The sequence below is a fragment of the Meles meles genome, chromosome 10, assembly GCF_922984935.1.
Source record: "Meles meles chromosome 10, mMelMel3.1 paternal haplotype, whole genome shotgun sequence".
In the NCBI taxonomy this organism is placed as follows: Eukaryota; Metazoa; Chordata; class Mammalia; order Carnivora; family Mustelidae; genus Meles; species Meles meles.
In genome coordinates this window covers 48,210,287-48,787,002 of record NC_060075.1, presented here as the reverse complement: position 1 = coordinate 48,787,002, position 576,716 = coordinate 48,210,287, and the positions used below count along the sequence as shown (strand labels likewise).

The 576,716-nt window shown below is 41.7% G+C and overlaps 1 protein-coding gene across 4 annotated transcripts; it reads left to right on the top strand.

Moving 5' to 3' along the window:
* The first annotated feature begins 205,029 nt into the window (after positions 1–205,029).
* On the top strand, positions 205,030–548,716 carry CREB5 (cAMP responsive element binding protein 5). 4 transcript variants are annotated; one of them, XM_046021501.1, is made up of 11 exons: positions 205,030–205,095; positions 209,926–210,019; positions 222,122–222,243; positions 285,607–285,779; positions 438,867–438,993; positions 444,058–444,168; positions 521,441–521,764; positions 525,833–526,063; positions 533,758–533,866; positions 534,725–534,813; positions 548,636–548,716. In XM_046021501.1, exons 1-11 carry the CDS (start codon positions 205,042–205,044, stop codon positions 548,639–548,641), a joined length of 1,440 nt encoding a protein of 479 aa, XP_045877457.1. In that variant the 5' UTR covers positions 205,030–205,041; the 3' UTR covers positions 548,642–548,716. The 4 variants fall into 4 exon arrangements, with proteins under 4 accessions (XP_045877457.1, XP_045877455.1, XP_045877454.1 ...); XM_046021499.1 differs by lacking the exon at positions 548,636–548,716 and having other exon boundaries at positions 525,836–526,063; positions 534,725–541,251; XM_046021498.1 differs by lacking the exon at positions 548,636–548,716 and having other exon boundaries at positions 534,725–541,251.
* Positions 548,717–576,716: the final 28,000 nt, after the last annotated feature.

The following is a 576,716-nucleotide window of genomic DNA, read 5'->3' as shown; positions in this document are numbered from 1 at the left end:
CATGGTACCTACAAAAATTGTCTGCTGAATGCAGCAAATTCCTTTTCAGGGCTAATAAAAAGTCAAAATAGGTTGGATGCTGATATGAAGGGGGGCCCAATATAATCACATTTTGTTTTGGGGCCTCTCTTTAAGTGATGTCTTTTTTTTTTAAGTCACAGGGGACAAGGATCATTCACAGAGTGTCACTGACATCTCTTACTTCTACCTGTGTGGGCCTGCCACAGCTGTTGGTGACCAGAAAGTCATGAAAAGAAAAGACTTGCTTTGAAATTCTATAAATACTGTTACCCATGAAAGACTGGCTAGGATCTTCATGTCTTTGAAGAACTAAATCGAAGAAGAATCTTTGTGTTTATCTCTGCAATTTAGCTAATACATCAAAGCTAAACATTATTATTAAAAAAAAATTGATGGGATAAAGAAGGCTTCTCCCTTTTCAGTTTGGTTGGTTGGTTTGTCTCTGGGTGTTTCTAGGTAAACTCCTTTATTAGTCCCTTATTTCTGTGTGCGACAAATTAGATTCTCCCCAGTTCTGTAGGGATAAGCCCGTTTCATTTGTAGCACAGTGCACCTGAGGCCACAACCCAGGTTCATCCTAATAACTGACACCAGTGAATGAATGGGTACTTGAAAATAACAAGGTCACAGAAAAGCTCCAGAAGGATCAATGGCTACCAGGGGATTAAATTTGTTGTTTTGTGGGGTTTTTTTCTCCTGTTATTTTTTTCTTTTTTCTTTTTTTTTTTTTTAAGTAACCTCTACCCCCAGTGTGGGACTTGAACTCATAGACCCCAAGAATGAGAGTTGTATACTCTACCCATTGAGCCAGCCAGGTGCCCCTCTGTCTGTTTTTTAACTGCTTAAAATTTCAGATGTTAATGACTAATGTTTCTTAGAAATTGTTACAATACATAATTTTGTTAATTATTACATTAATTAAGAGGCCTCTGGGTGGCTCAGTCAGTTAAGGATTTGACTCTTGATTTTGGCTCGGGTCATGATCTCAGGGTTTTGAGATGGAGCCCAGCATTGGACTCCAAGCTCAGAAGGGAGTCTGCTTGGGATTCTCTTCCTTTGCCCCTCCCCCCTCAAAAATAAATAAATAAAATCTAAAAAAAAAAAAAAATTATTCTCTCTCTCTCTCTTTCCCTCTGCTCCTCCCCTCACTGTCTCTCCCTCTCTGGGAAAAAAAAAATACTATTACATTAGTTGAATTGGAGAAATATATATAATCCCCCACACAAAATAAAATATTTTGCATAAGTCATTTATGTATCCCAACTCTTTTTAGAATTGAGGATTCTAAAGAAAGAAAGTTTAACAAGTACCAATTGTCTTGCATTTCACTAAAAGCCCTGCAGATGCATTTTAAAATTATTAAATACATATACTGCGATAAGGTAATATATAGCAAATACAGATTCTTTTAACTCACATTTAAAAATATTCCTTGATCTAATAATTACACTATTACACAGCTAGGGATTTTTTTAAGGATGTAATTTAAAAGAAGAAAAAGCAATGTGCACTTAGATTTTCACGGCTGGGTTACTTATAGTAGGAAAAAAAAAAAAGAGAGATGTCTCATGAAAGGTAAGTGCTTAAATTAATTTTTTAAAACCTGATGGATTATTACATGCTTGCTACAATGACATTTATTATTTCTATATATAGATATATCAATTCCATGTGATTCAATATTAACCGAAAAGCAAAAGTACATGTACCGTATGACTGAAACTGAATTAAGAGATATATGCACGGGAGCAAAGAATGGAATGTATTTTAAAAAACTGTAGATGTGTAAAATATTGAATTATTTTTATCAACTTTTTCTAGCAGTAAGAATTTTTAAACTATGGAGCCACAAAAACGATATCAAATTTATATAATCTTAACCTATTCTTCTTCCATATTCTTTATATATTTCAGCAAAACCAGAAAGAGAATGTGTTCCATAAGAGATAAGGGAAACTGTTTAAGAGATAAGTGCACTGTTTTGTTCAACTTCTTTTTCTTTCTGGAGGGGAGAGGGGTTTGCAAATCTTTCTTGATAAAGAAGTACTTTGATTTACATGCTGGCATAAATTCCTCACCTCATCACAACCAACACCCTGAGCATACACTCACCTGCTGCTTCTCAAGTATGACCATCTTCTTTCTATCTCACACTTAACGGTTTCTTCTACCTGGAATGTCCTTGCCATTCCCAAGTCTTTTGCAACACTTAGGTCTCAAATGCTATCATCTGAGAACGGCCACTTATCTATTTATTATGTTCCTTGTCTAGGCCAAAATGTAACAAATGGAGTAGAATTTGATCTACTGGTGCTATATGGTTTCTGGTGTAGTTCTTTGTTGTGCTCAGGGATAAATGCACTGGTACAGGATGGAGATGATAGTGTCATTTGGAGAAAGAAGAAGAGAAAGAAACTGCTTCAGAAATAGCCTCATTGAGGGGGGTGGGGGGGATGGGTGATCCTGGTGGTGGGTATTAGGGAGGGCACGTATTGCATGGAGCACTGGGTGTGGTGCATAAACAATGAATTCTAGAACACTGAAAAGAAATTTTAAAAATAAATAAAATTAAAAAAGAAAGAAATAACCTCATTGAATCTTAAAATCAGTAGATCCAAAAAAAAAAAAAAAAATCACCTAACATCTCTTCCAAATATTCCAAGGAATTGATGTAAGTTTCAGAAGGCTCTGTCAAAATAATATATTTGGTAGGATTCTGATATCTGCCTCTTCTAGATTCACTGATTTAACAGAAAAAATTAACATTCTTCAATAGTCAGGGCACCTGGGTGGTTTGGTCCGTGGAGCACGTGCATGACTCTTAATCTCAGGGTTGTCAGTTCACGCCCCAGGCTGGGTGTAGAGATTACTTAAAAACAAAATCTTAAAAAAAAAAAAATTCTTCAATATACAAATTTCTTGGATTAGAAAAAATTACATGCGTGTATGTTTTGTTTGTTTGTTTTGGCCAAGAAATCTTTAAATAGATTTTTTAAGCAGAGTAGCACAGTGGAAGCGTGCTGGGCCCATAAACAGATTTTTTCTTTTTTTTTTTTTTTTAACATTTTATTTATTTGACAGAGAGAAATCACAACTAGGCAGAGAGAGAGAGAGGAGGAAGCAGGCTCCCTGCAGAGCAGAGAGCCCAATGCGGGGCTGGATCCCAGGACCCCGGGATCATGCCCTGAGCCGAAGGCAGAGGCTTTAACCCACTGAGCCACTAACCCAGGCGCCCCCCCCATAAACAGATTTTTTAAAAAATATATGTAAGTTTTTGCCCCATGTGATGTCTGGGTGGCTCAGTCTGTTAAACCTCTGCCTTCAACTCAGGTCATCTCAGGGTTCTGGGATCAAGCCCTCAGTGGGGCTCCCTGCTCAGTGGGGAGCCTGCTTCTCCCTCTGCCCCTTACCTGGGTCACAGGCGTGCTCTCATTCTCTCACAAATAAATGAATAAAATCTTAAAAAAAAAAAAAAAAGAAAAGAAAAAGCATCTGACTTCAGCTCAGGTCATGATGTCAGTTCTGGGATCAAGCCCCAGTCAGGGTCCCTGCTCAGCAGGGAGCCTGCTTCTTCCTCTTTCTCTGCCCCTTCCCCCACTTGATGTAGTCTCTCTCTCTCTCTTTCTCAAATAAATGAATACAATCTTTAAAAAATATAAAAAGTACCTTTTCGGCCCCAAGGTAGTCTAGCAGCTAGGAACAGGGATTCTGGACCCATGTAATCTGGGTTCAAATCTCGACGGTTGCATACGGTTACATACTCGACGACTGTTGAGAGAGTTTACTGAACTCTCTCAGCCTCAGTGCCTTCACAGATGAAAAGAGGACAGGAATAGCACCCATCTTACAGTTTGTTATGAGACTAAATTAGTTAATCAACATAAACCACTTAGAACAACACCTGGCACATCGTTAAGTCCTTACAATGTGTCTGCTATTGTTATTTTGAATCTGGTAGACCAAGCATTCAGTGGTAAAACTCCTTGGGCATTGGATGAATATTCCTAAATTTCTTCGTTGTAATGCATCCTGTAGGCAGATCCAAAATTTAAATATGCAAATTGTGTTTGTAATAAGTTGTGTTCATCAAGATTCCTAGTAGTTCACAAAATGAATTCTAAAGCAGTGGTTCTGAAGTTTGCATGAATCATCTGGAGGGCTTGTCTCAACACAGGTTGTGGGGCCTCTCTGCAGCTTGTAATTCACCAGTTCTGGTGGGGGGCCTTAGCGGTTCCTGCTAGCAAGCTCACAGGGGGTGCTGGAGCTGTTGTTCCCTGGACTACACTTTGAAAACTACTTCTTCAGTGGCTCCTGCAGTTCATGGTGATTACATGGAGGAGAAATCCTCCCCTTCTCCTTTCTTTTTCTGCAAGGAACATGGCCTTCCTGTGGTTTCCTGGGAACAACACTGTTCTTGACAAACAACCTGATCTCTTTAATTGAATTGAAGTCTCCATTTACTCCTTTTCTTCATCTCTGCGAGAACTTCCCAGACAACTCTCTAGACAACTCTCTAGTCGGAGGCAGTGGTGTTTTGTTACGCTTTTACTTTTACAATTTACTTTTTACAATTTGGTAAGGAACGTTAGCTGTGCATAAGACAGATCATCTTTTGCTTCCCAATCGTGGTTACATCAGTTACTGGTGTGATCTTGGGCAAGTGTCCTAATCTCTCTTTGGGTCCCTGACCTGCAAGGAGGGCATCACCTCCCAGTGCACAAGGGCACCAGGAGAGTGGAATGAAACCGTGTAAGCCAGTCCTCGGTGCAGAGCTTGGCCCAGAGGCATGGCCCAATGAACGTGTGCTATTAGCGATCAATAAACAAAACAGGAAGTCAAGACCCTGTACTAAAGAGCAAAGAGTAATTGAAAGGTAATAGACAAGAAAATAATGTCATTTTTGAAGAAGAAGGATGGGAGCCATAAGGATTTGAATTTTGATCAGATTAAGGAAGCTAAGTCACCGATTACTTTACTTCAGCACCTAATAACATCACGCATGAGTTAAGGCCAATTTACTGGAGTATTTTGACTTGTTTCAACTTGAGAGACGAGAAAAATTTTGCTGGGATTTACTGTCATGCTGTTGGAGGTGTTTTACTTCCTTTCTCTTCTGCATCAGTGCTCTTTATATGTAACCTCTGGGTAAAGGAGACGCTGTAATTTGTCTTACAGCTTTTCATAGTATGAATGCAATGCTTTCTCTTTAAATTAATTCATTTCCTTGGAGCACACATTTTCCAAACATTTCAGAAAATCACAACTTAACATTATTTGGCAGGACTTACCACAACAAGATAACTCACTTTTGCAAATGTTTAGGATTCTTTGGATGAAATTTCTAGTCTCACTTTTGCCTGATTTTATTAAGTTTATTCTTTTCATACATACATATTTATCTTTCTGGCAGCATCAGACATTGTAAGGTTATGTCTACAAAAGTGGATCTTTGCGGTGGATCTGTTACAATCCTAAACAAGTCTCCAAAAACTTCCCCTTAGTGTAAAACAAAAGAAGCTATTATTGTTGACATTAGTATTTTTGCAAAATAATTTCTAAATTTATTTTGTGTGGGAGGCCCCATAGGAAGAAGGGAACTTTGAGAAATATAATCTTCTGTGGAGTAAATTTTATATAAGAAACTCTCTTTTACAGGGAGGCAATCCAAAGCATGCATTTTCAATAAAGTAAATGAAACAATAACTTTTGACTTGCTGTAAAATATGAGAGCTCAAGGGTTTTCTTTCTCCTTTTTAGCTTAAACATTTAAAATGTGCATATAGTTCCCAATGTGTAAACATCTACAAATGACTCACCAAACAGGTAACTTTGTCCGGTTCCTCATACTTTCATCACCAGAGCCCCATTCCTGTGAGTTTTTTTTTTTTTTTTTTCAGGGGAAAACTCTAAAAAGGAAGCAAGCAAAAAAGTCCAAATGGAACTTTTAGAGCAAAGGGCTTCCCAGACTTAAGCTGCATCAGAACGATCTGCAAGGCTTGTCAAAACACAAATGTCCATCATGGGTGAATGGATAAACAAATCTGGAGTATACATATACACACACAATGGAATATCATTGGAAGGAATATCAAGGAAGGAAATTATGTTATATGCAATGACATGGATGAATCTCGGGACATTATGCTAAGTGAAATAAGCCACTTACGAAAGGGCAAATCTTGCATGATTCCACTTACATGAGGTATGAAGAGTAGCCCAAGTCATGGAGACAGCAAGGATGGTGGTTGCCAGGGGCTGGGGAGAGGAGGAATGGGGAATTGTTTCATGAGTTTCAGTTTGGGATGATGAAAAGGTTCTAGAGATTGACAGCACGGTAGTGTGAATGTACCTAACACTACTGGACTGTATACTTATTTTTTTAAAGATGTTATTTATTCAGGGGCGTCTGGACAGCTCAGTGGGTTACGCCTTTGCCTCAGCTCAGGTCATGGTCTCAGGGTCCTGGGATCGAGCTCCATGTCGGGCTCTCTGTCAAATGAATGAAATATTTTTTTAAAAAAGATGTTATTTATTCATTTTGAGAGAGCGAGAGCACACAAACCAGGGGGAGGAGCAGAGGGTGAGGGAGAAGTAGACTCTCCCACCGAGCAGGGAGCAGGACACAGGTAGGCAGTCCTGCTTTAGGCAGTCGCTTAACCGACTGAGCCCCCCAGGCGTCCCTGGGCTGTATACTTTAAAAAATGTTGGGCTGATAGGGGTGCCTGGCTGGCTCAGTTGGAAGAGCATGTGACTCTTCATCTCCAGGTCATGAGTTCAAGCCCCACAGTGGGTGTGGGGATTACCTAAATAAGTGAAACTTAAAAAAAAAAATGGTTAGGATAGTAAATGTTGTGTGCACTTATCCAATTAAAAAAAAGAGAGAGAACAGGGAAGAGAAATTGGAGACAGCAAGTATAGAAAGTGTCCAAGAGTTTTTCTGTGATGGAAAGCTGAAAATGGGGCACAGCTGGAGGTAAAAGGGAGGTCAAGTGTTTTGTTCAGACATTGTGATCCTAATTGTCTGTTCGTATTTATGAAGAAGAATTATGTTCATTAACATAAGAAAGCTTATATAAAACTTCCTCTTTTTCAGTGGGAAGCTTGCAGAGAGCAGTGTGTGTTGGCAAGCAGGGCTGAGTTGAAGAATGTCCAGGTGAGAAATAATTAGGCAGATGATATTTTGTGTTTATTAAAAAGGGACTCATAGAATTATTCACAGCCAAGTGCATGGTGATTATTAAATATGTGAAAAGAACTTGGCATAATATGTGGCATATGGTGCTGAACAAATGTTAGATGTACTTACCATTGCCTACCGTTTACCAGTTGCTCTTTCAGAGGCGAAACTTAAATTTTTGTGTCTCGTTCAAATTTGTCAATTACTTAGTATTTTAGAAAAATTTAAGTTTTCCACCTGTGGTTTCCTTTACTTCTTACATAGAACCGTTCACTTTCGGTCACCAAATGTGTGGCAGTTTCTCCTCACAGCAAGCGATTCTCCCCGACACCCGCTGGGTACCCTAGAATTCAACTCAGAGCAGACACCCTCCGGAGATTGCGTTGGGTCCCATGGGTTAAAGGCTCAATCCTACAAGACTGCCCCGCCCCCTACTCCAGAAGTCAATCACAAGCCCAAGGTGGGATCACCTGTGCTTTTCACTGACTCCTGATGAGAAGTCCCAGGACCCTTTCCTTGCGTTCTATTAACCCGCTAGGGCAGCTCACAGAACTCAGAGAAACAGTTTACTTACTAGGTCACTGGTTTATTCCAAAAGGATATAACTCAGGAACAGCCAGATGGAAGAGCTGTACAGGGCAGGATATGAGGTAAGGCCCCCTGGAGATTCCATTCCCTCTCCAGGTAGGCCACTCTTCCAGATTCCCACACATTCGCCAATCCGGAAGCTCTCCCAACACCGGCCTCTTTCTTTTTTTTAGGGAGGCTTCATTACAGAGACATGATTGGTGGAATCATTGGCCATTGGTGATTGAGTCAACCTCCAGCCCCTTTTCCCCCTCACCGGAAGTCGGTGGGTGGGACCGAAATTTCCCACCCCCACGTGACCTGGTTGATTCTCTGCGCAATCAGCCCCCATCCTCAGGGGAGCTCCAACATTCACCTAATAAACGTAATAAAAGACACCCCATTGCTCTTTTCACTTAGGAGATTCCCAGGGTTTTAGGAGCTCTGTGCCAGCAATGGGGACCAAGACCAAATATATATATATAATATCTATCATATGTAATATATTCTTTTTTTAAAGATTTTTTAAAAAGATTTTATTTATTTATTTGACACAGAGAAAGAGATCTCAAGTAGGCAGAGAGGCAGGCAGAGAGAGAAAGAGGGAAGTAGGCTCCCCGCTGAGCAGAGAGCCCAATCTGGGGCTCTATTCCAGGACCCTGAGATCATGACCTGAGCCTAAGACAAAAGGCTTAACCCACTGAGCCTCCTGGGCGCCGCTATATAATATATTCTTAATTTAGTTGTGGTTCTTTTGTCTGTATCCCTTGTACTTTTCCATTTGGTTTTTGGGTGTTTTTTTTTTTTTTTTTTAAATAGGGGTAGCTGTAATAAATGGAAATGTTCCCCCTTAAATTTGACTTGGTTATTTTTGCTTCCTATGAAAACATGAAGACTATTTTTTTGTAGAGCAATGGTGAGCTAGAACAAATCTCACCGTTCGGGAAGGAAAATGTGTAAAATTTCCAGAACCTTTACCTTGGACCATAAGAAAAAAAAATTTGCCTTAGCCTTTTTGAAAGATCCTAGTTATGTAGGCTCCAAGAAAAAGGCACACTCAATTTTGTGAATTACCATTTCATGTGAACAAAACCAAGTCTTTATGCTATTCTTAATTTGGTTTCTGAAAGGGATTTAGATAATTGGGGCAATTTACAAAAGAGTATGTTCTCCCTGGGGCCAACCGGGCTTTTTCTGTGGATTGCGGGTTCTCTGCCCCCTTGTGGCCTTCTGCAGGTTTTTAATTTTGTTTTGTTTTTGTTTTTAACTGTGTTTCACATTTCCAGCCTTGTAGCGACTGCCTGGTTCCCCGAACACCAGATGCAATTGCTAATCACATTTGCCTAGATCAGGGAGGAGGCCCCCTTTATAGTCTACAAGTCTTAATTTCAGAAATTCGCTTTCATAGTGAAGAGAGAGAGAGAGGATTGCCTTCCAAATTGAAGGGAATTATGTTACAGGCATTTGATTGTATGAGGAGGCAGAATCCCAGAACAGGAAGGAAATCTTAAGAAGTGTTTTAATTCGACGTGGACTCCAGAAGACATTCAGGACAGATGGGCAGGAGCCTAATCTTCATGTTATATCTTCCTGTCTCTCTTCTCGAGACAGTGAAATTAATGTTTTAAAAACAATATTTACTAGAAATGTATTTATTGCTAAAAATTTGGAAAATGCTGAATAAAATGAAGAAAATAAAAATCACCTAAACCCTATCACCCAGATATAGTCATTATTCACACTTTGATTTAACCCTTCCTAGTATTCTTTGTTAGAGAGAAGTTATGTATACACTTCTGGGTTGTATAGGTAACAAAATAAGGGCTTTCAGGTAGTACAGAGTAGGGGTTGGCAAGATATGGCCTGGGGGCCCAATCCAGCCCACAGCCTATGGATTTTGTACAGCCTATGGATTAAGATGGTTTTATGGGGCGCCTAGGTGGCTCAGTGGGTTAAACCTCTGCCTTTGGCTCAGGTCATGATTTCAGGGTCCTGGGATAGAGTCCTGCATTGGACTCTCTGCTCAGCAGGGAGCCTGCTTCCTTCCTCTCTCTCTCTCTGCCTGCCTCTCTGCCTACTTATGATCTCTCTCTGTCAAATAAATAAATAAAAATCTTTAATAAAAAAAAAAAGAATGGTTTTACATTTTAAAATGGTTGAAAAGAATAACATTTTGTCACATGTGAAAATTATATGCAATTCAAATTCCAGTGTCCATAATAAAGTTTTGGGGTTTTTTTATATTTTATTTATTTGACAGACAGAGATCACAAGTAGGCAGAGAGGCAGGTAGAGAGAGAGAAAGGGAAGCAGGCTCCACACTGAGCAGAGAGCCCGATGTGGGGCTCAATCCCAGGACTCTGGGATCATGACCTGATCCGAAGGCAGAGGCTTACCCACTGAGCCACCCAGGTGCCCCACTAATAAAGTTTTATTGGAACACAGATGCGTGTATTCATTTATCTATTGTGTATGGCTCTGTGAAGACTAAAATATTTACTGTCGAGTCATTTACAGAAATGTTTTGCCCATCTCTGATACAAAGTCAGTATTTCTGGGGTGACTGGGTGGCTCAGTCGGTTAAGTGTCTGGCTTGGGCTCAGGTCAGGATCCTGGTACTGGGATCCAGCCCTGCATCAGGCTTTCTGCTCAGCAGTGAGTTTGCTTCTCCCTCTGCCTTTCACTCTGCTTGTACTCTCTCTCAAGTAAATAAATAAAATCTTAAAAATGAAACACACACACACACAAAATGAAGTCAGCATTTCCAACATCTTTAAATATTTTTCAAAAACTGAACAGCAAAGTTATTGTCCGTTAGTTTGGCGGGGATGGGTGCTACTTTTTTTCCCCTCATTCTCCTGCTATTAAGAATATTTTTTCCAGGTGCCTGGTTGGCTCAGTTGGTGGAGCATGTAACTCTTGATCTTGGGGTTGTAAGTTCAAGCTCCACATTCAGCATAGAGAACCCTGAAATAAAAAACTTAAAAATATGTTTCTGTATAATTTTTTCAGTGATCTTTTAAATGATATTTATTATAAAAATGTAAATATACACAAAAGTAGAGAGTACAGTACTGCCAAATGCCCACCACTTGGAGTCTATAATTATCAAGATTTTGCCACATATCCTTATATTTTCCTTTATTCTTTACTAAACTATTTTAGAGCAAATTATTCAGATTATGTAATTTCATCCCAGAAACTTAAGCAGTGTCTTTTAACTATAAAAGTAGTACCTGCTCACGATGAATACTAAAGTAAATTAAAACAATATAGATTTATATAAATACATGAAATAAAATTGGAAATTCCTTTTTTGCCTCTCTGCACTCCCTCCCCTGCCAGTTTAGTGGGTATCTTTTCACCCATTTTTTGTGTGTAGATAGAAATAAAATGTTTTATCACATAGATTATCCACTTAAAGATAATTCTGGACTAAAAGAATGAGAGAAGAAACCCAAATGAAAGCATACATAACAGCCCTCCAAACTCGTACCTTGACCAGCCAAGAGTGAGAAGCAGGACCTTTTTAAGTTATTGGTTGGGGCTAGGTATGTTTTTTTTCTTCGCATGTCACCCATCGTCCAGAAGCCCATGTCATAAACCAAGTGTGTGGAAGTGGCATGATGGGGACACGCTCTTTACTGCCCTTTGCTACCACCACATCCAATTTTTCAGATAACGGGTGAATGCCCATAGCAAATTTGATGGACCTTGTGCAAGTCTCCCAAAATGTGAGTTACTTAATTTAATTTACCTTATTATTTTTAAACTTTTTATTTTGAAAACAAAACTCAAATTGAGAGAAAAATTCCACCAACTATGTAATGAACTGGTCGCTATATACCCTTAACCGAGGCTCACCAGTTATGAAAGAACGATGGTTGCTTTCTTTCTATATATTGATACTTGTTATTATTGTTGTTGTTGTTGTTTAAAGATTTTATTGGGTGCCTGGGTGGCTCAGTGGGTTAAAGCCTCTGCCTTCGTCTCAGGTCATGATCCCAGGGTCCTGGGATAGAGCCTCACATCCAGCTCTCTGCTCCACAGGAGCCTGCTTCTTCCTCTCTCTCTGCCTGCCTCTCTGCCTACTTGTGATCTCTGCCTGTCAAATAAATAAATTAAATCTTTAAAAAATAATAAAATAAAGATTTTATTTATTTATTTGACAGAGAGAGACACAGTGAGAGAGGGAAAACAAGCAGGGGGAGTGGGAGAGGGAGAAGCAGGTTTCCCACTGGGCAGGGAACCAGATGAGAGGCTCGATCGATGACTGAGTCACCCAGGCGCCCCATTGTTGTTGTTATTGCTGAAAATTTTGAGAAAAGATGGTAGATATCGTGATTCTTTATCCCTTAGTCTTTCAGTGTATAAGTATACTTTTTTGGAAGATTCATTTAGAGTGTGTAATGAAGCTTCATGCCAGAGTCTTCGAGGCCTGCCAAACACTATGTCTTCCCACTTCGAATTCACTTGAGTAACTTGTGTGTGGAGTTAGCTGATCACTTTTGAATCATAAATTGACAAATTTTACATTCTCTTCACTTTTTTTTTTCATTTTTCTGAAAGAAAAACATTCACAGTGTGATTTTTGAGCATTGGGATTTGGGGCAAATTTTTTCCATCCTATTCTTTCTTTTCCTGAAATGGACATACAGTGTTTAAAAAAATAATAGCTTTACTGAGATATTCACAGAACATAAAATTCATCCCTTTACAGCATGCAATTCAGTGGTTTTTTAGTCTATTCACATACTCATGCAATTATCACCCCTATCTAATTACGAACATTTTATCATCCCAAAAAGAACTTATACCCATTAGCACTTTTTCACATCCCCCTCTCTAGCCTCTGGCAACCATTAAATCTATTTTCTGTTTCTATAGACTTGCCAGTTCTGGACATTTCATAGGAATAGAATCATACAATATATGGGTTTTTTTTTTTTTAGGTGGGCTTTTCACCCAACGTGGGGCTCGAATTCATGACCCTGACATCAAGTCACATCCTCTACCAACTGAGCCAGACAGGGACCCCTAATATGTGATTTTTTTGTGTCTAGCTTCTTGCACCTAACATGTTTACCAGGTTCATCCATGATAATATGTGGTAGCATGTATCAATTCTTCATTCATTTCTGTGGTTATGTTTTGTGTCTCAGCTTACCAGTTGATGGCTATGTAGTTGTTTGCATTTTCTTGGCTATTATGAACAACGCTGCTATAAACATTTGTGTACAAGGTTTGCATGGAAATATATTTCAGTTTTCTTAGGTATATACCTAGGAGCGAAATGGGTCATATGGTAACTCTACGTTTAACCTTTTTGAGGAATTACCAGACTGTTTTTTCAAGTTGTTATGCCATTTTACAATCCACTAGCATTATAAGAGGGTATCAATATTTTCACATCCTTATCAAGGACACTTGTCATTAGCCATCTTGTTTATTATAATCTTAGTGCATATCAAGTGGTATCTCATTGTAGTTTTGATTTGCATTTCTCTAATGATTAATGACACTAAGCATCTCCTCATGCACTTAGGGGACATTTGTAGATATTCCTTGGACAAATGTCTATTTAAAGTCTTTGCCCATTTTTTTAGTTGGGTTGTTTTTTGTTTTTTGTTTAAGTAGGCTCCAGGCCCAGGGTGGAGCCCAGGTTAGGTCTTGAACTCAAGACCCTGAGATTAAGACTTGAGCTGAGATCAAGAGTTGGATGCTTAACCAACTGAGTCACCCAGGCCCCCTGGGTTATTTGTCTTGTTATTGAGTTGTAAGAGTTCTTTATATATTCTGGACACAAGTCCCTTATCAGATACATGATTTGAAATATTTTCTTCATTCTGTAGGTTGTCTTTTTATTTCCTTCTGGCACTTTTCACTCTCCTCTGAAGTATAACAATTTTTAGTTTTAGTGAAGTTCAATTAATTTTTCCTTTTTTACTTCTGTCTTGGGATCATCTCTAAGAAACCATTGCCTAATCTAAGGTCATCAAGATTTATATCTATGTTTTCTTCTAGGAAAGTTTTATAGTTTTTACTCTTACTTTTAGGTCTATGATCCACATGGAGTTAATTTTTGTACATGGTATGTGATAAGAGCATATGTTATTTATTCATTTTTTTAAGTAATCTCTATACCCAACACAGGGCTCAAACTCACCACCCCAAGATCAAGGGTTGCATGCTTCTCAGAGTGGACCAGCCAGGGTGCCCCAGGGCATATGTTATTTTTAAGGAAAAAAAAAAAAAAAGAAAAGAAAAAGTATTTTTCTTTATTTTTTAAGTATTTTAAAAATAAGTTTATACTCACAATGAACAAACAGCTTTCAAACTCCTAAAACCTGTTGATTCAAGATTTGTATGCCCATAGCTAGACATTTAAATTGATCTTTATTAGACTGCATTAAGAAAAGAAATATGAAAACAAAGTGAGCTTTTCTCTTTATGAAAAGATCTGTGAGCTGTCAGATGGTTGCTGCCTGTGACATTCTGCATGGCAAAGCATTCCATATCCCCATTGTTCCATTAACTCTGTTTTGTTTTGTTTTTGCGGGGGGGGGGGGTTGGCCTAAAATAGAAATCTCATTTAATAACAAGAAAGCTAGAAATAGCCATAAAGGTCTAGGTTATACATTTTCAACAGAGGCAGCTAAAAAAATAACAGAATTTTGAAATATCCAACTAAAAGCATACTGGCCCATCAACCCCAGAAGAATCTGCACATTATATGAAGATGAATGCATTTTCAGGTTTCTAGTTCCCATTTCCATAGTCTTAAAACATTTGAGGGTTTCCCCTAGGTGTATTCTCCCAGATGCTTATTTATATACTACATTTTCAGTTCTAGAATATAGGCACCTTGTCTTCCTCACCTTTATCCCCGTCCCAGGCTCCAAGGCCGCTGTGTACGCTGGTATGGGTTGTTATAGTGCGCAACTCTCAAGAGTGTCTGCAGTTGAGCAGTGCCCATCTGTCCAACTGTCCATGGAGGTCCTGACCCACACCATACATTCTGGGCAGCGAATCTCCATATTTATTTGTTGAGCTGAAATGAATTCCCCTAAGTTCTCTCTAAAATCAGGGACAGGCTCCTGGTCAGCAGGACGCTTCTGAGGCAGGCAGTAAAACGTAGTCCCGATTATTGTTGGCATTGAATGCTTCTGTTACATCTTTCAGGGTATATTAAGATGGACTCTAGTCTTTGTTCTCCTAAAACCCAGGACTGAGTTAAGTAAAGAAGAGCTGGTGTAGGCAGCGGTGCCCGCCCTGCAGAACGCCAGCAGGCTGACTTCAGGCACGCCACACGCTTTCCTAGGAACGTTTTCTATCTGGAGGCTGTGATATCTGACACTCCTGTCCAGCTCAGCCACCTTGCGTTCCTTCCTTTTCATCACGGAATTGAACTTGGCTTCCAAGTGAACAATGCTGGGTTTTGAGTGACCCAGCAGCTGCTACGCTTTGGCGAGAGTGTTCTCTCCCCGCACTTTTTCTCTCGCTTTGCTCTCTCATCCCTTTCTCCTCTACCCCCACATCCTCCTGTGTCTCCTACCTCATTACCACACCAGAAACTGCTTCTGTCTCTCTCCTTTCCCAAAGAGACACTTCCTTTATTCAACTGCTTAAACAAATAAAACAAAGTTTCCCTTCCCACCCCCCACCCCCCCAACCACCTGCTCAAAATACAAGCGGGAGACCAATTATAACCAGGGAGACAAATCCCCTTGGAACAGCTGATCCAGGGCATGGATTTGGAGCCTTATCTTCGGTCTGAATCACAGGGTCATGCCAGGGTCATCCCTAGAGCAAATCGTCCCCTTGGCTTCCACTGAGCTTACCCTGAAATGTGCAAACCGGGTCTCTTTTCCCATGGATTACGGAGCTATTTGGTGAAGGCTGCTCATTTGATGTACTAATCAGCATCTTGACATGACACATGGGAAGAGTTTAAAAGTTTGCCTTTGTATGGCAAGGCTTCTAGGGTAGTTTTTAATTATGTCCTTACAATTGCAGATAGGCGCCCGTGACTGCAAACCGGAAAAATAACTTCCAAAGAATAGGGCAGTGCTTCCCCAGCTTTCAAGTGTATACAGTTCACTGGGGAATGTCATTCAAATGCAGATTGTGATTCAGTAAGCCTGGGAGATGCCTGAGAGTCTGCATTTTTAACAAGCTTCCAGGTGATGTGGACGCTGAGGTCCTCAAGGCACACTTCCAGTAGCCTACTTTATGTACTGCTGGCTAGGAACCTTTCCGTTTGAGGCATAATTAGTGAGATTCCGTGTTCCTTAACTACCACCAAGGACCTCCTCTGTGCAGCTTCTCCCATCTGCCTGGCCTCAGCGGATGTTTCCTCATTTTTACCACTCTCTGCTTAGTTTCAATCTCTATAACCGCAGGTGAACATAATGAATTATATTTGTTTACACACCTACCTCCTAGATCATGAGCACGTAGGAATGAGAGAAACCTTCTCATACATCTTTGAATCAAAGCCATCTAGAACTGCATCAGATAAACAGTAGGCATTCAACAGACATTTAATGAATAAAAGACAATTGATAGATTAAATTCATAACACTTAAACCACCTATAGCTGTCCCAAACATCATAAATAAGATAAAAAAGGCAAATGACAAACTGAGACAAATATTTGCAACATATGGACATCTCTTACGAGTTGTTATGGGTTGAATTGTTTCCCCCAGAAAGATATATGCAAAACCTAACCTCCCCCTGCAACTTGGAATGTGATCGTTATTTGGAAATAGGGCCATTGCAGATGTAACTAGTTAAGATGAGGTTCTATTGGAGTAAGGTGAGCCCTAAATTCACTGTAACTCGTGTCCTCATAGGGGGAGGAGATACAGACACACACCCCAACAGAACCTTATGAGAAGAGAGGCAGACACTGAAGTGACAGCATCTACAAGCCAAGGAGCACCTGGGCCACCAGAAGCTGGAAGAAGCAAGGAAGGATCTCCTCCTAGAGGCTTTAGAAGGAATATAATCCTCCCAACACCTTGATTTTTGGATCATGATAGAATAAATTTCTGTTGTTTCATTAACAGAGTTTGTAGTATTTTGTTAAGGTGGCCCTAGGGAACTAATACACATTCGACAAGAAAAAACAATTTAGTGGCAAAAAACACAAAAAACAAAAACAAAAACCACGCACACAAAAACCAGCCCTTTAGGCAGGGCTCAAAAGAACCCATGCAAACTGCCAAAACCAAGTAAAAATTGTTTAAGGGCTAAAAATCAACATGGAAGCAACATTAAAATCGTATTTGGGTCACCTGAGTAGCTCAGTCGTTAAGCCATCTGCCTTTGGCTCAGGTCATGGTCCCAGGGTCCTGGGATCGAGCCCCACATCAGGCTCCCTGCTCCCTCTCCCGCTCTGCTTGTGTTCTCTCTCTCGCTGTGCTTCTGTCAAATAAATAAATTTTTTTTTTAAGATTTTATTTATTTATTTGACGGAGAGAAATCACAAGAGAGGCAGGCAGAGAGAGAGGAAGGGAAGCAGGCTCTCCGCTGAGCAGAGAGCCAGATGCGGGACTCGATCCCAGGACCCTGAGAACATGACCTGAGCTGAAGGCAGCGGCTTAACCCACTGAGCCACCCAGGCGCCCCTGTTTTTTTTTTTTTTTTAATGTTTTTATTTAAGAAAGAGATAGCGAGCATGGAGGGAGAGTGAGAAGGAGAAGCAGACTCCCTGCTGAGCAGAGGGCCTGAAGTGGGGCTCTGTCCCAGGATCCTGAGATCATGACTCAAACCAAAGGCAGATGGCCAACAGACTGAGCCACCCAGGTGCCCCTAAATAAACAAAATCTTAAAAAATAAAATAAAATCGTGTTTTATCTATTATTCTTATTGTTTATTACTTTAATTATTTTATTTATTATTATTGTATTGATTCATTATTTTAATTATTTTCAACAAAAATAATATTATGGGGTTCAGGAACTGTCCCTCTTTAGCGATTGAGCAAGCGCTCAATTGCCTGTTGATTTGACCTCCAAATATATCTCAAGTCCTTCTGTGTCTTCTGCCACTGCCTCCTTCCAAGATAACATCATTGATATCTGGGCAACTAAATTGATCTCCTATATGGTCCTGTTGTTTAGGTTGCTTGTAGCAGCTAGACGGAATCATTTATTTATTTATTTTAAATCGTTTTTGGAGGAAATCTTTTAAAACCACATACATCAAACCACGTGACTCATCTGCTTAAAACCCTGTGATGATAGCTTTCTTTGCAATTAATGTGGCTCTGCCTGAACTCCCTTCCTGCCCGTCACCATCCTCCAGCCCTTTGGCTTCTTCCAGCTTCTTCTTCGAGTTCTCTTGGACCTGCACGTTTTGTTAGCCCCTTTCTCAGAATGCTTGTCCCTCTACTCTTTACCTTCTGGTCTCAGCTGCAATGTCTCCGAGTTACTTCCTTGGTGTGCCTCCACCTAGGTTAGGTCTTGTGGTGCTGCTGTTCTTCTTCTTTATTTTTAATTTAAATTGCATAATTAACATATAGTATATTATTAGTTTCAGAGGTAGACTTCAGTGTTCATCAGTTGCATATAACCCAGTGCTCTTTACATCATGTGCCCTCCTTAATGTCCATTACCCACTTACCCCATCCCCCTTCCTATCTCCCCTCCAGTAACCCTCATTTCCAATAGTTAAGAGCCTATGGTTTGTCTCTCTCTCTGATTTCATCTTATTTTATTTTTCCCTCCCTTTTCCTATGATCCTCTGTTTTGTTTCTTAAACTCCACATATGAATGAAATCATATGATAATTGTCTTTCTCTGATTGACTTATTTCACTTAGCATAATACCCTCTAGTTCCATCCACGTCGGTGCAAATGGCAAGATTTCATTTTTTTTTTTAATGTTTTTGTTTTTTTTTTTTTATTTTACTTATTTATTTGACAGAGAGAGAGACAGATCACAGGTAGGCAGGGAGAGGAGGAAGCAGGATCTCCGAGGAGCAGAGAGCCCGATGTGGGGCTCGATCCCAGGACCCTGGGATCATGACCTGAGCCGAAGGCAGAGGCTTTAACCCACTGAGCCACCCAGGCGCCCCAAGATTTCATTTTTGATGGCTGAGTAATATGTGCTATCATGGTGCTTTTCTTATCCTGAGTGATTTATTATAGGTGGTTGTTTGTTTAATGTCTCTGTGTCTAAATTATAAATTCTGTAAAGGTAGGTACTATATCTGTTTTACTGCCCCCTATAACCCAGACTTTGGTACGGAACACAGAGGAGGCAATGTGTTTTTGCTGACTGAATGAAGATAAATTTGAGAAAATAAGACCACAGTTCTTAGAAATATGTAGATCCTTTCCATCAGCAATACTACTGACAGCAATATGTATAACTGAATATAAATGATACATATATAATTGAATGTATAATGTATAATAAATATAGGATATGTCATATATAATAAAACATATATAATTGAATACATATACATAATTGAAGTAGAGTTGACACGCAATGTTATATTAGTTTCAGGTGTACAATGTAGTGATTGGACAACTAAATATTATGCTATGCTCACCACAAGTGTAGTTTCCATATGTCACCTTATAGTGCTATCATAATATCATTGACTATGTTCCCTATGCTGTACCTTTTATGACAGGAATATATTTTAAGAAAATAATTAGGAATCTGTTCTAAGACTAGTTGCATTGCAACTTAAATAATAGCAAAATAAATAACAGCACTAAAGTGAGAAAAAAATGCATGTCAAAATGACCAATTTCATAAATTATGGTTTGTACATTAAAATAATATTATGCAGATACTCAACTTGCTGTTGCAGAAATGTATGAACTGATATAATTTCTGTGATCACATCTTTGTATAAAATGGATGTGATTTATTTTTATTTTTAAAAAATATTTATTTATTTGTCAGAGAGAGAGAGCACAAGCAGGGGGAGTGGGAGAGGGAGACACAAACTCCCCACTGAGCAGGAAGCCCAAAGTGGGACTCGATCCTAAGACCCCAGGATCATGACCTGAGCAGAAGGCAGACACTTAACCAAGCAAGCCACCCAGGCTTCCCTTATCTACATATTTTTAAAGTTTTTATTTATTTAAGTAATCTCTACACCTAACACGCGGCTCGAACTCACAACCCCAAGATCAAGGGTCACATGCTCTCCCAACTGAGCCAGCCAGGCACCCCTGTATGTTTTTTTATATCGTTCTCTAATGTACAGAAGAACATTTGGAAAGCTACATACTAAAGTGTTAATCACAGTTCCTTTTTCGATTTGTCTTATTTTTTAAATTCCTTATATGTATGTTTAAACGTTGTTTTATAATCATGTCTTATAAAATTAAAATTAAAGCAATTAAAATTTTCAATGAGTGAGTGAATGAGTGAGACTTATCTGCTTTGAGTTTTTCTACAAAAAATGAAATAATTTGTATAAGCAGAAACGGTATTCTAAAATTCCATTTAGATCTCAGACGTGGTTGCCCACCTCCACACAAGCTTGCACTGTGAAGGGAAGATGTCCCATCTGGGATTCTGTCCCAGACCATCCACTGTTTTTATTTTTTATCTTTTTATTTTTTCCTCCACTGTTTTTAATGGTTGAATGGTTATTCTGAAGCCTTTGTTGACTGAACTCCTTTCTATATGGGAGCTTCCTTCTGTCTTTGACTGTAGGTAAGAATTGAGAATGCAGGAATCTGCAACTTCTCCCGTCAAAGGATTTCTAATACTTGGGTTGGATTCAAAACCAAATTCTACTATGTAGACCAAAGATGGTGTAGAAAAAAATGGGATCTGGATCAAAATCATAAAAACATATGAATGAGTTTTATCATTGAAAATTTTTCACAGATAAAATTACACGGCATCTAAGAACTGCATTTCCTGAACTATCTTTCCATCAGGAGCTCAATGACCTCTTTGGATTCTCTGGAGACTCTTGTTCTAACCCAGCAGAGGTGAGGTGTGTTACTTCCCGATTTTTCCCGTTAGCATGGCTCCTCGGTTAGATTCAGAAGGAGCCTCTTTCATGTTCACATATAAGCACAATATTGGTGTGTTCTCAGTTTTATGTCACTTAGAATCTCTAAAGTTGACTGCATAACACTGTTTTCACCAGAAAGAACAGGTTAAAGAAACACGTTATTTTGCATATTTAGGTGTGTGTGTATAACATATATTAAAAAAAAACATACAAAGTTACATATCAATAATGAACTGATAACAATACAAAATTGGGACAATGTTTAATCAATGTCCTGATGATAAGGAAACTGTAAAGAAAATAACAAATAAAAGGTGTTTAGAAATCAAATATAGACCTGTTTTGTTCCCAGATTTACAAATCTCAAGTCTGGAAAGTTATTGTTTTGGATGGAGAAGGAAATGGTGGGGGGTGGGGAGCTATTTTAGGGGAAATGAAGAGCATGGGAGTGAGTGCATGAGGAGAAAAAAATTTTTTTTAAGTTTTCATTTGTTTATTTGATAGGGAGGGAGAGCACAAGCAGGGGGAGCAGCAGGCAGAGGGAGACTCCTCGCTGAGCAGGGAGCCCAATGCGGGACTCCATCCCAGAACCCTGGGATCATGACCTGAACAGAAGACATGCTTACCTCACTGAGCCACCCAGGTGCCCCAAGGAGAAAATTTTTATATATACTCCCAAGTTCAAATGAACCAACCAAATTAATAAAATAATTACCCCTCCCCCTACGGGCATGGCTTCTTCTCTATTCCAAGAGCACTCACCCCTGTTGGTAGTTAGGGGCATTTCTTGCCTTGTTGCTGGGATGAACGCCACCTTCAATACTACTACCTATGTGTCTTATAAGCCTCGATGGTCTCACTGAAGTTTGTGTGAGTTAAATGAGATAAAGCGGAAGCTAACATGGTAACTAACAGGCATTAGTGACTGATACTAGTTGTGCTCTGTGTCCATTTTCATCAGGATTTTTTTCTCTTCCTTTGCATCCTCTTGGATACCTAGAAGAGTCATCCGATCATTGAAGATGCTCAATGAGTGTACCATTGAAAAGAAATGCATCAAGCTCTCTTTTCACTTAGACTTATTCTAATTCAGGCTAACTCTATAGGAAGCTCAACCATTTCTTAATTACCATGTAACGTTTTTTGGGGATGTGGGTAGATGTAAAAAAAAAAAAAAGACACAAAAAACCCAATACCCCTTGTCTTTTTTGATGGGATTCCTTTCAACATTTTCTTTCCATTTAAATAAAGGAAAGCATTTTAATTTTTGTGCATTTTGATTTCAATCTTTCACTGTTCATGTATCTCCTTAGCTATGAGTCCCAGATTCCACTTACTTTGGTAATGCTGATTATATCACAAATTTTCTGATATAAATATTTAGTTCCTTTTCATCTACTTTTCTTTTCTTTCTTTCTTTCTTTTTTTTTTTTTTTTAAATAAAGACATGGCTAGCCTCAGACATTCCTGGAAGGAATACCTTACAAGAGTGAGGTAACTGGGATTATACCTAGGGAAGGGACCCAATTCTGGGGGTAGGGAATAGGGTGGGAAGGAGATATACCTTTCTCTGTATACCCCTTTGTGTCTTTTGAAGTTTGTACATTATGTGTGTATTACGTTCAAAGATAACAATAAAGAAACAGTTAGTTGGGGGTGCCTGGGTGGCTCAGTTGGTTAAGGGTCTGTGTTGGCTCAGGTCATGATTTTAGGGTCCTGGGATCAAGCCACATATTGGGCTTCCTGCTCAGGGGAGAGAGTGCTTCCCCTTTTCTCTCTCCCCCTCTGCCTCTCCACCTACTCATATTCTCTCTCTCTCTCTCAAATAAATAAGTAAAATCTTAAAAAAGAAAAGAAAAGAAACAGCTAGTTTATTTGGACTTCTTAGCATCTACTCATTTTTACAAGAAGAATTTGTACCTAGTTTCTTCAATCAGTTAACAAATACCTTCTAAAAATTCCTTTTCAACAAATGACTGGCTTCCTCTGACTTTTTTCTTGAAACGCTGGTCTCAGTCATAATCACTTTCTATGAGAGCAGCTTTCGCCTTTAGTCAAATATATAACTTTCTCATGTCCAATCGCAATGGGGCATCTTCAAACACACATACACAGAACTGTGCAATGACTATGGGAAGGAAAACATTGCTTATTGCCTCGGCCCCCCAGTGGTTGGCCAGTTTTTAAAAAGCCCTCCCCATTGCTAAATTTTTCCTACATTTAACAGTCTGGACAAAATGTTCTTCGAAGGCCCTTCTATTCCGTCCTCTTCAGTCCTTAGTGAGACTCTAAATTTAACCTGGAGAGGCTGTCTGATTGCTGTCTTCTGGACTATTATGTGCCCTTACCCATGGCCGAATAGAGATTAGCCTCTGGGAGGGGAAAGCCAATATCATATCAGTGAATTAGAGTTCAGATTTTTGGAAAAGGCAAAGCTTTGTAAGCTTAATTTTTTCTCACACTCTTGGAGAAATTCAAACACATCCAAAGAGTGCTGATGACAGATAAAAAAGCAAAACCATTCGGTTTTTACAAACTCCCAAGTAGGGCACCTTGGAGGCTCAATTAAGTGTCTGCCTTTCAGCTCAGGTCATGATCCCAGGGTCCTCGAACCAAGCCCCAAATTGGGCTCCCTGCTTGGTGGGGAGCCTGTTTCTCCCTCTCCTCTCCTCTCATGCTCTCTCTCCATATTTCTCTCTCTCTCAAATAAATAAATAATAATTTTTTAAAAGTACTGTGAACAATGCCTGGCATTAGTATGTGCTCAAAATGTTAGCTCTGGGGGCGCCTGGGTGGCTCAGTGGGTTAAGCCTCTGTCTTCAGCTCAGGTCATGATCTCGGGGTCCTGGGATGGAGTCCCGCATTGGGCTCTCTGCTCAGTAGGGAGCCTGCTTCCTCCCTCTCTCTGCCTGCCTCTCTGCCTACTTGTGATCTCTCTCTCTCTGTCAAATAAATAAATAAAATCTTTTAAAAAAAAAAAAGCTCTGAACACCCCTACCCTACCACACACAAACACACAATATTGTCCTATAGTGTCCTCTTGCCTAGAGAGTTAGCATCGCATCTCTCAAATTCAAGGCTACACCATTTTTTCTTTTCCCTTCCATATATTGAAATGATGTCTCTGTGTCCATCACAGTTTTGGTTGAGGTTTTCTGCTCTTTTTTTAATCCAAAGAATTTCAAATGCTGATAGAATCTTCTTAATTTGCAACCCCGAATAAAATTCAGAAATTTTAATTTACCTGCCTCCCGCAGGTAGAACACAGCACATGCTAACACCAATGGAATGGGGTCAGCTTGGCTTCTTTGTCTTGCTCCGTTACCGGTCAGTGTGGCCTCAGAGAAAGTACTGCTCTATGCTCTCTGCACAGATGATGCTATTAGTGGAGAGTAAAGCCAAAAGAAAATATTTCTACACTGTGCTCCAGTTTGATATTCTATTTATTTAGTTATAGGGGCCATAAAACCCACAGCCAGATCAAAGCAGTAACCATGTCTCCAAACATGGGGCCAGTGGTACAAGAGGAATTCTGGCCAACTTCCAAATTGAATTCCTCTTGGGAAGCATTTTCCTGGAGGGAGAAAGGTCTCAGGCACACCGGAAGTGAGCCCAGGCCTACTGCCTGGAGCATCAGCTTGTGATGCCAAGACCAGAGCTTGGAGAGGAGCCTGAGCTGGAGTGGAACAGGTACCACTTTGCAGTTCCTTGACCAAGTCCCATCCCTGGACATTTTCTCGTCTTCTAGGATGTGAGGACACTATTCTCTACCTCACCGGGTTATTGTAGGGATTGAGAAGACATAAGGGAATGTTCTGTAAATATCTGTGTATCTCTTCCTCTCTGCCACAATTCCAGAGACGAGCTGAGGAATATCCATCTGAATGGTGCTACTTCTTCCTTCTGTAGTTCTAGAGTCTAGAAATTTGCATATAAAGAAAAGGTCTGTTCCATGATGAAGAATAATTTATTCAAAGAAACAAAAGCTTGTCCCAGCCTGGCCACTCACTAACTGGGTGACTTTGTGTAAATTGCACAAAACCTCTGAGCCTCAGTTTTCTCCCTTGTAAAATGAGACTAAAGGCAATGCAGTAGATGGTCCTAAGGTTGTTATTTTACAATTAAATGAGATAATGCAAAGCAAGGCTCTTGGTGGTACACCACTGCTGTTTAAGGATCACATTTTGAGTAGAAGGCACCAACTTAGAGTGGCAGAGGCAAGTTCCATTCTTCACACACTGCCCAGGAAGCACTTTGCCAGGAATAATTAGAAAGGATCCTGTCGCCTTGTGGAACACTTGCTTTGGCTCAAAGAATCAAAGACAATTGTCCAACTTTATTCCCTCCCCCCAAAAATCAAAATCAGTAGCCACTGATCATTTCCAAGGAGGCCTTTAAACACGTTTGGAAAAAGTGCTCTGGTTGGCATGGGTTTAGGCAGCTCTATGCAAGTTCTATCTGCACTATAACCTATAAAAACCCATTTAGGGGCACCTGGGTGGCTCAGTGGGTTAAGCCTCTGCCTTCAGCTCAGGTCATGATCCTGGGGTCCTGGGATCAAGTCCCGCATCGAGCTCTCTGCTCAGCGGGGGGCCTGCTTTCCTCTCTCTCTGTCTGCCTCTCTGCCTACTTGTGATCTCTCTCTCTCTGTCAAATAAATAAAAATAAAATCTTTAAAAAAAACCCATTTAGGAATCTATGAAAGCTGCATTCAAGTTAGAAACATTTCAAAAATGATTGGAGGGGCGCCTGGGTGGCTCAGTGGGTTAAGCCTCTGCCATCGGCTCAGGTCATGATCTCAGGGTTCTGGGATCCAGCCCTGCATCGGGCTCTCTGCTCAGCATGAAGTCTGCTTCCTCCTCTCTCTCTCTGCCAGCCTCTCTGCCTACTTGTGATCTCTCTCTCTCTGTCAAATAAATAAATAAAATATTAAAAAAAAATGATTGGAGTCAGAAGTAGTTCTTCTAATTTTCTAAGACGTAACTATAGCGCTGGATTATGAAAAAAACGTTGTGGCTGTGAAACCAGGAATGTCAAGCAGTTTATTTATTTATTTATTTCAAGATTTTATTTATTTATGAGAGAGAGAGAGTGAGGGGAGGAACAGAGGGAGAGGGACAAGCAAGTAGACTCCATACTGAGTGTGGCCCCTGACACAGGACTCCACCTTAGCACCTGGAGATCATGACATGACCCAAAACCAAGAGTTGGACTCTTAACTGAGCCACTAGGTGCCCTATTTTTTATTTATTTTAATTTTTTTTATTTTTTATTTATTTTTTATTTTTTATTTATTTTAATTTTAATTTTTTTCAATAGGCTCCATATCCAGCATGGAGCCCAACATGGGGCTTGAACTCATAACCCTGAGATCAAGACCTGAGCTGAGAACAAGAGTTGGACACTTAAATCAACGGAACCACCCAGGTGCCCCAAGGAGTTTATTCTAAAGACAACCAAGCTCAGTCTTCATGACCAGGGCCTTGAAGCTATTCATGTTCATCTCTTCTGGTGGCTGGTACTGTGATAGTCCCCTTCAGGACTGGGAGCTCCTGCTCAGGATGCTAGGCACACAGCTTATGACTGGGGTCTCTCGGTGTACCACCCTCTAGAGAAGGGAGCCTTGACAAGGTCATACCCTATGCAGTGACCAGGACAAGAGAGGACTTGTTATAGAACCTGGATTGGCTCCTGGTGGAAAAACCAAGTGGCACTCGGAGACTTTGGAGGATCAGAGGTTTATGTAACACCAGCGGGCTCAGAGGAGACCATTCTCCAAGGGTCTGAGCCCTGAGCACAAGCAGGGAGGGTCATTTATACCCTTCTACTTCCACATACTTTGTACTTTTGGCACGCATGGGAAATGGGATAGGGAAGAAGAACTTGGAAGGGCTTTGAGACAAAGACTAGAATTCCCTTGCTGGTTTGGTCAGCCATCTTAGAGTACAGTTTTTCCCTTATCAGACTCAGCCCTTTTCCTAGATCTGGGACAACCCCGAAGGGCTCCAGAGCTCCGCAAGGGCTCTCTTGATATCTATGTTGCAACTGCATCACCATTCAACATTTCCCCAAGTTGATAGGACCATGGCTTTGCTCTGCCTGTGTTCACAGTCCCCTGAGATGCCTCTTTTCTGCATTATGCCCTCATGAGCAGAGCTGCTAGAAAGGCAGAGGGACAGAGCATTGACGTGGAGTCACTTCACATCTTTGAGCCTCAGTTTATGTTAAGTGAGAGCTTTGGACCAGAGGGTCTGGAATGCATCTTCAGACTCCAGTGTCGAATAGATCTGGAGTGGTTCCATTTCATTTACTGGTGGTGAAAAGCAGCCTGCCAACCAGTTGTGCCGTCCACGTAGTCAAAGCGACACATTTCTTCCACTTGAATTTGCCTTAAACAGAGGGGGAAAGTGTAGGCTGCATTATTCGCAGCATGTGGAAGCTTGGTCTGAGATTCTTAGTATTGCAAGGTACATTTATTTCTTGCTAATGATCCCTGAAGCTGATTTTGGTTTTAATCGTGTGAGACTAGCAAAGCATAGACATTCAGGTTTGTAATAACGACACTGTGAAATCAATACAGAGAAACCTTGGGTTATATGAGACTGTTACCACTCGGTGAATCATACTATGCAATATTTCCTAAAAGAGCATGGGTTTCAAAACCAAAGATAAATCTTCAGTGACATGTTGGCTATTTGTCATGTTTCCTGGTGGTGGAATTATAGCAGCTTCAATAAAATCCACTTGGTGGTTGGGTGGTAGATTAATATCTGATACAATCATGGTCTTAGGACCCCAAGAAGTAAAGTGGGGGAGAGGAAGCAGCGAAGGACAGCAAGTTTGTAATTATTGTAGGATTTTAATAACCCTAATGCCCAACCTTGGCCCAGAAATTGCTCAAAAATGGCAAAAAAGCAATATAATGTGGGCTTTTGAATATTAAGCGCTGTAAAGTGATACTGTATTCTTGAAATAGTAAACATGACTTCCATATGTGGCTAAGTATGCTCAACACTGCCAACTGTAATGCAAAGCAAATTGATTTGCATCTGTTTTGTTCACACCATTTTAACTCCTGGCTTCCCATTTGAATCCTTGACACGATATAATCACCCCTGCGTATTTCTCAACTTAGCAGAAATATTTTCCCTATGACCAGGAAAATGAAATTGATTTTCTGATTAAATGACTCCAGTTAGCCCTTTGGAGTTAATAATGCTTCTCTGCAACAGATGACTCAGCAACATTTACCGAGCCCCCAGTGGGCAAGGAGTATTTACAAGGTGTTACATGAGTCTGTAAGAGCAATAACTTTGCAGCCTTCCTAACCCATCCATGCTTGGAATTAAGCAGCTATTTCTGTCCAGATGCCAGGTTAACACCTAATTCTCTCAATGTTGTGGAGAAAGGGGAGGTTGTCTTGACAACAGTTTGGAAAAAGTCAACTAGAAGAATTTATTTAAACTAAAACTGCTGTCTTTGCAATTTAATAGAATGTGGATGCAAATTTAATAGAATGTGGATTCAAATTCTTTTTGTAATTGAAGTCAGTATCTCAGCAGATCTTCTTTAAAAAAGTTAATTAAAAAGCAGACAATACTCGGGGCTTCTGGCTGGCTCAGTTGGTGGAGTGTGCGACTCTTGATCTTGGGGTTGTGAGTTCGAGCCCCGTGTTGGGTGTGGAGATTACTTAAAATAAAATCTTTAAGAAAATAGATAATGGATAAGTAGATAAAAATAGATAATGCAGTCATATGTTGCAAAAGCTATGAAGGTAAGAAGGATACACAGTAAAGTGTCTCCCTCAGTCTTTGGTCTATTGGGTACCACATCCAGCCCCAGAGGTCTCCGTGGTCTTGTTTCTTATGTCCTTCCAGAGATAATAAAGGCATAGAAAAGCAAAAACATATGTGTCATTTATTTTCTCTCTCTCTTTTAAAATATAAATGGAGGTCCATTTCTTTTTTCTGAATGCCTTTTTCAACTGATGTGGTTTTGGAATATCAGTGAAGTTCAGTAGGGAGCCAACGACCTAGAAAGAATTCTTGAGATGTCTTTGGTGCAAAATGGTGGTTTATTAAAACATGGGGACAGGACCTGTGGGCAGAAAGAGCTGCTACCCCAGGGTTGTGAAGGATGACTGATTATATACTATGGGAATGGGGGAGGTAAAGAAAAAGGGAGATTTCAAAAGAATTTTCATATGTTAAAAAAGGATACCAGAGGCCTTGCCATTGTCAAGTTAATGTTGTTTTTCCCTCTAGTAAGGCATTAATATGAAGATAGTTGGGAACTTCCTGGGGGAATTTATACTCCGTGGGCTTCAAGTATCTGTCAATGTTTATAAGGACGCTTAATTTTATCTACATTTCCTTCTGGAAGCTAGATTATTGATAGAAATGATTTGTTCTTGTAAATTACTAAGACATTTGTAAACTGAGGGAGACTCAAGTCTTGCAGGACTGTGATCTCTGTATAAGTTTAGCTATTTGTTTTTCCTTACCTTAGTCTTAGGGCAGCCAGAAATGCTAGAGAAATGTCACATATATCCCATGGCGGGGGGGGGTAGGGGGGGGTTGTGGGGTGTCAGCTTCTGCTTTGTCCTCAGCTTGCCTTCTGTTCCCTCATCACAACTATGTTTCTGGAAGATTCTTGCATATTAGCACAAAGAGAGATGCTTCCCCTTATTCCTTCTTTTTTTAAAGTGAGATATAACAATATATTAGTCCAAGGTATACAACATAGGATTTGATATATGTAACTATTGTTAAATGATTATAACTAGAACTTTGTACCTTTTGGCCCCCTTCACCCACTTCCCCCTTCACCCACTTCCCCCTTCTCCCCACCTCTGGTGACCACCAGTCTGTTCTCTGTACCTATGAGTTCAGATTTTAAAAGATTCCATATATAAACAAGACCATCCCCTTTTTAAAAAAGATTTTATTTTATTTATTTGACAGAGAGAGACAGCAAGAGAGGAAACACAAGCAAGGGGAATGGGAGGAAGAAACAGGATTCCAGCCCAATGGAGAGCCAGATGTGGGGCTTGATCTCAGGACCCTGGGATCATGACCTGAGCCAAAGGCAGACACTTAATGACTGAGCCACCCAGGTACCCTGAGACTATCCCAATTTTTTTCTAATGAATCCCTTGTATTCCATTGTGTAGATATATGGTAATTTAATTAAGTTTTCTATTGATAGATTTATTTCCTGTTTATATTACTACAAACAATGTGTAATAGATAGCTTTGCATAAATGTCCCCCTACTTCTGGTCTAGTATACTGATAAACTATTGGAATTGGAATCGCTGAGTCCAAAATTTGGGTAATTTAAAAATTTTGATAAACATTGTCAAACTGCCCTCCACATGGGCTGTATTAATGTTTGAGAATGCCTATTTTGCCACATCCACTCTGGCATAGTATATTATCAAAGTCAGGTTTTTAATATTTTTTCATTTTATTTATTTATTTTTTAAGTAAATTCTAGCCTCAATGTGGGGCCTGAACTCACGAGCCTAGATCAGAGTCACATGCACCACCGACGGAGACAGCCTGCTGCCCCTATCATATCAAACTTTTTGATTTTTACCAACCCAAGAGGGGAAAATCATATCCTAGTGGTTTCTTTGAGGTGGGGGTGGGGGCAGGCAGGAGATCAAGAGCTGGATCTAGATAGAATCCAGGTCTGTCTTCCCATCCAGAGCTCTTTCCTCCAGAGCTTCCCATAGGATGCACAAACAACACATAGCTGGCTACAAACATATGTTTGCTGCTTATATGGAGTGACGGACAGGTCAGGGCAACTTAATGTGGATAGAAGGTTAGTCTTGTTTTAATTTACATCCCTCTTATTATGATTGTCCTTGAACATGATTTTGTGCTTCATTTCTTCATGTTTCATGTATTTCTTTCCTTTTGTATAATGTGCAATTATATTTTCCAGTTGGTGATTGTTTGTGCCTGTGAAAGTTATTGACAGCTGTCCCAGCTAACTTATTGAATTCTCTTATTGTCGATGATAGTTCTTCAATTGATTCTCTTGGGTTTTCCAGGCACATATTTCATATCATCTGCAAATAATGATAATCTGATCTCCTTCTTTTCAATGTTCACAAGTCTTTTTCCTTTGTTTTGTTGAATTGTATTGGCTAGCAGCTCTAAAACAATATTGCATGACAATAGTGATAGTGGCCATCTTTGTCTTGGTCCGGGGGTTGATGTAAATACTTTTACTTTCCTCATTAAGCATAATACTGGCTTCTGAGTTAAGATGGAATATTTTGTCATATTAAGGAAGTATTCACCTATTCTATTTCCCTTAAAAGAGTTTAAAATAAGATGAACAAGTGGGGGCACCTACGTGGCTCGGCGAGTTAAGTGTCTGCCTTTGGCTTGGGTACTGATCTCAGGGTCCTGGAACTGAGCCCCACATGGGGCTCTCTGCTTGGTGGGGAGTCTGCTTCTTCCTCTCCCTCTGTGTGTGCTGCCTCTTACTCTCTCTCTCAAATAAACAAACAAAATCTTAAAGAAAAAGATGAACAGTGAATATTGATTCTTTAAAAAATTAAACAGAATTACCACATAGTCCAGCAACTCGACTTCAGTGTATACACTTCAAAGAACTGAAAGCAAGAACCCAAACAGATGCTTGTAAACCATGTTCAGAGCAGCATTATTTGCAACAGCTAAAAGGCAGAAGCAACCCAAGTGCTCACTGACAGATGAATGGATGAGCAAAATGTGCTGTATATATGTCTTTTATTCAGTCTTACAAAGGAAGGGAATACTGACATGAGCTACAACATGGATGGGCCTTGAAGACATTATGCTAGGGGTGCCTGGATGGCTCAGTGGGTTAAGCCTCTACCTTCAGCTCAGGTCATGATCTCAGGGTCCTGGGATCGAGCCCCGCATCGGGCTCTCTGCTCATCAGGAGTCTGCTTCCCCCTCTCTCTCTGCCTGCCTCTCTGCCTACTTGTGATCTCTCTCTCTCTGTCAAATAAATAAATAAAATCTTAAAAAAAAAAGGCATTATGCTAGTTGAAATAAGCCAGTCACAAAAAAGATAAATGCTGTATGATTCCACTTATATGAGACACCTAGAGTAGTTAAATTCATGGAGCTAGAAGGTAGAAGGGTGATTCCCAGGGGCTGGAAGGAGGGGGAAATGGAGAACTACTATGTAAAGATGTAAAAGTTCTGGAAATGGATGATGGTGATGGTTATACAACTCTGTGAATGTTCTTTTTTTTTTTTAAGAGTTTATGTATTTATTTGACAGAGAGACAGAGACATCGAGAGAGGGAACACAAGTAGGGGGAGTGGGAGAAGGAGAAGTGGGCTTCCTGCTGAGCAGGGAGCCCGATGCCGGACTCGATCCCAGGACCCTGGCATCATGACCCGAGCCGAAGGCAGACGCTTAATGACTAAGCCACCCAGGCACCCCATGTGAATATTCTTGATGCCACTGAACTGTACACTGAAAAATGGATAAGTTGGTAAATTTTATGTAATGCATATTTTCCCACAGTGAGAAAGAATGGATATTAAGATTTATCAAGCACTTTGTCACCATCTATAATAAGGATCCTATACATTTTCCCTTATGGTCCAAAAGTAGGATGATTTAGGTTAATAGATCATCTAATAGGAGCTCATTTTTGCATTTCTCAAATTAACCCCTCCTAGATTATGGTGTAATTCTTCCAAAATGCCGTTGGATTCTTTTTTGAGACTATTGATTGTAGTAAATTGTACAAAACATAAAAATGACCATCTTAACCCTTGTCAAGTACACAGTTCCATGGTATTGGATACCTCCGTAATGTGTAATCATCACCATCACCCAGCTCCAGAACTCTTTTCATCTTGTGAAACTGAAACTCTACACCCATTAAACAATAAGTCCCCACTCCCCGCCTACCACCTCAGCCCCTGCGAACCACTTTTCTGTCTCTATGTTTTTACTCTTCTAAATGTCTCATGTAAATGGAATCACACAGTATTTGTCTTCTTGGGACTGGCTTATTTTCCTTAGTGTAATAACGTCTTCAAAATTTACCCATATTGTAGCATGTGTCAGAATTTCCTTCCTTTTTAAGAAGGAATGACATTTTATTTACCCATTTACCCCACTGATGAACATTGAGTTGTTTCCACCTTTTGGCTATCGTGAATAATGATGCTATGAACATGGTTGCACAAATACCTTTTTGAGACCCTGATTTCAATTCTATTGAGTATATACCCAGAAGTGGAATTGCTGGATCATATGGTAATTCTCTTTTTAATTTTTTGAGGAACCACCATACTGTTTTCCCTAGTGGTTGTACCATTTTACATTCCCAATAGTGCACAAGGGTTCCAATTACCCTGCATCTTAGACAACACTGTTATTTTCTGTTTTTTGGATAGTGGCCATCTTACTGGATATAAGATAGTCTCTCATTGCAGTTTTGATATTTGGTGATGCCGAGCATCTTTTTATGTGCTTATTGGTCATTTGTACTCTTTTTGGAGAAATGTCTATTCTGGTTCTTTGCCCATTTTTCAACTTTTAAAGAAGTTTGTTGTTGTGATGTTTGTTTAAGGGCTTCTCTATGAATTCTGGATTTAATATTTTATCAGATATATAATTTACAAATATATTCTCACATTCTGTGAGCTGCCTTTGTATTCTATTAATAGTGTCATTTTGACACACAAAATGTTTAAGTTTTTGTGGTTTGGTTTGTCTATTTTTCCTTTCTATTGCCTGTATCTTTGGTGTCATATCCAAGAAGTCATTGTCAAATTCAATGTCATGAAGTCTTTGCCCTGTTTTCTTCTAAGAATTTTATAGTGTTAAGTCTTGCATTTAGGCCTTTGATCTGCTTTGAGTTAATTTTTGTAATGGTGTTAGGTAAGGTTCAACTTCATTCTTTTGCAGGTGGGTATCCAGTTTTCCCAGCACTATTTGTCAAAAAGACTGTAAATTCCTCATTGAATGGTCTTGGAAACTTGTCAAAAACTCTTTGACCATCTACGTGAAGGCTTCTTTCTTTCTTTCTTTCTTTCTTTCTTTCTTTTTTTTTTTAAAGATTTTATTTATTTATTTGACAGACAGAGATTACAAGTAGACAGAGAGGGAGGCAGAGAGAGAGGAAGGGAAGCAGGCTCCCCGCTAAGCAGAAAGCCCGATGTGGGGCTCGATCCCAGGATCCTAGGATCATGACCTGAGCTGAAGGTAGAGGCTTTAACCCACTGAGCCACCCAGGCACCCCATGAAGGTTTATTTCTGGGTTCTGTATTCTACTCCATTTATTTACTTACTTATTTATTTTATTTTTTAAAGTAATCTCTAGGCCAAACATGGGGCTTAAACTCACGGCCTCAAGATCAAGAATCACATGCTCTATCTACTGAGCCAGCCAGGCACCCCTATTCCATTGATTTATAGGTCTGTCTTTTGGACCAGTACCACACTATTTGGATTATTGTAGCTTTGAAGTAAATTCTGAAGTCAGGAAGTAGGAGTCATTCAGCTTTGTTCTCAAAAGTGCTGCCAGAGTCTATTTACTAATATTATATTTAAGATTTAAGAAATTGAGGGGCGCCTGGGTGGCTCAGTGGGTTAAAGCCTCTGCCTTCGGCTCAGGTCATGATCCCAGGGTCCTGGGATCGAGCCCCACATCGGGCTCTCTGCTCCACGGGGAGCCTGCTTCCCTTCTCTCTCTGCCTGCCTCTCTGCCTACTTGTGATCTCCATCTGTCAAATAAATAAAATCTTTAAAAAAAAAAGATTTAAGAAATTGAAATCCATAAATGAAATTGTTCTGCTTTTCTCCCCTTCCTCCTCCCTCTTTTCTTTCCTCCCGTCCCCTTTCCCTCTTTTCTTCCTTCTTTCCTTTGGTGCTGGGTCTTGTATGTTTTTCTCATGGATTCTCCTTAAGAGCTGCCTTGTTTTTCTCTAACTTAGCTAAATCAACAACAGCAGAGAATTCCAGCTGTATTTCTACTTGTTCACACAATTCTGAATATTTTATACTGTTTACAAATTTCTCTTAATGTATTCTGAATAAAACATATATCCTCAAGGAAGATAGTGAGCTTTTCAAAGGATGCTGCCATTTGAGAGTCCGGATGAGAGGGCTTCATGTAATATTAATGCATTTAACAAACATTTGTTCATCACCTATGCATCAGGGACTATCTTAGACCCAGGGAATAAAAATATTATTGAGATAACACTTTTGTTTGGTGGAGACTGGGGAGTAAGTCAGCAATCACTAGACTGTAAGATGGTGCTTTGAAAAAAATTGGCCCAAAGTGTTGAGTGAGGGACACCTGGGGAGTCTCAGGGAAGCCTTCACCACTGACTTCCCTCATCATTCTTGTTTATTGTAACATATGCCTCTCTACACCTAAACTCAAATTGGCATGTAGCCTCATATTTGGCAAAATTTCCTTTTTTGGCTTAAGGGTTGTCCCAGGACCCAAAGAACCTCATGTGATAGTTTACACCTTCGTTGGAGTCATGAAGTACTCACATAATGTGGTGAAAGCTTCAGATCAGCTTAGACTATAAGTGACTTGCTCAAAGCTACACAGATGCTAAGTGACGGAGGCATCTAAGGATTGAATCCTAGTGTCAAGAAACAAAGTTGCTGAGGACCCGCTGTGTGAGAACAGGTACTGGGGGCCTCTGGAGAATCTGAAGCAGAGTCCTTGTGAGGAGGACTCAGAAATCCTCAGGAGGAAGCAAGTGCCTTTGCCTTAATTATGTAGTGCAAGTCTGAGTATGTTCTGTGGCTCTTTCTTCTCTGTACTGAAAGTCTTAAGATTTCCTATGTTCAGCCGGTCTTTATCTTTCTCCTAAAAACTGCCAACACGAGTGTCAATTCATACCAACTGGGCCAATTTAAATGCGTGTTATTTTCTGTTTATGCTCACTTTTGTTTTGCATTTGTTCCACGGAAAGATTTGCAAGATTCTGTCACTTTAAAATGTCTCTTGGAGGGGCTTGGGTGGCTCAGTGGGTTAAGCCTCTACCCCAGGGTCCTGACCTCAGGGTCCTGAGATCGAGCCCCGCATTAGGCTCTCTGCTCAGTGGAGAGCCTGCTTCCTCCTCTCTCTCTGCTTGCCTCTCTGCCTACTTGTGATCTCTCGCTCTGTGTCAAATAAATAAATAAAATCTTTTAAAAAAAGTCTCCTGGAGTTATATTTTGTAGGATCTTGGGCTCCAGCAAGTTTGGTTTTCTGCCAAACTTGGTGCAGACTTGAGGCCTCTTGAGTCATGGAGACCGGTGGCATGTTGTCCGCTTACCTTACAAAGACAATAATGGTGTAGGGTGCTTATTCTTTTCACTTACTTTAACTTTTTGCTCTTTAGAGATTTGCTTCTTGGAATCTGCATCTCTAAGGAATTTACCTGTATTTCATATTGCACATTTTTTTTTTTTTGTATTCAGAGGAATCCTAAAAAAAAAACCAAAAAACCCACTAATCCTACACACAATTCTGTAACAGTGTATTCTAGGTAAAATGCAACACTAGAATACCGTTCAAATTCTTCACCAGAGGATTAGCTACAATAGCCAGAGACTAATGTGGCTTTTGGAATACTTAAGTTTAGTGTAATTATAAATGTACATAAGCTGATGATTCATGAACTCTCAAATTATACATCTGCGTTTAATTTTATGTTGAAGTGTTTTTAAACCCTCAGAAAAAGATGTTACCAAATGTTTCTGGCTCACTGAGCTTTCTATTTTTAAAAATTCCTAATTAAAGGCAAAAACCGTCCAATGCCTTCATATAATATTTGGCGAGTGGGAAATAAATTTCTCATAATGTAAATACTTTGGGCTGAAGAAATTTGAGAAAATCTTGAATGTTTAACACAATGATTATTGCTATTTTGCAATTCTTCTTAAGAAGGGCTACAAAACAAAGCATTGATTGAATTAAGATAGAAATAAACATGACAAAATCCCTGGGGCGAATGGATATAGGGTAGATTACCTACGCCATTGTTGTCTCTCCAACTCATGACACTGACCAGGTAGGATTCTTCCCTGCCAGAGGATCCTGCCAGAGTCAGAAATTCAACCAAACATACGTATTGCCACTGGGTGGCACAATTGGAAGTCTGTAAACAGACCCGGGCTTTAAAAAAGCCGTTTCCCTCCCTCCTAAGGACTGAGATTTATAAACACAAAAGCTGTTGCCCACTGTGATTGCTTCTTTTTGGGGACTGTTTATAAAAGTGAGGAAGTCTGTGGCCTTTCAAAGAGTGTGGATTTCATGTTGAAAGTCTTGGTGTTTTTATTCGCTATGAAATTAACTGGAGTGTTTTTTTAGGTTTGTCTTCTTTTTGATCTGGTTGATGCAAGGAGTGGAACAAGAGGCAGATTTTGGACAAGGTTACAGGCTTGTTTGCAGAGAAAAGTGGTTATTGTTTTTATGCCCCAGCGTTATTCTCTATAGCTAGATGTCTAGTGTGATAATTTTGATTGTGTGTAGCTATTTAAATTTAAATTCAAATTCATTAAAATGGAATAAATGAAAATTTCAGTCCCTGAGTCACGCTGGCCACATTTCACTCAGTAGCCTCATGGGGCTGGTAATGAACATTTTCTACATTTCTATCATCCTAGAAAGTTCTATTTTCTGCTAATATCCTTCTCTTACTGTCCTTAAAAGAATACAGAAATAATGGATGTTTTCTGTTCATGCTACTCCAAATCCTTGGGAAGTGTTACTCACTAGCATTGACTATGTGATTTGAACCAATACATATTTGCTTAACATTTACTCACTGTTAGATATATTTTGTAATCCTGCAACTTAGTCTTACCAAAGTTTAGGAGTTAGGTGAGATTAATATAAGCACTGGCTGGAATGTTTGATTGACTCAAAGTTATCTTTCTTTTTCTTAAGCACTATCCCCCAAGGTGGAGGTTGAATTCATGACCCTGAGATCAAGAGTCACATGCTCTACCAACAGAGCCAACTGGTTGCCCCCCCAAAGTTATTTTAAAATTGAATTTGCGTTGTGTATATTATAAGAATCAGTTCAGGAATGCCTGAGGGGCTCAGTCAGGTAAGCATCTGCCTTCGGCTCAGGTCATGATCCCAGGGTCCTGGGACTGAGTCCTGCGTTGTCGGACTCTGCTCAGCAGAGAGCCTGCTTCTTCCTCTCCTGCCCGCTTATGCTCTTTCTCACTATCTGTCGTTCTCTCTCAAATAAATGAATAACAATTTTAAAAAGATAAGAAAGAGTTCAGAATCTGTATCACTAAGATTTTAATAGTTAAATTATTCAGTGATTCTTAATCTTTCCGTATCCATTTTTATGTAATGTGTTGTGTTTTTTGGTGTTGTCTCTCTTATTTCTGTCATGTCTACTGTCCGTCTTGCTGCTAATGCTGCTGCTTCTTCTCTTCTTTTTAACCCGAGGTGTTTCATTTCAGTCATGCGGGGAGGGCTGCTCACCTCGCTCGGCCTTTGACTCTCCATTACCTGCCAGGGAGCTGTTTGAACGATGCTCCCACCTTCCCCACAGGACACTGGTTCTCAAGCTCTGGCTCCCACTGAGGATATCACATGTACATGCTGGCCAAGTGGAGAGTTTGCTTTTTGAAAGTTTGTGGCAATGTTCAGAAGTTTTGATTACTTTTATATGCTGTCGAGGCAGCTTGCTGGAAAATGAAAATCTCAGGCCATTGTAACTTTTTCTTTTCTTTCTTTCCTTTTTTAAAAAATATTTTATTTATTTATTTGACAAAGAGAGAGACAGCGAGAGACGGAACAAAGCAGGGGGATAGGGAGTGGGAGAGGAAGAAGCAGGTTCCTGGGTCCCAGGCTCTTCAGCAGGAAGCCTGATTCAGGGCTTGATCCCAGCACCCTGAGATCATGATCCGATTCAAAGGCAGGTGCTTAACTGACTGAGCCACCCAGGTGCCCCAAGAAACAATTTCTTAAAAAAAAAGTTAACTATGGGAGGTGATAAATGTGCTAATTATTTTGATTTTAAAAAAGATTTTATTTATTTGGCAGAGAGAGATATAGCAAGAGCAAGAAGACAAGCAGGGGGAGTGGGAGAGGGAGAAGCAGGCTTCCTGAAGAGCAGGGAGCCAGGTGTGGGGCTCGATCCCAAGACCCTGGGATCATGACCTGAGCCAAAAGCAGATGCTTAACTGCCATCCAGGCACCCTAATTATCTTGATCTTGATAATCATTCTACAATGTGTTTGTATATCGAATCATCCCTATGACCCAGCAATTGCACTACTAGGTATTTACCCAAAGGATACAGAGATACAGATTTGAAGGGTTCAAGTACCCTGATTGTTATAATAGCACTATCAACAATACCCAAACCATGGAAAGGGCCCAAATGTCTATCCATGAATGGATAAATCCAAATACAATGGAATATTACTCAATCATTAAAAAGAATGAAGTCTTGCCATTTGCAACACATGGATAAGCTATAATGTGGTAAGCTGTATGAAATAAGTCAGAGAAAGTCAAATACCATATGATTTCATTCATATGTGGGCATTAAGAAACAAAACAGATGAACATATGGGAAGGGGGAAAGACAAAAGAAGAAAAAGAGAGGGAAACAAACCATAAAAGACGTTTATTTTTTCATTTCTTTTTTTTTAAAGATTTTATTTATTTATTTGACAGAGAGAAATCACAAGAGAGGCAGGCAGAGAGAGAGGAAGGGAAGCAGGCTCTCCGTTGAGCAGAGAGCCCGATGCAGGACTCGATCCCAGGACCCTGAGATCATGACCTGAGCCAAAGGCAGCGGCTTAACCCACTGAGCCACCCAGGCGCCCTCATTTCATTTTTAAAAATTTTCTTTTCTCTTATTATTATTTTTAAAGATTTTATTTATTCATTCATGAGAGAGGCAGAGAGAGAAGCAGGCTCCCCACTAAGCATGGAGCCCGATGCGGGACTCAATCCCAGGACCCTGTGATTAGCTGAGCTGAAAGCAGACACTTAACCATCTGAGTCACCCAGGTGCCCCGTAAGAGACAATTAATGATAGAAAACAACCTGAGGGTTGATGGAGGGAGGTGGATGGGGATGGGATAGATGGGTGATAGGTTTTAAAAAGTGCACTTGTCATGATGAGTACTGGGTGTTGTATATAAGTGATGAATCACTGAATTCTACTCCTGAAATATTGCACTGCATTTTAACTAACTAGAATTTAAATAAAAATTTGAACAGAAAAAAAAACCCAAGAAATCATCATTTTTACCCTTTAAAGATATACAATTCTATTTGCTGATGACTCCTCAATAAAGTTAAAAAAATATTTTTTGTATCTGTTTATTCTTAAAAAATTTCACCTTGAGACAAAAATCCCTTGGAGGCTTGCTAAATAGGAAAAAATAACTAAATCAAGTTAGATCCTTGCTCCAACTTTTTAAAAAATCATTTCAGAAAATAATGTTTCAAATTAGGTAGGAAATTTTATTAAATAGATAAATGCAGAGGCTATTTGAATGAATTAAAAAATTTAATTTCTTTTATAGTAAACGTGGTATATAATTTAAGCTAAAGTGTGGTATATTAAGATGAAAATTATTTAAGATAAATGAAGTGAGAAATTTCAGTATTCCTATACACTACATTAAAATATTAATACTCCAGTTTTGAAGCAGCAAATTAAAAAAGTGGCTCATTTCATGTTACATTAAACTTTTCATTAATAATTGGAGGGTTTTTTTGGATTGATTCCTGCTAGCTTCTACTGAGAAGAAATACTAATGTCAAATTATTTTAGAAACAAATATATTATATATGGTTCTCTTTAGTGAATATAACAGGTTAAAAATCTGTTTTACTCTGAGTGATTCATATATATTAAGGCTAAAACGTACAATGGACTTAATGCATTTTTGTTAATGTTTACTTAAAAAATCCAACTATAATTATTGAAACCATGGGATTTTAATATAACAACTTTACAGTATTTCGAGCTGGCAGAGATCTTAGATGTTGAATCCAATCCCCTCATTTTATAGATGAAGAAACTGAGAGCCAGAAAGTTTTCGTACATCTTCCAAAGTCCCAGAGAGCTGGGATTTGAGTAGAGTGGGCTAAGGCCAAGGAGGCAGAAAGGGCCTTGAATGTCCTTCTAAAGTGTCTCTGGGCCTCTAGGGCACGACCTTTCACTTCAATGGAGAGCCAGCCTTCTCTCCAGCATAGAAATCAGACTCTAAAGCATCACCTTTAAAGACCAATGTGGAAAATCACCTTAAGAGAACAGAAAGCCACATCTGTTTGGCTTTAGACCCACAAGAATTCTAGAAATCACCTTTTCTTTGCCCACCAATTATGGTGACTAAATTACTACAAAAAAATCAAACTTGAAAGAGAGGGAATGTTATGCTCTTTCATAGGATGATGGCAGAATATAGAGGTGCTCTCCACCTTCCCTCATTCCAAATGTTTGTATACTATATGTTTATTAAGCAGACTTATGTGAACCTTATTTATTTGGGTAAGTGCTGTTGACCCTTGAAAATGTAATGGTTGATCTGTCCAATTCGTAGGCACAAGTTTTGAGGTCAGTTGAAAATTTGGGCCCTCACTTACATCTTGGCACAGTTACCTAAAACCCAATAGAAAAACAAAGTAAGGTACGATTACAGTTTCATTTTACTACATGAAAGAAGCAATAAAACATTCTTTAAAAAATACTATAACAATAAATCAGGAGGAGAAATGATTCAGCCTTTATCTAGTTAATGTGCAAGCTTTTTAATGTAGAGGGACTGTTCTCTTTGGTTTCCTAACCTTGCTGTATGTAAAAATATACGAACACCTAATAAATGTATATGTGCCTTCTGATTAGGCTGTTTAGCACAAATATTTGCATCGTTGTTGAGGATGAATAGGAATTGTATATTGTGTTGGAACTTCTATGAGTCAGTAAAAGAATAGGATTGATATAAATAACCAGTTTTGCCTCCCTGTGGCCAATTTCTTGCTTTCTAAAACCTTATGGAAACAATCCAAAATATACACATATACATACATATTTAAGTTAATGCTTTTGCAAATAAGAATTTGAGAAATGTGGACCTGATTAATGCTAACTGGATTTTATAATATTTTATGCACATGTGTTCAAAAATACAGTTTGAATGAATGCAAAGAAAAATACCCATTTAATTTACATTGGCAATAAAAGTGAAATAAAATAAATATAGTTTTAATATAAAATCAGGCAATATTGTTAATAAGAGAGTAAATAGCTCAAAAGAACAGCTGCTTTTTTATGAGTCCAATACTGGTATTCAAAATGTTATAATTCAGTTCAAATGTACAAATTAAACATTGTTATTATAGTATCTAATGATAGCAAGAACAAACAGGGCTTCATCCTTTTTTAATCTAAAAGTCTTCTATTAAAGATACGATCCCACCGTCAACCTAAATAAAGAGGTAAACTGAGGAAAGTTTGCATTACCAGAAAATGAGTTTATTTATTTTTTAAGATTTTATTTATTTATTTGACAGAGATCACAAGTAGGCAGAGAGGCAGGCAGAGAGAGAGGAAGGGAAGCAGGCTCCCCGCTGAGCAGAGAGCCAGATGTGGGGCTCAATCCCAGGACCCTGGGATCATGACCTGAGCCGAAGGCAGAGGCCTTAACCCACTGAGCCACCCAAATGAGTTTATTCTTGAATAGCAGAGGAAATGCAATTCAGAAAATGCAAACTGGAGCAAGATACAGGCGACTGCCGAGGGACTGGGGTAGCTATATTTATTGAACAAGGAGTTGCAAACAGGGAAGACATGTTCAGGCCGACCCAAAGCAGTAAGTTCATTAGCTTGAGGACTTGAAGAGGTTCTTGGTAGACGTTCTTTGGTTTGGAGGTAAATTCTGATTTTCTATAATTTAGGCATTTATGAAAAATCAGTCTCTTCAATTTTTTTAAATAAAGATTTTATATATTCATTTGACAGAGAGAGACATAGTGAGAGAGGGAACACGAACAGGGGAAGTGGGAGAGGGAGAAGCCGGCTTCCCGATGAGCGGGAAGCCTGATGCGGGCTTGATCCCAGGACGCTGGGATCATGACCTGAGCCACCCAGATGCCCAGTGTCTTCATTTCTTAAATGGTGATTACCCTAGAGTGCATGCGTGGGATTCTCGATTTCATATCCCCCCCCCCCCCCCACTTTAGATTGAAACTCTTTCATACCAGTCTTAGGGAAGGAAAAAAAGGGCGAGGGGGTTTAAAAATTTTGTTTTGTGACCAAAGCACGGAAGATTATCTCTTAACCATTGCCAACATAAATCGATAGTGAGGCAAGCCTGAATGACCAGAAATTACGTTTTTTCGGGAATAGCATATGAACTGCCACATGGGAAACATACGCTGAAGCAACAGTGTGGCCATGCCGGAAGCGTGGCGTGGCCTTACTAATGGGCAAGGAACACCAAGACGGGCAAGTCTAGCCAGAGTCCAAGCCGGAAGTTCCTTGGTGAATGGACCAGGAGAGATTCTTGGCGGATGTTCATTGGTCAGGAGATAAGTCCAGTCTCCTGCAAGTCGCGCGATTGGAGGAAAGCAATCTCTGCGTCTAGTTCATTCCCCCGGAGGACGCATGCGCGGGATTCTCGGCTTCGTATACTCTGGTTGCGTTTCCCCGGGAAGCCTTTTTACACTAGGCGTCAAACTTTCTGCCCTAGTGATAGACTCGTAAGACTGGAGGATTTGTGTGGAACCATCTATAACAAGCATGTGGAAAACGCTCAACTTAACAAGTAAGCAAAGATATTACCGTTTAAGCAAGTTGTCTTTTCTCCCTGTTAAATTACTCATCTCCTCCCTCCCATCTGCCTGTCCTTCCTGCAACAAATGCTAATACCCAGTTATGGTGAGTGTGGAAAGATGGAAGGAAAACCGCTTTCCTACTCTGCTGGTGGAAGTGTGTGTTTGCTGTTTTCTCAAGTACAGTCCTGCAGTGGTTTGGAAAACTGCGGATTGTTCATATCTCTTTCACGTAGGAAATCTGTAAGAAAGTGAGAGCCATGTGCAAATATTAGTGTTATTTATAAGTAAAAAAGAAAAGAAACAACATAAATATCCAATCATTGAGGGGTTAGTAGATAAAGAGTTATTAAAACTCACATTTTGGAAGCTTCATTTGAATGGAAACATTTTCATGATATATTACTATGTGCAGAAAAAACAGGCTGTAAGACAGCAAATACTATATATATTTTTTAAGGCTTTTTTTTTGTATTCTTTTTTTTTCTATTTTTTAAGGCTTTTTTAAAAAAAGATTTTATTTATTTATTTGACAGACAAGAGATCACAAGTACGCAGAGAGGCAGGCAGAGAGAGAGAGAGAGAGAGAGGAGAAAGCAGGCTCCCTGCTGAGCAGAGAGCCTGATGCAGGGCTCGATCCCAGGACCCTGAGATCATGACTTGAGCTGAAGGCAGAGGCTTTAACCCACTGAGCCACCCAGGCGCCCCGATTCTGTTTTTGATAAAAACATGTAATATTTGTAGAAACAAAAGGCTGGAAGTATATGCATCCAGGTGTGTATAGTAATTATCTCTGAGCAGTATATTTATGCATGATTTTCCTCACTGATTTCCCAAAATTGTAATATGCTAGTCAGATTACATAATTAGGAAAAAAATGTAGCTTTTTAAAGAGTTTATCTTTGCCAGTCCCCTGTTCTAACTTACAGACCTATGAGTTGCCAATCTCTCCTAAAACACAACCTGGAATATTTAACATTACTCTTGCAGTAAAGTTCTAGTCGACTTCTTTTTACAGTTCACTTTCATAGTCTCTCCTGTTCTTCATGCCAGAAGACAATTCTGAGTCCACACCTTGGCTTTCTCATCTCCATGCTTTTTGGCAACTCTTCTCCAGACTTTCGCTCTTTCTTTCTTCTTCTCTGAGCCTTCTCAGACAACATCCCAGGAAGCCCTGCTTTCTACTACTGAACAAGGCCTAGAGGACAATTTCTTCTTTCCTTCAACATCAGGGAGATGTCAGAGTTATCCATTTCTCCCTGGGGACTTTCTCTGTAGCGCAGTCCCACCAGTTGTGAGGAGTTCGTACTTAACCCAAAGCTGTTGTCTTCCCTTTGGGCTTTCCTAGTGTGACACACTGACGAGTATGCCCATGGGAAGAAATTTGCTGACACTTTGAGGACTCCTGAGGTGACTTCATTGAATTGAATGGATGGTCACTCATCTATTTACATTTCCCTGTAGCAATGCTTTCTTGGCCTCTCTTGGCTTTCCTTTGCATTGGACTTTATGGGGAATATCACCGATCTACTTGACTGAATTTTAAAACTCTGTTATTCTATTTTAACTGACTTTTTCATGTGCTGTCGCTATTTATAATAATACATATTTGGTCTTCGTCCTTCTTCTGGCACAGATCTCCTATAACTTTTAGAATTTCCTAAATGATGAAAGTGATACACATATCTTGTTATATTAGGTGACTTTGGGAGAGTCCTGAGTTCACCTAAGGATGGGGTCTGGTTGCCCCGAGGTGGGCAATAGTTAAAGGTTTAGGTTGAGTTCAAGCACCAGTGGCCAATGGTTTAATCAACACCTATCTAAGTAATAAAGCCTCCATACAACCCAAATGGTTGGGGTTCAGGGAGGTTCCGGGTTGATGAGCTCATGGAGATTTGGGGAACATAGCCTGCTGGGTGAGAGATGGAAGCTGTGCCTTTTCCCCATATCTTGCTCTATGCATCTCTTCTGTCTGGCTCTTCCTGTGTTCTATCCTCTTACAATAAACTGGTAATCTAGTAAGCAAATGTTTAAGTTCTGTGGGCCACTTGAGGACATTAATGAAGCTCAAAGAGAGAGATTGTTGGAACCTTCAGTCTGTAGCCAGTGGGTTAGAAGTATCTGTAGCAACCTGGACTTGGAATTGGCATGTGAAAGGGGAAGGGCAGTCTTGCCGGACTGAGTCCTTCACCTGTGGGATCTGTTATCATCCTCAGTAGATAGTGGTGGACTTGAGCTGAGTGGTAGGACACCCAGCTGGTGTCAGAGAATTTCTTGGTGATGTGGGAAAACCACCCCACACACTGGAACTGGGGGTAGAACCATTGTTCATACATTCAATTATGTACTTCTTGGGTGATTGATTGATGCGATATTACATGCCCTTGTCAATTAATTCAAATGATACGGAAGTATATGATGCTTCCCCAAGTTATACTATATGGGGATCCATCTAGGTGTTTGTCTATACATCCAGAATGTTGTGTGTGTGCACGTGTGTGTGCAAATGGACGTGGCACGCCCAGATTTTATTTTTCAAAAAGCGGGATTCTTCTTTTCTGCGGGCTTGCTTTTATTTAGCATTCTGGTGCTCATAGCAGTTTCGAGAATTGTAGTCTTCATTATTGCAACCAGCAACTCACAACTCGGCAGTGAGTATCCCAGATGGTATCTTTGTGCCACCTGTGTTAGAAAGCCGGACTCTTTCCTGGCTCTAGCTGCCGCCAGTCAAAGTGTCATTAATTGTTATAGTTGCTATTTATATTCACAGCCAGCAGAAACCCAACTGTCAAATTGAATATGAGCTATAATAGTTACCACTGAGTGCTTTCCATGTGCCTGCTGTGTTTTTCTTTCATAGGTCCCCCTTTTGCCGAGGATGTTGAGGCTTGGAAGGGATATGGGCCACCCCGCATAGCCATCCTACAGGCCATCACAGCACTCTGACGTTCTGACAACGCTGCCAGCTTTCTACTCCACGACCTTGGCTCCCTTCTGAGGTTGCAGCTTATTCCTAGGTGCGTTGGTGTCCCCCAGGGCAAACACCCAAACCATAAGTCTTTCTTGTTCACAAATAGCATGTGATTCTAAAAGGGAGGTGGAAAACAATCTGTACATAGCAGGACATACAAGTACAATTTTATAGTCATAAAAAGGGATTTATGAATACTACGAGATGCGAGAGTGATGACTGAAATTGACATCTGACAGATGGCAGTATTTTGGCTTCCTTGCTCTTGTACTGTATGGAGTCCTGCCTGTTCAGATTCGAGCCCCCCTGTACTTTTTCTTTACATTTTGTTGTTTGCTGTTAAACTTAGAACAGTGTTACATGCGGTATTAACTCTGCGGATAAAAAGATGGCTGTCAGATGCCCTTGATTCTCCCCTAGGGCCAATCAGCCATGGAAGAGGGTTCACAACCATGCATGACATAACTTCAGGGTCCTTCTCAACCAGGCATTTCAGGGCTACCACAAATCAGGTGGACTTGGCCAAAAGCTGAAATCTGTTATCTCCAGATTTATTAAAATCTGTCGGTAGATTTGTTGAGCACTCTGTGCCTGGAACTGTGCTGGGTTCCAAGGCTTTAGCTGTGAATGATACAAACTTGGTCCCTGATCTCCTGGAGGAAGATAGTGATTGAGCATATGGTTCCAGACACTAACTAGTACCAAAGAAAAACAGGGGCTACAGAAGCACATGATGGAGGCAGCTAACTTGGTCTTGCGGGTACTTTTCCTTAAACTGAGTCCCAAGTGATGGCTAGGGGTTGGCAGATAAGAAGAAGAGGGCCCAAGGGTGGCTGCTCCAGGCATAGGGAAGAGCCCTGCAGTGGTGCTGAAGGCAATCCAGGAAATATAGAGAAAGCTGGTATGACTGGAACCTGGGAATCCTGGAGAACAGGTGTAGGAGGTGAGTATATGAAAGATACCCAGGGCAAATCAGGCAGGCCTTAGTGGCCTCAGAAGAGATTTGGGTTTGTTTCCTAAAGCAATAGAAAATCTTAGAAGGGTTCTAATTGTGTAACTTAAATAGAATTGTCTTTTTTTTTTTAAGATTTTATTTATTTATTTGACAGAAAACTAGAGCGCACAAGCAGGGGGAGGGACAGAGGGAGGATCAGACTACTGATGAGCACGGGGCCTCATGTGGGGCTTGATCCCAGGACCCTAGGATCATTACCTGAGCCAAAGTCAAATGCTTAACAGACTAAGCCACCCAGACACCCCTAGATTTGTCTTTTTAAAAACATGGGACTAAAGTGTAAGACAGTATCTTTACATGGTCTAGTTCCTTCTTTTTAAAATTGTTACATTAAAAATTTTTTTTATTTATTCTTTTAGAGAGAGAAAGCATGTGTGAGTGGTGGGGTGGGGGGCACTGGGAGAGGGAGAGAATGAATCTTTAGCAGACTCCCTGCTTAAGGCAGAGTTCAACATGAGGCTCCATCCCATGATCCCAAGATCATGACCAGAGCTAAAGTCAAGAGTCAAATGCTTAACAGACTGATCCACTGAGGTGCTCCTGATCTTTTTATTTTATTATTATTTTTAAATTTTTAAGTGAGCTATGCCCAACATGGAGCTTGAACTCATGACTCTTGAGATCAGCAGTCACGTGCTTTACCGACAGAGCCAGCCAGATGCCACTTGTTCCTTCTTAGTTTGTACTATATGAAGAAAAGAATTTCAATTTGAAACTTTCTAAGTTCCTGTTAGGAGGCTCCCAATATATAAGCTGCGGTAGTGCATGTGAATATTACTAGTAAGCAGCTCTATAATAATTACATAGTGCCAGGCTTTTCACCTGTTTTTGTGCTTTACAAATATTTAACTCATTGAATTTAGGTATTATTTGTTTTAGGTAGTCCTGCTCTCCCCATTTTACGGAGGAGAAGGCTGAGGTACAGAGAGGCAAAGTAACTTGTCTAAGGCGGTTAGTAGTGGAGCTGGCAGGCGGCACCACTGTTGGACCCTTCCCTCAAAGAGCTTACAGTCTGTTCCTTGCCAGGTACCAGCAGAGCCCCTTCCGGTCCAGCCCTGTCAACTTCTGGCCCAGTTCTCTCCTGACCGTTGTGGGACTGTCAGGACTTGCATCATCATCCAGGTGTGAGGCCTCTTGTTAGTCTTCTAGCTCCTGCAGTGTGTTGAGACGTTTTCTGTTCGTCGCTTGTGATGGTTAATTTAATGTGTCAGCTTGGGTGGGCCACCAGATACTTGGTCAAACATTACAAACTGGGTGTTCCTTTGAGCGTCTTTTTAGGTGAGGTTAACATTTATTTATTTATTTCAATTAAAAATTTTTTTTAAAAAAGAATTTATTTATTTGATAGACAAAGATCACAAGTAGGCAGAGAGACAGGCAGAGAGATAGGGGGAAGCAGGCTCCCCACTGAGCAGAGAGCCCAATGTGGGCCTCCATCCCAGGACTCTGGGATCATGATCTGAGTTGAAGGCAGAGGCTTTAACCCACTGAGCCACCCAGGTGCCCCGAGGTTAGCATTTAAATCAGTGGACTCTAAGTAAAACAGATTGCTTTCCCTAGTTGGATGAGTGGGCCTCGTCCAATCAGTTGAAGGCCCGCGTATACAACAACAACAAAAACAACAGCAAAATAGAACTCTGAGCCCGAGAGAGCTCCACACAGACTGCCTTTATACTCAGGATGGAACATCACTTCTCCCAGGTTTCCAGCCTGCTGGCCCCACCCTAGAGATTTTGGATTTGTCAGGCTTCATAATTGTGTGAGCCAATTCCTGATAACAGATCTTTTTCTCTGTATATGCACATCCTGTAGGTTCTGTTTCTCTGGACAACACTGACGAATATCCCTTGTGTCTCCAAGATTTGGCTCAGAGGATGTGTTCAATAAATATAAGCAACATAAACAAGCCTGGGCACCTGCCCATAGAGCCTTAGCCTCCAGGCACCCTCTTTTTCCTGGTCTCACCACACATGTCTAGCTGGTTTGCCTGGTTTTTTAGCTTATGCCTCTGGTTCATGCCTGCTTCCCTTTGCTGGGGGACAGGCTTGACCTCCACTCAGGGCCTTGGCTGACATCTTGCTTACCCTTCACCAGCTCCCTAGTCCGAGGGCTGTGGTACTGCTACTGAACTGTCTAATTGATTTTGCCAATATCAGGAGAGCCCCCAGCCTCTTCCCTGAGGTTGGCTTCTCTTAGATTCCACTTCTCCCAGCTAGGAAAAGTGTAGGCTTCCTTTCTACCCACTGGCAATAGCATTGGGATTCTGGCTTAAAGCTTTACCTCCTTTTGTCATCATTTTCAGAGCCAGCCACATCTCCAGGTAGCTTCTGCTTTTACATGGGGCCTCTTTGGTCCTGGCTCCCTATTTTCCCTCCTAATTTCTGCCATTGCATCATAGTATGCAGACCATTGAAAGAGCAGAACATATGTGTGCCTCATCATAAAGAAGGAAGGTGACAAAGACTCTAACAGAGGCTGAGACTGAGGGCTGGGATTGTCTGGAGGTGGGAGAGCGAGACTTCATGGAGACAGCTGAATTGCTCTGGGCTTTGAAACGAAGCCAGACTTCAGCAGGAGGAGCTAACATTGGAGGATGGACACAGATGTCTCAATGTGCGGCATGAACTCAAAAGCAGTGAAGGATGCAGAAAGTCTGGATGATGAAAGGGGTGGCTGGGGGATGGGGAAAGAATGGAAGGGAGAGCGGTGGGGGCCAAGCTGGAGAGAATAGAGGAAGATCATTCAGTGCAGCAATATACTCAGAATGAGCAAAGGAGATGTTCCTTTGTCCTTTGACTACTTTCCCTCCTGCAAAATAATCACAGTGAGGTACCTTGTCTGAGAGTTTATAACACAAGGATTAGAAAGCAATGTGTTTACACACTTTTCGATGGTTGTTGAGCTTAAGAGTTCTGGCCTGAGAGTCTGGAGAACCAGAGTCTTGTCTTGACTGAACCAAGAGTTGGAAGAGCTTTGGTGGGGGGGGTCTCGTCTCAGATGCCTCATCTGAGAAACAGGGATTATGGAATGAACTGGTTAAGATCTAACATTCTTTTCAGATCTGAAACTTTAAAAGTTTGACATAAATTTTGCTCTCGGGTAATTGCAAGAGCATATATATATATATATATATATATATATATACACATATATACATACCCACACACACTACATATATATGTATATATGTATGTTTGCATAAGGATTTTTTTTAAAGATTTTATTTATTTATTTGACCGAGAGAGAGAGATCACAAGTAGGCAGAGAGGCAGGCAGAGAGAGAGGGAAGCAGGCTCCCCGCTGAGCAGAGAGCCCGATATGGGGCTCGATCCCAGGACCCCGGGACCACAACCCGAGCTGAAGGCAGAGGCTTCAACCCACTGAGCCACCCAGGCGCCCAAGGATTTTTTAATTATAAAATTTCAAACCTACACAAAAGTATGTTTACCCAATTGTTAAAATCTTACCACATTTTCTTCATCTACTCCTCTCCCTTGCCTCTCTTGTCGTCATGTTGTTTTACCTCCGCATACTTCAGTGTTCTAAAATATATGAACAGTTAAAAAAAATTACAATGCTATTAATACATTCAACAAAAAGAGCTTTATGTCATCTAAAATTCAGATCATAGGGGAACCCTGGGTGGCTCAGTCAATTAAATGTCTGACTCTTGATTTCTGCTCAGGTCATGATCTCAGAGTCCTGAGACAGCTCCACATCGGGCTCTGTGCTCAGCTTAGAGTCTGCCTGAGATCATTTTCCTCAGCCCCTCTCCCCGTGTGCACATGTGTGCATGCTGTCTCTTGCTCAAATAAATAAAATAAATCATTAAAATTCAGACCGTAGGGGTGCCTGGGTGGCTCAGTGGGTTAAAGCCTCTGCCTTCGGCTCTGGTCATGGTCCTGGGGTCCTGGGATCGAGTTCCACTTTGGGCTCTCTGCTCGGCGGGGAGCCTGCTTCCTCCTCTCTCTCTGCCTGCCTCTCTGCCTACTTGTGATCTCTGTCTGTCAAATAAATAAAAAAAATTTTTTAAAAAATTCAGACCATAATACAATTTTCTCAGACATCTCAAAGCTATCTGTTCACTGTCATTTTGTTTCAGCCAGTATCTGCATGTTAATTTTGGTTGTTGTCTCTTTAATCTCTTTTAAAGAATAGATATTAAGTTAATTAATGTATTTATTTTATTTTTATTTCTTTATTTTCTTAAACATTTATTAAGAGAGAGAGCATGTGCGCCCACAGGTGGAGGGACTCCGATGAGCAGGGAGCATGACCTGGGGCTCAGTCCCAGGACCCTAAGAGCATGACCTGAGCCAAAATCAAGTGATGCTTAACTGACAGAGCCACCCAGGCGCCCCATATTTATTTTTAAATTTTTATTTATTTAAGTAATCTATACACCTAGCGTGGGGCTCGAACTCATGACTCCAAGATCAAGAGTTGCATGTGCTTCCAGTTGAGCCAGGCAGGCAACCCAAGAACAGATATTTTAAGATTTATTTATGAGAGAGGGAGCGCCCTCATGAATGGGGGAAGGGACCGAGGGAGAGGGAGAAGCAGACTCCCCACTGAGCAAGGAGCACAACACAGGGCTCAATCCCACGACCCCAAGATCAAGACCAGAGCTGAAACCAGGAGTCAGATGCTTAGTTGACTGTGCCACTCAGGCACCCAGGAACAGATATTTTAAATGCAGACAAAAGGTATTCTTTTGAGACCAAAGAGGTTGGGCCTAGGCAGCATTTAAGAAGACAGTGCAAATAGCATTGTGACCAGGCCCCCCTCAGTTGGCTTCCCACCGAAGGAAGGCAGGTACTGTTTCTCTCTCTAAGGTCCTTTCTCATGGACTCTTGGGGGCCTTTAGGGTATACTTTCAGAGAAATGTGCAGTTTTAGTTGTGGCCATATCATTAAAACCAAAGGGAGCTGAGCAGTTAAAATTTTGTGCAATGCTTTGAAAACATGTCCCCATAGTCCCTTGGTCACCTGTTTTGTGGAACAGTGATCAGAAACAGGCCCTTGGAGCTCTCTTCCTTTTATATTTAAAAAAAAACAAACAAACATGGTCACATAGAACATACTTAATATTCTACTCCAGCAAATTAGTGTGGCCACTGATGTAATTGGTCTCTTTCTTTAATTTTGCTTCTTACTTCCTTCCTTCCAGTTAAGTTTCTTATTGACTGACTTTGCTTTGGTCTCCTGTTAAGGTCCATTCCTTTAGAAAAAAAGGAAGTCAGGAGCCCTGGGAGCTGGTTCTGGTTCTGCCAGTGCCTGGCCAGTGTGATCCTGGGCAAGTTACATTACGTCTCTGGACTTCCGTTGCTTGTAATTAAAGGCTCTGATTCGGACAACCAGAGCATGGCATGATAGACCAGGACCTCCCCCTCCACAAAATCCTTGGGTGGCGGGTATGGTCTCTGCTGTCCTCATCTTGCCCATTTCAGTGACAATTTCCCCACCCTGAGGTTCCATCTCTCAGGCCCTTCGTACTTCCCATGGTGCTCTTGGCTGTTACCTCTTTCCTTCACCTCCTTCACAGTCGTCCTTGGAAAGGTCCTGTGCTCTGTCCCCCTTTGTTCCTCTGCCTCACAGAGAGACCCTCTTTAGAGCTGGAAAAGATCTACTTGGTGAATTCAGACTCTCAGATATAATTGGCTGTTACCAACTTAAAGTGCTCCTCCTTCAAGATTATTTCATTTTGTTGAATGAAAATACTTAGCTCATTGGTAGACAAGTAGAATTTTAGTGGCCAGTTCCCAGCTGGCTTCTGGTTGCCCTCATATCACAACTCAAAGGTAGCTTCTTAGTTTGCTCAGGGAGGGTGGATTTGAGGGCAGAGAGCTGCGAAAGAGCTTTGTGAGAGAATAAAACACCCACGGCCAACATTTCGCAGGGGGGAGGGTATAGTGACAAGAGCTGGAGGTCTGTGACCAGACCTGCCACGGGGTGGTGGTGGTGGTGGTGGTCGTGGTAAGAAGGGGAAGAAGACGGTGGCTTGGAGGACCGCATGTACCCAGGATGTCACTGACATGGAAAGAAGAAGGAAAGTGGAGGAAAGAACATAGTCTTGAGACTTGGGCTTGAATCCCACTTCAGGCATTTCCTGGCTGTGTGAACTTGGACAAGTCATTCAACCCCTTTAAGCTTCAGTTTCCATCTGTCGAAATGGAGATGGCAGTAATACCTGGCCTCCAAGATTACTGGGGAGATAAGATTATTCTGGAGACCAAATGAGTTAATTGACGTGAAAGTACCTGGCAAAAAGTAGGCCTGGGACCCCATCTCCAGAGATTCTGGGTGACCAGGTATTGGTATTTTTTTTTTTTTTAAAGTTCAGGAGATTTGAATGTCAGGATTTACAACAGCTGTGATAATATATTTTAGTTCTTTTATATAATTTGGAGTGTTACCCAGGGGTCAAGCATAAGTGTTGGTAGGCCGTTGGTTCCTCATTTCCAGAAAGGAAGTAATGCAGGCCAAAGAACCTTATTAAACTCATAGGAACTGCAAGGTTGAATGGTCGTCCAGTCCAATTACTCATCTGTTGGTTGAATCTTCTTTGCATTATTCTTGCCAAGTGGTTTTCACTGGTGTTTCTCCAATTTTAGCAGGCATCAGTATCAACTGGAGGGCTTATTAAAACCCAGAGTGTTGAGCCTTAGCCCTTGGGTTTCTGAATCTGTGGGTCTAGGGTAGAGCCTGAGAACTTTCATATCTAATGAAAGTTAGATATGAAACTGTACCCCTGTGATGGTGATGCTGCTGGTCTGAGGACCACACTTTGAGAACCACTGATCTGGATATTCTTGGATACTTCCAGAAACTGAGAACTTCCTACCTCATGATCTTACTCACCCATATTCTCATAGTTTGTAGCACTGGCACAGTCTGCTGGAAAGATCTTTCTGATGTTAATCTGAACCCTGTCTTCCTACCCCTTTTACCCATAGGCTCTTTGTCTCCTCTTTGATGGTAGAGTTAAAAATTATTCATCTTAGCCTTAACAGAAAGTATTTTTATTAGCTTTGGCTTGTGATTCACTATTCTAAGGGTAAAAGAGAACCTGACTCTATTGGTACTCTGGACATACGTAAAAACCTTAAATCATTCTAAGGGGAAACAAATCTGATCTTCTGTTCCTGGGATAACAACTTCAGTTGAACAAACGTTATTTTGAGTGCCCAACGTGTTTGAGGGGTAGGACATACCCAGGTGAACAGTCACTTTAGGAATTCCTTTGGAAAGCTGGAATGGCCACTTCCAGCTCAGTGGATATGAATTTTTAGTAATGGACAACTCAGTGCTCCTCTGTGGTTCTACCACAGCTTTGTGGACTTATGACCATTCTAGCAATGAAATGCATATTTTGGCACACACACAACTTGCTCAAGAAATAAAAATTTAATAGACATATATCTGAAAGTTTCTAGCACTTCAGGGAGATTTTGAGATTTATTCTAGCATGCCATACAATGAGTTTTATTGGGAACTGCAAAAATATATAATTTTAATAGGAATAGGTAAGCACAAAACCTTGACACCACTGAAAAAATACCGGCTATGCCAAAGCAGCCCCCATAAAACTTTGCAGAATGTTTCAGAAAAGAATTATTAGGGGCTGATTTTTAGTGGAGCTTTAGCTAGGGCCTCATTTTTAAGGAAACATATCTATGTTTCCAAGGAAATGGCAGATATTTGCTGCCTTTGAAGAGAGGTTAGCCTGCTCATCTCGTAGCTGTGTAAGGAAAGCTCACACATGTTTTGTGCATATTTGGTGAAAAATCCTAATAATCAGAGGTACAACAGCCTTATTAAGTCAGACATATTGTAGGAAAAACACTTTAAGGTGATACTATAGTGCTTTTTGCGTTCAAAAGATGGAAGTTTAAGTCTTAGGCGACTGGGTGTTTTCCCCGTAGAGATGGCACTGTCATCATTACAGGTCTTCACCACTTTGCCCAGGTGAAGAAGGTAGATTTCTTACTGTTGATTGTAGGGTACAAGTCTTGGTACCTTGTAAGAATGGTAGGTACTTTCTAGGTATGGAGCTTGGAGCTTGCTTTTCTTCTCTTTCTTCTTTCCTTTTCTAGTTTTTATTTAAAATTCTGTTCACATACAGTGTAATATTAGTTTCAGCTAGAATTTAGTGATTCATAATTTCCCTAAAACACTCAGTTGTATGCTCACCACAACAAACGCCCTCCTTAATCCCCATCACCCTCTTAATCCATCCCTGGGTATGGAGCTTTAAAGCACCACTCCTTTGTGACCTTAACCCCTCTCTCTGATTTTCATTGCCCTTCAAAAGGGAAGAGTAATACCTGCCCCATTGGTTGTTGTGAGATATAATGGGATGTTATCTCTGAACCACTCAGCATGCCCAGCCTGGGGACCAATAGATGCCTCTGTAACAGTTCATACACTTGAAGTACAGGTCAGTGAGTAGTGACATACCCACCCAAGGAAAAGAATACTAACTAGAAGGTCACCTCACGAAGAGGAATTTTGTCCTAGGTTCCTATCATCTCTTGATTGAGAGTGATGGCAGTTCTTCCCAAACTCTGTGCCCTGGATCACTGGTGTCCAGCTAGATCTTAAGAAGTCTGTTGTATTAGCTGAAGGTTTGTTGGAGGAATGTGGGTGGGGGATGGGCATTAAGGAGGCACTTGTGATGAGCATTGGGTTTTATATGTAACTGATCAATCACTAAATTCTACTCTTGAAACCAATATTGCACTGCACGTTAACTAACTAGAATTTAAAAATCTTAACGGGGGGGGGGGGAGTTTGTTGTGTTTGTTAAAAGGGCTTTATGGTCAATACATTTGGCAAATCTCATTTAGGGCTGTGGAGAGCCCAACAGCAATGAATCGTGTTCAGCTTTGTTTAAGGAAGCATTTTCTAAGCTTATTCCAGTGATAGGAACTTATTTTCATAACAAGACTATTAACACCCTGTGAGACACTGGGGCCCCTCAGGGCAGTTTGAGAGCTGCTGAGAGAAGGCCTTTAAATCAGTGGGAAAGTCTTTGTCCTTGGTGCTTAGTGCATGTAAGTCAGTGTCCTGAAGATTCCTGCCAAAACAGTGACTTCCTGGGGGCATGATTTGTTTGCATTTGTCACCATGAGTGGGAAATCTGGCCCCAATCTTTGTCCCATAAGTCTCCATTCCTACTACCAGCTTAAAGAACTCCAGCGAACAGACTTTGGAGCACCCAAGGTCTTGGTTAGACCAGTCTTTCTGGAGAAGTCATGGCGAGGGCTGCTTGCCCCACAAAGCCGAGGGAACTACCTTCTGTAAATCACTCTCTGAGGTCAGACCTGAGCCATGGCCAGGTGCCAGAGAACCCTGAGGACGATGCTTCCAGCAGGGCTGGGCTGAGAACTTGTTCGCCAAAGACAGGCAGGAGACATGGAATAAAGGGTTCTGTTCTGCAACAACAGATTTCATCATTGTGAGGTTCCCATGGACTGTGTGTCTATTTTGTTTCTCCCTGCAGTTTCAATCCTCTTTCCCCTCAGAAAGGAATCTTTTGTGTTTGGCCTCATCCCTGGGCTTCGGTAAACTTCCTGCCTGCGCCAGCTCCTGACTCCCCTTCGTGTGCGGACTTGCTGTGGGGAGGGCACCCTCGCGCGGCTCCCTCCCCAGGCTCCACACTCCGTCTGCCCTGCTGTGCACCTTCAAGTGCCTTCCCTTGGGTGCAGAAATGAGCTGTTGCCTGTTGTCTGTTGCCGGAGACGGGCTCTGTGACACGGAGGACTGGCTAATTGGCCGACTGCCCCAAGTGATAATCTGGAAGCGATCAGTGGAGGAAAAAGATAACACAGCTGTGATTTTCAAGGAGACAGGTCCCGGTTTTTCTACCTGCCAACCATGTTTCCTCTGTGGAGTTTTTCTGCAAGAGCTGTAAAAGAGGCCTTTTAATCTCGTTTCAAAAGCCTGGAGGCCTGGGTCTTTCCAGATCTTGGGAAGAAAGCAGGCCAGGGAAACGTGCACTGCTGAGGAACCCTGGGTTTATAAGGAAATGCAGGCAGGCGGGATGCCATTGCAATTCCGTGTCTCAGCCTTGCATGTACTTGAGAGGGCCTGGTGCACTTGGCCTCCGAGTGCCTTCACCCACACGTATAATATGATTTGGGAGTGGGGGCGGAGAGTGTTTCAGAGATTGATGAACATAAATCTGTCAGTGGGTGATTTTCAGACATCTGCCTGCAGCAATTGCAGACAAACACGGGAGTGGTTGGAGCTCCAGAGATGCCTGACAAGGCCTGGGAAAAATGGAGCCAGAGATCTCCTGAGAGACTGCTGGGCCAGGGGAAAAGGTTGTGTCAGTAATAAATAGTTTATCATTTAACTTCGAATCTCAAAGGACAGAAAAAAAAGAAGAGAGAGAGAGAGAAGAATGAGCCCAGACTGGGGGCGTGGGTGTTAGGTGTTGTTTTTGTTAGGTGCCAGTGAATGCTATAGAAACCCGCCAATCTTGGCTGTGTCTGTGTGCAGTGGGCATCTTGGGTCATGGCTGCCACCAGGCTGGCTTTAGTTGAGTGACATGGCCTGGGAAGTCCCCAGGTTGTGGTTTCAGAGATTTACTCAACTGGGTTATTTCATCTTTCTTAGTATATAACTGGCAGAGCTATTCACTGTTTTATAGTAGACGTTTCTGCTGCTTTGTACAGTATTGGATTCAACAGTTGTTACTGTGGTTACGTTTAAAAATACTCGAGGGGCACCTGGGTTGCTCTGTCGTTAAGCGTCTGCCTTCAGCTCAGGTCACGATCCCGGGGTCCTGGGATTGAGCCCCATATTGGGCTCCCTGCTCGGCAGGAAGCCTTTCTTCTCCCTCTCCTACTCACCCTGCTTGTGTTCCCTCTCTCCCTGTTTCCCTCTCTGTCAAATAAATAAATAAAATCTTTTAAAAATAATAAAAAAATAAAAATACTTGAAAAACTGTTGATTCGTCAGGTAGAATGCATGTGGTAGAAGGCACTTGGGCACCTGGCACATCTCCAAGCCTCAATATCCTAATCTTTAAAATGGGGATAATAATACTTGTCTTGGCAAGTTTTTAGAAGAGCTGGCCGCTGGTTGGGCCAGTAATCGATACGAACTTGCCTTTCACAAAATGCCAACTTTTCACTCCGACGATGTCATGATTTAAGAGGCTGGCATACTTAAGGAAATGACATCCATGTAGATATTTGGCAGAAACAAAAGGAGACCCCGCATTTTGTAAGATCCATTCCATTTCTTCCCCCAACAGTATTTTTCTGCTGATTTTCTGCTTTCTGTGGCCTGGGCCTTTGCTTCAGTTTCTCCGCACACTGCTAACCCGGCATCTCGCAGGAAAAGGTTGAGAAATGCTAAGGACAGGGCTCCCATCACCCCGTGAGAGGGTAACACAGAGAGCTCCCCGCCATCGTGAAACCAGAGTCGCCATGCCACGGGCAGCCTTTGAATCAGAGGGACGACTTGTGGCTGCTGTTTCCTGTGTGTCAAAGAGCAAACAGCTAGTTTCTTTCTTATTCCACCTGGGGCATCCCATAAACTGCAAATTTCAGAGCACAAAACTCCAAACTCCTTTGGTGGGCAAGGGGAAGAGGTATCTTCCTAAGACCTTTGACTTCCTGCATCTCTGAGTTCCTGGAGCACGGATAGCTGACGCTGTGCTTCGTGCACTTGAGGGCAGGAGATGCCACGAAAAGTCACAGCCTTGAACTTACTCAGACAGGCAGGGTTTGAAGGCCCGCTTCACGATCCACAGTCAATTTTAGTATATGTGCTGCCGAAGCGAGCACACGATCCACAGTCAAATGATATGGGCCATCCTGGTTTACTTTCTTCCTCCTTCATTGTCTTATTGCAGGGGTTACCCTAGATGATGTATGTTGAGTATTTTGCACAGTGCCCTGCACATCGGTAAGTCTTCAGTATATGTTTATTGATAATAACGTACAGTATGTTTTAGATTATCATTCCATGTATGTTACACCGGTCTTTATTTCAGTTTTAAGTACTGTAAGGGGGCCTGGGGCTCCTATTTCTTGAGTCCCATGTGGGGTCACCACAGCACTGACTGAACACACAGTGTGGATGATCACTGGACCTTCGAAACATTGGTCTCTAATGACAAGGCCAAGCCAACCATTAGCAGAGGATGGTTGGTCCCAGATCTGCTTAAGACTCTGTAAGCCTTTTTCTAAATGTTTCAAATGAATTTCTGGAATTTGCCAGTTACACCATAACAGTGGCTTTCTCTAATAAATTCTTACTATTTCTAGACAACTGTTTCCAGATAAATGAAGTTATCTGTTTTTAAAACCTGCCAAACATTCCTAGTATTTATCCCTAGGATTTTTTTTTTTTAAGAGTTTGGAATGGTTCCAAGGTACCACAGTCTATGTTTCTTTTCTATAAATTCTCTGATATTAAGCTCCTTCCCTCAGTTGAGATTACCACAGAGGGATTCAATATGATACATGAATGTTGTATTATTGATATACTCAATCTGCAATGTATTGGTTTCAAGAACAGGTGGCAATAATGGTGCCTTAGCAAACAAGATGCAGATGTTCTGGAAATACCCATTCCAGTAAAAAGTGTGTTGCAAAACGAGTAGATGCTATTTTTAAGAGTATGTGAAATTCTTTTCGAAGTTTCAAAAGATGTTCACTGCACACCTTGAGGTATTAGTGGGTTAAATTGAATGTATTATTTTTTTTTCCAAAAAATATATGATTAAATGGTGCCTGGGTGGCTGGGTTGGTTAAGTGTCTGCCTTCAACTCAGGTCATAATCCCAGGGTCCCAGGATCAAGTCTAGCATCAGGCTCTCTGCTCAGTGGGGAGACTGCTTCTCCCTCTTCCTCCCACCCCCCCCCCCCGCCAGCTTGTGAGCTTTCTCTCCTTCTGTCAAATAAATAAATAAAATCTTTAAAAAATGTATAATTAACAGTACAGATATTTTTAACGTCACTGAGTCTCTGTAGGGCCTTACATCACCCCACAATGCCTCCTTCTCAGACTTGCCCGGGAGAAGACTGGACTGCTTGGCTTGACCCAGGGGGTAGGTTCAGGCTGGGAGAGGCTGAGAGTTGGGGCCAGTTCCTAGTCCAGGGATTGTGCTAAAAATGTCCTGTTTTTAATAGCACAGAGTTAAATACTGAGCTCTTAGAAGGGGCACATGATACCATTCTAAATTCTAAGCTGCTATTATTGGAGAGGGAAAAACTTCACAGTTCATGAAAACCTAATTGCTTTGGCTTTTGCAGATTGATAATATAATACCCTGAAATGATTATGTTGAGAAGAAGAATGAAAGGTGTCATATGAGTCCTCTCAAACACTGTTATTCAATGGATTCTAAATCTGGACTGATATTCATATCTGTGGTATTTTAATCAATTCAACTAGAGGAAGCTAGCTTATCTGTGTATAAAATGTTCTAATTCAGTTGGTGGGTTGGCACATGAGGTCATTCCTATCCTCTTTTCTAATTTCTTTGAGGCTGGGGCTGGAACTTAAACACCTGGGCTCTAGCTTGGGAAGGGCAAGGACTGGAGCCATAGGGTAAAACTTCAGAGGAGGATAAGGAAGAAAATGGCATCCCCTGTTAGGTCTTCTCTATTGCCTGGTCCATGGAAGGTCTGTGGGTCACAGGACAACTGGACAACCCATTGGTGAGGCCAGAAAGGGCTGTGTGCTTACAGATTCATCCCTGCATGCCTTATTTATTCTTCACTTGTGCCACTCATTTACAGAGGACATCTTTACCCATAACTTGAAGTATTTTCACTCCTCAATGCTGGTATGTTGTAGGACAGTGTTGGGTAATAAAGTAGTAAAGGTATATTGTTCTGTGATTCTTAAGATTCCCAGTCGAAGGTTAAATATTTTCTTCGTTACTCTCTGAACAAAAAATAAGGAGGAAGCTGGATCTTCAGGCCTTCATGAAAATGTTACTTCTAGTTCTTGGTCTGTGAAGAAGCTCCTGGGTGTACAGTGTTTTTGTTTTGTTTTGTTTTTTAAGATTTTATTCTAAGTAATCTGCACACCCAATATGGGGCTTGAACTCACAGCTCTGAGATCAAGAGTCACATGCTCTACTGACTGAGCCAGCCACATGTCCCCTGGGTGTCCATTTTTGAATAAAGCAGATGGATGTAGTTGGACTCTTCATCTCATCCCACCTTCACTATCGCCCAACCCGCCTTATGTAGGGAGGCTTCATGATTTTCCCATCAACTGCAGGATTCACACTGTAATGGTAGGAATGATCACCTCTGGTGTTTGCTTCTTCATAGACTATTTACATAGTCTGTTTTAAGCATTCTCCCATGTGTTTAAAGGCAGCGTTCACTGATCACCATTGTTGGGTGGCAGGGGTTTGGCAACGTAGCTGCACTTTTTAATATTTATTCTAATGGAGATAGTTCCCATTTGTAAGCCTTTTTACTGCAAGTTGGTTTTTTTTCATAATATAATCTCAGTGTAACATCAACCCCATGTATCCAGCATGGATGCTAAAGGGTGTAGATGTCTGATGGGGAAAAGGAGAAAATTCCATACCAGGGAATCCAGGGACTTAAACACTCAGAGGAGCCCGTCCAGGGAAACTGGTGATTGCAGAAATAAAAGCTCAGAGTTTGGAATGAAACTTACGCAAGAACATTGGCCATGTAGGAGTGTAGCTCCCTGGACATCCTCGTCAACCTTCCCTTCCCCTCTGCTGAATTACAGCCCTGGGTCCTGCCAGAGTCCGAATGGCCTCTTTTGCAATAATGCCTAGTTCCAGAATTCAGGAAATATGGTGAAGACTGTTCTATATTAAGGTGTCAGGCCAAGTGTAGGTCCATACCCTCAGCCGAGATAATTATTGGTGAGTGCCTAAATTATGCTTGCCTGCGCTTGTTGTCTCCTTAGGCAAAGATAACATTTTAAATATCAGAACTCTCACTTGACCCCACCAAATCAAGCTTATTCAACCCTTCCATTAGGAAGACAATCCTTAAATTAAGCAAGCAATAATTAAAGAAATAAAGTGTTAACGAGCAGGAGGGCAAACACAAGGAAACTGAATTCATATTCTGCAAGTTCTTTATAAAAATAACATCTTTCTGGGGTGCCTGGGTGGCTCAGTTGGTTAAGCAACTGCCTTCAGCTCAGGTCATGATCCTGGAGTCCCAGGATTGAGTCCCACATCAGGCTCCCTGCTGAGCAGGGAGTCTGCTTCTCCTGCTGACCTCTCTCCTCTCATGCTCTCTCTCTCATTCTCTCTCTCTCAAATAAATAAATAAATAAATAAATAAAATCTTTAAAAATAACATCTTTCAAAATTAGTAAAGAGGCAGGTACAAGGATACATCATTGCCGTAAAATGCGGAGAGGTGGAATGGGAATGTCGTGGAGAATTGTAGACTCTGAAGTGAGACAAGCTGGGTATGAATCCTGGCACGGCCACCTACCACCTGGGCGACCCCAGGCCAGTTACTTGCTCTCTGGACCTCGTATTCGCCCCTCAGCTGTAAAATGGAGCCGTCCTAGTACTTACCACAAAGGATTGCTGAGAGGATTAAGTAAGTTAAAATATAAAAAATGCTTGGAACACTTCCTGAATTCAGTAAGGGCTATAAAAGTATTAACTTTTCGATAAAGGTGTTCTTTTTTGTCTTCCTTCTCTTTTTTCTTTTTCTTTTCGTCTCCCCATTCACTATCATCAGTATCCTCCACACTAAATGGCCGGGGCTGGCTACTTAACATTTGCAGGCACAGTACAAAATGAAATTGCGGGGCCTCTTGTCCAAAAATCAGGGGCCAGGGTGGTGGTGGGATGAGGGAACATGAGCAGAGGCTCCAAACCCTGGCTGTGCTTCACTGTTTCATTGAACTTCATGTATACATTCAAAGATAAAATTACTGAGAATTTTCAAGATGTAGATCACAGAGTGTTAAAGCCCCAAATGTGGGTCCCTTTCTGAGCACAGGCCCATGTGTCACAGGTCTGTGAAGCCAGTCCTGAAAAATGCTGAATAGATATGACAGCCAAATCCTTAGTGGTCGATTAAAACCATTCTTTATTGTTGTTATTTTGTTTTTAAAGGTTTATTTTGGAGAGAGGCGTGCTCCCACAGGGGGAGGGGGAGAGGGGAAGCGGACTCCCCACTGAGTGTGGAGCCCCATGTGAGGCTGATCTCCTGACTGGGAGATCATGATCTGAGCTGAAACCAAAAGGTGGATGCTTAACTGACTGAGCCACCCAGCTGCCCCCAAATCCTGTTTTGATTATCAAGTGACTCTGGTTTCAGATGTAGAAAATGGATTTTGTTTTCAGTTCAGAGGCCAACACAAACTGGGTGAATCGTTTTTAACTATTTGTGAAGCTCAGGGAACAAAAAATAATAGGTCTGTTTTAACCAACTAGACAATCCAAGAGATATAAAATAACTTCTATGAAGGTCTTTGTGCTTTCCTAACCCAAAGCATTAGATCAGCATTTTCCAAAGCGTGTTACTTGAGAAGAGGGTTCTGTAGGGAAATATTGGGTTACTGGGTAAAACAAAATTAATGGATCTTAAAAATTCAGGACTCCTTAATAGGACTAAATTTTTTTCTGGTGATTTACTGTATGTTTTACTCTTTTCTAATTATTCATTTTAGACTTTGGAAGGATCCAGAAAACATGGAAAAGGAGAGTCCATTCAGCAAACTGAAATATTACCAAATTTCAAAATGAATTTATCTTATAACTAAAGTTGGCCTATAGTTCTTTAACTGTCTCACCCCCATGGTCTGTCCTTTTCCTTCTATAGCTGTCTACTCCCAGGACCACGTTCTTGACCCCTCCTTCAGTCCTTTAGCTCACGTATTCTACCACTCACTAGAAGTTTGTTGACTTTCTTCCGTTCTCCCAACCACTGACCATCGCTTACAGTCACCCTTTCTGGCGCCCTCACTTCCCTCCATCTGTAGCTTAACTGCCATATTTCATCATCGTGGGCATTTTAAATTGTCTTCTTAATTCTTAATTCTTGCACACTCATCCCCACTCAGCGTGGCTGGCCGAGGCCCAATCCTGGTTAAAACCACAACTACCTACTCCGTGCTGACACTTGACTGGAGAAAAACATCTGTGCTGACTGTTCTAACTTTAAATTCTTGGTCTCAGATCTCAAAATGGACATTCAGAGAGCAGCAACTGCATTTCTTCACTTTCCTGCTCTTTAGAATTACTGCACTGTGCCTTTTCACCCACATCCCTTCCCTACTCTTGTCTTGGGACCCTGTCTTAGTCTTCATTAGGGAAATAGAAGCAGCTGGGTAGTAATTCTCTTACTGCTTTTTCATGAGTTATTCTACCCCTACTCCTTCCCATTCCTTCTTCTATGATAATAAAATGTCTTTGCTCTCTCTATATAACCTATCAGATATATTTGTACTCTGTATCTGTCCCTTTATTTTTCAATTCATTAACTCTTGCAGCTGTCCCCTCTCCCGCATCACTGCTTCACAAATGTCCCTAGTCTGTCTAGAGGGATACATATTTAGAGCAGAAGACGTGTTCTAATTTCTCCTGCCTGAAAGACAAAATAAAAAAACAAGGCTTCCTTGACTCTGCCTATCCTTCTAGCTTCCACTCCATTTTTCTGCATACCTGAAAACCTTGCATGCAACTGCAGAATCCATTTCCTTGTCTTATATCCTCTGCTAACTCGTTCCGGTTGGGTTTTTGTCTCCTCTGCTACTGAGACAGCCCTTGTCAGGGGCACCATTTCCTCCACGTTACTAAACCTGACTCTTCCTCATTTTTGAAATCCTTTAGAAAAAATAAATCTTGACTTTCACGATGCCACACGTTTTGCTGCTATCTCACTAGCTATTCCTTCTCTTGTCTTCTTTGCTGGTCCCGCCTGCCTCTAGATCCCTAAATGCCAGGCATTTCTGGAGAACCTTCTTGAGCTCTCTCCTAATCAAGGAGGATTTTTTCCCTCTGCGTGATCTCATCTAACTTTAAGGTCTAAAGTGTAACCAACATACCAGTGACTCCCAAATCTGTGTCTCTAGCTCTGACCTTTACTTGGAACTTCAGATATTCTAGAGTCAAGTGTTTACCTGCATCATCATGCAGGTGTTTGTAGGAAGGTCAGATTGATCATGGCTGTTGGAGCAGAGCTGTTGGTATTTGCCTTACCCTCCAAATCTGCTTCTTTTCCTACCATCCATCCTCAGTAGACAGCTCCATCATCCACTTAACTGCTGAAGCCAAAAATCTAGGAATTATTTGGGTTTTCTCCTTACTGTTCTATATCATCTCTATCATCAAGACCTGTCAGTGCTTCCTTCAGAATACATCCCTAATCTGCGCACTTCTCCATCCTCTAGTACCACACTCTGGTGTGTTTCATCACTCTCTCTAGCCTGAACAACTGCAGTAACTTCCCCATAAATGTCTTTGCCTACAGTCTTGCACTATTTTAATATTTTCTCTATATAGCAGCCAGAGAAATATTTCAGACATGTGAATCCTAGCATGCTTACAACATTCCAAAGGCTTCCTGTGACACAGAATAGAATCCAACTTCCTGTGCCGGTTGTAAACTCTACCTGGTCTAGGTGCTGTCAGCTCCACTTTTCTTCTGTGACTCTGTGTGCCTATCATGCATGCTTCAGCCACACTGCCCTTCTCTATTCGTCAGACAGGCCAACAGCATCTTAACCAAGGAATCCTTGCACTAGTTGTCCACACTCCTGGACCTCTCATGATTCTTCTCATTCAGTGGTTTCTTCTACTTCTTCCTATATAGGCTAAAAGGTCACCCTTGTTATTTATACCACCATGGAATCATGAATTCCTATTTGATTCATTGTGTTATAACCAAGTACTAGCATAATTCATTTTGCTGCTCAGACTATTCCGGACTTGGCCACCAGGAGTCCCTTCATGCTGGCTCTTGTGTCCTTTTGAGCTGTCTCTGTCATTCTTTGAGATTTTGCTACGTTCTGGCACACACAGATGTTTTAGGCTCATTTTATACTTTATTTGGAATCAGCCATTTCTTCCAGGAGCTTTGATTTCTTTTAATGGAGAATGGTATTTAGTAACCAAGTTATGGGCTCTGGATGTGCTCATTGTTACTGGAGTGTCATTGTTTTTAGGCTTTCTTGGCAGGCAGAATGAGGAGACACACACACACACACACACACACACATGCACGCACACACACAGTCCTATCTATCCATCTATCTAAAAAACCATGCGTTCACACTGATTCCCACAATTCCCATCTAACAACTACACACTTTATTGTACCCAGTTCTTTTTCTATATTTGTAGTTCTTTCTTCCAACAGTGAGAGACCTGGCTCCCACTATCCTCAGTCCCTCCGTTTGTAGCCAGTCTCCTGGCCACATGGACTCTTTCCTTTGCTATAGCACTACTGATTCACATAAGCCCATCCCAGTTGACAATCCATGCTCCCAGCCCTAATGTTGTTCTAAATTAGTCACTTGTAATTTTCTGGTAGGCATTCTTTCATTCATTCATTCTTTCATTTGTTCACCCAGCAGGTGTTCACTAAGCATGTAGGCTTTGTCAGGCACAATATGGAATGCTGTGGTCATACACATCAGTGGCCATGGCAGCCAGAACACTTGACCTCATGGCTATTACTCTGTACCATGTGTCTCTGTTGTGAGCATATTTGTCTTATTAAAGTTTAAAATTGTTAGTCATAAGTATACTTATATATTTTTGTTATGTATAATGCTTATTACAGAATTAGGTCTCAGTCATTTTTTACATGCTCCTTCACCGCCTACATGCAGTCCTAAGTTGTAGAATGTGCTAGGTAGACAAAGGTGGATAAACATACCGACATCTTACTTGGTAGACTTTATCTGACATAACCGAGTAAGAAGTGCTTATTATGTATGTGTATGTGTTAACCATACCCAAGAGTTATAAATTTTGGTTCCAAGAAATGCTTCAAATCTGTGACTCTGCATTTTGTCATGTATCTTAGATACTTTGTCATGTATCTTAGAGTGAATTACATTGTAATAAAACACAATGGGCTCTTCTGATAAAGAGAATGAAATTTAAGTATACAGCCCTAATATATATCTACAAGTCAGCAGTATTCCTTGTACATAGTACGTGTCTGATAAAAATTGGTGATTTGAACTGAAATTTATGTATATATAATTTAGATGCTGCTGTAATATGTGTTGATTAAGACATTTATTAATAGTATTTCTCCTTTGTCTCTGCCTTCTCCACTTATTCCACAGTTTGGCATTTCTGTTGCCTTTGTAATCTAACCCTCTGAGAGCTTTTATTTTTTATTATTTTTTTAATTTTTAATTTACTGTAGCCACATGTCCTTCTGAAGAGTCTTGGCCAAAACATTCTTCAAATTCTTTTTTTTTTTTTTCAAAGATTTCATTTATGTATTTTCTTTTAGAGCCAGAGAGTGAGCCTGGGGAGGAGCAGATGGAGAGGGACAGATTCTCAAGCAGACTCCCTGATGAGTGCAGAGCCTGGTGTGGGCTTGATCTCATGATCCTGAGATCATGACCTGAGCTGAAGCCAAGAGTCAGGTGCTCAGCTCACTGAGCCACCCAGATTCCCCCCTTCCAATTTTTAATATCTACAAATACAGATTTTCAGAACTTCTCTGGCATAGATTTTACACTCCCCTCCAGAGAGAAAATGCTAACACAGATATTAGCAATTGTTTATGAGGCTTGATTTGTGCAGATAAGATGGCTTCTTGGAGACTTGATTTAGGGATAAATGAGTTACTTTATATTCCGTTTCCTTTTTCAAAAAAACAAGTCTGGTTTTGTTCAGACTCCTTATTACATTTAGCTTCTGTTCTCATAATCCATCAAAATTTCTAGCTGAAAGATAAAAAAAATAAGCATTCCTGTTTTGAAGCATACAGTTTAAGTCCCTGCAACAGCCCTCAAGCCTGTGGGCCTATCTCCTATTTGCTTCTGAGGTTTTCTACAAACCAGAGCCAGTTGTCTGCACCCCTCTGTGAACTCTGAAGAGTGGATGAGAACATGGCACTCTTCCTGGATGGCAGCTTTCTGTAACTGTACTGAGGCTAAGCCTGGAGTCCTCATTCGGTGTCAGCGTCCCTTTTTAGTAAAGTTCACTTTATAAACTTTATCTTCATTAAATGTCACGCCTATGGTTGGCCACAAGAAAGGAACTAAAAAACATAGAGCAACTGAGACAGGCAGAAGTTTTGACTGTCTATATTGTCATTTTGGGTGAGGTACAGACCTCATGTTCAAATAGATTTGCCTATTTTTGGCAAGAGAATAGCCTTCAGACAAGGGTTTTGAGTGCCAAAGTGCTGTGTATTTTTAAGGTGTGGCAGGGTTTCTACCTGGCTTTTCTTCTCTCCCATTCGGATGCCCTAACTGCCAAAGGCTCTCTCTTTTTTTTTTTTAAATTGTTTTTAATTTTTTTTTTTTTTTAATCATCTCTGCACCCAGCATGGGGTTCCAACTCATGACTCCAAGGTCAGGGGTTGCTTGCTCCATGGACTGAGCCAGCCAGGCGCCCCTGCCACAAGGCCCTTTAAAGGCTCATTCTGAATGATGGCAACAGTAAGAATCTGATTTGCTGGGTACTTACTGTCTGCACAGATTTTTTTCCCAGTCCACCTGAGTGTATCACTGTATACTGCTAGTAGGTGCTCTGCTTCCGGGAAGGAATTCTCAAACTTTATCAAAATTCATCACTTGGGAGAGCATGTTTGAAAATGCAGATCCGGGCCACCTTCAGAGACTTGATTTGCATGGATGGGGCCCCAGAATTTGAATTGTCCCAAGTGGCTGGTATCTTTCAGCTGTGATGGATCGTGCTTAGAAAAACATTGTTTAGAGTATGGAAGGGGACTCTTGGCTGTCCTCATATCCATCTTTAAGGGGTGGATAATATTCCTGGAAAGTCGCACACAAATATATTTTTGGTGAAGCCAGTCGAATTTTGTCTGGGATTGACAGCATCCTTTCCAAGAGGCATTTCTGATTTGGTATCTGTAAACAGCACTTGAATGTTACCAGGGAAGGTCTCCATTGAATGGACTACCTTAGCGGTTCATTCTGTAAAGCCAAGAGTTCATTCCTTGTGTGAAGAATCTTCTGATAGATTAATGTGGGTTAATATACAGGAAGATTTCCTGCAGAAAGGGAGCAACCATTCTCAAATCACAGAACAATGACAATTGTTTAGTTTACTAGTTGAAACCATTTATGTCCCCTTTTCCTGCATTATTTTTTCTTCTTCATTATGGATATGGTTATAGTTGTGCTGCTCATGGGTCATAGGCTGGAGTGGAGGCTGTGTTTAGGATTGTGTTTCCAGGAGCCTCCGTCTACAGGGAGTTCACCCTTACATTGGCCTTTCAGCTACAGAATGGGGTGACACTGGGGAGAAGAGTCTTTGAATTGGGGCCATTGCTTCTCAGGCTGGCTCTGGGCCCAAGGCTCCTGCGCTCAGAAAACAAACCCAGATTCAAATTTTAAACATTCATAAAAATCAGAACGGTGATATTTTTGAACTGCTGCCAACTTGTTTAACCTCCTCTCTTTCTTTCCTTCTTTTTTTAAAAATCAAATTGCCAGAATATGGTGTGTGAGATTTTGAAGCGAACACCCCCCCCACCATGGCCCCCCATCCCCCACCCTTAGCCCCATTGGAAAGAAGTTCCCCAGAGTGAGAAATTTTGTGTCAGCTTTTAGCCAAGAAAGGGTACAGTTCTTTGTCAATGATAAAACCGCAATTTTCCTCACATAATGAGACGATTTATGCCCTTGGCATCTCACAGGGTTAACAGGGCTGAGGGGCATAAATTCTCTTCATGTTGAGACAGGAGGAGACCTCACAACTATGGCCGTGCCATCCCATGTGGCTCTGGTCGGAGAAGCAAGACCAAACCAAACACATTCAGTAAGAGCAGATGCTTAAGTGCTTTTTAAACCAATGGCTTCGTGGAGCTGTTTTCGCTTAAGGGAGGAATAATTTGAAACACCTTTCCCACCAGTTCATCTGCTCGGGCAGCAGCTAAGCAGCTCCGTGGGGCCCCTCCTGCTCGGTGCCTGCAAGGTTAGGTCCAGCAAAGGGCAAGCGTGGCCCAAGCCGCCCTCACTTGGCCACAGGTTTCAGGAGACATCTGCAAATCATTGTGCAAACCCGAAAAGTACAAATTCACCACAGCTCCACTCTCTGGAGTTGAGTCTGATATTTCCTGTTTTGAAGGTTTCCTTGGTATCCCACACATCGGCTGTGAAACACCAGCTGCTCGAAGTGACTCAGTTTTATCGACTCTTTGATCAATTAGCTTACCCGATTTCTGGATAATTGAGAGGAGGGTTAAACCATCCCCTTATGTAAATAGGAGCCTTCATTTTTCAAAATCCAGCCTCGCCTTTGTTTTGCATACTTAATTTGCATTAGTGGTGGGGTCCTTTCTCCTTAATGTCATTGAATCATCTGGTGCTTTGCAGGGAAGCCAAATGGGAAATCCCATCAAGGACAGATTGAAAGTACCAGTGCGCCTTATCTCCCATTCTTATTCCTTGCTAATTCATTCAATTTGTTGTATCCTTAGGGTCTCTGCAAACTAGCATAGCAGAAATGAATTACCAAAAAAAAAAAAAAAAAAAAAGAGAGAGAGAGAGAGAAACAACCACAGAGGATGGGCTGAGTCTCCTAGTTGAAGGGCAGGTTGAAAGCAACAGGACCAATTTTCATTAGGGTGTTTTTCCTTCTTGGTAGACATTCTAAAGTCATGGTTGGGGCTTACGTATGGTCCTAGACATTCAGACTTGCAATAAATGGACTTGGTTTGTCTAAAAGCCAAAGCAGCTGAACAAATACCCACCGGGGTTCATGGTATTGTGACGCTGGTGTGTCATGGACTGATGGAGTTTAACAGATATTTCTGTACTAGCTCTGACATTTGTGAAATGGACATCCTCATTTAGTCTCCTCTTGAAAACTTCCAACAACGGTGTGTTTACTACCTGTGGGCCATCCCTCTTAGCTGCATTTGTAGAACTCCCGGTTAGTGTGGCCAAATTTGTCTCCCTGAAGCTTCATCCATTTATGCAACCAATGAATTAACAGTTACCGAGCACTTTGCTTATACCTGGATGACTATGAGGTGGTCTTTGGTTCTGTGGAGGTTCTGGCCTAGTTCATCGATCTTCAACCTTATTTTCAATATTATTCCCTTAAGGGGACTTTTTAGGCATTTTTTTTCTCAAATGCCCCCACTTCATGAAATTTTAATACCACAGATATACCATTTATCTGTTTATATACTGTATGTGTATCTGTGCTTTTACAATAAAAAGTAAGGTTGTTGTTGTTTCATTTTTCTTTTCCTTTTTCCCTCCCCCCTCCCTCCACCCCTTCCTTCTTTTCTTTTCCTTCCTTTCTTTCTCTCTCTCCTCCTTCCATCCCTCTTTCTCTTTCTTTCTCTCCTTCCTTCTTTCTTTTCCCCCTCCCTCCCTTCCTTTCTCCCTTTCCCTCCCCTTTTCCCTCCCTTCCTCCCTCCCTTGCTTCCTTCCTTCCTTCTTTCCTTTATTCTCTCCCTCCTTCCCTCCCCCTTCCTTCCATCCTTCTTTCTTCTTTTCGAGAACCAGTCTCTGCTCCTTGAGGGAATATCACGCCTACAGACAATTTGGTCTAGTGGGAATGACAGACTCATGAGCAAATAGCTAAATCCTGACAGTGTACCACAGTGCCCTCTCTTTAGTCTTATTCTCTGTCTTCTTTGGCTTCCAGCCATTTGTAGTGGATTGGAGGATAACCCCACACCCTAAGATATGTCTGCCAGGAATCTAGAAATGTAACCTTGTTTGGAAAAAAGGGTCTGTGCTGATGTAATAAAGAGATCATCCTGGATTATTCAGAGGGGCCCTAAGTCCAATGACAGGTGTCCTTCCATGAGGAACGTCGGGGGTTTGATGCAGACACAGCCGAGAAGGCCACAGTGAGATGGAGATGGGGATTTCTGTAATGCAGCTGGAAGCCAAGGAATAATTGCAGCCACCAGAAGCTGAAGGGGATCCTCCCCGAGAGCCCCTGTGAGGAGTGTGGCCTGGCTGAAACCTCGCTTTCCGACTTCAGGCCTTGAGAACTGTGAGGGAGTAAATTTCTGTTAACTGAATCTCCCCAATTTGCTATGGCAGCCACAGGAAACAGACACCCCATCTCTTCTCCACCTTCCTGTGGTCTCCTGAAGGCACAGTGTCTTGCTCCTCTATGTATTCCTAGAGTGAAGTGTGGTGAGGGACATCCAGCAGGTGCTCAGTTTACGTCAGCCCTGGAGGAGCAGTGCGTGGGAAGCGCCATTGTTTATGGCCTCCTCTGCTAGACAGACTTACCTATGGGGTTTGACCCTCTACACTTGCCCTTCTCTCTGCTCTCCCAACAGTGTTCTCCAGTGCAGGATAAACAGTTCCTATCTTATACTTTCATGTCTAGAAACACGCACTCTAAAAATGTAAAAACGTGAGACAATAAAGACAAAGGTAACTTTATATAAACTGGTGTTAATATTACATAGGCTCTTTTGTAACTTGCTTTCTCCCCCTCCCCACATCAAAAAACATGCCATGGGCATCTCTCCTTGTCAATAAAAGTAGCTGCACACTATTGTTTTAATAGCTACGTGGTTTCCATTGTGTGGATGATCATTTGATGGATCTCCTATTAATGGATGCTCATGTCCCTTTTAAATGGAACAGCCATTTCAACATAAGGTCCTGTTAATCTGGCCACACCAATCTAGTGGAGCTCTTGTTGCTTCTGACTTGAACACCCCACATATGTTCACGTGTGGCAGACCACTTCATCAGCTGTGTGAAATTGTTGCTACCTTCTTTCGATGGCAGACAGCTCTCTCTTTTTTGACCTTGTGATAACTGACATTTGTTATTTAAACCTGGATGGTGAGTAAGTAGGGTGTTTCCACAGAATTATGTCTGAGCAGCTGATTACAGACATTTTAAAGTAATTCATGTGGGATTTTTACACAACCATCGTCATAGCTTATGCATGGTCTTGTTTTTGCTTTTAAGTTGAACTCTATGTTATAAACATTTTTTTCTTACACTATTGATTTTTTTTGGTTCAATTTTTTTTTTAAGATTTTTATTTATTTGACACAGAGAGAGAAAGAGAGACAGCAAGAGAGGGAAAACAAGCAGGGGGAGTGGGAGAGGGAGAAGCAGGGTTCCTGCTGAGCAGGGAGCCCAGCACAGGGCTCCATCCCAGGACCCTGGGATTATGACCTGAGCCAAAGGCAGAGGCTTAACAGCTGAGCCACCCAGGTGCCCCTGGTTTAACTTTTAAGATTTTTACATTTGCCCCTGTTTAATCCTGGAGAAAATGAATTTTGTCCTCTCTTTTCAATCCACTGAAGTAATTTTGGAACTTTGCTTTGTGCTCCGTCATACCAGTCATTTATACCAAATAAGCAGGTGTATTATTTTTTCTTCTGTGTTAAGGATTGCAGTGTTGACTAGTACAAGCTGAGAAATGAAACTTTCTCACCTCAAAATGCTTCCCTCCTGGGTGATATTAAACTCCTAATGGACATCTTCCATTATTACTTCCAATACAATGCCTCTATCAGATTGTGCCGGCTTTTGTCTAGGCCCATTCAGGACAGGACTGGCACCTCACTTTGTCTTATATTCCCTGTCACACTTGGTACTGTCCATGATATGCACCCTACGAGGCACCCAGCTACAGTGTGGGACGGTAGGCGGGGGTGAGTGGGAAGACCACAGTGGTACAGAAACCCCTTTTTGCCATGAGCCGGGAATGGCTAAGAAAGTAACTGTGTAAGCTCTGAACCTCACTGATTCAGACTAATTAGTAGTGATGTAAGAAGAAATGCACAATCTGAATTTCTGAAGACTTAGGAAAAGAAAGGAGATTTGTAGGTGTTCAGGAACTCAAACTAAACAAACACTTGCATCTGCAAGTTCCTTTTCCCACAGCATTGTGGTTGCTGAGTTCAAATGGCAAGGTCACCAAATTTGAAATTGATTGAGTCTGAAACTTCTGTAAAGTTACAAGGGCCCCCAGAAGAGCTTTTTCTTAACTGTCGGTGTCACCTCATCTGGATCTGCATTTCCTCCCTCTGGCCTGTGAGGCCCGGAAAGTCAGAGGTTACAGGAGGAACAAAACAAGATCTGAATTTCAGTTGTCACTTTTGAGATCCCACTGAGCTGTTTCACTTACTGCATGAGAGTTTGCTGGGATGGGGGCCAGGGGACAGTGGACGGAGGTAGGTTTGGTCCCAATGTACCCTTAGGGCAGGGTGGGCCCTATGCACAGGTTGGTGCTGGGGGCCATCCGGTTAGTTGCCGAGACTTAGCCTGGTGGGTGAACCACGCACACTGTTGAAGAGGGTACGGAGTAACAATATGTGGTCTTGGCCTGGTGGATGCTTATTAGTAAGGGGCCAGTGGGAGGGTGAAGGGGTGGCCTGCTGGGAAGTGTGGGCCCTCAGCTGTCAGCCAGGGTCTCGTGCATGGTGCTGCAAGCAGAACCCAGCCCTCCAACTGCAGGGAGGGGATGGAATGGGTGGGGTCTCTGTTCAAGCCCAGCATCCAGGTACAGATACCACATTACCGGAAGGGGGACAGTGTAGCAGTGGGTAACAGGCACAGGTTGCGCTCCCCAGGAAGTAGGTTCTGAGATGCAAATCAGCATGCAGGAGATTGATTTGGGAATGCTTTTGGGATCAGCATCTGTGGAAGGAAGAGATGGCAAGTGGGATTGAGCAGAAAGAGAAGTTCGTTGAGGTTCTTAGCTTTCCCGGCAAAGGCCTTAGCTTTCCCCATAGGGAACTTGAAAGAACCCTTCAGAATTGTCTTGAGTTGGAGGGGGAGGCTTGTATGTGTGGGGGGTCAGGCGTCTATACTCCCCACAGTAAGTAGTCATTGGATCAGGTTGTATTGAAGCAAGGTGTGGCTTTAGGTCTTTAAGAGGCAGTTCTCAAAGATGGCTAACAGCTGAGGGCCATCTTCTGGCTGTGCTCCCAGCAGCTGGGGGAATAAGTCCTTTCTTCCTGAAAGGGGATCTGGGGAGCACATCACAATATCTACCACAGGGTTATGACTTGGGGAACATGAGTACCCACTGGCCATGAATGATAGGGCTGGGACATTAGAACTTTGATCAAAATAAAAGGCAAGACATGGTATTTTATAAAATCCCACTGGATTGACCTTGATGGGAGGGGAAGCCAGAGTGAGGGAGAGAGTAGGAAAGACTATTTTGCATAGTTCTCTCTGAGCCCAACTGCTTTGGACCCTTGGTGGGAAGGGCTGGTGGGGGGCCCAATGGTGTCTGAGTCTAATTAGATTAGGGCATCAGTGGACCTGGCTACAAGAAGCCGAGGGGAACAGAGATGAGGAAATAAAAAGACGTCTGTGGAGATCTGTGGGGCATTTATCCTGTTCATTCTAGCAAATCTTATACATCCTGACCCTGAGGCTTTTGATGCCTTAGAAATGCTCAAACAGTCAAATCTACCCATCATGAGCAAACATGCAATATTAATTTTAAGAAATGTTTTTCAAGGCATCGATGGGATTTTGTTCCTTAGGCCTAAGCTAGTATTTTTTTCGTGAGATTTCCAGGGTGTTGTTCCAGCCATGTTGTGTTTTAACACCAGGGCAAAAGATATATATATATATATATATTTTTTTTTTTTTAATTCATTAATGGTTTTTTTTTTTTTTTTTTTTTGGAATTGTCTCCTCTCTGCACAGCTCAAAGTCGTCTTTGATTTAATCCCTCTTGGAGGACAGGAAGGAGGGAAAAATTGTCTTGCCTGAGTCCAAGGACAGAAAACTCTTATACCTCCAAAACTTTCCCCTTGTAAAATGAAGTGAGTCAGCAATGGGGAACTCATCATATTAGAGCGTGTTTTGATGTCAGCATTTAACGTGTCACAGCATTTGGCTCATCTTGGCGAATTGTGAGATTTTTCTAATTCCTGAAGCATCATTAAGCAGCTGTTGTTTCTTTTCTAAATAACATGAACTCTGGCCCTATCCCCAACCCGGACCATCTTCGGTTTCGATAGCTTGACTTTTCGATGGAATGGCATCCCTTTCCTCCAGGATCCTCTCACAGACTGTGGATGTCCACTTCTCATGGGGCAGTGTGTGTGTGTGTGTGTGTCTCCACATGAAACTGGTCAGGAGTCTGCTGTTCATGAACAGGCACTGCTGTAGAGGCATATGGACAACACACTTTTGAAACAGGGTTATTTCATAATTGCACTGACTCTGTCCAAGAAGAGAGAACACATTCCCATTCCCTGTAATTCAAGTCATTTGTTCAAGGAACCCTGCATCCTGAGCTGGGGGGAGGACCGGTGTCCTTGACAGATTCTCGTGCTCCAGACCTTCCACATTCACCTGGCGTAAGCATCTCGTTCTGGCCTGGGTGCTCTGAGTGGGGAATGTAGGAAGAAAGCCTTTTCAGGTGGTGGTGTTGGGGGGGTGGGGGCGATGAGATGCTGCCCTGGGCTGGGCACAGGCTGTGTCCGCGTGCTGAGAGTCCTGTGTTACTCACCCAGACACCCCTACTGATCATTTTGGAGGTGTGGGGTACCTCAGATCACCGTTCGTTTGTTTGGCTCCTTATTGTGCATGAGTGGAAACAGGGCCTGGCGGGAGACAGTGTGATTCAGGGAGGAAAGTGAGGGCTTGAGAGCCCAAGAAAACTAGGTCTGCAGTTCACTTGTGGGACACGGCTAGCCTTAAGCCAGTCACTTAACGTCTCTGAACATCAGCTTCCTTGTTTATAGCATGATCACGCATGAGCACATGCGAGCACACGCACACATGCAGACTCTCGTCCTGCGTGGTCGTGGTCAGAATCAGAGCTACTACATCTAAAATGCTCAGCATGTGACCTGGCCCACAGTAGACACTCAATACATGGATGTTATTATTATTGTTAGCTATTACTTAATAAAGCCTACAGAAAGGGTTTTTCTGTAAAATCCAAATCCCCATATGCTTATCTTATGCCCAACCTGGCTTGCTGACAGCATCCATCTTTCCATTCACAAGTCACAGGAAATATATGGCCTTTTTCCTAATGGGTTCCCAAAGGTCTGCTGGGTTTCCTGGCAACGAGACAGCAATTCAGGCTGGTCCAGGTACAGAGAACAAAGTTGGGCCAATAGCCACATTCCATGCGCAAAACACTCTCCAACTGGGCCATACCTGCGGCGGCTGTGTGTGCCAGCCTCTCGGGCCTGGCTTACCAGGCGGCTGCATAGATTGCTTCAAACATGAGGTTATTTATGGCGTAACCAAGCCTGATTTTGGCCTAGCTCTTGTACTCGTTTCTTAAGTGATAGCATTAGTGCTGGGGAGAGACATGTGATGTAGGAGACTGAATGCCACAGACAAACGTTGCCAGGTGCAGGCTCGCCAGTGCAGCGGCCCTGGACCTTGTCGGTTTGTTGTCAACTCTGGAATTCCAGGCTCCGGGTGGTGGTAACTGCCCTAAATGAAGACAGTCCACAGAGAACAGCAGTTTGATTTTTCAGTAATTTTCAATTTGTGAAAGCTCTCAGCAGAGTATTCTGACAGTGGTTGTAACCTTAGAGGTGAAGCTAAAAGAAATACATATAAAAGAGTACCTATGAGTTATTTCCAATTTTTGCCCCTTTGCCCTTCATCTGAAGGAGTCTAGAGAAGGGGAATGGGCTTTTATTCTTAGCTTTCCTTAATTTTCAAGTCAGATAACAACATGTTGGAACCACACTTAAAATGCAATGGATTTTGCAGATTTTTTTCTGATCTAAATTCTTCCCATCTCTAGTTGATCCAGTATCCTTCTGTGGTGGGAAAACGGAAAGAGGGGTGTAAGTTTTGGCATTGACTTTAGGAGAAAGGGCCAGTAGGAGAGGTGTGAACTTTTATAATTCTCTTTTTGCTCCAAGTTCTTATACCCTATGAACTGGCTGAGAAAGGAGGCCCACGATGGGCCCAAGTGTGACTTAAATATTTTTGAAAGCCATGTCCATGTGAATGGTCATCTGCTTAATCACGGACCTTAATTCCAGAGATGGAGGGATGCCAGGAGATGTGGTAGGAGTTGTGATTGTGTCCCTTTTTATTTTGATGCCTATGTTTGTATCTTATTCCTTTCTTCATTCAATCAAAGGAATATTTATTCCTTTCAACTCTGTGATCCACACTGTGTTAAATGCTGGAGAATAGCTGTGCATTTTGTTTCCTTGGTGGTAGCTTTGGGGACAGGGTACTGTGATGTCGACTAAAAAATCATCAATTCATATTTTATTTGTAGCTGAATTATTTAATGAGATTATTGATGTCTGTTCTAGTCAAGGCCTTTTAAGTAATAGACTGGGTGTCATACCAAGGCAATTAGAAAGGAGACTTAACCCACTGGATTTCCCCTGTGGATACAGGCATTCAACCATCATTAGTGGGACATAGGACCAGGTGCTAACTTTCAGAGTCACAAAGGGAAAGGTTAACTTAAGAAGTATCCTAAGGAAATATATCTATATCCAAACCCATTTCCATATGTATATCTACGTCTATTTGAAGATATTTCATTGTTTCTCATCTGACCCCCTCCAGAGTGTTCCATTTTATGGCACGTCTGAGATGGAGGAGAATGGCCACTTGGGGAGGGTAACCTCTATGAGTAAAGGCAGTGTTATTATTTGCTGCTCAGCACATGTAACTTCTCTTATTTACAGTCCTTCAAATTTCTTTTGAGACAGCTCCCTTCCTCCATTTTTGTCATGTGGTGTGAGTGGGATTTAACTCCCTTGAAATTTCATAGGGGAGTCATAATTGGCTTAAGCTGATACTATTATCTGTTTCCTCTGGCTACCTACTGGTTCAGGGAGAGGCTATTAATCCAATAATATTTACTGAGATAGAAGAAAACATTTGCTAGGGTTTCTGGAAAAGAGAGATTTTTGTTTTGTTTTGTTTTTTTGTATTCTCTCTCTTCCATGGAATCTACTAGATTGTATGGGGTGAAGGTCTCAGAGTGGACACAGACATTTATTTTGTGATCCCAGAAAAAATTCTCAGCTTCACCATTGAGACGGAGAAGAGAGCATTGTGGGGGAGCTTGAGGATAAAGCCAAACTACAGAAGGAAGAGCAGAGATCTGGAGAGAAGCCAGGTTATTGGTGATACAGTTTGGGCTGCTAGATCAAACCTTACCTGAAGTCAGCCATGTATCTGGGCTTTCCAGTCGTGTGAATCAGTACATTCTTCTTTTTCGCTTGAATCAATTTGAGTTGGGTTTTGCGTCAGTTATGACATAAAGAGTCCCAGTGGGTACCATGCATTTTGAGCTCTTCCTCCATTTCCATCAGATAACTTTATGTACTGAGAGAAGTAAATTTCATTCCAGAGGTACTCATAAATGTAATCCAAAGGTGGATTATATACATCCCTGATCAAATAAATTAAGAGCTAACTGTGATAAGTGGTTGGAGTGGCAGGGAGAAATGGGAATTGAATCTATGCATGAATGCAAAAGGCATTTGAGATTTTTTGGGATAATATATGATTTTCTGGGATAGCTTCTACTCTCCCTGAATATTTTCATGAAACACGTCTCCAAGAACAACACTCTTAGACCATGCAGTTACTAATACTAGGTATTCCAATGTGCTCCATGTCTTGTTTTTTTGTTTTTTGTTTTCTCCACTCGGGCTATTTCCTATTCAGGACACACATCGAATGGTTGCAGGTCCACACTGCTGGGCTACATGAAAGAGCAAGAAAGATATTTGGGAAGGAGCCAGGAAGAAGGCAGGTTGCCTGCGCCAAAATAGAGTGTCTTTTATGTTCTTTGATAACTGTGAGATTTCCCTTTCCTATTCCTTTCTCCTCATCTATTAATGAGCACGAACTACATCCTGGCCTTTAATCATTGATATCATTTCATATACACTTTTTCATTATCCTCATCTCTCTTTTGCTCCTCCGAACATCTGCTTCCCAGACCCACTCTTTAGAATGGAGTGTATACATGGCAGCTCTCCCCATCTCTGAGCCACAGAGCTAAATTTCCCATGCACCTTCAAGCATTAAATTGAAAATTAAGCTAAATGTACCATATTTTGTTATAATTGCAGTTTAGGAAAAAAAATCCTTGTTAATTGGGTATCCAAGAAAGTTATGTGGTCCATATGCTATGGAGGAATTTATAGTCCACAGTAATAAAGTTGGGTAATAAAAGGATAGTGATGAGTGAAAAGGACAAATGTAAATTAACATCCCCCAAATAAATCAAAGTTAAGAAAACTGGGCCATTCATGGCAACCACATGCAACTAGTTATGATTATGTTTTAAAGTGTCTGATTTTAGTTTCTTTAAAATTAAAAAAAAACATATAGGCATGATGTGAGGCTTAATATTCTGGTATCATTTGATAGTCCTGGAGCTGCTGAGACGGCCAGATTATAATCAGAGATGATTCAAACTAGTCTTCATAGAGTCCTGGGCATGGGTCTGGATGATGATGGAAATTAGTGAGTTTAACCTAGACAGGGTCCGTTCCTTTGAGGAATTCACCCTCTGCAGCTATCTCCACTGGCCTGAGCTGCACTGGGAACAGTTGCTCTTCACTGACCAGGACAGTCTCCCGATGATTGACGTTGTGTTCCAAGGGCTTTCTCCCGCCAGGTCGAGCACTGAGCTCTCCATATGTATTACTGCTTTTCATCCTCGCAGTCTTCAGGGGAAATGTATTACCTAAGACTTTTTTCAGTTGTAGGTATGGAAAATACCAACTAGAAGTGACTTAAGCGATGAGTGAATTGTCTCTAGGAATAAAAGATCTAAAGGCAGGACAGCTTCAAGATGGGCAAATTTATCACTGGGCACTGTTAGGAACCTGGATTCTCTCCTTTTGCTTGACTGTTGGACTTTGTCTTTGGGTTGGCTCCCTTCAGGCTCCCAAGATGACTGCCTCAATTTTGGGGGTTGCATTCTCTGTGTCAGCTCCCTGAGGAAGTAGAGGGAACTTGCTTTTCTTTGTTTCTCATTTTATTTAGAGCTAGCTTCTTCTGTCTTTTGTAGAAGACTATCGGTAGGTGGGGAATAGATGTTGAGTAGGCAGCCAATCACACCCACTAGAGGTTGATGCTATCTTTATTCCCATTTTACAGATTTTATAGATAAGGAAACGGAAATTGAGAAAGATTGACTATCCCACCCCAGCATCTCTCTGCTAGTAAGTGGTAAGGCTAGGGTTTGAACTGAGACGGTTTGTTTTTATAGTACATGTTCTTATCCACTGTACTAAACTGCTTGGCCATTTTGTTACTTAGGGGCTAACTCTGAACAGGGACTTGGAATCAGTTTAGATGAAAGACATAAAAATTGTTTTTATTTTTCTCATCTTCATTCTTTCCTTTAGAAGTGCTTTTTTTTTTTTCTCTCTCTCCCCAGTGTCCTGTCCTGGATCCCACACACTGATAGGGAATTACAGAATTCCAGGAGAGTTCATGGGAGGGGCAGTGAACTTGGCCTGAGAGTGAGGGGTAGCTTCCCAGAGGAAGTGAGCTATATTACCTCTACTGAGATCTGAAGAACAAGAAAGATGAGCTATATAAAATAAGTCATGCGGTTGTAATGCACAGCATGGTGACTATAGTTAATAATATTGTGTTATATATTTAAAAGTTGCTAAGAGAGTAGATTTTTAAAAGTTCTCATCACAAGACAAAAAACTGTGTAAATGTGTGGTGGTGAATGTTTGCTAGGCTTAATTTGGTAATCATTTCACAATCTATACACATATCAAATCATTATGTTGTGTATCTGAAACTAATATAATGTCAATTAAATGTCAATTATATCTCAATTGAAAAGGAAAAGAAAGATTAGCCAGGTGGAAAAGTGTGTGTGGGTAGGATAGTGTTGTAAGTAGATGAAGCACCATAAAAAAATGGGAGAATGGGGTGTAACTGAAAAACTGAAAGTAGTTCGGAATAATCTGGATGGAGTGTAAAGTGGTGTAGTTGAGAGAGAAGTTTCTAGAGGTAAGAAGAAGTGAATAATTAAAGACAATTAAGCACATTAAGGAGTTTGAACTATATCCTGTAATTGGTGGGGAGTGATTAAGACATTTTGGGAGAAAAGGGGCTTGATGAGAATAAAATGTTATTATTTATTTATTTGTTTTTAAAGATTTTATTTATTTATTTGAGACAGCGCCCATGAGTTGACAGGGAGGGGCAGAGGTAGGTAGAGAGGGAGAGGGAGAAGCAGACTCCCTGCTGAGTAGGGAGTCCGACACAGGACTTGATCCCAGAAACCTGAGGTCATGACGTGAGCTGAAGGCGGACTCCTAACAGACTGAGGCACCTAGGTGTCCCCAGAATAAAATTTTAGCAAGATCTTTCTGACTATAGGGTAGAGAGTAGATACCTATAGTATTTGTTGTGCTTATAAGTTCAAATTAAGTGGAAAAGGAAGGCCACTATCTGGGTGTTCAGGAATTCACCCTGTGTGCCTCCCTGTAGCTGACTTAGCGGACTCATCAGCCATTTCTGGTTCTTTTTCCTTTGTCCGTCTCCTACTTCTGAGACTGAAAAATCCAGATAGTTGCTTTCCCAGCTGTTCATATAGGGGTAGTCATGTAACCCAGTTTGGCTCTGGGTTTCTGGGAAAGAATTTAACTTTTTAAAAAAAAGTTTTATTTATTTATTTATTAAAGATTTTATTTATTTATTTGAGAGAGAGCATGAGAGGGGTGAGGTTTAGAGGGAGAAGCAGACTCCCTGCTGAGCAGGGAGCCTGATGTGGAGTCCCAGGACTCCAGGATCATGACCTGAGTTGAAGGCAGTTGCTTAACCAATGGAGCCACCCAGGCACCCCTAGTTTTATTTATTTAAGTAAACTCTATACCACATGTGGGTCTCAAACTCATGATCCCCAGATCAAGAGTTTCACGTTCTTGAGGGACTGAGGCATCCACCTGCCCTTAACTTCTAGCTAATAGGAGAGATGTACTGAGTCGTCTTTGACCCTGAAGTGACATATATACATGAGAATGAATGCCTCCAAGGACCAGAAGGGGCCTGCATCCCTGATGACATCCCAAATTCTCCAAACCAATGGTACCTAGCTACCTTCAGATATTTTGTTCAGCAAGCAGTAAATGTGCCTCTTACGGTTTCAGTTGGATTGAGTTCAGTTGGAATGAGTTTCTTTTTTTTTTTTTTTTTAAGATTTTATTTATTTATTTGACAGACAGAGATCACAAGTAGGCAGAGAGGCAGGCAGAGAGAGAGAGAGAGAGGAGGAAGCAGGCTTCCTGCTGAGCAGAGAGCCGGATGTGGGGCTCGATCTCAGGACCCTGCAAGCCAAAGGCAGAGGCTTAACCCACCGAGCCACCCAGGTGCCCCTGGAATGAGTTTCTGTTACCCACAATAGAAAGCATCCCTAGGAAAGTGGCATACATTCATCCAATACAAGAAATGTTCAGTTCTCAGTTTCATCTTGACTGAATCCTTCAAGCAAGAGAAGAAGTTCCTATAGTGCGCTTATTACACAGGCAGTTTGGAGGACAGACCACTGTGGAGCTTCTCCATTTGGGATAAAATGCGCATGTGCAATGCAGCACCTACCCTGTCCAGAACGGAGAAGTCCTGGTGAATTCCTTCAGCTGTAGCTCCTTTTCTCACTGTCCACTCTTTTTTTTTTTTTCTTTTTTAAAGATTTTATTTATTAATTTGACAGGCAGAGATCACGAGTAGGCAGAGAGGCAGGCAGAGAGAGAGTGGGGGAATCAGGTTCCCCGCTGAGCAGAGAGCCCCATTTGAGGCTCGATCCCAGGACCCTGAGATCCTGTCCTGAGCCGAAGGCAGAGGCTTTAACCCACTGAACCACCCACTCTTGATATGACATTGGAATAAGTCTGTTTGGCCCGTGACTGGATTGGAGTCACCAAAACCAGTAGTAGGGCACATCACGACAATGTTTTTAAAAGGGGCCTTGAAGTCGTGATAAGGCTTCACGTTTAAAGAAAAATATTACTTACAACATGCTTTTCCTTCAAGCAATTTATGTTAATAGAAAAGTGTCCTAAGGAAAAATTAAACACAGCAATGGGGCATGTTATATTTTTCTCAAACAGACATGGCACTTTTATTAGAATTCTAATGAAATATATACCCATAAAAATGCTCTCCTCGCCTCCTGCCCCCACCACTTCAACATGGCCGCCAGTAGTCACATGTATAGACTACCCAAGCCAACATCCAACAATTAATGTGTCATCTGAGGTCTGCTGTCACCTGACAGGATAAAGCTAATCCGAATTGACTACATGCCACGTTTTTATGACATGGAGCTATTGAAAAGTACAGGAATAATTAACTGGGAATGTAATAGAGGAAGCTCTTTCCGAACTTGGGCTCTCCCAGAGTATAACACCTGATATGGCTTCCCCGAGCACCAGGCCAACTGCAATAACACTTTTTATGCTACTTTCTGAAGAAACAAGTGACTCAAGTCGTCCGTCAGTGCAATTCGTTCTGAAGAGAGCATGACAGCTGTGGCAGGTACAAAACAGAGGTGCCTTGTTCCACTGAGTGACACTAATTATAGGTAAGGGCTTTGTAAACACGCCTCTCTGTTCAAGGGAAGTGAACAACATACAGTAAAGCACCAGCATAACCAAAATGACGTCTATAAATAAATAGAAAATAACGGCACTTTTCTAATTGAATGCAGATAGGTAAATAAATCAGGGGGCACTTAAACCTGTTTCAGATACAATGAGTCATTTTCTACACCTTGACAAAGAGAAAGGCAGTTAGCTGCTGGAGTTTACCCAGATGTGGCATGCTCGAAAGGAGGCTTTCCACCTATATGGCTGCTGTCTCAATGTAAAGTGTACATAGAGTCCAACCCACATGTGTGCAGACACACATAGCTTTGCGTGCAAGGCTCTCTGAACTTAGAGGTTTTATTTTACGACATCATTTGATGTAGTAGTTGGGCACTCTGGCATTTAACTAGAGAAGAAGTTAAACATGTTGACTACTTACCCTGGCTAGCCCACCAAGTGTGAGCTGAACTAGAGCCCAGGGAGACCCACGGGCCATCAGTAGACTCGCAGGGTTAACCTAAGAACCTACTCTCGTATGTTGTACTGCCATAGGCTTGCATTCAGCAGTAAGTGGGAGAAACCCCCAAATAACAGCTTGGACAATAGTACAAGTAGTTGGTTTGGGGCAGCCCTGATGCTCACAGGGTCAGGGGAGGCAGGCTCTCTCTATTGTGCTCTTCACCTTGGACGGGCCATGCTTCAGGCTCACCGGGGTGAGTGTTGTGTTTTAGCCATAGGTTGAAGAAGACAGGAGAAGGGCCCTCCAGCACTGCTGCTTTGCTAGGTTCTGGAAGCTTCCATGTGACACATCTCATTGGTTAGAGCTAAGTCACGTGGCTGTAGCTCACCACCAGGGGGCTGATGATGGGTCTCTATTCCTGGAGGTGAAGAATTTTGTTCCTACAGAGAGAGGGAGCGTGGATGCTGAGAGGACTACCACAGAGCTCTTCATTCTTGTTCCTGTTGAGGAAAAGAACTATTTTGCAGCATTTAATAAGACAAAACCCCCCTCTGGCCCTGGACCAGTCCCATTCCTCATTCTTTTGGCCCTGAATCCCTCACTAAAACCACAGAAAGAGATACTTGATGTAGGCCAAGAAGCAAATCCTAAATGGAAGAGTATTTCTTACTCTCCAGGGAGGGTTCCTTCTTCTTAAATCTCACTGCCCATGTCCAAATTCCACAGCACATCTTTATTCAGCATGAGACTAGATTCTTGTTCGAAAGCCACTTCTGCTAGAAATCACTTTCAAATGTCTCTCCCGTTTTTTCACTTTAATTTGAATGTGTTTCTGAGTTTTCAGCTTTACTTGAGAGCAGAAGTCTTTACTAGGAGACAGTGAGGTTGGGACTGGCCCTCTAATTTGTTGGAGTTGAAGGAAAGTATAATAAATTAGGTATTTCAATGTTTGTAGGACTTAGGATTTTGCCATCTGCAGCCATTAGTTATGAATCTATTAGCCTGGATTAAAAAAAAATGTGGTTCCCCACCTTCTTGGTGTCTTTTTTTCCAATCTAAGCAGTTAAAAAAAATCTAAAAAAAACAAAACAAAACTACCCCATATCCTTCATTTCCTGCTATGTCTTTATCTCTCTGGTTTAGAGATGTTATGACTTCATATGCATGAAAGTATATCAGCTAGAAAATGCTCTTGGAGGGCATGGAGTGTATGTACTGGAATTACTCTGTGTAGGAAAAGAAGTAAGTAAATACGAGCCTTGTGCCAGGAGCTCATTGTGGAAGCAATTGCTTGGAATAGCATTTAGTGCCACTCTCTCCAAGTCAGAGCTTTCATTGAAGAATTCTCGGAAGTGGCTGTGGCCCACAGAAGGAAGGAAAGATCCCTAAAGGTAAAGGCAAGAGCTTTTGGAAGAGTTATGAGCTGAGCAGGGTGGGGGAGCAGAATTTACACTCCCATCACTGCATTCTGTATGTGCAAACTGATAGCGGAGGGTGAAGCCAGTGTGGAGGAAAGAGTCAGGGTGTTTGGGTTCGATAGTGAAGGGGTCAGTAGCCTTTACTGAGCGCCTATTGTATGTCACACATTCTCTGAGATATGTTATATAAACACCTTCATTTGGTCCTCACAACATCCCTTGGGCAACAAATGTAGTTACCCAGTCTTAGAGACGAAGACACTGAGACCAGAAGAAATGAAAGCCTGAAAATCGGTGCTGGGGCTTGAATACCACCTGTTAACTTCACAGACTGTCCACTCTGCCACACTGGGGGAAGATATGAGGAAGGCAGAAAGTAGGAGTCAGTCACCCGGCTTCCCCTGGGGCTTCTGTTCTCAAAACCCTCACATCTCGCACTCCCCACTCCCACGCTTGCGCTTCACCAGGGAGGAGAGCCGCTGCTGTGTCTCCAGGTCTTCACGTGGCCCCTGGGGGCCGGTTGGCCAGTGAGGAGGATGGTTAGTGGTTCTTGGATATCACTGCTGGTCACGCCTTCCAGCAGTTGGGACAAGGCCTGGGATCTCTAGTGGTTAACCAAGGCATGTTGTTTTCTTTTTAGGCATTGTCTTGGTTTCTAATTAGCCAGGAGTTTTGTTTTGCTTTTAAGTCACGAAGATCCCAGCTGTGAAACTCTTTCCTTCCCAAACATCTGCAGCCATTCTGCCTTGGGCCATGAACTCATCTGATCTCTTACTTCAAGCTGCCTCACATTTGACCTGGTCTTGGCCATGAGACCTTCAATGAAAGGCTAAGTGGTAAAGTGGTATTTGTGAGTCAGTCCTCCCTCTGAGTCAGAAATAAAACAATGCCTCAGCATGTTAGGGGGAGGATGGGGCCATTCTGTGGTGAAATGCAAAGGGCTCTTAGTTCTCAATGTAGGGCGACTGGTAACTTGTGAGGTATATGGGGGGAGGCGATTTGATGAGAGCAAGGATAAACCTCTGGGCAGCCAGATTAGTTCATTTTTCCTTTTTTCTTCCCTCCCCTGTCCTTTCTTTCCTTCCTTTATTCTTTTTGACTTTTAACTTCTTTCAAAATAGTGTGACTAATAAAACCTGATCATTCAAAGAGAATTTCTATTTCTCCTTGACTCTTTGATCAGGAAACTTATTCATGTCATTAATTCTATTGTTTAAGCAGAACTGGCAGAGTGGAAAAAATACTGGGTTGGAAGCAAAACCAAATAAAACTAAAAAACCCAAACAAACAAAAAGCTAAACCAAAAAGAGGTTTTTGAGTGGTGGCTTGACAAACTGAGAATTGAGAGATCTTAGGTAAGTCACAAACTCTGTGAAGTTCAGTTTCCTCAACAGAAACTGGAAGGCAACCATACTTGCCTTACCTCCCCCACAAGGATGTTAACAGACACTAGTGAAATAATCCGTGTGAAAGTGCTTTGTAGACTGGGATGTGGGTCACAAGCATGGCTGGTGGTTTGGATTCTAGTTTCAGAGAGGTCTGGAAGCAATCCTTATGTGGTGTGACTTTATCTCAGTGGTTCTCAACTGGGGGCAATTTTGTCCTGGCCCGGGGATATTTGGCAGTGTCTGGAGACATTTTTGATGGTCCTGACTAGAAGGTGGGGTGCCGTGAGCATGTAGTGAGTGGCCTCCCCACTCTTGGAGAGGCCAAGAATGCTGTTGGACATCCTGCAATACCTAGGACACCCCCCACTCCCCACCATGAGTAATTATCTGGCTTCAGTGTCAGTAGTGCTGAGGTAAAAAAAATCCTGCTTTATGTTCATCAATCTCAGTTTTTTTCATCTTAAGGTAAGATAGAAATACTAGCGATAGTATTGATTGCATGGAGTTGTCACGTAGGTAAAATCAAGTAATGCAACTAAATCATAGCCCGGCGTCTGACATATGTTGTGTTCACGGAAGCCTGTTCCATGCTTAGTGCTCCTGTAGCTGCTTTGCCCAGAATCCTTACTATGTGTTTGCAGTCCTTAATCATCAACCCTTCTTAAACTCACATGAACAAATATTCATACAATTTAGGCTGCCTACTATTCATTCCTCCTCTTCAAGAGTACGCTAGTTTCCTTTTTGAGAATTTCTTTTTCCCAGTTATGTGACCCCTTGGTGGGGACATAGATCCACACATCTCTCTTTATGGAGGTAAAGGGGCTATGTCCTTCCTTTCCCTGCCCCTGCATAGCTGGGGAGTGGTCGTGGGACCTGACCTTGGCCAATCCAACAGTCTCTTCCAGGACATTGACTCAGGAGTGATGAAAACATGCAACGGCATGTTCATCTTAGGGTTCCTGCTGCTCTGAGTGTATCCACTTTCCTGCTGCACAGAGCCCTTTGGTTCCTGTCTTTTCCATTGTCTGTTCTGCAGCCTTTGGTGGAGCCAGTAGGTTCCCACAGCCTTCCAGTACATTTCCAGAATTGTTTCTGTTGGTGGCAACTCAGACTCTTGACTGATCCCTTACTCATCTGTGACCCAATGAATAGAACCTGGGACTGTATGTACCCTGTCTGCTAGTGGAGGAGATGGGGATAGAGGCATGGATTTGTAGCATAGAGGGAAGGAAAACCAGGGAAGAGCTTTCCCAGTAGTACTGCAGCAATGTTCAGTTCCAGGTTCTACAGCTCACATGCTTTTTTTTTAAGAGCTCACATTCTTTTTCAAAGTAAAAGCTGAATCTGCCTTCTCTGGCCAAGTCTTCATCAATAAACATAAATTAGCAAAGTGTTTTAGCTCTGTCCTGCAGTGAACTCTTTACATTTGGTTAATAGAATTGGGCAACAATATAACTTAAAATATTGATTTAAGCAAATTCTCAGAAGTACATAGTATATTTATTGTAAGATACACATCTGAAGCTATCCTTTTTTCCCCTACTTCGTCTTTTGTGTTTGCCAGGCCCTGTTTTAATATCTGTATGGAATAGAAACTTACATTTTGTGTCCATTTGGGCATAGTCCAGTCAGGCAATGACTGGCCAGTGATAGGCAGCGCAAGGTAGAGCAACTGACACATTCACTAACTCTTCTCTTTAGATTTTAGTTTTCAGTCGTTTCTCTGGACCAGAAGAGTGACTGGAGAAAAAAAAACAACAACAATCAAAAACCTGATAAACTTCACTTTCTGTTTTGAAATCTTAGCTTAATAACAAATCACATTCGCTTGATGGTTTAAACTTTGCCAAGCATTTTTAAGTTTACAAAGAACATTGTGCACAATATTTTCTCGTTATAAATGTAAGCTATGAAATTCACATGTATGGAAAATTTCAGCAACTTTTATTTTCTAAGGGTGCAAAAGGACAATATTTGAAACAAATTCAGGGTGGCAATTCTTGAAGTTTTCAACTATCCTCCACAGACAGCACTTGTAATAATTATTCCCAGCTTCAGCTGGTTAGCATGAACAATAATTAATACAGATTTGTAAAGTCAAATTATGTATTTATACATGCCCATTGTAGCTATCACCTGCCAAATCATTGAGTAGAGGTATAAAAAAGAAAACTGAGTAAACAGGTGTTGCAAATGTTTTTTAAAAATAAAATCATTAAGTCTCTGATGTAGCCATGTTAAAATTTCAACACCTCTGAGGCTCAGTTTTCTCATCTCTAGGGTGGGGATAATTAAGAGTAATTATTTCAGCTGGTTTTCTAGATGATTAAGTGAGACCATGTGTATACAGAGATTAAAGTATTTTTATATGGTTTTTGTTATACACAAGGATTTTATAATTTCTAAATGCTAGGAGGAGAAAACATTTTGTCAGACTCTTTGTTAAGGATAAGCTTAGCTAAGCACTAGAAACAGCCATGGTATATCACTGCAGGTCGATTAAAAGAGGAAATGTGTCTGGAGTACCTGACTGACTTAGTTGGTGGGGTGTACAACTCTTGAACTCAGGATTGTAAGTTTGAGTCCCATGTTTGTAGTAGAGATTACTTAAAGAAAAATCTCAAAAAAAAAAAAAAAAAAGAAAATGTGTCATGAATGACATCTTGGGAGTAGTCACGTGTTTCAGAGGGGATTCTAGGACTGAAAAAACATGATCTTTTCCATTACTCTGACATTCTGAAGCATCTAAATCTAATACTCTCTCCCCAGTTTGGTAACAAAGCAGATGTTTTGGTCTTGGGACACACAGAAGGCAAACACATAATTTTCCTTTGATCAGCTTGGATTCAGTCAAAGAAAATTGGCTAGTGATCTGAGTTTGGTGTACTGACCTCGAAAGTACGTGAGGTGTCTGGGGACTGCGTCCCATGATTGTGAATGTGTTTTCTTCCTAATGAACTCCTGTTCATTCTTCGAAGCCCATCCCAAGTACTCTCGCTTCCAATGTCATCTTTTCTGATCCTTCAACTAGTTTTGATCTCACCTAGAAGAAAATGAGTTTGGACTTCGCTTATTGAATTTATGGTGGGTGTGACCCCCCCACAACGTTATAAGCACCTCGAGGTTCATATTTATTTTTGTATCCTCTCTCTTCTCCATAAGTTGGGTCCCATAGAGTAGCACTGTGGCATCAAAGAAGGAGCACAGACTTTGGAGGCCCATGGAGTAGGGTTCAATCCTGACTTCCTACTATCTACCTAGCCATGTAACCCCAGGATGCTGCTTAATCTCTGAAACTTCCTTTTCACATCTGTGAAGTGGAAGGATTTGAGGTCAGAATTATTGTGGGTCTCAGGTATCAGTTTTTTCTTTTATACTCCCATTCTTTCTTTCTTTTTTTTTTTAATTTAAAGATTTTATTTATTTATTTGAGAGAGAGAGCACAGAGGGAGAGTGAGATGGAGAAGCAGACTCCCCGATGAGCAGAGAGCCCAACATAGGGCTCGATCCTAGGACTGTGAGATGGTGATCTGAGTTGAAGACAAACTCTCAACTGACTGAGCCACCCAGGTGCCCGTATTCCCATATTTCTGACTTAATTGAATTAGCATGCACAAAAAGGTTTGACTCTGTATTTAGAGAAACAGGGCTTATAGTAAAGGCATACTCTAGTTAACACCCTTGAAGCAAATGAGGCTTAGAACTAAAGTTTAAGTTAGTTGAAACAGAAGTAAAAATCTATCTAATTGGTTATTTCTCTAAAATTTGCTCTCAGTGTTTTAATCTATGAATGGCTTAATGTTTGGTGTATTTTTAGTTTATCTCATAATTTATATGTCCTCAACTGGATGTTAAAACTTTTGTTGAAAAATGGAGAAGCTTGAAGCAGAAAGTCCTGGACTAAAAGAAAATAATGCCAGCCGTAAGATCCCATGAGCTCTGCTTTCTGGTGGTGGCATACCCAAACTGCAGGAACAGCAAGAAACAAACGCAGCCCTTTGAGGATGAGTTCTAGAGAGACATTGACCAATTCTCCCACACCTACCACTTTTCCAGTTAGTGAAAAATGAAGAGGCTGAATGTATACTTGCCCACAAGTCTTCTAGCTAAATCTTCTGGATTTGCGAATGCACTGATGGTGTATATTGCCCACAGGACAGATATTACCTCATAACTGGTATCAGCAACAGAAGCAGAAGTAGAAGCCTCCTGGGCTACCCATTATCATCTAGACTCCCTTCCATGTCTTTCCATCTTGCAAACTCCCTCGAAGCCTCAAGCTTTTCTCTGAACTGCTCTTGTTTCTCTTGTTCCCACCTGCACCTCCGTCTCCAACAGTTGTCTTACATAGTGGCTGGTTTTTGTCTCATGCTCCATATACCTCAAGACCCTGACATGGGATACTTGACTCCTGGCTACCCATTACCCACTAGAAACTATTTATCTTCCTCATCTTTCAGAAGGCCCAGTGCTTTAAAGCTCACAACATGTTACTGTTCCACCTAACCTTCTCTCATAGCCTTCTTCCCCTAGACCTCCCAGTTACGTCCCTTTATTTACGAGATTGGTACCTAGTTCACTGTCATCTTCATTCTACTCTTGTCCATGTTCTCGGTGACTTCAACATCCATGAGGGTGATCCATCCAAAAACCCTGGGCCCTCAACTCCTTAACTTCATCACCTCCAATTATTTTTTCCTTCATTCTACCTCATCACCAATTCCCTTGGTCAAGCCAATAATTGCATCTCCTCTAACATACTAGTTTGAACATCCTTCTCTCTGATACTTTCTCTACCTTCTGTCTCATTTATTCTGTTATCTTGACTCCAGTACTTTTTGGACCTTGTCAAGACCTCCAGTCCTTTGACCCTACATTTTTCACTGTCCATCACCTGCATTGTTTATAAGCATAGTAGTACTGACCTCTCTACACCCACCTATGCCTTCTTTTCTCTTTTCTTTGACAATGGAAGACAAGCCCGTGTTTCATTTGTGCTTTGGATTCCCCCCGCTACCTTTGCTTCTGAAAGGTACCTTCTCTCCTGCACCACTGGTGTCTCCTTCTCGACTCAACATGCAAACATGTAGTATCTTCTCTATTTACCTTCTCATGATCCCACCTGTCCCTCCAGCTACTGCTCCCTTTCTCTGCTCACCTTCACTGCAGCATTTATTAACAGTTGCCTTACTGGGGGCCTCTACATCTTTACCTTTCATCCTCTCTTCAGCTTATTTCAGCTAGGTTTCTAGCCCCTTCACTGTACTGAAACATCTCAAATCAAGGTGGTCATTGACCTGTCCATTACCCGTACAGTTGTATTCCCGTTTTACCTTTCAGCTGCGTTTGACTAGCTGACCATTTTTTTGTTTGAAACCTTTTTTCCCTGGCTTACACATGTTGTTTGCAAACATTTTTGCTCATATAACCCCAAAAGAATTTTGTAAAATTTTGTAGATGCTTGCATATTTTTAGAGATGAAATCTATATTTTTCATTATGCATTTAAACAGTTGCAAGGGATATAATTTTCAGGATGTTATAAATAGTGATATCTTAAAATAAAACTGTTATATCACTCTTTTTTAATATGCCCAGTGGAATCTAAAACCATAGCAATGTGATACTTAACCATCAACCATTTAGAAAATACACAGACTCCTTTAACAGTTTGAAATTTTACATTGTTTCTTCCCCCCTGAGTTTATATTTTCATTCAACTTTCTGCACAATTTTTTTTCCCAGCATGGTATATTTTAGTGCTCTACCATCTTCTCTGCATCTTTCAGATTCAGTTATTACTACAGTTAAATAATTTTTAATATACTTGATAAAAGTATAACATAGATACTGTATATTACAAATTTTGATGAAAAAGTATGAACCTAAAAAGAAAACTTTATTATAAACAACTTCCTCTCAGTTGGTTAAGGCTTATATTTTTTGCCAATTTTCTTCCTATGTCCGTGGATCCTACTACTTATTGTAATAACAAGACAGAATTTAGCATCAGTTCCCTGCCCGTTGTTTTCTTTTGAAAAGTTGTCCGCTCTGGGGCACCTGGGTGGCTCAGACAGGTAAGCGTCCAACTCTAGGTTTTGGCTCAGGTGATGATATCAGGGTCGTGGGATGGAGCCCTGAGTTGAGTGAGGAACCTTCCTGAGATTCTCTCCTTCTGTCACTCCCCCTGCTCATGCTTGCTCTCTCTCTCTTTCAAACAAATAAATAAATTTTTTAAAAAATTCAAAAAAATAAAAAGGTATAAGCTCTGAGAAAACCTATTTATATAAATAAGGTAGAAATTTTGTTTTGGAAGTGCTATTCAGTTCTTTGAACTCCTGTGTTACATGCCAAAAATCACAGAGTGACTTATCATCAAAAAGTGTTAATAATCCCCTAGCTCTCAACTCAGTTAAGCTCTCCTCCAATATTGTGGGAGGCAGAAATTTGGATATCATCTGATTTGAGCAAGGCTTTGTCAAGTAGACATTACAGTTCTGAATTTATCAAACTCACTTTCTAATTGTTTCTTTTTGTGCCCAGGACATTTTCACATTACTGGACACTGCCGTAGAGTAAGATCTGGCATGGAAGAAGGTGGGAGGACCGGTCTGTGTCCGTGTCTGTGAATGGCAGTTGGGATGGAGAACCTCTTACGTTCACTAGACTGACTGTCAGACAGTTAAGGTTTCAAACAGAGGGAATATGAAGTTGAGGATCTGGAAGTGACTTCCAGAACTATCTGTGCCTACATTCCCCTTGGAAAATCTTTGCTTACTCTGAAGACCTCTGCTTTTCTCCTCCCATCCAAGTACTAACCAGGCCAGACCTAGACCTCTGCTTTTCTCCTAACTAGAGAGTCTTTCCTTCTCAGTGCCTAAGCTAGCTATTCCTTCTCTGCTTACCTCTAGATGTTCAGTGCCCTGGGCAGAATTCCTGGCCCCCCTTCATTCCCTTTTTGGGTCATGTCTTCCCCTAAGCAATCTTAGTCCCATTGCTTCAAATCCTGTCAATAAGCTGAGGCTCCTGAGCTTCTGTCTCCCCCCATGACCTCTCCCCACAAGCTTAGGTTCATACGTGCGACTTCCAACTTGATTTCCCTGTGTGAATGCCTAACTGGCCTGTCACATGGCCATGTCTCAAGAAGAAATCATGATTCTCTCTTCCACTTCTAGCTCACCTGTTCCTGTCCAGCCCCATGAGAAAACGGCAATTCTTGTTCCTAAATCCAAACCCTTAGGAGTTGTTTTGATTTCTCTTGTCCAGCACTCTCTACAGCAAGCTCTGTCAGTGCTACCCATAAAACATGTTTATCTCAAATCCATTCACATCTCTCTGTCATCTTCACTGCTCCCTCCTTAGTCAAAGACCCTCATCAGGGTGTACCTGGAGGACTGTGATGGGACTTTGCTGGTCTCTCTGCTTTTCCTTTCTCACCCTCCATCCAAATGACCCATGCTCTACAATGCAGTCAAAGTGTCTTTCCGAAATGTCAGCCAGGGCATGTCACTCCATTGTCTATAACACTAGGTGAAAAATAATCCCAATTCCTTATCTGACTCTGCAAGGGCTAAGTGGTCTAGACCCTGCCAACCTTCTTGATTTCAGGTTCATGTCTGTGTTTCTTTTGCTCACTGAACTCCAGCCACATAGACTTTCTTGTTCCTAAACACGACAAGCTTCCTTCTCCCAACCCCCACCTTCAGGGCCTTGGACTTACTATGTTCTTAGCCTAGAATTCTCTTCCCGCAAACCATCTCATTGCTATCTAATTTATTTTCCTTCAGATTCCATCCATCTCCTTTTAAAGGCCCTCCCTGACTCATTTCCTCTCTATCTCATTATCCCATGTTTCAAAATAGCACATATCCTATTAGATGGATTATTTCTGTGGTTATGTATGTAAGGTCCCTGAAAGCAGAGATCTTTCCTGTCTCATTTATCTATTTCCAGTGTCAAAAGGGTACTAAACACATAGTAGGTGCTCAATATATATTTATTGAATATATGCAGAAATTTTCACTGCGTTTGATATGCATTTTGTTCCAGTTGTTTGCTTATTTTCAACTCCGGGAGCGTGTCCTAGTGGCATTTTCAGGGAAGAATAAGTTAGTAATGCAGGCCTAGGTAATTCCTGCCATTCAACCTCCTGTGGAGCATTGACCAAGAACTGGAGCTGGAATGACAGAATAATGAAAAGTCACGGGCTTTGGAGTCTAAAGATTTGGAAAAACTTACCCCCATACCTGCCATTGTCCAGCTCTATGCTGCAAACAATTTATATCACTCTTTACATGTCAGTTTCTTCATTAATAACTTGCAGAATTGCTCTAAGAATTGGAAGTATATAGGTCCCATGACTATCACACAGTAGGCATTCAACTAATGGTAGTTGTGGAATTATTGGTAATATTGTTAAATTATTATTGTTACTGCCCAATCCAGTTCCCTCAGAGTGTCTTCTCTTGGCCTGTCCCATGGCCAGTGACAGACTGGGGTGGGGGTTACCGAATCCTGCTCCCTTGCCTCAGGCCAGGGCATTCTGAAGACCCTTTGGGACAGTGGGGCAGGACTTCTGTACCTGCAAATCTGCCTGCACGTTGAGGCACCAGATGTCACCTTTTCCCTTTCCCTGTCCTGATTCCTTCCCTCCTTATCCGTTTCCCTTGTGACGAGTCCTCAATAAATGAGGGGTGTGTGAATCCCCATCTTCAGCCCTGCTTCTGCAGACCCTGACTCAGGCAGTGCTTATCGCCTTTTGTTCCACTAGAAAATGTTTATGGGGTGTATAACCCTGGTAGCTATTTTTTCCCCCTGGTAATGTCAAGTCTTTAGTTATATTTATTTGCTCATAGGAAGAGCTGTATTTAGAAGTAAGAATTAATACGATGTCTTGGCATTAATGATGATTGAAGGACCACCTATTACTAAAGAATGGAAAGGAGGAATTTCATTTCTCACTTGAGGAATATGGGATGAGGCCCTAGAGCTGAAACGCCTAAGGCCTTTCTATCTGGTCAAGACCTACAAAGTAGTGGTGGGCGTGCCCCAGTGATCCTGCGTTCAAGAGGCCACTGCCACTCTCAGCTGAGTCGGGAGGCTTGGGAAGAAAATACACAACAACTCTGCCTCATTTTGGTCAAGTGTCAAATAAGAAGAAATAATACATAGCTGTCCAGAGAAGTCGATTAAATCTTGTATGTGAAAGAGCACGGTAATTGTAAAACACATCATAAAGGTGAGCTGTTTGAGGGAAGAAAGTGAAATTCTGATTTGTTCAGGAATTGCACATGAAGACATTAAGATATTGCCCCAAGTGTGAGCCTCTTTACACAGGGACGGGGCAGATGGTGTTAGAGTCATATGCATTGTGTTTTAAAGAAATTGCTTTTGTGGAAAACATATTTTTCATACTTAAATAAAAGCAGAGGAAGGTAGAAGTACTTTGTAAATAATAAAATGTGCATATATATGTATATATTAATATATATATCTTAACTGTAGCTCCAATGACTTCTGAGAACTATTTAAGGAAGTTAGATTAACAGTATTTTATAGGATTTATTAGCCATAAAAAGTCCCCCAGAATTGCCTACATAAGGTTTTAATTATTCAAAGATTGTACTTTGGCACCTCAAACGTTGCCAAACCCAGAAATAGGAAAAAAGAACACTTTTCTGGTGGCAAAGAGAGACATTCTGTGCAGGCAGCAGCAATGAAAATGGGAACCCCAAAGTTTGAAGAACCCACAACTCGAAGGTAGCTTAGATGCCTGGGAATGAGTTACTTCCTAGAGGGAAGGAGAGATGTGCTTTGAAAGGAGTAGGACAAAGGCCTGAAACAAAACATAAATGACAGGGTACAAAAAAGATAAGACAGGATAGAGGAAAGCAGGAGTAGAAAGGTTAAGAAAGTGGCAGACTGATACCGGCCGCCAGAAGAGCCACAGGGCCCTTTGCAGCCGCAAACCATTCAAGCAGAACACAGTGGGCCTGGGAGGCCATGCCTGAAGCTGGAGCCGCACCCTCCCTGGCGCCCCCTGCAGGCAGGACCCAGCCTGGTGAAGGGTCCCTTGCACCCACTGTCTCCTGGTGCCACACCTGGACATGACCTTGTTTCTCTGTTTTCTCTAGAGAAAACGAGAGATTTATTGTCATTGCTTGTCCTTGGGGACTTACTGCACCCACCCAGGGCACCCCATCTCCAGCATTCATGACAAAGGCTGCTATTTCAAGTGCATGCTTTGGTTCTCTAGAGAAAATCCCGAGTCCCTCTTCTCTGTTTCTGCGCTTCTGTCCTTACGCTTGTCCTAAGACGCTACTAACATGTGCTGCTCCTGAGCACCCTCCATCTTTGCATGCTCTCTGAGGGCAGCCCCTCTTCGCAGCCTCAGTGCTTACGACTTGGTCTGGCACACACCATTCTCCCAAAAGGGGTGAGTTAAAACCTGCTTAGGAAGGTACAGAGAATCTACTTCTGAAACTCTACTCAATACTTCTATGGTTCAGCCACCAGATAGTCCAAGGGCACATGTTTCCACCTGTTTTGGAGTGCGCCAGACTCTGTTGTGGGCCGTGGCGTGCATTTGAAGGTGATTGATAACAATGGGTAACATGGAGTCACTCTTGCTCTCTGCCAGGAGCTGTGCTAAATGCCTTATATATACTACTAGTTAATAGTATATAAAATAGTATATAATATATGCTATTAGTCAATTCTTACAGCAAACTCTGCCCTCGAGGAAGGCAGATCAATTATTTAATGAGAGAGGCAGATAGATACATTACTAATAAATAACAAGTAATTTGTAATACAACACAGCAGGTCGTGTTAAAAGCGTGGGAACTAGGGACAGGAAGGGATGATTGACTTTGCTTCCCTGCATTTGGTGAGGAGCGACCGGGGAGTAATGGAGGTCACTCTGTCACGTCAAAGCTGTTTCTTTCTCAAGGAGACAGATAGTCCAAAGAGACCAGGGAAGTCCTTCCTTGAGTGTTAGACTTGCAAAAAAACCAAACAAAGCTCAGCAGTATATTTTATCCCATTGAAAGGCAAAAGCCCCGCCTTAGAGTCTTATTATTCGAGAAGGATATATGAGTTGCTTATAGGTGCGAATATTATTTATGATGCTTGTATTTAACTGGGAACGATAGTAAGTATTATTGCTCTTATTTCTCCTGTTTATTATAGATTGGTATTAAGGAATGACTTTAAAGCTTTTTGAATAAATCATTTTAATTGCCAGTAATGTGAGTGTTCATGTTAATTAAGTGGATATTTTGCACATGGCAAAGGGAATTCTTTTCAGCTTTTTCTTTGGAAAGACAGCCTTATGAAGTGCCCTTTGTGGAATAAATGACTTCTCTATTATCAAACTACCAGGCAACTATTTAAAAACTTACATTTAAGCATTTAATTTTGATCTCAAACTGTAGAGATGCCTAGCAGAAAGTGGGCTCCCAATTAGCTAGCATATGTGAGTCTGAATCGTGCTGTACAGCGGAGTTTGGTGAGGTAGGAGGGGGCTTATGTGGGATAAGGACACACCAGCGTTGAGCCTGCTGAGTGATCATGGGAAAGTCACCTTTGTTCTCTGAGCTTCCGTTTCTTCACTTGTTAAATGCCGGATTTGGACTCTTACTGTCTTTTATCTGCTACCAAGTCCTTGCCTAGGACCTTCCAGAGGGGACATCATGATAGCAGGAATATGTCCCTTTTCCAGTAGTCAGGACCCTCGGAGGAAAGGCATACTTCAGAAGTCAATATGAAAGTTGCTCTTTGTTGTCTTGGAAATTAGAAGTGTGTTAGAAGTTGATGTTTCAAAAGATGATGCACATTATATTAAAAAAGGTGGAGGGGCGCCTGGGTGGCTCAGTGGGTTAAAGCCACTGCCTTCGGCTCAGGTCGTGGTCCCAGGGTTCTGGGATCGAGCACCGCATTGAGCTCTCTGCTCAGTGGGGGGCCTGCTTCCTCCTCTCTGTCTCTGCCTGCCTCTCTGCCTGCTTGTGATCTCTGTCAAATAAATAAATAAAATCTTAAAAAAAAAATAAAAAAGGTGGAGAAGTGACAGTATATTGGACATTTACACAGGAAAGTGAGCATATGTTCAGGAAAAAATAAAAGCACTTTTAGGGAAAGAAGTGTCGATAATGTTTATATAGTGTCATCAATGAACCACACTCCACCCAACACTTGTATCTTACTCGTGTATGGCTCTTTGGTTTAATAAACACTGAAATAACTGGCAGGGACAGATCAGAATCTCAGGTGAAAAGCATGAAATAGAGATACCGTGGTCACTTGTCCAAGTCATGTAACTGGCGAGAGCCACAGGTAGGGCTTGAACTCAGGGAGTCTGCCTCCAGTACACATCTTCTTTCCCACCAGGCCTTTTCCAACTTCTCCAGACTTCAGTTGTCTGGATTACAAAAACCCTGGGGCTGGTTTCTTAAACACTGGTTGCTTATGCAATTTGGTTCAGACCTAGTGTACGCTCATGCCAGTCATCAGCTGCTGCAGCCCATGATGGCCGGGACTGTGCTGGTTAAACACAAGCAAGTGGCCTTCCTTATGGAGGCTTTCCTTTTGGAACAGCACTTTGGGATTCCCTCCAGAGAAGCACCTTTTTGTTCTTAACATAGCTAAACACTTAATTTTCTGTTAATGAACTTCCTGCAAAACTAGAACCAAGGGTGAGCTGGTTGGATGAGAGCAAGAATTAAATGTATATGTTAGACACATGTTTTGGGTGGGTTACTTCCAGACCGAGTTTAGCTCAGTGATGCGATAATAGTCCATCTCCAGCCTTGTCTCAGAGCTTGAGCCAAGCATATGGACTGTCTTCATGGATAACTTAGGTTAGGCTCTGCCACGGCAGGGGCTCCTGCCATGTATTTGCCTACCTAGACTGGCAAGATCTTCTAAGGAAAGGCTGGCTGGCCACTTGTCCCAGAATATCATGAAGTTGGTGGTTCAAACAACCTTGATTCCCAGACCTGACAGTCATAGAATTATAACCTCAGAATGAGAATGGATTTGAGGATTATCCATCCCAGTCCCAACCCTGTGGGGAAATGCTTTAATAATCCTTGACATGTGGTCACCCAGTCTAAATTAGAAACATAACCAATGATGGAGACCTCATCACCCTGTAAGGGGACTCGTTCCATTTTTGTGCAGTTCTGTTAGAAATTTCTCTCTCTCTAACAACTCTGATTTGGCTTACTTTTCCCTGGGAAGCTAAAGAGTTGTGCTGTCCAATATGGTAGCCACTAGCCACATGTGGCTAGGGAGGACTTAAAGTTCAGCTAGTTCGGATTGGAATGTGTCATAAATGTAAAATTTACATCAGATTTCAAAAACTCAGTATGAAAAAGTTTTACATTGATTACATGTTGAACTGATACTGGTTTTGGTCTGTTGGGTTAAATATAAAATATTATTACATTTAATTTCACCTGTTTCATTTTACCCTTAAATATGGTGGTTAGAAAGTTTTAAGTGACATGTGTGACTGGCATTATATTTCTCCTGGATAGAGCTACTATAGAGTATTATAAGTTTGCATGCTTTTACAAATGGTAACCTTTAGATTGTAGAACCCTGCTATTGTATTCCCCGTTTTTTTTTTTTTTTTAATATTTTATTTATTTAACAGAGAGAAATCACAACTAGGCAGAGAGGCAGGCAGAGAGAGAGGAGGAAGCAGGCTCCCCACGGAGCAGAGAGCCCGACGTGGGGCTCGATCCCAGGACCCTGAGACCATGACCCGAGCCGAAGGCAGTGGCTTAGTCCACTGAGCCACCCAGGCGCCCCCCCCCCCCCCGTTTTTTGTTTTTGTTTTTTTTAGAGTACATGTCTCAGATTCCTTCAGATGCTTTTTATTTGACATAACTTCTAGACCCTTCACCATTAAATGCATTTCAGTTTTTCAGTCTTACCTGAATATTGAAAACTGAAGACTGTAATTACGATGAGTCTTGCCCTTTGGGACTGTTATCTCCAGTGTTTTGATGTTACGCTTTTGTTAAAGCACATAGCTTGCTGTAGTATTTTTGGTGACTTAGATGTACTACTCTAGGGTTCTTAACTTGGGATTCGTGACCTCTGGTGGTCATAGATGGGCTCCAGCTGAAACTGTAAACACAATTTTATGACTATGGACATTTGTCTAGGAGATAATCATTAGCTTTCACAGATTTTCAAAGAAACCTGAGACCCACTAGATTGTATTGAGACGATACTCACTTAAAACTCCCGAGATTTTTTTTTCCTCATGAAACTATTTTTAATCTCAATCTTCCATACTCCCCTACTTTTACATTTGATTTCTCAAAATGGATGATTTTACATTTGTCCCTATTAAGTTCGTTCTTACTCTTGTCAGCCTGTTCTTTAGTTGATCAAAACTATTTGCCTGTCTTGGTTCATCTGACATTTAATGAATTAGGCTTCTCTCCCGGCTTTGTCACACCTACAGTTTTGATAAGCATGTCTTTTGTGTCCTCATCCATCATTAATTGAAATTTTGGACTGGATGAGCCATAGATAGCACTTGGGAGTCTGCCATTGTGACTGCCCTTTGGGTAGGCAGTGATTCATCAAGCCGTTGACATTCCTTGGGTAGAGTTGCTCAAACAGCTACAACTCCGTTCAGCTGTCATTTATGTCATTCTTGTCCACAGGGTGTCAAATTCTTTGCTGAAATCAAGATATATTTTTGTCTATCATGTCCCCCTGATCTCCCTGACCTGTAGGCCTGTCAAGAAGGGAAATGAGACTGGTTTGGTGAGAGACTGATCTTGGGAACAAATACTGGCTCTCAGCAATCACTGCTCGCTGATTTTTAAATAGTTTGTTTTAGAGTGTTACTAGAGGTTTGACATCGAACCCATGGGGCTGTTAACTTTTCTTTCTTTCTTTCTTTACTTTAGGAAATAGATTCCTTTTTAAAAAAAAATATTTTATTTATCTGAGAGAGAGCATGAGAAGGATGAGGGTCAGAGGGAGAAGCAGACTCCCTGCTGGGCCGGGAGCCCGATGCAGAACTCGATCCTGGGACTCCAGGATCATGACCTGAGCCAAAGGCAGTCACTCAACCAACTGAGCCACCAGGCACCCCACTATTAATTTTCAGAATCTACTTCCCGCTTCTCTAAGGTCTTTCTGAAAATTGGCACAAATGTCTTGGCAAAGGCTTGGTCAAAATGAAATGTCTGTTGGATGGATAGTGGGAAAAAGCAGTCTTTTAAGGTAGCTAAGCAACAGTGATAAAAGGTGATGATGAATAATGATGCATTAAGCTAAAGGATAAAGTTATGTGATGCCAGGGCTGTGGATAAAGACACTATCTACCATTCTAACATGATCTGTCCACCAGTTTAAGCCATTTGCTCCCCCACGGCTATTACGTTTGTTTGTCACAGTTTGTTCTCTGTTGATTTTTAATTTTTTTTTTTTTTTAAGGTCTGGAAGCTATTATTTTTGAGATATCTATAGTTTATTTTGTTTTGAAGTCAAGAACAGCTAAATATTTTTCCAATAAGAGTCATAAACACTTTCTCCTCTGTCAGGAAAAGTAGATGTGAGGATGCCCTCTTAGGAGTTATCAAGGGCAAGGCTTTGTTCTCAAAGATCGGGGCCATTGGTTTCCACACTGAAATCACCAGTTTTAAAATCTTGGTGTCCACATCATATCTGGAGAAGTTTGGATTATTGGCTTGGTTGTGGATGCCAGCACTTTTTTTTTTTTTTTAAAACTCTGTAAGGGATTCTTATATGGCCAAGGTTAAGAACGCTGATCTAGTGATTAGTTTCCAAAGTGGAGTTTCAGATCATCATCAGCAGCAGCATCACCAAGAACTTATTAGAAATGTAGATTTTCAAGTCTCCATCCTGATCTACTAAATCAGAAACTCTAGAGGAGGAGCTTAGGAATCTGTGCATGGTGTTTTTTGTTTGTTTGTTTGTTTGTTTTTTAATATGCTCCATGCCCAGTGTGGAGCCCAACGTAGGGCTTGAATTCATGACCTGGAGATCAAGACCTGAGTTGAGATCAAAAGTTGGACACTTAACCAACTGAGCCATCCAGGTGCTCCAAGAATCTGTGTTTTAACAAGCCCTCCAGGTGATGTTGGTACATACTAGGTTTTGAAAGCCACCCCATCCAGTCTTTCTCTCCTGGAAAAAAAAATGTTGCCTTGTTAAATGCTACTGATCCTGAAGATGTCTGGTCTGAGGCCAGTTAAAGTTCTCTAAGACTACAGGAGTTGGCAGGTAAGCTAAGCAGAAAGCTTTGAGCGCTCTCTTTCCCTCTTAGCCAGTGAGCTGGCCTGCAGGGTACAATGAATGCTTTCATCTAGTGTTCGCACACGATTGCCCCATCCTCAGCTGAGGATCCCCCATCCGAATCTTCTGGTCACTCTGCTATGTCTTTGATTTCCATTTCCAGTGAATACTTTGGAGCCCTAATGGCTGATACAAGTCTATTTGTGGCTGTGCTAGGTTGCTACAAAGAAAAGAGGAAGAAGACCACCTGTATGTTAAAACACACATTTTACAGCTGTTTCAGGCACTTTGAGGAAACAGAATGGAAATAGGCAATCAGGAATTGGTGGAAGATCTTTGGTGCCATGACTAGGGGATAGAAGGTTTGGAATAAGCTTTGCCCAGACTTGCACTATCTGGGACTGCAGGGCCACTTGGCTGAGTCAGGGATGGCTGTAGCCATGGAGGGACCTGTAGCCATTTTTGCTGGTTTTCTTTCTGGTAGCATGTCCTAGAGTGGCTCCGTTAATGTCTTTGAACACAACTTACCTTATGTGTAAAAACAAGGAATGATGATACCTACCTTGTGGGGTTGTTATGTGGGTTAATTGAGATGAAACTTGCAAAAAGGGACCAGCACAGGCTAGTATGTGGTGATTACTCAAGCAGCCTCCTATGCACTAGCCATCAAATTATAGTGTTGTCTTTAGTTAGTTTTCCAGAACTAGGGCTCAGTAAAACCACTGAGTAGAATGTTTATCCGTAGGGCCTCATCAGATGCTCGTTCCAGAAACTTCCTTTTCTCCTCTTGGTGTCCTTCTTCCTCGTCAAGATAGGACCTTGTTCTCTTTTTACGTATCTGACATTCGCTTCCACATACCAGGCAGCTGGAAAAGAGCTAATGTGCTAGTTAAGTAGTGTGTACCTGCTTTGGAACTACTGAATGTGTTTGGATTTGCAGAGTGAGATGAAGAGGAATGGTATTTAAACATCTTTTAGCCCTTAGGAGGGAAGTGCCTTCCTCAGAAGGTGCCATTTGCCTTTGTCTTAATGTGTACATCATCCTTAGGAATGGTGCTACTCTTATCTCCATTTTGAAGGTAAGGACACCCAATGATGGTAGAATATAAGAAACCCAATCAGTCTGTTAAAAATGAAATATTTTTTCCAGAGTCCCTCAAAATATCACATAGATTCCAAACTTTGATTCTCCTTAGAGTTGGCCTACAATATAGGCAAAAACAGAAAAAAAGTTTGTTTTCAAATCCATACTTTTTGCCTCATTGCAGGATACTACAAAACTATTGGGACCATTCTTTGACTCTCACAGTTGAATAAAACCAAGTATACTCTGGCAGAATGGGTTAAATTGGTCGCTGATGGGTCAATTCCTAAAAAATATGACATTTTCTTAACCCCCTCAAGGTAATAATTACTCCTAATATAAAATAGAACTGTATTGAAGGGGATATTTTCTTCCAGGGAGGGAATTGGTAGTGGCTGAGTTTTGCTCACCTCATTTTACATTCTCTGATGAGCATTAATAGAGTCTACTGTTCATTGCAGAATGTTCTGGAAACAGTCACTGCTCAAAAGGACAACTCATCTTTCTATCATCTCCTCCTCTCCAAAGCCTTTGCAACCCTGCCCTCATCTGAATAATCGATCCTTCAGTCCTTGTTGGTGCTCTCACTACACTCATGTACAACAGTGCCAAAAAAAGAGCTTGTTACCTTATTCGGCAGTCTTCCCCACCCCATCAAACTACCTACTTGTCAAAGAGAGGGCCCAGTGTCTTATTCAGCTTTGTCTCTTTCTCCTGAGTTACCAGGAGACAGAAAAGTAAATTCCTGAACCGAGGAAATTGCCTGGCTATCTGAAAGAGGGAAGGCATGTTGAGAGGAGTAGAGAATAAGATTGAGAAGGGTAGAGCTTGAAAACCAAGCAGAGGAAATGATACTTAAGGTTGAAGCAGCAGGGAGCCACTGTGGAGTATGGAGATGAAGGCAGAAAGAGGCATAAATTGTATAGACAAGCCCAAGAGCCAGAGACCAGAGAGCATGCGAGGAGGTAGGGATGTGGGACACTCAGGATTGTGTTAGATACAAGCATAGTAATGGGGAGAAAGAGGGAACCCAGAGACAGAGGACGAAGGGAGAACCTTTCAAAGGACTGAATCAGAGGGAGGAAAAAGATTATTCCAAAGCTTTCTAGATCAGAAAATTAGAAGAATGGAGAAGTTAGTTGGAAAGGGGTAACTAATTTTAGGAGTACAGAAGCTGGGGAAGGAAGTTAGGATAAATTTCATAAGTTGGATTTCTATGTTTTTGTTTGTTTGTTTGTTTTGAAGTGTCAGGTGGACATATAGCTCTCTAAGATTTAACTTTTGCTTTTTCCTAAAAGCATAACAAAAGAGGTAAATTCACCTCATCACTTTTTGTATTTTAAAGGGTCCTTATTTTATATGCTATCAATGTAGGCTTTAATTCTCTTTGGAAAATGAATACTTTTCTAGGTCCCCTGGGGGCTGTTCCTTGTGGCATTTGCACAGACGACCATCTGAGCTGAGTGCTTATTAGGTCGGATGAAATATCATTGAAGGTTAGCAGTGAGACATCACAGGCCACCCACTGGACACCCTGGGAATGAAAAAGAGGCCAAAGGTCTGGTGTCTTTAACTGGAAAAGTACAGTTGCAAGATTAACAGTGGCAACCCCAGTGTGCATTACTGCTAGTGGAAACAAGCATATGATATCATAACAGAGGAAGAAAAGGCAACAAATTTGCTCTCAAAGCCTACAGTGTGACAGCTTTACAATTGTCTTCTGATTTTATTTATTTTAGAGATTGGGGGGACAGTGGCGGGAAGGAACAGAGGGAGAGTGACAAGCAGACGCCATGCTGAGCGTGGAGCCTGATGGAGGGCTGGATCCCAGGACCCTGAGATCATGACCTGAGCCGAAACCAAGAGTCAGATGCTCAACTGATTGAAGCCCCCAGGCATCCCTACAATTGTCTTTTGAATGGTATCTATATTGGTTTCTTTTTGCTACTGTAACACACTACCACCAGTTTAGTGGCTTCAAATTATTCTGCTATCCCAGGACTATAGCGTTATGCTTCCAAGGAGAGGTCCGATTCCTCCCCCTTAGATAACTGGGCATGAACAAGCATTAGGATGTTCGAATTTGAAAACAGGTAATTTCACTTTAAAAAGAACCTTAACTGTTTAAGTAGTTACCTCCCTTAACCTAAAAAACAAAAGCTAGATTACTCATTTAATGAATGTCTTGGGAACATCCGAATGAACCTATGTTCTTTTTACTAGCTTCAGTCTGACGAGGAGATGCTTTTGGCACAGCGTAGTAATAATCAGAGCCCCAGAGTACCTGGGGCACGTAGAAAAGTGGGACATCAAAAGAGGGTCACAGAGGCAGTACTCTCCAGTTTTAATTTTTCCTACTGAAGTAAATCAAAAGGAGAGTCAATCTGAGATCCTGTGAAGCCCTTTGCCATTAAATGTTATAACCAATTTAAACTTGAATTGGTAAATTTTCCCTTATTGTTAAAGCTAAAATAATGATATGTGAGTCAAAGTGTTCCTCTCCTTATCTTAATCTAGAGATCTTTACTATTTCAAACTCACTGAAAAATACCAAATCAGGGCTTATATAATTAAGATTTCTCTCTTAGAAAAACAATGAAATTACAATATGTCAGTGATACTGTAATCGTGTTGTGTGGTGACAGGTGGCAGCTGCACTGGTGAACTTGGCAGAAAGTATAGACTTGTTGAATCACTGAAACGAATGTAACATTGTGTGTCAGCTGTGCTTAAAAAAAGAAGACAAATTAATAAGCCATTGCCAAGAACTGTTAAAAAAAGAGTATATGGCTTTTTATAATCATTTAAAATAAAAATATGAATGTTATAAAAAACAAAGTAATAGAGACAGAATGTTAACTCTTGTGAATTTCCCTAGATAACTGCAGTCTAGTGAGTTTCCAGCTTATTCCTTCGAGCCCTGTGACTTCATGGTCATAGATCCTGGATGAAACACAGCTGGTAGGAATCTCCTGCCGTTGCTGCTACCAGAATAGCTCCATTTTATCCAATTTATATATTTATGAGTCCATTTATATAACCGTATATACACTTACTCTGATTACTCCCCAGCATTGTATATAATACTGTTGTCTGCCGTTTGGGGCCACCTTCTTCTACTGTCTTGATATAGGTGTTAATGTTGTTGTTTTGTACTGTCAGTGTTTAGATTCCCTTGCTTATTTACATTTATTTTGTCTTCCTTTCTGGCATCTCATCTTCCTTCTCTGTTACTATTCTTTCTAAAGTATATTCTTCAAATTTTGAAGGTCTCCTGGCAGTAAATTGGATCACTTTTAGTTTGTGTGAAATGTCTTTGTTTATACAGATTTATATAAGCTTATAGGAATATATATTTATATAAAACTTATGCTTTTTTTATTTTTAAGGAGAGAGGGGCAGAGGGAGAGAGAGACTCTTAAGCAAGCTCCACATCAAGAGCAAAGCCCAAGGTGGGGTTCAGTCTCAGAACTCTGAGATCATGACCCGAGTTGAAATCAAGATCTGATGTGTTACCAACTGAGCTATCCAGGCGCCCTGCTCACCCTTATACTTTTGCTATATGTGAAATTCTGGGTTGACAATTTCTCTTAGCATTCTGTAGATTTTATTCCACTACCGTCTGGAATTTGTTGCTGCTTTTGAGAGGTCTGCTACTTGTTTAACTATCCTTTTATGGACAATCTATATTTTTCCCTTTAGATGCTTTCAGTATTGTCTTTATGCCTTTAGTACTTTGCAGCTTCACTGTGATGGGTCTTGGTGTGAGTTTATTATTTATCCTCCTTGAGATTTGGTTTTCTGAATCGAAACATTCTGATTTTTCGTATTTTCTCAAAAATTGTATGCCGGTGTTACTGGTATTTTCACTAAAGTCATCTTCTTGAACTCCAGTTAGACATTTATGAAATGTCTCATTCTTTGTCTCATAAATACTCTTTCACAGTTACCACTTCTTTGTTTCTCTTTCTGTGTTTTGGTTAATTTCTTGAGTGTTACCTTCCATTTTACCAATTCTTTCTTTGATTGTGACTGATCTATTAAGCTATCCATTGTGTTTTAAATTAATTTTTAGTTTTTGAAATATTTGTTCCTTTTCAAATCTGCTTGTGTTTTGAAAGTATTTTATTACTTTCTCTGATTTTTTTTTGTTCCATATTTGTTTTATTAACATTTTATGTCTGGTTATTTTATATTTTGTATGATCCATTCCAATATTCAAAATTCTTGGCAGTTTAATTCAGCTGTTATTGTTTCTGCCGGCTCTCACTCATGGGACCTCTTTCCTCATGTACTTCATAATTTTGAATTTTGAGTTACTGTTCAGCTTTATCTGTAGGAATCCTATAAGACTGAGTTGAGAGGCAGTCCCACAGAGAGAATCTGGATTTGCCTTTGCCAGGCCCTGCAGGTCACTGCCCATCTGGGTACACACCGGGTTCATTTCTTGGCTTGAGGTTTCCTAGATTGCACAGAAGTATCAATTTAACCACAAGACTTTATAGGACAGGTCCATGGTTATAAATTTTCAGGGAAGATGTAATATTCCAACCGAGAACCTCGGCTGAGACTTTCTTGTTATTCCCCCTCACCTCCTTACATGGTTTATGCGGAAGGCACGCCCCTTCATTATTTGGGCTTTATATAAAGTCTCAGTTCCAAGTCTTCATCTTGCTTAGTACCCAGTGTGGCCATTAAAATTCAAGCCTGTTGGTTACAAAGATTGGCAAATGCTTATAGGATAGCCACAGATTCAGCTATCACCTGCTTTCTAGCTCTTACAAGCTCAATGATTTGTTTATCCTTCCTTTCTTATATAGCTCAACTATTAAAAAAGATGTTGATATATCAAATTCAGCATTTTCAGTATCAGGTTCTAAATATTTCTCCAAACAGAACTTTTTCATTATTATTATTATTATTATTTTTTGATGAAGAAACTAAGACCCAGAACAGTTCATTGACTATCAAAAGGCACAGCAAAGTGGAAAGTAAAACAGCCTCTGAATTCCTTGTTCACACTACCGGTGTAGATCACACAAAATAGCTCTTAGAATTGGCATTTATTGTGTCATTTCTAGTAACTCTGGAGATTACCCTGAAGCCAGAAGTCAATGCTCCCCAAATTGTGATAACTTGCTAAAATAAGGTGAGATTAAATCACTGTCACAAGGTCATGCGATATATTCCAGTTGAGATAAGAAGTCTGCTTCTGACTTCCAAAGCTGTAGTGAAATGAGGAGAAAATCGAGTCCTAACAATTTCTTCGGGCAGATTCTGCCTTCTGTTATTGTTGTATGCATTTTTAGCTTGCGTACAACTTCATGTAAGAAACTGATTCTGCCTTCTGAATCTGAATCTGAAACCACCGATTATGGAGAGGAACTCTCTGTATTTATCAAACAGCCACATTTTTAAGGATTCATATAGACGTATCTTATCAGCATCAGGACTTTCTCACATGCAGAAGCCTCCAGTTAAAAATCTTTACTGCTGGGGTGCCTGGATGGCTCAGCGGGTTAAAGCCTCTGCCTTCAGCTCAGGTCATGATCCCAGGGTCCTGGGATTGAGCCCCGCATCGGGCTCTCTGCTTAGCTGGGAGCCTGCTTCCTTCTTTCTCTCTCTGCCTGCCTCTCTGCCTACTTATAATTTCTATCTGTCAAATAAATAAATCTTAAAAAAAAATCTTTACTGCTTATTAGAAAAATAAATATAATTGGAAAGGTGCGTACATTAGTTGTTAATGCATTCTCAAAAAAGTGAACTGTTAGCATCTTAAAAGGAATCTGATGAGTAACACTGTACAATATTGCAACTAGCAAATTTAGAAAAGGGAAAGCTAATATATTTTTGAGATTCCAGTATAAAGGAAAAAAGACACATTGTGGATTTCAGTGTCCTTTTTTTCAATGACTGAGTGTTAACAAACCATTACCACCACCACCAACAAAAATACCTATATGCACAACACAAACAGAGTAACATAGGGCCACCAGCTGTGGTTTTGTTTTGCTTTGTTCCAGATTCCTAAATTTGCATATGAAATGGAGATGTCATCAACATTTCAGATTTTTCTTCAATTTATTAATTTTATTTAGTTTTCATCTTGTGTCAGATGATGTTCCCCCCCTACTTTTAGCTTTTCTTAAAATGCAACAAAACTAAAGTTGTGGGCTTGAAACTTCCTGTAGAGGGCGCTATTGATATTGTCAAGTATACCAAACATTAAAAAAAAAAAAAAAAATACATGGTTCATAAACTGTAGTCGCTGCTGAGAAGTCATTAGGTTGCTATTTGGGAGAGCTGAATGAAACCAAAATCCTAAGCAGACTAATAACTCTTAAGCTGTTTAATACTTGTGAAACCAGCGTCCCTCCGCTGCTGGCTTCTTGAACGCTGAAGTCTGAGTGTTCCCTCCCCTCCCCCCTTTTATTACTTAATGAACAATTCCTCTTCTGGTCTGTATTAACAATGGTGCTTGGAACTCAGCATCGATAACACACTGTATGCCCTGTTGTGCTGCATGTTGAATGATTTGTGTGTCTTTGAGAAAGTCCAGCTTCTCCTCTTAATCTGGTATCCTGGAGGCTCTGTAATTTACTCCCACAGTTCCCTGCCATAACATATTTCATGTCAAGTGGAAGGGTTTAAAAAAAAAACCCTCTTAATAGAGATATTTTCAAACAAAGACAGAGGGCAAAGAGGATCTTCTTAGGATATTAAATAAGAACATAACCAAAGCTTATTTTTCTTTTGTATTATTATGAAGCAATTGATGATTGCCTGGGGCTTTGGGGATGAATCAGACTTTTAATAAGTTTCAGTAAGAACAGTGTTCACGGAGATAAGTTAATTAATTGCCGTGCTGTGTGAAAGCTCATGTAGATAGTGTTTTATTCTACTGTGTAGACTGTTCATAAAAAGGCACACCATTTTTTTTTTTACCACACTAATGCTTATCGACAAACCTTCACAGAACACATTCCTTTGCTCTTTTCTTTTAAAAAAGCAACTGTTAATAGCCTTATTAAACAAGAAATGAAATCCATCACTGATCATGCTCCAAAAGCGTCACCAAAAAGAAAATTGTCCTTTTGGAGCCTCTGATGTTTTGCCTCTATTGTTTGCAAAACTCTCCTGGATGCTGACAGACACCTCTCTCCTTATTACTTTTAAGCTTGGGGTTTTGGCAAAGTGCTTCTTTTTCCTCTGCATCATTTGATTGATTTTAAAATAGAAGAGTTCTGTGTCCCATCGTTTACCCTGTTGGTGTGGCAGCATTATAAAGGATGGTAAGAAAATAACTTTGAAAGCATCACTGGTAAGTGCAGTAGGTTTTTCTCCTGATGGCTACAATTTACATGCCACGGGCCTTATAAGCCTCCCAGCTTTTTCTTGATGCTACGAAGAAAAAAAAATCAAACGGTTTCTTAGAGTCTGGAATGCTTTCCCTGGCAATTGACAACAGAGTTCAAGTCAAGTTTATGATTTGGACTTAAATTTAGACTTTCCTTACACACTTTTAACTCTTTGAAAGATGGGTTGACTATAACATGCATTACATGCCTCTTGTTATATGTGTTTCATTGTTGACTAAATTTTTGAAAGTCTTGTTAATAACTTTCTCAGATTTTGTTTTTAAAATAGAGGAAAGAGAGGAACCCATTCAGAGTCTTATCTATTACCTTATGGCATTAGCTGTTAATTTTTTTCAGTTAAAAGTTACTCGTAGGATAATTATATTTGTTTGTATCATCACTGGGTTATCTGTTCTATTTCAGATGTTGCATTGTATCATAATTTTATCAAAAACATTTTTTCCCCGTATGTGTCAGTACGGTCTTCAGCCCTTGTGCAGATTTTGGGAATTTATATGTAATTCTTGGGAATTAGGAGTTGTCCTCATGTGTAAGAAGTATGAAATCATACCTCTCTTAAAGGGTGATGTGAGAATTAAATGAGCCCATCTGAGTCGCATGGCACCGTGCCTGGCACATAAGCACTCAACACATGTTTTTCATTTTTCTCCCTCTTCTTTCCCTGATCTTAATTGGATTTCATTTGTCATTACTAATAGGCTATTACATGCTGTAGAATGAATCTTTCTAGAAAACTATTATGTAAGCAAATAAAGCCTGTGTTTAAAATATTTTCATGCTTTCCAAAAAAACTATAACATGAAGTCAGATCAACTGACCATTGAGAAGAATTACTCCGTGAAGACTGAGCTACCATAAGTTTTGCTGAGGTATGAGATCTGCTCCAATTTCCATGGGCGGTCAGTGGGCCTCAGTGCCCCCTTTGGTGACAGGTGCCTAATCCTCTTTCAACTCACCCTGAATATCTCCGTGGTCTCCAGGAGAGATTGGCTGTGGTTTTTCTCATTAAATATCAGAACAAATGAGGCTTCCATCCCTGTCTCCTTTTTTCACTTCAGTTTCTCTACCCTGGTGTCCTTTGTTCTTCACCTGCTCTGTTCTAAGAAGAAATTTTATTTTCTATGTTTGGGGTCTGTTTTTCAGTAACTGTGGCATTTTTAAATAAAGATTTTATTTATTTATTTATTTGAGAGAGAAAGTGAGAGAGAGCGTAAGAGGGGAGACGGTCAGATGGAGAAGCAGGCTCCCCATGGAGCTGGGAGCCTGATGGGGAACTCGATCCCGGGACTCTGGGATCATGACCTGAGCTGAAGGCAGTTGCTTAACCAATTGAGCCACCCAGGCGCCCAACTTTGGCATTTTTAAAAAAAGATTTATTTATTTCAGAGAGAGAGAAAGAGAGAGTGCATGAGTGGGGGAGGGGCAGAGGGAGAGAATCTTCAAGCAGACTCCCCACTGAGCATGGAACCTGCTGCCAGACTTCATCCCATGAAGCCCTGAGATCATGACCTGAGCTGAAACCACAGTCGGATACCCAATCGACTGTGCCACTTGGTGCTCCAGTAACCTTTGCATTTCTAGGCAGAGTCCATCCAGAGGACATCCTTCTTTTCCAAATATGGCTGTTTTAGGAATGTCTAAATAGCTCTCCTAGTCGACAAAACCAAAAGACAATTGATAGAATGGGAGAAGATATTTGCAAATGTCTTATCAGATAAAGGGCTACTATCCAAAATCTATAAAGAACTTATCAAACTCAACACTCAAAGAACAAATAATCCAATTAAGAAATGGGCAGAAGACATGAACAGACATTTCTCCAAAGAAGATATAAAAATGGCCAATAGACACACGAAAAAGTGCTCAACATCACTCGGCGTCAGGGAAATATAAATCAAAACCACAATCAGATACCACCTCATACCGGTCAGAATGGCTAAAATTAACAAGTCAGGAAATGACAGATGTTGGAGAGGTTGCAGAGAAGGGGGAACCCTCCTAGACTGTTGGTGGGAATGCAAGCTGGTGCAGCCACTCTGAAAAACAGTATGGAGGTTTCTCAGAAAGTTGAAGAGAGAGCTGCCCTGCAGCTGAGCAATTGCAGTACTGGGTATTTACCTCAAAGGTACAAATGTAGTGATTTGAACGGGCACCCACACTCCGTTGTTTATAGCAGCAGTGTCCACAATAGCCAAACTATGGAAAGAGCCCAGATGTCCATTGACAGATGAATGGATAAAGAAGATGTGGTATAATAGAATACTATGCAGCCAGCAAAAAACCCCCAAAACTTAACCATTTGCAATGACCTGGATAGAACTAGAAGGTATTATGGTAAGCGAAATAAGTCAATCGGAGAAAGACAATTACCATATGATCTCACTCGGATGTGGAATTTAAGAAACAAAAGAAGATCATCAGGGAAGAGAGGAAAAAATAAAGCAAAACCAAATCGGAGAGGAAGACAAACCATAAAAGACTCTTAACTATGGGACCCAAACTGAGGGTTGCTGGAGGGGAGGGGAGTGAGGTATGGGGTAACTGGGTGATGGGCATTAAGGAGGGCATGGGATGTAATGAGCACGGGTTGTTATATGAGACTGATGAATCACTGACCTCTACATCTGAAACCAGTAATATATGTTAATTGAATTTAAATTTAAAAAAAAAGGAAAAAAAAGTAAAGAGCCCTCTTGTTCTCCCCATTGTCCATCAGATGAAGGCTGCTCTAGATTTCAGAAGATCCTGGCCTCTGGGACTCTGTGCTGTGGTTGCCTCTTCTTCAATTCTCCTTAAGTGCAAGTTCTATTCTACATCCCATGGCTTTGCTTCTAGCCGACCAGGATTATGTGAGACTACACTTTTGTGTTTTATAGTATTTCTCTTGTAGGCTTTCATCCTTGGGTCTTTCCAATTCACTCTTTCTCTCTTTTTTTTTTTTTAAAGATTTTATTCATTTATTTGAAAGACAGAAATTACAAGTAGGCAGAGAGAGAGAGGAGGAAGCAGGCTCCCTGCTGAGCAGAGAGCCCGATGCGACCTGAGCCGAAGGCAGAGGCTTTAACCCACTGAGCCACCCAGGCGCCCCCCAATTCACTCTTTCTCTTAACCAATGATAGATCAATATTTCTATTGCAAATATACCTGACATAGGGTCTTAGAAGTTCAGAACAGAGTGATCTTGTAGTTGATCTAGTCAAAGACTTGTTTTCAAAGGTGTGGAGAAGGAATCTGGGAGAATGAAGAGATTTTTCCAGGTACAAGTAACATCTCAGTCCCATAACTGAGACCTTGTCTGTCTTGTGACCAAATTTCATCATTAGTGAGTTCAGGTTTAGTGCTGCCTCTTTTGTTTACTCATTTGTCCTTTTTAAGTATAGCAGTCTTTTTCAGTCCATAAGGTAATGATGCTTTTTAGCAAAGAAACATTAAATATTTCTGTTAGGTCTGGCTCTGCTCTCAAAAACTTTGTTTCCACAGACTGCATTTCATAAAGAAATCAATAAGCTTAAAGCTTTAGGTTTTTCATATTTCTTTTTATTTCTTCTCTTTGCTATATTTCCACCCATCTCCCTACTTATTTCAGCTTTTTTGGTTACTTTGATATTCTGATGATTGATTATGGATTCTGGTTTCATTACTGTTTCTGCTAGATCGTAATTAGCCTTTCTCTGATCTCTTCTGGTCTCACTGTGATGTAAATTAAGGTTGACTTCTGGGTTCCAGTCCAATATGTAAAGAGCTTGGAAGTCATCAATTCCACTCTCACAGCTGAAAATCAACAACTATCTGACAGAAAACAGTTTGTTCAAATTAATAATAGCAACAAGGTTTTGGGCGATTATAGTTTATGAATAAGAGAAAAGAAAGTGAAGTTATAAGGGATGGGAGGAAGGAATTGGAGATTCTCTGTTAAAAGTACCTGGGGGGGTGGTGGCGCCTGGGTGGCTCAGTGGGTTAAAACCTCTGCATTCAGCTCAGGTCATGATCCCAGGGTCCTGGGATCGAGCCCCACATCAGGCTTTCTGCTCAGCAGGGAGCGTGCTCCCCCCCCCCACCCCTGCCTGCCTCTCTGCCTATTTGTGATCTCTTGTCTGTCAAATAAATAAAAAAATCTTAAAAAAAAAAAAAGTACCTGGGTTACGTCTGAGGGAGGATAGTGTTGAAGTGGACTTGGATTATGACGTAAATGTGTATTGCAAATTCTACGGAGATCACTGAAATATTTTTAAGAAGAAGTATAATTGATATCTTAAGAGAAATGAAGTCTCATAAAATGTCAATTAAAAACAGGGAAGTCAGAAAAAGAGTAGAAGACAGAAGAAAAAAACCCCAAAAGAATAAGGGCAACAAATATGAAATATTTGCTAATATGATAGATATAATTTCATTTACATCAATAATCACTCGAAATGTGAGTGGTCTAAATACACCAGTTAAAAGAGGGAGACTGTCAGGTGGATAAAAGAAACAAGATCGAACTATACTATATGTTGTCTACGAGAAATGTACCTTAAATGCAAAGACACATACAGATTAAGAGTAACAAGATGGGAAAAGATAAGCCACGCTAACGTAAATCAAAAGAAAGCCGAGTAGCTCTATTAATTTCAGATATATTAGTCCTTAACACAAGTAACATAGTTCTCTGGAGAGCCAAGTGTTTATCAGAAGCCTTTGCTTTCTTCTCATATAATTCATATAAAGAGAATCCCCCATATTTCAATATTTGGCACAAACTTCACCCACATTTGACTCTTTGCCCACCGTAATTCAGTGATATGCCTTGCCTGTTGAGTGTTGGAGCTGATTTGGTTTTACCTAAGATAGAACAGTGTTGCTGAAAACTTTGTCATGAAAAGAAGCCTATTTGCAAATTCATTTTCCAATCCTTGCATTTTTAGCTTTTTTTAAAGGAAGAGTAAAGGAATTATGTACTTTCCTGTTTTGCTTTAGCACACCTGTTGGTCTTGTGCCTTTGAATTAGAGTGACTTTTATGTATTTGGAAATGTTCATCAAAATTATCTTCCATCCTACTTTGAAAGAACACAGCTTATTTCTCTTCCTTGAAGGAGGAAAGGAACTGTAGTTACTTCCCTTAGGGGATTTAGGAGGAAACTCTTTGGAGGTTTTTAGATGAAATTCACAATGTACCTGAAAATGTTTTCAAAATTTTTGTTGGAAAAGGGCCTGTGTTAGTCTCTTCTCATGGAAGATGAGAGCTCTTTTATATTTAATTTTATTTATTTATTTACTTTTATTTTATTTTATATGTTATGATGTTATTTTATTTTATTGTTTTGATTTTGTTTATTTGACACAGAGAGAGACAGCCAGAGAGGGAACACAAGCAGGGGGAGAGGAAGAAGAAGGCTTGCCCCAGAGCAGGCAGCCCGATGCAGAGCTCGATCCCAGGCCCCTGGGATCATATAAGCAGACACCTAATGACTGAGCCACCGAGGCACCCCTATTTTATTTTAGAGAGAAGGAGAGAGAGCGCATGCATGTGTGCCAGTGGGGTGGGGAGGGGCAGAAGGAGAGGGAGAGAGAAAAGCTTAAACAGGCTCCCTGCTGAGTGCAGAGCTAGTAGTGGGTCTGGATCTCAGGACCCTGAGATCATGACCGGAGCTGAAACCAAGAGTCAGACACTTAACTGACCAACCCACCCAGACGCCCCATGAAAGTTTTGTTAAATGACATCTGCTAATTTCATCATAATCTTAGTTTCTAAGATTCAACTGGCTCGGGGTACTCACCTGCTCTTGAGGGGAACAAGCCCATTTCAACGCAGGATATAGCCATTTCCATTAGTGGTCAAGGGCAGTTTCTCTCTATGCTGGTTTTGCAATATGAACTTCCCTTTTACACAGGCTTTGTTCAAATGACATGATTTAGAGTGGATGAGGGTGAACATTGTTAGGAACAAAGTAAAGGAAGAAAGAAGGGCCCTGCTCTCTTACTGATCTTCCTGATGTTTCTGTTTTCAATTTTCCTTCATGCTATAGCCTTGGTGCGTGTCAGGACAAGGTTGGTGTTAACCCAGCTTCCCCCCCACCCTTTTCTTTTTCCAACTGGCTCCCCTGGGTAGCAAATATCTGACTTGCACTCTTCTCCAGGTTGCAACAGGTTGGTCCACATTGTGGATTACATGCAGGGGGGTGTGCTCCAATTACAGAGGACATCCTAAGCACGTCTTCATTTCAATAAAGGCACAAAATGCCTTTTCCCTAATGGGGCAAAGAATCTTAAGCCAAAGGAGGTATTCTATGAAATGGTCTGAAAGGAGAGTGAGGAGTACCCGCCATTTTTTTTTTTTTAAATTTTTCCTGTAGCAACTCTAGGCAAATTCCTCAGAAATCAGATTGGCAAGGGCAAAGAAGGGGTGGGCTGAAACTCTGGAATTTGGGCTTGCTGAATGCATGCCATTCCCTTGCCACGTAGCACAAATCAGTGCCAACTGTGGAAAATAAAGATCTAAGTCAGAAGTGTAATGCAGGCACAAGGCAATCATCAGCTCAATTAAACTGGTTATTCCACAAATAACCTAGAAACAGCAGGATTGCCAAACAATCTCCAGCCCCTGAAACATTTGCAAATGAGCATGACAACTGAGATTTTTCTTTCTTTGTAGCCATACACTGTCACATTTTAATGATGGATTATAGACATGGGCTTTTGGCAGCAGACTGTAGCAAACATGATTCTACACTTATTTTCTTTTAATCAGAAGATACAAAGGCTTATAGATATATGGCACTGTGCCCAAGAAAGAGTTAGATAAAGCTCTAGAAAGAAGAATGTGGGATAGTGAGAATACATACATGCAGACATACACACACACACTTTCCCTTCTCTTTGGATGTGAGACAGATATGCTTTTCTTGTCATAAGATATGCTTTTTATTTTTAGGTGGTATTTTTCTACTGTTGGGGATGTTTATAACAAAATGTAAAACTAGCTGATATAGCTTATGTATCTAATTCTGTAACATATACTAATCTGTATCAGTGCCATTTAAAAATTAAACATCTTTTTTCATAGGCTAGTGATCTCTTGATGTCATAAATATGAAAGTAACATGTTATTTCTACAGTCATGATGTCAGGAAGATATTATATAAGTATTTAATGGGATCAGAGGCTTAGTGCACAGGAAATATATTTTTTTCTATAGGTTTCCGTGTCTGTTTTACTTAGTTTAATCATTTTAATTGCAATTTCTTTTTATTTTAAGGCAGGACCATAACTCTTGGAAGCTATTATTTCTTTTTCTTTTTGGCAAGTTGAGGAATACCAGGTAACTCTAAGAACAAAGCTGTATCTTTTGTTTTCTTCTGCGTTGTTCCTGTCGTGGTCTATACCTGTCTCCTTTGGCTCCTTCCCCCTTGTCCTCTTTATATTTTGGATTATTTAGCCTTTATTCATTTCACTGGGCTGTGAGTATAAAACGAAGAAAAAATCTGGGGCTCCTTCTGGGAAGACAATTACTTTATAATACATTCTAAACGCCCTGAAAATATACAGACATTTTCTTGAGGTGTTTTCTTGTAGTGGCCTGGATTGGAGTGTTAAATGATATGTGGAAACCGATTTCTCAGAATTTGTTCAAAAACAGCAATGTAATAAGTTTAAAATACAGAGACAAAAAATCCAATATGTGGATTGGAAAAAAAAAAAATCTCTGCTTTAGGTCCCATATGTGTGGATGTGCGACATCCATCAGTGGGATAAACAGCACCTGGTGGCTGATTTACAGAGTGGTATTCCTCCAAAAAGGAAGCCATTCAGTTCTTGACAACTGAATGAGTGATGGCAGCTGTATTCCAGAAAGCTCTATTTGGGAAAGCAAAATTTAGGATAGGGTGGGATCAACATAAAAAGATAAGGAGACGTAAGGATCTCATCTGTCTGGGTCTCTTGGGTTGGAGCCAGCCCCTGGAGGACACAGAATCCCCCCCTTCTTCCAGACTGTGGGATATTGAGGATTTGCATTGAGGAGATCCCTACGTGCCACAGCTGCCCCTTGGTCAGGCTATTTGGATTAGTCAATCATGATAAAAATTGCTCTTCCTTTTGTTAAAAAATGGATTCATCAGCTTATCGTAAAACCTTGGCCTTCATGGTTAGCAGTTAGAACTACCACAGACAAGTTGAGGAATGGTCAATCAGCAGTGATAAGGCTTGACTTGGGTCCAGCAATCCTTCCTTTGCCACAAAGTCTCCCATGATTCTGGAAGTATTCTATGGCTGCTATTCCTTTACCATGCAAGGACCTACTCATTAAAACGGGAAAAACCTGTATTTAATTCAGATGGACAATGAAGGAGAAAATGGTGGAACCAATCAAAGCAATAGATCCTGGGCTAGTGTTGGCCTTTTTTTTTTTTTTTTAATATTTTATTTATTTGACAGAGAGAAATCACAACTAGGCAGAGAGACAGGCAGAGAGAGAGGAGGAAGCAGGCTCCCTGCAGAGCAGAAAGCCCCAGGTGGGGCTCGATCCCAGGACCCTGGGATCATGACCCGAGCTGAAGGCAGAGGCTTTAACCCACTGAACCACCCAGGTGCCCCAAGTGTTGGGCTTTAACCTCATGTTTCATGAGCTCAAATCTTAGTGCCAGGGGGAGAGGAAATGAGGAGTTACTGTTTAGTGGGTACAGGATTTCTGTTTGGGATGATGAAAGCATTCTGGAAATACATAGTGGTGATCTTTACACAGTAGTATGAATGTACTTCATGCCTTTAAATTGTTACTTAAAACTGGCTAAAGAGTTAAATTTCATATTATATATATTTACCACAATAAAAAAATGAAGATAAGAATTCCAGTTCCAGGCTCTCTGCTCCGCAGGGAGCCTGCTTCCCCCTCTCTCTCTGCCTGCCTCTCTGTCTACTTGTGATCTCTGTCTGTCAAATAAATAAATAAAATCTTAAAGAATTCCAGTTCTACCACTGTGTCTCTCTCCCATTATGTTCCTTCAGCTGTAGAATGTAAGAGGATGATAATAATGATACTTCCTTCACAGGGTTATCCTAATTGAATGAGATGTGTGGTGCAGACTTATAGTAATTCAAAATAATCAAGGTTAGCTGTTGTTCCAGTGATTTATGAGTGTGAATTCTGTGGCTAAAATCTCTCACATTTGTTGTGTAGTCCTCCCTTTGTAGAGTTCTCTGTAGAAACCACCAATTTCAGTTTTGCTTATAAGATAGACTTTTGTCTTTTTGATAATCTCACGTAAGACTTTAAGTCTTAAGACATGCACCCTGTTGGCAAGGGTGTGGGGACAGGAGGCACCCTTGCTCATTGCAGTTTGGACAATTGATGGGCTATCAAGCAGTATGTAACAACATTTAAGACAGGCATAGCCTGTGACCCTGCAATGCCATTTCTATGAAAAGTAGTCACATATGTATGTACAAGTTCATGGACAGGTATCCACTATAGTACCAATTATAATAGCAACAAACTGGAAACTACATGAATATCCATTCCAGTGAATTGATTAAACCCAAACAATGGAATCCTACATAACCATAAATAAGGATGATGGCAGACTATAGCATTCCCACAGACGGATGTCCACAATAAAATGTGCAGGGGGAAAGGGCAATTTAGGAACAGAATAGCTTGATCACATGCATGCATTTTATGTTTATATGTATAATATAATTTCTGGAAGAATATTCATCAAATTAATAGTTGTTATCTCTGGATGGGATCATAAGATGTTTACTTTCTATGTTAAACATTTTTGTTTTACTTGAGGTTTTTACAAGTGTGTATTACTTTTCTAATCTGCAGAAACAATAAAAATATTTCTATTAAAAAAAAGAAAGAGAGGGGTGCCTGGATGCCTCAATGAATTAAGTATCTAACTCTTGATTTTGGCTCAGGTCATGATCTCAAGGTCATGAGATTGAACCCCATTCCAGGCTCCATGCTCGGTGCACAGAGTCTGCTTGAGATTCTCCCTCTCCCCTGCCCCTCCCCCCCAACTCTCACACATGCTCTCTCTCTCTCTCTCTCTCTCTAAATAAATACATAGATAAAATCTTAAAAAAAAATGAAAGAGAGACCATCAGGGGAGAGAAATTTCTTGTACTTCTCAAGGTGTTATCCTAATTTAAACGTTTTATTTTTATGTAGCATCCTCCAGATCTGAGTCCATAAAAGTAAAATGGATGAGTGACTATTGCAATGAAATAACTAAATAGGATTCCAGCAAACCTTAAGTGTTTTTGCATCTGTCTTCTTCTGGCAAATTCAGTCAATGTTTTGAGTCTTCATCTAGCCTCCATATCAGTCACCTCTGCCTTGTCTGCTTTCACTGATTTGTCTTGTCAGTGGGGCTAAGGTCAAAACTATGTTCATAATACTCTCATGGTAAGTGCTGTGGGAAGCTGCTGGCTCCCTAGACCACAGTCCCCCAAACACAAGCAGGGTCATGATATACCTAGATTACTTGTCCTACCCAAGATGTTGCTATGCAGGGTCTTCTGCCCATCATCAAATAGGTCTACTGTTCTCCCTGCCCCCCACCCCCCGCCACCAAAAACAGGACTCAGTCTGTGAAGGGATTCAACTCCCAACAAAATGATCGCCGAGAGGCACAGCAGTTTTCAACCTTTGCTTATATATGTGTGTGTACACACACACACACACACACACACACACACACACACACACACACATTTATGGGTTGCTCAACAGAGTGGTAAAATGTTATGCAGGAGGGTTGAAAGGAGAGATGGAGTGTCTTGAAATAAAGGCTGCTGTAGCAGGATGGGATGGACAGAGGGGATTCTAGGGTCAGACTAGGTTTGAAACCCAGTTGCCTTATTTATTAGCTGTGTGACCTTGGTCAGATTACTTAGCCTCTCTGAGCTTCAGTAGTCCCATCAATAAAATAGGAGTAATAACCTCTTCCACTCAGAGTTGTCAAGATATTGAGAAAAAATATATAATGGGCTTGAACCGGAGGTGGTACCCACGAATAATGGGGTTCTTTCCTTCTAGTCAGACTTTGGCATAACATTAAGTAGCCACAGCGGTCCTGAAAAATAGATGGTTTTTCTAAACAGCACAATGTCCCAGTGTACTGTTTGTACTGCATTCTCTTTAAGTGTCAAGTAAGGGCACTGTTGTGAAAGCTATAGGCAGAATATTTTAAAATCAGGGTGGAGGAGGAGAACAGGGGGATAGGGAAGCTTTCCATTTTCTGACTTCTTCAGTGGATAATTTTCATGATTTGAATGAGGCCGAGAGTAACTTTCCAGGTTTTAAATATTCTATATCATGTAAGAATGAGTAGGAATTGCTGATCAATTAGGTTTAAAAGCTACTGAGATTCTCAAGAATCATTTAAATAAGGTCCTTAGGAACGCCCCTAAAGAGACGAGGGTAACCTTCCACGTCAGCGGTACATGAGTTAAACATGTGGTTAACGATGATATAAAAAGAGGTGGTATGTGAAATATCAGTTCATGTGAGGTGACGCTCGATACTAATTTATGGGATATCAATACTGTTTTAGTCTAAATGAACCTTCCCTATATATAAAACACTCTTAATTATTGTAAAACCGTTACTTTCCACTTACCATTGATCTTAAGGAAATGACTAAAAATTTTGGAGTGTGCTGACACAGCACTATTATTCTGGGTCATTATTCAGAGCAGGTGCCAATCTCTTTCACTTAATCTCAAGACAGGAAAAATAGTTTTTCATTTAATCAAGTCTCTCAAAAAAAGGAAAGGAACACATTAAGATAAGTATAACTTTTATAGGGATGTTAACACTAATACACTGGGATAGGTGAAGCTTTTGATTTTCAGCCAGGTTCAAAAGAAAACATTAAGTTTTATAAGGTGGTGAATACCATAATTCCCTATAGGGATAGGTCAAGCCATCAGCAACTGATAACCTTCTAGATGAGGTTCCCCAAGCTTGAGTCAAGTGGGTGGGCTGTCCCTTTGTTACACATTTCAGAGTAGCTACGCAGTCTCACCTCCAATGCAAAAGCATGGCATTTTCAAGCTATACCTGTTGGGATTTTAAGGAATTATTCTAGAAAATCTAAACCACGTAAGACTTGATATAATTACACAGCTGTGCGTATAAAATGTTTGCGTAGGTCAAGACAAGAAGGGGAAGTTGTGATCGCTTCAACTAGAATGTCAGCTTGTATAAAATTGCTCTATTGTCCGCAAGCTCAGGGCAGATTTGTGAATGTAAACTGTACCTTCTCCTGCGAATACAAGTGACTTATACTAAGACCCTTCATTTGAGGACTAATTGGATGGGTTCCTCCATTCTCATGCACAGAACTTTAGTATTATAGCTTCCATGCAATTTTATGTAACATTGACTGAACACATTCTAAATGCTAAATAGGGCTAAGCACTCGACATAGATTATTTTATTAAATTCTTCCCTAAACCTCATAACAGCGTCTGACTTTGTTTTCAGTTATTATTGTGCACCAGGCTTTGTTTTAAGCACTTTACATATATTAACTTACTCAGTCCTTGTAATATCCTGGCAGGTGTCTTAGCTCCATTTTACAGATAAAGAATCTGAACTTCAGAGTGGTTAAAAGACTGGCCGTGGTCACAACACTAAGTGACAAAGCTGAGGCTATTAGACCTTCTGCTCTGCTCGCCTGTACTTTCAGCATAGTGAGTGTGGATCTGGGGGCATGATGGATAGCACCAATTATTTGTCTGTACTTGGAGCTGGCTACACAATTCTTGGACCCAGTGCTAAAGAAAAACGCAAGGCCCCTTGTTCAAAAGACAGAGGGAAAGGGTCATTAAAGATATTAAATAGACGGGTGCCTGAGTGGCTCAGTCGGTTAAGTGTCTGACTCTTGATTTCAGCTCAGGTACGATCTTGGGGTCCTGAAATCGAGCTCTGCCTTGGGCTCTGCACAGAGCATCGAGTCTGCTTGATATTCTCTCTCTCCCTCCCCTTCTACCCCTCTCCCTGCTCAGACTCTCACTCTCTCTCTCTCTCAAAAAAAAAAGACATTAAATAGAAAAGGTTTTCCTTGCTTTCAGAGCTAATCTCTCAACCTGTCATCGTGTTTTTAATTTGCTATTTAATGTGTCATTCTAAGCAACACAAAATTTAAATATTAAATTATTAGCATTCATTTTACGATTATTCTATTGTGCAATGCAATGCCAGTGATAAATGTAAATATAAATTAACTTGTACGTGGAATCACGGAACTCACACAATTTGCATTTCATGGCTCCTCTGTGTGCATGTATTTTGTTCTTACCAGAGCAGTGAAAACAGAGCGCAAAATGAACTCCGCTGTCTTCATTTCAGTTCTTGATGTGCACGCATTCTGCCAAAACTCTGCATTCTGTTTACTCATGAGTAAGGAGAGACTGAAAGGAAAAGGAAGTGAGGGCTGCCCATGTTTCCCTTTTCTTTTATGTCATCATTTTCAGTGTATGTGATTTGTTGGTCAGCACAGTGATATCACATGAGTAAGACAGGGTTCCGTGTTTCTTCGAATGCCATGGCCTTTTCTTTCTGTGTTCGAGAAAGTTCTGGTTTGAAAGGAAAGCATGGCCTCTCAGGGCTGCCTGTGCCCACCTCTTTCTAGGCCACTCAACCATGGATGAAACAGATTTACTTCACACTCACTTTGGGTCTCATCTGATGTCCAGGCAGCATGAGTAGTACTGCATGCAAATGAGGTGGGAGGGAACAGTGGGCACACTATCCAATCTCAGCTTCTGCACATGCTTCATGTCCCATCAGGTTTTGGCAGATGCTGGTACTGGTATCAGTGTTCTGGTATCAGTGTTCTGGGTCCCTCTCCCATCTTGGCCACACCCCAGATGTGCCCTCCTGGGCAAGTTACTTGCTGCTCTAAAACTATCTTCTTTGTGGTATATATGTGTATATATATCCGACGGAATATTACTCAGCCATCAGAAAATGAAATCTGGCCATTTGCAATGACGTGGATCGAGCTAGAGTATATTATGCTAAATGAAATAAGCCAGTCACAGAAAGACAAATATCATATGATCTCACTCAGATGTGGAATTTAAGAAGGAAAACAGAGGGGCATATGGAAAGGGGGAAAAAAAGGGGAAAGGAAAACAAACCATAAGAGACTCAACGATAGAGAACAAACAGGGTTGATGAAGGGAGGTGGGTGGGGGATGGGCTAGATGGGTGATGGGCGTTAAGGAGGGCACTCGTTGTGATGAGCACTGGGTGTTGTGTGTAAGTGACGAATCACTGAATTTTACTCCAGAAACCAATATTGCCCTGTATGTTAACGAAAATTTAAATTAGAAAAATAAATAAAAATAAATAAATAATAAATAATAAATAAATATCTTTTCATCATAAAATGAGCATGGTTCCAACCACCTCATAGGGTTATTGCGAGAATAACCGAAAGAATACACATAAAGCGTAAATGCCTGTTAAGTGTTAGCTAGTCACGTTGTGGTTGTTGCTGCCTCTGGATACATTTTGCAGGTCCATTTGTTTGAAAATCTTTACCCCTTCAGATAAGATAATGAAGCCACTGCTGGGTGGCTCAGTCCGTTAAGCTCTTGATCTCAGCTGAGGTCTTGATCTCGGGGTTGTGAGTTCAAGCCCCACATTGGGCTCCCAAGCAGGGTGTGGAGCCTCCTCTAAAAAAGAAAAGATAATGAAGAAACCTGGTAAAGATTCGTCTTAGAAGAGAGAGAGAAACTTTCCAGTGGAACACGGCTAGGGATTTCATGACAAACTTGGCATCCTTTCCACTACCACTGCTAACTCAGTTAAAAAACAAAAAAACAAAACCCTTGAATAAAAAAATAAATGGGAAAATTCCCTCCGAGTGGGTGTGTGTAGAAGGGACGAAGTGAAGCCTTCTCTAGGAGTACGTGTGTCTTTATGGGAAGCAGCTACAGGATTGATCTCAAGTATATGAGCCCGGGGTCATATACCTATTTTTTTAGAATTGCAGGTGGCAGACTCTTCTGTTCCCTCCGCAACTTTCTCCTGGGTCACTGCCCATATCAATTCACTAAACCAGAATCCCGCAAAGTGGGGTCCCAAGGTGCTTGCGTCAGAATCACAAATGCAGAATCCTGAGCCCAATGCTAGAGCTTTGAACTGAAACTCCTGGGGAACCCTCACCCAAAGAGCAAGTTGTCCAAGTATTGCTTATGCTAGGAAGTTTGATAACTTCTTCGGGATTCTAGAAACTTGGAAGAAAGAGATCTTTTTCTTCTTTTAATCCCTAGCACTAGAAAGAATTTGGAGAAATGACTGAATCCAAAGCACAAAGCTAAAGGATTTGTTTTCTCATCTGAGGAATGGCTCTATTCAGGTGTGATATTCAAGAGGTAAGCACTTGGAAGGTTGCAAATTTATTAAAATATTAAAATTTCTCCATAGGGGTTCGTAGATAGCCACAGTTCTGGGCTCTGTAGTATCACACTGGCCGAGCTGTCCAGGCTTCTCCCTCTGATCCAGCAACTAAAGGATTAACCCTTTGTCTAGCGTGGGGTTCTCATCTATTCTCACTGGCCAATATGGGTGCCAGTCAGCCTTACAGGTCCAACCAAAATGGTGTTTTACCAGTGGACCTGTGCCTGTGCCCCTACCCTGGAGAGGAAGGTGGGATTGGGAAGGAGGACGGAGGGTGGGCAGTACCTAACCAGTTTCCCTTGACCCTGTTAACAGGATGCCCCTCTCCACATGTCTGTGAGGCCATAATTGATGGAATCCTACTGGGTGAAATGACATTCCTGGAGGTGGTGCCGGCATCCCAGCGGGCAAATGCCCCAGGTTATGGCCACTGCCAGTTGAATTACTACCCCTAAAGATGCTCTTCCTTGGCTGCTTCCGGGAACCGCAGCCTCCGAGGGTCTTCAACTCTGAGGAGTCCTGAAGAGACTGGGTGAGCAGAGCAGAGCCATGCAGGAATTTGAGTCTACATACATGAGGGTTCTGTAGGCATGACTTGACAGATGAAAGCCTGTTTGGTACAGATGGTACATGCACGGGTTAGTGTGGGGGGTGGGAGAAGTGTGGGGAAACGGGTTCTCTTTTCATTTATTTGGTCAATTTCACTAAAATCACTGAATGCCCAACTATCATGGCATTAGCCACGTTGCTTTCATTAATAAAAATGAGAGCAAATATTCACATAGCATTTGTCCTGTGCAAAGCACAATTCTTAATTTGTTTGAGTTACTATGATTATCACCATGTTACATAGATGAAGCAACTGAGACCCAGAGGTTAGCAGAGGCTCAAGTAGCAAAGCCATGATTCGAACTCCGGCAGTCAGACTTTAGAATCCAAGCTCATAAACACCACTTCTCTTCTTCAGTTTACATTCAGAAGGGTTTTTTGTGTGTGACTTCGTTGGTAACAGAGGTCTGTGTGTGTACACACACACACACACACCCTGTAATACAACGGATGAAAACATTTTGAATGAAATTGCTGTGAGTTCAGCAGATGCTGAGAGAGGGGTGTGCACATGAACAATATTGCTGATATTAAGAGAAATTCTTTACTGAGATTCCATGTAACCTCGTGATTATCAAGATAATGGGAAAGTCCCTGGAGAAGTTCCCTGTGTGTTTCTATGTGAGCCATGGCTCAGACAGGCATTGTTTACCAGGTGCAGCATGTCAAATAAAAGTTCAGCAATCATTTTTAAAGATCAACAAATGATTTGGATAGTATTAGAAATTGATGAGCTACTTGCATTAAAACTCATCTATATATGTATGCTTCTGTTTAGAGAATACTGGGAATTAAGTGTTTTAAATTTATATGTTGATTAACTACTTACATGGTTTTAAATATTTTATCACTTCATCTTTGCTTTTTCAATTCTTCATTTTATTCCTTTGGTCCACACTCGTCAACTGGGGGAAAAAAAGATTAGCTCTCTGACTTAGCTCTGAGATGTTAAGCTATATCTGTTTTCTTTCTCAAGTTTGTTCCCTGTTCGGCTCACATATCTTTGCCAGAGAAGGAAGTAGGCTACGTGCTTTAGGTGGAAAAGGCTATCCTCATTATTGAGTGGGAATGCAGACAAGAAGTCTGTTCCTTAGTCGGCTACTGCTTCCTTCTCTAAACCCAGCTAATTGAGCTGTCATATTTAAAGTTTTATTGGTTAAGATTTCAAGTTAGGGCTGGAGCCCTTCTTTTGCAGTTCCTTCAGGGCTAAGTGTGAAAAAGAACAAATGGAAAACTCAGTGATGAGCTCTGAAGAAGGCTGTAAGAAACAGAGTTACCAGTCCCTGTGGTCTCAAGGAACACTAAAGGGCAGGTGGTTGTTAAAACACTTAAAAACAGAAAGGAAATACAAAGCTCTTCTATTTAGTAGGTCAAAACCAGCTCAGAACCAGTATGTGACTATCCGGGCAAAGCATTACAATTCCTAGCCAGCCCAGTCATGATTCTCTGGCAAACTGCATAGTCATGGTTATGATGCATTGGGATAAGAGGTGCTATATAAATGTTAGATATTACATAAATGTCAGGAATGATCATTGTTTGTTAATGGGGGCTAAACTGTTCCTAAGCAAAACTCTGACTCCAGCCAACACAGCGGTAGTAGAGATTCTAAGCACCAAATAACGTACGTGAATGGAATGCTCACCCCTGGTTCTAGAAAGGAGACCAGTTGGGATCTGGGGTTTGAAAACAGGGAATGGGGTGGTCCCAGTGCCACTACCTGCCCAGGTGACTTCAGGCCAGCTCCCCAACCTCATGGAGAATGCCTTAGCTCACCTGTAAAATGGGGATAATAATAACACCTGCCCAACTTCTTCCTGTGCTCCGTGGTTATGAGAATCAAGGGCATTCCTGTGGGTACAAGTGGTTTGTTAAGGGTGAGACGCTGCAAGGATGACCATGGTCATCTTGGATCCTCTGGAATTTGGCCTATGCCTCCCTTTGAGTCCTGCTCACAAGGAGAAATCCTAATGGAAATTAAACGGCGCGGGGAGGGTGACTGGCCCATGCTGAAAACGCCAGGCTCAGGAAGACACTGCAGACCAGGCGCCCGATCCTGCATTTCGACTCTGGCTCTGCCACTTGCCAGCCTGTGAGCTTGGGCGAGTTACAGAGGAGGCTCTGAAAGTGATGGCCAAGGGCCCTTCCGGCTCTGACGCTGAGTCTAAATCAGGCTCATCACTTGGCTCTAGCTGTGATTCACCTTTCGCCTCCTGGAGAAACTCCCCTCCAGCTTCTCAGACGCATGAAGCAGGGGTCTTGGAAAAGGTGGGGGCTATGTATTACATGTAAGGGTGCACAGTAAATAAGTTATTCCTTTGGAGGTGAGGTGGGGTAGGGGACGGTGGAAAGGGGTGCTGAGTGAGTATTCTGGGAAGCCAGGATTCAGGGAACACTCTAATGAGGTCACGACTGTCGCAGGCGAACAGGAGCTGGACATCTGCTGCTGGGGGAAGGGCGGGGGGAGCATCTTGCATTTCGGTTTGCGGAAGTCTTCATCCCGCGCCCTTTAGCACCCCCGTAACCCCCTACCTCTGTCCCCATCCCCACACCTTTCAAAGGCTACCAGGCCTTGCTAGGAGGACAGCCCGTGTCCGTGCCTCCTCCGTGGTCCTGTCTGAAACCGCGAGGATTGTTTCCAAGCTGACTCACACCACTAATGTCAGGGATCCGTGTCACACGGCGCTGGGCTCTGCAAGCTGTTGCTTGCGCGGTCGCCGCAGCGGCCGCCGCTCCCGGGCGGGTGCGTCAGGGTCCGCTCCTGGGGCGGGGGCGGGGGCGGGGGCGGGGCGTGGCCGGGGCGGAGTCCGCCCCTTCGGCGCGGCGGCCCCGCCCCTCCTCTCCCTCCCCCGCGGACCGCAATGATTTAGAAGTTCAGGAATCCCACGTGACGTCACCGGGGGGGTGATGTAATGCACTCTAAATAGAATGTATTGTAATCTTTGCTCAGTCCAACGTGGTCCCTTCACCCGGGCTCCGCTCTTGCCTTCTCCACACTTGTTTGGTAAGTTCCTAAAAATACGGCTGGGCCACTTCTGGGGCTTTTGCATTTAGCTACTTTTGTTGCACTTGCCGCGGGAGCCATCTCGGGAGCGTACTTGGTTTGCAGGGGTTGGTTCTCGGCAGCAGCCGCGAGATTACTTGGTCCAGTGGGCAGGTCACAGGGCAAGGAGTAGGGAAGATGCGATGCATTTTTTTGGAGGGTGATCTGTGTTTGTAAACACTTTGGCGGACCAGAGGGAAGTCCGGCCCCAAATGCTGGTGGACTGTGGAATTCTGCTGTGTCCTGAGGCCACTCCAGAGACCCCACGCCGTGTCTGTACCGGAGCGCGTCTCGGTGGCCGCCGCGCCGTGTGACTGGAGGGATGCTAACGCGGAACGGGCGCCGTGTCCTCCCCGGCGTGATGCGTGTGTGGGAGCGCGCGTGTGTTTCCCTGACACGGGGAACAGTTATGAATCGGGGGTGTGTGTTTGCCTCCAGAGACCTGGCAAGGTGCGGAACCCTCCAGAAGTGCGGTCAAGCGGCGGTGGCAGCGGAGACGGCGAGCCAGGAGCCTCCCCCCGCGTCCCCAACTTCCCGGTGATGCGGCGGAACCCCCGGAGAAAGTTTGCAAACTTCCAGCGGGCGCGGCGAGGACGCCGGGTCACCTAGGGGGAGGGCGGGCGGGCGCGGGGGACTCGCTCCCTCCCGGTGCCGAGCCTGCCGCTGCCACCTCTCCCGCAGGGCTGCCCGCCGCAGCTGGTGGGCGCGCGCGCTCGGGGAGGGGACGTGGCCCTTGAAGGGCACTTGGCTTTCGCTCCAGGCTCAGAAAGCTCGAGAGTGGCACGGCTCTGTTCGCTTTCAGTCGTGCAGCCGTCTCCTGCTTCCGTCCCGTTCTCGCGGGCATCATTACCTCTTCCCCGCCACTGCCCCAAATGACAGCTCCCGATTTTGCCGCGGCAGCGCGGTGGCAGTTCCCAGGACCTGGCGGCGGAGCCTTCCTCTCCTGCAGATTCTCCACGCAACCGCTTAAACTTTTCACGAAGTTCTTAGAGGGGCAAGACGCGAGAAGGAACCAAGGACACGTTTTCTTCGGGCAACTGCATCCCACTTCTTCTTTGCCGTAGAATTATTTCGGGGGCCGGGGAGAGGGAGTATCCGGTAGATTAAGCCTCAGAGCTTGTCCACCCCCACCCCAACTTGGCCTGAACCGGTGCCACCCCCACTTGATGCTTGTTCAAGGCCAGGAACTGGAGTGGGTTGCTTGTATATTGCGTTGTCAGAGTCCTCAGAGTGTGTTTGATTTTTATTTTTCCCTCCCTCTCTGACATGTGTCAAGGAATAAAGGCTGGATACAGGTCCATTACGTCATTCTGCAGGCCAGTAAGTGTTTGATTAACAGCTTCAGATACTGAAGAGTTCGGGGTTTAGAGATGCTGACCAAGCAACTCTGCTTTCCATCCCACCCCCAACATACTCGTACAGTGGCCCGTTCCGTGGGCATCTTTATTGCCCTCTCCTCCCCGGACCCCTCCTTCTCTACCCCCTCTCCTGCCCACACCGTTATCACTCTGGCCCCGCCTCCCCCTTTTAGTGCTTTCCCTGGGGCGATCACTGTCCCCGGAGTGTGCCTAAGAGCTTCTGGTGTCTGAAGGGAGCACGGTACCTGATCAACACACACACAATCTGCCCTTTTCTATTATTTAAGAAAGGCACCAGCGAGCCCTCTTCTCCAGGGGGAAAATGCTCCGTCCTGACAGAAAAGGCATCTCAGGAAACAGAGTCCTTATGATAATACCGTGCCCCTTGGTGACTTAGGAAAGCAACACACCCACTGTGAACAAAGTACTTAATTTGACATAGCGCCTTTCTCCAGCCGAGTAGCGGAAGAGGGAAGAAGTGAGGATGCTGATTAAATCAGATGTAGCCGAAAGAATCAAGATTCTATGTTTCATTTACAAAGTGAGGGAATGTGAGTCATTGAACCCAAAACACCTTACAATAAATTGATGTATAGACTTCATTCTCTTAATCTGAAGTTTCTATATTTAAAGAGAAAGTTGAATACCTAAGGCATCGAATTGAGTCCGAATCTGCCTATCTGGCAGTGGAAGTGGAAACACTGTGTGTGACGTGTGTAAGGGATAAAAGTAAAAAGAACTCTTAGTGGGGGAGGGTGCGTGCGTGCAGCAGAAATTAAAAAAAAAATCTACTGACAGAGTTTTGGATTGAGTGGGGCAGAGGATTTGGGTGCTCTCTGATTTGAAGTTGGCGGAAGCTAAATTAAGGAACATTTATATTCTGAGTATGTGGGAATTTCGTGAAGAACACATGTTTTGTTATAATCAGATCTACTTTCTTCCAAGTGAAACAGCCTTGCTGTGGAGTAGGCATTTGTGAAACTCCTGTCTGGGGTCTAATTGACATCCTTCCCCAAGTTTGTGGCAGTATTTATTATTCATTCACATCTAGAGATGAAATAGTATAACCCCTGCAGAATGCATGTGCTTCTAAAATGTTAAACTTCTTGTTTGCGATGCATAGACCTGAAGGAAAAAATGGCCTGGGTCACCAGCACGGGAGAGCGTGATTAATGATCAGTGATTTAGTGATCAGTGATTAGTGGTTTTATTCAAACTGTTACCTCTGACCAGAAGCACACATCAGAGGATTAACAGGCTCTTTAGATAAATGCTCATTAGTGGAAGGGGAAAAGCAAAGATAATAGGCATGCACCCAGGGACAACTTTCGAAGAAAATCATTCCCCGTCTTCAGAATAATAAGCTCTATTAACAGAAAGCCCTTTTAATTTAAAACTTGCTTTTATCTTGTAAATCAAAGTTAGATGTAAAAGTTTGTAGTGCCATTATAACCTAAATTTTCCCATATCCACTCGATGTGGATTATCTCAGTAGCGATATTTTTTTTTTATTTAAATAAACAATTGGACCTTCAGAGCAGCTGAACCCTGACAAGTTCTTAACTCCCAGGGTTTGAAGGTGTCCCCCCTTCGAGAATGGAGAGTGCAACTTGCTAGCTAGATGGCGCACTGTTCTTTGGTGTTCTGTGCCGTTGAAATGCAGGCGTCTCAAGGAGCAAGTAGCTGCTTGCGAGGTGTTCTTCCTCACTTCCAACAAAGTTGATTCTGTGTAGGGTTGGAGGCTAGACAGTTCTACAAGTTTTTAGTCACATTTTCCATGTCAGTTAAATCTGGGGAGTTCAAGGCTACTGGAAAAATTAGTCTCATTACTAAAAGAAACTTAGCGAATGAGGGAGGAAAGGAGGTACCAGAGTCCAGGAGGTACCTCTGGATTGCAGAAGTGATTGTAAAATACCAGACCTGTTCTTCTTCTTCTTCTCTCCTCCTCCTTCTTCTTCTTCTTCTTTTTTTTTTCTTTGTAAATCAAGAGCTAGTTTCACAATCTTGTGGTCTGAAATTGTGAAGCAAATACTCAAAGATTTATTTTCTTCCTAATCTTGTTGGTGAAAAAGAAGTTACTAGAAAGAAAGGAAGAAAAAAAAACCTGATTTGGTGACTGCAAGAAGCAACACGTTGCTGATTTTATTCTACGAATAATGGTAAGATGATGTTTCTTACGCTTATGAAGCAGAAAGGAACTTTGCAGTTAGTTAAATGAGGCCGAGCTTATGTTTTCATAGATGGAATTCAGAAATGGAATTCTCATTTCACACTGAATTTTAATGTTGCCTTTGTTGGTTTCCTGGGACTTGGTAGCATTTTGTATAGAAGGTGTGTGTGTGTGTGTGTGTGTGTGTGTGTGTGTGTATGTGTGTGTGTGTGTGAATAAGACCATTATTTCCTGGGTAAAATAATGTTCATGGGCGTGTGAACTGCAGGGGGGAGCTATGAAGCATGTTAAATAATGTGTCAGGTAAGAATTCCTTTTTCCACAGGCCTTCATGAATCACTTTAATAAGTACTTAAGTTTTAATAAGGGAGGCACTTAAAAAAAAGAAAACTAAAAATGAAAATAAAACAAAAAAAACCATTCTCCACATCCAGACCTCAATAGGTATTCCCCTGAAGTAGGGTGCTGTTGATTGAATATCAGCTATTACTTGAGTTTTAAAACTCAAAAAGAAAACAATCGTAGAACTCACTGGTGCCTCCCTGTAAATGTCCTCATTTTCCTTTGCATTATTTTATATAGATCTGTTATTTTAAAATCCTGACTGAGGCGGAACGACTTATATTTTTCAACTTTACTAAGAGTAAATATGTTTGCTCAATTGATAATATCTTCAGGCTGTTTTTGAATGTAAATTGTTGATACCTGTAAACTGCCTGTCAATGAGAAGTCAGTTGTGACCTTAAGTAGTTTCTACATGAGTAGGTAGTTTATTAGAACATTCCCACAAAAACATGAGCCCATCTTTGTGACATTGCAGCTTTGATTTGAACAGGAGGTTAATTGAATGGTAGTTTGCCCGAGAGACTTTTCCTCTATAGCTCTTCAATTACTGTAGGCTGAAGATTATCATACAACTAATTGTCAGTTTCCCACACCTTCGGATTCCAAACCAGTCGATCATGGCTATTGGTACCACTGTCAAGTTCCTGGTCTCCTGATTTCTTACTGTAATTTGCCTTTTAGCAAGGATGCATTACTTTCTATAGTATTTCCTTAGCCTTGGAGTTTGTTTCTTACTAAGCTGAAAATTGTTTTGTGGGTTGGTGATGTTTGCTGTATCCTGAAGAGGTAAACTTTGTGTTTATAGTTGGTTTTCTTCTGATCGCGTTGTTAGACTAAAATTGGGGATTTGAGCAGACTTATTATGTTTGTCATCCTTTTTTTTCCCCCTCCTTCACTTCAAAGCAGTGCTGTTAGTCACAAAATTAATGTGATCATGGTTGGTGTTTCCCATCTATACACTTCTTTTGCTTCTTACAAATTGGATTTCTACAGCAATTTAAGATCTTTTTTTAGAGGCAGCTTTCTTGGATGAAGATGGAGCAATGATCTCAGTCAATTCATTATCTTGTCCAGTTTGACTACTAGCTGTATTATGGGAATCTACCAATGCTTTTTATGAATTAGTGCTTAGAAGTGTATATCCAGTACTATCTCTCTGAATGCTATTTAAGAAAATTATGCAACTGAGATAAGGTAATGAACTGGGGGGGCAATGGCCTCAAACATTTAAGTGTAAGAAGCACTTTCCGATATGCTAAACAGACTTAAAGAACCTTTTTGTATTGTTATTTGTAAACTAAATAAGCTATCTATTTTGTCGCTTTGCTTTAAATAGAAACTCTGACACTTTAAAAATGACATCATGTTAGAAGTTCTTATATTTTGTAATTAGGGAAAAAGTGGGCAATTAGTGATTTTGGGGATCTATTAATATTCCATTGTTGGAAATCGCAAATCATGGACTTAACATAAGAGAAAAAAGAACAAGAAGGCTTTTACAAATTTTCAGGTAGTGATAACAGTGTGTCAGAAACAAGAATAAAATTTTTGAAGCTCATATTGAGACTCTGGGACTTTCAAAATATCCATAGTTTGGATAAATTTCGGAATGTATAAGATGCCTCTTTGGCATTTCTGTATTTCTTTCTGTCAAGCTCACTCTATTATTCATTTATATTTTCTGAGAACTAGATCAGAATCAACTTAACACTTTAAAAACAGTTATTTTAGTTGCTTCCTTCTGTTTCTTCAAGGCTTACAGTTCTAATCTCTCTACCCGAAAATTAACAAGGATTGAAAACTACCATGATGGCATTTGGCTTGAATTCATCTTGGAGAGGAAGAATTCCTTTTGGACCAGGGATTCTGATGGCGAGCTAGAAAGGCTTGCTATCATGTATACAGAGTTGGAGCTGGGGAGGTCTTCTCATTGATAGACCAACCTTGTCACTTTGCAGAGAAGAACCGAAGGCCTGGTTGTGTCCCCTGGCTCACTGAGGCCCACAGCTATAGAGTGCCAAACTGAGCCGAAAAGCCATGAGCCAGGCTGCCATAAATGGTCATGAATGAGACATAACCCATGGCTTCGGATGCTTTGCTCTTTTCAAACCTTTTGATCACTAACCTTTCAAAGACAATTTTTATCAGATCTTTTGAATGAGTCCCCTGACCATAAAACTGTAGTTCTATTCTGTATATTCTGATATATTCATAATGCTAATTTTTTTGTGTGTGTTGACCTCGTTATTGGAAAGCCATTCTTCTTATTCTCCTCCATTACTATTAGACATGCCCCGTAAAACAGCACCCTCCAGATTTCATTTGAGACTAAAAATCAGACAGAGCTTAAAGATGTTCTAAAAGACCTCTGTAGGATAAGGCAGGAACTTTTGTTACTTCCTTTCTTTTCTTAATCACCTTTGAAGAAGGGATCTGAAAAATTATTTAAAGTTAAATCATCGAATAGAGCAACAAGTGTTACTTTCACTCTTACAGATGTACTTGTAAAGCCCAGAGTCTGTCTCCAGTGTTTTATCTTTCCAAGTCGGTGTATATGAGAGAGTTTGGAGGGGAATGTTACTGCATCAGAAGTGAGTTGAGTATAGAAGTACGCTATTTGAGGTTTGCCTGGCAAAGTTGACTAATCATAACTAATAGAAATCATGCATGCAACATAGGGGGCTCCTGAACACCACACATTTGATTTAAGATGACATCTTGGTTATGCTGTATTTAGGATGGGGAACAAGAATATCTCAATAGAAATCTTGAATTCATCTACTGTATGTGTTATTTGGCATGACCTGTCGTGTTCCTTTCCAACTCTTTGCGTGAACACTTTATATCAGAATTTAGGTCTCTTTCATTCTCCAATTACACTGAGGAGCCCCTGTGTTGCATGATTCCTCAACTGCAACACATTTCAGCCGATTTTATGCAGTTCTCTCTCTGCTGGCTTCCCAAGGGGGAAAACCACACGCAACAAAACACATCTTTGTTTTTGTTTGAATTAGCTGATTATAAGAAGAAATACATTTCATCTCACATTGCCAGATCTGGTAGGACCCTTTTATTTTATCAAAACAAGATCTTCTTCTCTAAGTAAGCGATGATGTTGTTTGGCCTCTGAATGACCAGGTCCTAATCCTTGCACCGGAGGGGAGAAGGCATTGAAGATGAGATCTGTTTCCATCAGGGTGGCTAGGTGTGATGTGGCAGGCCCTCATGAAGAGCCCGATCTGCCTTCCTGCAATGACAGCATTGTCCAGAAAAACACGGCCTTCTGGGAGGAAGGACAATATTTTCTCAGTTCTCGAACTTCTAAATTCTGAGCAGGGACTGTGTTGAAAATGGCTCTCAGGATGCAGGGGGTTGTCTGAGGTTATTTACTAAACTGCAACATGGTAAAACATAAGCCAGAACTTAAAAGCTTTGAGCGTCTTCTTCATTCATTCCTTGCATTTCCCTTATACTGATGTTTTTCTAGATTTATTTTAAGTATCTATTCTGGCTACTCTGCTTTCACGAGTGACTCTACAATACCCAATCACAAGTGTGTGCCTAACGGGGGAGGGGACATTTTTCCATGAAGGAAAACAGATTTTAATATCCAATCGTAGAAGAAATAAGTAGCAAGACAAAAGAGAGAAAGGTTTGAAATCGAATTGATGGCATCCCAGGCTCTGCTGTAGCTCTACAAAACCCTGTTGTTCATGGCCACAGGAAAAGACTAAGACTAGAAGAGTGAATCCTCAAAGTGCTGCCTTCAACTCCTAATGCTTCTCTGCCTCAATTTCTTCATGAGTGATAAAATAATGCACTGTCCAACAGTGGGAGCCATAAATGCAAGCCACCCATGTAATTATAAATGTTCTAGCAGCCACGTTAAGGAGGTAAAAAAAGGTTAATTTTAATAATGTATTTTATTTAACCCAGTGTATTTGAAATAGTATCATTTCAACATATAATCAATATAAAAATGTTGAAGAGATACTTTGTGGGGTGTTTTTTTTTTCTTTTTTATTGTTGTTGTTGTTGGTCCCAAGTCTTTGAAATCTGGTATGTAGTTTACAGTTAACGTGAGTTACAGGTCTCAGTTCCGGCCAGTCGCATTTCAAGTGCTCTTGTGGCCACATGTTGGCCACGTGACAGTGGTGTCAGTCAATGCAAATCTACACTCTGGTTCAGTGGTTCTTAATCCTGGCAGCCCAGTGGAACCAGCTGTGGGGTCTGTAAAAGTACGGATACTCCTCCCCACGCCCGATTCCGATCTGATCGGTTTGGGGTGGGGTCCTGGGCCTTTGTATTTGTAAAAAGCTCTGAAAGTGTCTCTAAAATATAGCCAGGCTTGAGAACTGCCGTTGTAACTGATCTCTACGGTATTTTCTGCTCTAACATTCTATGGTCTATTGACGGAAAGGGATTTCAGGAAAGCGTTCAGAGTTCAAGAGCGGCAAGTGGTTGTCCTAGGTTGTCCATAGTGCTGCACACTATGAAAAATATTTAAGGAAATACAATCAATAAGAAATAAAGCGCACAGATTGAATGATTTAGAACACAACTCTTTTTTTTTAAAGATTTTTTAAAATTTATTTATTTGACAGAGAGAGACCACAAATAGACAGAGAGGCAGGCAGAGAGAGGGAGAGGGAAGCAGGCTCGCCGCCGAGCAGAGAGCCCAATGCGGGACTTGATCCCAGGACCCTGAGATCATGACCTGAGCCGAAGGCAGCGGCTTAACCCACTGAGCCACCCAGGCGCCCCAGAACACAACTCTTTGTGCCACAGATGAACTCTGCTTTGCATGATTTTCAAATTTTTATTTATTTATTTATTTGACAGAGAGAGAGAGGTCACAGGTAGGCAGAGAGGCAGGCAGAGAGGCAGGCAGAGAGAGAGGGGGAAGCAGGTTCCCCGCCAAGCAGAGAGCCCGATGCGGGGCTCGATCCCAGGACCCTGAGATCATGACCTGAGCCGAAGGCAGAGGCTTAAACCACTGAGCCACCCAGGTGCCCCGATTTTCAAGTATTTTAAATGGTTTTAAATGGCTGACTTCCCCCCAAATCTTAACATTCGATTTGATTTGTATGCAGCCTCTCTAGAAACCCTCCCTGCTGGAAAAGGTCAAGATCACCCATTTTGGTTGTTTTGCTAGTTTACTTCTTTGCCCCAGGTACTACTTGACTTTAGCTCTTCTTGGAGGGAAAAATCTTACTGCATTTAAGACAGCTGGATCCCCTTGTGTTTCCCTCTAAGCTTTTAACAAGCTTTGTGTCACTGCAGAGAACAGACTTGCCCTTTGCTCACATCAAGATGTTAGTTATAGCTCCTTGACTTAGTTTATTCTCTTTGTCATCCTGTAAAATATTAGAAGAATCAGTATTTCTCAACGCCCATCAGAATGCGCTCCTTTAATACATTTTTAACAATATGCCAGTTTGTGCATTCAGTACAAGGATGCGAAGAACCAAAAATTAAAAACAATGATTTCTAAACTCCTCACCGTCTTCTTTCCAAGTCAACAAACAGTCTTGTTTATGGAGGGGAGGAGAGACCTCGAGGATGGTCCCTTGTGACTTTGTGCTGCTGAAAGCCTCTGCATTCCCGAATCTGTGAGTCATTCCACCCTGAATCTCTCTCCTTATCCCCTGCATAGCAGTCTGTTTCCAAGTACATGTCTATGTGGCCATGTGCTTTTTAAACATAACTTACAACCATCATTTTTAAGTATAGAATGGCACATTTCTGTACATTTTGTGGTGAATATGTTTGTATCTTCTGTTCTGTTAGTCACTGGAAAAATTTTAACCTCTGTTTAATAGAAGAAACTGAGGGGTTGACAAGGCAAGGCATCGTGTTCATTAATTAGAAGGGAGTGAGAGCAGGGCTCCCATTTATTAGTGCCTAAGGATAAGCACTACTCCGGTGGTTTCCAGGTAGGGATTTTCCAATTGTGTGTACAATTGCGTCTGTCTTTGAATTTACAAATAACATTTTTTTCTGATGCTTTTGCATGTATTATTTGCACTTAAATGATTTCTCTGCTAATAACTCTTGCTTCCCAGCTCCAGGCTACATGTACCTGGAGTGATGAACAAGTACATCTGGGTCTATCAGCCTCTTCACGTGGGAGCTATTTTAAAAGTTGCATGGAGACATCTGTTACAAACCTGTGTTTTTAGTGGTATCTAGGGAAACTTTCTCTAAGGCTACTTTGTGAGTGACTGTTGAAGACTTGGTGGAAGGACAATGAGATTAAATATGTAAAATTTTCAACTCTTTTAGGGATTGAGAGTAAATGGTTTGGGACATTCATTCACAGAGCAAGATAGAGAGCTTCTGAATCATCTTCAGGAAAACATTTTAGGTCTTGCTTTACCGATGTGCTGTCTTCACACTTGGCCTGGAGTTGTCATCTGCTTTTGAGCGTTTTGTCTTTGTTTTCTCCTAATCATGACTAGGGTTGAACTTAGCTACGCACAGTTTCTGTCTGCAACTCTGGGTCTTCCATGCACAAGCTGGAAGCTATGATTAATAATGCAGTCTGTGACCTGTGCCAGGGATGGGTTAGTTCGGGGCGTCTTCTAAGCTTTATACTAAAGTTAAAGCAATTTTAGTATCCACGCATATATGTGGTTATGGTGGTTAAGCTTGTATAGAAATAAAAACCTTGGCCAGGGAGGACCCGGATGTAACTAGCATATATATTTGCAAATGTGATTATCATCTTTTTAAGGATGCTCATGGATGAACTGTTCTTCGTTTGAGCAAGCGTCTATTTGTCACATTGATTTAGATGCACACGTTGTTGATTGAAAGATATTGCTAGATTAAAAAAAAAATTGAAACCATATTTAAGACACTCTTCTTTTCTAATATGGCCTGGTTAAGCACACATTGTTTACAATTTCATCTTCCAGCTTTGCAAAGCCAGATGACTAACAACCACCATTCCTAGTGCCGTGCTGGTGGACGTCATCAAAGATGATGGCGCACAGTGTTTTGGCACCGTGAAGCAGCGTGTAATTTGAAATTGTACTTTTTGTTAAGTACCCATGCTAATCTCCAAATCATTCAAAACATTAAAAAAAAAACAAAACAGTGATGTCTGCTCATTGGATGGAGGCAGCACTGGCAAAGATGAACATTTTTTTTTTCTTGTGCCTTAAGACCACTCGCAAAAATCAGGCATTAAAAAAAAAATTACATGTAATTATTTGACATGCCCTTTGGGAGGGACAGTCTTAAGACAGACAAGTTAACCCTTTAACCTGAGACTTTTTTTTTACCATTTCCAGGAAATGTGCTTTTTTCCCCCAAAGCACAAAAACTACAGTATCTTTATTTTTAAAAATTAAAAAAAAATATTTTCTTTTTTTTAAGTGATTTTATTTATTTATGTGTCAGAGAGAGAAAGAGAGAGTGAGCACAAATAGGGGAGCAACAAGCAAAGGGAGAAGCAAGAGGAGCCCAATGCAGGACTCAATGCCAGGACACTGGGATCATGACCTGAGCCAAAGGCAGACAGACAGACATTTAAGCAGCTGAGCCACCTACGTGTCCCAAACTATAGTATCTTTAAAAGGAAGGTTGTAAATGGGATGCTTATTTAACATTTAGCAGATATTTTAGGAGGTCTCCTTAGGAAGTCTTATACTCCTTTTTATAGTTTAGTTTTTTAGTGTTTAAAACTATAGGAGATTCTGGAGACTGGAGGCACAACAATGTACATATACTTCACGCTACTGAACCTACACTTAAAAATGGTTAACAGAGTTCATTTCATGTTTTGTGTATTTAAACACAATTTAAGAAAAAAGAGAGGGGCAAGGTTTGCCTGTACCCCTTTCCCCAGATGGCGTGACAGAATGCACAGACAGCTTATTCAGACTTAGGTGTAGCAGTTTTAGTAACTTAATGGCAGGAGCAAACATCTGAAGAGGACTTGTGCATTTCTGGTCGATGCAGAGAGATGACGGGTGTGTAATGGGATTCTGATCCATAGGATAATCAGGGAGGACAACAGATAGGCACATGGCACCAAATGGCTTCTTTTTCTGGAGACTGGCTTGGATCTGGATGGGCCCTGTGTATAGAAAGCTGTATCATTTAATTTGAAAAACACACCATGTGGCATTATTTGAACATGTCTATTTATATTGACTTGATTGCCTTAGTGCAAGGATATACTCAACTGGTATGTTCAAATGAGAAAGGATAGACCTGTAGTTTATGTAAGGAAATATATGGGCCCACACTTCCCTGCCTCCCTCCCTCCCTTGCTTCTTTCTTCTCTCCCTCTCTCTTCCCCTTTCTCCCTTCCTTTATTGGACATTTGCTGAGCACCTATTATGTGCCAGGTACTAGGGACACATGATCAAAGCAAGACATGGTCCCTTGCCTCCTAGAACTTACCTGTAGGGGAGACACCAAATAGTGAGTGCCACGGAATATTTTGGGGGTGCAAGTCTGGAGGCTGCCAGCGCCGGCAGGGGGCAAGTGTGGTTAGTTCAGGCTGGACATGATGGTGGCTTGGCTACAAAAGTGCCAGATTTTAAAAAAACAGATCGATGTGACTAGGGGATTGATTCCTGGAAGACGAGAGGAAGGAAGAGGGCCTTACTCATTCCAAGAGGAGAGGGAGCCAGGCAGGAAGAGTTTGACCCAGTACTGAAGCCTGGATTTTCCTTTGTGGTGGTAGAGGAATGGAGGATTTCCAACCCAGTGCCCATGGGCATGTGTCTGAGTCCTAGAACAAGAACAGAAAAGTGTGAGCAGAAACTCAGAGGGCAGCTATAACTAAAAACTGTGGGGCAGCCGTTGGGTTATAGGCAGCGCAGTCTGGCTAATTTCCATGGGAAAGTAGCCTCCAGGGACGGAGGCTCTCGCCTCCCAGAGCAAGCACAGCTGAGGCACTCAGTGGGGTCTAGTACATGGCTAGGTGCGTTCGTTTCTTGTAGCCGCTGTGAACGGCACACCATGAACTGCATGGCTGGCAGAAATTTATTTCCTCATGGTTTTGGAGGCTAGAATTCCAAAGTCAAGGTGGCAGCAGGGATGGTTCCTTTTGAGGGCTGAGAGGGGAAATCGCTCCGAGTCTGTGTTTGGCTCATAGGTGGAAGTCTTCTTTTTGCGTCTCTTTGCATTATCTTCCTTCTGGGTATGCCTGTCTCCTTGTGCATATTTCCCCTTTTTGTAAGGATATGAGTCATACTGGATTAGGACGCGCTCCAAGGACCTCGTTTTAACTTGACTACCTGCAAAGATTTTATCTCCGAATAAGGTCACATTTTAGGGTACTAGGGATTTGGGGACAGGGACACGATATAATCCATAGCAGTAGGTAAGCCTTTCAAGAAACACCAAGGGCATGAGGTAGTGGGATCCCACAGGAGCTGGCAGATTGGCAATGAAGTGGCTCATAACCAGACATTTTTTAACACACGTTAAAAATAAATTTCTGATGGACCCCAGCAAAACTTGGAACAAGTCTTCAGAGTTGGGGGTACACACATTACCAGGTATGGACAAAGCCAACAAATCAAGGCTGTGCCTTAAAATAGACATATACACATTGATTAATGAATTTGCTAACATGGACATTGTCCTTGGTTTGGCCTTGAATTTGTCTTCAGAGTATATGAATGAGCAGTGCTAAAAGAGCAGTACCAACTTTTAAAATTGAGAACAAAGAATTAAATACAATTAGTTTGTCACCCTGCCAGGCGTAACCATTGTTTTAATGTGATAATGCTTACTCGTAAGGACAATAGCCACCAGTTTCCATATACAACACACACACAGACACACAGACACATAGACACACACACAGACACACACACAGAGTTGAACATAGATATTTCAATGCAGGGGAAAAAACCCAGCTTTTCTAGGTGTGAATAATTTATGCTTATGTGCTATCTTTATTTTATACAATGAAAGCATAGAGGATAAAATTCTGTGTTTTAAAAACATATCCTAATAAATAACAAATAACCCAGTTAAAAATGGGCAAAGAATCTGAATAAGCAGTTCTACAGAGAAGATAATCAGGTGACCCATAAGCACATGAAAAGATGGTCAGTGTCACTAGTGATCAGGGAAATGCAAATCAAAACCATAGTGAGTTACCCCTTTTGTACCCTATAGGATGACTATAATAAAAAAGACAGACAATAGCAAGTTTTGATGAGGATGGGGAGAAATTGGAACCCACATACATTGCTGGTGGGATTGCCTAATGGCACAGCCACTTTGGACAATAGTTCAGTAGGTCTTTAAAAAGTTAAAACATAAGCCTCGTGACCCAACAGTTCCTCTCCTAGGTATACACTTAAGAGAAATTAAAATATATGTCGACACAAACACTTGTGCATGAATGTTCATAGCAGTGTTATTCACAACAGCCAAAATGTGGAAATATCCCAGGGCGCCTGGGTGGCTCAGTAGGTTAAGCCGCTGCCTTCGGCTCAGGTCATGATCTCAGGGTCCTGGGATCGAGTCCCGCATCGGGCTCTCTGCTCAGCAGCGAGCCTGCTTCCCTCTCTCTCTCTCTGCCTGCCTCTCTGTCTACTTGTGATCTCTCTCTGTCAAATAAATAAATAAAATCTTTAAAAAAAATGTGGAAATATCCCAAAGCCCATTAACTGGTGCATGAATAAACAAAAAGTGGTCTACCCATATATTGGAATATTACTTGGTCCTAAAAAGAAAAGAAGTACTGACACATGCTATAACATGCATGAAACTTGAAAACATTATGCTAAGAAAAAGTGTCATATACAAAGGATTGCATATTGTATGATTCCATTTATGTGAAAAGTCTAGAACAGGAAAATCCATGGAGAGAGAAGGTGAATTAGTGGTTGCTAGGACTGAGGGCAGGACTGGGAACTTGGGGATGACCACTAAGCCCTTTGTGATTTCTTCTTGAGATGCTGAAAATATTCCAAAATTATTGTGTTGCTATTTGCACAAATCTGTGAATATTCCTAGGCCATTGAATTGTACACTTGAAGTGGATGAATTGTATGGTATGTGAATTATATCTCAAGAAAGCTGTTAAAAAAAGATAATAAATCTTGGAGAAAAATACAGGATGTTAAACGTAGTTAGGTTATATGCAAATAGGGTATTTTGATCCAATAACTCCTCTACATGTTTGGGATGAATATATCAAGATGAGTGTGGAGAAATGTTGGTAGAAGCATTACAGATCTTGGAAATAGGAACGGCCAACTACTGAAAGTCTCAGAGCATATGCCATGTGTCTCCACCCTGTACATATATCCTGGGCCAGGAGCCTTGATTTCTAGGTTCACTCTGGACATTTCCTTCTAGACCGACTGCTGCTGTTCCCTAATTTTTAAAATGTCCCAATAGGAACTAATCTTTATACCATTTCTCCTTCTGACACACCCATTTGAGTAAGGGCCACCATCATCCTCTGGGTTCACAACTTGAACTTCAGTTGCTGACTTTGTCTTTCCCTTTGGCCATCATGAATGGGTCACCACCAAGTCTTCTAGTCTTTGCCCCATGGAGCAAAGTCCTGTGACTTTTGTCCTTCTGCCCTGTCTCCTTCTCAACCCCTTCCTTCTGAGAATGGAGAATTAAAGGGAATAGAATTATTTATCTAGTCTCCATTAACCTGCTCTCTCAATCTACTATGTCAACCTTCATGACCAACATACCTAGGAAATGGACTTACTCCTTTTTACAGATAAGGAAAGTAAGGCTCCGAGGGTAAGGGACAAACCAGTTAATGGGACAAAGAAAATGTAACCAGTAAACAGAGGAATTGGGGTTTAGAACTGTATTGTCTGGTCCCTGAGCTCAAATTTGTTCCATTATAACTATGAAATAAATCCTCCTCTGTGACTCTAATTGTCTCATTTCTCTGCTCAAGAGCCTTCATCAATGTCTGTTTTAAGTCCCCTAGGGCAGTCCCAACCAGCATCTCTGTAGGTATAGCCCATATTCAAGTCAGATCCATAATAAACTCTTGTTTGTGTGGGGTGCCTCTCTGCGAGGTTGAGATTCTCCTCTTCCCTGCAGTATTTGTCTTTGTCTAGCACACCCTTTCCTCCCATCCCTTCACCTTGTGCCCATGCAAACTCATCTCCTGATCTCTCAAAAATGAAATGCAGAATTAATTCCTTAATATTTTCTTAATTTTTTCTTATGATTAAAAATATCTTCTATTATAGTTATTTTTATATTTATCATAATTTCCTTCTCTTGGATTATAAGCTCTGTAACAGCAAGATTTGACTCTTGTTTGGTGCTGGTTTCCCTTATAGAAACTTAACATATAGTTTTTTATATGGAGTAGATAAATAATCTCCAGTGAATTGATGATAGGGGTACTTGGACATTGTTCTTTGTCATGAATTTCCTATTACCAGAGGGAGATGTTTGATGTTTGGCGAGGGCTCCTGGGAAGACCAGCCTAGGGAGAGTCTTTAGGTATCTTGATGGCTGTCCCTACAGCATAAAAAAATATTGTAATAATATTTCAGAACTTCAAAAATGGAGTGAGTTTAGGAAATCACAGAGAATTTCACTACCCCAAGGAATCATTGGTTTTACATTCCCTTCCATACCTGGTCCAGATAATAATTTTTAAATAGTTTTAATTAGAACATAGATTCCTTTTTAAAGGCTGCTTCCTTCACTTAAAACTATACCACAGGCATTCTTTCACGTTGCTATGTAGTTTTCAAAACTGTGCTTATGCATCGTATTCCATGGAATTGCTAGACCATAATTTCTTAACTGTCCGCTGTGTTTCACCTTTAAGTTTGTTGTGCATTCTTTTTTAGGATTATAAAAAAACACATGACCAATCTTTTGGCAGGGGAAATAGGTACTCTGAAGACCTTAACCTCCTTCTTCTCATGCTGGCTGAAAATACCTTCCTTGAGAGTTGAGCTTGGGCACAAATGTGACAGAGCTCCAGTTCGTCTTGGGCACCCTCACACTTTTTCCCCTTTTATTTCTGCCTCTCTTCCTCTGGACACATTCTGTTCCACTCCAGTGCCTGTCAAGGAGCTCAGGGATGCCCACCTCCCCTTGACACTGCTCTGTCTTCCACAGACCCTGGCCCTCATGCTCCTCCTCCTAGCCAGATACGCTCTTTTTCTCTTGCTTCTCAAATCTTGCCAAGATATTAAATAATCTATTTGCTGGGAGTTTGTGTTTTTGTTACAATAGGACTTCTGGAGGTGGCCATGTGGTAGGCCAACAAAGTGCACCATTAAAGGTGTACCTTCGCTCTCTTCAGATAGAACTCTTCCAGGTGCTAAGGATATGTCAGTGAACCAACATACAAAATCTCTATCCAGATAAGTGAATACATAATTCATCATATAGCAGTAAGTGCTAAAAAGAAAGATGAGACTGGGTAAATAGATACCGTGAGCTCTTTCCTCCTTCAGCTGGAGAGTCAGGGAAGGCCTTTCTGACATGTGAGTAGAGAGGCTGGAGGGAGGGGCCCTTCCTGCAGGGGTGTGGAGAACGAACTTGCAAACAAAGGATCTGCTGGCACAAAGGGCCTGGTATGTTCAAGGGGCTGCAAGGATGCGGGCATGGTGGTGGTGAGGAAGGAGTGGGAGGTGATGGGTGGACTCACAGACAATGCTGTGAGAGCTGGATGTTAATTTTAGCAACAAAGGAAGCCACTGGGTAGTTTTGAGAAGAGAATCCATCACTTCTAAGGACCTTCTTTGTGGTCAAAAAGTGGGCTTGTGTAGGCTAGCGTGGCAGCAGAGAGATGTGTAGGGAGGCTAGAAGACTGGCAGCTTGGACTGGGTGATCATGGGAGAGGTGGTGAGAAGGCATTTGGCTTAATTGGAAGGTAAAGCTGAAAGGACTTGCTGACAGGTTGGCTATTAGCGAGACCCTAGGGAGGAGGATGCTGAGGTTATTGACCCGAGACCCTGGAAGGCTGGAGTTGCATTAGCTGAGATGGGGAAGACAGTTTGGTGGGTGAGAAATGGAACTCAGCTGTGGGTGTGTTACGTGTGAGATGTCCAGTAGATGCGGGATGCTGAGTCTGGTATTCAGGGAGGGGGTTTGGACTACGGTAGAGAGTCAGAATCACAGTCTTGGCATCAGCTAGGCCAGGCTCATCTCACAACACACAGTTCTCCATGCAGGGGGCCCCAACCACATTGGAGTTTTAGGTCCTTGAAAGCACCAAGCCCTTCTCAGCTATAGGGCCTTTGTATATGCTCTCCTTTTGCCTTGACCATTCCTGCTGAGATTATGCCTGCTTTTCCCTGGCTTCCTAACCTAAAATAGGTTTCCCTGTTAAAAACTCCTGCTACCCTGAACTTTCGCTTCTTAGCATTTATCAGTTTTTTAGATTTATATTTCTTGAAGTGATTTTTAATTTTTTAAAATTTGAAATCCATATGTCCCACTAGAATCTGAATTCTGATCATGCATATTTAGCTTATCACCGTTTTCCCAACATCTAGTGCTGACACATAGCAGACAGTTCTTCAGTATTTGCTGAGTGAATGGATGCCTGTTATTAATTTATTACTTTACACATGATATATTGCAGTTCCTCTATTTGTAAGCATATGATTTCATGAGTAATCATGCCTAATGATTTTCTTATCTTCTTAAAACATAGACTAATTGATTACTTAATGGCTCCATGTGTTTTTTTGTGAACAAACACTTTCTTATTTGGTGACAGGAGGGTGTGGGCTGTGGTTAGAGTGAATGATCACTGGACTGTGAAACTTTGAAAAGAAGAGGAATTTAAGGCTTATATAAACTTCCTAATCAAAATACCCCACCTCCTGTTTCCTTGTCAGCCTTTTTGTTGCATTTCTCTGGACACCTCTATCTAACGTTGCCTGAGGTTATTTTATAGTGACCTTTGACAAGACCTATTACTTTCTCCTCACCATGTTTACCACCATGTTTATTGGGAAAAGAGGCCAGGCTGGCAGGGGAGGGGTGGGAGTGCGGTGGGGGATGAAGGGATCTGAGCTGGATGAGGACTTCCTTTGGTGACTCTTAGAAAGGTCTGCTGTCTCCAGCTTCATCAGGGACAGTATAGGAAATGATATCTGAGGGAAGAGATTTAATTTACCGAGAAAGGGTTGTTCGCTCATAAAAGAGCTCTAGGTCTCTGTCTCTAGCAGTGTAGAACTGTGTGAAAAACAGGATTAAATTAGAGAATGATCTTTGTACTGTGTTTAAAGCTAGAGTGAGATTTCAGAGGTGCCTATATTGTTTGAGAAACACATACACTGGGTTCATGAGTTACATGGGTCTCTGTAGAGATTGATTGATGGGTATGTCAGGTGGGGAACTTCAGGGTCACAACTTTATAGATATAAGGTCACCAACTTTATAGATAACATTGTGGTGAGAAGCATCTACTCAGCAAATATGTGTTGAGCATTTATAGTGCTAGACATAGAGTGAGACATAGAGTGGGGAAGCATGGGGAACAAGAGAGAGGTCTTTGCCCTCTGGAGCTCATAAAATCTGCTGAGTATGAGTCTCCTCATCTATAAGATGGAGAGCCCAATAATACCTACTTCATAGCATTTGTAAGAGGAGTAAATGGTCACTTATGTGAAAACACCAACTAGACTGAAAAATGGTATATAAATTATGAGTGTCTATTATGGTTGGTGTACCAAATATAGTTATTATTTCTTTTGGGAATAAATCCTGATTCATTATTTCTAGTTTTGAATATCCTTCATCCCTATATGACCTAAGATTTTATTCTTATAATTTAGGGAGCTTAAATTTTCTTTTACTACAGTCCTAACAAAAAAAGAAATGTGAGGTATGTAGCTTGAGTTATAAACAGTTGTGTTAGTTAGCCATTGCTGTTTAACAAATCAGGCCCCCCCGTCCCCAGCTTATACCTATTAAAAAAAATTTTTTTTTACTTCTTATTCTTTTTTTTTTTTTTTTTTTTCTTAGAGAGAGAGAGAGAGAATGTGTATGTGAGTGGGGGTGGGGTTGGAGGGGCATGGAGACAGAGAGGGAGAATCTTAAGCAGGCTCCACGCCCAGCACAGAGCCTGATGTGGGGCTTGATCTCACCACCCTGAGATCATGACCTGGGCAGAACTCAAGATTGGATGCTTAACTGACTGAGCCACCCAAGCACCCTTCTCCAACATGTATTTATTAACTCAGAGTTGCTGTGGGTCAGGAATCTGGTTATGGCTTAGCTGGGTCCCCTTGTTCAAGGTTTCTCTCAAGGCTGTAATCAAGAATCAAGACTTTGGCCAGAGCTGTAGTCTTCTTAAGCCTCATCTAGGGGAGGATCTACTTCTAAACTCACGTGGCCATTGCAGGTCTTAGAAGATGCACACCCAGCTCATTTATGTGGCTGTTGGCAAGCTACGCATAAAGCAAGGATTCCAAGAGGTAGAAAGTAAGAAGTAGAAATCACCGTCTTTTTTTCTAATCTAATCTCAGAAATGACATCCCGTCACATGTGCCGTATTCTGTTCATTTGAAGCAAGTCATTAAGCCCAGCTTGTATTCAGGAGAGGAGATTACACACGTGTGTATTGAAAGACTGGGGTCACTGGGGGACATCTCAGAGACTGCCTGCTACACAGTACTTGTAACTGATACTTGGAGTTAATGTTGTATCTATAGTATTAGTAATGGACACTATTTGAAATGAAAGACATAAGGGAAATAAGCGTAAGGGAAATAGCACTATTTCCCTGAGACACCATAGTTAGGGAAGACAATGGAAGCTGGTGTTAGAGCCTTCTAGATTTTGAGTTGTAACCAGTAAAGAATTCTTTCTGGTTCATTCTTATACTTTTGACATGGGCATGAGCTTGGATGTTTACAACCTTTCTGTTTTTCAAGAAAGCATTTGTAAGGCACTTTCAAACATTAGTGGTAAACCAAGGGCAGTCTCTCCTAAGAAGAGTATCAGAGTAAAAATGTTAATTTAAGTTTGTCATTTCACATGATTAATTTCTCATCTGTTCACTTGATCACTTTTAACCTATACTTGAAAACAAAGCTGGTTCAGTCATTTAGGGATTAAGAGAGAGAACATTCCAGGTATAGAGGAGACCTAGTGCTATGGGAATAAGCTTGCCATGGTCGAGAAAAAGGAAAAAGACCAGTATAGCCCAGGTGTAGTGGACAAGAGGGCAAATGCTATGGGATGACATTGGAGGTGAGGTGTGCTGAGCCATGTTCGGGGTTTCAATTTCAATCTAAATGCAGTGGAGAGCCATTGCAGGGTTTGGGTGACTGCAAACAGCTATGGGTTATTATGATGTTTCAGTGATTCTGATTGCATTAGTTATTGCATCTAGCTGTTTGTTTTTTTTAATACTCTGAAATCTATTAACTAAAAGCCATGCTTGGGCAATAATAAAACAAACATGGAAGCTTTGTAATAGGATGTTATAATTATACGTTATGTTAATAGAGTTGAAGAGTTGTGTGTTTCTACCAGCCAATGACAAAAGCAGTGGGGTGGGTGCACTTGGAATGAGGTCCTCATAGCATAGAGATTCCTAGTATTACATTAGTTTCATGTGACAGAACTTACAAGAAATTCATTCAGAAAAACATTCAGTGTAGGAGTCTTTTTGGCATATTCTGTGCATATTTTCTCAAACAAGAAGCCATCATTTTTCTGTTGTGTCATTCATGGCTGTTGCCTCTATGTTGTCCTGGGGCTTTTTTCTAAGCCGGCAGACACCCAGATTTGGCAGTGTCTTCTAGGATTTTGAAATTAGAACACACCATTTAAAATAGTGGTCTTGGTAACTTCTCCTTCCTCTAAATTCCCCCTGAAGCTGACCTTGTGAGAAAAATACCCCAAAGAGGAACAAAAGGGAATCAATTTTTTCCTGAAAGAGTTGCTAGGCAGGGTATATTCCAGAGCTTTAACATGGGAAATCAACCAGTCCTAATGCTCGAATCTACTTGTTGTTGTGTTCCTTTCTGAGTATAGATGAATTTTAGCTGGCTTGCACAAACATGGCAAAAAAAAAAAATGTTAAACTGTATCTCAAGTTTAAGGATTCCCTTACTTTTTAAAAATTTTAAAGAGAAATTTACTGTTTCCTTATTTTAAAAACTCATGGAAAATACAGAAACTTATAAAGAAAGAAATTCTAACTGAAGTAATCACTGTTGGTAATTTTGATGTATAGTCTCATATAATCTATGTCTTTATTCATCTATATCATCTAGTTATAATTCATAGGGTATTTGCAGATTTGTGTTTGGATTTTTTCCTACTTAGCATTCCTTTGTGAACATTTCCCAGAGGTCATGATTTAGTTCTTGAAAATACAGTTTTAATGATGGTATAATCTTCTGTTTGTCATAATGTCCTTAAGCTGTTCTATTATTGGACACATAGTCTCTTTTGAATTTTTCTCTGATAGTAAATAATGTTGTGGTAAACCTTCCTACACATAACCCTTCATCTGCTACATCTCTCATTTTTTCCAAAGGAATTATTCTAACAAGTGGATTTTGATACATTGCTTACAAACATCTTCTACCAATTGCCTCATCATCACCACATCTATGCAGAGTACCTGTCAAACTTGACCTTTAACCAGGATTTTGATAGTCCTTAAAAAGGAAATACTTGCCAATTTGTTAGTCAAAACTTATTTTAGTTTACTTTTATTTGATGAAAAGGAACATTGAACATTATTTCCATTTATTTGCTGACAATTTGTCAGTTGTCTGTTCACGTCTGTCTGTGCCTTTGGTCACTTTTCCTCCAGGGTATTAATATTTCAGATATTGAAATGTACACTTTTTAATATGCACCCTTTATCCTTAAAACTTAGAGACATAAATACAGCCATATACTTTCGGTGTAGAAGGTCAAAAACATTCGTGTGTGTAGTTTATATATGAGCCTTCAAATGTGTGAACACATGACATTTAGAGTCACATTACTCCTGCTTGTTATAGGTTCAGTTAGAGCAATCTTCCCTGTGTTTTTCTGTGCATCTCTCCCTTTTGCCTACCATAAAAAAATCTTAAAAGATCCAGACTTCTACTTTGGTCATTTTATTCAACTACTCTTTTGGGTGGCAGCCTGCCAACCAAGGAAACCACAGTCTGAGAAGAATCTCATGTGAGAACCGAAGGGATCCACAGCACTAGCGGAAAGGAGGAGTTGACAGAGGGAAAAAGACAGCTTCTTGTTGATGCCACGTGAAGACTGAGCTTCCTGGTGCCACCTCTGAGTGAGCGGGCTTAGTGAGTCAGGCTGCGGGGCTCAGGAATTCCAGGTATCTGACAGCGCGCTTTCTTTTCCTGCCTCTGGCCGGAGGCAATTTGCTCATCTCGGTTCCATCTCTGCTGCCTCATTTTATAATGGAGGTAATCATACCTCAAAGGTATGCTCTAATTAATTACTCTTAGAGACTCTGAAAATATAATTGCTAATTATTATAACTGTTAGATCATTAATTCTTCACTCCTTTTTATAGAATTGTACTCATCTCTCCAGATTCGTACCCGGTGTCGATCCAGGGATTTGTGGAGACCTCGTTGCCAATTTTTTTTCATAGCTTCTTCATGCTCATTGTAGCCCACTCGAAGTGAATTCCTTAAAATAGAGAAATCTGAAAGTTGGTTGGAAGTGTTTAGAAAGTTTGGAGTTCTGAGAAGTGGGAATCCAAAAAAATTAGAAAAGTTTAGATCCCCATAGATCATTGTAACTCAGTAGCGAAATAGCTAAAAATTGGAGACTGTGGGTTTTAAAACCACGTTAAACTTCTTTTTCCCTCAGTGTGAACCGTATTATCCAGTCACTGATAAATGTTTATACCTAAGACTAGGTATTACAGTTTACCTAGGTATTCAGCAGGAGGGTCATGTGGGCACAACTAATTTAGCAAATGATGTGTTCTGAACAGCAGCCCTGGCTTTCATTGTGCAGTCTTTGGTTTGCAATTGTGTGTTAACTTACTAGGAATCTTTTTGTCAGTTTGTAAATTCATAAAATTAATGTGGCTCTGAGCTGAAAATAGTGAAAAGAATATACACTGAGCATTGGTAATTTTTTCTCAGTGGCATTGTTTCATTTAACGTGTGAGCATCTTATTTTTCTAATTGGGTCATAAGCACTTTAGGAGTAGAAACCGTGTGTTGTGATTCCTCTAAAAACAGAGTTTCGATGAGTGCTGGCATTATCGCCTAGACCACCTGGTTCTTGACCCTGACTCAACTTATGACCGACTGTGAGTCTCTGGTTACTTGGGTAACTGCATGCTGCCTCAGTTTCCCAACCTATAAATGAGAAAAATACTATTTTCTCAAATGTGCAGAGCTGTCGTGAAGCTCAGATGAGGCGTCCTCTGTAGGAGGGAGTAGATGGTTAAAATCTTTGTGTGGGCTGGTAAAAATTCAGTTCATTCTGTAAGGTGGTTTTATTTCCGGATGTAAGATTGTCTGTGGAGATGTGCCTTTTGACCTCTCCCCCTCCATTCCTGCCAGGGAGATTTTGCATACTGATAAGAGCTGAGAGTTGACTTAAAAGGAGTTAATACCAGCTGTTTCTAGCTCCCGTGGCCTCTAGCTTCTCCTGGGCTGGCCTTACTATGAATGAGGGCCATAGGACCAGCCTCTTCAAGGTAACATCAGCTGCATCACCTTCATCAGGAGAAAAATTTCAAACATTTATTTTCTTTGCAAAAGGCAAGCTTTAGTGGTGGAGTCAATTTACTTCTGAAACTATCTCATTTACCTGAATGAGGAGCGCTTATTTATTTTCAGGGTAACTGGTGAGGTTGTATAATTCTCGTGTGACAGATGAACCAAACACTCCACTGTAAATTATATTTGTGGAGAAAGATGCTCTGGTATGAAACCACATTTCTGCCTTGCTTCCTTGCTCTTCCGGGGTTGGGACTGGGAGCTGGAGGATTGGTGACTCTTGGATTTACCTAGAAAATGAGAAGCGTTCTTTAGGGAAACCAGAAATTGGTGAGTAATAACATCTCTATGTATTTATATAAAAAAGGAGGATTTGGAGATGTGACCCGGGTCCGGCATCTCTCCAGCCTGGGCTAGAAGCATCACGGAACATGTCAGAGTGGCTTGTGGCATTACAGTTTGTTTTCAAAGGCCTTTTGATAATACAGTTAAGCATTTCTCTTGTTTTATCTGCAGGTTGCCCTTACCAGCTGCATTAATGTGTCGCAAAGTGGGATTTTTTGTTGTTGTTGTTGTTTCTGTGAGCTCTCTGTCTCATAAAAATTAAATGTGTGCATTCCTGTAACCTGATCTGTCCTCTCTAGTGAAAATCAATGCTTCTTGCCCTTGCTGTGTGAGCTGCAGAGGTCTCCCTCTGTAGTCTGTGTGCTTTATGTGCATTTGTGCATAGGGCCTTTCATCACCCGTGTTTTGGGATGTTTCTGCAACATATCTGAGCCCTCAGCGCTGCTACAAACAATCTGTTGGCTTGTGACTAGTCTCCTTGTGTGCTTGATAGAGAACAGGAGAGGGTGTGTTTTTCTCCCCAAAGTGTTTGCCTTGGGGAGTGGGCACAGAACGTGGCCAGATTATTACTTATCTATGTGTTATTTCTTTGGTTGGCGGTAACAAGAACTTCTGAAGATGAGTTTCTGGAGGGGTAGCAAAATGTTAAGCCATTGAGTTCCTTTCAGACTTGAATTATACTCTCTTAACTATGCTAAGTACAAAGAGTCTGACTCTCGATGGCCAAGTATTTGCCTGAGCTTAGAGGCAATGATTTTTCCTAACCAAGTGGAGTTTCCATCACAGTGATAAATGGGACCAGCCCAGTCTTTCACAGCAAATATTTATGAGATTTAAAAATGTGTGACCAATGGGGCGCCTGGGTAGCTCAGTGGGTTAAAGCCTCTGCCTTTGGCTCAGGTCATGATCCCAGGGTCCTGGGATCGAGCCCCACATCGGGCTCTCTGCTCAGCAGGGAACCTGCTTCCTTCTCTCTCTCTGCCTGCCTCTCTGCCTACTTGTGATCTCTGTCTGTCAAATAAATAAATAGAATCTTAAAAAAAAAAAATGTGTGACCAAGATGATGGGGTTTGTGGGAGCAGGTTGCCTCTATTCTGCCACATAAAATTCCAAAAATGGAATTGTGTACTGTGCCCTTGGGGCAACTCAAAGTTTGTGTTAAAGCAAATGATGAACTATTCCTAATTGTCCTTGCTCCGGTTGTAGAAGAGTAAGTATAGGAAAGTCTCCAGATTGGTGACGTCCAGTCATGATTTTATCTTCCCTGTGGCCTGATGTCACTGAGTCAGTAAGACAGTTTCCCTCGGCGAACTCAGATCTTATTCACAACGTTATGTGATCAGCAGAAAGGATTCTCCCTACCTGAATGACAGACAAGCACCTGCTAAGGGGTGTGGCTAAAGACTTCATATTACTGCCTGTTCACGCAGAGGAAATAGATTAATAAATTAATTTGATTAATGCCTCCCATATGCCAGGCATTATGTTAAATACTTTACTTTACACTGTTCTATTTAGCAGATGGTGTTGTCTTTAGTCTTACGGAGGAAACTGAAGTTTAGAGAGGCTGAAAAATTTACCCAAGATTATGTGGCTAATAAGTGGCAGAGCCAGACTTTCTCTCATGGGCCGCCCTTCCTTGTGTTCTCAGTTATTGTACTATACACATAATTTGAAAAACTTGCCAGGAGAAACCACCATGCCATCTTCTTCAATGAAGCTATCTGTATGGCAAAAATACCATGGAATGTTTGGCTCCATAGATCTTATGTCCATCACCTTTTGCTAATATGGGACTTCTTTTTTTTCTTTTAGTTTTATCTATCACCCCAAACCCTAATTTTAGTGGCCATGGATTTCAAAAAGTATGATAAAAACATAGGTCATTTCACCTAGCAATAGGACACTGAAGGTATAGTTGGTAATATCGTCCAACTAAATGGAATTGTAACTGCTTTTGTTATTAGTCATCATGTTATGAATAGTTCTATTTAGAGATCTAGGCCTGTCCACTGTAAACTATGTCATTTCGCCCTCCTTCTTCAGTGTAGTCACTCAAGGATGAACATGTTCTGTATTCTTTGTATGATTGTTTTTGGGCTTGCCGTCCTAAATCTGTTCCAGAACAGAAAAGAGAATAGACATTTGCAAGATCAGGCTCAGGGTGCATTTACAAACACTGGCATTCATCCCTGTGAGATATTTTCCAGTTATCCAAAAAGGCTTTTATTCAGGATCCATTTGTGGTTGGGATGCATTGTGATGCATCATTTATGCAGCGCCTTAAGTGTTTACTGGGTAGAGTGTACCAGAGACAGAACACAAGAATCCTTCCTAAAGGCCTTGCTGTCTAGAGACACATTGACTGTTATGTAATAGAATTTGACCAAAGAGTAGATAGTGCTTAACTCATCCATTTCTCAAGAGCTGATGTTCAGGCTTTCCTTTGACATTTAGATAACCCCAAACATGCTGAATTGTCTTCTCCCTTCCGATAGACATTCCCAGGAAAGAGTAGGTTTTACACTTTAAAAACTGGCAGGAGATGGGATGGGAATGAGGATATACTAGCAAGCTCTGAGGACAAACCAGCAAGTTACTGCTAAGGGAGGATTTGGGGACAGACCAGTGAGGATAGACTAGAGACCACTGATTCCCATCTTACTCTGTAAAGGACCTCTTCGTTTTCCTTTTTACATTTGACAGATTTTTTTACACTAAATAAATATTACTTAATTCATTTTCTTTTTAAATTAAAGCATTAGTAATTGTCAGTCAGAACTTGTGATAAACATGAAGTGACTGATGTTACCATCCTGAATCAAAAATTCTAGCTAACGTAAAGAAAGTTGACATTTTACTTGGCATGTGAAAGCATTTTTGTGAATGACTAAATGACTAAATGGTTAAATATATGGTAAGCTTTTAGAAATACTGGAAATAATATTTCTGATCTCTGTTACTACTTTCACAGACTGCCTAGGAATCCAGAGACCCCCAAGTGGGGACCAACTAGACCTAGAAATTGCCGTAAATTCCCTTCAACTTCTAACATTCTGTGCTTTGTGAACACCATTAAAGCTAATAAAATTGTTTACAAAGGTACATCCAACAGCGAGTTTTGAAATCCAGGTCCAACGTTTTGTGGGGATGGAGGAAGAACCAAACTTATGTACCTCCAAACCTGGAGAGCAATTTAAGGAAGTAGGAATAGTTGTCCTTCAGTTGTGTGCCACAGTTTTTGTTGGTAAGCAACTAAAAGTGGGAATGTCTACTTTGTCATCCTTGACCACAGATAGTTCTACTTGCGATAAAAACAAAAACAAAACCAGACCCTTTATGTGATATTTTGTCTCCACATCTGGCTTGGGACCTTACCCTACCCTCTAGCATAGGCCCCTGCATTAGAGGCAGAATGTTCTGGAAAACCAAAGCTGACTGTAACAGCTTTCTTTGTTGGCTGTCAACCGTACCTCTGCTAAAATCTCACCTCCTTGGCTTAATGTATATGGTCTCTGATAGTATGAACCTAATCTATATCTGATCCCTTTCCACCTATACATTATGAACCTGCTACCAACATTTTCATCGTAATTGCAACTATTGGACCTCTCATGAATCCCACTCTTTACACATGCTGTTCTGCTAACTGGTGTACTCTCTCTGCACGATCTCTGTTGGGTAAGTTCCTATAATATCTGGCTAAGATAGTAGCACTACATATGTATCAGGCACTCATTTAATCTTTACAATGGAAGTGGTTGCCATTATTAGTTGCATTTCGCAGAGGAGGAACCTGACCCAGAGAGGTTAAGTAAACTTCTCAGAATCACAAAGCCAGTAAATAGTGGAGTCAGAATTTGAACCTGTGCAGCCTGTTACTTCAGGATGGTCATTCTTAACCCCCTAGACTACCTTTCCCTTACAATGGCTCCGCCACAGGCAAAGGCTTTCCTGAATCCTTCAAGTGGTGTTTGCTCTTCCTCTCTTAGGATTCCCAAAGTGCTTCTTAAAGCATCCTTATAATAGCATTTAGCAACTTGCTTTATTATTTCTGTCCTTCTGTGCCTGCATGAGTAATTGTGAACATCGTTTGGCTTCATATACCTAGGACCTCGCAAAATGCCTGCCACCGGGTAAATATTTAGAAAATACTTTTTTCTTCCTTCCTTCCTTCCTTCCTTTCTTCTTCTTCTTCTTCTTCTTCTTCTTCTTCTTCGTCTTCGTCTTCGTCTTCGTCTTCTTCTTCTTCGTCTTCTTCTTCTTCTTCTTCGTCGTCTTCTTCTTCTTCTTCTTCTTCTTCTTCTTCTTCTTCTTCTTCTTCTTCTTCTTACTGGTAGACTTTACCTGTCTCAGGAGTGTGGAACATACCAACAGGAAAACTTAGAGCTCTCACTTACCACCGTCACGTGACAATAAATTGCTTCCAACTCTTGCAGAGATGCCCATGGATTGTGCTGAGTACCCATGTAGTACTCCAGTCCGACAAAGCTGATTTATTTAAGTATAGGTTTGGTGCCCTGTGAGATCTCACCATCTGCGTAAGTTGTGTTTACTTTAAGTACCAGTCAGCATTTTCCTGAGTATAGAAAAATGGTAGTTGAACTTAATTTTTAAGTGAATTCTGTTTAGGAATAATTTGTTAATTACCAGTTGGTTGATTCTGTTTCCTTAAATGAAGGGCTTTGGTTAATATCACATGCTTATTATTCCCGTTTGCAGGAAGCTGCTGCAGTGGGGCCCACGCTTTCATGACATATTGTAGTCTTCTTCGATGCCAGCCCCTGCCTGGGCTTCTAAATTCATCTTTAGCTAATTTTACAAGCCTGGAAAGTAATCTGATGGTTTACTAGCTTTAGGATTGCAAGTTGGAAGCTTAATTTAATAGCCACTTATAAAACCATTTAGGCAAAGATGGTTATTAGGCCTTCGATATGATGGGGTTCATGGAACCATTTGACTGAGGCTGATTCTTTGAAATACTGAGAATTGGAGTTAGGACCATTTGGGCTGAAGGTGGTCCCTCAACTACACATAAGACAGGATCCAAACCTGGCTGCGGGGTGGCTTGGAGTCCGGTAACTTTCTTCTGGCATGAAGGATATGTTTGGCAGCCTACCGGAGAGGTCCAAGGAGGCTGGCCATGGCCTTCAGAAAAGAACACATCAAGGTTGGGTGAATCTGGATGTGTAATGGTTTTGTAAATGTTTTGGTTTCAATAAAATCCCAAATGTATTTTATCAATGCATTTCCCCCCCTTAATTTTTAGACCCTTGTGTATTTTAAGGGAAATTCGGTCCATATGTTTTTGATTCATTTATACTTAACTCATCAAAATGTTGTTTTCTAAGAGTCATTTGGTGTCCAAGAAGACTTTAGAGCTTGATTTAAATACCTTCCAATGTTCTTTTTCCCTTCCTTTTTAAAAATAGAAAGCCATCTACTCTTGGCAAAGCCTAAATGCAAACACACCAAAAGTTTGCATTTGGTTGAGAGCTTCAAGCCCATAAGGTTGTTAAGCTGGGCCAGATGCATTCGCCAGCTCCTGGTAACATGTGAGCTCTGTTACCCAAAAGCACAGAGAGATCTTTACCTTTTGATAATCTCTCATGGCCGTGCACATAGAAAGAAATTCTAAAAAAATAAAATGTCTGCAATTTGCTAAATCTTTGCTCTTGAGAAAGCCATTTAACCTCCCTTAGCTTCAGTTTTCCTATCCTTAAAATTGGGTTCATACCTGTCTTGTCTACCTCCCAGAATTACGGAGAGGGTTAAGAGAGCTAATCTAAAAGTACTTTGGAAAATACAAATAGCTCTGCAAATAGAGTCACATCTCATTTCTTCATGTCGTTGTTCTTTTTTTTTTTTTTAAGATTTATTTATTTATTTGACAGAGAGAGAGAGATCACAAGTAGGCAGAGAGGCAGGCAGAGAGAGAGGAGGAAGCAGGCTCCCTGCAGAGCAGAGAGCCCGATGCGGGGCCCGATCCCAGGACCCCGAGATCATGACCTGAGCCGAAGGCAGTGGCTTAATCCACTGAGCCACCCAGGCGCCCCCATGTCGTTGTTCTTTGAATAAAATAACAGGTGGATGTTTGTTATGCGCCAAGCACTGTGTTAAATATTTCACAAGCTGCTATCTTTTTTTTTTTTTAAAGATTTTATTTATTTATTTGACAGAGAGAGATACAGTGAGAGAGGGAACACAAGCAGGGGCAGAGGGAGGGGGAGAAGCAGGCTTCCTGCTAAGCAGGGATCCTGACATGGGCTTAATCCTAGGAACCTGGGATCGTGACCTGAGCCGAAGGCAGATGCTTAACGATGGAGTCACCTAGGTGCCCCAACAAGCCACTATCTTGTTTAGTCATCGTAGTACCTGGCAAAGGGTATATACATTTAATTTGGGAAGATAAAACTCCTCTGCATAGTTTACCGAAGTTCTTATAGTTTGTGAGTAGAAGAACCAGAATATGAATCTGACTCTTTATGGATTTTAACCACGAAGTTGGCATAGTGTATGGTTGAAACCATATTCATCACTGTATGGTTGGGACCCAGTATCAAAGTTTATCTTGAGTCATAAAAAAGTGTCCTCATATTGTTATGACCACTTATTCATACTTTTGATTATATTCTCTTACTGAATAATTGGAGTACGTGCATGTATGAGGATATGCTCTTTGAATATGTATTATGTATTTGAATATATGTATTAAAAGATCATTCATTATATAGGATAGTAATAGAAGCTACTTTTAATTGAATATTTACTTTGGACCAGACACCGCAGAGCTTTGTACATGCTTATCTCATTTAAGGTGCACAACACTATGAGGTAGAGATTGCTATTGTCAAGAACTATGAAGATCTTGGATTTTACTATGCACGAAAACTAATCAATTAGCCTGCAACTTTCCTGGAGGCTGGAAGAAGGGATGAGGTTTCTGGGATGGAAACAAAGTTCTTTATTTCTTAAGGCAGGCAAGCGGCAGTGGCTTCATCTTGCCATCAGTCTCCCTGGTGCTAGGTCCTGCAAAGGTGACATGGAGTTGGCCCAGGTGGAAGCTGAGCATGCAGGGGGTTTAGAAATGCCGCTTGGAGTTTAGAAATGCCAATCCCTGTTGTGGTAAGCCTCCTTGCCTGACCTTTGCCCCCTTGGGAGAGAATATTTGAATATACTGGACAGTAAGCAAACCTGCTTTCTGCCTCAGAGGGACACACTAAGTCTACCTTCTGAGACTGTTCGCCGTACAAATGTTTTTGAAAAGATTCTGAAACGAAAGTTTCTGTTTCTCAGATGTATATAATAGTAAGAGATCCAAGGAGAATTTTTTCCCAACAGTTATTGTCTCCATCTTATGGACAAGGAATAATGTGGGCTTGGAGAAGTTAAGTCGTTTATTCACTCCAGAAATGTTTATTGAGCACGTGTGTATGTTAAGGTCACATAGCTAAGAGGTCAAGAAGAGGCGAGTCAACACAGGCTCCAAGCCATTAACTTGTATCCTTTGCCTCTTCCAAGCCACGGGCCATCTTGCTTCCCCACCTAATGACCAATGATAGAAAACAGAAATGAACTTAAGATGATAAAGACTTTTTGGAAGAAGTGCTTCTCCAGCCATCAGGTTCTCCCTCCACAGCTTTGACCCAGCCCGAGACACCCAAATGCAGTAGGGTTGCATGCGATGTGGGAGTGGTAATGATAGATTCCCAAAAGTCAGAATGGCATTTTGAGATCATTTTTAGCAGCACACAGAAGACCGTGGTGCTGGGTCATTGGAAGTTAGATTCAGTGTGAACAATTTTGTTCTGGACAATTCAATTTCGTAACTTGGAAATAATTTGGTTTCTGTACAAAATCCAGAAGGTTCTTTTTCCTGGTTGCCCCCTCTACCAGTCATTTATCCTTCTTTAATGTTTGTATAATGATACCATTAAATGGCTTGTGGAAGGTTTTGGTAACAACTATCCTAGCTTGTGAGATTCCTCTTGACGTGTGCCTGAATCTATGTAACAGGAAATAGTCAGTGAGTAAGAAGTTTGAATCCAGGGAGAAGAAAAAGTCTTGGCAACAGTATGACTAGAAGTATCCTTTCAAAACAAAGAGGTCTTCTCCACCCTCCAGAAAGGCCTCCCAGGCTGCAGATTCTCTTCTCTCTCAGTAGGAGCTCCTGAGGGAACTAGTTTGCCAGTTTTCTGAGGAAAATAAAAAAGATGGACATGGAGTGAAGAGGGTTGGTGGCTAGTTCTGAACAGTGGTGAGGAAACAGGTGAACCTTAGCTGGTTAACCACTGTCCCTTTTAACCAAGTATCTTCAGGGGAAACATTCTTCTACTGACATCTCTGTCAGAGGAGAAGCTATACCTTTAAAAAAAAAAAAAAATATATATATATATATATACATATATATATATATATATATATGAAGAAGAAGGAGAAGGAGAAGAAGAAGGAAAGAAGCCTGACTTCAACTCATTTAGCCCTGCTACCTTGTTCATGGATTAACCTAGAATGGTGAGAAATTCTCTCCTGTTGGCCTGCTCCTCAGCCCCTGAAGCAATTGGCCCTATTTCCTGAGCTTATTTCAACTCCCTTTGATGCCAGAGAAAATCTAATTAGTGAAGAATTTGAGAGAAAGAATTTTTGAGAGAACTCCGCCACCCCAAACCCACAGCAGAGTGGGGACATGACTTTTCCCTGTGAGGCTATCACTGTCAAGGTTTTTTATTTTTTGTTTTTTTTTCCAAACCCTAAATGTTAAACAAGAAGAAAAGGTGATACAGAAACTCTCTGTGATGGAGCCAGGCCTCTTTCACAACAGATGATTCTAGAGCCATCTATCTTACAAAGGAATTCTCTCTTCAGACAGGCTCTATCTGATTTTAGACCAGGCTGCAGAAAGAGGAAATTCCTTTGTGTACCTCAACAGCGAAGTCCTATAGAAGAAGAAAATGAGAATCTTTGGAGAAAGGGTTTATTTAAGAATGAAAGTAGGCTTCAGAAGCTGATATTCTCTCGGGGTACTTTTATGGTGAGGGAATGGTTGCTGGTTTGCCCCATCTGTCGGAGGCTTCTGCATGGCAGTGGCAAAACCACCTCAACAAACAAAACCAAACAAAATCCCACTAAAAACATGTGAAGCGTTACTTCCATAATTCCTCGGTTCTGCCGCTTTCCCCGCTACTGGAGCCCTTAGAACTGCCTGGGCGCCTTTCCTTGAGGGAACGATCAAAGATGCCCCAAGACACATGTGGCTCCAAAGGAACCTTCAGTGCCGATCCTCTGCCCCTCCCACTCAGTCCCTTCCGACGGTTCTGCCCACGGTTTCCTTGTTGTTTTTGGTTGATCTGTTTGTTTTGGGTTCCCCTTCCCCCCAGCTCAAGGAAGCCGTACACACACACTGGAGCATTTGGGGCTGACTTGGCAGGATGATGTGGCTGCCGACAGCTTCCAAAATATGACACCAGTGAAAATATGAACCAAATGTTCCTTGTATGCTAGGGTGTGAAGTCTTCATCGCGCCTCTCTCTCTGAGAGCCGAGAGCATGAAAGAACCAGACAGTTTTGGGTCTTGGTTTTTGCTCTGCCTCTTAAGAGCTGGGTGACATCTCTGAGCATAGTTCTTGATAAAATAGCAGTCATCTCCCCTGCTTCCGAAGGGTGCCTGTGGAGATAAACAAAGTCATTTATGGAGTGCCTGCTGCCACGTGCCAGGCAGTGTGAGCTGCGGTAACTTCCCCACTGAAGCATGAGCACCTCAGAGGCAAGGCCGTTCCTTATTCCCGCATGGGCGAGACAGTAGAGTCTGACTGGCTGGGCTTGGGTCTTGACTCTGTTTCTTGCCAGCTCTGTGACCTTGGGAATGTGTCTAACCTTTCACTTGGGAAAGTAGAGATCACCACACTACCTACCTCAAGGAGTTCTTCTGGAAGCAAATAAGGAAACACATGTAACCCAGGGCTTGGAAGGCCCTCTGTGAATGTCAGCAGTGGTTATCTCTGTACATATAAGCTCGGTGCCTGGCACATATATGGTTTTTTTAATGAAATATCATATGTAGTAAATGCTCAACAAATGCTAGTTCCATTTTCTGTAACCCTTCTTCGACAAGTCTTCCCATTCATGGATGACAGGTTATGATGGCTTGTTCCATGCGACTGCATGTTCCATTCCTAAGAAAGGAATATAGTGTTCTTCCAGAGGGAGCTTAACCCTGAATGGTCCTGTCATATGCGTTTATTCTTTTTATTGCTATAAACCTACAAAGGGGGAAATGTGGACCAACCAACTCAGTGCCTTAGGGCATTCATCCCCTTAATGTGGCCTTAATGTAGCTTCAGTTGAACCCTTCCTCAGTGATCCTTCACCATGTTTGTTGTGGAGAGAAAACAGTGCCTGAGAATGTTCACTTGGCCTGTCCCTGGAACACGGACCCCACACATGCCCCTGCTGGGGATGGTGAGTGGGAGGTGTATGTTTGTGTGTGTTTGCAGGACAGGGGCCTCAGAGCTGGGAGAGCAAGATAAAGAAGTTGATGACTCAAGGGTCTTTTATGTTCCCTGGCATTTCCAAAAGGTGGCTTCTTATTACCCAACTAGCTCACATTCCTAGCCGACCTCAGGCACACCTCAGGCCTTCTCTTCTTCCCATTGGCTCCTTCCTTTGACTTGGAGAAGATATTTATAAAGATTGGAATCTACTACAGAAAGAGACAAGAAGCAGCAAGAAGCCACTTCAGTGAGTGAACTTTTTTGGGGGGCGGTGTATGTGTCGTTTCATTTTTATTGCTTCCAACTGTTTTTCAGATCTGCTTAATTTATTGTTGGACACCTCAGAGTTCGTTTGGCTCTGACAAGCTCCCTGGCCCCCAGGCACTTCATTCCCCAGACGACACTTCCCATCTGGGCCCGGGAAGCTTGGTTGGTGATATGGAGCTGGTGGATTTAGCTGGAGATTTTGCCATCTCCTTCATGTGTCTTTGGAGGACTTTTCAGATATTGAAGTGGGCCCTTCACCTTGTAAATTTTTTGGATTGCCTGACTGGTTGCCAGTTATGACTTCTGACAACGTGAGAGCCCTGAATATTTTTGTTGATTGAGCCCCAGCAGGGCATGTGGGAGGGGGATTGATTAATGGTAGGGTTTATCCCTGGATTTGCTTTCAGATCCTGAAACAAAAACAAAAACCCAACAACCAACATGTGAAGTATTTCAAAATTACTTGGTTCTGTTTTCAGGATTTGAATGGGAACGCAGAAACATGGGCCCTGGGCCCTGGTGGCATTAGAGATGATCTAGGCTAGCCTTTTCATTTTACAAATGTGGAAACTGAGGCCCAAAGGGGTTAAGAGGTAGCATGCTCCTCGTCACACTGCTAGGAACAGAGTCATGGCTAGGACACAGGCCTTATGATCACTTCTTTGGGCTTCTTTCTGCTCTTCTCTTCTCACACACCTATCATTGGCTGTGGCAGAAATGAAACTTTGTTTTCTTAACCAATTTTTAACCATTCCCCAACCCCTCTTATTTTCTTTAAAATGGCATTTTTCTGCTCTTCATCTGGGCTGAATTTCTTCTTCTTCCCTCCTCCTCTTCCTTGTAATATGTGTATATGGAGGCAAAGTAGAAGAACTTAAGCTAAAAATGATTATTTCTGGACACTTGCCAGAGGTAATCTGTTGTAACTGGTCTTGTTTCTGTTTTTGTTTTTGGAAGTGACTGCCAGACTCTAAGTAACATGATTATATCCATGTTTCTTTCTTTATCATCTTTTTGTTACATCTATTGAGTCTCTGACTTCAAAATAAGACTTGAGCTCTATCCCCAGTCTTCTCTCAATGTTCCATTATTACATTTACTCCTTCTGTTGGTTGCCCCTGCCTTTAAACTATAACTTGTGTTGTGAATTATAACTTGTGTTGTGATGAGCACTGGGTGCTGCATGTAAGTGACGAGTCCCTGCTTCCTACACCTGAAACTAATAATACCCCATATGTTAACTAATTGGAATTTAAGTAAAAAATTGGAAGAAAAGGCACTGTAACTTGCATGTTCCCTTTGTGTCCCATCAACTTCCAATGAATTCTTCTTCTTTTTTTTTTGTTAAAGATGTTATTTATTTATTTGAGAGTGAGAGAGTGAATATGGGAGTGGGTGGGGGAAGAGGAAGAGCAGAGGGAGAGGGAGAAGCGGATGCTGCACTGAACGTGGAGCCCGACCGGGGGCTCAGTCCCACGACCCTGAGATCATGACCTCAGCCAAAATCAAGAGTTGGCCTCTTAACTGACTATGCCAACCAGGCACCCGCCCCCAATCAATTTCTTAAGTTGAAGTTCTGAGTTCCCTGAGGACCTCTTCCTTATCCTACTCCCTTCCACATTCAACCTTTTGTCAGTGCCATAGTTACTTTCGTGTTGTTTGGGTGATTTACCTTTTCATTCTCTCTTGCAAACACTGCTCTGTTTTCTGTGTTTTTGGTAATGTTAAAAGTTGAAAACCAATGAATAGCGTGTATATATTATGACTGTAGTTTTTGTTTATTGCTTGGTCATATTACATATTTGGTTCCTTCTCGTGGGGACTTAAATGTCATTCATTATTGGCTTGTCTGACAGGAATATTCCTAACATCAAGGTCATGATCACCTTTTTTTAAATGTTTCATCTGTTGCTTAAAATTATTTGACCAAGGTTAGTAACTGTCAGTTTCTCCTAAAAATGTTCCTGTCGGCCTTCCCTCTGTTTTTGTTTGTTTGTTTGTTTTTTGTTTTTTGTTTTTTTTGGTTCCCCTACTTCTAACACTTCACAGTGAAACAGAGCGAAATACTGCTGAGTTTTCTTAGACTTTGGAACTGTCAGAATTTAAAGACCCGGTCCTTGAAGTAAGTTCAGCCAGTGATGAGACTGCATGTTTGGTCTTCCTTCAGACCACTGGAATGAAATCATATGCGCCCCACAGTAATAAAAGAAGCTGCCATTTTGGAGAATCAGTTGGTTTTGCTGATGAGCTTCATTTTGTTTGTCTATTTATTTATTTTTGGTCTTTTCTTCCCAAAGGAGGATGCCAGTATAGTACATGATGTTTGTTTGATGGATCCCGTTGCGAGTGATAATAATGATTCTGATGCTTTCTCTTGGCCCAAGATAATAAAAAGCCCAAGGGCATTTGTAATGTGCCTAACTGGGTTTTAAATCAATTAGTGGGTATCTGAGGGCTTTATATAATACGTCACCAGAAACAGCTACTTAAGGAAGAGCCTGGAAAATCTCAAAAATTATCCTGGTTCAAAAGGGTGATGCCTGCTGTTCTAAACTACTGTTCTGATACTCGAATTGTATGTTATGTGAAATATTAAAAGAGATAATTTGCCAAGCTTACAATTTCTCATGCTGAAGAAAACACACCATTAGGAAATGCCTAACATGGATTAGAAAAGGGTATTTGCAACAACTCAAATGGTTGACGTTAAACCATAATTTCCCCCAGATAATGGATTGCCGCGGGAGCTGAATTTGCTCAGCCAGAGCCCCACCTCATCATAGCTTTCCTTCCCCTTCTCCCTGCCTGTCTGTGGACCTTGGATGAGGGACGAGAAACCTGGGGAGCAGGAGATGAAAACTGGCCCTCTGGATTTGTCTCAAGTCTTAGCGAACTGTTGAAAATGGGTTGTAACATCTATACTCTGCAATCAGTCTGTCCCTTTGAGACGGTAATTCTCTGTTTAATATGATGGGGGATTTGGAGTCATGGATGAGGAGGTAGGTGCAGATCCCTAAGGTAGTATAACCCTGGGAGCGGGGAGCCCCTGCTATGTGGTGAGTAGATACCACTTGTGACTACAGCGAATGCCAGATCTGTAAGGGAGAACCCAGCTCTTTCTTTGTGCCTCCAATCAGGATGATTTGGACAAAAACAGTAATCGATTCTCTTATTATGCTTCACAAGTACTAATACTAGCTGTGCTCTGGAGACCTTTATAGGGGTCCGTGGCACGGGTGTGGGATGCACAAAGGAAAGAGAGAAAAAAAAATACAGGTGGGAGGGTCCTTGTCTGGAAATCTCTGTCCTGAGGGAACGTCCCCTTAATTTGTGCATTTACTAAATAAATGTTTTTTGGAAAGTAACTAATCTGTATTGTGGCTGGTATCTAACATTCCTCAGACTTAAAGTTACAGCAGCTATGTTAGCCTTTCTGTAAGCCTTTCTGTGGTTTGGGCACAGACAAGTAGAACCCAGGCTGTTCTGGTCTTTTACAGTTGACCTGGATTCCAGCCACTTTTCTGGGGTGCCATTCTGGTACTTTGCCAAAATATGTGTGTGTGTGTGTGTGTGTGTGTGTGTGTGTGTGTGTCTGAAAAATTAGTACTAGGTGAAGTTGGTTGTGGGGCTACAGCTGAAAAATAGTGGGATCTGAATTTACCCAAAGGTTTCATGGTGTGTATGTGCATGCAGATACTGCGGCTGTACCTCGAGAGGGCGCAAGGGGGGAGGTCAAGGTTATGTGTGCACAGAGTATGGCATTCCCATAGGATCGTCCCTTTCGGGTACCATTCTCTAGAGAGTGTTGCTAACCTGGTCTTTCCATCCTGGGTCCTGGGAACTTGAATATAAATAAGGATTGGCTTTAGATACAATTCAGTTGCCTTACTTTAAAAAGAACTGATGGTTTTGGGAGGATCCCTGAGTTGACTTTCTTGACTCACCTTCATAGGTTTCCCAAACAGATCATGTATTTTGAGGTCTACACATATGTGACTACACACATCTGCAGCAATTCTGAGTTATATGTAAGTGTCGTTGCTGCATGTTCTGTTGTTAGCTGCCGGTTCCTCTCGACACGGAAATAGGTCTCTGCCCTCACCTTCTGCTTTTCTTGCATCATCTGTTGGTCTACCTCTGAGTCACTCCAACCCATTTTGGACCCGGGATTTCTTCCCGTCATGGGTGTTAGTGTATGTGGTCCCAGCTCTTTGCCTGCTGTTGCTCAGTCATGTTCTCTCATTCCATGTCTTCTTTATCTCTAGCTCCATCAGATCCAAATGATCCATCTTTAGAAAAATACTTTATAATAAACTGTTACAATCTTTTCTTTTCCAAGATTTTATGTATTTATTTGAGAGAAAGAGAGAGAGAGAGCATGAGAGGGGAGAAGGTCAGAGGGAGAAGCAGACTCCCCGCCGAGCAGGGAGCCCAATGTGGGACTTGATCCTGGGACTCCAGGATCATTACCCAAGCCAAAGGCAGTTGCTTAAACAACTGAGCTACCCAGGTGCCCCTAAACTCTTACAATCTCGAAGTGAATCTTGTAAATTATAAACCTACCTTAGGGGGGCCTGGATGGCTCAGTTGGTTAAGCATCCGACTCCTGATTTCGGCTCAGGTCGTGACTGCAGGGTTGTGAGATCCAGCCCCATGTTGGGCTCCACGCTGGGTATAGAGCCTGTTTAAGATTCCCTCTCTCCCTCTCCCTCTGTCCTTCCCCGCCCCCCCCCCATCCCTGCTCTCTCTCTCTCAAGAAAAAAGTAAAAATTTTGAAAAAACCCTATCTTAGACACATGATTTTAAAAAATGCCCTAAATATAAGGTAATACAGACATGAAATAAATGTAATTTTAATAAAATAATATGTATTTACAGCATTCAGGAGCCTAACAGGAAAGAGATGGCACGGTAGAGAGTTTAACTGAAAAGACTTGAAAGTGAGGACAGGGTTATGGGAACCAGCCAAAGATAGTGAGGGACCAGAGACTAGGGACAGCTAGAAGCTGTTTTCACCCCTAAGCCTGCAGATATTCTGTGAGCTGGAGCTGGAAGATGGGAGGAAACAATGTCCAGACCTTAGAGTGAGGAGGGAGGAGAGTGAAGAATGTATACTCTCCTCGAACCTCTGATCTCTTGCCACTGCCTCTCATTGGCTGAATGCTGGAAGCAGAGGGCAAAGGAGCCTGGGAGATGCAGTCCATCGAGTTCAGCCTCCTGGGGCAGGAAACAGAACAGAGAAAGGCAGACAGTGGATCACTGGGGCAAATGGAGAAAACAACACAGCATTTTGGTACTACTACTCTGGAAGACTTAGTTAACGGAGGGTCAAGTCCTTGCACCTTTGTGTAGGATTACCCTGTGCATATAGGAACGTGACAGATGTATGGCCTTGTGTTGGCAACTCTGATGTTCTTAGGTGATGAACAACTTACAGCAAAATTCCAAATGAAAACAATCTTCTCTTTCCAGGTTATATTTCTAAAAATGCCAGCATATATTAAAATCATACAAGGGGGGGGCGCCTGGATGGCTCAGTAGGTTAAGCCTCTGCCTTCGGCTCAGGTCATGATCTCAGGGTCCTGGGATTGAGCCCCGCATCAGGCTCTCTGCTCAGCAGGGAGTCTGCCTCCCCCACCCCTCCCTCCGCCCCCGCCTGCCTCTCTGCCTACTTGTGATCTCCATCTGTCAAATAAATAAATAAAATCTTTTAAAAAAAATCATACAAAGGGCACCTGGGTGGCTCAGTCGGTTAAGGGTCTGCCTTTGGCTCAGGTCCTGATCCCAGGGTTCTGGGATCAAGTCCCATATTGGGCTTCTTGCTCAGTGGGAAGCCTCCTTCTCCCTCTGCCTGCCACTCCCCCTGCTTGTGCTTGCTCTCTACTTCTCTCTGTCACAAATAAAATCTTTAAGAAAATTTAAAAAATCATGCAAAAATACATTTAGTTCATACTTATAAAATGGAGTTAGCTTCTCATATAATTTTCAGTGTCTTTTTTTTCTACATGAATGGCATTTGAGAGTTGGGTGTGTGGGTGCAGGGCGAGGAGAGTCTTGTCTATTACAGGACAGTTGGCTTCCCTGACCCTCACCCAGTAAATGCCCTCAGTTTTCCTCCAGTTATGGCAAAAAACAAAACGAAGCACCCAGCAATTTTCAGAACGCTCGAGGAGTGGGGCCTATTCTGCTATGAGCCATTGCTCTGGATACGTCTGGTGCCATTGACTAGGTCATCACCCATGAGAACCTTAGGGGTGCAGGTTTCCTCCAGTGCAATTGGAGTAAAACAAAAGAAAAACTCTGTAAATGAAAATGCCACCTTCTTCACCTTGCTGGGTGGGGTGAGTGGTGTTTTGTAAACCTTGCTGGGAGAGGATATGGGTCAGGCTAGTGGCTGAGATGCGCCTCCCCTTCCTGTTCCTGTAGAAACTTCCAGATCACGTCTCTCCTAACACGTCCCCATCCCACACCCTCTCCCCCTGTGGTGGTAGCTAAAGTGGCTCCACCCCTGCTTCTGAGGCATTCCCTTAGCCTGAAGGTAGGCTTCTGACACTTGTGATGACAGGCACCAGCACCGGAGTCCCGCTTCTCTGTCATCACCGAGCATTTCTCAGGCTTCTTCCACAACTGCTCTCTGATGTTCTCCCTCCTCATCTGTGTTGGCCGTGTTGCTCCCTGCTGCCACCTCACAACATCTGTAGCTAGCACACCTCCACCTGAGCCTGGGCAGAGGGGCCAGTCTGTCGTGACTGGTCATGGGCCATGACCCGTCTCCCTGGGGCTCTTCCCTCCCCTTATTACTATGACGCTCACTCGTCAGTGTTTGTGTCTCAGGGCCCCCCCATCCCACTGGGGTGAATCGTATTCCTGACAAATGCTGTTAAGCACGTGAAGTTCCTTTCTGGAGGACTGAGATGCCAATATGCCAGTACTGTTCTATAGTTTGAAAGAGCTGGAATGCCACCTCAACGGTATTTTCATCCCTGGGAGGATCTGGCCCATTATAGTGAAATGTGTTTGGACATAGAGTGGGTTGGCCACAGAGGACTGAGCATACTGGCTCCCACTTCCGCACTCCTTTCTTCATGGGTGCCAAAGAGATGCCCTTATAGTGGCTTTAGCACCCCACCTTGCTTATCTGCAAATGGGGTTCCCCTATAGTTGTGCGTGGCATCTGACCATCCCACTAATATGCATCCAGACATACTTTAGTTCTTTGATTTTTCAAAATTTTTTAAAGATTATTTATTTTAGAGAGAGTGAGAGAGAGTGTGTGTGTGCATGAGCAGAAGGAGGGCAGAGAGAGAGGGAGGGAATCCTCAAGCAGACTCCCCATGGAATGTGGAGCCTGATGCGGGGCTCGATCCTAGGACCCCAAGACCATGACCTGAGCCCAAACTAAGAGCCAGATGCCCAGCCAACTGAGCCACCCAGGTCCCCCCTCCCAACTTAGTTCTTTTAATCAGATAATGAACAGCAGCTTTAAGCATAGCATTTGATAGAGGAAGCAAGTGGGAGGTAAACCTGCCTCAAGTCATCAGTTATGTGTGTTGGCATTAAAATTGTTCGCTTACTAGTAGGCATCTGTCAATCCTTTGACGTATTTGGAAGTGCCTATTATGTGGGCTAAACTCCGTGGAGCCACAGAGATGGACAAGGATGAAAGTGCTTCCTATCTGATGGGGGAATCAGGTGAGCAGATGGAGTGAGTGTTTTATTATGATTTAGGAATGGACAATGGGGGGCATGGGGAGTCGAGGTTTTCTTATGGTGACATTTGAACCAAGCCTTGAAGGTAGAACAGGATTGTAATCAACATAGAGAGAGAAAGGGAGGGTACCGCTTACAAGCATGAGAAGAATGTCGTTTGTAAATTTATTGCTAAAAATATGTGGCAAGAGATTCAGGATTGCATAGATGTAGGATTGATGCAACTATGAGCCTTCAGGGGATGAAGATCAAGGCTGGACAGCAGGAGAGTGCCCTGACTGCCCTGCTAAAGAGCTCAGACTAGCTTTGGGGTTTCGATGCTTCAGGTGGACATGGAAGAGGGGGCAAAGCACTGTCAAGCCAGGGTTCTAGGACTATCATGCTGGGGGAGTGTGAAGGAGGGATCCAGGAGGTCAGCAGTCAGGAAGGAGATGGTTAGTAGGCTGTTGTAATAGCTCTGGCCACGGGGATACAGGCTGGTGGATACCAGTGGAGAACTGTGTGCATTTTATTTCTCTGTAATATTGGAGGGATGGCCGATGCCTATGTAAAGGGTATTAATGACCAGGTCAACTTTGAAACTCTGCAGTCTCAGTGAGTCCAGGCCACACAGAGGACCCCATTTCCTGTGCCCTCTCGCTGGTGTTGGGGAGGAGTATGGGCTATAATCCATAGAGTAAAACCATCGGTGGAATTCAGGTTGTTCTTAGGCAGTCTGCTGACTTAATGTTCTTTACCAATAGCTAGTTTACAGTCCCAGCTTGGGGGGGGAGGGATAATTTCCCCCCGAAGGGTGTACTAAAGAGAAAGGCTGAGAGGATTGATTTTTTTCCAAAGAATCCATAAATATTTACATAAGTGCAAGTTACAAATCTGTGGCTTTGAGATTATTGAATTTCACTGCTTTTACACCCACAGCATATAAATTTCCAGCAGGCATTTGCTAGTGGTGAATGCTCAGTCTTTGGAGAATTGTCTCCTAGTTTGTTTCCTTCGCTCTCGGAAAACAAATCTCCCCTGTGCTGTTTTAATGCTCTCACTTACGGTTATGGATTGGTCGCTGACAGCCGTGTGACAATGGTCCTCGGTGGAGGGAACGTCACTGTGATGGACTGCCCACTAATGGGGCACTACTCCCTGAGCCAAGAGGCTGCTTTTAAAGACCCTTTTGGTAACACAATAATTCTCCCCACCAGAGAGCCCTAGATGGTGGTATAGTTCCAACATCTTTGTGCGGTTCTTGGGGAAAGGGAAAAAACTCTAAAGATAGTGTTCCTTTAGCAGAAAGGCAGGTTAGCTGGTTTTTTGAAAATATGGATGTTGCGTCTACTCTCTTCCACATGGTCAAAACTCACTTATTTTATTCTCGGGCCTCTCTTAACAGAACTGTGCCTAGAACACACTCTCTTCTTGTTTGGCTACAGCCAGAACAATCCCTGCTGAGTAAAGCTCTCTGTTTTATGACCGCTAGATTTTGGACTGCTCTACTGATCTCAGGAATGCAAGTCTGTCTTTGCTGACTAGCTGATTGCTGAACGTGCAAGGGACAGGGTCCTCTTCTGTGTCCTGCATGTGGCAGACAGTCTGTACACCTTCGTGGAATTGGGGACTGGTTGACCCGAGAGTAATTTCTCTCTGTCTCGTGCCCCTCAGATTTGTTTTTCAATTTGAGAAGGTGCTGCACAAAAAGTAAACAAAATGAATGAAAACTATTCCTGGTAATGGATTATGCTAGGGACTGGATTTTATGTGCATATGCCTGGGTCTGTTAGATACATGCAGAAAGATTTGTTTGTAGAAGACTGGCTTTCAGCCAGAGAAACAAAGGGACCATTTCTTCTTGCCCTGGGACTCATCTGAGTACAACCTAGTCACCAGCAAAGGTGGGATCGGTGGCAAGTGGGCTTAGAACTGGGATCGCATCCTGCCAGCCCATTGAGTGAATGGGAAGCCTGGCACGTGGCAGTAACTGGTCCCCGTCCTCATGAGAGATTTGCAATGGGGACCCAACCTGTGGGGGCGGGGTTTCCCAACAAACAGGCACACTAGGACTGCGGAGTGGATGGTGGCTGTTGCATCAGATTTGGGGCCATTGGAGAGGACTCCAGGCCTGGAAAGGGGGCGTGAAAGGGCATGGCAAGACCCTGACCTTGAGAGGAAGCGGTGTTACTAATTAGGCCACTAGAACAGGGAGACAAGACTTAGAGAAGTCTAGAGTTGCAAGTCTTGCTTTCTGGGCATGTAGAAGCCCTAGTATTACACTGGGGTGGAAGATTAGGACACGGTAACAGTGAGATGAATGAGACATGCTTAGTTCAGGGGATAACTCCTTAAAGAACCGTTGTATCAGATCAGGCTTAGCTTTGGGTCTTGGGGGCAGGCTTGAGATCGTATCTTATTTATTTTGTATCCTCTAGCATCTATCAAGATGCCTGATCATATAGCATTCACTAAGTGAGTATTAGCATTGCAATGCGGGTGGCTTGGGTGGTGTTTTAAAAATTTAAAAAAAAAAACAATGTAAAGTTATGTAAAGCTGGATTCAAATTTACAGGAACATTATAAAAAAAGCCTTTCACTCCTGTTGAGATTGTATAATTCCGAACGTAGGCAGACAGGAAAGGACAGGAAAGAGTAGTGTCAAGAGAGAGGTCCTGAATTTATTTGGGAGGCTTGGTAGCCCGGTAGAAAAAAACACACGGGTTATGGTCTCAGAGTGACCTGGGTTTGAATCTCAACTTTGCAAGGACTGTGTAATCATGGACAATGACTTCACCTCTCTGAGTTCAACTCAGTCACCAGTAAAATATGGATGCTGTTGCATTCCTGGAAGGGATGTTGTGGGAATTCAGTGAGTTAACACGGGTTCAATACTTAGGTGGTGCCTGAGACCTAGTGGCCGCGGGAATAGCAATTCCCATAGAAAGGCCTCCAGGAACCGCGAAGGAGGGAGGCAAGAGGCTTTTAATGCCTTGCTGTGGGATGTGATGACCCCGGTGGGCCTGGTCCTTATGCTCCCTGAGTGATGCGATTCTTGCTGAGGTAATGGGCTGGGTCGATGTCATGCAGATCCGATGACAGGACACCCACACCCTGTCACCCTCTCTGCCAAGATGGGCTGTGCTCATTCGAGCCTCCACTCCCTTGCTGACTGCTCTGTGTGAACACCCCAATGGAATCCGGCTTTATTGGCGTCCTGAAAAAATGAGCATGGGTGTCTTGCCGTGGTCACGTTTCTAGAGAGGCAGCCCCTCTTTGGACCTGGCATTCAGCCGCCTCTGCAGTCCCCACCCCTCTCATCCCTCGTCCAGGCTTCCAGTTTTCCTGTTTCATCAGTCAGAATCTGAGCTTGCCTCTTGATGATACTTTCTTCTGTTCGGAAGAGGGAGAAATAAGAATGAGGAAAAGGGGCCTTTGTTTTTCCCTTGCCAGGGCCCTCAAGAAGTGAGATTCGTTGTTGGATTAGGTCATGTAGCACTGGCGTTCTCATCAGGTTGCCCATAAAGGCACGGATCATGGGCAATTTCAGGTCCTGAAATCTTATCATCATGGGTTGCATTAAATGCCCTCTTCTTTGCTCCTGTCCTTCCATTCCCCACCTCTCCCAGGCAAAGCAGAGTGCAGGCCCGGTACGCATTTTTGGAGGAGCTGACTGATGTGTTCTACTGAAAACAAGTCCAGGCAATGTTCAGGTGGGAGGGTGGGCTGTCATGGCGGGAAGTGTACAGTCCAGCTTGGGTTTGTGTTTGGCCTCCCCTTTGACCAGCTCAGTGACCTTGTCCTTGCGGGGTCCTGTTGTCATGAAATAATTTTTACTGGGTGTTCAGTAGGTTCCTGGCCCTGAGCAGATACTTTACATACGTTATTTTGTTTAAACCCGTTGCAGTCTTATAAAGTATATGTCATTATCCCCATTTTATGGTAAGGAAAATGACACTCAGAGAAGCAAAGTTAGTGGCTCAAAAAACACTCTGAAGGCGATGATTTTTCTACAGCTGTAGTCTCTGTCACCGATGCTGTGTCTTCTACTGCTATCGTGCTTGTGAAACCTCACTACCTGCCAATTACCATGGTCCCAGTACAGTCTTGTGACCTATAAAAGACATCTAACCTCTCTGTAAAGTAAGTAATCTGTTCTGCCTATTTCATGGACTGGCTTTGAGGACGAAGAATTTTGAAAAAGATTAAACATTTTAGAAATGTAGGGAAATCACACTAATATGAAATTTATACATAGAAAATGAAAGTTTGCAGGAATCATAGAGACAAATAAAAAAAAGGTTAAGAGGGGGTAATAAGGAAAAGTTTTACTTATTTTTTTTTAAAGATTTTATTTATTAATTTGACAGAGAGAGATCGCAAGTAGACAGAGAGGCAGGCAGAGAGGGGGAAGCAGGCTCCCCGCTGAGCAGAGAGCCCGATGCTGTGCTCTATCCCAGGACCCTGAGATTATGAGCCGAGCCGAAGGCAGAGGCTTAACCCACTGAGCCACGCAGGCACCCAAAGTTTTACTTATTAATGTGTATGCTTACCGTGTATAATTGCTTCACATGTAAACCTTATAGCAACTCAGTAAGGCGCATACTTGCGCTTTTATTACCCCGAATTTACAGATGAAGAAACTGAGGCACAAAGAGGTTAAGAATGTTGTACAAGGTCACCTCACTGATAAATGGCAGGACTGGAACTGAAGGTGAGCAGTCGGAGCCTGCAGTTTTAACTCTGACGATTCGATGTTCTGCCTTCTAAGGGTTTTCACAGGGCTAAGGGTGAGGGGCTAGGGAACCCATGAGAGGATTTCTTTTCTCCTTTTTTCAGGTGGAGTGTCTCCTGCGGAGGTGGTGACAGCTATGGGGGTTTCCAAAGCACTCATAGGAATTGGTAATAAATAAGATGCGGGGGTTATGGAAGAACATCATCAGGAAGAACATTATTAAAGGGCTCATACTTTACCCTAGAGTGCAGTGAAGGGTCGTATGCAGGAGAGTGCTGGTTTCAGCTTTAAGTATTAGAAGTGTTGCTGTGGCAGCCATGTTGGCCATGCAGCAGGGCTGGGGCAGGATGGCGAGATAGGCAGGACTGAAGGCCATGGAGTCTGACAGACTCAGCTGTCAGCTGGGAGGGGCGGGGGTTGGCAGCTTAGACTGTGTGAGTCTTGATTTTAAAACGGAGACTAGTGATAACCCTTACCCAGGAGAGTTACCCCGAGGATGAAATGAGAGCCGTTTGGCACAGTAGGCACCTCAGAAAGGTCAGCAATTCAGACTGTGAGCTGTTCCCAAAAAGCAAGTGAAGTCGATGATGGTTTTGTCTGAAATGGAGGCAGTCGGAGTGGAGAAAAGTGGCTGGATTTAAGAGAAGTGGAATTGAGAGGATTTGACCATGAATCAGATGGGGTTGGGGAGAGGAGAGAAAGAGAGAGCTGGAGAGGGAGGAGAATGTCAGAGAAAGGAGGAGAAGGCATGAAAGAAGTGGGAGGGAGGGGTATCAGGGAGATGCAGGTCCTATAAAAGCACTCAGTGTTAGCTGAGGTGTAATCACAGGAGAAGATGTACAAAGGAAAGACAAAAACAAGAAGGAAGACTTAGCATTTGATGAGGGGAAAAGCCATGTATTCATTCAGCCATTGCTTATGGAGCACATGTTATATTAGACACCAGTCAACAAAACAAGATGTTCTGGTTACTGCGTGTTTTGGATGGGTATTTACTCTAGACTTGGTGCTTGTTAAATGTTCATACTCTGAGTTTAGTGTAGAAAATAGTGATATTTATTTTCCTGCATAAACACCATTTGGTAGTCACAGTTTTCCATTAATTCATGATGGCTACAGTCTAGAAATTAGTGTGTTTTTTGAGTAGTGAAATATGTATATTTCATGTGCACTGATGCTTGACCTATGTGAGCCCCTACCTCTAGGATTTTCTGTGACAGCTCCAGTTTTGTGTCATTGTAACATATTCCCAACAGATTGATAAAATGGTTCACTGTGCTTGAATAGGTAGAGCTTTTCATTTAAATAAATATAAAAGCAAGCACCTCTCATGTTAGAATGTGTCCTGGTTTTGTTTCAGAAGGCATGGGCCTTAGAAAGCTTAACTAGTAAATCCACTGCCATTTTCTGAGCTGAAAAACTGGCATAAAATGGTGAACCCACTTGTAGACTTAAAGAATATGTAATAAGCTTTATTGTGATATAATTCACATACACTTAGTTGTACAGTTTTTGAAGTGTACAATTCAGAATTTTTTCTAATATATTCACAGAATTGCACAACCATTACCACTATCTAATTTTTGTATATTTTCATCACCTCCAGGAGAGACCCCGTATACAAGAGCAGTCACTACATCTCCCTTCACCCCAGCCCCTGGCCACCATGATTCTCTACTTTCTATCTACATGGATTTGCCTACTCTGGATATTTCATGTAAATGGAATCATGTAATACATGGGCTCTTGGGTCTTTGTTCTTTTACTTAGTATACTGTTTATAAGGTTAAACCACACTGTAGCATTTTTCAGTATGTCTTTCTTTTTCATGGCCAAATAATATTTCAACATAAGGATATACCGCATGTGGCTTATTTACTCATCAGCTGATAGGCATTTGGATTGTTTCCACTTTTTGGCAACTATGAATAATGCTGCTATGAACATTCATGTATGGGTGTACGGGTTTTTGTGTGGATGCATGTTTTCATTTCTCTTGGGTGTAGACCTAGGAATGGAATTGCTGGATCATTTGGTAACTCCTTGTTTCACATTTTAGGCACTGCCAACCTGTTATTCAGAGGGGCTGCTTCATTTTACATTCCCACCAGCAGTGTTTGAGAGGCTGTAATTTCTCCACCTTACCAATACCTGTGTGTCTTTTGGTTTTAGCCGTTCTAGAAGGTGTGATGTGATATCTCCCTGTGCTTTTGATTCAGATATCCCTAGTAACAAATAATACTGAACATTTTTCATGTGTTTTTTGGCCATCTGAATATCTTCTTTAGAAAAATGTGTATTCAGAACATTTGTCATCTTTCTGATCAGGTTACTTTTTTATTTTCATTATTGAGTCAAAGAGTTCTTTATTCTGGATACTAGATTTTTGTCGAAAATATGATTTGCAAATGTTTTCTCCCATTGTGTCATCATCTTCTCACTTTCTTGATGGTGTCCCTAGAAGGATAAAAGTTTTAAATTTTGATGAATCCAATTTATTTCTCTTTTGTTGCTCTACTTTTGGTTTTATATCTAAAAAAATCTATTGTTAAATCCAAGGTCACAAAGATTTATACGTATGTTTTCTTCCAAGAGTTTTATAGTCTTAACTTTTTTTTTTAGTTTTAACTCTTATATTTAGTTCTATGATCCATTTTGAGTTAAATTTTTTAAAAAGATTTGATTATTTATTTGAGAGAGGGAGAATGAGGAGAGAGCATGAGAAGGGGGAGGGTCGGAGGGAAAAGCAGACTCCCCGCCGAGCAGGGAGCCTGATGCAGGACTCGATCCCTGGACTCCAGGATCATGACCTGAGCTGAAGACAGTTGCTTAACCAACTGAGCCACCCAGGCACCCCTTGAGTTAATTTTTATATATGGTGTGAGGCAGAGGTTCAACTTCATTCTTTTGCATGTGGTTGTCCAGCTGTCTAAGCACTGTTTGTTGAAAAGACTACTTTTTTAAAAATATTTTATTTATTTATTTGACAGAGAGAGAGAGAGATCACAAGTAGGCAGAGAGGCAGGCAGAGAGAAAGGGGGAAGCAGGCTCCCCACTGAGCAGAGAGCTCGATGCAGGCCTTGATCCTAGGACCCTGAGATCATGACCCAAGCTGAAGGCAAAGACTTAACCCACTGAGCCACCCAGGCGCCCAAAAAGACAATTTTTTTGTACATTGGAAGGTTCTGGAATTTTTCTTGAAGATCAATGGACCATAGATGTAAGGGTTTATTTCTGACTCTTAACTCTATTACATTGATCTGTGTATCTTATTTACTACTGCTTTGTGGCAAGTTTTGAAAGTGGGGCATGTGATTCTTCCAACTCTGTTCTTTTTCTAAAAGATTGTTTTGGCTATTCTGGGAGCCTTGCATTTCCACATGAATTTTAGGATCAGCTTGTCAGTTTCTGCAAAAAAGGCATCTGGGATTATGGTTGGAATTGTATTGAATCTAAAGATCAACTCTGGTAGTGTAGTCTTTTAATAACATTAATCCTTGCAATTCATGAACTTGGAATGTCTTTCCATATATTTAGGTGTTCTTTAATTCTTTCACTGGACGGGGGATATTGCACAGAATGTTTTGCGGCTGGATCCAGGGCAGAATGTTCTGGAAAGGTACTTGATGCTGTTTCTTCAGGCTCCACGGTGAGAGGACAACTTACTCCCCATCTTTGGAAACACCCAGAGCTTAGGGCCTTCTAGTGCAATACTTGTGTATTGTGTCATTGGTGTATTTTTAGGACTTACTGGCACTTAGATTAATTCCCCCAGGTGTAGAAACATCCCAAAGCACTGGCAAATTGGTTGCTCTGCTCTGTTCTAAGAATATCTTAGTGTTTAGGAGTAGGGGGCCCGAATTCAAGTCCTAGCTCTGCTTTTCACAAGTGGTGTGACCTCAGGCATATTACTTTCCCTCTCTAAATCTCAGATTCGTCATCTGCAGAAATCAGGAAAAAAAAGTACATCCATCTCATAAATCATTCCAAGAACCAAATTAAATTAATGTATGGAAAATGGCTTTGTAAACTGTTAAACTCCACAAAAGTTAACAAACAGCTCTTTTTCTCCCCATTTGGAAAAAGCCACTGAATGAATAATCTCTTGCATGAGTGTCCATTTATGTCAGCCTGCTGAGGTCATATGGTGTGGCTTTGAAGTGGAGAAAGTGTGACTGTCAGGTTTTAAAAAGGAAGCGGAGAGACTGTGTTTCTCTTCCCCCTGCATGAGCAAGCACAGCTGTAAAGGTGATGATTTCACAGAACCTGCAGCACCTCACTGGGGCAGGAGCAGTCACAACAAGGACAACTGAGAAACCAGACTCGGGCAAGTTGAAGAAACGAAATAAAAACAGACCTGAAGGGCATCATAGCACCTTCATCTGTAACAAGCGTTAGTAAAATCAATAGGTTCTTATGTTTCTTTTGTGGTCTTCCTAATAAATTCCATCTAGTGATTCCCTCATCAGTTTTATCTTAAATAGATGACTGAAGGGAAAACAAAAACAAAAACAAAAACTCACGAAGTCTTTAGCTCGGTACCTCATGAAATTTGAGAACAATCACGTTTCTCAAGATGAAGTCAGATCTATCGTGGACTGTTAAGGAATTTTCACTGATTATTCTGGGAACCTTTCAATCCAAAAGAAAAAAGCAGCCAGCGTGTGGAAGACCTCAGGCAGTGGGGTTGGCAGATGCGTGTTTGGTTCTTGGCTCCCCTTTTTCTAGCTGGGTCCTTGGGAAGGCTGTTTTCCTCAGATTTTCTCGTCAGTAAACTAGGGGTCATAAAATACCTTTTTGATAGGGTTGTGATGAGGACTAAATAAACAGCAGTATATCTCTGTTGCCTTCCCTGGCTTCTTTTGGGTTTAGCTTTCCCATAGCATAAGTCCAAAGTCTCTTACTGAGGAAACATTTGCAAACAAGTTCTTCACCTCATTCTAAATATGTCCTGAATGGTCTGACATTTCTTGTCCAGGAACATCCGGATTCCGAATGCCATCTATCTGGCCCATTGACTCCCCTAGAGAATCCTGAAACCCTAGGTCAAAGCCTTGAAAATCTAGGCATAGGAACATGATGAAAGGTTTCCTCAAACTGAGACCGCTGTATCAGCCTGGGTCCCTGCAGATGGCGCCCTCCAAGGGATAAGGAAAGAAAATGCAACGAAGGAGCTACTTTTAGAGCTGTGGGTAGGCCAAGGGGAAAAACCCACTGGAGAGGACTTAATATGGGAGGGAGGCTGCCCGCCCTATGTGGAGACACCGCCACCAAACGCCAACAGAGAGGCTGTATAGGCAGTAGACACCTGACTTCTCCCCTCTTCCACCCTCCAGCCAAGGGAATCTGGAGGCAGCCTCCTAACACATGCCGGGGAGAGTAGATCTGGAGGGGCAGAGGAAGATCATCCAGGAGAATTGTTCTCAGTGAGGGAGGGTCATCAGGACAGGCTGTGGCATTATACAGACTAACTCCAGTCCTTGGGAACACAAGACAAGGGCACTACACATAAACCCAATTTTTATTCTACCCTTTCATTTTTTTTTTCCTGTCCTCTTATACATCTAGAAAGGAAAAAAAAATCTAATGTGTCCCAGACTTGGTTCTGAGAAGTTGTATTTACTGTTTGCTGTGCATTCTTGGGCATAACTCTGGCAATAGGGATATCAGAAGACGGCCTCCGTTCATGAGATCATGCTGACACTGAGGATTTATGAAAATGGATGAGTTACTACTCCCGGTAATGCTTGAAGTTCTTTCCTTTCCTTCTGTAGACAGACAAGTTGCTCTTGTGGGGGTGAAGCGAGGTGTGCAGAAGTCCCTGGAGCTCCCATCAGCCATCTGTCAGAGTTTCCCTGCATGGCTTTCTTCTTGGGGGCTACTCTGTTGAAACTGTTGTGCAGATGCAAACATCCCCTAGGATGGGTGACAGGGAAAAGCCATCGCCATCCTGACGTCCGTATCAAGTTGACATCCTAGGAAAGAGAGCACCCCACAAGAAGCAGCAGAACGACCTGGGGGTGTTTGGTCTGTTCAACAGGAGTGGGGTGTGGCAAGCAGCTCTGCGTGGCCTGCAGATAGGTGAAGCTCTGTCACTTTGTCCGGATGGCCCCTAGGATGGGAATGAACCCACTGGCTGCAAGTTACAGGGAGATGGGTTTAGTTCCCTGTGAAGAGGAAGTTTGTAAACAATGTACACAAATGAAGATGGGCCAGTGGCCTTAGAGGGTCATTCATTACTTGTGAGAAGGGCAGTTTAATTCAAGGGTCGGAATTCAAGAAGCTGTGGCAGAGAGTGGCTCTAGATCCAGAGCCTGGGAACAGAGCCTGGTGCCCTGAACAGAAGTCATGAGTTGCAGATTGGGAAAGCTTCCTTACAGAATTGAAATGAGACCCCAAACTGTGATGGCAGACAAATGGTGGGCATGAGGTGCTGGGCTCATTTTTGGGATTGGAAGCCCATTTCTGGACTCAGTTCTGCTCTAGAGGCCTGGGCCAGCGCCTGTCTGCTAATGCTGCCGGGCATCTTAAAGGGTGTGCCCAGTGGCTCAAAGGGCAAGTTCACCATTACTGCAGGTCCTCCTGCTGGATCGGGATGATGAGATCTTTGGGGTGTTGTTGAATAGACTCCAGCATCAGAAAAGATAACCATGACCACCTCATTCAGTGAAGACTGAGTAAGCTGTGATTAGGTCTGGGTCTAGAGACATAGAGTCAGGACCCTGCGACAGTAGCATATCTGCTCAACCGAGGATCATGGGCAGTGGGTTGGACAGACTCCAGAATGGGAAAGAGAAGGTGCTAAGAATACTAGCTTGATTCCATTTTCCTAAACTCTGACTCCTGCAGGTAAATTGAATCACTGTCTTTTCTTTGCTCTCAGAGTCTTCCTTGAAGCTTGATCTCACTTTCACGTAGACATGTAGTTACCAGCTTGTGCCTGTCCCCTTTGAGACCATATAGCAACAGTTCACTTTGTTGAGAATTTACCATGGGCTAAGTGATTTATAGGCAGCCTTTCTCATTTAATCTTCACAACAAACATATACGATAGTTATTATTACTTATTGCTTATTTTGGACGTGAAGGAACTGAAGTTCAGAGGAATTCCCAGTGTGTTCAAGGACATAGAGCTATTAGTGGTAAAGAGTAGAAGGACTGGGGGAGGACCAGACTCAGTGCTGTGTTACTCTGAACTCTGACCACTGCGTTATTGTCTGGGGACTGCTGCTTTTTCATCTAGGTCTGTCCAGTGCTTAGCATGGTTCCAGGCGAGACAGGCTTCCAGTAAAGATTGCCATACTCTTTGATTACACAGTCTAACCAGTATGCATGCAGACTTACTGAGTCCTGTTCTACACTGGACGAACAATATAAAGACAGAACGATGGCAAAGAAAATGCTCATTGGAGAAATTAGCTCAGGCAATTAAGAGTGTGCTGAGTAGTCCTGAAATTATAGCTTGTGTATGAATAGATAGAAACAAATAAGAAATTAGGACCTTGATTTTTTTGGACACATAAACATAACAAGTTCATACATGAATAAAAATTAGTGTCTCTGCCAATGAGTGATACTAAAATACCAAGCTATTCTTGCTTGTTATTTTTGTCACCATAAAATAAACCATATTTACATGATTGTGTAACCATATGCTTTTCAGAAGTTTTAGGTTCAGATTTCATAATAGTAATAAGAACTGGCAGTTACCACAGCAGTTACCACGTGCCAGGCACCGTTCTGAATTGTTTACATATGTTAACTCCTTTAATCCTCATAGACTCTTATACCCTTATGAGCTAAGTGCCATTATTGTATCGTATGAAGAAACTGAGGCACAGAGAGGTTAAGGGACTTACCTAAGGCCACACAGCTAATTAGTGAATGATCCAAAATCTGAACCCAGCTACTCTTAAAGTCTACATCGTGCCATGAGTTGTGATTTACCATATACCTCATGGTATCTTCACCATATACCTCATTCAATCTTTACCACAACCCTGAATAAAAAGGACTTCTTTTTTCATTTCATAAACTAGGAAACTAAAATCCAGAGAGGTGAAGAAATTTGCCCATGATGGAACAGGTAGCTGTAAAGGGCAAGGCAGGCTCGTGGACTTTTGACAGTATCTCTGCCATTCTTGCAGGCTTTTGGATATATTATCTTACACTGATTTTTTTGTTTTTGTTTTTGAAGATTTTATTTATTTATTTGAGAGTGAGGGAGAAGGAGCATGAACAGGGGGAGGAGCAGAGGGAGAAGCAGACTTCCTGCTGAGCAGGGAGCCCGACTTGAGGCGAAAGGAGAGGCTTAACCAACTGAGCCACCCAGGTGCCCCTTTCACTGAGTTTTTATTTATTTTGTTCACAACCGACGTTCATGATAGAAAATACATAGAGAAATACAAAACATGGAGGCACCTGGGTGGCTTAGTCGGTTAGGTGGCCGCCTCTTGATTTCTGCTCAGATCATGATCTCAGGGTGGTGAGATGGAGCCCTGTGTTGGGCTTTGCATTCAGTGCAAAGGCCGCTTGAGATTCTCTCTCTCCTCTCTCTCTGCCCCACTCCCTCCTCCCCTGTGCTCATGCTCTTTCTCTAAAGTAAATAATCTTTTAAAAAAATACAAGAAATACATAACCTCATCACCAAATGCAATCACTGTTAATCTGTTAATGTTTTACCATCTATCCTTCAAGGTATCCTTTATGTATAAAATCACAGCTTGAGATAAAACATGATTTGTCAATTGCCATAGTTTTCTTGGCCAACTTTCAATGGATAAACCGAGTTTGTTTTTTTTTAAAGATTTTATTTATTTATTTGACAGACAGAGATCACAAGTAGGCAGAGAGGCAGGCAGAGAGAAAAGGAAGCAGTCTTCCTGCTGAGTAGAGAGCCCGACATGGGGCTCGATCCCAGGACCCTGAGATCATGACCTGAGCTGAAGGCAGAGGCTTTAACCCACTGAGCCACCCAGGCGCCCCTAAACCGAGTTTTTACATTTAAAATAATTACTCAGCTCTGTAAAAACTGAACCCATAAAACAAATCTAACCTACTGAGAGATAAAAATTATATTTGATGCACTTTCTCCATGCCAGTGAAAATGTTCTTTTAACCAATAAATTTAAAATATGGTATTTAGTAGTCAAAGTGAAAAAGTAAATAAAGTAGTTGAGATTGTCCTAAATTTGGCTATATGGGACTGAAAAGGCCTCAATGTCTTTTTTGAAAGACAAATCAAAAAAAAAAAAATTAAAGGGGTACCTAGGTGGTTCAGTCATTAAGCATCTGCCTTTGGCTCAGGTCATGATCCCAGGGTCCTGGGATAGAGCCCTGTGTAGGGCTCCCTGCTCAGAGGGAAGCCTGCTTCTCCCTCTCCCTCTGCCCTTGCTTGTGTTCCCTCTCTTGTCTCTCTCTCTGTCGAATAAATAAATAAAATTTTTTAAAAAATTTTTTAAAAAGACAAATCAGAATCCCTTCTGATAGAAAAGAGTAATTATTATTATTATTATTATAATTACAGCTAATAATGTTTATTCAATAGATACCAGAAATTATTCTGTATTCCATATAGGATGATGAATGATTATACATTTATGTTGTATCTACATATAAATCTTTAGAACAAGTCTATGAAGTAGGTAATATCTCCACTTACAGGTGAGGAAACATGCACAGAGAAGTTAAGTTACTTCCTCAAGGTCACAGAGCCATGATTTGAAACCAGGCGGTGTGATCTCAGGCTGCAACTAAAATGGTGACTGAAAGAATTAATCCCAAGGTGGGCTCTTTATTTTTTTATTTTTTATTAATTTATTAATTTTAAAATTATTATTATTATTTTTAATAAACATATAATGTATTTTTATCGCCAGGGGTACAGGTCTGTGAATCGCCAGGTTTACACACCTCACAGCACTCACCATATGGGCTCTTTTTCGTGTGTTCTCTCTACCTCTCCCTTCTAGGACAATATTCTTACCTGGGGGTGGGGAGTCTAGTCTTCCTTGATGCAGGAGCGAGGCTGTGCTGTTTAGGTTATGAGAAGCTGAGCATCTACACTGTTTCGGCCTGTGTCTTGTCCTGGGATGCCTTTAACCCCTGCCACAGCCCCAGAGTAAGTTATTAGGGTCCTCATGTTTCACGTGAGGATTGAGGAGCAGAAAAGTTAACTGTTTAGAGTCCCTCTCTCTACAGCCTGGAATTCTTCAGCAGTTTTCTTTAACTCTTAGAATAAATCCTATAAATCCTACCCTTGGCTGATTTGAGGCCCGTCTGCTTGTCAGTGACTCTGGGTCCCTGTGTCCCTCACCCGTCACCCTGCAGCGTCACGGGCCTTCTTCCAGTCCCTCAGACTGGCCAAGCTCTTTGCTTTTGCAGTCCCCTCTACCTGGAACTCCCTTCTGCTTCTCTCCTCAGGCTGTTCTGTGACTTTCTTCAGCACCCAGGTGGTCTGGTTTGAGAGACAGACCTGAGAGTACCTCTCGGAAAGCTTTCTCTGTCCACCTTTCTGTATCAGATTGCTCTCTAGGTCTTTTTCAGCGGACTTCCCAAAATGTGCAGCTGTTTTGCTTGTTCACTTACTTGATATGTGTGCTTGTGGTTTTGCAGAGGGACCTCATCTGGCTCCGTTCCCACTCCTCCCCCACCCACACACCCAACGAGGTCCCCCAGAGGCATTTGTTGTAAGACTGACCAGTCTCCTGCAGGAAGACAGGGGAAATAAGGAAAGAGGGTGGCTCTTGCAGATGCCTTAAAACCCTAACCCTGCCCTGGGCTTGGGAGGATGAGGCTTGTGCTCCGTGGTCTGTGTGAAGCAGCCAGACCAGGGACAGGAACCTGGGGTCATCTGATGAGGGAAGACAGAGGCCGCTGTCCATTGTCTGGAAGGGCCCAGTGCTGGTTTAGTAGGCCAGATGTTCTTGGGAGTGCCTCATTGTCACCTTTGGGTCCATGACCCTGGCCCGTGGCAGGAGAGCCTGAAGATTCCTGATGATTGCTTTGGGGTGTGCTTTTTAAGTAGTTTGTGTGTACTGTGGGATTTGGCTCCCAACAGCCTCATTTTTAAAGGGCTATCTGGAGCTGGCTTTTGCCGTTTGTTTTTCTTTCCTTTCCCTGCCTTCGCTCACTGAACCGCTTGTTTCAGGGACACGTAGACATCCAGGTTGACTCACTGCCCTGTGCTGACATTGAGCAAATTCTTTCGTTCTGCAAAGTCCACATTGGCTGTTGGTCCTAGGGGTTAAGCCTCCCTGAAGAGCTTCCTCGCTTATGCTACTCCTCTCTGAGCTTTCTTTGGTATGTTATTAGCAGGAGAGGCCTTGCAGAGATGGCTTGGCTGTGAGTACCGGTTTGGGTAGGAAAGCTAGAGAATCAATGAGCTTGGACTTTGGGATGCATGCCGGCAAATCCTGACCTCAGTGTCCGTAGGCGTTGATGGGTAACTCTTGGTTTCCAGTGAGAGAGGAGAGCCTGAATCTCGTGATGTGTGGGATGTGCCCCGTGGGGCTGTGTTTTGCAGGCAGTGAAGTTAAGGCATGCCCAGAAAAATAACATGTTTTCCTTGCCTGGTGCTTGAGCTGTTTGCCTGGTGACTGGCTGATTGGTGGTTTACAGGAAGGAGGGAGACTTTGGTTAACTTGGGTGTCCGGGGAATTGTGTGTGTGTGTGTGTGTGTGTAAGTGGCTGTTTCTGTTTCTTTGGAAACAGTAGAGGACAGATAAATAATGATGATACTATTACTTTCAACTTGTGTTCACGGTCTTTGAGGCATCTTACAAATATTAGCTTGATGTCACTATTTAAATAATGCCTTCACTTAGGAAAGACCAGAATGTAGGCATGCAAAGGTGGATGGGAAAACTGAGGGTTTATTTTGCCATCCTGACGCCTATTTGAACTACTTTATCCGGCCATGTTTCCTACAGAAATACTCAGTGGAGAAGATAAAGCAAAGCTATATCTAATCAAGGCTTTCTTTCAACCTCAATGGAAAATGCCTTTTTGAGATTAAAAATGCCTGCCCCCCAAAAATTAAAAAAAAAATGCCTGACCCATTGTATGTAGTGGTACACAGGAGAGCGATTTTCATTAAATAAAATTTTGACTGTTCCCAAGCATTAAACAACTCAAAATTTGTTAGGGTTTCTACACATACTGACCTTTCCACATTGGGAGGTGACCACCTGCTTTCAGGGACAGAGGTCTCAGACTGCTCATATCGGACTCCCCAGCATCCCAAGGACAGGAAATGTTGCTGTTACTGAGATATCATGTGTGCACGTTTCCAACTGGATGAAATGACCAGATATCTTTTTCCACAGCTCCCTTGCACAGCCTATGCCTTAGTCAAAGAACTTCTATTAAATAATACATGGGGTACTTGGGGAAGGAAAAGGAGAGGAGAGAGAGAAAGTAAGGAAGAGAGGGACTAGGAATAAGCAGTAAGGTGATAAAAAAAAAAAGACGTGATCTGCGAGAGAAAATTTAATAACAAAAAGAAGATTAAGTTTCTTTTTTGATAGCCCAAGTGGAGAGGGGACGATACCATCATCTCTCCTGGTCTTATTTCTAACGACTCCGGCTAAGCCTATAAGCACCTACTGACAAGGAGGTGCTGAGTTTCCTGGCTTACCCCGGGCGCCTTCCAAACTCCACTCTTTCCTGTCTTCAGTGTGAATGGAGCCTGGACTGCAAGAACAGCATAACCAGGCACGGATGAAGGGGTGGACTTGCCCAGCGAAGGCCTTTACCTGCATTTCTGTGGTCAGGAGCAATGTTCCAGGGAGATAAACAAATTCATATGCAGTCTGGCTCTGGCTCCGTCAAGCCCAGGGCAAGGTGTCCAGTGATTTGCTCCGCCAGCAATACCCAAATTTATTCCAGAGTCAAGTGACCCATTGCCCAAGCTCATAGGTCAGCTGGTATGTCGCAGAGCTAGGGTCTGATCACAGACCGACTCCAAAGCGTTTCTCAGCATCTCTAACTTTGTCTCCAGTTAGAAGACAACGAAAATAATTCTACCTGGGAGCCTTCCTGTAAAAGGCTCTTAGGTAATGTTTTGCTTGATAATTACTAGATTATCAGAGAATTGTAGAAGGTCAGGCTGCCTTTAATCATCACCTTCAACACCCTTCAGAATCTTTAATCTCTTTACACATGCTGTCAAGTGTCAGTGTAACTTTGCACCGACTGGTAACCCAGCAGCTCCACGAGCTTCCTACAAGGTGACTGTGTGATAAAAACAGTAACTGTTTTTATTATACAGCGCTTTACAGTTTACCAACTGCTTCCCCAGATATCATCCTTTGGATCCTCCCAGCGTCCCATGAGGCAGATCATGCTGATACTATCTATCTGTTTTTCTAGTGAGAAAATAATGTTCAGATATCAGTACAATACTCAGAATAACATGAAATAACTTGGCTGGCTCTATAGCTCAGGGGTTAGAGTGCCGGCCTTGTACCATGCACTAAGTTGCTCAAGATCACACAGCTGGTGAGCAACAGAACTGAGATTTCATGATCAACTTTCTGATGTGAAATCTGGTCCCCTAGACACATTATTAGGTTTACCACAAATAATACAATATTACTCATCACTACTAAAAGCAAAAGAAAGCCTAAGTTTAAAAAAAAGCAATAAAAAATTTTATTCCTAGTTAAGAGATCACTCCATGGTGTGTGTGTGTAATGCACATACATGTTTAATTGGCATTCTATTATGAGAAATATTTAGCTGTGAAAGGAGATGATATGGTGTTTGATGTAATTAATGAAATAGCCTCGTGCTCTCACGGCCTCAGGACTCTCATTGAACTTTGCTAAAACGACTTTTTGGCCTTGAATTCTACCTTCCTCTGTAGACGTCCGGGCAGGTCTCACCTCCCTATGGGTGGTCAGGGCTCAGCAGACAGGTTATTTTGGCGGAGCCCTGATGCTCCTAGCTTGGGGCTTAACGTGTGGTAGGTTCTCAGCAGCCGTGCAAGGAAAGAATGAATGAATGAGACCAGTGTCCTCGGATTCTGATCCTACCCGCAATGCATATTAAGGTTGAATCATTTTTGAACAAGCTCTCCGTGACAGGTAATCAATCACTGTCCACAGGCCACTTTCCCTGAAGCAGCCTGTGAACAATGCTTTGTGAAGATGCCTGATCTCTGTCTGTCAAATAAATAAATAAAATCTTAAAAAAAAAAAAATCCCTGGATTCCTTCCTGAACCACTGTAGTTTACCCATGTGGATTTGGGGACTTGCCCCTCCTCTTTCCCCTTTCCCCAGGCTTTCAGTGCAAATATCCGATAGGCTGCCCTCCAAATCCCCTCTGGGTGCTGCCTGCACCCTTTCCCCCTTTTACTTTTTCTCTTGGCAGAGTCAGGTTCAGGGTATTTCCCAGGGCCTGACCTACACCTCCTGAGCAAAGAGACCATATTCATGCTTCGGGAGGGCCCCTTAGTTTTGGAGAGCAGGGGCATTCCCTTTCTGTGCTGATTTGGAGTGTTGACTGAAAAATGGTGCTGTTGTCTGGGGGCCGAGCCCTGGGGGAGAGAAGGAGAGAAGGAGTTGGCCCCTGTGTTTGTTTGTGAATGGCTCGGACCTTTTGATGAATTGGGAGTCTGGTACAGCGTAACCTCTCGTGGGTGGTGGTTCAAGGAAAAGGCCTTTTCTTTCCGTGTCCTTTTTTCGGGGGGAGGGTGGTTTAGTGGATTTGTAGGCTTTAGTGAGTGACTCTTTTGTTTAATAGGAAGTTGAGAAAGGCATTAAGGCCTTTTCTAGCCCATGGAAACGATTTAGTGATCCTCAAAAAATACAGCTTATTTCTGTACTTCTAAAATACAAATTTAGTGATCCTTAATTGTGGTGGCCTTTGTGCTGACAGGCAGACTCGGATTTTCTTATTCTGCCCCTTGCGAGCTCAGTATTCTCCTCTGGACAACATTAGGGACGAGGCATCGGTTTTGAGGGTTGAAGCAGTTTATGGGGATGAAATCATCTCTGTAATGTGTGTATGAATATATACATATAAACACACACACCCCAACTCCTCAGTAAGAAAATCGGCCAAGAGAAAAAAAAAACTAAGTGTGTGTGTGTGTGTGTGTGTGTATTAGGCTTATTAATTCATTTTCTTAATGGGAAGTTGGTTAGGAGACAGTGTGCTGTGAGCAGATGCTGATGGTACCAGCAACGTGAAAACAGAATCTAGAAGCTTGTGGTGTTCTGTCCTTAAATTTTAAAAAGAAAAGAAAAACATGCTCTTTAGGATGGGACTATCCTCAGCAATGATATAAAATCAACAGGCAATTATCAGGAGTGAAAAGGCATCTGAGCAAGAGCCCTGTTTCCACCTTGGGCCAATGCTTTATTTTGCTTCTGTTGAGTCAACACTGCTTAAAATGGTGTGGTAAGTTAACTGGAGAGTGGGGACTGTAGGGAGCCAAACCAGGTACTTTATTTAAAAAAACAAAACAAAACAAAACAAAAAACCCTAGGCTTTTTTTTTTTCTTCTACCAGCTTACTCATCTGACTGCTCTGTGGATTGAACCCGAAAGGGTGTGCTTATGCTTCGTTCAAATTTCAGCAACAGTCCCCACCCCTGCTTCACTCGGAGAGGGAATGAGAATTTCACACACTTTTTTGGATATTCATAACGTTTTCGTTGGCATTGAATTTAGCCCCATCCTAAGCATAGCTGTGTTTGAGTTCTTAGGAGCTCTTTGGAAAGTATAGAGAGGTGGATATGCATTTAGTCCCTTGTGCTCATTTCTTCTAGTGTGTGCTGGCTTTGTTTTTATCGTCACTCTTCACTATTCTCTTACCTGCTTTTTATCTGTGGATTGGGGGTGGCGTGGGCCAGGGGGCCGTGGTGCTCATAATATTGTTACTCTCGCAGAGCCTGCGCCGTCAATGTAGGGTCGGGAGACTTGAGTGCTTGCACTGTGCAATCAGATCTGCACGTTGCAGAATACTTCCGAGCCCTGCCCTCCACCCGTTGAATGCCAGTGGGGACCCCTAGGAACGGTGGCAACTAACAACTGGCCTCACATATTTCTGCATCCCCTTACCAGACCATGCAGCGACAAGATGCCTTCTCTGGGAACATGGATGAAAACACACCTTTTGCTAGTGTTCAGAAAGGGACCCCTGTTAGAGTGATGGCAGCATCGTCAGCTGACATTAGGGTTTTGCCTTCACATGGCCTTTAAGTGACCTGCTAGTACTGTCAAATGTTTACAGGCTTGACATTTGAAATACAGTGTGTTAGGAATCTGAAGCAAGTCTCTGAGTTTATTTTGATCTTGTATATGACACCGTGAGATGTGGCGGGCTCCGAGCACAACTGCCGATCGGGGGAACCCCCAGCTTTCTGTTGGAGTCAAGGGCAAAGGTACCCCGTTCCATATGGTCATTCATAAATGTCTTTTAACAGTAGGTCAGTAGTCGTAATTTTATGATGAAACAGCCTCTTGCCAGGCCCTGCAGAATGTGGAGAGGTCCGGCGTGACTACCACTGTGTTTTTACACAGTCTCACGTTTTGTAGTTCAGATTCATGCACAAGAGGGAAGCTCAAGGTTTCAAGTATTACTTCAGCTCAGACCTCAGGTGGACTAACCCTATAGTGTTGCTTGGAGATGCAAGGATACTTATATAGAACAGAGATACAAAGGAAACTGTTCTATCCCATAAAAATCACTTGAATGTGAACAAAGAAAACCAAGTAGAAATTTGTGATTTTCCAGGCTATTTAAAAATATTCATTGTTTATAAAAAGTTTAAAAACCAATGTACCCAGAATGTCTTAAAAACTATCCTGAGGCAGAGAAGAATAATTTGGGATGTGCTCTAATTTCAGAAAGGCAGATTTTACTATAGTAGAGCAAGAAAGGAGCAGAAAAAACTATACTGCTGACTTTCTCTTGATTTTCTACAGGCAAGCCACTTTTGAATTGTAGAAAAAAGAGATCCAGTTTTGCATTTGATCTCTTTGCTGTCAGCCTTTTTCCTTTCACGATTTCAGGGGGGCAACTGTTTTAACTTGTAGTGGCAGACTTTCTGGAAAGGTGAAGATGACAATGTCAACTAAACCCCAGATCACCTCGTATTCCAATTTAACTTTTTTCCTTTTAGTGCATTCATTGTGGGAGCAGGTAAAAAGGAGGAGTTTGCTGCCTTCAGCATGTCTTCTGAGGTTGTCCTCAGTTAGAAACAAATCAAGTGATTTGGTTACATTTAATATTTCCTGAGAATCTCTATCCTAGTGTTTTGTTAACCACACACATGCCAAATAACTTTTTTTTTTTTTTTTGGGAGATGGAGTTTGTCCTGCAAAAACAAACAAAAAAACAAAAAAAGGAAAAACAACAAAACATGAGGAAAAAACCACACACGCATAAAATCTGTGCTTCATAGGAGCAGGAGGAATAGGACCTAAACTCCCACTCTCAGGGACAGACACCCGCACCGCAGTGGCTTATTCAGCTCTGCACGTCTAATGCCCAACACTGATGCTTAGCAAATACATTCTGAACTATTGAACCTGTAGATAGGAAAGCTGTAAGACAGGATTGTGCAAAACATAAGTAGAAATTAGCCAGCAACTATGAAAAGAGGCCTCATATCCAACGAAACATATGGAAGACTTGAAAAAAAAAAAAAAGAAAGAAAGAGGAATCTAACATATGAAAACCCAATCCCACTGGAATGTTTTTTCATACACAGTATAAGCGCCACATAAATAAAACCACAAACCTCTTCAGAAGTACATGAGAGGACGTGAGCCCCCAACACTCTCCTCCTAGGGCCTCCTTTGGGAAGTAAAGCCTGGGTGAGTTTCCAGAGACAAAAGCTGTGTGGAAAACTTCCTCCCGGGAACTGTGGACCTAATTCAAAGGGGACTTTGGATAACCCCTTAGCATAGCGTGAGTCCGTTGTATGAAATAATCCTAACGAAGTTTCTGATTCAGGTTGTAAGATCTGAACTTTGGGAGAACCAGTGGATGGTGAACGTCTTTTAAGGGCGGTGACTTGCTGGTTTGAGTGGAAGGCTGATATGTAACCGGGGCAGTATGTGTCAAGTTTAGGACTTCCGGGGAAGAGTTCTAGCTGTAGACCGCCCAGCAACACATCCAAGTCTTGCCAAGTTCTGTTGAAATTTTCACATAGAAGGTATGGTCTCACTGTCACTCTTGTTCCCGGTGTAAATCTGGTTTGAAAACTGCAGCATTCAAGGCGTTTCAAGCTTGAGGGCTGAAATGTCACTTTAAAAGCGGGGGTGGGGGGGGTGGTGTGGGTGTGAAAAAGGTCACACAGCTGCAAATAATAATAGCCCAATGAAATTCAGATTCTAGCTGCAGCCCACTTCAAGAATAACACTGAGACAGGAAACAAGCGTACTAGATCTTTTTACCAGTGAGGCTATGTAAGAACACATCTGATAAAATGTGTGCGCGCGCATGTTCACGTGTGTATGAGACAGACACACAAAGAGACAGCGAAAGATGTACATAACAAGACAAATAGAGACACAGAGCAATAGGCACAAAAAGAGAGTTCTGGAGAACAAAGATATACACAGAAGAAAAGAGATACACACAGAGGCGTGGAGAGAGACGCCAAGACACACACAAAATAATTGATTTTCTTGGACTTAAAGGGTGTTTATTTTTTTATTTGAAGTTACGATATTAAGGTTAGAAAACTAGAAGTATATTTGAAATGAAAGGATTTACTTTAGTGTCATTTTGCAGTTAGCTTCCGTGTCTTACTTTTTCCAATGATAGGTCTTTGAATGGTCTGATTTTACAGGGTTTTACTGAAATGGTCCTGTTTTACAGATGAGTGAATAAGGTAGTGAAAGATAACAATGTCCCTCACAAAGAAAGAAAGTTCTTACCCCCAAACTGAATATATAATTCCCTTCCAGGAGCTAGGCAGGCATTGGGAAAACCATCCTGCCTCCTTGCTGTTAAAGTAGAATCAGACATCTCAGAATAAAATAATTTAGAGTGCATTTTTGGTGCATTTATTATTGTCATGTGAGGCTGTTTGCCTTTCTGGCCAATACATTGAGAGAAATATTTGCTTTTTTCCCCTCAGAAACACGAAGTACAAATCTGCTGTGCAGTTAACTAATTTAGTTAATAAGCAACTTCTGTTTTCAGAAAAAAAAAAAAAACAAAAAAAAAAACAGACTGATCTGGACTCCCACACAGTGTGACTAACTCAGGATGCTCCTGTTTGTAAGCTGTCCTTGGCCCTTTAGGAAGGACTCGTTTTCCCTCTAGAACCCCTTCTGCAGTCTCGTAACCTCAGCAAGGTAGCGAGGTGTCTTTCACATGAGTCCTGACAAGAAGGCTCTTTCCACACTCACAGTAGGCCAATAAATGCTGACAGATGTTGTTAACATCATTCTTAAAATTTGAGCCCCGTCCCTTCAGATCTATCATATGCATTGATGGTCGGCTTAAAAATGGCATAGCTGATGGGGATGCGTCAGTAGTATTATTAGTGCTCATTTATATGCACAACTTCAGTTTGTAGCTTTGAAGTTTCCGTAACTTTCTGCGTTGACAAAAGTGCATAAGGATTTTCAGGTGAAAACAACAGTGTTAGTGTCTTAATATTCCAAATCCTGCATCACTGTATGACTCCATCTGCTGTTTTCTAAAGAAATTTGTGCCGTTCTAAGACTGGAGATCAAAGGTTGGAGTTGGATGATAACTAAGGATCAGTAACCGCTTCCTATGATGTAGACAGGGAAGCAGCACTCTTGGCTGATTTCAACAAATGGAGATGATGGGGTTTTTTTCCTTTTGAGCTCTGTTGTTGCCCTTGTTTAAAATACATATTTACGGTATTTGGTGCAGACTCTCCAAGTTTTTAGTAACATTTGTTTTTTGCAATATTTGCCTTTAATGAAATGGTAATTCCAAGTATATCTCTAAAGGCCTGGCAAAGCATTTGAATGGATTGCATCAGCCATTGTGGAAGATTTCCCATTTTAGACCAGGAGGAATTTGTGGGGTCAAACCCTGAACAATGAAAGAGATTCTTGCTCATTTCAAGGCCAAGGAATCCAGTGGCAGTTGAGGGTTTGAATTGTAAATCAAGCCTGTCATCTCCTTGTCAACTAGGAAAAACCTCTACTCACTGTATGCACTATTATTAGGGTTTGTTATTAGGGTTTTGTGTTGTTTTCCAAAAATTTGAAGGGAAATTAGACTCATAGGCATTTGGTCTAAGTGAGCATTGAATCTGAACTTTGGAGAAGAGGAACAAAAAAATAGAACTATTTAGAAACTCTTAAATGATTAGACAGTGTCTGCCACAATTATGACTATATCTAACCAAATTTATGGGGTCACTCAGTATTTCTCAATGGGTGCTCTGTGGGGGATCACAAGGAGCCAGTCCATGGCTAACAGGCTGGACTTCACTGGCTTCACTGTCCATGGTAATACTAACAGACTGAATTAATAATGAACGAATACATTTGTGCGTGACATTTAATGAAAACTAGCCTCGTCTCGTTGTTTTCACCAAAAGCCATTTCAATATTTTTTTTTTTCCCACAAACTCTGGTGAAACTTCTTCTCTGGTCCTAACCGAGAATGGGGGGGATAAGGGGTCTGCACAACCTCTTGCCTTGCTGAAAACTTGGTTCTGGGCCAAAAAGCTTGAGAACCACTGCCTTAGGAGTGGAGAAAAGGCACGCTGTTTAGGGTGGTTTATTATGATGATTCAGGGTTCATTATCCATTCCACAAATATTTATTGAACGCCTACCACGTCAGCTCGATGCAGTGGAGCCTGGGGTATGGCAATTGCCAAACAAAACTCGGTCCATTAAAATGTCCCAGCTGGTAAAACAACAGAATGGGAAATCAGAGGATGAGGCCTGACTTCTGAGGACTTAATGCAGAACAACGTGGCCAAAATCATGGCTGGGGGATTTGCCCCACTTGATGGATGATGCAAGAGTATTTGCAGGGCTTTCAGAGGAGTCTGTTGAGAAAATAGTTATTACACTATTTGCTAGGAAAGAACTTTAATAATAGGCCATAAAAATAGGCCAATGGTCCTTCACTAATACATCAGACCAGATTGTACTAGTTGATAAAAGTAATGAAACCTGTGTAGTAGAGTGGTACCATTTAGTAAAACCATTGCAAACACCCACGCGGCAAGGAATGAGCAAGGGCGTGCTGTTTGCAGAGGGGGAAATGTGGGAATCGCAGTGCATCAAAATAAAGCAGTTGAGGTTCACACACTTATATATACACACCCACTCACCTCAGACTTTATTAATCGCTTAAGCCCATTTTATTTTAGCAACTGCCGTTTTACCTTAGGACTTTTATTCCAACACTGTGTTTCCAAAGCATTTGGTCCATGGCATCCCTAGCGTGTAATAAATGGATACCAATTCATTCAGGTTTAAAAAATACAGTAGTAGGTAGGGGCTCCTGAGTGGCTCAGTCGTTAAGTGTCTGCCTTCGGCTCAGGTTATGATCGAGCTCCCTGCTCGGCAGAAGCCTGCTTCTCCCTGCTTGTGTTCCCCTCTCACTGTGTCTGTCTCTGTCAAATAAGTAAAATCTTTTTTAAAAAAATACAATAGTAAAATGACAGTGATCGCTCAGCTGAATATATTGATGACTGAAATCTAAACTATTTGAAAACTGACTATATTTCTCGGATTAGTCATAGTCCTCTAAATGTAATATCCGTACTCTGAGGGCTCAGTAAGGCAGAGTAAATCTGCATGCCTGGAGCTTATTCTTTCTTCAAGCATCAACACCGTAGAATAATTTGGTGGTATTTGCTGTGGCTCATGTATACATTACACCTTGGTTACAGCCCATGGTAACCAATAATTAAGATTAAGCAGCTAATGTTGATATCAAGCAGAAATGCTGAACTCCTACCATTATAGGCTTGAATTTATAGGGAAAGTCAGCATTTTGGTGAAGTAGGGTTTGGGGTAGAGTTGTGATTATGGTAGAAAAATGCTTTCTTTCCACCCTTACCTGGCAGGGCTTGGCCGAGCTCTTTCCTCACTTTGGATTTTGATGAATCTCTTTTAACCTTCAGTAGTGGCACTTCCAATCTTGACCACGTCCATTAATTAGGCACTGATCTAATTATTATCTCTAATTACTACTTTTAGCTGTATGCCATAAATGTATTTATATGGAACTTTCTCGTTTTACTATCAGGTAATCTTAATATTGGTTAGTAATGTTACTAATGTTGGCATTCTTTGGTTACCTTAGCAACTAAAACTCTTATGTGGTAGCCGAGAAAGACTCACTTTATAGCAAATTCTCTTTTTAATAGGGAAGAGTTGATGTTAGTACTGGTAATTTAGTACTGGTAATACTTGCTCACAGAGCCTCCCCCGCCCCACCTCCAAACACCACACACTTAAATATGAAGACCTTTCTCCATAATTCGGGCATGTCTTACAGACCTCCTAACTGGCCCGTGTGATTTTATGCTAAGTGAAATAAGTCAATCAGAGAAAGACAATTATTATATGATCTCTCTGATATGAGGAATTTTGAGGGTCGTGGGGGATAGGGAGGGAAAAAATGAAACAAGATGGGATTGGGAGGGAAAGAAACCATAAGAGACGCTTAATCTCAGGAAAAAACCTGAGGGTTGCTGAAGGGGAGGGGGATGGGAAGGATGGGTGGCTGGGTGATGGGCATTGGGGAGGGTATGTGCTGTGGTGAGTGCTGTGAATTGTGTAAGACTGATGATTCACAGACCTGTACCCTGAAACAAATAATACATTATATGTTAATTTAAAAAAAAATGAAGGAGCCGAAGATTATGTTCATAGGTTTATTGTAAAGAAGGGGAAATTGAGGTCCAAAGCAGTTAAATGACCAGGCAGTAGTTAAGCAGATCATGGTCACAGAGACAGAAATGTTCCAGGAAAGCATTTAAAAATTTACTAGAAAAACAAAGCATATTTAATTAATGGATAACCCAATTACTCTGTTTTTTTTTTTTCTCTCTTGGATCAAAATCACTTTCTAACCCTTTATTTTGAGGCTTAGAAATAAGTCAGCCTTCACAGGGGAGAGATGCTCTGTGATAAGTGATGGCAAAATCAAATGAATAATGAGATTTGAGAAGTTATTTTAATTACTCATGACTCTCCTCAGACAAGGACAAGTGGGAAGCTTCCAAAGATATTTGTGTTTTTCGCTTATTCTAAATGTAATAAAGTAATTTACACAATGTGTGCCTGATCCAGGAAAGCTGTAAAATTATGCTAAGTTACTGTGTTGGTAGGTGATGGGTAAGTGGGCTGTCATTCCAGACACAGAGTGGAAAGGGTAGTACTTAGTGAAAATTGTATAATGAGGAGGCAGCGTGAAGAAGAGTTTGCGTGTGTAAATTTGTTTTGTTCTTTAATATCTGACTAGGAGTGTTATCTAAGGCAAGTCGTTTTGCTTTGCCTTTCAGGAAAGTGAAAGCATGCACCTATTCCCCAAAGAAAGTCTGTTAGTGTTTGGGGGAAGGGTATAATGACCGACCGACAGAATAGCATTGGGGCTTTTGCAAGATAATAAAGCTTCCTTGGAGGAGGGGTAGCTATTTCTTGAGTAGAAACAGAGTTCCCTCTTTCAAGGGTGAAGGTGACTTGTGATTCCTTTGGTATCACCTACAGGCATCATTTTAAGGAAGCTAAATCCTTCCTGTGCTTCAAAGATAAAGGAATAGTTTTTAGTCCCTTGATAGAGCCATGTCCCACCAGTAGCACATGTAGCTTATTTAAACTCAACTCTAAAATTAGCAAAAAGTAAGATTTAGAAAATGGTTTGAATTGTGAAACTTAAATTTCCATAGTATTTTGTGATGTTTAAAAAATTTTTTATGTAAAAAAAAAAAACCAACCTGTGAACATTTTCGGAGTCATTTGAGAATGTTCCTATAATGAACGCTTTTGTTTTGTCAGAAAACATTGTTTTATGTTTCTGTAAGTTAGAGACCATGAAACTATGTGTATGTACTTATGTCAGTTTAGGGAAGACTTGTAAAAGTCATTTTGATGACATTCAATTTTTGCCTAATAAACTTACCTTAGAACCTACTCCCTACGTAAGAAAGGAGCACACTGGAATGTAACATAGGACAGAGACTATAACGTAAGGTTTCTCCCCACATCCCAAAGACCAGCAGGGAGATCGTGGCTGAATTATTGGACCACTGCTCAGGTTGGTCACCACACTGGTGCTAACCCTGTTTACTGTCCCCTCCCTCGCTTTTCTAAGTAGCCAACTCCAAAGGACCGGTGTGAACTTTGCTTTGGAATCTTCTTGCTCAGGTGCAGTCTCACGGGTAATAACACAGTCCAGGTGGTTTTCCAGAGGCAGAATTTCTGCTGCAACGGCCCCATGGCATTTTTCTTCAAAGTACAATAAATCTACACTCAGGCAAACAATAGGAGCGCAGACGGCAGAAAGCCTGGCGAACTTCAGCAAGGCGGGACCCAGGCTTGCGCTCATGTTTATCTTGTCTAATTTGGGGATTGGCATAGAAAGGGGCTCCGCGCAATTGCCTTTCTCAAGTTTCTTAGGTAGAAGCAGGGGATATTCATGGATTTCTGTTTTCCTTCTTCCCTCTCCCCCTGTCCCTACAGATTTATGAGGAATCCAAGATGAATTTAGAGCAGGAGAGGCCATTCGTCTGCAGTGCCCCGGGCTGCTCTCAGGTGAGTGTGGGGATCCTTTGGTCTGTTCTGCCAGGGATGTAGCTGCCTTTTGACAGGGAGACAGCTCTCACTTGGCAATCTCGCCTGCTGTAGGCCTTATTACTTTACTAAGATGTTGTCAGAGCCCCCTCCACCATCACCGCCACCACCGCCGCCATCATCTTCATCACATCTTCCTCCTCGTTATTACTGTTTTCTACTTTGAATAGTTTGAACTGCTTCCCTCACAGCCCCTGAAACACATGAGCATTAGCCATTTCCATCCTTAACTTTTCCCTTGGAAGTCAGCCAGACACATCCTGCCCACCAGATGTTCAGGACTGTTATTTCAGAAAGGGGAGGGAGGATGCGGCTTTTACAATAGTCACTTGATACGGGGCCTCTGGATTACTGGTGAAACAGCTCATCATCAGGGCTGAATTCTGTTTTTTTTTTTTTTTTTTTTCCTCTTTCAGGACAATAAGCCCCCTATAACTTTTCTAGAACCCACAGTTTTTCCATTTGTCTAAACTTTAAGAGGGGAAGTTGGCATGCTGTGCTAGAGAGTAAACCTCTTTGCCTCCAAAGGCTCCCATCAAGTGGAATCATTGTGAGGATTAGAAGAGATACTACGTATTTCGTGTAAGGACCGCACATAATAAATGCTCAATTAACGTTCACCATTGTTACTGTTACTGCTGCTGTAATTTGGGCCGTGCAGCAGAAATTCCCAAGCTTGGCACTGGTAACTCTTGGGGCAGAATAATTCCTCGTTGTGAAGGGCTCTCCTGTGTATCACAGGATGTTTGACAGCATCCCTGACCTCTACCTTCTAGGTCCCAGTGGCCACTCCCCAGCTGTGAAAACCAAAAATGTCTCCAGGCATTGCTAAATGGCCCCCAGTTGAGAATGCCTGCCACCTGATGATTTTGCGTTTTGACTTTAACTTTGCTTTTTTTTAAATCCCTTCTCCTTTGGGGGCCCCCTGATTTTTAGCTGATGCTCTCCCATTCCATTTTATGTGTTGCTGTAAGCTGTCTTTTCTCCTGTTTGGAATCAGGCAGGGTATAAATAAATAATGCCACAGACATGTGGTCACTGGTGTCAGACGCTGCTAGAGCCGGGACAGTGAGAGGCTGAGCAGAAGCTGTTGGGTTTGGCAGTTGGGTCCTGGCGGGTGACCTATGAGAGAGGAGTCCGGGTGGGGGCCAGGTTGGAAGGGATTAATGAGTGAGTGGGTGGTGAGGAAGTGGAGGTGGCCAGCATAGAGGACTCTTTCAAGCGCGCTAGGGAATGACGGGAAACAGTGATATAATGGTAGTCTAAGAAGGAAGCAGCCTTCATTTTTAAAATGAAAGGCTAGCTGGGCGGGATTTAGTCAAGGGCAAGGAGAAGTGAGCATGCTGGATTGAAGATCACAACCGAAGCACAAACCTCCAGAAGACAAGAGTGTGTAAGAGCCTGTGAGGAGAAGGGGATGCTATTCCTCTGAGGCAAAAAGGAATGGAAGCAGCACTATGAAGTTACACACAAATTCTAAGGTAGAGATGGTAGTGAAGGTTGAGGACTGCATTTCTAATGACCTTGAACTCAGGGAAAGAACAGGTCATTTCCTTGAGAAGGCTGAGTGAACTGGTTGGACAAAATGAGAATTGAGGATTTCCATAGTTTCTTGGTTTTAAGGAAAAACTCCAAGCCTTTCCCCTCAACCCCTTGTGAAGCTGCGTCTAAGTTTTTTTTTTTTAAGGTGAAAGTGTTTCTTTTTCTGACAAGTTGTTTAAAAAATGTGTACATCTTTCAATTTGAAGATGCATTAGAATTGAGGAAATGTAGCAGTTGCTTAGTGATTCCAGGGGTCTCTTGGTGGGGTGTTAGCAAATCACAATTAAGTCCGTTGTTGTAATCATGGCATTTACTGTAGTGGCCTTCCAGAACCTGGGGACCTGCACGGAGAAGAAATGATGCCTGGGGATTGGGAAGGGGAGTAAATGTGAGTTACCAGTGCCTGTGCTACTTTAGCAGTGGTGAAAGGATATTTCCCCTTTATCCCTCATGGAAAGAAGCTCTGCACTATTAGGAATGGGGAGGTTTTTTTTATATTACAGCTCCTTATAGTTAGCTTTGTTCCAGGAGTAAAGAGAAGCTTCTTTTGCTCTTCCTGAGCGCGCAGAGTTCATTGTTAATTTCACCACTCCTTTGCCCTTGGCGTGAACGTGTGTTGAGTTCAAGGGGTCTCTCTCAGCTGTGTATCTGTCATAGACTGGACATCTTGGTTACGTAAAATTTGCTGCTCTTTCCTCCTAAATTAAAAAAGCCCTGTGATGTCCTGTGTTGTCTCTCTGAGGAGGTATTTATAGTTAATATGACATATTATGGAAATTATTGTTATTTAGTAAGTAATCAGGTTAATATTCTGTTTTAGGCTATTATTTTATGCAACCAAAAAGTGGCTTACAAATACAAAATGTAGGATACTACCATGTTGTTTCTTGATTATATATATCCCAATAAAAATTATAATATGGGTTTTAATGGAAAGACTAAGAAGTTTAACTTGTCTCTAAACCACACATGGTAGTGTCCTATATTTGATGTAGTCATTATAAGGTGTGATAAGGGACCAAGAAAATAGATGAAGCTGCAGCAAAACCCCATGTCATTATAAATCAGACTTCGGTGTAGTTAGAACTTGACATAATTGTCAGGCTTTGCAGATTCTATATGCTCCAATTTATATAATACAATTGACAAATAACTAAGTGATATTTATTCCCCAAACTACTTTCAGAACATTCCAGAGGATTTAGCCCAGTGAATTCCCTTATTCACATGAACACAAATCTGTACTATTTGCAGAGAAGATTTCTACCACAGTATATAATGGTAATTGAAACTTTTAATGACTATCCTGAGGAACTAGGAAGCTCTAGGAGACTTTCTAAATTGTCGAAGATTCAGAAATGTTCAGCAGAGTTTATTGTCTTTTGTTGTGTTTTCATTTGACCTTGGTAAAGCAGATGCTCTGTTAAGTTCAGTTATTAAAACATACCAGCCTGAGTCAAGAGAGGCTGGGATGTGCTGCAATAACAAATCAACCCAAAGCTTCAGGGGCTTCAAACAGCAAAGTCTTATTTCAATTGCCAGGCATACATTTCTATTGTAACTTGGCAGGACCCTCTTGGTAATCATCTAGAATTCAGAGATGCTCTTTGTAAACCTTCAAAGCTTTAGGATAATTGAGCAGTCACTATTTCTGGTATTGTGAATTGCTGTGTTAAAGGGGAGAGGGTCTTGCACCAGGAATTAGGTGCTGGCATGTGAGTGACATGTAACTTCCATTCATGACTCCGTGGATAGAACTAGTTACACGGCCCCACTCAACCACAAAGGGCCAGGAAATCCAATCCTACCATGTGACCAGAAGCCAGACAGCTGAAAACATTTGAGAGCTGCATTATTTTATTTTATTTTTTTAAAGATTTTATTTTATTTTATATATTTATTTGACAGACGGAGATCACAAGTAGGTAGAAAGGCAGGCAGAGAGAGAGGAGGAATCATGCTCCCTGCTGAGCAGAGAGCCCGATGTAGGGCTCGATCCCAGAACCCTGGGATCATGATCTGAGCCAAAGGCAGAGGCCCCAACCCACTGAGCCACCCAGGCGCCCCTGAGAGCTGCATTTTAAACAACTATAATATCACTCTCCAAAATTTAAAAATAAAGTGTCGGTTTACTACATGGTACTGAGTATAGAATACTAAAAAATTATTTGTCATGTGACTATAAGTCATCTGTATACTTGTAAAAGATCACATAATGAGTGCGGTGTGCAAGGCCTTCGTAAACAGAAACATACTATACAATGTATGTTACAATGCATACAGTGTTACAAGCATATTTGTAGGTGTTTATGTCAAACAGTTAAGCATGACATGTAATTCTTTCCCAATGTCTGACATGAATCAAAATTCTTTTCCTACTTCATGCATTTTTCCTACTTCTGGTTAATCTATAGATAACATCTAGCATACTTATTATGGCTTAGACTATTTCATACTATTTCATAGTATACTATTTTATATACTGTTACGTAGAACAGTAACTACGAGACAAAAGTTTCAAATAATCTTGCGAAACTCCAGTGCTACTTAGGTCTAAATTCATTTTTCTATTTGGACATGTTTTCTTCTCATATATAGGTAAAAATGAGAGAATTTACTTTGTCATGATGTCACCGTTAATTTCTTTGTGAATATATATGAGCATTCATCCAAACACTCTTATTCTTCGAAGGTATAGCATAGTTCTATTGTAGAGAATACTTGAATACTTTCAGCATTGTTCATTACCTTTTTCTCACTTATTCTTTAACTAAACACAAATTTAAAGTCTTCCCCAAATGCAAACCTCTAGTTCCTAAGGAAATACCTAGTTGACTGATGAGTCTTCACAGCTGATTATATTCAAAGACTATATAGGAAGTAGAGGCCTTTGCAAGGAATTCCTGGGAAAGGTGTGGGGAGTCAGAGATGATGGCAGGCAAAGGTCTCCTATTTCTTATTACTATTCAGCCAGATTTTACTGCAACCTATTTTAGCCCCTGGTAAACTGTAAAGGAAATAATGATGCATATATTTGGGTGCAATTCAAAGGAACAGCTCAGCACATTTGCTTGCAAAAAACAATTTGGCATTTAACTTAGCATGCTTTCACACTTTTTCAGAACTAATTTTTTGTTTTGCCTGTCACATGTGCAATGCTGAATACAACTTTTTCTCTGTGATGGCAAATATATATTATAAAACTGAATGGCTCCTCCCCCCCCCTTTTTTTTTCTATTTGTCTGACAGCGCTTCCCAACAGAGGACCATCTGATGATTCATAGGCACAAGCATGAAATGACTTTGAAGTTTCCCTCAATAAAAACAGACAATATGTTATCAGGTAAGGAGCCATCAGGCAAAAAGGCTCTGGGTGAGTGCATCAGCTGCCTGGGAGATACTTGTTCTTACTATAGCATGATTTCCACCGGCATATTCTGTGCCTTGAAGACGTATATTTCTAAGGTACAGCAGAGGCTTAAAATAATGGTAAGCAGAATTGTAATCAGCTAATGTGGTGTTCACTCAAATAACCAAAGAGCTGTGATTTCTCACTTTCAGGAATGTAAATATTTATTACTGTGGAAGTTGGCTCCGCATAAGTATTTTTAAAAAATCACATACCTGTAATCAGTCAAGCAGAACATCTTCATTGAGCATCTGTGATGTATACTGTCCTGTTCTGAGTAGCACAGGAGATGCAAAGATTGGTGTGCTTGCTGTTCTTGAGGACACCACAATGTACTGTACCTATGGAAATGTAGCTAAACTAGAGAATGGGCTAAGATCTATTTTGCATGAGAATTGTAAGGAAAATGGTATGTGCCTCTTGTAGAAGGAGCACTCGCTAGTACTCTCTCTCTCTCTCTCTCTCTCTCTCTCGCTCGCTTGCTCTTTTGCAACAGAGGTGATCAGTGAAACTTTTTTAAAGAAACTGTACCTTCCTCCTAAGTGGAAAATTAAATGTGATGATGATGTAGGGAACCATAGCAAGGGCTCAGCAGATGTGAGCAGAAATAAATCAACATCACAATTAATCCATCAAGCAATTGCCATTCCTTCCCAATTTGATAGGTGGTGCAGTGAACTAAAACGGGGCAGGGCCAGGAGTGGGGAAACTTGAACTCTTTCATGGGGTCTCTTCTAAATGACCTTGGACCATGTTAGTGAACAATTTGGGGCCTCAGTTCCTTTTTCCGTAAAATGGGAATGATTTTGTCTGCTCAGTCTATTCCACAGGCTCATTGTGAAGATCTAGTGCAAGAATGTAAGTGAAAGTGTTTCCTAATCCCTGGCAGGGTAGCTGAAGCATTTCCTGTTACCCTTCTTAGGCTAGGAATGTTTCACCAAAGCCACTGTCTCCTTGGCATCATGAAAGAGATAATACACCCGTAAATATGCTTTAAATGATATCAGAAGAGAAATGGACTGCCCTGGCAGGCCCGGCTCATACAATTTAGCATTTCTATGGCACTTAAATTTTACAACTATTTTATTATCCCTATTATTAGTAAATCCTGTAACAGTGTTGTCAGGCAGGTTACTATGACAACTCGTATTTTACTGAGAGAGAAGAAGGGGCTGAGGGTGTCGGAGCAGCCTTCCCAAGCTGCCCACACAGGGCAAAGATGAGGGTCCTTGATCCGGAGTCCTAGCCCCCTGACTTGCTCAGCGGGGGCTGCCTTGTCCAGTTTCAGCAGTTGATACGCACGATCTCATACTTCTGGAGACAGAGCCATCCACACGTCTTCACGGTCCCGCCAGTGACTTGTTAATGGTGCAGATGTGTTGTGGTTTGGCAGAATCTCTAGCTCAAAGGCAGCCTCTTCCCTTGCCTCCCCTGCCACCTACCACCTCTCTCTCAGCCTGTTTGTTCGGATTGAACTAGTTGGCTCTTCAGAAATAGTTTCATCTTCCCTTAAGCCTAGAAATAGAGGTGCAGAAACTTCAGAAAGTTCTGTAAGGATGACAAAAGCCCAGAAGGGTTAGGAAGGATGGTCCATTCTTTTGGTTTTATCATTGAGTTTGTTCTATCATTTACAATGTGGTATAACTTCATAGTTAAACAATGAGCAGATATATATGCAAGTAGGAGGGCTGTAGACCGTGTGGCTCCTAGTATTTAAATTTAAAAGTTAGCCTTTTATTTTTCCCAAATAGAATTCCAAAAATAGGCTCCTTGGTGGTAGGAGAGTGGGAGGTGGGGGTTAGGTTATGTGTAGATATTACGGCTTCATGGTAAGTACCAGGTAGTATCTTTCAGGTAAACAGCTGGGGTGGCCCTATAAGGAGCCCCATCCAAAGGTCTGAAAAAAAGGAATTATAGATGTGTGAACACTTCTATGTGCTGCCTGTAAACAGGCTTTTGATTAAGCTCTTGCAACTTTTCAGTTGTTCTTAACCAGATCTTTGTTAGCTTGAAGACATTGCTGCCAGTAATTGTAGTGCCAGCTGGGAAATTATTGAGAGGAAATTCTCTCTAATTTTTATTATGTCAAACTTGGAATAAGAAAATGAAGGGAGAAATAAATATGAGGGAAAATAACATGAATAACATAATGGCGCATTTTTCTTCTGCTTTCTCATGGTTTGTGTTGAAGCTAGTATGAGGTCATTTCTTACTCCAAGTGAAATTAGGTGCTACATTTTTGAACTTTCTGTCCATTTTCCATGCTTGTAGTGTCATAGAATTTTCTTGCTGGACCAGAAACAGAGCTGTCCAGTGCAGCTCATTACTTTGCATTTCGGGGACAGAGGTCTACATTATGTCATAGACCAGTGTTGTCCACACTACACTGTAATAGGCTGTCTGTTGGGAATTTTTGCTTTGTTGATTTTTTTTCCAAAAAAGATTTTGATGTATGTATCTCAAACCTCATGTTAGTTTTAGCATATTAGATTGTGATTACAAATGTGACTGAAGTTTTACTTGTCTTATATCTTGATTTATTTAGATTTGAATTTATCAGATACTCCAAAATCTACTGAAATGTCTTTTAGAATTTTATTTCTGAATGTACTTTAAAGCTTATGTACTTTAAGCTATCTTAAGGATGAAAGATTTCCTACAGCTTGAAAGTAACAAAAACAATAAAAAAATAATATAAATTAAATCTGAAATCAGCAAGCATCAGTGGGTCAAAAATCTTCAAGTCCCTTTTAGGCCACTTTTTTTTTTTTTCAAGCAATATTCAATTACACAAAATTTCATTTTGGATGAATTGGAGTTTGGCACATATAATGAAGAGGAAGTATGGTAGGAATGTTCATTACTAATTTCAGGATATCTGGTTAACTTGTATTTTGGAAAATTACTTTGTCCTACATTAATTGCAAATATTTCAGTCAGCAAAATAATTTAGATGCCACAGACAGACTTTTTGAAGGTAAATGTCCAAAGAGTTATGAAGATCTCAAATAATTTCTTAGCTTTGCCATAAAGTCCACTTTATTTAGACCAGGTACAATTTACAACTCAAAACGGTTGTAAATGATCTTTGACATGCTGTAAGGCAGAGTAGTAAAAGTGACAGTCACAATGTTTCATTAAGATGAGTCTGCTTGTATGGATAGAGAGTAACCATAAAACCTCATTCCAGAGGGACAGCACTAGTTGGGGCATGAATGGGGTGGTGATGGTGGAATCTGAGGACAAAGACTTCTAGCCCTTGCCACCTTGGTCCTTCCATTCTTACTTGGTCCTCGTGGTACATTTCCAGAGTCCTGATATGATGATGGGCGTTAGTCTCTCCCTTCAGGTGTTCTTGTTGTGACTGAAAATAATTTCACGGTGAGGGAAGTTGTGATATCAGAGGTTTTAAGTGCCAGGTTTGAAATGGGAACCCATTAAGGACAATATACTTTAACACACGGGTTGCAAAATTATCAGCCATTATGTGACAAGAGATCTGTTTGGTCTGAAAATTAAGATCAAATTTTTGTACTAGAGCGAAACAGTGTGGTATTTGGGTCTATTTTAATGGTATCATGGCTAAGTATGCAGGAATTTCCACATCTTGCCCTGTCAGAAATTCCCACCCCACTTATTGACAGAGTTCCCCAGTTCTGTACTGGTAAAAACCAGAATGCGAATCAAAGTGCAGTTTTATTTATAGCCAGACAAGCAAATAAGCAAACAATCTAAATGAGAAGAGTGTCGGGGGTGTATGGTGGAAATAGTGATCTAGAAGATGATGAATTTTGCTTCATGAAAAGGAAGTGAAGAGTGTTGCACACCTTTCCTCAAAAGATTAAACCCAGTCAGCATCTCAGGTGGGAAGCCTGAGAAGGAGCTGCATGAAACCATGCCTTCGAATACCTAATAAATCACACCAGACATCACAGCCCAATTAATGCTGAAGGCAACTGGTGTGTGCTTGGAGGGAAACGAGGGCAGGCAGCAGCCAAGGTGTGGGAAGAGGGGTTGAGATTGCCCATCCATTTACACTTATTTATTCATTCAACAAACACTGAGCGTGTCTGCAAAGATCCTATTGTGCTCGGTGCTGGGGTTGCTGCATTGACCAAGACAGATGAGGTCACTCTTCCATGGAACTTACTATACTCTTTTAGAGGTGGGGAGGCAGAGAGATCATTCACAACACGCCTCCCCTGAGATTAGTAAACAAGAATATATGAGTTAGTGACAAGTGCTGTGATGAAGACAAACATGACAAGGTGAAACAGGTGTCCAGTGAGCTGCTAAAGGAGGTCAGGAGAGGCCTCTCCGCATTAGCGGCATTTCAACAGAGACCTGGTGCTCAGCCTGGTGGGCTCAAGTGACCTTTCTCCCTGTCTTCTGAATGAAGACTGAAAGCGGTGACACCATCCCCCCGGACATGGTGTAGCTCAAACACAGAAGAGATGTGAGAGAGACTGGCATCCTCATTCCATCTTCCTACTCCCATCTGACGCCAAGTATCTATCACAAATGATAAAATAGTTCTTCCTCCGAACCCATTGTATCCCTGGATTAAGTCTAGAATTAGGGACTGTCTCTAGTTCCAGGCTCTAAACCTAATTCTCGCCATGTAGAAAGCAAGAATGTTGTTCAGTGGAGTAGAACACTTGTCTTCCAAGAGACTGATCATGATTAATTAGATAATATCAGAACCCAGAGCCATTGCTCATGGCTGTTTGCTACAAACCTACTTAATAATCCGTGGACATTTTATTTTTTAATTGTTTTATCATTTTTTATTTTTTCAGAGAGAGAGAGCAAGGAGGGGCAGAGGGAGAAGGAGAGAGAGCCCTCGACACAGGGCTTGATCTCACAACCTGAGATCATGACCTGAGCTGAAACTGAGTTGGATACTTAACCAACTGAGCCACAGAGATGCCCCTAATCCATGGGCATTTTAAAGAGGAAGTCAGAGAAAAGGTGACATATCTCACTCCACATTCATTTTGGAATCCTGACTAAATAAGTAAATCTCTCTCTCTCTCTCACACACACACACACACACACGGACCATATTTACCTCCTCTTCCATTGATGGCAAAGGTACATCATGATTTCTCATTATTGAAATTATTCAGATCTTTATGGAACAGAGGGTGGTGGAAATGGCTCACACCAGAGGGCAGCATGATAATAACGGTAGCTGCCATTTATTGCCTTATCTTATGCCTATAATCATGCCTCCTGCTTTATATACATTATGTCATTTAATCCTGGTCACTCTTTTCATATGAGGAAACAAGATCGGGAGGATAAATAGTTTGTCCAAAGCTCCTGTCTGTGTATAATTTTGTCATTGTACATCTAGATTTGGTAAGCTCCATGTACTAAGAACATGTTTTAGTGTTAGATTTATGTTTGGATATACATCTATGAACTGTTTTCTCTTCTGTTACTGGCATATTTCTTCAAGAGTCATCAAATGGAAAAAAATAGTCAAAGGTTTTCAGAAGGAGATTATACTGACACATTAGCATATAGAGGAACAAAGAGTGTGTTTTTATATTTATTTATTTTAAAATATTTTATCTATTTGTCAGAGAGGAAGAGCAAGAGAGTGCACAAGCAGGGGGAGTGGCAGGCAGGAGGAGAAGCAGGCCCTCTGCTGAACAGGGAGCCCAATGTGGGACTCGATCCCAGGACCCTGGGAACATGACCTGAGCCAAAGGCAGAAGCAACTGGCTGAGCCACCCAGGTACCCCAAAGAGTGTGTTTTTAAATCAGATTTTCCCCTCCATTGTGACAAGTGGCAATTGGCATTTATAGTTAGCTTCTGTAGAAGTTTAGTTAGCTTCTCATTCATGTTTCTAGCTGATCAAGTAAAACTGCATTTTTTTAACAATTCACCTGAACACCTCAGAGGCCTTGATCAGAGGCCTTTTCATATAGGAAAACCTGGCTTTCAGTTTATTCCACCTGGAAACCATCCTTTTTGACAAAGGCAATTAGGGAGTAAGTGGAAATTTGAAGCTTTAGCTTCCACAGTCCAGGGCAGGCCTCGATAAGAGACTCATCTTGGGTCTCCTCTGTTCACCTACCTTGCAGAGACATGATCTCAGTGTTCATAACACTTTCTACTAGCTCAGCTCCTCTAACGTGAATTAAAATTGTGCTTTGATTATTGTTGGAACACTGGCTAGACCATGGCTGACAGTGAGTAGGGGTGGATTATTTATCTGATTAATTTAAATCTCAGTCTGTGTCTTCTGGAGTCATGTGTCAGAGGAGATGCCCTTGTCAGAGAATTTTCTAGTTGACTCAAGGTCCTCCTAAGGGCATCTAGTCTGCTAGCTCTCCATCTTGACCATAAGTGGATTGCAGCATTCTATTCCAAATTTCTGCCAGTGTGTCTTGTCTCTCAGGAACCTGGATCACCCAAGCCATGGGCAACCCTTAATCATTCCACAACTATTGTTTAAAAACCCAGAGTTGCCTTGGTTTGTGCCATGGAAGCACTGCCTCTTGGGATAGATGCAGGGAAATAGTAACCTCAGTGTTATGGAGAGGACCCCATTGCTCCTTTGTGTATTCACACTTAATAAAAGGCACATTTATTGTAAAGAGCCTGTCTACAATTCCATGGAATTCTGTCAGTTAATGATTGTGTCCCTTATAAAGGAGGGTGTATTTTAAAATTCACTTAATGTAGACCTTCCTGATTAAGACTTTATTAAAATTCACACAGGGATAGGAACTAAGTAAATTTTAAAGAAGGCATTTGCTGAAAAATTCACAGGATAAATGTAACCTAAAAAGAATATTAGAACTGCCTGAGAAAAATGCCTTTTCTGAGAAGCCCAACTCTTAACTAAAATAGATATGCTAATCCCAATACTTTTCTCTATTGATTTGAGCAGCATTCTTGAGGAATTCCATTAAGCTGCATTTTGTTGGTTGAATCTGAGTCATGCAAATAATAAAAATAACCTTTAAAAAAATACCCTATAATTAGAATGGTCACCAATTCAAACTGATCTTTCTTATAAGTGGTGTGAATTAGTAGGGCTTTTATAGTATTCCCAGTCACTGTCAATTTAATGCAAAATGATGTAAAATTACCTAGCATAGTCCTTTAGTGATACCACTGAGAATATTAGATCAATGGGAAAGAAAATTCTGCTTCAGGAGTTTGCATTCTTCTTCTCTGGTATATTATGGGAACTCTAGTTTTACTTTTTTTTTTTTTTTTAATTGATGACTTGTTGCCTTGCCTTTTCATCATTGAGGAAAATGAAACATAGACAAACATGGAACTCCAGTGCAGCTCTGAAACGGAATAAGGTAGCAACCTATTATTAAATGTAGAGCAGACTAAACACTTTTTAAAAGAAGAATCAGGTTTCAGGCTTTAGCTTTGTGCTTGTCATTTAGACTTTGGAATAATCAGACTTGCTGGGGCTGCAGCACTTGACACTAGGCAGACTAAGGACTGATGGAAAACTTAGTGAGTGTGTTTTTTTTTTCCCCCTCTAATAGCTGTAGCCACATACGTGTAGTCCTTCCCAGATGTAGTGGGGTGCGGGATTTCCTGTTGCATAGCAGGTGGGTGAATTTCTAAATCATCATGTCAAGCTTGTGGCACTCTTTCGGGTAGATGAACAAGTAGGGTCTCTTCATGGCAGGAATCCTCTACCTAGCTATTTACAGAGGCAGCAGCAGTCTGTGAAAAGGTGCTCCTTTTTCAAGGTACAGACTCACCATTCCAGGAAGGAAGCTGGATATTGAAATATGACAACCTTTGCAAGGGATTTTTAAAAAATCTTGCTACCAGTCTTGTCCGAGCAGTAGAAGAATCCCACATATAAGACAGGTAAAGGTGGCTAAGCTGCCTTACTTGCATGGGTCCCAGCTGTCTGGGTGTCCTGAGAAGCTGCTGTGCTCTTTGCAAACTCCCCGCGAGAAAGCAGCCCGCAGGTTTTTTTGCAGGGCCAATTCTGATTTGCGGAGGTAATGGCAACAAAGTACTTTCAACTTAAAGCCCAAACTCAAAAGTTATAAACTTTGAGTTTAGCTTGAGATTTGGGGTTCTTTGTTTCTCGCATTCAGATGGTCCTCACGCAAGTGGAAATACTGACAGAAAGGTGAGCAGAAGTCCTCCAACGAGCATCTGGGCTCTGAGTTCCCATTGCAGCCAGTTCCTGTAAGTCCTTGGATGGGGCCTGTTACTACTGAACACAACTTAGACATTATCCAACAGCGGAGCACCAGCCCCTGTTACTCACCATACAGAAATGGCTGTGGCCGTGGCTGGTGCTTGCCCTTGGTTCTAAAGAAGGTGAGGTTTATCAGAATTTTAATTTATGGCCATGGATATTACTCACCTACTTCAGGTCTAATTTCAGCTGGAATATTTATTTGACAAAGCATCCGTGTGGCTGAGAAACTGACTCTTTTTTATTTAAGCTGCTGATAGATTTAACTGTCCCCTTTTTGAAGATTGGCTCATTTCCTGGCTTACTTGGAACTGGTACCATGTGGGATCAAAGACAGCTAGAGACCTTGTATTAATTCTATAAATGTTAAAATAAAAGTTAAGCTTCATTTTCTGGTTCCTGTTGTAACTGGAAAGAATAGCTCATTCACAAGAAGAAAATAAATTAAAAATTAAGAACAGTGTGCCTTATCTCTTCCAAATGTGGATATAGATATGTTTTGCTTTCCCCTTGTTATATCATACAGCAAAGAAAGTTGTATTTAGTAACAACGCTGTGGCCTCCATCTGGGTCTTCTGCTCTAGGGATAGGAGGGAACCAACTCTCTTTAGGGCCTATGGCTCCTGTTGCTTCAGGGATAATTTTGCTGAGAGAAGACAGAAGACATTTCTCAACTTCCCTGGGGCTTGGCCTCCAAATGCGTCTGAATTCAATCTGATGGCCATCTCATGAACTCATCTCAGAGTTCAGGAATCCTATGGACCCCACTAGGATGACTGTGCTCTCTACCTGGAATCATGGCCCTCAACCTGTAAATCTTCAATAGAGAAATACAGAGGAACAGAAGAAAAATTAAAACCCGGCAAACTAAATCCCTACTGATGACCAATGGTCTAATATGGCAGTTCTGTCCTGGGTTGTTTTCTCAGGTTTTTTACTCATAAAGTGACCTGTGAGATAGTAGAACGTCTGTAGGATTGTAACATACTTCTATTATAGGGGGGATACAAATGATTCCAAGATATTTTAAAAGAGCCAGGGAGGGTCAGGATTGTCAATTACTGATACAGTTATGTGACTCAGTTTCTAAATGGGGCCTGGGGAGAATTTTAGTTTCCTCCTAAGTAAAGGGGGTAAAAAGATTTCTTACCAAATGTGGTTGGTATGAAAATTAATGAGATGATGGATCATACACAGCACTTGGCATTATGCCTGACATGGAATAAGCACCCAGTCAATGGAAGAATATGTACACACACACACATGTACACACATACACACACAAATGCACACACATCCCTTTATTTCCACTCTCAGGTCTTGTCTGTTTACACATGCTGTTCAGGAAACTTCTTTATCTGTCCATCTGGGCTTTATCTCTGGCCCAATTTCTAATGTCTAACCAGCTGTTCCAGATGTTCCCATTAAGCTTCCTTTAAGCGGTCATGTTTCTTTGACCTACAGTGATTTTTAAAAAAAATTTAATATTATTTTTTCAGTGTTCCAAGATTTGTTGTTTGTGCATCACACCCAGTGCTCAATGCAATACGTGCTCTCCTTAATACCCACCAGCAGTCTCACCTAGCCCCCCCATGCCCCTCCCCTTGACCTACATACAGTGATTTTTGAAGAGAACCCATCACAGTGGTGATTTTAGTATTCATAGAACCATGTACCTTTAGAATTTTATTTGAAAGATGAGGAATATGAGGTCCAGAGAAAGTAGGTAATTTTCCCCAAATCACATAGTTTTCAAGTCTAGATTTCTGGGTTGTCAGCATTGTCTTTTCCTTCAGACCCAGAGGAGAGTCTGGGCAAAGCACAGGATTTAGATTGAGAAGGGGTTATGTCTGAAGGTGAAAGAGGACTTAACAGTGATAAAACGTTTTCGAATTGTGACCTTCTCTCCATTTCTAAAATAATACGTGCCTACTTACCTCGTCAGATTTTGTGAGATCTAGACTCTAGACAGGCTGGGTGAAAATATTTGTAAACTGCAAAATGCTTGTAAATGCTAATTTTATCTTTTATAAGTACATAACACACTATATATACGCATGTGTATAAATACATATATGTGTTATATGTATATTGGAGCATAGGTATATATGTGTGAGTCTTAATAAATTAATGTGCTAAAAAACCCTTTTCAATCAAACCCAGCTTTTGCATGGCTTTTATCTGTAATGTCTGATTTATGACCATCTGTGGTAGGCTCTCTGTATATTGAGTAAGAGAGCTCAGTATCTTGGAGTTCGGGCTAAGAATGGGAAAGAATGCAGAAGGGGATTTTTGCTGCTTTGAAATTCAAGTCGACCAGCTGGGTGCTTAACAGGTAGAAAAGCCATAGGGAATCAGAAGACCTTACTTAGAAGGGCTGACTGTATGAGCTATCAAGCTATTTTGAGCTTCATGAATATTAAGCAATTTCTTTGAATCTCAATGGATAATTTACTGGGATTAACTGCTCTCTGTATGAATTAGGAAAGTAAATACGATTCTAGTTCCTCGCATATGGGAATGTATAAAGAGCATGCAGAAATGGCACATTCGTTTCAACTAAAGGACACTCTTCAGTTGCCTAGAAGTGACGTGTTCAAGAGCTATGAAGAAAGAGATTTGGGGACTGAGTATGGCTCAAGGTGGACAAGTGCCATCATCAGTCTCACAGTGTGTGTGCTGTTGCCTTAGGTGGGAATAATACATGTGCGTATTGGAAATGGTACCAGGGCTTTGGTTATAATCCTGGTGTCATCACATCTACCTGGGAGACCTTGAATGAGACCCTGAATCACACAGGACTTCCATTTTCCTCATTTGCAAAATGATTGGCATGGCCATCTGCTGTTTCTGAGACAAGGACAGCATACAGTGTTATTCAGGAGAGAGAACCGTCTTTAGTGATTAAAAGGTGTAATTCTACTTCATTTACCTGACAGTGTCTTGTGAGATCTAGATTATAGAGAACGTGTGTGAAACCGTTGTGTAAATTGCAATATTTATGTGGCAAAGGCCACATAAATATTAATTCACCCCCCTGGGGCTAATAATACATTATATGTTTATAAAAAATAAAAAATTAAAAAAATATTAAGCCACCAATAGCAGCTTCAGATCCTCCATTTTCCTAAGTATTAGGTTGGCTAGACAGTCAAGAATATGAAAGAAATTCTATTCCTTTTAAAGAGTTTTCTCAGAACATTCCTTTGGCTATAGCAAAGGAAAATAAAATTAATAATTATATTTTTAATGGATGAAAGCTGAATGTGTTTGACTTGGAAACTTTCATCATCCTCTGTGACTTTCAAAATGAGAGAGAGAATTGCTGTATTTTCCTTTTCCATTAAGAGAAAGGAATTAATGTGCTTGTTTGTTTCTTTTTGTTTTGATATAAACATTTACAAAACCTTTTTTTTTTTTTAACTCCCAGCCCCCTGAAATCAAGCTTAACATTGGCCCAGCAGATTTTTTTGGCCTGATTTTTGCTAAATCATGTTTTTTTTCCATTTTTGGAAAAAAAAGTTATTCCACACATTGCGACGTGTATTCAAGTGATAGGAACCCCAGAAAGTTGATGGTGGGCTCTCTGGCGGTTGTCTGGCAGTTTGGAAAACCCTCACATATGCAGCTTGCTACACGTTGTATTCCTCCTATGAGATTTGTGGTTTTATTTTCTTCCATATTGTCATCTTATTTAAAAGGGTGGAAGATTAAGGATGATGGTTGGCATCTTAATTAAGGTCAGGGGAGGGGATTTGTCAATTGAGCTCATGCTTGCTCCTGGCTTTTGAGGAAAAGAACCCACGTATGATCACTCGATCTCTGTTTTCAGATCAGACTCCGACTCCAACGAGATTCCTGAAGAACTGCGAGGAAGTGGGGCTCTTCAATGAGCTGGACTGCTCCCTAGAACATGAGTTCAGGAAGGCTCAGGAGGAGGAGAGCAGCAAGCGGGTAAGTTGGCTTGAATGGACACCTTGGCAGGTGCTTCCCCTAACCCCCTTGAGAATCTTCTGTGTGGAAACAGACGGCACTGCAGATCGGTGCGAATGTCGCCCTAAAACAGTATTTTATCCATTTGCATGTATTTGTCTATTTCTTTTTTTAAAGATGAATCCCTGATTCTCCATCATGGGAGAAACAGACATCTGAAATAGGAAATTCAAGCAAAAAAAAAAAAAAATACCTAATTCTTGATCTTGAGGTGGATAAGCACACAGACTCTGTATTCAAAACTAGTTGTTTTACTTTGTTAAATATTTCATAGGAAGCCTTACATGGGTGTTACACACAGAAGACAAGAGGCAAAAAATAATTGTAGCAGTAAGAGACGAGGTTTCGTCTGATTTTTGTCCCAGGTTCTCACTGTCCGATTTCCATATCTTTCCGGTAGACCTCCACCAGTTTCAGTTACGTCCCAGTCATATTATTGAACGTCTGTTATTATTGAGACAAATGGTTTAAATATATGTGGATTATTTGTTCTTACAAATGTAGAAAACCCACTTTATGCATGCCTCCAGAATATATTCAATTTCTTTTAATGTTGTGCTTGCATTTTAAAATCACTTTGCAAGATTAAGGAAAGGAAACGGGGTCACAAGTAAATGTGATAATGAAGCTCGTTAGCATTTTTTCCATTGTTACCGTAGAGCATTATTGAATGCCCACAATGTACCAAAGAACAAATTAGACACATTCCATGAACAGAGACTTAAAATGCGGAAGTGGGTTGAAAGGAAGGGCTGGTTAGGTTGTAATGGACTCTGAAGGTCCAGCTGTTCCATCCGGAGAAGATATTTTAAAAGGCTCTGATATTTCAAAACCTTCGAATTCTCCTCTATGTGAAATTATAATAATCCCCCTCCACCAGATTTTTCATGTCACATTCCCACATTAAAACAGTCAAGGGCTTGCCCGGAGTCTGGGCTGATTTCTGAAAAATCATGATAATTGGTGGAGGATACAGAGAGATATAATTTATACAGCCACTTCCCCCACTCCTCAAGTGACATGAAAGGCTCCCCCTGCCCTTTTTAAATGAATACTTTTTTTAGCACTTACTTGCCAGGCACTGTTCTGAGCACTTAAAACTTTAACTTAAAAAAAAAAAAAAAAAAAAAGGAGGGGCGCCTGGGTGGCTCAGTGGGTTAAAGCCTCTACCTTCAGCTCAGGCCGTGACCCCAGGGTCCTGGGATCAAGCCCCACATCAGGCTCTGCTCAGCAGGGAGTGGGCTTCCCTTCCTCTCTTTCTGTCTGACTCTCTGCCTACTTGTTATCTCTTGTCTGTCAAATAAATAAATAAATAATCTTAAAAAAAAGAAGGCATACATTCTGTATTTCACTGCAGTAGAAACGTATTTTTAAAAATGAAAATTACAAAGACAAAGAAGAACCAAAACGTCTAGTAAATTTTCTGTTTGAGTTCTACATTTAGTTCTGGTAGATGTGGTGTATGAAAAAAAAACTGAGGGATTAAGTACATTCATTCTCTCAAGATAGTCAAGGTTGGCTTCTTAGATTAAACTGAACTGCAGGGAAGGTATATGCTTGTTCCTACTGGTTTATACTGTCTTCATTTCTGAGAGAATGGTTTTAACCAAAGTGTGTGTCCTTGATTTTCCTACATTTACCAAGGACAGCTTTAGGAAGCCCACGGTAGGGGCGTGGTTTTAGAGTTCTCCTTTACGTAGTACTCATGATCTCCTATATGAAGCCCCATGGGAGGAAATTCTTGCAGATCTGAATTCCAGGAAATCGTTTACTTCCCCTAAGGAACTGAAATATTTTCTCTGTGTGGACATGAGACTCATGTAACTGGTTCTGTTTCTCTTTTCACTTTGAATGCTCAGTTAACAGAAAGCCGAGTTTACTGCTTAACTTTGAGAACTTTTTAGAACACTGTGATGAACATATTTTACTTCCCTTCAGACTAGACTTTCAGTTCTAGTTTATATTTCCTCTGGTCCTGATTTTTTAAATTTAAAAAACATTTTTATGCTATACATTTTTTTTCTGAATTGCTTTTGAGTCCTTGTGGGTTGAGAAAGAGTATAAATAAACTTTATAAATTAAAATAATCAGGCAAGCTACATAGAGAAAAAAGACAATTACAGTTGTAGAAATACATATTTTAAATACGTATTAAAAATATTCTTTAAAAAGTGTCTTTTGAAAGTTGCTTTTATTTTTTAATTTAAATTTTAGTTAACACACAGGGCAACATTGGTTTATGAAGTATAATTCAGTGATTTATAATTTACATGCAATACCCAGTGCTCATTACAAGTGCCCTTCTTAATACCCATCACCCACCTGGCTCATCCCCCACCACCTCCCTCCATCAACCCTCAGTTTGTTCTTCATCCTTAAGAGTCTCTTACAGTTTGTTTTCCTCTCTCCCTTTCTTCTTTTCCCCCTTTCCATAAGTTCATCTCTTTTCTTTCTAAAATTCCACATATAAAAGATCATATGGTATTTGTCTTTCTATGATTTATTTCACTTAGCATAATATACTCTAGCTCTATCCATGTCATTGCAAATGGCAAGATTTCATTCTTTTTGATGGCTGAGTAACACACACACACACACACACATCACATCATCTTTATTCATTCATTAGTCGATAGACATTTGGGCTCTCTCCATAGTTTGGCTGTTGTTGATAATGCTGCCATAAACATCAAGGAGCATGTACCCCTTTGAATCTGCATTTTTGTATCCTTTGGGTAAATATCCCATAGCACAATTGCTGGATCGAAGGGTAGTTCTATTTTTAAGTTTTAGGAACTGCCATATTTTTCTCCAGAGTGGCTACACCAGTTTGCATTCCCATCAACAGTGCAAGAAGGTTCCCCTTTCTCCACATCCTCGCCAACACGTTGTTTCTTGTGTTGTTAATTTTAGCCTGAATGTTGCTTTTAACCATATGCTGGTTTTGTGACGGGTATTCAGATGGGGAATTCTATAGCAGCTTCCCCGTGGTTTTTGGGTTAGGTGTCTCAAGAGATCACCTTCTCAAAACCCAACTTTACTTGCACACACTGAGAAGTGGACAGCATTGAGGCTGTTGAGGTATCTTCTTCCCTTGCATCTTTTAAACCAGCAGCCAAATCAGACTTTGGTGGCTGTAACTTCTTGAGACCTAATGCACAATGACTTATCCAGCAGTCAAAACGTCTGTGTTGGTGGCTTCTGCCTAGCATTTCTTTGGAAGCCACAAATGGGTAAAGGAAAGGTGGGAGATACTCCCCAATCTACCATCATACTTTTATCTAAACTTCTGACCACATTTCTCTAACTACCAACATCGTGGCACACTGCCACCCCCTGCTCCTGCTTCATTTAGTCATCCTCTACTTGAAAAGTAGGAATAAAAGCTCTCTACTCAGTGCATGCCTTAATATTATTGAATGCTGTCTCCTTCCTTCCTTTTGCTCTGCATTCAGATAATTATTTTTAATTCTACATCTCCAACTTTCTTCTAATTTCTTTTCCTCTGAGTCTAATTATTTTATTAAAAAATTGTGGAAAAATTGTGCTAGTCCTTCCCTCCACCTTTAACTTTCTAGCTGCAGCTTGGTCTAGAAAATTCTATTCAGGAGCAAAGAGAGAATTGATCCTCACTTAGCTCTCTTGGCTGTCCATTGGGGAAAATTCTGTTCTGTGGATGATCTCTAATCCTGACACCCCCAGCTCCTGCTTCATTTATTCATCCCCTGCTTGAAAAGTGGGAATACAAGCTCTTTATTCAGTATATCCCAGTGTATGTATAGAATGAGGACAGCTAGATGCTGGTCATGACAATGGAAAAAGCTTTGATATCTGTATTTATATTACATATAGAAGGCAACATATTCCGCAGTTACCTCAATCTTCCACAGAAGTATAATAAGCTCATGGTTTTAAAACTCTTTAATAGAGATTTTTTTTGAAGGGGCGGGGGGTGGGAGGTTGGGGGAGCCAGGTGGTGGGTATTAAGTAGGGCACATATTGCATGGAACACTGGGTGTGGTGCAAAAACAATGAATACTGTTACACTGAAAAGAAAAAAAAAAAGAGATGTTTTTTTCCCTTGGAAAAGCATCCATCACTGACAAGTATCACAAATCTCAGTTTGCCTATGGCTTAGAAGTCAGGCTAGTCCACGTCCTGAAATAGGTGAGAAACTTGTGGTCATCATTTATTCATTCAGTAAATATTTCTGAGTGCTCATCACATGCCAGGCACTGTCCGAGCCATTGAAGAATACATTGTGGACTAAAGCTCGTTAAAAACAAAACCTTGCCTTCAGGTAGGTTACGTCTCGTGCGCAAGACAAACAATAAGCAAGCAAAAACCATAAGATGAATAACATGTCAGAAGGTGATGCGTGTTCTAGCAGGGAAGGGGCAGAGGCAATGCTGGGGATGCCCAGGGAGGGCGCTGGCGGTAAGTGGACAGGCAGCAGAGGCCAGAAGCAGGAGAGCAGAGCTCTGCGTCAGAGCAGGTGTGTGTCGGGAAGAAGAGTGTTCTAAGTGCAGAGAGTAAAAAATGCAAAGTCCTAAAGCTAGAGGATGCTCTGTGGGTCCGAGGAATCACAAAGAGGGGGTATGTAATAATGTGGAAGAGTGGGCACGGGAGGGCAGAGTCCGGAAGTGAGATGGGGAACCATAAACAGTTTCAAGCAGAGGAGGGATAGAATCTGACTTATATATTAGAAAGTTCACTTCAGCTGCTGAGTTGAAAGTCACTTGTTGGGGGACAGTAGCAGAGAGAGAGAGAGACCAGTTCCGGAGGCTGATGGAAGAATCTCGATTGAAGATGATGGCAGATTGGTCCAAGGTGGACATGGAGGAGGGGGTGGTTGGTTGCATTCTGGGTCTTTTCTGAAGATAAAGGCAGCAGGATTTTCTGATGAATTAGATCTGGGGAGTGATAGAAAGGATGAAATCAGGAGTGGACCCAGTGTTTGGCCTAAGCAACTAGGAGGATGGAGCTGCCTGTGGGAGGCGCAGGTTGGAGGGAAAAACCATGGAGACTGTTTCTTGACTTATATCCATTGAGTGGGCACATGGATATAGTGGTCTGTAAATCAGGAAGAAGTGACCCATCTGGAGATATAAATTTGGGGGTCACAGGCTTGTAGGTGATGTTTAAATATATGAGACTTGATGGAATCACCTGGGTCCGGAATGAATGAAGATGATATTGAAAAGAGGTCTGAGCATGGAGCTTGGCAGACCCCTCCAGAACCTCCAAGACAAGAGTATTCAATTCTCCTTAGTGACCAGAGATGACACAGAAGGCCCTGAGGTGTGAAGAATCAAATCAAGTGTGGCGAGGCTGGTAGTAATCCTCAGCGGAACCCAGTACCCAGCAGTCAGCTTGCTGACTTCACGTTCCACGCACGTCAGAGGAAACAACAGAAACAAAACCAAAAAGATTTTTGAAAAGAAAAAGCAAGAGGAAGGTGTCCAGGAAGTAGAATAGAGCTTCATCATATGATGGCAGTGGTGTGGGAGTGTGTGTGTATGTGTGTGTGTGTGTGCATGCACGCGTGTGCATCCGTGTGTGTGTCTGTGTGTGTGTGTGTCTGTGTAAGAAAGGAAGGGCAGTCAAGAGGACTAGAAATGAACCCCTTTGTCTTGCTGAGAGAAATATAATGTTACAGCCTAACGTGGTTAAGGACCCTGAAGATGAAAAGCATGGTGTGGAAGTGCTGAGTGCTACCATTCTCCCATAGGACCTAAATTTGACTCATTATGCTGATGGAGCAATAGCAAATGAGGACATTTCCATGCTCTAGAATTCCTACCCAAATGATGAAAAGTGCAATGTATTCCCAGAGAGTACTGACTGTTGAACGCAAGGGAGCAAGGGACAAGCTATAATCTTAAGATCTTGGATCCCAGCTCAGTAGGAGTCAGGGAACAGGGCATGGCCAGGTCAGCCTCAGCTCAGAAACGTAGGCTGCTCAATCTGATTAAATTCTGTACCTGGAAATCGTGTTACCTGACACCACCAGTGACTCGGGGAGAGAGGGTACAGAGAGGAAGGCCTTCTGCCTTCATACACAGTCTAGCTCAATCAGTCCCTAGCTGGCACGCCTGCCCTCTGGGGAAGGCATGAGCAACGCTGAATGGGAAAGAAAAGATAGAAAAGATAGAGAGTGGAGCAAACTCACAACAGCTGCTCTGTTAGCCTGTTGCTTCTACAGCATTGGCGTAAAACAGTCCATCCCTCTTGCAGAAGTCTGGAGAAGAAGACTCTCCGAAACCTAAAAACTTCGTTTTATTCTGGTTTTGAAAATGTCATCATGTTGCTAAATCCTGGGAGATGAAACAAACTGGTTTTGATCTTGGCATGTTTTGTTTTGTTTTTAATCAGCATGACTGAAAGGAAACACCCACTAGCAATGCTAGAAGAGATAACAATCTTATTTCTTCCCCCTGGAAAACCTAACCTTTATCTTACAAGGTTTATTTTTGTCCTCCCATCTCAGGACATGCCAAATGTAACCCCCCCCCCCCCCCCGATTTTCCGATTTTTCCTTCTAGGTTTACACTATGCCCTCAGCTTGAGTGGACTTTGATACTGGAAGATAAGTTGGCTTGGTCTTTGCATCCCACTCAGGGGAATGATTAAACCAGTGGAAAAGACCAGAAGCTATTTCATGTGTTCTAGCTCCTAGAATTTAGGATTAATGTGTTACCATAGGTTATTTAGAGTCGGCATCCGTTGCCGTGTGTGTCAGCAAATCAAGATGTGATCTGAGGCTCTGCCTCAATTTTAAAATGGAGTGGGAAATAAAAACTTACAGGGTTTTTGGGGGGGTGAGGCGCCTGGTTGTTTTTGTTGGTTAAGCAGCTGGTTCTTGGGTTCGGCTAAGGTCATGATCTCAGGGTGCTGGGATTGAGCCCCACGTCAGGCTCTGTGCTCAGAGGGGAGTCTGCTTGAGATTCTCTCTTTCCCTCTGCCCCTCCCCCTGCTCACCTTCTCTCTCTCTCTCTAATAGTAAATAAATAATTCTTTTTTAAAAGATTGGTAGGTGCTTTATTAAAAAAATTTTTTTTTTTTTTTTTTTTTGTGGAAACTCAGGATATCCTCCAAGTGGCAAATGCACAGCCTTGCAGAGATTGAGTTCCTGGTATCAAGTGTATTTGATGTGGATGATGAGGGCGGGCCCACGGTTTGGAGGAATACTGACCTAGAGGGGTACCAGGGGTTTGGTCATCTCTTCCCTTGGAGAATTTATATATTTGGATAATTTAGACTCAAATGGATGAGTCCTCACAACCTAACTTTCACACTGAGGAGAAAAAATGCGTTATCTCTTAAAGCTGAGGATCTAATCTCTAAAGCTGAATTATTTGGCAGTTCATGGCTCTGCCTCTAGCCCGTGTTCTAATCAGAATTAAAAGGGGTGATGGCAGTGCAGAAATTACAGATAAATGTCTCAGCCTGTGAGGAGCAGGTTTTATTGTGCTCTGAGTTCAGTATGAAGCATTTAAGGTTTTTTTTTTTCCATAGGTCTTATTGATACTTGTTGTCGCATGGCATGTGTGCCGGCAAGAGAGAGGTCTTTGCCTGATGTCTTTTGGAGAACCGGTCACAAGGCTTCCAGAGGCTAAAGCTAGAACGAGAGAGGGTTTGGACTCATTCTGTGCTGTGATGGGGGGTCTCCTATGAGGTACTCGGGTTTCCACTCGAAGCTACAAGGTGGAAGAGATTGGGAGGCTCAGACGCTGAGAACAGGAAACAGGAAGATAGGTGGAACTTTAAGACAGAATAGGAAGGTCACCGTTTAAGATAGAACAGGAAGGTTACTGGAGAGAACTGGGCATTGATTTTGAAAACTGCTACTTGTGTTGGGAATATCATGGAATAAAATAGTATTTTCTTGCACCAGGATTTCCTGTTCAGTTGTGACAGGCTACAGTAATGATCAAAAAGTACTTATATATTCATAAAGTATATTCAGGCCCACGTATGACATATTGGGCGTGTTATTCATGATCATCTGATTTCGGTCCCCTTAATTCATGGGGATTAATTATGGGTGATTATACCAGTACTGTGTTCCCCATTGAAGTGCAGAGGGATGAACTATCAAGAGAGACAGAGTGTTGCTAGGCCCCCACGGTGGAGAGCTGGCTGAAGAGCTTCTCTCCCACCTCCCTGTTTTGTCTCTGCCTCCTTGTCTACTGGCTGCATCCACTCCTAGGTGGTTTCTGTTTATACCTTCTCTTCAGAAAACTCATAAATTCTGACTTCTTAACAGCCCCTCCTGACAATTCCTTCAACTATACATCTAGTCTTCAGACTTGAATATTAGCCTCTCATCTCCAGCTGGTACCCACATTCCCATCTAATACACCTCTGCTCCTCTCAACTGCCCCCAAACTGCTCAGAGCTTCCCTGAGCCAAGCTGCCACCCAGTCAGTCAGAGGCATGTTTCCCCTACCACAGGAGTCAGCTCTGCCTTCCCAGCCTCCTCTGCCCCCTTTACTGGGTTCCAGCACCTTTCTAAGCAAAGGGACCTCCTTTCTTTATTTTCCCTTTCTGTCCCCTCAAGTCTAGACCATCATCACTTCCTCCTGGGTCATTGCTGTGAATTCCAAGAAACTTTTTGACCACTAACCTAACTTCAGTGAAATACCTAGCATTAAGTCTTGAGACATTGAATGCATTTCTTTAAATACGTGAAAACTGACCAAAATTGTTCTTGCTGCTCTTTTGCTTCTGACCTGTGGTTAAGTCCAAAGTTCCTCCAGATATTGCCGTTGTTAAGAGGGAGAGGGGTTGGTGTGGGAGGTCAGAGGCATAGGAAGGAGTGCATTGCGAGCTGTTAAACATAGTCCTGATTCTGTGACCTCTTGTGCATGGAATGCATCTAAAAGGACCAAAGCAGGGATGGGGAAACTCTGAAGGGATGATGAAAAGAGGACACCAAAAATAGCCTGAAACACAGGAGAGCCCCAAAGGTCCTCAGGCACAACCATCAGCCCAGACTCGGCCATGAGGCTGACTTGTTCGCCCTGCCTTCCCATCAGGCAGCCTTCCTGTAGCTGAAAATTAGCCCAATTGAATTATTTGGCTGGGAGGCCTCTCCCTAAAACGATTATGAAGCTCAGCTTTAAGGGCCCAGAAAAGGACAGCTTTTCCCAGCAGGAGACTTTCTCAACAGGGTGAATTTTCTGTTCCAGGTTGGGTTGGGTTCTCAGCGAGTTTAAAAATCACTCGTTACCTGTCAAGCCCAGCAGAATCACAACAGTGACTAGATGCCCTCCTCTGAAGGCATCTGTTTCCAGCTCTGAGTAATTCAGGCCTCGCCACTCGCCATACAGGCCTGGAGGAGGCGGGTGTGTACCTGGGCACTGAGGTTGGGGGGGGGGGCTCTCTGCATCTGCAAAGGAAGCTCACACTGTCCTCTGGGAGGCCCTGCATGAATGCTCCCAAAGGCAGGAAGGAAAACAGAGCTGTTTGCAGGGCCGGATTAAAACAAAATGACTTAAAGATGAAGCTTCCGTTTTAGGCAGAAAACAGCACTCACATTTGGAAAATTGGCCCACATGTTAGACTCCGTGTGCATCTGTAGCTATGAATGACCTACCTGGGCCCCTCGCAGAAATGTAAGAAAAAAAAAACTGACATTGTAAAAAGAGAATAGGAAAATAACATAATGGTTACAAGCGTCTGTGCCTCCATCGTCTCATAAATCCAGGTGAACATTAAGTACGGTCCGGAGCAGATATGGGAGTGATTTACTCTGGAAACCCTGCTTCGGCATGCGTGTGTTGTTAAGTTATTTCCATATTGATAAGGCTGAGGCCAGGAAGTGGCATTCCGAGCATTCCTCCTGTCCATATTTCCAGCATGTTGGCTGTCAACTCAAGCCTGTGGTGCAATTACTGATTTTAGCCTCAGAACCCCCTAAAAGAACATTTCCTTTGTTCTTTACCCAACTATCACCAAAGCCCAAAGGCTTAGGACATAGTGGGGTCCCCCCTTCCTTGAATGACTTGTACCAAGTTCTTACATTGTTGGGAACTGGCTGTTGTGGTGACCCGGTGGGGCTCACCAGCTGGCTGGATCGTAGAGGCAGTCAGGCTTCTCTTCCGTAGGCACACACAACGTCACCTGCTTGCTCCTTGATATTTGGCTGGGTGATCTTCACACCCCAAATATGACGGGATATCAGCCGCCGTCTTTTCCAGAACATCGCAGGGCTTCACTTTGTTTTTTGCTTTCTGGGATATTTTTATATCCTATTTTTAGCTATTTTTAGCCTGTTTGAACCTGTGACTCTTCCGTGTGACGAGGCCCGTTGTCTCATTTGGCTCTAGAGTGAACTGGAATGCCGAGAGGCCTTACCCTCAGCATCTCCTCTGAGTACGAATTTTCTAACAAGATGCATGCACATTGGCAAAATCAGACTGTTGTGTACATCGAAGACATTTTGACCTTTGTCCTGAAGGCGAATGTGTGCTGTTTCATTTGACAACGTTGGAGCTAGAAGAAGGGATGGTCCCACCTGCAAGCTCTCCCTTCTTTGTCTGGCCCTGTGGGGGTGTCCCCAGTTCTCTCCGTGGAGTGGGGGTGAGCCCCACATTTTGAATTAGTGCGGCTGTAGTCACAGCGGTCCCTGGGATCTGAGTGATGTGCAGAGCATACCATCTGTTACATGAAAACTTAAGAAGTTGATCCCGCTGCTGCCTGAGCCCCGCCTGAGCTGGTGCCGGGCCCCGCCCTTTTCTGTGGCTTCATGTTTGGGTGGGGGCCTGATTTGGGCTCTGTAAGCAGTCAGGTCCCCCAGAGAAGAAAAGCAGTCGTGTTCTGTGTGGCTCTCGTGTGGAAGGACTGCAGGTGATATGCACTGGGCGTTGTGAGTGGCAGCTGCTCTTGGAGAACCTGTTCCCTTCCTGGCTTCTCCTGGTGTGATTTATCATGCACAGAGCACAGGAACTTTCCCAGAGGACTGACGAACGTGAGGCTTTTGCTGGATCTGTTGGCACGGGGCGGGGGGGGGCCCCCCAGGCAGAGCGCATGTGAGCCGCACCCTTCTAGCCCCACTTGATTGGTGCCCAAGAGGCAGAAGGGAGGAAGACAGCCCAGAATTCTGGTGGGCCCTTTTTGGTGTGCCAAAGTGTGGTGTGTAGGATGGGAGTCGTGTGCTGCTGGTCCACCTGAAAATGGCCTCCCAGCTCTTCCAGTGCTATTCCTAACAGCCCCGGCGTGGGTGGAGGAGAAGTAATGAATTCAGGACGGGGGCAAGAAACCCGACTCCGTTCCATCACTCTCTAAAAGTCATGCATGACTTCATTTTCTCGGTGCTAAACTGGGCCTTCTGACAACTTTGGAATTATACACACACACATAGTTCAAACACAAAGTCTGGAGAATTAAAAAAAAAAAGCTCATTTATATCACTAGAGCAGCTCACCTTGAACGTTCTTTCTGATGTTGATTAAAATAAGTGGTCAAAAAAGGGTCCTGGGGCCAGATACGCCTGGGCAACCCAGGCTTTGGGAATAATTCCTTGTCATTCTGATCAGGAGCTAGAAATGCCTACAGGGTCCAACAGTGGCTTTTACAGACATTTAATGTCCAAGTAGAGCTACCTGTGGCCCTCCAATTGTGAAGAGGGGGCCACTGCTTTGCCCACCAAGTGTGAACCTAAGAGCGAATCGACCATTCGTGGTGATGGATTTGTACAGATCCACACACACGCGCCCTCCCTTAGACCGCCCCTCTCCCCCCCCCCCCCCCCCCGTAAGCAGAGGTGCATATTGCCAGACAGCTGGCCAGGGCCAGGGGTGCAGGCTGGAATCGCAGGGGAGAGGAGCTGCTCTGACCCCATTAGCGCGGTTCTTCTAATGGAGGACTTACAGGCACAGGCTCTGGTTCCTGAGGCTGCACTTGATACAATGGGCCGGTGCCTCTTAACAGAAGAGCAGTCTGCTTACCGTCCAGCTGGGGGGACCGTCCAAACACCCTTCTCTTTTCTGAGATTTTATATTTTGCCCCGTGACACAATCTCACAATGCTACAGCAGGGCCTGCCTCAATCACATGGCAAAGAGGACTGAGAGCTCCCGTTTGTGCTGCAGTCACCCTGCGCATGGACACGTCGGGCGGTGGCACTTGGGAAGCTCAGAGGGAGAGAGGGGCAGATGTGGCTGTGTTCTGTGTGTGCGGGTCCATGCGAGCCGTGAATGGTGCTTTGTGTGCACGTGGGGAAAGGCTTGAAAGGGTCTTAGCCACTAAAACCCTTGACTTGGATGCTTTGTGGGATGGACTCACTGGCTTTTTATCAAAGAGCACATACCACTCCAGCAGAGCCATACCCCGTGAGCGTAAAATGGTTGACTCAGTGCAGCGTTCAAACATCCGTTCCTGACTTACGGCGCTCACGTGTTTTGACCCGGTTCCTCCTCCTTGTTTCGAAGTCACGGCTCTTACTCCCTCATCCCCCCTGCTCAGGGTGTCTGCGGAGACTTGTTCTTTCAAGTCTGCCGCCGAGACCATTTGACATATTAGCCAGCGGGAGAATGAGGTCGGAACCGAGACGACTAATATTTGCATTTGCCTTTCCTTGCCACACAAGAGAAGAAAGAGACCAAGTCTGATCTTTAAAGTGGTCCTCATTTTCTACAGTCCCCCTGGCAGAGGGGACCTGCCCCGAGTGCCAGATGCCTTTCCCAACAGCTGTTTGGTGATTCCGTGTCACCGGGCTCACTGCAAAATCAGGCATAGCCTTTTAATTACCTGTTCATGTTTTAGCCGTGCTGAGCTCCATGGCACAGAGAGCGGGGCTAAGCCTTCATTGTAATGGATTTTTAGTAAGACTATCTCTGAGATAAGAGTCCTAAATCTTGGCCGTCTCTCTGGAGCACACACTCTGTGATTGCACACCAATTCTTGGCTCCCCAGAGCCGTGTTGTGAATGGAGTGCGCCGCACAGGGCTGGGTAATAAGATACTGCAGATACATTTGAGAGCAAGGTGCACTTTCGCTTTATTTATGAAGATAGACATGCTGGTTGAGGGCTTAATCACAGCTGATAAATCACTTTAAGAAAGCCTATTAGAACCATATGCTGATTTTTGGCATTAATATAGTGTGTCTGTTTCCAGTCTAATAAGACAGGGTTTTCTCGCATGCTCTCTGTGTCTCTCTGGTGTGGACTATTTATCTGTTTAAGTGGTATCACTTGTGTGGGAGCATTTCTCTCTTTAAGAGCTACCATTAATAAAAGAAGGTGAAAGGAAAGGGGGAAGGAAAAATGAGTGAAGGCGCCCTTCACACAATGCCTGTGTGTGTGTGTGTGTGTGTGTGTGTGTGTGCATTGCATGTGTGTATGTGTATGGTATTACAAAGGAAAGAGTCCAAAAGCTGAGAACAGGAAACATCTCAATTAGAGTTTCGGAAGACCATGGGTTGGTCTTCACTTGGCATAAGGTAGTCATTTCAGCCCAGGTGGTTATAATACCGTAGGAAAAGATTATCTGAATATGGGTGTGTGTGCGCATGTGCGTGTGTGTGTGTGTGTGTGTGCACGCACACACTGACATTTTGGTTACCTCACTTTTCCCCAAGCTAGAAGAGGTCTGCCCCAGGAATAGGTCCCAAGGCTCTTTAATGAGAGCCATATTGGGGCTCCAGCTCCGAGCCAAGTTCTGTTGATCGCTAATTGCAGGGGTGCCTTGCAGATCTTTTCTATTATTTCCTGAGCATACCCCTGCTCTTTTTATTATCTTGCCAAAATTCAAACAGTCATAATTGCATGATTTATTGTTTATTTATAATCTCTTCTACTGCATCAATCGCTGTATTTAATAGATTTTTAAAAAAACAGCAAGAGCTTTTACCAAAAGACTAGATCTCTTTTACCTTCCACGGAGAAGTCATGTATCTGTGCATCCCACTTGCCATTCTTCAAAGCATGTCCACGGTACTCCTCCAGAATCCTGTTTCTGACCATATAAATAAGGGCTGGTTTTTGGTGCACAGAGAGAGCTTGTGTGCCAGAAAGATGTTTTAGGGAAGGATGTTAATTTATCCTTTAGGATTACACCCAGGTTGGGTTATGTGACTTCTAAGTTTCTTTCCAACTCATAGTTTCCAAGATTCTATGAAAACAGAGTTTAGATATAGAGAAAGTTGAAAATCCCATTTTATACAGATTTAGAAATATGACACCAAATCATTAGAGGTGGTGATTAGAAACTGGTAATAGTCAAAATCACCACCGTTCATTGGGTTCCTGCTGTTTGTTGGGCACAATGCTAGAATTTTTTTAAAAGATTTTATTTATTTATTTGTTTGTTTGTGAAGGAGAGAGAGAGCCTGAAGGGGGAGAGAAACAGAGGGAGTGGGACAAGCAGACTCCATACTGAGTGTGAGCCTCATATAGGGCTGGGTGGAGATCATGACCTGAGCTGAAATCAAGAGTTGAATGATCAACCGACTGAGCGCCACCCCCTGGCGCCCCACAGTGGTAAAAATTTCGTTTATATCATTTCCTGATCATCCCAACAATCCTGCGAGATATATGTTTTTAACCTTCATTTTCCATAATAAGAGGTTAAGGCTTAAGAGTGTCAGAAAGCCACAAAGCTAGGAGGTTACAGATCCAGTGTTTGTATATAGAACTATCTGCTGGAAAGTTTCACGTGCCTCCTGATACTTCAGATCACCTCTTCCCATCCTTATTTCCTTATGGTGCATGTACGTTTTAATAAACATGCTAATTTACTGCTTGAAAACTGTTCACTGGCAGCTTTGCAAAACATCAAGCTGTGCCTGACCTTCACAAACACATGAACGACTGTGGGATGGGCCCAGTATATCCTGGTCTTTAAGTATTCTAATTTAGACTTCCAATCTCAGCTCCAGATTCTGCCATGTTCTGGGACTACAGACGGCAGGCTGGCCCTGAATCTTCAAGGGCACACAGTCCACCGTGAATGCCCTACTCACCGAAACCCATTATTCCAGTTCTAAACCAGGCATGGGACAATCCTCTCATCTCTAGCATTTTGTGAGCAACGTCCTCTTGCTGTCGGGACATTTCCTTCCATGTCTGGTCCAAGTGACCACTCTTTTCCCAGAGTAAAATGAACATGTGTCACACGGAGATGTACTTGGAACATACATAAGATTTTAGTAAAGTAATACGTACTCGAACTACCGCCTCTGAGAAGAGCACACTTAGAATGTGCTATGGTCTCCCAGGGCGTGCCTTGAGATTCAGGGTGTTGCTTATGCCATTATTTCTGGTGTCATAGGAGTTTTGACAGTAGGATAAAGAGTAATTTCTGGGCTATAGGCTGTGGGCAATATTTCATATTTAAACATTGAATTTTAAAGGACAGCATTGCTGTGTACCTTCTCTTCACCCGTAACTTCCACCACTGGAAATGTTTCTATTATGTCCTCCCAATTCAATCCAGCAAACTTTTACTGAGGGCTTAATACGTCCCAGGTGCTGTGCGAGGTGGCTAGGCACCAAAGCTGCATTCTAGTGGGGGAGCTGCTGGTTTTGAGGTCTGAGGGAATGTTTGGATTTCTTGATGGGTTCGAAGCTCCTTGGGACTGTGTGTATGGCTGAAACGACAATGGCTATGGCTCCGTTCTTCGTGATTTGACCCTGACTTCATTTATCAGTTTTCTCTTTTGTGTCATTTTTTTCTCTTGTGTCTTTTCTGCTCCAGAAAATGGACTTTGTCTCCCTTCCCTAAACCTATCTGTGGCCTCCCCACCTCGGTGTACTTGCCCATATAGTTGTCTCCACTGGGAAGGCTTTCCCCTTCCCCTCTTCTTTGACCAAATCTAACCCATCCATGAAAGCCTATGTCAAGTGCCACCACCTCTGTGAAGCACTGTCTGTTTTCCCCTCACCTGGTGCAACCTTGGCCTCTCCTGAATCCCCATGCTGCTTTTCAAGTGCTTCTCGTGGCCTTCTAACTGCCTGTCATGTGCTCTGGTGTTTGCTGTGTTTTCCTGTCTCCCCCTAGACTGTAAGCCGTGCTCTTGCAAGGCTTTCCCTACCCCCTTGTGTGACGCCCACACCATCACGGTACACACAGAAGGAACTTCATGAAGACTTGTTGCAGTGGGTGAAGGAAGGAGTGAGTGGATGTCCTTGCACATATGATCATGTTGCCTGGTTTCTCTGTGCAGCAAGGAGAATGGAAACACCTTCTACCTCCAAGGAGAGGTGTCTCTTCGAGTTCCATTATCCACTTTCTTTTCAAGAAATGCGTTCTTTCGGGGCGCCTGGGTGGCTCAGTGGATTAAGCCACTGCCTTCGGCTCAGGTCATGATCTCAGGGTCCTGGGATCGAGCCCCGCATCGGGCTCTCTGCTCCGCGGGGAGCCTGCTTCCTCCTCTCTCTCTGCCTGCCTCTCTGCCTACTTGTGATCTCTCTGTCAAATAAATAAATAAAATCTTAAAAAAAAAAAAGAAATGCATTCTTTCATGATAACTGAGGATGCAAAGTATCTGATAACATGGTTGTCAGTTAATAGCCATCCTGTGCAGAGAATCTTGAATTGAAAGCAAGACGGCTTTGAGTGAGAAATTCTTCTATTCATTCAACAAAGTTTTATATGTGTCAGTCATTGGTACACATTAAGATATCACTGAAGGGCGCCTGGTGGTTCAGTGGGTTAAGCTGCTGCCTTCGGCTCAGGTCATGATCTCGGGGTCCTGGGATCGAGTCCCACATCGGGCTCTCTGCTTGGCGGCGAGCCTGCTTCCCTCTCTCTCTCTCTGCCTGCCTCTCTACTTGTGGTCTCTCTCTGTCAAAAAAAAAAAAAAAAGATATCACTGAAAATGCCAGCACTTATAATCAAGGTAACAAACATCTTTGTGCCATAATGGTGTAATGGGGATAAACTAGGTATTTCCAAACCCATTACTGTGTGTGTGTGTGTGTGTGTGTGTGTGTGTGTGTGTGTGTGTGTGTGTTTGGTTGGGAGAATAGTAGGTGTCAGTGGTAGGTCTTGGTTAAGTGACATAACATTATGAGCCTTGATCTTCCCATCTTTAAAAGGGTGATAAAACCCAACTTGTGGGTTATTGGTGATGATAAAGCAAAGCTCCTATATCAATTGTTGTAATGGATATGCAACGGTGCTCAATGATTCTTATCCTCTTCTCCTCACTCTGCCTGCACCAAAGGATCAGAGGCTGCTGAGACTTTGATGCCAAGCTGGAATGGGAAATTAAGCAAATATTCTACGCCCATAATTTTTCCTGGGTTTTAGGTCGCAGTTGTGACTCAGAAGTCCCTTACACCACTGCAGTGGGCCAAGAGACTGAAGCCTTCCAAAGGTTTTAGTCACAGCTCAGAGGTGGGTTTAGGGTCTATGATCCATACCCAGAGGGAGATAGTCTTTCTGTTGTTACAGGTGATTCTTATATAAATCAGAAGTCTCAGGGCTTCTCCAGCATTTCCTTTCACAGCCCAGGTAATGCAGGATACCCGCTATTTATTTTTAGGATGATTTGGCAGATGTTGGGTAGGCCGACTTCCAGGTCAGAAAAAACGTCCAAGAATGAGTTCTTCAGAGCAATATGACAGAAATTCCTATGGGACAAATCGAAATCAAAGCATAACATCCTCAGAGCGCACTCGCCTCTTCCTCAGTTACGGCTCCTGCTGGTACCATCTCATTTTGCCTTCTTCGGCATTTGAGTCACTTCTGGGAAAGACGTCTTTCTTCTCGTGTCTGGGGTGTTTAGGACTACCAGAGTTTTGGTGACTACAGAACATTGTTGGGAAAGAAAAAATAAACCCTCTCTTTGGGTACATCTACCGTCATGACTGAGTTCAGGGTTTAGGCAAGTTTGGCCTGATGGGAGAAGAGCATCTCTGCAGTCACATGGGTTGGCCATACGGGGAGTTTCAAGGCCAGGTATGCACAGAAGAGGTTCTGCCTGCCCGTTAGTCCTGGTCCTTCTGGAGTTAGGGATCCAGGCCAGGATACTAGTCCACACGCATGTCTAGCTTGGAACATGGGCCCTGCACCATACAGTTCATTAATTCTTGTTTTCTCTTTTGTTGCAAATATTACAGACTCTAGGAGGCCCTCTCTTCTGTACTTGTGGTCCCTAAATCATCTGTGCTCTATTATACCTGTGACGATAGGTGCTTGCCATTTAGACACACTCTGCACCTCTTACCAAAAATGAGAAAATTATGAAATATTAAATCTACAATAGTGGCAGAATATGGACTTTTTCCATTTGTATCAGATGAAGGCAACTTATCGGGAAATTAGAGCTGAGATATGCCTCTACACCCTGCCCTTTTGTGAAAATCTGGTTAGTTGCAGTGACGCATGCCTACGGGGCTTTCCAGTTTTCAAGAATGAGTTAGGGACCACCACAAGCACAATTGCTAATATCCCTTCCTAAGTAAGGAGGAAAGACCAACTTTCTGCCCCAGTAAAAGCCTGTCCTCTTGTCTTTCCATTTGCGGCTGGAACCAAGTATTCAAAGGTCAGTGCCACACAAGTATTTCTATTTCAGTGTTTACCAAAATGACTTCCTTGGAAAATTTCTCCCGAGAAATATACTGCATCGGGATCACCAGCATCAGCTTGGACCTGGCTCAAAATACAAATTCTGGAGCCCCACCTTAGATTGGTTCACTAAGTCTGGGTGTAGCAAGTTCCACAATGTTGCCAATGCTGCTGGGCTGGGGACCACACTGTGAAAACCACTGTTCTAAGAATTCGCATTGTCAGATATGTTCACTGTTTGTTTAATCCTGTTCTTCTCCTGGGGACTCGCAATATACATGGACATTTTAAAGGCCTGAAAAAATGTTATAAGAAAGAAGCTTTGTTCAACCCATTATTTTATTTATTTTTCTTACTTATTATTTGAACACAGAACTCTTTTCTTTGTGTGGAATAGCTGTTAACATCCCACAAAGCCATGACCCACTTTGCTTGACTGTAATGGAAAGAGCCTGAGATTTCTAGACTTACTGGTCATGTACCCTTGCCAGGTTACTTTTCTAAGCTTTTGTTTTTAATCCACCTTCTGAATTTTTTATTATGCAGGCTTAGGCATAGTTATATGTAAAGGGTCTAGCACTTAACTGGAATATGTTTAGGGGTGCCTGGGTGGCTCAGTTAGCTGGGTGTCTGACTCTTGATCACAGCTCAGGTCTTGATCTCATGGTCGTGGGATTGAGCCCCGCATTGGGCCCTGCACTCAGTGTGGAGTCTGCTTAAGATTCTCTCTCTCACCCTCTACTTCTGCCCCCCCACCTCAGCCCCACCCCTTTAAAAAAGGAATATATTTAATAAATGGAAAGTATGCTTTATTTAGTTCAAGTTAGAGTTATGTTGACATTTGTCCCATGCACACTCTCTTTGACATTTTGGATGTATCTAAAGATTTCTGGAAACTTGAGGCCCATAGTTTCTGTCTTCAAGTGAGCAGATCTTCTTCTTCTTCTTCTTTTTTTTTTAAGATTTTATTTATTTATTTGACAGACAGGGATCACAAGCAGGCAGAGAGGCAGACAGAGAGAGAGGAGGAAGCAGGCTCCCCGCCAAGCAGAGAGCCCGATGCGGGGCTCGATCCCAGGATCCTGGGATCATGACCTGAGCTGAAGGCAGAGGCTTTAACCCACTGAGCCACCCAGGCGCCCTGAGCAGATCTTCTTAATACGAGCATAATTGAGTCTGCATTCATTGTTCTGTAATTATCAAGGGGAATGTTTTCATGATGAAGAAAAATGACCAGCAGGAACGTTTTTGAGGATGCTGTGACATCAAGAATGTTTAGCATTTCACTTCTAAATTATGTGAAAGTCGTTTATAAGCTTCAATGTGCTATAAAAATGAGTGGCTGATTATAATTATTATACCTTAAAGACGTTTTAGATTGAAAAAAGAGGCTTGCCATTGCAGAATAGGGTGTTTCTCACTTTCCATGGAAGAACATGGTATTTCTTTCCCTTCTTTGATCATCCTCTGATGATTATCCTTCTGAGAATCTCTTTGGGAGGGGCCTCCATAACTTTAGGGCTGTTCTGGGCCTGTTACTTCAAGGTGGGACCCCAGGGAGGCAATGAGGATATAGAACATCAAATGACTTTGCCGTAAGTCCCCATAATCAAGGAAACAATCCAGTTGTTGGGAGGCAACAAACCTGGAGGCCGGGGTGGTGGGGGGGGTTCTGTGGAAAGACAACAGATTCCTGGTGAACAACATGGGCATAGGGGAGTGACCCTAAAGCTATGGTCTGGCGCATGCAACTGGTTTCTGTGACTGAATTGTGTGATCAGCTAGCGTCCTGGAAAGAGATCTCCCCCCAAGAATGCAGGGAAGGCATGAACAGACTGCGAGGCTCACTGAAGCCAGAGGCCCAGGGAGTAGATGCTGAGGGCGGGAAGGGAGACTTCTCCGTGTGGCTCCCTACAGGGATCCCTGTTGGCAGGAAGAAAAGGGTGGATCAGGAAAGTAGGAAAGAAGTGAGGCAAGGGGGAAAAATATCACAGATGTCCCAAGTTTCCACAATTTTATCAAAAAATTTTCCATGACTAATCTTGTGACTTTTCCCCAAATTCAATATGATAAAACCACGACTCTAAGTATAATTAAGCTGTAATTACCCTAGAGTAAGAGGGTGGTGCATTTTAATCAACTTCTTCATTCCCTTAACCACCCAATCCAACGTGGGGAGAAACACAGAACAAAAATTGTCTCTTTTACTTCTTCCATCCTAACTCTCCCTGCTCCGTGGCCCTCTGGCAGGGGGTGGTGGTGGTGGGGGGCAAAACAGAAAACATTCCAGAATACTTTCCTCCCTCTCCAAAGTAGTGAAATAAAGTGAGAGCCACATAGAGGGAGCTGGAGGACTAAGGCTTTCTGCTTGTTTGTTAACTCAACCCAGCTCCAAGCTATGTTTGGCTTCGGTACACTTTGCATTACCGTTCCATACGCTCATCTGCCAGGCAGGTCTCCTTGATGGTGAGGATATTTGGAACACTTGATAACAATTTGATAATAATACTGCTTACTGATCATCTATTATCAAATTGTTATCAGTTTGTTATCAATCAGTCAATATCAACCTGTTATCAGCCAGGTGCCTTCTGAACGTTATCTGTTATGCCAATATGAGGTCCACAAGCTTAATGGATAAGAAATGAAGCTCAGAAATCCAGTTACTTGTTCTTAGTCACCCAGTGGGAGAGCAGGGATTTAAAATCAAGATGGTGAGATTTTCAGCGTCCTCTCTGACGCTGGAAGGAGCAGTGGTGAAGGTTAACAGGAACAAAAGCAGTTTGGATACGCTGTTAGCCTTCGTGAATGCCTGCGGACTGGCTGTTTGTCACAGGCTCCCAACCAACCCAACCCTGTTTTCCTCACTACACCGGATAAGAAGGGTCAGGCTTGACCTGGAAGGTGTTGAAAGACTGGCCACTGCGTGCAGCTCATCCAAGGGGACAAGGTTCACCATTGCTGTGACCTGGGAAGGTGCTGTGGTCCAGCTGGACCCCTCTCTAGCCGCTCAGGGGTGGCTCGGGCGGCTGTCCAGAGTGCACTAAGCCATAGCCAATGTCAAGGGCTCCTAACGTCCAAGCAGGAAACTGTGACTGAAAAGCTGAAAAAACATATGATCCCATAAAAAGCCGCCTCTGGGGAAACAAGCCATTAGTCAGCCTTATTTATTTATTTTTCCTTCTTGCAGCAGAGTTCAATACAAACGGAGGAGCTGTGATTATCATATAAAAGGCTATGCAAAATTGCCCTCCCTGTACGATGCTGAAGAAAACTTTACCCTGGCCCTTGGCCATGTTAACTTTGTTTATGTTCCTCAGATTCTGAATGCTTTGACCACAGTTGTGTCGGAGCACAAGTGTGTCTCAAAATAAACAAGCAGAGTGGGAACTCTCCAGAGCCCCTTCTCATCTCCACCCGCATTTCTGCCTTTTATCCTGTCTGATGACAGAGGCTGGAGGCACAGGGTGGCGGTGGCCTTATTAAGACAAGCTCTTCTGCAGGAAAAATGTGCTTAATGAGCTTAGGAAATACCTTGTGGTCATGAAAGAGTAATAAAATTTCCGCTTTCTTGGGCGAGATCAGGAAACCTTGACTGTCCACTCAGTTTTTGCCAGTTTCACTTGGGAATGTTCTTTTGGAAGGTCAATTTTTTTTTTTTTTTTAAATGCGTGGCAGGAAAAAAGAACAATATAATAGTTTGAGGAAAGCCCCATGGTCCATCCACGGATGCAGGATAGCAACACCTCTGGTCTTTTAGAGATCTCTTGGTATTGGAGATGTCTGTTTTTTTTTTTTTTTTTTTTTAATCTCTTACATCTACATTAGTTCACTATCACTACTGCAATAAAGTACCACAAACCGGGTGGCTTAGAACAATAGAAATTTACTGTCTCATGGTTCTGGAGGCTGAAAGTCCAAGATCAAGGTGCTGGCAGGGTTGATCCTTCTGAGAGCTGTGAGGAAGAATCTCCTGCATGCCTTTCTCCTAGCTTCTGGTGGTTTGCTCCACTCATGGGATATTCCTTGGCCTGTAGAAGTATCACCCCAGTTTCTGCTTGCGTTGTCATCTGGGTTCTCCTTATGGGTGTGTCTGTCCAAATATCCCCTTTTTATAAGGACACTAATCCTATTGAGTTCGGGGCCTACCCTGTTCTATCTTAACTAAATACATCTGCAGCGACTCTTTCCAAATGAAGTCACCTTCTAAGAGAGGGGGGCTGTGATGTCAACAAATACATTTGGGGAGGGACACAATTTGACCCATAACATCATCTGACAGACTTATCCAAGTTCTCTTTGACATAAGAATTCTGAAAATAGGCTAACAAAGAGGGGTGTGTATGCACTAACTAAAAACCCAGGTTAAAACTCCATTGGTGGAGAGGGGCCTGGCTGGTTCAGTTGGGAGAGTGTGCAACTCTTCATCTCAGGATTGTGAGTTTGAGCCCCACGTTGGGTGTAGAGATTATGTAAATAAATAAATCCTAAAAAACTTTATTGGGGGAAAATTAATGGTTTAAGTTGAGACTACAGTATTTCCTTGTGAAGCAGGGCATTATAGTGTTTGGGGGAAGGCAGTGCCATGTTGTGAGGACACTCAGATGGTCCTAAGGAGAGATCCATGTGGTCAGGAACTGGGGCTTTCTGCCAACACAGCTGTATAAATGACCCGCCTTGGAAACATCCTCCAGTCCCAATCAAACCTTCAGATGAGTGCAGCCTTAGCCAATGTCTTGACTGTAATCTCATGAAAGACCTTGAGCCAGACCACTGACTTACATCACTATTGAATTCCTGACCTAGTGAAACAGTGAAGTTACAAATATCTATTGTTTTAAGAAACTAAGTTTGGGGATAGCTTGTTATGCAACAGTAAAGATCTAATACAGCACCTGGTACCCCAACCCTGGAAAAACAAAACTGTATTTACTTGGTGAACAGTAAACTGAACAGCAAGGTTGTATAATGGTAAGAGCACAGAGTTCTGAGCTAAGATATCTGTGTTCAAATCCCAGCTATATGATCTTGGGGAAGTTGCTATACCTCTCAACTTCAGTTTTCTCCTCTGTAAAATGGAATAATAATAACAGTAGTACCCATCTCATAGGAAATAGTTAATGTGAACAATAATTTAGAACTGTGTTTGCATGTAGTAAGATTAATTCCCTATTTTTGAGAACACAAGGGTGGGAAGATAACACTTAGGACATGAAATGTCTTAGAGTTGAATTAGGGTGTGTGTTGAAAGGGGTGACCTTTTAGAACTTGCATAATGAAGGTAAGACTGGCTTTCATAACCTACCTTCTTCAACCTTGGCAAATATATGAACATAATAAACATTAGGAGGATAAGTAAGATCCCTTGTTACAGAATAGATACTGAGACTAGATAGCTTATTCGAGACCATAACACACGAGAGAACAGTAATTGCCACATCGGTCCCAACCAAACATCCATCCTTCTTTCCTTTCATTTATACGTACACTTTATATGGACATGGTGATCCAAGTCATCCTGTGGAGAATTCCTGTCAGAAAGTGCCACAAGGATTTCCTGAAGGACAACATATTCTAACCCACTGAGTCACCCAGGCGCCCCAGGACAACATATTTTAAACTCTACTTGATAAAGAAGTTTCCCATTCATAATTTCTAACAGGCTAAAGGATATATTTATAAGATTTTGAGCTCTGCATTTTACATGACATTTTCTAAGAAGCTTTCATTGGGCTTAGTCCTGTACTGGGCAGAGACCGCCTCCTCTTCTATTCTGAAGGACCTTGAAATTCCTACTCTTATTTTTACTTCTTGGAACAATAACCAAAGCTGAGTATATTGTGGGATACCCCTCCTGAGCCAAAGCCCCAAGAGGTTCGTGTTCATCCTCTTGCTCCTCCCTCCTCTCCCCCTCCTCATCCTCTTCTCCTTCTCCTATGTTTTTCTCCTCCTCATTCTCCTCTCCCCCTCCTCCCCTCCCTCTTCCTCCTTCTCCTCAATGATGCTGCTCTATAGGCCGGGTCAATATCTCCTTTAAAAATCAAAACAGGGCACCTGGGTGGCTCAGCCATTAAGTGTCTGCCTTCAGCTCAGGTCATGATCCCAGAGTCCTGGGATCGAGCCCCACATCGGGCTCCCTGCTCAGTGGAAGCCTACTTCTGCCACTCTCACTCCCCATGCTTGTGTTCCCTCTCTTGCTGTGTCTCTCTCTGTCAAATAAATAAATAAAATCTTTTAAAAAAATTAAAAAACAAGTGTAAACATTTAATGAGTCACAAGACAGGTCACATTTGGGACTCTAACATTTGCTTTCAACACAGGGTGTTTCAGTTATATTCTGGGGACCCGGTGCCTGTCACTCATCCCCGGAAAAACAAATCTGTATCTGCTCTGTGAATAGTATCATCCTGAAAACCTCTGGTGAAAAGAATCTTAGACCAACAGTGCCTCGGGCCTTACAGATAGGAATTTCTAGAAGAAAAAGAGAAAAATGAAGAAAAAGCCATTTTGATCCAGTTGCCCTTTCATATTATTGTCTCCCTGTCCAGTTTGCCAGAGAATTGCCCACTGGCTCTTGCCTTGTTCTCAGATTGGAGTGCAGTCTTTCAGAGATTACTCTGTATCCTAAAAGACAAGGAGCTCTTTATTAAACACAATGGGGAGCCCCTGGTTTCTAGGAAGGGCCGATGGAGGCTCTGGCCTCCATGTCATAGCCCCGCCCTGCTCCTCCCGCCAGAGCCCTCTCCAGGCTCTTCCCTCTCCCAGTGGAGAGGAAGGACAGAGTGGACACCTTTACTTCAGGGAAGTAAAAACACTATTTTAATCTACCTAGCAATTAAGGCAACCCCTCCCTTAACTGGGGGTCCTCTCACAGAACTATTACTGCAGCAAGATATTTCCAGTCCCGCGTTCCAGTGTAAGGTGTGTGTTTGGGGCTTACTCCTTCTGTACCCACTTTTCTCCAACTTTGAGAATTTTTAAACAAGAGTAGAATTCTCAGATCGTACTTTCTTCTCTTCACGTCCACTTCCTCTTTCACTTCTCTTGCTTTTCTTTACTTAAAGTTTAACTAAAAGGCCTGGATTTTCCAACACCTTCTTCGTTATTCTCACAACAACCGTTTACACACTTCTTCCATGTGAATTCATTTACGCCTCACAACCACCCTATGAGGCAGGTGCTACTGTTTCTCCCAGTTTGGAGATCCGAAAACAGAGCCACAGAGAGACCGAGTCCTTTTCTTAGGGCCATACAGCTCCTAAGGGGCTAAGTCCACCTTTGAACTTCACTGGTCTGATGTTGGAGTTTGAGTTCTCAAGCCCCCGATGTCCCACGTCACTTCCCTTATTACTTGCTTCTTTTTAGAAATTCATTTTTCCCTGACAGTTTATTTCTCACCGGAGGGCTTCTGTGTTGAAGCTCCCACTTGAGGTTCCTCCCAGTCTTGGGTGAGTGAGTAAGATAACGATGAAGCCTTCGGCAGTAGCGGAATCCCCCGTCTGTTCCCTCTCCACAGTCATGCGGGGGCAGCCATGCCAGAAGCACTGGGTCACTTTGATTTGACAACAAAATCACATCTCTCTGCAGGAATACTCATACTCTGACTGGTGTAGGCTTTGTCCCCTGCTGCCTGTAAATATCCTCCATAGTTAAACTGTTTTCTTTAGGAATAGAGAGGAAGGGAGGAAGGACAAAGCATGGAAGGAAGAGAGACAGGGAGGAAGGGGAAAGAGAAAGGAGGAGAGAAGGAACAGAGGAGGAAAAGAATATTCACTGATGTGGTGACCATGAGTTTCTTTGGAAGGATCTTCTTTCTGCCCTCCTATGCCTGGTCATCTCTGTAGCATGCTTCTTTTTCTCCTGGGTTGGGCCATACTAACTTCCCTCCCATTGAGATTGTACATTTGGAAGACTGGTCATGTTCTTTGGATTTCCTGTCTAAAAAGAAGGAATGAGGAAAAAAAAAAGTTGAAACCTATCAGTTCTACTCAAGGTTCCAAGCCCAGAGCTGTGAATGGGTCCCTCCAACATCCTGAGTCTTTCTTGTGGGAGCCAAAGTGTTTATTGTCGCGATTCACTGCTCACAGAAAGTCTTGATTCCCATCTGTGTTAACAGGCAGCCTGCTGGAGAAACCAGCAGGCTGGTGCTCAGAGAGCACCTGAAGCCTATAGAGCACTCTTTGCAGCTTTGCTCTATTTCAAAGACACAGAATAGTTTCAAGAGAAGAGTGGGGAATGTGTGTTGTAGACTTTGCAGAGGCTCTCCATCATGGCGTCTGTATTTCGCGATCCCCTCTTGGGGTCGGCTTCACCTTTCTTGGCTTCTCTTCCACTCCATGTTGAGGTGCGTCTCTCTCTGGCTTGTTGTCTTTGTTGCCTGCCTGCCAAGTCCTGAATTCCCTTCCAGCTCTGAAAGTCCGTAATTTTAGGGGTGGGAACTCCGTCTCAGTTGTTTCCAGGCCTGATCCAGCTCAGACCTCAAGTTCTTGCAACAGGGTTGGAACAGCTTCACGAGGCCGCAGTGTGCTGGTCTGACCAGCCTGAGGTTTGTGGAATCACTTAATGAGTGAGGTTCACTTCTGGCATTCCAGTTCAGACAGTCATCCATCTTAAATTATTAAGGTTATTAATAGTATTAGTACTATTATGAAGAGTGTCTATCACTGGTTTCCTAACATTCCCCAGGTGTGGAGCATATACGAATTGCTCGAGAGTGTTACTTGTGGCCCACATCGCAGTATTTACACACAAAGTATTGTTTAGTTCCACTTAATCCTCATAGGGTCCTAAAAAGTAGCTACCTAATGCCCGTTTTACGGATGAGACTGAAGCACTGGGCAGTTAAGTAACTTGCTTAAGGTCAGTCAGTCCACCAGCAAGGAGAGAAATGCGAAGTCGAGCTACTAAGCCTGGCTTGTTTTTCTCTGAAGACAGTACTACTCTTACCTACGTCACGGTCCCTCCCAAACACCAGCTGTGTGTCTCATGACTGTGCTGGAAGCTTAACATGTTACACTTGGATCTAATCCTCAGATCATCCTGCAAGTTGGTAGGTTTAGCTCCATTTTTCAGGTGAGGAAGCTGAGATTTAGAGAGGTGGAAGATGACTACTCTGGTGTATTCAGTGGAGTCCAATAAATGTTTAGAATAGCCCTGAATTTCCCACCAAACCGCCAAAGGAGTTTCTATAACAGGCATTTAAAGACTTTCTGTTTCTCAGCAGAGCAGAGTGTCTGCATTTATTCGGAGCACGTGGTCATTAAAAATTACACCCTGAGACAGCTTTACCTGATGTGAGGGCCTCAGAAGGGACACGGAGGAGATGCAGCTTGCTGGGGTTACATGGAGGGGTTTGGAACACGATTTAAAGATGGGCTGGGCCAATGAGGGCAGAACTGGGAATCAGCTTGACGTTCCTGTCAGTGAAAAAGAGGCAGAGAGTAGTGAGAGAAACACGAACTCACAGCAAAAGGGTTACGTTTACAAATCTTGAGAATTCACAACTCATCTGCTGCACGCAGGAAGTACAGACTGTAGTCTGTCCTGAGAAAGGAGAACTGTATCTCAATTTCAAGGCTCCTACGTCACACTCCGTCTATTCACCTCCTTCTGTTTCTCATTCAGTCTTCGTTTCGGGTGAGCAGTTTGGGGTTCGGTTTGAGTTTCCAACCATGCATCCCTTACCTTGATGTACAGGAAGGTTTAGACTTTTCACTAATAAATCCCTGTAAATGAAATGCGGCCAAGTTCAAGTAAAACATTTTTAAATGTCACTTGAAAACTACTGGGGAAAAAAAAAATCTATATCTCGCCTCCATGGTTCCTTAACGCATTTCAGCTAGGCCCATGGATCCAGCCCTTGCCGCAGTCTCTCACTCTGCTGTTTCCTGAAAGTATTTGTAATGGAGCTAACATCATTTGCTCAGCTGTAAACCCTCTATTCTGGGCACTATGTAAGTATTCAGAGGGACAGTGTGGTTCAAATGCCAATGTTTTTCTTTAAAGAACAGTGAGCAAAAATAGACTTTGGTTTTTAAAATTGAAAGCCAAGATAAAGTTGGAGGTGATGATGGACTGGAAAAGGAAAGACGCCTGACAGGTATATCTTGTTTTTTATCGAGAGCTCAACGATGTGCCCGTTAATGTTCTGAGCGTGTTTGTGTTACTTCTCGTAAAAGGAAAAAAGCAAGCAATGGGACGTACCTGTAAGGCAGATGCTGCTTTCACCCCCATTTTACAGATGAGGAAACAGAGGAAGAGATAGATTAGGCAGCATGCTCAGAGTCACATAGCTACTCAGTGGTAGGGCTAGGATTTGAACTCAGGCAAGCCTCGCTCTAGACCAGACACTGTCTTTATATTACACTGTGAAGGAAAGAAGACCCCTGTGTCATCATTCTGGGCCACCCGTCTCTGAAACCCGTAGGAAACAGCAGTGCCCCAGCCTCAGCTGACGAGTGGCCATGCCTGCAACAGTTTTTCTAAAAGACTTGGTGCTGACTCTGAATAGGTTACTGACTCATAGAATATTCTAGCCTTTGGCCCCTCTAGCTCTTGGAAAGAGCACTGAATCTGGAACCTGAGAGTTTGTGTTCAAATTCTAACTCCATCCATCACTGCCTACCGGAACCATGAACAAATCCCCTAAATTGTTCCGTATCAGTAACAGGGGCAACAGTAATATTTCTGTCTACCTCACAGAGTCGCCCTGAGATGAAATGAGAACTCCTCTTTTATAAACAAACTCTAAAAACTCTCCCATAGTCTACAGAGTTTGAGGGAAAAGAGGGAAGTCCAACATCATCATAGTTCTGAGACCTTATAAACTTTAAAGGGATCTAGAGGCCATGTCTTTCCTTGACATTTGGGGAGAAAACTTAAAACTAATTTACACTCATTGGAGCTAAGGAGAAAACTTGGCTTTGGATTTTAATTCCTTTTAAGTAAAATCCGAGTGTTCAAAGGTTGATTTTGCCATGGACAGTGGCATGGGAAATGTGGAAAATGCTTGTGTCTATTTCAAATAATGGTCGCATAATCATATTTTAGCAGTGGCCAGATATATTTATACCCCTCCTTTGCAAAACATTATCTCCAAACACTGTGGGAAGAATGTATCTTCTGTCTCCGTCTGTCAAGATTTTCTATTTTTTTGGTGTCCATTTTATAAATTGGTATTATCTAGGAACCCATCCCTTTAAATAAAATTTCAAACTTATTGGCATAAAGTTTTGGAAAATAGCCTCTTTATCTTTTTGTTGTCTCTGGCATATGGAAGTAATGTCCCACTTTTTATTCTTTTTTTTTTTTTAAAGATTTTATTTATTTATTTGACAGAGAGATTACAACTAGGCAGAGAGGCAGGCAGAGAGAGAGGGGGATGCAGGTTCCCCGCTGAGCAGAGAGCCCGATGTGGGGCTCAATCCCAGGACCCTGGGATCATGACCTGAGCCGAAGGCAGAGGCTTTAACCCACTGAGCCACCCAGGTGCCCCTTTTATTCTTGATATAATAATTTATATCCCTTTTTTCCCCCTGGATAGTCTTGCTAGGTGTTGATCAATTTTGTCAGTGTTTTCCAAGAATCAAGCTTTGGCTCTGTCAGTTTTCTTAGCTGTATATTTGTTGATTTCATTGAGTTCTACTTTTATTTTCATTAAATTTCTTCTACCTCCTTTGAGTGTAATTTACCCTTTTTTGGTAACTTCTTTTTTTTTTTGAAGATTTTATTATGCATTTGAGAGAGAAAGAGTGAGTGAGCCAGGAGTCGGATCCTTAACTGACTGAGCCACCCAGGCACCCCATTTTTGGTAATTTCTTGAGATGGGGACTTGGATTGTTGAGTTTTTAAGCCATTCTTCTTTTCTAATTATATAGCTAAGACTATGTATTCTCTTCTAAGCACAGCTTTAGCTATACTATATCTCACAAGTCCCGATATATTATATTTTTTATTATCATTCAATTAAAATATTTTTTAATTTTCATTGTGATTTTATCTTTAACCCATGACTTACTCAGAAGCATAATATTTCAGGTCCAAATGCTTGGGAATTCTCTACTCATATTTCTGTTACTGATTCTAGCTTAATTTCATTGTGATCAGAGAGCACATTCAGTATAATTTTAATTCTCTGAAATTTGCAGACACTTGCTTTATGGCTTGAAACTAATAACCTGCTATTGCATCTTACTTGAACAGTTTTCCTCTGCTATCTTTTAGTGCCCCGACTGGAAAAGCTGTTGTATATACTACTGGCAAGTTGCTTAACCTCTCTGTGCCTCAGTTTTCTGTCTCTAAAATGGAGATAATAGTAGTGTCTTCCTCAAAGGGGTTTACATTAGATTTGATAACATGTTAAAAGATTTTAGGATGGTGCCTGGCCCATAGTAGGTACTCAGTAAATGTTAGCAATTATTAATTAATGTGATTACTGGTTATTATGTTGGATTTAATATAAATATCCCCTACCTGTCTGTAGTGCACTGAGCCTGTCTGTTTTCATTTGCTGTTAAACAAATGAAATTTGTTTTGAATATTATTTAAGTCTTGCAGCATTCTGAAGAGGTAGATACTATTATTATCTGTGTTTTACAAGTAAGAGGATTAAGTGCAAACTAGGTAAGAGACTTGAATGGAAGTCTCTGTTTCTCAAGATATTAGCAGCAGCCTATCCTCTAATTCACATCTATATTCTTAGCTCATATTTTATTCTAAACCAATAAAAGAAGGAATAATTTTGCAATCAAGTGTTTTTGTGATTGACATCTTTGTCAGGCATTCCCCATGGATGTCTACATCCTTCAGGCCAGAGGGAGATCTCTTCCCTAATTGATAGATTAGCCTCACCCCAGCTGCTCAGTTTTAGTCGGAGAAAAGGCAGAGTCCCAGTGAGCTGAAAATATGTCCGGGTTCCCAGCCCTTAACACCCTCCAAAGGCAAAACCCACCGTCATCAGCTTGTGGGAACTCAACAAATGGTGGCTGATGGACCGTCATGGTATCGTTCTGAAAATAAGCACAGACATTTTTGGTTACCAGTCCACCGTCGCCCAAGTCGTAAAGCAAGTGAAATCAACATTCTTTCCCATTCACTGGGCATAAATTGTTATGGCTGTCTCCAAGGATGCATGGTACACGTGTAATGTGGGGGTCTTTCAGGGAAATTTGACATAAAGCTGAGTCCTAAGAGACCAGTTTGTATTTTCAAGGAACATTGAAGACTTTAACATATTTTTTGAAGGGCATTTCCAAAGCCCTACTGGTGCTAGTTTTGCAACCTATTTTATACTATGAAGTACCTAGTCTCCTACCTAGGATGATTTCAGAGGGGCTGGTATCATTCTTCTGAGTATCCTAAATCTCCTTGGGTGCCCTTTACTTGCATAATTTTAATCCTTTAACATGTTACCTTGGTACATTGTTTATTGGTTTTAATGTACAATCCCTTGGGAAAGACAGCATTAAGTTCATTAGTTGTTCATACCGTGGGTGAATGAGTTTTTGGTTGGCTCCTAAGAGAGTGTTTTGGTTTGGATTGAAAAGGGCCAGAGGAGAGGGGAGGAGGCTATAGGTAGAATGGGCATCTGGGTTTAGAAGGGCTGGGTGAAAGGGTCCTCTTGTCCTGAGGCTGGGCATGGGATAGCAGAGGAGCTTTCATGTTTTGCCCGAGGCTGCCACTGTCCACATGCTACGGTGCATCCAAATGCCATTTAGGTAGTTGTGAGCCTGTGGCAGTACCGCCATCAGTGGCACGTCACTAAATTCTGGGTCTATCAAACAGATTGCTTTGCTTCTGGTTCTTGGGTTGTACACAGGTATTCCTTCCCGGCATTAGACAGATCATAGGGTTGTATCTGGTATTAATGGCAAAGAAGAGTTGAGAATGGGAAAGGAAGGCGGGATTTTAAGAATGTCAGTAAGAACTGTTACCATGGAGGAACCTACGGCTCTTTCTCCCTCTGCCATGATACTCAGGAGCACGTGGTGGAACTTCTCTTGGTGGACCTATACCGAGCCCAGCTTGCAGATTAACTGACGCTCTTTATTCTCTCTTTACACCAGATCTGCTGATGCCTGCAACAGCTCGAATGCTTGCAACCACCAGCTCGTTAGTGTGTGTACCAGATATCTGTTGTATTTATTTTCAAACTGTTGGTGCTGGTTGTATCTAATTAGTGCCATATCTTAATTAAATAATGTATACATGAATAAAATATGAGCATGAAAGGAAAGACCTAATTGGAATGCTTGCAAAGAATACAGGAGAATCTCTTAGAAATACTATCAAATTGAGTATGGGCAAAAACTGTAAGAGACTGTGAATACGTTTGGGGAAATACAGACAGGTTCTCCACTCAGACTGTTTCTCAGTGGTCTTTGAGTTCTCACTGTTCTGTTAAAAGTCTAAAACTAGAAGTCATGGACTATACATTCAGGGTGTGGTTTATGTGAGAAAGAATTTGCAGATACCCCCAGCAGACCCACACTCAGAAAAGGCATTGGCCCTACATCAGAAGATTGGCACTGTGTGTATGTGTCTATACATTTTAAGTTAACGGGATGCTTAAAGTATACACCTATCGTTTTCATGGTCCTTTCCACTTTATTCAACTTTTTAGTTAATAAACTACTATTGTCAATGGCTTCTTCTGTAGTTAAAAACCTCCTTGCTGTTCTCTTTATGTTGAACTCAAAAGTTGGCATTATCTTGATCCTTCTTTCTAGTTTCTCCTGAGAATCTTATGATAAACCACGGTTCTTAAATTGTTAGTGTCTCTCTTAAGGCTATTTATGGTTTTCACCTATATTATCAAATCTGCTTACTTGCTGCCAAGTAAAGACGTTAATGCTGCTGGTGTTATAATAATAGCCATATTTGACAAGGGCTTCATTTGTATCTAGACTCTGTACTAAGCACTTGACTAATACTATCTCACTTAATCCTCACAACAACCAAAAATGAGGTTCCATTAGTATTTCTATGCAACAGGCAATTGAGCAGGGAAAGGGAAAGCAGGTCGCTCGAAGAAACAGTCGGTAGACGGCAGAGCCAGACTCTAACCCAGATAGAATCCATACCCTAACTCTGGCACTATTTATCTTTAAGTATCTGAAGACATTGTTGCTGCTTATTATGTTTATGGTGGCTTTTGGGAGGCAAGGGTGTTGTGGAGCAAAACTGACCACCTGCCAATGTTCTTTTATATCCAGAAGGTGAGAGAACACGGGTTGTTTCAGACACTGCATTGTCTGGGACCAATTCTGTTAAATCTTGAGAAGGAGACACTGGAGAACATGAGCATTAAGCACTCAGACCAATAATCATTAATGCAGACGGTCATGAGTGCATGCGCGAATGCGTGTGTATGTGTGTAAGCACGTGTGTGTATGTGTGTCCCCTTTCCCTGCTGCTAATGAGGAGCTGGCATTTTAGTGCCCTTTTGTGCCACCGTGCTTTTAACTGCTGTTAAGATAAGGAGTAATGTCCCTCCAGCTGTACATAATAGTGCTGTAATTCCATCAAGGGGCTTTGATAACTTCATAAACCCTGACAGAAAAGCTTGAGTGGATTTTCATGTCACCATAACACCAAGATGGAATTACAGCCTTAATTTACTGGGTGTACATTTTGGGGGGTACATTACTTAATGTTTAATCCTGTTAAAAACAAATCAGCTGATGCCATCTGGCTATTTCCACTTCAGAGCGGCCTCCCAGCCTCCCCACGATTTTGGATCTTTGTTCTTCTTCAGGCTGCTCCTTCGGATTCTTATTTTCTTCACCCTGGTAATTACTCTGATCAGTATCATGATGAATATCTCTTGTCCATACAACTTTCTTCTTCATTTACAGACCCGTTTCTCAGACGCAGTCCTGTTAGCCTCATAAGAACCTCAGTACTTGCTTTCTTCTTTCCACTGGAACATCTGAAATTTAGTTATTTGTGTTATATGGAACAAATGTCTGTTGGCCGTTTTCTGAGAATAAAAGCAATGTGTGCACGTTGAAACTTTCAGACAGTGCAGGAAGGCATGAAATGAAAAGTAAAGTTTCCTTTCCTTCTGCCTTTCTAGAATGCTTCTCCCCACAGGTGATCCCTGTTAATAGTTTCCTTTTAAATCATTCCAAAAAAATTATTCATCTACCATAATTCATAGCATCCCAGGAAAAACAGTATGTATTTGTTTGGCTGTCTTTTCATTTATCTCTCTGTCTCTCCCTTTTCTCTTTATTCAAAGGAGATTGTTGGCACCGTGTCATTTAAAAATACTTAATTATATATCTGAAGCATCGTTCCATATCATTACAAGTAGCTTTCCATCACTCTTTGTAGCAACCACCTAAGAGTGTCAGTTATCCAAAAGTTTGTTTTTCAAATATTAGGTCATAAAATGTGTGGATAAAGGATACCTAAGTTTGAAGATATAGGCTTTCCTTGGCCCCATCTTGTCAGGACAGATCTCAATCCAATCCATCGGAGAAAAAGGAAATGGATTTTTTTTTTGTACTGAAAATGACTTCCTATATTTTGTGTTTAATATAAAAGTGGATAATTCTGAAACTGTCTTGCAATATGCCACATTCCTGTGGGTCTACTAGGGGTTGAGACGAGGAGTACGCAAGGTGTTTGGGGAGGCACTCTGGAGCAGTGCCTGGAGACCCAGTCATATAGCCTGGAGCCTTTCTGGCCCCTGTTTTGTTTTTTTGGGTGGGGGAGGGGTCATTTATCTAGGCCTCAGTTTCTCCATCTGCAAAATCGGACAGTTTGGTAGATCTAATAGAGAGTGAATGGAGGTTAAGAGAATGGGAGTATTTTGAATTCCAGCTCCATCAGTGATTTGCCATGTTGGGCAAGTTACTTAACAGATCAGAGCTCAGTTTTCTCACCTGTAAAGTGGGATTAGTCATATATACTTCATATGGGTGCTGCGGTCATTAAATAGCGTGATTATTTTTGTCTTGATAAAAGGTGAGTTTTATGAGTACTCTAAGGCTGCTTCACCATCTTTAGCTGATGAAGTAACTTTCTTTGGAGGTGGCTGGATTTTTAATGGTTATTATCTTTCCAGGGCTTAGCATTTATTGTTGTCCCATAGATTTCAAACTTCTAATGTAATGGAATTGACGTTAAAAGGTGACTTAGAGGAGCTGGTCTCATTGCTTGATAGTTGCATGTTGTTTGTTATTTTCTCTTTCACAGCTTGGTACAGGTGGTTGTTTTATAATCCCGTCGATCCAGAAATCTGTGAGCTTTGGGTGTTGTGTTGGAATGCTAGTTACAGGAGGCTTTCAGTGCACTCCTGACTTTGGGAGAAAGGTCTACACTCTCCGATGTGTGTTCTAACTCACCTTCCAAAACTCTAGCATTTTCTCTTTTTAACAGAAGAGCAGTCCATTGCAGATTTCCTAGGATGCGTGACTTTTTAATTTAACTTTTGCTCTAATAGACTTCCTGCCAGGTGATGCACACTCCATTAACACACTTCAGCAGCCTCATACACTTGCCTACTACTCTGCAGTATGTTTAAAAAAAAAGAAAGTGGCAATAGATTTTGCTAGGAAAACAAGTTTCTCCAAAGGACAGGTCTCCTAAGATAAACAGTGCACTCTGGGATGACGTACAGGATAATACACAAGCTCATCTCTGCACAGCCCTGAGACGGCAGAGCTGTCATTTGGAAAGGACACTGTTGCCTCCTGAAGATACTGCTCGAGCTCGAAGCAGAGGAGGGAGTGTGGGGGTGGGGCGGAAAGATCCATTAACCTAGCTGATGTGCAGAGGCGGCAAGACACAATATAAATCTAGAAACTGCTCTGCGTGGTGAATGCCCCTGCAGGAGTTAGAGTAACAGACAAATTAGCATAATGTAATTGGTTGGCAGGGTCAGCCCCTCTCTGTGAGCATTAGCCATGGGGATGGTAGGAGGAAGCAGATAAAAGATTGGAGGGGCAGCATTTTGTCTGTCACGATGAAGAAGGAGCTTTCATTTCAGCACTGCATAGATCAGTTGCCGTCGTGGAGATAACTGGATCCTTCAAGTTAGTAAAGTTCTGATCTTTGAAAAATTCCTTCCTTCGAAACAAAATCAAAAAAGTCCACTTCACTCCCCTGGCCAAAACCAAAACCCAAACCAAACAAAATCAAATAATGTAAGTTAAAAAAAGAAGAAAGAGAAAGAGAAGGAGGCAGGAGGAAGGAAGGAAGAAAGAACTGGAAGGAAGATTTTTATTTTTTCTTTACTAATCTATTTACCGACTTTTGGAAGCGCTTTCTGGAACTTTGAGGGCTATGTGTTATCTTTTGACTGATATGTCTCTGGGTGATTAATTTGTTGAAATTACTTCACTCATTGCCTACTTGTTGTGCAAGCACTACCTTATCCTTTCCAAGGGAGGCAAAGATCTATTTCTTTTTTTCTGACCTAAGCATCATACCAGCCTATGCAGAAAAGGAGGCAGAACCCTCCCTTGTTCCCATAGCAGTTTACACCTGGGCCATTTGGCTGCTCATGTGATTTTCAGAAACAGAAATGTAAAAGATCATACTGCTGCTGCCATATATTTTTAAAATTTCCATTTGCTTTCTTTATCTTAAAGTTTTCTTTCCCTTAAAGTTTTCTTTCCAACTTCAGGTACAGAATTGAGTTAATCAACATTATTCAGTAATTTTGCAGGTCAGAGTACTTTGTCATCAAAATCCCCACTTCTGTTCTACTGTGTCTTCTGTCTTTAGTTCCCACACCATTCACCTCTTCTTCATAACAACCCACTCCAAAATATTCATCATATGTTCTTTTTTTGTCTTTTAAAGATTTCATTTATTTAATTTTTAAAAAATGATTTTATTTATTTATGTATTTATTTGAGAGAGAGAGTATATGCATAAGCATGGGGGAAGGGAAGGGACAAGCAGACTCCAGACCGTGTGTGGAGCCCAATGCGGGACTCAGTCCCACAACCCCGAGATCACAACCTGAGCCGAAACCAAGATTTGGACACTCAGCTGACTGAACTACCCAGGTGCCCTTATTTATTTATTTTTTAGAGAGAGAGAGTGTGAGAATGCATGCACATGTATGGGGGAGAGAAGCAGAGGGAAAGGCAGAGATAGAAACTCAAGCAGACTCTCCACTGAGTGCATAACCTAGGCAAGGCTTGATCTCATGACCCTGAGATCATGACCTGAGCCAAAATCAAAGAGTCAGATGCTCAACCAACTGAGCTACCTAGGTGTCCCATCATCGTATCTTCTTAAATCTGCATGTACCCTTATAAAAATATAGTTGTGTGTATGTGTGTTGTTGAATGATAATACGCTGTAAATCTTCTATTACTTTTCTTCATACAGTGCTGTTTTAAAGACCTATCCTTGTTGCGTACTTTTTCATTGCTTCTAACTGCTATATAGTGTTACACAGTATGAACCCTCTCATTCTATTTATTCATTACCACAATCAATTTTCAAAGATTTTTATCATCTCAGGAAAGAAACCTCATGCCCATTAGCTGTTGTTCACCATCCTCCATCCGCTTGGTCCTAGGCAACTATAGTCTTCTTTCTGTCTCTAAGGATTTGTCTATTCTGGACATTTCATATAAATGGAATCATATAATATGTGCTCTTTTGTGACTGACTTCTCTTAGTATGATGTTTTCAAGGGTCATCTGTTTTATAGCACGTATCAGTACTCTTTATGGCCAAATAATGTTCCATTGTATGGATATACCACATTTTGTTTATCTGTTTATGAGTTGATAGACCTTTGGGTTGCTTCCACTTTTCAGCTATTATGAATAATAGTGTCATGAACATTTGGGTACACATTTTTATATGGATGTAGTCCTTATTTGTCTTGGGAATATACCTTGGAGTAGGATTGCTGGATCCTATGGTAACTCTATGTTTCAGGTTTTAAAGAACTTCCAGACTGTTTTCCAAAGTGGCTACAACATTTTACAGTCCTAATGGTTTGGGGCTTCCAAGTAGGGTCCATTATTGCAAGGACAGACTATATCACTGAACTTATATGTGGTCAGTGGTCAAGACCTGGTTATTTGAGGGGTAGGGACTCTCCATGGAGCTTGTGTGTGGGCTTCAGTCTATATGTGGCAGTGATTCTCATCCAGAGTCACCTTTTCCCATCTCAGAAGCTCAGTTTTAGGGTTATTTTACAGGCGATTGTCTGATTAGTTTTATCCACTGAAAATGATGAAGCTGTGCAGGATTGGGAATCAGGAAAGCTGAATTCAAACTCTGATTTTGCCACTTATTCTGTCTTCTCAGTAAATTGTCTGGGTCTTGGCTTCTTCATTTATAAATTACATGCATACATATAGCCCCACCCTTAGCACAAATAGTCAGTGGTTGGGAAGAAAAGAGGAGCTAGAAGCTAGAGGTAGAGTTGCAAGGAGTTGAGAATTGTTCATTCAAACTTGGCCTTCCAGGCCATTATGATTATACATTTGTCAAGATAGAAAGTGAACATACTTAAAAATTGATTTGTGACTATAAACAATTTAGTCATGTGGGATATAGACCTCCATTTGTATACTTGCCTTGTACCCTACAAATAGAAGGGGGCTGGGTCATGACCATGATCTTTGTATGGTCCTGCTTAAGAATATAGGGACAGGGGCACCTGGGTGGCTCAGTGGGTTAAAAAAAACCTCTGCCTTCGGCTCAGGTCATGATCCCAGGGTCCTGGGATCGAGCCCCACATCGGGCTCTCTGCTCCGCGGGGAGCCTGCTTCCTCCTCTCTCTCTGCCTGCCTCTCTGCCTACTTGCGATCTCTGTCTGTCAAGTAAATAAATAAAATCTTTAAAAAAAAAAAAAGATCAGGAATAGCAGGAGATTCCTAGAACCAGAGGTTAAAAAAAAAAAAAAAGAATATAGGGACATATAGCCTATGCATATTTAATTCCTTAAATTGATCCTGGGTGATTTCCAGAATGACCACAGAAATGTACACTATGATAGCATATGGTTCCTAAATCCTCATGTCAGCACCAACCCTAATAATAATCTGTGTTTCTATTTCATGCTGCTCTCATTTTAGTTTGATTTCTCTGATTATTAGTAAGTTTGAATATCTCTCCATATATGTTTTGGGTATTTGGGCTTTCTCTTTTTGAATTCTTATTCATATATTGTATCTATTTTCTTCTGGGTGTACTACCTCTTTTTGTTTATTTTCAGGATATATGCACATTATAGAGAGTAAAAGAAAAAAGCCAATGACTTTTAAATTGTAACGGAGTCAGAAATAAGCTATAGCTTCCTAAAAAGAAGTCAGTGTTACTTAAAAACAAAACAAAACAAAACAAAAAAACCCAACCCTATATCTATATCTATCTACCTCTATCTATATGAGAAGTATATGGCAAATTGTCTCCAACATAGATTCCAAGCAGTCTACTCTTTATAATTATAGATTCAGGATGTATCTTTCTAGATTGCTGTCTTTCAGTTAAGATTATATCCTTTTTTCTTAGAACAGGTTTGAGACCAGTCTTGCCTGAAACCCATGCAAGTGTGGAGATCATCTCCCCTTCACTCTCTTTTTTGTCCCTGCCCTTAGGAAACAGTGTTTGCATAGGGTGGCAAAGATGCTTTTGGATGTTGTGGTACTGCTTTGCTTGAATTCATGGAAGGGCAGTAAAGGCCAAGGAAGCTGTTCGTAGTGGCTGTGTCACTCTGGCCAGAGCTGGAGGAAGAATTCAGACAGAACCCTTCTTAGTATTCACAATAATTCTTTTGACGTCTTGAAGTTCTGTGTTTGGCCAACATGACTTCCTCAGTCTCCCCTTTTGGAATAATACTACTTGTAGTGTTTGTCTCTCCCACTTTTTCTTTCTCTTTAGGTCAGGAGGCCACATCTTGGTTTAGTTTATATTGTTTCATCCCTTACCAGTGAGTACAGCAGGGATTAATCTCACCCCCATGGAAGAGCTACCTGATCTTCAAGATCCATCTTTAGTTCCTTGTTGAAGAGCTCCCTGACTGCACCAGCCGACAACTGTCAGGGTCTTCCAGAGAAACAGGACCAATAGGAGATATATATCTACCTCTCTATCTCTGTCTCTGTACAGAAAGAGGAGGAGAGAGAGATGGGAGAGGGGAAGGACTGGGAAGTCTGAAGCTTATAGAGCAAGCAGGCTGGCAGATTGGAAATTCAGGCAAGAGTTGATGTTGCAGCTTGTTTAAGATTTTATTTATTTATTTATTTGAGAACGAGCGAGCGCATGGGGAGTAGAGGAACATGGGGAGAGGGAGAAGGGGAGAAGCCCCAGGAGACTCCACACTGAGCACAGAGCCCAATGTGGGATCCCATCCCAGGACCCTGAGATCATACCTGAGCTGAAATTAAGAGTCAGACACTTACCTGACTGAGCCACCCAGGTGCTCAGTTTTGTAGTTGTATGTTTTGAGTCCTGGATGTTGTAGTTTTGGGTCCAGGATCTGCAGGCAGAAATGCAGATAGGGTTTCTACGTTGCAGTCTTGAGCAGAATTGCTTCTTCTTTGGGAAACCTCAGTTTTTGTTCTTAAGGCCTTCAACTGATTGAATGAAGCCCACTCACATTATGGAGGGTGATATGCTTTATTCAAAGTCTTTGATTTTAATGTTAATAAGATTTTAAAAATGCCTTCACAGCAACATCTACATTGGTGTTTGACCAGACAACTGGTCACCATTGTCTAGCCAAGTTGACCATAAGTTTTACCATAACACCTCAGGACTCTTGAACCACTCATTTGGCCTGTAATCATATGCAGGCTAATGACATCTCTGGCATTATCTTCTTTTGACACTTAACTTTTTCTAGGTGTATGAGGTTTGTCTTGCCAACTTCTTGAAGACAGGGATCATATTTTCTTATGGGTGGGATGGTACACATGCCGCACTTAATTTTTATCCAGAAAAAATGAGTGTACAGAAGTGGCTTTTTGAAAATACATCAAAGTGAATATTTAGAGTTAAGAATTGATATTTAGTGTTTTGTGTCCTGTACTTTTTACTCCCTCGTTGCAAATCAAAAGACTTCAACAAAGTCTCCAGAAAATTTTTGATTGGAATTTTAGTAGGGTCAAATTTTTGGCCAGGCAGTCATATCAGTTCTCTTCTCTGGGAACCAACTTGAGTTTAAACTCTGAAACTGGCCTATGAACTTGACTCTGTTCTCTTGGTCTTTTTCATACCTGAACACCTGGTCATTGGTGTGACATTCTATGTTTCGAAGAACATTTCTAAGTTCCTTTTGGTTTGTGTGTTTACCTTTTCTAGCCTTTCTTAGCTTCCTCTTTCAGACCCTGGACAATTAAATGCATGCTGGTCCCATGTATTTTGGGGCATTAGATCACAGCTTCAGTGAAATGCAATGGACCTGAGTTCTGTGGTTTTCTTAGCCATTGGTGAAATATCCCCTAAGGTGTGTTAAGGCTGTCTATCTCAGACTTACACAATAAAATGACTGTTGTCATTGACAGATGACCTTCATGGTACCACCCTAAAAACAAAATATAATTATAGTAAGATAACTGAGTGCCAGGACATTGGTAGGGCCAAATGGATATAGAAAGAATCAAACATATGGTCTTATATGTGTTGGCAGCTTGCCAAACTTCAGACCATAGAACTCCCCATGATGCTAGCTAGCACAAGAGATAAACTTTCCGAAACATCTGAATTTCTACTGCCCTTTGGAAAGCACAGCAGATTCTTCATTTACTCACATGGTCAGCTGTCCTGAGAGCTAGTTAACCCAAATCGTGTGGGTTTTTTTTTTCCTTAATTAACTTCTTTGTTAAATATTACCACACGTTATTTTTGCTATCCATTTTCCCCAGGCCAGAGGCTCCCCTACTTTCTCGGAGTTTAGGCACTCTGTGTTTCAGTATTCTTTTTACACCACGCCTTGGCCAAAAGAGATCATTCTGCGTAGTAAGTAGTTAGGTCCAAGCAACTTAGTAAGTATATAAACATCTCAGTTAGCTGTTTGAAATAAATAACAGCAGGTATTGCCATAAAAAAGAACACTTTTGTTTCATTTTAAAATAACCATAATGACTTGCTGATAGGGTATGTGTACCTGTTGGGCTCGGTGCAACTTCCCAAACCATCGAATCACAGCATCACCCTTGTTTTCTGTCCTGCATTTATTTTTGCGTGGTATTTGCTTTTTATCACAGCAACCACCAAAAATCCAGCTTTTCAAAGTTGTGATATAATCCAAAGGAATGCAGTATGATCTAATGCTGAAACACTGACAGCCTCTGAGTTTGTGCAGGGTCCAGTAAATGTCAAGTATTGCCATGTTTCCGTCAAACTTGAAAAGCTCCACGGAGCACCCAGGGGCTACGAGGCACACAGTTTGGGAACTGCAACTGCATTAATTATTAATTAATGCATTAACTGCATTAAATTTGAAATACTAGATCAAAGGTTAAAATCTGTCAAATGTAGGAAGAATGGGAATTTCTTTTCTTTTTCTTACTAACATATAATGTATTATTTGCTTCAGGGGTACAGGTCTGTGGATCATCAGTCTTACACAATTCACAGTGCTCACCACAGCACATACCCTCCCCAATGCCCATCACCTAACCACCCTATCCTTCCCCTCCCACCCCCCCCCCCCGCAACCCTCAGCTTGTTTCCTGAGATTAAGAGTCTCTTATGGTTTGTCTCCCTCCCAACTCCATCTTGTTTCATTTTTTCCCTCCCTACCCCCTATGACCTCCTGCCCTGCCTCTCAAATTCCTCATATCAGAGAGATCATATGATAATTGTCTCTCTCTAACTGACTTATTTCTCTCAGCATAATACCCTCTAGTTCCATCCACGTCACTGCAAATGGCAAGATTTTGTGGTTTTTGATGGCTGCATAGTATTCAAGAATGGGAATTTTTGATTTGTACTTAAGACTGAAATTTCTCTTCAAGGGATCACAATCAACTCAGGGCACCTAGCAGCTCTTCTCTTTCATAGGAAACTGTATGCCTGTGTTCAGGATAACATTTTCCCCCTCTTCAATCTCTGTTTCTTGAAATACACACAACTTGCCATGTTTCTCTTTGGTTCTGATCAATAGTCATATTTGCCAAAACAGCCTGGGGAGCAGTGTTGTTTATTTCATTGGATGCCTTTTGTTTCTGTAATGTCAACTGCCTGTTTCATTCTGGTTATTAACTGGTAGTAAGTCTCCCAAGCATAAGAAACTTAGAGCAGCCTCTCCAGAATGGAAAGAGAGAATGCTGTTTTCTCGCAGATGTTACACACCGCGATACTTGTCACTTCTGATGGTTTGCTCCTAGCCTTCAGCCGGCCATGAGCCAGCAGAGGTCATATGAGCTCAGACCCCAGAGTGTATCAGCCACTTGGTTGGTTTCTCATGCCTGTGCTCCAGCCTCTGCAGTGGATTTTAATACCTTGGCCTTTGCTGCTTTTCTGAAGAAGTCTCATGACATCACTAAGCTTCAGGATTGATGATATTTTAGCCTCACTTTATGTGTCTATTTTCTCATAAAGATTTTGCTCCTGCTGCTTTTGCTGTTGTCACTTCTGCCATTGTGTCTCCTTCTTCTCGTCCTCCTTCTTTTCTCTTCTTCTTCCTCCTGTGCCTCCTCTTCCCCTTTCTTGGCCAGCTCCTCCTCCTCCCCTGGGCTTTACTTACGAACATGTCCACTCTTTCCCTTGCAATATCTTAGCCCCAGAGAAGGGAACACCACGCCATTGGATGAGTGGCTACTGCAGCTGGAGGTTAGCGTGGTCTCTCAGGTCCCTTGATCTAGAACATTTTCCCAAAGAACAGAGAGGTTAGGAAAATAGGAGCGCTGCCCAGTCGTGGAGATGGTTTAAATCGATGCCCCAGATGGCCGCCATGGGCATTGTTTTCCCTTTCCAATGTAATAACTGTCAGAGGCTGACTCTGCTCGCCTGCCTCTGTCCCTTCTGCCTTCCCCACCTCCTTTCCTGGAACACCACCCCGTTCCCTCTCTCCCACCAGTCGCTCACCACCTCGACTTCTCTGCTTGAATTTTACATTTCACTTTTGACTCCAGCCTGTAAAATGTTCTCATCGCCGTCCCCAGTCAGGTGGATGCCGCCATAACTCCCGCATGATATCAATAACCCACGCTAGTGAAGCCAGTGAGGTAATTTCCCCTGAAGCTCTAAATATAATTTAACAAGTTAAACACTGTAACATTGTGGTGAATGTGCTATTAAGGGACCGTAAATTGCTTACAAAGCATCAATAAACACAGTGCCCTAAAGCGAGGGGCTGTTAAGACTTTATAATCTAAAGCAGTATCACCCCGAGGCTGTAGCTTCACGTCAGATAAAAACAAAGCAGCTGAAGTCTTCAGTTGATGCCAAACGTATGGAGGAACACGACAAGCTTTAGGGGGTAATTACTTTTTGAGTGCTTGATGTGGATTTGCTGGGAAGCACATCTGTTATCAAATTTGCCAGTGATTCATAGGATTCTCCCATTTCCCCAGAAGGTGGGGGAAATAACGTTGCTGGTCCTAAGTGCCAAGGCTGTTGGTGTGTGACCCCTCTAGAGTCATGCTGTGTCATTTTCTTGGGAGAAGAACAGGATTTCAGTATAATCTACTGTCACACCTTGGGTTATACCCTACAGGATTATGTGTATAGAAAAATATTTTGTGTAATTAAATTATCTTTGGTGTTGTTGAAAAGATGCAGAGTTTTAAAAGTTTAACGCCCTCTGTTGGCAGCGAGGTCATTCCTATTTTAGATTTTGCAAGCCCTAAAGCTTCTTTCCCTTTCCTTTTCCTTCCTCTGAGGTGCACTCAACCATAGTCAGATCCTTTCTCAGAACACACTCCTGTAGTTCCTTCTCAGGTTCATATCCTCAGCCAACTGGTGACTAACCCTTTTTGTGTTTTAACTGTTATCCAGAGTATTTGGTCTAGAGTATTTGCATTTGAGTTCTGGAAAGCTCTTAGCATTTCACAAATGTTACCTCATTAATCACACAGCCATCAGACTGACAGTGTTTGCCTTATATTAAAAGTGGTGGAAAAATGAAAGCTCTGAGTGGCCCAGAGACCTGACCAAGGTTGCGTGGTGCATCCAGGACGAGAGGGAGAGAGCTCGCCATCTCCGTCACTACTCCGTCCCCTGGTCTCCACACCCTGTCACCTCCCAATGCCACTCTCTGGGATAGGGCCTTCAGGTCTGCGAGATCTCAGGGTCACCTCTGGGATTTCTAACTGTTCTCTTCTTTATTCCCGACTAGCTAGCTGGGTTGCATCTCAAGCTTGAACAGAAGCCCCTGAGTAGGATTAAAAGGTTCCTTTTCTTTTCTAATCATCAGGGCTCTCCCAAGATTATGGGGACTTTCTACCTTGTGCCCTTGGGTTCTAGTATGAGATACTGATTCCCTGATGACAACCAGTAACTGTGAGGGAAGGATGCCTCACTGGGCTTCTGAACAACATGCAGAACGCCCTCTGTTTAGACACTACCATGGCCACGGAGCAGCTCCCCTCTCAGCTGGGCAGTCTTGAGCTTGCCCCCTCTCCCTTTTCAGCCCCATCCTTCAGGCTCCATCCCATGTTGTCTGGGACTTTGTCTGTTCATTGGGATGCATCAGGGTTCCTGCTGCCTGGGCTCATCAGCATGGAGAGTAAGAAGATGGTAGAAGGGGGTGCCTGGGTGGCTCGGTTGGTTAAACCACTGCCTTCGGTTCGGGTCATGATCCCAGAGTCCTGGGATCGAGCCCCACATCAGGCTCTCTGCTCTGCAGGGAGCCTGCTTCCCCTCTCTCTCTCTGCCTGCCTCTCTGCCTACTTGTGATCTCTGTCAAATAAATAAACAAAATCTTTAAAAAAGAAAAAAGATGGTAGAAGGAGGGAGAGGTTGCAGCAATATTGGATGTGGGCCTCATAGTCCACTAGGGATGGCTTTGGTTCTGGGATTTCAAGAATTCATTCTCTGTGGTAAAGTATGAGGTGGACAAGATCCAGGAGATATTTCTTACACATAGATTATTAAAACTGTTTCCAGCTGGGAAACAGGTCACCGGCCAGGAGAAGTTTCCACTGATGCCAGTCATCTGGGCTCGCTAGTCATATAGTCCCAAGCATGGCATGCGCGATTCAGTTTTCTTTCCTGGCTTTCCTCATACCTATAGGATATACTCAAAGTGAGCTACCTACATCTTGAAGACAAATTACAAAAACACTAAGATCAAACAATTGTGTGAACAAGAACCACCTCATCTTATTTCTGAGTGGCTCCAGTTAATTTCCAAAATCTGTAGCAGTGTAGGACACCCCCCTTCTCACCCATCCTTAATTTATTTCTTACAACACAGTCCAAATATATCATGGGAGATGCACCGTAACTTTCCTTTCTTTCAAGTAATGCATTTTTGTGTAAACATGTTGTTTATGAAAGAACCTTTTATGGACCTTTTGTGTTGCCTTTGTGTTGCTCTAGAAAATACATTTTAACAGAATTCTCCCCAGCCTGGCATGTAATGTTTCATTAGCCAACATAACCTTGTTTATTTGCTTTTTAAAATTTTATTTGGGAAAGGAAATCAATTTGCACCCCTGACATGCTGCCAGGTTCCTGTTTATAAGCACACAATAGGCAACTTGGAGGGGGCAAAAATATATAGTTTATGATTTCAGCATTAAGTATGACACAATCTGTGTATGAAACCATAGAAGCAATAGTGTTTTCCTGTCCCTGTAGCCTTGCTCTGCAGGCTCAGCTTTTTATCAGAGTGTTATCCAAGTGTGCACAGAATAAATGGTCTTAATTGTGCTGGGCACTTTTAAGTGTGAGGAAGAATTGTCAGGACAAGAGGAGCTCTTTGCTGGTTTTTGTTTTTGTTGAGAAAATACTTGGAGCCACTGGCCGAGACTCAGAACTGTGCTGTGTTTTGGGGAGGCTCAACCTATTCCTCCAGTGCAGTGGAGAGGGTCCTCAGAATTTCTGCTGTCAGGGATTCCAAGTGGCTGCAGGGAGACTGGTGGGGCCTGAGGGCCAGTATGTCCATCGTCAAAGAGAATCTCTTTCCCTTCACTCTAAACGCTCAACGGTCATTCTCAGGAGTTGATGGGCATCTCTGGAGTTGACCCTAACTCTTGTCTCTTTGTGGTGCCTGCCAGCTTTTTGCATCCCCAAGTTGAAATAATTACCTTATTAGTCCAAGATATTGAGGTCTGATTTAAACGCAAAGTCACTCCCTCCACTTCATAGAAATAAAACTCTAAAATCATTTGTCATGGTCAAAACAGCACTGAATGAGGAGTCAAGAGATCAAGACTCTTGTCCTGTTTCAGCCTCCACTTAGATGTGGGCTACTCTCCCCTGGCCTCCATTTTCTTTTCTGTCAAGTCAGGGAGTTGGGATTAAAGGCTCCCTATAGCGTCTTTTGTATTTAAAGTTCTAAAGGCAGGTACTCAGATGTTTCCTTAAAAAAATCTTTTCCTTGGGGTCCCTGGGTGACTCAGTCGTTTGGACACCCCATAAGAAAAGGTCTTGATGATTTTAACCCCAGTAAATGGAAGGGAAAAGAGGTGTGTTTTAACCTTGACATAGGCCTGCCACTACACTTCTTCAAAAGTAACCAGACGACATTCAGATATTTAAAAAACAGAGACTTACCTGTGGAGCAAAAATAAACAAACACACATATATATTATCAGCTTATGGATGTGAGTATCAACACATAGGGAGAGCCACGAAGCCTTTTGTCCAAGGACTCACTTACTGAAAGCTCCAGCAGTATGGGTGTGGTTCTTATCTGGGTCCCTGACTCCCCTAAGATCCCATCTTATCTTTACTTCAGATTTAGAAATATTATTTCTTAGTCTATCAAATAATCAGTGACTTGTTCCTTCTTGAGATTGTCAGTAGAGCCATGGCACAAGAGGATGAAAATGAAGCCAAGATGGAAAAATATAGGATGTTCAAATTGTCAAAGACCAAGGACCTGTAGACTTTGGTGTTCTGATACGAGAGTTGAGAGGTTACTGGGGGAATTTATCTAGACAGAGATGTTTCATTGGCCGTAGTGCTTCTATTCAGCAAGCCAGCCCATAAATCCTGACTGTCTAGTGTAGAAAAATGCACCTTCTACATTCTCTCACTTTCTTGCCATCTGACAACTTCGGTGGAGCATTGAGCTCAGCCCCGTCACGGCTCTATGGTACAGAGATACCAGGTGCCAAATTCTTCCCTCTGTGACTCCCACATAGAAAGCTGTTCTTATTCCAAGCTCGATTGTTGCACCAGGAGGAATGTAGATGAATTGGAAGCTGTGTCCTAAAAGTGAGATGTTGTTTTGAGGGTGTGTAACTGGGTTCAGAGGAGCCGTGCTTGCCCCGGCTCATCCTTGTGGGGTGGGGCTGGGTTTCTTGGGCACACTGTGGGACAGGCTTCACTCTGTCTTGTATTGTTTTTATCAGTCTCATCATGATTTGTTAAGCACACAGATAAATGCAGAGCTAGTTCAGTTAGCGACAATCCTGTCCTTAGATGGTTTAAATTAGAGAGAAAGGAAATAAACATACCGATCACATTTTTTTTTGGTCATGGTAGGTGAAGAGCAGACTGGGTCACTATGTCCCCCTGGGGTTTCTGATCTTCTGGATCTCTTGCAAATCATAATGTGTGTCCATGTACTACAATGTGTGCATGTATATGTGTGTATATGCATATGTATAGAGAAAATATCTGGAGAGAGTAGAATGTTAGTTTTTTTCTGCATGTTGGGATGATGGGTGATTTTGTTCCTTCCCGCTTGTTTTTTTTTTCCTCCTAAATTTTCTCTAATGCAGTATATTGCTTATGAAATAAAATAATGCAAGTTTAATCACAATATACTTGTACTACATATTTTCTATCCAGGCCCATTCTTCCCCTTTTCCACTTTGCTCTCTGCCCTGAAAGGCTGACTTTTTTTTCCCTCCAAGTGATGACATCTATTTATTTATTTTTAATTTTTAAAATTAGCATATCATGTGTTACTTGTTTCAGGTGTACATGTCTGTGAATCATTGGGCTTACACAATTCACAGCGCTCACCATAGCACATACCCTCCCAGGTGTCCATCACCCAGCCACCCCCTCCCTCCCCTGCCCCCTAGCAACGTTTGTTTCCTGAGATTAAGAGTCTCTTATAGTTCATCTCCCTCTCTGGTTTCATCTTGTTTCATTTTTCCTGAGTAATTTTTCCCTCCCTTCCCCCCACAATGCCCCACTCTGCTTTTCAAATTCCTCATATCAGGTAGATCATATGGTAATCATCTTTCTCCGATTGACTTATTTCACTTAGTGTAATACCCTCTGCTTCCATCCACATCATTGCAAATGGCAAGATTTCATGGGGTTTTTTTTGATGGCTGCATAGTATTCCATTGTATATACACACCACCTCTTCTTTATCCATTCATCTGTTGATGGACATCTAGGTTCTTTCCATAGTTTGGCTATTGTGGACATTGCTGCCATAAACATTTGGGTACATGTGCCCCTTCGGATCACTACATTTGTATGAAAGGCTGACCTTTAACCTGTGTTTTCCTGTTGGATTTGGGCCAGTGGCCACAGAACTACCATCGCAGGTTCCAGAGAGAGAGAAAAGGGAGCCTGGGTGTCTGTTCTCCCAGCTGCTTCTCTTAGTTGTCTTCTTTGACCAAGGGTCACAGGTCCTGGCAGGTGCCCTGTCCCCACAGCTCTCCCTGGTGTCCTGCTGACCTCTCTCTCTCTCTCTCCCTTAAATTCTGGTAGCCCCTCCCTTCTCTCACTTCTGTAGGCCTAGGGACACTAACAGTTCCCTACTGAAATTGGCCCCAGGGTACTACTGCACAATGGCTTGTGGCTTCCCTGAACTCTGCCCACACCTTTACAAATAGTTCCTTTATTAATCACGCCCAAGTTATGCAATTTGAGTGTGCTGTTTCCTGCTGGCATCTGGAGTGATACAGTAGTCACACTCTCTCATTGAAATTGTACATGGGTCTGCAACAAGTCTGCCAGACTAACGAAAGCATTACTTTCTTTCTGTTTGACTAGAATTTTATCAATGCTGTGAGACAGTAGTGTCTGATGGTACAATAGAGTGAAATGAGATTTTAGAAACTAAGGAATGTGAAAGTTTCAAAAGACTGGTATGGGAAAGGGAATTCAAGACTTTTAAAGAAGTATTTGCAAAACATGACATCCCAGGGAGAAAGAAAGAAAGAAAAGGGATTTCTGCTGGTTAAAACAAAACTGAAGTCATTGGATTTTCTGTGTTTTTTCTTTTCTTGCATATTGTTTTAAGCATAGGGATCAGAAGTGGTTTGGTACTTTTGCACTGGAGTGAGTGAGAAAGGAATGGATGTCATAAATGGGAAAGGATGAACTAAGTAAGGGAAATGTGGATTCAGGCAAGCACAGTTGTAATTTTAGAGTGCCCAGCCTCAGATGTAAGGCTCATTGGGAGGTAACATTTGAGCAACCATTTGGAAGAGATGACAGAAGGAACTGTGAGGATAATGAGAAGAAACCTTCCCATTGTGGGGGCGCAGTGAGTGCCAAGGCTACTGGATATTAGCAGAACATTAGGGAGGTCAGCATGTGTCTAGAACAGAACGAATAAGGAAGGACTAGTAGGAAGTGAGATCAGAGTGGTAGTAGGTGAAATCATGTAGGTTTGGGGATATACCTTGTATGCCTTGTAAATATTGAAGCCATCTCATTGACGCCCACTGTATTTTCTGGATCCCTTAAGGATCCAGAGAACTCAAATTACTGGTAGGAATTTTTATTTTAAAAATCATTCTTTCCAGAGGCTTCTTTGAGGGCTGTTGTGTCCAGCGGTGTCCAGTGCCCCGATGCTACCCAGCAAGTGCTGTTTAGTTTGGTATGGTCAGAATAAAACTGTTATCTCATTCTGTTAGGATTTCATCAAATAAGACAGATAAATCTCTCACTGATATCCTGTGTTGCATTATGTAATTTGATTTTTGGTCTCAAACAAACACCGGTAGCTATGATTCAGTTTGCTTGGAAGCAATGGCGATTGAAGTGAACTTGTCTTCCAATAAAACATCCACTTCCCAGGCTAGAAGTATGCTGCTTAATTAATATCGATCGTTAGCACAGCATAGCAATAACTTCTGTTTGTGAGTACCGAACAATTTACAAAGCAAGGCCATTCATGACAAGCCACCTGACGGGTTCCACCAGAAGCTAAACGAAGGGCAAGCACTCTTATTCTCTATTGTTTCAGAGGAGGAAGTCTATCTTGTAGCACATTTTCCTTCCCACCGAAGATCACATTTCTATTTTATGTGAAGAGCATGCTGTTGCCAAATAGTCAGGAATGCAGATATCCAACCAATGCTCCAGGCAGGGAAGTTTTCAAGCAAATTCATCTCATCAGCCAGCCCTACCCTCCAGCTCATTTGGCCTGGAGAGAAGAGCTGAGGAAGCAGGGCTTAGGGGAGGGAAAGGCAAAATCTCTTCACAGATCTGCAATATATCATTAGCAGCTTCGAAAGAGTGCTACATTTTTATTTCTGGTCATTAAGTAAGTATTTGGTTCTCTTTGAAATGCTGAGGAAACAGACCCTCAGCATCCTGGTGAGGAGTTTTAGATGCACTCTTACTTCTGGTAATTTTACATTTTCTGGGAAGAAAGGAAGAGAGATGTGTTTAGCAATTCTAGAATGGGCCGTTTGCCTCTTGTGTGGCTATACCAGGTTCTTAGTGTGCCTCCTCAGTGTTTCCCGGTATGCTCAGTGCTCCTAACATGATATTCAAGAAGATTTTCTTCCCTGTGCCATACAGAAGTGTGAGCTTGGTAATGCCATGGGTGCCATTCACGTCCTTTGCCCATCCTTGTCTTGGTCCTTCCTTGTTGGTCATCATTTCACTTTGGCTTTTCTTGTCTATTTTCCAGTTACTTAGGCAGACTTGTCTTGCCTCACTTCACCCAGTGATTTGAATTGACCAAACACAAGGCAATTTGAGGGGACTGCTGTGCTGTTTCTGGCCTCTGTTGATATGACTTATGAGGATTCAAATCAGCCAAAGTTATCTCTTTCTATCTCAATGCTTAGGATGACCATGTGTCCAACTTAGACAAGAGGACGTTGTAAATTGATTGCTTTTTATTCCTGTACCAACACCTCAGAAATCATGATTCATTTCTCCACTCAGTCATCGGTTGTCAATTCATTGTTGGTACTGAGCTGGGCACTAATGATAGAAGAGAAAATGAGACAGACACTTTCCCTTTCTTCCAGGAATTTATCATATGTAACTACGATCGATAATGGTAAAAATATATATGTATATCATTAGAAATAACCATGATAGACATTGCACCTTTTGACATGCTATAAAGGAAAGGGTTGGGATGCTGAAGTAGAATATAACAGGGAGGTTTCTTTTTTTTTTTCCCGATTTTATTTTTTTTTTTCAGCATAACAGTATTCATTGTTTTTGCACAACACCCAGTGCTCCCTGCAAAACATGCCCTCCCTATTACCCACCACCTGTTCCCCCAACCTCCCACCCCTGACCCTTCAAAACCCTCAGGTTGTTTTTCAGAGTCCATAGTCTCTTATGGTTCACCTCCCCTCCCCAATGTCCATAGCCCCCTCCCCCTCTCCCAATCCCACCTCCCCCTAACAGGGAGGTTTCTTTAGTTGGGGAGGTGACATTGTGAAGGTGATGTTTAAGGTGAACCTGAAACGAAGAAAAGAAAGCAGTTTTTCCAAGAACGAGGGGATGTCAGAAGACAGAAGATCAGGAGAGGTAGGATAATCTATATGTTATGAAAGCTCTTTTCAAACCATTAGTGTATCTTCACTTTATAGTTCTAAGAAAGCAGGGGCATATTATCCTCATTTGTACTTGAGAAAAACACTATGTCTATCAACCAATTTTTTTTTTTCTTTTTGCTTGGAGGATGGGATTTAGCTATGCAGAGAGCAAATTCTGGGCCTGGAGACTGAACCCGTAAAAGTGTGAAGGGGAGAATTTGAACTCCCGAGTTGTGTAGTGAGTAGAGAAGTGTGGCTGGAGTGAGGGTTGGTACAGAGGACAGGGCTGAGGAATGAGGCAGATATATAGGGTCTTTGAAGGCAAGGCTAAGAGTGGGCTTTGGCGTTGTAATCAATGGGGAGCTCTGGGAGGTTTTAGAGCTAAGGTACGGCATTTGGGAAAGTGCTGATTCATACCGGTTTATTGGACCATGAGGTCTGGAGTGGTCTGGGAGGGACCAGAAGGGTGGAAGCCAGGAGGACAGTAGGAAGCCGTTAGCGTGATCAGGATAGGAGGTGACCATCTGGAGCTCATGGGATAGCAAAGAAAAGACAGATGCGGGGGTCATTATGAAGGCAAAATCAAGAGACTGAGAAGTTGAGCAAGATCGTGTGCTTAATGGTGGCGCTCACAGGAAAACGCAGATCCATTGACTAGCCCTGCACCCTTTAGGCCACGGCTTCATCAACTCCAGATGACGTTGTCTTTCTTTGTCTCTATTGCTTGTGTAAGTAAAGGTAGTTTTCAGATTCATTTGTTTTTCATTCCCCTCTGTCCCTAAATTTCCATATTCTCTCTAAACTGTAGGCCTTCTAGGAGAGTTCTTACTTTTTTTTTTTTCCTCTTTCCACAGCCCTAGTTACACTCCCTATATGTTCATTCAGTAAGCCTCTACGTGAAGGTATTTTATTAGGCCTGAGGGATAGCTATGTGAAACCAGACCCAATTCCTGTTGTCAAAGTCTTTACAGCTAGAAGGGAAAGGCTGACCTTAAAAATAGGTAAACATACCAATGTGTAATCAGAACTTTGAAAGAAGTATTTATGGGATACAGTGGAGGACAAAAGGATTATTACTTGAGTCTACCTAGTGTAGAGGTGGTATTGGCATTGGTTGTGATCATAATGGTAATGATAATTATAGTAATGTCTACTAACATTTATTGGACATTTAATGTGTCCAACATTGTACTAAGTTCTGCATTTGTATTACCTAAGTTAATATTTATAAAAATCTTACAAGGTACAGTTATTCCTGTTTTAAGAAATGAGAAAACTGAAGCAAAGAGAGGCAATAAATTTGCTCAAAAGCACACAGCTTTCCTTTATTCACTGAATAATTGAATTTATTGCGCATCTACAAGGTGAACGTTAAGGAGCAGACTCTGGTTGTGCTCAGATGAACTTGGTGTAATCCTAGTCCAGGTTTGCTGGAGGAAACTGTTGTTTAATGGTGGTGTGTAAAGGGCACTATGGGAGCACAAAATAGGAAAGAGCTAATGGGTTCAGAAGGAGTGGGAAAAGGCTCCACAGAGGAGGGGACATCGGCACTGGATCTTGGATTGACTGCAAGGAGGAAATATTATGTTCCAAAGTGAAAAAGAAACATGAAATGGTATAGAATAGTCAAGAAGCATTGAGGTCTGTGTGTGTGAATGAGAGGGGAGAAGATAGAGAAGATGGGTTGCCAGGAGTTGATATGGGAAAGATTGATTGAAATTAGATTGTGAAAAGCTTGAGTCCTACATCGGAGGTATGGCCAGCAGAAGTGTTTAAGTAGGCTGGTGCCGCAGCTTTCTTGAAGAACTCTTGAGAAATGAGGAACTTTACCAGTGAGCTGTGAGTACAATATTTTCAGTGGGAATAGTTTCTAATTTCCAAGATATCTGTAGATGCATCAACCACGGGAATGTGCTCAACTGTAATTCTAGTAACCTGAATGAATTGGCATCATTTCCTTCCTTTTAACCCATATGATTATATTTAGCAGGATTAACCAAGACAATAAGTGGGAGGTGAGAAGAGAGACACTGACAGTCCATGGCATCAAGAATCAGAACAGGAGACACCCAAAAACTGTTTCTCACAGTCCAGGGTGGCACCTGAGAAGACATTTATTGTCTTGAGCATTTTACTACGATATTAAATGAATAGCTATAAAATTCTTACAGGGATGGTTCAGGGCTCTGTTGTCTAAACCCAGTATTAGAGAGGATGACAGAGGTCTGGGTTGGAGGAGGAGAGCACAGTCCGGTCAGACTGATCTTGCTGCTCCATATCCTGCAGACTTGAGTCTAGAACCCCACTCGGAGGCGGGGCTGCTTACTTCCTGAAAACGGGTGAGTAGCTAAAGGCCACTGAGGGTCACATCACTGTGCAAGCTGCCTTTCTACCCACTGTAAAGGAAGTTGCCTTGGAAGTTGAACTTGATCCAAACATTGGAGAGATTCTCTCTCTCTCAGCCTTTTTCTTTTTTAAAAGATTTTATTTATTTATTTGACAGACAGAGATTATAAGTAGACAGAGAGGCAGGCAGAGAGAGAGAGGAAGGGAAGCAAGCTCCCTGCTAAGCAGAAAGCCTGATGTGGAGCTCGATCGCAGGACCCTGGGATCATGACCTGAGCCGAAGGCAGAGGCTTTAACCCACTGAGCCACCCAGGCATCCCATCTCTCAGCATTTTTCTTAACTCTGAGAACTGTTGACCAAGGTGAACTAAAATCAAAGAATGAGTGAGTGAGAATTGGTTGTTTTGATAGTTTGATACAAGTATCATTCAGCAGTTTTTGAATTACAGCTTTCTTCCCTAATCTTAATCTGCCCTGTTCGGTGTAATCCAATCTAGAAAGACCGATGCAGGCAACATAACCTTAAGATGAAGATCACTAATCAATAACTTTGAAATTAATTAATGGTATAGTCCCAGGCTTTTGTAGGTATGAAGATGGTGGTGATGACATTGACCCAAGTTAGTGGTATGACTGTAATTCTCAGGATCACATACCAGCACTAATAACTTCTTTTAAAGTCCTTAGAAAGGATATTAGATACAGTTTATTTTTTGCCATGTCATTTTCCACTAGAAAATATTTTTACAATAAGACTGTAGAAGCAGTATGGCTTAGTAGGTAAGAGCCTGGACTCTGAAGTCAGATGGCCTGGATCTGAGCTCTTCCACTTCATAGTGGTATGATTTTGAGCAAGTTACTTAACCTCTCTGTGCTTCAGTTTCCTCATCTGTAAAATGAGGATTAATCATCCTATCCACCTCCTAGACTGATAAGGATTAAATGAGTTTTCTGACAAATGGCAATGCTGTAGGAGCACTAGCCATTATTAGTAATACTTCTGTTAAAATCAGGCATGGGGAGTAGCCACCCAAGATGAATGCTACTCTCTGAGCTTCACATTTAGAACTATACACTATAGTAAAAGGAGAAAAATTACACGTATGCAGTCGGCCTTGTGCTGGGGCCTGTGCCATCTCATACAAGACTCCCTACTCCCTGTCCATTAGAGGATAATCTCTATTGTAAAGATGAGGAAGGTATGGCTCAGAGAACTTAACATGCTCCGGAGGATATGGAGCTGATCTGAGCTTGAGTCCTATTCTGGTGCTCATGGTTTTGTCTATACCATGGTTCCCTTTAGAATTCTTCTGGCGTAAGTAGCAAACTCTGAAAAAGCAGAATTTAAATGTACATGTCACAGCTGGTATTTTCACAATGCTCTGTGCTCTCCTTTCCCTTCCCCTCTTGCAAAGTTTGTCTGAGATGGTTTCTTGTCTCATGTGGTTCCTCTTTCACTGTACAGCTACACTAAGGAGAATGTATGGAGAGAGAGGCATGGTCCCTGGTCTCCTCCCCAGCCCCACCATGTTCCCTCTAATACTTCACAGTCTACTCTCTTAGTAGAATTCAAAATATTCACACTGGTACTCTAGCTCCCAAGACCATGTGCAAGGAGTGAGAATCCTTCTAGAATCCTTCCTAGACCTGTAGAAAGCTTAGTCTCTTTTGGACGGTTTGAACTTTTGTTATCTTGTGAATGTCTCAGACATCTTTTGGATGCAATTCATGGATGTTTACATCTGGGAAGTTCTGAAAGTCTTCATAACTGCCCGGGCATCATTAAGATGCAGACAATTCCAAGATTGCACAACTCGACTTGTAAACGCGTGTCGGGATGACCCTGGCTTTTTATAGAGAAACCCATAAAGTCTCCACAGCTTGGCAGTTGGACAGAATATAGATTTGAAGATAACATTTTGGGACCTTATGGGAATCAACAGCCTTTTCCTTGTATGCTCCAACTTTTACTTTCATTTGTGGTCCACTGCCCTTCATCCCTCATTACCACACCCTGAAATTATATAGGTATTTGTAAGAACGCATATTCATATACATTGGGTTGTTTTTTTGCATATTGTATTCCAAGCCCATGCATGCAGAAAGACAATTACCACTCTACCTCAAGCTCACTGAGTATGCAATCAAGGCTCATTATGCCCCCAGTTCTCATCCCATTCACACCCTTTATGTCTCAGAACAAGAATGAATGGAGAGCAAGGAATATTGCAGGATATGAAGGGAGTGAGAAGTCAAAGGAATATGCGGAGAAATTGGAACCCAAAAGCGAACAATTTAGGTGAAATAGTTTTTGTAGTTTCCATCTTTGAAGTTTGAGAAATTTTACTCTATGTTGGATCTGTTTCTTGAATCATGATCCCTTAGGTCTGGCATAAAGCTATAATTTTCAGAAGGCTCATTTCTGCAAAAGCTTATGGTTATGGAGAGAAATCAATGTCTATAGACCCATGAATCAGAGTCTAAAAAGCCTGTTTGGGTATTTAAGGTCTCATAAAATGTAACATAGAGAGAGACTTGTAGAGTATCCAAGCCGGAAACAATCATGGAAACCATGTAGTCCAGCCCCCTGCTTTTAGGGATGAGGCTACAGAGCTGAGGGAGGTTGAATGATTTATCTAGGTCCCATGGCTGCAAGTAAGGGTAGCGATCCAGAACAAGAACAGACCTCCCAACCCCTAAGCCGGTGTATTTCCAACATTATCACACATTACTAATCATTTGGAAGCACTGAGCCAAAGCATGAACCATGGATCATATGAGTGATAGAATCTTAGCAATAGAAGAAACCTTGGAGGTCAGGAAGCACCATCTCCCTCCTTGATGCAAAAATCCTTTTGGTGACATCCTTGACAGATGGCCACTAGTCTCTATTGGCTTAACTCCGATGCCAGAAAGCTCTGCTTTACAAGACAGCTTGTTTTGTCTTTGGACAAAAGATTAAATTTGTATTTTTAAAGGATCAGTCCAGAAGGAGTGAGGGTGGCTAGAGGTGAATGGCATATTTTTAGTGATGGTGAGGAATTTTAGTCTCATTATCATCTTAAATTGAGGATAAATATGCTGACCATGTAATGTCATTGCAAGGATTAGAGGTGAGTTAATAAAGCATCTACCATAGGGGTTGCTTCAAAATAAGAGCTCAAATTATAGTCATCATCAGCTTTTATCATCATGATCCCATTTTTTGGGAAATTATGCCCTCTGGAGTAGCATAGACTATGTCTAATCCCACAAATATTTGAATGCAGTTAGCATGACCCTCTAAGTCTTTTCTTCTTCAGACTAAATATTCCCTGATTCTTCTACAGTTCTTCCTGTGATGCATTTTGGATGCCTTCATTGCTTTCATTCTCTGCTATTTGTCAATTTCCCCCTTAAAATGTGGTGGCCAAATGCGGTCAGTTCAGGGTGCTCTCCAGTGGAATAATTACTTCCCTTGATCTGGACATTGCACTTATCCTATAGCAACCTAGATTTATGTTAGCATTTTTGGAGGCTAGATCACAAATTTGGCTCAAGTAAAAACCTGACTCTACTACCCAGAACATAAGCTGTGCCTCCCAACATTGTGTCAACTGTAGATTTGACAAGCATGATTTTTGCATCTTCATCCAAGCTGTTGATAAAAATGTTGAACAAGAGAAGGCCAGGGGCTGAGCCTCGAGGAACACCTCTGATCCTTCCCTGCATATTAACCCCATTCCGCTGGTTTGGTGACACTGTTTGGCCAGCCCCAAATCTCTGCACTCTGCAAGATGTGGTCACTCGTTGTGTTTTTGAAATTGGATATTTAATTTATCCAGAGGTAAAATGCCATTCTTTTTATCAATGAAGACAGGTTTTGAACCCATAATTGGGAAAATATGAACTCAGAAAATAATTTCATGTTTGAGTTACTATGTAATGCTTAAAGGAAAAAAAATCACCTTCTCTTAATGTGAAATGATAATGCTTGCCTAATTGTTTATTTTTCCAAAACGTTTTGAAATTACTCTCTAGGTCTGGGGGAAGGAGTGTGGAGAATTTGTGGGTTTCATGTGTGGTGGAAAGAGGAGATTACTGAAGAATTAGAATACAACTTTCAGGAGCCTTTTCCATCTCAGGTGGAGGTCACAGAGAAAAAGAGATGCCTTAAATTTTGGTGGGAGAGGATCTGAGTTATAGTCCTGGATAGTTTTTAAAATTCTTTTTAATGATTCTCATTAAAGAGGTCGTTTTTCTTTCATTTAACATGCTTCCCTCTGAAGAAATCAAACCAATTTCTTTGTGCTACAGCACAGATTGGTTTTTCCTGGTGTTCGTGCTGGAGATAAGGAATAGTTGTTGCCAACCTTTGTGTCAAAGTGCTCAAAGATTCAGAGCTCACTTCTTCGCATCTCCCTCGAAGGGCTCATTTAATATTTTCTCAAAGGCTTTACTTTCAGTCTACATCCCAGGTTTGTGGGTTTCTTCTTAACTTTGGTCCCTTCTATTTCTCTAGCCCATAATCAAACAAGCACCTTAATATCTAAAACTCTATTACCATGAGCATACTTTGAGATCTCAAGGTAAATAGACAAAAGTTAGCACTCTCAAAATTTAACCAGAGAATAAAAGACCTCCTCATACTGAATATTTTAGGAATGTCATTTTATAGTTTATTTACTCAGTCAATACTTATTTAGCACTTATTATATGCCAGGCACTGATCTAGACAACAGAGGCAATGGGGAGTAAAATCAGATTTAATCTCTTTTCAGATTGTGCTTATGTTCTCTAGGAAGAAACATGTTAATCAAACCAAAACAGTTGTGAACTTATAAAAAGTACTGCAAAGGAGAGGGTACCCATCAGTATAGAGGTCAAGGAAGTCTTCCTCATGTGATGCTTAATCTGAGATTTGAGGGTCGAGTCAGGGGAGGGCACAGGTAGCAGAAAATAGCATACCCCAAGCCCCTGTGCTGAAATGGAGCATGGGCAGTATGAGGGTAAGAATATGCTAGAAAGTTGGAGTGAAGAGCAGAGAGCAAGAGTGAGAATAGCGTGAGATGAGCTCAGAGGTAGCAACGGTCCCTTATAGGCCTTGTAGGTCACACAAAGATGCTCTCAGTGTCTTCTGAACCATGAAAGTCATCTAAGAAGCTTATAGGGTGGGGGTGGAGGAGTGTGGTCAAGTAAGGAGAATTGTATGATGTGATTAGTTTTGTCTTTCAAAAAGGTCACCATGGCTGTATATGGGCAAAAGGAGAAAGGGAAGCCATAGTGAGTGACCAACCAGTTAGGAGACCACTTTCTAGTCCAGGAAAGGAGATGATGCTGGTTGGGTATAGCTTGGTGGAACGTAAAATGGAAAGATAGAAAGAGATGAAGGGTGTGTAGGTTGAGTTTGCAGTACTTGGGGTCTGCCTATGGGAGTGATGGAAAAGAGGTATCAAGGGTAACTCAAGGAGAGTTCATACATTTTATATCGTTTTTTAACAATTTAAAGATTATTATTTTAAATTTCAGATTATGTAACTCTATTCATACATAATACTTGATAGCACAGCACAAGAGAAATAATTCTAAACATTTTTTTAAAAATTTATTCATTTGACAGAGATCACAAGTAGGCAGAGAGGCAGGCAGAGAGAGGAGGAAGCAGGCTCCCTGCTGAGCAGAGAGCCCGACTCGGGGATCATGACATGAGCTGAAGGCAGAGGCCTAACCCACTGAGCCACCCAGGTGCCCCAAGAGAAATAATTCTAAAAGGAAAGTCTGAAGTCCTTTTGTGCCTGAAATTTATTACTGGCGAAGTAGATGACTGTGAGCAAGATGAAAAATTGTTGAGTATCTCTGAGGATCCAAACAACGGAGAAAAAATAAATATTTGTAATTGTTGACTTCATCAAGGCCTCATTAGGACCTAGGGAAATACGTTAAGGCTCACTTTCAAAAGAAGTAACACAATTATCTTTATTTTTTTTATTATTTCAGTTCAAGTCTCTAGACCCTATAAATAGAACTTAAGCATATCCCTGCACTGCCACTCCAACACAAATCACCATTTCCTTTCATCTTGCTTTGACCAACCACAATATTTTCCCACGTCAGAAAAACCTTCCAGTGTATAAGAGGAGCCTTTGGACCACGTGTGTGTATATAAGCCTGTTCATGCCTCTGGGATCCCACGATAACACAGTCGGCTCACAGTCTAAGCCAGGTGCCCAGTTTCCATCTGGACTCCTGACAAACTGTGTGGTCAGGATTTAGAAATCAGAAATCTGGGAAAGGTGCAATGTGATGGACACAGCCACCCCAAATACCATATATGTTATCACCATCATTTAACACATAGTGCAGGAAATCCTGTTCTTTGCAGAAGAACTTCAAAGAACCACTTCTGGTTCTCCTGGGTAACATTTATTTTTTTTCTTTTCTAACCCCAAAGCGCAGACAGATATATATTTTCCTTCTAGTAAATTGCTAGTGGCACTCCATTTCTTTCCTGCCATCCTCAACCCATTGTCCAACTGACCTCTCGAATTTCACTACCCTTCTAAGCTGAAGAGCTGTGCTTAGCTGTTTACAGAGACCCACTTAACTTGGCTTTACCCTGTACTTTCCCTTTCTTTTTTAGGCTCTGAATTTCTCACCTTTCAGCTCTGCTGTGTTGATGAGACTTCCTCTACCCCCATGTGAATCCTCTTCTTTTGTCCTAGTGACTTTCTTTTTTTTTAATAGGAAGAGCTGTCTTTTAAGACAGCTTGACCTTGCATGTTTTACCTTACTTTTGCATTTTAAACAAAGAAACCTTCATTCATGTCATCAGAAATAAGCACATGATGTTAGTTCCCTGAAGTGACTCAGATGTCTCATTTATGCCTCCACTAGTTTATTCGTGCAACGTATGTTTGCTGAGTGCCCTGTGTTCCGAGCACCACGAGAGAGAGTTATGAACACAAACATTCTGAGTTCTAGAGGAAGACAGTGAACGAGTGAATGAACAAGCAGTCATTGTTCTGTATTCCATTATTCCATTAAAATCGTTAGAGATTGATTTTATGGAAATGTAGTAGAAAGTTGCAACTTTTGCTCTTGGCATTGGATTCCAGACACCCAGTCATCTGTTCTAGTTATCCATCCTCCCTCTCCAGTTAGTTGAGGCTGGGTCATGAGTACCCAGATTATGATTTGGAAAAGTAGTAGTTTCCTGGGGAAAAAAAATAGCTGATTGGCCACTCTCCTAGGACTGCAAAAGAAACAATAACCCAGTGTGAGTGTCATTCAAAGCAGGTTGCTGAGCAGTTCGGCAGTAAATCATAGTATTGTGCACTTACAATGGAAGTCATTTTCAAATGCAGTATGTATCACACCAAGTCAGGGAAGATACGCACCAAATGTCTCTGATATAAACCTCACGTCAGGATGGCGACAGAGTGATTAGTGAACTTTAAGGTATTTTCTTATATGCTTGATTGTTAGGGTAGATAGTTGTTTTTCATCTGTTCTAAGTTGTAAGTTATAACAAGACGGATGGATCCATGGCTTGCCAGAAGCCATAACTCTTTACTTAGTTGACATGACCAGATTCCCAGTTTTGTCTTCTGAGAGCTTAAGAGTACAATAAGACATTGACTTCTTCTGACCTTCCCCTCTGTCTTCTCTGGGCAGAATATCTCGATGCATAACACAGTTGGTGGGGCCATGGCGGGGCCCGGAGCTCACCAGCTTGGCAGCACCCGGATGCCCAACCATGACACCAGCGTTGTGATTCAGCAAGCCATGCCGTCACCCCAGTCCAGCTCTGTCATCACACAGGCACCTTCCACCAACCGCCAGATCGGGTAAGGAGACTTCCTCGGCTGTCTCTGTGGCCTGGTTGGAGCTCAGAGAATGTTTTGCAGTTTCTCCTTGTTTCTGGTGCTCAGCTGGATGAGACAGAAGTTGGCGTTCCTGGTTGGTGTGAGATCACCTGACATGTAGAATGATGTTTTAATGGGAGAAGGGAGGGGAGTCCCAATGGGGTGGAGACTGTTTTGTCCTGGACTTTAGGGGCCAAAGCAAGTCATTTTGTGCCATCATTTCTTCAGACAAGTTTGTGACTGTGGAAAGCACCTTGGATATTATGGAGAGGAGAACATAGTTTTCAGGCCAAATGCTTAAGGGTGGTAGAGGGAAGTTTCACGAGTCCACTTCCTTCCCCAAGAGTGTGTCCCTTTGTTCCTAAGATCTGCTGAGCACATCCCCTGGGTCTTTCATGTATTTCCAGTCTTCCTTCCTTTGATGATTCTTCCTTGCTTCTTCTCCTTGTTAATACCTCTTTATTAGCTCTCCCCTTCCTCTGTATTGGCCCAGACTCATTCCTGGAGTAGACAAAACAAAACAAAACAAAACAAAAAGCAAGCCCTCTCCCCCTCATTTATGTAAAAAAGACAATAGTGCGGTATTGAGCAAAATTGGCAGAAAGGTCCTGTCAGAATCCCAGACGCTCTGTATTATGGGATGGCAAGAATTTCCACTTCTGAGTCTCAGGTGAGCACTCTAGCCCCTGGCTATTTAGAGTGTGGTCTGAGGACCCGCAGCCTGGGCATGACCTGTGAGCTTCTCAGAAATGCAGAATCTCTGGCCTGCTTCCTTATCTTCAGGATGATGGTGGTGTGTCTTCTTTCCACCCTCACAACAGCAGAGTGAAGAGGAAATAAAAGATTTAAGAGCAGTCGGGTTCTCAGGAAGAAAAGGTAGTAACTTCAGCCAAAGAGCTCTGATAAATTTATATTGCTGGAAGCTGAGAACTGCTTGCGGTACGTTTCCAGAATTCTCTCTTTAAAATAGGAAAGGGAACTTGTGGTGTTTGGTATATGCATCAGAATTTAGTGTGAATATTTAGTTGAATATTGGATATGATGATTAAAAAAAAAAGCATTAAAAGCTGACCCACAATTTGCCAGTGTGTCTTTCCCCCTTTGTTTTTGTTTTTTAAAGATTTTATTTTTAAGTAATCTCTACACCCAACATGGGGCTTGAACTCACAACCCCCAAATCAATAGTTGCATGCTTTACCAATGAGCCAGCCAGTTGCTATCCCCTCCCCTCCTTTATTAATGCCTGTAGAATTTCAGATCAAGAGCGAGCACCAGGAAGGACATTGGCTTCTTCCTCCTTAGAATGCCCTAGAAGAGGGGGTACTTTGTCTCTCAATGTTTCTCAATTTCCCAGATGGGCTGTGATTTGTGAAGACCCATCTTAACAAATGAGAGCTCTGGGCAATGACTGTCTGTCTGTCATAGGTACATTTGGTTTCTGTCTGTCATAGGTACATTTGGTTTCCCTTTTAAAAAACAGAATATTACTCTGGCCATTTGAATGCTTGGCTTTGTTAGAAGAAGCCAATACTAAATGAGCTAGTATCCCTGTGAAATATTTCTTTTGTTTTCAAATGACTATGGGAGCAAATATTGCTGCCATCTAAAGCAAGAACCTGTAATATACTAAGAGGGTGGGGTGGGTTCTTTAAAGACAGCATCTAAATCTCACAGGACTCCTTCGCTCTAGTGGCTTGGCTTTGGGCAGACAATTCACAGTTAGGCCAGCTAATTATAATTATTTTATTTTTCTTTCAAGGGGAAAAAACATAAAATGTGTTGGAGTTTACTAGCAATTTTATAACATTCCTTCCCCCCTGGAGTTCTCCTGCCTCCCCCTCAACCCCCAACCCAACTACCCTCTTAGAGGCCCTTAGTATTCAGCCATTGTTAGTACAAGGCTGGGTTTTGTGAAACAATCTTTTAAGAGTTTGCACTCAGTTCTGAGATGGGTGTTGACTCTGTCAATAATTTACCCAGCTGGCCCAGGGCTGTATCGTTGGGTGACATTTCCAGGCTATGTCACTGTGCCTGGATGGGTGGGAGTGTTTCTCTGGTACATGGGACCTCCCAATCCACTCCATCTTCTCATTTACTCCCAATCCTGGGGTGCTGTGTGTCTCTCCTGGTGTGTTCTAGGAGATAATTGTCACTTTTGGGACTCTGTGTCATTGCCAAGCTTGAGGGAGGCTGTTTCTTTTCTTCAGATCCTTCCCTGTCGTGCTTACCATGTTGATTCCAACCCACACATCCTGTCATTTCCATTTTCCCCATGTGACCCGTCCAAAACCTTGCCCGGATAGCCATGGGGGCTCAGCAAGGAACAACCCAACCCATCTCACCAGTGGATTCAGAATGAAACTCTAGGTGGTAACATTTGGGGATGGTTGACTCTTTTATTTCTCCCAGCAAAGAGGAAATGAGTACTTATTTTAAAACATGAGTTCTCTCTGGAGACTGTGTCTTTAAATGAGCATTTGAAATTGCAGATAGTTTTTTTTTTTTTTTTGAGACTGCACAGAACCATATTGTAGTAATATTCTGATTTTTATCACAACCTCAAATATTTAAGTGTCAAAATCTGGCCAAGCCACCTGCAAATGTTTGCCATGGCTACTGGCCAACAAAAACAGCAAACAGCAATGAAAGTCTTCATTCAGGCTCAGCGCTTAAGCTGCATCCAGGCAGGGAGGCTGGGACCCACCTGTGCCCACGCACAGTGCTTTTTGCTGTGGCCAGTGGGTGTGTGTTCACGACTGGAACTTTGTGGGAGAGGGAGGGGGCCGCCTGTCTCTTGCTCCCCCTTTTCCCTTCCCTTTTCCCGGTGCTTGGCTTCTGCTGCCAACCTTACTTTTGCTTTCTTTTCTGCCCCTTCTTTTGTGCTGTATTTAAGCTTAGAGGCTTGTATGTATGGGGAGTTGGTGTGGACAAGGAAAGGCTTGGAAATGGGAACAGCACTGGTGTCCAGGGAAGGTTTTTGGGAACCGAATTCATGCGTTTTTGTAAGCATTTGATTTTCATACTGTTTGAGCAGGCGCTGAGCTAGTGTAGACCAAAATGGGTGGAAATGCAAAAATCCAAAGAAAGAAATGTAAAAGTAGGTAGATAAGCAGCACAGGCAACTTCCGTGCCATCCCATATCCTCCCCCTGCCCCCTCCACCAGGCCCTGTACCCCGTTCCGTCAGAGTAATGCTGTTATCCCAATAGAAACTAGAGGTAAGTATAAATATCCCAAATTGCAGTCGTGTGGTTAGGCAGGCTAGAAAAACACACGGCGCTAGAGAGTGTGGGAGGCATCCCCAAACTAGAGACTACTTGTGCTTAGTCAGACTGGCAGACGCTCTGTCAGGAAGAGTGTCTTTGGCTGATTGATGGTAGCATTTTAGGAGATAAGTTTTCCAGATGGGAAAAAAAAAAAAAAAGAGTTGAGCCATGGGCTGTGGGGGAGACAAGTGAGACAGAAAACAAGCATGTGTTAAATATAGATGAAATCGATTCAGCCTTGGACCAAATATGTGGCAGATTCCAAGCAGTATCTCTATTGCAGTCATTTTTATTAGATATCATGTAACAGGCTCATTAATTCAGGATTAAGTCAGCAGAACCTGGGAAAAATGGTAGATGGACATGTAGTGGTCGTATAAATTCCCTTTCTCTGTCTCTCATCTCTCTCTTTGTCTCTCTCTCTCTCTTTCCCCTCTTGAGATGTTTTTGTTGGAGCCAATAAGCAGTTGAGGAGGTGGCTTAATCTTAGTAGATCGTAGCTGTCCTAAAGAAGCCTACTGCTCTTTATGGAGTAAGTGCAAGCAAGTAATTCAGGCTCACTAATTCTTCCAGAGAACAGTCAAGACAGTCTGGAACGTGGAGATCCGTGAGGATGGACATGAGTATGGAATTCTGATTGGTTGTAGGAGGCACTGCCAATGTACCTCACACCTTTTCTTCCTGGATTCTTTCTGTATTCCAAATGTTCTGCAGATTCTGTTCTCTCTGGGGATTTGGGCAAATAAGCAAGCTCGCCAGGTGATTGGTGAAAATTATTCGATCATAATAGTTTACAATATAGAAATGTTCTATGCATAGCATCAAAATATACAAGTGTTCCTACCAAGGCCCATATTTGAACAGAAGGTATCTGACTCATTGTAGAATATTCTCGTTAAGGTATCAGGAAACTTGAAAATATGGTCACCAGCATGCATCTAGGAAGCCATGTATGTATGAAATTCCTCCTTGATTTTACATCACCTATATTCCTGGCACAGATGTGTCCATGTCCATGTGACATCATAAACCCTATTTGCATGGGGTTGTAGTCAGGCAGTGTAGACCTAATACTTAGCCAGAAATTTATATAAAATGCCATAAAAGGAAATCTTATTTTATGGAAAAATAAAGAGGAGTCAATACTCATAAATTGTGCCTCCTCTCACCCTTTCTTCACTCTTCTCTCTCTTTTCTCTTTGCAATCCCTGACACTACCTATCATGCAGAATATCAGCCATAGCTCATTGGACATTACCAAGGAAAATAATAATAATAGCAACAGCAATAAAAGCTTATTACATCCCAGATGTGTTGCCATCAAAAGCAGTGCTACCTTTTCTACTAGAGTCACATGGCTTTGATGCAGGAGTTGCTGTTGCTGTTGGTGGTGTCCATTGAGATGGGAATGGTCATCGATCTGAAGATTTTTGTGTCATTGTTGCTCGGGGTGGTGGGGGTGGGGAATGGGAGGGCCATACATGACGCTGTCACAGAAAAGAGCATTTAAGGAAGACTTCAGTAAGACAGCTTATCCTTTAGGAATGTGCTTGTTCTGTAAATGTGTAGGTGTGTGAAATCACTATTAAGAGTTTTTTTGAACTGGGCATGATTAAGACTACCACTGCCCACCACAGGCTGATGTTAGTGACATCCAGGCCAGTCTTCTTTCTGCCAGAGGCAGCAGACCAGCAGGTCCCAGGTTGTCACTGGCCCATAGCCCTTTGCCAGGATAGCTTGAAGACCCTCTTGAGGAATTCAGAAGAGAAGCCATTATTTCCTGCTTTGTGTTTTGCTGAGTATCATGGCTATGAACATTGCTTTATTGTTAGAAAGTTGCTGGATCTTTCACAGCCCCGAAAACATTTACGAGGGCCCTTCAGGGGGATGCTTTCTGGGAGGGTTGACAGACTTAACCATATGGCTCCCGTTAAATCCCATGCAGAGCCTTGAGAAATTACCTCTGACAAGGGGGCCAGCAGCCTTCCACTCACAGAGTTTTATGTGTGGAACGAAAAATTAAGTACTGATACTTGAGGAAATATAAGGTTTCTTAACATTCAGAAGTTGTAATACCACATGGTATTGTGGCCAGATGAAGGGGGCAGAGCCAGAATGCCAGAGCACATGGCCTTGTATTCCAAGAAGAAGAAAAGTATCCTTGCTCTTGTCTCTGAATCTGGCTCCTGCCTTGGACTCTCCAGGCAAAGCTTTGTGTGTCTTGGTACTACAGCACCTCACCTGGAACACAGCAAGCCTAGTATCTCAGCCACTTTAGAGGGGCAAAATTAAATACCACAAACCTGGTCGCTTGAACAACAGATATTTATTCCTTGCAGTTCAGGAGGGTTGAAAGTACAAGGTCAGGGACCTTGGTCAGCAGGTGTGGTTCTTGGTGAGGACCCATTTCCTGTTGGCAGACAACTGCCACCTGGCTGTGTGCTTGCCTGACCTCTTCTTTGTGCTTGGTGGGGGTTGTGGGGGCGGGGGAGAGTTAGTAAACTCTGTTATTTCTTCCTCTTATGAGGATATTGATCCCATTATGGGGACTCCACCCTTAAGACCTCATCTAAACCCAGTTACTTCCCAAGGCCCCACCTCCTAATACCATCACATGGGGGGTTAAGGCTTCAACCTGTGAATCTGGGGAGTACACAAGCATACAGTCCATAAACAGCTAGTGTAGTTGGGAGAGAACCTTGGAGGTCACTCCTCAATGGCTCCAACTTTTTTGTTAGAAAAGCTCTCAGTTACCAGGCTGATCGTGAAGACAAAGAAGCTGACATTTATCCAACAATTTGCTATGTGCCAGGCACTGATCTAGCATTGCATTTTGTTTCCTATCATTGCCTAAGAGCCCAGAGAGGCAGACGTTATTTGCTCCAGTTTTATTGCTCAAAGAAGAGAAGTAACTTGTCGAGCATCTTTCAGCCAGTGAGATGAACAGTTTTGAGTGTACGTCGGTTGGACTCCAAAGCACGTGCTTTCCCTCTACTCCTATGCATAGCTACCCCAGTGCTGTAGAAGACACATGAGTTTATCTGACCATTTGGGAGAATCATCTACCCACAGGAGTTGGCTAATGCTCAGTCTGTCTGGTTCCAGTGTGAAGAGCTTCTGTGCTTTCACACACCTGCAGCATGGTCAAGGGCAGAGGCAGACACCTTGAGTTTCCAGCAGTTGCTTTAGTCCTCCAGGAGGAAGATGCAGGTGGTCCCTGGCCTCCAAGAAAGGGAGATCAGGGACTGTCTTGGGCACATGAAGCGGAGAGTTGGTCTTTCCTGGGAGAAACCAACTGGCCACATGCCCTCCTTTGTAAGAAAAACCAAAGTCACCACAGAGAGTGCTCTTTTTTCATCCATTTGGTTGCTCCACATTTGGCTTCTTGGTCTGAAGGAAGACCCCTATTCCTTGCCCCAATGAATAATAGCTTCCAGACTTGTTCTGATTCCTGCTGTGGATAGGTGACTTTGCCTGTGACCGCCTCCCCTTGGAGGAGGATTTCATTTCCAGATCCAGGCCCTGCTCACAAAGTTCCAGAAGCTTCCATTTAAGTCTCTCCATGTGTATCCCCCACCATATTTAGAAACAGATAGACACCAATGAGGATCTGATTCTAGAAGAAATAATCCAGGATCATTTGGTTTGTGTCCATCATAAATCTGGACAATAGTTCTTTTCTGCAGCATATTGAAAAGACATGCCTGGAGAGCAAGAGCTTCCTCGGAGCTAAACTATGTCAGATCAGAGGAGAGTCTTGGGAAAGTATTGGCCATGAGTTCAGAGGTCACAGGTTTGGGATAGTCCAGTCTCTACCATTTAATAGGTTTTTAGCCTTGGCCCAGTTCTTCACTTCTGTGGGCCTCAGTTCCTTCATCTGTATACGGAAAGGTCTACTAGCTGGTGGTCAGTCCCAGCACCAAACTTCTCATGCAGTGCTACTTTTCTGTCTCAAATTTATTTTCTCGTTTGGTTTGTTTTCTTCCAGGAGCTGAGTTTGGTAAGAGCTCTACTCACGTGTTCACAGATGTTCACGTCCTGCTGTGGATGAGAACAGAATAGGGCTTGGGAATGCTTGGGAGGAAGAGGCCAGTACAGTCAGAATGTGGTCCCAGCATACATAGCCAGAGAGATCTGATTTCCAGGCTCAACTCCTGGGTAAATAACAAGAATTTTATAATTCTGTTCCATGGGAATGAACATACCCATTTTACATTGGAGTAAGGTGAGGTTCAGAGATTACGTGACTTGCCCCAAGTCATACTGATAATGAATGGCAAGAGCCAAAACCAGAAGCCAGACACCTACACTGCACTGTTCCACGCGTCTAAGTAAATTTAACTTCCCCAAGATTTGGTTTCTTCACCTATAAAATAGGGCAGTATCACTAGAAAATTCTTGAAGTCCTATTCCGCACTAAAAAAATGAGATTTTCATAACAAGTTTAATTTTGAGAACTACTTGTAAGGCAGTTTCTTTGGAGACATAGTGCTACCTGCGTGACTATGTGTAATTTCCTCCTTTGCACTAATCTTCCCAATAAGTTGTTCTTTTATTGTCACTTTGCTGTAAGTATCTTGTTGTTGGAGATTGAACAGGAAAAATACCTAAACAACAGCATGGTAGTGAAAGATAAAAAACAAGTTCGATGCAAGAAGCCTAGAGCGGCTCTGTGGGAAAATGCAATTCACTGTCTTCTTTTCTAGCATTATCATCGTTTTGGAGGTTACTTTGTGGAAGACTTGAAACAGAGGGCTTTAGCTTATATCAATATTTAACATTTTCCTAGAGGTAAGCCTTGGATAAGGTGCCAAATAACTAGACAATGGGGGTTGAGAATATATGTTTCCCATAATACAAAATCCAATAATTAACTGTACCTCTCTGTACTTGTCTTAGTTTCTAATGGGGATTGGCTCAGTATTTCCTGTTTTCAGGACCAGAAAGATGCCTTGCTGGCTCACCACTGTCAGTTTACATGGAACCAGGGATGGTGTTTAAAGAGAGTCCCAGGACTATGTGTAATCATTCCTTGGTGAATGCCAAAAGGGGTACTAACATGGGGAAATGATCAGTCTTTGCTGTGCTCTGCAAGGTAAGCGTGTTAGGAGAAATGAATCTGAGAAAGCAGGTCTAATCCTTTGTAACAGGAAGGACACTTTGCTCTTTTGAAGACTGAGCATGTCCACTTAATGTGGCAGTGTCTCAAGTAGACATTTCTGATCATTTGTAGTTTTCATATTCTCAAGTACTGTGCCTAAAGTGTAAATAACTCTCAATTGAACGGATTAACAAGTATTTTCTGAGTTAAGAGAGGACTCTTCTAGGAACTAGCAGATAGCCCATGGTACCCATTGCATATGCCATGTATTTAAGTAATTGGACATCTTGGGATTCAAAAGATTAAATAATTCAATAGGTTCTCTCATGTGTATTTTTCAATAATATTAGATCAAATAGATTTTTCTCCACCATCATTTTTTATATCCTTTCTAATGAGGATTGAGTTAAAGATTACATAAATTCTATGGACCTTTTGCCTTTGGTGGGATGAGAATAACATATAAACAAACAATTAATTTGGTCCTGGATTTTGGATATAAAGGAAATCCTTGATACAAATTTCAGTTACATTCAGTTAAATTCTGTTTCAGTGAGGCACAGGGCAAAGCCAATGCTGGAGACTGAAAGCTATGGCTGGTGGGTCTGACTACCACTCACAAGTTCTTTGAAAAGACCCCATGACCTCTCTGGGCCCTACTTTTCCATCTTATAAAAAGAAAGAATGAAACTAGATTGCTTACTGAGTGCCCTCTTCTATCTCTTAGGAACAAATCTGTTTCTTTATCATGACTAACACTCTACCCCAACACTGCTTGGCTGATACGGATTGTGGAAGAAGAAACTTCATAAAATAGTTACATTCACATTTAGTAGGCAATCTAGTAATCCATTTGCCTTGTATGTTGTGCTTTGGGTAAATATTAATGTGAAATTCCTGTAGAGTAATAAACATTCTTAATGGTACCAGACACATTTAAAAGAATTTGGAGTTTTATAGTTTCACCCCCTTTGGCAGAGTGCATTTGGGCTGGTGAATAGGGTGGTAAAGTCTGTAAAATGATAGGACCCTTGTGAGTGTGGGGTAGAGACAAGCCGGCATGTGCTTGGGTTGCTTTTGCAGGGTTGCAGAACTTTGCAGAGAACAGATGGCCCCCAAACATCTTTGAAATGCCAGAAATGACTTCCCCAATAACCAGAGACCCATCGTATATTGGTTCAGATATGGTAATTCACAGACCAAATGCACAGCACTTCACAGCTGACCTCAAGTCTATTCTGGAAAACCCAGAAACATTTTTGACACAAGAATCATAATGACAAGTGCAACAAGAGACACCCATCATCAAGTCACGAAGCTACTGAACACTCGTTAAATGCACAGTTTTGTTCTCAGAATCTCTAGGGGTTGGGGGCCAAGCATTTGGCAGACTCTCAGGGATCACTACGTAGCATGACGTTTCTTCTCATTTTTACCAGTGGCCTGCTTAAACTAAATATCTGAAGAGATAAAGTGTAAGTTGTTAGAGTAAAGAGAAGTAGAGGCTGATTCCACTTCAGTATCGTTTAGATCGTTTGAATGGAACCAGTCTGATGAACCTGTAAATTCAGTGGAAACCAAAGTCCACCTCTAACGTCTTTCTATAACCCTTTGCTGAGCCAAGGTATATTTTTAATGACAAAACTAAACAAAAATGCAGCTTTATAGATGCATATTCCAAATTATTGCCTCTTAAAAACATTGGAAGAATGAATTAAGAATAAGCGCACCCAGCTGTTTCAGTTGGGGGAGCTTGCAACTCTTGATTTCGGGGTTATGGATTCAAGCCATGTGTTGGGTGTAGAGATTACTTAAAGATAAAATCTTTTTTAAAAAAGATTTTTAATTGTTTGTTTGAGAGAGAGTGAGAGCAGGAGAGATCACAGAGGAAGAGGGAGAAGCAGACTTCCCACTGAGCAGGGAGCCTGATGTGGGCCTTCATCCCAGGACTCTGAGATCATGACCTGAGCTGAAGGCAGATGCTAACTGACTGAGCCATCCAGGTGCCCCTAAAGATAAAATCTTTAAAAAAAATAAAAATAATCCCAACAAAACGGTACAGTGTTAAAGGAGAGGGGGAAATTTTAATGTCCAGTTATTTCTAAATGAGAAGTGTGTGTGTGTGTGTACATTCATTTCATAATATTTTGTTTTATTGGAACACAATTTAAGCCATTTGACATGTATATTATTTTATTCAAAATGCTTGAAGAATTTTTCTGGGTGTGTTCTGTATATTCTTCATAGCATGGTTTTTCATGATGCCCCAAATGTCTCTATCATCTCCTCCTTACATGACAATAAACTATACCAGCACCTTGGAACTGTTTTTAAATAAGAGCCCCAGTGATAGATAAGTATAATAAGATTAAAAAAAAAACAAACTCACATGGATTCACATTAGTCCCTTTACCTAATTTTCAGAAAATTGAAACAATTTCCTCATTATCTAGAAAATGACCATTTGGCTGATGGATTACGTTTTCAGAAGGAGCCACTTTTTATTTCTCTGACCCCTTGACATCATTGGCATGTGGGATGAGATACTTAGGTGCTAATGCTGATGTCCCTGGAGGGTGGTGACAGCTGAATCTGAGAGCAGGGGAGGGAGAATCAACTCAGGTGGTGATTCCCTCCATGCGAGGAGGAGGGTGAATATTTCACAGAAAATAGGCTTTGCTACTAACCATGGGTTTGGGGCTTCACCAAAGAAGGATTTGATTTACCGGGAGATTCCAATTTAAAGTCACAGTAGAGTGAGGGTGGGAGGGCACTCACCTAGAACCCTTTCTCTCCTTTCTCTGCCCCACATTCCCTCCCTCTTTTCTCCCCATATCCCCTGGAAAGAAAGGAGAAGACATCAAATTATTTGTGTCTGCCGTTTGACCATGGCTCTGGCCAAAGGTCTGGAATTGGAGAGAGTTTAAAACTTTTAACTAAAAGAAAAGTAGAGAGAGAGGCAGAGAGAGAGAGAGAGAGAGAGATGTCAATTACTAGACATGTCCTAATCCATCCTCATTGTGTGGATAGCTGGTGTTTATTTAATTTAACTCTGTAGTCAAGCACTTCATAGGAAACTAGAGGAATGAGTTTGTCCAGATCTCTTTTGGCAAATATGTGTGTGTCTGTGTTTGTGTGTGGGAAAGAAAAAGAAAGACAGAGAGACGGAGGGAAGGAGGGAGGGAGTGGGAGAGAGAAAGACAGAGAAGGGGAGAGAGAGAAGAGAGATTTTTATAAAAAGAGTGTGTGAAACTTTGGCTGCCCCACCGAAGCCACAGACAACCAACCTTATATTGGGTCCACCCCGTTCCATAATTATTACTGCCATTAGGAATAATTATTATTTGCTTCATTGAGTTGGCAGTTTGGAGGCTGCCAGAGACAGAGGCTTTTCACAGGAGCTGTAGCACACAAAAGACCAAGCAATCACCCAAAAGTACTTCAACATGTTTGGACGACATCCTTCTCTTGGTTCACTTCATTGGGTTTCGTACACATCGAGCTTCAGATTGAATGAAAAGTTCATCAGATACAAACCCAGCAGGAATGAGCGCCAGCACCCAGAAAGCTTTTTTTTTTTGATGAGGAATTCTTGGTTTTTCTCTAGTCTGGAGATGAGCATTCCCTTCACACTGCTGTGTTCCTTTAATTAAAAATAGAAAAGTAAATAATTAGTAGAGTCTTCACGGAGAGACTGGGCTAGAAATGGCATGAGAGGAAAATGTGGAAGAGCAGGAGGAACACCCAATGGAAAAGCAGCAAGTTTATTTCAGAGGCAGAATCTTCACCACCTTAACGTCATTTTCCCCTGATTTGTTTTCACTCCTTGGGCACAAACTCTCCAGATTCCAGAGTCTGTATGGTTTCCTTTTCCCTTTGCCATATCCTTCTGGATCACCTGTGCTGTGGGCATCCCGCGTACCCTTCGCAGCTAGAATGTGGCCAGGTATTTCGAATGCGTGATGTGCTCCCAACAGAATCTGTGTCTGGCAAAAGGCTCACCGGGTCATTAAAGTAAGAAGAGCATGACAAGATGTTCTTCCAGACGTTATTTTTCCCATAAGACTCCTTTGGTTCCTTGCCAACGTCTGTACCCGTCACAGGCCTGCGGGCACTTAAAGAGCAGCACACGCCCTCAAGTGTGGGGTGTCTTTCCCTTCCCCTTAACCTCTTCCTTGTATAGTGGCTGCTTGTAGCAAAAGCTGCTGATTCAAACCCCTCAGGAGCCTCCTAAAAACTGCTGATTCAGAAGAAGAAAAAATCGCCAACAGCTTCCATTTGACACATCAGACCTGACACAACCGAGTGAATGTCAGCTTTGTTTCTCCAGGCACCCAAACAGTCTGCCGTCCATCCCGAAGCCAACCAAGATTCCTAGGCAGGGTCAGGGAAGACCAGGGTGACCTTGCGGGGCATGCGGGAGATGCCGTGTCTGTGTAATAAATATTCCTCAGTCGGTCAAGAATGGGAGCAGCTGGGTACACACGTTTTCCCAGATGTGGTGCCCCAGTGGAGTGAGTAACAGGAATCCCCTCCCCTATCCTAGGCATTGAAAAGTGACTATTATAACACATCATTAAATGGCTTCCTTGGGTGAACGCCCCTGTGTGAATAAGAAACAAGTAAGTTTCACTGCAGTGACTTTCAGGGATTTGTGATCCTGGACGTTATATGTACGAAAACTATTTAGAGGGAGAATTTTACAAAGGAGCATTCCTGTCCTGGTTTTCATAAGAGATTGCAAAATAGTACCGTAAAGAAACAAGAAATCCAACATTTTCTTCATAGTAGTAAAGCTTGTCTTCGGTAAGTTTTCCTGCTAGGGTAGAGTTGTTGCTTTTTCGTTTGTCATTTGTTTTAGGGATTTAGGGGAGAGAAAGACCAGGGAAATGGTCTTCATTGGCATGGATTTTAATAAAGGTGGAACCTTAATTTGTTCATTTTCAGTGGTGACCTTCACGAGGAACCACGTCTTTACAAAGCTTTGTGGAGTGTATTGTTCTATCAGTCCTTAATAATGTCCCACTGTATTAAGCCGCTGCCTTCGGCTCAGGTCATGATCTCAGGGTCCTGGGATCGAGTCCCGCATCGGGCTCTCTGCTCCACAGGGAGCCTGCTTCCTCCTCTCTCTCTGCCTGCCTCTCTGCCTACTTGTGATCTCTCTCTGTCAAATAAATAAATTAAAAAAAAAATGTCCCACTGTTACCTTTTTTATTCAAAGTTCCTGTTGTACCAATCTTACCATGGGAAGTGCTTATTTTAAGGATATTTCTGTAGAAAGCATTTGATCCGTTGTGTTTTAGTAATGGACTTCTCTAGAAAGATGGAAATTTTCTGAAGTCTCGTTTTTTAATTGTTTTTTTATAGTGATGGGTCTGATGTTTCTTCTACTGAGCACCGCCTCGCCACCTATTGACTTAATTTTAGGTCCTTTTCTAGAGTTAAGCAATGAAAAGAACCTGCACGTTTTGTTAATTGTTCCAGAATGTGCTGTGTGTGGTGAGTTTTTAGGGAGCTTCCAAACAGAACTAGGCACTGTCAGAAATGACCGTCACACTAGACAGCAGACCCCAAGGGAGAAGAGGTGACATCACAGTCTGACATATGACGATATCAGGGAAATAGTTGTTTTCTCAGCTGCACAGAGATTTTTCATTTAAAAACAAAACAAAACAAAACCGCCTACTCTAAAAGATGAGAAGGTAGACCCTAATACATTATAGTGTGATATCTATGTACATGTTATGAAGATAAGTTATTAGGATAGAAACAGCTAGAATCTACTACGCTGGGCCCTGCAGAGCCTGCTCCAGGCTGCTGAGGTTAGGGAGGTTAGGGAGGTTATGGAGGTGGAGTTCAGCCAGGTAAACAGGCACCTATCTACCAGGTATTCCCTTACCCAGAACACCTCTACATTTTTTCACCTAGTCGAGTTTCTACCTAATCATTTCTTTGAATAAAGGCTCCTGCAGAAAGAAAGAAGTTTGAATGGTCTAGAATTAAGAGATCCTTCACTCTGCATGCACTATGAGAGAAAAAGTGGAGTTAGGGGCATGCTTTCATAGGTACTACCCTGAAGACCAGCTTCCTAGAGAAGAAGTGATACCGTCACCATCGTGGAAAGAAACGGGGTTGGGGAAACCAGCCATGGTTTCTGGAGTGATGGGGGAAGAGTAAAACATGAAAGGACTTTCAAAAACTGGTTGGGAAGGAAGAAAATTGTCAAAAGGAAAACATAAAACCTTCATGGGAATTTGTACATTGTAATCTCTCAGGAAAAGGTAGAACAACAACAACAAAGGAAGTCGGATTGTTTCAATTCATTGTTCCAGCAGGATACATTAACACTCGGGAGCATAAGGTCTGAAGTCCTGAGACCTAGCGGCCCGGAGAGGCAGTGTCACGGCTGGTGGGGGGACTCAGATGCTTGGGCCTCATCCTCCATCTTCCATCTGTAGACCTTCACTCTTACACCATTGCAGTTGAGCTCTCCAGGGTTTCACTATTATTTTTCTTCTTCTCTTCACAACCTCACTTTGCCCACAGTCCGGCCTGAGCTCTGCCTCTTGGCATCCCTAGAAGGACAAGTGTGTGTCTCTGATTTCTTCCCCCTCCAGAGTCTCAGCAGGTCCTGTGTCTTAGGCAAGATTCAGTGATTTCTATCTTTAATTACCATACGTGTCCCCCAGAAGATCTGTTGAAAACTTAACCCCCCAGAACCTCTGAATTTGACCTTATTTGGAAATAGAATGTTTGTCAATGTCATTAAGTTAAGATGAGGTCATATTGGATTAGGTTAAACCCTGCACCCAGTGATGGCTGTCCTTAGGAGAAGGTCATGTGAAGACACAGGGAAAGGGCCGCATGACAGCAGAGGCAGAGACTAGAGTGATGTAGTTGTAACCCAGCGAGAGCCAAGGTTTGCCAACAACAACCGGAAGCTAGGAGAGAGCCATGGAATAGATTGTCCCTCGAAGCCTCCAGAAGGAACCAACTGTGCTAACTACGTCAATTTCAGACCAATACCCTCCAGAACTCTGAGAGAATAAATTTCTGTTGTTTTTAAACCACCCAGTCTGTGGCAATTTGTTACAACAGTCCTAGGAAACCAATACAAGTCTTCATGTAATTACAGACCTATTTGTTTTGTCAATAGAACTGTGGTAAAAAGAACAACAACAACAACAACTATCACTTTATTCTCCTTTATTCAGCTGCACCGGATGTGCAGATACAAACAAAAAGAGAAAAAAAAATGCTAAGAGTAAAAATTCTACTACTCTGGAGAACTGGTATCTTGGAGTTGGGAGCAGTGTTGTGGGATACCCCCCAATTCTCCATTTGTGAGGAAAGGGAATGAAGAAGCCTGCTCTAAGTCAAACAGATCTCATTAATGTCTTCTGATGAAAGATGTCATTAGAGATACATTTTTACCTGGGCTGCCCCCCTACGCAGCCATAAAAATCCACTCTGAGGTAAACTGAAGAGCGTGGGGATTTTCTTTAACCATTCTTCCTCTGCTCAGTGGTCTCTGCCGGATTCTGAAGGATGCACTTTTTGTCCATTAAGCTGTCTACCCCCATCATTTGCAATGAATGAGAGACCAGCATTGCTCATAGGTGTGAGGGCTTCTAAACTCAAACTTCCAGAAGTTTTTAGGAACTGATGACATTCTCTGAACCCTGAAAGCCAGAGTACCAGCGACTGGTCAGAGGAAGGATAGCCCAGGGTGATGGGTTTTGTTTTCGTGCACGTGTGTGTGTATCTGTCTGTCTTCAGACTAATTCCTTTTAGCCCCTTAGCCAGCAGGCTGGTGCTCGTTTTCATGACTGATCAGGGTTTTAGCTGCTGTTCTCCTAATACATGTTTTTGAAAAAGGAAGTGACACATGTGGCAGCACTGTTCTTTTGATCTGTTCACTTCTCTTAATTCTTCTTGAAGCATCCTTCTGCCTCCTTCTCTGGCTCTGAGTGATTTAAAGGAAAAACCCCGGAGTTTACATGCTCCGAGAAACCTAATGCTCCGAGAAATCCAATAAAGCCCACCGCCAGCATTGTGGTGGGGGGTGAGGGGATACGAGATGACCACCCAGAGTGAGAGCCCGAGTGGGAGGGTGTTAAAAGCAAGTAGACACATACCTGCGTGAGGTTGCTGCGGGGTAGGGGTCTTCGGGCTGCAGACACCTGTGAACGTGGGACTCGACTAACACTTACTTTGGATGTTAGAAAACTCCATGTTTTCCATCAGGGAAGTCTGTTCACTCCTCAGTGAATGAATACAGAGCTCTCTTCTTGCCCACCCCCTCACCCTGCCCTTAGTAGCTTTTGGTTGGAATTCTCACCTCTTAGGAACTTTGTATTTTTGGATCCAGAGCCATCCTGGGTTTCCTTTTTCTTAACGGCCTCATCAAATTGTGATGCCACCTTGATTTCTTTAGTGTTTTTAATAAACCAGAAAACCAAAGCAAGGCCCCCGGCCAAACCACTGAGCTGATGCGAAGTGACACCATCCAGAGCTCATGCTGCTTGCGGTCTTCATTCTTATTGGCTGGAACTCGGGTTGGGCATTTTCCAAACACATGTTTCTGTCGGAGTGCCGGGGTGCCGAGTCCCGATGAAAGCACCATCGGTGAGCATGGTGGCGGCTAGGGTGGGCAGAGAAGGGGAGGACGCAGAGTTCCTCAGAGCATCTCAGAACGCTGGGAGGGATCCAGAATGTTCTTAAGATTTTTGTAGAATAATAATAACCGCAAAAAAACTTCCTGCAGTTCAGCCCAGTGAAAGCAACAGCGTCATTGTCCCTGCCAGCCCTCTGACAACCCCTGCTTCTCTCATGCTAGGATCTAACGTTGAACCCTTCATGGGACTTAGTCTGTCCTTTCGTAGCTTTCTCAGTTTCATAAGAAGTAGAGAATAATCAGGGTGAAGAAACAGGGTCAGGATAATTGAATCACACTCACCAGCAAGTGTTTTCCTTTGACATGATAAAGAGAAGTAGGGAGTCATCATGAATCTCTGACTTTGAAATGACTTAAAAAAATCAACCTAAACACAAAATAAGTTTTAATTTCCTGAGTCTTCTAAAAAGTGGCTTGTAAGCAAACTTCAGTAAGAATCACATAGCAACACGTGGGAAAGAATGGGACACCCCAGCGTGGCCTCACGTGTGTTTGTCCATCCCACAAAACTGCCTTCTGATTTAGCATCGCTCTTCCCACCTGGCAACTGCCTGACTCACGAGGACTTCCATCTAGAGTGCCTGGCAGCATGTCCCCGCAGGGCATTCCTGATGGGAAAAGGCCAGAGCTGGTGTGGACGGAGTGGTCCAGCTATTGCTTCTGGCAGTGAGCCTCTTGGGGCGTCATCAACCCCGATGACGGTACCCACCTCAAATGTTACAGTAAAAAGTGGATTGTTAAATTCATAGGTTTCTAACTATTCAGTTCTGTATTTATATTGGGTTTTATTCCCCCCCAAAAGAGGGATTTGAGGAGACTTGAAGTACATACAACAAACTTAAAAACATGAAAATCTGTGGAAGAAAGGAAGCAGTGTGAGAGAATTCTTAGACTGAACGAGACGGTTTGCTGCTGCTGATCTTTGTCATGAGTGCTGCCATCTTTTAAGTAAAATTCGTGTCTGAGTCTGTCTATACAGAACACTTCCTCCACGAGTCACAGACTTTGAGGGAAGCACTGAAGCTTGCCCAGGTCCTGCGGTGGATTGTTGGGGTGTGCGCTCGGGGCTGTGCATCAGCAGCGCGCCGTTTTGGACCACGTGTTAATGAGCACTGAAAGAGCAGGCCAAAGGTAGCAGGATTCTTCAGGAGTTAGAAAAAATCAGTTTGGTGAAACTAAGCAGGCCATTGTAGAGGTGGATCGGGAGGGGGGTGGGAGAGGAGGGCAGACTCATATTAAAATCCTGATATAAAGTTCTAAGTGACGAATAAGAGGCTTAAATACATAAGGAGCAAGGCTAAATTTGGACCAATTTCCTGTGAAATCTCTTGTGTAATATTTTCAATTTGTGCTTGTTTAATGTGGTTTATTTTCCTAAGGTTCACGGTATAGGTTTTAAATTCAGCCTTGACTACACACATGTGTCGAGAGGTTATAAAACAAGAGCCAGCTCAGACCAGTCTCCAACTGGATACCCTTTGGTGGAAAACATTACCTCCTTTTCAGTACCTAAAATTTCTTCACAGGCCCTGAGTTCGTCTTTTCCCCATCCAACTCCCCAGCTTGTTTTCCGTTACCTGGTTTCACCAGGACGTAGTCGGTTTCGTTTGTTCACCTAAGGATGCTATAGGGCCCCTTCCATCCCGATCAGGACTCCAGGGTTATTTAGGGACGGCCTCTGGACCCCTCTGTGAAATCCCAGATTCTTGACACAAAAGAATAATTCCACCCTTCTAATAAAAGTAGAGAAACTGCCTTAGGCTTTCCAGAGGCCTCTGATTTGTGGTACAGAGTTCACGTTTTGGCCTCTGATGTCCTAGATCATACCTTCTCTAGGATGGGGCCACTACGTGTAGAGCAGTATTGTTTCTGGTGACTTCAATGTAGTACCAAGGACCCATATTGTCAAAGACCTTAACAAAACTAGATGGGATCTCTGTTGTTCATGGCACTTAACTGTATCAGACCTTGTGTTATAGCTACCTGATGTTCGTCTTAGACCTTAAAATAAAGATTGTGGTGTATTCATTTTTATATCTCCTACAACACCTAGCACTTTACATAATACGCACGACTGTGTGAGTGAAAGTGTGCTTATGCCTTTGGGTATAGAAAAGCAACATCGTGTATATGCAGATTTCCCTCATTTAAATAGTAACAGAGCTATAGGAGAGATAATGAGCTGTACAAGTGTTTCTTTCTATCTTTGCGGTGCCTGGGTGGTTCATTTGGTTAAGCACCAGACTCGGTTTTTGCTCAGGTCGCGATCTCATTCATGGTGGTGGGATCAAGGCCCACATCAGGCTCTGCTCTGAGCATGGATCCTGCTTAAGACTCTCTCCTCCTCCCTCTGCTCCCTGCCCTCCCCACCCCTGTCCCCACTTGCACATGTGCCTTCTCGCTCTAAAATAAAGACATAAATGCATCAATCAGTGTTTTTATCTTCTTTACTACCACTCAACAAAATATTTTCATTCAGTCAGTCATTTTTCCATTCGGCAGACATCGATTAAGGACCTGTTTTGTCTGAGGATCCATGAGCCTTCCAAGTTTAGGTTGCAGGACCAAAAAGGACCGTTTACAGTTCCAACTCTCATTTCCAGCTCTGCCTGTGCCACTAGGTGAAATGACGTTGAAATCCTGCCTCTTCACCTTGCCTCCACTATGTAGTTGTTCCCTCTGGGCCTGAGAGGCTTTCTCAAGATTGTGGATCTGGGCTCCAAGTCGTCAAGGAGCTGTTCTCCAAGTTGCTGTTTTCCCTGGAAGGGGCATGTAATTACTGGCTCGGGCTGGCTTTCTGACCCCGGATATAGCTTCTCTTTTCTCACCTGCCTGCCCACTTTCTACAACTTAAGTGTGGTGTCGGGAAACCAGCAGCGCAGGAACGTAAGCTTCACTCTGTGGTCACCTTACCCCCTGACGTTCTGTTGCGAACATTTTCAAATATAAGAAGCTTAAAGAATCACCACCTCGATTCTACTATTCCACATCACTACACGTACTTTGTCATATAATTATACACTTACCCGTCCTCCATTCATGCGTCAATCCATCTTATCTTTCGAAACATGTCAAAGTAGCTTGCAGATCCTTCCCCCCTGGGCACTTCAGTGTCTGTATCAGTACAAGGCTCCTGATATATTTATGGTTCCTTTTTGTTGTTCAGGTTTACAGAGAGTGAAGGCACAAATCCCGAGTGTGTTCATGGCCACTTTTAATGTCGGATGTGATTTTCTTTCTTGGCTTTTCTCATTATCAATAACTAATCATGAAGATGAAAAATATTCTTGTACTGTCTAAAGTTAGCACATTTAGGTGGTGAGTATTCACAAAATTTTTTCCTCTCCCTGGCCATGTTTCTTCGAGTCAGGAAGGAGCAGAAAGAGAGCAGGAGTATGAGGCTTGCATGTTCAAGGTCTCGTTTTGCAGACAGAACCTCAGCTCCTTCTGCCATCTCTGTAGTCACCTCCTTTTTCCCGTCTTAAGTCCCTGTTGCTGCAACAAGAGGAGAGGCAGTGTATGTGGCGGTAGGGGACATGAGTTTTGGCACCATAGAACCTAAATTCAAACTCAAGTTACCCTGACCTTGGGCAAGTTACACTTAATCCCTCAGTGCCTCTGTTCCCTCATCTGTTAAAATGGAGATAATATTGTCATCCAAGGTTGTGATGATTCAGTAAGATAATGGATATAATTTACCTGGCACATAGTATGGCCTCAGTGACTCTAACTATTATTACTGCCCTTCAAATATCAGGAAGTGAGTAGTCAGAGGTTAAGTGTATATGTGTGTGTAGTTAATTTAGAAGGGCTTCAGTGCTTTTCAGATTACCAAAATGAGACTTTTGAATGATCAGTGAACTTCTGAGGAAATACTAAACTGTGTATTCTCCACCCCCACTGTTTTAATGGAAATGAGCACTGTGTAACCTTAACTGAGAAGTCTCCTTTTACCTCAGAAAGGAAAACCCCTGGATTTTCCTCATAACGTCCCTGTCCTGTGTCGCCAGAATCATGCCTTAGTAAGGGAAGAGCAATGGCCAAAGGAGACGATGTTTCCTCTATATGGTTCCCAGGGCTACCTTTGAAGCTTGAAATCACAAGGTGGTTTCTTTTTTGCTCAAGCTTAATACCATCCCTTCAAGCAGTAGGCTTAGAACTCAGGAGTCTTCTTGGCTTCTCCTCTCTATGGCTTCTACTTTAGGCCAGCCACACATTGGCTGGATTTTCCTCTCTCTTTCCCTCTCAACCTCACCTTTCACAGCAGCTTGTGTGGTACACTGCTTGTGATACTCAGACCACATTTGTAGATTTCTGTAAGTCTTGTGATTATTTCTTAGAAGCCAATATGGGGAAAGTTCAGCCTTTTCTAGGAACTAAAAGACAGTGACTTCTTGCTTCCACTTTGCCTTTAGAAATGATAAGGGGACAAGTGTGAAGCTGTGGAACCTCTTCCAGAAGGTGAACAAGGTCCAAGGAAGACTGGCCACAAAGTACCATCAAGAGGGACCCAAAGAGGGACAATCTGAGTCAGAAAAGGACAGATATTAGGCATAACAGATTGTGGGGTATAGGGAAGGGAGGAAAGTTGCAACTCTGACATGTATGTCCCTGATGCTATATTAGCCACTTCCGAGCAGTCTGTGCGTGGGACCTACGTGCCCTACGCATGCCAGATGCTAGCTAGGTCAGCACGTTGAAGAAGCCCGGAGACCGTGTGTCGCAATTTCCATTGAGTTGAGTTCAGACGGTCACACATGGGATGGAGTGTGGGACAGCACGGGCAGTGCTGGTTCTGAAACTGGAGTTGGAGCAATTCGGGACCCTCAGCCCCTTCAGCTTAGTCTTATCAGATCAGGCCGTCACGGAGCAGATAGACAGGTAAGTCTCAGGGACCTCTGAACCCAATTAAAGTTATACCACAAAGAAATCAAACTCATGTGGTTTGCATTTCAGAAAGCTACATTTGGTGGGCTGTTCCTGTTTTAATTCAGTAACCTAATGCAGACCATGTGAACATTTGAAACGCTTTTAACAGTTAAACCAGCTCAAATAACACAAAACCAGAGCAGCAATAAAGAATGAATTAAAGCTGATTGCAACTGTGGCCAACATAATTTTTTTCTTGCAAAGAACTTGGGCGGTGGCGGTAGGGGGGAGTAGAATGTAGGACCGGGGGGGAAGAGTCCAGTACCCCCACTTTCAACTTTGAGTAAAGCAGTGGACACTTTGACTTCTTTTATTTCTTAAGCGAATGTTTGAAACAGATTAACTTAGAAGGTGTACTTAAATCTTGAAGGGATTTTGGATGAAGGAGCAAAGAGGGGTTGACATCCTTTAGAACTGACAGCTTGGTAGTTAGTAGCCCTGTCTAAGACAGTTAGCTCAGCGGGCAAGGGCACGATGCTAAGCCTTCCAGAGGTCAAGAGTTCAACCCTGCACGGGTCACTTAGCCTCCTACTGGAGGAGACGGAACAGCAAACCTGTTTGAGTACCACAGTCAGTACCTCCCACATGTCTCCAAAGGGTGACCCGGGAATGAGAAACTGAGACCACAGTACTGTGCCCTTCCACGTACACTCGTGCCACTTACCTGACCGAGCTGCCGAATCCCTCTGTGTCTCAGTTTTCTCTTCCTTAAAATGGAAGAGTTACAGTCCCTACTTTAGAGTTGGGAGACTGAGGCACAGGGGAATTAAATTCCTTCCTCAAGGTCACATAGATAATAAAATGGCAGGGCTCGTCTTCTGGCCTGGATAGTCCAGTATGAAGAACGTCAACACAACCACAATATACCACTCTAGCAAGTCACACATTTCAGGGACGAATCCAGTCACTGCTGATGAGAGCCAATGGTATGAGCCTCAACCAACCTCTTAGCCTCTCGCCAAGAGAGTCTTGACCTCGGTGGTAACACAACCAGACTTACCACTGTGGGCAACATAGGTGTACAGTTGTTGTTCCCTTCTTGTTGGTTGAGTTGCAATTCGTACACACATAGAAGATACCTCCAGAAGACGATCGTGTGCTCCACCAGTGGATGAAGACATTTCTGTGAATAAAATCTAGCAGCAATGGTGACTGTGCATGGGATTTACTTCTATGTAATTCCAGTTACTTGAAGGGAGAGCCCTGGAATCTGACAGATGTTGCTTGGTCCCAACCCCGTGAGATGTGCCTCAGGTGACAACTGACCACCTGCCACATTTCCCAGAATGTGCTGACTTTGTCAGACATCCAAAGAAATGAGGGAGGAAGGACCCATTAATTTCGGGTCCATTAGCAACTGAAAGCCTGCCAAGTGGGAAGGAGTAAAGCTGTAGGAAGAAACTCCATTCGCAGACACCTGAGAGGTTATCACCAGCCTCAGGGAGCCGGGTAACCACCAGTGAGTGAAGGGGCCCCACTGAGCCCCTGAATGCAGGTTCCCTTCCTAGTGGTGGGAAGCCCGTTTGTCAGTCTCTTCTGTAGGCAGTGCTGAGTTCACCCGTCCGTCTCTCACAGACACTCCTCTCCTGAGGATGAGAAGTCTGCCAGCTTCGCCCTTATACAATGGAAACTGGTATCAGTGTTGCCTGCTTGAAATCTTAAACAAGATCTAAAATTAGGAAGAATAAATAAAAAGGTAAAGCTTATCAGTGGTTTCTTTCTCTCGAGGTCAAATTGTTAATTAAAGTATCTAAGACCAGGTAATTATTTTCACAGCCCTGTTCTGTTATTAGTGGGGAGAGGTGGGTTCAGACACTCAGAGAATGTGATGCCTGTTTGACTTGAAGGTAAAGGAAAATCTAGTTACCTCCCTCTGAAACTCTGGTTACAAGGATTACAGCCCACTTCACTCTCTTTAAGGTCTGGATAAACACAGACTGCCTGGTTTCCAAAACATTCCTCAGGTTATTGGTCTAGTTATAATGAACTTTCTAGAAAAGTTTCAAGTTCTCCTGATTTCCCCAGGCCAACTCTGCCCTCTTTCTGTAGCGTACCTGTGTGTCTTTTAACATGTCACTTACCCAGCTAGATGGGGCTTGTCATGTACCAGCTCTGTAGACAATGAGTAAATAATTATTGAGGAGTACACCTGGTGAATAGAGCAAGGCAGACTAAAATCCTGATTGACATTATAGATAAAAATCCGTTTTCTGCCTAATAATTTTTTTTTTTTCATCTCAGACTCTATTTCAGCATGCATTGTCAGTTGGCCCAACCTGTGACAGGATCCTTCATACATATGAGGCCCAGCTAACCAAATCCTTGACGTACAAAGAGTTTTAAATTACATCTTCCTCCTTATTCTGTTTTCTCTGCTAGAATTTAAAATTTCTGTTCAGCAGTGTCTACGAGCCACTCTAGTTACATAGGGACACAACATTCTCTGAACTTTATACGGTTCAGGAACATGAGTTGCCAAAGATCTCTTTACACCCTACTTCAGTCCTTAAACAACCTTTATTTTTTTTGACTTTTGTTTTTTTAATATCTATCATTCAAAAAATATTTATTGAGCATCCTACCCTCCAACCCCACATCTAATGTCTGTGCTCTCTATGAAAAAATATATTTTATATATTATACATATCTACTTTATATAGTTTTATAGATGTAAATAAATAATAAAAACATGTTATATTATCTATATATTTATTTGACATTATGTGCCAGGCATGGTGCCGGGCAGGTCTCTGTGGAAGACAATGGAGAGAAAAATAAATTGACATGATCACAGAATGCACAGTCCCATGAGAGGGTGATGGGCATTAATTGAATATTTATACAAATGCCTTAAAATTATAACCCTTTAAAGCCTGTTGTTATGGAACCATCTAGTAGAGGAGCTTGACTTTGCTAGGAAGATCAGGGAAATTTTTCTGAAAATTATTGAAAGTTGGGGGTATCACCATCCCATAGTAATCAGCTCACTCACACTTTAAGGTGGTGTTGGAGACTATCTATCTAAATGGATGAATGGCCACTCAGTGGTATAATTTAAAATAAAGTATTAAATAGTTCAACAGTTCTTTCTTTTTCTACCTCAAGTTGCATGGTATACCTCCTTTCCTTGGTGGGTTCTGCTTATATCTCGCTCTTTACATAGCAAGCACCCAACTGTGCAAAAATGATAAATCACTTTTAACATTAGCCAAAGTCTGAACGAAAAGAGGCCTCCTCTTTCTACTTCTCAAGCCTTCCCACCAACGTGGTCTTAATTTCAAAGCTGGTGATGAAGATTGAACATGGAAAAAGGTCTGGCTTATGGCTTTTCTTTTGGCAGCAGCAACCTTGGGAATAATTTAGAGATCACATTTCAGACCTATTTTGCACACCATCAAAGCAAAGGGGATAGGAACTGATGCTTTTGAAATTGGAGGGGCCAGGCTAGTTTTCATGTTACTCCCGTTGAAGTTCTCTGGCGTCACAAGTTCAGCAGACGGATATCGTACGCCTAACCCTGGTATGGTGTTCTGGGTTCCTTGGGAAATACGATCCTTGGCCTCACTTTCATCATGCCTACCACAGCGTTTAGGCCAAGACCTCCTAAATCACAACGTCATGCAGCCCGCTCTAGCTGGTGGACCTAAGCATTGGGATTTCCATGACCCCTCCCAAAGGGGCCACCTTTCTAACTGGAAGATTCCTCTTAGAGATGATATGGTACAATTTTTATGAGACTTTGTGGTGTGCAACAGCTCCATGGAATATGATGAGTGACTATTCCCCCAAATCAAATGATGAGTGTGCACTCTCCCAAAATTGCTTTTACTAAATATTCAGGCAGCCATGGCAGTGGGAGCAGAATAAAGGTGATCACTTCAAAGTCAGAGATGCTCTAAATAAAACAAACGGAAATTTTACTCTTTCCAAAGGGCAAAGAGAGGAGCCAACCACCCTGAATATTTCAGCACTGAATTTCTTGTGTTGCATATATTATAAGAAAAGCTTGATCTACCCTGCAACTTATTTCCATAACAGCACTCTGGGATCCAAAAGAAGTGAGTCACAGATGCTTAGAAGCATCTCAATTGCTCACTTTGAACAGTACATATTAAATTATTGAAAGGAAGATGCACTAGAATTGTTTCTTACTATCACCCTGTCCAGCTAAAGCAAGTTTTTTTTTGCCACATGTGTAGTCTTTTGAATAGGTTAAGAGCATGAACTTACAGTAGTGTGGACCTGGGTCTAAGACCTGGCCTGGCCAAATAACTACTGTGTGACCTTGAACATGCTCACCTTTTCCATGCCTTAGTTACATCACCCTTAATGTGGGGATAATAGCAATCAGCTCACATAGCTGTCACCAGAGATAATGCATATGTAAAGTATTACTGTTATGTCATTATAAGCACTCAGTGGTATTCACTATTATTATTATTTTTATTTTGACTGTTATTAGCACACGATGGTGATTTTCAATAGTGAAAAGGATCCCAGTTTTCCTAATGACTTGTAAGTCTTGGCGCCAAGATAGCACTCTACTGTGCTGATCCCTGCATGCTCGCTGATGAAATTTGCACTGGGACCAGGCCTGTGATTTAGAATGAAACTTGAAATGCATGATGTTCTAGCTTGAATTCAAGAATGTGGTTAATGGATAGTTGAACCTTCCTGAGTTGAACTCGGAAATTACTGGACCCATTATCTCCTTGGCAGGGTGAGCAGTACAGCTCTTTTCCTTTCCCAGTTACAAAAATGGATGTTGAAGGGACAATCCTGGAACCCAAGGGATGGATGAATATGAGTTGCATGAGGCCTTCCACTTGACCCTCTGTGACTGCATTCTGATGAAGTGTAGACATTAGGCCACCAGGAACAGGCATTCCCTCAGGAGCAATACAAGAGAGGAGCACACCTCTTTGCAAATGGAAAGCTGATCTCTTGGTCCTGCTTATTCTATCACAATAGTGTTCAGATGTCCACCGGGAACTCTGAATGATATGTCATTTCCAGTGCATTCTCTACCAATAAAATGTGATAACAATACCTTTGGGAGTGTTTAGAGAGACTTGATGCCGGATCCAGAAAGATAGAGTATCTGGAGGGCCTAGCCTATATGCAAGTCATATTCTATGCAAATAATTTTTGGAAGAATCTAACTTAGATTCGGGTGTTTCTTTTAATTTGGTGTCTGACCAGGTGGTGTCTGACCAGGGTGGGGTGGGAGAGTGAATGGCCTGTCCTTAGTCCCATCCGAGGACCACATCAACCCTTACCTCAACTCTGGAGGCTTCGCCATCCCCTGTCTTGGAACCCTGATGAACCACAGTTTAGCTGAGCCTTTCTAGCTCTGCTTAGAAAGGATTCCCAGCCTGTGTGGGAGTTAGGGTGGACTCTATGGCATAGGAGAGCGAAACAGCAAGGAGAGAAACAACGTATCTCATGGGAGGGACTGCCTTCCACCGGATGGAAAGCAGAGAATACTTGTTCACTACATTTGAATTCTAAGAAGGTGGGGAAATGAACCTAGGATTATACTTCTTTGGCAAACTGATGTTGACTTCCCTGCGAAGGAAAGGGCAGGACAGAGAGCTGGAAGTAAGATTTGTTTATTTATGAACATGCACTTTATGAGTCATGTCATTTAAGAGAAGATGTGTGAAAAGTATAGGTAATCATTCTGAGGTTTTTTTGTGTGTGGCAAACCTTTTGTGTGTGGCAAAATGTTTTTTTTTTTTTTAAGATTTTATTTTATTTTATTATTTATTTGACAGAGAGAGGGAGATCACAAGTAGGTAGGTAGGCAGGCAGAGAGAGAGGGGAAGCAGGCTCCCTGCTGAGCAGAGAGCCTGATGCAGGACTCGATCCCAGGACCCTGAGATCATAACCTGAGCTGAAGGCAGAGGATTAACCCACTGAGCCACTCAGATGCCCAAAATGTTTTTAAAGCCATCATGGGGCACTTGGCCTGTTATCATAACTTCCCATGATGCATTTGGCCACTCCTTGTCCCAGGTTAATTAGCACTGGTGAGTCGATTAAGCTAGTGTGGTATCATTCACCTCAACCCAGAACCAGCCGTTCAGCATCTTGTGAGCCAAACTCCTTCTCCATGTCACTATCTATCATGAACTTATCTGAAAATTGTTACCTCTGTTGAGCTGACCTTGCCTAGTTTGCATTCCATGCAGTGACCTGAGAGTGTTAAGAAGGGCAGTGTATGTACAACTGGTGAGTTTTCCCTACAGAGTTTAAAGGGGGTCTTGGGGGCACCTGGGCGGCTCAGTTTGTTGAGTGGCCGATTCTTGATTTTTGACTCATGTCCTGATCTCAGGGTTGTGAGTTGAGCCCTGTATTGGGCTCTGTGCTGGGCATGGAGCCTACTTGAGAGTCTCTCTCTCCCTCTGCCCCCCAACCAGATAGTCAGTCACTCAATCAATCAATAAAATACTTTACTGATGTAAGGTAGGGCAGGATTATTTTTATTCTCTATGGTATATTTTAAAGGAAAGAAATATCTTCATTTTTTTAAAAAGTGAGGGACACCTCACATCATCATTATCATTATTTGTATCTTAAGCGACTTAGAAAAGGCAAATGAGACTCATAGCTTTGCTGACTCAGTATGATCTGATACACAATGTCAACATTCCTTCTCTTTTGTGGACTGACAAATTTCGCTGAGAATTTTCTGTATGGAAAGATGCTTGCCTTTGTACAGTAAATTATGTGAGATTAGAAGCATTCCCTTTTCTTCAGACTGTGTTGGCAATTTGATCTGTAGGAGGTGATTGAAGCTCCCACTTTGAACTAAATTACTACAGCTTAAGTCTGTCTCTTAAAGTTCCATTTCAAGTTTATTTGAAGTCTATACAGGAAAGATGAGAGAGGAGAGTGATTGAAACAAATATACTGTATTATCTCACGTTTTATTTGACATGTTCTTCCTCAAATAATGCTAATTAGGAAAGATGTGAAAATAAGCTCATAAATACATATTCTTGGGTTTTATGCTTACCCATTCATTAAAATTCAACTGATGATGATGTCTAGAAATATTAAAGTAATTTTATAAGATGATATTTGCAAGCATTTTATTTGATGTTAAGCTGAGACTGTATTTTGGGGAGAGAGGGGGAGATGCATTCAGGAGGACTTTTACAGATACTTTATCTAGCCAAGGAAGATGCTCCATTTCACAGCATAGCCTCTGTAAAGATGAGTCCTTAAGTGTATACTGAAACATGTCCATAGCTCTACACTACAGTGAACTAGCAAAGTTCTAAAATCTGTTGCTATCTTATGAGTGAGGAACTTAGGTTCTTAAAGTTTCAGGGCAGGTCCAGTTTTTCTACACTGTTTTAGTGAGAACTTCTTTCTTTGATTAGTATACTGTCCTTGTAAGCCATTGAACACATCAGGAAAAGTGAGTCAATGCCCGGATATGAGAAGCATTCCACAATGATCTTCAAGTTACCTATTGTCTCTCCTTTTGTGATGTGACCTGCCTTTATAGAAATGTCACCTACAATTTAATTTCTGTTTCTTGTGACGTTCATAGGGACTCAATAATTGAGTTATTAAAAGGGAGCATGCTACATTGAGAGGGTTGGGACTGAGGTGTTTGTGACAAAGAACTTATGCATAAGAGTAGGGGTTTGGAGAAGGGTGTAGGTAGCCCTTACATCATACTGATGCCTGCCTCCTTCCTGCCTGTCTTCCCCCCTCCAGTTCCATACCCCACCCTTTACATCTCTGTGTGCCTAGACTTGTCTTGGATCCTGACCTCCTTGCCACTAGCCTCTCCTTCAGTTCTCTAATGTGGTCTGATAGTTTGGAAAGAAAATGCTACTTGCTTCCAGGTGTTGTTGAACAGGAAGTAGAGAAGCAGTGCAAAACTACCTTAGCATAGCCTCGGTGTGCCCGGCCAGACACGCACGTGCAAGACTTACCGATCAGAGCAGCCCCATGAAGATGAGACCATGGGACTCAAGTAATTTCATAGAGGCAGAGTCTTTTTAGCATGTTTTCCTGAGAATCTCTTTGTGAAGAATCTCACTTTAGCAGGAAAATGTGTTTGTTTGATGTGATAATACAAGAACCAAGGACAACAATGAGAAGAGAAGTTGCTGGCTAATATATAATATTTGTGAGAGAAAAATTCTATAGGCCAGACAATCTTTCTTTTTTTTTAAATTAATTAATTAATTTATTTTTTATTTTTTTATAAACATATAATGCATTTTTATCCCCAGGGGTACAGGTCTGTGAATTGCCAGGTTTACACACTTCATAGCACTCACCATAGCACATATCCTCCCCAATGTCCATAACCCCACCCCCCCTCCTCCCAGCAACCCTCAGTTTGTTTTGTGAGATTAAGAGTCACTTATGGTTTGTCTTCCTCCCAATCCCATCTTGTTTCATTTATTCTTCTCCTACCCTCCTAACTCCCCCATGTTGCATCTCTACTTCCTCATATCAGGGAGATGGTCAGACAATCTTTCAAAGGTTTTTATTTATTTCAAGATTTGGTGCAAGGTACAGGCAAACTTTTCATATTTATATTTTATTACACATAAAAGGTAAAATGTGAAAAAACTGTACCACTAGCACTGTCCATATTGTATGAAAGCCAAAGGTGTGAAGGACAGGCATGGGAGCTATCAAAAAAATATTTTCAATACGTATCTTAGGGTCTTTAAATATGTGTCTCCTCTAGAGGAGTTGTGGGACTCAATAACACATTCATAAATAAATAGTTCAACCCAAATTAACACATTTCAGTAAGAGTTTTAACAGCAATAGCCTCTTTCCCTTTACCCCCCCCCCCCCCCCGCCAGAGTTTCTGTAAAGGGTCATTTCCACCAACACCAGCTTCACGTTCTTTCCTTTTCCCCTGTCCACTTTCTTCTTCGGTATATTTGATCCAAAATGCGGGAACCAAAGGCCAAAGGAAGGGAACATATAAAATCTCTAAGACCGGGGCGCCTGGGTGGCTCAGTGGTTTAGGCCGCTGCCTTCGGCTCCGGTCATGATCTCGGGGTCCTAGGATCGGGTCCCGCGTCATGCTCTCTGCTCGGCGGGGAGCCTGCTTCCCTCTCACTCTCTCTGCCTACTTGTGATCTCTCTCTGTCAAATAAAAAATAAATAAATAAAATCTCTAAGACCGGATTATCTCCCTTCAAATATCCACCATGTTGGTCTTCATCTTGGAGGATCCTTAAGACCTTCTTCATTCATCTCTCTTTATTTGGGAGGAGCGGAAGTGATGCCTGGATTTACAGAGTAAACTTTAATAGATCCTTTCTATTTTAGTGTATGGAGGATGTAATATAGGAATTGTTTTAGAGACATACAAGATAACAATAAGAAAAGAAAAACCATGAGGGTAGGAGCAATATGAAACAAAAATGGAAGGAATAGTTGGAAACAAAAAAGGGCACTTGGCAAACTAGACAAACAGGGTTACACTCTTCAAAAGTGTTGAAGGTGCAGGTGTTAGAAACAGTCCCATTGGGTTTGAATCCTGTGTCCATTGTTTCCTAAATATGTGACCAGGAGAAAGGTGCCTCAACCCCTCCTGGGCTCAGTTTCTTCATCTGTGAAATGGAAATGATGACAGAAGCAGTTTTAAAAAAAAAAACAACATTTTATTTGTTCATTTGACAGACAAAGATCACAAGTAGGCAGAGAGGCAGGCAGAGAGAGAGGAAGGGAAGCAGGCTTCCTGCTGAGCAGAGAGCCGATGTGGAGCTCGATCCCAGGACCCTGGGATCATGACCTGAGCTGAAGGTAGAGGCTTTAACCCGCTGAGCCACCTAGGCGCCCCAACAGAAGCAGTTTGAAAGGATATTTGTAATGAATAGAGGAGTTAAAGCACAAGCATTGGGCATGGAGCTCATATGCATGGTATCTTAAGGGTTTACAATAACAGCAAAAGGAAGACAGCTCTACACTTGGAACTGCTAGTTACAGTGGGCAGATTTCAGTGTATGAAATGGTTGACAGATTAAGCAAGGCAGATCAAAACCAGTCAGTGCTCTTGGAGATTGTTAATTCAGTTCTTCTATCTGAAGAAAAAAAAAACAGATAATTCTGGACTCTGTGGAGGTCATGGAAGCATTACTGTAGTTAAATGAACAAATAAGAGTCTAGGATAAAAAGGTCTGTTTGGGCAGAAAGTTTTTAATAGAGGTGTTTTTGTTCTGTTCTGTTTTGTTTTAAGTACAATAGAATTAGGACACATTATTGAGAACTTCATATGGTCACCAAAAGTAAAAAACGTAACTTGAATGCATAGTATTCTTGTATAATCAGGGATAGATTTGTGAATAGATTATGGTATGATCTATTTTCCTCCATTAAAGAAAAATCTTTTCCTTATCCTATGAATCTGATTTGTGTCAGAATTCACACATTTGGACTAAGGGTATGTTTCCAAATGTCCTTCAATGGATGAAGAGTTAACCAAACTGTGGCACAATTATACCATGGAATAGTATGCAGCAATAAAAAGTAATAAGCTATTGGGGCACCTGGGTGGCTCAGTGGGTTAAGCAGCAGCCTTCGGCTCAGGTCATGATCTCAGGGTCCTGGGATCGAGTCCCGCATCGGGCTCTCTGCTCAGCAGGGAGCCTGCTTCCCTCTCTCTCTCTCTCTCTGCCTGCCTCTCTGCCTACTTGTGGTCTCTCTCTGTCAAATAAATAAATAAAATCTTTAAAAAGTAATAAGCTATTAATACATATGATAACTTGGATGGATCTCAGAAGTACAGTTCATGAAAAAAGCTAACCTCAAAAGATTGCATACTATTTGATTCCATTAATATAACATTGTTGAAATGACACAGTTATAAAGATGGAGAGCCAATTAGTCGTCATCAGGAGTAAGGGTTGTTGGAAGGGCTGGAGGTGGCTATAAAGAGGTATCATGAGTAATCCCTAGGGTCATAGAGCAGCTCTGGATCTTGGTCATAGTGACAACTATACATGTGTTAAATTTCACAGGACTAAACACACACACATACACATATACACAAACATAGACATTCACACACATGATGAGTGTATGTAAAACCAATGAAATTAATTCTGTGAATTGTGCTAATGTCAATTTCCTGGTTTTGATATTGTACTATAATTATGCAAGATGTTACTATTGGAAGAAACTGGGTGAAGATAGGGATACACATGGCCTCCCTGTACATTTCATGCAGTTTTCTGTGTATCTATAATTATTTCAAAATAAAAAGTTGAAAAATCAAAGGTATATTTATTTCTAGTTTGATTTTAACTTTGGTGATTTCCACAACACTGCTGCCACATGATAAGGTAATTCCCTTACAGGCACCGATGATAATCACTTAAAAGACCAACTGACCGACAGCTCTGTGAATATGAGCATCTTAGCGGTCAGCAACTGTATACAACTCCAAAATTCATAAATTCACTGTTTTCCATTGCTACCAGATGAAGATTCAATGACAGAAACCTTTATGTGTAATTAGGCCGAGTCTAAAAAACATGCAGAATAATTTTTCCACAGCCTTTGAGAACTTAGCCAATATGACCCAATATGTTTTGTTTTGATCACAGCCTATCCACAGAGGCCTTTTGATCACATTTAAAGAGGAATAGGGCAGTCCCTCATCCGAGTCTTTGCTCCATGTAGCATGGCTCCCTTATCACTATTCCTGTAAGCTTCCTATCTCAACCAGATGGCAAAACTGGGAGGAGATGGATTTGGCATGCGGTGGACTGTTCAGAACTTGGGCTTCCCAACCAGGTGGAAGTTGTCTCAAAGAAGGTCTTTGTTGGCAGTGGCCGCTAATGAGCAGTGACTGTAGTCTGAATGTGTGTGACATCCTGGTGTGGGAGTTTGTATTTAGCTTGTAGATCTTCCAAGGGGTGTGATGTTTTTGAGGAATAATAACTGATTTGTATGCAGCCCTTTTCTGCCCCTAGTTTGGATTTGGATTTTGGATTTTTTTTTTTTTTTTCCATTCTGGTTCAAAACCTGGGAAGCTTCCATTTCTGATTCAAAATGCTGATTTATGCCCCTACCTTTTCGTTAGTTGGTTAGTCTGTTAGTTAGCTGGTAAGTTACAGCCAGATGTGCTTTTAGTTTAGAAAATAGAGTGTAGAAGGTTTTGCTGTAGATTTAGGGGTCTTTAGGTAATTTGTGAATGTATTCACAGAGGTCTAACCATTGTTGATGTAAGGAGGAATGTGTCCTCGGGAGATCTGTGGCTGAGAGCTGGATTGTTTCACAAGTTTAAGGGCAGTGCTGACGTCAGAATCCATGTAGTGTGTAGCATTTGTAGAGAGGTGTGCACAAAAGGGTGCTAATCCTCTGCATTGGGGTGAGACGTCGAAAGTTTTGAAACCATTACATGTGAATCTTTTTGTTATCTAAATCCAGGGAGGGCAGGTATGACATCCTCCACCTACACTTTTTTTTTTTTAACAGATGCAGAACAGAAGACTGGAAGGGTCATGACTTATTCAAGGTCCCCAGCTCAGGAAGTGAGGAACCAAGGACTAGTTAACCCATTTTTTATTTTGGTGCTCTTTCACCAGAACGTTCTGCTTCTGTGCACATCCTGATACCAAAGAAATGTGATCAATTCTATTTCTTCTTTTTATTGGCTTTAGATATTTGAAAGAATCTGTTTATGATGAGATCTGGGTTTATTTTCTGCCATCAGATACTTATGTGGGTGAGAGATTAGACTTGAGAAGTACTAGTGAAGAGATCATTTTTATGGCTATTGATCTTTTGAATATATGGTTCCCTCTAGCACTAAGTAATAGAAGGTAAGACTGCGTACTAAGTAGTGCATGGTGCCAACTTACCGTTCCGAGAAATCAAAACTTTCTTCTTTTGTATATTCACTCTATTTTAGTGGTTTGGTTAACCTACTCCTTGGCTTTTTCATTGGTCAGATAATCTGTCCAATTAAGGAACTACTGCTCTGTCTAGGTCATGAATTCAACAGATAATTTGGCATTAAATAATAATAAATATTAAATGAGTAAATAAATAAAAAATTAGAGGATAATAAAAGTCATGAATATAGCCCTCTCTGCAGTTCTTCTCAAGATAATTTCATGTTGGTTGTTTTCAGTTTTGTGCCTTAGTTTTTTTCATCTATTACACCAGCATAGATTAAAATAATCCTATCGTTAGGATCAAAATTATTTTATTTAAGTGGAGGAGTTCTTAATGACAAACATTACTCTTAAATAAATCATTTTAAACTAATTTATCCCCTTGCTTTATTTTTAAAATGATGCAAATTGATGTATTACTTGTATTATATCCCAGGACCCTGAAGAATTAATATATTTTCTTTTAATCATTATGTGACAGCAGCTTGAGGGAACATGGAAAGAACCCAGGAGCTGATGTTTATAGACAGACTTAGGACACAGGAAAATGTATTCCTTTTCTTATTTAAAAAAAAAAAAAGTTGAGATACATAGGAAGGTCTTGAAGAACATCAGGAAAAGGACTAGCGTAATAATTTTGATAATGTGGATTCTTCTAATCCTGGGATGGTTTATACAGAAGAGTATCAGGTCCAGAGAGAACTGGATATCACACACACCCAAAAATACCCTTGAGTGGTCCTGATAAGAAAAAGGAATTATTCATGTTTGATGTTAAGTGTTGGCAAGTGAAAATTTCGAATTGTAAACCCAGGAGAATTCTACTTTAAGTGAGAAGAATATTGGTAGATTCAGAAATAAGTAATCCATAATTGCTTTGTACTTTTGTATTTTGGCCAAATTCTTCTAGCTATTGTGAGAAAACCCAAATTTCCTCCTGATTTTATCATCAAGCATTAATCTTGCATCTCTTTGCAAGATTTGCATCTCTTTGCAAAGATACAACACTTCCAGGAATGTGTGGGAAAGAACATCCAAAGGGTCTTCTTCTTTTCTATTTTTGGCCTTCATGCTTGGAATTCCCTTATTCCAAAAATATCTTTTTGGGGAAACCCAAACAATGTGCTAAAATTAATACCCAAAAGGAAATGAACTGGAGTTGACCTTTGCTGCTTCCTGCTCCTTGTTTCCTGCTATTTTAGCAACTTTCTCAAAAGTGGCATCCGTCCATTTCTGGTCTTGTTATCAGAGTCAAAGCTGATTTCCTGACAATGAGACGCAGGAGTGAGGGGCAGAGGGATTTGGGCAAAATAGTGGGTTTGGCAAATGGAGATTAGAAATGCCAGACACAGAAGAATGCATTCGGTATGATTCTACTTCCATGAAATTCTAGAACAAGCAGGATACTCTGTAGAGACAGAGAGCATGTCAGTGGTAGCCTGGGAGAAAGCAGTCAGGAAAGGTGCAGGAGAGAACTTTTGGGGTGACAAAAATGTCATCCTGATTGTGTTGGTGGTGATGCTAAGTGTAGACACCTGCTGAAATTCAGCAGCTGTACATTTGAAATAAATGTCAAATAAATTTAAATTTAACTAAATCAATTTAATACAAATTAAATTTTCAAAATCAAATAAATTTGATAATATGTCATTTAAATCTCAATAAAGTTAATTTTTAAAAAAATTATGATGAGAATGCAGTTTGAAAAACATTACTGCCAATTCCCTGCTAGTCCTCTTATTTTATCTTTAGTACAGAGGACATGACAATATTTTGGGGCAATATTTTCCCTGCTAGTCCTCTTATTTTATCCTTAGTACAGAGGACATGACAATATTTTGGGGCAATATTTTGAAAGTAACAACTACTTTTCATTTTTTATAAGGTTAAGATGTCCATGTAATACCACCAAAAGATAATGTATCTCACAAAACAGGGTTGTTCTACTTAATTAGAGGTGTTTACGTTTTACTCCTCAAGATATCCCTTGCCTGTGGGTAGAACTATTATTTTGACATAAAAATGTTAACGTATTAATTTCATTGTTGTCTTGCTAAGGGTGAATAATTACCTAACAAGTTATCCCCATGTCCTCTCATTGAAATTGCACACCTTTTTATGACCTTCCCGGAAGACACGTCTGGTATACCTGCTCAGCTTGGTGTGAGAATAGCTGCTCATCCTTGGAAAAGGGTTCTCAACAAGCAGACTTGGCTCGTGTTCATTTGCCCCTAGCCTCTCCATTACAAAATGTTCTTAGTCCAAACTTGTTCTTTGTAAACCTTCTCAGACGTTGATAGATGGAGCGTGGCTCTTCATGGTCCATATGCCCATTTTCCTCTTTTCTTTTGTCTTAAGAGTACCATCTCCTGTTACTCATATATGGTAGTCAGAAATAGTGATTTATTGTGTGACAAGTTTAATGATCCTTTTGAAAAACTAGGTTATGATTTCTCTAGTTAGACTTTAGAGGCAAATATAAAGTGATTTTCTGATTATCTTGCTGGACCTGTTTCAAGGATGTTCTAGCTAAATGACAACCCTTTGACTACCATTTAAAAATACCCGAGCCTCAAAAAGGTATATGCCCCCTCATGCTCATGGCAACATTATTTACAAAATAGTCAAGACATGGAAACAACATAAGTGTCCATCGATGGATGAATGTATAAAGACACACACACACACACACGCAGATACATATACTGGAATATTTTTCCGCCTTAACAAGGAAAGAAATCTTGCCACTTGTGACAACATGAATGGATCTTCAGGGCAATAAAGTAAGTGAAATAAGCCGGACAGAGAAGGACTAATACTGTGTGTTCTCACTTCAGTGCGGACTCTAAAAAGGAAAACCAACCGTAGAGATACAGAGAGAAGACTGGTTATTGCCAGAGGCTGTCAGTGTTGAGGAGTAAGAGGGCCGAAATAGAAGAGAAGTGGCCAAAAAGATAAAAAGAACAGCAACAACAACCTGTAGTGTGAGGATAAAACTAATCTAGACATATGTAAAATGTGGGGACACGAGGCTGAATGTAAGGGGAAATAGGCAGAAGTTGTACAGGGGTCCTTTAAGTAGGAGCAAAGCAGTGCATACCTACACGGACTGGAGGCATATGAGGCATATGAGGCCTTCTAGGAACTTCCAGGACAATCCAATCCATAATAAGAGACTGGATTTACTTTTTGAGAAAATAATACCCATTTTAACTGTTGCCTTATGGATCTGGAGACCTTAAACTAGGTGGATCTCAGAGTTTTAATGACACACACAACTCTGAGTTACTTGCAGGATGAAACTCTGGAAGTCTGATGCATCGAAAGGGAAGTGGCTTAATGCCTTTTTATTGGCAAAACCACAAAATGATAAAGACCCCTGACTTACCCAAAGGAAGACCAGTGCCCGTAGGTTTTTCTTTATGATGTGCATACTTAAAAGATACTCTCCTTGTTAACAAAATAAAGGCAGACTTGGGATTTGGCTTGCTTTTAGAGCTCACAGCAGTACAGTTAAACTGCATTTCTCTTCCTCCCTCCGGCTTCCTTTGTTTTTCTCCAGACTTTGCCCTTTGAAACAAACACTGAACAGCACAGGACATGGTATTTCCTGGGTAATGTCATTGGCTGTGAGCTTTGTTTATTAATCATGACATTAGGGCATTGAGAGATCTTATATGGCTTCCTCTTGCACCATACAGACTTCACACACACACACACACACACACGCACACACGTGCACACATGTACCACATGCAAACTCTCAAACTCCTTTGGCTCTTCATGTTTCTTTGTGTCTTTCCTCACTCTGTAAGAGAAGGCAGGACGAGGAATGTTTTTTCCCCTTTATGTATGTTTACGTGTTTCATGCTTTTCTGCTTTTTTCCCCCCTCTTTTCTTTTGGTTGTGATTTTTTTGATAGTGGTGGGGGTAGGGGAATATAGATGGAAAGATAGGACTTGAGCAGTAAAATGCCAGAAAGCTCCTTTTGACAATTACATAAATGTTTTATATTATTTTTTAGAACAGAGGTTGGTGTGGGGAGGAGGATGTTAAAGGGGAAATAAGATATAATTGAAACTGCTAACTAGCTTATGGTCAGAGCCAGGTTAGAATTTAAGGATGTTGCTCTTAAACATCTTATTAAAGCAATCCCAGTCTCACTGCTTTCTTGGCCCCTGTCCTTCCTTCTTCCCCATAGCACAGCACATTGAACTTGCTAGAATCCTGGGTGTCAAGACTTACATAGATGACCTAAAACATTTTAGAAAATCATATGTCATTGTTTACTCCTTCTGAGGCCATTACAGATTTTCTTAAAACTAGGGTCCTGAAATCTCTCAGGATAGGGGCCAACCTGATGGTTTGACATGTGTTGACATATGAGTAATCCAGAGGGCATTAAAGATTAATGATAGGGACTACTGGTTATATGTAGGCTTAAGTATGGCCTGGCTCATACATGAGAAGAATGGGATCTCTACATTTCCTCTTAAATTAGCTTAACTTAAAGGGGGAGATTTTGTAATTTTTGGCATAAATATTAATTAACAATAATAGTCATCACTATTCATTCCTAATCTGACCTACTTGTGTATCATGCTATATCTGTGGTTGTAATAAGAAAGTCAGATAACTCCTCTTGGAGCTTACTCTCTAAAGTAGGATGTCAGAGGTATGACTTTAAATAGCCTTACAGATACAGTTTTCAAAAAACACAGACCTGAAGTAATTATGCAACCACTGTGAGTGGTAAGCAGCAATAATGTGAATTACCACAGTAGTTCTTGAATACTAAGTTGTATGTTTAATTTTTGAGAAATGCATGTTCTTTTGACCCATGCATTTTAGACATGGCTTAGTTTTTTTCTTTATGGGTTCTAGTTCTGTGGGACAGTATGTCTTTGCTTTGAAGCCGTTTGCACGCTTCTAGTGTCTGTCTTATTGAATTTTTAAGCCCTGACCTCACCTGCTTTAGGCTCCTTAACTTCAGGAGCTCATTTTCAGCAGAATTTGCTTTGGTTGGTAGTGGAGCCCAGAGTGCTTTCTCTCTCCTCTTCAGGGCATAAGGGATGGGCGTATGCACACCTTGAGCCCTGGGATGATTGTTACAGTTAGCAAGTGCCCATTTAGAATACTATTTGTTAAATAAGTGCAATGCCTGGGAGGGATTAGAAATATTTCACTATTCCTTAGCATAGTGAAAAAGGTAGGGTTTTTTGTTGTTGTTGTTTTTAAATAGAAGCCTGGATTTTCTTTTCTTTTTCTTTTCTTTCTTTCTTTTTTAAGATTTTATTTATATGAGAGAGAGAAAGAGTGAGTGAGAGAGAGCACAAGCAGGGTAAAGGGCAGAGGGAGAAGCAGACTCCCTGCTGAGCAGGGAGCCCGATGTGGGACTTGATCCTGGGACTCCGGGATCATGACCTGAGCTGAAGGCAGATGCTTAACCGACATGGCCACCCAGATGCCCAAAGGTAGTTTTTTAGAACAGTCTTCTTGTGCTCGCTTCGGCAGCACATATACTAGAACAGTCTCCTTGCATGTATTTTTACTTTGTATGCTTTTGTTTTTAGGTTAGGGAGAGTCATATGGCAGGTTTTTTCCTTTCCTCCTGCCCCACCTTCATTCACTGAATTGTTTTTCACCTTTTGGTTCCAGTCTGTTAGGAACCAAGGCCAGCTTGTTGAGTTTGGTGCCTTAGGGTGTGTGGTGGTAGTTTGGTCGGCTGCCCACAGCCGCAGTGGCCGAGTTGTGAAGTCTGCGTGCACGTTGGCTAAAGCCCACAGCTGTCGTGCACTCCAGCCTGTGGTCGACTGGTACAAGTATCAGGAAGGCAGATGACAGAGAGGCACGAACATGAGGTCAGAGGTAGAAGGGGGTGAGGTCAGCTAACGGCCTATAGATTGTATGAGGTTACCGTGGCGAGGGGAATTTTGAGGGGCCTGGGATCTGTGCCCCTAGTGTCAGACAGCGTTGATTGGAATGGCTAAATGTTAGCGTTGTTCTCAACCAAGAGATGGAAGTCTTCTAAGTGCACCCTAGTAGACCTTTGTTCTTTTCCTTGTCATGAGCATCTCCTCCTTCCCCAGCCCTGAGATCATGTAACCCACGCTCTTGGGTCTTCAGCTGACTTCAGGTCCCACACTCAGTCTCTCATGGCACATGTGTTTAAAGGCTGTAGCCGTGTCTGCTGGTGGTGCGTCTTGGGTTTCTTTCTGTACCCCAGCTGGGTAAATGGGGGGACCTGGCAGCAACGGGAAGGGGCCATAGGGAAGGTGGTGAAAGGTGTGCTCAGAGGTATCTGGCTTTGGGTTTTTACAGAAGTTGATAGCATTCGGCTTAGTGACCACAATTCAATTATAAGCACCGCACAGCCATCCTGAGTGACTCCATCCTTGCCAAAAACTGCTGTGTAAAGGCGGCTGCATTTTTGTTAGCCTTGCCTGATGGATTTTTAAGTATATTAACCACATACATTCACACGAAGGGGAAAATTTACTGCCTCAACAGAGGGACCTAAATCCCCCAGGCTAAATAAACCCAATGAAAACACAAGAACTGCATTTACAGGCCTCCCGAAGATAAGAATTCAACCTTTAAAAAGGTTCCTTCAAATGAAAAATGGATGGCTGAGCTGCTAATGGCCCGGCAACCTGGGGATTTTAACTCTTCCTAATGTGCGAGGACCTCGGATCAGTTCCAGCTTCTCGGGATGGGGGATTTTTCATCCCCCCATCCTGGAAGGGCCAGTCATAGCCTTGGAGATTTAATGACAACCTTGGAGGACAGACTGTTTTGGCAGTTTCGTGTGTTGCCTCTGTTTCTCTTGTGTGTGTGTGTGGGGGGGTATGTGTGTAAGGAGAAAGAGACTAAACATGTGTGTATCTGTGGGGAGAGAGGTGGGGGCCGAGGCTGGGAGAGAGTACGTGTGCTCCAGTTTTTCCCATTAGCATTTGGTCTAGGGGAGAAGCCGAGGGGAACTTGGTCTTTCCTCTTAAACTTAGGGGAAGACTAGAGGGCTAAGAATTTACCGAGTAGCACGATCCTGTGTGTGATTCTCTATAGAATGGGCTATCATTAGGGTACATGTGAGTCAGCTGGTGTCCCCAAAAGGTTCTCAGTCTTCTGGTGCTATGGAGGGTCTCTGAAGCTTGTCACCTGTTAAGTCCTGCCACTGGGTTAAGAATAAGTTACAAGGATGTCCATGAATCGACCTGCAGGTGAATTCATGTCTCTGTCCTAAGTTATCTTGGTATTATTTAAAACTAAATGGATGGGTGGGAGCGGGGTTAACTACAAAGGGGGCAAGATAACTTTTTGAGGTGGTGGCACTGTTCTGTGTTGATTGTGGTGGTATTACAGGACTGTTTGCATTTGCCAAAGAGCGAATTTTACTCCCTGTAAATTACAGCTCAACAAAACTGACCTCCCCGAAATAACAAATGAATAAGGAAGTAATCTGTGAATGAACAAATGAATATTCCTTTCCCTTGTCCCTGGCTGCTTTGCTAGCTAGGGAGTCATTTAGATAATGCCTCCCTTTCAAAGGAAGGACACCACATAGTCAACTCCAGCCTATGAGCTCATGATGCCAGTAAAGCAGTTCCAGAAAAAGCAGAGATGGTGTGTGTTTCCTCCTGCGGCAGATGACCTAACCCTCCAGGTAGCAATGCCCTTGTATGGTTAACACAGGTAGGGAAATACCTGCTTCATGCTGACTCACTCGATAAAAAACCATTTCTCTGAATGAGTCAGAATCACAAGTGTGTTCCAGAAAGTCTCGTATGTCCTGCATCGTGAAGGGCTCAAAGCACCAATCAGGGTACCGGCTTGCAGGGTCTTTCTGGCCGTATATGGATAATATCCACAATCTGCAGCTTTTACTTCCAGGCGTGGTCATGTTAAATTCTAGCTCATTCCATCGCATACTCAGGTACAGGACAAACTGATTTAAATTTATGTTCTACTAATGTTGCTTATTCAGTTGTAGGTAAACCTAATAATGGTAGAACAAAGTGCTTCAATGTTAAGTGTATACCCGGACATTGGGGGAGGGTGTGTGTGTGTGTGCGTGTGTGTGTGTAAGGATACAGAGTTAAAGCAGACTTGGGCAATGTAAAATACCACAGAAAGTAGGGGGTTCCAAGGAAAACATGGGGAAACTCTGTCTGTGAATCTAATGTATGCTATAGCTTTTAAAAGGAAACATTAATAGTGAAACATGCCCTCAAAGGGCAAGCCAGTAATAAATTTCGTGTCAGAAATTACCTGTCAGTAGGATTATGTTAAATAACACTGAATTGTTATTAGTAGGAGGGGAAAGAGGAGAGTAGCCTTCTCAAAAATGTTCAAAGAGTATAATGTTTCATACACAAATCCCATTATTGTTTAGTGCGATTTGGGTGCTTAACCATTCTTAAAGATGTTTTGAAAATTTTGGCTGTTTTTGTTGGTTCCCCAAATGCAATCATTATAGGAAAAGAAGCCACTCTGTCTGCAAGAATTTGGGATTACCTCTGATGCCCAGTGGGTCTTATAAGACATCCACTATAGCGTATCCTGATTGGTAAATGTGGGCCTGCTCATTGGAGTGACAAAGGAAACACTCTTCGCTCCTATGCCTTAGCCAAGCAATAACGACACAGAGGGATCCCACTATTTCAATAGTTGGAGCGTTTTGCCCATTTTGGCCAAATAAAAATATATGTTTCCCCTTGAAAAAAAATCTCATTGCAAATATGTGAGTGCCTAAGAATTTTTAAGACTTGTTGCAAGATACTGGGTCTGAAAATGAGGACACTCACTAGGCCAGTGCTTAGAAGCCTGCCCTAGATGCAGCGAGGATAAGGTACCATTGGGAACAGAGTGTTGGACACACTGAGGCTTCAATGTGAGCTAATGCATTGTCATGGGACCCTTCACAAAGGGCCACTTATGACTCATAGGTGTCAAATCATCATCCCTACTCCCAGAATTAAAGATCATTTCAATTTTATGTGAACTGAATGAAAAATGATGGCTGCATTTGATTGGGTTTTTGAAGGACAAAGGCAGAGGTAAGCTTTGGGATCCCTCCCTGTACTTTGACTTGACCCGTTGATTACTGGTCATTACCTGCCCTAGGGTCCCTTTAGGGAATTGTCATATTTGATGACATATTTGATTTCATGACATTCGGATAAAATCTTGCCAGCAAGTGTCTGCGTAAGCACCTTGGGCATTCTTGGGCTTTTTTTCTTTCTTTAGGTTGTTAAATGTCAGTTTTAGTAAATGACCCCAGCAGTAATTAACAAATGATCTGGGGGGCAGCTTAGTGTCATAGATAACCGTTTTATTTATTTTTTTTTTGAAAGAGTTTATTTATTTATTTGTCAGAGAGAGAGAGAGGGAGAGAGAGCGAGTGAGCAGAGGCAGACAGAGTGGCAGGCAGAGGCAGAGGGAGAAGCAGGCTCCCTGCTGAGCAAGGAGCCTGATGCGGGATTCCATCCCAGAAGCCTGGGATCACGACCTGAGCGGAAGGCAGCCGCTTAACCAACTGAGCCACCCAGGCATCCCTAGATGACCGTTTTAAAGCGCAAGCCAATGCATCCAAGTTACAGGGGTAGCTTGCAGTCTGGAGAGGCTGTTTGCCAGCCTGAAGCATTCAGATCTGCTATAGGAATGCTCTGTCTTGGGGGTAAGGACAAAGGTATTTTAAAGCTCATTCAGATGGCAGGCACTGGTGCCCTCCATTTGGGTTTTGATCTTGCGGTTATGGAATGAAATTTTCATTCCATTGCCAAAGACATAGTTCACGATGTCCTGTTTTGAGTTAATTGAAACATACAGAGGCTAGGCTGCTGTTATTACCCATAATGTAGTGAAACTGAGACCAAGTGTGTGAATCCACAATTCCCCTTGAGATACCACCCTCACGGCCAGCAGATCCCATGTCCTGGTCTAGTCTGGCTTTGGTCAAAACAGCTGGATGTTCTTATTATTGCTTCTGAGAGATTCCTTACGCCCCACTCAAAGTGAGGGTACCCTGCATTTCCAAAAAGCTTCTGAACTTCCTGGGAAATCCCTTCCTGCCTTTCAGGTTTGTTTATCTTTTAACAATGGACCAAAAGCTATTTTTTTAGTTCTAATTCTGAACAAAACCCCTTTAAAATCTTTTTATTATGGAAAATTTCAAACATGCTCTAAGTACAGAAATAAGGATAATAACCTCATAGACCTGTCACCCGACTGAAGAATTCTCGACTCACTGCCAGTCATGTATCATTGGTGTGTCTGCCCACTTCCAGCCTGCTGCAAGGTTGTTGGAAGCGTATCTCAGATATCATAGCAATTCTCTCCTAAGAATTTCAGCGTGTAGGTATAAAAAGTGAGTATTCTTTAAGAAAAAGGAAACACAATACCATTTTTCCACCTACAAAGCTACCTGTGGTTTTGTAATATTTTAAAATACCTTTCAGATTTCCTAGATTGTTTCATAGGACTTTCACCCTTTACTTTTTTAAAAAAATTTTTTAAAGATTTTATTTTTTTTCACTTTTTTAAAAAATTTCTTTTCAGCATAACAGTATTCATTGTTTTGGCACCACACCCAGTGCTCCATGCAACACGTGCCCTCACTAATACCCACCACCTTGTTCCCCCAACCTCCCACCCCCCACCCCTTCAAGACCCTCAGGTTGTTTTTCAGAGTCCATAGTCTCTCATGGTTCATCTCCCCTTCCAATTTCCCTCAACTCCCTTCTCCTCTCCATCTCCCCATGTCCTCCATGTTCTTTGTTATGCTCCACAAATAAGTGAAACCATATGATACTTGACTCTCTCTGCTTGACTTATTTCGCTCAGCATAATCGCTTCCATTCCCGTCCATGTTGCTACAAAAGTTGGGTATTCATCCTTTCTGATGGAGGCATAATACTCCATCGTGTATATGGACCACATCTTCCTTATCCATTCGTCCGTTGAAGGGCATCTTGGTTCTTTCCACAGTTTAGCGACCGTGGCCATTGCTGCTATAAACATTGGGGTACAGATGGCCCTTCTTTTCACTACAACTGTATCTTTGGGATAAATACCCAGTAGTGCAATTGCAGGGTCATAGGGAAGCTCTATTTTTAATTTCTTGAGGAATCTCCTCACTGTTTTCCAAAGTGGCTGCACCAACTTGCATTCCCACCAACAGTGTAAGAGGGTTCCCCTTTCTCCACATCCTCTCCAACACACGTTGTTTCCTGTCTTGCTAATTTTGGCCATTCTAATGGGTGTAAGGTGATATCTCAATGTGGTTTTAATTTGAATCTCCCTAATGGCTAGTGATGATGAGCATTTTTTCATGTGTCTGATAGCCATTTGTATGTCTTTATTGGAGAAGTGTCTGTTCATATCTTCTGCCCATTTTTTGATACAATTATCTGTTTTATGTGTGTTGAGTTTGAGGAGTTCTTTATAGATCTTGGATATCAACATTTTGTCTGTACTGTCATTTGCAAATATCTTCTCCCAATCCATGGGTTGCCTTCTTGTTTTGTTGACTGTTTCCTTTGCTGTGCAGAAGCTTTTGATCTTGATGAAGTCCCAAAAGTTCATTTTCGCTTTTGTTTCCTTGGCCTTTGGAGACATATCTTGAAAGAAGTTGCTGTGGCTGATATCAAAGAGGTTACTGCCTATGTTCTCCTCTAGGATTCTGATAGATTCCTGTCTCATGTTGAGGTCTTTTACCCATTTCGAGTTTACCTTTGTGTACGGTGTAAGAGAATGGTTGAGTTTCATTCTTCTACATATAGCTGTCCAGTTTTCCCAGCACCATTTATTGAAGAGACTGTCTTTTTTCCATTGTATTTTTTTTTCCTGTTTTGTCGAAGATTATTTGACCATAGAGTTGAGTGTCCATATCTGGGCTCTCTACTCTGTTCCACTGGTCTGTGTGTCTGTTTTTATGACAATACCATGCTGTCTTGGTTATCACAGCTTTGTAGTAAAGCTTGAAATCGGGTAACGTGATGCCGCCAGTTTTGTTTTTGTTTTTCAACATTTCCTTAGCAATTCGGGGTCTCTTCTGATTCCATACAAATTTTAGGATTATTTGCTCCAGCTCTTTGAAAAATACTGGTGGAATTTTGATCGGAATGGCATTAAAAGTATAGATTGCTCTAGGCCGTATAGACATTTTAACAATGTTTATTCTTCTGATCGAAGAGCATGGAATGGTCTTCCATATTTTTGTGTCTTCTTCAGTTTCTTTCATGAGTGTTCTGTAGTTCCTCAAGCACAGATCCTTTACCTCTTTGGTTAGGTTTATTCCCAGGTATCTTATGGCTCTTGGTGCATAGTAAATGGAATCAATTCTCTAATTTCCCTTTCTGTATTTTCATTGTTAGTGTATAAGAAAGCCACTGATTTCTGTACATTGACTTTGTATCCTGCCACGTTACTGAATTGCTGTATGAGTTCTAGTAGTTTGGGGGTGGAGTCTTTGGGGTTTTCCATATAAAGGATCATGTCATCTGGGAAGAGAGAGAGTTTGACTTCTTCCTTGCCAATTTGGATACATTTTATTTCTCTTTGTTGTCTGAGTGCCGTTGCTAGGCCTTCTAGTACTATGTTGAACAAGAGTGATGAGAGTGGGCATCCTTGTCGTGTTCCGGATCTCAACGGGAAGACTGCAAGCTTTTTCCCATTGAGGATGATATTTGCTGTGGGTCTTTCATAGATAGATTTTATGAAGTTCAGGAATGTTCCCTCTATTCCTATACTTTGAAACGTTTTAATCAGGAACGGATGCTAGAGTTTGTCAAATGCTTTTTCTGCATCAATTGAGAGGACCATGTGGTTCTTCTCTCTTCTCTTATTGATTTGTTCTATCACATTGATTGATTTGCGAATGTTGAACCATCCTTGTAACCCAGGGATGAATCCCACCTGGTCATGGTGGATAATCTTTTTAATGTGCTGCTGGATCCTGTTTGCTAGGATCTTGGTGAGAATCTTAGCATCCATATTTGCCCTTTACTTTTTTAAAAAAATTAATTCACTTTATGTTGTTTTGTATAAAACACTACAGTGGTAGCCACAGCTGTGGTCTGGGGTCTCTGCAGGGGGACTCTAGTGTGCTTCTGAAGGAAGAGGTCCATGAATTCCTGATAGGGAGACTCAGTGAACACAGTCTTTCCAGAAGTCAGGGGTGAGGTAGCTGCAGGTCTCAGATATTGCATCAAAGGTGGCCTTGATGCAGTTGCCTGGGGTGACAGTACAGCCCCTGGCTGAAGTGTGACAGTCATCCATGCTGGCTGTTAGCAGCAGCTTCCTGGCCACAGAGGCAGAGATGAGGCCGGTGCCCCCGAAGGGGAGATGAGGTGCTCAGTGTGGAGGCAGGCACCTGGTAGGGACAGTGTGGGACTTGCCTGTCTATCCCCCCAGTAGCCGAGCGTGGCCAGGCAATGGCCCCAAGCACAGCAGTGGTAACCCCCTTGGCGCACTTAACACCAACCAACATGGCCACATAGTAGTCGGAGACGGTGACAGTTGCCTTGACCTTGGTCCACTGGGCAGCACACATCTGCTCTGACATGGGCATATCTTCAAAACCTTATCCTTGAGGCACAGCCCCAGGAAGAAGCCAGTGATTTAGGACTCCTTGATGGACAAGAAGAAAAGAGAGATATCCTCTTGGTTAAATAGCCATGTGTTCATGCCCTTGCCCAGGTGACCCAGCTTGGTCTTGCTTCCTCAAGCCCCATGATCTAGGCCACATTGCCACTGCCTCCTACTCCAAGGCCCCAGGAGCACTGGTGTACCTCTGTCATTTGGTGTCTTCTCAGAGGAAAAGTGCCCTTTATTTTAATCAGAACTATTCAGTCCATACATTGAAACTGGTTGACATGTTTCATAAAACATTTTTAAATCCCAGATCCATGTCCCCCTCATCTTGATTTTCCTTGCAATTGATTTGTTGAAGAGCCTATTGATTTTGTACATTCTGAATATTGTTGATTCCATTTTCATGGTGTCAGTTTGACAAGTTCCTCTGTTTCTCATATTTCTGTAAGTTTGTAACTACTTGCTTTCTAGACTGCTTTCGAGTCCAGTTCAGTTTTTTGTTGTTTTTGGTTTTGGTTTTGGTTTTGTTTTTTTGGCTAGAGTAATTCATGGGTGATGTGGAGTGCTACTTCTGTCAGGAGGTACCAATTCTCTGTCTTTCTTTGGGGTGTTGGCAGTGACTGACAGCCCTTGTCTGGACCCATTATTTCTTTAGGGATTGCAAATTGGTGAAGTCTAATTCTGTCATTCCTTCTTCATTTATTAGCTGGAATATTTCTATAAAGAGAACCTACCCACAACTCTGTGGCTACCCTGAAGTCTGTTGCAAAACTTCTTACCGCCTGTGTCCCATTAACTTTAGTGTCAAAGAGATGTCCTTTTACTTAATAAGTACCCAGAAACACCTCTTCCTCACAAAGGGAAGTATCGTCCAGGAGGAAGCACGAGGCCAGTGTCTTGGCAGTCTTGGTTCTACCTCTGAGACAATGTTGGACATTGTCTAATGTTGGACAAACTTTTAATTGATTCCTCAGAGTTGGTGGTCTCCAGGCCCTCACCTATGTGTTGATCAGTGAAGCAGTTTTTTTTCTAGTGGTATTTGAACAAATCAAACCTTGACTCTTAAAAATTGTGTAGGGGTGCCTGGGTGGCTCAGTTGGTTAAGCGTCCAACTCTTGATTTGGCTCAGGTCATGATCTCAGGGTCCTGGGGATTGAGCCCCGTTCTTCAGGGAGTCTGCTTGTCTCCATCACCCTCTGCCCCTCCTCTTGTCTTGCATATGTTTTCTCTCTCTCTCTCATAAATAAATAAATAAATCTTTAAAAAAAATAAAAAGTAAATAAAAATTGTGTATTAAGAGCTTACCACTAAGGTCTCTTTCAACTGAAACATTTTGTGATTTTCATTTAGGATAAACAAAATGTGAGTCCATGTCAGGATATTTAGGAATCAAATGACCAAGAAAGCTAAAGTATTATCTCTAACAATGCACTGTCTGATGTATACATTCATGAATTCACTCATTTATTTATTTATTCTTTAAACAACAGTTTATACTATCTAAGTCCCTATAACGTCTAAAACTTGGGAGTGGACATTGTGAACAATCACCTTTTTGGGATCTCCTGAGGTACCATTCCTGAAGCTTTAGCCTGAATTTCAGGGAGTTGAGGAAAGGATGCTGGGATTCTTGAAAGTCTACTAAAACCATCCATAAGAATGATTCCATGTACTTGAGAGCCAAATTTGGAATTTTCCCCCATGGAAAGAATGATTCCATGTGCTTGAGAGCTAAATTTGGAATTTTCCCCATGGAAAGTGTCTTTGCTATGCAGAGCCAACATGGGGGATATTTAATAACATCCCTGAGAGGGAAAAACAATTTAGAAGAACATCTGGAGAACTCCCATTAGTTGTTTACATGATAAAGTTAATCTCAGATTGTAGAGGAAAAATCCAATCAGTGCTCCCCATTCTAAACTTGTCCTCTTTCTTTTGCTTTCACCCAGTTACTGATTGCATACAGGTTAGAAGCAAGCATGAAGTCTAGTTACCATAAAATCCCAGGTTCCAAATAAGAAATGTGGACTCTGCTTTCTCATTGATGTGTCTTATATTCCATCCAGGGCATGGGCAGTAGAAGTGGCCCATGTGGAGGGTATGCTCAGGGGAAGGAAAGCAGAAAACACAATTCCAAAATCTGCCGCTTGAATCATACTTGGCATATGGCAGGAGCAGCACGAAAATAAAGTCAACAGTCCTTGCCTCTGAAACTGGGGGCAAATGGGGTCCTCCCTTCTCCCCAGTTTCACCCAGTACTTAATTGTAGAAGGTGCTGCTCCCCTGGCACTTAATAGTTTCCTAATAGGAGCTATTCCTGGCAGAGAGTGTTATGAAACAACCTTAACAGGGATAGGAGGAGAAAAGAGCAATGCTCCATTTAAAAAATTCAGAGCCTTTTCTGGAGGCCAAGAAGTACTCATTCAATTTAATTTTCACCAACAAATATTTACTTATTCACTTGATGAATATTTATTGAGTGGCTCATTTGAGCTGTGTGTGGTGTAGGTGTCACTGTGACACAGAGATGACTAGAAGCAGTTCCTTACAAGCCAATAGGGCAGAGATGGTTTGTACAACTCATTATGAAACAAGGCAAACTTTGACAGCCCTGCATTAAAGGTGCACAAATGAAAATTTTATGAGGACTCAGTAGGAAGACATTAGTTCTACAGGGAGGATTGAGAGGCAACTTAGTAAAGGAGATGGGCACTGAAGCTGAACTTGGAAAACTGAAGGGGGCAGTCAGGGCACATACAGTAAGCCAGGAAAGGATGCAGAGAACAGCTCTCCCCACTTAGCCTCTGGTCTTCCTTGAAGACATTAGAGCTTGGAATCCATGTGTGTGTCACCGGGTGAGACCAAGATGCTGAAGAAAAAGGAGGAGATAGATATTTTAAAAGTTTCCCCTCATTTGTATCAACTGCACTTCCACTGAACTTGCCCGAAGTTAGCATGTCATCATCGCAATCTACTGACATCATGAGCCTTTTCCTGGGAGGTGAAGGCCCCATCAAGCCTTGGTTGAGCACCCACCCTGGCTAGACAACACCTCCAACTTCTTGACTCCTGCCTCACAAGCTCCCAACAGGGTCGGTCTAGAGATGAGAATATAAATGATTTTCCCATTTTGATGCAGTCAGAGGAAAGGTATAGCTCAGGCATTGCAACTTTCTCTTCAAAACAATGGCATTCGTTCTCTAGATGCACAGAGTGTTTTATGATTTACAAAGACAGAATCTGTTTTGATTCTTGTTACATGATTTTTCCTTCTCACTTTAGAGGTTAAGACATTGGGGGGCTCATTTGTTAAGATAATAAAAATAACTGCTCTCATTGAGCCCGTTGCCAAGTCCTGTCAGAAGCTCTTTACATTTATCTCATTGAAGCCCCTAAATTGTCTTGTGGGTAGACCATTGTTGATCCCCTTAGAAAACAGGCACAGAGAAATTATAGAACTTGTTTAAAGACCCATAGCTAGTGAATTGTAGAGGTAAGATTTGAATTCAGCCAGCATGGCTCCAAGATTGTACTGGATGGCCCCTAATTTAGGTCTAGAAGGGAAAGATTATCCAAATCTACCATTCTCCCAGCAAACAAGATGCCTGGATATCACAGGGCATGTTCCACAATGGCAGGTGTTTCTGCTGGACAATGCCTTCTCACTCATTGGCCTACTATAACAGGGTGAATTTCAAAAAAGCTATTAAGGAGAAAATTGTTTGGTGCCTGTTTATTTTCCCCTGTCATTCTACAATGAGACAGACATCATCCTCTTCAGTGAGAAAACCACATATCTAAACCTATCTCTCTGTTCCTCCAGAATGACAGTAAAGAGAACTTTGGGGACAGAGGGCTTTTCCAAGTTTTGTGGGGAGCAGAGGCTCATAGGAAAGCAGCACTGAGCACAGTGCTAGAAAACTTGGATTGTGGTCATGTGCTATAAATGTGATGTTGGGCTAGTTGTACCCCTCTGAATCTCCACTTAAATAATGACTCTTCTTCTTATCTCACGTAAAAAAGTTGTAAAATTAGTGTTATCTGTAGAACATCATACAGATGTAATGAGTTACTCTTGTCCTTAATAGTTTCTAGCAAGTCGTTATTTTTCTCAGAGCTCATCCTCACGCCTCAATGCAAGAGACGTTTTAAAGAATGAGATTTGACAACAGCTTGTAAACTTCTGCATAATTTAGCCATCATTATAAAATGGACTTGATTTAATGAAGAGATTCAAAACAATAACTTTTACGATGCCATGATAATTCATCCCTTACAGTTTGAGCTAGGGATATATTTAATCTGTATAGATAAGAAAAATAATTTTTACAATCTTCTCATAGATTTTTCTAGAAAATTCAGAATAAGTTACTGTTTCGATGTCTTTAGATTTGAAAAGATTTGGGGCGCCTGGGTGGCTCAGTGGATTAAGCCGCTGCCTTCGGCTCAGGTCATGATCTCAGGGTCCTGGGATGGAGCCCCGCATCGGGCTCTCTGCTCCGCGGGGAGCCTGCTTCCTCCTCTCTCTCTGCCTGCCTCTCTGCCTGCTTGTGATCTCTCTCTCTGTCAAATAAATAAATAAAATCTTTAGATTTGAAAAGATTTGCCGTCGAAGAGATTAAACCTTCAGAGACAAGCAGAACTTCCCTACACTCAGTAGAGATAGGCTCAGATGTGCGCTCTACCATTTACTGCTCTGAAACCTTAGGCAAGTGATTGAGTTGCTCTTAGCCTTGTTTTCTAACCTGAAGAATGGGTACCTAATAATAATTAACTTTATTAGTGTTTATAAGGCTTAAATGAAATAAGGCATTTGGAAGTATTTATCTTGTTCAGTGCTCAAATATTGTTAATTTTTTTTCTGAAAAGAACATGGCTTTGTTGTTGCATATTGCAGAATTAACTTCTTTTTGAAGATTGAATTGTATTCCATTATATACCACATTTTCTTTATCCATTCATCTGTTAATGGGCATTTAGGTTGCTTCCACATTCTTGCTATTGTGAATAGTGCTACAATGAACATAGGAGTCCTAGTATCTCTTTGAGATCCCGATTTTCATTCTTTTGAATAAATACCCCAAAGTGGGATTCCTGAATCCCCTTGGTTCTTTTCTTTTCTTTTTTTTTGAGAAATCTTCAATCTATTTTTTTAGAAATTTATTTATTTACTAGAGGGAGAGAGAGAGAAAGAGAGAGCAAGCAAGTGCAGTGGGGGTGGGGGACGGGGGAGATGGAGAACTCAAGCAGACTCCATGCTGAGCATGGAGCCTGACCCAATATGGGGCTGCATCCCATGATCCTGAGATCATGACCCCAACCAATATCAATAGTTGGATGCTTAACTGACTGAGCCACACAGGTGCCCCCTACCCCCTTCATACCATTTCCTGTAGTAGCTGCACCATTTTGTATTCCCACCAACAAGGTGCAAGCATTCTTTTTTTTTTTAACATATAATGTATTATTAGCCCCAGGGATACAGGGCTGTGAATCACCAGGTTTACACTCACCATAGCACATACCCTCCCCAATGTCCATAACCCCACCACCCTCTCCCTACCCCCCTCCCCCCGGCAACCCTCAGTTTGTTTTGTGAGATTAAGAGTTTCTTATGGTTTGTCTCCCTCCCGATCCCATCTTGTTTCATTTATTCTTTTCCTACTCCCCAAACCCCCCACGTTGCATCTCCACTTCCTCATATCAGGGAGATAGTTGTCTTTCTCCAATTGACTTATTTCACTAAGCATAATACCCTCTAGTTCCATCCGGCAAGATTTCATTTCTTTTGATGGCTGCATAGTATTCCATTGTATATATATACCACATCTTCTTTATCCATTCATCTGTTGATGTACATCTAGGTTCTTTCCGTAGTTTGGCTATTGTGGACATTGCTGCTATAAACATTCAGGTGCACGTGCCCCTTCGATCACTACATTTGTATATTTAGGGTAAATACCCAGTAGTGCAATTGCTGGGTCATAGGGTAGCTCTATTTTCAACTTTTTGAGGAACCTCCATGCTGTTTTCCAGAGTGGTTGCACCAGCTTGCATTCCCACCAACAGTGTAGGAGTGTTCCCCTTTCTCCGCATCCTTGCCAGCATCTGTCATTTCCTGACTTGTTAATTTTAGCCATTCTGACTGGTGTGAGGTGGTATGTCATTGTGGTTTTTTGTAAGGTGCAAGCGTTCTTATTTCTCCATAGCTTTGCCAGCACTTCTTGTCTGGTTGTCTTTTGTTTTGTTTTGTTCTGGCAGTAACAGTCATGACACATGTGAGCTGATATCTCTTTGTGGTTCTGATTTGCATTTCCCTGATAGTTAATGACATTGAACATTCTTTTTCATACACTTGTTGGCCATGAAAACATTATGCTAAGTGAAGCAAGCCAGTCACAGGAAGACAAATATTGCTGATTCTATTTATATGAGGTATTTAAAAATGGTCAAATTCATAAAATTAAAGAGTAGACTGGTAGTTTCTAGGGGTTTGGAGAAAGGGGAAATGGGGAGTTATTAATCAATGAGTGTAAACTGTCAGTTAAGCTAGATGAATAAGCTCTAGAGAACTGTTGTACATCGTACCTATAATCAACAATAATGTGTAGTAAGGGGCAATAATAATATATAATAATGTGTAATAAAGTATAATAGTACACTTAAAAGTGTATAAAGAGGGTATATTTCATGTGAAGTCTTCTTACAACAATAAAATTTTAAAAAATTTAAATGGTTGTGAAAATTGGGAAGGTCTGACCCTGATTCTAAATATAGGGAAAAAATATGTTCCAATATAGCTATTCATATAATCCTCCCAGAATTGGTCTGTTCTTAAGTCTGGTAGGATGTAAGCCTAATAGTACACTTTTAAATGAGATGCAGAATTGGCTAGTGACCTTTTGATAATGTTTAATTAAGAGGCCAAACAAAAGAAATAATTAAGAGGAAGACAAAGTCATTAAGTTATTTTGTACAAATTTATCAGTAACAGATCCACAGTACCTTACCAGGGTAGTACCCAAAGAGTTGGTCTTCTGGTAGCATTTGTAGGATAGGACCTCAGACTTGGATTCTGGGAAGCTCCATCTTAAACTAAATCCTACTCAATAGCAAATAGATTTTGATATTACATCTTAAACTGATGAGTTGGCTTAAATTATTGTTTGACTTAAACAATAAATAAGAGTTGTCTCCATCAAACATATAGTTGGAACTCAATCAATGAAAGACTTAAAAATTAATAGCTCAGTGCAGTAGTCAATGCCAAGCCTCTGATTTATTCTCTGTTATTGAGGTAGCAGAATAGAAGGAAACTATTCTTCGGAAATGCCAAAAATAACTATTCCAGAGCACTCTGTGTTGATATTGTTGAAGTCTTTTTTGGGGAGCCATCTGATGAGAAAAGCTGCATTGTAAGAAATTCCTTTCATTTCTTCAATAACTAAATCCACCTGGAAGAGGTGATTCCATTTATAATGAATATCTCAGTGAGCAGTGCTATAGGAGAACTCTTTTTATTTATTTATTTAACATATAATGTATTATTTGCTTCAGGGGTACAGGTCTGTGAATCATCAGGCTTACACATTTCACTGCACTAACCATAGCATATACCCTTCCCAATGTCCGCAACCCAGTCACCCTATCCCTCCCCCACCCCCTAGCAACCCTCAGTTTGTTTCATGAGATTAAAAGTCTCTTACAGGTTGTCTCCCTCCTGATCCCATCTTGTTTCATTTTTTCCCTCCATACACCCCATAATCCCTTGCCCTGCCTCTCAAATTTCTCATATCAGAGAGATCATATGATAATTGTCTTTCTCTGATTGATTTATTTCATTTAGCATAATACCCTCTAGTTCCATCCATGTTGTTGCAAATGGCAAGATTTCATGTTTTTTGATGGCTGCATAGCATTCCATTGTGTGTGTGTGTGTGTGTGTGTATCACATCTTCTTTATTTGTTCATCTGTTGATGGACATCTGGGCTCTTTCCATAGTTTGGCTGTTGTGGACATTGCTGCTATAAACATTCAGGTACACATACATTTGTATCTTTTTTTTTTAAAGATTTTATTTATTTATTTGACAAACAGAGATCACAAGGAGGCAGAGAGGCAGGCAGAGAGAGAGGAGGAAGCAGGCTTTCCATGAGCAGAGAGTCCGATGCGGGGCTCGATCCCAGGACCCTGAGATCATGACCTGAGCTGAAGGCAAAGGCTTAATCCACTGAAGCCACCCAGGCGCCCCTACATTTGTATCTTTAGGGTAAATACCCAGTAGTGCGATTGTTGGGTCGTAGGGTAGCTCTATTTTCAATTTTTTGAGGATTCTCCATACTGTTTTCAAGAGTGGTTGCACAAGCTTGCATTCCCACCAACAATGTAGAAGGGTTCCCCTTTCTCTGCATCCTCACCAACATCTGTCATTTCCTGACTTGTTAATTTTAGTGTCCCCTTTTTCCATGCAGCCATACCCTCCAGGGCCATGTCTTGGTATCTCCAGGTCTTCACACAAGCTTGGTGACTAATGAAAGATTATCATTGATTCTAGAAAGAATCTTCTTAAGTTATAAAGTTGTTCATAGTATTTGACATTTCTAGATAAAATTTATATTTGGCCTTACAGAGAGACTAGGAATCAAATTCCCATTCTCTTCACTTTTCCCATTCTCTTCACTTTTCCATACCTGACTCCAGGCTCCTCCCACTTTGACCCTCTTATTGGCATCCAGAGCCATCATGATCAAGAGAAAGGAGACCGGATTGATCTGAATTCAATAATAACCACTTTAGAGTTTGGAAGTGTCTATAGAGATTGCTGTGTCCTCTGCCACAGAAATGCGGTTGAACATGATATACTTGCTGGCATTAATGTTTTACAAAACCAATGAGAAATCCCTAAAATGAATTCTACCAAAACTTAGTCCCAAATTTGGAATTGAATACTAATTGAAAAAGTTATGTTAAATCTCTACTTCTAAAATCATTTCAGAACGACAGGAACATTTCCCTGTCCTAATATGGCAGCATCTTCCAAGAGCCCCCAGAACTGAGTGGCCTTGGAATTGTGTGTGGAGACTGGGGAAGCCCCTAGGGATGTCCCGTCTAAGACCATTCATGAGGTCCAATCTAGGCTTAGCTAGCCCTGGGGATTCAGAGGAGTCACAGGGAATCCTGCCTTTTTGGTAGAATATTTGCCTGGTCGGATGGTGTGTAAACTATTTTTGGAATGCGGGGTTACTGAAAAATGCTGAGAGCTAGAAAGTTTGTGTTATGATAGTTACAAACAAAGGAAAGTATTTACAATATCCCTTTTGCCCCAAAATAGATTTTAACCACTATACAGCTACAATGGAATGTGTCCATTCATTTCTAAACGGGTTGTCTCCTACCCCCATGCTTAGGTCATAGCTATTTCTAGTCTTCCACGTGATAAGACCTTCACACACCAAATTCAGTAGTGTCACCTTCTGAACAAAGTAGCTGCATGCGCTGTGGTTTTCCCTTGTTTACTTTGTCTTGTTTTGTTTTATGCAGCTTGCATCAGTAGCCTCCCAATCAAGGTCAGTAGATTGAATTCAACCTCATTCATTTAAAAGAGCGATAAATTCACTTCAACACCATGATCTCACCCCCCCTGAGTAGCAGAGTGTGTCTGTGGTGTGCAATGAAGTCAACGTTCCAGAGGCAAGTGTCCTTGTGACCCTGGAACCACACCTGAAAGACAGGATGGTGTCATCATACCAGTGTGAATTCTGACTGCAACTTAAGGCATTAAGGGCAACATGTATCCAGAGGTGAATAGAAAATGAAAATGGCTGATTTATTGTCTTAGTTGAGGAAGACCCTGTAATCCAAATAAACTATATCAATGGAGGAGACTCATCCAAACACCAGCATGCAATTTCCTAACACTCGCTGCCAATTCGCTATCAAGGAGAGGGTTAGGAAGTCTCAGGTGGATTCTGATTGTACAGGGGCCAAAGCAGATCTTATTGCCAAGGCGGAGGTCAATGATTAACATTGTGATATGAAGTCATAGTCTTTGCAGTGTAGCTCTTTATGCTGTGCCAGGCAACGTTGACATGTTTGCCTGTGAGTGAAAGTCAGGTGAAGAGGGTGACAAATTCCTCTTATCCCGACATGAATTCTTTCACACATGGACATTCTCTCTTCCTTTCTCTCCCCCTTTCTGTCTTTACTCCCCTCCCAGTGCCCCTCCCTCACTCTCATGCTCTCTCTCTCTCTCTCTCTCTGTACCTCCCTGCCCCATACCCTTCTTCCCTCCGATCGTACATCCCTTACTGATGTTCATTACATCAGCTGTGCAGGAGGTGTAAGAGAAGCCTTACTAACCTGTAGCCATCCGACATGCCTTGGCTCCTTACAAGACTCTAAAGACATGCTGTAGAAATCAAGGAGCCCCCTAAGCAGTGGGAAACCATACCATCCTCTCAATGCCAGGGCTGAAAAGAACAGAATTATAGCTGACATTTCTTAAAATTTTATTATGTGTGCTGAGTGCTTTTTATGCATCACATTATTTAAGCCTCCATCAACCTCCTGAGATCGGGACTGTACTTATTTACATCTTACAAATGAAAATGAGGCTCAGACATGTTAAATGACTTATTTATGGTTAAACATTATTGACTCTAAACCATTGTGCAATGCAAGTCAAAATACTCCCAACTACTTCTTTATAGGAGCACGTATGGGATGACAACTTGTTCCCCTACACCGAATATAGTCTCTCCCTACATGCCTAGGACGATGGATAGATCTATAGGAAGTATGGGTCCAAGTGTGCGCTCATGGATGGACACTGGCAGCCACGCATATGGTTTATCCTGCTACCAAATGTTTTGACCTTAGGTAGCCTCTGATCATATTCTAATATAATCAGAGAATCCTTGTGTTTCAGAATAACGTTACAGATCAAACTCTGCCCAACCTGACATGCTTCTTCTCTGTTTGGTGAGGGTTAAATGGGTGTCTCAGGCCAGTGCTTAGTTCACATTCTATAAATGGCTCTTATTCCTTGATCTGACTCACTGTATGTATTACAGCAAAGTCACTTACAGATCAATTTATTTTTAGAATCTTAAAGAAACAGATTCTACAGGGAGTGTTTGTTTCTGACCACAGACTAGTATGAGTGAAAACATATCTCAGTGAGGAAATTTCTTTCTGTTTGATTCCTCTGCCCATGCTTCTGTTAGTGATCGGTCTTTACATTTTGTATTAAAATGTTTTGAATTATTTAAATGACAGTATGGCAGAATTCTGTGCTAACATCTTACATAGTAAAGGAGTTTTGTGGTGTGGAGCTGGGAGAGCTTCTTGAGGTATAAGCAAAATAATAAGTCAGAAAAAAATGAACACAGTTAATATTCAGAAAAAAATTATATCCGTATTTCCTACTTTGCAACTTCGCAATAGAAATTTTCTCTAAGCCTGAAACCCAGGAATCAGATAAGAACAATGGTGATGATGGTGTTGATGGTGATGATGGTGACGGTGGTGACTACCACCATTATTAGTTAGGAATTCTGTGGATCCATCTATTAAATAAATATGGCATACTGCCCTCTACAGGTATTCAATCTAAACCGGATAGTATTAAAATCATACAAATCGAGAAAGCTTTCTCAAATACACAGACTAATGCAGAAATGCAAATTGAATATTGAGGCCAGTTAAATAAAAAATCCTTTATGCTCCACACGTCGAATTTGTCTGACTTCTGAAGCCAGGAAAGAAGCAAGCATTTAGTAACTCATTTATTTTAATTTACTCTTTTGAGTTTTTGAGTATGTATACTTGATGTCAGAATCAGGGAAGAACAAGTGGGAATTCGTGGGCTATACACCTGAGAAAGCTAATTGTTGTTTGGTTTGGTTAAGCCCTATTGGTTTTTTTTTGCTGACATATTTAAATGAATGGTTAATAATAACAGTTTGGAAATCTCAACTTTTTTGCAGTTCAACGGTTACATTTTATACTGCATTTTGTGGACGTCTTAAGATACTAAACTAACAGCCTTTGTACAAAACGAGAGTCTTTCTGTCTCCCTCTTTACCCCTCTACCTCTGTCTTATCCCAGTTAGTACTCTCGTAAGTTTAGTGTATAAGTTGAACATTTTTGTCAGTTTACTCTTTGCCCTTCCTTTGTGGGAATATGAGCCAACAAAGGAAAAATCAGTGGGCAAAGAGTCTGAAGGACCGGTTTCCTGTACACTTTCTACCCTCGAATTTCGTTAAGATTAGTTTGGCCTGATGACTGAACAGCTCTTAATTTTATTCCTCTTCCATTAAAGGAAAGGCTGATTCAGATGCAGAGTCCATTAGTTCTAACTTCCTGGGATTTTGTGATAAGGGCCGGTGAGTATACAGGGCAGTGGTGATGAGCACCAAGTTTGGAGCAGAAGTTCCAAGCTTCCTCCACGTACTGGCTGGGTGACTGTGGGCCAGCCCATAATGTCTCTGAGCCTAGGTTTCCCAACAGCAAAATGAGTACAATAGTGTCTGCCTCATAGGTGTTTCGGGAAGATTTAAAGATAGGGCGTAGTATAGGATAAAGCTTTATAAACTGTCTCTTCTAATTCTCATGACTACCTTGTAAAGAAGAGGCTGCTGTTAACCCCATTTTACAGATGAGGAAATGAGGCTTGTGAAGATTCAAAAACTGATCCCAAGTTACAGAATTTATAGGTATGGACCTGGATCCAAGCCCAGGCTCAGGCCATGCTTCGACTACTGTGTCTTTCTGTTAGGTATCTTTGTCCAATTTCCCCTTGTAGGTGGAAGAAACAGCAAAAAGGATGAGTTTTACTCCTCTTTTTAAGGCGCCCCTCCCCCATCATTCTGATTTCCTGCCAGAAACTTTGGTACCTTCAACTGTAAAAAGTACAGAGGACCAGAGAGTTGATCTCTGCTACCTACACTCTCAGTGCTTGGTAGACATGGAAAGACTACAAAAACATTCACGCTACCCTGTGGTTCTCAGAGTTGACTTATATAGTCAAAAAGAAGGGGATCCTTGTTAGTGGCTGGAGTTAAAATCCCAAAGCACAGTCAGCCAAAACCTCATCCAGATGCAAGTGTGTGGTCACTGGTCATGCATTTCTGTTTGCTGAATTCCATACAGCCAAGGCAACTGCCTTGCCTCGCTGAAGATCCACAGGGGAAAAAAGTTATGTGCTCTAGTACAAAAAAACACGCAAGTGGAGTTCTCCCTCATCGTCAGGAATGTTTGATACAGCAGTGTTTATTCCGTGGCCTCCATCCATGGAAAATGTGCCATCAGTCTTCATGTGAGGAAAATCGACTCTGGGCTTCCTTATTGGCCTCTCATTTTGTTAAAATGATGTAGCATCATGGAGGATAATCTGTTCCTATCAAAACAATTTTGTGGAATTATAAAAGTACATGCATTTTAGTGAAATAACTACTGTTAGAATCGTCTTGGCTGTTGCCAGAGTAAAAATGTATATAAGTTGTCATTACCATATGTTCCTTTTCTTCACCTAATTTCTTACATCCTCTGGGGAAAGTTTATGATAATGATATCCTAACAGATTATTGTCTTTCTTCCTTATGGTGTACTCGTTTTAGTAGCTCGTTCTTTGGGGGTGCACTGTCTTATATTGAAAATACATAGTAGCTGTTTTATGAGAGTGTAATTCATTATTTTCTGTATATTCTTATTATAGACCACTAGAATAAGTAACATTTGTTGTGTATGAAAAACGACACTCATTTCTGCCTTAAAATATCATTTCTCGTGAAAGACTCCATTGGCTTTACTATTTGAGTTGTATGGTTTTTAATATAAAATCCTTGGAAAGATTGGAGTATGGAAGGGTTCGAATTTCAGTAGAAATTTCTTGGTATTCTCTTTGATAGTTGCATTAGCTAATCCTCATTGACGGCTAACTATATGCCGGGCCTTGTTCCAAGCTTTATGTGTGTCTATCCATCAGTCTGCTCAGCCATCCTGTGAGATGCCTTATGATAACTATGCCCATTTTACAAACAGGAACACTGAGGCATGAGACATTAAGTAACCTGTCCATGGTGTCACAACTCTTAAGTGCTGTTTCTGGGATTTAAATCCAAGGAATTGGATTTTATTGCTTTTAAAGGATGTTTACTTGCTCTTTTAAATGAATACAAGTAGATTGTCATCTTTAGCCAGAGAGAGAAGGAAGAGCTTATTCAAGAAGGGATCTAAATAAGCCAAGAATTAGGTTCTTACTCATGTTCTAAGGCCTGGTGAAGGAGGCTGAATGTGTCTTACTCCCCCTGGTGTTCAGAATGGGAGCCTGTGGGGGCTCTTAATTAGATTGGGGGAAAGGAGCCCCAAGAAGGCTTCATTTCCTCTCTGTTCCTAAGCTTGAGAAATGAAAAGCAGCCAGAATGTGATACAAGGGTTTCTTTCCTCATCTGTTTTTGCTCTCAGGCTTGCAACAAGTTAGAAACAATTCAGTATCCAATTGCAACTCTTGACGGTCAAAGTTATTAAAATTTCTAATTTCCTAAAATTTTTCCTGTTCCCCACCCTTCTACATTCAGCCACGCCCTTGGCCTTCTGCCAGAGTGTCTGGTTTTCCATAATTAGCATGGCAGTTCATATAATCTTTCTTTCCCTGTCTTTTGCCCCGACTGCTGGGCGCTCGTTCCAAAATCCCCATTGTAGTTGCCTTGTTATTGTCAGCTTGGAGTTTCTGATAGCCAGCCTTCAAAACAAAAGATCATCCTGAATTTTCAAGTCAACTTGAGCTTCAATCTTTGTATCAGATAAGATGGCATGCAGGCCATTAGTTTAAAGTGTGGCTCGGCTCTGGCTACCTGAGGGACTTGAAAAGAATACCAGTGTTTGGGCCCCACCCCCAGAAAGTGTGAATCACTTCTTCTGGGGTGGAGCCCAGGCATCAGCTTGCTTTTCTCTTTTTTCTTTCTTTCTTTCTTTTTTTTTTTTTTTTAATGTGAGGTCATAGTTAAGAAACACTGGGCTAAATTAATCTTTTGGCTTAAATCTGAATACCAAGACCCTGAAAGGTCTTGGCTCAGAAATATATAAAATTCATGTAAATGGCCAATTGTAATTCCCATGACCTGTCTCTTGAAATGTGAAAAGGGTTTTTTTCTATACAGTTACGGTCATCCCCAGATTAAAGGGAAAGGATGAAGTTCATGGCACCTTTGAAGTGCTCCCCAGACCTTTTCTGGCCACATCCTTTGCAAAGAGGTCTGTGCTTTGTGGCTAAGATGTTCTGCCTTATCTTCAGCCTGAGGCAAACCAGGGCAATCACCAGAGATCATTTTTACAATAGTACCTGGTACAAATTGGCTGTTGAAGAGATCAAAATTTGTATGTGGCTTAATAGGAAATGAAAGGGCTGCTATTACTATGTTAAGTTTGCAGATGAGTCTAGTTCTTATCTATAAAGTAGATATACTAATGCTTATCTTCCAGGATTATTTGACCAATTAAATGACACATGAGAAAGCTCCTACCTACCTGCTACCATGAAGCAGTAATTCCTTTTTTTCTTATTCCCTGCAATGATCAAGAATGTTCCCAGTTCAGAGGAGGGACATTCTCTCATTCTAACTATCACTACTATGATCTTGGCTAACATCATCAACTCATCTCTCAGGGGTGCCAGGGAGGAGTGATTCTGATATCTCTCGTCTCTCAGACCCCAAAGACAGAGACCCACCAAGGACTTTTGTGGTCCGCACTTAGAGCACATAGGAAAAGACCGTGCAGGTTTCCTGAATTGACTTCTATTTATTTACTGAAAACTGTTATTGCCCAGGCTGCCCCAGTAGTGGCACTGTTCCTGCTTATTGTCCATCTCCTGTCTGGTCACCTCTCATAGTCCTGATCTGTTCTAGCAGGCTTAGCATCTGTCAATCTACTTTGCCCTCAAAACCTTCCAGAAGATGTTTCAGGAACCACAGGAAATAAACAGGCTCCTCCGGAACCCAGGGGACATGGCCAGGAAATCAAGGGGTAAGAGAAGGAGGAGACAGAACTGGACAGAGGGAAATGCGAATTCAGAGAACATTGTGTCCTGCAGGAAGATGGCCAGGTAGCATGGAAATTGGGGGACATGGTAGTCAGGTGATAGACTCATGAGTCAGTAGCACTTGAGAAATTGGAGATGATCTTGTGCAAGCTAGTGCTTTCAGTATACTATTTGTCTGACTTTTCTAGGAAAATCCTTTTAGACATTTCCTCTGCTGTGTTCATTCATTCAGCAAACACTGACCAAGTACCTATCATTGGCCAGATGCTCTACTAATAGTCGAGCAGCAGGAAGGACAGCCCTGACTCATGGAGTTCAGTCTGGTGGGAAACACTAGATTCTTAAACAGGCATCAAACCTTGATAGATTCAACTACATTAAGAACAATCAAATTTAAAACAACAACAAAAACCATAAGCCAGACTTCTAATGCCTCTTCTCCCTCATGTCTCACTTTCCCTATCCAATAAGTGGATAGTGGTTAAGAACCCAGACTTCTACATCAAGCTATCTGTTTAAAAGTGGGTTCACCACTTACAACTGTGTGAACTTGGGCTAAATGATACCTCATTTTACTTCCCTGAAAATTGACATAATAAAAATACTCATTCACAAGTTGTTGAATTAAATTGAGATTGATGGATTGGTAAAGGGGATTAAATGAGATAATATGTGCAAAATCCTTAGGGAGGTGTTTAGCACATGGTAAGCACTCAACAAAGGTTAGATTACTGGATTCATCCACTCAAGTATGTTCAGAAAGAGGTGAGGATGGACACACAGAGGAAGTCCGTGTAGGGAAGGCCAAATGACTAATTTATTGCCCCATCCTCCTTTCACCTCCGCCCTTCCCTTGGAGAGTTGTTCTGGAATCGTGGACTCAGTGTACAGGTCAGCCAAGCTCTTCAGCGGCTGCTGGTTCCTGCATTCTTTTTTCTGACTTCTATAGGCCCAGCCAGAGAGGCCAGGGGGTGGCCCACAAACAGCTCTGTATCACAGCTGAACAGGCAGCTAGCGAGCAGGGAGCTTCTTTTCTCCAAAGGATAGCAGGACAGCCAGGGGCTAAAGGGTCTGTGCTGCTTTCAGAAAACTTGTTAGCCTTCTGGAGTGAAAAAGGGTCCCTTAACCGTGGAGCCACAATATCCTCCTTCTCAGGTAACATTTGCTTAAAAATCACAGGCTTTCTCAAAGCTTTGACTCTCTTTGATTCAGAAGTTCTGAAGAGTTGTCTCAGCTTTGTATAAGGGATGGTGTCTGTTAACTGCAAAAGTTAGTTGTTATTTACCAGAGATATCATTAACACGTAAAGGCTCTTGGCTATGTTGAGTTTCCACCATTAGTCAGGGAAGCTTCAGTATTGAGTATGCATCTGTAGACATCGAACTTTTGACCAGTGATGGACCAAGAAGCATAGATTTGGGAGGATGGACTTCTATGATGCATTTAGAAAACATGGACTCCCAAAGTTGGAAGGACCCTCAGAAGTCTCCCAGGCCAACCTTCTTATCCAAAAGATAACTTCCAAACAGTCCCGACATGTGACTACCCAGTTTCTGGCCAAGCCATTCTGTGACACTCTGTGCTCATTGGCTTCTACAGCACCTTGGGCCTGTGATGGCCACTTGGATAGCTTCTGTGAGGCCAGTTACAGGCATACTTCAGAGATATTGTGGGTTTGGTTCTAGACCACTGTAGTAAAGCAAGTATCACACTAAAGTGAGTCAAGTGAATTTTTTGGTTTCCCAGTGCATATAAAAGTTATGTTTACACTAGACTGTAGCCTGTTAAGTCTATAATAGCAATACATTTAAGAAAATATATACCTTAATTTGAAAATACTTTATTGTTAAAAAATGCTAACTGTCATCTAAGCCTTCAGTAAGTCATAATCACTAATCACAGATCACCATAACAAGTATAATAATAATGAAAAACTTTGAAATACTGTGAGAATTACCAAAATGTCACCCAGAGACATGAAGTGAGCAAATGCTGTTGGAAAAATGGCGACAATAGACTTGCTCAATACAGGGCTGCTACAAACCTTCAATTTGTAAAAAATGCAGTATCTGTGAAGTACAGTATGAAACACAATAAAATGAGGTATGCTGTATTTTTTTTTTTTTTTTCTGGGAGTTCTACCCATAGAACTGAGTTCTACTCATCTGATCTAACACTAAGCCCATTTATCCCTTCCCCCAAATGATAGCTGTCTTACTTCTCTTGAACTTTTTTTTTCCAGACTAAACAACCCAGTTTGATAGTTTTTAGAATTTGTCATAATTCTCTTGTACCACCTGATTTGTGAAAGTAACAAATATTGTTCACTTCTAATACCAGCTAATTAATTACTTATTCCTAACAGCAACCTCAGGGTTGTTGGGAAATTTGATGGGAATGGGAAATTTACATTTAGATCTATTCTGTTTGAAAAGCTTATTCTTGAATCTGTGCTTTTTGGAAAACCAAGAATACTCGAAACCAAGTGCTGAAAAAACATGTGTTTTTCATTTTCACCTGACATATTGCATCTTAAGGCATCATGCTGGGTGTGCAGCAGCTGAAAAAGTTTTTAAAAATGTAGCTGCTTGAAACTGTAGTGATACAGAGACACATGGTAAAGTACAATGGTCAATGCATAAAGCAGTTTGCTTTATAGCCTAGGGATTGTAATCATTCTGATGAAATAGATTACCATATAAAAGGACAATAGCATGCTTAAGAGTCTTAAAAAATTACCCAAGTATTTTCAACCATTTTCACCTTGATCCCACCCTGCTAGCTGAGAGAGTAACTTTTTACACACAGAAGAGCTATATCTATAGGTTCCTTCAGTATTGATTCAACATTTATTAAGTGCCTCTCTGGTATTCTAAGCAGAGTCTATGTGGTATCAACACTGTGGGATGTGTATGACTATCTTCCCCATGTTACAGAAGAAGAAATGAGGCACAAACATGAATAACTTATCCAAAGTCACACAGCTAGTAAAGTGGTCTCCCTGAGGTTAGAACCGGAGATCTGACCCCAAAGTGTATGGTCTCACATGCCACCTGAGACCAGCAATGGGACTTGGAGATACATGGAAGGAAAACTTTTAATCCTGAGCTGCTGAGTGTATCTTAGGCAAGACTGTTTATTCTGGGGCGCCTGGGTGGCTCAGTGGGTTAAGCCTCTGCCTTCGGCTTGGGTCATGATCCCAGGGTCCTGGGATTGAGCCTGCTTCCTCCTCTCTCTCTGCCTGCCTCTCTGCCTACTTGTGATATCTGTCTGTCAAATAAATAAATAAATAATCTTTAAAAAAAAAAAAAAGACTGTTGGTTCCTCTCTGTGGTAAGGATATTTGCGTTCTGATTCCAAAGTATCATCTGCTTTAATCTGCTTTTAAACATTCTGCATCCCAGTTGCAATGTGTGGGGCTTTTCCTTGCACATCCAAAGCAGTTCAACACCACCAATGGGGTGTCCTGCATTCAGCCCAATTCTGACACTGCCTACCCAGAGGTAGCATCGGATCCCACAGGTTAAGGGCACAGTCTCGAAAGACTGCCCAGTCCCCTGCCACTTCAGATCCCAGTTCCGAGTCCAGGCTGTCTTCTGAGTGACCATCTATAGATTGGAGGTTCCAATGACCCCCTCCTTGGATTTGATTAATTTGCTAGAGCAGCTCACAGAACTCAAAGATACATTTTACTTCCTAGATCACCAGTTTATTATAAAAGGATATAACTCAGGAATGGCCAGATGGAAGAGATGCTTAGGGCAAGTGCGGGGAGAGGGCATGGAGTTCCAGGCCCTGTCCCACTATGCCTCTCTTCCCAAATCTCCATGTTTTCAACAACCTGGAAGCTCTCTGAAACTCATCCCTTTGGATTTTTATAGAGGCGTCATCACATAAGCACGATTGATCAAATCATTAGCCAATTGGTGATTGATTTAGCCTCCAGCTCCTCTTCACCTTCCTGGAAGTCAGGAGCTGGGACTGAAAATTCCAAGCCTCTAATGACAGTGTTGGTTCTCTGGACAGCCAGGCCCATCCAGAGGTGGGGGTCCAAAAGCTGTCCAATTAACATAACAAAGGAAATTCCAAGGGTTGTAGGAGCTCTGTGCCAGTAACAAGGAGGAAGACCAAATATATACTGTTCATTGTAAGTCTCAATGTCACAGCCTCCTACTGGGATGGATACCTGGAAACTCCACGGGTTTTTGGTTTTTGGTTTTTGTTTGTTTGTTTGTTTTTTAGTGCCCTCGATAGTCATTTGTGAGTTGCTTTCTGTATGGTGTGTGGCAGAAAGAGCCCTGAAACCAAAAGTTAGAGGCCCCGAGTTAGAGTCGCAGCTTACCAGACATGAGCTGCGTGTCCCTGGGAAAAGGAGTCAGTCCTTTGGGATTCAGTTTCTTGATTTGTAAAAACACCCACTTCTCAAGTTTATGGTATAGACTCTTTTATTCAACAAATATTGAGCATCTCATATGTGCCAAGCATTTGGTAAAGCTTTGGGTATGGGTTGGTGGATAAAGTAGACATAAGTGCTGCCTTTTTATAGAGCCTGCAGTCAAGTGAGGAAGCTAGCCAAAAAGAAGTAAGCAAACACATATATAATTACACCTTTGGGTAAGAGTTCCAAAGGAAATGAAAATCCCAGCACTGGGAAATTTAGTGGGTAGGCGTACCTTTGAGATAAGGTGGCTGGGGATGGTCTCTCGAGGAAGATGTGTCTAAAAGACGAGGGGGCATCTGCCAAGGGAAGAGTGGGGAGAATTGCAGGTCTAGGGCTGGCATTTTTTAGGGCTCTGAGCTGGAAAATATGATTAAAATAAAATTTATCCTATATGTGTGTAAGAGCACATATAGAATAAATGAAAATAGACTGAACACATGGAAGTAACTCCTACTGCAAATGAAAAAGAGCAATGGCCCCTTGCAAAATACAGCTCCAACCATGTTCTTCCCATCAGAGTCAAGATTAACATTCCAACCTAGTGAAGTTTGTTCCATTTCCACAAGATAACAGCTTTTATCCCCCCACACCAAAATTTTAGGTGCCTGGACTGAACAAACACAAGCAGTAATGTTTTCCTTGATTTCCATCATCTACCAAGGAGCAGAACTTCCTCCCTCTCTCACTTTTCCATTTCCTCCACCTCCTGTCCTTGCAGATTGGGCAATGATTTCTAAAAATTTCCTGCAGCTGACTGATGACAGGACATGGGTGTCTGGAGTCTGAACTGCCCGAGTAGAGCAGGATGAGATGGAGGAACAGGAGCAGCGAGGGTCCCTCGCTATTCTTTGCTCTCTGTCTCTGTTGGTGCCTTGATTTGGGGTGACTGTCGGAAGGACTGATCTCCTACTTTTCTTTCCATATGTGTTGGTCTTTAAATGTTCTGTCCACTGCCCTTAAGTATGTCTGTGGTAGGGGTGCCTGGGTGGCTCGGTGTGTTGAGCGCCCCACTCTTGGTTTTAGCTCAGGTCATGATCCCAGGGTTGCGGGATCGAGCCTCACATCGGGCTCCATGCTTAGCAGGGAGTCTACTTAAAATTCTCTCTGTCCCTCTCCCTCTGCCCCTGTCCACTCTCTTTCTCAAATAAATAAATCTTTTTTAAAAATCTATTTATTATATCTATCTGTATATGTATTTATATCTATTTATTATATCTATCTATATATATTTATATCTATCTAATTATGGTATGTAAAGATCGGTCATGTTAAAGCAGAAAGGACCTACAGTAACAGATCTTTGGGGAATGGAGAATACCACAACTTGCTTCTGGTTAGTGTTTCTTGTGCAGGAGACGTGACTGAGGTCTCAGCATCAGTATCACAAGGAACGGATATTCTGCCCACCCACTTGAAGGATAGTCAGCTCCTGACCCCAGCCCACCTCTATGACATCACCCACCAGCGTTTTCTTCATAACACTCATCATTCTCTGAAATAAGGTTGTGTATTTATTTATTTTGTTTATTTTCTATGTCCCCCACTACAGTGTAAGTGCAAGGTGCTCATCTGTCCTGTTTACCCCATGTTGCCAGTTTTCAGACTAGTATCTATCATGTAATGGGTACCTGAAGGCTGAATGATGAACGTGGTAATAGATCAAATTATAATAATGACAGCTAATACCTCTATAGCTGTTATCAAATTCTAGGCACTTCTGCAAGAGCTTTAAAGATATTAATTCATTTACTCTTTATGATAAACACATGAGTTAGGCATTAGTATAATTCCCATTTACAGATGAGTAAGCTGAGATGCAGAGAAATGAAGTAATTCGCTCAAGGTCACACAACTAAGTGCTACAACCAGGATTCAGACTCCCCACTCTCTGGCTCTAGAATCTGCACTTTTATCCACCACACTGATATTCTTCTCCTCCTCCTCCTCCCTCCCCTTCTACTCATCCTCCCCCTCTTCTTCCTCCTTCGCTCGGTGCCCAGTGTAGAGCCCAATGAGGGGCTTGAACTCACCACCCTGAGATCAAGCCCTGAGCTGAGATCAAGAGTCAGACACTTAACTGACTGAGCCACCCAGGCACCTCATCACACTGATATTCTCTTGAACACGTTGCTATTCCAAACAAACAAACAAACAAACAAACAAACCTGACACTACCAAAACAAACCAAACAAAACTCTTTTACAATGAAATTATTTTCCACAAATGAGAATCTTAGTCAAAAAGGAGGATTCAGTCTTGTGTGTGCATGGGTGTGTGTGGAAAGAGAAGCAACGTAGAAAACTTAGCACTGTGAATATTCTTTTAGCCTGAATATTCACAGTGCCAAGTTTTCTTAGGTTTTCAGGAGTTACTTTTGCTTCTGTCTACATCTCATATCACACATCTAGAAAATACTTTTGAGAATACTTAGAAAGAGGGTAAGGAAGACATACATCCCTTCTATCAACAAATACCATTTCTATCCGGTGTAAGGTGCTCGCTCACATGGTGGTCAGGCCAGGCTGAGAATGATGAGTTGGAAACTTACTGGCATCCTTTCGATTTGCTGACCTTTTTTTTTTTTTTTTTTAGATTTTATTTATTTCTTAGACAGAGATCACAGGCAGAGAGGCAGGCAGAGAGGGAGAGAGGAGGAAGCAGGCTTGCGGCTGAGCAGAGAGCCCAATGTGGGACTCAATCCCAGGACCCTGAGATTACGACCCTGCCGAAGGCAGAGGCTTTAACCCACTGAGCCACCCAGGCACCCCTTGCTGGTCACTTTTTGACATGGATTTAACAGTGATGATGGTGATGGTGGGGATTTGTGGTAGGGGGAGTGTGGAAGGAGGATTATGAATGTATGGGTTTTATGAGCTTGTCCAAAGAAATAAATACAGAGGCAGTGGCCCTGTGTCTCACTTTGGGTCCCCTTGGTCCTGCATCTTCAAATCTAAAAGATAATAATCTAGCCTGTCTCCAGTTATTGGACAGCACAGATTCTGTGCTGCCTATAAAATGAGACCAAATCTCTAAATCACTGTTATCTGAAGCCAGGAGTCTGGCTCTTAAACAAAAGAGTGAAAAGAAAATCGATGAGTCTGAAATCTTAGCCTGCCTTCTTGGCTATCTGATCAGTCAAGATTCCCAGAATAAAAAGTAAAATGGAGGCAATTGATAACAATTTTGAGCCTCATCGTTTTCTCTAAGTTTTGTAAGTGTGATCTTGGTGTTTCCCATTATAGCCTTAAAACATGGCAGACACATTTCCGCAGGAATTTCATTTGAGCTTTAATCTACCCATCTCGGCTATCTCTGAACAGTGACTGGCAGCTCTTGGCTCCAGAGGGAGTTTCTTTTTAAAAAACTATTTTCACCTAAAGCTTTAATCATGTCATTTCCCTTTGAGACCAGTGGAACAGATAAACACATACACATGAATTAAAGTAAACCGATATTTTATAATGGGAAGGGCAAATAGATGCTCAAATCTCCTCACACACTTCCCTCTTTCCTTAAGGAAAAATATTTTAAAGTTTATATTGTTACATCATTTTGACAATTTTTCTTTAAAAATTATTATGAGCTAACGCACTAGGAAAATCCATTTTCATCCACTGCTCGAAAATCTTAAATGGCATGACTTCTAAGGACCTGGCAAGTCCTCTGGTATGTGTCTTGCCTTGTTGTCTAGTTGTCAAACTAGTTCTCCCTAGCGACTAATGCCTAGCACTTCGGTTATGTGGTTCTTCTCTCCTTTTTCCGTACACCAAAATCCTACTACTCATCCTTCAAGCTCTGCCTTCTTTTCTGGCATTTTAGCTCTTGTCCACCTTCTTCTCTGAACTGTTAGAGGAATTTAGTCTGTATCTCTAATATCCTCCTTTAATTTGCTGTATCTTCATTTATTTTCTTGTGTTTTATGCATATTACTATTGACTTTTCAAAGAGATATAAGTAGCTTAAGGGTAGAGTACTGTGTCCATTAGGAATGCATTTGCCTGCAAGTTAGAAAACACAAAAACATATTGTTGTTCTCATGGAACAAGAAACACTTAAAAGGGTACTAAAATCCATAGACCAATCTTGATGGATCTTTTGGTCTTTTATCATCATGGATCTTTTTGTCTTTATCATCATGGTCTTTTCCTTATCATCATATTTCTTTAAGATTACTAAAAGGTTTGGCTCAGCTCTCAAGCTGCAGAAACAAAAATGTTAGACATTTTGAAACCATAAACTGGCCAAATTAGTCAACAATATTATATCTTCATACATCTTCTGTGCTTCTTTATCTATCTATCATCATTCTGTATTTACTTTGGTTTAGGGTGTCTCTAGGTGTCCTGACTTCTTGATTTTTTAAAAATTCATTCATTCATATTCTCTTCTGGGCCTACTCACATTCCAGAATAATCTGTGTCAGTAGATATGGTGACTTTCAAACCCTTGGCAGCCCACCTGAGGATTTTGAATTGTGCCCAAACCATGCTATCAATGCATTTACCTTGGACTTGTGAGTCAAGCTTGCTGGATAGATGGGCAAAGCAAGTCCAGCAACTTGTAAGCTGAACATGCCAAAGGAATCAAATAAAGTCAACAAATAATTATTGAGCAAACAAAACAAAACAAAAACAAAAAACATAGGATTGCAGAACTGAATGAAACCCTAGAGATCATCTGTTCCAATTTCTTCCTTTTTTTAAGTTTAAGGGACTGAGTTTTTATTTTCATGTATTTTTAAAAAGATTTAATTTATTTATTTGTCAGAAAGAGAGCACAACCAGGGTAGTGGCAGGCAGAGGGAGAAGCAGACTCCCCACTGAGCAGAGAGCCCAATGCGGGACTCGATCCCATGATCCAGGATCATGACCTGAGCCAAAGGCAGATGCTTAACTGACTGAGTCACCTCGGCATCCCTTTATTTTCATATTTTAATCATCTTTTCTAATAAGCAAATAATTTCTCACATTACCCTTCATTTGACAAAAGGGAACAAAGGAAGGGCAAGATTATACAGCTAGTGGCCAGAAGCCATGTTTGTGCTTCTAGTTCATGCCCTAGGTCCCTTTGAGGGACCATGTTTGAGGTTCTCTACTGGGAAGGATGAGGGACACAAAGGAGTAACAGTAATTACTTTCATCTGTGTAATGTGCTTAGAACATTTTCACATGTGATCATTGTCACATACAGAAGGATTGACAAGGATTTTAATGTAACATTACTGATGACATTATCAATTTCTTCCTCCTACAGGTTTGCTCCTCCTTCTGCATTCACATACACCTGGTCGCCTTTTTTTCTAGATAGCATTTACTTCCACTATGAGAAAATAATTTGCTTATATATTACTATTTGTTTATTGCTGCCTCTCTTATACTATAAACTCCATGATGCTTTTTATATCTCCAATTATTTGTTGAATGAATAAATCACCGTAGTCATCCTAGATTCTTCCCTTTCAACTGTAGCATACAACCTGAAAGTTTGTGTTCTATATATCATTTTCCTACTGTGAAAGCTTCATTTTTGTCCTTTTGTCTTCACTCCTATCATAACTGCATGAGTTCAGCCCTTTATTCCTTCTTCTCTAGTCTCCCACTTGGTCTCTCTTATCCAGGGTCCACAACTCTGCAGCAAGAGCTACTTTTCTCAAATGCGCATTGGATCGCATGATGCTGTCTAGCTCAGAATATCTCCAGCGTTAGTGGTGCCCTATAAATTTCATTCATTCATGCTTCCACTCCAGAAATAGTTCTTGAGAGGCTATCATTTGGTAGGCACTGTAGGAGGGACTTCCTAGGTAGAGGTTAGTTTGCTCTTAAGGAACTTACAGACGAGTGAGCAAGATTGATAATAAACAAGTATAAAGTGCATATGTGTGTGTATACAATTAAAATTAAAATTGATGATGATGGTCTGTATGATGGAAACAGGTGAAGTTCTAAAATAGATATTAATGGAACAGGGGAAGAGAGGACAGAGAAAAGAGATGTTTTTGATGGGTTCAGAGGAAATGCATGTACATCTGAAACATGACATTACACTTGAGACCCCAAGGATCAGAAAGCGCTGTCCATGTGAAGATGCATAGGGAAAGCATTTGCACAGAAAGAACAAGGGGATGAAGGCCCATTGGTGCAGAACAGTTTGCATTGTTCAGTCTGTGAATTAAAGGTGTTGCAAGTCAATCAATTAAGAACTTAACATTTAAACCTAAAGCATTGGGTGATTTTTCAAATTTCTATTCTTCCTGTGTCACTGTGGTTTTCCAATAACACTTGGTGAATAGTTTGACCAGAGAAGATGAACAGATACTAGTTTTAGAAATGAAAAGGATTTCAGACAGATCAGTGTTTGAAACAACATGGTTTTATCAAATTGTAAATTGGTACATCTTTTTTTTTTACTAACTTAATATGTGTCTCTTGGAATCTTCATTATTAGTCTCATTAGCCACAAGATCTCTTTCCCAGGAAGAACATTGTAAACATTATTTTATAACATTTAATGAATAGTCTTTCCCAGATTTTCCCAGTGTTTATCATATTTCTTGGCTTGTGAATGCTGGATGCTAGGATTCTTGTGAGGTCTGTCAGCAAAGACATGGACTGAGAACCTATAATATTGCAGCAATCATTATAGAGTTGGTCAAGAAAGTCTTGGTCCAGGCTTCATTCAGCTTACTGTCTGAAAGAAAGAGATCAGCCCCATACAGGCTCACCTCAGACATACTGCAGGCTCAGTTCCAGACCACAGCATGAAGCGAGTCAAATGAATGTTTTGGTTTCCCAGTACATAGAAAAGTTACGTTTACAATATACTGTAGGCTATTACCATGCAACGTCATTATGTCTAAAGAAACCAACATGCATGGGCGCCTGGGTGGCTCAGTGGTTTAAGCCTCTGCCTTCAGCTCAGGTTATGATCTCAAGGTCCTGGGATCGAGCCCCACATCAGGCTTTCTGCTCAGCGGGGAGCCTGCTTCCCCCTCTCTCTCTTCCTGCATCTCTGCCTACTTGTGATCTCTGTCAAGTAAATAAGTAAAATATTAGAAAGAAAGAAAGAAAGAAAAAGAAATGTGCATACCTTAATTTAAAAACATTGCAAAGAGAAGCTAACTGTTAACCTGAGCTTTCAGTGATCACAGGTCACCATCACAAATATAACAATGATGGAAAAGCTTGAAATACTGCAAGAATTACCAAAATGTGACACAGACATGAAGTGAGCAAATGCTATTAGAAAAATGATGCCTATAGGCTTGTCTGACTTGGGGTTGCAACAAACCTTCAATTTGCAAAAGCACGCCATCTGCAAAATGCAGTAAAGTGAAACATGATAAAATGAGATCTGCCTGCATGTGTCATACAGAGCTGGTTGCTGCTAGAGTGTACATGTTCTTTCTCTCTTAATCTTAAATAAGAGACAATACAGCAATGCATTTGATATTATTACAGTTTGTATTAACAATATGCTCCACACAGCCTTTAGATATTAGTTCATTTTATATATGAATAACCTAAGACTGATAATCTACCGATAATTTTCAACTCATATAGCAAATCAGAGAACAAACCCTGGACATTTTGTCTCCCCAGAGAAGGAGGTTAGATCATTAAGTAGAGAGTATTTTGTATACTCCTTCCTTAATTCCAAAGAAGTGAAATGTCTAGATCCACTTTTCCTCTGATTATGTATTATATGAGAAGGAAATTAACACATCTACTTATTTGAAATACATTTTATGAGAATTTTTTAATGGAATATATTGAATTGGGAACATGTAATGCCCACACCCCACCCAGTAGACTTCATGCTATGCTTCATGAGTGCTATATAACATTTGTTCCTCTGGACCCATTGAATAATAATGACTCAGTATAATGATTCCAATTTCCCCTGATACTCAGTGAGGGATGGTAAGTTCCTTTGCCTTAGTCTTGTTTCTGTTTGGCCTTTAGCATTTTCTAGAATATGTCTAAGATTCTGATGCAAGCATGGGTCTCTTCTTAAAATAAATAAGAATACAACCAAACAAAATTCCTGAAAACAAACGTGCTGTATTAAACTGTCAACAGACACTTAGCTCCAGAGGAGAGTAAGTGTTTTGGTAGGTTTCATTTCTGTGTCTCCAGATATGCGAACTAAGAAACAGAAGTATGGATTTTTCTGGTATTTATTATGTTCTACCTCAACTGTACATTTCTTATTTCTAAAAATGAGAAATGAATATATATCTAAATTCAATAAAAGGAATCCATATTTCAGTTTTTCATAGTGTGTGACTGAATTGAAAACAAAACATCCATCATTACTTGCTGCCAGCTTCTCACCGGAAGTAGAATAAAGCAAGCTAGTCATTAAACGTGGACCGAAGACCGTACAAAGCCGCCTCTGATGGTCACCAAAACCAAACAGGGCATTCTGACGTCTTGTCTTAATCTGCTGTGTGGAACCCATTTCTCCACTGCCTTTGAACGGCCACAGGCAAGAGGTGGTTCTGGCTCAGGTTCCTTTGCTATTTAAAAGCATTTCAACCCTGAGGCCAATAGTAGTTGTTGTAGAATTCAAATAGAGGCCTCTCAATCCTGACAGAGACCGTAGGGTCTCACAACTTGTTGTGTTTGCGGCCTTCCATACACTGCTGCAAAAATTGGAGAGCAGGCGTGTGTTTACACGCACGTGAATCAGTTGGATATAAAAGAGAAAGAGAAACCCCTGTTATTTCACACTCCTCTTCACTCCGGATGGAACCTGAGTCCCACAGGTCTGGGAAGAATTTGTTTAAAAATGTTTACCTCAGAGATTTCCTGCACTGGAACCTCATAGGCAAGTGAACACAGTGCTCTGTAGTGTCACCACGGCCCCAGATGGTGAGGTTTTAGATGACAAATCAAGAGCCTGAGCCACAGAGCCTAACTCTCCACCCAGGCTGCTCACACTCAACAGACATGATGGGCAACTGTCACTTAGCCAACACGACTCGGAAATTTCCATTTTTACCACATGAACTCAATGACAAATGCCTGCGGGTTGTTTTGACTTTGGTCACATCTGGGCTAAAAAGATGCCCAAAACACTGTGATGTTGGTGGAAGGCTTACCAAACATCTTTCAAAATAACAACAACAAGACAGAAGTAACAATTTCAACAACTACTCAGAAGTACAGATACATGGCTCTTTATGTCACCATTCGGGAAAAAGAGGAATGTTCCCTTTACGTTATTTCTATCAAATGACTATTTGTAACAAAATTAGATTACAAAAAATTAGATTAGGGACATTCTTTAATTTTATGGTGATTGTAAGGAAGAACTGTGGAAATAACTTTCAGACAGTAGGCTCTGTAATTAAAAGAGATTACAAAATAAATATGAGCTGGCCACATTCTGGAAGAAAATGAGCCTTGAAATTGGGACTGTGGCAAGACAACATTTCAAAATTATATACCTCCTATAAATGCTTGAAACTCATGTCTCCCCTTCTTCGAGCTGATAATTTTTGCATCCTCCCCAAAGCAAGACCCCTTTCCCACAGTACTAGACAGAAAATTATTTCCTCATCTTCAGTTGGTTGGTCACTATAGCAGTATAGCCCTGAGAAGAGGTTTTAATATCTTGTTCTGTTTTCCCTCAGAGCCTCATTGACAAAGCTTTTAAAATCAAGTCTTATTCTCAGACACATTTTGCTATTTGTCCCAGTTCTAAATCTCTGACATAGCTGGGGTTCCTTTCAGAAAGTTGTCTTTCTCCAAATGAGTGTCATCCTGAAAGGCATCTCTTTCACCTCCAACCTTGAGTCTGGGGCTGAGATTTCATTATTAGGGAAGGCTCATTCTGGCCTGTAAGAATCTCTAGTGGAAATGCAGTGTTCCCTGAGAGCTGACAACCTCAGGTTAATGTTAGTTAATACCTTGGAGGAGATTATCTGTCTCAGGTGATTTCCACAGAACACAGCACCTGACGGTTAATAAGTTCTGGGAGAACAATCCAGAAGTTGGATGTGAAGGACCATGACAAATATCCATTGGTGATGGCTAGAGTGACCATCTTTGGGTTATGGAAGATGGGTCTAAAATTTCAAAGAGAAAAGCGTAGAATCAAGAATATTGGACCCAAACAGTCCTCTTAGAAAGTCCCCCTGTTCAGATAAAGAGACTGAGACTGAAAGAGTGTAGTGATTTGGCAAAATCCACTTAGCAAATTTATGATGGGCCAGACCAGCACCTGGGTCTCTTCATTTCCAACCCATCACTTTCCATTCTGCGAGAGGGACTTATCCTCACACATGCAAGGATAGAGGAGTAGCAACATCTTCTTTGGGGGAAAAAAAAACTGTACTTTGGGTATCCCATATTTCTAGCTACATCATTTTCTCTGGGGGAAAGGAAATGGTGAGTTATACTAAGATAAGAAAAGATTTTATAAATCCAACTTAGGTGAGGAGTATTGTCATGTCCTTGTTCTTGTCCCAGATAAAATATCCTAAGTCCTTCAGGATTTCTCTTTTTTTCTTCATTTTTTCCTTTTCTGACCTCCACTCCCTGTCTCATTAGTTTTTATGGATGGATCACAGAAACCAGAAATGCACACACAGCAAACACATCTGCCCACTGGGTAAAAAGAAAGACATGTGTGTACATGTGTATGTATGTGTTTGTGTGTGTGCATGCCATAATGGGAGGCAAGTTCAAGAGGAGCACCAAAATTAATGAGTTCTCCCACAAATAGCTGGGTGCAAGATGGCCTTTATTCAACCCAGCAATTGTGTTGGAACCCCAAATTAGAGTCTTCATTGTTCTTTGTTGCCTTTGTTTTAAGCTTAACACCAACATTTTTTTTTTTTTTTTTGGCTATAAAAAAATAAATCTGAAAACAATAAGTCTTGTTCATTGACATAAACCGGCTGTCGGTTCCTTGTGGGACCTAGGCTGATAAAAACCAGGGGAAAACTATTTTATTTGCAATGTAAAGAATTTTAGCCTGTGGAGATTTTTCAGTTCAGCAGCCGTAAAGGTAGGGACAGCAACGAAATAAGCTGTTAAAAGTTGTATCCCCCGCCCTTACCCTTCTCCCAGTCCCAAGAGACAGAATTAAAACTGCAGAAAGTGAGAAGCTGTTGCTAATACTAACATAACTATTTAGTGCAACAGAATCATGCATTTACTAACTTCATTTTTTTAAATAGTTCAAGCTGAACTTTATTTTGCTATTTCACATACAAAGGCCTTTTCTCCGTGTAAGTGCTTTAATATGATCTGCCAGTCAGCTTGTTAATACTTGTCAAAGGGTAGACACGTTGGTCAACGATGGGACAGTACTCATTAGGGCCACTGTGCACACTTCAGAGGTGAACTTCACTCCTTCCTCTGAAGATGTTCTAATTGGTAGCTCATATATTAGCCTTATCCCAGGTCTGTTAAAAAAAGGATCTGTAGCTCTAGCCGACTAAACTGTCCTTTGTGAGTTTCTATGTGCAACCAGAGTAGAGGTAGGAGCAGATAGAAGCATGCGTATATAATAACTAGCATTTTTGTGGAAGTGGATGAGTACAATCATGCCTTAACCTTGGCCCAGAGAATATACAGATCTTATTCAACATTTGCCAGAAAGAAGAGAGAATAGATTTTAACCCTTATCTTTCATGTTGGTGCACTATTTTTGAGGGATCAATTTCCTCCTTTTCCTCCTTCTTACACACCACACACACACACACACACACACACACACACACACACCCTGGCCTACCTGGCCCAGGAAGTTCTAGACACCTTATGAAGAAGACTGTTTTTTCCAGACTCAACTCTGAATTGTCAGGTTCTGGAGATTTCAGTAGGAACTGCTTTGAACTTTTAGACTTTTTGAACTTTGCTTCTCCATTTATGTAATAAAGTGAGTATATCTGTGAATCAAAAAGTTACAGATCTGCCCTTGGAACCAGCTTTCCTAGGAATTTCTAAAAACACTTGCTAATCCCCAAAGGAATCTTTCAGCTAATTTTAGGGAATATTTGTCCAAGGTCACTAAAAGGGCTGGAGTGTCTGGGTTGAGTTTCTAGGTGTTTTGTGTATTTGGTGCTCCTGTTCCATTCCCAAGTGACTGAAGTAGAACCTTTCATTCTCCATTCACTTGAAGTCCACCCCGTCCCGAGTGACCTGCAGCCAACCCCCTACAAACACACATACACAACACTCTCAGACACACATCTTCTCTAACTTGAATGGAACTGTAATGACCTTAGAAAAGTTATAGCCTTTCTGTGTTTGTTGATTGGTAATGGGGATTTAAAAAAAAAAAAAAATCTGTTTCCATAGTGTTGTGACACTAGATGAAATAGCAGTAAGTAAGGAGGCTGAAAAGTCCCTAGCACTTGGGAAGATTCAAGAGGTATCAGCTTTTACCATCATCATCATCATCACTATATTGAGCTAGAGGCAAATGCCTATAAGAGAGGAGCTCATATAAAGCAACGCACGGTCTTGGGATGAGCATATTGGTGGTAGATATGCTGCATACCCTGGCCTTGGGCTGACGGATGGCTGATCATTATTCTTCATGAATGCCTTTCCCTCGGGCTTTCCAGAATAGCATCAGAAAAAAGTGTTTACAGTTTACCAGTGGGAATTCCAGATTATTCAGATGTAAACCCATTTTGCAGGGCAGGCGGGGTGGCTAGACTATCAGTGAAATTGATTTCCATTATGGCAAAAATCCAGTTCTATCTAGAAACGTGAGCCTCTCTCTGGCCTGCAACCTTCTACCCTGCTGCAAACTAGGGAACAAAGATATTATATGCAAATGAACCTGGAGGGAGGAATGGGGGTGTGCCAAGAGATTCAAAATTAGGATCCAATTTCAAATTCCATTGGCAGATATCACTGATGGTTAAAAAATATTTTTCAAAGAGTTGGAGCAAATAATCCTAAAATTTGTATGGAATCAGAAGAGACCCCGAATTGCTAAGGAAGTGTTGAAAAACAAAAACAAAACTGGCAGCATCACGTTACCTGATTTCAAGCTTTACTACAAAGCTGTGATCACCAAGACAGCATGGTACTGGCATAAAAACAGACACATAGACCAGTGGAACAGAGTAGAGAGCCCAGATATGGACCCTCAACTCTATGGTCAAATAATCTTCGACAAAACAGGAAAAAAAATAGAATGGAAAAAAGACAGTCTCTTCAATAAATGGTGCTGGGAAAACTGGACAGCTATATGTAGAAGAATGAAACTCGACCATTCTCTTACACCGTATACAAAGATAAACTCGAAATGGATAAAAGACCTCAACATGAGACAGGAATCCATCAGAATCCTAGAGGAGAACATAGGCAGTAACCTCTTCGATATCAGCCACAGCAACTTCTTTCAAGATATGTCTCCAAAGGCCAAGGGAACAAAAGCGAAAATGAACTTTTGGGACTTCATCAAGATCAAAAGCTTCTGCACAGCAAAGGAAACAGTCAACAAAACAAGAAGGCAACCCACGGATTGGGAGAAGGTATTTGCAAATGACAGTACAGACAAAAGGTTGATATCCAGGATCTATAAAGAACTCCTCAAACTCAACACACACAAATCAGATAATCATATCAAAAAAAGAAAAGAAGATAGAAGCATTCTAGTGCATCTATCTGCATTTAAATTGTTTACCTAAGATTGAGAGTGCCTACTGACCCTCAATATTAGATTTCTTTTTTTTTTTTTTTTTCCCAAAAACCTGATTAGTTTCGTGGTCCCAACGGTACCACTTTGTACCATTTTTCTACATTCCTCTTCCCGTGAATGATGACCACTGTACGTAGCATGCAAAATCCAGGGAGCGTTTTTGCTTATTAGAACACAGACACATGAAGAGACATGAGAGAAACTCTCCCAGCAGTGCATAGCCAAAGTTTTGTTTTCAGATGGAAGATCTCTGGTGCCATTTTCATGATGGGAATATCCAGGTCAAGTTCTGTTTCTATGTCAGTTAGTGCCCCTTCTAAGTTGTATAACTGGGTTTTGGTTAAGCCTTTAGGTGGGTAATAAAGAGTAAACCTAGAAGGAGTTGAAACCACAGAGAGGTGGGTGGCTTTCAGAATAATTTTCTCATCTTATCTGGAAAACTATGGATCTCTTGATATTATAATTGCTACATAAAATCCCAATTACTTTTGAATCTTCCTAAGGAAGAACAAATGGCCAAAAATGCAATCTCTCTGAATGTTAGCAGAAAACTACAGTTGTTCTGTGGGTGGTGATTTTACCTTCTTTCTGAGGGATGAAGAGGAGGAGGAGGGGAAAATATCTCCTCTTAGGATTGTTTTGAGATTTTTGTTTTTCTTTGCGGTCACAGGGAGAACTGAAAAGGCCCAAGATCAGTTGGTGATACGAACTAGGACATGGGGCTGTTTCTGTTTGGTAAAAAGTCTCTGCAGGGACTTAGAAAAACTCCAAACTCCCTCTTTAAGGAGAAACCTTCCCAACCTTGTTTTTCCACAAGCAATATTTTAGTCCAAAAATCCCAAGAAAACAGAGAGGAAAAGAGAAACATCAGTCACACCTTTTTCTGGAGGCCCAATGCTGTCATCTCCTGAAGTATTTTGAGGTAACCCTTTGAGAGGATACATTTTCTTTCAAAGCCATCCCCACTTGCACGGGCTTGGGTATGACTGTATTAACAGTGCAAAAGGCCATCCCCTGAGTGCCTTCAGACCAGGATTATTTCATGTGTTTTGAAGAGAGATAGTGCCAGTTACCATGATAGCATTAACCACGGATAACAGAGAACAAAGCTTTTTAACTTAGAAGAAAGAAATCTTTCAGAGAGGGAAGAATGTTTTTGACACAGAAACCCAAAGGGCAGGTTGGAAGTACCACAAAGAATTTGAAATGTGTTTTCTTTATGTTCCCTCATCTTTGTTTGTAGGCTGAAATAACCTTTTGAAAAGTAAGATTTCTTTTTTTTTTTCAATTAGGCTTCCACATTATTTATTTTTATTAATCGTGATCGCAGATTTTCTTTAAAAAAGTAGCCCTTGGTACAACAACAACAGAGTCCTTTGCATCTGAGTGTTTCTTGGGTTGAAAACTAGATTAACATGGCTCAATTGGAATTGCTAACAGAATTGGAAATAACAGGGGTGGTTACAGGGTGGTGTATCCGTAGGGGTTCTTGGTGGTAAAAAGAAAAAAATTCATTTGTTACCTGAAGCAGAAAAAGGGAACATACTCAAAGGGTATTTGATTTCCCAGCATTAGCCACAGACTGGAAGCAATCAACATTATAAGGGAAGCAGAGATCAGAGGAGCTTGAGATAGCCTTGGAAACTTGCAACACAAACAGCCTGGCCAGGATATCATTGTGGCAGCCACTGGGCACTCCACCCCCCCGCCCAACCACTGGACACCATCACAAACATGGCACAAATGATCCACCTGCTCTTTCTTCGCTTGCCCTAGACTTAGAGGCTAAAGTGGGCCATTCAATTGACCAAACTTGCATACCCTGTGCTCCACCAAGACCTCATTCAACAGGAATTACCCCCAAAAGAAGAAGGTAGATTGGATGCTGGGCAACTTCCTGAGATGGCATTTGTTGACCATAGGTGTATGATTAAAATTACTTTGCTAATTCCTGGCACTGAACATGGGAGGTACAAAACTTGAAGAGCAAAGTTTCCTAGCCTACTATTAGAGGACAGGACTTGCTAATACCAACACATTGTTCATGCTTGTAATTTAAAAGGCTAATTTTATTCTAGAGGAATAAAGAACTAGGTCAGTCAGGATAATTCTTAGCTGATATAAATAAATCAAGAAGATTGACTGTCATAACCACTATCTTCCTACTTTTTCATCTGCATCAGCATGGTCCAGTAGCACTTTTGGAATGATGGAAGTGGAAGTGTGACTCTCAAACACTTGCAATCTGGCTACTGCAACTGAGAGATTGAATTTTTGATTTTACTTAATTTTATTCAGTTTAAATTTAAAAACAAATAGCCACCTATTGCTGGCAGATACTGTGTCTTATGAAAATCACAGTTTCATAGTACAGAACTGGAAGGGCTATTTGAGATTCCTATAGCACATTGGAAGTTTGTTATTTTTAATGTAAAGTATGTTGAGTTTTTCATGTAAAGTATGAAAAAGATGGTAGGGTTTATTCCTGGTGAGAGGGCATGGGAGGATGTAAATAAAGACTGACATCCACAGGGGTTAGATAAAAGATAATCAGGATCACAAAAGAATTTATGTTGGGAGGGGACCACAGATTAATACCAGAATGTGTGGTTTTTCTTGGTAGTATTTCAGCCGAGATAGAAGGATGATGGGCTATGACCTTAGAAAAAGATTGTCCAGTTCCTTTCACAAGCATCAACACTTGCCTAGGGTTCAATGAACAAACCGCATTGCTCTCAAAGCTGAACCTCATGAATTATAAGAGGAATAATAAGATGATAGCTTTGAACAAGCACTATTGAATATTTGGCTATCAAGAGTCACTAAAATATTATTGTGAGTTTCCATAATATACTTGAGGATCCTTTTATTGAAAAAGAAACAAAACAGGAAGCCTGTGCTTTTCTGAAATTTCCCTTCTTTCACTCTTTCTAATTAAAGCTATGCCTTGAATACTTTTGATGTAGCAGCAAAGTATTTGTGCTTTGGGAATCTAAACAGAACACTACTGGCAGATCCAACCACCAGAGGAAAAGAGACTGGTTTTCAGTAGGTGTGCGGAGAGCCCACTGTGCTTTCCCTGAAAGGCATGGATTATAAGGGTGACTTCACATATGTGGCCAAAGGTGAACTATACACAAAGCAGGTGATTGAAATTCGTGTGATTCCTGGCTACCATCAAGATTCCCCAGAGAATGGAAGTCCCTAAAGTGCCTTCCTTCAAGCTAAGACGGGGGTTGGTAAACTACAGCCCTTGGGCCAAATTAAGCCTGCCACCTGTGTTTATATGGCTCATGAGCTAAAAATAGCTTCTCCACTTTTAAGTGATTGGAAAAATTAAAAGAAGAATGACATTTCAAAACATGTAAAACTTACAGGAAATTCAAACTTCAGTATGGACAAATAAAGTTTTATTGGAATACACTCATGCCCAGTCATTGACATATTACCTTTTGCTACAACATAGAGGAGTTGCAGTAGAGACTGTATGGCCATTCGATGGCAAAGGTTGCACTTCGCAGAAAAAGTTTGCCAGCCTCTAACACATGGCAGGATGTGTGGATCATCCTTTCCGTAGGGAGCGTTCAGCCCACTTGGAATGTATTTGACTCTAGACCGAGGATAGTTTTGTTTGCCTTTTCATTCAAGACTTTTCCCACACCATCCTTCCAATAAACTATACTTTTCTGGAGGAATAGACCAGGTGTTATTTTCTCTTTATCTTCTGTAGTGCCTTACACATAGAAGGTAATTAATAATTATTTGTTGAATGAATGGGTAGGTAGATGAATAGAATGATAGAATTTTAGAACAAATTACTTACCTTTGCATTATTGCTGTATATGAATATCAAAATTATAATGGTCTCTATGTAATGAGCTAATTAACCAGCAAATTACTAGAAAACAGGACAATATCAAGAACACTGAAGGGTGACAGAAGTTCTGTTAATTGAAAACCATCCCCTTTTAAAACATGGGGACTAATGGCTATGTCCCACAAAACGCACAAAGCCAGTGTGTAACTTTCTTTGGCTCCCATTTATACCTACTCCACCATTTGGGTTGTATACAGACTAATTGTTTCCAATATTTGTTTATGGTGGTCGTACTTTGTACTAAAAATGCATAATCCAGTGAAATAGTAGAAAACTTCTATGACCAAAATAAAGTGGGAGAAAAGTAACATTTGTTAAACACCTTCTTTGGCCAGGTGCTGACTTGGGTACTTCACACATACCTAGAAACCCTGAGTCTCCAGAGCAAGATTTCCTGGCGTACACATTGTTTGTAAATGATATCTACTTGCAGCCGCTGAGTGGGACCATAGCCTAGCTGATCTCGGTTTGTTTGTTTTTTTTTTTTCTGTCTTCATAAGGAGTATTGATTGCCTTGGTCAAATCAATTGTGTGGCCATTTCCATATACACATCATTTAGCTGCCTGAACTGATTGCTTCTGCCAGGCCACAGTTATGTTGTTTCAATCATGTCGATCCAGGTTGTCTCAAATCCTCCAAGTGGAACACTGAAGCATCAAAACACCAGGCTCTGGAGAATTAGCCGAGCATCCTTTTTTTTTCCCCCATAGGACATTAATGTTAAGATTCAGAGGAAACAAATCATTAGAAGGTTATATTGTTCAATAATCCAAAGTAAATCAGAAATTTCTGGAATACATATTCCTTAGTTACAAAGAAAAAGAATAATCAAACTAAGTTTTCATTCACCTAGACTGGAAAACACCTTTGGTAGCAGATGGCTCTTTAGATCTCAAATTCAATTATCTTTTTTGAAAACGAGGAAACAAATGGTGATTTTAATCACCTTTGATTACTGGATGTTGGCATATTGGACTGGAGTTTTCTGATGTGTTTACTGGACTCACATAAAGATGGCAAGGGTCTGGGCCTGGAAAACAAAGTACCGTGCTGAATGGGAACAAAACCTCTTTTGCAGGTTATTTTCAGTAGTGGCAGTAATCCAGAGCTGGCAGTTGTGGTAAAAGGGAGAATGGAAATATAAAGACAGCTCATGGCTGGAGGACATGATTTTGCTTTAACTGTGGGGTTTTTTGTTGTTGGTGGTGGTGGTTTTCTGTTTTTTGTTTTTTGGTTTTTTTTTTTAATTAGTAGGAAAAGCAGGTTTGCACCTCCTGGAAAATTAACCTGTAAAAAAAATATATATGTTTTAAGAAATAGACTTTAGCATGGGCCAGGTAAATGTTATTGAAAATCACAGTAGTGACTAGAGGCTGATTTGGAAGAATACTACCCTTGCTGTCTTTCTCAAATGTGGAGGAGGCTATGCTAAAGACAACACAAAGGGCTCCAACTGCATTCTTGGGGGAAGGGGCACATGGAGAAAGAGTGTCCCTCAGTGCATATATTCAAAAAGTAGCCTCACGAGGTGGTATAGTAAGGGTGTGGCAGCATACGTGTAACAACATAGAGAACAAGCCTCAAATGGACTTGCAACACAGGCTTAGGAAGACTTCTGGGCCTTTCTGTTTCTGTTTCAACTTTTTCTGGTCCTGTTTCATCCACCAGGTACTGGGGACCAGCCTGTGCCAGAGCTAGGCTTTTGCTGAACTTTCTTTCCTGCCCTCCCAACTGTTGGAAGGTGCTGTTTGCGTCGTGAGCTGTGCCGGTCACATATTGGGCCAGAATTTGTTAGTCCTTTGTCAAAAGTGCTTCACCTGTCTCTTGGGCTTTGGCAGTTAATAAGCTTACTGTGCCGTGTCCTATGGCAGAGAATGCACTAGGTGGGAGTCCTAAGAGCTGAACAGCAGTTCTCACTCTGGTACTTTTTAGAGGCGTATGTCAGAGATACTGCGGGTTTGGTTCCAGGCCACCCCAATGAAGTGAATATCGAAATGAAGTGAGTCAAATGAATTTTTTGGCTTCCCAGTGCATATAAAATATGTTGACACTACACTGTGGTCTGTTAAGTGGAAATAATAGCACTATGCTTTAACAAAAAAAAAAGCAGTGCACATACCTTCATCAAAAAATACTTTGTGATTAAAAAAATGCTAACAGTTGTCTGAGCTTTTATCAAGTCATCATCTTTTTACTGGGGGAGTTTCTTGCCTCAGTGTTGCTGGCTGCTGCTGGATAGGAGGTGGTTGCTGAAGGTTGGGGTGGCTTCAGCTGTTTCTCAAAACAAGACAACAATGGTGTTTGACACATCGATGGACTCTTCCTTTCATGAACGATGTCTCTGGTAGCGTGTGATGCTGTTTGGTAGTATTTTACCCACAGTAGGACGTCTTTCAAAATTGGAGTCAGTCCTCTCAAACCCTCCCACTGTTTTACCAACTAAGCTTATTGTCATCCTCTAAATCTTTTGTTGTCATTTCAACAGTCTTCACAGCATCTTCCCCAGGAGTAGATTCCATCTCAAGAAACCACTTTCTTTGCTTGTCCATAGGAAGCAACTCTTCTTCTGCTCAAGTTTGATCATGAGATGGCAGCCATTCCGTCCCCTCTTCAAGCCCCACTTCTAGTTCTCGTTCTCTCGCTATTTCCCTACATCTGCAGCTACCTCCTCCACTGAAGTCTTGAACTCCAAGTTCTCCATGAGGGCTGGAATCAATTTCTTCCAAACTCCTGTTGATGTTGAAATTTTGAGCTCTTCCCACGAATCATGAATGTTCTTAATGGCATCTAGAATGATGAATCCTTTCTAGAAGTTTTCCACTTACTTTGCCCAGTTCCATCAGAGGAATCACTCTCTTTGGCAACTGCAGCCTTACAAAAATGTATTTCTTAAATAATGAGACTTAAGTGTTGAAATGACTCCCTGATACATGGGCTACAGAATGGATGTTGTGTTATCAGGCATGAAGACAGTATTAATCTTGTTGTCCATCTCCATCAGAACTCTTGGGTGACCAGGTGCGTCGTTAATTAACAGTAATATTTTGAAAGGAATCTTTTTTTCTGAGTGGTAGTCCTCGACAGTGGGTTTAAAATGTTCAGTTAACCATGTTGTAAATAGATGTGCTGTCAGCCAATCTTGGTTGTTCCATTTATAGAGCACAGCAGAATAGATTTAACATCATTCTTAAGGGCGATAGGATATCTGGAATGGCAACTGAACATCGGCTTCAGCGTAAAGTCATCAGCTGCATTAGCCCATAACAAGAGAGTCAGAGCTTTGAAACCAGGCACTGACTTCTCTTCTCTAGCTATGAAGGTCCTAGCTGGCATCTTCTTCCACTACAAGGCTATTTCATCTACTTTTTTTTAATTTTCTTTTTAAGATTTTATTTGTTTATTTGAGAGAGTAAGAGAGAGAAAGTGAGAGTTGTGAGAGAGAGGAGAGAGAGAGAGAGAGAGAGAGCACACACAGGAAGAGGGAGAAGCAGACTCCCCATTGAACAGGGAGCCTGACACGGGGCTCGACCACGTGACCCCAAGACCACGACCTGAGCTGAAGTCAGTTGCTTAACCAACTAAGCCACCCAGGTGCCCCCATCTACTTTTAAAATCTGTTATTTACTGCAACTACCTTCATGAATGATCTCACCCAGATCTTCTGGGTCACTTGCTGCAGCTTCTCCATCAGCATCTGCTGCTCGCCCTTGCACTTTTCTGTTATGGAGATGGGCACTCTCCTTAAACCTCATGAACCAACCTCTGCTAGCTTCAGACTTTCCTTGTGCAGTTCCCTCACCTCTCTCAGCCTTCACAGAATTGAAGAGAGTTAGGGCTTGCTCTGGGTTAGGCTTTGGCGTAAGGGAATATCGTGGCTGATTTGATCTTCTACCCAGACCGCTCAAACTTTCTCCAGATCAGCAATAAGACTGTCTCACTTTCTTACCATTTGTGTGCTCACTGGAGTAGCATTTTTAATTTTCTTCAAGAACTTTTCATTCACAATTTGGCTAATTTTTTTAGTGTAAGAGATCTAGCTTCTAGCCTATCTTGGCTTTCAACATGCCTTCCTCACTAAGCTTAATCTCTTCTATCTAGCTTTTGCTTTAAAGTGAGAGATGTGAGATTCTTCCTTTCAGTTGAACACTTAGAGGCCATTGTAGGGTTACTGATTGGCCTAGTTTCAATATTGTTGTGTCTCGGGGAATAGGGAAGCCCTAGAAGAGGGAGAGAGACATGGAACAGCCAGTCAGAACACACATATTTGTCAGCTAAGCTCCTCTGTCTTACCTGGGAGCAGTTCATGGTACCCCAAAACAATTACAGTAGTAACATCATCAAAGATCACTGATCACAGATCACCACAACAAATATAATAATAATGAAAAAGTTTGAAATATTGCAAGAATTACCAAAATGAGACATGAAGTGAACAAATGCTGTTGCGAAAATGGCTCCCAGTGATTTGCTTGATACAGAGTTGCCACAAATTTTTAATTTGTAAAAAAAATGAAAGAAAGAAAGAAAAGAAAAGAGAAAAAAATAAAAAAGCTATATCTGTGAAGAGCCATAAAAAGAAACATGATAAAAGGAGGTATTCTGCATCTATCTGAGCTTCAAGCCTTCATTTATAAAATAAAATAAGTAATATTTGACCTACTTGCTTTTTGTAGTTAAAGTAAAATATATTGATGTTATTATTAGGCAAATTGGTAAAAATAACCAAAGTATGTATTTTGGCTATGAAGTAATCTCCCACTCCCCAAATAATTAATAAACAATTTAATCTTAAAGGTAAGCATATAGCAAGTTTTATATTAATTTCTCATATCTTATATATTAAATAATTTTGCTAAGATCATATGTGTTATTACAGTTAGAACAACTGGATTACATTTCATAATTCATAATTTCACTCCCTGAAAGTTCCCATTTTCAAATTGCTTTAAAGCTATAATGGAAATGTTTTCACATTATGGTTTTAAAGAAATTTATTCTAGTAACTGAACCTCTTAATGGTTCTAATATTATAAATGTCAGAAACATGACTACTTATGGAAAGCAGATAGGGAAGGGAGAGCATCATTCCATGGTCTTGCTGAGACAGCACTGTATTGAGACAGGTGGCATAGTGAAAAGAGGCTAGCCTGAATTCTGTCTCCTATATTTTTTGTGTGATTCCTCTACCTTCTTTGAACGTGAATGTCCCCATGTATAAAATGAGAATAATAATATCTTGTAGTAATGTTGTAAGGGTTAGAGAGAATACATGCAAGGACTTTTGTACACACCTTAGATGCTCAATAAACTATTATTACATAAATATCCCTCCCACACATCCACCTGGCAATGAACTCTCTAAGGCTTAGGTGCCCCTTGCTAATGGGATGATCACGATAGATTCCTGTGACGCTACCCCAATAAGTAGTTTCACTGCAGGCTGTCATGTAAATACAGGGAAAATCTGATTTAATGAAAGATGATTGGTGTCCAGCTGCCTTTGTGCATATGCCCAAGAAGTGAAAAAATGTGGTGATAGATATTCCAAATTCAATCCTGCTTCTTTTATCTATGAAAATCCTTTTCAATGAGACTTGGCATGGCATTGAGCCCTGTACCCCCAGACAGGAGTGAAACAAAAATTAGGAAACAACTAAAATTAGAAAGAAACTAAGATCAGGAAAGTAAGTAATCCAATGTGTTTCATTTGGCAGGGAGCTAGAGTAATTACCTTGGATAATTTCCATGCAAAATGTTAACATGGACTAGAAAATGTTTCTTATAATCAAAAGATGTGAAGTTACCACTTTAACAGCAACTTTTATTCTGGAAGAGCCACCCATAAATAATTAGAGTTACCATTTGAAAAGTACAAGTGAGCATTTTCACTAAACTGCTATGAACATGTGCTGTTTTCCCCTTGGAGGCACTTTGGGTTGATGGGATTTTGAGGTGTGGGTGATTTTCTCAGGAACAGAAGTAATCCTGTAACTCGTCTATGTGTTGACAAGCCATGCCCTTTCAGATTTCCAGCATGAAGGCAAGTAGTGTTTTATTGAGGCTGACTGAATATGGGTAAAAACATTCATTATACATTTATTTTATTTCTCTAGAAGTTGCTATTTCCATGATAGCCATTTGCACTTTGGGAAAATAGGAGTTTTCCACTCATCCAGGAGAACACGCTAGGTACAAAGGTACAGGTACAGAGATACTTTTCCATAACAACTATCTGTGAATGAATCTGTAAGCTATTCAAAAAGACTCTTTTCAGAATCCCATAAAAATTAGGTTGAGAGGCAAACTCCACCACCCAGAAGGTGTGCAGAAGCAGTGGCGTGTTGGCAAACTACTTTCTGCTGGGCGAAGTCTTCGTTTGTGGGGTTTACCAGTTTCCGTGGTCCTACCCCAGTCCATTTTAACAGTTGAAGAATGGCTTATGGGATACCCGAATATTTAACAACTGGCTCTCACAAAGCTGGTGCAACACCTTTAACATGCCTTTAAACACCTTAGCCTTTAGAGCGAGTTTTTAAATCTCAAGACCTTGACCATTTGATTTCTTTTGGCTCCAAAGGCATCTTCATGAGACCGACAGGTGCCTATCATGTAGGAGCCTGTGAATTTCCCCCATTTTCTTGCCTTTACTGCATCATTTAAAGCTTTCCTTTCCAGTAGCAGATACGTGTCACACCTGTGAGGTTTCCAACACCATAGACTCCTAATGAATACATTGATTTATACAAATAAAAGATTCTCTACCCAAACAGTTAAAAATGTAAGATATACTCTAGTGCACGTTTCCTCAGCCATTAGTCCAGGCTTGCTGCTTCCAGGAGTCGATGGGACTCACTCACTTCTGGTTCTCAGCTTGCTGCGGGGTTTTGCTGACACCACTCTAACAGCCAGGGCTTCTAACTGCTGCCTGTCAATGGCTGGCAGAGTGATTTGATTCCTTTATGTATGTAATACAGTAAAGCGCTTTGAGGCTTGCAAATGGTACTGTTTAAATCGATACATAATGATTTATTACATATTGTGGAGCACTTATAAATATATTATGAAGTCCTAGAGCACAATAGCATCATGGGGTAGTGGGGGGCAGGGCTGGACACCCTCCATGTGGTATTTTCTGCTACTGAGATATGTATAATGTGTGACCCTGGATAATTCATTCCCCTTTGCTGGACCTCATTTTGTATGTTTGGAGAATGGGGTCACCAGGGATGAGATTGCAAATGGTTTAAAGACATGGGATGGCAAATGGGCAATTTTTTACAAACTAAGGAATTACTGGGGCACTTGGGTGGCTCAGTCCATTGAGCGTCCAACTCCTGATTTCAGCTCAGGTCATGATCTCAGAATCCTGGGATCAAGCCCCCCATTGGGCTATGCACTCAGAAGGGAGTCTGCTTGGATTCTCTCCCTCCCTCTGCCTTCCCCCCACTCATGCACACTCCCTCTCTCTCTCTCTCTCAAATAAATCTTTTTTTTTTTTTTAAGGGTTACTTTATTTTTATATCTCTCACATAACCGAGTATCATGGTGGATACCAAACTAGGCATCCCGGCTAAAAATTAGTGAGAGATTCAAAAGTACACATGTATGTAGCAAAAGCATAAAGACAGATATAGGAATGATAATCACCAAATCCAAGATGTTATAACCTCTATGGCTGGTGAAGGGGAGGAACGAGGACCCGGAGGGGGTTACAGGTGAACATCCAACTCATCCAATTCTATTTGTAATATTTTACTTCTTAGTCTGAGTGGTGGATATTAGCTTTTTATGGTATTACTCTTTAAATTTTTACCTGTCTATAAAGTTACACCAAAAAGTCTTTAAGTAAAATGAAATTTAATGTTTCTCTTAGTTGTGATATGTATGAGTTTAGCTTTCATAATGGTGTCGTATTTACAAATGAATGAATGGGACCTGTGGCTTGTGTCCTTGTCATGCCCAACAGTGCAGTTGGGGGAGCTGTCAGTGTCCTCAGTCAACGGAGCTGTGTGTAAAGATTGTAACAGGAATAACAGCCAGAGTTTATTAATCCCCATCAAGGGTAACAGTTCAGTAACACATTCTTAAACATTTTTTAAATGTAGGAAATTGACCCTCACAAAGTGTCTCTATTTCTATTGATTAAAAGAGAAAAGAAATGAAAGTATGTTTAGCCACTTGTCTAAATTTCAGCCCACCTGTGCCCCTCAGTGGGTTAGTCATATAAAAATATCATGACAATTATAATAATAACCAGTAAGGCATTATGGACAAAATCTGGACTCTCATTAGACATAAGCTTATTTTTTAAATTAGTTCAACTGAAATTTAAAAAAAATAATGGAGATAAAGTTTGGAGAGACTCCTACTGAGATACTGTGCCTAAAACAATGAAATGTACCCGCATTGACACAGAACCCCTCAGTCCCAGAGTCAATCTGGTGATATGGTTTAAGCTCTTGAGTCATGCCACTGCAGGCAACCTTCTTATGAACAACCAAAAAAAATTAATCCCATTTATTTGCACCTAATAATTACTTCCTTTGCTGTGAAAAAGGCAGTATTCTGAGTTCAGACAATTTTCACAGCAGCAGGGTGTATAAACAATCCAAACTGTGTAACATGGGGTCCCAGGCAGGCTGACTGGGCACAGCCTTGGTTGGTACTGCATATACCTTCAGTGGTTGTCAGTATAAGCTCTTGGACTTGCCTGGGAAGACGGGGTTGTGGAGTGAAGAAATTGGACAGACCTTCTGAAGAAAGTACATCTCTGCTCAGTCATATTTCCACTCACTCTGGAGGCGTAGAGAGGAAACTCTAATTTTATTTGAGGGCACTTTTTTTTTTAAGATTTTATTTATTTATTTGACAGACAGAGATCATAAGTAGGCAGAGAGGCAGGCAGAGAGAGGGGGGTGGTGGAAACAGGCTCCCTGTTGAGCAGAGAGCCCAATGTGGGGCTCAATCCTAGGACCCTGAGATCATGACCTGAGCTGATGGCTGACGCTTTAACCCACTGAGCCACCCAGGCACCCATCGAGGGTACTTTGTTTGTAATGTGTTCCTCCTTGATTTTAAGAAGCCAGTTTTCTCATCTTTATATTTGCATCCAAGAAGATTTTAACTTCTCTTTCAGTATCTTCTTCTTCTTCTTTTTTTTTTTTTTTTTGACAAATACTGCCAGACAGCCAAGTCATAGGGCAACACATGAGACTATTTATTGTGGAGGGAAGAAAAATAGGGAAAAAGGAGCTTTTCGAAGAGAATTTCAAATGATGGGATGCATGGAATATGTTTCTATGCAGATATGATCCCAAGCACACATAATCCCTTCTGAAAATGCACCTGTCCCATCTGTAAGGCACCAGCCCCATTACCCACACCTGCCATACTCACAAAGGGTCTTAAGCATATGGTGGATGTTTTGTAAAAAAATAGTTTTTCATGCCATGCATTGGAGAAGTAGGTAACCAATTCATAGTTCCAAGGGGATATCTCTGGACAATTGGTTTCTAAATACAACCTGTCAGGTCAGGAGGAATTCAGGGACCAAGCCAGAGCCTGCTTTGACAACTCTGTCTATTGGCATTAGTTCTGAGTTGAATCCCCTTTGTCTCTGCAATTTTACTCCTCACCAACTCCCTCCCCACCCGTTGGCCTACAATTAAAAAAAAAAAAATTGTCCCAAAGCTCTATTCTAGTCATTGTGTCTCCTTTGTAAAGTAGTGGAACCAATCAGCTATCCTAAGCCAGCTGCTTAGATATATGCCGGCATGGCTCATTAGAGTGTGGTCATAAACTCATTCATAGAAATATTCTGAAGGATGTTTTTATTGCTTTATTGTGTGTATAAATCTCTTTGTTTGCACACAGAGAGCACTGATTGAACAAAATGATGAACTGCTGGTTCCATTTCTTGTCCGCTCACTGAGCAGGCACATTATGGTCTATCTTATGTTACTCTTGCGTAAACAGTATATTAGTGACTGTGAGCATCATTTACTCTACACCTTTGTCCTCCTTAATGCAGAGCATGCAATAGAAATAAGTGCACTGATGAGCGTAGAGTATGGCTTGCACACCAGGGATAATTATGGCTCCAGACAAATGATAGGAAGAGTTTTAAATTGCTTTTGGGGGCCATTTCTCCCCTGTGTGCCCCAGACTTTTGTTTTCTGAAGAATAAGGGTAAAATGTCCAAAGTCAAGGAGTAAAAAATTCATTTCTTGACCAGCTCCATGGTGGTGTGAATCCAGAAAGAAACAGAATTATTGGTCAAAACAGTGGCTCCTCTCTACCTCTGCCCATGAACTGATTTGGGTGTTTTGTTTTGTTTTGAAGACGTCTTCTGTTAGATGGACTTTCATTTGTAATTTCACACAGGTTAGAGATGCTTAACATTGATGGAGGAGGCAAGAGTTTCTGTTCTGTGCATACAGCAATTATGTTCATTGCAAGAGAAGTCAGTCCTTACAGCTGCACTGGGGAGCTCAGGCATCCTTGAACAAAGCACGTCTGCACTCATGCACACAGAAACGTGAGAGACACTATCAAATACACAGCTTGCTGAGGTCTGGCCAAGAAGCCCACCAGCAATTCATGGAGTTCCCAGGAGGATGCTGCCTGGCTTTCTCAGACTCCGAGCTGATTAAAGTAAGGGGTGATGGGAAGGCTGTGTTGAGACTCTAGTTTGGGGAGGGGGATAAGAAAAGGGCTGACAGCTGCTGCACAACTGGAAACAAACACGGGTAGAGATAACAGCCTCCTGTTGTAGGAGGAAAAAAAAATAATAACCCATAGCACCAAGATAGGCTGTAGACTATATGCAGTAAATGAATGCTTTCTCTGTAGTCCCACTATTTACTAACTCGAAGCTTTAAGTCATTGCACTAAATATAATATATATGTTGTAATTTATAATGAGTCTAGATGTCGAGGGACCCCCAAAACGAGCATGAACATTTTATTTGGTTATCTGCCTCAGAACCCTGACCTACTGACTCATTCCTTTCACAAATGTGCAAGAGAGTCAATGTTTTAAACAATCTTCTCAATAAGTGTACTGGGCGGACGAGATTTTTCCTGTTTATTAGACACGCATGAGGAAAGCCTTTACAGGCAATTATTTAGTATCTGGAAAGTCCCCTTAGCAGCTGGAGTTGGTTCCTGTGGCGCTTCAGAAGATGGAAATGGTGTTTGCAGTTAAATGCCTGATAGGATGTTGGATATTTTAAGCCAAAGAAGGTAAACTGGGCTCCAAATGAGGCAACAAGGCATTTTTCCACAAACTTTCCACAAGAAGGAAGTTTAAGGTGTCAGCTGCAGAATGCTTTTCCTAAACCCATTTCCAGAGTTGTTTTATTCTTATTTCAGTATGCTCTGACACTGTCCTCTAGCCAGATATGACTTGCATGCAAAGAGCCTAAAGACTTGGACCAACATTCTATTGTTGAGCCTCATGGTACCCTTTGGCAGAAAGAGCTACTAACCAAGTTATAAATACACATCATTTTGTGACAGCAAATTCTGCCTTTTTTTGTTTTTTAAATTTTTACCTGTCTTACCTGTCTTTAAAATTTAAAAAAATTTTAAATTTTTAGTTTGCCTCCTAATTTACATACATAAGAAATCAATTTCAGTACAGATTAGATCAAACTGAATTAAATTTCATTACAATTTTGGTATCTCTAATAAATGATTTTGAAATGAAATACAAATGCAGTGATTTAAGATGGTAAACCAAGTGCACATACCTGCCTCCCCTTGAAATAATCCATATATATGAATGAAATAAAACCCATATACATATATATATATGAGTAAAATTATAACAGTACAGGGAAATGACAAATGGTACCATTATTGGATCCAAAATTTTGAGGATTTCCCAGAAAATATGATCAGCACAGAGGAGAAAAAGTAGAGAAAACTGCTGCCAAAGACACCAGGAGCAAATGGGGTTTTCCCCAGGTCCCTCAGCCATCCTCCAAACTTAAAGTCAGTAATGCCAAAGAACAGGAATGGAATTAGGACAAAAGAATTGCATTTACATGAAATGAGATTACTGGGGCTCTTCCTTCTCCCCTGTTAATAGTGTTTCTTATCCTTACGCTAATGTCAAAAACATGCTATGTAGAGTAACATAGCTGTTATGGCTTATAGCTTACCTATAAAAATAGAGAAAATTTTATAAGTTTTTAAGGGAAGGAAACAGTCCCTGATTACCAATAAAAGAATAGGATTCAGAATGGCCTTAAACCTCTCATCACGGGGCGCCTGGGTGGCTCAGTGGGTTAAAGCCTCTGCCTTCAGCTCAGGTCATGATCTCGGGATCCTGGGATCGAGCCCCGCTTCGGGCTCTCTGCTCAGCAGGGAGCCTGCTTCCTCTTCTGTCTCTGCCTGCCTCTCTTCCTATTTGTCTGTCAAATAAGTAAATAAAATCTTAAAAAAAAACCTCTCATCAGCAACAAAGTACAATTGTCCAAAAAAAAAAAAAGAAAAAAAAGAAACAGGGAAATTTACTTTGAACCTCAAATTCTATACCCAGCCAAACTATCATTAATTCATTCAATAATTTTCTTGAGCACCTACTATGTGTTTGACATTCTGTTATCCACAAGAGATATAATGGTGAGCAAAGATAGACTTAGTCCTTGTCCTGTTGGAATTGATAATCTAATTGGAAAAGTAAAGATTAATTACATTAACAGATACATAATTATAAACAGGCATAAGTTTTACCATCTAGTACTGCCCACACTGACTTGGAGATAAAATATTATTTTATTAAAAACTGAGACATCTTTCCATAAAATGCCTGGATAACTTTAACTAAATATTTCCTAAACGTTTTTTGAATGTGGTATTATGTTTCCTCCTCCTTTTCTCCTCCCTACCCCTTCTTCCCATTTGTATTCTTAAATCAATATTCTTGGGAACTCATATTCCCTACACACATCCTAGGAAATGCTGGTTTCCAGAGGAAAAAGCCATTTTTCTTGGCCCTACCTACAAAGCTTTTTTACAATCTGACCTCAGCTTACTTTCCCCCCTTTCTCTCTCCACAAAACTTGCCCTTAGCCATTCTCCATTATTTGCCAGGCCTTGAACATGCCAATGGCTTTGGCAGCTCCTTGCCTTCTTCAGTGCTGTTTTCTCTGTCTGAATGTTTTTTAGCCCTCATTCATGAGCACCAATTGAATCTTTGCTACAGGCTAAAATGTGTTATGTAGGAGAGGGTGCCATTGGGGTGTAAAAGATGAAAATACGGCCCTTCCTTCAATGGTCTGATATCTTCTGCTTTTGCTCTGTCTCTCTCTGGCTTCCAAATTCCAGTTCACATGTTACTTTGTCAGCAAAGCCTTCATGAATCATCTTGAATTGCTTCATTCCTCCTCATCCTCCATTCCCAGTGGCCAGTCTCCTGACACAACCTACTGTGCTCCCAGAGCATTGTATTAGACTGTGATTGTTTATAACTTATTTGTATAATTTCTACTGGAATCTCAGTGGTTTTTTTTTTTTTTTAATTAATATACTGACTGGGGATAGAGATGTTCCCATACCTATTTTCTTTTTCTTTTCCATCCAGCACTCCAGCTTCCATGGAACATGGTTTCCATGTCATTGGAATTGTTTCTCCCTCTTTGCACATGAAAGCAAAATTTTCTCAAGTTATGATCTATTTTCTCTTAACTATTTGCATATCTGCCAGCATAAATTACTTGCTAGATTTAGAGAGACTTTAACTTCATAAATAAAAATCCTTGTCTTGATTGAAACAGAGACACAAAATTCATTAGAATGTTGGTTTCTGGGTGCCTGGGTGGCTCAGTAGGTTAAGCCTCTGCCTTTGACGCAGGTCATAGTCTTAGGGTCCTGGGATCAAGGCCCACATCAGACTTTCTGCTCAGCAGGGTGCCTGTTTCTCCCTCTCTCTCTCTCTCTTTCTGCCTCTCTGCTTGCTTGTCATCTCTTTCTATCAAATAAATAAACAAAATCTTTAAAAAAAAAAAAAGAAGAAGGTTGGTTTCTTCTGAATTTTCTTTTTCTCTGAAGTAAGCAACAGCTGGTGGGTTTTTCAAGTTCATCCTGATTCTTTCTAGCTTCAAAGCATACTCATTCACCTGTCCTTAGAGTGAAGATCCCTTTTGGTTCACTGCTGTTCCCTTGCATTTATGCAGAGTTTGAAATCCAATACATTATTTTTAAGGGGAAGATAATGAGGATTTAGTATGAAAGTTGCAGACAAATTGTAAACAGTGCAGATGGCTACTGCCTCTCCTGTAACAATAGGCACACGCGCCAGCTGTGAAGGAAACTGACATGCTGTACTTGGGCAGAAACATCGTGTAACAGGGAAACACAGTTCTTTGTTTGGATCCATTTCCTGTGAGTGCGTTTCATATTAGGTCTGTGCATGTCAGCCCCCGGGGATGGTGTGCTTGCCCCTTAGCGAACAGCAGGAAAATATGCCGCTCTTCCAGCTGCACACATCTCCTTATCAAGAGGACACATTCAGATCACTGCGAGGAAACAAAAGGGTACAAGCAGCAGAAAAGCCGGGTCCATCTTCTGATGACGGTCTGGTGAGTTGAAATGGTGCTTTACCGCTGTGGGTCAGCCACCAGCCTTGACTGAAAAGGGGAGAAAAGAAACCTAAGGTGGTCTGGACAAGATACTGGTTGCGCCCAGCCTTTTATGAGGCAGAGACCTCCCGAGCGCCTAAAAAGCTCTAATGGTGAGTGACTTCACCAGGTGGCTTCCCACAGCTCAGTTTTTTGTGCCACCGAGAGGAGTTCCAAACACAATGTGGGTTAAGTGCGCTCTCGTGCTTGCCTCAGCAGGAAATGGCGGTGGTTAAACTTGGCCCGCTGAAACCTGTCCTGCACGGGGTTGTTGATTTTTGCTCCCCACAGTCAGTCTTTGGGGGCCAAACCAGAAAGCTGACTTGTCATCTCTCTCTGAAGTTTGATTTAAACCCTTACCTGCAAACGGCGACCCCCCGCCCTCACTCGCGCTGTACACAGCACACGCTCACATGCGAGCACACACGCACCCGACACAGTGGCCCCCATGAACTGACCCGTGAGGATGCTGTGAGGTGTGCGAAGAGGCTTCTCTGGAACCTTCTGCCTTGGACCAGCTCTGTCTCTGTTTCAGGGAGAATAACGAAGGGACAAGAGAGCCTTTGGTTTATGACGTAGCCACTGTCTGCCTCTTTTGCTGAACTATCGGGTTTCCTATTTAATCCTCATTGACGGATGCAGAGGAGCATGGAGGAGAGGGCATCGTTATACTTGAAAGATCACTGTTTCCTCTATTACCAAAATCCACTTTTTATGTGTGTCAGTATATGGGGACTATCATACTACCTGGAGAAATCTCTCTCCCCTTGCGTTTGAAGCCCAAAGGAGTCTCTAAGGCAAGACGGGACCATAAATCTTGGTTTAAAATTCCATTTTTGTATTTTCCAATTGAAACCATCTCTATCTAGTTCCTAGGCTGAGGTATCAGAGACCAGAAGCCTGTTCTCATAGTTGATTTGATTTCTCTCCCAACATAGTTCTGGTATTTATTTTTCTTTTAGGAATTCAATGATTCGAATCTTCTCTGTTGATGTGTGCATGTGGATGTGTTTGTATGTGTATTCATTTATTCTAGTCTCTTCTCTCATTTGCTCATAATAAATGTGTTCTTCTACACCTTGTCTTATATTCTTTCATGGGCTTTAACAGTACTGCTATTTCACTGAATGAGGGCTAGGTAATTACTGTTCCTTCCCAAGTGCAGGCTCAAATCTTTTGGGGGGAAGAGTGTTTACAGTGCTTCTCAAATTTAGCCTGCAGAAGAATTACTGGGAAGGCCATTACACAGATTCCTGGTCCCTACCCTCAGAGATTTTGATTTGCGGGTCTGGAGTGGGGCCCAAGAATTTGCATTTCTAACAAGTTCCCAGGTGATGCTGATGCTGGTGGTCCCAGGACCTCAATTAAGAGCTGTACTGCCCTAGAAACCCATCATACAGGACGTTTCTGCTTACTTAGCTTCTACTCTTTTTCCTCCTGAGAGCTCTCAAAGTAGTCATGAAAAACAAGCTGAACCAGTCATCTTGTTGATAGAGGTGGAATTAACATTCTTGTCTCTCAGCTATGTATCAAATCAAGGAGTATCAAGCTCATTCAACCCTTCCAATATGATTTGATATTTCAGATGCCATATCTTTTCCAGTTACAATTTCTGATAGGAAACTTTTTGTCTATGGAAAAATAAAAAATATTACCAGTTGTTTTTATCCTTCCTCTCTCCCTTCCTCCTTCCTTCCCTTCCTTATTCTCTTTTCCTTCCTTTTCTTCTTTCTTTCATCCTCTCTCTTCCCTTTTCCCTTCTTTCCTCCCTCCCTCCTTCTTTTTTTTCTCTTTTACTTTCTCCTTCCTTCCTTCCTTCCTTCCTCTGAGGGTAAGGACTTAAATAAGTGAATTTTCCTGTTTCATTCTTCATTCATCGCTGTTGTGCCTATCATTTTCCCATCATCCTGATTCCTGTGTTCTTAGGGAAAGAGTGACAATTGAGTTGGAAGAATAGATGCCTGTGTGTTTAATGTTTTCTCCAATGTGACAATCGGTGATTTTTCTGAGTCTAGCCGCAGAAAGTTATTTCAGCATGTAGTTTGTTTTTATATTCCAAAGATTCACCAAGAGGCACAAAGATTGGGAACAGAACTGTTATAGTCTGCATTATGCTCTTCTTTGACAAAATGGACAGCTTTTCCAGGTGGGTGGGTGAGGGGCAGGGACGATTAATACCATGGAGAGCAAAAAGGAAAGGAAAAGAGTTTTTGAGACAGTATATTCTCTCCAGAAGTCCTAGGATGTGTACAAATGATGAAAGTTCTGAAAGAGGGACAGACCTGGCTAAGGATTGTGTCAGGAAAGTCTGTGATCTCAGGCTATTAAATATTACCCAGCTCTTTCTGGCTGTCATAATTCAGAACTACAGTGACACTGTGGTAGCTGCAAGTGGTAATCCTGCCTTTGGGGAAAAGACTAAGAGGAAGACAAAAGCTGGGAAAGATCAGAGAGCATTTTGGGTTGAGATAAAGAGGTTATCTCATTTTTCTATGAAGTTTCATGAAATTCTCAGCTTGACCTCTGCTATTGGATAATGAATTTCAGTGAAGGAAAATGGGGGAATGCAGAGGAATGGGGGCTAGAGGGTGGAGGGGAGTGGGGGCCAGTGATCAACATTTCCTGGATCTCCTGGAGCCCAGCTGAAAGGACTGGGCAGAGTTGCATTAAACCTGATTGGGAAACTCTGCTTAATCCATTAAAGAAACAACTTGCAGAAACATCTACCTCCCTTCCTTCCTCCCCCAAACAGTAATGAGTCCAAATTGCTAATAAAACATAAAAACTCAAAGATGTTGTGCATGGGCCATTTTTCTGAGCTGGTTATTTTTTATGTCAGTTTTCCCACAGCTGTGAGCATGCTATAACTATCAACTTACCAAATGCCCCAGTTTAAATGAAACTTAAAGAGAATGTATTTAGGAACTTTATAAAGAAGGTAGGGGGAAAAACAGACAGGCAAGCTCTATCATTTTTTTCCCCCCTTTTGGTAAGAAAGAGGGATTGGGAAGAATATGGGGTGGGGGAATGGCTTGAACTGATAAGTCTCAGCAACTAGTGGTTGAGATAAAGGATACATTTATTCTTCTCCTTGCAAAGCCATTATTCAAATTGTGTTCAGCCTGAATGGTGTCTCATAGAATCTCACACATGTTACTGTGAGTGTGATCTAACTTCTGAGGTTGACTTACTCAAGTGGAATTAAGGGGCAGGTCTAAAGCACAAAGAAGAACAAAGAGTGTTTCTTACACCATAAGCAAATACACAATCCCGTATAAAAAGGCCATTCCACCCCTGATAGATCGAATGGCCTAAGCTGTCTAAGGAAAAGTAGTTTTTGCTGTCTTTTTCATTTCCGTCGCTCAAAAAATAATAAACATTCTTATTTGGAAATGCACGAGCATTGTTACAAGGAGCGATTGCCAAAAGTTTAGGAAATAAACAAGAAACGCATGTTGTGGAGATGAAACTTGCATGTTCCCCAGAATTAGAAATTGTGTTCCTTCACTCTGGGTCTCACAGCAGCATCATTCAAGCTACAAAACTCCTTAGAGATATTTAATGTGCTGTGCCCACTCCTTATAAATGGTATATGACTCAATATCCCCAGTGAGTAATATGGCTGGCGGCCATACCACCTTCAGCTAAGCTCTCATAAGCTGAACCAGGCTGGGCTGGGTCGGTGTTCTTATGGGAGACCTCCAAAGAAACCTGGAGGTGTCAGCGATGATTCAGTGGGTAGTTCCCTGCCTTGAATCAGTCCCAAATCACTTTTCTTTCCTGGTGTTAACGGGCCCTTTATATATGCAGGTGCAGCTTTTTTTTGAGAATCAATCCAAAACCTATTTCGTTCTTTTTTTTTTTTTTTTAAGATTTTAAAAATATAAAATAAAAGTCAGGGGTGGGAGGTGGCCCAAAGAAAGGGAGAAGGACAAGGACAACTGAAACCAGAGAGAAGTGATCCATTGCAGGCCACATTCCATGTCAAGAAACTCCTGGATGATGCCTCTAAGTTACTGGACTGTATCAGGGCATGGTTGGTTCAGTGGAGCGGGGTCATCTGTGACAAGACTTGGGGATCTGCTTTAACATGGAGAGTGAAACAAGGATGGATGCTCTTGGGATCCTATAGAAAGTTCTGACTTGCCCAGGAATGACCCACTCAACACAAACCCAGCAGATTTGCACAGCCTCATTAAAAGTTTTCAGATGCGTGCTGTCGTTGGGTGGACCCATTCAGTCCCAGGGCAAACACTGCAATGCCAGCCAGAGCCGTCAAAGATAATGTGGTCTTCAGTGTGGCTTCTTGTAAGCACAACACTGCCCTCCTCGTTGCTTGAAACTGCCATCAAGTTTCGTTGTTGGCAATTAAAATGCTACTGTCCCCTCTCTAGGAGCTGTTTTGAGGGTGTTTAAACTCTTACCAAATGTTTTGAGGTTTTTGGAGTAAAAAGCACTTGTTAATATGCAAGAGGAATTGTGAATATATTTCCTTTCCTCAATCAAATATAGTTAGGCTCCTTCTACCCATAGTAAACCCAAGGACATAAATAAATCTGCCTAAATATTTTCTTTGGGATCAGGATCCTTTTCTTAGTAAATCCCATTGGATGATGTAAAAAAAAAAAAAAAGATGAAACAGTTAAAAAAAAAAACTTTCCAGTATTACAAAAGAGAAAAAATTATTCTGTTTATTTGTAAACTTGCAAAATATTTCTAAGTTTGCAAATAAAATAAACATTTTTCCATACAATTATTTTTGAAGTCACATCCAGCCTGTCTCCCTAAAATGACAAAGCCCAGGAAAGAAAAACAAGTATCTCTTCAATAGACTTGAAATTAGTCCACATTTATATTTTTATTTGAGGGATGTGTTAGACTTTTTTGAAAAACTGCAAGTGACCATTTTCAGTTTTTTTTTTTTTTAAGATTTTATTTATTTATTTGACAGAGAGAGAGCACAAGGAGGCAGAGAGAGGGGGAAGCAGGCTTCCCGCTGAGCAGAGAGCCCAATATAGGGCTCCATCCCAGGACCCTGAGATCATAACCTGAGCTGAAGGCAGAGGCTTAACCCACTGAGCCACCCAGGCACCCCAAATATTCAGTTCTTATTAATAGAATTTTCTAAGCATTTGCTTTACCTTTAGAAGGAAAAACAGTTATAGTGTGTAAGATAATTAAAGGTTTAAAAACTGCAGGTCTGCCTTGTAGTCACATTAAGTTAATCATACATCTTCTCGCATGATCTCCCCAGCCTTAAATACTGCATAGTCATATATAAAATCAAACTTTTCCGTAAAATGCCCTATAGTCAGGTTATATCACATTATTACATTCATGAGATTTCCTTCCCTTCCTAGGTCTAAGGCATGATCTCTCTTTACACTGTTCAGCTTTGGTTAAATTTATTTGCTAACTTAAATGTTAAGAGATATGCAAGAAAACTAATAAAAAACACAACACATCTTTTCATTTGCAGAAAATAAATCCACGTTCTGCATTCTGATAGGAGAGGTCACATCATACATTCCTTTCCATAGTCTGGGTTTTGAAAACATCTCTGGATCTGTCAAACTTTATTTCTTTTTTAGTAATCATTTTTATTATATATATGTAACTATACAAAATTTTATTGTAACTATGCAAATACAGAGGTAAAATCATAAAAATACAAAACAATTGCAACAGTCAGAGATATATTCATGTTTTCCTCTGACGCGTGGCTACAAAAGAAAAAAATGTACTCGTTAAATCACCTTTAACATGGTAAAGAAAGGAGGACAAAACACAAAAATCTAAACAAAAAGGTTTATAAAGCATTAAGTTTTCCTCTACGTAGAGTTTGGGTGAAGACCAGCTTTATTCTGGTTAAAGTAAGGGAATGTTATAAGTAGGAAATATCCTACTCCTTTTGTTTTATGACAGGATTTCACTCTGTAGCAGAATCAAATTATATTGTTATGCCTTAAGCATCCTAAGGAGTTGTGTTCTACCAGTGGGTGAGAGAGTGTGAAGTTTCTTCTCAAATTCACTACAGTGCCTACCCCCAGGGATTGCTGTTCCCTCCCTGTTGCAAAGGTCAGGGCCGTCTTTCTTGCTGACCCTCAGCTGCTCAAGCCTCACCCCTCCACCCCGCCCTGCTCTGATGTCTCATTCGGTAGTACCCTCCACCAATTACGCAACCCAAGAAATGCACCAGTACTTCACCCTGGAGAGTTTAGGCAAGAGCGCACACACCTGACTTGAGGCACTAGTAACATCTTCTTGAGGTAGAAAGCACTTGACTCGAGCCTTACAGAGAGTATAGAACCATGAGCCCTGGAAAATGTTTCCAGTAGAGGGACAAGCATGAGCCAAGTGGGAGAGGTAGGAAAGATCAGGATCTACTGAGAGGCAGCAAACATGGCCAGTTTTGCTCGAGCCCAAACTTATAGGATACATGTTGGTGAATAGTGGCAGAGGAGTCTAAAAATATAAGGTACAACCAAATAACCAAAGATCATTTGCAACAGAGAGCTTGTTTTTCAACAAGGGAATAAAATTACAAAAGCCCCATTAAGGTAGTATCCTGGGAAAAAAGAGAGAGAGAGAGAAATTACTGAAAAAAATAATAAAACCTATAGCTTAGTTAATCGTATTAAACCAGGGTTGGTTTCTCAGTTTTTATAAATGTTCCAGGGTTAATTAAGAAGCCAACATTAAAGGAAGCTCAGTGAAGGGCAGACAGGAAATCCCTGTATTATCTTGCAACTCTTCTGAACATCAGAAATAATTTCAAAATAAAAAGAAGCAACAACAAAACACCACTATGGGACTTTCTCACCAACACAGGACCCTCACATAAGGGGTATCAGGGGACAGCTGGCTGTGGCCACAAGCCAAACTCCAGGAACCGAATAAAGCATTTGTTGTTTGCTGTAAGCTCTGGAAGTCTGTTTCCTGTGTCGGGAATCTTTGTTTCTGTCATTTCACCTGTTCTTAGGGTCGTCTTCTTCCTGTGCCCAACCGTAAGGGTGCACCTCTCAGCTGAAAGCCAAGGGCTGCCCCTTGGGGCCCCATGTCCTGGGCACATTGTAGAGTCCCAGGTCCCTGGTCTTCTTTTCTTGCTTTCTCTCCCAGTTCTCCCCCCATCGCCTGTCCTCTTGATGTCGTTCTGAGTGTTCCTGCCACACGTGATAGAAAATAACATGGTTTTAAGATCCGTTGGCATTGAACTTAGAGCACTTATTTGAGTTCATCGCCTTTTAATAGGGGATTTTTAAAGATAGCTCTCCATTTGGACTATCTGCCCGAGTTTGGGATTCTAGGGGCTACTGTGTGTCTGTCACTGGAAATGTTTTTTGTAGTCATTAGTACAGGCGAAGAGAAGCTGACAGTTTATCCAAAAATAATATCAACGTGTTTCTTCCATGAATGCTTACTTGTATACAAAGAGTAGGACATGAGAAATTATGCAGCTTATGTGAGGTAATTGTTCAAAGTTTGTTTTTAAATCTCCGTATCTCCCATGAGCCATCTAAAAACCTAAGGGTGCACACTGGTAGGAGTCAAAATAGCAGAAGTTCACTGGTATAGAAATAGATAAGTGTGTACATATTTATATGGGTGTGTGTGTGTGTGTGTGTGTGTGCATATGTTTTTCCATCAGTCTCTAGGAGGCCTGTTTTTGTTGATGAAGTTACAATTACATTTCCTATAACAACCTGTTATCCAAAAGTGTGTACTAGATCACTTGAGTTATTTAGTGACATTTATTGCGAAATGAGTTCAGACACTTCCTATTTAGAAACGTGTTTCCTGCTTTCCATCATCTCTTCTCAAAAACATGAGGTCCTCTTACAATTTGCCTTAGGATAAGCATAATTTGGATACTCTGGGCCAGTCTTAGACATTGCTAACTAGCTTTAGCCAGAAGAGAATGATAATAATTGTTCAGATGATCAGGAAAGAAGCGAGAGACTTTTGGCCTTTTTCCCCTGTTTCAAGTACTTCTTCTCAAATTCTGCTAGCACTTGGGTTGCTCAGTTGCCCATCAACATGTGAGGGTTCAAAGCAGACAGAGAAGCCAAGGAAGAAGAATTGGGTCTTTCAGTTCTTCTTTATTTTGTTTAACAGCAGCCCCAAGGGAAAAACAACAAGGTGTGGTAGATTAGAGTGGTGAATGCATCAGTCAACTGCCTGGGTTTGTGACTTGACTGCCACAGCCAGCTGTGTGACCTTAGGCAAGTTACTTACCCTCTCTGAACTGTGTTTCTTTATTTGTAGGGAAAAAAGAAGAGTAAGAATTGCAACCAGATTTGCTTTTAGAATTTAGTGGGATACTGAAGATTAGCTCTTAGCACATTGCTTGGCATATAGTAAGGACTTATTAACTTTTATTTTTATAATGCTTATTATTACACTCTTTGTTCTTTTCTACCACAAAAGTTCAACCATACCACTGCACTGTACCTTTTAAAAAGTTTAAACTCTAAATTGTATGTTATGTATTTTACCACAGTTTAAAAAAGAAAAGAAAAAAGGAACTCCTACCACCCCAGCCAACCAAATACAAAAATCACTTTCCAAGATAAAATGACACACATTCAGGAGATGCAACAAGGAGAAAAAATTATATTGTAGAAAGAAACACTGGACTGAGATGTCAAAAGACAGGATCTAGTTAATAGTTCTCTGTTCTTGACCAGGTCATTACACCTTTCTGACCTCAGCTCCCTCCCTGGGAAAGGTTTTAGGACCCTCGTTTAGGTAAGAGATTGCTTTGTGACACGTATAAATTGGCATCATTGTGACCAGAGTCCTTACTGCTTTTTATCCACTCCTAAGAACAGATCCAGGATGTTGTAGAGAACTGCAGGAAAAGTGTCCTGTTCATAATGCATTTATTTGGTTACAAAAACATCAGGGCATTTAATAATGTACTATGAAATAGGCTCTGACAAATTCTGATCGACAGAGTCTGGCCGTCTTGAATCAGTTAAGGGGAAATGCCCTGGGCCCCAGCTGTTGTTTCCATGGGCCATTTCCAGTGCCCCTCCACTGACCTTGTGCAGGGCACGACTTCTACTCCCAAGAGCCCCAATCCAAGAACAAATTCAGGGAATTAAATGAATGAGACCCTCTCCACAATCCAGAGATACCAGGCCTCTCGGGACTGCAAAAGAAGGAGCTCTGAAATGGGCAGAGGGTCCCAGGGTGATTTTGAGTTAGTGCCACTTACCACTACTTCAGATTTCATTTCTGCAAAAGGAAGAAAGATGGACTTTAAAATCTTCGCGGTCTATGAGGTTGCGTGAATAAAGGACCTTGAAAATTCTAGATTTTTCTGTTCGTCCCTCCACATTCAAAACAACTATTGTAGCACTTGGCCTCATCGACTACCTTGGTCGCCTGTGCCCCAGCACTCACCCCCATGCTTTTCCCTCCATTGCCCTTCGTAGGTCAGTAGAAGTCATCTTCAGGGGAGGGACAGATTCATAGAGACCCCATCCATTGCTGTTTAGGGAAATTGGGATTGACCTGGAATATAAGGGTCCTCATCAAAACGTCCACAATTTGGCTCTTACATTTTAAAATAAATTATTTAGTTTTTGAAATTTGCGTGGTGAATTTCTCAAGTCTCTCTCCCTTTCTTTCTCTCTTTCTAAATCCAGAGCCTCCTAGGCCTAATATAGCAGATATCATCACACATTCCAAAAAGACCTCCCATTTTAAAACCCGTCCCAGGATCCCTGTGTTCTCTTGAAAATGTCTATTGGAATGTACCTCTTACAACCTATTGAATAGCCCACATTCCCAAACCACCCTGGGTCCATCTAAAAGTGAGAAAAGCCCTAGAACTATGAAAACCACATACGTTAGTCAAGTTTGTTGTTTAAAAACATGCTTTAGAATGTTCTTTTTAGTCTTCTCCCTAGCCTTGAGACAAAAGAAGGTCTCCATTTTAAAATACGCCCATGGGTAATTTCAATTTTATCATTTCTTCTCAATCTCAAAAATGAGAATGAAAGCAGCAACCCTTATTGATCAGAAGTTTATCTCTTGCTAACAAAAACTACACAGATTTATCTGGGTGTTAGAGCCGTGTTTTCGGTCCCCCACGAATAGCGATTGTAAAACGGAAAGGTACCCGGGCGGCGGTATCTAGAAGATTCTGGCCCCAGGAAGAATTTTTCCTAAAACTCATCTTTTGTTGCTGGCAAGTAAAATCCTCTGGTTTTCTGCATTGCAATAGTTTCTCTCTTGATATTTACAACCAAAAGGAAAAAAAGAGGTGGAGTGTTGGCAGGAAGGTGGGGTGAAAGAGGAAGTGTTCTCTCATTCAGCTGACTCTCCATGTTGCCTTTTCATCTTTTTCTAGGCAGAACACAGCCAGAAGAGTGGCCACATAGGTGATTTTTTTTTTAAGATTTTATTTATTTATTTGACAGGGATCACAAGCAGGCAGAGAGAGAGTGGAGGAAGCGGGCTCCCTGCTGAGCTTAGAGCCGGATGGGGGACGCAATTCCAGAGTCCTGGAATCACGACCTGAGCCAAAGGCAGAGTCTTTAACCCACTGAGCCACCCAGGCGCCCCTGCATAGGTGATTTTTAACAAATGGGTATTTCTTGGTCATCTGAAGCGACTCTTGTACTTACACTGACTTCCAGGATTCTCCCTTTCTTCCGTCTGGTTTTTCTCCCACCTCGCCAGCTCCCCCTCCCCTGCTCGGCACTTACCGTAAGTGTCCCGCATGACTCAGTTCTGAGACTCACCCAGTCTGTGGCTTTAAAGACAGTCAATCAAAATTGATTCCCAACGGATGTCTTCGGCCCTGACTGCCCACTGAGCTCAGCCCTTCCTATCCCTCCGCCTTCCTGATTTCTCTGTCTGTGTCACTAGGCATCTTACATTTAACTTGTCCAAAGCAAAACTCTTGGCCCTTCTCGAGTCATCTGCAATAACGATCTTCTTCATCACAGTGAATAGCAACAGCATTAACTCATTTGATCGGATCAAAAGTCCAGTGGTCCTGGATTCCTTGTTTTTTGTGCTCCCGTGGCCGACTCCCAGAGTGTGGCTGGGTCTCCCTCAGTGGATCCCAGCTCTTCCCTCCTCTGCCATGCCTTCTGCTGCCAGCCCCGTGCGAGCCGTCATCACCACTCACCCCGACTATTGCAAAATCTCTTCACTGTTCCTCAAACTTGAATCCTTACTCTCGGACAATCCATTTTCCATAAAGCAGTTAATGCAATTTCTTCAAAATAAAAATCAGATGATATCAGTCCTTTCTTTAGACTTTCCAGTGGCTTCTCTCTGCCTTAAAATAAAATAGAAATGCTGTTGTGACCATCAAGACCCCTCCATACGTTTCCGGGGTTATCTCTTTTCCTTTCTACTTCTCTTCCCTGACTGGCCTTCCTTCCCAGCAGGGAGCACACCAAGTCCTTTCCGGCCTCAGGGCACTGGTCTACCTTGTTCTCTGTGCACACATCTAAACGCACACCTCCATGTTTCATTATTCAGTTTTCAGGTAAAATGTCATCTCTTTGGAGAGGACTTCCCTGAACACCTTATCTCAAAGACTTCACCATACCCACCGTTCCTACTTGGACTTGCACACTATGAGGTTGTATTAAGAAAGTACCTTGAAAATTATATTTTTCTGCTCATCTCTCCACATTTAAAATAACTATTGTAGTGCTTAGCCTCACGGACTACCATGGTCGCCTGCACCCCAACAGCCACCCCCATGCTTTCCCTCCATTGCCCCTTATAGGTCAATAGCAGTCCATTTTGTTTTCTGCTGTTTCTCTGACATCTAGATCCCGAGACCGAGCAACACCCTTCCACCAAGACCTTCCCCTCCCATATTCTGTCCTGGTGTCTCCAGTGACCCCATGACACCCTATGACTTTGCATTTCCTGGAGTTCTCAGCATAGACAGTGATACATTTGCCTTTATCAGCTAAAATCTTTTGTAAGATGACTTGAAACTTGTTAAGAACAAGGGGGGTCAGGAAATGCAGAAAGCAATACTGAAAGGGGAGACAAGATGGAAACAAAAGGTTTGGTCGGGTCAAGAGATAGCAGGTGATGCCCAATAGCCTTTGTTAAAATAACAGAAATGTTGACAATTAAAGTGGAGCTGCCCTAGACTAAGTCATGGGGCCTTCTGGGCTCTAAACCATCTCACCTTGCCAAATTGTGCTTCCCTGCGTCCGGGAGCTGCAGGCAAAGCTTGAGTAAGGTATACGCACGCCCTTCCGTACACGGTGGCATCCCAGGAGTGAGAGAGGGAAGGCTCTGGCTTTGACTATGAGAAGTCAACAAGTAGCACTTGTTTTTTTTAATCCAAACAGAAAAGGCAATTTGCTGGCAATTACAGGTTATTTATTTCTGAAAATATCCAGAACTTTAAGGAAGATTGGTATCCCCAAACTCTTTTAGTCAAAGACGAGAAGCATTAATAATGATCAGTGTCTCTTTATGCTCCACATCTTGGAGGCTTTCCTTTTCTGTCGACACAAAGCTCCTCTGAGTAAGTGAATGTAAAATTTCAACAAGTATCAGGATGAAAGGGTCGTGATGGCCTCTGGCTTAAAGGGTAGTAAGTGACCAAAGAAACGCTGAAAAGCCGTCTTTCCTTTTGTCACCGCTATCACTGTTTTCCGTGTTCGCTGCCCTTTATGTCCTACAACCTTGATACCTCCTGTCAAAGCATTATTTTCCCATTTAGCACCTACCAAGGTTTTCCCTTCTGTCTGTTCCCTGGACTTATGTGTGGTGTCTGTTTTAATCATCGTTCCAGGGCTCTTGTGACAATATTAATATGACAGAGAGTTGGTCAAACAGGAATTATACAAGGACTATGATTGTAATTCAGACACTTAATTCCTACTTAGCAGTGGAGGCAGCCGTGGATGACTCACAGGTTGTGATCCTCGTTCCCCTTCATCCGTCACTCGAGTTTTTGGGTCTGTGGAGGGACCGGCACTTTCTCTTCTCAAGTGGTCATGGTACTTTACAAGGATAAAAATAGAATACTTCTGAAAAACTCCAAAACATCCTTTAGAGAAACATATGGGTAAAGAACTCTGGAGAAGAAGCGCCTGGGTGGCTCAGTGGGCTAAGTAGCTGCCTTCAGCTCAGGCCATAATCCTGGGGCCCTGGGATTAAGCCCCCTTTTAGGGCTCCCTGCTCAGCAGGGAGCCTGCTTCTCCCTCTCTCTCAGCCCTGTCCCTCCCCCCTCCACTCATGCTTGTGTTCTCCTTCTCTCTCTCAAATAAATAAATGAAATGTAAAACAAACAAACAAACAAACAAACTCTGGAGAAGGTGACGGACCCCATGCAGAATTCTGTAGCATTCTGTAGTACACAGAACCAACACTGCTGTTTGTTGTTCAACTAAAGTTCTAAGAAGATAACCTAGTTAAGCCAAAGGTGTGGTGGGCCTACCCCATTCAGTTGCATTCTTTGGCTACCACTATTATTTCTTTCCCTTCCCCAAAGCACCCACCCTGTGGCTGTCACATGAAGAGACTGGGAATATTGCAAAGTAAACATCTGGAAGCATTGATAGTAAACACGGGAGAGAAATGCCTTGCTAAGCCAGCCACAGGTCAGGAAACTCTAATCTTATCAGGGGTCCTGGGACCTTAATTCCGCAGACCATTTAAATGGTATCATGTTACTGCAAATATGTGTTTTATTTCCATCCATCGTAGGCATCCTGTTTTGGAAAAGACACTATAGCCGATTTTTATAGGCTTGATAATTTTAGGTCAGATTACTAGAACTTTTACCTTAAAAAATAAGACATAAGCAAGATCACAGCTCCTCTGTACCCTGAATTGCAGGGGAAACACACACATTTAAGTGTGTTTTCTTTTACTTATTACTTTACTTGTAAAATTTCTATGACCACAGGATGACCAGGTAGAATTCAGTCTTTCGTCAAGGGTCTGTGGATCACTAGCATCAAAATCTCTAGGGAGTTTTGCTTAAAAATACACATGCTTTGGCTTCTCCTTGCTGTTACAGTCTTTGAGGTAGCACCTGGAAATCTGCATTTTAATCTGTTCTCCAGAGATTCTCAGGTACAGCAAATCTGAGAATGACTGAGCTAGAAAAAGACCTAGGTTTGCACGTTATCATGCCAGGATCTGGGTCAGCCTTCAAAGCATCGAGATTCAGCTGCCCAAGGCTGCTTTGCTTTACCTGTAAAAGAGCATAGCTTGATGTTTCATACAAAGACAGCATGCTTTGTTTCTGTGGGGATTGTAAACCTGGGGTCCGTGGTTAAAAGGAGGGTGTATGGTTTTCATGAGCATCTCAAGGAGGCTTGTTGCTCAAGAAAGGTTGTGTTCCAACACCAGCTGAAAGCGTGCTTTCCAGTCTGGGTGAGGGCTAAGGGAAAGGAATTGGACGCTCGGACTCCCCCAGATGGTACTTGAATCTCCCTTTCCTTCCCAGTTCTGCTAATGTCAGAGGAATTCTAAAGCTGATGAAGCATGAGAAGTCTCGATCTCTCACCCCCAAACTTAAAGACCCTTTGGCCATCCTAGTATTCAGTTTTGGTCTCATAGGAATGGAGAGAAGGAGACCAAGTTAATTATCAGTCCTACAGTGCTATACTTCTAGAAAGACAGAAACATCTACCAGTGCATATGAAAGTGTCCCTGTGATCCTTCTCTGAAAGTTAAAGTTGAATTTCAGCGTCAGGCGGGATTAACTGCACCTTTTCTATTTGGGATTCTGGTGCTCGTACAGACACCCTAGTCGTGTCCAGGCCTGAGAGGGACAGTAAAATGTGGAAGTGGGCTTGGAAACCAAAATATTATGTCAGCAGTTTTCTCTTTCATTTATTCTCTCTTATCAAAACCAACTTTTAAACTCAGGGGCTCTGTTAATGAAAACATAGATAATTTCATTTGGAAGGCCCAAGAGCTTCATGTTTGGGGTTAAAAAAAATTTCTCTTATCCCCTCCAGGCACAAGTGTTGGAGGGCTTGCTCTCTTTGCAGACCCCCTGAATAAATCAGGGCTGGTGAACCTCTCTGCTCAGAGGACGAGGAGGTCAGTTACTAAATACACACAGAGCCATGCAGTGGGAATCTCTGGGAAAGAAACGAAACCACAAATACAATTCCTGGCTTTCCACCTTTCTTTTTTTATTTTTAATACCCTTCAAACGTCTCCAAATTCATTCTTTCTTTTATAGTTTTTTTTAAGATTTTATTTATTTATTTGACAGAGAGAGATCACAAGTAGACAGAAAGGCAGGCAGAGAGAGAGAGAGGGAAGCAGGCTCACTGCTGAGCAGAGAGCCCGATGCGGGACTCGATCCCAGGACCCTGAGATCATGACCTGAGCCGAAGGCAACGGCTTAACCCACTGAGCCACCCAGGCGCCCCTTTTATAGTTTTTTAAAAATTCATTTAAAGATGCTTAGTCATGAGAACAACCAGGAGACTGTATTGTTCATTGAAAACAACAAGGAGAGTGTTTCATCCAAACAACTAAGTAGTCTGTTTCAGAAAGTCCTTTTGTGCATCTGCAAAGTATTGGGGGTGAGGGGCAAACATTCAGATCAAAGATACCCCAATACTTGGAATTTATAATATGCCAAGGCATAATGCCGTTATATGTGTGACCGTCCCCACGGGCTGCTATTCCAGTTGTAGATACTCAGGAACATGACGCTTGGGTTCCGGGAGGCACCCATTATCCTCCATGTGAAGTGAGGAGCCCCACCAAGAAACATGGAGCTTGGAAATCAGTGGCGTGCGGTCACTTGGGGACCCGGGGGCATTAACTTTGCAGTGCAGCTACCAGTTGGGATCCCTGATGAGTTTTCAGGGAGGTGGCAGAGGCCAGGTGAGCAGTGAGAGGTGGGCATAGGCCTCTTGTCTCCTGACAGGGGGAAGCTCCTGCATTTCTAACCCCTCCATGTTATGCCATACAGCTTCATTCTTCTCTGCTTCTACTCCAGGCCTCCTCCTTGGGAGAATCTGATCAGGAGCCTGGTACTAAAAAAGACCCAAATTTCCCCCTCCTGACTGCCAGGCCCCAGAACACGGCTTGCTTCCGCTCACACAGATTAGCCTGCTCACCAGGAGCATCTGGGTTGTGGAAGGCGTTAAGGCACGGATGCAGAACAAGGAGGCGACAGCGTCACATCCCTGACCTGGGTATTAGACAACTTTTATTACAACTCTCAGCCCCAGTGTGACCTTTAGGCACGTTATTCAGTCCCAAGGCAGTTTCTTCATAATAGGGGGAAGATAGTGTTGCTGGGACCTGAGAGGATTAAAAAAATTAATATCTATAGGACATCTAACACAATGCACACACTGAATCAGTGCTCAGTGAAGGTTGGCTAATGATGACTATATATGTATGCATATATATATATATGCATAAGTTTCCATGTATGTGTGCCTGCGTGTGTGTATATATGGACGTGTGTGGACTCATGAATGTATATGTACATATGCCAGTGAGACATGTATAATAGCTACAGAACTAGGAAAAATTCAGTTTCCATATCTTCTTTTTTTGAAAGATTTTATTGATTTATTTGACAGAGAGAGAGACACAGAGAGGGAGGGAACACAAGCAGGGGCAGTGGGAGAGGGAGAAGCAGGCTTGGGATCATGACCAGGGCCAAAGGCAGATGCTTAATGACCAAGCCACCCAGGCACCCTCAATTTCTAGAACTTCTAGCAGAGAGGACAGAGAAGGCCACAATTTTAATGTTTCACACAGAAATTAGAATGGGGGGAAAATAGAACAGCAAGCTAAGTGACATGAAATTGAGATGGAAGACAGATTGAGGACAGGTGACACTTCCAAGAAAAAGCTCAATCTATTGTGGGCCCCGCCTCTCTTCCCCACAGGCAGCCTAGTAGACTTAAATTTTCTCCCATATCATTTCACTAGTCTTCCTGGTGCTAATGGAGGACAGAGAGGAGTAAATCTCACCAATCAGCGCCCAGACTGGGAGAGGCAAGTGGGGCCCCTGCAGCTTCCACATCTAAGGAGGGGCTCACTCTCAGGATTACAGAATTACCGACCTGCATTTGCACGGCCCCAAGAGTGAGCACCTCCTTAAATTCTGAACCCTGTGCCCCCGACCTGCTTCACTCTAGAATGGCCTGGTCACCATTCTTTGTCAAAGGGACCAGGAGAATTTGGTAGATTACCAGGGTTGTCCACAGAGCCTGTGGCAGAGGCCCGTTTCTCTCACTTCATCTGGTGGTCCCCCTCTCCCAACCAGGATTTCTCCTCAGCCAGTCCGCTTCATCTACAATGCCGTGTCCCAGCTCCACTTAACACCGGAATATGAATTCACTGTAGTCAGGCAACCCCAGTAGGCTCTGATCCTCTCTATATTTCTACTTACAAATGTTTGAGCATCCTTCACCAGTTTCGGGGGCATTCTTCCAGAGTTCCCACTCAGAGTTGAAAGGACTGCTGGTTAGAACCGCCACCGCTGCTGCTTTGGGCATGAACAAGTCCTAGTGGCAGTCTCCCTTTCCCCAGGACACCTCAACACCCTGACCAATAGGAAAATATGCATTCCCCTGACCTCAAGTCTCAGTTCCCCTGGATGCTTCTTGGAGGAAACTGGAGGAAACAGCCTAGTGTCAGCTGCTCTGATAAAAACTTCAGGGTGCCCATTCTGGCATCACCATCATGTGCATCCAGGAAAAGGGGAGCAAGAGGGATCTAAGGCCCTTCAAGGAGAAATGGCACAGTGTACGATGGAGAAGGCCAACCAGAAGATTTCCAGGATTTTCTTCTTATTCCAGTTTCCTAGTTCCCACATCTCAAGGAAGCCGCAGAAAAAGTCTAAGGATGCAAAAGGAAAGAGGACTTTGGGGAGGGAAAATAGTCAAGGGAGACAAAGCAGCCTATGTTGTCAACACTCCAGCTGCAGTCACATTTCTTGAAGACCTACTGTGTGTGAGTCAGGTGCTTGCTAGGTGCCCGGGTGCTAATGGATGGATGGATGAGACCTTTCCTGCCCTGAAGAAGCTAGTGACTCATGAGGAAGACAGGAGTGGAAATAGGTACCTTCTAGAACTGGCTTACCGCAGAATAGGATCTGGTCCAGGATGGCATGGGAAGCTACAGAAATGGACATCTATCCCAGCATAGTGGTCTCACAAAGTGTTCATGGAAAAAGTAATGCCTGAGCTGAGAAGTATAATCATTCACTCACTTGTTCATTTATTCAGCAAATATTAACTGGATGTCAACTACCATTTAGATACTGTGAGAAGTTTGAGCAATACAATGACATGTACTTTGGTTTTGTTTTGTTTTGTTTTGTTTTGTTTTTTTAAATGACATATATATTTTTTAGAGATGGAGAAGTTAGGGCCAAAAGGCTCTGAGTAGGCAGGATTAATGATGATATTTTTAGGGCTGTTCAAAGGGCTCTCATAACCTCCCAGTGCCTACCGCTTAGGCTTCCTGATGCCTCCATCATTAGAAATTCATTCCTTTGTTTGAGCCACTCTTAATGTTGCCACTTCAGAACTTTACAAGTAGGCCTGGACACAGGAAAGGCCAGCAAGTTGCCTGAGAGCACCTGGAGCTAGGGCTGGGATTTAAGAGCTGCAGTAGGTATGAGACAGAAGTAACCAAGGACTGACCAGTCTCTTTTTCTCCCTGGGAGTACTGGGAGCTGGCTCTAGCAGGCTCAACCATCTAAATCAGCTAATCCCGCTAGTACACACTTAGGATAGCACGCTGCACAGGTTCATCCAGACAGCCCCTCAGCCTCTGTCCACTGTGAAAACATGGGACACCCAAGTTGAAGGGAAAGCTGAATGACACCACGTGGGTGTGCCGTGGTCTGTGACCGGAAGGTTCGCTGGAAGCAATTTGCAAAGGAGGCCTTAGAAAACCACCTGGATGGTTATTGTAAATTAAAAAAGGAAGAGATGCCACTTTTTTCTGAATAATTTTTAATACTAGGTTTATGGCTGGGTACATATGATAGTCATTACAGCTTATTTAACGCTGAAATTATCTGGCCCCTCAAACTCCACCGGGACTGAAGGAATCATGGGTCAAATTTTAAAAACAACGTCTGAAAGAAGACGATATGCCTTTCCTTCAGGAGAATAAATTCAAGCCCTTATAAGAGGGGGAAAAAAAAAGATCCACTCTCTCTAGGAAGGATCGCTATCATTTCTTCTCTTTGCTGTGTGGTTTCCATGTGTTTGAGCTCAGAAATTCACCCAGGCACACGGAATTTACTTTAGCTGGCCCTTGCACCCTTCAGTCCTGCCATCTAAGTGGTGCCTTTTCTAGTGGGTTGTTTTGGAGATGGTCCAAACGCATTCTGAACTCTGAGCTTAAATCGTGGAGGCTTTCACTTCTCCGGAGCCGAACATTTCATCAGGAGCTGGGAGTCTGGGAGTGAGTTACACGGAACAGCTGTGCGGTACCCACCACCCTCTCCCCAAGGATGACACGTTCTGAAAGGAGGGTGTTGCAAGCATTCCTGAGCAAGCCAGCTAATCTGGAGGCCTAGCCTGCTGGCCGGGAGCTACTTTTAAGAAGGCTCCCGCTGGAATTACAGCATCTCACAAGTCCTATCTGCAAAGCCCCCGTTCTTCAGAAGAGCAGCTAGGACATGGAAGGGGCCGGGGCTGGGAAGGAGGGAGGCAGTGTGGGGAGTCAACGAGAGGGCCAGATGGGTGAAAAAGGAAGCTCTGGAGTCCGGGGGTGAGGGGGTGGGGGGAATTTCCTTTTGGGAACAGGATATTCTCTATCATTAGCTGCTCACAGGAAGGAAAATGGGAAAGCAGGGTTTCTTTTCAAGTGGGGAGAAACCCAGCAGCCAGTGAAAAGGACCGATTTGGAATGGCAGGGAAGGGTACTTCTTTTTGGACCGGCAAGTGTAAATGTAAATACTCAGACCCCTTTGAACTCTGAAACTGTTTCCAACTCAGGCCAGCACTCCAAAGAAGTTTTATTGGAATGTCCGTGTGTCCTGCCCATTGTTGCTGTAGTGGTGGCATCATCTGGTACATCTTGGAGTCTGCCTGGGTTCTAGAAACTCTGAACCCAGTGGCCACAGCACTCACTGATCAGAGCTGCACTCACCACCTTGGAACCTCTTGGCCCCTTCCTTCTCTTGGCCAGAGCAAAGACGCTGTTGTGCCTCATGAGAAGTCTGTGCCTGGCTTTGGCCAAAGCTGCCATCCCCTTTGTTACTGAGACAGGAAGGCTCCTCTTACATCATCTTTACCTATAGTACAGGGTCCATTTTACCGACTCCACTGAAAAAAAAAAGAAGGGCAGGGACCCACTTTCTAGCCCCTGAACCCTGTCCCTGTGACTTAGTATAAGAAAAATCACAGAGCGATCATTTTCCCATTGAGGTTACAGGAAGATGTCAATTTGGAAACCTTCTACCACATATCCATTTTGAGATGCCTAAAATAATAATGTAAAGAAAACAGTGAACTAGGAAAGCTAAGGCAAGGAAGGGAGTGGGCGGCGGTTTGGGAGGGGGGTTGTAGGGAGCAGAAGGGGCAAAGGGAAAGTCCTTAGCTTTATATTAACCAACACCGTCAGTGGCTCTTCAAAAAGGGAGAGAGTCATTTATATAAAATCTTGTCAACCTACCTCGAAGTGGAAGGGCCTGTAGGAGTGATTGAAGAGTTTGTTTTATTTATTCCCTGCATCAGAAGAAAAATCAATAGCTGCTTGGCGAGTCAGACGTAAATGAGTTATACAGGCCACTGACATGGTGGACCAGACTTTATAACAACCACATTTGCCGCTGTCAGGCCACGGGCTTCCGTGGCGCCAGCTGTAATTACGGCTGATCACCTTTAATTCGGAGCTGCCTGCCTTGATAAAGGTGTCACTGCAGAAACTGTGGCATCAGCGTCAATAGGGGATGTCACGCTCCAGGCAGACTGCTGGAGAAAGCTCTTCCCCACCCCACCCCCGAGGTCAGGCAGACGCTGGGAGCAGACCTTGCTTTTTAGCTCTGTATACCCTGAAGCTGTGATTTAAATTCCAAGGGACTCAGATTAACAGCCCTGTCCCCAGCAGCAGAGATCTCCATAAACTAAGAGACTGGGGAGTGGGGGAGTCGGGATCTTCTCTGCTGGGCTACAGGAGGAGAGGAGACCGATGTGCGAGTAGTGCTTCTTGGTTCCGAGGGCACAGAAGCGACGAGGGGCAGTAGTTTGGCAAAAGCTATGATTAGTTTTGAAAACAAAACAAAACCTTGCAACCCCACGCCTTTCTTCTGCTTTTGTGGTATTTAAAAAAAAAATTCTAGTCAACTTCCCATTTTTTTGAAAATCACTTTTTTTTCTTTTTTAGAGGCATTTAACGATAAGGGGAAGATGAAGGGGAGGGAAGGTAGGGTTAAAAAGCTGTGCTAACAGAGCGGCAAGTGTCTGGACTGTTCTAGGTTAAGTCAGAGCAGAAGTGTGAAGTGAGGGGTAGAATCTGCAGTTAAAAGGGTTTCGGGGCTGTTGGCGAAGGGATGATGTTTGATTCCCCCCCCCCACGCCCCCCCATTTCCACCCCAGGCTGGTTTTCCTCACTCTGTAATTAAAGAAGAGACACACATACTGTTTGTTCTCCCTGTATCCTTTTAAACTCACAGACAGCCTCACCTGCCCTGGCTAACCCCCACCCCCCAAGCCCACCCTCAGCAGGTAGAGGAATGAACAGCTTGTCATTCCTCTTGAGGAGGGACAGGTTTTAATTCCCTCTTCTTTGGACAGCTCACCTGAGAGTGGAGTGCTAATCTCAGAAACTCTAGCTTTGTGTTTGGAGACTGGGGCCCTTTTCCCTTCCGCCCATTACGGAGTGACCAGCACAGGGCCAGAGGGGGGCGAAGCCACCGTGATTGCCCAGTTCTTGATGGCTTCAGAAGCAGGCGCGTGTTTGGCCCTGAAGTGAGTTTGCCCTTGCTGACAGGGAGGTCAGATGCGAGAAATCTCTGGAGGGCCTGTGGTTGGCATCCAGCAACAGAAAATCCCATCCAGCTCCAGGAAAAAAAGAAAAAAAAAAAAAGAGCCTTGAGCAATGGAAACCGTGTCACCTGGTTCTGAAGAAAAGCCGGGGCTGGGGACCTGTTTCGGTTGTTCAAGCCCCATCCTGCCAACCTGACTGGTCACCCTGCTTGGTCTTCACCTCTCCTTGTGTCTCCCTTCCTATTTCTGAACACAGGGACTCATTTTTTTTTTTTAAACCAGCATATTAAAAAAAAAAATCAGAACCAGTGGACCCCTGCCCAAAGAAGCCCCCCAGTCCTTCTCTGAGTCCGAGGCAGCTGTTGGGCCATCCCCAGGCGGCACTGTTTCCCCCTCTGTTTACTCGTTTCTAAGGGCAATTGCACCACTAAGGCTCCCCGAGTCTGGAACTCGGCCTGAGGCTGTTTTGGTTACATTGAAGTTTTTGCTTCAGTTCTGCCAGATTTAAATGGTGACTTCACCAGCACTGAGCTAAAAAGGAGAAGGGGGAGGAGGGCGAGCCTAGGAGAAAGAGCGAGCAAGTGAGTGAGCCGGAGGGAGAGAGCCAGAGCTAGGCGCAAGAGAAGGGCCAGCGCATTACATCATCGCTTGGCCTGGAATCAAGTGGGAAGGATATGACTCACTCAGGCTAGTTAAGCTTTGGCTCAAATTCTACACACACTCATTCCAGAGCTCTCATGTTCTGCACCTCAGGAGGGAATTCAGCCTCAGTGATGTCCATGAGGTTTGTTTTTAATTTTATTTTCTTTTTTCCTGATTTTATAGAATTTTTTTTTGCCCCTACTGCCTTCTTCTCTCCAGTCTTCGTCCTCCTCCTCCTCTTCTTTTTCTTCCCCTTCTCCCCTTTCAGCCCGTCTTTGTTTCTCCTCTTCTTCCTTCTCCTCATTCCCCAGCCCCTCTGCTGCTCCTCTTCTGGTCCCGAAGAGGCATTTCTTTTCACTTTGATAAGAGTTTTTTGTGCTAGCACAGCAACCTGAATGAGTTGAACCGAGGCTGGGGTTGGGCAAAACCAAAACAAAACAAAAACAAAAACAAGAAAACCCCAGAGCAAGCCAGAGCGCGACAGGAGCAAAGAGGCCACAAATAAAAAGCGAAGCGAGAAAGAGCAAACTCCGGAGAAGTTTCTTTGCTGCGGTGTCGCTCCTAATCGGAGGAGACAGGGAGAGAGTTAAAATGCAGGAACCAATCGCTTGAATGGTGATGTCATGCTAGAACCGCAGGGTAGTTAAGTAATGTGAGAGCAAGGGGGTCAGGGTTGCAAAGCATTTACCTGCTCTCAAGGGGTTTTCAGTTTATTATCAATTGCAGTGACTGTAACTGGCTTCAGCCTGCATTCTCTAATTATTCACAGACGCCCCTTTTTTATCTTTTATTATTTAGAAGTAAAACTATATTATGGTATTTTAAAAAAACATGATATTATCACAGCTGTGTATTATTTTCCAGCAGGATTCTCTCTCCTTCTCTTTCTCTCTCTCTCTTTCTTTCTTAAATGGCTCAAAAACGGTTGTCTTCTCATAGAAGGTCGGAGCGCAGTGACGGTGGGAGTGGGGGGTGGGTGGCTTTCTGAGTGTAACTGGAGAATTGCGAATGCCTTTAGAAAGACCTGGTGTGGTGTGCTGGGTGTGAAGAGGTGTGCGATGGCGTTTGTCATTGAGACTAGACTGTGGGCTTGTACAGCCCATGTATGACGAGCCTCCAAAGCAGCCAATTTGCCTCTTATTTCGGCCAGTGTTAACGGCGACTGTGCATTTGCTTGAGAATTGTAACTTTCTGTTGTTTCGTGGGACAGTTTAATCCAGTGCTATCTTTGGGACTTATGTGTTCTTGAATTAATTTGAAGACGATATGCTGGGGTAGTGGGGGAGATGATGAAAACTGCCTGACTGATTTGTCTAGAAACAGCTAGTTAATGTTGGCAAGTCAGGAATCAATGCTAAATAAATGGGGGGGGGGGCAGCGAAGGATGGTGTTCTTTATGCTTTAAGGATCTAGTGTACCCAGAGAGAGAGAGAGACTGATATTTTGAAAATTGCACCACGTTTCTGTGTGTTTCATAGAAGGTATTTAGTGCTGTGATGCACCGCTCAGGCTGTGAACTTGCTGAAACCAGCCAGCATCATTAGTTATAGAACGCAGCCGTCTGCAGCTTGAGACCCGGCCCCGTGAGAGCAATCCTGAGTCCGGGCTACTCCAGAACTTCTCTTGCTCTTTTCATTGTGATCACCATACAGTGAGAGGCATCATGAGGCATGGGGCACATACCAGGAAGGTGTTTGTTTATGTTTCTTTCCTTAATGCATGCCTTGGTTATAATTAATTAAGATTTTTTTATGGATTTCCCTCCCTCCTCTCTACCTGCACCCCCACCCCGCTCTCCTTTTTGGGGCAGAGATGGAAGGGGCAGGGGAAGCAGAGGTAATTTTTGGAAGAAACAGCATGGTGTGGTAGAGGTCAAGAGACTTGAGTGCAAATCCTGATGACCTTGAGCAAATCACTTAAAGCATCTGGGCTTCATTTTAAAATGAGGGAGCAGACAAGGTGGGCCGTAAGCCCCTCCCCCACGTGTGGAACCAATCTGAGATGGTCTCTGAAGTCCCTTCCAGCTGGAAAGTTCTGTGTCTGTGTCTGTGTCCGTGGTCTGTAAAAGTTTTGCTAAGAGGTATTTGGCATACTTTTCAGAGAAAAGTACATTTGAATTCAAGATGTATTAGTGCCTTAAATGAAAGGCGGAGGGCGAGGAGAAACAGGTCTTTCTCCACTCTGAAGCCTGTTTTCTGTTTTTGCTTTTTGGCATGGAAGAGTCCCCTAGTGAAATTTTTAGTGTTCAAATGCTACCTGCAAGGAGTCCTCGAAGAGAGATAATTACGTGGGCGAGTCTGTCAGAAAGAGTGCCGGAAGAGAAAGGGAGAATTACTGATCCAGCACATTTTTCTAAAAGACCCCACAGGTTTCCCAGATGCATAAAATGAAGCTAAAACAATGTCAGAGACATGAGTTTTCATTCGTTCATAATAATACAGAACAGTATTTGTAATGAATTTATTCCCCAAAAGATCATATGACTCCTTGATATGTTTCAGGAATTTTAAGACAAACTCAAGTTTTTAGTTGAGGTCGAAGGCTACATTTTAAAACTTCAAAGAACTTGAAAGGCAAAACTATATGTGCTTCTTAGAAAGATAATTTCCCCAAACAATATCCCTATTCTTCAGCCAAATTCCAGGGTAGTGGCCTTATTTTAAAGTGTGTATTTATGGGCCCAGCTTACTTGTGCCTTGGGAGAAGGACCCCAACTCTGCCTATGTGGGGGCAAAAATTACCCCGAGCTGAAACGAAACCACTCGTGAAGGTTATTAGTCATTGTGCATAGTCTGATGAGTGCCAAATGTGTGCTTGAGACTCTTCAGGAATAAAGAGGGCATGATTTCTTTTTTTAGAGCATTACAGTTTATGTTGACCTGGCTCTGATTCGTTCACCCATAATCAGAAATGTCCTGCTCACAACTGACAGAGAGGCAGGGCAAGGAGCACGAACCCAGCCGAGCTCTTAGGTCAGAGTAATATTATCTCACTTCATCCCTGTGATGGCCTTGGAAGGGTAAGAATCCTCAGCTCCACTGTTTGGAGATTGTTTTGTTGTGTTTGAAGTTTTGTTTTGATTCTTACTTTGTAACTGATATTTTTACCAGGATGACTGTAGACTCACATGCATTTGTAAGAAGTAATAGTGACCCCGTGTACCCTTTACCCGGTTTCCCCAATGGTAACAACTTACAAAACTATAGTAAATATCACAACCCGAATATTGACATTGCTGCGATCCAGTGCCCTTATTCAGCTTTTTCTGGTTTTATTTGTACTCATTTGTTAGTTTGCATGTGTGTTGTTTTTATCCACGGGAAAGCGGAGGGTCACACCAGCTCTAACCCCTTGAGTTCACTCCAAGCTAGGTCTTCCTTGCCAGCACTGACAGACTTGCCGCCACTGTCGTGGCAGTCAGGAGCCTAATGGCTGTGTTTGTCAATGGGCAATCTTGGGGATATTGGCCATGTTTTATGTTCTTTGGAGACATGCCTGAATGGCAGCTTTGCCCTCTGGAGGGGCCTCTGGCGCCATGCCTCACATGTTAGCCGGTGGATGGGGAGGCAAGGCTTCGATGGAATGGCAGAAGAAGCACAAGCATATTCCCTCTGTCTGCCAGGCACAGGGCTGAGGAATGCCAGCTGCCCGTGCCTCAGCTTAACCACAGCCAGTGCTGAACTCCGCACTCTTCCTCTCGCCCTCTCAGTTTTTCCTTGATGGATACACCTGTGGCACTAGGGGTCAAGCATCTGTTGATCAGAGGCGTAGTGTAGGGTTTCCTGAAAACAGCATGGTCTCTGGGGCCCAAAGGCCCGTGTTCAAATCACTCTTCCACTTACCCGTGTCTTGGGCTAGCCAGTGCACCTCCCTGTGCCGTCGTTTCGGTCTTCTGTATAAAATGAAGATAACCGTACCTACCACGTGACTTGTGAGGAATGGGGGTCTGTTTTAAGCCCCACCCCCCTACCCCCGGCCTACAGTGAGATCACAGGAAGTGAGCTGTAGCTGCTGCTACTGTGGGGCCGCCAGGGATCCACCAGCAGAAGCTTCTGTGTAGCTAACCAGCCTCAGACCCTTCTCAGGCAGCTGGTCCACACAGCACTCAGGCTTCTACCTTCCCCAGCCTGCCTTCTCTTAGGCTGCTTTTTATCCAGAAAATCAAAGCAGGTCTGAGATCACATCAGGTATGAGAGAGGTGAAGGTATCTTTCTGATTAAAGTAAAGTGAGGACTTGCCAAATTTCCACCATCCTGAGTGAAGGGAGAGAGATGAAGACGGCAGGTTGGGAAGAAGACTCTTGCATCCACATTCATGCCCAGCTGTGGCTTGGTGAATGGGAAATGAAGTGAAATGGAGATGAGTGACTTTGCTCCTGAGAACCGGCGTCCATTCCTGGCTTGAACAAGACGAAGTTATATTTGCAATAGCATATGTGGGTAACATGTATCTTGAGTTAGCTGAGGCTGCCTTCTAAGCTTACTACCTCCCCTCGTGTATCTTCTCTGGTGGGAAAACTGGTATTTTGGAGACTGAAGAGAAAGGGATTTCCAAGGTGTGGCAAGCAGGAAAGTGTGATGATGGTGAGTTTCGTGGAACCCTATAACAGCAGTGGGGCGCAAAAGGCACATCAAGGGCTCCATTCTAGGATCCCTGAGTTTATGCTGGAAACGGGCCCCAGGCTTCTCAAGTCCAGTGATAGAAATGTCGTCTCGGATTTTATTTAGTATGCGTTGACCGGGAAGGCCAGGTCAACATAAAGAGGCAGAAATTAGTGTGGACTAAGAGAGAATGAGCACTGCCGTGTGCCTGATTGAAAGTGGGATGGGTGGGTGATGGGCATTAAGGAGGGCACGTGACGTAGTGAGCACTGGGTTTTATATAAGACTGATGAATCACAGACCTGTACTTCTGAAACCAATAACACATTGTATGTTACTTTTAAAAAGTGGATGGGCAAATCTGGAACTGCACTTAAAAAAAAAAAAGGAGTGATTTGAACACTGGCTTCTCCTTTCTGCTCCCTTTTTGTGTGACTTACATGGGCCTTTGACCTTTGGAGGAGAGTCTTTCTGCATTGGTTTGCAGAAAGATGTATGTGCAAGTAGCTGAGTGAGAGATCATAGCTCAGGGATGTGAGCATAGCCAAGAGGAGGAGAGAAAATGGGTGACATTGGTAAGGGTGGGCGAGGCCAATCAAAATTCCCTGGTCCACATTTTTTGGATTTTTAAGCAAACTACCCTAGGCTTATTAAACAGTTTGCTAATGCTTTCAGAGGTGTGTATTTCATGAGTCTCCCTTGTGACAAGCACAGGTCCTTGGCTACCTTCATCCTTGAAAACTGAAATTGACTTCACTTAGAACTCCCAGGTCCCTGACATAGTACACGTAGACTTTATAACAAGTCCATACATCTTTTCTTCCTGCACCTACCCTGGCAGGAGAGCTTACTTAATGGTTGATGAAGAAACACTGTACCCAAGAAGAATTAAGCAATAGTCCGCAATCATTAGGGAGAGTGAGAGTGAGTAGTTGTACAAAAGCTGAAGCCCATCTGACTATCAGCAGCGTCTTCCTTTCCTCCGCAGGATACCAAAAATTGAATCCTACCTTATAATTTCTTTCTTTGCCGTCTGAATGACTGAAATAGAACTGGATGTGTCCAAAAAAGCCAAGCCCGGAAAAAATAATAATAAGGCTCCAAAAGAATGCCAAGGTATTTATCAATGCACAGACTCAATCACTCATCTTAATGGGAGGTGGAAATGGGGCCAAGAGGCTGTTCTATACGCTGGAATACCTACTGTGAGTTACTGTGTTCTAGGAGCCCGTGAACTTCTTTTTTTCCCTGGTAAATCAAAGATCTTTTAAGAATTGAGGTCATCTTGAGCTGCGCACATGTTCATATGGGGGAGAAGCAAGGTGGGCCTTTTCTAGCCTGCGGAGCTGGCTGCCCACTTGGCCGTGCCCCCTCTACCCTCAGTGGGGTTCCCGTCACCAGGAAACAAAGGTCGGTAAAGCAGGCTCCTCTGCGAAGGTGGAACCTGTTTATTCAAAATCCAGTACAGCCCACGGGACTGTGCCCCACGAGTCTGCTGGAGTTCAATCTGTGTTCCCACTCTGGCTTTGCCACTTGCTAGCTGTTGAAACTTTCTGAGCTGCAGTTTACTTCATCTCTGAGACAGAATCCATGAAATGATAGCTGTAAAGCACTCAGCATAGTAAATGTTCAGTAAATGTTAGTTATTTAATAATGGGACTGGATGGGACCAGCTGACTTCCTTGAAAGTCTGGATAATGATATATTTTGGGCCTCTGTAAGGTTGAGAGAAATGCAGTCGTTCTGCAGTTCCTTCCCAGACAGGTAAACTGAGTCACAGAATGGAGGTGGGACTGTGAGCAGTAGCCGAGGTGAGGAGAGAATCCTGTCATGGACCCTATTCTGTGTGACCAGATCTCTGCACTAGCCAGAAAACGAGGTCTAGGACCTCACAGTAAAGCAGCTTATTTCAGCACCAAGAAAAGCGGGTCTTTTTTTCCCCCATCGCTTTTAGTTAAGTAGTAGGTTTCTTTTTTAGATGGGGTAAAGCAGTTTTCCTTTTGCATCTGTGTCTTCTTGACCTTCTTATTTATTTTAATACTCCAAGTCAGCTCAGCAGCAGTGCAGTGAAGGGCTGATCTCCTTTAATTCCTCGGGAATTAATCATAATAACAGCAATTAAGATAAACCCATTTAGTGTAAATGTCGATGTAAATTACTCTGGCGTTGCATGTTCGCCTTCACTCTGCTCTCAGGCAGTATCCACCCTCGGACGATTGCACACTGGCCTCTCTCTGGCCACACTATTTTTCTTAATTCAGGTCTTGACCTAGCTTAGAACATGGCTGCTCTGTGGCCCTTTCCTTCCATCCGAGGCAAAGAGGAAGCTTCAGTGTGCAGCTCACAAGGGATGCCATTTCATCAGGCTTCCCTCTCACTTTCCAGAATTTCCACAGTGACAGAATCATAATCCCATACTTCTAAACGCATCGATAGGGCAGGAACCTTGGAGATCCTTTAGCCCAGCTGCTCATTTTACAGATTCAGAAATTGAGGCCACCCAAAGATGTGATGAATTACCCACTATCCACACAGCAGAGAGGTGAATTAGCATAAAGCTATTTGGTGGCTGAGACAGGACTGGGTTCTGATACAGTGAGGAGCCCATTTCTGTCCTGCCAAGCTGTTGGGCTTCCGGGTGCCAGGGAACTCCATCTTCTCTCTCAAATGTATGCTTTCCAGTCCTCTTTTGAGTTCTGGCTCCGGGGGATGGCAAGGTGAGGAGAGTGCAAAGAAAGACTTAGACAAGCAGAGGGGGGGTGGGGTGGGGGGGGAGCCCAACCAGCTGGCTTTGAGAAGCTGGGAGTCCTTCAGGCACCTCACAGTACAGACTCCACCCTCTGGTCTGGGGGGAGGGATGGGGAGATGGACAAGATAGCTAGCTTTCCACCTCCAGCCGAAAGTTCCCTGGTGTCTAGTTAGTGGGTGGGGCGTGCTGTCCCTGGGCCATAAATGAGATGGGGTAAATGTCCAGGAGTCTGGCGTTCTCTGCTTCCCACCGCTCTCTCCTTCCTCCCCTCACAGCACTGAGTGCATGTCTGATGAGGACAGCGTTTGGAATCCACCCCAGAAACAGCACCCACCCACCTGCAGGATGTGACCTCTGGGCTCTGAAACTCGCTGCTTCCTCCCTCTTCCTCCCCACCTAGGGACCGGTTTTAGACCACAATTCCCAACACAACCCACTTCGCACTTTAATCCCAAAGAGACTCAGGCACTTTGTGACCACAGAAAACTTGTCACTTCATTACGATTCTGAAAAAGGAGAGCAAAGGGTCATTCATAGTTGTTTTAATGACTTTGCATCCTTTCCCATGGAGGCAGCTTTCAGCTGTTAGGCACAAAGGATGCCAGCTCTGACATCTCACCGTGCAGCAGGGGCAGCATTTTTTCATAATGCTTTATCACAAGATTCTTCACAGCCAGTTAACCCAATTAATCTTCCCACAGTAATTATCCAGGTGCTGTACGATTCAGCTTCCCTAAAGTCTCCAAAGCTTTGCTGTGTATATTTGAACTACTGTGCCTCCCGACCTTGAAAGGATGTTTCTACCTAATTAATGATTGTTAAGTGCTTGGAAGATGCACTTTGGAAATATGCTGGTGCTAATATGTCTGAATCGTTCCCTGTGCAGTCGCGGTGGAGGCAAGCTGGAAATCATTCCTGCCGTTTGTAAATCACATGAGGATGGAGATGACCCTTTCTTTTCTCAGCCAGGTATCTGGCCCTCCTCCCTTCCCGCCTCCACCACACATTTGTTCCTTGTCCATTTCTCCCAGTCTGTGGATTAAGCCGTCTTTGGTGCAATAGGCCAGTGATTCATAGGATTTCCTCATTGAAGTGAGAAGTATCGTTTGGACTCTGGTTAGCCACGTGGTCTTTAATGAGGCAAACTGAAAATGGCTACTGGCAGAACTACCAGTAAAAGAAACATGTTTTTCCGTCCGGTAAAGTGGTTTTGAAACTTTTCTGATATGAACAGCAGTAAGAAGTATTATTTTATCCTGCAGCCCCAGACTTCGCATGTGCGTGCTTACATATGTGTGGATGCGTGTGTATATAGCTTGATGAAATCATGCTTAATTTTTACTGTGTATACATTCTTGGGTATCTTATATTTTCTTCATTTTTCTAAGACACTAGCCATGTCAGATTAACTGATTTCACCAATTTCCTGCTAATTGACCCACCAATGAACTCCATCCAAAGTTGGGAAAGCATTGTATAGCGGAAGCATCGCGAGAATGCAGGACAAGGGTCAGGAGACCTGGTTCATATGGCCAGCTCTGTCCCTACTCTGAGATTCCTTCCCTAAATCTGAGGGTCCTCAGATAAAATTAAGGTAGTTGTTTTTAAACTGAATTTACTCTCAGAGTACTTTCTGTAAAAATCTCTTATGTGGAAGCCAATTATAGAAAACAGAACCCTGACTGGCCCGTAGCTGCTACCTTAAATCACCACCCCCTCTTCCCAGGAGCCGTTGGGACACAATCTGAACAAAACTGGGCTAGAAATTTCCTAAGTCCCTCTAGTCCTGAAATTCAGTGATCATTTTATCTCCTAGGTAATAGATTTATCTAACAGAGCACCCCAGGTTTCACTTCTGTTGATTGTGAGCTGGGATTCTCTATTGGGGGTCTTCAGAATCAATGGGAATTTTTGCTCTCTGACCATCATTCCTTCATGCTTCAGCTTTATGGCTTGTTCTTGGGCCCCACGGGCTAGGCTTCTTCAGGGAAAGAGGGAGTTTTTGAAAGGTCTTCGGGAGATGCGTGAGCAGGCAGACATGTGAAGACGTTTACTTATGTCATTGTGTCTGCTTTTTCCTTGTCTCCTAAATTCAGCAGGTTCCTGATTTTTAACACAGCTCAAATCATTTGGCTTACAGCTGGTAAAATACAATTTTCTGGTTCTCAGAAAGAAAGGCTTTCAGACTTATAAAAAGAGAAGCTCATAAGACTTCTTGAACATCAAATAGCTCTTACAAAACACCATTTTGATGAGTTAAGTGTAAATGAATCAGAAACATACGGATTAAATTTCCCTTGAAAGACACATGGGTTTAAGAATTAAGGGGGGAAAGTGCTTGGCAAGATGGATTTCAGGTTTTTGCCAAACCTCAAAATGTCTGAAAAATGGTTTGAGACATTTTTACTGAACGCAAAATGCCATGGAGTTCACCCATCCCAGACATAATAGCGAATCTTTTTGACAACAACTTTATGACAAGAAAAAGGGCCTGTGGGGCTTAGCCATTTTTTTAGTTCTCCTTCAATAACCTCCCACCCCCCGCAACCACCACAAAAAAAAAAAAAAAAAAAGTTATGGGACTAAGAGAACTGTCTGATTGACAAACTAAAGTTTCAAGTCAGGCAATTACCAGAAAATAGCCCTACAACTCAAAAATACTTGGATTTTTCCCCCCATACTACCCAGAGTCAATTATACCATTTTCTAAGTGGAATAATACACTCTAGGGATATGGAGTATTTGATATATTTTATTCATTGGTGTCTAGAGCAATGCACGGTTATTCTAGTCATTTGTATGACAGTATAATTCCAGCTTCTTTGGAGAGGGGGAAAAGCCCACTAAAAGCAAACAGATTGAAGGGAAATATCCATTGGTTTATTAAAACAGCCGCAGTGTGGAAATGCTGTATATCATGGAGGCAGGGCATGGGTTGAGGTTTTTAAGTTGCTGGGACTGGTCTTGGAAACTTGAATTCTGTTACGTCTTCTTTATTTGATAAACTGTTTTAGAACTTCTCCATACTTCAGAACTCTTGCTGGTGTGAGAAAACTCAGGGGCAACGGATTAAGGACCCAGGGACTGATCTTGGGAGAGTTGTGCATCTTATGGATGAAATGGCCTCCAATTATCTTTTACTGGCTATTCCTGCTAGCTGGTCAGAAGCCCACTGACACTTCTACAGCCGTATTTTTCATATGCAAAAGCACAGAAGGAGTGGGTTTTGAAGGAACTGCAAGCAAGTGAGAGAAAGTGTCTGGATGGGAACGCATGGGCTGGGCCACCCACTCTCTGAAGCTACCTTGTCTCATGCCCTTGTTTCCTCTTTATGGTTAAGCCGGGAGCACCAAGGTTTGCTTGCCTGCTTCCTTCCTTCCTTCCTTTCTTTTCTTTGAAAGAAAGGGTGCATTCAGTGACTGCCAATATCGATTTAGAAATGAAGGGACAATAATATACTTTTCAAAAGGTTTCAATTCATGTAGACCCCCAAAAAACCCTCAAAACCATGAAAAACCAAAAACAAACAAACCCTATCTTTAAACCTGTATGTTTTAACTCTATGCTGGAAGTAATGGAACAGATCTATTATTTTGTTTGTACAGCATCTGACATAATGCTTGGAGGTAGGACTTCCTCCCTAGGAACCAAAATTAATTTGTTGCAAAAGGAGTACCCAAAAGGGAAAGTAAAAGTCACAAAAAAACCCACAGAAAACTACTTTTGGCACCTCTGATGAAAATGCTATGTAAAAGTGATGGTTAAAATATGTGCCCACCCCCCCCATCTTGTGCCCATCTATGTTCATTGAGCTCAAGATAAGAAATGGAAACTAGAAATCTGGGAGAGAAAACTCAAGCGATACCAACTTTCTGTCTTAGAAAGGGCATCAGAATCAGAAAAACTAGGGCCGAATTCTAGCTGCATTTTTACTTTTTTCCAAAGCGACGTAATACAGGATAATAGGGCCAAAGAGGGCTCCTTTGATTCTGAAAAAATGCTGAGCCCCCTCCCAGAGCTGCCAGTACCTCCCTCCCTCTTACCCTGTGCCTCTTTCTCCCTTTATTCCCCAGCTCCCTAATTCAAAAAGGATCAAATTGTACAGTATAGCCTATCAAATGTTTCTCATGGTTTGTAACTCAGGCACCTATAGAAAATACTGGAAAATCGGTGTCAAAAATTCTAAATGTATGTAATTCCCAATTTGGCCCCTACAAGGGGATCAGGCTGAGTGAATGCACATCAGATAGTATATATTTCTACGTAGGATTGTTACGTTCTAAAGAGATCGTTTTCATCTCATGTTAAGCTGTGAGCCACAGTAATTATTTACTATCTTTTTGGCCTGTGTTGATGTACTTTAACAGCCTGCCTTGCACAGATGGTTAACTCAGCCCGGAGCCCCTACCACCAATATCCCCTCCCCCCAAAACACACGTGTGTACATGCAGTTCAAAGCTAACATCTCATCTTTCCTGAAGCAGTTCTTGCATTTCCTCTTCCAGGACTCATCCCCCCCGAAAGCCCCCGTGGTATTAGATATCACTGGGGGGGTGTTCTCCCATTACCCCCCTGCCCTGACTTCCATGCCTTGTCTGTTTCTTTTAATAGATGATGGATTTCTTAAGGGCAGGGATGATCTTTTATTCACTCTCAGCCTCCATTCCTGAAACATAGCAGGAGCTGAGTAAATGTTTAAAAAAATAAACTTAAAAAATAATTTTAGTTGTGTTTCTGTTGGATCACATTTTTTTTTTTTTATTGAAGCCACAGAAAGTAGGTGGGACTGAAATTCCCTCTGGGTTCTTAGTTCTTGTAGAAAATGCAAGGAGTAAAGTGCAGTGTAGTTTTTGTTCAGAAGCGCTCCCTGCCTGATTTCAACTTTCTGCCCTAACCTATGTTTATCTTGATGGTCTTATTTATATCTATTTCCTTCTGACAAAAATAGAAGCTCAAAAAAGTGAATTTACCACACAAGGGATGATACTTCTGACTTGTGTCTGAGTTCACAGATGTAGTTAAGATGTTGCCCTGTGTGTGGATATCCAGCTAGATGCCCATTTTCTGAGTCATCTGACTTCTGAGTTTTCACTTTTTTAAGAGTATAATTAAGATAGGTTCCCAGGGACTAGGAAAACACACACACACACACACACACACACACACACACACACTAAACCAGGAGTAAAGCAGACAGTCTATATGTTGAGACCCATATAAGGAGATCTGTGGGCACCTGACCAAATTGAGAGAAGCATTAAGAGCTATTCAAAACCTACTGAAATGTCAACACACTTTTGAAAAGCGTCCATTAGGGATGCAAATGTGTGGTTCCCTGATTATGATAAGCCCGGGAAAGAAAACAGTGAAACCCATTAGGAGGTTTTGAGAACTTGGTTTTGAAGACTGGGGAGGGCAACTCTAGTTTCTGCTAAGGGTTGGGCTTCATTTTTTTCCCCAGTCCTCCTCTCCATTCTGAACCAACAATTCTCATGATTTACAGGACCCTAAAAATTCCTGCATTTTTGTATAAAGCTAGTTAACTCATATGTAAATGAGCCAACTTTGTAATTCCATCCATATCAGATAAAATTCATTTTCATAAGATTCAGTTTCTGGGATTACAAACTGTAATTTGTTTGTGTAAAGGATCTGACATCAGACCCTTCAGGCTTTTGATGTCTTTTGATTTGTTTAAAATCTATAATTCTTACTAGATACTCTTCTACAAATCAACTCACACTACGGGTGTATTTCTATTTAGTAACCATTAGGGCTTTGCTATAAAAAAAATAACTGATTAATCTAATCAGAAAGACACCTTTCATTCTAGCTGTCTTGTGTTGTTCACACATGACGTCAAATGATATTCATAGTAATGGATAAATTGGGGCATAATTTTTGTGTAATCCCTGTCAGTGTAAAAAAAAAGTAATTGATTTTCCCATCTTCCCTGATCTGGAAGGCATTGTATCAATTTCCAGGACGTCATAAAACAAAATATTTAAAGTATGTTTCAAATAATAGTAAAAAAAGAAATACTTAACTTAATAAAGATGTGGAATTCATTTATGAAGAAAAACACTGGCTGTGAACCAATAGGCCAGAAACTTTGCCAGAAGCCTGCTATAGACAGTCATTCCTATATGTCCGCTCTCTCCCCGTCACTCTTGAGCCCATACCATATTAAGGAAATGAATTCTCTCAGCCACACTGGACTTTGAAATCATTGATTTTGTTTACTTTGTTTTTGAGTTAAAAAATGGATCTTTTTCCAGTGTTCTGCCTTATAAGGAAAGTAGTCCAAGGCACCTATAACTATAGTTCTTCATGCACTGTTTTAACTAAAGAGATTTTCTTGGCATATATATTCGATGCATGGGAACTTTACATAAAAGTTATGGGTTTTGACCCTCCTGGAGAGCCTCAACAACTGCAACCATTGGCAAAAATGGAAGACACTTAAGTGTCATAAGAACAGTTGAGTGTTTCAGTGTTGACCTAAGGCAAAAATTGTAAGTCCTGGAACGGACATTTCCATTTGGCATTTTTGCTTTTGTGCTTTTCAAAAGAAATAGCCCCCGGCTTCAGAAAGGTGGAAAGATCTATTACTATTAGCATGTAGGCAAATACCATGGTACTCACTTCTGTTAGATCAATCCTCTTAACTTCTAGAACTCTTTTCAGCTATATTATGGTATTCGCCTTTCTTCTCCATCCCTATGGAGTAGAATATTCCACAGATTTTCTCAATGGTTAAGAGAAATCAGAATGACTTTACCTCTGGCAGTCAAAAGTTATATAGTCCCTGCCATCAGGGAGGTAGGAGCATAATGATAATGATTGATTCTAAATAGGGGTGTCTGGGTGGCTCAGTGGGTTAAGTGTCCAACTCTCGATTTTGGCTCAGGTCATGATCTCAGTGTTCTGAGATTGAGAGCCCTGCGCTGGGCTCTGTGCTCAGTGGGGAGTCTGCTTCTGTCCCTTTCCCCAAGGGCACAAGCTCTCTCTCTCAAATAAATAAATAAATATTTTTTTAAAAGATTGACACTAAATAATAATCATACCTATAAACATATTATTAGACATTGCATGAAGGAGAAGCACACAGAGTTACAAGACCCTCTAAGCTGGAGGCACCTCTGATTTGGGGTCAGAGGAAATTTTAAGAAAGTGATATTTCAACTGAGACCTAAAGGATGAATAAGAACTGGTAGACAGAAGAGCAGATGGCTAACCTTTCCAGGCAAAGACAATAGGAGGTATTAAGGCCCTGGGGTAGGAAAGAGCTTGGCACATCCTAGGGAGAGATTGAATACCAGGGTGGGTGAGGTACATCAAGTCAGATTAGAAAGTAGTACAATAGTCATCAAGAAGTAGAACATTTAAAGGATGATTTCATTAAATCCCATGGAAAGCCATGGAAAAATGTTGAGTAGGGAATATCATGATTAGATCATTGGTTCATGGAGATTTCTGCCTATAATGCAGAGGCTGGACTGGAGAGGAGTGAAACTGAAGGTGGAAATTGTTGGAAAAACCAAGTGAAAGAAGATTGTGTTTTGGCCTAGGATCTTGGTAGTGGAGATGGAGCCAAGTGGATTGATTCCAGGTCTGTTTGGAGGGTAGAGTATATAGAACTTAGTGAAAGACTGGAAGTAGAAGATGAGGGATGTCAAAGTTAATGTCTAGATTCTACTAATTTATTGCTATCAAATAAATTTAAAGAAATATAAGACACTTTCTAAAGAAGAGGGCCTAAAGATGAGTACAGTATTACTCAGGGTTCTCCAGAGAAAAAGAACCAATAGGATGTGGAATATATATACATATTTTATATATACATGTATATATATATATATAAAATATTATAGATATAATTTATTATACTATAATATATAATCATATATGATTTATTATAAGGAATTGGCTCATGAAAATTATGGAGACTGAGATGCCTTACCATCTGCTATCTGATGGGTGGAGTCCTAGGAAAGCCAGTGAGTGGTACACATTTCAGGCCACGTCCAAAAGCCTGAGAACCAAGAGCATTGACGGTATAAGTTCCAGTCCAGGGGTAGGAGAAGGCTGATGTTCCACCTCAATCAGCAAGAGACAGAGAGAGAGAGAGAGAGAGAGAGAGAGAGAGAGAACTCAACCTTTTTCCTTTAAAAAAAAAAAATCTATTTAGAACCTTAATAGGTTGGGTGATGCCTAGATCACTTGGGATGATGCTCACTCACCCCTTTGGAGGGGGGCAATCTGCTTTACTCAGTTCCCCCATTTACATGCGGATCTCTTCCAGAAACACCTTCACAGACACACCTAGACACGAGGTTTAACCAGCCACTTGTGTACCGCATGGCCCAGTCAAGCAGACCATAAAATCAACCATCCCAGGTACCATGGACAGGATCAGCCATGGGGCTTAACATAAGCACTTAGGGAATGTTATCCTAGCTCTTCAGTAGGTAGGGCAAGGTAGAGTTTCCTATTCAGTAGTGAAAATGTTTTTCCTGGCAGCTGTCAGACTTGGAGGACTTTTGTCATTCTCAGAATGCCCAATTTTTTCCCAATTCCAGTGCACCAGATGGCACCACACCGAACAGACAGAACCAGTTATTTGAGGACCTGACCTAACCTCTCCCAAAGAATGTGATTCTGTTTAATAATAAGTGGCTAACTCTGGTACACAAAGGAGTGAGACCTTTATTTTATGCTAATTAAAGGGATCATTGTTCATGTTTGAGAAGAAGCTAGCCCCTCTCTTACCCTTCAGCGCTCCTGGTTCCTGCCCTACTTTGTTAAATGTTACAGGTACTCTGATCTGAGTGCCTTTTGTTCAAGGAAAGGGAATGTCCAAGAGAGACCAGTGACAAGTTACCCATTTGTCCCTACCTTTGAGGAAAACCCAGACCAAACTGATGTGTTGCTTCCCCAAAATACGTAGTTTTGGGCCTCTCCATAAGTCAGCTTACCCACTCATTCTTGATTATACCTGATTATATAAACTTTAGAGTTGAAAAGGTGCTTGCAGATCATTGGCTGAGCCACCTTGTTTTATACACGAAGAAACAGAAACTCTGAAGAAGTCTTGAGGACACAACCCAGGATCACGAGGCAAACCAGTGGCTGATGTTAGCTGGGGTATTAGGATTCAAAGCCATACCATGAAGGGCTCTGTTACTTCACTGTATCTTTTTATGATCTTCAGATCAACACATTCTCTTCTGATGAGTAACTGATATTCAGAGGCCTGAAGAGAAACCAGACTTTCGTCACAGACCAGTGAAGGGATTTCTTGGGGAACAGTCAACTTTGAGCACGCACAATATGCCTCCCATCCTATAAATGTACTGTCATTTCACATACAATTTCTATTTCTAGTAGGGCTTATTGTCGATAGCTGAAATTGACATTTACTGTGACCATAACCCTACCACAAATTAAAATCAGATCCTAAGTCCCTCTGGGGAAGATGTTTATTAAGCTGTAGGAAGACATCTGAAATGATACCAAATTACATTTTAAACTTGAAACCCCAAATACCACATTTGTTTGGAAGTAGGAATAGGGCTGTCTGGGGAATAATATGGGAAACTGAGCAAGTCACTCTTTCTGGCAAATGCCAGGCCACCAAGGAAGGGAAAAGTGCCTTAGAAGAGATGCTTTATGTATAAACCCCTGTATATTTAAGCCTAAGCAAAATTTCCTTTGGAATGAACTTAAAGGGAAAATAAGACCTTTAAAGCTTTATGTCTTTAAAGAACAGACATGGAATTTCCAATTATACCTATAAATACACCAAGAGGGGCTTGAAAGAAGTATAATAAAACAAGTCTATCAAAATACAAATCTGCATTCCAGGGTTTGACAAGGCTGATACAGGTAAGAATGGGTTTGGAACAGAATGTCTGTTTATCCCTTTTGCCTCTTAGCATATAGATGTCTGGGGGTGTCTGTGGATAGTGGGTGTGTTTATGCACATAGTGTGGCCACTGTCTCAATCTCAGAACGTAATGATAGTACCAACTCTGTCCACAGGAAAGCTACACGCAATGGCCTCTTTGCTTGTATGTCCAGCCCATGAGTAGCTTTGAAAATTGCAAAGCCCTTTGAGATCCTTGGATGCAAAGTGCAAAGTAAATGCCAAGTATCATTATTATGAACTTTATTGCTATTATTTTATTAAGTGTTTGAGATTAATATCAATTTAGCTCATGATAAGTGCTGCTGCAAAGTGGGAGAACTTGAAAGGTCGCTCAGGAAAGGTTGCTCAAGGAGGATACCAGTTTCCTAGAAACTCTGCCCCTCCCCCCATCCCCTTGCTCAAGTCAATGATAAGTTGACTGTCCCTTCAGGATAGTGTTTCAAGTTATCATGACCCTTAATAAGAAGCCTGTCATGGATGTGTTATTGGGGTACTACTGCCGGGAAATGAGAGACCATGTACAATGAGGTGACATCATTAAGTCATTCAACAAACCTCTACAAGGCTCCTATTATGTGCGGAGCTCTGCATTTTGTGCTACTCTCTCTTGCATCTGCTGGAGATACTAGTACGTGCTGTGAGAACACAGAGCAAGTTTTCCTGAGAAGATGATGCAGCACTGAGACACCAGGTCTCATAGTGATGGAAAAGACACTCAGATCTCTCAGAGAGCCTGGACTTTTCTGGGTCTTTTTTCCACACTATTTCACCCTAAAATTGAGAGCCGTATCATTTTACTTTGTATTGTAAAATGACACTGGCAATAATTTTGTCTTCTAGAATAGATTCATCATCTCTTAAATAGAATATACATTGATCATCTTCCAGGGGCCTAACATGTATAAGATATTATCTCATCTATGATTATCAAAGCACCCTCACACCATACTTAGGAAGTGGGTAGTATAACCCCCCCCTTTTTTTTTGCAGATGAGAAAACAGAGAAGTTAAATGACTTGCACAGATCACACACTCAGGGGCCATGACAGGGCCAGCAGGCAGCCCGAATGTCAGCCACACAAGGCTGCTTTATTCGATTTACTGGTTAATGATGGCCACCAGCATTATCTCTATCATTTCTGTCAGCCACTCTGACTGGAATGAGTGAAAATAATAGCCCTAATTTAGGACTACGAGAAGTCTGCCAGTTCCTCATCCTCCTCTGTAGAAACCCTGCCAGATGGGGACGAATCTATTTTTTAAGAGCCTAATAAGAGGAAATTCCAAAACTTCAGTAAGCCGTTTAATTGTTTTACACTATTCGTTCTTGGGAGATACTCTTTCTTCTAACGTAAATCCCAGGTGCTGCTGTTTTATTACAGTTATTATTCTGCTTTGGTTGGCTTTGAGACTTAACTGGTCACCATTCTCTGAATATAGTAATTTAGAAACTTGAAGCCTGCTCTCGTCATCTCCTGGTCTTGTTCCTTTTACTTTTCCATTTAGGTCTTCCCTTCTGGCCTCTCAGTACTTCTCCCTGCGTCTTTGGAGCATTCTCCAGGTTCTCTCCTCCCTCCTCCGCCCCTTTCCCTGCACTCTTCCCCCACTTCGTGTTCAGCCCTGTCCGACAAGGCTTTCTCTAGGCTCTCACACCCTCCCCTACAGTTTCTGGTTATTTGAGTACCGGCCATGGTTTAGAGTTTGCGGCTCTCTGTCAGGATATGAGCTGGTGAGGAGTTCGCTGAGCCTTGAAGCAGTGCCTCTTTCCTTGTCCGTGTTTCCTGGGAGGACAAGTTAGCCTCTCAGCCCTTGTGTTACTTTATCGATAGGAACAGAACCTAAGGAGTCAGGCTCATAGCTCAGAGCTGCGTCCCTTGCCAGTAGCCACAGTCAGAGCCCCTCCTCCAGCATCACTGCCACAGCCCCTCTCCTGCTGTGGAGCTGAGTGTCTAGCTCCTCCTCCTAAGGAGTGAAAGAATCCTGGTAAGTGGCTGGGTGGAGAGTGTTTTAAACTGGGTCTCCCCAGGGAGAGGTACTTGAAGACTGTCTAAGAGACCCTACCTTGAGCTTCAGGAAGAGGTTAGGTAAAGGCATTAGTGGGGGTGACCCAGGAGAGAGAACTTGCAAAGTACAAGGATGGGTAGAGGTTGTCCCGATGATCTTTTCTAGAGCCCTTCTGTTTTTGCTGAAGTCTTCTGCAATTGGAGTTTTCGTCCATCAGCTACAAAATGATGTTATGTATTTGGAGCATAGGTATGGGGCGATCGTACAGAGTGTGGAGTCTGCCCCGACTTACCCATTAAAAGGTGGTAACTGAGAAGCTGCAAGTCCAGAAGAAAGCAAAACAGAATTGCTGACTTAAGAGTTAGGGGTGGGGGTGGGTGTTTGTAAGCCCAGGGAGCTCTGCCCCTACAGAACATCCAGACAAGTGTGTTAGTGAATGTTTCCATGAATTATTCATTGATGGTGAATGAATGCAAGCAGGAATCACATGTAAATGACAAGGCTCATAATCAGAGGGCTCCTTATTTGTCCTTATGAAGCAAGGAGGAAGCTTATTAACGACTTAGAAAGAGGAAGAAATTTTACTTAGAGAGAGCTCTCTATAAAGAAAAAATTTTCCCCAGCCAGCCAGATGTATATCATTTATTTGAGACTGCATTCAAAATCATCATTTATTTCATCTCTTTTGATCTACATTTACTTGCCTTTTCTAAGTGTAACTTTATGAATAATTGATGCAACTGAGAAGTTATTGGCTAATTGAAAAGCCATCTCGTCATGTCTTTGAGGCTGACCCATGGTGAAAGCCAAACTGTTCAGGCATTTAGGGTCTTTTATAAAGGGTCTTTTAAAAGAGCCTTTAGCTCTTTACAAGGAAAAAATATCAGATTTGGAATCGGGGTTTGGTGTGTTTTTTTTTTTGTGACAATAGTACATCAGAAACCAATCCAACCGTGTTTTTGGTTAACTTAAATGAATCAGGCTGACTGCATGACTAATTCAGATTAATGGTGCAGAAATCAGTCATTAAAGAGGGGGAGAAAAAGAAATTGATTTAATAGTCTTAACAGAATGGCCATAAATTTACATCTCCCTTTCTATTCTGCTCTCTCTGTTTAAAACACTTGAAAGCACTAGTAAATATCTCCTCTGCCTGAGTAGATACAGCGTGTATGCTATAAAACCCAACACAGGCTCCGGCGGGATGCAGCTCTGTTCGCTGTATTACATTTTATGGCCACCATTGGCTCTCTCGCAGCCAGGCTTTTATTTAAAGAAAAAGAAGTTACATTTCCAAGATATCAGATACTACATCTATAAAATAAACGCAGCAGTAGTACCGAATTGATAAAAAGGAGGCCTAAATTTATCTTGCGTGGTAAATTTAATTTCCGACACCCCTGGTGATAATGATTACAAAAGTGTTCTTGTCAATATCGATAAGTCAGAGCAAAGCAGAAATGAGATGTTTAGTTGACCATGGTGTGGGTGTAACTGGTACGTCTGGGCCCAGAGTTTTGAACATTATAAAGTACAGCCTTATTGCAGGGCAGGCATCCAATTTTAAAAACATTATATAGATTGGAGACAGATGAGTGTTCCTGAATTATTCTTGGCCTTTTCTTATGAAATGCCTAGAATATAATTTCAAATGGAAATTAACTTAATTGATGCAAAAACAAATGGGTCTAGAACTCATCAGAAAGCTTGAGTTTAAGGGGCATTGCTAAAAAGTACAGATTACCTTGAGGGTAACCATTTATGCATTTCAAGAGCAGAAATGGGTTATATTAGGCTGTTAATGTAAATTGGAGTTTCACTTATGACTTGTAAATCAATTAAGTTCTTCTCATTAGTTAGGAAAGATAATTTATTGAACCCTGTTCTTGTAATGTCTTTTGCCAATTAAAGAGACCCTTAATATTCTCTGTTCTTAAGAATTCGAGAAGTATTTATTGACACCTGCTAGGTACCATGCACTTCCTTACCTTTCTTTTTCTTTCTTTTTTTTTTTTTTTTTAAGATTTTATTTATTTGACAGAGATCACAAGCAGGCAGAGAGGCAGAGAGAGAGGGGAAGGGAAGCAGGCTCCCTGCTGAGCAGAGAGCCCGATGTGGGGCTCGATTCCAGGACCATGAGGTCATGACCTGAGCCGAAGGCCGAGGCTTTAACCCACTGAGCCACCCAGGCACCCCTTTCCTTACCTTTCTAAAGTATCTGCATTACTAAAAACAGAGCAGACACAATCTCTCACTGATGCAGTTTATGGTCTAGTGGGAGAAGAGACATTTTTAAAAATCACTCAAAATCACTGAAGAATTATAACCGGGGAGCTGAAGTGGTAAATTCCAAGAGACCATGAAACACATCTATTTTGTTTTTCATCATATTGTCACAAATTGTGAATTTGTAGATGAATTGTTGGGCAAATGACCTAACTTGGCAAACTCGTTTTCCACGCTGAAATGAGTGCGTACAGAGTCTGACTTGTCTTAGATACTTAATTTGACTTTTGGTTTATTCATGGATTGAATAAATGGTGAGAAAGTGTTACCAGGTTGAAGAATGCAGGGGGAGCACACTCCAAAAAAGGCCTGACCTGCTGTGGTTACCCAGAGAAGGTGGTGAGGATTACTTACGTTCAAGGCGGTGGCAGGAAGGAAGGTGGCTGGCGATGCAATGAAGCCGGAAGGAAGTCAGCGAGGGCACTGGTCTGGAGTCCAGGGCCATGAACGGGGCAGCAGTGAGGGACCGCTTGGTGTGATGGCCTTGGAGCCATGTCAAGTTTTGTCACAAGGAGCCAAGCTTACTGGAATCTCTGATGAACTGGAGAATTTGCTCTTTTTCAAAGTTAGGCTGTTTTACTAGCTTTTTAGGAAGGATATAGGTATAAAGGCAAAATTCTCTCCCCTGATGCCCAAATGTTTGTGTCATCAAAGGAAAGGTGGCGGGGGAGGGGGGAAAGGTGGGGAGGGGTAAAAATCATGCAGGGAGGTTCCAGATCTTTTTTTTTTTTTTTTTTTAGGGGGGTTCCAGATCTTTACCAGAGGTCCTCCCTTGAGCCTAAGAAAGCTTTGAAATGAAAAATACATATTTTAATTGAATTCTGCTGATATTTTGGTGCCTTTTCTCAGGCTAAATATTTCTACTCCTGTGTCTCAAAATTCCTCATTTGTTAAAAGGGGAAATATTGTCTTTGCCATCCAACTTTAGGAGCTTGGCAGTGAGACTTGGTGCAGAGCATGAGCTCATTCAAAAAAGATACTGGTAATAGGATGTCTTTTAAAACATGGGCCAGATAGCTGTCTTGTTTTCCCAATTATTGCTTCTGTTGGATTTTTGTCATTGTTTTCAGGAAAAACAAGATACTGAGAACCAATCTCTGGGGAACTAGTTTGGTTCCATTTTGAGGAAATATTTTCAAAGATCCTTTCTGAGAAATAGTGTGAATCATTTTGAAATTCTGTAAAACTGTGGGTGAGAGGAGTCCATTTGCCTCCATAGAAGGGTTTGGGAGTCTAAAGTCAATGTATTTTTAAAGAAATATCTTATAGATGCCGGAAGTTTGGGACACTTTTACAGGCATTTGGTTAGGCTGTGGTTTCTTAATTAAAGCGAAGGATTGGTGTTGACTTTAAGATCCCAGCCTTAAGCCCCAGTTCCTTGATTGAAGTATAGTGATTACTCTGTTGTTTGGTCTGGGTTTCAGAATAATAATAGAAAAAAAACCAATTAATTTTATTGAACATATTCAATATGTAGTTGCCCCTTGAATGGGTTTGAATTATATAGGTCCATTTATATGTGGATGTTTTTCAATAAATATAGTACAGTACTGTAAATGTATATCTCTTCCTTATGATTTTCTTAATATTTTCTTTTCTCTAGCTTACTTTACTGCAAGAATAGAGTATATCCAAAATATGTGTTAATAGATTGTTAATATTATCAGCAAGGTTTCTGGTCAACAGTAGGCTACTAGTAGTTAACTTTGGGGAGACTCAAGTTACACATGGATTTTTGACTACACAAGGAGTCAGGGTTCCTAATGCCCACATTGTTCAAGGGTCAACATGTACTTAGTATGTATTTAAGGCCATAAGATAACTATCTCTGTCATCCCATTTAATAGTTGAGAAAACTGAGGCACAGAGAGGCCAAGTAACTAGCCCAAGTTTACACAGCTAGTAAGGGGCAGAGCTGGGATTCCAACCTAGGCAGACCATCTTCTGAACCCATGTCCTTCACTACCCCATCTTACAATATAATTATCACCCATGGAAGAAATTAACTATATTATCTTCCCATTTCCCATTCTACTTGATTATCCTACAGTTTGCTTTCTTTACAAAAATAGGAATTTTTAAATTCCACTTCGGAGAAGAATGATGGAATAAGCATTTCTCATTACAAACAGCCTTCTCTTAACATTTAAGAGTTTGTAATCCCATCTTTAGTTCTTCAGTCTCCCCATCCTAGACAGAAACAAGTTGGCCAGGTTAGGCCACAATAGTTCATTTGAGAAGGTGGAAAGAAGGCACATTTCTCTTTAGAAACAAATACAATGATCATGGGCAATACTCTTTCTCTGGTCTGTGTGTGAAATTATGTTACGTGTAAATGAGGAAAAGGTGTGGACCCCCTGAGATGTATCAAGTCCTTTTTAACAACTTCTTTTGCGTTTTAGAGACACTTTCTATTTGCGGTTCATTCATATTTCAAGTTTATTTTTGACATTAAGAACTAAGTGCTGTACTGACTCCGTCCCATTCATTACGGACACTGACCCCCCCCCACCATGTTGTGCGTGCTCGCCGAAGCACTGTGGACTCATCAGTGAGCCGTGAAGAACACCCTAATCATCATAGAACATCTATGCCTCATGAGATTAAAAACATCTCATTTTCAAGTTCTAGAATCTGAATTTTAGAGCTTCAGGGCATTTCCAGATGGCCTGTAGTCTGATCCATTCATTAAACAGATGATGACATGGAGAGCCCCAAAGTGAAGAAAGTCTCTCTCCCAGAGTCAGAAACTCTAATGGCAGTGACATCTGCATCCTTTGCTCCCTGCCCACTCTTCTTTCCATCTTATTGCTTTGAAGTTTTTCTGTATTATTCTGCACACACCAAGTCCCACCGATTCCTTTCTGTTGTTATTTATTATGTGCTCACCATTTCTCAGGTGTCTGTGGTTGGATTTTCATGCTAACTTTGATCTTCTAATTCTTTAACCTAAATTTTTTTTTCACTGCTGGCTTCTTCTCTTTACCTGACCACACACCCGGCAGATTGATCTGTCTTGAGTTCAGTAGGCAATCTGGGGTGCCATGGACCTTTTGAAGACTTGGGAAAGGAGAACAGTCTGCAGTGACCCTCCTGAGACTTCCAAACAAAATCACCAGTCCCTCGCTCCGTAAAGATAGTTGGGCTTGTCCAAGCGCAAACAGTGGCAGACACAGAGCTCGCTTTTCAGACACCCCCTAGACTGGAAAACATCCTTTGGGGGTAAAAATGAGGACATGAAATCGCTTGCTGTGGTACCTTTTATTCTGTTAAGGACACTGAAAACACAGTCTGTCATCCTTGACATTTTAATTGAAAGAAAAGCTTACATAGATTTCGGCCGTAAGCAGTATGTTTATACAAGTGTATAAAGAGGAATAATCTGTCAAGTTGGAAAACTCTTAATGCTACGGGACTCAGTTTAGTAATTGAACAATCCAACATGAGCTCACACATCTTACCTTGTTCCATGCCTCAATAATTTTTAGTAGAAATACTTTACCTAGAGGCATATGGTTATTAAAAAGGAGGCTCGGCTTGCTCAAAGTCTGGAATTATTAGCTCATGGCAACAAGCCTGCACTAGAGAAAGACTGTTGGGTCTTTGTTTTCACAACTTTGCTGCGATTTGCCATCTTATTTTCAGAGTCTAACTGATGTGTTATTTGGGAACTTTTTTGTTGTTGTTGTTGTTGTTTTTTTTAAAGGAAGAAAGCATAATTTCACATGGATGAGTGACTTCTTGTGTTAGCAGTACTGCAGAATTTTACTACTTCATTGCCCAGTCCAGGGAGCAGTGTGGATATCAAAGGAAATAGACCATGAATTTATTTTAGTATAAAAAATCAATAATAGCTTAGTTATGGGAGCCATCAAGGTGTGATGGGGGAAGCCCTGTGTTGCAAGCTGAATATGAGCCTTGCTTCTTTTCATGACGCATATGACCTTGGGCACATTTAAATGTTTCTGAATTCAGCTTACTCTGAGTAAAATGGGGGTAATCTGACCTACCCACCACATGGCATTGTTTCAAGTCACAGGAAGGTGAAAATATTTTGAAAAATATAAAACTGGATAAGTGCAATATAAAAAGTTTCAAGCAAGTACAATGTGTTAATAATTATTTCCATATACACAAAGGGAATTAGATAATTAATATAATTATTCTGATACCACTCTTGCTTCAGTGATCAGGATATTCTGGACAAATGATTATTTATTGGGCCAAGCTACATAATTACCTCAATCTAGCCCTTTGTATACCCTGCGATGGGTAAGAGTAGATTTTTCTTTTCTGTCAGTTTTTGTAGTTTTAAAAGCCCAAGCAACAAGCATAGAAAACCCCTCAGTTTTGTTCCCAACAAGGGTTGGGAAAATTATTTATAGAATCTGTGGAGGGGTGCCTGGGTGGCTCAGTCAGTTAGGTGTCCGACTCTTGATTTTAGCTCAGGTCATGATCTCAGGGTCATGAGATCAAGCCCTGTGTCGGGGCTCCACACTGGGTGTGGGACCTGCTTAAGATTCTTTCTCCCGGGGCGCCTGGGTGGCTCAGTGGGTTAAAGCCTCTGCCTTCAGCTCAGGTCATGATCCCAGGGTCCTGGGATCGAGCCCCGCATCCCGCTCTCTGCTTGGCAGGGAGCCTGCTTCCTCCTCTCTCTCTCTCTGCCTGCCTCTCTCCCTACTTGTGATCTCTATCTGTCAAATAAATAAATAAAATCTTTAAAAAAAAAAAAAAGATTCTTTCTCCCTCTTCCTGTGCCCCTCCCTGCTGCATGTGCACATGTATGCATGTGTGAGCACTCTCTCTCTCTCTCTCTCTCTCTCTCTCAAATAAATAAATAAAATAGAGATCTGTGTAAAACAATAATTGAGAGTTATTTAGAATCCAAACATGCAGAGTTCTCAAATAGCCATTTCTCTTTCAACTATATATTGTTAATTGGTTTGATTGCTATCATTAGGCAATTATTATTATAATTCCAAGGGAACTCAGTACCCTGGAAAGCTTTCTTAATTAATGAAGGAATACTTGGTATTTAAAAATCTGGTATATCTATGCATGGGATGGAAGTAAGTATACCATTTCCCAGCTACTCTGTCCAGCTAGTTTTCCTTAGTTGTGTAAAGAATGAAAAGTCATTTTGAGTTGAATTACTTTTGCATCTTCATTCACATAAGCATGGTTTAATTGATTTCTTTTCTAAAAATGACTCAGTAGAAACTGATCACCAAGATTAGCATTAATATATCATGTTGGAAACAAAATGTAAATGATGATAATATGCTGCCGTTTCTTTAGGAGGATGATATGACAAATCATCATTATAAAATGTTTTCAGTTGTCTTTTTTTGCTTGTCCCTATCTATACCCAAAACATTCCTCCTGGTGACTAGGGGCAAAGACATATGGTAGAAGGTTGTATGTCTGTATGTTTAGATGTATCTGTACGTATGCATGGATGTATGTGTACATCTCTCTGTCTGGGTATCTGTACACGAGTGGATGGTTAAATGATTAACAACTATCTATAGAGATGGTCTCCGTGAATCTTTCTCCTTATAAAACAGGGCAGTTTAGATTATTAACCTTGCACTTGCAGGAACTGACCATTATTAAAGATGACATACTTTGATATACAGCTGTTTTCTTCCCAGCAAAGGTCACAAACAAAACATTAAGGCTGGAGAGTATAGGGCACTTGGGTGGCTCAGTCGTTAAGCGTCTGCCTCCAGCTCAGGTCATGATCCCAGGTTCTGGGATCAAGTCCCACATTGGGCTCCCTGCTTGGTGGGAAACCTGCTTCTCCTTTTCCCACTCCCCCTGCTTGTGTTACCTCTCTCACTGTCGCTCTCTCTGTCAAATAAACAAACATCTTTAAAATAAAATAATAATAAAAAAAAGACTGGAGAATACAAAGCAAACCTTGTCTGTTGACAGAGCTACCATTTATACCTACCTGACTGGAGCTATCCACCTCTGAATGAGGTAGCTTTAAGACCCAGTGAAGGTACAACCTACTGTAGAGTTTTGGAGCAACTACAATTGGCAGTTTCCTACAGCTCTGAAAGGTGAAGGACCTTCAAAGACCCTACTAATCCTATTGTTAATCTATACTCCAGAGGGCCCCAGGGCACATGTCAAGAAATACCCATAACATGCATTTGCTTTTCTGAAAACACTCATTTTATTGTTGCAGGCTACTTCTGTAACTATTCATACACACATTCTGGTCATAAAGCTGGGTGTCATTTGTGTACATCTGCAGGGAGTCTGGGTAAAGTTTTTATATTCTTTTATATTTTCATTTCTATAACTTCCTGAACATACAAATATTGACTAATTTGTCACTAATCCTTCTAAAATCCATGTGCCTGGGATAGCTAGCTCTACTCAAAGGAGCTGTTAAGCGAAAAGAGTAGAAAACCTAATCTTTGAGATTTCAGCAACAATGCAAAAGAAGATCCTGTTGGCATGATCTCCCTGTTTCAATCCCCCCTTCTCCCCAAGTCAGGCACGGGAGGCACTTGAGGTCCAAAGGAGAGCCTTCTCATGCTACTCTGAATGGGATTATCCTTCCCTGAATCTGAGAAAGGCACTGGGCCACACAGGACATCTCCATCTCCAGTCATTACCCAGCACTTAACATGAACAAATCTTTTTTTTTTTTTCTTTAAGAAAATGCATTAATTCTAGAAACAGTAGCTTCATTTATGGCATTCAGGATAAGGTAGTTTAACATGGAAGACTCAGGTCCCTGCAGTGGTGGTGGTGGTGGGGGGGGTGTTTGTTTATTTGTTTTGTTTTATTTGTTAAATCTTTAATTTAATGGCTTGACGTTTATATAGCTCCCCAGAGCAAAAGTATCGGGAGATTGAGAATTTAGCTGAGGAGGTCACTTATTTGCCATTTTTCATAAACACAAATAATTTCCTTTTTCCCTCAGCCACACATTCCCTGGCTCATTAAATCAATTTAAAGTCCTAATTTTTTCCCCCCCTCTGGCAAATGGAAGCAAAAGCTCCAACTATGTACTCCCCAGAGGAATGCTTACCCAAGTTGTGCGGGTCAGGCCAAAATCAGTTTCTGTCAAACAGCCTAACACCTCCAGTTATTATAAAATGAGGGATTGGTAATGGGGGGCTGGGCTCTGGACTTGCCTGAGAAAGGCTGGCTGCACTGGCATGAACCTCATTTCTGCTACTTTGATCTGTGTCCTGGCTTTGTTTTTTGTTGTTGTTGTTGTTATTTTGTTTGTTTGTTTTTTCCACCCACAGTGGAGAACTACAAAAAAGTCAAAACAGATTTCTATTGGGAATTCATGAATCAAGTTGGCTTTACAAATCCAGACAGTGAAAGTGTGTCCAGGAGGGCTTCTAGGCAGAGGCATAGGAGAGTCCAGATGACGTACACAGATCTCAGGGTCTAAGATCCTCCACAGGGCAGAGAATTCTGAGTCAACACAGGATTTCACCCCCAAGTCCCTTCCCTAAGAAGCAGGAGTCATAGGAGATTTGCCGACTTGTGACTATTGAACGTGAGTTAGATAACAGAGGTCAGGAAATGAAGTGGAATTTGGTGTATTAACTAGGAAGCAGCAGAGGAAGCCAGGCTTGTGTTTTATTTGTTATTATTTCCCTAATATCCTCAATTATGTGGTTCCCATCAGAGGATCTGATCTGTTGCTCATGTAATGGTGTTGTCCCCGCTGGTTCTGGACACGGGGAAGCAGGCAGTGAATCCCCCGCCCCAAGGCATCAGGAATAATGTCTGCTTTTTCTGTATGTTGCCAGGCCTGTCCCAGGCTCTCTATCTTCTCTGCTACATCTCCACAACAGACAGAGACAGCCCATGCCAGCCTCCATGCCTGGGACCCTGCCCAACCCGACGATGCCAGGATCTTCGGCCGTCTTGATGCCAGTAAGTACTTCTTGTTGCCACTGAGCCTTGCTCTTTTGAAAGCAGTAAAGGAAAAGCTGAGATCTAAGCTGGAAAGACAGTGACTTCTTCTGGATGAAGAGCTGAGCTGTGTGCTAGTTTGTGGAGAGGGCCTGGTTGTCTGTCCCTAGGCGTCCTGCTGGCTCTCTCCCCCTCCAGTGCTCCCTTAGTGAGGCCTGTCCCCATCTTCCTGCTGGTGACAAGTGAGCTTGCCACACCCAGGGGATGGAATTTGTTCAAGGACACAGTGTTTTATGCCTAGCCCAAAATCTATATAGCTTGGGCTCTATACCGAGTGTTCTTAACTCACCAGGGAGTGATCTTGCCAGGACTCAGTAACAATTATAATAACAAAAATAGTAACGATGGTACAGAATATCTGCTAGTAGGTGTCTCTGCGTATCATGTTCTGTTACGCATGCTCACAGCATTAATTAAAGGCTTACCATGTGCTAGTCCCTCTATAGGCACTTCATGAACACCTGAAACAATCCTCTCAGACATGTGCTATTTCTATCCCTGGTGTCTGAATGGGAAAAGGATGGCAAGTAGCTTGCTTGGCTGAGAAGCAGCATAGCTGAGTTCTGATCCCAGGAATACTGGTCCCAGAGCCCACTGAGTCAACCACGGTGTGATACCACCGTATTCTCTGCTTTCACTGTCACAACAAACCTGTGAGGGATACACCGTTATTACCCCCATTTTATAGATGAGGAAGCTGAGGCACAGGAGGCTGAGTAAGATGGAGCCTAAAGATTTAAATCCAGGTGGTATGACTCCAGGGCCTATGATCATTACATAATACATTCCCCCCACCCCCGGAAAACAACATATCAGCCTAGAAGGGACACCAGAGTATCCCAGGGCAAACCTTGTTCTCCTTCCACAGGATCCCCTTCCTGGCCTTGTGCCTTGGGGAGCCTGGCTGGTGTGCTTATTCCTCGGGCCACAGCTGTTCTCAAAAGCCCTAAGAGATGACATGACAATTCCGTGAAAACCCTCCCACAAGAGTATCGACAATGCCTGGCAGAGCATGTTCACATTTTAAGGAACCGTCTACATTTGTCACTTCACGTTGCTCTCGTCGGGATCCTGTGGGAATGGGATCGTGGTAATTACCGACACGCTCATTTTCCAGATGAAAAGCTGAGGAGTAAGAAGTTGAAGGCAGCTGTCTGATCCCCACAGCTGTGACGAACCCCCATCTCAACTCACACCGAGCAGCTCAGGTTCTCGAAGGTTGGGCAGTATGACGATTTATCTGAGTGGAGGCAGGGGTGGATGAGGGCTGGGAGCCCCAAATTAAGAGAAATGGACCTGGCTGCTATAAATATTGGGTCGTCCTGACTAGGAACAGTCTTTGCAAAATCGGGCCGGAAGGAACAGCTGAGTTGACACACTTTCCCTGCCTTGCTCTCCTGAGACGTGTTCAGATGAGCTACGACAGCGCCACCAATGCCACTTGCCCAGGTTTTATTCAGCCCAGCAAGGCGCACGAAGACTCCCACCGTAAGCGTCTTCCTTCAGACGCTAAAGCCCCCTTGTCCCAAATCCTATCATAAATTCTATCCATCAGCCAGAAAAATACTGCATCAGTGACCTTTTTTTTTTCCATTTGGCTAAACTGTACTGTTTCCAGGACAAAGGTGGGACACGGGCAGAGAGAGCGCGGGTGAGTAAGTATCTGGCAGTGGTTTCCACCATATCTCATTGTACAACTTGGCCTCCTGTTAATGCTCAGAAGAGAAGGAAAGGATCAGGTGCATGATCAAGAGCCAATGCAGACAGAAAGTCAGGGATGCCACCCCCCACAGGATTTCCCCAGCCCATGTCACTGATATGCCCAGCTGCCATGACAATAGTGTCCGTCTAGAGCACTGATTCTCTACTCGGGGCGATTGCTTGGCGCTGTCTAGAGATGCTGTTGTTGGTTGTCACCACTGAGAGAAGGCTGCTACTGGCCTCTGTGGGTAGAGGCCAGGGATGCTGTTTAGCATTCTACAATGCACAGGACAGCCCCCACCGGAAACTAATTATTTGGGCCCTAGATGTCAACAGCGCTGAGGCTGAGAAACCTTTGAGTGACACAAAGGTAACTCATGAAAACTGTCATAAAATCTCTTAAAAAAAAAACAACAACAAAAAACCCCAAGAGTTCCTGGTCCCAGAATTCTAGGTCCTTTCCTCCTTGTTATCAAGCTCCCTGCTCCTGGCCTCAGATTTTGGCATTGTAAGCATAGTCTTCCCATAGAGTTCCTGCCCTCGGGGAACCATGATTCCCTTGTAGGAAAGGTCTGTCTGTCTGCAGGCCGAGCTAATATTCTTAACTGATTTGCAGTGCCTGCTACCAGGCCACACAGTTCACAAAGTCCTAGGTCTGAAGCAAATGATGCATCTGTTCATTCCACAAACTTCTGTTGAATGCCTGCTAGGAGTGAAGGACTGCGCGAGATGCTGGGGTTCCGGTGAACAGCAAGTCAGGAGTTCACGGTCCTGTGGTTTCCTATCTGGAAAGTCCAATGTTTACATCATTTGGGAATACGAACACTCATTTGTAATCACAGAAGCCCTGTGAGGCTGTCGAGACTATAGCTCCCATTTTCTGATTTGTTTCAGAGGGAAAGGAGAAGCTCAAAAAAAGACAAAATCCTTTACCTGGATGTTTTACCTCCAGGGCTAGATGTTGCTTAGTGTCCGGCAAAACCACTCCCATCTTTCTGACTTCTTGGTTCTAGCACCTCACCAAAGCACACTTGTGGGGCAGAAACTTATTCGTAAAAGCTAAATCGTTGCCTTGCAGAGGATTTTGCTGACCCCCTATCATCACTAAGATGGAAAAATGCAATTTTTTCTTAAAGTAGAGGAATCAGCCTGTTTTCAACATACTGTTGAATTTGTGAGTCATGGAGTAGGAGTAGTCACAGACTGTAACTTTTCCACAGAGTAGGAAGCATGGCTGATTCTGGATCTGAGGCTGCAAGTAAGCTGCTCGCCCTTCTTTGTAGCTCGCGATGGATAGCAGTGTGGAAGCTTTCGGATAATCATTTGTAGTTCTCAGAGGCCTTTCTTCAGGAAACTGAAAGCAAAAGCTCCTTTGGACTTGATTTCCCTCTGGGAGACGGTTACCAGTTGGAATAAAGGGTCAAATGCCTTTCCAACTCTTCCATCTCCCAGCCTCTGGAAGGGGGAACTATCAGCAACGAGCATTCTGTGGAGCAGTCTTTGTGACTTAACAGAGTACACAGATGTACTTAATAGCACTGAACTGTACACGGAAGCCTAGTTACAGTGGTAAATTTTATGACATGCATATTTTACCAGAATTACAAAAACAATAATAAAAAATAAAATACCTAGGCTACCTAGAGACTCGGGGGGCATATGGGAGTGAACATTTTATTTTGCTGAACTGATGAGGCCCCGAAAGGTTTTGCTGGCATGTTCTAGAATGTATAGAAAATTCTTCATCAGATAGCTCCTTTTGAAGCATACACTGCCAGATAACTGATATGCTCTTTCAGGCTAAGGGATGGCGAAGAATGATTTGCTGTGACAGGGATTGTCCACCCATCACTCACGTCATCCCGTGAGCATCTCAGCTAACCCACACATTAATGTCATAATTGCAGCCCCACACCTGGGGCGGACCCAGCAGGGATTGCAGGGTTGGAACCCGACCGTGGCAGGGACCCTGAAGGGGCATTTACCTTGGCTTTCACTCTCCATTCTCGCCTGTGAGGTTTCTGTCCTGTGCTCTGGGAAAAGCCCCAGTGATAAAGAACTCTGTATTTATTTCCTCAGCCTCCCGGGGCTAACTTTGAGCAGAAACCGGATTCCCTCAAGTTTCTGAGCCGTTTTCCTTTCCATCCTTCAGCAAGGGGAACTTTTGCATTGAAGAATTTATTTTTTTCCTCTTGAGGAAAGTCTTCTGTGTAACTTAGTATTAAGTGTACTTGCTTTCTTCTAGTTCTTTGAAACATGCTCAATTTCTGCTCAACAGAAAATATCAGTCAGACATTCGCTTCCTTGACTGAAAGAGAGGTTTTACTGTATTTCCTTTTTAACAGGGACACCCTGGAGACAAAAAGGCCAGAACTCATGCAAGTATTTGAAATGATGTTAGTTCTAGGCAAGCCAGTAGGACAGTGTCCATCATGTGTGGTACGGTACCCTCACCTGCTTTCTCCACCCCCCAAAGGCCTTGCCTGTGAGGCCAAAACCTGCTGCTCTGTAGTATCATGACTAGGGAAGGGGAGGTGAGCCAGGGGCAACAGCTCAGATATCTGTTGGTCATCTTTTTTTTTTTTTTTTTTTAAGATTTTATTTATTTATTTGACAGAGAGAGAGACAAAGAGGGAGGAAGAGCACAGAGAGAGAGGCAGAGGGAGAAGAAGACTTCCCGCTGTGCAGGGAGCCTGATATGGGGCTCAATCCTGGGACCTGAGACCATGTCCCGAGGTGAAGGCAGACGCGTAACTGACTGAGCCACCCAGGCACCCCGCTCTTGGTCATCTCGGTTGTGTTTATAAGTTACAGTGGCAAGAAGACCCAGCATATTCGAGAGCATTACTTTTTCAGTTAATTTAATGTTTTTCTTATTGCTAAAATGATTCATGTTTTCCTACAAAATTTAAGGGGGGAGAAAAGCCATGGATAACCCGAGATAACCATTTGGTATATATCCTTGCAGCATTTTTCTATGCATACATTATTTTTTACAGTTATAAAAAGAAGTATGACTTGTGGCAGTTGGAGTGTTTGCAAAAGTGGAAATATTCCATACTTTTGTTTGTAAATGTACCATGACAACATGGTTCTTGTTGGCATGGGGCATCTCCTATAGCAGGCACGGCTTTGGATTAATTCTTTGATGTCCTGGAGTTCAAGGCTCAGAAGTGTGTTACTTACCCTTCCCCAAACCACAGTCTTTCTCTGGAGTTGTTCAAAGAAATTCTAAATGACCCACTTGAAAGAGAAATGCAGCTTTGTCTGGGACCTAGACCGCTTTTTTTAGACTTCTGGTTCTGTTGCTTTCCTTTCTCTTAGATGGAGAGACAGATGTCAGTGAACTCCAACCTCCTGGGAATGCAGGGTCCAAATCTGAGCAACCCCTGTGCTTCTCCCCAGGTCCAGCCAATGCATTCAGAAGCCAAAATGGTAAGTGACAATTATAATCATCGTTTTTAAAATTTCATGAGTTTTTCTTTTAATCTCTACTCTGACTTCCAAATTTCAGTTAAGTCAGGTAGACGGCTCTGTCATTGTTTCAGTGAGTATGTCTTTTCTGTGGAAAGGCAATATGGAACTTGGCTCTCTCTTTGAGGATATTTGTTATTGAACCTTGGCATCAGATGACCATGTAATAAGCATTGGATCAGCCTCAGTGGAAGGGACATGTAGAGGTTTGGGGAGATCCATAGGAGTTAAGGTACGATACACTCAAGTAGGTGCATGTTTTCTCATAACGTGAAATTAACAAAAACAATAGAGTGTCTTTTCTTCAAGGTGGTCACAGTTTCACCGTCACTCTTCCTGTCCCCATATCCGTGAAAACAGACATGTGATTTTTAAGCACACACTAGCATGGAAATATTTTTCATTTTTTGTTATAGTTGTCAGACGTGACACTAATTCAAAGGATCACAGCCTTGTTTTTGCACAGGGTAATTGCATCTCTTACTGAAATACATGATTTCAGGTGACAACTTTCGGTGACTTTTAACATTTGAGATTTATGTGCAGGAAGGTCAGTCTTTCCAATCATGGTGAAAGATTTATGCATTATGTTCTATCAAATATTAATAAAAGCAATGCATGTCCATCTTTGCAATATAAAGTAAATTTGCGGGCTGTATTTAGGAGAGTTACTTGAAGTGGGTTGTTCAGTTTTCATATAGTTAAATTCTGGCGCCACAATTAGTCAGGTCTCAGATGGTAACAAAACACACTGTAGCAAAGTTTTTAGATCTGATATTGGATCAGGGTAGCTTCGCTAAAGTCGAAGATTTATTTGGTTTCCTGACTGACAGCATTGGGGACTGTGTCTAGTGGCTCGTATGAGGATGTTATTGACAGTTCTGAAAATCAGCTACCAAAACCAGGTGACTTCATTTTCAATGGCAGCAAGTTTTTTTGACGCCTGCTTTGGTCACTTTCTCTTGGAAATCTTACTCATTTGTCTTTCAGCTCCTTGATTCAAGGAAGCGCCTGAATCCCCAGTGTTGGCTACCTCAGGCAAATAAAATCTGTGGTTAAGAGAGTTCTCTTTGCTATGCCACAGTCCCTGTGACATGCCAGATGGCACCGGCATCTTCAGCAAAGCTCGTTAAATCTTTTTGGAATTGGCAAATATTTTTTCAACTCAAGCCCTGCAGAGCCAAACCAAATACTTGCTGGCAGAGTGAAGTTCAAACTGGCATCTGTTTTAGAGACCAGAGTAATGCCATTTACTTCTTTTTTTTTTTTTAAAGGAAAATAAAAAACGAACTGTGAAGGTACTTAAGAAAAAAACAAAATTAAGTTATTCATGTGTATGAATAAGTGTTCTGGGTCTGAGCATCCAATGCTACTCCCCCAGCTGGATTATTTCTGAATCATCTTGTTTGGTCTGGGGTCTGTATCCCTTTTGAGGGACCTCCCAGACAAACCTTAGGTGGATTCTTACACATAGTTCCAAACCAAATTTCCCTGCCAATTGATTTTCACTGGATTATCTGCCACCGCTTGACTCAGAAATGTGCTACCCCTCTCTTCACACTGGCAAAGAAGGAGAATGCTTCCAAAGGGAGTACAGGTTTATAATTATTTATATGTATGAAAGAAAAACACATCACATGGCCACTTATTGTGAATAATATCAGCTGGAGACAAAAGGAAATTGGTCTGTACCTATAAAATTGTGTTTCCCCACAGATGTTTGCTGAGTTAAATTTACTGAACAAGCACACAACTCTGCTGATTCATGCTCTGGCTGGCTGGATATGTCTTTCCAGATCCATGATGTCTGGGTTAACGAACTCTATCTTGGAGTTAAGGCTTAGGGAGCATAGTTGTTATCTCTTTCCTGGGCTCCCAACCCTGACACCATTATTGTCAGTCCGTTATTCAAAGGAGGAAAATGGTGGTATTGGCCATCCACGTTTTGGAGAAATAGCATTTACTTAGTAGCCTGGAAAAGTGTTTGGTAATTGGCTTTTAATACATTACTCAGCATTTCTAGTCTCATTCTGCTTGCTTTATTCACTGGAGAAACCAGTTATTGCCTTCTACTAACCAGCAGTATTTTCTAGCAGCTTTGGGCTGCTCAGATGAAAAGCTTTTACGAAACACAAAGTAATGAAGAAAAAAAAAAATCTTCCATGATTTTAATGTCAGCCAGAGCCTCCCCAGGTTTCTCTGAACTATGGGCTTTGTTGTTCTATGCCTAATTTTCTTCCTGTGTAAGACTGGAATGGATTCCAGATTTCAACTAAGACTCCTGTTTCACTGTATTCAAGGACTTTTCCAAAGGTCACACATGGGCTATTGTGATGAATGCACTCTGTGGGGTGTGTTCTCAGAGCACACAAGAAACCAGAGAGCGGCCAGGGAGGGTGTCGCCCACACCACAACACTGCAGACCTATTCTCCTGGGGACGTTGGTGTCAGAGTGTCTATTTCACACTCTCTATTGACCACTGACAAAAGCCATCATCCTGCATCTCTGGTGAAACTTGGAGGTCTTGGAGGTGGACAAAAGCTTAAGGCAGGACTGCTTTAACTCTACAGCTTTGTTAGAAGCTGTCTGAGTAGTGACTGCTCAGTAGGATGCATCCAACTTTCTTGCCACAAACTGGTCATTTCTATGGTGGAAGAGAGTAAAATGACTGTCCCCAGTAAGCTGTACAGTGTAACAATCTTGGAAACCCAAATCAAGTAGCACGGTGCTCTTTTTTGATTTAATGTATGTGGACTTCAGTGGACTGAAGGCACAGCTGTCCATGCTGGTACTGTCATGATTCTGGCAGATTCTAATTGAGACTTATGGATTCTTTTTCTGAAGAATCAAGCCTACAAACCTAGGGCTTCAAGTTATACAAGTGAATATATGCATATTGGATTTTGTCTTGGAGGTCAGAGGAGACTCAAAACCGTGAGAGCTTTAGCTGCTTCTAACCACCCAAAACAATGGATTCTTCCTCCCGGATTCCTGAGATCAGTGGGTATCTTCCATGAAAGTGGGGTCTGCTGGAAAGGAAGGTCACTGGATACCCAACCTTCAGTATAGACAAACTTAGGGAAGCCGAGGGAATGTTGATACCAAGAAAGTACATATACCTGAGACCTGATTTTGCCCTCAGGACAGTGCCATGACAAGGCTGTTGTCCCCATTTTATAGTTGAGACAACTGAAGCTCCAAGAGGTTTAAAAATACTGGCCCAAAGATGCCTCACCTAGCGAAGGCTGACTAACATCTCAGACTCCACCGACAAAGCTTTTTCATTACAATATTGACCCTTTAGATAAAAATATCTACAGCTTCCCGGTAACAGAAACCAGTAGATTATACTAAAATCTTCGGGGTTCATTTGTATTGACAACAAAATGGGAGATAAGGATGGCAAGGACCTCCCGTTTAGAGGTTTAGACCTCCAGATAACCTGGAAAAGACGAGGGGCAGTTGATAGCACCGAATGTCCAGGGCCTCCTTACTGGATTGATCTGGAGCGTCTTGAAGTTAACGCTTGCATCATGAAGGTTCCTTGTACTCAGAGAGGCCCCATGATTGAGAACTGAATTTGATCAGTTGAGTTGAGTTGAATTAAAATAAGGAGAAGGAACCAAACAGTAGCAGTGGAAGTGGGGGTGGGATGGAGTGGGTAAGGGGCAAGGCTGGGTCTTCGAAGGAGAAGATAAAATAGATAAATACTAAGCTAAGTAATCAACTAAGAAAGAGTATTTGAGAGGAGCCTGGGTGGCTCAGTGGGTTAAAGCCTCTGCCTTCAGCTCAGGTCATGATCTCGGGGTCCTGGAATCGAGCCCCGCGTTAGGCTCTCTGCTCAGCAGGTAGCCTGCTTCCTCCTCGCTCTCTCTGCCTGCCTCTCTGCCTCCTTGTGATCTCTCTCTGTTTCTCTGTCAAGTAAATAAATAAAATCTTAAAAAAAAAGAAAAAAACAGTATTTGACTACATCTGATTTCTTTGAGGGATATCTGGAAACAACCTCCGGCATGTTTTGCTTTTTTTTTTTTCCTTGAGAGAAAAGCAATATATCTGTTACTTAGAAAACAGAAGGTGGAATAACACCGACCTCCCAGGAATTGAGAAGGATCAATACTAAGTGCTATTTCTTCCATCGTGATAGGCTAACTGTGCTGTATTTCAGTTGTCGACTTGTCAATAACTCATTTATAGTGAGGTTTACAATTTATTGAATAGATCCAAAATTTGTGCATTAATGAGTGAATGAAAGAAACAAACAAACAAAAAAACAGAGTCAAAGGCTTTTAGAGGTAGAAGGTACTTAGTGAAGACCTTGCCCAAATTCCTCCTTTCATAAGTGAGGGCACCAAAGGCAAATAAAAACGTAGGGAAATCAAGCCGTCATCTCAACACAAAGCTGGGTCCCTAGTTCAGACTGTCAGGTTTCTACCCAGCATGGTGCCTTTTTCATCAGCTGTACTGATAAATTATTAACAGTGCTTCTTTTCTTGGCCCCTGGTTTTCTGCTGGCAGATAGGCAGACAAGAACTAGGGTGGTATAATGCGCAATCTGTGGTTCAATCTCCACTTTGTTTTGAATGTCAACCTGGGTGTGTTTGTGTTTGCCTTTCCCCTCCCTAATTATCGAGCTGGATAACCGTTTGCCTACGGTGCCCCTTGGCCACCCACTGTCCAACAGATAAATCACAGAGGAGCCTGGCTCCATATGGAGTTGCCTGGAAAGTTTATACACATGAAAAGACAGTCTCCAGGTAACATCTCCCTGATTCTCCTAAGAAATGCCGCTCTGCGATTTGCCTGTTTGCTTTAATCATCCCCAGTTTCACTTCCTACAAGTCCAGGAATAAAAAAAAAAATTAAAAAAAAAAAAAAAACACCAGTGAATGAATGAGCTGTCTGCTTCTCAGAAGCTTTGTGGTGAGGCAGGAAATACTGTTGACTTTAAAGAAACTCTCATTAACTTTTGAATCATGCCAACAGCCATGTGTCCCTGTAACCCGTGATCAAAACACGAGGATGACCTGAGCCAAGGTGGTCACTTTTTTCAGAATCCTCCTCCCTCGCTGCTATGAAAAACCACTGTCCCATACCCAGATGAGCAGGAATTATGTACAATTCCATGACAACAAAGACAGCAACAAAAATCTACACCCTCACTAATATGAGCAGAGGGTCTCCTGTTAAAGGCACTTTGCTCTCTTAAAACACCCTGGTAGAAAATAGTAACTGTTAACATTAACTAAGCACTTGTGTATATGGCTGAAGCTGAGTTAAGCATCTTATGTTTTCTCATTTAATCCTCATATCAGTCTCATGAGGGAGAATACTGTTCTTACTCTCATCTTACAGATAAACTGAGAAGTTAGGTAACTTAGGGAAGAACATATAAGCTGGTAAAATGTGCAGGGATGGGAACCCAGGCACTGGGCTCTTGGTCTTAGCTCTAAACCGTCATGATTTGCCAGCGGGAGCGATGATCACCCTATGGGTTTCTATTAATAGAGCCCTTTGCAAATTGCAAAGCTTTCTATATTCGGGTATCATCAGAGCCTTGCGGCAACCCTGTAAGGTCAACAGGGAAATAGTACTATCCTCATTTCATAGACACAGAAAAGTTAAGTGACTTTTCCAGCATCATTTGGTGGCATAACCAGGCCCTGCACCCGAGTCTTCCTGTGGGTTTTGTCCTGTTTCTACTTCATCATGCCATCCCAGGTGTCCCTGTGGTAACCTGTCCTGAGTAGAAGCAAGTTCTTACAAAAACAAAACTCAGTGGTAAAAGGAAGATGAGGCTCAGATGAATAGCTCAAGCCCAGCTACCTCTTTGCTTATGCCTATTAGACTCTCTAGTTCTCATCGGCTAAACACAGGAGAGAAGGCGGATCCATATTTCTCTCTGGCCAGGACAACTGCTGAAGGTGAACTTAGTTATGGTTATTAAAGAGTTAAAAGCAGCAGTAGTTCTCTAACAGCAAAAGAAGTCCCAACTCCTTTCTGTCGGCTGAGAGTATCCACGCTCATATCCATTGCCACTTTGCTCATTTAAACTACAGGAAATTTAAAATTTAGGAATATATTGTGCCATTTTGGGGGCAACATCTAAATGATTCAATTATCAGATCCTTGATAAGAGCTAGCAAGCACTTGTTTATATTTCTGTAGAACACAATAAATTCCTACAGAATTACATTTCATGTGCTGAGCAAAACCTCAAATACATAAGATTATGCATTTGATTATATTTGTTTTGAAAATAAGAATTTGAGAAATTGAGTGCCTCTGAATCACCAAATTCCAAAGAAGGAAAGGAGCTTGGAGATTATTTCAGCAAAATCCTTTCCCTTTGAGGAAAAAAGGCCTGCAGTTCAAGTCAGTAGCTTTTCCCAGGTCACATAGCTAATTAGCAGAAAGAAAAGGAATTAAAATTCAGTTTCTGGATTTTCAACTTTAAGGAACTTCACTCTCCTGTGGCAGTCAGGAGTTGACAAGGAGAGCCATCTGCTAGCAGCTGTGATAGCAAACTTTCTAAGGGGAATGTTTCCTGAAGTGTTTTCTGCCGTTTGGTTAGCGAGGCAAAGTACCTGAGAGAAGAGGGTCAATCAGCTTTTCCCTTTTATATCCTGTCAACTGGGAACTGAAGCTAACCATAAGACTGCCCAAAAGAATGGGCCCAATTCTCTACGATTCTTCTTGAGACTGGGTGGGGGGAGGAAGGGGCGGGTCTTGACATGATTCTACTAAGCAATTTTTTTTTTTTTTAATTCAAGTTAGTTAACATATAGTGTATTATTAGTTTCAGTGGGATAATTTAGTGATTCATCAGTTGCACATAACACCCAATGCTCATTCCATCACGTGCCCTCCCCAATATCCACCACCCAGTTACCTCATTGCCCCCACCCACCGCCCCTCCAGCAGCCCTCAGTTTGTTTCCTGTAGTTAAGAGTCTCTTCTGGTGGTCTCCCTCTCTGATACCACTAAGCTATTCTTATTCATCATCCAGAGTGTGGATATACACCCAGTATTTCATCTCTTCGTGCTGAGGACAAACTGCCCCGATCTTGTCTGCCACCAAGCAAAACTAAACTTCCCAGATCTCCTCTGTGGGTTCCTTGGGCTGTGGGGATCTTCCATGAGCCTTCGGAGCTCTGTATTGTGCCGGTGCAGAGAGTTGACTGAGCTGGCTTCTCACACAACACAAAGGGGGTATTGAAACGCCCCTTTCCATCAGATCCCTTCTCTTGGCTCCCCCACTACCCTCCCCAGCAAGCTCCTCGTACACACATTCAGACATTCTCCTGGGATGCATTGTCTTCCCAGTTTGATTTCTTTCTCTTTCTGTCCGTATCCACCCTGTTTTGGTAACCATGGCAATAGGTGAAACACAATCCCAATATTTGCTCACCGCCTCTGTCATCCAGCCCAGCACGCGCATTGCCGGTTCTTGTTTTTGTGTTTGTTTAATGTTCCCGAGCCTGAAGTCAGATGCATCTGGGCAAGGACACCACACATGGTCCGGTTTGGAACATCCCCTCTCAGACAGTTTTCAGGCACGTCTTCTTTGTGTGTCTGTGTACGTGTGCGTGTGTGTGTGTCCCTGTCTGCTTTGGAACATTGTATAAATAAGTTCAGCTTCTGTTAGAATAGCCCGGGGCCGGGGTGGGGGGTGGTGAGGAAATCTTACAAATCTTGTACAGGGAAGTTCTGCTTTGCAGAGATATATTTTGGTCTTTTCTTGGAATTTGTGTATCTTTCCAAGATTTTTGCCAGCACGACTAATAACGCAAGTTTGCTTTTAACTTTGGGCTGATGGCTCTGCCTTGATTTGGCATTTTATGTGACAAGTACAGAAAATCTGTTAGAAAATTTCTGCTTTGAAGGTGACGGGAGATGGGACACGGGAATGGATGGAAGAAGTAATGTTTTCCTAAAGTTTTGGGATATTTCTTTTCTTAAAAAATAAAAGGGAGAAATTAATCTTCAAGTAAAAAACTAACAAAGAGTACATTTCCCCTCCTTGTATCCTTTTAAAATTGTCTTTTTTCTCCCCTGTTAGTTTGAAAAGCTAGTTGTACTGTGGTACTGCTGTACTGTTTGACTGTTCTGTTTGCCTTGGTAGAAATAAGATGAATCACTAGCTTCTCAGAATAGTTAAGTCCCGGGGCGCCTGGGTGGCTCAGTGGATTAAGCCGCTGCCTTCCGCTCAGGTCAGATCCTCAGGGTCCTGGGATCGAGCCCCGTGTCGGGCTCTCTGCTCTGCAGGGAGCCTGCTTCCTCCTCTCTCTCTGCCTGCCTCTCTGCCTACTTGTTCCTGCTTCCTCCTCTCTCTCTGCCTGCCTCTCTGCCTACTTGTGATCTCTCTCTAAAAAAAAAAAAAAAAATAAGAATAGTTAAGTCCCACACAATAAAACCAAACAGCAAGTATTTGTGTGTTGAAATGGTATTCACAGTCACTAGAACAGAAGACATGTTTAAGGAGGACAAGATTTTCATCCAACTGTGGCCTTGGATTGTAGAGATTAAAAGCGCAACCAGAGAGGCAAGGCGTAACGTGATTCCAGTAGACAGCCAGGATCTGAAGTGGAAGAGGGAACAGGAGCATACTGGGCTAGAATTTCAGAGCTGGCACGTGTTTCACTTACACCCTTTCCTGGAACATCCTTCTCCCTTTTGGCACTTTGCATGGGAACGCGCCTGTGTTTCCATGGTATTCGAGGGCTCAGTCTGGACCTGTGTCCCTTCTAGCCTGTCCTGCCTGACTCTGCTCTGCACACCAGGGTCACTCTCTGAGAGCCCCTCCCAGGAGGCTGGCACCTTCCTAGAGGCTTCTGGCTGTCTCTGGATGCCTTGCCTCTCCTATCTTATTTCCTTCACCTCTGCAAACTTCACTCCTCCTTCCCCCACCCCCCCATCAAGACTCGGCTCAAATGCACCTTTCCTGTGAAGTCTTCTCAGCTTGCTCAGGTTGGGTGCAATTCTTCTGCATGCCTTCTGCACTCCAGGGTGGACTCCATTTGTACCTTATTTATCTCTTCCTTGGGGAGCTTTATTATGTATCATTGTTTGCGTTCTGGCCTCACGACCAGCCTATGATCCCTTTGAGCTCAGAGGCCAAATTGATTCAGCTCCTTGTCCCCAGATTGGCATCTCTCCCGAATGTTCTAGGTGCCCAGGAAATGTTTGTTGCTAGAATGAACAAGGGAAAGTCTGATCAACTAATTTAGATGGGGATGTTACTGTGAATTAATATATCACGCCGCCCCACACTGTGGATTTTTTTCCCCCTTAAGTTCCAGGGATAAGGTAGGACTTAACTTAGATGATTGATTCACAGTGATAGAATTTCAAGACCTATGAAAAGTGGGTGGGAGAGAGATATCTGAGCAGGTGAGAATCCTTCCCACAACTCCCCAGATCCCTGCATTGCTTGGTACCTGGGGCTCTGCCAGCCACAGCCAAGTGCAGCTCTGCAGGGAAGCCCTGCACAAGCCCTCGAGGCCCAGTGTGGCTTCTCCTAACAGTTAGGTGGCTTTATATTAAGGTGTTTTGATATTTAAGTATTGAAATTCCCTTGATGTAGGCCAAAGACTTGAGTACTTTTTTAATACATAAATTCATGAATTCCAGGGACGCTTGGGTGGCTCAGTCAGTTAAGCATCTGCCTTCAGCTCAGGTCATGATCCCGGGGTCCTGGGGTGGAGCCCCATGTCAGGCTCCTTGCTTAGTGGGGAGCCTGCTTCTCCCTCTGCCTGCCTCTCCCCTTGCTTGTGCTCTCTCTCTCTTTCTCTGACAAATAAATAAATAAAATATTTTAATGAATAAATAAATTAATTCGTGAATTCCAGTGTACTCTTGGTCAAAAATTAATAGATAACGGCAAACTTTTAGAGATACGTTAGAATGAAAATATTCTTGTTTCCCTGTTCATACATATAATATATCAAAAATTAGGTTCATACTGAATATATACTTTATATCCTGTTTTTTAAAAATTTCACACATTATAAGCATTTTCCCATATCACGTGTGTTTTGAAAACATTTTAATAATGGTATATTTATCTTACGGATGTCACATAAAAATTTTAACTGTTTCCTTATTTCTATTTCTGGATATTTAGAATTTCTCAACTAGAAAAAACCCTTGGATTATAAAAATAAATTTTAAAAACCATAGATTCCCAGAATTAGGAATATGAGGTCAAAGAGAATTAACCATTTATATATATATATAGCCAAATTTCTTAAAATTTACACTAATTTTCATTCCTATCTTTAATACAAGAGGATATCTCAGAGCATTTTCAGAAGTGTTAGCATTATCATTTTTTTTTTAAAGATTTCTTTATTTACTTTAGAGAGAAAGAAAGAGACAAAGAATGTGCTGGGGGGGGTGGTAGGAGGGGCAGAGGGAGAGGGAAAGAGAGAATCAAAGCAGACTCCCACGACCATGGAGCTCAACACAGGGCTCAGTCTCAGGACCCTGAAATCGTGACCTGAGCCAAAATCGAGAATCAGACGCTTAACCGACTGAGTCACCCAGGCACCTCAAGCATATCATCTTTTAACAAAATATTTGCCAATTTTTGTTTGTATTTTTTACATTATGGGTCATGTTGCATGTCTTTTTCTATATTTGTTGGCGAGTTGATTTTCATCTTTGATACACTTCTGTACTTTACAGCAATTTTCCTTAATTAGGACTAATATTGGAATCTAGGGGAAAAAGGATAGAGCAGGTTATCCTCCCTCTACTGCATTTTTTTTTTTTAAGATTTTATTTATTTATTTGACAGACAGAGATCACAAGTAGGCAGAGAGGCAGGCAGAGAGAGAGGAAGGGAAGCAGGCTCGCTGCTGAGCAGAGAGCCCGATGCGGGACTCGATCCCAGGACTCTGAGATCATGACCCGAGCCGAAGGCAGTGGCCTAACCCACTGAGCCACCCAGGCGCCCCTCTACTGCATTTTTCAAATCCTTATTAATTAGCTGGCTTTCCTACCTTATTTCACTCATTATACATTTGTTTCTAAGACCTTAAAATGCATACTTTAAAATATATTCAGTAGTTTTTTTTGGGGGGGGGGTTGTTTCATTTGTTGATACAACTCTTTTGCTTGGAAGCACAGTTTTGAGGGTTTTAAAAAATCTTCCTTAAGTTTTCTGGGTTTTGTAGCTATTCAGCTTAATATTGGCTTCCCTAGGAATATAAATGTGGCTCTTCCACATTTTCTGTTTATCTAGCCAAGCCTTTGTCTATTTAAATATATACCTGAGTACCTTAAATAAACTAAAGATATGTTTGTGTCTTTCACAATTACCTGAGGGAGGATTATATGGCTCCTGCTCTTATCCCATTTATGAGAAATCAACCCCTGACCATTTTATTTCACCAGTCACTATGTAAGATGATGGATTTATATTGATTAAACTTTATCATCATGACTAGATGGTTAAATGTGGCTGATTCCATTCTCAAGCAAGAAAGTTAAACAGAGAATATGAAAGAGCTGTAAGTCCCATGGGATGATATTAATGGAGTATAATTTTAAGGTTGAGTGAGTCTTCTGGTAACCAGACTGTGACCTCCTCACTAGTGCTGAGACTCCCCAAAGGGAGGCCTCTGAACACCTAGCCCATAGTTGGCACAGAATATCCCTGTGTTGAATGAATGAATGAATATGAATAACTAATTGTATAATATCAAACATGCATTGAGTTCTGATCACGGGCCATATTAACTATGTGATTTCCACGGACTGAAGACTTAGCAAGGCGCTGTGTCAAGCACTTTCACTTGGCCTTTCTATGTATTATCTGACTTAATTCTAACACCTGTCCTATAAAAATCGTACCCCTGTTTTTATAGGCAAATAAACTGCCCAAGATCACTCGACCAACAAATGACAGACCAAGGATTTAAACCTAGCTTTGGGGTCCGACTCTTCCATGCTTTGGCAACCTAAAAACAAAGTGGCGACTGGATTCTCTAGCAGGGGTGGAAGCACGCAGTGAGGATCAATTGACAAACGTTTATCATTACCATCAACTACGCACTAGGCCTCTTTTTTTTTTTTTTTTTTTCTTAAACAGTAGTAGGCCTCTGACATTCCTGAGCAGTTTTGCCTGGCTTTGTTGTGACTCTCCAAACCCCCACTTGTGGCCCATCATTTCCTGCTCCCAGGGCGACAAGCAGAGAACAAAACCAAATTGTAATCCTGACCCTGAATGGAGGGCCAGACTGACTGTTTTCTCCCCACCCAGCGCTGTAGCAAATGCAGGACAAATCTGGGTCCCGGCAGAAGTTCAAATTACTGTCGGTTACGGCATCTGAGGGTTGTTTTTTCATATTTGAAATCTTGAATGTTAAACTGGAAAAGATCAAGTCTTGGTCGTTAGAACTAATGTGAATAATGACTTCTAGCTCATATTTTAAGATCTGCAGAACATTTTCACACCTTTCATATAGACTATCACGCTAGTCTCTCCCTGGAGCCACAGCTCTCAAAGGGAATTAAGAATAAGGTGGTTCTTAATTTTTTTTCTCTCTCTGAGTAGCAGAATGCAGCATTGGTTACGAGCAAAGACCCAAGAATAAGACTGTCTGGCTTGAAATCCTTGCTGCATGACCTAGTTGCCTGACCTTTATGTTCTTCATTTACTCATCTATAAAATGGGGGATAATGGGAGGGCCTCTCTTAGAGAGTTGTTTTGAGGATTAAATGAGGAAATACAGGGCAATCATTGGGCGCAGTGACTGGCACATAGTATTCTCACTCGCTCCCTCTATTTTTCCCTTTTTTTCTTCCTGCTTCAAAGGTTACTTCTTTTTCGTTTATTGGTTTAATTCATGATGTTTAAAACATACTTGTACAAAGTCCATAGTCTCATAGTAAACTGAAACTAAGAGAGATTAAGTACCTTACCTTTGATCATTCGACAAAGTTGTGGTAAACTCAGTTCTAGAATTTAACTCCTAGTTTTGATTAATGCACTAAATTACTGTGCTCTTTATAGATACTTGGATGTAGAAACCCGTGGGAGTTATACAGCTGTTGCTTCGAATTCACCAACTAATTGAAACATGTAAAAATGAAGATAACTTTAAAAACTGTTTGAAAATAGTTTAAAAATTATTTCAGAAAACAGAGTTCAGTGTGGCATATATTCGTATTTCAAACACATGCTATTGTTTTATGGCTTGTTAGCTCACAAACACATGAATATGAAAACATTTTATAACATTAAAGTATCAGAGCTGAAATTACATGAAAGACCAAAGGCTCACCAAGAAATATATATTAAATTCCATTGCCTAAAATAGACTTTTACTATGTCTGTACAAATTACTTTAAATTATACAAATATTTGGAATACGTCTAGCCATGAGACTCAGCTGGGTACCCTAAAATGACACGAGCAGTACCATGCCAACTTCTGGCATTTAATTTTTTCCAAAACACCTAGAGTCATTATTGGTTCGAATGAGAGCATCCCTTATGCTCTGTGAGTGCATTCAGAAGAAGTGCTAGTGAAGGAGAGAAAGAGCCCCTCAGTCCCTTGGGTGAAGGTAGTTGAGTCTCTAGGACATGGTTAAGAAGTCTCTTTGCCAGCATACCCTTTGGAACAACCATACCCGTGATAACAGAGTGTGAAGACCTGATTATTTTCAAATCTGATGAATGAATCCAGCTGTTCTGCAAGCCAGTATGGGGTATGTGAGAACATGGGATCACAGCAAAAGCATGTTTATCTCACTCCATCATTGCAGTGAACTTTATCTCCTGGGAATTTTCTTAAAGAGCAAGTCTGGGCAGAGTCATGGCTTAATGACTGGGGGCTCTACAAGAGAGTTGTTCCTAAGTTCCAGTTATGCAAAGACAGCGCCTGTGTTTGTAAGGAAAGATAAGCTAAAAAGCCGAGCATGTTCCTCAGACAAAGATAATTTGCCACATCACCACCATTAATCTCTTAGTTCCCAGCTCACTTAGTTCCAAGAGATCTGTTTTGTAGATTTATTACGTATAAAGCTCAGTCCGCTGAGGATTCCATTCATCTGTTCATCCCTTTATTCAAAATTGAGCACCTCCAAAATGCCAATATTGTACTTGATTTGGGGGGATCAAATTGTGAATGAGACATAACTCAAGGCTTTAGGAACTTATAGTCCAAAGCAAGACTGAGATAAATAAATAGGCAACTGAGGATATTGTGATAAATGCTATGATAAAGATGCATAGAAAACGTGTGCCTAATTTGCCTGCAGGATGATGGTGGTGAGGCTTCCAAAAGGGCCCACAGGGAAGATTTCTCAGATGGAGGAAACTCCTGCACTCTCCAGTAAAGTAGCCACTACCCACATGTGACCATTTACATTGAAGTTTATCAAAATAAAATAAAACTTAAAATACAGTTCAGACTTGCAATAGCCACATTTTGAGTGTTCAATAGCCACATTTAGCCAGTGGCTACCATGTTGTACTACGCAGATAAGGAACATTTCCATCATCATAGAAATTTCTACTTAAGGCCCTGGTCTGAGCAGATTGGACTGATGGGAGGGGAAGAATTTTCCAGGGAGAATAAACAGAATGAACATCTCCAAACCTGGAGATGCTGGGGAAGAAATGGCATTTAAAAATTAGCTACTAAAAAACATTTTTAAAAAAAATTTATATATGGACATGTGTATTGATGTATGAAACATTTATTATGCTATAGCTGTGGTCTTTGCAAAGAGGCATAGACCAAGTGTTAGCCTCTAAATAACTTACATATAAATGGGCAAGGAAGGAGCCATACAAAATTACTGAAAAACTATATCTTGAGTTCCGAGGAGAGACTCATTGATTATTGGGTGTTAGGAAGGAGAATTGGAGGGGCAGGCCCGTCTCCAAACCTTCACGAACTTTTTGCTTTTAATCTGGGTCTTGAAGAGCTCTTAGGATGAAAGGTGGAGTTAAATTCCTACCTGGTTAAAAAAACATTCAAGTTTCGCACAGTTACTCCAGCGTTAGGGTCCCGCAAGCAACTGAGAAGCTGAGGGCTCTCCCCACTGGCATATTCATTAATGTCTTTCTACTAAGACTGCCGTTTATACAATGGGGAGCCTATTTAAAATGGCTGTGCCAACTTACACGGAATAGTCTCCCTTCTAAATGGTGTTAGCATGGATTAGTTGAGGGAAGCTTGAGCCAGATCTTGTTTGCATTAGGTGGTTGAAAAAAGGACTGGGGTGTGTGTGTGGGGGGGTGAGTTTAAGGATTATGCAAATCACTGGCCAGTATGTAGGCTGGAAACTGGAGACTTCTATAAAAAGCAGCTTTTATGTGCGAATAGGTGAGAGAGCTTGGAAGCAGTTGTAGGCGTATTATGGGGAAGATGACTTAGGCAGAGCCAATGAAAATATCAGTAAATGCTTATGTACATATATAAATTCAAGTCTCTGAATTGTACAATCAGAGCTCATGAAACTCATCCTTGGCCGTTTATTCCTTGGAGTTACAGACAATGACCACTTCCCCTTCGTGTTTGTTATTTTTCCTCCGCTGGAAGCATCTACAAAGTGCAGTTGAGGTCTTGCTTATCACAAAAGCCACTTGTCTTTCCATTTCTAGGATTATGATGTACTTTGTTGTTTGGGATCGCCAGTCATAGGACTGTGTGAAGGAAATCTTCCAGCCATCCAGGAAGAGAAGGATTCGAGAGGGTGACAGAGAAAGATCTTCTTAATAAAAAACTGTTCTGATCTGTGCTGAGACTCAGGTTGAGATGACGTCTTTAGAAATTGTGTAAAATGGTGGGTGAAAAAAAGGGCAAACCAGTTTTGCAGATGACTATTTAGAATCTCCTTTAAGATGGGGAGTAATCCAAGCTCTCTTCTTTATCCTTTGCCAGTAGAAAACCCTTCCAGAAGGTCTGATGCTTTAGAAAAACAGAAAGATGGGGCATCTGGGTAGCTCAGTGGGTTAAGGCCTCTGGCTTCGGCTCAGGTCATGATCCCAGGGTCCTGGGATCGAGCCCCGCATCATCGGGCTCTCTGCTTCCCTTCCTCTCTCACTGCCTGCCTCTCTGCCTACTTGTGATCTCTGTCAAATACATAAATAAAATCTTTAAAAAAACAAAAACAGAAAGATGATTGGAAAGATGGCATGAATGGTTTGGGAGAAAAGGAGAAAAATTTTTTCCATTATCATTTGATATATAATTTCTGAACCTTATTTAAATGTAGTTTGATATTTATGCAGGAAAAAGAAATTCAGAAGGACAACATTCTAAGTGGATTTTATGCTCTGAACATCTCAAGACCAAGAAGACATTATGAACATATTACTTGGGTACACAGTGGACTTTCTCCACACTTCTTAAATTAACTGATTTCTGTTTAACTGTAGGTTGTTGAGTTACCAAAAGTGCTACGGGGTTGAGCAGATTTCAAAAGGTTTTCAGTGCTGCCTTTGGAACTCTAAGGTGGATCTTCTGCAAATAATTCTGTTAAAGGCTGGCCTGACTCTCACACAGGAGTGGTGTTCGCAAAGTGTGTTTAAAAGTCAGTCATTCAGAACTCAAAACACAGTTTTCCTCACGAGAAATGTCAGAGATGGTTACTTTCCCAGGGCTGCCCACAAAAGCCTTTTATTCTGTAATGTATCTGAAAGAGCCTGTCTCCATGTGTTGAGAAAAGAATGGAGTAGTATGGGACAGGACTCCCCTCCCACCCCCCTAAGGACAGCCCTTGTTATTCGCTGTGGAGGCAGGCACTGGGCTGAGGTGAGAAGGAAAGGAGGCATGTTTCTCTCTGAGAGCTTATCCCTGAAATTATCCCTGGTACAGCCTTTTGTAGAGTGAACCTTTATTCGTCAAGTTGTATTACTTCTTTAAAATGACAGCACGATGCTGGAATTAAGTATGTTTTGAACTTTGTCTTCTTTATTACTGTGAGCTCAATGGTAGCTATTCCACACCATTACTAGATTTAGAAACCAAGGGAATGGTGATCATGTGACCACGGAAATCAATGTCCCCAGGATTCATCATTAGCAAAGGCTAATCTCCCACCAACTTAGATAGTGACATTTTCATAGCTCTTAAAAATAGCTGCTGTAAGCTAGTCTCACATTCGATTGATATATTTGACTTTTTGATGTCTGAGCAATTGATTGATTGATTGATCCTTTTTAGCACTGAAACCAAAGACCAGAGTGATGGAGATGACCTAGAAAAAGGTGAAATCTCTCCCCTATGAAGACTGGGCTAATTGAAGCAATTCTGTGTGTTTACTTCTTAGAGAAGGAGCCCTTATCTCCTCCTCATCATCAATGGCACTACCATTCTAAGATTTTTGCCCACCTAGAAAGTATGTCTGATTCCTAAAACATGAGTTACTACCCCTGCAAACTTCATTCACCTATCATGATGTACTTGGGAAATTTTCAGCCCGTCTCACAGACTATTGCTTTTTCTTGCTTGGCATTCGCTATAGGAGAGTTGAGTTTTGGATGACAAAATAGACTCTAAGGTACACTGGCTAGTTGTCCATAGTAATCAAGGGTGTTTTTGAAAAAAGAAAAAACAAAGAAGTGGACATTAGAACACTTGGGAAAATAATTTGCTTCTGTTTTGGTTTGTTAGAACTGCCATAACAAAGCACCACAAACTGGGTGGCTCAAACAACAGAAATTTACCATCTCACAATTCTGACGACAAGAAGTTCAAGATCAAGGTGTCAGCCGGGCTGGTTCCTCTGAGGGGGAAGGTTCTGCACCAGGCCATTCACCTTGTGATCACTACCTTCTCCTTGTCTCTTCACAGGGTCTTCCTTTGTATATCTGTGTCTTAACCTCCTCTACTTATAAGGACACTGGCCATACTGGATTACAGCCCACCGATAGGATTTCCATAATTACCTCTTTAAAGGTCCTATCTCCAAATATGGTTACATTCAGAAGTACTATAGGTTAGGACTTCAATGTATGAATTGGGGGGCAGAGGAGGGACACACAAATTCAGCCCATAACAGTTTCCAGATGTAATCTGAAGATTACTTAAATCTTAAACAAAACCTATCCAAGACCCCATGATTTGCCTTTACAAAATCAGATCTCGAATTCCAGTGGAAGGTCTGTGGGAATAATAAAGCTTAACAGCACTGTTTAGGCCTTTTCAATAAAGAGCTCTCCCTTGATAAACATAGCCTGCAGACTGGCCCATTGCTAAAGCTTAAAAGCAGGGTTAGGACAAGAGAGACCAGAGAGGCGCCCAGGGTGCGATGTGAAAAAGCACTCCCGGTCAGGGCTGTACCATGACTCTGCTCCAACACATTTGTGTGACACTGAGAATGAGTATCCCCTTAAACCTTTGCCTTGGCGTCTCTCCTGCCTCGCTCTAGTCCCCACACTTCTCTGGAGGAAGGCAAAAGCTGTCCATGTGTCATCCACACAGCTCTTTCAACCAAGTTCTGGCAAACACCTAGTATTTAGGTAGCATTAACTAGTATTTCAGAGATGGGCTTAAAGTGGGACAGTTAATAGGTAGAGGGAAGCAGCCTGGGTCCTGAGTCCCTCCCTTGTTGTTAGCGACAGCCATGGAACCAGGAATAGGTTTGAGGGTTCATGTGCCTTATATCTACATCCATAACCCGATGGGATACTTGCTCTTCTTTGGCTGTATTCTCAACCATGTGCTCAGTGGTCTAGAGGAAAGAATGGAATTTGGGATGCGGGTCAGTGCCTCATGGCATGAGTCTATGCTCAGGCTCAGAATTGGCTTCGGTCATCCATACCGCATTAGTGCCGTGATCCTCCCTGGAGTGCCCAGCTGTATTCTGAGAGCTGAGAAGGAACAGATGTACCCTTACCACTGCCTATGGCTGCTGCCTCTGCTGTGAACTTGAGAAACCTGTTTCTGCCGTGGCAATGCCGAGCTCCCTGGCCCAGAGCATATGTGTGCCCACTGCCAGAGCACACTGATGCTCTAGCGTTGGCTCAGAACCATCTAGACAGGAGAGAAGTTTCCCTCTTACCCCTGCAGCCACTGATCTGACCACTGAAAAATGATGATGGTTTTCTTCAGAAGTGGCATGATTGATGGGGCAACGAAGGCTGCTGTTTTCTAAGAGGCTGGAGAGGACAGCTCAGTCCAGAGCTTTCAGGCTTCCCATTTTCAAGCTCACGGGACCCTGTGGCTCTTCCCTTTACCTTAGAACACGTACGTCTTCTGAGAGCCTGCATGAGCGCTCCATTAGGAAGTTAGGCTCCTTGCTCACTCAGTGCCTTACTTTGAATTGTAGAGCCTTGCTAAATATTTCCTATTCTGAAGGGAAAAGAAAAGCTATCTCTGACCCTTCCATCTGACTATTAAAAGTGTCGTTGTAAAACTTCCTTAAGAAGTTGGTCTCGAAGGAGACTCAAAACTATTTTTACAATGGGCCCACCTTGTTTTAGTGTTACGGGAAAGTTTCACCATGAATATGAGCAAAAATAAGTTCACTAGTGAAAGGAGGAAAAAGAAATCTCACTTACAATGAAAGTCGGCCTGTAACTTTCTCCTTCTAGCACACTGTGTGAAGGAAAATTATGTTCAATGTGGCATCCATCTGGAGCACCCATTTTAACACCACGAAGGCTACTTGAATTGTGTCTTGTGCCTAAAATACATAATCTAAGACCTTGCTTTTCAAAGTGGGGTCCCTCGACCTGCAGCATTAGCATCACCTGAGAGCTTGCTGGAGATCCAGGACCTTAGGCCCCACTTCAGACTTACTAAATGCAAACCGCCATTTTCATAAAATCCTCAGGTGGCTCAGAAGCACCGTAAGTTGTGAGAAACACGGGTGTAAGAACTACTGAACCTGAGGAGATTCTGGCCCAAGACAGGAGTATTTGAATCTCCTACTCTCCCGCAAATGGGCTAATGACCCTTAGCAGTTGTGTTACAGAAGGCGGTTTTTTCCTGTCCACTCCTCTTGTGATTGGTTCCTGACTTCTCCAATCTTTTTAAGACCCCTTCAGTTTCTAATGACTCTTAGTTGATGAGCTCTGTTTGTGAAAAGCTCAGGCCCTAGTAAGTACACACTCCCACTGGGTACACAACTAAATAGTTTATGAGGTAATTCGTATTTTAATGTCTTTACTAATGAGCTCTTTCAGTAATGAAATCTCCTGAGAAAACGTTACTGGTTCGCAGACCTTTCTTAGGATTCTGTAGCAGTGGGGCTGATAGAGCCAGAAGCTTTAGGGTCCAGTGTAGAAAACAGTTCCAGTTCAAAAAGTGTCCAATTAAAAAAAAAAAAAATCTAGTAAGGGCTGTTTTTTGTTTTTTAATACTTTATTTTCTAAGCTTCTATCTTCTCTATAATTTTTCATATTAGAAATAAGATTTTCTTTCCTGAAGCAGTTCTGGAACTCCTTACTTCTGCTGTAAGTAAATAATCTGAGAGCTGCCAACGTGTGTAATCTTATGTGAACAAGAACGTCAGGTGGAGAGGAAGAGGAAAAGGGACACACACGCACACACACACACACACACATACACACACATGTACAAGCACACACAGCAGCACCTGGTCAGAGATTCAATGGTCTTTCATCGTCTGTATTTTAAATATTCTTAGCAGTATCATTTCTATAACAGATGACGAATGCATCAATCACTCCTTGTTAAGAGTAAAGTCCAAAAGAATCCCATAATAAGAAAGGAGCATTTAGAACTGCAAAGTAACTGAGCAACTTCACAGATAACTTCCTGTTATCTGTAGCATGGCAGAATTCCGACCAAAGGGAGTTAGAGCCACGTCCCTTTAAGTGAGGGAGGAAGCAATGTCCTATGGGTTGGCTGGCAGCTAGCTGTCTAGTACCTGTCATGGTGGAGGGACTTACCTTTCTGCTTCCACAGCTGAGCAGAGAGAAGACACACACACATTCTTGAACCCTAACTTGAAGCTGGACACCCAGGCAAGGAAGACTAGGCTTCTTTTTTTTTCTTTTTTTCTTTTTTTTTGCCCCGTTTCTCCTTCTGGGCAAGGTGCAAGCCACTGGACCAGGCAGCTGACAGGCCTGTGCTATAAATGATGGTGAGGCATGGCTTGATCCTACTTCGCATGACACAAAGATCAAAGCCTCCCAGCATGTCATGCATCATAAAAAACAGCCTTCCTTTACCAGTTTTGCCCTTTAATTTGTTAATAGCATCCCTCCCTGAAAGAACAAGCTGGATACAGGAGATAGAGAAGGTCCTGGAAGGTATCAGGAAAACCCCTTTAGAATCGCGGCTCTCAGTGGTATATGATGTCTGTTCCTGTAGGAGAAAAGCCAGAAAGATATGACAGAGTCAGTGAATGTATTCCAGTTGGGCCTATGGCCATGTGCCTGTGGTCATGTGATGACCAGGCACATAGATCATCCTTTGTTACCTGATTACGTTGGATAAGCAGGATACAAAATAATGACTTAATAGGCCATGTTTTAATAACATGTCTGTAGGTCCCTTGGAACAGGGACAGTGAAGAGCTGAAGTGTGGTGTTTTGTTTTGTGTTTCTACAGGCAAGGCCTGTAGTGTTTTCTTGGTAGTCTCTGCAAGTCCTGATCTAAACAAGCCAAAGGTAGTGGTAAATCCCTAGATCTGCAGGCATTTTAGATTTTTATGAATGAGGCAAGCACACAGATGTGTAAGACTCCTTTGAAATCCAAATTATAACTCTTCTTGTCATCAGGAGACAGAACTTGTGTGGGTAGGGGAAATCACTTTCCTCAAAGCCAGAGTTGGTGATTTCGAGGGCAGAGCCTGCCTTCTGAGCTTGACCCTTTGAAAGTAGAGAAAATATGCCCTAGCCAAGGAAGGCAAGGTGCTAGATCTTACTGTTGTGAAACAAGAAGGATCTCAGAGTTCTGGAGAAGACTCTTTAATTGCCCGGAGCAGGCTTTGGAGTCAACTTCATTTTTGAGAGATAAGACTTCATTATCCATGGAACAAATGAACCTAGAACTTGGCATTGGAGCATATTGCTGAGCAAGGAAGTCTCTACTCAAACAGACTTGACTTACTATAGCATGCCAGTGAAGAAAAGAAGCCTGCCCATGCTCCAGCATGCAATTAGGATTTCAGAGTGGTTTGTGAGTCCTGGCCCTCCGGACATCATGAGCTTGTGTGTGTCTGAGAGATACTGTCTGGAAAGCAACACAATAAAAGGTGGGAAGAAAATCACAGTGCCATTTTCCCTTCCAATGTCACATCACTTCTGTGCAGGGACAAAGAAAACAATCAAAGAGCAGGTGGCTATGATATTTTATAACAGTTGAGGATTTAATGCTCTTAAAAGTTCATGCTTCTACTGAAGCTATCTTGAGCCCGTTGCAACAGTCCTTGAGGAAGAACATTGGGAGGGGGCATTTGTAATCAGAATCTAAGCCTGGCTTTGTAAGGTGCATGTGCTGGCCCCTTATCCTCTGGGTATTTCAGCCTCTATGAAAACCAAGACCTCCACACAGAGTGGTAATTTCAGCAACTTTCCCAAACAGCGATCTGGATGAGACAAGTCAGCTCTTCCCATTTACTTATGAGTTAATTGGCATTTAAACTCAAGTCTCCAGGCCAGTGATTTATTTTAATAATATGTTAGCCCCATGGCAGGCCCATGACTTCATGACTGCAGCAGCGGAGAAAGGGCACACCGCCCTGATGGATGTCTCAGTGCTGCATGTGGCTGATTTACAAGGCACTCCTCTGACCTGACTCACTCTTGCCTCCTCTGCTTCAAGCCCTACTGGGTGGTAACCAGTCATTAGAGGGTCCACCTGCTTAAAGGGACAGCTGGAAGAAGTGGGTTAAACACAACTAACTTGGAGGAAATTATTCTTGGACAAGAAATCGTTGGATACTACAAACTGTGAGGCAGTTTGTTCACTGGTCAAATCTGATCCGTTTTCATATGTTTATTGCATGCTGCCTTTGTTAAAACAGAAAACCATAGATACCAGTATTACATAGACTTTAAATGATCATTTTTGAGTTCTATCAGATGTCATCTGCATTTTATAGATCTCATTACAAGTGTCCATAATGATGGAATCATTTGATTTTTCAAGGCAATCTTTAAAGTTATTTTGTGTTTATTAGGTTGCTAGGGGTACCTAATACATCAGTATGAGTAGAAGAAGTGTTTAATGCAGTTGCCAGATTTTTGTGCAAGATAAATAGTTTTACATGTCTCAGAAGTAGAATCCAATTGGCCAAGAAGTTGGCTAAAAGCTGAAATTTGACATCATTCTTGGCAGTGAATCACTTTTTTTTTCTAAGTGCATAGTGTAAAAAAATACCCTGTATCTTTTCTAGATATATTAGACCCAAAATACAATAATAAACCAATGTATACAAATAATCAAGTGTATTTCCTAACTGTTGGTCATAGCAATAGACTGCATTTCAAATGAAAATAAACTTCTTTATTTTTAAAATGAGAATGTATGTCATGCACATGTATGTTACAAAGCACAGTGATATAACAAATATCTGTGAACCCACCACAAAGCCCCAGAACTAGATCACCTGCCATTTGTAACTATGAATGTGCTCTAGACCATATTCCATCCTCCTACCTCACCCTGGAGGTCACCACTGTCCTGAAATCTGAGCTTAGCATTCCTTAGCATCTAAAAAATAGTTTTATCATGTATATATGAGTTTCTTAAAAGTAATATTGTTTGGGGCGCCTGGGTGGCTCAGTGGGTTAAAGCCTCTGCCTTCAGCTCAGGTCGTGATCCTGGTGTCCTGGGATCGAGCCCCGCATCGGGCTCTCTGCGTGGCAGGGAGCCTGCTTCCCCCTCTCTCTCTCTGCCTGCCTCTCTGCCTACTTGTGATCTCTGTCTGTCATATAAATAAATAAAATTTTAAAAAAAAGTAATATTGTTTAAGTTTACTTTTCTTAGAGTTTTATATAAAATGGTATCTTGAATGGAATGGTCTAGACTTGCTTTTTGACTAATGCAAATTTCTGACAAGGAAACTCATGAATTTCATTTAAAGAAGAGGATAGCTGTATATTGATCATTTTAAGTCTATACCATAGGTGTCTGATACATAAGAAGTGTAAGAAATACATTCGGAGCCTTAATGTAAGATATGTAATTCTATCTTATTGGGTTTAGGAATGCTTGTAGTTCCCCTATTTATATTTTAATTAGGAAATGATTAAAACATATGAATTAAATCTCATTTTGATGTTTCTACAATGTGGTAATTAAACACAGAGAAGATACATTTTCCATGATACACTTACACCTAATTAGTACGTAATAATTATCAAATTAAATACTCATTTTAAATATGTAATTGAGTGTCATGAGTTAAAATCTAATTTTTATGGAACAAATTTATTAGGCAATGAAATTTCAGGTTTCCTCAGCTCTCAGGACTGTGCTAAGCCTAGGTCTAATTATCCCTATAGAATCTTTCATTACCTATCTGTTTGAGTGCAGATTCTGAAATTTTTAAGGGTAGAAATGGAGTATTTGATAGTCTCATCAAGAATTAAATGACATATCCCTATATGAACGATTTTGGATTAAGTTCTCTAGGTTACCTCCAAATATCAAGGCAATTTGGTGCCTTTCTCATTAGCCAACATGGGAAGCAATTTGGTTGCCCACAGGCCTGGGAAATTTATTTATTTATTAACTAAGATGTTGTTCTCAGCGTTCTAAGAAAGCCATGACTCTCTGAAGGGATTGCTATGATTATTATTTTGTCAGAAAAGAGAAAACAGACATATTTGGAATTTAAATAGCAATCTCAGTTGTAGCCCATTTAAAATATGGCTCGCCTAATAAACATTGATAGTTATACAACTTTTTGAGGCAATGTCTACTACAATGTCTTCTTTGAGGATAATGTATATCTTCTTAAATAAGTCATGAATGTACTCTCATTCCCTTATAGAATTAAAATAATAAGTAGAATTTCTCATAGCCTGGCAGGTCACTGAAAAAAGAAGCTAGAAAAGGGAAATCCTTTTTTATTGTCAGAAATTAGTTAGAGGGTGGGAAATTTTTATATTTTAGTGGAAATTGTTTTAAGAGATGCTATTCTATAACATACTTAATATCACAGTAGTTAGGCTACGAGGATGTCAATTATATGCCATACATATGATTTCACTTTCTGGAAAACAATCTGACAAGATGTACCAAGCCCTTGGAAGGTGTTAACCTTAAGGATATCTGTTCTACCTAAAAGAATTAGTCCTAAGAAAATAACTGCAGACCTACTCAGAGGTTTATGATCAAGGATATTTGCTGCAGTGCTCTTCTCAAGTATTGGAGAAGTGGAAATACCCAGTAATAAAGAAAGAGTACAGAGGTGTACAACAATTAAAAGCATCTTTGCAAAACACAAATACTATCAGAAGAAAATGCTCAGGAGATCACAATAATATACTATGTGGAAAAAATAGAAATAATACTGTCTAGATAATGTGTCCCTTCTTTCTCTCTCTCTTTTTCTTTCTTTCTCTCTCTCTCTCTCTCTCACACACACACACACACCACCACCACCACCACCACCACTGGAAGGAATATGTCATAAAGTTATCTTTAGGTTTTAGAATCATGAGTGATATTCATTTTCTTCTTTATACTTATTTGTTTCCCATTTCTTCCATTCTAGGCTTCTTTTATTAACCACAAGAAGATATTTTTGAAGATATTTTTGAGAAATTAAAATTAGCATTAATTTCATGGGTGTCCTTTGAGGGGTGGATTCTTTGGAAACCTCTTTCCAAGTCCTCTTTTCAGCCCTGAGTAGATTATAGCCTTGAAAGCAGCCAAATGGCATACACTTCCTGAGTTTGTTCTCAGAAATATTTATGTGTCTGTAGGCATATGCACACATACACATTCGGGGAGTCATAATGGATTGCTTGGTTAAATAAAATAAAAGCAATTTTAAAAATTATATCTGTATTTCAAGAAAAAGATTCAGTGTCTATATTTTCCATGATTGACTTTCTAACAGTAAGTAGAAAATTCTATGGGATCTAAGCACTGTGATACAAGAAAGAATAAAAGAAGGGTAACCCTACCAGGGAATAGTTTTCCAGAAAAAAAAAAAGTGGGAGGGATACTTTTTTCTATTATTCTTTTCAAGGTTAGTCTTTAAAATTAAACTTATTTAAAAAAAATTTTTTTCAACCCCATCAAATTGCAGAAAGCCAAATATCTAGCTTTCATTTTTAATCAAACAGGCTAAATATTCGTGTTTATGTGACTAAATGAAACTTTTGTATGCCGTGGTCCATTCCATCTGCATGAATAGTAGCATTGTGGCAGGGTGAGGTCACCGCAGAAGGGAAAGTGAGGTAAGAACACAGCTGAATCTACAGGCTTTTCTGCTGCAGGGTGCACCAGCTCTTTCTTAAAGCCACAGAACGGCCATTCTCACTCGGAAGGCCCTCAGTGTGTTTATGCTGGGCCGCAGCACCCCTTTCCTGTGTGTAGTGATGTACTGTGTATCATGAATAATTCAAGTGTTCCGGGACAGAGCCAGAGGTGCAAGGAGTGACATGTAGCCAGAACCGCCGTAGTGTATCGCGTCTTCCCTTTAGCACATGCCCCTTGGCCACCTGCTCCCAAAGGAAAAGATGGCACCTTCTCTTCCCTACTGCTCAGTCGCAAGACCCAGGATGACTCTCTGCGTGGGTCGAGGATCCCGCTGCATGGTGTCTCCCTCCCAAGCATGTCAGAGCCGGGTCACCAGAAGATAGGTTAAAAAGCATGTCAGTTCATATTTTAACTACAGTTCCTACTAACTTAGAGGAGTAAGTCAGTTACCAAGAACGTGCTGGCAAATAGCACTTTGCCCACACCATCTTTACCAAGCTGTGAGAACTTGGATGAAACTCTCCTTTCCCTCCCCTCTTCCCACCCCAACAAATTCTCCAGTCTTTTAACCTCCTGCTTTATAGTGGAGAGCGACTCCTCACTCTCCACTTGGCATCGGGCAGCATCCAATTTAAATAATAAGATATTTTAAGGCTAGCGGACACCATGCCTTTGCTTGTATCTTCCTCGGTATGTGCCATAAGAATAGCAAGAGCTTTTAGAAGCTCTCCATGAAAGCCGTGTCTCCTGAGGCCTTAGCTTATAAACCCCCCATTACAGAAAAGCCCTCCCTGAACATAAACTGTAAGAATAGGTAAGCCTGCTTCTTCAAAAGTAACGTATCCTATATATTGCATTTCAGGAGTCAGTTCTGGGGATAAATGAAAGCTTAAGTTTGATTAGGTTAAGGTTAGGCATTATGGGGCTCCTTATCCCTGCCCTAAAGAAGCTTATAGGTCTGCTGAAGTTTGGGGGTGGGGAGCAGGAAGTTAATTAAGGCAAAGCTGCTTCTGACTAGTGTGCCATGGGCGTGCTAGCAGGAGGAAGTGCTCTAGAATTTCAAGGGAAGAAATGTGCTTCTGGACTTGGTGGACTTGGAGAGAAGTCCCAGTAAAGGAGGCAGGACACAGACAAGTCATTGAGGGAAGAACAAGCTTGGCTTCTTCAGTTGAGGAAAACAGGATGAAGAGAGACATGGTGATGTCTCATTTACAACAGCTCTTCAAGATATCAATTATCAGATAGATAAATCCACCGACAGCAGACCCACTCTGTGTCTGGCCCTCAGTGGCGGACGTGTTGAGCTGAGAGGTCCCATCCATGTGAGAGAGATGGGAAGTCCAGTTGGCAGCACACTGGGTGCCAACTTAAGGAAATGGTCATTATCTTTTAGGCAATAATGAGTCACTGAGGATCATGAATAAGGGAGGGACACAGTGAAATCAGTTTTTCTGGGAGGTGAATCTGGCAGTGATGTGTAAGAAGCACACAGAAGCCAATAACAAAAAGGGGGAAACCTCACCAAGTCAGGAATATTACAAGTTCCCCTTTGGGCGGCATTACACAGTGATTAAACCATGAGCTCGGCTCATTTCTGTGGAAGGCTGTCGAACAGTGACCCTGACAGCTGCTCACTGTGGAAAGGATGAAATGAATGCTGCCAGCCGAAGACCCGATCACGAGGCAGGGAAACTCTCCAGTCTATATGTCTCGGAGGCTGACGTGCGACGTCAGAATGTCTTGAAGATCTTCGAGTCCATCCATTCATTCATTTAGCAAGCATTTGTTCAGATCTGCTGTGTGCTGGGTGCCATGACAGCCTTTGGAGGCTGAGGTGAAACAGTACACATTCTATCTTCTCAAAAACTTATTCCTAATTGCTGTTGATCCCCCCCCTCCCCAAATCATAGGAAGGTGCAGAAGCCCAGAATTTATAGCATAGAGGATGCCACTGTATGCAAGTTAGGACTCCCTTATACACTTGGTCAATGAAAACACCAAGATAGTATATTGACAAGCTGGGACACCTGTGACATTTTTAACTGTGTCTCCTTCAGAATTTTGTTCCTTCTGGTACAGTCAGGTGTGAAAGAATGTTAAGTATACCTTGAGCAGTTTAGCTGCCTGTTGGCAAGCATATATCAGCCTTGCCAAGGGCCAGCGACTTGGAGGTCGGGCCTATACGAGAGCAGCATAATGGAAGGCCAACCACCATCATGGGAAGGGCGGGCGGCTCCCTTTCTCAGTAAGAAGTAAATTGTATCCAAGGAGCCCTTGAGCTTTAGTGGATTGGAGACCTGTTTATTTTGTACTTGCAAAGGAATCTTTTCCAGACACTTTAACTGAGAACCCCAGACTTCCCTGACCAACGTGACTACCACGGGTGTTCCCCAAAACGGCCCTTCCTCACACACCACATGGACTATTCGTATAGCCACAACCACAGACTTAGAACTCTGTAACTAAGGCTCTGAGACGTTTCTTGGGAGTTGACTGTAGTTTTCAGAGAGGTCAGTTGGCTGTTCTCGCATCCTGTTTAAATTGTGGGTTATGACAATTCCAGCAGTTTTATGGATCATTGGTTCAGCCACTCGCCTTTTTAAGATTGTATGGCCAACCATTAATAAGTGAATTTTGGCAGTCTGCAATAAGTTGTTTACAGGCACCAAGTTAAACACAGTTCATGCTCATCATGTCGTGTTATTGCCAGTTATCAACTACCCATGCTGATTGTTTTCTTCTACCATACCCCTACGTAGTGTTTTCTCTGAGCCAAACACTGTTCTAAAGACTTTATAAATATTAGCATGCTGAATCCTAGTAACGATCTTGTGAGATATTTACTACTAGCACCCTTATTTTATAGAGAAGGAAACTGAGGCACAGAAAGATTTACCTATTCAAAGGTGCACAGTTAGTAAGGAAGCAGAACAGGACATGCAAATCTAGGAGACTCGCTGCTCTAGTTCTTGCCTCCAACTATGATGCCAACATAATGCTAGGCAGCAATCTGAGGATAGGAATATAGAGAGTGATAGTATAAATAGTGGCAGTAAGTGCTGGTGATGGTACTGGTGGGAGTAATGTTGTAGCAGAGATATTGCAGTAGAATCACAGCAGTGGTGTAGCAGCAGCACCGGTAGTGGTAGTATTATGGCAGCATTGTAGTACTGGGGATGCAGTACTGTAGTAGTAGTAATAGAATAGTAGTAGTAGTAGTTGTGATAGTGGTGATGGTGGTGGTAGTATTGTAGTAGCAGGAGTAGAGGCAACTGCATTGTAGTACTATAGTATTAGTGGTAGTAATAATGTAATAGTAGTAGAGTATAGTAGCGGTGGTGATGGTGGTGATAGTATGGTAGTAGCAGGAGTAGAAGTAACTACCTTGTAGTACTATAGCATTAGTGATAGTAAAGTGTAGTAGTAGTAGAATATAGTAGCAGTGGTGATGGTGGTGATACTATTGTAGTAGGAGGAGTGAAGCAACTGCATTGTAGTGCTGTAGTATTAGTGGTAGCAATAGTATAGTAGTAGTAGTAGTAGTAGAAGTATAGTAGTTGTGGTGATGGTGGTGGTAGAATTGTAGTAGCAGGAGTAGAAGCAACCATATTGTAGTACTATAGTATTAGTGGTAGTAATAGTGTAGTAGTAGTCGTCGTAGTAGCAGTATAGTAGTAGTGGTGATGGCGGTGGTAGTATTGTAGTAGCAGGAGTAGAAGCAACCACATTGTAGTGCTGTCATATTAGAGGTAGTAATAGTGTAGTAGTAGTAGCGTATAGTAGCAGTGGTGATGGTGGTGGTAGTATGGCAGTAGTACTACTGCTCGTCGCAGAAGCGACAGCATGGTGGTACTCTGTATCAGTGGAGACAGTAGATGGTAGTACAGCAGCCATCATTTTGTATATGTGCTGCTGAAGCAAGCACAAGCAACCATCATTTTGTCTCTTGTCCTTGTCAGTGTATTTCCCTTCAGAAACGAGGATTATGAGGCTTAGGAAGGACTAATAACTGGCAAGGTTGGGAACAGGGTTTGTGACTACGTGTCTCTGTGTCCTCTGTTATCCCTTGGGATGAATACATAAGAGGCAGCAGCCTGCAGAAATCACAGCCCAGATGCGTATATGCTAAGGATAGCATGGCCGTTGGTTTTGCGATTGTGCCATACCCGGTGTGGTGCTTGGATGGTTTCGTTTTGCGGGTTGTCCTTGGTTGCAAGACTGTCCTATTCTGTGACCAGTTTGTTGGCGGTGCAGTTGGGAAGTGTGAGGGCTGCTATGTGAAAGAAAGGAAGTCTGCTGGGAAAAACTAGTCAAATTAGTTGTGACTTAACTAACTTGTCAGTGCAGTGAGACAGATCAAGCCAGTAGCCTCATGTGGACACCACTGGGGTCTGAGCCACCAGTCCGGAGGTCACCGACTCGGGCCCCTGTGAAATCCCCCTGCCACTTAGAGCAGTAAAGACTGATTAAACATGTTTATATGTAATTTGAAAATGGTTCTTTCAGGAAATGTGTGGTTCTTTAAAGTCATTTTAAAACCTGAGATTTTACTTTAGTTTATTTACATTCTAGCCAAAAAAAAAAAAAAAAAAAGAAGAAGAAAGAAAAAGAAAGAAAGAATGAAAAAAAGCTCAAAGTCCCATGATGTATGGAGTCCTCTAGGAGAATTGTCAGAGCTGTTTTATATATTTTTACTCTATCAATATAGCCTTTCACAGTTCCTAATTAGTTTTGCTAGTTGACTTACAGAAAAGTGTATTTAAAGCACGACGTCAGTAATTCCACTGAGGGAATGGCATTAATGAAAAGCACACACCATCAGGAGGCCAATGGAAGAGCAAATGGTTCGGTTCTGAGTACCCCTAATTTGTACTGGGGTGATTAACTCAACTGCTACGCTTGTTAGAAAACACTTCTGTAGAAACCATTAGAGATTATTTAGGCAATAGATGTGTGTGTGTGTGTGTGTGTGTGTGTGTGTGTGTGCAGGCATATTCATACCCACATGGACATTCTTCTTAAAACCAGTAAATAAGGATTAATTGAGCCTTTGGAATACCTATCGAGTGTCCTTCTGCTAACATATATGCCACAGAGATCGTATTGGAAGTGCAACCGAGTTTGGGCTAGGGTGCTGTATAACTTGCCAAGTAGAAAGGAAATAGCTCCAAAATAAAGAGAAGGCGCAATAAAATATAAATTTACCCAATTTTGACATTTACTTTTGCCAGATATGTGAAGTCTGACTTTGGTTATTTATACTTAACGTGGGATTTCTTAGAATAATGTATTTGAAGAATGCTGTCTCAGAATTTCAATAGCTAGAGCAGATGTGGTTTTTACAGTAGATATGTGCAGTCTGCCGGAAATTGTAGATGCACAATCAGATTTTTACAATGTACACATTCATGCAGTTCAAACCGTGTTCCTTAAATGAGGGCTTAGTTTTCTTTATTTCCTGCTGAGTTTACCAAGTGGAGAGTTGGCTGCCAGCATTTCTAGCGAAGAAGTTTGCTGTAAAACCATTTCCATTCGTTTGTGCTCAGGCCAGGATGGAGGGTCACTTGCCTTTGTAGAGAGGATGGAAAAGAGCAGGGTCATGTGTCATCACTCCAGCGTCTGCAGCTCTGGCGACGAGACCTATTCGGCGTGTACAGACCACGCATCTTTTCAGAACACATGACACGCTCAGGTTTATGTTTGTCTGTGGTATGCCATGGTTGTTTATTATGTGGAAGAAACGGAAAGCTTGCCAGCCCACCTCACTAATGCAAGTTTGACTAATGACATCAGCAGTAAACTAGAACTTAGCTTCTAACCACATACAAATAGGTCTCAGGCTGCTGGTGATGCTATGATGTCAACCCTGATGCCCCCTTCATTAGCTGATGGGCTTGTCGAGGTCGATGCCAAGAGAAAGAATTTGGTTTTGTTTTCCTAATGCACCAAACATGTTTTGAACAATAGAAATACTTCTCTATCAACAGTTTTCTGGCTTGTTGATTTCCCAACTCTGTTAATTACACCCTGAGTCTGTATTTCCAGGTCTTTATTAGAACACAACCTTACCTACCGGAGAGTTGATTTCTAAATCGGATTGAGTTTCCACACACACCTCTCTCTCCTCTCCCTGGAGACTCCATTGGGTATCTACATGTGGCAGCAAAACCAGACCAACCAAATTATTCCACACTCCTGATGCATCACGGCAGGTTAAGACAGTAGCCTAACCAGTGGGGAAAGATGTTTACAAGGTCCTACTGATGATACCACCTTGAAGATCCGAGGGAATGATTCAGACCCGCCAGAGTTTTTGCTTCAACCAATGCTGTCTCTGCATGTTTGCATTCATCTGATGGGCAGTCTTGCCATAACTTAGGCATATATTATCATTTGTGGCTGTCTCTTTGTGAATCAGCATTTACTTTGCTGGTATACTGTTTTGCCACACACAACAAAGCTATTTATTAAAAAGCATTTCACTCTAAAATATAGCATTGACTTATGAATATGTGCCCATTTAGGACAGATCTGGGTCTAGTTTCAAGAAGTGCTAAATAATTTTTTTTTTAAAAGAAGAACCAGCAAAACCTCCCTGCATCTCCTCTCATATTAATGCCTCTGGAGCCTACACAGCTGTATTTTTGGCACAGAAACAAATACTAAATGAAACTGTTGCTGAACATATAAGAGAGAAGTTTAATTAGGTGTAATAATAGCACTTTTCATTTTCAAAGCACTTTACAAATGCTAACTAATTAATCATCCATAATATTTCCAAGCGGTACGGATGTATATTCTTCTACTTGTACCGAGGGTAGCATGCAGAGGGTACTCACCTCACAGGAAGACCCTCGAGGACTCTGTCAAAATATACTTCCTCCTGCTTCCCACACATTAGGCCAAAATGAATTTTGTTCGGGGGAACTGTGGTGCATGGCAAGACTGACTGGGTTAGAAAGAGAGGCAAAGGAAGTGGATTCTAGTGTCCAAAAATTCTAAATAAATTGGCATAAACCCAATGTTTTCAAGTTCAAGGCGAAAGACAAATGAAGAGAGAAAGAAATATATAGTTTACATACAGCTGTTTACTGAGGTGTGAAATGTGTTCCTTAGAGCTGGGAAGATCACATTTGCTGCTAACCAGCGGCGGGCCCTGGGGCAGGTTAGTAACTGCTCTGAACTTCAGTTTCCTCTTCTATAAAATTGTGGGTGTCAGACAAGATCTTTAAGGTCCCTTTTGTTCTCAGATTCACGGGTCTCCGCTCAAGGCAAACGGTGAGTCAACGGGCATGTCTCCATTCCTCAAAGAGGTCTTGGCAGAATGTTTTCTGAGTGGGTACCTCGTTAGCTGGTGAGCAGAGACATGGTATAAATCTCCACATAGTACATTTATCTAATTAAATTTAGGCTCAAGCCTTAATTAAAGATTTCTCTCTCGTGGTGCTATACCACTATCACAAATACAAATAGGGTAGGGCTTTTTGCAGCTGGAGAAAGTCATATACCTATTATTTTGTATGACTGGAAGAGACTGCAGTTTTGTTTTGTTTTGTTTTTTCCTATCTGTATAGTCACTTTAAACATGTGGGGGATGGGTGGATGGGTGTTTATCATTTGTCTTATGGAAATATTTGCATGGGGGGGATTGATGATTCAAGAAAATAAACCAATCATATATGCCAAGACTTCAGAAGGTTTTGATGACTCCTTAAATATTCAAATTGTTTTTTTGTAATAAAATGATCTGGTGGTTTTTGGAAGCAGAATAATTTTTAGAAATGAATTTGTGTCATCAAGATAAAATAGCGCGAATCTAAACTGTCACGTAACTAGTTAGGATGAAACTGACTTCATTCTCAAACTTCTTGGGGAAGAGAATTTGCAGTGAGGAGAAAGGTAAACTTGCCCGCCAAGTCATTTAATTAAAGCTTTATAGGTTTCCCCAAATATCTGTGCAGCTCTGCAATGATGCAACCCATATTTGTCTTTTAAATGTGGTTACCACATTTGACGTAAACTATTATTTTGATTGTCAGTTTGGGTCAGTGAACTGAAACAGCTCATATTTGACAGAAAACCCCAAGAGAAATTCTGTATGAAAAGAACTTTACAGATTTAGGTGTCAAAATGACATGCTCAAGTGTTCACATCCCATAGATTAAGTTACTTTTGATTTTAAAAGAATTTTTAATATGTTGTGCTTGGTAGTTTGAATTTTCAGGCAAATATCTATTAAGCAACTTTTGTTGTTCTTATTGGTATTGACAAGGATTTGAAATTAAACACTCACAACTAAAATGCATGTCTCATGCTGAAACACAAGTCATGCTGAGGAACTTAAAGCAAAATAATGCTTTGATATAATTTTAATGACCGTCCTGTAATTGTATTTCCGTATCACTATGCACCTGGAACTCAGAACCCTCTTGTGCCTTGGACCCTCCTTCCTATACAACACAAAAGCAAATACAAAAAGAAACCCTGATAAATCTAAGTATATTTTTCTTTCCCTCAGCAAAATAGTTATCTATGCTACAGTCTTGGCTTCTTTTCTTTTTCTTTGCGAGACTCTCAGTACAAGTGAAGGTCACTCTAGACAGTAAGAGGCTGAGAGACATTACATTTCTTTTCATCCATGTATTTTCTTATACATCCTTAGTGTTTCATTGTGCTTGAGAGCTGAGAGACACAGTAAATCTGTTAGAGATTCTTGATTTTAATCATGAATTAGTGTAAATACACAGTCCCAGAGAGTTTTATTTATGAAAGCTTTCAACTTAAATGTGAGGTTTGTTTCTTACCTTCCCTGACTTTACCCAGGGACAATAGAGATTGTCATGAGCTTAAAAAGGAAGGGAGAAATCGTAACAGAAAGGGCCTAATCTTGCTTGAAGGAGGACTCATGTGTTCATTCCCCTTGGAGCCTCTCAAGGCTGATCAGGTCAGAAGTTCTGTTTGTCCTGTGAGCCTTTCCCGATGATCTGTTCTGCTTTTTAATACAAAACATGCTTGATCTCACTACCATGAAAATTCCTCACTTAGACTTCTGCATCCTTAGTGCTTATTAACAGGTACTCAAGTTCTGAGGTGTGTGTGCATTGTATGTGTGTGGATATGTCATTAAAATTATATCAAACATATCCATCTCTTTTTAGTGGTGCTATAAGTGCTATTTCAGTGCTTTTCTTTCTATAATTCTTTTTCTTTTTCCCCTATCATTTGCTTTTCCGGATAGGACACTATTTCTGAGGAGCTTGGAGATGGGGAGAAAATTTTAGTTTCCAGGAATATGAAAATCCTGGGGTTGTTGCTTTAATAGTGTCAAGAAATTGTGAAATTCCCCAAGTAATTAAACATCCTTTACCCCAAAGCTCCCATTATCCTACCCACTTTAGCTTTAAAAGCTGCTTCTGCTGGAAGGCAATTATCCTGTGCCTAGACCCTTTGTAGCATAGACCTGACCACCTTAGAATATATTTCCAGTAGATTCTCAATATTTCTGTAAATCATCCTGCTCTTTTTCTGGGATTCTGGGGTTTAGGGATTGATCACAGACATATTTCTGTTAGAAACGTTTCTTGATTTTTTAAAAAAATTATTATTCATGAGATTAATTATTACTCATAACAATAAATACTATTATTATGCATAATCAGGAGTGTGGGATTATTTACTTGGTGAAGGTAGTACAGAAATACATTTCATGGTACTGGAGAGGTGTCCTTCAATGATCACTCAGTCAGATATAAAAATCATTTTTCTATTGACCTGAAGTAATCCCTAAGTTCTCTATCATTTTCTTATATCACTTATTATTTTTAAAAATTTCCACCAAACAATAAATGATTCAATGTTAATATTATAAAAATTACACAGTGTTACACACAAGCCAGAGCTGAAATTCGGGGAAGGCCCTGATTTTCTTTTAAAAAGACTGACCTAGAAGTTTACACTTTCAATCTACCTTTAGCCATCTGGGTTTTGGATGGCAAACACAACACTTTGCCAAGCTGTAAAATTCATGATGTTTAAGAGAAAGATCAAAACTAAAACGAGAGGGTTTATATGTACAAATATTTGCTTAGCGCAAATATTCCTGTTGGATGGTCTTAGACTATTTGATTCCGGTGGGTTAAAAGAAAGTCTGAGCTATAATTTATTTGATTTCTATTTTTATAGTATGCTTTTCCACTTTTCGAAACTCTTTGCAAATATTACTGATTTATAAAACTGTGATCTTTCTGTGAGAAAGGCAATCCTTCTTCATAGATTAACTATTAGATTTTTTTTTAAGTTTTACATGTTTTAAGAAGTGAGAATTCTTTCCATCTTTTCCTTAGTGTCTAAATACGAATGTTGATGGTAATTTCTCTTTCTCTGGTTGTGAAGAATCTATTTCTGAGGATAATGAGATTTGGAAGGACCACTTACATTATGTTGATGTCACATAAATCATCTTTAGTCACCTCAGTGTCTTATCTGACCAAACACAATTTTGCGTTTATAGTCAGCTTCTCTGCCCATACAGCCATGAAATAGAATCTAAAATGTTGGTCATCAAAATGGTGACAAGGATGAGCTGAATATTTCCCTGGTGTTTACTTGAATGATGTTTTTGTTGTTTTGAATTATTAAGTATTGGATAGGATCCCAAAGTGGACTTTAATATAAATTAGGCTTTGAATATTTCACCTGTAGTTGTCACTTGTGTCATGATGGGAACCAGAAAGAGCAGAGACAATAGTGGGTATATTTACATCACCCACATCTGGTCTGATTTTCTTGAACACAATCTAAATTTTTTCTTAAAGGTCAGTGACATAGGACTGTACATCACCAGCTGTTTTACTATTGTACAAACCTAGCACTTTAAAATGAGAAAATATTTATCCAAGATTCTTTGTCAACATTTCATTCAATGAAACTCAAGATGCATCTTAGGTATGCAATTTGATATTTAGCTGTTATTCCTTTGGCATTTCTCTCAAGGAAAGCAAATGCCATGAAATTGCATTTGCCTTACCTGTATCTTTGTGTATTCATCTATCAGTATCTTTCCCATAGAGCCATGACATAAGCAGACGAGAAAGGAGAAAGAAAGAAAGAACGAATGAACGAACAACTGAAAGAGAGTGTCAGCCCTGGCAGTAAAAAGAGAGGAAAATGTTGGTTAAGACATGAATGGCTAAAAAGAAGAAATCTCTTCTTTGCCTGTTGGTATTTACAGCAGAAAATATGTTTCTCATACATTGCACCAGATCTCAAACCCAGCAGTATTTATGATGGGTGCACACCCATTTCCTCGGAGAGTAAATGGAGTAAGACGTAGCGCGTGTTTCCAAGTATGGCCCCATCCTGCTTCAGGCCCCCTCTGTCTACCCAATGGTGGCAGATGGCTGAAGCTAACGCTTATGTTCAGGTCAGTTTGGGAATTAACCACAAATCGTCACTGGCTCTAATCTCAGAAGTTTTCTTTGGGTGGTATAGCGGGCAAAAGCAAGGGCTTTGAAGTCAGACTAATGTGAGTTTAACACCTTGGACAAGTTACTTAGACTTGTAGCTACAGTTTTCCTGAGTGTAAACAGTAACTCTTAATATACACCAAATAAAAAAATTCATGAGATAATATTTGTATGTTCCTTAGCCTATGCCTGGTGCATAGTAAGATCTCATTAAATATTATTTATTGATTTAGCCACTAGACTTATTTTCTTTATGTTATACACCATCTTTTTGAAGTTACTTAAAAATCATTTGGCTAAATAAATGAGAAATAAAACACAGTCTATGAAAAGAAGAAAATGTGGTGCTTTATGCCTCAGGATTTTTGCTAAATTTCCTGCTTGCTTCTCTGAAAGGATTTAAACAGAGCTCTTGAACCCTGTTTCATTGTGTCTAGCTTCTAGAAAGTACAGAAGCTGAATCAGTATACAGCAAACATTTAAGGATCCAGGAGTGGGAATATGAAGTTTCAGCCATTAGAATGAAGAATGTCCATCAGACTGTGGCTGTTGGTTGAGATGGAGACCTTAGGACAGCTTTTATGGATAACTAAGCCTTATGCAGAATAATGAGGAAGATCTTCCCTCAGGCTCTAGATCAGCAAGACTCGGTAAATCTAGATTTTTGGGTCCTCTTGCCTGTTAATCTTCAGTGTAAAATATAGGGGCCACCTCGCCCCCTCAGCAAGCTTTCATTTATAAGATAACTCTTGGAGTCAGGGTGATATCATGCTCTGAACCTCAATAAAGTATGAAGTACAAGTTATTTGTGTACCTGTTCAAATCCAGAGCCCGAGTAGTATTTCTATACTAATGACTAGTTCTGCTTCTTTTGTTTGTGTGTTTGTTTTAACAAAGAGTAATACACATTTGGTTTTAAACTGCATGCTAGGAGAAAAGTTCTAGAAGGAGAATCGCTCAGGATCCTATGTTTTGTCTTCACATCATGACTTAATGTTGAAAAATTAAAATGACTTCATTCAGGACTTATGTACCCAAATAACTTAGCCCATTTAAAAAACCCGCACTGCCCACCCCCTACTGACCCCCATATATGAACAGATTTTTTAAAACTGTGATTATGTGTACCAGACTTGGCTATAGGCAGTATGTCACTGAGGAGTCAGAAAGCATGAGAGGGAGGAAGGAAGGAAGGACAGGAGGGAAAGAGGAAGTAGGGGAGAAAGATGAATGGAAATTCAAAGATGGCTCAGGGAGGCTCTCTAGTTGCTGTATTCACAACACGTTGTTTTCTTTGCTTGAGCTTTGCTCTGTCCTTTCAGGAATCGTCCTATTAGTAAATATCTTAATAAACCTGGGTTCATTTTGCTTGGCAATGATTCAGATTATAGATGTTGTGAAATAACCATTCAGCCCAACATGGCCCTAAAGACTCAGAGTTTCCAAGATGAATCAGGACAGACATGGCATAGACTGATGAGCATTTTAACCTTTAACCTGAGGGGGTGGGGACGAGAGGCATAGTGTGAATTGGCAAACACCCTTTCTACTGCCCTCAATTTTATTTCTCTGGCTTTTTCCATGTAAAAGAAAGTCACTTTCAAAATTATGAAGTTGCAAAGCATCTGTATCCATCCAGCCTCTGCTTCAAAGCTCCCAGCTAGGGGACAGAAGCAGCTCATTTTACCTAAAGTCTCTTCAACTTAAGCAGTTCCTTAAAGATTAGGCCTCTCATGACCCATCTAAAATTTAATTCCTGTGTAAGGGATTTTGTATCCTGTAAGGTGGCCTATAATACATTAAAGTTTAATTTTATTGTAAAAAAAATTAAAATTTGATGAAACCTCCCTTATAAAAACCATCCAAATTTCCTTAAAATATTTGAAAGTTGCTCAATTGAAAAAGATCCCCACAAGGATAGAAAACAATACTATCATTTATAAAATCATGGGATTTTGCACATATTGGACTTACTTGGAAAAATGCAGAACTGAGTCTGAGTTGCATGTCATGAAATGGAGGAGGGGATAGGAGAGGAAAAGCCCAAGGGGTAGGTTCTACAGTGTGTCGAGGGCATGAAGTGCCCATGTGGAGGGGAGGGACACTTCCTCCCTTTCCTCAGAAGTGAAAGAGGAAAGGTTAATAAAGAGAAAGACTCTTGAGAGAAGTAAGAGGGTGTGGAGATGGAGAAGATTCAAGGAACTGACTGGTGGCAAGTAGAGGCACTCATATCCCATGCTTTAGTCTTCTCATGAATGTAGAAATGAGGTAAAGTCCTTGGGAGAACTTTAACATAACCAAAATTGGTAAAGAATCTGAAAACCTTGTTGCACGAAGAAAGAGTGAAGGAATCCAGATATCTAATAAAAAATGTAATTATTATCCTCATACATTTGAAACTCTGCAGTGTGGTAAAGGAGTTAGAGTTCCAGAAAGACAGATCTTACAAAAGGGTGGAATAAATTGCTCTATAGTCAGTGAGCTTTTCCTTTCTGGATCAGAGGTTAAAACAGCAGCCTTCTGAGGATACTACGTATGTGTTTGGGGAAGAGGGATTCCTGCATAAAGTCTCTTCTAGCTCTAGTTCTTCTATGAATAAGTTAAGGTTTTAAGTATTCATTTCTGAACGAGTATCAAGAGAGTCCTGAAGTTGGATCATGAGCTCCCATCTAAGTCTGCCATTTATGATGCCATGTAGAGAATTCCTCCCACCCAAATGAGTTAACCACGGTGGCCATCTTCCCGCAAGGAGATGGTTTCAGCCGGTTGATAGGATCTGAGTTAAGCAGCATTCACTGTGGGTAGCTTTCAGTCTGTGTCACCTCATCTCCTTCTCAGGCTGCCTCATGAGCAAAGCAGGACCTTTCTCATTCTTCCAGACCATTCAATCTCTGTCCTATAAATGCACTGTGAGCTATCAGTCTTCTGATACTCTAGAGAAAACTGATCTCTTTGGTCTCAATGGTGAACCATTATCCATTAATTCTAGCAAAGAGTTAGGGAGATAGCTAAAAAAAATGACATTTATCTCCTTCATTTTTTTTTTCTTTAATGAAATGCAAACAGATAAATCACTTCTGTTTTGACCAGGCCTGTAGCTATAACCTCATTCAGTGGGTGCCTTGTTCACTTATGAACCTCCCATACATGTAAAGGACATGTCCTAGAGCCTCAAAGCGTATGTCCTGTTGCAGCTATGGAGTAATTAACTGTACCCTAAAGTGGGTGCAGTTAGGTTTCAAAGTTAACTTCTTATTAAGAAGGACTGGGGAAAGCTCCTTGGGTACCTGACTGAAACACAATTCCTTAGACCCCATACAGTCAATTGGATATCACCATGGCCAAAATTAAGAGGTTCATTATTTGGTTCAATAGGAAAATCCAGGAAACTAAAAACTGGGATCAGAGTTAGAAAGCGAATGGGATTTTAGGAGCATTCTTCCAGCTTTAAGTCAGGCATTTCCATCACAACAAAAGTTGGGATGGAGGCGAGGGGGGCTGTTGTCAATGAAGAAATGAGCCACTTATTGACAGTAGGCCCCAAAGTTCTATATGAGCATGCCCAGAGTGAGCTACTGCTGGCCGGTGACAGACTGGGGCAAGGCCTCCACAGCAACTTCTCCACACAGCTGCATTCTTACCTCTGGTAGAAAATTCTCTCTAGGAGGTGAGCTGTGAAAAGTGAGCTGTGAGGAAGGGGAGCCACTGGAAAGAAGGAGAGAGACTAGAGAATTGCATACAATAGAGCTTCAGCCACCCAGTCTATTGTCCTGCCTCGAGCAGAACTGTGGCCTCCACAAGCGGTTCCCAAGCTTTCTTAGGCTTCTGTAGAAGCCCTTTGTCTGGTGTACTAGAGCATCTGCTTTTAGTTTCTAGTAAGCTTAGTCCCAGCACCAAAGTTGGGAGTAGGGAAAGAGAAACACAACAAAACCCAGAGCATTCGCACATTCTCTTGCAGTCCTGCCAAGACATCTTTTTCATTAGCCAACCTTCCTGAATAAAGGACAAGAAGGAAATGAATGGAACACTTTTGGTTGAATATGAGGTGTACGTTTCAGACCTTTTGTCATGATCCTTTTTTTTTTTTAAATTTGTTAGTCCACTTACTATTTTGGTTTTCATAACCAGAAAAATAACTCAGAAGAATGAGGGAGGAAAAACCTAGTTATGGAAAAGACAGTCACACCGATGATGATACGATGAGCTGATAATCTGCTGATGGTTTTGTGAACAGATTGTATGGGGACTTAAATTTTGAGTCGCAACATCAGCAGTACGTTTTTCTTTCTCCCACTAACTGGGGCATTCTCTCTTATGTTAAAAGAAATATGAAATAGTAGCAGGGCCAAAAAGAAGAGCTTTCTTACTAATGAGTTTCTGTCTTCGAGTAAATCATCCTATATCTCCAAACCTCTATTTCTTCCTTTGCTCTGTAACAGGGTTTGGAGAACTGATCTCTAACGCCCCAGGAGTTCTGTAAACAGAAACAAAAAACATGGGTTTTCCTTTAGGGGAGAAAGACAAGGCTTGAAATTCCATGGTCACAACTCCCAGGATTTTTCCAAGGGAAATATTCAGCCGGTTAATGTGGTTTTGTCAAGGAAGCCATCTTAGAATAGGGGGATTCTACTCACAAGTGAGCCTGGGCAAGTTAGGGCCCCTCTTAATATTTAATAGGAAGATAATGACACCCACCTCCTGGAGGTGTTGTGTAAATACATGAAATGATTCTTATCAGGCTCCTAGCATGTGTTAAAAGCAGGACATTCCTTCTCATCTCACTCTCTATGTGGGCATTTCATCTAAAGCCATACCCCTTCCAGAAACTTCCAAGTATATTTTTAAATGGCAAGTGCCTAAAACAAAAAAGTATCTGTATTGAGGCCCAGACCTGGCACTTCATAATGTTTAAAGCATTGGCTGCCAATTTGCTGTGCCGGTAAAATATCTAATTTACAGTTCCCTGTAGGTAGGTGGGTGGATGGGTGGGGTCCAGTCTCTCAGGAGAAGACATTCTCTTTGCTCATAACTTTTTTCTCTGGTCATTGAAAAGGAAGTTGAATGACTGTTCTCCACGGAGTCAGAGAACATCCCATCCCTCCTTTGCGTGGTTCATGTGTGAATCTCTCTTTTCTCCTGGCAGTAAAGTTTTCATGAGAAGCAAGTCACCATTTTCTTTCTGGCCTGGTTAAAAACTAGGCAGTGAAGGGCAGTTTTCATTCTGAAACCCACCCACTTTCTTGGGCAGCCACCTACCTTGGTGGCCCAGCCTAGGCTTTAAGGAACATGGGGTAGTTTCACTTACAAAATCTGCTTCCTCAGACAGAAGACACTGGTAGAGTTCCCTGATTTTGGTGGAGTCTCCATTTAGAGAGATTCCACTTCAGACTGACAGACACTGGAAACTCAGTGGGCTCAGGTTTAGAAAATGTGTGTGTTGGGGTACCTGGGTGGCTTAGTCAGTTAAACGTCCAACTCTTGATTTCAGCTCAGGTCATGATCTCAGGGTCAAGGGATTGAGCCTCAGGTTACGCTCCATGCTGGGCTGGACAGAGAGTCTGCTTAAGATTCTCTCCCTTTCCTTCTGCTCCCCCCCCCCCCCCGCCTGCCTTGTGTGCACACACACACGGGCCCTCTCTCTCTCTCTTTCTCAGTTAAATAAATCTATGAAAGGAAGAAAGAAAATGCTCAGGTTAACACACAGTAAGTGTTGGATGCTGGGGCAAAAGAGCAATGGGGGCAGTGACCTGGGCATACTAAAGGGACCAACATCTTGGGGCAAAATAAAAATGGGGGTGCCTGGGTGACTCAGAAGGTTAAGCATCTGCCTTCTGCTCAGGTCATGATCCAGGGTCCTGGGATTGAGCCCCAAATCGGTCTCCCAGGTCAGCAGGAAGCCTGTTTCTCCTTTTCCCACTCAGCCTGCTTATTTTCCCTCTCTTGCTGTGTCTCTCTGTCAAACAAATAAATAAAATATTTTAAAATAAATAATAAAATTAAAATAAAAATGGGGAGCAGGACATCTATGAGGGCCCAGGGAAGTGTGAAGCCAAACCCACCAAAAGAGGCTGTGAGCTCAGGATTACCTGAACCTTGACTCCTGGGGGCAGCAGAAGGTGAGGAGAGATGAGGGGAGGTGCAGAACTTACCCCATACAGACACCTACCAATTCTTCTTGTCAAATGCTTGAAAAGAAAGAAGCAAGAATTGTTATGAACAGAGGAAACACAGGAAGGTAAATCCTTTTTTAAAGATGTTTTCATACTAAATATAGTAAAATGTCCAAGTATCGGTTTCACAGTAATATTGCTTTTGTAGAACATATCACTCATTGTTTGATAAATGAACTGATAGCTGAAGAAACTAAAAGACTTGTCCAAGCTCACTTAGCTTTAAGATAAGAGAACTTGGTTTTCCTAAGCAAGTCCTCTTTCTGTGGTTCCCTGCTTTGCAGGGCACCGTGGAGAATGGAAGCATTTAGCTTTGAAGGTGACCCTGGTGATCTGGTTCTGGTCTACAATTTTGCTAGAGAAGTGATTATAGGCAGCTCTCTTAACCTCATTGATCTCAATGTCACCATTATAAAATCAACTGAATAATATGTAATGTCTGGGCTATTGTAAGGGTTAAATGAATTATTATAAGGCAAGTTGTTAAGGAGATTTAGAAATTGTTACTATTATTTCCAAGCATATAAATTCCTCCTTTAATCCTTTATTCCAGCATTTCCTTTTTAATTTCTTTATTAATAATCTCTCAACTCTTGGTTTTCAAAAAGGAATCATCTTAAGACTATTTGTGCTGAATTCAAGCTAACTCTACTGTCATTCTTTTGTGTAGAGCAAAAAAAAAAAAAAGGACCTCATTTCAAATGTTCTAGCTCAGTTGAACACATAATATAGATTTACTCTTAATTAGGGAAGCAAAAAAAAAAAAAAGACACAGAGAAGTATCTTTTTACTCTAAAGCTAAAGCATAAACTCTTATCAGTTATGCCCAATAGGATAGCTGCTCTTATAAATTACTACTTTAAAAAGTTTTTAACCATGAAAGCTATTCCAGATAACTGGGTAAACTAAAGCAAAAGTGGGCAACTTGTTTCTGAACAGGGCCAGATAGTATTTTTGCTTTGTGGGCCATGTGATGCTTTTACCTACCCAAGGCTACCATTATACCTCAAAAGCAGCCATAGACAATACATGAATGAATGGGCATGGCTGTGTTCCAATAAAACTTTATTTACAAAACCACACAGCTGGCTGGATATGGCCCAAGGGCCAAGCCCTGTCTTAAAGCCATATCTTTCCCTGATTTTCCTGTTTGGAATGGTTTTACTGACACCCCTGTCCCCTGAGCTCACCTAGTATGGCTCTGTCCAGGTGAAGGGTTGGAGGAACTTAGGGAACATTTAAATTCAGAGCTAATTTTTAATGAGGAAGTCAGCCTGTAAAAATCTTAGTCTCCTAATATTTTCCTAGCGTTTTTTATTTTTATTCCCATGCCAGCGCTTTACAATACAGAGGTAGATGAAGAGTTGTTTTCCAACATGAAGATTTAGGCTGGAGTATTGCCCGGGTCATTTCTCTCATATTTCCCTCTACTCAGAGGTTGTTCATTAACTGATAGACTTCGAAGGGAGCGTTTCATATTCTTGACTCCTGAGGAATTCTTTCATTGTTCCTTTTTTTAACTGAAAGCTCTCCAATACTACGGGGTTTGTGTTAGTGGTGTTTTTTTAAACCTTGAGTTGGTTTCCATTTCATAGTTGCTGTCAAGATTTGGAGAGTTTTCTGATTTCTATCAATAAGTAGCTTTCCCACTTTGAGAATTTTAACCAATAGGTAAAACCCGTGGCTACTGCGGGTAGTAGTTGAGAGTGAGTTCAAGTAATAAATAACCCGAGTTTTGCTCCGTTTTTTGGCATTCCTTTTGTTAGGGCCATGTCACCTCATTCATTCAGATCTTCAGTTTCTGGACGACAAACAGTATTACCAGAGGCCAAACATCGTTCACAAAGGTGTCTCTGGGCCCTTTTAAAAGGCAACCTTTCCATCAGCTTCTCTTCAAAGCCCCTGCATGTTCTTCCCAGAATTCTGCATTTACAGTATGGGCATTTGTTATTCTGAGACTTACTCTTGCCATACGGTATTACATAATTATTTTCCCTTTAGGTGTAATTACGGAATTGCCAACCCTGCGACTCTGTTTTGCATTATTTCACACGTATTTTCTAGTTTTGATTTAAGTCTCTGCGTGGTATGCCATAAATCAGCAGAGTGGGGGTGGGTAACGAAAGGACATCAAAACACAGCCCCCACTGCTATAGAATGTTACTCAAGTGACACTCCATAATTCAAATACCGAGAACCCCAGGGTAGCCAAAGAAGGGCAGTGCGACAGTATGAGTTGTTTTTGTTAATAGAGATGAAATTATGGGTGTAACTAGCTGGCAGTCCTCAAACAGGCTTCAGCAAACTGTTTACTCAGCTGTCCTCGGGCAACAACTTAATACTTGTGGATAAAATTATTCTCCCACCATCTCCCAAGTGATATATTCCGGGGATCCCAATTTGTTCTCACTGTTAAAAAGAAAGAACAAGTTTGCAAGTCTCCAAACACGGTTTGAAATTCTGGTTCTGTTTGGTTTTTTACGTATCAGGCTTTTCGGCACCACGATTCATAAAAATCCCCTTGTCCTTTGTGTTCTGCAGTTCAAAAATCTAAAAGAACCCGAGAGCTGAAATGCTTCGTGTGGATTTATAACCCTAAAACCTTGTGATTTTAATTTGCTTGTACTATTTCCTTCACCCGCAGTGCCTTCCCTTTCTCTCTGCCAGTGGAAGTCACGGATCCCTTTAGGTCCAGCTCAGGTACCTCCTTCTAGAAGTCTTCCCTTATCCCCTAGCAATACCCAGTAGAAACCGTCCTCTGACTTTTTCCTCTAATTTAATATTTTAAAATTATCATGCAATGTTTAAGACTATAATGTCATAAGAAATAATCTAACAATCACTGATTTGACCATCATTTATGGTGCAGAAGACGCTGAGTGCTAGAAAAACCACTGACTTGGCATTTATCATTCCCGTGGAGAGCCTCATATAATTATATTTTACACAAATACATTTATACATTATATATAAATATAATTTTATATACATATAAAACATTAAGGGATCCTATAATATTAATAACATAGTATTTTAATATATTTTAAGCTTTTTATAAATGTTGTTATGCTGTATGTCTTTTTCTAAAACTTGATTATTTGGGGAGGGCTCACATTTTTACTTATCGGATTTGTCACGTGGATTCTCCTAGTTCATTCATTCCCAGTGTTACATGGTATCCATCATCCAAACCTATTTATCATTCTGTTGGTACACAAGGTGTTTTCATCTGAGCCCATAAAATTTTTTGAATTACTATTATGTCATCATTATTGTATCCTAAGATCTATTTCTTACCCTCTATGAGATTAAATGTTTCTTGAGGGCAGAGATCGCCTTTTGCTCATCTTTGTGTTTGCCACAATGCGTACTACAGTCCTGTGAGCCCAGTAAGTGATTCATACCTATTTGTTCTTTTGGATTAAATCCCTACACAGAGCCAACACCATTACCACCTTTTTACAAATGAGAAAACTGGCACTGTGTTCGTGCCCCATGAGCACAGTTTAGAGGCTAGATCTTGTGGTTCCCTGGGTTGGAAAGTTAAACGGGGCTCACTTAAAAGCCATCAGAGTTTACTAGAGAAGACCAAGAAAATTTTTCATCTCTATGTTTCTATCGAAATATATTCACAAAGCCTGAATTTTTTAGTCCAGAACTTGAAAATTCTGTGAAAAATTTAAAAATTTTATTCTCTCTTCTTTTCATTTGGAGGAACTACAGCCTATCATAAGAAGGACAATGATAGAGTTAAAAACCATTTTTAAAATACACCATAAAATTTACCTTTTAAAAATGCACGATTTGGTGGTTTTTAGTATATTTACAGAGTTGTACACTTATCAACACTCATCTCAAACATTTTCATTAACCCCAAAAGAAATCACTCCTTCCCCCTTCCAGCCCCTGACAACACTAATTTACTTTCTGTCTCTATAGATTGGCCTCTTTTGAATTTCTCCTGTCAATGAAATTATACAGTATGTGACCTTTTGTGCCTGGCTTCTTGCACTTACATAATGTTTCCGGGGGTCCCCCAAGTTACAGTATGGGTCAACACTCATTCCTTTTTATTGTCAAATAATGTTCCATTGTATGTTTATACCATATTTTATTCATCCATTCGTCAACCAGCCGACGTTAAGCTTGTTTCCACTTTTTGGCTGTTATGAATAATGTGGTATTGAACAATTAGCGTGCAAGTTTCTGTGTAGATGTATGTTTTCAGTTATCTTGCATGTATACCTACGAGTGGGATTGCTGGGTCATGTGGTAATTCTATGTGTAATTTTTTGAAAAGCCTACAAACTGTTTCCCAAAGTAGCTGCACCATTTTACCTAGTAGATCCTTATAAGGAGCTCACCACTCCAAAGACATTCCTAGCTTGTTATCATTGGTCCCAATTTAACGTTCTGAATTTAAAACCACGTCTGAACTCTCTGTATTATTCCATGTCACTACTTATCACTATGCTGCCTCTCTAACAATTTCATATTTGCCCTTCCATTTGTGAATGAAATAGTCTTATTCCAGGTTGCATTTATACTGAACCTCAATTTGATACAGTTTCCTTGTAGTGAAAAATCCATAGAATCATTTCCTCTTTAATTCCTTTGATCTTCCAAACTGAAATGGCTCCGATGTAAAAAGGTTAGCAGAAAAATACACCCCCCCAACACACACAGACTCTAAAAATATAGAACTTTTCATGTAACTCACTGAAGTAACAATGTAGGTGATTCATACGTGAATGAAAAAAAAAAAAAAAAAAAAAGACAGTGGGAAGTGGGAAGTCCTATGACCCCCACCGCAAAACAATCTGAACGAGAACAAACTAATCTGCTGTCCAGATGTTTGCCCCCCGAAAGTTCTAGGACTTGTGAATCATCTCTGTTTTGGAGGCTTTCTCTATTGCATAAATATGTCTTCACACCATTTCTTTTTTTTTTTTTTGCTTGGCGAATTGTAAAAATTATACTTCTTTTTCTGACTTTTTTTTCCTGCTATATATTAATTGCAAATACCATTTTGGGGAAATGCCAAAAAAATAGAGAGGAAGGAAAAATAAATAAAGGAAAATAACCTGTAACCCAGTTACTCAGAGATGACTACTGTCAATAGAATATTTTCTTTTGGCCTTTTGTCTATGCATAAATAATTCTTTGAAAACATGATTTCTCTGGTTGAACAACATGCCTTCATGTGACTGTACTGTGATTTATGGGGCCATCCCCCTGATGGAGAACAGTTTATTGGTCTTTTCTGTATTGTTTGTTGATGTTTCCATATGGAATTGTGAATACCTTTTACTTGTTTTCACATTATGGTGGGAAAGATGGCCCAGACATACAGAACCTACCTACTCTTCCCATGGAAAGAATAGCAAACAAGAAAATTTCATAAGAAATTACTGGGAACTTGTAGGAACCGGAAAAACATCCTCAGGTAAATGGTTTTCTGGTTGCACTTTGTAATTTAATGTGCAATTAATAAAAAGTTGTGTAATATTTAAGTGTAGTAGTGACAAGGCAAGAAGTTTTGACTTAAAAGTAGAGGATTATAGTAATTGTGCATAGAAGGAGACCAAATAACACTTTAAGGACTTTTGGCATATTAAATATGTAGGGATATGAAATTACCCCTACCGCTCCTTGAAGATTTGACTATCAGTGGTCATTAGGACTGATTATTCTTATAAATCTGTGCTTCCCAATCATGTTGGAGAATGCAAAACTACTTAGATTTAATAAATATCTTCATGCCTTCCCATATGAGATCCACTTATAGATACACGGACTATTTCCATGGGCACATAAATAGTAAGGAGTATGAGTATAAAATGAATTCAAATTACATTTATCATTATCATTTTTGGAAACTCCTTAAGGAAATGGAAAATGTCGTAGTATACTGCCAAAAACAACAAAATATGACTGGGAGTAGAGAGTAAAGATCACTATTAAAATTAATTAATGGGATCCAGAATAAGAAATATTACTTGGGTAATTAAGTAAGACCAAAAAAGAAAGTTAACAAAATAAACTTATTTCAAAATACTGACTACTTTTTTCCCCTGATTCTTCCTCATGACTCAGACATATCAAATGTATTTTGACTTTATGTTAGGATCTAATAGCATATTTTTATAGATTTTAAAACTCATCCCATTCATTCTAAACTGAGGAAACCAATCATTTTTACCGTTGTTGTGAAATACCAGCCATGCCAAGACAGATTTCTTCCTTCTCAATGCATTTGCAATCTTATAGAGAGCTTCTGGTGACTCAGAAAATCCCATGCATCAATTTTCCAAATTGGATTTTATGTGATTAAAAATAAATTTAAATCAAACAGAGACTTTGGTGTGCTTCTGAGAATTCCCATGTCAGGAGTTGGCAAGTGTCAACTACGTGTAGGTGTATGTGAGCTCACTAATACTGTATGAGCATTTAGGACCTTATTTGAAAAGTTCTTTCCTGGAAGAAGAGTAAAGGGTACTGTTTTGGAACATAGCCTGCCATACCCAGCACTGCTTCAGAGGAAAAGAAAGGGGGGTGGGTAGACACAAAGAAAGTCCACAGTTTAAAAATTAAAGAAATGGGCTCACTGGACTTGTTACCCTGGGATATTTATTAACTGGAATTATTTGTTTCTGCATAACCCACAGTAGGTAAAGGAGAAGGGAGGGAAAGGAGTATTCTTACAGCAAAAATCATGAGCTTTTCTGAATTACTCTCACTCCCTCATCCAAGCCTCTTCACCCCAACTCCCTTCAACTGGTGGCAGTGACCATGATTTTCTGTTTATAGGTGACATTGCAGGAACAAAGTCCTAGTGAAAGAGAAGGGTAGGCCTAGGTATGTAATAAACATGTGAGGTCACTTTAAGTAAATAACGAGTCTTGGCAGGGAAGAGAGGAAGAGAAGAGGGGGATCTTCTTTCAAGAAGCTCATACTGTTATCTAGATCTCCAAGCTTGTTAGAGGTTCAAACTTGGAGGTCTCAAGCTTTGTTAGAAACCTGGAAGTTGTCCCCTCAAATCATCCTAGAAGACGCCTTGCTGTGACCACCTTCCTGGCCACTCCAGAAGCTGTCAGGCTCTGTTTCCTTTGACACTCGTTTTCTGTCCCTTCCACGGATTTGACTGTTGGGCTTTGGTGTGGACAATTTTTATTCCTCCACCTAGACAGTAAGTGCCTTGAGGGTAGTAGCCAAGTCTTCTACCATCTCCCACAAGCCTGTTTGATTGGCTTCCATGTCTTGGGCAAGGAGGTTTCAGTCTGCAGTGTAATGCTCATGCCTGTATACTTAGGAGGTAAGATGCTAGATGTCAACTGATGTGTCCGAATGGACAATCCCCTGGTGAAATCGGAGTGCTCTACACCCCAGAAAACCCCACTTTCCATTCTAAATGGAGGAAATGCCTTTATCCAAATAATAGAAGTCATTTCACAGTTTGAAGCATAACTAATGCTGTATTAAAATGATTCAAAGTCAAACCTGTTTAAATCACCTGGACTTTGATTCTAATGGTTTTTTCAACTGTTGTTGCTTAAAATATACTGGAGTGTCTACCCAATAGACAGCACAATGCTTTTCTTCTTTCAGCATTCGGTAGCTGCAACGCATTCCCCCTCCCTTTTGCACTGTAGTTTATATTTATGATGGCAGAGTAGTAAAATACATTCCGACGGTCTTAGCCAAAATAGTGCTAGATTCTGAATGCATCTGGAACTGGAGAAATAGAATTATTTTATTTCTATAATACTGACCTCTAAGGGGAGAAATACTCATTCCTGTCAGTGCTTCTCCAAACACTGTACATCATAAAGGAGGTGCAGATTGGCTGTGTTACAATGTACAGGAGACCAGAGTATAGCTGAGGTGACCTTTCTGGGAACAGATGCCCTGGAGGATCCAGAGACAGTAATGAATGAAGCCATTTGGAGAGATCAGTGCCCTTCGATTATCCTGCATTCAGCAAAGCAGATGGGATACCCATTCTCTAGGGAAAATGCAAAGAGAAATCCTGAAAAATCCTTAATTTGCCTGATTTATATGGAAATTATAAGTCTTATTTGCACAGAGCTGTTCAATAGCTATAATGGGAAAATTAAGAATTGCTAACATGTTGATATGTGGTCTTAACGAATCTATATGAGTGAAATTATCTGGCAGTGTTTCCCTTTCCAAAGGAATTGGGTTCGAAGTGTAAAATTTGTGTTCAGGGTGAAGAACCTTCTGGAAGCAAACACCAGAAGTCAATCTGAGAAATATCTATGTGGCTTAAGCAAAGCTCTAGGGAAATCATCCATAGCCTTTCCTACCAAACTGAGAAGCCAGACCTACAGTGTCTAGGAGGTTTCCATACAATACAAAGGTATTTCCTTCAGTTTTATATCTTTCTCTCACTTCTAAATGTGTACCTTACATTTGAAATAAAGTGAGAGGCCAGACAAGATAGTTACAAAGAAAATTATGAATTCTTTCATGAAATTTCCTGTCAATCAAATAGTCTATTGTTTTGTATAACTGTTTACTTATTTTTTTCCCCAGAAATATTATATCTAGAGTTTAGACTGTGCTAAAGCACAGGGTATGGGCTATGATACCTTTTTAAAACTTGAAAATAAACTTTAGTAACTAAAATTTAGTAGAGATAATGCTGAATCCAAAAATACATTTGGTTTTAACAATGTGAAGTTTGTTTTTTTTTAAGATTTTATTTATTTATTTGACACACACAGAGAGAAATCACAAGTAGGCAGAAAGGCAGACAGAGAGAGGGGGGGAAGCAGACTCTTTGCTAAGCAGAGAGCCTGATGCGGGACTCGATCCCAGGACCCTGAGATCATGACCTGAGCTGAAGGCAGAGGCTTACCCCACTGAGCCACCCAGGCGCCCAACAATGGAAGTTTTAAACAGTGCAGCTTTTCCTATGTAGGTAGGAATCAACTTCTCAACCAAAAATAGATGTATGTACCTACCCGTGTATCTGCCTCTCATTTGGGTGGAAAAACAGTAAGAATGTTTTTTACCCGAGACTGCTGAATAAATTTTTTAAAGGTTTACCCAGAATCCTTAAAATATAAAACGTTAAAGAAATGCAAGGATGGTCATTCTGTCGGCTCTGCTGTCTCCAGATACAAGTGTCACACGAATTTTGCATAGTCTCATTTTGATACATCATCAGCAACCAAAATGGAGGCAGCGTGCTTCACTGGGACATTTCAACACATATGGAAAATAGGGAAACCTTAGGTAAGACGGATGGGTTTAAAATTAACTTTTTTTTTTTTTTTACTTAAGTTGATCTGAAAATAAAAAGAAGAAATGAAAGAAATACTAGTACATCGCCACCTAAAACTTCCTTCCCATTTTTGAAAGCAGAAACTCCCAAGCAGTCACAACTGATGAGGCAAAAGATATTACTAGGAAGAGGGGATTTAATTCCCCTGGATTGTATTCAACTCAATAGACATTTTTATATATATATATTGTAAAGCAAGGGTTGAAAATGTCATCAAGAAAAGCTCCTATTTCTTGGGGCATTTTAGAAATCAACAAACTGTCAAGGGACTGAGTTCAAGGAGACAACGACTGAGTCAGCCAATGGTGAAAGAAAGAGGGATGACATAGGTTTGTTCACAGTTTGTAAGGAGCAGACACACCAAAAGAGCCACAGTGGGGTGACACCGTCATGAGCTGTTCCACACACATTTGCCTGTGCAACGGACGTTTTGTTTCACTTTCAGACTTGATATGGCATGAATGGGAGAAGGAAGGAAGGGGAGAAAAGAGCAGAGAGAAAGACGAGGTGACATTTCCAGAAGTTGGGGAAAGACCCTTGCCCCTGTGTAGTTAGTGGTTGATATGGAACAATGAAGAGGTTTAATTCTTAGCAAGATATAGAGAAGCTAACAATATATTCCCAGAATCCTGACATTCAATAGAACATTCAGGTAGGTGTGTTTCTCATCTTTCCCTAGATCCAGCCCTGGTATAGGCTCATAGATTTCCCCTTAATATGCAATGTCCCCACTAGAGTGGTCATTTTGGTCTTATCATTGACACCATTTTCATGTCACATTTGCTGCTTGATTAACCAGTGGATTCACCCAGATATTTATATTTCTTACATTACTCTTCCTCTCCCTGATTTTTTAGACAGAGTAGCACTTGTTCCAAATTACATGTGAAAATTAGTATCCTTATATATTAGTCAAAAAGTTGTCCTCCTCCAAGTTTATGAAATTCTTTGGTTGTAGGGCTAATGAGAAACATTGCTATATTCCGAATAAAAAAAAATCAAATGTACACATCAGAACCATTTCTCATGGTGAGGTTATTTTGAAACAAAACAATAAAACTGTAGACACGTCCTCCTTTTTCTCCCTTCTTTCCTACTAGCCACAATAAGATCAGCAGAAAATGTGTAGTCTGGGTCACCAAGGAGACATTTGGCTTAGATCAGCCAAGAGTAGGATCGGAGGGAGAGAAGTAGTGAAATAAGGGGGGCCATCGGGGACATCTCATTTCAGATCCTCGGGGAGACCTTGGAGGAATCGATGAAAATTGCTGCCTTAGCTGACTTGGGAAGATAGGCACATCTTACCCACCACACGAGGATCCCGTAGAACCAGTACCCTCCATAAAAGCACTGTAAACAGAGCTCAGCACAAAGCAGTGTTAATAAACGGGTTTCCTGTATGTGATAAGCCATTTACTGAATGAATGAATGAATGAATGAATGAATGAATGAATGAATCACTTACTGAATGAATGATTTCTCTGATCCTGAGCAATGCTGGTCTGGGCGAACTGCTGATACACTGGCAGGCTTGTGCATAAATAACCACCAACCAATGAGTTAAAAAATAAGGGCAACAACCAAAATGAGTCCGGAAGGGATGCTGCGTTTTCTCTGAAAGCACCCCTTAGTGGGTGGGAAACACTAATGACTGTCATCACTCGGATGACTCTGTCCTGTTCTAGAGCATCTTCCCACCCTAGTCTTTCATTACAGTTGATGGGCTTTCTTGTTGCACACGAAGTGTTCAGGGTAAACACAGCTAGCGATGCTCCAAATCTTGGGGGTTAAGAATGCGCGTCTCCATTTGCCTGCGGGGCCCGCCAGCGACAGCTTGACACGGGCGTCCTTTGGCCTTCTCACCGCCCCTGCTAACCCAGCCCTGATAAATAAGCCAGCTAATTGAATTAATAAACAACTCTCTCTCTCTCTCTCTTTTTTTTAACGGCCAGCTGGCGTGCACCCAAAATGTGTGATAAATTATCTGTCACTGCTTCAACCACAGCGGGGGGAAAGTGGAAAAATTAGCTGCTCGAACCCTTTCTCGCTGCTTCCAACCTTCCTGCTCAGTTTGCTTGGTTATAGGATTTTGCCCCGCCCCGGTCTTGACGCGTTGGCCGGGGTCCAGGCCCGAGTCGCTGTGGGTGGAGGAACTTAGGTGGCGGCCCATGATGGATTGGTAAACCGGGCACTGCGGTGGGATGCAGAGAAGTCCGCGCCGGCCTGTGGGAAAGCGCGAGTTGTCTGCTGCCCTGGCAGGGAGCGTTGGGTTATGAGTCTGTGGTTTAAGCCCACAAGATTTTCGTTAAGGGAGGGGAGTGTGATGTGGTTCACGAGTGAAGTGTTGTGATGTCTGCTTTTCCTTGGCTCCACCTCTAATGCCAAACAGCTTTGGGACCTTTCTGGAGTGAAGGCTCACCAGCATCTCAGGGAATAGAGCCTCAGCCTGCTGGGCTCTACCCCTCTTCACCCATATTCGCTCCTTACCCCCTTTCTTTGGTGTCTCCTTCCACTCTTTTCTCTGGATCTCAAGGCCCGGTTTCATGTCACTGTTGTTAAAGGTAGTCATTTTTATAAGCTGTTTTTCTGGACTGTCCAACAGAATCACGAAACCTGTCAAAGGTTCTGTATAATTTAAGGAGACTTTTCCTCCTTCATTTTTCTGCCGGTCCTGAGACCATGTCTCAAAGTCAGAAAAATAAACAGTCACCGTCAGGCTCAATGCATGTGTAGACATCATTAGACTTTTCAGTGTCGTCTCATTCTATGCAGAGACCTCCCGGGGTTTGTTTCCCCACGGCGGGAAGCATCTGGATTGTATGTCCCAGTCTGACACCGTGATTCTTAGAGGTGCTTTCATTTTAGGATGTTGTCTTGTATAATAATATATAGATCATCCGTAGAGGACAGTCTGGAACTGACAGCAGCAGTGGGCAGGCTGAATGCAGGGGTTCTTGATCTGTTTGTTTCGTGGACTTGCAAACACATTCACTGCTGAGGAGGTTTTCCAGGGCATGTGTGCTTTCTTGTCTGAATAGAGCAGAACCTTTATCTATTACACTTAGCTGGGGCTTGGAGCTAATTTAAAAGGGATGGCTATCTTTTTAACCTTTTAGGAAAATGGGACTCTTTGCGTAAACTTCGTGTAATTGCTTGTCAGACTTTGACCATTACCAAGCAGAAATCAGGACTATGCTCCTTGTTAGAATTTGGTTATATTCTTATACTGGGATGTTCAGTGCAGGTCCTTTTTCTGCTCTCCTTGGCCTTTTCAGTCCCGGCTGAGCTCGGCCTCTCTGTGGATCTAGCAGCTTCTTTTTTTTTTTTTTTTTAAATAGTTTATTTATTTGACAGAGAGAAATCACAACCAGGCAGAGAGGCAGGCAGAGAGAGAGGAGGAAGCAGGCTCCCCGCGGAGCAGAGAGCCCGATGTGGGGCTCGATCCCAGGACCCTGAGATCATGACCTGAGCCGAAGGCAGAGGCTTTAACCCACTGAGCCACCCAGGCGCCCCAGATCTAGCAGCTTCTTAATGGGGATGGGGGTGGGGTGGTGGAAAGAGGAATTAAAGTCATTCTGAACCAACAATGTGAGGTATTGTGCTTGTAGAACTCCAGGACATTCACACCTCTGTGGAACAGTAAGTGGCTGCCCTGGAGAATGCACTTGAAACTCCACGGGACAGAATCCAAAAATTCCAACAAGGATCCTGTTTAAAGGTCTATAGAAAAATCTCAGAGCAGACTTCTGCATTATTTCTGGGGCCTGGTTCTATGCCATGGTACCTTCCCCCTCCCCTGCCCTCCTCCATCTTACACACTACTCACACACACGTACACACTCACACTCTGGCCCCATGCTTTGTTCATTCCCTTGGTCATGAGGCAGATCTGATAGTGTAAGGAGACAGATGGTGATTGTTTCAAGGACAATCTTAGTGATAGTGTCAGGAGGCTGACAGAGGAGATAGCCAAGTTGTATGACACTTCATGACCGCCCATTTTACATGCCTTTCCCCCCAGAAAATGAGCCACACAAACCAGAAAATTCAAACTTAAATATTGTTTCTATATTTATTTTACAGATATGAGAGGAGAAAGGAAGTAAAGAAAAGTCTTGTAGATACTTTGATTTCCATCTCCTAGGCCCCTCTTGAAATTCTCTATAGACAGAAGGTAGGATGGGGGTTGGAGGGGAGTCTCGCCCTCCTACCTTTATTGACTAAATAGATGTCCAGTCTACGTACTAAAAAGGTTTATGAGGATGTGCATGGAATCTCTGGATTGGGGGATCATTATTTGAAAATAGAATTATTAAATTCACTACGTAACACAGAGCTCACTTTTAACTGCTTTTCAGCAGACAAATGGAGCATGTGTCTCTTTTCCCACTGTATAAGCTGTATCCAGATATATGCAAAACTAATAAATGACTTAAGAAGAGAATACCAGGCCTGAAGCTTTATGTAATTCCCTTTAAGGACCTTCCCAGGGCTGGAATTATTTGAGAGGTAAAAATAACAATCCAATAATCATTTTAGGAAGCCAGATGGAGAAAATTGAGAGAAGTTCCCCCAGCCACCGCTGTAAAGGAGAATATGGTTATGCCCTTGGTAACACTCCCCAACAGGTCCTAGGAGCTGCCCTTGCCTTCTAGGTTGGCAGATCCTACCAGGATAACACCTGCAGATGGCGCTGCAGAGGAGGAGCTGCAGATGCCTATGGGTTTCTCAAACCCTGCCCCGGGGGCTCCTTGGGGGCATAGTGGCTGACACCACCGCAGTGGCTCCTGACAAGAAGTAGCCCAGCCTGAGGACACATTGGCTGAATGCCATGGAAAATATACAGCACATGGACGAGTTCACATTTTCAGATGTCATTTCTGTTCCCTATTAATGTTCAAGATGCAGCTGAGCCCACATTCATCTCCAGGGTAGCAGAGGAGGACGTGGACTGCAGGTCAGGAGGCATGGGCTCTAATTCGCTCGCCTTCAACCTTGAACCTGTCACCTGCTCACAATGGCCTTCGATCTCTCGGACCCTCGGCTTTTTAATCTGTGAAATCTATCGTCATAAATAAATAAATGTTAATGGTTGGGTCCAGGTGGGCTCCAGAGCTCTTCCAGTTGTCAGAGCCTCTGGTTAAGAAAACTAAATTCTCAATGTTGTGATTGTCACTACTATTCATGAGCCAAAGGGAGGTGACGAATTTCATTAAGGACCATGAGGAAATGTCGCACAGAAGATATTTTGTTACTCACTTGGATTCTGATGCAAGCCTATTTTAATACCCACACAACAGTGGTCATGGGGTGTCCCCTTCAAAGTAATAAGACAAATAACTGGTAAGTGCCATTTAGTCATGGTTTGGTTAACCCAGGGGTCAGGTTAAGGCAGGGTTTCTCAACCTTGGCATTAGTGACATTTGGGGCTAGATAGTTCCTGGTTGTGAAGGACTGTCCCATGCATACGATGTTTAACAGCCTCCTAGGCTCTACCCACTTGACATCGTAGCACCTCCCTCCTAAGTTGTGACAATCAAAAATGTCTCCAGATATGGCCAAATATTGCCAGGGACAGGGACAAAATCACCCTTGGTTGAGAACCACTGGCTTCAACCATAACTAAAGTCCCAGTGTAGGCCAGGCGAAACTGCACGTATCTGATACGCCGCAATTTAAGAAAGTCGATCAGCCCCGGAGCAGCAGCAATATCTATTTAATTCAAGGGAGAGCACTCTAACCCTGAACTAAAAAATCTCACTAGAAATAGCCCATTTAATCTCTAGTGTCATAGCACCTCACAGACGATGGAATCTCCTAGATTTCAAGCTTTTGGGGGCGAAATGAACAGTATCGGCTTCGTCTTTGTATTTCTTACTGTGTACGGACTAAATGCTTGGTAAATGTGTGTTGAAAGCCTGAGCACTTCCCTCCAAACATCGGCCGAGTGCGGAATGAGGAGCTGCGCCGTGCTCAGCCAGCCATTCTTCATGATCCTTATTCTACAGGAGGAAATGAAGCAAGCGTTTGCCAGTTGGAAGGGTAGAAGGAATCTTTGGGAGGGAGGCTGCCATTACCCTAGCTGAAGTGGAGCCAGGTTAAACTTCTTCTGGTTTAAAAAAAAAAATGTCATGGAACATTTAATGGCCAGCCTTAGTGCATCAGAGCCCCGACTGTGTACATCACCCACGCTCCCCAACAGCATAGAAGAGTGAGAGAGTCAATTACTTGAAGTCTTCCATATTCCTAAATTGGCATCTATTTTGGCAGTCCGGGGTGTGGAAATCTCAGATGTGCATCTGACGTGTTAATCTCCCTAAAATGGTAGCCTCGCTGTTTTTCTAGTGTACTTAAAGAGTATGACTTTAAATCGCATTTGAAATGTCTCACTCAGTTGTCCTGACAACCGTATTTTCTCAAAATAAACAGAATCCTCCTATGTCTGTTGCTGGAGACGTGAGTACTACACTGAGTTTGTCTGCGTACATGCTTAATGTTTTATAGGTATTCTTTGAACCAGCCTTGAAACTCAGGACAATGTTAAATCTAAATCTGAGTTATGTCTGATTCATGATATTTGTAACCATGAAGTTCTGAAATGATCACAGTTTGCTTAACGTGAGATATTTGCCTCTTACGTAGGTTAAGTTACCGTCATTTAGAAGGAAATCAAGCAGGCTGATGCTGCAACCCTATCATCTAGTCCCCTTACTACACTTCATTGGGGTTGTCTCCATTTTAAAATAGGTCAATCTTACCAACAGATCCATTCATTGAATTCAAATGGCCAGTGCTTTGGAAACACCACACCTTATTAGGACCAGGTGAAAGGTCGTGGTAGTCTTTTGATAATGTACTTAAAATTAATTGCCAACTGAGTTTACAAAGATCTGAATTCTGAGATAAAAACCAAGTCAAGGGCAGTAGAATGGAAGACAGTGCTTCTATCTCTGCATCTGAAACAAGGTCCAAAATTAGGATTCAAAGACGCGTCTGGTGGCTCAGTGGGTTAAAGCCTCTGCCTTCGGCTCAGGTCATGATCTCAGGGTCCTGGGATCGAGTCCTGCATCGGGCTCTCTGCTCAGGAGGGAGCCTGCTTCCCCCTCTCTCTCTGCCTGCCTCTCTGCCTACTTGTGATCTCTGTCAAATAAATAAATAAAATATTTTTTTAAAAAGGTTGAAATAATAATAAATACTGGTGTAATCAGCATGGATCATGAATACATACTCTTAGGGTTCCTGATTTTTGTCCTGTGATACACACTCTACCTTAAAATGAAAAACTAAGACCAGTGAAAAATTTTTAATTTGGGATGAAAAAAGAGGTTGAAAAGAATGAAGACGTGTTCCTTTTCCGTCCACTCTTCCTGTCTGTGTCTCCCCACTCTTCCATCCAAAAACACCAAGCAGAGAAATGTTGTATGCCCAGATCGAATTTCAGATTTTGAAAGAATGAACAAAAGCAATGCGATGTATTTACTTTTTTTTTTTTTAAGGGTGGGGGGGAAGCAGGCTACCCACTGAACAGAGAGCCCGATGTGGGGCTCGACCCCAGGACTCTGGGATCATGACCTGAGCCGAAGGCAGAGGTTTTAACCCACTGAGCCACCCAGGTGTCCCTAGATGTATTTATTTTTGTTGGATTCTGATTTAAAGCCTTGTTTTCTCCTTAGGAAAAATAGTTGGGGTCAGTCACAGAAGAGTATAATATTTATTTATTTTTTTACAATGGATTTTAGTACATATTCCTCCTACTTATAGATAGAATTTTGAACTGCTAAGTAATACAAATTAATGCAGTGCATTTTAAAAAAATAGCCTTCCTCTAAATAACATTACCCAACTGTAAGAAGTTTAGTGTTTGACTATTGACAGTTGTCTTCTTTGGCAAAGTATACGATATTGGGTGTCCCACCAAGGAAGCTTAATAATGATATACTTCCTGCAGTGAATGGGTTTTGGAAGGAAATCAAAGGATACTTTGGAGCAGAAGGAAAGAGAGAAAGAGGAAAAACTAGCAGGCACTGAAATGGTACCAAGAAAAACAATCTACCTCTTACTTTAAAAAGATTCCCACTTGATGGGCTTGGTCCCATCAGTTAGTCAGACCAGAACTGAGTGGTGAGCTCACTTACGGTGGACACACCACTTACAGTGGAGAAAATGTCTCAATTCATACCCAGTGCTGCAACATGTGCTCTGAAGGAGAAGCTGGCTATAAATGTAGACGGCCCTTCCCCTGGTCGGCTGGGCTTCACTCGTGTGAAGACGGCAGCCCCAAACCTGCTCCTCAAACATGACACCGTTCTGAAAGTCGGGCTGGATGCTGGGTGGAATGTGTCCCAAAAATGGGAGAACGACTCTCCAGTGCTTCAGATGCCATCACTATTTCCACTTGGCTTAGCGGTTGACACATTTGGTTAACCATTTTGTTAGCCTCTGGTTAACCACGCATGGTTTGAAAACCTTGCAGAAGTGGGAAAGTGTCTATATACGATGTTAGCCATATAAAAACAACCCTATGAGATGCAATTTCTTCCTTACCTGCCACATCAAATCCAAACTGTCTTACTAGCATATGGTGAAAAGAAGAAACCACTTCATAATACCCTTTGGTGATGAATTTATCTGGAAACGAGAGTGGAATGGACACTTCTCTAAAAAAGGGAATTGAACTTGTTGGAGTTTGAAACACTTTGACTCAATGTCATATTCACTTCTCTTTTACAATTATTCTGCCTTATCATTGTAAATTAATAAATAGAAATATTGGAGCCCTTGGGTAGAGCATGTTCTCCAGTTCCAGGTAGAGCTGATTTCCTTCCCCTCTTTCTTCTCTTCTATACACCTTCTTCCCTTCTCTCTGTCCTTTTGCTTCTTTCCTTCCTTCTTGACTTCTCCACCATAGCCGTTTATTGTCTGTGAGCTTTCTTCTAACCAGACAAGCTGTCAGGTTGCACCACAGAGAGCATCTCTATTTACACCCCAAAAGGCAAAAACACTAATTCAGAGGGATACATGCATCCTGGTGTGTTTATAGCGGCATTATTTACAGTAGCCAAATTATGGAAGCAGCCCAAGTGTCCATTGATAGGTGAATGGATAAAGAAGTTGTAGGGTGAAAAAAAAAAAAAGTTGTAGGGGGTGTGTGTGTGTGTGTATAAAATATGTATATATTTATATATAAAATATATCTTTATATATTTTCTATATAAAATATGTATATATGTATACATATATAAAGTATGTATATATTATATATATAATGGAATATTATTCAGCCATAAAAAGAATGAAATCTTGCTGTTTGCAACGACATAGATAGAACTAGAGAGTATAATGGTAAATGAAATAAGTCAATCAGAGAAACGCAAATACTATGTGATTTCACTCATATGTGGAATTTAAAAAACAAAACAAATGAGCAAGGAGGGAAAAGAGAGAGAAAAGCCAAGAAACAGACTCTTTTTTTTAAAGATTTTATTTATTTATTTATTTATTTGACAAAGAGAGAGAGAGAACATAAGCAGGGAGCGCAAGGGAGGGAGAAGCAGGCTCCCCGCTGAGCAGAGAGCCTGATGCAGGGCTCCATCCCAGGACCCTGAGATCATGACCTGAGCAAAAGGCAGATGCATAATCGACTGAGCAACCCAGGTGCTCTGAGAAACAGACTCTTGGGGGCCTGGATGGCTCAGTGGGTTAAATCCTCTGCCTTCGGCTCAGGTCATGATCCCAGGGTCCTGGGATCGAGTCCACATCGGGCTCTCTGCTCAGCAGGGAGCCCGTTTCCTCCTGTCTCTCTCTGCCTGCTTCTCTGCCTACTTGTGATCTCTGTCTGTCAAAAAAAAAAAAAAAAAAAACCAACTTTAGGGGAAAAAAAAGAAACAGGCTTTTGATGGTTACCAGAGGGGAGATGGGTGGGGGGATGGGATAATAGGTGATGGGGATTAAGGAGGGCAGTTGTCATGATGAGCACCAGGTGATGTATGGAATTGTTGAGTCACTATATTGCACACTTGAAACTAATATAACACTCTGTTAACTATATTGGAATTAAATTTTTTAAAAAAGAGCTTCCAACATCTACAAGAAAATAAAATAATATAACATAATCTTAAAACAAAAATCCTTTTCTCTGCATTGGCTTCTCAGCAGGGGACTTAACATGTCTTCACTGGAATTTCCTTTATCTCCAGAACATGGGGAGTGATCTTTGCTACCTGCCGCAGAGGCTTACTATCTGCAAAGTGCTTTGCTCTCCCTGGAAGGAAGCTTCTGACTTAGGGCAAGCTACTATAGTACTGTCAGCCCCTAGTGAGCAGTTGCTTAAGACAAGTTTGGAGCCAGAAACAAAATTGCTTGAGCAGAAAAGAAGACAGATCATGAAAATGGCATTTTAAACTTGTTAGAAGATAAATTCTTAGGCCATTTTCAATTAATCCACCAGAAAGCTTTCTAATTGGCATTTTCAGAATGGTACTCAGGTTGTGACAATGTGATTTTTTTTTTTTAAGATTTTATTTATTTATTTGACAGAGAGGGATAGGGAGAGAGAACACAAGCAGGGGAAGCAGGAGAGGGAGAAGCAAGCTCCCCGCTGAGCAGGAAGCCCAACTTGGGGCTCAATCCCAGGACTCTGGGATCATGACCCGAGCCGAAGGCAGGCATTCAACCGACTGAACCACCCAGGTGCCCCCAACAATGTGATTTAAAGAGGTGGTTCCACATTCCCCTTCCCAGCACCCCCATTAGTTGCGTTTAGGCAGTAAAATGGTAGATTTAAATCTCTGGTTCATTGAGTTGTACACCAGGGAGACAATAGGAACAAAGAGATTAAAAAAGCAGCTTCTTAAGGGCCTGGGATTCCACTCTCAAAAATGGGCCAAATAATTCATGTACTCTGTGGGTGAGGCCTCCTGAAACAAAAAAAGAAAAACTTCAGCGGAAACTCTAAAACTAGAGAAGAGCGTAGAATACTGGAAATTTTTCAATACATGGTTATTTTGTTGTTGTTTGTTTTCTCTTTTTTTTTTTCAATACGTGGTTATTAATGGAATTTTTTTTAAGATTTTATTTATTTATTTGACAGACAGAGATCACAAGTAGGCAGAGAGGCAGGCAGAGAGAGAGGGGGAAGCCAGCTCCCCGCTGAGCAGAGAGACCGATATGGGGCTCGATCCCAGGACACTGAGATCATGACCCAAGCCAAAGGCAGAGGCCCCAACCTACTGAGCCACCCAGGCGCCCCTATTAATGGAATTTTTAAAATACACGTGAGAACTAACATCATTTGGATGCACATCAGCTCAAAAACAAGCTGTTTACCTACTTTTTGTTTCACAGTGCTCTGCACCATCATCTTCAAAATCCACCATCATCAGGGCACCATCATCAGGGCAAATTTCATAAACTCTCCTTACACTTAACTTTCTGTACACACACCAGTAGCCAGGTTCTCCAGGAATTGTAAATGGCTCCTCTTGGAAATTGCCTATAATGTAAACACACGGAGTGGGGTGGGGTGGGGAGGGTGTCGATTTTTTTTGTGGCTTCCCCAAGCCCAGATTTGTTCACCCTGGTGTGGTTTGCCTAAAACACCAAAGATTGTGCTGTGAGAGTTTTTGTTAGCAATGATGCGTCTTTATTTTGAGTCTGACAGGAATCTCCAGGTCCTCTCTGCTCAGCAGGACCAGGCAGCTCATAGGTGGCAGCAAGGATCCTTTTTTTTTTTTTTTTTTAATCATATAATGTATTATTTTTCTCAGGGGTACAGGTCTGTGATTCATCAGTCTTACACAACACACAGCACTCACCACAACACATACTCTCCCCAATGTCCATCACCCAGCCATCCAACCCCTTCCCCTCCAGCAACCCTCAGGTTGTTTCCTGAGATTAAGGGTCTCTTATGGTTTTTCCCCCACTCTGGTTTCATCTTATATTTCATTCTTGATGTGCTCAGAGCCTGGGGGCTGTTTAGAGATGTGCTGTTGTATGGTCTAAGGGCTGCTGAGTTGACCACTGTATAACCCAGATCTTTAACAGGCAGACCTAGAACTCTCCTTGAACAGTGTAGTGGAACTACCACAAGTTGATTTGACTGTGGACCACTAACATCTGCAAAGCCTAAAAAGGAAGTTAAGCAATACTTTAAGAATCAGAGTTTATTACAATCTCCTTCTCTACCCACACTGTCCCTAATTCCTCTCCCACCTCCCCTCTTCCCATTTCAGTGTTAACACACTTTAGAGAACTCAGGCAGGGGTCAGATCAGGAGGCAAAGGAGACCTGGAGAACCAGAAGATATCATTACCATTTTACCAAGGAGAAAGATAGCACAGGACATATATAGAACATGCTAGATGGACTTGGATACAGATACCAAGGGGTAGGACACCTTTTACTTCATACAATCTACTACCCATAATTAGAGAGAAACACCTGGAGACTTCTTATTATAATAAGTTTGTGGTCCCCTTGGCCAGACATCTTATGTCTCTAACAGAGACAGTAATGCACATCTTGCCATCTTCCCACAACTGGAATGAAACCAGAGGACAACAATGAGGAACAGCTCTCTTGGACAAGTCTCTTCAGGACGAGGCAGAGGTGTGTCCGACAAAGTCTTTCGAATCCCTAGGAGGCCTTCTAGTTAGACTTTCAGAAACAGAAGTTTGAGTATCTGAATTACTGAGAGATGTCCTTTGGCGGTAGAGCACGGGTGAGGGGGACAGTGCCCACTCGACACAGCTGTCCTCAGAAGGGCGTGGGTCAGGGTCCACCGGAGGGCCCCGGGGATGTGGTGCTGAGTGATGCCTCTACCCAAGCAGCACATTCACAAGATCTGGACTTCCTTCCTCGGGCAGTACAGTGACATCGTTCATCATGAGGCTCACCAGGAACTGCTGTATGTTAAAAAGGATACAGTTTATGGAATCAAGTGTTGACTGCGTCCATCTTGCTTAGGATGATAGGAAGTGTCACAGTGAGGAGAAATCCCTTCTATCACTCTTCACTGCACCACATTTTGCCAAATAATTAGGTCACCCCACTCAGGAAGGGTCCTGGGATACACATGTGGAGTGAAGCTTGCTTTCCATGGGAACTTGAACTCTGAGTTCTCTTGACTCCTGTGCAATTAAAATCCCAAACTTAATGTTGCTTTAGCATGGATTTTCCGTAGCAAATTACAAATGCAAAGTTCTGTTTCATATATATTTTTCTAACATATGTTACTGCCTATGTTTCTGATTAAAAGCTCGTCCAAAATAAAATAACAAAGGATTACTTTTTTCCAATAGAACTTTCTTCTTCCATAAAAGCTGGAAATAAGCCCTCACCTAAAATTACCCAGGCTTGCAGGTGCTGGGTTTTTGGGGGTGAGCAGTGTTTGCTAGCAAGACAAAGGGCATTATTCTCCCCGCAACCACCACCAGAAGGTGTTCTTTCTGTGGAGAAAATTATAGGCCAGTGCTTCAAAGACATTCCATGGTTAGGCACTACTCCTGGAGACTTGCAGGCGGCAGGCAGGCAGGCAATCAACAAATATTTATTCTAAGCCCACTGTGTATTCAGCACCTTTAAAACTGCCAGGGAAACCAGCCAGGAGGCTGTAATATCTACTAGAGCCAAGTTTGTACCCAAGGTCATCCCATAGTGCTTACGGAGCTCAGTAACCTGAAAGGAGCAAGGAACCCTAAAACTATAATAAGGCAATTTCTCACCTAGGTATGGGGGTATGGTTCGAATACGAAAATAAGACCCAAGAAAAGGCTCTTTAACTAGAGCTGATACTTGACAGGTGTCCCCACCTGCTTTCCTCTTAGCTCTCCATTAACAGACCCCAACCCCATTCCTTGCATGAGCACATGTGCGCGCGCGCGCGCACACACACACACACACACATACACACACACTACCACCACCATCATCACTATCACCTCTACCCAGAAGCTAAACCCAACTGGATTGATCAATTCATTGTATTTTTTTTTTAATGAACACTTTTTCAAAATAGGTAAACATGCCAAGATGTGTGGCTATAAGGATGTTCATCACAGTGTTATTACAGAGGGAAGAACGGTAACTGCATGTATGTCCACCAGTTGAGAGTTGGAATATGGAGAAAATCCAACACCTATCAGACATGATGCTGAGATCTTTGGAAGAGGGGGCCGGGATACAGGGACATGGGCTTATATGGTGCACTTCATGCCCCTGCAGAGGTGAACAGACAGGACTCTCACTCTCTTACATTATGTTCTGCAGTCTAGTTTCATTGATGCAACTGGAAGTCCCATCAGCTATTTTGACGTGTGCATTACATAATGGTACTTTATAAATTCACACGAAATTCCTGCACCCTCTGTTATTCCACTAACTTGCCTTTGGACAGTACTGGGGTTTTGTGTGTTTGGTTTGGTTTTGTTTTTGTTAACCAAGCAGAAGATGTTACCCTGATCCCTGTTCAGTTTCTCTCTTTAGACTCCTTGATGCCAGTCTGCCAAAATCTTTCTTTTTGTATCTAATACTCTCTAACAGCTTTGAACCATACACAGTTGGTGGCTATGGCTTCTGCATTTTCTCTGTAGTTTGAAGCCAGCTAGAACATGACAGAGCTGTAGGGAAAAGAGGGTGCCAATGTCTTTGCAGAGGAGTCAAATTCCCTGAGACATAGACAAAAATCTGGCATTGACTGTAGCCATTCTAGGGCAAAATATCTTTTTGCCTTTTATTATTCACAATACAGCGTTTTACTTAAGGTGACATCAAAGTGGATATTAGTAATTCTCAGACCAAGTCAAGAGTTTCTATTGGCACCTTGTTAAAAGATGAGATTCTTGCTGTGCTTTATTTTTAAAATAATTTAATTGACATCTTGGTCATATAAAATCATATAACCATGAATTTGTAAAGTGTACATTTCAGGAGAATTTAGTACATTCAAAATATTGTGCAATCACCACCTTTACCTAGTTCCAGAATATTCTCTTGGTCCCAAAAGAAAACCCTGTACCCATTATGCAGTCACTCCTCATTCTCATCTCCTCCCAAGCCCTGGCAACCACTTATCTCTTTTCTCTCTGTGGATTTACCTATTCTAGGTACTTTGTTTAAATTGAATCATATGAGATACAACCCTCTACGTCTGGCTTCTTTTATTAAACATAATGTTTTTAAGATTCATCCTTGCTGTAGCATGTATCAGTACTTCATTCCTTTTCATCGGTGATTAATACTCTATTATGCTTTACTATGAATTTTTAAAGTTGAGAGTAAAACATATTTTAATGTTAAGAAAAAAATATTTTTAAATATCTCATTTTGTTATTTTTCATCAGAAGCTGGTTTTACCAGCTTAGAAGACAACTCCACTCTGTTCCACTAATTATCCCATATGTCCTTATGGTTTATACATTTTTTTTTTTAAGATTTGATTTATTAGAGAGTGAGTGAGTGTGTGTGTGTGTGTGTGTGTGTGTGTGTGTGTGTACATGTGCACATGAGAGAGCATGAGCAGGGAAGAGGAAAGGGAGAAACAGACTCGCCGCTGAGCAAGGAGCCCCACATGGGGCTCAATGCCAGGACCCTGGGATCATGACCTGAGCTGAAGGCAGAGCTTAACCAACTGAGCCACCCAGGCGCCTGGTTTATATGTTTTCTTATCCCATGATGTATATGAATTCCCTGGAGGAGGCCTTTGAAACTCAGGGTGACTCCCAAAGGTGGAGGAGCCATGCTTCCAAACCACAACCTCACTCCAAGGCTTCTGTTCTTCTTTTGAAATCCTCTGAAACAATGAGTTTCTTTTGTTATTCTAGATATCCATGCAACTCACTTCTCTGGCAGATTTCTACCTCACAGAGACTTGAACTCAGATTCTTCTTCTGATGGGTTTGGGAGCTCTGGATTCTGCCCTCATTTGTTGGGTAGATTAAGGCACACAGAGCCAAAGTGGTTTACTTACCTAAAGGACTGAAAGCTGTCTTGTAGCAGAATTAAGGCTAGCGCTGGCTCTCAGAACATCAGTTTGTTTTGAAATTCACTAAAACGTACAGCCTCTTAAAATGCTCACCGTCTTGCTGATTTATAAAAGGCAGCCACTGAGTCAAAGAGATGCAGGGAAGTGGTATCCGAAATAAAATAATTCTATAAGGGCACCTGGGTGACTCAGTGGGTTAAAGCCTCTGCCTTCGGCTCAGGTCATGGTCTCAGGGTCCTGGCATCGAGCCCCGAGTGGGGCTTCTTGCTCAGCGGGGAGCCTGCTTCCTCCTCTCTCTCTCTCTATGCCTCCCTCTCTGACTACTTGTGATCTGTCAAATAAATAAAAATCTTTTAAAAAAAAATTCTATAAATGTGCCTTCATTAACTTCTTCATTTAATAAGAATCTTCAAAGGCTCACTCTTGCAGGACTGTAATTGATATATGATTTAGATATTAATAGGAAAAAGGCTGGCAGGGAAATTGCTAAGATTTCTCTCTGGGGCTTGTTTGGCTTTTTAACCACCACAGTTTAACATATCACCTAGCACTTAGGTCTGCTTTTCCTCATTTTAGAAGTTATATCCACAAGTGGAAAATGGGAGAGTGAAATCAAACACCAAATCTTTTCCTTGCTTTCATTAAAACTGATGAAGTTCTATTTTTCTAAGGTCTCATTCTTATTTGTGAGATGTCCTTGCATCATTTTCCGGTGTACTGTTGATTTATAATACAATTTCTTTGTGGTTTTTTTTAGTAATTACATTATCTCTAACATCTTTAGGGTTAATACTTCTTAGTGACAACATGACAAAAGTATGAATATTTTTTCCTTCTCGACTTTATAACATCTTGCCCTTCCCGGATCATCTCTCCTTCCAACCTGGTAGCCTTATTGGAAACTTATTCTCCAAACCAAACCTAAAGCAGATCAATACTTAAATTATGAAACCATCAGAGTTAAATAAACCACTGAGTTACATTATGAAAGTTTTGAAAAGAAGGGTATTTTATTCTAAGCAATTAATCCAGGTATAATTTTAGTTAATTATCTCAATGATGATCCTGAAATAAATGTGGATTTTAAGATCCATGATGCTGTCAAGAGTTATAGGATCTTTTTCAATGGATATCTTGATGCCCAGGTGGATTTCTGGGCATGACAACTATTTCTAGGGGCACCTGGGTGGATCAGTCAGTTGAATGGCTGGCTCTTGATTTCAGCTCAGATGTGGATCACAGATCCTTATATCAGGCTCTGCACTTAGCTGGGAGTCTGCTTGGGGATTCTGTCTGTCTCCCACTGCCCCTCCCCCTGCTAGCACTCACTCTTTCTCTCTCTCTGAAATAAATAAATCTTAAAAAAAAAAAAAAAAAAAGAAGTATTTCTGGCTTGGCAAAATAAAGCTCAAAGTTTATGTGCCTATGACCGGTCTCTTTCTGCCCATCCCTATCTCTCCTCAAGTTTGGGAAGCACTGGGGATCCCAACTCGCCATGTAATAGCCATAAAATTCAGTAGATAAATATCAGGTTTTGTTTTTTGATTTTTTTTTAAAGATTTTACTTATTTCTTTGACAAAGAGAGATCACAAGTAGACAGAGAGGCAGGCAGAGAGAGAGAGAGAGGGAAGCAGGCTCGCTGCTGAGCAGAGAGCCCGATGCGGGATTCGATCCCAGAACCCTGAGATCATGACCTGAGCCAAAGGCAGCAGCTTAACCCACTGAGCCACCCAGGCACCCCTGTTTTTTTATTTTGTTGTTGTTGTTTTAGTTTGTTACTAATTCAGAGACTTAAAATCAGAAATCCTTGACACCTGGAGCAAGTCAGGAGTCATTGACACTGCAAAGCGCCCCTCTGGTGAAGGCACACGGGCTCACACCCGTGACTGTGTGGACCATTCAGAAGCCTGTGTTGACCGTCCTACCTGATTAGTTATGTTTGGGGAAGAGAAAGAAAAAAGAAATTACATTTCGAGCAATACCTTGGGGAGGCCGCTGATGGCAATTATCCTGTGTTCGAAAGGAAATACGAATATGGATTTTGCCCTTTTTATACAGATAGGCTCTTACTTGTGGTCAACTCCGCAACACTACATTTTGATGTTATCACATTTTTTTCTGGAACAAAACCCAACAGCCGTTTTTAATGAAAACCTTTCTCCAAAGAATGTTCCAACCTTCCCCACCCCCACCCAGCTGAATTTCAAATAATGTTTAATTCGGCTTGGCTTTCAGAGTCTGTAAAACATAAGCAATCGGCTGCACTGAAGATGGAGGAGAAATGTTTTTACAGTTCCACAAATGTTTCTAATTGGCAAGAGTGAGTTGTTAATGGGAGATAAATTGCCTGCGGTGGGTGTGGGTGGGTGTGTCACGTGCGTGTGTGCTCACGCAGGCCCACATGCAGGCAACTGGTGGCGGTAATGACATGCGCGTGTACCTGGGCTTCTCCAGGTGTGCAACACTACCAACCCCCCGGAGCTGGAGATTCGGTGGGGGCGGGGGGGCATGGTCAAGCCCCTGTGGCAGGGCAGAACCAGGGATGGGGACGGGGACAAGGTCCATAGCCGGTTTCTGACCAGGACTCCAATCCTGGGCAGCAGGCCCACCACTCTCCCATCGGGACCAGTGAACAAGGATCTTGTAAAATACACAGACCGAAGGAAAATGACCCTTATTGACTGAAACCAGCTGTGTCAGGCTTCTCGCTGTCTCTCCTGATTTGCTCTCTCAAATAAATGGATGTGGTAGAGGATGAGAGAAAGTAAACAGAATCATTTTTTCTCTCTTTCAGCCACACCTCAGTAAGAGCCTGGTTTCTATAGCTGAAAAATATATGTTTATTTGCTCATTAATTTTCCTCTCTCTCCCTTGCCATTTCTTGGCATTAGGTAGAATGTTATTTAAAACAAGACACAGTTCAGCTTCAAAAAGAAAAACCATTCTGCAAAATACAGCTTGGACTCATTTAATGGTCATTCATCATCCCTGAAAGAGTGGGGTACAAATCTCTTTATTTGGTATACTGTGATGATTTACCCTGCAATGATTCATGTTGGCACAAGGATACAGGGAAGCAAGTAGGTTTTCTAGGACTTTCAAAAGTGCCCCGATAACCATTTAGTGGCACTGCTTTCCCTTAAAGACGGCATAGGCTGGTGCTCGGATGGTGGGCTCAACCCCAAGGACTGAGGTTCTCTAAGGGGTGCTTGAAAATCTTCATTTCCTCGCCAAAGTGTGTGTGTTTTCTCCCCAGTGCTGAGAAAGCTTTGGTTTTATTATCTTCCATTTCCTTCCGGTAGTGGCAAATAATGACATGCCTAACGCAGTGCCTGGCACATGGTAGAAGCTCCATCAATATTTGTTGAGGGAATAAATAGTTAAATGGAATGTTATAAGCCATAGTAGTATTATCGTCTTGGCACGAAATATGTAAGAATGGACTTGCGGCCATCAAGTAATTTCCCTTATCAGGATAAGCTAATTATTTGAGATGAAGATCTAGTGCAGAGCATTTATTGGTCAGGCTCCATTTGCTCCTAATTAAAGGTGAGAAAGTTGTTTGTAGGATTGAAGGGATAACATAGTGACCCACGACTAAACAGCTTTTCAATTTGCCATACCACTGTTTTAGGAAAGGGTATCAAGAGAAAGTTAAGCCACGTTCCTTTTGTTTCTTTACGTCTTATTTTTTCCTTTATCATTTTGGAAGGGCAGGCCAGGTGTGGAGCAGGAATCTCTCTTGACAGTATTTCTACCGCCTGTCTGCCTGGTGACTTCTGTAGTCTTTTCTGCCGACTTTGGTTGACTGATGGAGTCATCCTCCCAGACAAAAAGCACCGGCAGTGATCCAAGATGAAAATGCTGCATCCTCATGAGCCTCAGAGGTTTCTTTTATTCACTCATTCATTCACCTATTCTTCGTTCTTCTTTACCTTCATTACAAAACTATGAATTTAGTGCCTACTACATACTAGGCTCTGTGCTGAAGCTGCCACTTCAACAGCTGCGCAAAATCCAAGGTGGGTCCTCCTCTCATGAAGCTTACAGTCTGGAATGGTTGATGGATATGAATTGAATAATCATATTAAAAATCATAACTACAGACTGAAATTAGAAGAGGAATATGGCCCTACTGGAACTATGCAATAATAGGAATTGATTTTGACCAGGAGACCAGGAAGAATTTTACTAAGAAGGAACCAAGAGCTAAGAGCTATAAAATGTCTGAAGAGGGGGGCCTGGGTGGCACAGTCCATTAAGCATCCTCCTCTTGGTTTTGTCTCAGGTCGTGATCTCATGGGTCAGGGTTGGGAGCCCCCCGCCTGAGGCTCTGGGCAGGGCAGGTGGGGAGTCTGCTGGAAGATTCTCTCCCTCTGCCCCTCCTTCCACTCACGTGCACTCTCTTTCTCCCTAAAATAAATAAATCTTCTAAAAAATAAAAATAAAATGTCTGAAGAAAGGGAAAGAGCATTTCAGGCAAGAAGACTATCAAATGCAAAGTCCTATGGGACTGTGTGGGAAGAGCAAGGGCTGATAGGAAGGCAGGGCCACAACCCTCAGTGTCTGCGCATACACCGCATACACCGTATTGTCTTCTGAACATTAGAAAGACAAAAGGGTCGTAAACCCAAAGGTGGGGAGGAAGTGGGGACAGCAAGAAGGGACACATGGACTTTATCAGAGTGGGGGGAAGGCTAGTGGGAGGGGGGAAAATACAAGTATCCATTCTTCACAAATTTAAAGGGGAGGTGATCCCGATAAGCCCAGGATCCTTTGCTGGCTGCACTGGAGCTTCCTGGAAATTCTGATATTCGCACTTCTGTCTGCCAAGTTTCAGAAAGTGTATCTGGATCTTCATTGTGTGTTTGAGTAACCATGCGCTGGACCACGCAGCAATGTCATCTTGTCATTTTATCGTAGACTCTCTTCTTTCTGCCTTTCTTTGGATGATAAGGAGGTGGCATAAAATGGTTTATAACTGTTTTTGGCAAGTGTGCATGGTGTGTCTTCTGGCACCTTCTTTCTTGGTTTAGAGAACAGGCTGTGGAGGTAGCATGCCTCTACAGATCTCTCTAGTGTGTGTGAGCTTGGGCAGGTGGCTTAGTCTCCCTTTTGCCTTACAGGATTGTTCTAAGGATTAGGGGAGACTGAGGAGTGGCATGCACGAGTGCTTGAGTGATGCCAGCCATGGTTATTGGCTGGTTTTACTCATATAGAAAGGTGTTGAAGATCTATTGTTAAGGAGAACAAAGGCAAATTACTTGGGACTGGTGTTTAGCAGGAAAAAGGTAGGCAGGTGCCTTTAGTCTTTCACCCCATATTCTTATAATAGTTTATTTTTTTAAACTACATAACTATATGTTTTCATAATAATGAAACCGCAAAAAATAGTTGAGAAAATTTATCAGCACTACCCAATTTCAAAAAAGAAAAACAAACAAACAAAAAAACCAACAACAGTGATTTCACTATAATCTTTTCCATAATTTCCTTCACCCTTAAGTTTGGAGATCTCATTTGGAAACTTTTCTTGGGCTAAAGAAGCACATATTTAAAGTCCAGCAATTCATTTTATTTTATTTACTTCTTTTGCTTATGTTATAGTCAAAGAAGAATCTAAGTTCCATGCTATTACTATCCCACTGTGATGAAATTATTCTCCTTGTTCCTCCACCTCTGCATATGCATGCAGAAAAATGCCATTCAGCCACCAAATATAAACAGTGTGTTCGGTTCACTGGTGGCTGACTGTACTTTCAACCATTGCTTAAATTTTTGTAATGAGCATTTTTATAAAAATAATGAAATCATTTCAAAAATTGGAGTTGAGGAGTATGAGTTCACTTTTCTGTGTAGCAGTAAACACAATACCCACCATCTAATCTTTCCCAGGGATTCAGGAAGCTTAACTTCTTCAGGATTACTCCAATGAAGGTCAGGAGCTGATACTCATGAAAGAGGAAGCAAGTAGGCTTACTGGTCACTGAATCTGGATGTAGGAAATGTTTTCAATGATTATCAAATATTAGGACAAAGTCTGTCACATACTCCTCTCCCTTTTATTTTATTTTTCTTTTATAAGTGAAGGTTCTTGGGGAGCCTGGGTGGCTCAGTCGGTTAAGCATCTGCTTTTGACTCGGGTCATGATCCCAGGGCCCTGGGATCCAGTCCTGCTTTGGGCTCCCTCCTTAGTTGGGAGCCTGCTTCCCCCTCTATTCCCCACTTGTGCTTTTTCTCTCACTATCTCTGCCTCTCTCTGTCTCTCAAGTAAATAAATGAAGTCAAAAAACACATGGAGGTTCTTTGTGTTTAACTAAAGATTTTGAAGAATTCAGTTGATATTCATCCATAGCTTACTCTACCCAGTTGAGAATCATTAATATGATACAGGGCTGGAGCATGGTCGCTTTGACCCTCATTTAAATACAACTCTTCCTTTCTGCAGTGATCATACACCACTGTCATTAATTAGATAAGAATACAAATCTGGAGAGAACTTTGAGTCCCCTAGCAAATATTTCATGGAGCCAGCGTGAGCTTGCCAACCAGACTAACATCACTGCAGAAGATACGTTTCCAAGGAATAACTGTATTATACAGTACTTAGCACATTGTGCCCCTCAGGATATGATGATAATTGCCTGTGTACAAGAAAAGGCAATTTTGAAGAAACTGTGACTAAGCTGATTACCAACTGATTCTTTAAATCGGGGCCAGCAAACTATGGCCCATGGGCCAAATCTGGCCTGCTGCCTAATTTTGCAAAGCGTCTGAGCTAAAAATGGTTTTTACATTTTTAAGTGATGAAAAAATCAAAAGTAGAATAGCATTTCATGTCATGTGGAAATTATATGGGATTCAAACTTCCTGTCCCTGAATAAAGTTGTGTTAGAATACAGCATGCTCATTCATTTACACACTGTCTACAGCTGCTTTTGCCCCAAAAGAGCAGATTCAGTAATTGTGACAGAGAGCATAAGGCATGCCATGGTAAAAATATTTACTATCTGACTTTTTCCAGAAAAGGTTTGCTGATCCCAGCTTTAGATTCAGGTAGAAGTCATTTGTGTACATGTCTGTGTGCTTGTTAATGGATAAAGCTGTGGGGTTAGAAATGATATGAAATGATATGGCCATCAAAGAAGCTCTAGAATGCAATCCTCCAAATCTTTCCATTCCCTCATTTCCTTCCCAAAATAAGAAGTTACTGCGTGAGAAAAATTAAGTTATCAGGAAGGACTTTGAGAGATCTCATGATAACAAATGGAGAAGACCTAGCTACTGCCTCCAAAAGTTATAGATCATGAATCTAATTTGAAGCCCAAAATAACATCAGTACTATCCCTGTATTCTGAAATTTGAAGTTATTTCCTCTTTGTACTCAAGAAGTCTTTTGAGAGGAAGAAGTCTTTCATTCTTGTGAGCCTTACAAAATACAGTGCTGTATCAGATGAGCCATTTGTTCAGTGGCATTATCATATTAAATGGTTTTATTTGGTTTATGCTTATATTCAGCTGCTGACAGGATCTGATGATAATCGATAGTAGGAAATTAGTATGAAATACCTTTTAGTAGACTGTCTAAATCTTGACAGGGTATCCTGCTTATCTGCTGTGACAGTTGAATTAACATTTCCAGCTGACATTAACTCTCCTACCTACTAAAATACAGATGAAAACTTGAAATTAATATAATTAATTATATTATCTTATTCATATGTTATATTAATTTATTAATATATTTAAAACTTATTAATATATTATAATTAATATAAAAGTCATACCACCAACCAGTAAACAAATGTTAGCATTATTATTATTAGCAGCAGCACCATAACATGGAATTGAAAATATGAGTCCTTTTGATTCAAAATCCCTCTTCTGTACACGACTGACCTCAGTTGTCCCCTCTTGTTTTGTTCTGTTTCAGAGGTTGAAGGCCGCGTTGACTCACCACCCTGCTGCCATGTCAAATGGGAATATGAACACCATGGGACACATGATGGAAATGATGGGCTCCCGGCAGGACCAGACGCCACACCATCACATGCACTCACACCCACATCAGCACCAGACACTGCCAGCCCATCACCCGTACCCACACCAGCACCAGCACCCAGCCCACCACCCTCACCCTCAACCCCATCACCAGCAGAACCACCCACATCATCACTCCCACTCCCACCTCCACGCGCACCCTGCACATCACCAGACCTCGCCACACCCACCCCTGCACTCCGGCAACCAAGCACAGGTAGAGCCTTTTATGATCTCTTTCCCCCTCGTTGTTATCAGTGCAAGCTCTGATGCGGGGCCCATTGGCAGCAAGCTGGTTTGACAAGCTTGGGTGTTCTGTCTGACACTTGGGGGAGCTCTGTTCTTTCTTAGGAGGTAATGGTGACCTGTAAGGCCCTCCCAGATCCTAGTTTCTAGAAATAATATGGTAAATACCAGTTCTAGTCCCTGGGGGCAAATGTAAGCTTCAAGTTCTCCAAAATCTGTTTTTTGTTTTTGTTTTTGTTTTTGCAATGAGTTACAAAAGTAACTCTAAAAAAAGTAATACTGATGGAAGGATTAGGAAAAACTGAAGCATCTGAAGAAAGATGTGAATAAAGAACGAGGAAAATAAGTTAATCCTAGCCATGTTTTTAACTGCAGTGCTTTTTAACATAAAAACTCAATTTTGGCACCTCTAAAATGGAAGTTAAATACAATGGACAGTCTTCTGGATAACACCAAATGCTAAAAAGCTAAAGAATAACAGTTCTAGGCAGACAAAGAAGCTGGGTAATGGATGATAGGGCATAAGGTGCTGGGTAAATGAGGAAGAGAAATGACTCATGCCACCTAGTGTGAAATGCGTTGGAGGGAGCCGACAGAGAGCCAAGCTCTGTAGATGATTGGTTCTAGAGAAGGGCCAAATCCCAGGGGTGGAGAGTCACCAGAAGTGGCTAGAAAGAAAGCCAGCATTTAGACGCAACTGAAAGAGGGTTGGGGGACCAGGCAGACGTTATGTCACCCAGCCCAAGAACAGAGGCGGGTCCGTGTATCCGAGTTAAGTTTTAGTAAGTGGAGGAAGGGCACATCTAGGAGCATGGCTGGCCCTAGATACTTTGGATCTTCAAGCAGGATGACCTTTGTCAGTTCCCTCCACCCTTTCCACACTGCCAGGTTCCAACCAGTTGGGTCAGAGTGGTGTTGGGAGCTTGGAATCGCCAAATAACACTTATTCACCATCTCTTCCATCGTCTGCCTCCAGACCTCACCCAAGGTAGTTTGGGACCTTTAGAACCCTCTCCTCTATTACACACCAAACTTGGACGGCCACCCACAAAATGGGTCATTCACAAGTACTCTCTGATCTGTTCAATAGATAAGCTTGTTCGTTAGGTCAGCTGACTTTTGCAAAGGTAGTTAGAGGAGTTCTATATAGTGAGGAAGAGTGCAGGCTTTGGAGTGAGAAATCTGTAAATTCTTTTCCCACCTTACTTGCTATGTGACTATGGTCGGTCAGCTAACTCCCTGAGCTTCCATGGTCCGTTTGCAAAATGGGGTAATGGTAGACAAAATTCATAGACTTTTAGGAGTATTAAGAGAATGTTTGTAAAGCCCCTGACACAGGAATCAATATATGTTAGGCATGATTAACTTCCAAACTGAAGTAATATGATAGACGTTTAGCAAGTGGTTCATCAATAAAATGCCACCTGAAGAACCTTTTTAGTCAAATGCCATAGTAGGACATGGAGACCTTTAGAAGGGACAAAGAAAACTAGAAGTGCAAAGATAGGCAAATAAATTCACATGTGTACTTGTTTTTTTTTTTTTTTTTTAAGGAAAAGGATAACATCAAGCTTTGGTTGCCTTGTCAGCTAGTTACTTCACAGACAAGTTTAACCGTTAGTTGAATATAAAAGCCATTCATTAGCTAATTACCAATTAGCCAATTGCCCTCCATTTCAAGTCAGTAAGTGGCCAATTGTATATACAATTAGTTAATTGCTATTATAATTAGCTGCACAGTTGCTTTTTAATCCCATACTAAAGAGAAAGAATACAGGTTACTCTTGTTAAAATTTGAACAAGATCATTCAGACAGTACTCAAAATGCCACTCTTAAATTGTATGAACTTGGCTGATTACTGAGATCTTGTCATATTGCTTAAGCATACGATGATTAAAGCATTAGAAACAGAAGTTTATTAAGGCCCTCCTGACTATGAGATTCTCATATGACTTGGAATAAATTTGTCTTTATAAAATAACAAGTCGTTATTTTTTAATCAAAACTTCAGAGCCTCTATGCCAACAGAATTCTATTTTTAAAAATAAGTAATGATAATTACCAGGGGCGTAAATTCTGGTCTTAGGGTTGCATTTGCACTTCCTCCTGACTGCTTAGGATTCTCTTGCATGTACAGATGTGCTTTCTGAGTCCTGGTGCCACTCCTCAGTCACTAGAAATTTCTCTTATCCAAACTCCACTTTGAATCCTGAACCTGGACTGAGCCTGTAACCACCACATAACTTACCCTGTTGGGAAAAGGCACAGGACAAGTCTCAGAGATAGAGGTTGGTTGAAGTTGGAGTGGGAGAATACAGTATCAAATGTGAGGTCTTGGCAATGGAGAGCCAAACCCAGTTTTGCCTACTTAAGAATCTTGTCCAGCGCCGACAATTAGACATCATGAATTCTCGAAATGTACAGGCAAAAATAGCCAAGTTTGCAGGTTCCTTTCTAATGCTTTGCTTTGAGGTCATTAGCTCAGCATCTAGCACCTGAAATGACAAGTGCTATACCTTTGCCAGTAACAAGGATTACATCTTCACCAGCCACTCTGGTGAGTAAGACCTTCAACGGTTAATTCATTTTGTTATTTCTCTGTGATAGGGAGGAAAGGAATCACCAATAAGCAATTTTAGAAAATGTCTCTGGTTTAAATAAAATGACCAAGATGCAGTCCAACTTCAGTCCTGAGCCTGATTCTTCTACAGTGAGTCATATTTGCTTTGATAGAGTTTAAGATTAAAATATATCACTTTCAGTCAGCTGATGTCAACTAGTAGCCATGATTAGTGCAATTACAGTCATTCTGATTGATTTCAATCACAGAATTAGAATGTGGTAGGAAAGGTTGCTGCGCTTTCTTTTAAACACTTTTTGTTGTTGTTGTTGGCTATTTCTGTAGGTTAAATGTCTCTTATAAAACAACTTTATAGATATTACAGCCATAAGTCTGAGTGACTGAGAAATGAGAAGGAAAAAAAAAAGCCACCCGTTATTGAGAGCGAAGAAAGGGGAAAGGAGTGTGGTGCATTAGGGAAGGCATTAGGTGTCCAGACACATCAAGAGTCAGTCGTGGAAATTTCGCTCAGTGCTATGTGTTGGCCTCATGAAGGGACATAAAGCTATGTGGGCAGGAGTCTCCAAAAGTTTAGATACTGCTGAACCCTTTGTAGCTCTTGGAAGGAATCTATGAGTATAGTAAAAAGTTTTAATACAGTGCTTTGCTACTGCTAGGGTTTCTTTACAATATAAGTGTGTGGTGACTCCCAACCATCTCTCCCTGCAGCACAGACAAGGTGTATTACAGAACTCAGGGCTGCTCTGGGCATTCCTCACATAGGCCCCACTTCTAGCCACCTGGAAAAGCCTGTCTCTGGCAGAGCTCCAAGGAGCAGATGGACCCATCTGGAATTTGCAGGTCCAGCTAGGCCCTTTGTGTTAAGAGCTCTGAAATGGAAAAAATAGGATTTCAGCTGCTTTCCGGGCTTCAGAGGGTTCCTTTGGTGGGAGTCACAGTGATGATGATGTCCCAGAGGTGTGTTCTAGGAACACGGTTTTAACACCAGGAGAATGCAAGCCCACAGCCTGCCCAGAAGGAGTTTTCTGCAGATGACAGAAGATGCATCAGTATTAGGACAATAATCCTGATCTCTCTCTCTTTTCACCTGCAGCCCTGCGTTGGCACATTACACCTTCATAAAACGGAACTTAAAACATTTTTAACATCTGAGGGAGAAAAAAAAAAGTTTCCTCTGCCATGATTCAGCCAAATGCCTGTCAGGGAAAAATCTATTTGACTCTGTTTCACAAGTCGTTTCTACATCTTGCCAAAATATCACAGAAGATAGTTCGGCAATGCTTTTTCCTTTCATGAGCGTGATTTCACTGTTGACTTCGTTCTTAGAAAACAAGTCTGATCTGCTTACTAAAGCAACCGACCCTCTGTGCTCTGTGTTCCAACACCAGCTTGGGTTTCCTCTCTCACCCAGCATGTTCCTTCTCTGTCCCCATCACCCCCCTCCCTCTTGTGCCCAGCAGGTCTCACCAGCGACACAACAGATGCAGCCAACCCAGACAATACAGCCGCCCCAGCCCACAGGGGGGCGCCGGCGAAGGGTGGTGGACGAGGATCCTGACGAGAGGCGGAGGAAATTTCTGGAACGGAACCGGGCAGCTGCCACCCGCTGCAGACAGAAGAGGAAGGTCTGGGTGATGTCACTGGAAAAGAAAGCAGAAGAACTCACCCAGACAAACATGCAGCTTCAGGTGCAGGCCACTGTCTCTTTTCTCGGGACTCAAAGGCCCTGTGTACAGTTGGCATTTGACCTAAGCAGTACTACCTCACATTCGCCCACAGAGCAATTGCACTTACTCCCCAAGGTTTATTCACTCTGGGACCCTGTACAAAACAAAATACGGGTTCAGTTTTAACCCAACCTGTCTACAAAGCTCTGAGGAGGGAGAGCCTGCTCAGCTGAGTTATAGGGCTGAGAGCACTGGCTTTGGTCGGACGGAGGTCCACACTCTTGCTCAGCAATTAGCTGTGTTTAACCTTCCCGGTGCTCAGTCTCCTCATCTATAAAATGGGAATCGTAGCATCGTTGGGTGTCATAAGTGAACTCATGTCTACAAAGCAGTTTTCCTGGTACATAGCACATAATAAATCTTCAGCCCAACCACAGTTCTTTATATTCACCAGGGAGAGGGTGGCTTTGATTCCCACTAGATTACCTCTGTTTCAATTTCATGGAAGAAAGGAACATTTATAGCTGTTGTTTTGCTCTATAAGAAAAGACATGTTTCCATCTCATTTTCAAACTCAACAAGGTTTGAATGTTGTGGGATTTTTCCCTTTCGTGGGTGGCTCAGTGGGGGACATTTTTCCAACAAGGCCCCTTTAGGGAGCATTTGCGAGAAGGAGAGAAAAGTCTCGTACCAGGGCCTCTGTGGCAGACTTCATGCCATACAAATGATACGCCCCGGGAGTCTGTTCTCACACAAAAAGAAATGCCCCCTCCACCAGCAGAAAGAGAGCAACTAAATAGATTATGTGGCAAGCATGCCGGGAGGGCAGTAAAAGTTAGGGATTATAGCCTGGTGCTTCTAGGAGCAGAGAGAAAGTCTGAAGAGAGGAGGGAAGCGGGGAAAGATTGCCCCAAATAGGGAGGATCTGTACCTTAGTAGTTTGTAGGTCACCTTTCCCTTCCCCCACCTGGTTCTCTGTGCATCCTTAGAACGGAACACTAGGGGTACCAAACCCCCAAAGCTTTTGCATATTCCATGCATTCAAAGGAAATGGCCTTGGGGCAGCCAATGTATAAACTGAAAATATATAAAGAAAGTTTAGGTTATGCATGGACTGCATATGGATGTTCACATTTTCCCCTAAATTTTTCATCCTTTTTGTGGTAGACATGAGAAAGAAACTGGGAAACATATATAGCAGATATGGGAGAAGTACAATAGTAAGTCCTCCCAGTACCTTCTATGTGGATGAAGGTGGGGGCTGTGTCTTGTTTTATTGCCCTGTCCCCCTACTTCCTACCCCCTCTTTCTAGTACAGTGTCGAGATAATTTGCTGAGTCCATGTGTGTCTATCTTCAATATCAGCTTGTTTAGTAAATGAAGGAGTTCCCCGTCTCTGGAGTATCCAAGAACTGGCCACCTGACCACTTGGCCAGGATGTGATTGAAAGGAGTCAAGCCACAGTGGGATGGCTGGACTCTAACACCTTCAAAACCGTAGCAGCTTGAAAAGCTTTAGTTCTAGCCACAGCCCCAGTGGTATGCGAGAAGCTTTTAGGTAGAAGATGGTAAGCACTTTAAACATGCAGAGTAAAGTTTTTATTTGTATGTGAATTGAAAAATGGAATTAGAACATCAGACCTTCAATTTCACAGATTCTCTTGGTAAGGATGAGGCTAAAATATTAAATAATGAGTTAATTTGTACAAACATGTTAAGTCAATAAAAACTTTGGTGCATGTGGGTCTAGCAAATATTACAACCACTGGCTCTGCAATGACCAAAGTGTGGGAATCCCTGGAATTTGTTACCAGTTCTGAGGTTTGCAAGAGGACCAAGAAAATGGCCAAGATTGTGCCATTCTTGGAAATTGCCAATCTTGGCACTATTGAATTTGGGGCATGATAATTCTCCATGGTATCCTGTTCAGGTAGATAGTAGTATCCTTGACCTCTACCCACTAAATATGAGTAGCACCCTCTGCCCCTGCCCCAAGTTGTGACAATTGAAAAGTCCCCACACATTGTCAGATCTCCCCTGTGGGGGCAAAATCAGCCCTAGTGTCTTGAATGAAGGAGCCATAAATAGCTAGCTGGCACCTATCAGATGCCCACATGTTTAAATCAGTTTTAACTAAAATGCATCCTTGCAGAAGTATTTCAGCATATTGACTGTGGTGCTGGAGCTTGAAAACAGAAAGAGGTCATAGCAGAGATCCAGGAGAAGTGAAGATGCTGGTCTACCTTGTGATCAGACATGTTCATGACTTGGCATATGCCTCTATGTCACTGCTCTCATAAAACACAGAAGGTAAATTTACCCTTCATGAGACCCAAATCCATTAATTTTTACCACTCTTTAGTACCATCCATGGCTAAGGAAAAGAAGATACTAGAATTCTAGGCCCCAAAAACCCAGGGGAAAAAATTCTATTTGGGCCAGTCAACAGGCACCAGTGTTTTTGGTTGTTAAAGGAGTGCCCAAGGAAGAGACAGTCTCTGATTCAAGACTAAAATCTTTGTGTTTTCCACCACTGCTTTGCTTCAGAGGGACGGAAACCACAGCCATTCCATGTTTTCGGTGATGCTCAGTGCTCCGCATCATGCCGTGTGATGCTGGAGAGGATACGCAGCTTCTGCTACCTTTGAATGACCCTTTCCCTCCTACTGGAACTTTGTCAAAAGAAAAAGGTGTCTCTCTTGAGGCTGGTCCAGTGAGCCAAATTTTAAGTAAACAGAAATGGAAGGTGCTAAGCAAACAAACTCTAGCCAAACGGAATATCCAAGGTCTGGATGGCCAGCTGCCACTTCTGGGTTGTTTTTCAGCACAGAACCTTTTAGCTGGGCTGCAGTGTTTCAGATTGGAAAAAATCAGACCTAAGAAAACAAAAATCAAACTCCCAGACTTCATTTCCTTGTCTCACAACAAATCTATCCCCAAGAGGTCAACACAGGTATAGGAATTGAGGGAAATACTAGAAACCACCTGATCTGACATTTTTGTATAGGGAGAAACTAAGGCCAGGGGTACATGAAGAGTCTTCCCGAAAGTCCAAAGACAGCAGCACATAGTAGGATGAGGACGCAAGCAAGTCTTCTCTTGACCCAACCCACAGCTCTAGGATCTTTCAGTGCAGAGAATTCTTAAACAAAAAGAACCCACGTGCTTTTCTCTCCGACAGCATAGCCAAGATCAGCTCTGAACTCATCATTGACTGATGTGGCACTCAGTGGATTGTTTGTGTGCAGTAGACGATATGGAAATCATCTGGTCACCCATGGAAATAATTGCTTTTCTTTTTTAGTGCAAAGACACATGGCCTAAGTCGCTGCTGAAATTTTAGACACATGAGCCCAGGTTTGGGACTTGGCAAGAGAAGAGGCCAGATGGGAACTGTTGCCTTACAAATTGAAAGTCCTTTGTTTTAGCATGAAACAAACCTGGCCTCAGCTAATCTACAAAAAAGAAAAAAATAAGTGGGGAGGGGCTATATTATGGGGCCCATTTTGACAATTATTTTTTTGGCACAGACTATTGCTTTGCATCAACGGGCATTCTGGGTTTCTCATATTAACGAAATGACATCCCCAAAGCCAAAAACTCCAAATGCAGCTATTAGGGACTTCTTGGAGTACTTGTTTAAAGTATGTTATTATGGTGTTGAATGTCTCTATAGGGGTGCTACTTCATCCCCCAGACAACCTTATGGATTAAAGAACAGATTAATCCAACCACATCTCGCCTCTGACAGTCCCTGTCTCAATGGCTAACTGCTTTAGAGGAGCTAACCCACACGAGGTTCAAAAAGTGAAAAAACTGAAGGGCTGATTTCAATAGGATAATTCATACCTGATTATTAATACTTGTTTTTTGTAAAGTACTTTTATATGAAGACCTAGAACGATTACTATAACCCACGCAGGGGAGTAAAAAAAAAATTTGGTGATTTGCCTCAATTCATCAAGCAAGGTAATTCAGAGTAAGAAAGTGCCTCCGGAAGGCCTGGTTTTTATTTCCCTGCTAGAGCTGTAGGCAAAGTTTTATTTCTTTCATGCATTTTGAAACATTTGCTATCTGGTGGTTCTCTTCCAAAATGAATTCAAGGTGATTCTACTTGTGTTCCCTTGAAAAGGATTTTTATTTAAAATAGAGTCTGGCCTCTCCTGTATCAGTCATTGTGGAGATGTGAAGATGATTATGTGTGTGCACAGCCCACGGTCCCCCCCTCCACTTTCTCTAGGGCAGTGATTCTGGACCTTTCTGAACCCAGAGTCTCCCTTGGGCCGGAGAGGCTCTCTCAACACTATGACCCATACAGGGACGGGAGGTTTTGCGCTACACAGAAAGTGTAGATAGAGCTTTGGAATCTGCCCTGGTAAGATTTGGAAGCACAGAAGGTACTAGAACTGGCTCCCTCAGGAAACGTGAGACTTGAAATACAAGCTTATCTGAGAATACCAAAAGTAGTTAACTAATGAATAAAAAATAAAGATCAAGTCCTTCATTCGATTATTAGGTAGCTAGCTTTCTCCATAGAAGGCAAAACAGAGACAGTCAAAGAATAAATAGCTATGTTGCCGGCAGGAACTAGGCAACTAGTCCCACCATCTTGCTTTAGGTCAGTCTGGTGTGGCCAATGGGGAGGCCAACCCGTGTTTTTCTGAAACCCCTGTTGAGAGCTCTTCTTCCTGCTGGAAGCTGCCCCATGAATTTCTGTTGCTGCTATGGCCATTAGACTTTGATTTCCTCCTTATCAGCATCATAATTACATGTGTATGATTTAAACAGAGGCTGAGGGTTCTTCTTTATGGAGAATACTAATCAGCATTCATTTTCCAACCATAAGATAACTAACAAATATTAACACATTATTTTAAGAAATATGTCCTTATTCACATATATCTTTAAACGATGATCAGTTATCACCGTAGTCTTCAGGTTCCTACACTTTTACAGACCCTCCAACTCGCAGGTTCTCAGTTCCTATACTTAAGAAGGACTAAAGTGCTTTGCTATCCGTAGACAAAAAGTGCCACTCAGGTCATCTATTTTGTATGGGGCTTTGGTTAGAGGCCAAGACACCACATATGCTGTTCATAGCAGTGATTGGTGCTGTTTTATTGTGGCTTCTCATGTAAGCAAAAGCTTTCTTATGAAACAACTTGGGGTGTGCCAAGTACTGTAGGCAGTTAGCTCCTTGTGATTGTAGAAGCCCAAAGAACGGAATTGAACATGTTTTTTTAAGGAAGGGGCCTTGAACACTTTGTGCTTGGGAAATCGAACAATGCCTAGAAAAGGTGGGACGGAGCAGGACATAGCTGGGGAAGAAACGGAGACTAAAATCGACCTCTCCAAGATGGCTGCCAGGTGCGGATTTTTTTTTTTCTAAAGTGTAAGAAAGCAAGAGAATCTTGTTTTATTTTATATACTTTACTTATTTGTTGTTTCCTAAGTTACAGAAGATTATGGGAGGATTTAGTAAAAATTGGAGCTTGACTCCATTCTCTAAGAACGATTGTCTGCATTATCTGCAGCAGAGATTAGGGTGCAGTTGTCTCAGTGGTTGTGATTCTAGAAAAGTACTGTATCTATAATGTAAATGCAAATAATATGACATTTCATTTTGAGGCCAAAAAAAAAATATATCTATATATATGTTATGTTATATATATATATGTTTTCTTTTTCTCCACTTTCATTTTAGTTTTGCTTATTTTGTTTTAAAGCTTTATTTATTTATTTGCCAGAGCGAGAACAAGCGAGCATGAGCAAGGGAAGGGGCAGAGGGAGAAGCAGGCTTCCCGCTGAGCAGGGAGCCTGATGCAGGATTTGATCCCAGGACTCTGGGATCAGATCTGAGCCAAATGCAGACACTTAACAACTGAGCCACCCAGGAGTCCCTGTTTTTTTTTAACCAGGGGTTGCCTTCTATTTAACAGTCTAAAATAACTTTCCTTTTTACACATGCCATTTTAAGCAGAGAGAATCTGGGAAAAGCAAGCAAGGCTGTCTGAATTTAAATGGGCATGAAATCAAAGAGGAAAAAACTGATATTTAAGGCTACAATAAGTTGTCTTATAAATAAAGTTGTCACACTGACCCCAGAATTGACAAGGGTCAGTTTTGGTTTCGATAGGGCCCCTTACCGATCACACTCCTTTAGAGGTGGGAGATGCAATTCACCCTCCTGAATGTTTTTGGATTAAGAGCAATTAAGTGATTTATATGTCATTAATGCTAATTTCTCTGATAGGCATTTTTATTTTGTAAAATTTGGAGAAGAGAAAAGCTTTCCTAGATTAGGTTCTTACTCTTTTGTTATTTATGTTACTCAACATTTGATTATATTTTGCAAATGAATTTAGAAATGTGGGGTAACCTTTAAAACAAGTTTCAAAAAAATTTTTTAATTAACTTTTAGAATCCCAGACTTACTTTTTTAGGTGATAAATACATGCCTAAAAAAGCCAAGCTCATAATAAAAGTGTAGATACAACTTAATGACAGCAATGTTAAAACACCCTTTTTTGTGTGCATGTTTTTTTTAAGTCTCCCACATGTGGAGTACAATGTCTGGAAGCCACAAATGAACATTGGCCAGAGAGAGGGTAATATTTATCACAACTATAAATTTATGGGTTGTTTGAGATAGTGCTATGTTTACAGTTTACTTTTATCAAGTGGAAGCACCTTAGAACCAACCAATCTATTCTACATTTGTATTTGTAGACAGTGGTGCCAAGTACATTATTCTACAAAGCTATGAATCGGTCTTTGTGAATTACTACATAAAGTGGAGATTCAAGGCACTTATCTAAGTAAATAAGAAACACACACACACACAATCCACAACACCCTGTTATTGATGGTGGAAAAAGTTTATAGACTGAAATTAGCCAAACTAGTTAATGAACCTAATTTAATCATAGCCAAAACTTCATTGGCCCTCGCCTTCCAGGGCTGACCTCATCCACCAGTAGAGGATCAACATTTGTTCCATGTGCTTCCATGCCTTCTACTAAGCAGATGTCAGGCAGGGATGTGCTCTGTTGAATTATAGCCCATTTGACAATTCTTTTGGGAAATCTGATGGTAGATGGGTTGGCTTATTCTGAAGACATTTCAGTCTGAAGCCACTAATTCTGCCACTCGGTGCTCCTCAATGCATGTGCAACATTCACTTTCTTCACATATTGAATGTCAACCTGAGCTTATCAGTGTGAAGATGATTATTATGAATAGCTAAATTCAGTGATTGCTCAGTATGGGCTAGGCTATGTTCTCAGCATTTTATATCTATTGTCTCATTCAGTCCTTACAACAACTCAAAGAACTTTATTCTGGTTTGATCCCCAATTATAAACAAGGTCTCTGAAATTCATTTGGCTTACGTTTCCTGCCTAGACTCACCCAGTAAGTGTCAAGTGAAGATTCCCACCTAAGTCACCTCGCTCCAGAGTCCATCACCTAAAGGGTATGCTCTGGACTTTTAATAGGATTCAGCTCTTGAGTTAAAATCTGGTCTTTTCAATAAGTCCCTGATAAATGTGAGGACCAAATTAAAAAGAAGTTACACATTTTCAGGTGAATCCCATTAAATATAATCCTTAATGTCTTTCAGACACAACAGAAAAGTTTGCCAATATCACTGTTGAAAGTGCATGGAGACTGGTATTCTCTGGTCCTTTCAAACATTTTTGATATGTCTCTTTCCAGAATGAAGTGTCCATGTTGAAAAATGAGGTGGCACAGCTGAAACAGTTGTTGTTAACGCATAAAGACTGTCCAATAACAGCCATGCAGAAAGAATCACAAGGATATCTAAGTAAGTCATTGACTTTTCTTCTTTTCTTAGTGTCCAATTTTTTTGCCACTAATTTTGCATTGGATTTTATTGAAAGAGCAAAAGTAAAGTGTAGATTGCACCAGGGGGATCCCTCTTTTCTGACCCCCTCCCCATGCCCACCACCTCCCAATACTTTCTGGCTAGAATTTCCCTGGCATTTCACATTGTAAAATCCTATCGAATTCCAGTTCCACAGCCAGCAGGAAAATAGCTTGCGGGAGCCCAACTACCGGTGGGCTAGCCGTCTTCCAGAGAAATCCAGGGGCTGGGTAGAGGCCTTGGGGGAATCACATCCAATGCCTTAAGGTATGCTGCCTCTTATTCACTGGGCTGAAAAGCTTGGTCTTAGTTTTCTAATAAGTAAAGTGAATCCCTTTCTCTAGACCCCAGTTTCTGCATCTGGAATGTCAATAAGTTAAATGCTAGCTGAGTGGGGGATGGTGGGAGGAGCAGGGATTCATGGCTGAAGGTCAATTTATTTTCAAATAATTTTTTAGATTGAGCAACACAGATTCTCCCACCACATGTGAGTATTTTTCCACATTTGATATATGGATGGCTATTTGAAGATACAAACATGGGGAAGTTTACATCCCAAGACTCGAACACATGAAATCATGTTGCTGGTATAGAAAGCATGGCTTTGCTTGTAGCTATAAAGTGGGAAGGCATAGCTTTTGACTACAGTTTAAAATAAAGTTTTGAAATTAACGTCCAGGAGCAAATGTGTGAAACTCTTCTATCTCTAGTAAATGCGTAGTAATGTCTCCCTGAGTAGCCCACAGGTCCACCCAAGAAGAGCTATATTGGTGTGTGTGTGTGTGTGCTTTCTTCTAGGTCCAGAGAGCAGCCCTCCTGCCAGTCCCGTCCCAGCTTGCTCTCAGCAGCAGGTCATCCAACACAATACCATCACCACTTCCTCCGCGGTGAGCGAGGTGGTGGGAAGCTCCACCCTCAGTCAGCTTACCACTCATAGAACAGACCTGAATCCCATCCTTTAAAATCTGCCAGTGGGTCAGACCTTGCCTCCAAGAAGAGCTGTCGCATATCATGCGTCCTTTCTTTTAAGGGCATTTTTAGAATTAACTCAAACCTGGAAGACTCCTCAGCCCTTCAGAGACTGGCTTTCATTTTTATAGTTATTATGGAAATGTTGTCTTTTATACTTAGTTATATAAGAAAAAAAGGGAGTTATGCAATTAATTAATCTATCAGCTTGGGAAATGCTTTGGTGCTTTTCTCCAATTTTCTGGTACCAGTTAACTTGTTTATAAACTGAACTCTTTCTGTATATAGACACGGTTTCATTCTTATCAGTCCAACCCTTTGCCTGAAACATCGAACCTTGTTAAACCGCAGCTTTTAGCCAAAATGAGGCATAACCTAGATGTCACGTAAACGGATGCGAGGTAACTGGGTGGTGAGTCTATGACATTGTAACACACATCGAGTTTGTGCCGTGATGTTGCCAGAATTCCGGATAAACACAGAGCCTTTTCCATAATTTTGTCTCTTCCTATAAAAAATCACAAGACCCACTGATGTCCAAATAAAGCCGCCAAGCATCTCACCCCCCTCCACCTCCTCCCCTTGAATTATCCTCTGATTTCCTCCAATCTTCCTTTCCATTTCCACTTTTTCCCAGGGAACCTGTGAACTCTTCATTTTAACTTTCTGCTGTTTTGTTTCCCCCTTTAGAATTGCACGTAAAGAAGAAAATAATGCTTAAAGAGAAAAAAAAAAGCAAATCTCAAAAACATGGATCTAGCCATTGCTTTCCTTGCCCATGACCCACAGCTGGTGTTCATTCACCTCTTGCTTTTTACAAAATAGTAAGGAGGAGATGTTTAATGTGCCTGATTTAATGTTTTTAATCATCAGAGCAAATAAAAGGTGGCTTAGCCATAGGTGAGGCACAGTTGAATGCCAGCTGTGGAGACACCAGGGAAGGGAGCCTTGTAAGCCTCGATTGTGAAGGTCCAGATTATGATGCAGGTTATAACATCACACCCTTGAATTACAACGGGTTTATATGGCCTGTCTATAAGGTTGAAAATCCTTATACTATATAATAATTCAGAAGGGCTCTATTCACTACACATATTACATTGTTCAATCATCAACTGCTAATAGACTAAGATTTATTATTATTTTTTCTCTTAAGCCTATGGAACTGGCTTTGCTGTTCTGGTGGGTGAAAGTAGACGTACCACTGGAGGAACAAAGAAAAAGAGAAAACCTAATGTTTCCATAGGGGTGCTTTCAGCCCTCCCAGAACAGCCAAAGCCTTCTTTGGCTGCTGAAAGAATCCCATGGATGTGGCTACTCCATTCTTCCGAATAATTCTGATTTATATTTCCAACAACTTTCATTGACTTGCCTATTATGGAAAGTAGATAGTCCCGAACCACAGTTGTGCCTCCTTGAAACAAGCCATTCTACTGTGTCAATGTTTTAATATCACATCTCACAAGTAACAGGGACTAATGTTTCCCTCTAGCCGTCTAGACAGGTGCTGGTGTTTCATCTCCATTTGAATGCTTGACCTCCTAACACGAGAGAGTGTGTGTATGTGTGTGTATGTGCACACGTGTGCACATGTGTGTATGTGTGTTCATGGGATTTAAAATAATATTATTTTACAAAAGGTGTAGCTTTTATAAGCGTTCGGGAAAGGGAAAGACATGTATGGGTGTGTGTCTATGTGTTTATCTCTCACTATAGCATAAGAATCTATTTTGCAGAAAAAAAATATGAGGGTCATGAAGCATGATTTGTACAACTAGTTTCAGTTTTATTGAAAAACTTACTTTTCAAATCAGTATTTATCAGCAATTTTTTTTTAATGTATGCAGTGCTTTCAAAAGAAAGTTTGAGTGTCCAGAGAAACTCATGACTGGCTGTGTGATCTAGAAATCCAAACAAAAGCAAAAAGAAAACAAACACACACACACAAACAAAAAAAAAAATTTTTAAAGGAAAAAATGCAAAGGATTTTCTATTATATTTTAGACAAACATATCTTTTTTTAAGTATTTTAAATACTGAATCCGTAGTTGTTTTATTTCGCATCCCAGCAGTAACAGCTGAACCGTTGAACCTAACTGGCTTCCTAAGAAATATTTAAGATATATCTTTATTCTGATATTAAATTTATTTTTTTTCAAAACTCCTTTCTAGGACCATGTATGTGTCTCTCTAAAAAAGAAAAAGAACTCATTGAAATGTTTGCTTGGGTTTTAAATTTTTTATGTTTTTATTTTTTGCTTTAAGTAAACAAAAACTTTTCTTTCTTTACTGCATGCATAGCACTTAATGAAATGGATTTTTAAAAAATCCACGGGTAATATCAGAATGTTCAGGGAATGGGCTGTCACTAAAATTATGGTTTACTTTACTTCTGTTCCACCTCTTGATTGAATATTTAGTTGTTAAGCTGAAAGCCTCTGTAGTGAAGAACTTGCTTGAGTTTTCTTAATTCAGCAACTTGACAGTTTGACTGATGTGCATTATATAGAGCTCAATTATGTCTGTTTTTTATGCTAAGTAGGCAAACCAACCACACACACACACACACACACACACACACACACATTAGCAAACGGCCCTCAATGTACAATTAGAATAAACTGTCTTCTTGTTATATTTAGAGCCTTTAGGTATGTTCATTAGCAGTGTGGAAAGACAGTAAAATGGAAGATGCCAGCTCATTGTCAGAGTGTCTTGAAACCCTGAACAGAGAGGCTTGTTGGTCAAATCCACACTCAGCTTATCAATATTAAGTACTTCACTGGAAGGTCCAGCCTTCACCAGACCATGGAACAATCAGTCTGCCTGAAAAACCCCTCTGTGCCCTCCATTTTTTGCCAATCTTGGAAAACGTCTTTTTTTCTGCCCCATTCTCCTCTCCCATTCAATTCCTGGGTCATCCGCCTATATCTTCCCCGAGCCGGTGTAATGACCTTCAGAGCACCCATCCTAAGGAAGGAAGGGCCCTGCAACACTGCCTCTCCTCATTCGTGTGTGGGTTTTTTTTTATTGGCAGCATCTGCCTTTGAAGTCACTGCCAGCCTACCTGGAAATTTCTACAGTGCTCCCCTTGCCTTCTGTGATGGGACTTGACTTAAGTACCCCGATGGCATTTTTACCAGGGGATCCTAAATTGAAGCGTTCACATTGTATTTCTTCTTAAGACATTTCCCAACATATGACGCCGGGACAGGTGGAGTAAATCCTAACTAAGGATGAACGTACTCATTTTAAAGTCTGTCTTAAGCTGATGTTTTCCCTTTACACCCCCATTCACCCCTCCCTACCTCCATGTTAGTGTGCGCGAGTGCCAGTGTTCACATGGCCCGTGGGAGATGGCAGTTTCTGCGGTGTCACTGAATGAATGGTGATAATTTGGGTGACTCACTTGGAGCAAAGGCTCTTTGGAGCCTAGCTGGTCAAAGAAATCAAATGCAGCACCGTTCTGAACAGAGGGGTGTCAGTGATGGATGTTCAGGGAGTTGGGTCGCTGCTACGTCAATTTTAGTGTGTCAGTTGAGTTTGCCATTAAAATCTGAAACCAGCTGCGGTCAAAGACCAGCCTTTGGCTGAGGAGTTTTAAGCATCAGTAACTGCTATCAAACTAGCCATCCAGTTAGGATAGAATGTGCTTCTTTTTGGTTAATAAACACCATCGAAGAAAATATATTTGTATGTATGTGTGTATACAGTGGAATTCAAGGACCAAAGCAAAATTTGAACAGGAATCTATTAATTTAGAATTTTATAAGATATTTATTAATAAATGTTATTTTGAAACATTCCATTTGAACAGTATTCTTCTGTAGGATCTACTTGTTTTTAAAGTATTAGTTCATAATAAACTACTCTAGTTATGCATATCTTCATTTTTCAGGGTTTCAAATGGCTATTCTCCATCCTATGGTGGAAGTATTTTGCTTAGATCTCTGTGCATAGAAATTTCAAGGATTTTTATTGCTCTGTGAGTTATTTTTTAATCTATGTTCTGAACGTTTTTTTAAAACATTCTTTTCTTTTTCTTTTTTTTTAATTTTTAAAGTAAGCTCTTTCCTTTGGGAAGCAGAGTTTGGCTAAAGGGAATCAGTAACTATAACTGGAACAGCTTTCTTATAAAAGTGTAGGAACAACTTCATCTCTGCTTCTCTCCACCCCACCCCGATTTCCTAGAATGCCTTGCACTATTCAGCTTCCTTAGTGCTCTCTTTGTCCAGTCCCAAACAATGTGCCGTAGCTTTAAGCCATTCAAGTTCCATTATGCAGTATATCTGAGAAGGAAAAGGAAACAACCCATTTAAATTTGAATAAAACTGTGCCTATGCGAACAGTAGCAATTTAGAGTCTCTCTTCTGCTTTTAAAATAATTTATATTTTAAAATTGCACTTTAGCTTTTCAATCCCTGTTTCTCTGGTTCTTTCTCAAAGACCCTCCCTTTCCTCAGACTTGCCTTCTGCTCTCCTCTTTCCAACTCCCCACCCTTCCCCTCAGGCTCTGAGCTGCATCATTTAAAATACTTTACAGACTATTTGCACCAGGTACATGTGCGTGCGTTCCTTAGTATCCTAGCAAAGACATGTTCCTCATGTCAGCCTAGATAAAGCCTGCTACAAGAAAACCAAGGAGAAGAGCCAGTTTATACTCTTTAACCCTTTATTCATAGCATGTTTAAAAAAGATGTTATATTATGCAACAGATGTGAGGCAGCAGCTAAGCTATACTTAAGAATTTTCTATCTCATCCTCCAAACCAAAGTGTCCTGAATGAGCCAGGAGACTTACTCTTTTGTGCACCATGGTGCATGTGGACTGTGGTCCCAGCCGTGGTCTCTCTGAGGCTGCGGAAGCAGTAGTGGCCCTGTCTATTTCATTCCTGGGTCTCAAAAATACAATGTTGCCTTGTGACATAATTAGGGACAGCACCTGTGTTTTACAATGATAGCTGAGAAAGGACAAGAAGACACTGAGCAATAAACTTACCAGTAGAATTCAATACCAAAACAAAGAAATGAAAACAAAAACAAAAACCCTAACTCATGATGTTGTGAAAGTGAAAAAGTGTATGTCCGCTCAAAATATTTTACTATTTCTTGTGGAGTTTTTCAGTGATGTAATGCTTATAGCCAAATTGCTTAAAGAGTGTTTATATATTTTTTTCCTTATAAATTGTCTATTTTTTAAAAAAAAGAAACTATTTACCACAAGTTGAAGAGGGGTGTAAGGCCAAATTGCCAGCATTTGTTAAATGATTAATCTTCTTAAGTGGCACTCTGATACGTTTCCAAGCTTATCATCAGAGGGAATCAGTAACGATCAGCTCTTGTATTTCAACCAACTTATAATATGTAGCTCATTAGAAATCAGGATTTAGAAAGCTCTTCATAAGCCATTTAGAATTTCCTACCTTGAGTTTCATATTATAGAACTTTCTAGGATTTTTTGAAAAAGAGAATTATTTTAGCCTCAGGACTGAGAATGTGGAATCTCAATAAATTAGCTTTAAGTATATTGTTAAAATCTTATGCACAATAAGCTCATTAGACTCTAGTTGGCTCCTTTAGAATACCAATGCCATTGACAGGAGATAATGGGAGGTATCAGCCGTGCTGCAGTGGAGGGAGCTTCAGAGAAGGGGTCCTTCCCAACCAGCCAGCCAGTGAAAGAGAAGACCTACTCACCCTCTTTCCTTCTACATTCTGCTAAACACACCTGCCTCAGAGAGAGGAGTTCTGCGTTTTGAGGTTTGGCTTAGAGAAATGGTAAGCTTGAAATCTTCTCCCTGGAGAGGACCTGGGGTTTAGGATCTTCTGAAAAGGCCCAGAATAATGGCTCTGTTCAAACACAACGTTCTAGGACAATTGGAATATAAATATTATCCAAAACTAGAACTTTAAAAAAAAAAAAAAGTTTAGCCTTGTGGAAAATAAGTGCTAACTAAGGAAGTCCCTCCCCCCCAAAAAAGGTGCTGTCACTTTAAGTTCTGGACTGGGGGCGGGGGTTGTTTGTAATTGTAAACAGCAAAGCATTTATGTTTGTCTGTCTATTTGTAAAGCAACCACCTTCCTTACTGGAAGGAGAAAAAAAAAATTGGGAGTACATACATGTAAATACTTGCTACAGCATTTAATATGTTCAATTTTATGTTAAGCTTTTTGTTGCATCGTGGACACATTTATTGTTACCAATGGACAATGAGTTCATGAAGACTGTTCAACTAGGTCAGATTTTACATCTCTTTTGAGCAAGAGGAGACAAGATTTTGTGCATTTGTACAAATGTTAATAATATCACTGCAATTCCAATATAATAAAGCACTCAAATGCAAATAATACATGTAACTTTTGTATGATGAAATTTGGGTTTGGGGATAATGGTATCTGTTCTGCACATGGTCTCGTTCCTGCCTTGTAAATCAAGGCTTGGTCTCTCAGGGTCATGATTCTCTAGGGACAGAAGGAGGTGAGATTTTCTCCTTCCTAGACCACCACCGTGCTCCCACTGCCTCCTCCATCCAACTTCCCAGATGAGGCCACCAGTCTAACACATTCATAGTGGGTTGGCCACACAACTAAACTTTGTTTTGGGGCCAACAGATTTTAGCAGTCAAGAAGAAAAGCCAGCTTAAGTTCATGTTCAAGATGTCTAGGAGATAAAAAACACATGCTGGCCACTCAAGTAAGTAATCAAATCCTGGAGTTCTCTCCTTGGCTTCCAGAGAAGTCCTAACTAAGGTCTTAGCCCCTTTAGGCACTCGAGATAACTCCCTCCCTTCCTTCCCCTTCTACTTTCTTTCCCTCTGCTTCTTTCACTAAATGTTTTAGTCACTCTTCTCTTTCCCTTACATTCAATGTCTGATCCATCAGCATGGCCAGAATTGAACCACCACGGATCTCTGACTTTACTATTATAGCTTTGTCCAAATTACCAACACCTCTCACCTGGATTATTGCAACACTCTCCTAACTGGCAGCCAGAGGAAACCTTTGAAAAGGGAAATCAGACTGTGTCCCACCACTGCTCAAAACCCTATAAGGACTTCACCCCTGGTTCAAAGCAAAAACCAATTTCCTTACTCTGGAGTCTGTAAAGGCCCTCTGTGACCTGCCCGCTCATTAATTCCCTGAGTCCATCTCCTCCCATTTTCCTCCCGGACCCGTCACCTCTCCAGCTCCACTGGTATGCCCGAGATTCCTCAAACATTCCCTCTACCCAGAATATTTTTCTCCCAAATGTGAGCATCACTTCTTCACCTCCCTCCCAACTCTTTAAGCCTTTCCTGACCATCCTATATAAAATTACTCCACCTTTAATACTCGTTCTCACCTGCCTAGCATAGACTTTATTTTCTATAGCATTTACCAATATCTAACATAATTTTTATTTTTTTTAATTGCTGTTATTTTTTTTAATTGTCTGTCTCCTTTAAGTAGAATGTAAGCCCCACAAGAGCAAGGGCATTTTCTGTTTCGTTCATCCTTATGACCCAAGATCTAGAACACAACACAATGGGCCCACAAAAAACATTTGGGGAATGGATAAGCTTCTGTTTCCTTTCTGTCTTCTTTCTTGATCTCCAAACACTCTAACCCAACCACCTGGTCCTGTGACCGCAACAGTCATATTTTAAAATCAAGTACCAGGATGTGTCATCTGACACATAGCCCGACAGGATATTTGAAATTGGGACAGAAACAACAATTTGGGTGGAGAAGATGACTGCTGTTCTAATGGTAATCCCATCTGTTACATTTACATTAGACCACTCACTACACTCATAGTTCCCAAGAGAGTCTTTCTAATGCCCATCCCACACTCATTTGCAATTTCAAAGCCATTACTATTGGTTAAAAAAAATTGTTATGATCCCACATTTATACTTTGAAGATAGGCAGCTCTAATCTCCATTCTGTTTCATCCCTTTGTCTCTGGAGCTTCATAATGTCCTTTTATCTTCTACTCGTTATTGTGGTCAGTTATTGGTTGGTCCTGGATCACATTTTAATTTTGCATTACATATTTTCTTATCCAACAAAAACAGTGTTTTATCAACACAACCTGCTTTGTGGTTTGGAACCTAAGTATCTTCGCTATGAGATCATAAAACTCCGAAGCACAATGAGCCCCCTTTTCAAAGTAATTGAAAACAAGACACTTTGTGAGATCTGTTCCCATGGCAGTAATGCTGATTTTATCAAAACAGGCGTGAAAATTAGGCCTCAAAAGAGAAGAAACAATATATTGATTTTTAAAATATAGAGTCTGGCTTTAGGCTTGCACACTTTAGAAGCTACATCTTTTGGCAACTATAGATGGTTTTTCAAAATGACTGAAAGGATGGATCAATTATCTCATCTAAAAAATAGTAGCAGGGCACCTGGGTGGCTCAGTGGGTTAACCCTCTGCCTTTGGTTCAGGTCATGATCTCAGGGTCCTGGGATTGAGCCCCGCATTATGTTCTCTGCTCAGTGGGGAGCCTGCTTCCTCCTCTTTCTCTGTCTGCCTCTCTGCCTACTTGTGATTTCTCTCTCTGTATCAAATAAATAAAATCTTTTTTAAAATAATTAAAAATTAAAATAGCAGCTAATAGACCTAGAAAAACAATAATAATAATATTGAAAATGGTCGTATTTAAACCTGGAAAGTAATTCATAAATCTTTTAGTAACCACTAAGTTTCATTCTATATGTTGTCAAGTACTGTGTCTTTGCTTATATCATATTTCCTTGTACCGACTGGAAACCGAATCACAGCATTGTCAGCAATCTTCCATAAATCAACATAGACCAAATGGGCTTATTTATAAAAGGTCCCCTATAAGTCACTTGCACTTCCCAGAAAGAGAGCTGCCTACGTGTTTTTTTAAATGAATAAAAAAGGAAGATCCTACATTCACAACACATTTAATTTCTTCATATCAGCAAGAAAACAGTTCTGAGTATCTGAGCATGACTGTATACACACAGGATAAATCTGTGATCTACTATTACTACATCTGCATTATCTTAAATGAGCACTCTTCTGTTAAGTTGGCTTGCTGACATTGATCAATCTTAGAGTGAATTTGCTTAAAGAAAGAGAAACTCTGCCAAGGAGGCTTGAGTGAAGCTGGACTTCTTCTAAGGATGTAAGAGGTCGCTCATGGAGCCCAACCAAGGTACTGCAGCAACTATCCCAACAAGTCTGGAAAGTCATTAAATAGCTCATCTCTCTGGCTTGTCTGTCTCTCTTGGGGCTGTATCATTCCTCATTCTGTTCTGTGTCTGCTTCTCTCTCTCTCCCCCTCCCTTTCTCTCCATCTCTGCAAACTGGTGTGTGTACTCACTTAACTTGTTTCCATGTGGGCCCATCATTTCTGCTCCAAAATGACAGCCTCAGCCTCCAGTGTATCTTTGGTTTTCTAGTTCAAACACCAACATCAACTCAGTCTCTATCTTTCTACTCTAATTTCCCGGAAGAGAGCATCTCATTGACTGGATTGGGTCAGGCATTTAATCCTAGCACAATCAACTGTGTCTAGGAAAGCGGGGCTGCATGCTTTGAAAGCTCCTACTTCCAGGGGCAGAACTGGATTTCCAAAAGGGGACTGAGGAGAAAATGATAATGGGAAATGCTAAAGGGAAATCATTGTTCTGTCTCAAACAACTTGTAGAAATTTAGTCACTTACCCTTAAAACATACCAAGAGAAAAAAGTACAGAGACGAGATTAATGTGAAGATGGGCACAGAGCAGATGTTAAGAAATGTTTGTTGAATGAATGAATGGTTAATGAGTTATCGTTTTATTGAAAGCTTGGAATTGAAACAAATAGAGTATCCACTAGCGATTAAGCAGAAGTAATTTTATCAAGCTAAAAAATTTTCTGGATATTATGGCTCAGTTGGTATAAAAACTGACAATCAAAAAGAGTGAGAATGATTTTAGTTTGTCATGTTTACCAGGATTTCCCATTCTCTTGCTTTGAGCTGACTAATTATACTTACACTTTCCAAGAAAGACTATTGCTATATATATATTTTTAATATATAATCTCCATACCTGATTCCAGTGTCTTTGTGTTTGTAAGGATGTCAGCATGTCTCCAAGGTGAGGTTAAGAAACACTCTCATCGGGGCACCTGGATGGCTCAGTGGGTTAAGCCTCTGCCACCAGCTTAGGTCATGATCTCAGACTCTCTACTCTGCAGGGAGTTTGCTTCCTCCTCCCCCTTGCCTGCCTTTCTGCCTACTTGTGATCTCTGTCAAATAAAAAAATAAAATCTTAAAAAAAAAAAAAAGAAAGAAAGAAACACTCTTCTCTTAAAACTCCCTCAGGTTAGGGGCGCCTAGTTGGCTCAGTGGGTTAAGCCTCTGCCTTCAGCTCAGGTCATGGTCTCAGGCTCCTGGGATCGAGCCCAGAATCCCAGGAGCATTGGGCTCTCTGCTAAGCAGGGAGCCTCTCTCTCTGCCTGCCTCTCTGCCTACTTGTGATCTCTCTCTGTCAAATAAATAAATAAAATCTTAAAAAAAAAAAAAAATCTCCCTCAGGTTCTATGATAACGAAGCCTTTATGACAAGGAAACGGGACAGTTTTTATCAATAAGCCTCCAAGAAAGCAAGAGAATTGCTACAAAGAAGACTAGAACAAGAGCTTAAAAGAATATAACAACCTGGAGTCAGAATTAATAGTTCTTCATTTTAATACCAAATTGCCCATTGCTTTCCTACATGACCTTAAACAAACACAGATTTCTGTTCCTTACTTATCTCCTTTGTCAGTATAAACGCACATGGAGTAAAGTAGGAATTATTTCTGTGGTGTCTACCTACAGAATTCAGCCTAATACCACAACCACACATTTCTCTGGAAATTTCTCTTCCCCCTCTCTATTATCTGACTCCTCCAGGATATTCCATGGCTCAGCCCTCTGGCCATAGCCTCTTAGTGCAATACTCTGCCCCTAACTTCCAATGTAACAGTGAGCCCCAGCAACGAGATACTTAGATGGGAGACCTAGAGAGTCAGTCTCTCCTTTCTCTCTCTCTCTGGTAGCTTAGAATAAAAAATATGCAAAAATTTAGGAGCTACCAGGATCCAAGTTTCTGCCAGGTAAGGGAATGAACTCTAGAGCAAGAGAGAAATAAAACCAAAGGAGCAGAAGCAAGAGGCAGAAAGAGAGTTCTGGAAATGGTTGTTTCTTAATGGTTCACTGCAAACATGCCCCTCCTCCCAGCATGGTCTTACTGTCAGATAGCTCCAGGTCCGTCTATAAATCTTTTCTTTTGCTTGAGCTAGTTCGGGGGAGGGTTTCTTGGAAGCAATAAAGGTCTAGTTAACGCTCTATTCCTAAAGCTACCATGAGAAACCACTTGAAGGACTTCTTCAGCTTTTTGAGTGTCTACCATACTGATGGAGGAAAGGAGATGACACGTCCCCAGCCAATCCAAGCAGATGCAGCTCATTCTCATTCCACACACGAGGACATTATGATATTTGAATATGTGTTGGAGGTGGCTCCCTAGACCTACAAGCTATATATGTATTGAAGGACATCCATACTATTTTTCTGCTTAAGGAAAATCTGCAAAGCTAGCATTGTATTTGCCTAGAAATGGAACTGTTATAAATACTTTAATGAATGGATAAAGAACTCTAATGTCTTTCATTCCCCATATGTCCTAAGGTACATAATAAGATGTTTGTGTAAGTAATACTTATGACTGCAAATAATGGACAACTTGACTTTCAGTGGCTGAAACAAATAGGGGTTTACTTTTCTTACATAATAGGAATTCTAGAGATAGGACTCTTGGCACTGATCTGGAAATCAAATGATGTCAGCCCCAATAGCTCTACAATAGTCTTGACCTCTCCATGCCTCTTACCGCCTGGTTACAAGATGGCTGTTGATACTCTAGAGCACATCTCCAGTCAAGGTAGAAAGAAGGCAGAATGATCAATACCAGGCACACTCCCTATTGTCCTTTTTTATTTGGAAAACAAAAACTATCCCAGGACCCCTCTTCCCCTGGTCAACCCATATTTACACTAGCTAATATTAGGTCATCTGGCCACTCCTAGCTTTAAAAGAGCCATGATAGTGAGAAATAGGACCATCATGCCTTCTTAGAGCCAAGCTTCCCAACTAGTATGCTGTGTTGCATAAGGCCTCTGGGTTACAGGTCAGCCACAGTAAACGGATCCATCTCCTGGTGTAGCAGGGCCTTCTGGCTGGTTGTCTCTGGCTTCAAACATGATTTTCCAGAACACCTTGCAGGATGGCCTGAGAGAGTGGTGTCCAATGACATACCCCATACTCCCTTCAGGTGGTGAGCACAGGAAGTAGCATTTGGCTTTTGCTGACCATGTGCTGAGCTTGGCTACGGAGTCAGGCACTGGAGCAGCGGGCACAGAATCCACAGTGGTGTGCAGGGACAAGTGGTCTTGGGGCCTGCCGGAGAGGGTTCGAGAGTAGGTGTTCAAGGAAACTGCAGAGCCTCAGTTGTGATTGGGAATCAGGGAAGTCAAACAGGGGCTCCTAGTAGGACCAAGTCTGGTTGACTACTCCCGATTTCAGCCTTCCCCTGCATCAGAAACTTCGATCCATGTGCAGTTGCTGTACCATTTTAGTAACAGCCAACCTATGTGAGGCCAAGTGTGTGGTTTGAGGAAGCAACACATTGTGTTTCAGTAGTTTCCAGTTCACAGAGCGCTCTCGCACATTCCCATTTACATGTTCTGCAAATCACAGCTTCATCATGATTCTTAGATCCTTGGTATGAGAAGTTTGGATTTAGAATACATTCACATTATTACAGAAAACTTTAACATTGTATCTGTCAAAAGAATGTTAGACTTCAAAAAAGTCATTTCAGCTGTTACAAATTTTGAATTGCTATAAATGTGGTTCTAGTTTTTTTTTTAGTCACCAATTTGAATAAGCAAAATTGTGATGACTTTCATGAATTTGAAGAGATTGTCCAAAAAAAAAAAAAACAAAACAAAACAAAAACCCCACTGGAGATTGTCCAAAAAACAAAAAAAAATGGGGTTGAAAACCCCATTTCAACCCTGAAATCTGATTATTAAAATTTAGGTTTGTGGATGCAAGCTTGAGTTTCTCATTTAAAAAAAAAAAAAAACTGGAAAATATTTTATTTAGAAGTTTTATCTAAATTTAATAATTCATTTCTTTGTAAATATTTTTTATTTTTCTTATCATAATTATATAATATACACAGAAAGTGTAATAGATTTGTTTTCTCCAAGCCCCATACTGATTCCTCCAAATCCCCTCCAGGTTAGCACAGAGAACTGTGCAAATTTAATCATTTTCCACGTGTCAAGTCATGAAAAATGTTTGGAGGCACAGGCCTCCAATGGATGGATGGACCTACCATCCATTCCCAGGGGTGGACATGACACCATCCTAAAGGCAGTGAGGTCCTTTTTTGCAAAGACAAGGAGAATGAATGGCAGCTGGGCAGCCACCAAGCATCCGCCACAGTGCTTCTAAGTTTCCATTGTATTCATTTCAGGGCATTGAGTAATTATGTGCTTATTTCCATAGCTCTCATTTAAAGGTATGCTAAGACTTGGCCCCCAGTACAAAGTAATTAAGTGAAGCTTCTCCATGCACAGCTCCTTTCTCCAGATGCCTTGCGGTATGGTTCAATTACCTTAATAACAACATTACGGAATAACTCCATTTTGAACAGATTTTTTTTTTCTTTTTTTTTTGCCAGGCATAAGCCAAGCCAAGCATTCTAGCTGAATTGGGATGGCCACACCGTTTGGTGGTGTTCTCTTGCCATCTCCCAGCCTCTGAGAACAAAGAGTTTCGAGAGGAAAATTCCTGGTGCAAAACCCATCTGCATCTCATGGGGGGAACTGAGTCTGCCTTGATCCCCTTAAATTCTGTATTATCTCTGGCTCTCCTTCTCACTTTCCTACCTGCGATTTAATTAGCTACACATTTATTTAGCACTTATGCTGTGCTAGTGATGAGGGAGCGGAAGACAAGCTGAGGACAAAGCAGATGCCCAGGTGTGTTAAAATTAATGGAAGGGAAGAACAAATAGTTCACTAATAGAGATCACAGTCCCGCAGGACAGGAGCCTCCCTCAGTTTACAAATGTCCTAGTGATTTTCATGGAGAAAGCATTCTTATCAATAGCCTAACTTCCAGAAACCCACAGATTCAATTTCATGGAGCCCTAACATCACCCTCCCCTCCATACTGATGTAGGAAACAAAGGAAGAAGGAAATGTAGATAAAATTAAGTGTCCTAAAAAAAAAAAAAATTAACTGTCCTTATAACCTGCAGCCCATTGATAAATCCTCGAGGCAGGCTGATTATAACATTCCTCCAGGAAACTCCCAACTGTCTTAAAGTCACTGCTTTGCTAGAGAGTAAAACTACCTTAGCTTGGCCATAGCAAGGTCTCTAGGATCTTGTAAGTCCTCTTCAGCATATGAAAGTCCTTTTGAAAACCTCTCTTCTGGGGGCGCCTGGGTGGCTCAGTGGATTAAGCCGCTGCCTTTGGCTCAGGTCATGATCTCAGGGTCCTGGGATCGAGCCCCGCATCGGGTCCTGGGATCGAGCCCCACATCGGGTCCTGGGATCGAGCCCCACATCGGGTCCTGGGATCGAGCCCCGCATCGGGTCCTGGGATCGAGCCCCGCATCGGGCTCTCTGCTCTGCAGGGAGCCTGCTTCCTCCTCTCTCTCTGCCTGCCTCTCTGCCTACTTGTGATCTCTCTCTGTCAAAGAAAACCTCTCTTCTTCCTTATCCCACCCCCCCCCCCAGCTCCCAAGTTTCTAATCAGTCACTCCTGCCACTTACAATGCAGCTCTTTCTGCCCACAGGTCCTGTCCCCATGCTTTAATAAAATCACTTTTGCACTGAAGACATCTCAAGAATTCTTTCTTGGCTGTTGGCTCTGGACCCCAACACTCTAAACTACACTACTAGTATGGAGGGCACAAAGGTGATTTACCCTAGAGCTGGCCCAGGATGCCAGACGATGGTATACTGAACTAGAGAGACCAAAGGCCTAGAATATTTGGATCATATTCTGGGGAGATGATTTATGGCGGGGTGAGATGAGGAGTGAAGACAGAAACCGAAGCAAGATGGTGAAGGTCTAAAGAATTTCAACTTTAAGCAACAGACAACAGGAAGCCTTCAAAGACTTTAAGGCCAAGTGTGGTTTGAGAAAGCAACATGCTATGGTCATAATGTTTCCCGGTTTACAAAGTGCTTTCACACATATTCCCATCAATAGGTTCCTTAAATTTCAGCAAATTAATTATGAATGGGTATGAAGGAAGTCACAGGGGGAGGAACGTTTCCACCAGTTAGGTATATGATTTCAGAGTAGCAAGACCAGAGTGTGGGCGCTGGCATCAAACTGCCTTGATCTGCAGCTTGGCTCCACCGCTTTCCAGATGTCTGAACCTGGCTGAGCAAGGTCTTTAACCTCTCCATGCCTCAGTTTCCTAATATGCAAAATGGGGATAATAATAGCATCTACTTCCCTGAGTTACTGTAAGGGTTAAATGACAAACTATATAACCACATACATAAAGTCTTGAGAATGGTGCTTTGTGTGTAAGTCCTAAAAAATCTACTATTACCTTGTGATACTATTTTCAATCTCAGAATTAATAGTTTCCTACATATATATTGCATATATACATGTTTTGTACACACACATATAATTTGCCCCACTAGAGTCAAGATTCATTAGAAGAGAGTGGTCTGTCATGTCCAGTATCAACTACAGCACTTGATCCATAGTAAGCAGCCTCTTAATTAATATAGTAAGTAGCCTCTTAATTAATTAAATGAATGAACTGTGGGTGAGACAATGCTATGTACTCACCAAACCTTTGTATTCCATCCTGGGCGATTACAGAGGATCGTATTTCCCAGGCTCACTTTATCTAGGTAGAACCATGTGACATGTGGTGACCAGGGACCAGGGGAAGGTGCTCTCTGGCCCCTAAAACCTCCAGGAGATCCTCTAGACGGTCCCTTCGCTCACCTGCTCAGGCTCCTGCAGAGGATTCTGAAACCCTGGAAGACGCAGGGGCACTATTTGAAATTCGCTCAGATTCCTGAGTCTCTGCCTGTAGGAGAGGTACCCAGGGGAGCTGACACAGCAGAAATAGCCATGTTGGAGTTTGCAGAAGCAAGAAATAAACTTTCATTTTGTTAATCCACTAAGGTGTTTTTCTAATAGCAGTTAACTTAGTTTGACTAACGCAAAAGAAAGAAAGCAAGGGAGGGAGGGAGGGAGGGAGGGAGGGGAGGAAAGGAAAATAGGAAAGAAAGGAGGGAGGGAGGCAGGCCCATTCACATTCATGCTTTTGTCTGATAGGAATAATACTAGCAAAGTAGGACTTAGAACTAGAAGAAACCTTCACAGAGCATCCAGGTTAACTTGCTCACTCTGCAGTAAAGAATCAGTGGCCAGAAGTGGTTAGACCACTCATGCAAGATCACGCAGCTGGAACTGGACACCAGAACTCCTGATTTCCAGGCCAGGGTTTTGTTTCATCTTGTTTTGTTTGTCCTATTGGCCCTTGGTTTCTTATGTCAGTTTTCCTAGGAACTGGATACATTTTCGTCCTCCCAACTGAGCCCATAAGAATAACAAAATAAGGAAATTCTCTTTTAAAATGAAACAGGGAAGGGAGAGAAGGTGACATTTAACTAGAAGTCAAAGGTGAATTAAAACTGATTACACACTAATTTTTTTTGGTTCATTCAAATGAAAACCTTCCAACACTGTCCCAGTTATGCGGCCTATTTTGTGGGCCTGGCTACTCTGCCTGCCTCTCAAATCCCAGGCACTTCCGACCAGGAGGTCCAGTGACTGCAATAATAGTCTCTAAACCAAACACTGTGCATTAAACATTAATGATGGCATGACAATCCTTAATTGCGCCCGAGCCACTTCTTGACTAAATCATCACAGCATTTACCAAAAAGAGATGAAAATGTTTAGATTCAAGCTAGAGAGTTTCCAAGGCCAGTCCCCCAAAGTCACTTCATTTTATTTATTTTTAAAACAATTTTAAAGCTCTTCCCAATAGTAAAGTACAGAGCACATTCATCGGGGACAATAAAAATAGAAGTTGCAAATGAACAAAGCATCGAGGAACATTTTTTTTTTTAAGCACACAAATCCCAGGAGCCAATACGATGGACCTGAAGTCAGCATTTCTGGGCCTGGATGCTGGTTCTCTCACTGGCTGTTTAACCTGACCAATTAACCTCTCAAGGCCTTGGTTCCTGCATCTGCAAAATCAGGACAACAGTGTATATCTCGGGAGGGGTTTGTGAGATGCTCCGTGAAGACCAGCACAGTGCTTAAGAAATACTTGTTTTCCAAATGTGAGGAAAAGCCTTGAGACTAAGAGACTTGAACTTGGCCGGTGCTAGCTGCAAAACCTCATCACTGAATATAGTGACTGGAGGAAATGTCGGTGAAAGTTGCAAATCCCATGGAAGCAGCTAAATCTATTTTTGCCTGACAGTGATGCCAAAGCCCTGACGGTGAGGGGGATTCTGAAGGGATCAGAAGGAAGAACATTTATCCAATAACCCTGATTCCTGCCACCCCATTAGCTTTACACCAGCAGTGTTTATTTGCTCCTTCACCCAACAATAGAACACTCTCTTTTCAGGCTTTACCCAAACAAATCCCCCTTCCATCCAAGTTTTTCTCCTGGGTTATTGCCCACCTGAGAACCCAGAAAGGCATCCTCATGGGTGCCTAAATACATAAGACACTCAATAAAAATGTATTAAACTGCCCTGACCAGCAGCTCTCTGGGGCTGGGTATATGTCAGGCACTGAAAAGGACTGCACTTAGGCGAATGAAAAGAGCTGGCCCGCCATTCCCCAGGCTAGAGGCCGCTGGTGATTCCAAGACGCTGTGGGGATCACCACCTGCTTTGTCTTCTTTCATCTTTGTGGCCCAGAATCACGGGGAAGGTCCAAAGAACCCACAGGTGACTCCAAAACCCAGAACCCAGCTTGTAAGATTCATCTGAAAAGTGAAGTCAAACTAAGGATTTAGCGTGGGACAATGATGCCTGTCTTAGAGAGTGATTTGAAAAGTAACAGAGAGAGAGAGCTTTTCCTAAACAGTCTCCAGCTCTGATCTCTGCAGTATCAGGATCAGTTAGACAAAGGGAGGGAAACAGGATTACCTCATGCAAATCAGCCCAACGTCACTGGCATGAAGCTAGATCAAGACAAGAAGCTAGATCAGAAGAAAGCAAGGTGATGCCTTAAAGCTCTGCCCTGCATGACGGCACTGGTGCAGGCCCGTGAAGACCGCCCAGCTGAACACCGACCAGCCACGTTGGCATCACCTGGGAGCTGACTAGAAACAGACTCTTGGGCCCCGCTCCAGATGGAACAAACCAAAATCTGCATTTTAATAAGAAACCCAGGTTACTGATCAGCAGTTAAAGTTTGGAAAAGTACTCTTGTAGGTAGATTTTGTCCATCAGGTAGCCTCAGTGTGGAGATCTTGGTCGTGAAAGAAAGTAACAGGAAAGGAACCAAAGGGTCTAAGAGGACCACATATATTCACTAGCACAGGTGCAGGTTTCATTCTCTCACAGACAAGCAGCCTCCTCTGCTAATTTCTAATTCAGCTTTGTTGTGCTCCTTCTCTACTCCCCACTGTGACACTTGCCTCGGACCTTCCTTTCATCCCAGTGCTTGGTTCTAACTTCCGCCTTCCCTGACATCATTGGGAAATATTATCCAACCTGAACGCCTATTGTAAATTTATAAAGCAGCAAATTCATTCTGCTGATAAATAAAACTTACAAAGAGAAATTTCAAACAGTCAGAGGTACCTGAGTGGTGCAGTCAGTTAAGCTTCCGACTCTTGGTTTCAGCTCAGCTCAGGTCGTAGCCTCAGGGTCATGAGATCGAGCCCCGAGTCTGGTTCTGCACTCAGCGCACAGTCTGCTTAAGACTCACTCTCTCCCTCTGCCCCTCCCCATCTCTCTCTCTCTCTCAAATAAATAAACAAATCTTTGCGGGGGAAGAAATTTCAACAGTCAATTAGCTCTTTTCTTGGGAACAGAATCCAACATTTAAAGTTATATCACTATACCCTTTTTTTGTATTTATTCTTAATTGAGAGGTAATTGACTTATAACATTGTTAAATTTAATGTGGATTTGACACATTTACATATCATGATTGCCATGGTAGCACCTCTGTCAGGTTACATAATTATCATTTCTTTTACGATCTAGTCTCTCAGCAAGTTTGATGACTGTAGTCAAGATCACTGTCTGTATTCCCTATACAGTGCAGTAGATCTCCAGGGCTTACAGATCCGCTAACTGCACGTTTGTACCCTTAAACAACATGTTTCCTATGCTCCTACCGTCTAGTCGCTGGTAACCACCATTCTACTCTGTTTTTAGGACGTTGGCTTGTTTAGATTCCACATAGAAGTCATATCATACAGGATTTGTTTTCCTGACTTACCTCACTTCCCATAATGTCCTCAAGGTTTCTCCATATTGTTGCAAATACTCTACCAGTACCCTACGCAAATGTACTTGTGAAAAGTCTCCTTTCTAATAGAAATCAGATAGTTCTCTGATGGATAAAACATTGTAAGAGGTTTTATTATTTTGAGTTGATCAGTTATCATGAGAAAAGAGCTTCCATTAAAGCTTATTCGATTTTCTACTGCTGTTAGGGGAGCTTAGCAATTGTCAAATTCAGTGGTTCTCAAAAGTGTGGTCCTGGGACCAGGTACAGCACCTGAAAACCTGTAAGAAATGCAAAAAATTCAGGCTACATCTTGGACTTTTTAAACCAGACGCTCCAGGGATGAGGCCCAGCGATATGTGTCCTAAGCCCTCCGGTGATTCTGATGCTCACTCATATTTAAAAATTACTGATTTAATTTAAGAATAGATTGACCCATCCAGAAGACGGTTCAGCCCAAGAGAGCCAAGGAGTTTCCACAGAAAAATCTAAAACATACTTATGGCAAGTATTTCCAACTAGGATCATGAGACTCAGAGCGAGTTAGTCAAAGGCAAACTTGAGGATTCCATTGTTTCAAGAGTCAGGTAGAAATACTGTGTTCTAGGATAATTATAGTTGGTTGGAAACAGTGAAATTTTCATTTATATGGAAATGTTCTCAAAGCAACACTGTTTTTAAACCAGCTAGCTGTCTAGAGAAGACCTAAAAGGATCCTGGCAATTCTCTGGTGGTGTTGCTTCTCTACTTTCAAGATTTAAAAAAAGAAATTCTGCTCCTGGGTCATTTCATTTTATTCCTGTTAACTTAAGAGTTTCAGATTACAAAGCACATAATAATCAAATAGAGCGGCTCTCTTCCATCCTATAGTGCATTCAGCTTTTCAGCTAATGGATAAATTTCCACTTGGCTTCCAAGTGTTCACTTATCCTAAGAAGCATTTGAACTCCATTTTGGTATGCAAACAGCCAAATCATGCAATTAACCCATGCTTGGTTCTCCAGAACCAGGGGGCAGCAGAGACACAGGTCAGGACCGTGCGATTTTTATGTTCAGGAGTAGATTATACTAGCTGAGGGGATGCACTTAAGTAAAGTGCACTAGGCTTTAATAGCTGCCTTTACGATATAGGGAAAGCCAATGTCTTAATACCTACAGTCTTGTTATCAACTTAATCAAATTTTTAATATCAGAATGTCACTTAGTGCAGGCCAAGACCCTTCTGCCTCCCTCCTGAGCCTGTTCTGGAGGCCATACAATGCCATGTTATGGAAACTACCCTTTAAACCTGATAAAATATTTAAGACGCATGTGTCCTGATAGTGTTATGTAAGCAAATACCAAGAAAATCTAGTCATTAGTGAACCTGATCAGACCAATCTCCAAGGACTGGGCAAATAATCCAGCCATGGCTGCAAAGCTGATATGCAAGGAGAGCCTCCCAACGTGTGGACCGCGATAAGCTCAGAACCCAAGCATCCTCCACACTTTTTAAAAAGGAGCCCTTAATTGTCTCTGGTTACTTTTACTGGGTTCTGCATATTTATATTACATATAACATTTATAATATAAATATAAACAGTATAATTTATACTATAGTATCATTTATACTATATTATATATAAAATATATAATGCATATGTTTTATATAATAATTATAGGATGTATTATACAAATACATATATAAATTCTATATGTATTAGGGGCGCCTGGGTGGCTCAGCGGGTTAAAGCCTCTGCCTTCAGCTCAGGTCATGATCCCAGGGTCCTGGGATCGAGCCCCGCATCGGGCTCTCTGCTTGGCTAGGAGCCTGCTTCCTCCTCTCTCTCTTTCTGCCTGCCTCTCTGCCTACTTGTAATCTCTATCTGTCAAATAAATAAAAAAAAAAAATCTAAAAAAAAAAATTCTATATGTATTAATATAATACATGTAGAATGTATTATATAAAAATTATATATAATAATACCAAATACCAAGAAAAAGCCAGTCATTAGTGAACATGATTAGACCAATCTCCAAGGACTGGGCAAATAATCCAGCCATGGCTACAGAGCTGATAGACAAGGAGAGTCACTAGTTACCTAGTTCAAGAGTCACTGAATCTAGGGGGCTTCGCCTAAGAAAGATTAAATACCCTATAGTATTGAAATCATAGGAAAAGACAAAGAAAGGGTGATCTTGAATTCAAGACAATTTTTTATATATATGTGTGTGTGTGTGTATATAAATAAATAAATATTTATTTATTTATTTTTATTTTTATATATTATAGAATATAGATAAATATATATTATATATAATACTGTGTCACTCTGTATATTATATGTATGCATACGTGTGTATATACATTTATGTACATAAATATATATATTTTTTATACATATATATAGCAATTTATATAATGCAGGTGCTTTCTCCTGACTGGGGAGAAGCCCTGAAACAATTGTTCTCTATTTCTTAGTTTTTTGCTTTGTTCTCAGCAAAAGAATTCTAAGGCTAAAGGAAGCTTTGAGGACTGGGAAATGAGATGATTTTATGAGACCTTCTTCCCACAGATGAACTTCTTCAGGGTGAGCCATTCAGTGACCTAGATTCACCAGTCACTTCTAGAAGGACAACTCCCAGGTCTACATAACGTAGGACCCAATCAGTCTCATGATTTTCTGACTCCAGTTCCCAGTGCCCTTGGAGCTGCATGTATGTATCTTCATCCTTGACTGTGTCCCAGTCCCCAGCTCAGGGCCTGCGCCCCTCAGTAAGTCTGCCGCGTGCATTAATGAAGGGACGCGTGGGTACTCACGGTTGTTCCTTCTCGTTCTCCATCTCAGGTCGGCTTGGTGCCGCCGGGCCCCTGCACCTTTGTCCTATGCTTTCACGTCCTGCTCTAACGAGCAAGCCCCGGCAATTTCGCCTTCGTAATAAAACTTGAATCTGCCTCCTCTTTACCAAGTGCTCTTAGTTTTCATTGAAGCTTATTATCTCCGAGCTGGGTTACTACAGTATCCTGCTCACTGGTCTCCCCTGCTTCCCTTCATGTCCTCGCACTTTCCACACTGCCAACCCAGCTCCTTTTCTAAGCGCGGAACTCCTCTGCGTCTTCTCTCCCTCCCTGCCCGTCCTGCCCTCACACACACACGTGCGCGCGCACAGGCACACACACTCCTGCCCCCACGCGCACATGCGCACACACTCCTGCCCAACTCCTAACTTTCAATGACTCTTACTCGTGTGCCAGGCAAAGTGCCCTGGTGCCTGCAGAGACGATGGCACAGGGTCACTCTGAACTACCTCCTTCCATCTCTCTGCATCTTCTATCTCCTCCTCCCCACCCTCACACTCTGCTCCCACCCCAGCCCAGTGATGCCGCTCCTCACACAAGGCCTGCACAGTCTCCCTGAAGTCTGTTCACACAATTCCCTCCACAAGGAACCCTTCCACCGACCCCTCGGCCCCAAGGGAGACTGCCAAACTCACTCATCCCCGAAGCCTGGGCTCACTGCCATTCTTTCGGAAAGCCTTTCCACGATATTGCCAACTGAAATGCATCTACCCTTCTACTCTACTTCATATCCTGTTGTAGCACATTTCACAGTGTGCTTCTCGTCACTGTTTCTACGTGCTGGTCTCTGTCCCACCAGATTATGGCATCGATGGGATCGGCGTTGTACCTCACTCATTTCTAGCCTCCTTTATAGCTTAGCCTACAGCATAGCACTGAGGGAGCGCTCAGAAATGTTTTCAAGGGGCGCCTGGGTGGCTCAGTGGGTTAAGACTCTGCCTTCAGCTCAGGTCATTATCTCAGGGTCCTGGGATCAAGCCCCCCTTTGAGTTCTCTAGCCAGTGCTCGCTTTGGCAGCACATATACTAAAATTGGAGTTCTCTAGCCAGCGGGAAGCCTGCTTCCCCCTCTCTCTGGCTGCCTCTCTGCCTACTTGTGATCTCTCTCTGTCAAATAAGTAAATAAAATCTTTTAAAAAAGAAAGAAATGTTTTCAATATATACCATTAATTTCTTTTTTTTTTTTTAAGATTTATTTATTTATTTGACAGAGAGAAATCACAAGAGAGGCAGGCAGAGAGAGAGGAAGGGAAGCAGGCTCTCCGCTGAGCAAAGAGCCCGATGTGGGACTCGATCCCAGGACCCCGAGATCATGACCTGAGCTGAAGGCAGCGGCTTAACCCACTGAGCCACCCAGGCGCCCCGATACCATTAATTTCTATAACATTGGAGGTATACATATTTCTCTGTTGGGAGTCATGAGGCCTGGCCGAGGGCATTGCCCCACTAGGTTAAGGTTTGAACTAATGCAGGCCTAACCCTGCCGAGGCCGGGATCACCCCGCAGGTGACTGCGGAGGGCAGGATAGCCCCGCAGATATAAGCATGGTCTGATTGTCTCTTGCCTTGCCTTTTCCTCTGATCCCCGTATCTCCCTCAAAGAGCCCCTTCCTAATCTGCCGCAAACATCTCTCAGGCTTGTGGGCCGGAGCAACTTAAAGGAGGTAAATTATTCTGTACCTAGAACTATAGAGAATTTTATACATGTACACGATAGATGCTTTCCTACTTAAATTGATGTTTGTCCAATGCTTTCACAAACCGAGCCATTAAAATACACCCTGCCTCCTGCAAAGGTAACGCCTTCTCGTTCCTGCTTCTCTCCTATATACTTAGTTTCTTCAGATAGCTTCTCATTTTCCATGAACCTATACCTTGTTTTCCTACAGTTCTTTATTATCTAGTTCATCCCTGAAGCTTCTCTTTTTCCATTAACCTATATCTTGTTTTACTAGAGACCCCAAAATAAGTTACCAAAAAGCACATATTTGTGCTACCTCCCATGGCTTTCTGAGGGATATGATTACTCAAGAAGCAAGACCCTGTCCCCCATCCCCCGCGCCAGTCTGTACCATTATGGCTTAACTAAAATAACATGTGGTGACAAAGAGAAATTATCTGATGAGTGCTTGTAACCCCCTGCCCCAAGTAAACTGCCTATATAAGAAGCTCGATAATCAGAATAAAATGGAGATGCCTCACTACCCACCAGAACTCACGCTGTGGGTCTCGCATTCATCTCGCTGATGCCACCCTTCCTTCGGGGACGCCTGGACCTGCCAAGGCTGGACCCGGCATTTCTCTTTCTCTCTTTCTCTCTCTCACACACACAATTGGTCCCGGTGCAAAACGAGAATCCTACCTAAGGACACTTTGGCCCACGTGTAAGAATATTTTGTCTAACTGTGCACAGCCCATGACCTTCACTTTTGTCATATAACTTCTTCAAGCAATTAGTTGAATTGTTGGGTGACGAACACGGACCACGCAACCTCCCCAGAAAGCACACGTGCTTGAGAACTCCCTTTGGCCCTTACCGTGATGACTGTACCGACTTGGCATTGGGAGAGCCCGCCTTCTGAGCGCCCTGCAGAGCTCTCCCCGGTAAGCCACACAGATGGGCTCCTTCAGGCAGTCAAACTGGGCTCCCTGGTTTGCCTTCAACCCTAACGGTGCCACCATCCCTTTGATTAGGTCGGGCCGCTATCTCCCAAATCTGACGTTTTCTGACTCACACCCAATGGGTGGCCCTGGAGTTAACAGTCTGTGCGAGATAAGCCTTCAGATAAGCTGGAGTCGGAAGGAGCTTTATGAGTCGCCTACAGGGTTAGATCTGCCAGTGACTCCCCAGATGTCTGGCTGTGGGGTGCTGGGCCCAGCGCAGATTGCCAACGTGCCCTTGGGATCTGGGCGTTCCAATTTCCCAACCAGCAAGCACAGACTTTGTCTACATTTTTCTTAATATAGCAAATAAATGATTCATTCAGATAGTGGGCAAGTCTCAAAGGTGATAAAAAAAAATGTGATTAAGACACCAAAAAATTATGTTAAAATTCTTGGGGCAAAAAATATCATTCAGTCTAGGGGTGCCTGGGTGACTCAGTCAGTTAAGCATCAGCCTTCGGCTCAGGTCATGATTTCAGGGTCCGGGATCAAGTCCCCCATCAAGTTCCCTGCTTGACAGGCAGTCTGCTTCTCCTTCTGCCCCTCCCCCTGCTCATGCTCTCTCTCTCTCTCCCAAATAAATAAATAAAATCTTTTAAAAAATATGACATTCAGTCTAACGTGGAGGGAAAGGCACTGGAAAGCTGAAGATGGAATTTTAAAATTACTAAATGTAAGACCAAAAATATTTGTTCCCATATTTTCCCTATTCCTATTTTGAGGTGGAGAAAATTATTTCTCTTCCAGATCATTTCCTCCTGAGAGGTTGTCCTTGGCAGCCAGAGCGGTTCTAATCCTTTGATTGGTAAGAACTGTTGAAGAGAACGTTTAATTAAATCCTATTTTCTGGGAAAAATAGGCTAGTTAGCTGCGATTCACCTCTCATTCACTTCTCTCTTATCAGTGGTATTATCAGTTGAAAAGATAGACTTGGTTTACCCCCAGTTCCAAGTAGGAAAGTCTACCGGGCATTATCCTTAGGTTTTTCTTTCACTGGTAAAGTGGGTTTGGAAAAATTTTTATAAATAAAATGCTCCATAATATGACCTAGATTTAAGAAGTGTTGGAGTTGTTCCATTAATTTTCCTGTAACAAAGCTGGAATGTTTATTATTACTATTATCAAAGTCATATTTTAAGCAGCTTCTCTGTCTTTCTGTCTCCGTCTGTTTCACTCTCTCTATAGATAGATGGATATAGATAGAGATACACACACACACACACATATGCACACACTCATCAGTACATTTACATCCCCGAGAGGTTTCAGAAGCAGAAAATGTTTAGTCTAAGTCAACTCAAGAGGTTTGGGGGAACCACATATGCCAGTGGTTTGAGTAATAGAAGGAGCCCATTGGGTCCATCCTGACTGCGGCCATATTCCTGACTGAGCTGTCAGCAGGCGCCGCTGTAGTAAGAATGATGGAGAAAGAGACAAGAGCTGGTGGTCCCTGCTCTTACAGCTTCCGCGTCCCCACCTCTGCACCTGAAAACACAGGTCCCCCGTGCCCCTCCCACAGAATAAAACACTGCCATCAGGCAGACCAGCTTTTCATTTCCAATCTATACTCTCTTACCTGAACCGATATGAATGAACCAACTGGCCAAGCTCCTTGAATCAGTGTGACTCTGATTCCCTTTTTAAGTCAATCAGCAGAACTCAAGTGAGATAAGATAAAGGAAGAAGGCTCACTTAGAAATTATGGTGAGAAATAAGGCACAGCTTCTGCCTCAATTCATAGTCCATCAGTGAGGATGGACAGGCAGCTCCAGCCAAGGCTGGCAGGTGATGTAACAGAGGTGAGCCCAGCGCCGGAGCCCTAAACGAGGCATGGCAAATTGCGTGGTGGGCTTCACAGAGGAGGTGACCTGCTTGCAGATTCCCAGTGGACACAGATTCCAAGGAAGTAAAATCTTAAGACAGAAATGTAACCCTGGATATCAGAGTAAAAAACGAAGACTTCATAGGTGATGTCTTTACAACAAAACATTCTGAAGCAGAGCTGTCAGCTTTTGTTTCTTACCCCGACAGATGACAGTTTCTAGAAATGACAACGGTCCCCCACATCCCCTTATGCGGTGTGACCTTGGCCATCTCCCATGAAGAGGAGGACTCTATGTCTTCAGCCCTTAAATGTGGGTGGGCCCTGTGACTGCTTTCACCAGTAGAATTCTGTGGAGGTAGCTATGAGATCACTGGCGGCACAAGCCTTCCCTGGCCGGGCCACTTTCACTTCTTGCCTCTTGGAAGCGAGCCCCCTTGTATGAAGTGTGCCTACTCTGATGTCGCCATCCTGGGGAAATGTCACCCCACGTGGAGAGGACTTAGGGGAAGAGATGTCACACTGGTGGGAAGAAAGAGAGAGAGGAGGAGGAGGAAGGAGAGAATGGGGAGGAAAGATGCTAAGAAACGGGGAGGTACCAGATATATGAATGAAGTCACCTTGGAAAGCATCTCCAGGCCCAGAAGCCCCAGCTGACTTCATGTGGATCCGAGATGAACTCCCCAGTCAATCCTTTCTTGCATGCCAGACCCACAAAATTGTGAATAAAATAAATGGTTGGTTTAAGCCACTACATTTGGGGATAGTCTTCTTGTGCAGTGGAACACTTACCAAAACATAGAGGTTCTACAGTGCTACATGATGCCAAGGGGAAAAGTATCCTCACATGACGTAGGATGTCATCGTGTGGCTCTGTAAGCATAGAGATGAAAGAGAAACCCAAGTCCCTCTTCCATTTTGAGCTTCCATACTTCCATTCCAGTGCTGGGACTAATCTTCTCCCTTTATGTAAGTCAAGGGCAGACAATACAGCAATTCATAATATTCCTTCCTAATGCCTAAAAGATCTTTTGAGGAAACTACGGGAACTCTCAGGGTGTTGCCTTCCCTACCTAAGGAAACCAACCTCTAAGTAAGGAGTCCTTTGAGTATTAGCCTGCCAAACAATGGAGAAAACACTATTTGTCCGTTTTTCGTCTTTGCTATAAACTCCAAAGGGTATATTCACACAAAGATTAATAGAGAGGTAGGTGGCCATCACTCATGGGACCTCAGAACATGATTACCTGCTTTGAAGGCTTTTAAAATCTCTTCGAGAACAATGTAACATTTCACTGCACCTCAGGAGAGAGTCACTCGAGTTTTCTGCGTGATTAATATGAAAGAGGAGAAACAAATCTGCTAAGGGCATTGAGTTTTACATGAAGCAGAGAATATTTTAGTCTTAGGAATACCAGAATAGGCTAGAATCACTCACTATGTGACTGTGGGTCCACACCTCCCACCAAAAACTGAGGTGCCACCCAGAACTTCCCAAAATACAACGAAGTCCCTCAAACATAATGAATGCAGGAAGGTGTAGTCAAGAATTCAGCTTTGTTGCTTCTCTCCCTGTCCCCATCCATCCCCAACCTCAGCTTTGAGTCCTGGATTCATGGACTCTGATTTCATACTGCTTGGAAATCAGCGAACGGTTAGACCGATCAAAAAAACTCGTCATCAGGCAGGACCTTTGTGAAATGGCTCTTTAATTAGCTATTTCATATTTTTGTTATTTCTTGAGTGATTCATATTAAAAATATGCTCCGTGGATGCCAGCCTCCTAGAACGCAAAGAGCCCTTGTCACTCAGCAGTAGTTCAGTGAAATAATAAATAAGAGCAACAGCAGCCTTGGCCCCCAGCATTAGCTCTTCCCCACAGTTCCCACACCCCTGAGCCCATGCAGCCGGGCTCCCCACCCCAGTCATCGAGCTCTAAGGTGAGCACGGAGCGGTCGCCTCAGAAGAGACAGGGATCTTGCCGTCCCAGGAGCCTCCTCTCCACAAAGATGTCTGGGTGGGTAGGTCTCCTGAAGCTGAGGTCACCCAAGGACTGGGTGTAAAAGGCTGTCCTGTTTGACACACTGTTATCACAAGCAGTGCATCTCTTGAGTGAAATTTCAGGAATGGAAGCTCCTAAGGGAAAGAAGCCATTTCATCCACTAAGCCAGATCGGCTGGAACTGGGAGGCAATGGCTTACATCTGTGGAACAGCTTGGACCAGGACCTCATGTTCTGTCAGCTTTTAGGTGGGGTCCACCCACTAGCTCGCGCCAAGATTTCAGCCGGGTCCTAGCCCCACCCTGGCCCACATTAATCGTCCTTACTGAGCATCTCAGGAAAGAAACAGTAACTTCCCCTAAGAGGCTCACCCTTCCTCATCAGTGTTAGAAAAATAGTAGGGATCTATCAAAATATGACAGAGGAAGATGTTACTTAGGCAACCCTGGGCTACAGTCTTAAATGTTCATGATAGTAAGCCAAGTGTGGCTTTACATACCAGGCAGTCTGCTGGCAAGAGATGATGGAGATAGAAAGCAGCAAGGCAGAGAATCCAGCCTCCTCCCCTCCACCACAGAAGGCCAGATTTTCATTTAGGACTGAGGGTTTTAATTCCATCTATAAATGGAGATGACAAAGAAATAAGAAAATTCTACAGCAGCATTTGAATCTATGTTCACTCAGGGACACTCAGAAGCACTTCTGTTCATTCTAGAACCTTCCATATACAATAAATAGAGAGCTCTGATTAGAGATTCCCATGCCACCCCCACATTTTTTTGTATTCTCCTTAGCACACACTTCCCAGGGAGTGGGTCTTGGATGCTTTTTACTTCATAGATTTCTAGATAATGTCAGTCTCTTGATCTAGCAGCTGTATGTGAATAAAACTGGAGACTACCAGTGAAAAATGACATCTTGGGTGACAGGAAATGAGCAGAAAGGGTAGAGCTGAGGAACGCAGTTCTCTTATTCCTTCAAGGTCCTATGGGATAAAATAAAGAATAAAGGCAGTTACTGAAATGTTTAGTCATTTACTTTTCTTTTTGCTTTCCTGATTTCTTAAGCAATAATTGTGTGATTGTGACATTTAAAGAACATTCATCCTTTAAAAAATAGTCCATTGTATCAATTAGGTACCGTTTCTCAATAGAGAGTAGATTTTTCTTAACTTTTCTTAAACTTGGTCCATGCTGCCTATGTAACAACGTAATTGACTTTAGAAATAAATTTTATTTTCTCATAGCAAATATGAGGTTTTGTTGAAATCTAAAATTGACAGTATTTTCTGAATATTCGGTAGAAATGTGTGGAATGCTATTGTTTTCTCTATAGGCAGAATGTCCTATTCCCAGACTCATAAGGAATGCAGGCAGAACCTATGTGTTCCATAATTTCTCTTCCTGATGCTCCAAACATTAAAGAAGCCGAATTCACTTTACAAGTATACATTCTAGGGAGAAGATCCTTGGAACAATCTGGAAAAGCAGAATAAGGATGTGACCGCAAATGGCCTCTTGATTGCCTGCATGGAGTTTTTAAAACTGGTTCTTTCTGAGGAGAGACAAAACACAAAGTTGCTGGTTTTAAATGATATTTCACATCAACCAACCATCTAACAAACCCTGAAAATAATACAAATGGTAAATGACAGAAATTTGATTGAATTCATTGTGTTATATTTGTACAGTGTAATGCTCTAAAGTACATTTATGGACTTATTTTTTCTTATATTATTATATATATAAATTATATATTATATTATAATATTCTTATTTTAAATTCAACTAAGTCAACTAATTAACATATTATATTATATTATATATAATTATATTATATTAATTCATATTATATTATATGTTATATATATTTATATATTATATATAATTTATATTATATTATATTATTATAATAATGTATTATTATAATATAATATATTATATTATATTATTATAATAATGTATTATTATAATATAATATATTATATTATATTATTATAATAATGTATTATTATAATATAATATATTATATTATATTATTATAATAATGTATTATAATAATATAATATATTATATTATTATAATAATTATATTATTATAATAATATAATATAATATAATAATTATTATAATAATGTATTATAATAATATAATATAATATATTATATTATTATAATAATGTATTATAATAATATAATATATTATATTATATATATAATATAATATATATAATGTATATATTATAATATAATATAATATATAATATAATATTCTTAAGAATTATAATATTCTTATTTTAAATTCAACTAATTAACATATAATGTACTATTTGTTTCAGGGGTATAGGTCTATGATTCATCAGTCTTACACAACACCCAGCGCTCACCACAACACATACCCTCCCCAATCTCCATCACCAAGTCTGAAGCACATTTAAAATAGTGATGGAGGGACACCTGGGTGACTTAGTTGGTTGGACGTCTGCCTTTGGCTCAGGTCATGATCCTGGGGTCCTGGGATCGAGTCCCGTATCAGGCTCCCTGCTCAATGGGGAGCCTGTTTCTCCCTCTGCCTGCTGTTTCCCCTGCTTGTGCACGCTCTCGCTCTCTCTCTCTGACAAATAAATAAATAAAATCTTTTTTTAAATAAATAAAATAGTGGTGGCTTCTGAATTTATCCATATCAAAAGATTCTCATGATATATTGTTAAGCAAAAAAGTAGGTTAGATCGTATAATATAAATGCATGTTTTGGTTTTTTAAAGGTGCACATAGGGGGCACCTGGGTGGCTCAGTCAGTTAAGCGTCTGCCTTAGGCTCAGGTCATAATCCCAGGGTCCTGGGGTAGAGTCCCACATTCGCAGGGAGTCTGCTTCTCTCTCTCCCTCTGTCTGCCACTCCCTCTCCCCCCTACTCCCACTCATGCTTTCACTCTCTCTCTCTCAAATAAATAAATAAAATCTTAAAAATAAAATAAAATAGAAGGTACATATATATTCACAAAAAAATATCTGAACAAACATTGTTAAAATAGCATATATATCGAAAAGCTAACTGGTTATTCCTGAGTGTTGGTCAGAATTATGATGGATTTTTATTTTCTTCTTTAGGCTTTCCTTTATGATATGACTTCATTTTAATTCAGGATATCTCTTACTTTGGATTAAGAAGGATGGTAATTTCAATTAAAATATTTTTCCCTAAAATGTGGACTTTTAGCACAATTTTAAACTGTGTTAGCTCATGCTGTCATTTGGTGCTGAAGGTCCTGGGCCAGCTATAAAGCTGTCTGTCCTCAGAGATACTTGTAAAGGGGAAGACAGTGCAAAACAAATGGTAAAGTGATAAAGACACGTTCAAGATATAAAGCTGGCATAAAAGAGGGAACAGATCACATATGCAGGCTGTTTTAAAATTCTCAACCTAAACATTTTTGGAAATGTTTAAGAAAAGTTTTATTAATTCAAACCCCACAAGTTCAGAATTCATAAAAATCTTTTGTCGCTGAGGGGAAGTTATCTCTTGAGAATTACTTTTTAAGAAAGGCTTATAAAACAAGTAAACTGGATTACATGAAGACTTGGTTGATTTTTCTAAACAAGCCACTGGACTGTGCTTTCTAGGGGACCAACTCCATCCTTCTTGTTCCTCGTGGAAGTCCATGCTGTGCGGGGCCAGACAGAGCATAGGTGCCTAATTAAAGGGTTTTTTAATATTATGTCATATTAATGCACATAATAGTGCATTCTTTACATGCAAATAAGGCTATTTCTTACAAATGGAAGCTGTCCATAGTCATTCAGTTAAACCCACTTGGAACTAACACTGAGAAGTGTTTTTTTTTTTCCAAAGATTTTATTTATTTATTTGACAGACAGAGATCACAAGGAGGAAGAGAGGCAGGCAGAGAGAGAGGGGGAAGCAGGCTCCCTGCTGAGCAGAGAGCTCGATGCGGGGCTCGATCCCAGGACCTTGGGATCATGACCTAAACTGAAGGCAGAGGCTTTAACCCACTGAGCCACCCAGGCACCCCAGAAGTGTTCTTTATATGGAAAAGTTATAATATGACAGGCTTTGCACTCAATTTTTTCCTTGATTAACCTACAAGATTAACAGGTTACATAATTTGGGATTTAATTAATAAAGTTCAAACTGCCAGAATGCTAAATGAGTACTGATCAAACACAGTACATTTCATCTGAAAATTGAGATCCTTTTACATATTTTGCTTTTGACTGCTTACTATTTGATTTGAATACATTAACATTTTCTCTTCACCATAATCAAATCAAACAATTCCAACACAAAATGTCATTTTCCCGCAAAGTATTCTTACGGTATAACATCCTTGCCATGCATAACCTTGTGATCGGTATTGTTTGCTGCTGTCATTAAATTACATTCACTATAGGGAAGTATCAGTTTTGCAAAGAAAGAACATCGGGGTGCAACAAAGAAAGAGATGTTGTTCCCGATTTCATTGTCCGCCAACAGTGACGACTTTCAGAAGGAAAGAAAATTGCGCGGGTATCACGCACAAAGAGTAACAGAGGCTAGAAACATCACCTCTGAACAGTAGTGAAATAGAATAAATAGTTTCCTATAACTGACCAATTTTGACAAAGAAAGAAGGGGAAACTCACTTCTCTGAATAATATTATTTCTTAGATTTATTGTGAAGGAGACAGTAGAAAAGGAAGACATGTAATGTCCCAAAGCAGAAGCTTTCTGCATCCCTGATTTCTCCTTTCCCTCTTCTCCCTGCTGCTCTCTCTTCTTGTGCCCCCCATTTCCATCACACAGACACACAGACACACACAGAGACACACACACAGGATTACAGTAGTTGGGAATTTGCCCAAATATAACAATAGTAATACAAATGAAGATATTCGCTGCACTCAACTCTAAGAATAGGCTGGAATTATGTACTAGAAAAGTCTGGATTCAGACCTCTGGCTCGGGTGCATGGGGCTTTTCCACGCTTCATTGTGTGAAGTCAGAGGTCTGTCATCTATGAAACACAGAACACTGACTTGTTACTTAAGAAATGGCTGGTGGTTTAACGTGCTCCCATCTTGATTCCAGATTTAAACATACAATTGAAGAGAAACAGAGCCCGTCTTGACTTGGAGATTCATAAATGGGAAAAGGGGAACAAAAATTCCCTTTCAAACCTGAATCTTATTTTTACTTTTCTCGTTAACTAAGAGTCCAAATCGAGAGCTAAGCCAGCATCGAATGAAAATTAATCAAAATTCTGAGAACTGAAAATTTTTTGTGTTTTAATTTTGTCTAAAAGTCTTAGTATTTTTCTTTTCTTTCTTTCTTGTGTTTATTTAAAAATCTTTTTAGCATAGTCAAGTGAAGAAATTCCAGCATAAACTCTCATCTTCCTGAAACGTTTCATTAGAGTAAAACACCCTTTCTTTGTATCTGGAGTTCACTTTGTTGGATGGAGGAAGAGAGGGTTAGATTCTGACGCAAGAGAAAGGCAATGAAAGATGACTTCGGCCATGCTGTAGGGCAGTTTACTTTAAAATGTACGTGGGAGAAATTTTCTAGACTCTGCCTTTCCACACCTAATAACTCAACCTTCAAGCCTCCTTGCCCATACTTATCAAGGTTGGGAACAATTTTTTTTTTTCGGTCATTTAAAAGTCTTCGTTGCAGTAACTTCCTCTGAAACAGACCACCTCTTTCATTAGGAATATTTATGGGAAATAATATATTTGTACAGTTGAAAGCATCACCTGTTTTGCTAAGTCAGTTCTTGTCTGAATGCAAATAGACTGTGAGAGGGTTTACTCAACAACACTTGCTAATGGAAAGTACTAATCAAAACTACGCTACAGCTGTAAATTTTTATATTTTTTAACCACTGGATTCCAATTAAATGTATTCAATATAGCACGCTTTGATTAAAAATTTTTAAAGAGATTATGTATACAGAACTGTGTAAAACAAGGAGTTTAGGTATGCAAGCTCTTGTACATTCTTAATAGAAGTCTTTACCTGAAGGTAAAACCCAATAAAATGTACCCTATAACGTGCTATGGACTCTATGTTGATTTACCTGGGTTACCCCGTCAGCAGAAACCAACTTTACCAGGTACACACTATGCTTATATATTTAGTGCATATAAAAATGCATATAAAGAAGCACTGAATTCATTAGGGCACACTTTTTCTTTAAAAAAGTTCTTTGTTAACCATGGGATATACTGATTGCAAATAAAGGAAGTTATGGCACTCTGCTGATGCTTATAAAGGGAGAGAAAATCCTTAATGTGAGCCTATGATTTCAAAGAAAAAAGCATAAATTAAAGGCTTGGCCTTACTCAAACATACATTACTAGCAACATCTTTCCAAAACTCTTCTTGCTTCCACCACTATAGCAATACTTCCCAAAAAATATATTCTTTCATTCACTTGAAGTCCATGAGGACAGATCTGGGAGTAGAGAGCTAAAAATCATGGATGTGGGGCAGGGGGAGGGGAATCTCAATTTTTCCTCATTTAAGGATACTTAAACACGACATTTTGCACATTTCCTTTAAGAATTTCACAGGCCTTTCATATGTGGGATCCTTTGGCCCACATTTAAGTTTCAGGATTAGTTGTAGTCTTAAAAAATATTTAATTCTCTTTGCTCTGTGACATGGCTTAATGAACCTAGGTTGAGTTTCTTTAGGAAATGTAAGAACTTCTTGACAACTGAGAAGTCTCCCAGACACTCATTCCTGCCAGAGTTTTCCAAAACCACACGTAAGCTGAGGCCACAAGGTGCCTGCATCAGACAAGAAAAGAAGAACACGGCTCCCCTCCCTGACCTCCGTTATATTTGAACAAGAAATGTGTTTATTGCTCAGTCTCACTGAGTGTCTACATGTCTCCATTGTGCAAATTATGAGTGCAGCAGCCATTCTTTATCATTTCCAATGATCTGATCTACTCTATTTGTCCTTGGTAACCATCCACCTTTGAGAATTGCAAAAAGCCACCCATGCCCACTATTATTTTTAATAAGGCCATTGCATTAAACCTCGGTGGAAGTCCTCTAGTGATTTTTCTTGCCCTCAAAATCTATATTGTCTTTAAAAGCATTTAATTAAGATGCTACATTTTTAAGGAGGGAAGAGAAAAGGAGAAATGGGTGATATTAGTCAGGGTCAACAAGATTCTCTTCATCCCGAGATTAAAAATAATATTAACCTGCTCTTTGCCTTGAACCCCTGATTTTTAGGGCGCGGGGCTGCCGAGGAGAGGGGCTCCTGAGTGGGAGATGGATGCAGGTCTGCCTGGAAACCTCAGCAGGTGGGATGCAGGGCACCCTGGCCCGGTCTCTATGCACCCAAAGACCATCTTGGGAGAGGGAGCCGACTCCAGGTGCCTACCTCCCAGGACAGCGGACCTTCCTACACTCCCAGCACAGAGACAAGTTTCCTGTGGGTTTCAGGAGTAAGAGGTAGGAGCCCACCGTTTTGACAAGTGAGGCAAGAGATAGCCCTGGCTCTCCTCGCTTGTCCTGAAGCCGCCACCTCCTTCCCCAGCAACGAAGGAAATCGAGTCTTCTAGCTCTTGCTAGCGTCTGTTCATCCCTGAAACGTGCACATAAGGGTGCACGAGGGTGCTAAGTATCCCTGGGAAGGGTTGTCCCTGTCTCTGTCTCTGGCATCTCAGCACCTGCTTGGCTCCTCTGGAGTCCCGCCGTGTTTCCCTCAGCTCGGGCGCCCTCTGGCGCCTCTATAGAGAAATTCACTCGGTGCGGGCAGCCCTACGCGGGCGGGGGAACAGCCGCACTGCAGGCCCAGAGCTGCGGCTTTGGTGGTCAACGAAGCCGGGTGGGCTGTTCGTTCTGGCCCATCACTTACCTTGAACATTGGACTGGGCTCTTCCTCGGTGTGTCAAAGCTGTAGAACCTCGTGATTTCCCTAGGCAATACGTTAGACTCCGATGACATTCCCCACACTTTTGTGAGGCTCCAGATTCCAACCGATGACTTCCAGAATCAGCTTGGGGTCTCTCTCTATTCACGCGCATGCACACCTATTGTCTTTATTCATCCGCAAGGTATCCAACACATTATTCTTAAACCCATGTGTTGGTATTTTTTATGTCAATTTGGCTAAGGTAAAGCCCCTGTTATTACATTAGACCCTAATCGGGATGTGCTGCTGGGGGGTGGTGGGCAGTTTGCAGATATCACTAAAATCGTTCATGAGTTGACTCTGAATAAGGGAGATATACTGTGCAGTCTGGGTGGGCCTGACTCCAGCAGCTGGACGCTTATAAAAGCCTGGCTGAACCTTCCCAGAGAGACAGAGACAGAGTAAGAATTCTGCCTGCAGACAAGAGCTTCCGTGGTGCCCAGCAAGCTCCACTCTGCCTGTGATCCTCTCTTCCTGATTGCCTGCTCTACACATTTCGTATGTGCTTAGCCAGCTCCCACAGTAGTATAAGCCAATACCTTGTAATAAATCTTTTAATATAGATAGCTTCTGTGTCTCTGGTCCAACCACAGCTGACAAAACTCACGTGGCTTAAATCAGAGGAAGTTTTAAGGAAATTCAAAGTGCTAGAATATTCCATCTAAATTCCTCCCAGCAGTCAACAGGTACTTTCTGAATGTCTCCTGGTGGTAGGCATAAGGCAATGCATTCTGGAGATGCGACGAGGAACAGAGCTGATAGGCTTTTTTCCCTAACCCGGGCTTCAGCATCTCCGCTAAGTGAGGTGGGTGAATGAGAGTGACGGTGGGTGAATAGTTTGTGATGCTCTTCTCACATACACCCAGCTCCACGTGGCAGCTTCAGACCCTCCAAACCTGGACTAGAAGCTAGCTTTAATTCATGGTTTGCTGTGGGTATTACTGTGGCAGGCTTAGAGCTATGCAAAAGTGTAGTAGGAAGAGGAGCCATGGGGAGAACCAGACAGCAGTGTTTGCCTTGAGGGCCCTCAGTCTATCACCACGAAAGGTAAAATGCTCATTTATCCCATTGCCAAAAACCCTGAGTCATCCACCCCCACAGGACATTTTCCTTGAGCTTGCCGTTTCTATATATGGCAAAGGGGTGCTTCCTGATAATAGATCATAGCTGCAGAATGTTGGCAAAAGCAAATCCAACCAGGATAGGAAAAGGGAGTCTTCTCTCTAGATTCATCAGCAGAAGCACTGTTCCCGGGCCAGACGGAGAAGCCCAATAAAAGAGCTTATTCCTTCTCCAACATCGCCTACCCCTGCCTCAAGGCTCAATCAAGGCTTATTCCACAATGGCAGTGACCCAGTGCAGTGCAATCCAACAACATTTAATGAGTACCTTCCATGCTACAAGTTCACCTCTACAACATGCTGTCCTGAAATGGCTTTTCTAATCCTCATTGGCCTTCAAATAAATTGCTATATTTAGTGGTACATTTCATGGATATCCTGTTGACATGTTTTCTTTTAGCTTTTGGATTATTTTATTCACACCTTCCTCTGGGTTTGGTGAGACCTCTTTCTTGATTTTTACCTCTGCTTCTTCTTAGCCCTCTTTGGAAGAATGTTCTTCTCATCACAATCCTCATGATTGTATGTGTGTTCTGTGTGGGTCACCCTGTTGTCTGCGGGTATTCTGTCTCCTGAAGAGATGAGCTGTAGACTGGGACCACGTATTCTGCTGAGGGATACTTTGGTGTACCACGAACACCATTCACCAAATGAACTCGCCCCTGTTTCCAATCTGTTGCTCATCTTGAAAGCCATAGCTGATGCCACAAACTGTGTCTGCCTAAAAGCCCATGTCAGGAACTCAAGAGGCATTCCAGATTCCCTCTGGCTTACCTTGTACATCCAATGGTATCTGTATCTGAATTTATCAGCTCACTGCAGAACGTCTCAGTCTAGGCCTTACACATTTCACATCGGGGGCAAACGGTCTTCGGATGATACCTCTGGCTCCTTATCTCTACATCCATGACTCCTGTGGACCGGGCTTCATCAAATCTCTGAAAATTTGCCCAATTAATGCAATCCTTTCTTTTTAAGTTTTTTTTTTTTTTAAGATTTTGTTTATTTATTTGGGAGACAGAGATCAGAAGTAGGCAGAGAGGCAGGCAGAGAGAGAGAAGGAAGCAGGCTCCCTGCTGAGCAGAGAGCCCGATGCGGGGCTCGATCCCAAGACCCTGGGATCATGACCTGAGCTGAAGGCAGAGGCTTTAACCCACTGAGCCACCCAGGCGCCCCACTTTTTAAGTTTTTATTTATTTATTTGACAGAGAAAGACACAGCAAGAGAGGGAGAGCAAGCACGAGTAGGAGGAGTGGGAGAGGAAGAAACTGACTCCACACTGAGCAGGGAGCCTGACGGGGGGCTTGATCCCAGGACCCCGGGATCACGACCCGAGCTGAAGGCAGACACTCAATGAGACACTCAATGACTGAGCCACTCAGGCAACCCGTGCAATGCTTTTAGAAGCATTTGATTTTATTAAGGTAGCCCTGTTTTCTCCAGAAGTGCTACTCTTCTTAACCAGGGCTTCTCAACATTGACTGCAGTCTGGAATCCCCAGGGGAGAGATCAGAGTACAAGTATCTGCATCCCTCGCTCCCCCACCCCCGGCAATCCTGATGGCTGGGTGAGGTGCCTCCTAGGCCTGCATTGTTAAAAGCTCCCAGGTGCTTGTAATGAGCAGATGAGGCTGAGAACCTCTACTACTGGCTACCTGGGTTCATTATCCCACCAGCCCCAGCAATTGCTCCCACTAACTATATGCTGTGTACATGCATGATCTTATCTATTCCTCACCACAATTGAAATATTTTTATTATCCCCATTTTACAGATGCAGAAAGTGACACTCAGAGGGGTCAATCACTTGCCCAAAGTCAAATAGCCCTGGGGCCCTGCTGTTCTCACTAAACCACCGGTTTCTTCTACAACCATAGTCCCACCCCTTGATTTGGCTATGGCTCATACAAAGCCCAGGATTACTAGAATTTCAAACAACCCTAAAGAAAGTCACTGAAGCCTGGCATTACCAGGACTCTCTAAGACCCTGAGCTTTAACTGTTAACCCTGCTCTTTCTTGAATCACTTGCTGAAGCTTGCCATGAACTCCTTGCCTGAGCAGCCGCCGGAGACTCTGGAAGGTGGAGTCCTTCCTGCCTTTGCCCCCCACACCCTCTTTGACTATAGGAATTATTCCTCTTAATTACATTCTTTAGCACTCTGTACCTCCCTCCCTTATCATACTCAACTGCCTTTTCCATTGTTCCCTGTCTCTTGCTCTCCTTTTCCTGGGTCGACATGGTACCATCCCACCAAAAATATGGAAGACATACAGTTCAGCTCACACCACTGTCTCTTTATCCTCTCACTGCTCTTTCTAAGCAAGTGCAGGAGGAAAATATACATTCGTATTTACTCCATATACTGATTTCCTTATGGGCGTAAAGCACATGCTTAGCAATAGCGTTCCTGCAACAGGATTTCACTGTAGGAGAAACCAAGTTGCATAGTCTTAGAATCATAGAATGTTACAGTTTAAAGGGATCTGGGGGATCACCTAGTGCAGGGGTACTGCAATAACAGAAGTACTCAGAATTGAAATATGAAGCACTGCCTCAGTGGTTAGGCTGTAGACAGTGAGGAAACTAGCGTCCAATTTGGGGAAAATAGTAGTTCATGTTGTGCGAGTCTATCGCCTGCAATAATGTAGACGATTCCAGGGTTGGAAGCTTACAGGTCACACAAGAGGCTGCCGTGGACTCTGTGTGGCAAAGTGTCAGAAGAAAGAGATGAGCTCAAGAAAGAATTGGGTGTTTCATAATAAGAAAAGAGAAGAGATACATTCCAGAAATTAGAGACCTGTTTAATTTAGTCAAGGGACTGCTTCATGATTCCTAATGATACTAAGAAAGCATTCGACCTAAAGCAACTCAGGGAAAAGAATCAGACAAATGGTGTGGGGCTCAAGAAAGTCTTTCTGTTGGACAAAAACACCCAGGGTAAAATCCTGTGAAAAGAGTGACTGTTCCACCAAAGCAGACAGCATCCTGAGGTTGGGACACAGAGCGTGGTAGAGGCAAGAAAGCAAGGAAATAAAGATTAAATTGTTTCTCTGACACAACAACAATAACTGAACGATGGGTGTGGTTGCTGGCTCCTGGCATTGACTGGAAGTAGAAAGGTAAGAAAGTTGCTTTTGGTTTGAAAGAGACTTTTTTCAGACTTAATACTTTACAAGCAAGAAACGGGCTAAGAAAGTCACCTATCTCTCTAGAAGAGCGTGCTACCCGATGCTCATTTTGTATCTGACCAAGGAAAATAATGAAAAAGGAAGGAACTTCCAGAGATGGAACCAAAGGTCCCATGGAACTCTGGACCCTGTTACTGACCAGAGACTGCTCTGTATCTCACAATCTTCTCTTTTCCAAAAGGGAGTGTGTTTTGTGGTTGTCAGACCCTGCACACTGTTGTGTATTGGGTGGGAGAAGGCAGATGATGTCACTTTAGTTCGGGATCTCTGGACCACGATAAGCTTCATGCTGCTCTGATCATCTAACGCTTCCGCCGAGATCCTGAACTAAGAGTGGGTGCAAGGACTAGATGAGAATTTATTTCTTTTATGAAAGTTTTATTTATTTATTTGAGAGAGCACGAGCAGGGGGAGCACCGGGGGGGAGAGAGAAACAGGCTCCACACTGAGCAGGGAGCCCCATGCTGGACTCAATCCCAGGACCCCAGGATCATGACCTGAGCCAAAGGCAGACACTTAACCAACTGAGCCACCCAGGCACCCTACATGGGATTTTAGACAAGCCCCCTTGAAGAGAGATTTGTAGTTTTATGAATCCGAGGATGGACTGTTGCAGGCCATTTTCCGCTCATCAAGTAGGCATTTAGGCCTCCATACGGCAAGCCACCTTGGGATACCTCAGCCGTGTAGGCAGTACTTGCCTGGTAGGCTGTGGTCAGGC

What these genes read in the sequence shown, in the direction of transcription:
- CREB5 (XM_046021498.1), top strand. Translation starts at nt 205,042, where the DNA reads ATGAATTTAGAGCAGGAGAGGCCATTCGTCTGCAGTGCCCCGGGCTGC. An exon ending in ACTCCGGCAACCAAGCACAG is followed by an intron (nt 521,765 to 525,832) that starts GTAGAGCCTTTT and finishes TCTTGTGCCCAG; the next exon opens with CAGGTCTCACCAGCGACACA. An exon ending in AGAATCACAAGGATATCTAA is followed by an intron (nt 533,867 to 534,724) that starts GTAAGTCATTGA and finishes GCTTTCTTCTAG; the next exon opens with GTCCAGAGAGCAGCCCTCCT.